The following is a 511,847-nucleotide window of genomic DNA, read 5'->3' as shown; positions in this document are numbered from 1 at the left end:
CCATTTCTTAGACTCCTAAGGAATCCATTTAGAGAAATCTACTAGAACCAATAATCTAGCTTAGCATGATAAAGAGGACTATGTTAACATATGCAAATTTCAATCGCATTTCTATATACTAGCAACAAGCAGTTGGAAATTGAAATTTAAAAACAATAGCATTCATAGTAGAATCAGAAACACGAAATGCTGCAGAAGAAATTCAATAAAATATATGCAAGAAACGATTAATGAAAACAACAAAACACTGCTAAGAGAAATGAAAGAAGATCAGAAGTAATAGAGATATATACTGTATTTCTGGATTGGAAGATTCAATATTATTTAGATAACAATTCTTTCCAAATTGATCTCGAAAATTGTAATGGTTGTGCCCTCCAATAGCACGTCCTCTGCCACCCGAGTGATCTTTCTAAGAATTATAGAATTTTTTTTTGAAGATTTTATTTATTTATTCATGAGAGACAGAGAGAGAGACCGAGAGAGAGGCGGAGACACAGGCAGAGGGAGAAGCAGGCTCCATGCAGGGAGCCCGACCTGGGATTTGATCCCGGGTCTCCAGGATCACGCCCTGGGCCGAAGGTGGCGCTAAACCGTTGAGCCACCCCGGCTGCCAAAGAATTATAGATTTGATCATGTAATTCACCCACTTAAAAAAATATTTTATGACTCCCCAGGGCTTTTAGGATAAAGCCTAAATTCCTTATAATAGTATACGATGGCCCCCATTCACTTTTGTTTCTCCATCTCTAGCATCATGCCTGGCACATAGTAGGCACCAAATAGTGTTTTAATGAATCATTGTCTGATCTACTGATTGGATGAAAGAGAACAGGATTTCTTTCAAGGATGAAAAACCCAAAACAAGCTGAATTTCAGAAGTGAATAGAATACTTTCGTTAAGATTGGCTAAAATAAATATGCAAAAAGACATTTCATAACAGGAAGAATTATTAAACATTTTTATCCTGGCTCCCTTTTCATTCTGGCATTGCTTCTAATCTAAAGCAGCTCTGAGGAAATTATGTTTGACCACAAGCCCCACAAACTATTTCTAGTTTCCCATAATAAATCCAAGAGAGAAAATCGTATAATATGGCATCTATAGCCTCATCCTACCTCAATCTTTCTCAAGTCAAATCCCCACCCCCCTTTCACTCTCTTCCACACTAGACAAATTTCCCCAGGGACGAACTGAAGATATTTATAGCAACCAAATAAAGAACTCTGTACCGGAAAGCCTGGCTGGCCCAGGGACGTTTGCCTGCTTCCTTTCCACCGTCTAACAGAGTATATGGGTGGCAGGCCCACCTCCCAGTCCGCAGGAGTGAGCTGCTGCCTTTGCAAGAGCCTGATTTTCCTGCATTGTCTGTGACCCGTAACTTTGAGAGTGTGTGTGTGTGTGTGTGTGTGTGCATGTGTGTTCCTTTCAAAACATTTCACAGATCCCCAGAGCCACGCGGGAGTAACTCTTCTAGATACAAGGGTTTGGGAGCCCCACAGAAACCTGCTTCCTTTTGGTATCCAGATAGAAACACATTTGTGCTCTGTTATTTTTAATATTTAAAGTACCATTTTGAAGCAAAATCTAAAACATAGAAAACCATGCAGAAAAGACGGCAAAGCTAACATGAGGGCAGAGAAGCCCTGGGAGATTTCCAGAAGTTGCTGTTTCCGCGAGGGCGGGCACAGGAGGCTGGCAAAAGGGACATGGGACCAACCTTGCCTTCTGAAATGGTTTGTCTCCTGATGCCACGTCCTCCCACCCTCCCAGGCTGCTGTCGGGAAATGATCTCATATGTCTTCGCACTGAAACTGTACCTTACTGGGTAATAAAAATTAATGAATTTCCTCTCTTCACGATTTGCCTTTTATCAGAGGACAAAGGTCTTTCCAACACCTCTTTGGATTAAACCAAGAGGAATTATTTTCATTGCAATCAGCAAGCCAGGAGGGAGAGGGAGCAGACTTATTACTTCCTTTAGGAAAGAATTAGAGAATGCAAAGCTGATGGGAAATCTTCTCGGCCAACACTGAAGAAAGTACTCAGGGCCACCTTAGCAAAAGCCAAGGAGTCATGGAGTAATCCTACTGAAGATGCAGCTGGACTTTATTAACTTAAACTCACGCGTTTTGAGAGAAACTAACACAGTAAGGGACAGTCAGTACAGAATCCCAACTTCCTTTCACCTTACTGACTGCTCAGACCCCAAGATCTTTTTTTGGTCACCCCCCCCCCAAATAATTGACGTCTCCTCCTTCTCCTGAATGTTGAAGAGATCTGTTTTCTCCCTCCTGTGTTAGCATTTCTCTGCTCCCGGTTTCAAATTTCTCCTTTTGTCCTTTCACCTCAGCTTGTTGAGTTTCTTAAATCCCATATTGTTTCCTGAATTATTACCTCTTCATCCAACTTAATGCCGCCAACCAACTCGTAAAGGGAGAAAAACTCTGGTGCGTTAATGGCATTCCGTAAATCTGATTGGTAGGACTATGAGGAAAACTCGTACAAGCAATTTCCTAATTTCTTGGGCCTGAGGGTTTAGAAATCATTCTGGCAGCTGCCACCATTTTTGCTACTTAGTAAATGGTGTTAACCTTGTACTACTCTTTCCTCCTCACCACAGGGGTGAACTTCTGGCAAGAAATGGCCTGGCTGGGTCTCATGCTTCTTCATCTTCTTTTTTTTTTAAGATTTTTTTTTTTAATTCGTGAGAGACACAAAGACACAGGCAGAGGGAGAGGCAGGCTTGCAGGGAGCCTGAAGCAGGACTCGATCCCAGGACCCCAGGATCAGGACCTAGGCCAAAAAGCAGATGCTCAACCACTGAGCCACCCAGGTGCCCCGGGTCTTGTGCTTCTGAAAGCTGGTTACCTCAGCCTTCCTCCAGGGCCCCAGGCCCAGAGGAGATAAAATGATAAGTGAAGAGAAGTAAAGCAGAATGTATTCTGAATCACAAGAGTGATCGTTCAGTAATTCCCTCCTTTGGTCAGGTGAGGGGTGTTAAAGTTCAGCGGCGGACATGGGAAAATGTGTATGTAAAGACTATTAAATGGACGTTAATAAGGCTTTTTAATATCCCCAAACAGCATCTCGCAGAACAAAGGCTGAGCTTGGGTGGAGGGAGAGGTGTGGAAAGGCTCAGCAAGCACGGAGGCTGCATCCTCACAGCAGGGACTCAGGACTCTGGGTGAGGGGGACTTCATCTGCTTTCAGACTAAGGCCTATCCCAAGAACAAAATGCTCTGTTGTCACGAACGTGAGCTCAATTACACAAGCTCGGCTTAAAGAAAATTGTTCAATATCAGAATAAAAAGCAATGTTGAGAAGCTCACAGAGCCTGTGCCTCAGATAACCCCTGACTCAGCTCGCCGGCCTCCTGACTACTCCCAGGGTTACCTACACAAAACTGAGTCACCACGAGCCCCAGTCATGCTAACAGGTGCAAGGATCCAAAAATAATCGGAAAACATCTGTTCTCAAGGTCTCCTTTTATTCCACTCTAAGCTCTCCACCAAAAGTAATCTCTCTAGAATGCGTCCCAAAAGGCATCTTAAAATTCCTGGCTCCTTTCCTCATCCTTGCCAGGCCTCTTCCACCAGCGACTCGCTGCCTTTGCCAGGATGAATCCAGGTGGCCTCTAGATTCTCCACCTCTCTCGCTTCTTCATTTCCTCCACATATTCGGCAAAAGACCCAGGCTGTGGTCTAGTCTAAAGCTTTCCAACTGACAAGTAGGTGACAGTTTTGTCCTAGTTTTCCTGAGACTTCCCCATCGTTAGCCCTGAAAATATTTCATCTTAGTAAACTCCTAAGTTGTGTAGAAACCAAGATGATCGTTTATCCTAATGTTATCGGATGCCTGGGTCCTATCCCCAGCTCCAGAAGCAGCAGGGCACACCTGGAGTAGCTGAAGGTTCTAAATCCCTACCTTCCAGACACGGGGTGGGGGGGTGGGGGGGTGGGGGGGGGGGGGGCCTCATCCATTTACCCAAACGGCCTACGCAAGGATCATTATTTTGTGTGTGTGCCGTGAAAAGTTTATGAATCATCAGTCTAGGCAACTTCTTTTTATTACATGTAGTTGGAGGGGGTGGGTGGAGACTGTTGCAAATGAATAGTTTTCTTTTTCCCCCAGCATCCCTAGTTGGAGCATACGGATTTAAAAAGCAACTCTGAGAGGCCGCTCCTCCTCTTTCAGGCTGGGGGTTTAGCACAGTGCCTCACCACCACCATCTGATGCTGTGACGTATCAAGAGAGATCAGGGCTGGTGCAGTAGCACTGTCCACGGCAGGCCCCAGTGAAGCGAGTGTGATTTGGAGCACAGGCTGGGGGCCAGACTGAAGCATGAGGAAGCCTCAAAGGCCTCTGGGGTAAGAGCGGAAAGGATCACAATAATGTTGATGTTCATTGAACGCCTACTAGGGGACGATACTACACTAACAACCCCACCCTAAACTGTTTTATAGTTAGGGGAAACTAAGACTCACCGAGATTAAATTACTTGTAAACATCACTCAGTAAGTAAAGGAAAGGGCCAAAATCAAATGCAAGTCTTTCTGACACGGAAACCCAGGCCTCTGTCAGCTCTACTGTAGAGACATCAGTACCTCCCATAGATGCAACCAGCAGTCACACAGGATCTCAACTGCCCAAGGAGAGAACTGGGGTTCAAACAAGACCAGATCTGCTATGATCTCTTCTCAAAACATAAATCTGGGTGTTTCAGTGGCATCTGCCTTTGGGTCAGGTCATAATCCCAGGGTCCTGGGAACTATTCCCACATTGGGGTCCCCGCAGGGAGGGGGGCTGACACTGCCTGTGTCTCTGTGTCTCTCATGAATAAATAAATAAAATATTTTTTAAGGGACGCCTGGGTGGCTCAGCAGTTAAGCATCTGCCTTTAGCTCAGGGAGTGATCCTGGAGTTCTGGGATCGAGTCCCACATCGGGCTCCCTGCATGGAGCCTGCTTCTCCCTCTGCCTATATCTCTGCCTCTCTCTGTGTCTCTCATGAATAAATAAATAAAAATCTTTAAAAATATATATTTTTTTAAAAATCAATTAAAGTAACTATATTAAAATATAAAGTATATTATATCTTCCTTCTGTTCAAAACTGTCTCACTGTCAGGGAAAACCACAGAACTCAAAATAGACTCCCAAGTCCTGCTCTGTCTCATTTCTCTAACTTCACCTTCAACTTCTCTTGCCCTCACTTACCTCCACTTCTGCAACTGGGCTTCCTTGCTGTCCCTCAGGCATGCTAAATCCACTTCTATCTCGGGGCCTTTGCACATGAAGTTTCTTCTAACTGGACCATACTTCCCTCAGTCATCCACATGCCCCATCCCTTACTTTTGTTAGATCTGTGCTCCATGTCAGCTTCTTACTGAGGCCTTCCTGACCACCCTATATAAAATGGCAAATCCCTAATATTCACCATCTGGCACCCTTTATCCTCTCTCCCTGTTTTATTTTTCTTCTTATCAATATTTGATATATTTCATATTTTTCATGTTTATTAGATTTCTCCCCTCTCTAAAATGTAAACACAATGATGATGTGATTTTTTTATTTTTTGGTCAGTTTTGTTCACTACTTAGCATTTGGAATGATAAATATGTGTTGAATGAACTAATAAATCAATGACAGAATGTTGATATTATTTTCTTCCACAAAAAAAAAAAAAAAAAAAAGCCTCCTACCCTTAGATGACTCTATGTACCCGAATTGACCACAGAAGGTTCTAGGTGAACTTAATGACATTGGATTCATAAGATGAGAAATAACTGCCTAAGGTTTCTATTGATTTTGGTCTTAGCTGTGGGATGAGGGATATTACATTTCCTGGGCAAAAGGGGGCCTTAAAAGGAAATTGAGAATTAAGGAAGATGTTGTTTCTTAGTTGAAACAATCCTTCTAGTTATTTTTGCTTTTAATCGTGTTTTGTGGGGTACTTTACATCCCCTTGAAACTATTCTTGGATCAGACTTTTTCTCCATTGTTAATGCAATCACCTCAAACATCAGTGAGGAACTGAGTAAGAAAAATATTCATATTTTTGTTAGAAAATTCCCACAATGATTTTATGACCAAACAATAATTAGATTTTTCTGCTATTTCTCTGCATAGAAAATACAGAATTGCATCATTAGGTTCATTTACTTTATCCAGCATCCAGCATAGTGAGATAGATACCATTTTTAATTCCATGGATTTTTTTCCTGTAGTGATTACTAAGATATTTATTATATTTAATATTTGATGATGTGTTGAAACCATGGAAAATCCAAGTATATTTATACTTCTTTCTAGCTGGAAGATTACAATCGTAAATGAAAGAGAAACTAATAACAAAAAATAATACATATGTAAGTATTAAATAAGTTTATTGAATATGTTCATTTTACCAAAATTTTTTTTTACTTGCTATTGTTCTTCTATTTCTTTGAGAGTTAAATTTTCTCTTTTAATCAAGAGACCTAATATTGCTGGTAACCTACTAGGTAACCTAATTTTTATTTCCAGTCCATATCTGACAGTCCAACATCTCCATTCTTAGCCTCAGTTTCGCCTCGGAATGAATTGTATTTTAAAGCAATGTTAGCTCAAAGAATCAAATTTTGCTCAGATTGTCTTTTACTTTTTTTTTTTTAATTTAATTTTTTATTTATTTATGATAGGCACATAGTGAGAGAGAGAGAGAGGCAGAGACACAGGCAGAGGGAGAAGCAGGCTCCATGCACCGGGAGCCCGACGTGGGATTCGATCCCGGGTCTCCAGGATCGCGCCCCGGGCCAAAGGCAGGCGCCAAACCGCTGCGCCACCCAGGGATCCCCAGATTGTCTTTTAAAGGAGGAAATTCATTTTTCCCATCAAATAGGATGTAGTATCAATTAATTAATGATCATGAAATCCTTTTTAAATGCTGACTGAATCAGCCTTGTGATGGTTAAAAGTGAAATTCAATGACTCCATAGCCCATGTGTTAGTGGTTAGAGATCAAGTCCACAGACTACTGGTTATTCATTCAAACTGTTCTTCAACTTTAATTTGTACAAGTTCTATTAACAAAGATACTTATTTGAGAAGAATTATATAGTAGCACATTTGCATTAATTAAACCCATTTAATTTGGTCACAATATGACTCAAAATTCATTAAATCCCAATAAAACTGTGTTATTTCTAAGTCATGGGACTCTTTCTCCAAGTTTAAGATAAATTGTTTCAAACGTAGATGTTTTAGAAGAATTTGTAAAGATAGCTTCAAATTACTCATCCATAATTGTTTATGCCAGCATTTATCTAAAATAATTTTTATCAGGTTTCAATTCAGGTTTTTCTCCACCTTTGTCAACAATTCCTGTCACTCAATGGATAGAAAACCAAATGTTAATAGTATTAAAAAGAAAATAAAATTATGATGGTAGGACACCAAAAAAAGTTTATTTGCCTCCAAATCAACTATAAATTTGTTTAGATTATCTACAGTTTCTATCCTCTATAATTCTTACCATTAAATATTCATGAAATTAAGCATTTCTATTAATTAGTATTCACAGAGCTAGAGACTTAACACTGCAAGGACAGGAGTGGCGGGGTAGCGGTGAGGATACATACAGCCTTGGAATCGAACTCTCTCCCAAACTCTTGTAAGAACTTTGAAAGAATTAACATTTCTGAACCTTAATTTTCTTATCTCTAAAATGAACTTAATAACTTATTCACAAAATGTTTATGAGGATTCAATTAGCTTGCTAGAAAGCTTGAATGTTTGTGTCCCCCACCACCACCACCACAACCCAAACACCAATTTATGTATTAAATCCAAACTCTCAATGCGATGATGTTTGGAGGTGGGGCCTTTGGGATATGATTAGGTCACAAGGGTGGAGCCCTCATGAGTAGGATAGGTGCTCTTGGAAAGAGACCTCAGAGAGCTCCCTTACCCCTGCAGCCGAGAACACAGCAAAAAGCTGAAGAAATGGCTGTCAGTGAACCAATAAACAGGCTCTCACTAGACAACAAATCCGCCAGCACTTTCATCTTATACTTCTCATCTTCCATAAGAAATAAATTTGGGTTGTCCATAAGCCACCCAGTCTATGGTATTCTATTTTAGTAGTCTGAACAGACTAAGACAGAAATTGGTACAGAGAAGTGGGTGCTGCTATAACAAATACCTGAAAATATGGATGTAGCTGTGGACCTGAGTAAAGGACAGAGATTGAAATAATTTGAGATGCATGTTGGAAAAATCGGACATTGCCTTGAAAGAACAATAAGATCAGTTCTGGTGAGAGCCCGGAAAGAAGAGAAGAGAGCCACAGAGAAAGCCTCTTCTTAGAGAGTCTCAAAGCAATCCTGAACAGAATGTTGGTAGAAATACAGTTGGTAAGGGCTATTTTGATAAACACTTAGATAGAAATGAAGTGTGTATTATTGGAAACTGAAGGAAAGGTGATCTGGTAATAAACTGGCAAAGATCTTGGCTGACCTGTGTTTGTCCCCTAGTGTTTTGTGGGAGGTAGAACTTGTGAATGAGGACATTGTAGGATTGGATGAAGAAATCTCTCTCTAAGCAAAATGTTGAAGGAGCGATCTGGTTTCTCCTGACTAATTATAGCGAAATGTCAGAAAAGAGAAATGATTTAAAGATAGAATTGTCAAGCAAAAGAAAGCAGAACTGAAAGATTTGGAGAATTCTCAGCCTATCTATATTGTAAAAAATGAGAAAACTGGTCCAAAGAGAACACTAGGGGTATGGCTGAGAAACAGTTTGATAAGGAGATTAGTATGAACCCGCCAATCTGAACAGCAGTTAGGAGCTATTCTCCAAGACAAGGGAAAAATGACGATAAAGGCAATTCAAAGATCACCAGATTTGCCATTCCCACCACGGGCTCAGAACACAAGGGCCCCCAGAGGCAAAGTGGCTTCACAGGAGGGAACATCAGTGCCTATGGGACCAGTGTACCCTTCTTGTGACATCTCATTTTGTAGGCTCCTTTCTTAGCTTCTTGGAAACACTTGGCACAGCTCTGGTGGGCCCTGGTGCTACATGGGCTGCATCTGGGAGAGCCATGGGAGCATGGCTGCCTCCACCTGATTTCAAAGGGCAGGACTTTCTGACAGGGCTACAAGCTTGGGACCTCAACCCCAAATGACAAATGAGGGTGGACCCATCTAGAACTTTGAGGGTACAACCCCTGTCTGGCAAAGTTGTGGGGCAGAACTACTGCCTCAGTGCGTCCAGAGGGCAGGACTCCCTGCCACATTGTGCCTAGAAGGTAGGACCTGTACTTCAGTGGGCCTGAACATTGAGCTACAGCCTTAAGATCTCATGGAGTTTGCCTTATAATTTAGACTTAATTGGGATGTGTTTATCTTTTCTTCTTTTCTCCTTCTCCCTTGTGGAATGGTAATGTCTATCCTAAGCCTATCCCACCATACTATTTTAGAATCACATAACATAGTGGTTTTACAGGTTCACAGCTGGAGAGCAATTTGTCTCTGGATGAATTGTACTTTGAGTCTCACCCATATCTTATTTAAATGAAATTTTAGACTATACAAAGTTGATGTTGGAACAAGTTAAGACTTTGGGACTACTGGGATGGAATGAAGGTACTTTACATGTGAGAAAAACATGAATTTGGGGGTAGGGGTGGGATGCTATGAGCTGAACATTTGTGTCGCCCTAAAATCAATATGTTAAATCCTAACTCCCAATACGATGGCATTAGGAAGTGGGGACTTTAGGGAGTGATTAGGTCACAAGGATGAAATCTTCACAAATGGGATTAGTGGCCTTATAAAAGAAACTCAAGAAATCTCTCTGCTCTTTCCTCCCTATTAGGATACAATGAGAAGTCTGCAACTTGGAAGAGGGCTCTTGACAGAACCCAGCCACGCTGGCACCCTGATCTTAGACTTCTAACCTGCAGAACTATGAAAGATAAATTTCTGTTGTTTATAAGACACCTGGTCTACTTTGCTCTAGCAGCCCAGACTGAAACATAACTAATGGGGTAACATGTTCCAGAGTATTGGCATATGGAAGATATTCACTAAATATGACCTACTTTTCCCATGATAACCTTCTTTTAATTTTTAGAGCTTTAAGATTTGGGATTTTTCTAAAATTTGATGCAAATGCTCTCATATCAATTTTATTATTGTGTGTTGGTCCTAGACATTGAGGGAGTACAGTCAATCAAGTGAGGCACTTGGGATGCAACATTTAAGAAACCAATCCCTCTCAGGGTTGCTTATATGCCAGTCTTAGTTCTGATTCTAATCCTAGATAACCTGTCTTTGTTCTTGAAATTTTCATATTTTTCTCATATGCTTGTGGTTCAGTTAAATTATATGGCTACTATGACTCTTTCAAGTCCTCAGGGCATTTGTATTTTGATAGAGAAAAAAGAAAATATGGAATGCCTATCAGATATCTACTGATGCATCAAAACTTACTCCAACAGTGACTTAAATAACCACTATTTGTAATCCTACATTGTTTCTGAGCAAACAGATTAGCTGGGTACTCCTAACTCAGGGTATCTCAGGAGGATGCAATCAAGATGTCAGCTGGATCTATAGTCATCTGAAACCTTGACAGGGATGGAGGGTCTGCTTCTAAATTCACCCACATGGCTATTAGCAGGAAGCTTTCAGTTGCCCAATAACTGGTCCTCTCCATAGGGCTGCTCATGACATGAGAGCTGGCTCTCCTCAAATGAATGATCCAAGGGAGAGAGAAACCAAGACAGAAGCTACAGTGTCTTTCTAGAATCTAATCTCTGAAATGATGTACCATCATGGCTGACATACTCAGTTGGTCACACATATCAACCCTGATACAAGGTGGGGGTATAAATTCCCGAAGGCTAGGATCAAAGCAGGCCATTTTGGAGGCCAGCTACCTCAAAATATTTTGAGGAAGCTTTAATGATGTCAGTTTCAGTTCTGGCTCTGTCAGTTAAGAGCCATGTGAATTTGGGAAAATTCTGTATCACCTCACTTGTCTAATCTGTAAAGTGAGAAGCACCTGCCTCATCTCACATAGTTAGAAGGGTTGAACTTGCAGATAAAAAGGAGAAACAAGACAAAAGAACAAGTGTCAAAACAGAGCTGCCTACACTGAGGTAAAAGACAGTTGTTGACTGCAGTGGAAGAGTATTTCAACTAGTGAAATTTCTAGGAGTATAAGAAAGTCAGGGTTTACATGAAGGTTTCATGACCAAAGGTTTACAAAAGGTGCAGCAATGATGGAAACAACACCAGGCAATATAATCAGGCTGTATGCAAGAGAAAAAAAAAAAACAAAACAAAACAAGTGACCATCACGTAATCTCTCTAGACAGCAACATGGGACCCCATTTACAAATTCAGATCTGGATCATGGTTTAAAAGTCAAAACCATCAAATACGAATAATCTACCACTGTATTTCCAAGGATTCCAGTAAGCTGCAGTACTAATCATGTACTAGTCCCTCCTTCTTGGACTTAATGTCTGTAGGGTCACCTGGCATGGCATTATTGTCACAGTGTAATTTCTGAGTCTGTAGGTTTGGGTGGTAGAGCTCCCATGTTTCTAAGAAATGCTCAAGTGATTATCACTGCTACTGGTCTTACAAACCAAATTTTGAGGAGCCAGGATATATACCTGGTAATATTAGGAATAATTGGGGCATCACTGCATGGGCTAGAAGTCAAGAGCCACCTGACAATCTCTACTCAAAGTTTCAGAATCATTTCTTTTCTTCCTGGCTGCCAGCTACCACCCAGCTAGTGAGCTAGATAAACAGGTCCCTGTAGATTAGAATAACTGATTCTTCAATCTTTATAAAACAGATTTAGAAAAGTAGGAACAAATTAAAAGACTAATCCTATATAAATAAAATCTGGTTTCAGAATAAAATGCTCACTCATACAGGGTAAATAGCTCCTTCAAGGCTAAATGCTTCCCTAAATTGAACTTCCTTTTTTTAATCTCACATGTCCCTCCTGTCCTTGAAACTGCTTTGCCTCAAGGGAGTATTTGATTTCTTAGGAGTGCATCACATTTTATGATCCTCGATTCAATCTGAAGTTAAGCTAAATGTTTAAATGTGTCATGAATATTTAAATTAGACCCTCAAATTTTGTGTGTACACAGAAGTAAAGTATTCAGGTTGTTAACAGTAATTGGTCCCAAGTAGATGTGAAGATTATAGAGAATTTAAATGTTCTTTTTCATGTAAATGTACCAAATTCACTATATTTTCATATAAACAAGTATATAGTTATTGTATATGCAAGTAATTTCTCTGATAGCCATCATCAGATTTTGTTGTATCTTCAGATCCAGAAATTAAGCAATATTCATTAGCTTCTACTATGCTTTAGACATAGTACTAGAAACAGGATAGACACATACATGCACATGATCCCTGTTCTTAAAGACCTCACAGTTCAGTCAGTGCTCCAAGTACCAGGAAAAGGATACTTTTGGAAGAAAGTTTAAGTTCTGGCTCTGTCAGTTAAGAGCCATGTAAGGAAAACATGGGAAGATGTTGTCAGTCAAGGCCACTCAAGGAAGTCTCAGAGAACAAATCAGAGTCTACCAAACAGAAAAGCAAGGAGAAGACATTCCAGCTAAGGGAAGAGCATGAAAGACACCTTCACTACCTAATTTTTAAGTCAGTCTGATTTTAAAGTACATTATCCTCATTAACTAATTAGTCCATGTCAAATCTCTAAGGGTTATTTCTGTGAACAGTAAATTTGTTTGATTAGATTTTGATGTTAATGAGAACCTCATGTTAATTTGATGGCTTGCCAAAGAAATGTGCATGGAGAAACTAGAATGAAGAACCCTAAAAGACTTTAATCCCAAACCATCAGGGCATTCTGGGACAGGTAGTCCCGGGGATTTATTCTCCACTGTTTTTGAGAGCTGGGTTTTTGAGGGTGTCTCCAGGAAAGTCATTTTTTCCTTCAGCTTTCCCATCCACAAACACACACAACACACACAGGCACATACTCTTCCCCATCACCACCAACACCAGCCAACATATACATATAACACTTCACTTCATGGAAACCAATAGAAAGAAAATAAACAAGTCAACATAAACCAGCTCCACTTATGAAGAAAAAATACCAACTCAAAATTATGCCCCATGAATATTTGTAGAATCCCTCTGGTTATCCTTTCCTTAATTCATTTATCCAACAAACACCTATCAATATTAGGGATTCAAATCTGACTGACATGGAGGTCACCCTAGAGAACCTGAAAAGCAAAGACCACACACAGTGCAGTAAGTGCAACAGATGGATGGGGATGGAGAGTGTTAGGGGCACAGGCATAGTGCATCAGAGTCAACCTGGGAGGGAGTGGTCCTGGAAAGTTGTCTGGTTCTCTAGGAAACTGCAGAGAACTACAAATTGCTCAGTATGGCTGGAGCAAAGGGTAAATATGAAGGAGTGGCGTACTATAAAGCTGGTGATATAGAAAGAAATGAGGTCACAAAAGGCCTTATATACTAAATGAAAGAATTTGAACTTTGTCCTTGAAAGCTGTGGGAAGCTATTGAAGGATTTTAAGTAAGGAAAAGGTGTGATTAAAAAGATCAATATCATACCAGTGTAGAGAATGGATTGAAAGGAGGCCATACTGGGGACTGAAAATGCAGTTAGGGATTGCAGGATTTAGACACATTTAATGAGTCAAATTAGGGTAGTTGTGCAAATAAAGAGGAAAGGAAGACTTTACGAACAAGATCTTCACAATAAAGTAAATCGCCAAGTATACTGACCCCAATTCCAGGTTCTGGGGTATTTAGTGTAGGGACAGAAATCACAGGGAGAGCACTAATGTCAGCACAGTTTTCAGTTTGAGTAAGAATGTGAAAGGAATGTTCATGGAAAACACTGAAAATGAAAGCCCGTTTACATCTGGCTTTGTGATAGGCCATGAGTTCTGGATGCCACAATGGAAAGTTCTGGAAGGTCACGAGGAACACTTGATGGAGCAGGTTAAGAGAGATACAGGGAAACTTGGAGATAAGCACTCACATAAAGATAGCTTATCTGGAAGTCTTGAAGAGGAATGTGGGCTTGATGTGGTCAATCTCAGATGCTCAAAGGATGTGGTATATCCGTGTCAGCCAAACTTATTTGACCACCAAATGTTTTTAAAATCATAATGTGTTTCTGGAACATAAAAAGGAGTTTGTGAAACATGAGGAGCTCTTTGATCAGCATAGGTAGTTAAAAGTGGTCTCAAGGATAAATTAACTACTGCAAAAAATTATCAAAAGTCATCTCTGTCACTTTAATGCCTAATAGAAAACAAACTCGAGGAATCAAATACTTTATTTGCTTTAGTAAGAACATAAAAGAAAACCACAAGAAATGATAAAAATAGAGGTCTAGTCCTACACAAGGGGTCCCCTTGCCATATGCCTAGAAGTTTCCCTGACTCTATCCGATCCAGGCTAAGTAATTTTTCCCTATAGTGTTCCAGGCCCCTTCTCTGGTTGGTATCAGCCCTTTAGTTTCCTCAAAGGAGTAGAAAGCTGGAAAAGCAGGTTCGAATTGAGAATGAGTGGACTTCAAGTTTTGTACCTGAAGCTAGTGGCAAGATTCAACCTCCAGGAGAAAGGATGTTTTCTAAAAAAGGTGAACTAGCTTTTCTCCTAAATTTCACTCAGACTTCTCTTAAAAGAGAACCAGAGCATAATTGAAACTCTTGAAATTCAGATTCTGAGGAAATATAAAATATTCTTTTAGTCCAACTTTTTGTGTCATAAAAACAAAGGTCAATGATATACTGTCTATTCTTTTCGAAGACATTGAAAGCTGTAGCCAAACTTTGTCCAAATCTTTTCTTTAAATTTTCTAATGAAGTTTTGTGGTAAAACAGATGAGAATAATGTGTCTGGATTTGACCTTGGAGATTTCCTCCCTAATTTATATTTACAACATCTAATTATCCCCTCCTTTGCCTCAGTTGGCTGAAATTTTAGTTGGAGGGACAGATGTAGATCTCTTTTCTGGAACCATTGCTCGATAGTCAACAAATCCTCTACCTTCCCCTTCTTTTTCTGAGCACCTTTGCTCTTTGCCTTAACTCATGGTTCTTCACTTAGGACCCCATGTTCCCAGCAGCCTCAGTGTCAGTAATTGAGGTTAAAGTCTCTTTGCTCCCCACTGCCACTTCCAAACTATTCTTCTCCACTCTCTGCTTAATAATAATCCTAAAGCCAGTGTTGCACTGTATGTAAACTAACTTGAATTTAAATTAAAAAACAAAAAAGATGATGATAAACCTACTCTCAGGGGATGGTGAACACAAAGTTCAGAAAGTTGCTTGTCTTGGAGTGAGGTTGGCATGTGAGTCCCAGACCTCTATTCAACATCCCAACTTTATTTATTTTTTTTTAATTTTTATTTATGATAGTCACAGAGAGAGAGAGAGAGAGGCAGAGACACAGGCAGAGGGAGAAGCAGGCTCCATGCACCGGGAGCCCGATGTGGGATTCGATCCCAGGTCTCCAGGATCGCGCCCTGGGCCACAGGCAGGCGCCCAACCGCTGCGCCACCCAGGGATCCCAACATCCCAACTTTAATATCACCTGTAGTGCCTCCCTGGTGCTTCATGAAAAGCAAACACTCTTACCCAAACTCATTCTTACTTCCCAGAAATGGAACCAAATTTCATTGAGGTAGGCAAATAAGAAGTCCAAGAAGCTCCTTGCCATTTCCTTTTTCTTCAGAACCACATGCAAACTATGATATTTTCCTGCCACATGTACTTCCTGTGAATACCTTGAAACCATTTGCTTTCTTCTATCTCCACTTCCTCCACTAGTGCAGCTACCATTAGCTCTAGCCCATCACAAGCAATAGTTGCCTGATTAATCTCTCTACAATCAAATCCAGAGCCCCTACCCAATCTACTCCCCATCCAAAAGCTATTCTTTTCAAAACATAATCTGATTGTGCCACTGCTTAAAGACCTTTCCATGGTTTCTAAAAATTTGTAGGTTAAAACCCAAAATTTTTGTCCACACTCTGCATATTCCTATGTCTCTATCACACTTACCATAGGGGTCCAGTCACATTGACCTTTTTTATGGTCCTAGAACATACAACATGCCTATTTATCATGGGCTGCTACAGTGACTACTACCTCTGTCTGAACTACAAGGACATTTTTCTCACCTTACTTATCTCCCCCAAACCTCAGTCCATCACCCCCTGCTTATATATGATTTTACTTCATTAACCCTTACTTTTCATTCAAGTCTCAGATTCAATTGCTTCCTCAGGAAATCTTTGAAGCCCATGAATAGATAAGGTCCATATCTTAAATGTCCCAAAGGTATGCTTTTTTTTGCCCCCAGAGGTATATAATTATATTAATTGCTACCTCCTTGAATAAACTGTAATGTCCATGAGAACAGGAATCATGATTAATTTTGCTTAGCTTAGCACTTGGGACATACATAGCAGGTTTTCTTTTCTTTTCTTTTCTTTTCTTTTTTTTAAGATTTTTTACTTATTTATTCATAGAGACACAGAGAGAGAGAGAGAGAGAGAGGCAGAGACACAGGCAGAGGGAGAAGCAGGCTCCATGCAGGGAGCCCGACGTGGGACTCGATCCCGGGTCTCCAGGATCAGGCCCCGGGCTGTAGGCAGCGCTAAACTGCTGCGCCACCGGGGCTGCCTCATAGCAGGTTTTCAATCAAAATGTGTTGAATTATATAGGATAGTATCCTAATTACCTTTTGTTTCATAACAAACAACCAAATAAATCTTAGAGGCTTACAGCATAAGCATTTTTTTTCTCACATTCGTGTATCTGGAGGTTAATTCCAGTTCATACTGAAGGTAATCTGGTCTTGGCTCAGCTGGGTGTCCTGTCTTAGGCTATAGTTCATCTGCACTTGGCTTTAGGCTAAATGTTGCATTCAAGTCTGCTTCATATGTTTTCCCCAGGACATGATCTCATGGCAAAGACAGGAGAACAAGATCCAGGCCAAACCACACAAACACATTTATGGCCTCTGCTCATGTCAGGTCCACCAGCATTCCGTGAACCAAACAAGCGATACACAGCCAAACCCAACATTGACAGAGCAGAGAAATATATTCCAACCAGAGGTAGTGGAGGAAGATAGTAATTATTTGCTGGGCAAGTAATTCAAGCTATAATATAGAGATACAAAACTTCCTGTAATTCAGTTTAGTAAAGATGACATATTAATAAAAGCCTGTGTAACTCGGGACAGATAAAAAGCTAGAGCATTATAAAAGAAAAAAGTTTTTATGAAAGAAGTTTCACCTAAGGTAGGCCTTAAATAACAAAAGGATTTTAACTTGTAGAGACAAAGCTAGCTAGATATCTCAAGTGAGTGAAACATTGAAAGTAAAGGTCCGGTAGCCCGGGTGGCTCAGCGGTTTAGTGCCACCTTCAGCCCAGCGGATGATCCTAGAGACCCGGGATCAAGTCCCACATCCGGCTCCCTGCATGGAGCCTGCTTCTCTCTCTGCCTGTGTCTCTGCCTCTCTCTCTCTCTCTCTGTCCCTCATGAATAAATAAATAAAATCTTTTTTTGAAAAAAGTAAAGGCCTAGAAATCAGAATGTGTGGAACATATTTAAGTAGTTGTTTCGCCAGAACACAGAGTACCTGTAGGGCAGTAAAAGAAAGTACATAGTCATTTTATTTGGCAGTGGTTACTCAGTAATGGTTTGCAAGCAGTAGAGTAACATTTCAGGGCTGGGCTTTGGAACTACCCATTTGGCAGCAATGCATAAGACATACTATAGGGGAAAACTGAGTGGAGGAAGACTCATTAGTAAATGCTTCAAATGTTTGTGAAGGCATGACAATGCTTGATCCAGAAAAGTATCAGTAAGAACTTAGCAATTAGTTGGCTGTGGAGAGTCAAAAGAGAAAAACTTCAAAGATGATTGGGATTTTTTTAACTTAATAGATTTGGAAAAGAGGAGTAAAATCATCTGAAATCAAAAACACAAGAAGAGGAAAAATTTAGAGAAGATGACTCACTAGTTTTAGATATGTTTTTCTTGATACCTTGGCATGAATATCCAGCTTAAAATATCTGACAGTTGTGGAGTTTATTTTTTTTTTTTATTTTTTATTTTTTTTTATTAATTTTTTTTTTTTTTTTTTTTTTTATTTATGATAGTCACAGAGAGAGAGAGAGAGAGAGAGGCAGAGACACAGGCAGAGGGAGAAACAGGCTCCATGCACCGGGAGCCTGACGTGGGATTCGATCCTGGATCTCCAGGATCGCGCCCTGGGTCAAAGGCAGGCGCCAAACCGCTGCGCCACCCAGGGATCCCAGTTGTGGAGTTTAAAAGTGTACTAAGGCTGAAGACAGGCATCCATTCACCAATTCAGAAGTGATTGATTACTATGATCTTCCAGGGGTCATGCCCATCCTGTTGCCATTGTATGTCTAATATCTATTAGGTTCCTGGTTTAGTGCAGGCTTCTGGAACATACTTATTGAATGAATGCTAGGCAATGGGCCTACAATGGTGAAGAAGATACAGACCAGGCTCTCAGTAAATTCACAATCTAGATTTGGGAGTTAATGTAATAAAAGTTATGACTGAGGCCATGAGAAGAAATAAAACTGCCTAGAATCCTTTACCCAACCCTAACTGCCCAAAAGCAAACTCTTGTTAAATATGAACACACAGGGGTAGAGAAGAACAAGGTAAAAGCTGGAGCCATAGAACAAGCAATTACAGAAAAGAAGAAAAGCAAAACAACCAAGTCTTATAGAAGCTTAAGGTAAGAAAAACTTGCCTTAATGTCATAGAAGCAAAGACTAATAGAATTTTCAGTAAGATGAAAAATACAAACATGTTATTTCACTTGGCAACAGTGGGTCCATGATGTCTTCAAGGAGTTGAACAGATGAGGAAGAAACCAGATAGCAAAAACTTCAGGAAACAATAAGCGCTATATGAGTGAGGGCAGTAAGTGCAGTCTAAACTTTGTTTAAAATTTGAAAGTAATTGGAAAATAAAAAATAAAGTAGTAATTCAGGAGGTTCTTAATTATTGGATTAAGATAATTCATAACCGTGCGTGGATAACTAATATCCTTCTTCGGTTGTCACCTGTTCTGTTATTCCGACAACCTACGCCAGGTAATTCCCCACCTCTAATCTTGTTACTTTCTTTCTCAAAAAATTTCCATTGGTCATTACCTCTTGATCTAAGTCCTAAATTAGTTCTTTTGCTCTAGCCCAAGTGCCAAACCTATATGTAAAGCATTCTCATCCAGGTCCTTTCCTTATAATATGTATTCTACACTCCAAGCATATTGAATAATATTCTCTCCACTTCTTCTGTTACAAAAACAAAAATTCCTCATGATTGCTCATGTGCATTTGTCTACTTATATCACCTTATTCTTGCAATCTTGCCTTCCCGTAAGGCAACTGATCCATGAAGGCTTGGTTAGTCTCTTCAAGCAACTGCTTTTTTTCTCTTTTCTGAATAGAAAGATGTGAACACAAAAATAGTGAACAGAGACAAATAAGTATAGACATACCTGAGGTTTTTAAAATAATAAGCAGATAATTTTAACAACCCTATTAAAATGGATAATCTAGATTAAATGGACAAACAATATGTACTCTATCAGAATGTGAGATGCCAAAATTTGATGCAAGAATACATAGATACCCTAAATGTAGGTAACAAAGCAATTAATACACACCCAAAGAGTTTCAGATAAAGTCTACAAATCTCACAATGAACCCGTAACCCTGCATTATAGCAACATAATTTTAAACATGGTTGGGGAGGAAGTTGCCTAATAGATTTTAGGATGCTAGTATAGCCTCAATTCCAGAATTAGTTTGTGGCTATACTAGAAAAGTATATAACCATTTCACTTATGAACATAGATACCAAAATCCATAATAGCATATTAGCCTACCAATTTCAATATGCATTTGAAAATAGCAATTAGGTAAAGTTTAACCCAGGGTTGAAAAAAATTATTGAATAACTGAAATTATCAATTGAATTATCAATTATAATTCACCACATCAGTGAATGCAAACTGGAAAAATTATGTGATTTCTCCAATGATAAAGAACAATATTTGACTTTATTGCTTAAAAACTAAAATGTTTTCCTGAGACTAAGAATAGAAACTTGGAACTTTCTTAGTTTCCTAAGGCCTAACCATCAAAATTCTATACCAGCATAAACAACCATCTAAAAACAAACAAACACACAAACAAAAACATCTATTAGAGCAATTTAAATAAATCAGGAAATTCTATAGAAGCAATTTGAAAAATCAGAAGCTTCCTCTCCACCAGCAACAACAAACTACAAAATAGAGATCCATTCACAATAGTAATATGAACTGAAATTAACCTTGTAAGGAATTCACAAGAACTTTATGGGACAGATACTACACATTCATGGCTGGGTGACTTAAAATCTGTAATTTCAATGTCATGTCAACTACAATTCTAGTCAGATTTTTTTACCACTTTTCTGAGACTTTTCAAATTCTCCCACTTGCTTCACATTTATATGTATACTTGACTTATTCCCTCAGCTAAACCCTAAGTCATTTGAGAATAGTAATGTCTTTTCCATTTTTACAATTGTTCAGAGCACCTAATAACACCACGGCTTGTATGAGAAGTGCTTACAGAAATAAATGTTGAAGAAGGGGAGGAAAAAGATTTTGAAGGTATATTTTCCATTTTTCATGATTTTTCCTAGATAGGTACATAAAGTAGCACTTTAAGGTCAAAGTGCTTCTCAATTTCATTTCTTTTCCTATGGTTTTTAAGGTTATAATTCAATATATCCTAAACTGGCTGAAGTGCTAGTGAGTTTGGCATATTTATGTTTATATATCACCAAGTTTTAAAAGCAATATTTTACAAAAGTTTCATATTGATTTCAGGTCCAGTGTACCTTTGGATTCTCGTGCACTAGCTATTTTCTTATAACAGAAGATTTGGGGAAATTACTATACATATTATACCATTTTTAAAATTAGAAATATCTCTATTCCTTCTCCTTTTCACAGAAAAAGACCACACACCTCTATTTTATTTCTATATTACTTATCAGTGTCTTTTTAAATAGCCTATGAATCAGTCAATGCATCTGTCACATTGCTAGCTTGCATGAGGTCCAAACATTTCTTCAATAGAAATAGAATCAGAATACTCACCAAAATACTCAATGTTACAAATATTATATCTATTCTATAAAAATTTTAAATTATCAGGAGATTTATGAGCCCATAAATATTGGAACACAAAATTGATCTCAAAAATTAGATGAGGACAAAGAGAGGTTAAGCGATTGTAATTCTTACAATCACAGAGAAGTTGGGTGAAAGAATATACAACAGACAACAATCAATCAATTAATCAGCTATTCAATGACTGCCCGTACCTTTTTGTTCTCATTATTCCATTATTCACAGCAGAGTGAATTTGAGCAAAGTCACATAGAACAGCCAGACTTGCACAAAATTGTGAGGTCAGTAATGATTTCCTTTATTTCATAAAATTTTCTTTGGTGAAATACCAGTTCCTGGGACGCCTGGGTGGCTCAGCAGTTGAGTATCTACCTTCAGTTCAGGATGTGATCCCGGAGTTCCGGGATCAAGTCCCACATCGGGCTCCCTGCATGGAACCTGCTTCTCTCTCTGCCTGTGTCTCTGCCCCTCTGTGTGTCTCTCATGAATAGATAAATAAAATTTAAAAAATATATACTAGTTCCTCACTTTCTGGATGTTTTACCTTTGAACCATTACTTAATCTCTATGAGCTTGTTACCTTACATGTACATTGGAGATAGTGGCTATTTATAAAGCTTTTGGAAAAATTAAATAATAAATATAAATTCTTGCTTAGTAATCTAACCATAGTACCTGATGGAAAGCATTTTTCCTCCCTGCTTTTTTTTAAAACAATATAGTTTCCTATTTTCTAACATCCTACTTGTATCAAAACAGGAAAAATACCTCTGGACCTAAATCACTCTTTGACAAAACTAATTAACACCGTTTTCCAAAAATCTAAGTTATTTTATTTTAAAACAAAAATTATGTTGGACTGTATAAAAGAAATAGTGGGTGGGTCATTTATATAAATTCCTTCTTTGTGCCTAAAAATTATACTAAAAATAATTATATATATCCTAAGATTTGACACATTGACTTTGTTGCAAATTTAGCATTCGGAAGGAAAGGTATAGTAGAAAGAGCACTGGATTAGGTGTCAGGAAACCTTGCTTTTAACTCTGGCTCTGTTATTATTTAATTATGTCATTTAGGGTAAATTATTTAATCCCCCTGACTCTCCTTCTCTGCAAACTTAAGGGGTTTGAGCGAGGTGATTTCTGAGGTCATTCACCCCAGAAAAGTCTGTTTCTCAGCACTTTTATAGATGCTCAGTCTTCCTGAGATTTTCTCTCTCCCCATATACTTTTAACTTACACCAAATGACCAAGAACCTTATCACTTCTCAGAGATTTGCTCTTGAAGGTTGGACACATAGCTTAAAAATTCATAATAAGGGAATATGAAAATGCCAGAGTTATAGTTACTCACATACTTAGATGTATGTGGAAAAATATTAATCTCGTCTCACCTGAATTATTAGAATATCATAGCAGTTTCCCTTGGAATATATGTTAGAAATTTAAAAAGATTAGAGTACTTTTTACATTTAGTGAATGGTGAAGGCTCAACCACTTATCAAAGCTGATAGGAGACATAATTACAGCACTGCATCTCCAAGTTTCAAAACTTACCAATTACAGATAATAAGATGCTTGAGATATCCTAAATTTTTGAAAATCTCCTAAGCATGATATTCTCTGAAGCCATGTTTACCTGCTACTAACAACCACTATCTAAAGAGAGCACTTTCCATTCATTTCACTCATTTACTTACTACCTCATCTATTCAACAGCAATTTAAAGAAATTGAATCCCTCCACTTGTACACTGGATTCCAATTCTTTTTACCTACTCAAGGAAACTGCTGCTTCAATTCTCCCCTAACCCATATGACTCTTATCCTCTTTTCTGAACATTTCCCATCTATATAAAAAATACTGTAATTTCTCCCATTAAAAAATAAACCCTTTTGACCTCATATCCCTTCTAGCTTCTCCTCTCCTTATAGAAAAATTCCTCAAAAGAGTTGCCTATATTTCTGATCACCAGCTATTCTCCTTCATTCTTCCTTGACCCCTTCGTTGAGCCCTACCAAATCCAGGCATTTGTCACCACTACTTTATCCAAAATAGCTCTTGCCAAGGTCAACAGTTAGCCTCAGGCTATTAAACCCAATAGTCAAGTCTCAGCTCTCATTTTAGTTGATATATCAGTAGCATACAACGCAGCTGATCACATCATTTTCCTGGAAACAACTTCTTCATTTCACTTCTAGAATAACTGTAATAACAACAATAATAATGACTAACATAAGCAAACACTGCTCCATTTTGTAGTTCACCTGCATTTACCACGATCCATCTGGTTTTTCATAAAGGCTGTATAAATGAATTCAACTTCAATTAGGATGAAGGCTGCTACCCCTGCATCTTCTTATTTTTTGGTAGAATTCCTGCAGTTCCTCCTGGGATGGAGCACTGTGGTGCTACTCTGATTTACTATTTTTACCAGAGTATACGGTGGGAGTTAGTGGGGTTGGGAGCAGGAGTACTATTTGAGAGGCTGCCACTTGTTTTTCCTATCAGGATGACTCTTCCTGCCCAGGTGAAGAAACCAAAGCAATGGTTCAGCCATATGCTGAGTGTAGCCACCATGATTATGCACTCAGAAACTGAATAAAACATCACAGGAGGGTGGTGAGTTGGACTGCTGTACATTCAACATAGGCCAGGACTCCATTTGCTTCTTAGCCCTCATATTTAGCAAATCAAATAAGTATGCCATGATAGCATGGCAATGGCACGAGGCATCTGGCATCAGTACTGGCTCAGCCACATATCCAACGTCTGAGTATTTTCCCAATCTTGTTCTAATGTGTATTAGTATACGGCCATAAAGCCCTTTGGTAATACTGGTTAATAGCCTCTAGAAATACATGTTGTAGTAATATATAGTTCTTCCTTAAGGGGAACTGACTTCTTCTTTTCAGTCAATAAGTTCAGCTCTGGAAAGTGGATAGAAGTATTTTTTTTTCTATTGTAGCAGTTGACTTCAATCTTTTACTTGCAGGATCTTAATACATGGTTATATTATTCAAGCAATAGCCTCACTGGTTGCCTATCTCTAGTGACCCTAAGAAACCACATGCCATCAACCATTGTCACAGATACCATATATCATTTCCCCTTGGTTGCTATCCAGCCATGTTGCCCATTCCAGTAATTATGTCCACACTACCTCTGGTGGTTAAGTCCACCATTGGTCCTCCTCTAGTCTAGAATCCTATTATCCCCATTGATACTACAGTTAATTCCATAGTAGCAACTCCTACATCAACTTACTTACAATGTCCCCCTCACCAGTGTATTATTCTTCATTGCTTAAGTGAAGGAAGTGTCATCTGCACACTACAAAGGAACATAATTGTTTTACGTAATAAATTTATTCTCGCATGGCTACTCCTTGGAACTTCTGATCCCTTGCTCATTTGTCTACCAAGGCAGTTATAGTATCTTCCCTTCGTTTATTATGTAGTTGCTATCTCCGTGGTTTCAAGGAGAGATACAAGGAGTATATGAGGACCAGATCCAGGCATTATTGCCTGTATATTAAGATCTGAGTTACAAGAAAGTATCTCCATAGGAATAAACTCCCCTATCTACTTTTATGTTTTGCCCCTGCCACCATCCCATGCTATTCCCAACTGCTCCCCCAGTTCTTGTCAGTATTAGCCATGCACTCAGCTCTTTAATAATTCACTTCTTCCAATATCAGAAACTGTACGTCTTTTCTCTTTCCATGCTAAGACTTGACTCTAATTCTTGGTCCAAAAACAATGAGAAAAGTTTTATAAGCAGGTCTTAAGGAAGGCAAGCATCATTTCTGAAAGTCTTCAAGTAAAGGCTTTGCATAGCTTCTAGGCAATAGCAGCTGCCAGCCAGAGAGAAGGGCTGTTTCTGTAGACCTTTAGGGTTCCTGGAAAGCTTGTAATAGCAATGCTATGACATGCCAGTATTACCACCATCCCAATTAGTATCAGCAATGGGATCTTTATTTTATCTGATCAGAGAATGATCAAATTAGACTCGCATCCTACCGATCTGTTTTCTAAGATTACCTGTGCTACCAACTGTTTTAGACTGTGTTTCCCAAAAAGCAGGCTCTGGATCAAGGATTTGGGTATCCTTGAAGATATCCCAAGAAATACCCTTGGGAAATAATTTCAGGAAGCATGCTAAGGGAGTAGGGAATTGTCAAAGGGAATGGAGGAAAACCAATAAACAGAATGTTAAAAAGCAGGTTATCAAGGTGGGCAATTGATATTCTCTGAGAAACTGTCAAATACACCTCAGAACTGTCTCACCAAGGGGCAAGGAAGTTATCCACAAACTCCTGACTCACCCTGTTTGTTGGTTGTTCTGAGAAGAGTTAACTGTCTACGCCATTCAAGCACAGGCCAAATATGCTTCCTCAGACGGTTGGGCAGAAATGATGGGTTTGTATAGCTCAGAGCATCTGTGAGTAAGATCCACATAGGCCAAGGAAATTCAGGCCAGGTATTTTTTTTTTTTTAAAGATTTTTTTTTTTAAATTTTTATTTATTTATGATAGTCACAGAGAGAGAGAGAGAGGCAGAGACACAGGCAGAGGGAGAAGCAGGCTCCATGCACCGGGAGCCTGACGTGGGATTCGATCCCGGGTCTCCAGGATCTCCCTGGGCCAAAGGCAGGCGCCAAACCGCTGCGCCACCCAGGGATCCCAAGGCCAGGTATTGACAGCATCTGCTCTACTACTATATACTGAGAATTTGTCTCTTGCCTTAAAAAGAAGGTACCAATTATACTTTTTAATACACATAAAAATAAATCTTTACTTTTTAATTTTTTAAAAGATTTTATTTATTCATGAGAGGCAGAGAGATAGGCAGAGGGAGAAGCAGGCTCCCTATGTGGATCCTGATGCAGGACTCGATCCTAGGACCCTGGAATCATGACCCAAGCCAAAGGTAGACACTCAACCACTGAGCCACCCAGGTGCTCAAATCTTTACTTTTTAAATGTTTGTCCACATCCTACCTAAAAATCTTGTTTTATTCTACTAGTGCTATGCATTGTCCAGATTGGAAAAGATTATAATGAATAACCACTGAAGAATTGCGGACATAGTTATATATAGATATAGATAATCTATATTTGATAATTTATATTATATATAGTTATGTATATAATTTTATATCAATATGATAACCATGCAACAGAGATTGAAAGGAATTAGAAAGAGGGAAGACCATATGTATACGTAGGGCAATCAGTTGGGAGGCTATTAAAATCTCCAGAGCATTAACCAAGGCAATACTTAAGATGGTATGGAGGAAGGGATGGTTTTGAAAGATCTTAATGAGAATTTATAGGACTTGTTGACTGATACAAAATGAGGATTAGAGGAGTGAATGAATCAAAACCATAGTTAATATATTTCCCCTTCTTTTAAATATGTATGTTAAGTACTTAACAGCAATCAAGTTAAAGAGGAATTACAGAGAACTTCAGAAAAATCTAGTAGAAATTCTTCACACTGAGCTTTAAACTAACTCCACGGGTGGTTCTGATACACTCCAAAGTTTGAGAACCACTGCCTAATACAATACTACTAAAATTCTTTCTTAAGAGATTTGAGTATCATTAACTGACGGATAGGTAATAATTCCTAGAATATCATCCATTTTAGGTTAATATTTTCTAAATGGAAATTTATAAAGTCATATTAGCATGAATCAAAAGTTTAACTGCATGTCTGTCACACTATCATACAGTAAGTATCTTGGCAAAAAGCTGAATGGCATGTTAACTTTCTGAGCAGAACTTTACAGCAAAAAAAGGTGAACTGAGAGAAGCATTGCATGATTCTAATCCAAATGCCAAAATATAATGCTTCCTACTCTGTTTCTAGTAAAGCACTGAATGAATATCAATTGACGCAGCTCCAGAATACAACAGGTTGGATTTATAATTGGTTATTCAAACCTATTAATTTCCCCATATTAAATTCACAATATGATACAACCTGGTTGCCATGTCACTAATAGAAACTAGAAATGATACATTCTTTCCACCTGAGAGACCGATTAATTCACCATTCAACAGGAGACTACATCCCTTCCAACTTTGTGTGACAATTTCTTGTAGCCAATAGTTTGTAACAAAAAGATGCCACTTTTTTTCTAGCTTCCTAATGATAGAAAAGATTACAGATATTCTTAAATGTCAGCATAAAAAGAAACAAAGATCTGGTATGAGAGAAGTTATTGGTTTTTTAGGGAAGAGGGATGGTAAAATATATATCCTAGAAAGATCTTTAAGAAAAGCAAAAACAGATTGTTTATTTCTGAATGATTTACTATAGCCTTAATTCATTCAACGAATATTTATAGAATGTCTATTTTATCTATGACTGGCACTTTCTCTGAATGCCAGGAATATAGCAGTGAATGAGACAATGTATGTCCTATGAACATCACAGTGGTAAATCTTTAACAACCAGTTCTTTAAAGCAAAAAAGCTCTGCTTTATAGACTTCACTGATACCCATGGTGTAAATATGCCCATGATGGCCGATTTCAAGCTACCTCCCTGATGTCACTGAGGAGCTGGGAAGCGACACACACAATCAGGTTTCACAAGCCAGTAGGAGGTAGCTCCAGCAGGTACAATGGGGCTCTCCTCTAAAAAGAGGATGGCTGAATTATGTAGATATAGGTAATTTATATTTGATACTTTATATTATATAGTTTTATAACTAGATAACTATATTATTTATATTATATAGTTTTGAGAAACACGATATCCCTTTATTGTGTATTCTATCCTTCTTTTAGATATTGTCCAAATGCATTAGCCCAATAACGAATCTACAGTGAAGATTTATTTAGAATTACTTCCCCAGGGTTTTACAAAATGATTTGACCACAGAACTATCTTACCAGCCTAGATCATCTTTAAATTGTAAAATCAGCCCCCGAGGAGTTAAAAAGTTGGTGCAAAGTGATGAAGTTTTGGAAAGAGGTGAGATTTGGTGGAGTGAGGTCTGGAACCGACGACCAAGAAAGAATTCTTGAGACATCTTTGGTGCAAAATGGTTGTTTTATTAAAGCACAGGGACACGACCTGTGGGCAGGAAGACCTGCTGCTCTGGGCCTGTGAAGGGTGGCTGATTATAAACCTGGGAGTTGGGACGGGTTTGAGGAGAGTGTGCTCTCTAAGGTATTTTGGAAGCAAGGTTTCCAGGACTTTGAGGGGGTTAGCTATTGTTGAGAAAAGGTCACTTATTACCATTTAATAAAACCTGAGACATGAGACCCTTCAGATGTATATCGGTGGGCCATGTGCTTGGGGGATGGGTCTCCAACATGTACTTTGGGGGTTTAGAGATAAAGGGAAATTTCTAAAGGAATTTTTATATGTTGAAGTAGACTTACAGGATCCTGGGTGTCGGGCTAAAGATTGCCTTTTGCCCTTAGCTAGGTATGAGCATCAAGGCAGTTGAGTCCCCAGAGGAATGTCCCTCTGCCTGTTTCAAGGGCTGGAAAATGTGCTGCCCCAGGCTTGTGCTTTGTCCTCAGCTAGCCCTGTTCCACCGTCAAAAGGACCGTGAAAGACGTAAGGATTTCAAAATACCCAAGAGAGGCAAAAGGAGGTATACAGTCACACAGTCCGCTTGGCAACATATTCTGAAGAAGTTATATATTCTAAATGAAAAAGCTGCTCTAGATACCATTTGATTCTAGTTACAAGACTTGCTTTAGTCACCATATATACATTTCTCAGTTGTTCAGGGAATGGTCAGATTATGTCTTCTTTTACGAATTACATAAATCCTTTCATCTCAAATTTTTCCTTGATCATCCTCTTAAGACTGATTGGATTAAAAAAAACTCAAAGTCCAACTAAACCAGGAACTTCATTTGATAAAATAAAGTGTAAAAATATTTTAATATTTTGTTTAATATTTTAAACAAAGTATAAAAATAACAGTTTAGGCTTAAGAATATTGATTAAAATATGATTGGATCAATAACCTAGCTTTTTTTGTAGATCAGCACAGATAACTGAAAAATGTTGATAAATCACTTACACTTGGGTCGCCCCAGGTAGCTCAGCGGTTTAGCGGCAACTTCAGTCCAGGGCCTGATCCTGGGGACCCGGGATCGTGTCCCACGTCGGGCTCCCTGCATGGAGCCTGCCTCTCCCTTTGCCTGTGTCTCTGCCTCTCTCACTCTCTGTGTCTCTCAGGAATAAATAAATAAAATCTTTTAAAAAAATCATTTACACTTTTATAAGAAACAAAATCATGAAGACACTTGAACACTGATTTTTTTAACTTCATACAAAAACAGAAACAAACAAAACAAAAACAAGCAAACAAAAAAACTGAGACCCAGAGCAATAAATTAGAAAATATCTAGTAGTGATTTTGTGTTGCAGGTTTAGAATATGTACAATCCTGAAAATCCATATTGTAACAAATAATGAAGGCTCCCCTTTGAGGTTTTAGGAAAGTTCCAAATGGTAAAAGCCTCTTGGGGGAAAAAAATTCTATCTATCTATCTACCTACCTACCTACCTCCGTACCTACCTACCTGTCTGAGTTTTGCTATGGGATCACAGTGCTAAAAGACTCAGTTTAATTATACTCACAAAAATATTTCCAGACATTCTAAAAAGAAATAATTTTTACATAAATGTGTTCTCATAGAAAACTGTCGTAAATTTACTTACAAAAATTGTGATGACTAAGCCTCGGACTCCAGAAAGTGAAGTTTAAAGAACAGCCTGATAAATGATAAAACCTGATAACAAATCACAAAGAACATGCTCAGAAAGAGGGCCTATTTGTGGTCAAGTGAGAATCAGTCCCTCATGTCAAGAGCTCATCTGTCTGAGGCTTAAGTGTCTTAAAATATTATGATGGTCATTTCCTAAGAAGTACACTGACCATGAAATAAATACTTGCCATGTAAACTAGAAGATCCACTTAATAATCTAAAAATAATTTTGGCTAAATTAAAGACAGTTCATGCAAATTTGGTTTTATCAACACTGGTGAGCTTAAGCTGGAAAGTTAAATTATTGACTCCAGTCATTCAGTTTCTGTTAACTTTTGAAACAAAATCACTGCCTGGAAAAAACCTAGCAAATATTGTTGTAGACTGTTGACCTCGTCCATTTGGTGATGACAGTTATTTTGCTAAAATCTTTTGAAGCAATTGATTGTGGGCTTCTTAAATTCTATTTAAAAGGTTTTTTGTTGAATAGATGAATTTGAATGAAATATTGCTCCTCTGCTTTCTGACCATTTTTTTCTTATGAAAGTATAATTTATTACCTCTATCCTCTCTGGTTGCTTGGATAAAATGTCTCCTTAAGTTTGCTAATATTAGTATCAACAGCAGCTGGTGGGTCTAATTTGCATTTAAATGAACAATTCACAACTATGTCCTTCAGGTCCCAGGATGCTTCTGATAGATTCTCTGTGCACATATGCAGTACTAGTTTCAAGATGGATATGCAGTCAACAGCACTGTCTAAAAGCAGGATCTGTTAATGGATCAGTCAGTCTATGAAGGGCTACTGATATACTCACCACTCTTTGAGGAAACAGTCATCCCAAATTTAATGTCAGCTCTCCATGCCTTGCCAACTCCTAATATTTCAGGCTGTTCATGGATTGATTCTAGCAAGACTAGAATTGGCCCGAGTTATTTTATCAAATAAAAGAACTATCAAAAATCCTTTATCCCTGGTCAAGGAATGAAACATATGATTATAATGTTGTTCTGTACCCATGGATTCAAAATGTTTCGGGGAGGTTTGTACCAGCTTGTTAGCAGTGTTTATTGATGATGGTGGGACTGATGATTCATACCTAATCTTCATGGGATCCCTCTGCCATTGGTGATGCCAGTAGTGACAGTCTAACAGATTTCAATAACTAAAAAACATTCCCATGACCCAAAGGGACAGTGTTTTCAAATCTACAGTTTTGCAAGAAAAGCATACAATATCAACAGCATTAGTGGTGATCACACAGCAAGAATACGGCCACATGACAAGTAGGGTATAAGAAACCATAACCGAGACTTCCAAATGTCCACTTGATTCTGAGGTGTCCAGTACCCATGTTAATGGTTCCTGATCTAAGGGAACAATTGCATCCATCTAGCCTTTAATAAAGATGGGATAATTGGACCTCGTACTGGCCACTGTGAACTCCTCATGTAACATAAGTTTGGACTGTGTATTCAAATAAGATATTTTGGGTGCCTGGTGGCTCAGTTGGTTAAGCATCAGACTCTTGGTTTCAGTCTCAGGTCGTGATCTCGGAGTTGTGAGATCAAGCCCTGCATCAGCTACGTACTCATTGTGGAGTCTGCTTCAGATTGTTTCCCCTTCTCTCTCTCTCTCTCTCTCTCTCTCTCTCTCTCTCTCTCTCATAAATAAATAAATAAATAAATAAATAAATAAATAAATAAATGTCTTTTTTTTTAAAAGTAAGATATTTTTACTTTAATGCTACTGCTGTATTGTATCCTACAAAACTCTAGATTTGAAAACACTGTCACTTTGAGTCCTGGGAATGTTCTTTAGTAATTGAACCCTGGTTGATTGTCACTATTAGTGCAAAAGCTATGTAATCTCTCCCCTTAATAATCATCTTTTTAAAAAATTACCTTTTCAACAATGCCCAGAAGTCAGTGGCATTTCTATACACTAACAATGAGACTGAAGAAAGAGAAATTAAGGAGTCAATCCCATTTACAATTGCACCCAAAAGCATAAGATACCTAGGAATAAACCTAACCAAAGAGGTAAAGGATCTATACCCTAAAAACTATAGAACACTTCTGAAAGAAATTGAGGAAGACACAAAGAGATGGAAAAATATTCCATGCTCATGGATTGGCAGAATTAATATTGTGAAAATGTCAATGTTACCCAGGGCAATTTACACGTTTAATGCAATCCCTATCAAAATACCATGGACTTTCTTCAGAGAGTTAGAACAAATTATTTTAAGATTTGTGTGGAATCAGAAAAGACCCCGAATAGCCAGGGGAATTTTAAAAAAGAAAACCATAGCTGGGGGCATCACAATGCCAGATTTCAGGTTGTACTACAAAGCTGTGGTCATCAGGACAGTGTGGTACTGGCACAAAAACAGACACATAGATCAATGGAACAGAATAGAGAACCCAGAAGTGGACCCTGAAATGTATGGTCATCTAATATTCGATAAAGGAGGAAAGACTATCCATTGGAAGAAAGACAGTCTCTTCAATAAATGGTGCTGGGAAAATTGGACATCCACATGCAGAAGAATGAAACTGGACCACTGTCTTTCACCATACACAAAGATAAACTCAAAATGGATGAGAGATCTAAATGTGAGACAAGAGTCCATCAAAATCCTAGAGGAGAACACAGGCAACACCCTTTTTGAACTCGGCCACAGTAACTTCTTGCAAGATACATCCACGAAGGCAAGAGAAACAAAATCAAAAATGAACTATTGGGACTTCCTCAAGATAAGAAGCTTTTGCACAGCAAAGGATACAGTCAACAAAACTAAAAGACAACCTACAGAATGGGAGAAGAGATTTGCAAACGACATATCAGATAAAGGGCTAGTTTCCAAAATCTATAAAGAACTTATTCAACTGAACAGCAAAGAAACAAACAATCCAATCATGAAATGGGCAAAAGACATGAAGAGAAATCTCACAGAGGAAGACATGGACATGGCCAACATGCACATGAGAAAATGCTCTGCATCACTTGCCATCAGGGAAATACAAATCAAAACCACAATGAGATCCCACCTCACACCAGTGAGAATGGGGAAAATTAACAAAGCAGGAAACCACAAATGTTGGAGAGGATGCGGAGAAAGGGGAACCCTCCTGCACTGTTGGTGGGAATGTGACCTGGTGCAGCCACTCTGGAAAACTGTGTGGAGGTTCCTCAAAGAGTTAAAAATAGACCTGCCCTACGACCCAGCAATTGCACTGCTGGGGATTTACCCCAAAGATTCAGATGCAATGAAACGTCGGGACACCTGCACCCCGATGTTTCTATCAGCAATGGCCACAATAGCCAAACTGTGGAAGGAGCCTCGGTGTCCATCGAAAGATGATGGATAAAGAAGATGTGGTCTATGTATACAATGGAATATTCCTCAGCCATTAGAAACGACAAATACCCACCATTTGCTTCAACGTGGATGGAACCGGAGGGTATTATGCTGAGTGAAGTAAGTCAATCGGAGAAGGACAAACATTATATGGCTTCATTCGTTTGGGGAATATAAATAATAGTGAAAGGGAATAGAAGGGAAGGGAGAAGAAAACAGTGGGAAATGTCAGAGAGGGAGACAGAACATAAAGACTCCTAACTCTGGGAAACGAACTGGGGGTGGTGGAAGGGGAGGAGGGCGGGGGGGGGGGGGGCGGTGAATGGGTGATGGGCACTGAGGGGGGCACTTGACGGGATGAGCACTGGGTGTTGTTCTGTATGTTGGCAAATTGAACACCAATAAAAAATAAATTCATTATTTAAAAAATTACCTTTTCAGGATGATAGATGGTAATTTCCTATTGCTCTGTGTGTGTGCACATGTGTGTGCACGTGTGTATGTGTGTGTGATTTGTATTAAACTTTTAGTTTTACTAAACTTGGGCTCATTTTATGATAGAAAAAAATAATCTGTAATTTTTCTGAAAATAAGTTGTGAATTTTTCAACATCAGCTGTTAAGGATTCTAATTTTGGTACTTATCAAGCAGAATAAACCTTGTCATATACAGCAACCAATGTTTATTCATCACCAGATGCAAAATTAAAACACCAGATCCTTTATAGAGATATGTGTAAAATAAATATATGGTTTGCATAAAGGTTAATAGATTTTTTAAGTTCTATGTTTAGATTACTTCTAGGATACCAAAAATGAGAGTTTTTCAACTAAAATGATCTAAAAAGTGCTTCTGAGGTTCTAATATTTGTTGTATATACACAGCTATTCAGACTGAATTGGCGCAAGGCAAATGGGTAGATCGGTGATGGATAAATAGGTAGATAATGAGGAAGGAAAAGAAGAGAACAGAGTTTTTGTGATACACTTATAAACAAAAACTGTCAATTCTTGAAAGTCAATTAAACTCCTACAAAGTGGAGATTTAAACAAAAAGTCACTCAAGATCTAGAGTATGAATCAAAGAATTAATGCACTTACTACTCATTTCACCACCATTTCCATCTCATTGAGAATGGATTCACTGCAAATTTTCAGGAGTAAAACTTGTTTGCCAGGTAGCGTAAGTATTTCTAGTTTCCAAACCTTGGATATTCTACTGGGAAAATTTGAGAAGAAGGAAAGTAAGTAGAGTCAGTTCTTGTACAATACTTTTTTTGAAAATGAAGGATTTGTTTTAAAGTAATTGATATATTAGCAAACAGTTTGAGTATAATATGAATTTTACATCTGTTTGTGCATGTTTTCATCTGCAGAAAACACTACCTAATGGCAAACAAAACAAAACAAACAACAAAACCAAACCTGCATCCAGCTGACCTGAGACGAGCCGAACATACCAAACGCATCACGAACAGACCTTGAACATCTACTAACAACTTCAATCAATGGGTGTGTTAAACAGAAGAGTTTTTTGCTGTTATTTTGTATTTGTAAATTTGTCTATTTAAAAAGAAAAATCTATCCATCTCTTAGATATGTCTAAGTGGTTCAGAATGCCAATCTGTACATGCAAAAGGAGAGCCTGAAAGATCGAAGAGAAGCTTGAAATCATCAGACATTTTGAAAGAAATCAGAGAACATGTGATATTTGTCAAGCACCAGAGACAACACTAGGAAATAAAAGAAAAATTTCTGGTTGGAACAACCTCAAGTGCTGAAAAGTCAATAATAAGGCCTCAAGAAGCCGAAACTGTAGAAAGATTGTCAAGCATATGGATTAAAGACCACACCGTAAGAAAATTGGAAATGGAAACAAGCTTTTTCACAATCAAAAAGAAAGCACTTTTTCTAAGCTCTTTGTTTTTCCCCATTGGCCAAGGTGTAAAGATTTCTGTTCAGAGTAGGGGTCCCTTAAGATTGTTTTCCTGTCATTTTCTCACAATTATCCAAATACAAAAATTCCATTAAAAAAAGAGAAAGAGAAAAATACCATCTATATGCAAAGACTTTACACAGAAATCACTAAACCCTGCAAGTTGACCCTTTAGGCCACTCCTTTCAGTGGCATGTTCAGTGGTTTTAAACATGGCTTTAATTTCGAAAGTTGTTGGCTGTTTGAGTAAGCCATAAGTACACATAAGAAAGCCTCAAAAAATTTCCAAAGGCAGAAAAGCATGCCGTAGGATTGAAGGTTGTGAACAGAAAACTTCAGGTCCTTCTCAAAACCAAGTGCTATATTGATTATGGTACTTGATGCATTTCTTATACGTCTAACATGTGTGAAGCTATGCTATCATTTTTATCCAGTTCTTGTCTATTTTTAAACGTGTCACTGATTAAGTCTTTGAGTGTGGTGACCCGTTTTTCCCAATTTTTGTCACTATCCATTTGGGGGGCCACATAAATGGTGTTACAGCAGAACTGACTGTATTACCCTTCAGAGAACGCCACCAGCTTTCTGCAACCAGAACTCATCAATACATTACATTTAATATGACAATTATCCTGAAAGATGACAGTAAATAAGATTAATGGTTTGGCAATACTGAGAGAAGGGGGGATGGGTTGGGGATTCCATCTATGCTGCATCCTTGATATTTCCTCTGAGGCAGCTTGCAGTCATCTCAAATGCACTTGATATGTCCAAAATGGAACTGTTCATCTTCTCTTTAAAAATTCCTCCTCTTGGGGCATGGGTGGCTCAGTGGTTGAGTGTCTGCCTTTGGTTCAGGTCATGATCCCCGGGTCCTGGGATTGAGTCCTGCATAAGACTCCTCGCAGGGAGCCTGCTTCTCCCTCTGCCTATGTCTCTGCCTCTCTCTGTGTGTGTCTCTGATGAATAAATAAATAAAAAATTGGAAAAAAAAAAAAGAAGAAAGGAAAGAAAAATTGCTTCTCCTCCCATTTCTACCATCAGAGTAAACTGCCCTTCCACACTTGCTCTTTTTCTCACTCCAGCCTGACCCTTGGTCATCCCAAACAACCCCTGCCACTCACCAAACTGCACCCAAGCCATCACCAGTCCTGTCTAGTCTAACTCTTGATGCATTTCCATCTCTCTCCTTCGGGCTGTTTCCACTGTCCCAACCTGGCCTACATCTCCCTGAGACACCATTACTTCTTAGTGGTGCCTCTCTTGTAGATGCTCATTGAAGGATTTTGTGAGAAATGAGGACCAGGTCATACCTTTGACTAAAAAGTTCAATGGCTTTCTATCATAGCCTTTATAATCCACAAAGTTCTTTTAGTTCAACTTGACACCATCTAGACCACCTCTTAAATCCCATCTTACACCATTCCTCCCCTTCATCCCCATTCTCGGCATCCTGAAACCCGGCTCGTTGGAGTCAAGCTCTTTCTTGCCTCCCACCATCCCTCACACTATCCCTCTGGCACTTCTCACCAGTTTAATTTCTACTCAGTCTTCAGGTCTTAGGCAAATATTACTTTTTCAGAAACACTTTCTACCTCCTACTCTATATCAGCACCCTCTTCATTCTCTTCCTGATTTTACAAATATTGTCCTTCTGGATGCTGATCACAATTTGCATTTATTTACTTATATTTTTGTATGATTATTTGCTAAATTCTCTGTTTCCCACTAAACAATGAATCCCACGAGGTCAGGAGGCATCCCTATTTTCATCACAATGTTGAATAGCACATGCCTCACAGAATACACACTTTCAAATATTTGCAGAATGAATAAACTCCTCAGAAAATGTTTATCACATCGTGTTTTGGATGTTGGATCAAGTTCTGGGACTATATCTAAGAACATATGATCTTTTAGGGGAGACATAAAATCAGATCATAATCATGATAGCAATAACTAGCATTTTGTGGATTTGTGACAGGTTACGTATTCTCAAAATTCACCCTTATAACAAATTTATGAAGTTGAAATAGTTGTGCTATTATCCCCACTTCACAGATGAAGAAACAGACTCAGTAAAGTTGTGCAACTGTCCAAGGCTACACGACCAGTCAGTGGCAAGAGTCTAATGCGTGTGCTCGCAATACTCTCTTCAGAAGCTGGAAGGACCTACTAGTCCTTGGGGAGTTAAGAAAAATTTCACTGAAAAGTGACAACTTGATCTGCATCTTAAAGAATGGGTCAGAGGTTTCCAGACAGAAAGGGGGTGAGGGCATGCCAGAAAGAAGGAAAAGCAGTTACACCTGTGTGAAAGGCATGATGTGTTTGTGGTAGGGCAAGGAGTTCAGAGGAGGTGAAACACTCGGTTACGTGGCAGAAAACACAAGGACAGGATGCAAAAGGACCAGGTTGGGACCTGATTGAGAAAGGCCTGCGCTCAACCTAATCTGATCAAGGGGCAGCCAATGATAGTTTTGGTCTAACAAAAATAAAAACATTCCATGTACTTCCTATGTTTTAAAAAGCTAGGTCCACAGATTCTACTATGGAAAAACAAAAGTGCCAGACCTATCAAAACATATGGAAATTTAAGGTCAGATGTTAGAAATTCCTAATTAGAATAAACCCACAGCCCTCCTCCTCCTCCATTCACTTACTTGGACATATCAGCCATAGAGAGTCAGGTGCTGAGCGTGGTAGGTGTCCCCTCACCAAGCGAGAGCCACAGGGATCCAGAGTGGGATTTTGGAGCAAGATCAGTGGGAGATGAGTGTCCGCGCGGAGAGGCAGCCCAGGGTGGCATGTCAGTGCTTTGGAAGGATGAGAAGACATCCATGGAGAGGGCAGCCTGGCATAAGGTATCAGAGCCTGAGTATTTCCACATACACACAGCCCCGTGCATGATATCAGAGCTGAAGAGGGTAAGGATGACACCCATGAAGGAGGGCACCTGGCACGGGGTATCAAAGCCCAAGCAGAATGGGGACGGCATCTGTGAAGGGAGGGTGACTTGGTGTGGGGAACTGGAGCCAGAGTTGGGTGAAGAGGTTGTCCGAGTGTGAAGGTGACTCAGTGTAGAGTGTCAGTGCTCAGGAGAGGTGAGGAGGGTTTCTGTCGGGAGGGTGGCCCAACGTGGGGCATAAGAGGGCAGTTGGAATTAAGAAGCTGCCTAGCACAAGGACTTAAAACCCAAATGGAGTGGGGAAGATATCCCTGGGAGGGAAGAGGGCAGGGTCAATGATAGGAGTGAGTCATATACAGTATATACTTCAGTATATAAAATAAACATTAAGTATATTTAAAATAATGGTGCAGGTTTTTCACTGCCGGAGAATGGAGTTACAAATATGGAAAGGAACCCTAATTGACTGGAATTGAAGATGTAAACTCAGGCCTTTATAAAATTACTACATGATAGAGAAATAAATCTACAGTAGTCTCTCCTTATCCACAGGACACATGTCCCACGACCCCCAGATAGTACCATGCCCTCTGTATATGTCATGGTTTTTCCTGTACATACATCTGTGTGATAAAGTTTAATTAATAAATCAGGACTTGAGAGATTAACAATAGTAATAATAAAAGGGAACAATCATAACGATATACTGTAATAAAAGTTCTATGAATGTGGTCTTTCTTTCTCAAAACATCTTTCTGTACTGTGTTCAGCGTCGCAGTGACGACGTGAGATGATAAAATGCCTGTGTGAAGGGATGAAACGAGGGGAATGACATACGCACTGTAGCATGGTTGTTCAGTTACTATTGATTGATCATCAGAAGGAAGAGCATCTGCTTCCAGACTGTGGTTGGTTGACCATGGTACCTGAAACCATGGAAAGAGAAACCGTAGGTAAGGGGATACCACTGCAGACGCGCTTGTGAGTGTGTGGTGTGCGTGTTGACATAAGTTTCCCAGCTCTGTCCCCCACAAGGGCCAGATAAGGGCAAAAGCGATCTGCACACCTAGCAGCCAGACCTTGGTTTCTAAAGTCTCTCATCCACTGGAAATAGGGCTTCTTTAGAGAAACAACTGATTCAAAGGCTGGGGAAGAAAAAAACACATGAGCCTAGAATATTTTATTGTGTCTGAAAAGAGGAAGTATTCAAAAAATGATGGGGACTAGTCCAAAGCTACCAAAACTAGGTTGGAGGAGGAACTCCCACTGGCCAAGTCAGAGATAATTTCAAGGTCCAAATAGCAGATGAACCAGTTACATTAAATTAAGTTGTGACAAATGTATCACTGGTGGGGGATATTGACAATGGAGGACATGTGTGGGGGCAGGGGGCATGCGGGATATCTCTGTACCTTCCTTTCAGGTTTGCTATGAACCTAAAACTATTCTAAAAAAATAGTTTTTAAAAACAAATTAAATAGGAAATCATGAGCCCATATTAATAGAAATAATCCATTGACCAAACGAATTGGAACTATGATGAGATGGGATTTTACAGTCTCAAAATATATTTTCATATTTTTTAAAGATTTTATTTATTTATTCATGAGAGACACAGAGAGGCAGAGACACAAGCAGAGACTCCCATGCAGGGAGCCTGATGTGGGACTCGACCCGGGTCTCCAGGGTCACGTCCTGGACCAAGGCAGGCGCCAAACCACTGAGCCACCCAGGGATCCCCAAAATATATTTTCAATAAAAAACAAAATACGAATGAAACTGGACCACTCTCTTTCACCATACACAAAGATAAACTCAAAATGGATGAGAGATCTAAATGTGAGACAAGATTCCATCAAAATCCTAGAGGAGAACACAGGCAACACCCTTTTTGAACTTGGCCACAGTAACTTCTTGCAAGATACATCCACAAAGGCAAAAGAAACAAAAGCAAAAATGAACTATTGGGACTTCATCAAGATAAGAAGCTTTTGCACAGCAGAGGATACAGTCAACAAACTAAAAGACAACCTACAGAACGGGAGAGGATATTTGCAAATGACATATCAGATAAAGGGCTAGTTTCCGAGATCATAAAGAACTTATTAAACTCAACAGCAAAGAAACAAACAATCGAATCATGAAATGGGCAAAAGACATGAAGAGAAATCTCACAGAGGAAGACACGGACATGGCCAACACGCACATGAGAAAATGCTCCGCATCACTGGCCATCAGGGAAATACAGATCAAAATCACCATGAGATCCCACCTCACACCAGTGAGAATGGGGAAAATTAGCAAAGCAGGAAACCACAAATGTTGGAGAGGATGCGGAGAAAAGGGAACCCTCTTACACTGGGTGGGAATGTGAACTGGTGCAGCCGCTCTGGAAAACTGTGTGGAGGTTCCTCAAAGAGTTAAAAATAGACCTGCCCTATGACCCAGCAATTGCACTGTTGGGGATTTACCCCAAAGATTCAGATGCAATGAAACGCCGGGACACCTGCACCCCGATGTTTCTAACAGCAATGGCCACAATAGCCAAACTGTGGAAGGAGCCTCGGTGTCCATCGAAAGATGATGGATAAAGAAGATGTGGTCTATGTATACAATGGAATATTCCTCAGCCATTAGAAACGACAAATACCCACCATTTGCTTCAACGTGGATGGACCTGGAGGGTATTATGCTGAGTGAAGTAAGTCAATCGGAGAAGGACAAACAGTGTATGTTCTCATTCATTTGGGGAATATGAATAATAGTGAAAGGGAATATAAAGGAAGGGAGAAGAAATGTTGGGAAATATCAGGAAGGGAGACAGAACATAAAGACTCCTAACTTGGGTAAATGAACTAGGGGTGGTGGAAGGGGAGGAGGGCGGGGGGTGGGGGGGAATGGGTGACGGGCACTGAGGGGGGCACTTGACGGGATGAGCACTGGGTGTTTTTCTGTATGTTGGTAAATTGAACACCAATAAAAATTAATTAAAAAATAATAATAAGAAAAAGAAAGTCATAAGTGTAAATTGCTTCCTAATATAATCTCTTGAGTTTTTGTTTAATAAAGATAAGTTACTCAATCAAAAAAAAAATAAAAAAAAACAAAAACAAAATACTTAACGGTAAAGGGACAAAGAGTTACTTCACAGTGGGCAAGCTGGCAGACACCACCTTACTGAAGTGACTAAAGCAAATGTCACCAGCAACAGGACAAAGTATAATTGTGTGCCTCCCCCCGACCCCACCCCACCCCCCCGCCGCCTGAATGCAAAGAAAGGAATGGAGCACCACTTTTGCAATATTCCTGCCAAGATGCAGAACTTGAATCTAAAGATAAGAAAAAATTAGACAAATCTAAATAGAAGAACAGTCTGTAAGATAATTGGCCTAAAACCTTCCAATGTATCAGGATCATTAGTCAAGGAAAGGCTGGGGAGCTGCGCCCGATGGAAGGAGACTAAAGAGACATGACAAGTAAATGCAGCGTGATGTTGAACCTCATCCTTTTGCTATAAAGGATATTACTTAAATGTGATCTGAGGATGAAAGAGAAGTAAGGCATCAATGTGAATTTCCTAATTTTGAGGGTGGTATTGTGGTTATTTCCTTCTTGTAGAAAATACACATTCAAGCATTGAGGGGTGCTGAAGCATATCAGCAACTTACTTAAAAATAAGCTCTTTGTGGGCAGCCCGGTGGCTCAGGGGATTAGCGCCGCCTTCAGCCCAGGATGTGACCCTGGAGGCCCCAGGATCGAGTTCCACGTTGGGCTTCCTGCATGGAGCCTGTTTCTCCCTCTGCCTGTGTCTCTGCCTCTCTCTCTCTTGCTCTCTGTGTCTCTCATGAATAAATGAATAAAAACTTAAAAAAAAAAAAGTTCTTTGTACTTACTATAGATCCAACATTTCTGATGGCTGGGATTTTTCCTCCAAGTAAAGAAAGAAACAATAATACCATATTTACACGTTGGTTTAATTTTCCAAAATTCAGCCTGATTTCAAATACACTACAAGGAGATCTTCATCTTTCAAACCCCTAGCAATATAGTGTTTCCCTTAGCAACTTCCTAAAAGTCACATCAGTTCTCACTTAACACAGTTCTTAACAAATTATACTTGGTTTTCAATCTTTTCAGCCAATGGCTTATTATATAATCACTGTTGAAGGTGACAGGCCAAGATTGCCAGAAGCACACTAAAATAAAAATTAATTAATTAAATTTAATGGTTGAGTGTATTCAGCTTGCTCTAACAAGGGACAGGGCACCCAACGGGAGCCACAGAGCATCTTAGCAAGTGGAAGTTGAGGAAGGCTTCTTATGGGATTTGAGTTTATGCTGGATGATTCTGAGGACTTAAAAGAGCCGGGACCAATTCTGGATTGAAAGCTGTCAAAAGGCAAAGGGAATTCAGTGGTTGAGAGTCCTAGCACTTCCCATCTAAGAGGTGGAGGATTAAGGCAAGCCTACAGTTGCCCTTGGGAAGGAAGCAGGGATCATCCACGTTAGTCAGAAGAGGGGGGTGTTTAGTCATTTCTGTGGTCCGGTAGCGGCCTTGTGTCCAGCTTATTCTTAGCAACACTCATGTTCTACTGAGAATACTGTGATCTGCTTGCCATTGGGGCTATTTTTCAATTTCCCACCAAAAAGGTGGAAGGAGATAAGTAGTCCTAGAAGAGGCAGACACTGCAGGCAGAGGGAGTAATCACCACACTCCACAAGTGAGGGAAGAAAACATGGAGCTAAAATAATAACAATATGAAGAAGAAGTAGAAGCAGAAGAAGATAGGGAGGAGGAAAAATTGGAGGAGGAAGCCACCGCAGCAGGCTGGCTGCTGATTCTAAGGCCTTGCATGCACCAGACATTCTCTGTTTTCAAAGCTACACAGTAAATTAACTAATATTATTATGTCCATTTTACAGATGAGAGAACTGAGGGCCTGAGAGATTCATTTGCCTGATATCACTCAGCCAGCAAATAAATAGTGAAGCCAGAGTAAGTAACACATACGATGGTGGGTTTATACATGCAAGGGCCAAATAGCTACTGAAGCTGCCATATACAAAGTATTATCTGGGTATTAGAAGAAATAATATGATAGAGCACCCTCTAAGATATACCTGAAAACCTCTTCCAAACATTGGCCTTGCTCATCAACCCCCGTTCCTCACCTCAGCACCACGTTTCCAAAGGCTGTACCTTAGCCTCATATTTCATGACTGAAATACAGGATTGACAATGTATCTACCTCCCTTTGGCTTTTATTACCAGGACTCAGTCCTTTAGCTCCCTTCATTCTTCTCTCCAAGTTTACATTGTTCTCTTTTTTGAACTCTCTTGCTCATGCATGCTCTATGTGTTGTGCTAATTGCCTGCATATATATCTGTGTCTTAGGGGACATTTTTTATTTATATTTTTGGCTGTTCAGCATCTTGATTTCCTCTTGGGGAATTACTCTTACCCAGTGGTGTGCTGATAAATGTTTACAAACTGGCTCTCCAGGGAGAAAAAATATTTTTAAATAGTATTTTGAATAATAATAATAATAATAATTTTGAATAATAATAATAAATAAAAATAACAAAATGTTATTTTGTTATAAATTTTTATTATATAAGTTATTTATTCTGTTTTTTTTATTTTTAAGTTATTTTTTTAAATTTTTATTTATTTATGATAGTCACAGAGAGAGAGAGAGAGGGAGAGAGAGGCAGAGACATAGGCAGAGGGAGAAGCAGGCTCCATGCACCGGGAGCCCGATGTGGGATTCGATCCCGGGTCTCCAAGATCGCGCCCTGGGCCAAAGGCAGGTGCTAAACCGCTGCGCCACCCAGGGATCCCAAGTTATTCATTTTGTTATATTTTATTTTATTTATATATATTTATTATATTTATAATATATTTTATTATATGTTATTTATTTTGTTATAAATTTTTATTATATAAGTTATTTACATTTTATTATAAATTTACTCATATAAAGAATATGTAAATCTATAAATAATAAGAAAGTATGTAATACTGTCTCTTTGTTGTAAATTCCAAATAGGAATTAATTCACACAGAATGCTTTTGTTGTTTTTGTAAGTCTTATAGCCAAACTACAGTTGCAGGTGATGACAAAGTATAGTTACAACTCCAATGTTATTGGTGTTTTCACGTATGTAATGAGTACGGCAAAAGGAAAACAACAGAGACGTATGTCAGAACTCTTTTTGTCAATGGCAAATTCTTTGCTGACTCTGACAGTAGTTTTTGAATACTGAAAGAATATTTCCTCAATTTCTTGAAATCTTCATAATGTAATGGCTGCAGATGTGACACAATTTTAAGTTTAATCTGCATTATTTCTCCATCACTTTCTTAAATCTGAACAACCAAAAAAAAAAAAAAAGCATATCAAGTCCTACTTGATAGCATTTGTGAATGTGTATGGTATAAAACAGTCCCACCCTGGCCAATTTCAAGCTACCAATGTGATGCTGGAAAGTTTCGAGTATTTACTATCTTTGTTTCAATATAATTTATTTAACTGTAAGTTGATATCATTTAATTTTAAATAACTACTGTTTTAAACAACTTGCTTATAAACTTCCTGAAGATTTAGCAGTTGGCCCTTATGAGCAGTACAAGCCAGTGCTCCATACCACAGCTTCTTACCCACTGGTCATGGGTAGTCTCTGGTGGACGGGAACATCTATCTTCCTGTTTCATAAAGGAGACCAAAGGAAACAGGTCTCCCCTCTGCCTTAAGGAATCAAGGGACAGGTCTAGAAACTGAGGTTTGTCCCTTATGCACACTCTCTTGGGGCTCTGAATCTTGACTGACTCAAAACACGAGGGAAGAAATGGTTGGAGAGATCCATCACCCAACATTGCGGCAGCTGCTGGCCAACCAGCTTCTGCTATGGAACTCTGCTATGCTTCCTTTCTATGGTCCGGGGGACCCTTGGTTACTGCCTCTCTCAACACCTGTTCTCAAGCCTATGATCCTCCCATGTTCATTCTATAAGTTACATTTAGTAGGTTTCTGTTGCTCACCATCAGTAAGCCCAACAGCTACTGTGTGAGTTCCTTGGAAGCAAACGCTGGCTCTTCCCGTTTCTAAAATCTTGCAATTCACGTAGCTCTAACACCAGGTGAAGGCTCCATAAATACTTGCTAAAATGAATATGTGAATGGGATTTTATAGTTAGGGTGACATTCTGAATTACGTAGATCATATACAAGCCCCTAACATAATTTGAAATAATGAAATTGTGTTCTGAGTTTCAAAGATTAGGAATAAGTGTTGTAGCACAATGTTTCTGCATATGATAATGATACGTTCCTTCCTGATCTGCAAGGAATATGTTCCAAGATCCCTGGTGGATGCCTGAAACCACAGATAGTAACCAGCCCTATATATACTGTTTTTCCCTATACACACATACCTTTGATAAGTTTAATTTATAAATTGCACTCAGTGAGGGCCTAAAAATATCTCTTAATAAAACAGAACAATTATAACGATACAGATCTTCCTCAACTTACGATAGGGTTACATCCTGATAAATCCACTGTAAGTTGAAACATCATAAATCAAAAATGCTCTTCCTACACCTAACCTACCAAACATCATAGGTTAGCCTAGCCAACCTTAAATGTGTTCATAACACTTTGCCTAGAGCTGGGCAGAATCACCTAACACAAAGCCGATTTTATAATAAGATGTTGAATATCTCATGATTTAGTGAATACTAGACTAAAAGTACAAAACAGAATGGTTGTATGGGTAGGGAATGCTTGTGTGTCAGTTGTTCACCCTCATGATGGTGTGGCTGACTGCAGCTGCTGCTCCCGGATTCTCCAGAGAGTATAATCCCTCTCAGCTAGCCCGAGGAAGAGATCCAAATTCAAAATTCAGAGTAGGGTTTCTACTTAATGCATATCACTTTAGCACCATCCTAAAGTCACACTATCATAAGTCAAATCATCATAAGTCAGGGACCATCTGTACACTGTAATAAAAGTTATATGAGGGAGCACCTGGGTGGCTCAGTCAGTTAAGCATCTTGACTCTTGATTTGGTCTCAGGTCATGATCTCAGGATTGTGGGATGGAGCCTTATGTCAAGCTCCACATTGAGCATACAGCTTGCTTGGGATTCTCTCTCTCCACCCCCTGTCTCTCTCTGCCCCTCCCCACTTCTGCTCTCTCTCTTTCAAAAAAAAAAATTATATGAATTTGCTCTTTCTCTCTCTCAAAATATCTTATTGTACTTTACTCACTTTCTTCTTATGATGATGTGAGAAGATAAAATACCTAGGAGGTAACTTGACGTAGAGTTAGACTACTACTGACCTTCTGATGATTTGTCAGAAGGAGGATCACCTGCTTCCAGACATCAGTAACTAAAACTGCTGAAAGAGAAACCAAAGATATGGGATTTCAAGCATCTCCATCAACAGGTGTCCCCATATATTACGATGTTGGTAGCCATCTTGATAATAATGATACTGGTAGTGGGGGGAGGTGGTTTTCATCAAGGGTTTGGGTATTTCCTGTGCCTACTTTATAGCCTCTCTGCCCATCTGTCCCTCCAGCCATTGAGGAGGCCCTGAGCATCATACACATGAGCCCCACTCCCCCCTCACCTCAGTGCCACCACATTATCTGGTACTCCTCTGACTTGGCACAGTGCACCCATGTGTGCACAGTTTGAAAGTAAATTAACTGTCAAGTCTTAATCAACGCAGATTAGAAGTGAGGAGGTAATTCTCCCTTTCTTCTATCCCCCCAAGAGAAGATTAGGAGGAACATTTGTTCTACATGGCTTTTCAGAGGGTCCCAACAAGAATGAGCCCCAGTTGCCAAGGTGGCGCAGACTCAGAAGCAGACTCGTGTGTTGGCTTTCTCTCCTCTGCTTGTCCTGGTCACCCACTCCTGTTCCTTGGGATCATTTCCCAACTAAATTACCTTGTTTCAGGCTCAGATTCTCAGGGGAAGGACAGATTAAGAGAATAACTCTAAAAATATACTTTTTTAAAAGAAAGGGCCATTTGGCATTTTTCTCTTCAACCCTTCCTAACATCTCAGTTATTCACAACTTTTCCTGAGTTGAATCAAAATTATAAAGGTAATTGTCGGGGATCCCTGGGTGGCGCAGCGGTTTGGCGCCTGCCTTTGGCCCAGGGCGCGATCCTGGAGACCCGGGATCGAATCCCACGTCGGGCTCCCGGTGCATGGAGCCTGCTTCTCCCTCTGCCTGTGTCTCTGCCTCTCTCTCTATCTCTCTGTGACTATCATAAATAAATAAAAATTATAAAAAAATAAAAATAAAGGTAATTGTCAGAATTCAACAGTAGGTATGTGTTTAAAGGAAAATTGTATACCTCCAAAATTCATTTGCTGAAGCCTCTCCTCCAAGAAGCTTGGAATGTGACCATATTTGGAGACAGGGCCTTTGAAGGAAGATTAAGTTAAAATGAGGCCATAGTCCGAGCCATAATCCAGTCCAGGAGTGAGGGCAGAGCAAAAAGGTGACCATGTGCAAGCCAAGGAAAGAGCTTCAGAAAAAAACAAAACCTGCCAATACCTTGATCTTAGACCTCCAGTCCCAACCTGTGAAAATAAATCAATTTCTGTTGTTTAAGCCACTCAACCTGTGGTATATTTTTATGATAGTCCTAGCAAACTAATTCGGTATGTTATCAGAAAATAGTATTTTTTTAATCTTTACTAGTATAGGACCTACTTACCAATCCACCAAGAGAGAATTTAGAATAGTACAGAGATTTAATATTTGTAAAGATAATGCTGAATCATTGAAAAAATGAAAGTCATTTCCAGGATTTCTGCCACTGATGTATTTTCTAAGGTTTTGGAGTTTAATGATACAAAAACTCTCTTATATGGGATTATAATTTATCAGAAATGAAACATTTCTATATATTGCTATATAAATAATACACCTCCACCATGGCAGACCTTTCTAGCTTTCAGATGTGAAAAGAGCATTCTTTTCTCATGTTGCCATAGAGGGAAGGATGACTGGATATTATACAAACACTGATAAAACCTGGAAATGTTCACAGACTGTGGAAAGTGTTTCAGATTGTGGAATAAAGAGTGACGGTGAATTACATCGAGTTGTTTTCTGTATTGATTTAATGCCTCATTACTTTTTCTGGATCATGGAGAGTTCCCAAAACACTCTGCTTTCTTCTTTACTTTTCCTTTGATCAATTCTAACCAAATGGGCACATGGATCAGCCATTGTTACTCCAGCAGGAAGAAGAGAGACCTGGAAAAGGTGGGAAACCAGGTGACGCCGATATGGTGAGAGCTGTGAGCTCAGCCAAAATGAATGAAAGGCAAGACACTCCCTAGGGGAGGGACGCCTGGGTGGCTCAGTGGTTGAGCGTCTGCCTTTGGCTCAAGTGGTGATCCCAGGGTCCTGGGATCCAATCCCGCATTGGGCTCCCCACAGGGACCCTACTTCTCTCTCTGCCTATGTCACTGTGTCTCTAATAAATAAAATATTTTTTTAAAAAGTCACTCTCTAAGGGAAATAATTTATTTCAATTCTTTCCCATAACAGTTAAAATTCAGCATAGAGGGATCATTAGAAAATAGTAAAGAGCCATGATTAACATCATATGCAGAAATTTTATCTAAAACTGTTAGGAGGCTGGGACACAGAAAAATGAACATCCATAAGTATGCAACTGCTGCTTGATATCAACACATCGCTGTTCACATTTTTCAAAACATCAGCCTTAAATTCCTGCAAGGGTCACAATATATATTTTCTGCAACAACAACAAAAAAAAAGAAAAAGAAAAAGAAAAATATGTCTAAGTTTGAGTGTATTAGCTAAAACTGATTTAATCAAACGAAGTTGTCTACCTCAGAAGCATACTACTGTGGAATTCTGTGACAAGAGGCAGAAAAGTGACTTGACTTCAGCAGAAATGATATGCCATGGTCTAGAGAAGCACACTTCACCTGCAAAGCATGCACTGAAGATAGTCAAGCCCATTGTCTACGTGATCCCAAAAAGAACAGTCACAAAAGGCATGCTACTTCTCCCAAAGGACTGTTGAATTTATTTTTACCTGTTCCAGAATGATGACTGAAAGGCCTTGTGATATCCCACGATTTAATTTGTTTGATGTATTTATAAAAAATGGGGGGAGGCATTCTTTAAAGAGCATATGAGAGTGTAAATTACTCTAGGCTCCATTGGCTTGAACCACGTGTAATGTGAAATAATTACATAATTTATTCCAGAACTGTAATGAGATTACTGGTTAGTGACCGGTCAGGTGCTGGGTCTCTTTCATTACTCATCGATTTTTCATCTCAGTTGAGAGATTTATTCAAATAGCATATTTAATTACCACAGATAAAGAAGAAATAAGCCACTCATCAAAAAAGAGGTGGCCATTAGGGCTTATCTAAATCTCTGTCTAAGATGATAGAAGGGAAGTAACCTCACGCTGAGTTCAGTAACAGCCAGCCTTCATGTCCAAGCTTCAAAGACTACTCTCAAATCCAGACGTATTCCCTCTTACCATGAGCTGTGCTGCTTTTTTCATTCTGCCAGTGAATAGACCATTTCTTTCCCTCATCCTTTGTTGCTTTCACACCTTCTTCCTTGCGTTATGAAGGACCATATGCCCTGGGCCCTACTTTATGTTATAGACAGTCTGTCAGGAGGATGGAGTAGATAGAACTAGGGGAGAAACTCTGAGGCCTGCACCTGAGGGAATAAACAGAAGTTCTGGGAAGAGGTAAGAAAAGCCTCTCTGGAAAATTCAGATACATATTCCAGATACATAAGGACCAGGGTCTGTACAGTAAAAAGTTCTGGAATAGGGAAATCCCTGGGTGGCTCAGCGGTTTAGCGCCACCTTCAACCCAGGGCCTGATCCTGGAGACCCGGGATCGAGTCCTGCATCGGGCTTCCTGCATGGAGCCTGCTTCTCCCTCTGCCTGTGTCTCCGCCTCTCTCTCCTCTGTGTCTTTCATGAATTAATAAATAAAATCTTTAAAAAAAAAAAAAAGTTCTGGAATGGTTGGTGTATCCTAATAGGGCAGTACTTACAAATCTCTAAGAAGAAACAAAAAACAAACAAAAAACAAACTTGGACTCTTCCTAAATCAGTACAGAACAAGAAACAGATAGAGCACTAATACAATTTCCCTGTAAAGGAGTGTACACACACCTTCTGGATGATGTATCGCAGCAACCCAGCAGTGTATTTACTACTACTGCCTTCAGAGAAGGTGGAGGTGCCCATCCTTGCCACTCTTAGGTTTGTGAGTGCATGTGACCTGGTGGAAAGAGACATTGAATTTAGACAAACATGCTGCCCACTCACTCGCCTGTGGTTTTGGCAAGTTGCTTAACTGCTCTGAGAAGTAGTTTGTATCATCTACAAAGTGTGAAGAATGATAATATCCACTAGGGCTATTTCCAAGGAGCTAATCACATTTGTGACTCATTCCGAAATCAAGTAAAAAATGCACTTAAACCACATAGCTTAGGAAATACTTGATAAACGTTCGTTTCTATCTTTTCTGTTTCCTCCCACCATACCTGTTTCCCTGTTGGTAGTCATTCATGGCATAACGACCAGAGGCGATGGGTTCATGGACACCGCTTAGGCACCAGTGCTCCAATAGGTGGACGACTCGACTGCGTACTGAGCAGAAGCTCCACAGGAGAGAAGTGGAGGGAGTTGTTTCTCTCCCTCAGCACATTTTCCACCAGAGGCACATTTTTAGCAATTTTGTGAAAGTATTATGTTGGCATGAAAGGATGAGAAAGAGTAAAGCATGGGAGCCAGACCCCCAATGGCAGTGAGAAGGCAGTCAAGGGAGTTGCCTTACTGATATCTGGGCTTTCCCCTGCCATCGTTGGGCAGATGAGGCCGCTGAGGCTCAGCCGCACCCAGGCTGCCCCTCACCCCAGAATAATGTTAGATCTGGAAACTCTTTCATGGCAAAACTACCCAAAACTAATTTAAAAGTTCTGGCCCCTATTCCTTCTTTTTTGGACTAGAGTAACAGGATGAAAATTTATGTCAGAGCACAGGAAGATACACTGGAAAAATGTAGATGGGTGCTGACTTTCTTGCTCTGATGCAACCTTTTTGGTTGTGACTTCACATCTTTGAATATCATGTTCAGTACCATAACAGATCTTCCTGGATCATTGAGCGATTTTTCTTGAGAATACTCCAGATGATTGCGTCACAAGGCATTGTCATAATGTGCTTCAACATTAAATGGGGAGTGGAGAGGGGGAAATGATTCAGAAGACAGGTCTGGAGCATAGTTAGACAAACACTGCTGTCTCCAACTCTCTCTCAGCAGCCCACTTGAGTGGCTAAGTTTCCAGAATATTTTTAGGGAAACAAAAACTCTATAGCCACAGGCTTATGTTATTCTTGTAATGATTTTATCCAAGTCCTCAATCTCTCTAGAAGGCTTGAGAGGATTATGAATTTCAAGACAGACACACATAGCTGAGGGGTAGACTGTAGAAACCAAGAGTTCAGGAGCGGTGGGGTGGATCATGACCTTGAGTAAACTGCTTGACACAGTTTATTTCCAGTTGTAAAAGCCAGAGCTCCAAACTTTCATATGAGTTTATGAAGACAAGTTGGGTATCACCTGTTCAACTCTCTCTAACCATCTCCACCTTTCTCTTTAGTCTTACTTCCTTTGTCTACATTTATCCCTCTTATCCTCCATTCTATGATGAGGTTGAAACTATACTGCAAGGCTCAAGAAACAGAAACCCTATGTTTTAAGAGGAGATGACCCTATTCAGACCCCCCAAGCCTCCTTACTCTCCACAGACCTGATAAGAGTAGACTGGGGACAATTCTACCTCAAAGCACATTATTATCTTTACACGTTAGGTCAACTTATACAAACTAGATCACCCCCTGAGAAAATACTAAAGCATAGACCCACTAAGATGAAAATGAATGCCTATTTATTTGAAAGATGGCTATTAACCAAATACGAAATTACTTAAATTTTGGCAAGCATGATAAATTGAACAGAAATATTAAGGAATAGTTTAGTTCAATTAAAAAGAAAACAGAATTAGTTTACACTTGAGCAGAGATTTATTTATGCAGCTTATCTAAAATCCGGGTAAATATTCTACTTCAGAGATAGCCACCATTTCTGCCACTCCTCTTTTGCAAGTCAACATTTTTGGAAGAAGAAGTAGGGTGGTTTAAACAGGAGGTACCCAGGGCGCGATCCTGGAGATCCGGGATCGAATCCCACGTCGGGCTCCCAGTGCATGGAGCCTGCTTCTCCCTCTGCCTGTGTCTCTGCCTCTCTCTCTCTCTCACTGTGTTCCTATCATAAATAAAAAAAAAAAAAAAAAAAATTTAAAAATTAAAAAAAAAAAAGGGATCCCTGGGTGGCGCAGCGGTTTGGCGCCTGCCTTTGGCCCAGGGCGCGATCCTGGAGACCCGGGATCGAATCCCACGTCGGGCTCCCAGTGCATGGAGCCTGCTTCTCCCTCTGCCTGTGTCTCTGCCTCTCTCTCTCTCTCACTGTGTTCCTATCATAAATAAATAAAAAAAAAAAAATTTAAAAATTAAACAGGAGGTAAATGCAGGAGTTGACAAATTTTCTGTAAAGTTCCAGATGTAAATATTTTAGATTTTGTAGGCCACACATATGGTTTCTTGCCCCTGTAGCAACTACTCACCTCTGCCATTGTAGCTTGGAAGTAGCAATAGACAATATATAAACAAGTGGGCATGGTTATTCTCCAAAAAATTTTATTTAAGTTTCTTTTTTTTTAAAGATTTTATTTATTTATTTATTTATTTATTTATTTATTTATTTGAAAGAGAGAGTGTACGAGTGGGGGGTGGGAGGGGGGGCAAAGGGAGAAGCAGACTCCTAACTGGGCAGGGAGCCCCATGCTGGGCTTGATTCCAGGATCATGAGATTGTACAAAGCAGATGTTTAACTGATTGAGACATCTAGGCACCCCTGAAGTTTAAATTTCTTAAAGTTTTCACATGACACAAAATATTAATCTTCCTCCAATCTTTTTTAATTAGTTAAAAATGTTTTGTATGGATCATGGGCCATGGTCTGTAATTGTCAACCCCAGCATAACGCAAAGAATATGAATCATATAGGCAGAAATATTAGTCTGAATTCGGTATAAACAATCTAATTTTTTATATCGACTTCTTGTGAGGAGAAAAAGTTATACACATGAAAATAATTTCATAATAGTTGTTGGTGATAGCTGTTTATATAGACACTGCCACATATGTAAGTTGGCCACATAAAAACCCAGAAGCACACAAATCATCATAAATTGTCAAAAATCACAAAGGTAGTAAATGTTTATTTATATATATATAGGTCATAAGATCTCATGGTGTCAAAGCTGAGTTATGAATTTGTCTCCAATATTTTTGGTAGCCAAGTGAAAAGGAAGGATTCAACTCAATTCAATTCAATCCAACAAATATTTATTTTGTTAGTGTCTACTATGAGTCAATTGTTCTAGGTGCTAGGAATACAATAGTTAAAACGAAGTCTTGGCTGTTGTGACACAAAATACTCAGTACATGATATTCTCTTGATAAGAGAAAATAGTTATATGATATTTTCTTGTTAAGAGAAAATAGCAGCTCTTTAAGGGAAGAAAAGCCTTCCTGCATGTGTAGTACTGAGAATAATTTTCCCTGAGGCTTCGCATAGGCAACCCTGCTCTGCTGTGAAGACTTTTATCTTAATGACATGCCTAGGAAAGTAAATATTAAATTGTTTCTTGCACCTTTTGAGGAAGACTGAGGACAAGACACCAAAGCCTGTCTCAGTAAAAGTAATCCTGCAGTAAATCGACACAGCCTAGGGTCAGCGTATATTCTCAGCTGATCTAATTTAATCCAAGAATAGAGTGTGGATTACTAGATAGAACCTACTTCTCCAAATCTGCATTAGAAGGATTTTGGAAGTTTCTGAAATATTATAGATTTTTGGACTGCATTAGTGAACCAAAATATCTGAAGGTGGGCCTAATAATCTGCATTTTGAAAGAGTTCCTTGAGATTTTCTTTTGCACAGTAAGTTTTGAGAATCTTTGATTTTAATAGGATTTTTAAAGCTGTTTTCAGGGGATCCCTGAGTGGTTCAGAGGTTTAGCGCCTGCCTTTGGCCCAGGGCGCAATCCTGGAGTCCAGCGTCAGGCTTCCGGCATGGAGCCTGCTTCTCCCTCTGCCTGTGTCTCTGCCTCTCTCTCTCTCTCTCTCTCTCTGTCTATCATAAATTAATTAATTAATTAATTAATTAATAATAAATAAATAAATCTAAAAAAAAATAAGGTTGTTTTCATTCTTCAGGGGTTGTGAAATCCATTCAGTGGACAGAATTTTTCATGAAAGAGATTAAAATAAAATAGAAGGGTCATCTGGGTGGCTCAGTTGGTTGTCTGCCTTCAGCTTAAGCCATGATTCAGGGTTCTGAAATCCAGCCCCATACCAGGCTCCCTGCTCAACAGGGAGTCTACTTCTCCCTCTCCCTCTATCCTCCTACCTGTGCTCAAGCATAGGTAGAGAGGGGCACACTCTCTCCCTCCTCTCACTCTCTCTCTCTCTCTCTCTCTCAAGTAAATAAAATATTTTTAAAAATACAATAAAATAGAAAGAATGGAATACTAAATGTTAAAGTTGCTGTACTTCATTTAAATATGTATTTAAATAATACAGAAGGCAAGCATAATATATTTTTCAGAAATTTTTGTTTTTATGTATATATACAGTGTAATAATTCACGCATATGTAGTTTTACTCAGGGCCTCACTCAAAAAATTCTAAGAAACACTAATCAAGAAGTAGACATTGACTTCAGATCTTTCCAAAGTACTCTGAAAATATCAGTCTTCTCTGACATGAGAATCAAAAGCAAACAGTTGTATGTGACATTCTCAGGCAAGAATCTAAAGGGTGGGGAAACATAAGTAAATAAAAATAAAAGGCATGTATTCTGTGCTTTTCAAATTAAAGTAGGAGCCAGTAGGGTTAAAATCCTTTGGATGGATGTGTTTAAATAAGAACATTGACTGGAAGATGGTCGTGCATAAGACAAGTTGTTTTATAATGATGGTAATAGAAGTGGAGAAAATTGGATCTAATGACCTCATGATAAAGTAATTGTGCTTCTTAAATTTTAGTATCATCAAAGGCAACTATTTATTGCCAGTATCTATGCCAGAGGCATCTTATGGATATTTATATTATTACATATATATATATATATATACATCAGGTGATTTTCTAAACATACACTAGTGAAGGAAGCTATCAAATATCCTTTGTTTGCCATGATGGTCATTCATATTTTTAAAAACACATATTGTTAGAGGGGCTGAGAAATCCCTGTGGATTAACGCTCTGGTAAACCATGTACAAACTCATTACCGCCAGCAGAAGTCTTCTAGCCATAAAATAACAACAAATTTCCCCCAGGCCATTTTTGTGTTCTCTATTTATTATTTTCTGTAAAACAATAACTCATCCCAATTTTATTTATGATATTAGAAGATAATACTTAGAAGATTTCAGTGCATTGGCTTCGTTATGATTAATGAACCTAAATTTAATTTCCCATCCAATCCTATATAGTCAACTCTTTATAAATTCGTTCTCCTCCCCAAATTATGATGAATGTCCCATTATAGCAGGTACTATTTCGGACAGAGCAGATGCTTCCCTCCGTTTCAGTATTTGTAATATGAATGCACATGCATTTCACAAAAAGCATCTCTCAAAGACTCAGCGTAGGCCATGTCTTTAGTACTGCAGCATGCCAATAAACAGATACTAAGTTCAGAAGTGAAACACAAAGGCTCTATTTCCCATTTGAACCAATCTTTATGGAAAGCAACTTAGTTTAGTATTAAACAGTCTTTATTACTTGGAACTTGTTCTGTAAAGCAAGTATTTTTAACACAGAATTCATAGAAGACGGACGCCTGCGTGGCTTGGTGGGTTAAGCATCTGCTTTCAGCTCAGGTTGTGATCCTGCATTACGCTCCCTCCTCAAGGGGGAGTCTACTTGTCCCTCTGCCCCTCCCCCTGCTCATGCTCTCTCTCTCTCACTCTTTCAAATAAATAAATAAAATCTCTAAAGAAAAAAGAATTCATAGAAGAGTTTCAGCCTGTTTGTGAAGTCTCAAACGTTACGTATTTTATGTATATTGATGCATAGATTTTTCTAGGGAGCGGACTCACAGCTTTCAGCAGTTTCTTGAAGGCATCCATGACAGACAAAAACATCACAAAACAAACTTTCACTGCTTTAAAGCCGGTTTTTATTCTCTCATTCCATAATTTAAACTCTGGATCTTCCCCATCTGTCTTCAGATAAGATCGAACACAGTTGTTTTTTTCCCCCTTGTATTTATATAGTTTATTCTTGAAGTCATTCATTAGATAACACCTTGACATTCTCTTCTCCAAAAGAGAGACAAACAAAGCTTCAGTAGAAAGAATAACAATTGAAAGGAATGGTTAAAGGAAGGAAACAGGCCAAAGTACAAGTCTCTTTAGAGATGTTTATGTTCACTTTGGAGCAGTAAAATAACGTACAAAACTTGCTGATAAATACCGTGTAGCTCCTATGGTATTAAGCGAAATCACAATGGACTGTCAATCCAGGTAAGTCATTAGGAAAGTATTTTTGTTAAGTCAACATTTCTCTCGAATAGTAGAGGTTAATATTAACATGGTTTCCTAGAAAATTACCCTCTCCTTACCATAAATCACACAACAAATGCACAACAGAGGCCGTTTTGGAAATATCTCTAAAATCTGCAAACAAGGAAGTTTAAATTCATAATATGTAGTAAAAGATACGTGGCAAACTTTGTTAAGTGGCGATATTCTGCACCTTTTGCTCCAAGTAAAGCTGATCTTCCTCCATTAGGTTAAGTTCAGAACATGATCACCTACTGTGGATTTTAATCAAATAATCCCAAACTTGCAGGAGTAGGTCTGCTTTTTGAATTAATACAAAACCAAAACCAAGAACCGATATTTAATACTTCATAACACTTACAAAGGTTGAAACTAAACTAAATCAATAGGTTATACTAAAAAATAAATAAATAAATAAATAAATAAATAAATAAATAAATAAATCTCTAAAAGTATTCTGGAAGGAGCCAGAAACTTCCAAACAGGGAAATTAAAGCTAAAAAAATATTCTCTCTTCTGTTACAGAAAATATCATTTGTTCAACAGAAGCTTTATCAGATGTGGTCAAGGAAATGATCACATTTTTTTCAGCAACGCTATATGTTGATTTCAGGATACATGGCAACAGTTAGGAGTGATAGTTTAATTTGCTTGTTCTTAAATCACAGAAATTAATAGATTTTTCCTGTATTACATCCAAAACATGTTCACTGAACAATGCTTTCTATGTGTCAGACACTGCCCTGAGAAAGTAGTGGTTCCTATGGCTTTGTGATGGTGAAAAAGACCAGAAATGATTCCTTCCCTTAAACATGGATAGAATGGATGGTAAATGAATAAGTCACTTTGTCCTGGACACGCATAGGTAATCATTAAGAAATCTTGATACCAGAGGCACCTAGTTGGCTCGGTTGTTTAAGCATCTGCCTTTGGCTCAGATCATGATCCCGGGGTCCTGGGATTGAGCCCCACTTCCAGCTCCCTGCTCAGCGGAGAGCCTGCTTCTCCCTCCCCCTCTTCCTGCTGCCCAGCCCTGCTCATGCTCTCTTTTTCTCTCTCTCTCTCTCTCTCTCTCTGTCAAATAAAAAAGAAGAAAGAAGAAAGAAAGAGAAAGAAAGAAAGAAAGAAAGAAAGAAGAAAGAAAGAAAGAAAGAAAGAAAGAAAGAAAGAAAGAAAGAAAGAAAAAATTCTGACACCACAAGTCATACGGCAAAAAGCAAATTGTTTTAAACAATATCAACAACATCCTGTGGGTTTATTAAGTGCCAGATATTATATCAAGAAATCAAGAGAGCTTCCTTTGCCTAAACTGCACAGAAACCCCACACAAAGTGGATATTAGTAATAGGACTCTGGGTCACAAGTGACAGAAACCAAACTCCTAAAACCCAGTAGAATAGGAATGTAGTTAGAACCTGGACTCACTGGCATCAGGTTCTAGAAGTTCTATCAAGATCCTCACTGGGTCTGTCATCTCTTGCTCCCTTTGCAAACTTCTTACACTATTCTTTCTGGGTTGTGTGGGTGGATTTCCTCTGGTTCCTGCATCTCTATGACAGGAAACAAAAACACTACCAACTCTCAAGTTTTACATCTTAAACTTTTAACACCTAAAAAAGGCTATCATTTCTGAGTTGCAATTCTAATATTCCTGGAAAGGGACACTATTAATCAAAGTTTAGATGTCCAACACCAGATCAACAGTGTGCAGTAGGTCATGCCTGTTGATATTAAGGCAATAAGATCTTGAAATGTCTTTCTGATTTTACTTTCTTTCATGTACTTTCATCCTTCTCTCAATTGTTCAGAGGAATCCAGAAGCTTTTTTTTGTAGAAGCATTTTTCTACAAGGAAAGTAAAATGAAAAAATACATTTACATTCATTTGTAGGTTTGTTGGTTGGTTGGATTTTGTTTTGTTTTTTATGCTCCCTAACTAGTTTCTGGAGACTCAAAAGGAAGTCCTCCTCAAAGAAAATGGGTCAAAGAGTTTATATAACAAAGATTAAAAAGCCAAAAAGAGGGAAGGAAATGACTATAACTCCTACACTTAGGAGAAAGATGGTTGAAGGTAACTGGGCTGAGAGAGAGAGATGAGGGAATGGTGGAGCCTAGACTTCAGAAGAAGATAGAATCTCCAGACCAGAAGGAGCACAGGGGAAGTAGTTAGCATGAAAAGTTAGCCGATCGGGGCACTGAGTGGTTCAGTGGTGGAGCATCTGCCTTTGACTCAGTTCATGATCCCGGAGTCCTGGGATCGAGTCCCGCATTGGGCTCCTCACAGGGAGCCTGCTTCTCCCTCTGCCTATGTCTCTGCCTCTCTCTGTGTGTCTCTCATGAATAAATAAAATTAAATCTTTAAAAGAAAAGAATATATGGCCAATCATCATAAAGTGGCCAGCTCTAGGAAGCAGAGAGGAAGCCAATATTGTAGACTATCCTTGGGCTTACTGAAAAGCCATGTCAGTGGTTGTCATCACTACCAGGAAGAGCCTGACTGCCATTATAAGCTGCCTCTACTTTAGCCAGGTATTACCCAACGAAGGAGCATGTATCTATGCCTTAACTTCACAAAGCCTCTTGTGCACACTATCTTTATTATTTTTTTTTAAGATTTTATTTATTTATTCTTGAGAGAGAGGCAGAGACACAGGCAGAGAGAAAAGCAGGCTCCACACCGGGAGCTCCACTTGGGACTCGATCTCGGGTCTCCAGGATCAGGCCCTGGGCTGCAGGCAGCGCTAAGCCGCTGAGCCACCCAGGCTGCCCACACACTATCTTTATCATCAGCCCAGGATATAAAGTACCCCAAAACAGAGCATAGGAAACCAGACCCACCAAATACAGCGGGGATGGAAAAGGTGAAACCCCAGTGGGTATTTGAGTGGGCTGAAGAGTGGAAAAACTTGCCCTTATTTCACCACTTAGGCAATTTCTAGGGTAGTCATGTAGATGACAGGTAGGCAAGGGAACATTTCAAAGTGCTAGCATGGGTTTCAGGACAGATGAAAATATAATAATCTCCTAGGATATAAATATTCTTCTTTGACATATGAGGCAACTGAGTCTTAAAGTTAAATACTGCCCAAGATGACAGAACTAGGAAAGGCCAAGCCACAATGCAGACTCAGTCATGGCTCTGAACCGTGATGCAACAGTGCCTTAACATTTAGATCTTTGCGGCAGCTTCTTTAATAAATAAAAATATGCAAGAGGTATTTGTGGAAATTTTTGGAATCAAAATTCTAACTTCTGGCACCAGAGGAATCATATAGCTATCTGAGCAGCCATGGAAACAGATGGTTCTAAGATAATGTATACAGTATTGGGAGAAGGGTTTTGGGTTTTGTTTTTGTTTTTGGAAGAAAAATGTAGTTATCTCTACCTACTGTTTTTCTAGTTCTGTGTGTCTTGAACTCAAATTGGGGTCTGAGGTTATTTTTTGTGGGTATTTTGGATATGTGTATTTCCATTTTAATGAAAAAATACTATGTGCATAGTATGGATCATTTGGCCCATTTAAGTGATAATTTTCAAGGGACAGAGGGATCCAAAAGCCATAGAAAACATATGACTTTAATCCATATGCATCTTTAGGAGAGTTTTAAAAATCCTAAATAAAATTTAAGGTTATTGTAGAAAAATCAAGCATGAATTATTATACTTCTATATCATCATTTTCATACTTTTGTAGTACTGTATCACTTGACTATGCCGGGATGTACTAAATGGCGAGTTAGAGAAACCAAATTCAAGTTAAGCAATTGATGGAAATTTTGCCTCATGTAGCTAGAAAAGATTTTGAAAATATAGTGTCAATCTCTCTCTCTCTCTTTCTCTCTCTCTCTCTCTCTCTCTCCATCCCTCATCTTTCCCCATTTCTGTTGGCCCTCATTCTCTTCTACAATGTATGCATGGAGAACAAGGATCTAGAAGCTCTGAGTTTATGACAATACAGCTATTTTTATTCAAGAACAAAGAAAGAACTCTCTAGCTTTCAAATATCATATTCCTTAAAAAAAAAAAAAAAGACCTTGATTAATCCTCACTGGGCCACATGTCCCCCCTTGTAGCATACCTGGGGCAAAGGAATTAGCTGCAATGATTGGCTGTTTCTCATTCATGTGTCTACCCTTTTCTTTAGAGTGTTGCTAACGTCAGCCCCACCAGAGGCAATGTTGGGTACGGAATAGGAGCAATAAGTAGGCTGGGGTCAGCTCTAGCTCCCTCGGCATTGAGTGTATACATTTCTTCCCAATTCTAGATGCATTGAACTGAAATCAGTCATGGTGGGAGTATTTACACAATAGAAAAAGCATACACTGCAATCCAATACTTTTTTTTTTTTTTAACAGAGTAGCTTGTTAAATATTTACCAGTAACTCCTGATTAGGAGCATTTCCCCACAGGGCAGGGGTTAGGAAGATAAAGTGTGCAGAGAGGAGACACGCTATGCTACTGTGAGACCTATTTATTCTCTATGAGTGCAACCGATAAGTTAGACACCAATAAATAGTATCTATAAAACCAGAAAATACATCAACTTTTACAATGGTTTTTCAGGAATTCTGAGATTAAAGAGGTCTTTTAACTACAACAATTATACATTAGCTATCCTGTGATGAGAAAATGAAAAGCCTTAAAGGTTTAAAAAAAATAAAAAAGAGGACTCTTCCACCTGCTTTCAGACTGTTCCAAGTAGAGTTTTGGAATTGTCTTTTACATGGCATTTACTCACCTCTCAAGTGTTCAAATGGAGGAAAATAATATTAACATGTTCCAAGAAAACATTCAGATAATTCAGATAATTCTGTGAAAACATGACCTGTATACCATGGCATTTCATTTGGAGTAAATTCCACCTCAGCCTTTCCTCAGGTCATTTATGGAAAAATAACCTTGTGATTGAGTCTGTCTTTGCCAAGGAAAATATCATACCCTATGCCTGCCATCCATGTTAAATAAAGATATATTTTGATAAACACTTTTAAAATCTTTTAAAATACCCATCTGCTCTACAACAGCCATTATTTCACAAATAGTAGAACACCTTCCATGTCCCAGTCTCTGGTTTCATCTTAATACAGAGTGAAACTGAGCCAACTTCTATGACTCTCTCTCAATGTTGATTTTTCTAAGATTTGTGGATGCTTCTTATAAAATGACTCATGATCATGGGCTAGGCTGCCTAAATGAGTGCCTTTTTCCTAGTCAGATCATGCACAGTGCCTCCTGTTTCTGTGTCAAAAGGGGTGTTTTTTTCCCCAAAGAGAAGCTTCTTTTTGTTAAATTTAGATGTAGCTACATTTATTGAGCAAGTGATAATAATAGCTATGAGATAACTTAACATATTAACATAGCTAACATTTATTGAACATTTACTGACTTGCTTGGTAGGCGCTGTGCACTTTACTTTCCCTATCCTATTGAATCCATACAACAGCCCTAGGAGGCAGGCAATCTTATCATCTAACATATGAGAACACTGAAGCAGAAAGATGATAAATTGCTCTCTCACATAACCATTGGATGGCATCGTCAGGAATCAACCATTGATGCTACACCAGATTTCCTGCCCTCCACTGTCTGAATCCGCTAGCGGCCCTGTCATGGGCTAAGGTTCTCCGCATGTGTATTTCCCATTCTGGTCCAACACACAAAGTCTCTGTGATGCAGGTTTTGTTATTTACCTTTACAGATGATCATAGCAGGGTTCACAAGCTTTAGGAAACATGCCCAAATCTCCAAAGCTGCAGGCAATAATTGCCCGAAGTGGATTTCAAATCCAAGCCTCACCCCTTGTCCAGAGCTTTTACTACTACTGGGCGCTTCTCAGCAGAGGCAAATGATTTAAATGCTTTATAAGTTTTAGTTATCTAAAAATTTTAAGAAAACAGCCTTCAAGGTAAATGTAGTGGTGTTTGGCTATATTAAAAACATGCCATTTATTCAGAGTCTCAACTCTTTTACAGTTGAGGGTAACAATAGAGAGTAAGTGCTAGAGTAAATCACAGACTCCCAGCAATTTTCTGGGAAGAACATGTCAGAGGTGGAATCTCTGCTCTAGACAAGGGGGAAATGTTTCAACGTCACCCAGTAGAAATAGAGTTGATCATAAAATTCAGGAGGCATTTTGCCTGCCGGCCAGGACTCAGGAAGGAAGAGAGGCATCAGGCAGACTCATTTGTACCCTTTCATCACAATAGAGGAGCCAAGAACAGACCAAGTGGAGCTAAATGTCCATCAAAACTGCTCTGCACATAGTCAACCCTGAGTCACTCCAGCCCCAATACCAGCTCCTATTGTAGGGGCTTCCTAATGAGAAAACCACATGCAAATGAAGGAAGTGATGGTTAGCGGCAGTCATAGGCCTGTATTGCCTCAATTTGGGGAGTATTTGTGGTGGGTTTAGGGGGATGGTTTGCAATTCAGAACAAGAATGATTATCATGAAATGATGGAACACGACACCTCTGAGAGTTACCTATATATTGAGCCTGAGTGCTCAAGGCAAGGAAGAGTCCCTCTGAGTCCTGTCACCTTGTCACTTCTGGAGTAGATTCCAACGGGGTTAATCGGAGTGATAAACCATGCAGATGTCCTCATTGTCTTGCCACAGGTGATCACTGATGCTTGGAAGAGAACTGTAGAAATCAGGAACAATGGGCTGGAACAAATGATTGGAAAAGTATACCATGTCTCTTTCAGCAGAATCAAAACCACAAAGATACCAGTTCTCAAGCTGCTGGGAAAAGCAAAAACAGTCCCGTCTTTTAAGGCAAGGAACACACAGAGAGCCAACAATGTGACCACTTTGAAGCACTTCCAAATCTTGCAATTAGCGAAGCTTAATGCAAAGTCACTAATAAAACAGAGGGAATTGATTAATAGAGTCCCTGAATATAGGTTGGAAGGGGGTTTGGTTATCAGAAAGGTCCCTTCCTCAGTAGGAGTCCTAACTAATCAGACAGAGAGCATGGTAATTAGGTGGGAGGGGGGAGAATTATGGAAGAAGGTGCTGGGGAAGGTGGGCAAGGGTGAGGGCTGTAATAGTGGCCATGGGCCTAGAGATAGTCCAGGAAATTTTATTTTCAAGATTCTTTCTTTCTTTTTCTCTTTCTTTCTTTCTTTTTCTTTCTTTCTTTCTTTCTTTCTTTCTTTCTTTCTTTCTTTCTTTCTTTCTTTCTTCTTCTTTCTTCCTTTGACAGAGCACATGCCAGTGGGGAGGGGGCAGAGGGAGAGGGAGAGAGACTTTCAAGCAGGTTCCACACCCACCTTGGGTTAGCTAGATCTCACATCCCTGAGATCATGACCTGAGCGAAAATCAAGAGTCAGTCACTTAACTGACTGAGCCACCCAGGTGCCCCCCCACCCCCAAGATCTATGTTTAAATGGCCATATACACTAGCAGACTTGTAGACCTGGGAATCAGGAACTTGTGTTCGCCTTCTGGATTTATGAGCAAAGACAGAAAGCTTTCCTAGCCTCCTTTAGGCCAGATGAAGTAGTCCCACTTAGAGCAAAGATAATATCCATTACTACACTGTGTGCTCAGGTCTATCTTCCCCCACTAGACTGTAAGCCCCTCGCAGACAGAGAAGTCTCCTCACACAGCAAATGCCAGACAAATATTTGTTGGACAGAATAAATGAAAAGTATTAAAGCCTACTTGTGTTGCCCCAACTAATCTCGAAATTGTCTACCTCAGGGGAGCTCCCATGCCGACATTCTTTTCCCTTTTAGACCCAAACTAATTCAAAGTCTGATCATTCTAGCTTTTAAGTGACATCTTTCTGAGGGAAACTATTGCTTGTTTGAGCTACCCAGTTTGTTGCTGCCTCATTGATCTTATTCTTAACTCTAGATCTGCCCCCAGAATCCTGCATTTTGTGGGAGCCACTCCACACAAAATGAGTGGGAGCAGGATGGCCCAAGCTGCCCTTCATCCGAAGTGTGAAGTAATTGAAATGTGAGTTTGCCTCCCTCCCACCTTATGTCTCAGAAGCCTAGATCAGGGAGACATTGTGTATATTTCCTTGGCACTAGGCCATTCGGGTAAGTCTGGGAATCACAGTTTACATCTACCCTTGTATTTTCTTATATCCCCTATTGGGGGTGCTGTGAGACTAAGGGTTAACACGGCCACTTCTGTGACAGTTCCGGCTAGGGTTAGGTTAGGGTTAGGGTTAGGGCTTGAGTTAGGGTTAGGTTATGGTTACAGTTAGGGATAGGGTTAGGGTTAAGATTTGGGTTAGGGTTAGGGTTAAGGTTTTTGGCTTAGGGTTAGGGTTTGGTTTAGAGGTAGGGAGCAATGAACTCCAGCTAATAAGAAGAGACAATGTGAACACCCGTGTACCCAGTCCTGAGGTCTACACACTTACCAGAAAGGGAAAATGAGGGAAATATAACAGACATCTAATTGGGAAGTAGAAGACTGTTGGTTGCTGACCTTTGAAGCATTCAGTCTGAGAAAGCAGCAGGCATCATCCTCCGTCAGGTCTCGGCCTCTGCCACAGCTGAGAAGTCTTGTCTGACTCTGTTCCTGATACAGCTTACTTTCTCCTTGTGATTCTCTCCTGTCTCTGCTGGCTGCCGAGACCCCACCTGTACTAATCTTTCTTGGCCAGAATCCTGCTTCCAGTTTTGGAATGAATCTCAGTTTCCTCTCCTCGACCACTTTGATAATTGTTCAATTAATGCAATCATTCTGGGTTTCTATAATCCTCATTTTTAAAATGAGGGATAATACTATTTTATGGTGGTGTTATGAGGATTAAGGAGTTGTAATTGGAAAATACTCAGAGGAGTGCCTGGCACATAGTAAATACTATATAATCTGTGTTCTTATTATTCTTCACCATTTATAACTGCCTATTTATTTATTCATTTATTTATATATTTAGGAACACTTAATATATGAACCAGGCTCCATGCTGGAAGCCTGATGTGGGACTTGATCCTGGGACTCCAGGATCACACCCTGAGCCAAAGGCAGACAGACGCTCAACCGCTGAGCCACCCAGGCGTCCCCCTCTTATCATATTCTTAAGTGTACCACACAGCCTCATTATCTACAGGCACCATGTTGTACATTGGTCTCTAGAACGAATTCATTTTGTATAATTGAAATTTTACACTTGCTGATTAGCAACCCTCCATTCCTCCTTCTCCCAGCCTCTGGCAACTTCCATCCTATTCTTTGCTTCTATGGTTTGACTATTTTTGGATACCTCATATAAGTGGAATTATGCAATATTTGTCCCTCTGTGACTGGCTAATTTCACTTAGCATAATGTTCTCAAAGTTCTTCCATGTTGTCTCATATTGCAGAATTTCCTTCTTTTTTAAGGCTGATAATATTCCATTGTATATATACCACATTTTCTTTATCATTCATCTGTTGATGGGCATTTAGGCTTTCCATATCTTGGCTATGGAGAATAGTGCTTCAGTGAACATGAGAGCACTTATGTCTCTTAAGATCTCGATTTCAATTCTTTGGATAAATACCCACAAGTGGGATTGCTGGATCATCTAGTAGGTTTTTTTTTTTTAGTATTTTGAGGAAACTCTATACTGCTTTTCATAGATGTACCATTGTGCATTCCCACCAACAGTGTACAATAGTGGCCAACTAATATGTGTGAGGTTTTAACTCATTGTGGTTTTGATTTGCATTTTTCTGATAATTAGTGATTCTGAACATCTTTTCATATAACTGTTGCCATTTGTATGTCTTCTTTGAATAAATATCTATTCATCTTTGGTCCATTTGTTAAATTTAGTTATCAGATTTTTTACTATTGAGTTATTGAAATTCCTTATATGTTTTAGAAATAAACCCCTTGTGGGAAATATCAGAAAGGGAGACAGAACATAAAGACTCCTAACTCTCGGAAACGAACTAGGGGTGGTGGAAGGGGAGGAGGGCGGGGGGTGGGGGGGAATGGGTGATGGGCACTGAGGGGGGCACTTGACGGGATGAGCACTGGGGTGTTATTCTGTATGTTGGTAAATTGAACACCAATAAAAAATAAATTTATTTAAGAAATAGAAACAAACCCCTTATTAGAGATATCGAAAAAATATTTTCCCATTCTGTAGGTTGCCTTTTTGCCGTGTCAATTACCTTGATTCACAAAAGCTTTATAATTTGTTGTATCCACTTGTCTAGGCTTGCTTTTTGGTTGCCTATGTTTTTGGTGTCAGTCATATCCATGAAATTATTGTCAAAGCCTGTGTCATAAAGATTTTCCTGTATGTTTCTTCTAGGAGTTTTACAGGTTCAGGTCTTAAGTTTAAATCTTTAATCCTTTCAGTCAATTTCCATGTGTTTTTATGTGGAAGACAAGGGTCCATTTTTGTCTTTTGCCTGTGGATATCCAGTTTTCCCAGCACCATTTGTGGAAGACACTATCGTTTCCCCATTGTGTATTCTTGGTTCCCTTGTTGAAGATGAATGTGTGAATTTACTTCTAGTCTCTATTCTGTTCCATGGTCTAGGTGCCCATCTTTAGGCTGGACACAAATTTCTCAATTATTATAGCTTTATAATATATTTTTGAATAGGAGATGTGATGTCTTCAGATTTGTCCTTTTTCAAGATTGTATTGACTAGTCAGGCCTTTTGTGGTTCCATATGAATTTCATTTTTTTTAAGATTTTATTTATTTACTTGAAAGAGAGAGCAGAGACAGAAAGCACATAAGTGGTGGGGAGGGACAGAGGGAGAAGCAGACTCCCCGCTGAGCAGGGAGCCCCACAGCAGGGATCCTGAGATCATCACCTGAGCAAAGACAGAGGCCTAACTGACTGAGCCACCCACGTGCCTCTATATGAATTTTAGAAAAGTTGTTTTCTATTTCTGTACAAAATGATATTGAGTTTTTTTTATTTATAGAGATTGCACTGAATCTGTAAATTGCTTTGGATAGTGTAGAGTCTTCTAATCCATGAACATGGAATATCTTTCCATTTGTTTGTGTTTTGTTTAATTTCTTTCATCATGGACCTGAAGTTTTCAGTGTGCAGATCTTTTACCTCCTTGGTTAAATTTATTCATAAGTATTTGTTCTTTTTGATACTATTGTAAATGAAAGCATTTTCCTAATTTCCTTTTCAGATAGCTCATTATTAATATATAGAAACACAACTTATTTTTGCATGTCAATTTTGTATTCTGCAACTTTACTGAAGTTTTGGGGTCCTAGAAGTTTTGGGGTGGAGTCTTTAGGGTTTTCTATATGCAAGATTAAGCCATCTGCAAACAGACGGTTTTACTTTTTCCTGTCCTGTTTGGATGCATTTTATTCCTTTTTCCTCACCTAGTGGCCCTGGCTAGGTTTTCCATACTATGTTGAATAAAAGTGGCAAGAGTGGGCATACTTCCCCTGTTGTGCTTAACCAAGGAACCATGGCAGATGAGGAACAGGGAGATCAGCAAGACTCATCTCTTCTAGGATTGTAATAATGACTCTCCTATTGTCTGTGAAGATGAAGAAGAGAAGCTTGTCAACAGTGTGGAAGGGAAATTTCTCTCCGTATAGACGTCCTGTATATGAATCATGTCTCTGCAGGCTTTTCTCTGTGGTTTGAGATAATCACGGTGATATAACATTTCTGGACTTAATGACTACCTAATTCAGTGTATCATTTGCACTGAGAGCACAAGTAGTATAAACTTTGTAACAGAGAATTTATCCCTAAAATACTAAAAGAAGCTACTTCTGAGGCAGTTTGAATTGTAAATAATGGTGAATGTAACACAAATGATGTAACAGGACAAAATTTACTGTGGACTGTAAATAACTTCTAGAACGTTTTTGCTATAATTACAATCTAACAATGTAAGGAACCAAACACAAAGGAAACAGTAAAAGAAGCACCAAATGAGAAAATGTCCCATTACAATAGGTCTCTACTTTACTAGTTAACTTATGTTTTTCAAAGGATTTCCTCATTTCATCTCAATTGTTGAATTTGTTGGCATAAAGTTGTTTCTAAATATTCTTGTCTATTGAGATTGTGGGAATAACCTCTGTCTCATTCCTGATATTGGTGACTCACTCTTCTATTTCTCATGATTGGTCTAGCCTCGAGAATGATCAGTTTGGATCCTTTCAAAGAATCAGCTCTAGGTTTTTGTCAATTTTCTCCAATGTTTCTCAGTTTCCAATTATATTGTTTTCCATTTTTATTATGTCCTTTCTATTTAGTTAGTGTTTACTCTTTTTTTCTATTTGAGGCTAAATCTTTTGATCATTGATTTCATACTTTTCTTCTTTTCTAAGATACACATTAAATGTAATATATCAATTGCCTAATTGCTATGATACAAGGCAAGACATATTAGATATCAAATATATAATATAAATAAGGCTAATATAAAAAATGATATCAGGGAAAGCTTCATAGAAGAAGAGGTAGCATTTGATATGGGCCTTGGTTGAAAGATAGACTAGAAGGAAAGGATTTGGAGGCAGAAGGAATGACTCCAGGGCACAGACTGTTGGTTGAGGGGAAGGTGCACGCAGGTGAGTGGAGGGAGACACTATAAAAGAAACGGTTTGTAATATTCCTAAGAATATTTGTGTTTTAAAAAGAATTATTAATCCAGGGAAGTTAGACAGTGTCATGACTGGATTGAAGAGATATTTTAAAGCGGCAGAACCCACAAGTCATACGACATAGATCAACTTCTATTTGACCAACTCTAAGATGTGTATTCACATCTTGACATGTTTAAAAGTGAGTCTCTGACTGAAGCACGGGAAACGCTATTCATCAGTAGATAAATGAAGTAATGAGAGCAAGTGCAAATCCAACAGGGGCATCATTTACATTTCTTTCCCTCCAGACTGGAAGCCCTAGGAGAGTAAGGATGGCAGCTCTTTTATCCACCGATTATATTAAGCATATGCCACAGTATCTAGCAAAGGTCTGTATTTAACAAATGAATACTGAATACATTGTGAATAAATAGCTCCTATGTGTAGCTTCTTTAGAATTTGTTTTTTAAAAGATTTTTTTTTTTTGAGAGAGAGAGAGAGAGAGGGAGTGAGAGGGAGAGAGGGAGAGAGAAAGAAAGCATGTGCATGGCAGGGGAGAGGGGCAGAGGGAGACAGAATCTCCAGCCCGACTCTCTGAGCCCCTGCTGAGTGCGGAGCCAGATGTGAGCCAGATCTCACAACCCTGAGATCACGACTTGAGCCAAAACCAGTCGCCCCTAGAGTTACAGTTTTTTATCCTACCGTTTTATCATTTGCCATTTTCCCTGTGATGTACTAAAATACAAACGAATTTAAAAGATTTAAACTTTGAATTTAAAAATAATAACAACTTCCTGCCATCTCTCAAAATAACTGGAGTCAGCCAGAATCACAAAGTCGGGGTTGGAAAATCGCTGCTACCAGTAGTCATTCCAAAGGGATTCAAATACTTCTTAAAACACTTCTTTTTAACCTTCCAAGTGAAGGTTTCGTTAACCCTGTGAAAGCTGTGCATGTGAACAGATGTACTCTGGGAAAACAAAATGTGATCAATACTGGCCAGAGAACAAAGACGCTCAGACTTGAATGATTGCCACGTTTGGCTACTGCATATCAATCACTGGTGACAGCAGCCACTGCTCTGCCGTGACAGAGAAGAGCTATACTGATTTCTGTTAGACATGCTTCTGCTAAAATAGATTAATTCTTAGTCATCAGAATCTGATTTGAGCTCAAGCTCAGCAGGCTAATTTTCAGCCTATAGGAATAAAGTCACTGTAATTTTTTGATCATTTAATGGAAAAGAAGCTAGCAAAGATAAAACACCACACCAAGAGGCTACCAATGTCAAATATTTCCTACATCTCTGGCTCATTAAACATCATTTGATTGGGGTTTACTTTTAAAGGCATAATTCCCCTCATAACAAGGAGGGGGATTTTTCTCAGGGTACATAGTTTACCACCAGGGAAAATGTCACTGGAACGAAGCCAATTAAATTTTTGCTTTTCATCACATTATCTAGCTCCGGTTGCTATAGTTCCCTACAATTTGATGCGATGGTCTGGGACTATATTTCACTTCCAAAGAAATATATGGTGTTTTGGAGCAAACAGTAAACAGAAAGGAATATTCCAGTGGGAACTTGGTTTTTAAGGAAATTGGTGGGTTTTCTTCACTTTCTTTCATTGAAATGGCTGTGCTTACTTCAGAACCAACTTGGCTCAAACACACATGTACTTATTAAAGCACATATACCTTCCAGAGGCATTTTGCCAGATACCAAACACAATGTGATGATGAATAGCTCGTGGTCCTTGCCCTTGAGATTGCCCAGTCTCCCGGGGAGACGATGCGATACATCCTATTAAAGGAGGTAAGTACAAGGTGTGAGGGAAACCCTGAGCCTGGGGAAGTTAGAGGACACATCCCCATGGCAGTCACTGTTCAGCTGAGTCCTGAAGGGTAGGGAGGACTTTGCCAGGATTTACCCTCTTGGAACTCCTCTACATGGATTTTCTTTAAATAAACTCTTTGTTTTGGGATGATTTTAGATTTACAAGAAAAAAGTTACAAAAAAATATAGTTTCCCCTAATATTAACATCTTACATGACCATGGTACATTTATCAAAACTGAGAAGTTAACATTGGTGTAATATTATTAAGTAAACAACAACCATTAGTCCTATTTTACCATTTTTTTTCTGTGAATGTCCTTCTCTTCTAGGATCCAATTCAGGCTACGGCATTGCATTGAGTTGTCATGTCTCCTTAGCTTGCTCCACTCTGTGAGTTTATCAGTTTTCCCTTATTTTCCATGACTGACAATTTTAAAGAGAATTGACCGTGTGTATTTTGTAAAACTCCTTCAATTTAGGCTTTTCTGGTGTTTTTTTCACAATTGAATTGGAATTATGAAATTGGGTGAAGAAAATCACAGACATGAAGTGTCTTTGTTGCATCACATCAGAGATACATGGTATCAACCTGACGCAGCACCACTGATGCTAACCCCGTCACGAGGTTAAGGTAGCATCTGCCAAGTATAGCAAAGTTGCTAAGTCTTGCTTTTCTTACTTTCTTCTTCGCAAAAGAGTCAATGTGTCCACTCTACACTCAAGGGAAGAGTGTCTACACATACCACTAGAATAATTTTGTAAGGATGATTTTTCCTTCTCCCTCATTTACTTATTTCAGTTGGGACAAATAAATTTAACTTCAGGTCATTATCCAATACTGCAGTATCCACTTTGTTGCTCAAATGTTCCAGCTTTGGCCATTGGGAGCTCTTTCTGGTCATCTCCTATGGCCTTTGTGACAGACCCCCTTATTTATATTCTTTTAGCATTTCCTTGCTTTTTTGGCACAAGATGCCACCAGATCACATTGTATTATCCATGCACCAATCCTAGAATCAACCATTTATCAGTGAGCCCTGCCTCATTTTATGGGAGAACAGTATTTATTAACCAAGATATGAACACTGGCTGTGGAGTTTTTGCAGTGTGTTTATAACCTGAGATAAAAGCACAAGGAAAGAAGAAATATAGAAGAAATAACAGTCAAAAAATAATGGAAGCTGGAAAGTAACTGATCAACTGGAAAATGTCTAAACAAACAAAGAAAAATAAAAATAAACTCTTAAATATAAAAAGTAAATATAAGAAATAAAAAGTAAGCCAGCAGTGGCAGAAATACAGAAGAAGCAAGCCAACTGGTCATCACAGAAACTCAGGAAGACTTGGAATTAGAGGAACAAGCTACCTCTGAAAAATGGAAGTGAAGATAGGCCAACAAGAGAAGAGTGGATAACCGGCCATATGATAAACTGATCCTAGTTCCCTTCCCACACCACATACATCCAGACAAGTATCCTTCCCACACTAGCACAGAACTGGAGTTTTACTCCCCAGAGAAGTTCAACCAAAAGAACTCTGGACTTGGGAACTGTAGGCTTAGTTGAGGGAGTTTCAGACTGAAAACAAGATTAATTAAATAAAAGATTCTTCATGAAATTTTGAGACCTCCCAACCCCATCCTTATTTGTCTCTCAGAGCACAATCAGCGAAGTTGGAGGAACTCTTTCTGGATAAACCAAAAGAAAAGACCCACAAGTAGTGATGGTTGAAATTCCCAGCATAAGAGGTCCAGTCAGCCCCCCTTACAATGAATCTCACAACACAACACCACAAGTATATGCCCACAAAACTTGTAGGAACCATTTTTTCCTTTGTTGTTGTTGTGATAAGTATCCTACATAAGGAATATGTATAACATATACACATACATATATGCTTATTTGTGTATATATGAAAAATATTTATGAAGAACAATTATATAATATAAAATAATCATAAAATAAATATTCTATAGCAACTACCAAGGTTAAAATAAAAGAGAGTTATAAAAATAAACATTCTGTAGCTACCACCAAGGTTAAGAAATTGCCAGTACTATAGAAAGAAACCACTGATTCATATTCCCTTCCCTTACCTCTAGGGGTAACTAAAATTCTAATATTTAGACTTCTTTTACCATTATGTAAAGTATATACATATCCCTCAAAATATACTTTATATTGCCTTTTTAAAAATTCACAGACACAGATTCATACCAGTATTATTTATAACTGATTCTTTCCTTCAACATACTATTTGAGAGATTGATTTATGTTAATTGTGATGGTTAATTTTATGTGTCAACTTCACTGGTCCACAGGATGCCCAGACATTTGGTCAAACATTTTTCTAGATGTTCCTGGATAAGATTAACATTTGAATTGGTACACTACATAAAGCAGACTGCCATCACCAATGCTGATGGGCTGCATCCATTTAGTTGAAGGCTTGAATGGAAAAAAAACTAACACTCCAGTGAGTAAGAACTCCTTCCTGTCTGCCTTTGAGCTAGGATATTCTTTTTTTTTTTTTAAGATTTTATTTATTTATTCATGACAGACAGAGAGAGGCAGAGACACAGGCAGAGGGAGAAGCAGCCTCCATGCAGGGAGCCCGATGGGGGACTCGATCCCAGGTCTTCAGGATCACACCCAGGGCCGAAGGCGGCGCCAAACCGCTGGGCCACCAGGGCTGCCCGAGCTATGATATTCTTATTGTTTGGTTTTTCCCCTAACTTTGGACCCGTGCTGAAACATTGACTCTGCCTGGGTCTTGAGCTTGCTGGCATTCAGGCTGGAAATATACCATTAGCTCTCTTGGTCCTTAGGTAGAGTACTTGGACTGGAACTACACCATTGACTCTACTATGTCTCTGATTTGTCAACTCACTCTGCAGATCTCAGAACTTGTCAGCCTCCATAATCCTGTGAGCCAATTCCTATAATAAATCCCACTCCCCCTCTCTCTCCACATCCTATTGGTCCTATTTATCTGGGGCACCCTAATACATTGATGAATATAATATAGTTTGTTCATTTCCTTTTATGTATAGAATATATTTATCTATTTTAATATTAATGGATGGTAGTTTTGTTTGGTATTATTATTATATCAATTTGGGATTAATTATAAATAATACCGATATGGGCCTCCCTGTACATGTGTCCGGTACACATGAGCAGCAATGTCTCTTGGATGTATAACTAGGAATCAAATTCCTATAGATTCAGCATGGTGTGATTTTTAAAGAAGAGTTTATTTATTTATTCATGAGAGACACTGAGAGAGAGGCAGAGACGTAGGCAGAGGGAGAAGCAGGCTCCCAGTGGAGAGCCGGATGTGGGACTCAATCCCAGGTCACAACCTGAGCCAAAGGCAGACACTTAATCACTGAGCCACTCAGGTGCCCCAGCATGTAAATTTCTAAAAAGAGAAATAAAATATTTTTCTGAGTTTTAAAACAGGCTCCCCCACAGGGAGCCTGCTTCTCCCTCTGCTTATGTCTCTGTCTCTCTCTCTGTCTCTCTCTCTCTCTGTGTCTCTCATGAATAAATAAATAAAATCTTAAAAAAAAAAAAGAAATTGACATGCTTATTAAAATATACATGAAATTCAAAAGATTAAGAATAGTCCAAACAGTTTTGAAATAGAGTTGGAAGACATGACCTACCTGATTTTAAGACTTATTATAAAGCTAAACTAATCAAGATAGTATACTATTTGTGTCAAGAATGATGAATTGATCTGTAGAACAGAATGAAGAGTCTAGAAATATGCCCACACATATTGTCAATGGATTTCTAGCAAAGATGCAAACAAATTTCATGAAGGAAGAATAGTACTTGCCAAATGGTGCTGGAACAATTGGATAACCATATGCAAAATAATGAACCTTGACTGGTACTTCATATTATATACACAATCTATCTTGAAATAGACCATAGAACTAAAAGTAAGAGCTAAAATTATAAAACTTCTAAAATTTTAGTGACCTTGGGTTTGGTAAAGATTTCTTATATAAAACACAAAAAGCACAAAATCTAAAAGAAAAAATCAACAAACTGGCATTAAAGTTTAAAACTTTCACTCTTCAAAAACACTATTAATAAAATGAAAAAGTGAGCCACAGACTTGGGGGAAATTTCTTAGCAATTCCATTCCTTGGTCTATACTTTAGTGTCTAGAGTACACACAACCACATATAAGAGTGGTCATAGCAGTTTTATCCATAATTGCTTCAAGCTGGAAGTAACCTGGGACACCTGGGTCACTCAGCTGTAGAGCATCTGCCTTTGAATCATGGCATGATCTGAGGGCCCGGGATCGAGTCCCATATCGGAGAGCCTGTTTCCCGCTCTGCCGGTGTCTCTGCCTCTTTCTCTCTCTGCCTCTCATGAATAAATAAATAAAATCTTTTTTAAAAAACTGGAAGTAACCCACATGCTGGAAAATTACACAGCACTAAAAAAAAAAAAGCAAATTACAGATACATACTACAACATGGATGGCTTTCATAAATACTATGTTCAGCCAAAGAAGCTAAACAGAAGAGCGTATATATGATTCTCTTTACATGAAATTTAAGAATAGACAAAACTAAGGTGACCAAAGGTCACAAAAGTCAGAATAGTGGTTACACACAGGAGATGGGATGGGTATTGCTTGAGAAACTTACAAAAGTACCTCTCGGAATTTTGAAAATATTCTATATCTTGATCTAAATGGTGGTTTCACAGATATATACAAACGTAAGTTTTCCTTGTACTGAATACTTAAATTTAGTGTACTGTATGCTTCAGCCATAAAAAGACATCATAGAAATGATGAAACAAGTTATATATATGTGTGTGTGTGTGTGTGTGTGTGTGTGTGTTATCTTACATTAGAAATAGGAATTGCACTTGGTAAAAATATTCCATTAGAAATAAGCAAAATTGTGCTTTTGCTAGCAATCTTCAGTAAGAACCACCTTATCAATTGATCTTCTGACCCCATAGATTATATTTTTGTTACTGATTAGCCAAAGCAAGATAATTTTACAATATATGTTTATAAGACAGATAAAATGTGTCTCGCCCTAACTTCCTATTATAGAGCCAATGAAGTTATAGCTGTGAGACTTCACTGATTTATAGGTTGTATAGATTTACAGAGTTATGTTCCTCTTCCATCTAGGAGGATTGTACTTTACCACTTCCAGTCGTGGCCACATCATTTTGCTTTGGTCAATGAAAAGTGATTGGAAGAACCGTGGGCTACCTGTGAGCAGAAGTTCTTAGATGTTCTCTTCCCTCTACCACAAGACTGGCAGTATCTAAATAGAGGTTGCCCCCTCAACTTAGGTTCTAGAATAAAGACAACCTTGTGGAGGACCATATTGATAAGTAGTCTGAGAAATTAATCTTTGATGTTAAGATTCACTGAGATTTTTAAGTTGTTAGTATAGCATTATTTAGCCTAAACTGGTTTATGTAGAAACTGGTACCTAGAAATGCAATACTACCCCTACCCTAACAAAAACCAAGTAAGCTATGTCACATTAGTTCAGGGGCCAGCCAGTAGGCAATAAGGAAACTTTGCTAATGGAGTCCGGAGAGATGACAATCCATATTATGCATTGGCAAAACATTTGTTAAGACTGTTGTTTGCATTTAGTTGGGAGATAGTTAATATAATGGAGTGACCTTTGGATTTAGGTATAGAGGTTGGCAAATAAAATCAGTGGCACACCCTACTTCTTATAGATTACAAGACAGAGATTGATTTAAGAAAAAAGAGTCAATTTGCAATCAGAGTTGAAAGGGAATAGAAAAAAAAAAAGAAAAAAAAAAGAAGAAAAAAAGAAAAAAAAAAAGAAGAAGAAAAAAAGAAAAAAAAAAAAAAAGAAAGGGAATAGAATTGGAAGATATATTTGTTTCTCTTCCCTAAACATAAAAGTCAAAACTGAGAGGGCATTTGACCTACAAAAGGGCAAATAAAATTAACCTCACTTCAAGAACCAAATCAAATATATGGCCATTATATTCCTTGTCACAACTTTTGAATTAATTAATATGGAGTCCTTTCAGTTGAATAAAATAGCTCATGGATAAGAGATTAAGTGGATGAGTTGACCTCCCAATTCCAGGGAACTTGATTAGCTAAAGTCATCTGTAATTAAGTTTAGAGAAAGAGGCATGTCTTGAAAAGAATTGAGGATGAGGCTATAGGCACATGAAGCTGGATGGAATCAAATTAATAAACAAGCCTAATTCTGAGAGTATTGTACTAGTTGGGACTAAATATCATTGTGACTAATCTTGACTAAAAATGACCCTTGGGGTCCCCAATATTGTATATAATAGAAATAGGCTGAGAAAGTAGGCATAGCCCCCAAGGAGGACATATTCTTGTGGCCAAGAAGGATAAGAGAGAAAGAGAAACATTCCACGGTGTAGAGCCAAGAGCCACAGAGGATAACAGCCTGGGAGCTTACATTCTGAGAACAGAAGAGGGGGCCAATCAAGGAGTGTTCCTTATTCTCGGAGGGCAGGGGGATCGTTCTTGAAACATTTACCCTATGTGATTTCAGAATTGCTTCATGTCTCTCATTATTTCCCTTTCTGAAAGGGAATATTTGTTGGAATTATCCTGTCTTCTATCACTGACTTCTGGATTTATAGGTGTCTTAATGAAGAGAAGCCACACTAAGGCTTGATATAGTAGACAATTCCAAAATGGTTTACTTTCATTTTGATGCTATTCCTGAACTTTTGGATTTTTTCTCCTCTGGGAGGGAACTGAGTGGATATTGTGTGCTCTGGGAGGGAAGCAAATATTTTTGAATAAAATTTGGAACCATGCTAAATTACATCTTACACTCTTCTTCATTTCTCTTTCTCTGAGGAAGGGTTACATACTTCTCCCTGTTGCCCTCAGGCTAGGTCATGTGACTTGCTTGACACAAGGCACTATGAGCAGAAGTTATCCATGATTCTCTTGTGCTCTGTTTTCACTCTGCCATGAATTCAGCTATATCCACCTATGGATGGGATTTCCATCAACCTGGATCATGAAGCAAATATGACATGCAGCAGAGCTGCAGCCAACCTATAATGGACTTGTTGTAGAAATCAGAGACAAACCTTTGTTTTTGTTATAATCCTGTGAGTTTTTGAAGCCTTTGTTCCTCAACATAATTTTTCCCAAGCTAACTGATAGGGCTTTTCTTCTTCGTTGGGAGCCTTGCTAAAGGATATACTTGAGTCCTGTAGCACTCACCTGACCAGACAGATGCTTCAGCTGTTGGTTGAGAACGTGAGACTCTCTATTGTGCTACAAGAATAAGTACTAAAATGTAGTGTTGGGGGAGTTAGGCTTGATTTCTTGTGTTCTCATGACATCACCGAGGTTGGGGAAGGGTCCTGTGGAAGCTTAGCTCAACACATTTCCACTTTGGCTTGGGATCAAGAAGTATTCCTAACGAACTGCACAAGAGATGGAAAACCTACTCTAAGAGAGTAGAATAACCATCAGCACATTGTCTGTGCTTGTTTTAAACTGGAAAACTGAATTTATTCTCATAGTGTCATAGAAACTCAAAAGTCCTGAGTGCCTAAGAGGATTTGAAGAGCTTCAACTGTAGAGCTGGTTCCCCCATCTATTGGCTTCTAAACTACCACTAAAGGAATGTATTTATCGTCTTAGTCAGAGAGCCCTTTGTTGAGTCCATTGGCTTGTCACTGTAGTGGGATCTGAGGTATAACAGAGCTAACATATCTCAGAATATTTATTCAGAAAAGGAACAGCATCAATAGCCTTGCCTGGATGAATATGCAAGAAAAATGGATTACTAAAAAATCTGTCTTATGGGATATGTCTTAAGTAAAAACTTTTACTTTACAAAGTATATTATTAAAGCAAAATGGGCAGCCCGGGTGGCTCAGTGGTTTAGCATCACCTTCAGTCCAGGGTGTGATCTTGGGAACCTGGTATCAAGTCCCATATCAGGCTCCCTGCATAGAGCCTACTTCTCCCTCTGCCTCTCCTTCTCTCTATCTCTCTCTCTCTCTGTCTCTCATGAATAAATAAAAAAATATAAAAAAAATAAATAAAGTGAATTGTTATTATGTATTAGGACAGCTTAGTGGTTAAGAGGAGAGATCCTGGAGCTAGCCTATCCCAATTAGCTCTATCACTTATTAGATATATGATTGTCTTAGGTTGAGCTCCTGGGAAACAGGCTCTGAGGCAGAGATTTCCATGCAGGAGACTTATTGGAAGGAGCTCTTAGGATGAATACTCAGAATAAGAGAACACAACTGAGTGGAAGGATAAGTTAGAGTATGACATAGTTGCAACAGAGGCTTCAGCTGATCCCCATGGTTGCTCAGTAGCTGGAATGGTTTCAGAGATGTCCTGGATTAGGTAAGGGACACTGACGGTCAGCCCCCAACACACCTAGAATGAGAGCCTGGGTTCTGAAGTGCTGAGAAGCAACCTGCAGCATGACAGTAGTTGAGGCAAGTCACTTAATCTCTCTATCCCTTGGTTTCTTTTACTATAACATGGAAAAATAATGGTACCTCTCGTGTTGGGTTGTTATGAGGACAGATTAATATTTGCAAAGCATTGGGAACATCGTCTACCACATAGTGAGACCATATAAGTGACTGTTAAATAAATAATTGCCCAGTGGAAGTTTACATGGAATATACTTTAACAAATAGATGGGGAGCTTTATAATTAGTCTATTAATTGTTTCTATGGTGACAGTCACTCTGAAAGTGCTTTTAAATGTTGGAAAATTCAATTAACTGAACAGCTAATTCTTTAAAGATTTATTTATTTATTTATGATAGACATAGAGAGAGAGAGAGAGGCAGAGACACAGGCAGAGGGAGAAGCAGGCTCCACGCCGGGAGCCCGACGTGGGATTCCATCCCGGGACTCCAGGATCGCGCCCTGGCAAAGGCAGGCGCCAAACCGCCGAGCCACCCAGGGATCCCTGAACAGCTAATTCTCACACAGTTCAGAAGTTCTCCATGAAAATCTTAAGTATTCATTTGCTTGGAAGCAGCTTTTCAGCAATCATGCATATACAGTTCAGCTCAGGCTTTATTCAAATTATTATTACTTTGAATTGCTGAAAGATGACTAACAGGGCTACAATTCTTGACAGGTGCCGAACTAAATATCTTACATGCATTTCTCATTACAACCACTTTAGGAGATAAATACTGTATTACTATTACCTCTGTCTACAGATGGGAAACTGAGACTCAGAAGGGTTTGCAAGACTCCAAAGTCTTGACACTTAACCACTGCATCCTCCCATATAAGTCACCACATACTCAGCTGTTCCAAGTATTTGAAATATCTGTTTGATTTCTTAAGCACTGCAATCAAAGAAAATGTAGGCTACCAGTTACCCTTCGTAAAGATTCATAAATAACCCAACAGTATCATTTTGCAACTTGTTAACGGAACATTCAAGTCTCCCATCTTAGACAATAAATAAGATATTAAAATGTTAAACCTAACTCACACTCATATGGTGGATGTCAGCTCACTTGGTATTCTAGAAGCATTATATAAAAAGATACATTTTGTATTAAATTACATATTTAGTAAGAGGATATGTATATCATGGCATCGAAAATAGACTCAGCACTTTCTAATCATAGTATCTCGCACAGTCTCACCCTTCAAAAAGCTGATCCTTTAAAAACAGCCTATATAGTCCCTAATCTACTAATTCATAGTTACTTGTAGTTCTACCCCAAGTCAGCAGTTGTGTCTGCCCGTTGAGAAACCTAATCAATAACTGAAGCTCCATAACTGCTAATGCTTACCCCTTGACAATTCTATCACTGAATCTCAATGTTTGAAATCATCCCAACTGAGCTAAAGCTTTAGCAGGTCAGCCTGACATACAAAGTCAGGTTAAATCAGGTAAAAGAAGACAAGAACATTCCCAATATTGGACATGTCTGTTTTCAAAACAGAACATGTTGTGGTGCTATCTCACCTTAGTCTACCATTCTTCCCACCGCATCACCCCACCTCCAAGTTGTTTAGGTACTAGACTGAGATATGTTGAGCTCAGGAAGGGTCGGCTCCAACCCTAGCTTAACCTCCAGAAGATGCTAATCAAATTCCTTTGGACAGAGCTTCTTTCCCAAATACAAAGGCAAAGCCCTTGCTAAGAGGAAACCTTTTGTTTCTACTTGCTTCTTCCTATTCTGATGTTTCTGTAAATGTCACAGCTCTCTTTGGATATAAATGCAACAACCAAGAGAATTACAGGGATGCCAGCTCTGCCCGCACCTACACTATCTAATGCCAGACTATTTAAGCCCAAATAAAAGTGATTAGTTTGTCCAAACACATTGCTGATGGACACAGTGTCCTTGCACTTCTCTCCATCTTTTCTTTTTCACTCCTATGGCCCAACCTTCTGTCAGCTGCCTTTTACATGGTCACAGGTAATCCCATTGGAATCTGGTTCCCTAAGATTTTTTGAATGTTGAAACCAAAAAATATATTTCCATTATTATGACTATGTTAATATTCTATATTAATATTATGACTACATTAATATTCTAGTAGACCCAAGTAGTGGGATATAATTACATATACCTTGTAATTACACCTGAGGCACTCAAAGGAAAATGTCAAGTTCAAGTAAATTCTCTTCCCTTATATTCCATCAATCGCTCAAAATATGAGTCAACTACATATTTGGAGTATTTACTGCTCATACAGTATTTTAAAAAAATTTTTTTCCTAGAGTTTCTGATTGCTTTTGTTTCCTCTTTGAGAAAATAAACATATGCCTTCTTTACCGTATCCTCAATATCTTCCAGATTCTTACTCCTTCTTGGAATCTAGTGCCCTTTTTCCTTGAAATCTGCCACTTTTTTAAAAAAAAGATTTTATTTATTTATTCATGAGAGATACAGAGAGAGAGAGGCAGAGACCCAGGCAGAGGGAGAAGCAGGCTCCACGCAGCGAGTCTGATATGGGACTCGATCCAGGGACTCCAGGATCACGCCCTGGGTGGAAGGCAGTTGCTAAACCACCAAGCCACCCAGGGATCCTGAAATCTGCTACTTCTATTCCAATTTGGTTTATTAATATTTGGACCATGACTTTCTTGTACAACTTTTATTTTTCCAGAATTTCCTAATTGCCCTTTATTCATTGCCCTCATCTTTTACTCAAGTTTTTCAAATTTCCAGTCATTTTAGCCATTCCATGGAATACTTTTTCTATGTCCTTTCCCAAAGTCTTCCACTCTTCTACTTTAGATTTGATTGGTTGTTCTCTATGCCTGATGCACACCTATTATTCTGGGACTTTACTATTCAACAAGGTTGGGTTGATTGTTTTTTGTGACTTTCTTTCTCACTTGACTCATTTGAGGTATATTCTTGCCTAAGAATATACCTATTCTATATCCTAGCCTAAGAACAGCTAATTGGGAAGGTAAACCTTTTAGAATTTCTTGGTTTCTAAATATTTCATTCTGCCTTACACCTTATTAATAGGCTAGTGCATCTAGAAAGTTTAAAATCGGGACACCTGCGTGGCTCAGTGGTTGAGTGTCTGTCTTTGACTCAGAGCATGATCCCTGGGTTCTGGGATCAAGTTCCACATTGGGCCCCCCACAGGGAGCCTGCTTCTCCCTCTGCCTGTGTCCCTGCCTCTCTCTCTGCTTCTCGTGAATAAAGTCTTTTAAAAAAATAGGAAGTTTAAAATCATTTTCCTCCAGAAATTTTTACAACATTGCACTATATCTTGTACCATCCAATTTTGCTGCTGAAAGGATTGTAGTCTTTGTTTTTTCAGTATGTGGCCTCTTTTTATGGACAATTTTAAGATATTCTTATTCTTGCATTTTGAAGTTTTTATTCTTAGTTACTTGAAATTCCACAATGTTACGTGTATATAATTATTTATTGTTCTGCCCATTCAGATTTATATATGGAGATCTTCATTTCTGAAAAGATTTATTTTATAGATGAATACCTCGTGCCTTTTCCTACACATTCTCTCTTTTTGATTCTCTATTTGGGGATATTTTATAAACTTTATGTTCCAACTATTCTGTAATTTGTAAAAAAAACATTGGGAATGGTACTTTAAATCTCCAAGTGTTCTCTTATTCTTTGTTTTCTTTCAAATGATCCTGTTCAAATTTTGTATAGATAGTGTTTCAAGCATAAAGCAAATTACAATTATTTTTTTAAGTTCTCTTCTAGTCTTTGAAATACTTGTTTTCATAGGATTAATTTTTTCTATTAATATTTGTCTTTCTCAATAATGCTTGAAGGATTTCCTCAAATGTATTGTGATTCTTATTGTTCATACATACCTCCACATTTTAGAATGAGAAAAAATATTGGACAGGGAACTTTTTGCCCATGGGTGAGTTTTGTTGACTCTCAGGCCTTGCCTCAGTGTAATGAAGGGTAATTAATGAAGGGTAATTCATTAATGAAGGGTAATTAATGAAGGGTAATTCATTAATGAAGGGTAATTCTTCATTAATGTCAGATGAGGACGGTTTAAAAAAAAAACAAAAAACAAGTGTTCCCACTTTTTCCCAAGGCAATTTGTTCAATTATCTTAAGAACTCTCTGATTTTTTTTTAACCTAAAGATAAGAGCTAGGCATCAGGCTGATCGACAGGCAGAGGTAGGAGAGGGAGTGCTACATATATACACATACATCCTGTAAATACCCATTCTCAGCCCACCCACTTCCCATTCCCATCCCTGACCCTACCTGCAATGTCTGAGTCTGGGACTTACTGAGATTCTCTTGGCCATCCATGGCCTTGACTGCATCCTCCTCTGTACATGTTTTAAGCTGCAGCTTCCTGCAGTCTGCTTTATCATCCAAACATGCACTTGCCTTCATCATTAGAATCTGGGGCTGTCTCTGGTCTACCTGTGCCACATTCTGTAACTTTTTTTTATTCCTTTACCATCATCTAAATGGAGTCTTGAAGAATTCAGTTTACCAATTTGTATAGAAGTCAATTTTATATTAAAAAAAGAAGAAAACTATCCTGGAGGCAGAATAAGGAGTATATATTTTCAACAGGCAAGACATGTAATCAATGTAATCATTTCAATATAAAACCAATACATTTGACTTTAAGATTTGTGGTATCCTTGCATCTGTACTAAATAGTCTGATTTTTTTTTTTTTTTAAGCTGGGCTTGAACTCACAAGTTCAAGGTCAAGAGCTGAGCCACCCAGGTGCCCTCTAAATAGCCTGATTCTTAAATTTTTAAGTATATTTTATAGTTGTAAAAATATCTTCTCTCTTCCTACCAGGTTGAAGCTATTAATTCTTGCTAACTCAGTTTCCTATCAGTAACTTTCCCTGTTATTGCTCAGGTCCTATGTTCTGAGAAAGCCACAGATGACCAAGCTTAACCTATTCAAGCATTTTGAATATAATAAGTGTAAATAGATCCCATGGGAGGATTTGAGTTCTTCTTTCGGAACTATGGTGTTCCAGCTGTGGTACCTAGACCTTGAGACACATAGCTTGGTAGTTCAGAGGCCTCAGCACTTTACTTCCCTATTCTCAGGTAGGTCAAGCAGGTGAAGTTACATAATGAGGAGCTGCTGAAGTGCCCCTTTTCCCCCCATAACATAAATACAATTTGATCCTAATTTCTTGACTTAGTTATTGTTATACATGACAATATTTAGACTTCTCTATGGGTACATTGAAATATTAATCAGATTCTTCCATATTATTATGTATTCTGAGTGTGGCTTCTGTGCTTCTTCCAGCTCAGGAATAAGATCCAAACCCCATTTTCGACACCACTACCACTATCAGAGCTATTGCCTCTATATTCAATTGCCAGGTTGAAAGATTGTTCTAGTCAATGTCTCTGTCACATTACCTTTTTTTTCAGTGTACTTTTTACTGCTACCAATGGTTCCTTCTTATCCCCTTCATTTGTTCCCTGCCTGCCTCAACCAACCACCATTCTCTGATTATAACTTGGGGCTGAACTGAAGTTTCCTAGAGAATTGTAAATAATACATGGAAGCCTGGTTAGGTCCAGCAGGAAGAAGTATGTGTTATGTATCTTCTGAGGAGTACCATTCCAAGATTTTGTTCATTTGAATAATTCTTTTTAACAAGTGCTCAATGCTTAGCAATTTTCTAAGATTTAATTATTTTGGATAGAGAGCAAGCAAGAGAGAGAGAGAGAGAGAGAGCATGAGCAGGGGGAGGTGCAGAGGGAGAGAGAATCTCAAGCAGACTCTGCACTGAGCACAGAGGCTAATGCTGAGCTTGATCTCACAACCCTGAGATCATGACCTGAGCCACAACCAAGAGTTGGACACTTAACCAACTGTACCACACAGCCCGCATGACTGTATGTATCATCTTGGTTTCAAGAAAATGGCATTTTATACTTCACTAACTTTATTTTTTTTAAATTTTTATTTATTTATGATAGTCACACACACAGAGAGAGAGAGAGAGAGGCAGAGACACAGGCAGAGGGAGAAGCAGGCTCCATGCACCGGGAGCCCGACGTGGGATTCGATCCCAGGTCTCCAGGATCGCGCCCTGGGCCAAAGGCAGGCGCCAACCACTGTGCCACCCAGGGATCCCCTTCACTAACTTTATAAAAGAAGAATAACAACACTACTTTTTCAATGAAACATCCCATTGCGTTTTCAAAAATTTTATTTAAATTCTAGTTAGTTAACATACAGTGCAATATTGGTTTCTGGAGTCAAATTCAGTGGTTCATCATTTATATACAACACTCATATTTAGTGGCTCATCACAAGTACCTTCTTTAATATCTTTCAACCATAGCCTGCCCCTCACCCACCTTCCTCCATCAACCCTCAGTTTGTTCTCTATCATTAAGAGTCTGTTATGGCTTATTAACCTCTCTCCTTTTTTCTTTCCCCCTTTCCCATACTTTCACCTGTTTTCTTTCTTAAATTCCACATATGTGTGAGATCATATGGCATCTGTATCTCTCTGACTTATTTCACTTAGTATAATATGCTCTGGCTCCATCCACGTTATTGCAAATGGCAAGATTTCATTTTTTGATAATTGACTAATATTCCATTGTATAGCTATACCACATTTACTTTATCTGTTTATCAGTTATTATTCCACTGTTCTTAGTTGGACATATTTTTTTTTTTGCTTTGAATCCTTGCATCTTGCATGATACTACTTCATCAATACTTGAATAGATAATTCTTACAATCTCTTATTTCATGTAATTTGGCCACTTATTTTATCCTCCTACCTGGAGTTTTAAAAAGCCATCTGAAGTCAGAGACTCTAATTTACTCAAATCTTTGTATTTCCTATAACACCCAAAGAGTAAAATAATAGGCACTTTATAATTATTTGAAGAGTTGAACAGAAGCACTAGACACTCATAAATGCATAAAGTTACTTTATTTTAAGTATACATTTAATTTTGAAAAATATAAATGCTAAAATATCTCATCTTCTTCATCTCTTAATTCCATAAAAGTCACAATAGAAAGCTTCATAAAACTGTAAAATACTATAATATTATAGGAATTTTAGGTTTTATATTGGAAAAAAATTATTAGTAATATATTGAAATGTTTTCTGTTCTTTATCTTTGTTCCACCATGTTGATCTACTTCATTTAAAATAAAAAGATGCATCATTTCTCCAAAGTTAATAAAGACTTAAGAGAATAAAAATAAGAATATCTGAAAGTGCGTATTAATTCTGAAAAGTAAGGTGTACAGATATGTACCAGCCATGAAAATGGCTAAAAAGAGGCCACTATTCACTCTTTTCACATTGTGGGACTGGGACAAAGTTAACTTCTGGCTCTAAAAGTTTCACTGGATGACTTTAGCCCTGAGTTGCAATGATCTGCCTGGGAAACAGAATTCAGGATTTTTGTATGTACCCATAGAGCACAGAGAAATGAGCTAAGAAATAGGTCATATCAAAATTTCCAGTCAAAATGCAACTTGACTGTTAGCATCTATCATACAACATTTTTATTTCAGGCTGCAATGAAGCTCAATGAAATCATCATTTGAAAACTCCCAAGGTCCTTCAGACAGTCAAGTGCTATAAAATATCATTTGATTGTATTCAGCCACTTGGTGCCACTGGGCTTTATGCTCATGCTGTGAAGGGTGGATGTGAAATATCACGGAATAAATAAGAAAATATCAAGTGCCTGCACCAAAATCATTAAGTGGTATGAAAAGAATTGAAGAAAGCTTTGTCCCATCCCTGAACAATGTCAACCTCTGTAATACAACTCAAATGGTTTTGTTTTGTTTTTAAAGGATAGTCAGCAGTCAATACATTTCAAGTACTTTAACACAGTTTAAAAAAAAGAACTAAAAACTCGGAAGACAATCATTCTCTGCATTAAACAGCAATATAGAGCTGATAAAAGATTTACTCTGTGTGTGGGTTGGTGCATGTGCATGACATTTACACAAATTCTACTCACAGCAGATAATCACTTCTCCTCACCCCCTACTCTTTGAGGTGGGGGCTGATTAGAGAGGGTTTATGTTTTGGGGTTTTTTTTGTACATCTTTAAGCCTCCATCTTCCACCCCCTACTCCACTGCTTGACTGGAAGAAGAGGCAGGATCACCACTGTGCATGGTAGAGAAAATAGTTAGGATTCCAAGTAACTGTCTCACACAGTAGAAAAGAGTGATCTTTATCAAGGAAAACAGTGTCTCCAAGAGATTTTCTTTCAAATGCAAAACCTACGGCCTTTATGCTCCTTTGATAAGGTCAACTCTTGGCCTACTGATCTCTTCAACAGTAAGTTTGTATAATCACAGGACTCCTTCTTGACAGCTTGGGAGTGTACACTTAGTCTTGTTCTTCTAACAACTTGAATATTTCATGTCTCTGTATTCACATCAGGGAAAGAGACTGAGTAAAAAAAAAAAAAATTGCCATTGTACTGTATTCTGTGCGTCCAGTTTACATAGAAACAAAACCATCAAAAAAATCTGGTTAGTTCTCAGAAAATGAGTAAATTCAGTTAGAATACAGATAATTTATTTGGTGGCTCTGTATGGACTTCAGATTTTGTTTGCTTGTTTGGTAACTACTTCTGTTCCTCTGAAAGTAATGATTTTTTAAAACCTTTTTTTAAAATGGGTTCCAAAATATTGAAAAGGTATGATATTAACTGTTACTTTTAGCAAATGGAAGGTGCTGTTCTGCATTCATATCATGAATTTCAACCTTTTGTCACAGAATATGGATCATCAGTGGAGGTGCAGGTAACTTTTAGATCTACTCAAAGGCTGAAATATTGAGTTAAGTTCCTTTAGGAATTCTTTGAAAGAGATGGAGAGAGGCACAAATCCTCAAATATTTGATTCATGATCAGAAAAATAAAGTATTACATCTAGGGCTTTTATAAAAGTGAACAAAAATGTCTTTAATTTAACAAGATCATAGGTTAGACTAAACTTATTATGTGTGGCTCTTAGACATTTTATTGATGCTTCTCTTGGTAAAGAAAAAGAAAAAGCTTCTTATAGTTTTATATTATGAAAAAACAAGACTATATAATCATTTTAAGGATAGCATTAAGTACAAATTTGATGCCAAAACTTGGCATGTAAGGTTTTAACAAATAACATGTAATTTGCTGCTTTCATTTTAATGAAAAAATTACAGGTCATTTATATCTAATTTGTATAAAATTTAAAGCTTTAAGATTATCAGATACTATAAAAGTAACAGCTAATTTAGGATAATAAAATTTTTATAATCAAAATGTTAAGAGGACAGAATTATAATTTAATTAATGTAAGAATGAGTAGGAGTTACTATGTGCATATTATGAAACCAAAATACATGGTTTCATCCTGCTTCTGGTATTCCTCCAACAATCTGTTTTAGTTATATATATATTTAGTTTAGATATACTACAAATATGTCTATATAAATCCAAAATCATGGCTTTAGCATTTAAAATGTTTTTAATGCAGATTCATAATACATAATGCAGTCTATTAAAAACATTACATTTAAATAACATGCTAAATTTGGTTAATAAAGGCTTAATTTTCTTTTTTTTCTAATCTTCAATATGGTGCTTTGAAATACATGTACACACATATGTATAAATATTCTAAATGTCCCAATCATAAGGAATAATTGCCTTTCCATCCTAAAACCATGTGTGAGCATTGTTAAAATGTGTGTGTGTATATATATACACACATATATATATATACCTCATATACCTCTGCAGATCTATCTGCATTCTCATAAACACTGTATAGAGGTGTAAATTATCTATTAATATTCCTATGGGTTTTGTATTATAAATATGAGCTCTTGGATCAATGACGGTATCTGCCAATAAAATATATTTACCCTCATTTACATAATAGTAAGTCCCTTAGACCTCTGATAATTTTTCATACATGGTTTAGGTTTTATGAAAACTGACACAAGAGGCTGGATAACTTTGCCCATTGCCTACCTTCACTCTGTCTCTTTCCAACTTTGCACATATGTACACCAGCCACACACAGAGTATGTACACAAACACAAATATTTCAAAATGAAAAAAAAAATATCTAACAATACTGCATAGGACATCGACATGGTAATACAATCAGCATCTATGCCCGGATATTACTATTATCAAAACATCAGTTATTCTCATTACATAGGAGCTTCTCCTTCTCCCCCAATCTCTTCATAGAACAGCAAATTTCTTTTAAAGAAAGGGAAAAATAGATGCTTAGAAACATGGTGTTTTTAATCTGATCCAGCCCTCTGGCTTACTCTAGAGATTGTGTATTTGTGTGTGTGTATTTGTGTGTAAAAATCACATTATATACAATACAATTTTTACAGAAAGCCTGGCAGCTACAAATAAGAGGTAGAACTACTCAAAACTATGTTTCCTGCTGCAGGAAAAAATTCATTTTCTTTACAGTAATTAAAAAAAAGTTAAAAAATTGACAAAAAATAAGTTGCAGGTTAGGCCCCATAATTTAAACAACAAAATCTACGAAGAAAATATTCTTCAATGTACTTAACAGGTAAGTTCATTAAAGGGTTAAAAAAAGTTGCATAGGAAAAAAGGGATATTCCAGCACTTGCTACAATGATGGCAATAGTTTCTCTACAGGGAGTAAAGTACCTTTAGTTTTTCTTCTTTTGATAACTCTACAATTAGGGCTTACAAGCGAGAGCAAGGTAGCATAGCAGCACTTTTTCCAGTCCTGGAGAGCTCCACAAGCAAGAAGGGGCGCTGCCTGGTGGTCAGGGCTTGTTCTCCCAGACAGACATACAAGCCAGAAGCACAGCTCCAAAGCCAAAGTTGTAAGTTCCTTCAATATTTTAATAAAAGGTGTTACAAAATCCTTAATACTTTTGCCCTCTGCTCAATAAAGGAAAAGGACAGGGTCTGTGCGTGTCTTGAGCGACAAAGGAATTTGGTTGTCAGAGGAACATCTGAAAATATGAAAGGAAAAGGGGATTCTTCTGATATGTTTTAAGGAACAGTGCACTATTGTCTTGATTTTACCTATGCAAGAGAGAAGCAGAGTGAGTGCTATATTATTTGGCCAATGATCAAAAACCAAAACAAAACAAAAATTAAAAAATAAACAACTAGACAAAACCCAAGAATGTTAACAACAAAAACAGTCTTTTAAGAAAGACAAACAGGTTACAATGTAGTTTCTGTTCCCTTGCTCCTCCAGAAATAATCATTGTCTTCAGGCTCAAGTTCTATCCTAATTTGAGGCACAACTTTTACCGGAGTTCTAGGAGGACTAGAGGAAAAAGAGAAAAAAGAAGAGAAAAGAAATACTAAGTAAATCAGATTCTCTTTCTTGCCTGTCAAATGTATATGCATTATACAGAAGCTGAACACGTCCTCTGTTCTTTTAAATACTTATCTACTCTCCTTGTACTAAAAACAAATATTTTTAAATGGGATGAATGTACAAAATAGATATTCAAGTAAAAATTTCATACCTAGATTTAAAAAAACCCACCACCACAAAAATCAAGAAGGAGGACTGCCAGGTAGGTGATACTGTCAGAAATTAAAAGACTAACAGATGTACATGAAGAAAATGTTCAGAGATTTTGCTTTTTGGAAGATTAAGGAGGATGTCAAATGTCTAGAACCGTGTTAAAATGAGGGAGAAAACTACTGGAGAGCTGCCAGAAAACAGTGATTATCCCTCAAGTCAGAAATGATAAAAGCAAACGTTGATCCTGGGCTTTACCTTAATGATACTGAAAGTTTCTATTACTTCTAAGTATAGTAGGTCTTTTCAAATATGTTCTACATAAAAGCTGGGGTGAGGTCTGGGGATTGGGTAACTAATTTAAGATAGCTTGTAGACAGGAAGGAAAACAAGGTGTTCTGCCAATAATCCGCCATGGACTACATTTCTGTGGGGCAATCATCCCACAGAGCAATGTAAAACACGGAGCTGTCCTTTACCTTGGCATACCGAGTGACTGAAGGAAAGGAATTTTATCAGCATGATGTGTGGCGTTCAAGGAATGTTGGTGATCTTTCTCCTGGAAAAGAAAAATTTCTTTAAATCAGAAACTGCCCTTTGGTAATGAATAAAATTAGAGTAAAAATAAAAATGTTCATAAAAATTGTTGCATTACAATTGGAAAGAGAGAGACAAATTTAGACAAGTTCTTTTTTCTTTTTCTAAAAAAAAAAAAATTTATTTATTTATCTGAGAGATAGAGTATATGCAAGCAGGGGGAGGACCAGAGGGAGAGACAAGCAGACACTGGCTGAGTGCGGAGCGAGGCTCGATCTTACAGCCCTGAGATCATGACCTGACCCCAAATCAAGAGTCAGATGCTCAACTGACTGAGCCACCCAGGGGCCCCTAGATAATTTCAAGAGACATTGTATTAAGCTAAGAAACTAAGTAATATGATGAAGATAAAAATCTGTTAGCTTCATTTTTTCTAGGTGTTCTGGGATGGACCACTTTGTTTTTATCCGTGAAAGGCTAGTAGGCCAATCAATTTTAGAGGATCTACTTAATATCCTAAGTCTTGCCCTTGGATTTCCTTTCATTTTTAGCATCTACAGTTTTGTCCTGCTGTTATTCGTGAGGGAGAAAGAGATTGAGAGGAACTTAATTATCCTGCACCTCTACTATTTGTTCTTTCATGGATTATAAAAGATTAATATGACATTAGAAAAGATTTCAGTTAGAATGATCAAAGATATTTTGCTTAAGTAAATTGCTAATATTATGTCAATTTTCCATGTAACCTTCTAAGGGGCTTTTGAGAGAATGAATAACAACTAGCATTAAATAATTGATTTGCCATAAACTTTTTCCATGAACCTCAAATTCTAACTGGTGGTGCTTTTTTATTTTTTATTTTTTAAGTAGCCTTAAACTCTGCTTAGAAGGGCTATACCAGGTCATGATGCCAACAGAAGACATATGTGCTGTGTCCCTTTCGCAGTTTCGTTTTGCTATTCATGCTCTAGTGTTAATATAAGGAAAAATGAAGCCAGGATATGGTTTGAACAGCTTGAATTCAAAAAAGAAGTATTAACTAAATCCTACTGACAGAACTGAAAAGAAATGAACCTCAGTTACAAGTTATAGGTTACTGACTGGCACCAAAGCTGAGATTGCTTTGACCGTTCTTTAAACCCAGTGAGCCAACCTCTAAGATAACCCCTCAATGCTCCCTGAGCCTCCTGGTATCCATGTCCTTGTGTAACCCCTTCTCATATTGGACCAGGGTTGGTTTGTGTGTGACTCATGGAATATAGCAATGAAGTGACAGCACGTCACTTCTGAGATTCAGTTATAAAAGACAGCAGTTTCTATCTTGGTTTCTCTTTCTGTTCTCACTGGGGGAAACTACATCATGAGGGGGCCCTATGGAGGTGCCCATAGGCCAGGGAACTGAACAACTGCTGCCTTCTGTATGAACTTTGAAGCAGATCCCAGTTCCAGTTGTTTTCAAGCTTGGTCCCAGCCAAAAGGTCTCTCTCTGAGAGACCTGGAGACAGAATCACCTAAATCATGTGCTCCTAAATTCCTGAATGTCAGGAACTATATAAGATAATACATATTTGTTGTTTTAAGCTGTTATGTTTTGTGGTATTTTGCTACATAGCAACAGATAAGTAATACATCTATTTTTCATAAATAGTCATGCATTTCAAACTTTTCTTGGTAACCTCTTACTGAAGTTGAACTGGCATTGTCAAACAGAAATAAAAGTTTCTCAACTATCCTTTTCGCCATAATAGATTAGTAGACTTTGAAGTGAGTCTGGATCTAAAAGAATATATTTTCTTCAAATGAGAACCCAAAGTGAAAGTAGTTTGGAAGCAATTGCTACTTGCTATTGGAAAAGCTTGAGATATTCACTACTACAGAGGTTTTCCCTTTTTCAAGTGGCCTGTTAACTCAATTACAGAAGAAAAGATATGTCAGAAACCATTACACCTTAGCCACCAAGCTATTGCCCAAAAAGACCAGTCCAGTTAAAAAGGTGTTTTTGAAACAGCAGAAAAGGAATAAAGAAATTAGGAAGAAACTGCGTATATTTTATAAGTAATACCTAAAAAGTTCTATTAATATTTTATTATTACTATTTTATTTATTTGTTATTTTTTTAAAAAGATTTTACCTATTTATTTGAGAGAGATATAGAGCAAGAGCATGTAAGCATGAGTGGGATGTGGGGCAGGGGAGCAGAGGGAGACAGCAAAGCAGTCTTCCCGCCAAGCAGGGAGTCCGACATGGGGTTCGATCGCCAGACTCCAGGATCATGACCTGAGCTGAAGGCAGACACTTAACTGAGCAACCCAGACACCCTATGATTGCTAATTTAATTAAAAATAATAATTATTCCAAATGCTGAATATGAAAATTGATTTACTGATTATTTAGAGGCTCATGATGCAATTTCTCTCTTGAGCTCATTTGGTCATTGGCTAAAGCAAACAGAAACAGACAGTGATGTAGTACTATAAGCTGCAATTCTAAATACCAGTGGGGGGGGGGAGGGGTCAATTAAAAACATGGTTACGAGTTTAGCAATCGAAAGAAACTGGTGATAACTTGGATCAGAGAAAACACTACCAAACAAAAACTTAAAAGGTTATGGATCAAAGGAAGAAGAGTTAAGCTCAAGGAATGTAAAAATGAGACTTTGTAGTAATTAAGTGTAAATCTCCAAATGGAAAAGCAGAAAAGAAAATAGAGGGAACGTTCATGTAAATGACAATTCTAAAGTTTTTTTCTCCGCACGTGCAAACCATATTTGAGCAGACATGCAAGAGGTTAGTTCTACTCACTGTCAGAAGGTTTGCTATCACTTAGGAAAGGTTGCTGTTCCATGATGTCCATTGGAATTTTAATACTTGGAACTTTTTCTGAGTATGGGCAGTCAGACTGTGAAAGAAATGTACAACAGTTTTTAGAAAGTTTTTACTATACAGCCCTCCCTACCCCCCATTATTGCTCAAGGCTATCATATAAGCATTTACACTAAGAAGGACTCTGATATAATCATTCTTACTTGCTAACTTTTCAAATTCTACACAATTTTTCTCACATTTGCTTTCCACGCTTCTGAGTTAATGAGATAAATCAATTAAAACTAGAAACACACCAAAGAGAGATCACTACAAATTAAAACAATTATAAGGCTTTCTATAAGCTGGATTCACAAACAGCAAACATTTATGGGTTTGCTGTAGGGTAAAGTGTATAATCTTGATGTGAAAGATTAAATTTAGGAAACTTCCTCAACTATAACATGGTCTTGAAATTCTTTTTTCGTTTATGCTTTCTGATTCCATGTCTGAGACTTTCCGTCAAAGACAGGTAGAAGACTAATATTCACTATCAAGGAGCCCTCGATGTACAGTTGAAAATAACTTACCCCCCCCCTTACTTTAATACTGTATTAAAACTAGTTTACATTAAAGGTTCATTTCAATTTGCTTTTCCCAAAGATATGTGAAACTTAGCAAAACATGAGAAAAATAAAAATCAAAAGGAAGGTATAGGTATCTATGATTGTCATGTAAGCAGAGAAGAATCACAACCAGAATAAAATGACAAAATCAGGCTATTCATGGGGCTGTTTGAAAAAACAGGTCACCTAAGCCAAAACTATAGGGGATTTTCATAGGATTACCACCTTCCTTTTTTAAAGAATTCATTATATTGAATACAAGTCTATGTTTGGACCGAAAAGATCAAATCCATCCCTTAACTGAAAGCACCAAAGAATAGCCTTTAGCAAAAAGATGGGAGGGGGAAAAAAAAAAAGAACTAGAGGTCAAAGAAAATAAAGAAAAAATAAACCTTAACATACAGACTACTATATACATTGAAAATCTTTTAAGGTGAATCTGAAGAGAGTAATAAGCCACAAAATTATTTTAAAGGAATAAGATATTGCATTTATATTGAAAAAAATGAAGATGCCACATGCATGTACCTTTATGAGGATGCCAAGAAGGACAAATTTTAATCACAGTATTTCAAACATTTCCCCCAAATAATAGCATTTATAGATGAATAGGTTGGAAGCCAACCCTTAATCATAGCCTACCAGGCAAATCCAAAAATGACTGAGTGGCTCAAAATATTGGCAAGCCATAATTTTCACTATTTCTGCTCATTAAAGTTCTCTAACCACCATGCCCCTGTGTGGCTCTCTTTATACATGGACCCCAGCATCGTGATTACCAGCTGAACACTAGGAGAGCCACCCTCCAACTATAGAGCCCCCAAATAATGAGCTCAACACAGAGAACTTATTATACACATGTACTCTAAATTGCCTGCTTGAGTTCACTAAGACAAATACTTAAGCTTGTTTTTTTGAAGGGGGCTGGAGGAAGAAGAGAAAAAGGAAAAGAAAAGAAACAAGTATCACACATTATCTTCAAGAAATCTGTTGGAAATACAGAGCTGGAAATGGTAAATATCATTAATGTAATTGTCTAAATAAAATACAATTTATTAAAAATTGAAACAAGAATTAGAAGAACTTCTCAGGAGCTCATTTGATCCAACTTTTCACACCAGAGAACACAAATTTAAAAATTCTCAATAGTTGATATTTTATTTTTTTTTCTTAAAAACTATTAGAGATGAGGATTCTATAATATTAGTTCATATATTAGCAATATGTAGTAAAGTTTAAGTTTGGTGTCCATGTACATAAACTGCCATACTTGTTTTGAAAATTCAAGATGAAATATTACTTTATTTATGTCAATATTTCAGCCATTCTTTTTTTCTCTTTTTTTCTTGAGTGGTCTAGAAATTAATTTCAAATTTTGATTTCTATTCAACACCTAAACATATCATTCTTTTTAACAGTGTACCCTAATCTGTATTGTAATTCAAACACAGCTTCTTTTTCTGTCATCCCTGGAAACATAAAATCTATACACCTGTTCTCACTGAAGATGGATGATGACAGTCACAAAAGCTCCGAGACTCTTTTTCTCTTTAGCTAAATGTACCTCATATATTTAGCCTCTTTTTATTGGATCAATTTATCTGAAATCCAATTTTGTCTGTTGCCTTCCCTCACTGTACTATTTCTAAATTCCCCACAAAGAATACAATCAGACAGCCTGACCAGCTGGAAATAACCAGACGGGCCTGGATTGGAGTTTTGGCTTTGCCACTATGGTTGTATACGCTTAGAAAAATGACTTAACATTTCTCAATCTAAATTTTCTCCTGTGAAATAGGAACAAAAACATGTACTATAAAGAGCTCTTATCAAAGTAAGGACAAGTATGCATGATCAATCAAAATGATCAAGTACAGAGTAGACACCAAAACCTAACTATACTCCCACTATAAGCCTGTATACCAAGGGATCCAATTAGAATGGGGATACTGCACTGAGTAAAATCCACAACAAATCTTCACCTAGGAAATGTCACTTTGGCAGTCCTTTCAAAAGGCTACTGAGATAAACCCATGTGTGTATTAAATAATCCCAGCTGTTCCCCTAGTTCTGATTACAGAACCCTACTGGAGCACCTGTGAAATGGTCTCCTAAATTTAAAAAAAAAAAAAAAGGGCAATAATTTTATTTCTCAACTTAATCACCCAATTGCAGGAGGGTCACCTGGACTACAGAACTGACTACTACAATTATGTAAAAAAAAACAAAACAAAACAAAAACAAAAACCTAAGCTCCAATTGCCTTTTCTTTTCATTGAAGGGTTACAGAGAAATTACCTTAAATCATGGCAAAGTTCAATGTGAGGAGAAGTACAAGAGCAGAGAACTTTGGTTGAAAGCCTACTCCAATGAAAACATAGATCACAGGAGGTGAAGTCACAGGTATTTGTCCACATCAGGCTTAAAATTACATAAAACTGAATTATTATCTCAAATTTAAATCCTGGATTACCAATAGTGAACCAGATACAGTTATAACATTATGAAGCAAATTTCATTTTTATCCGAGATATGGGAAATTAGAGTTATTTAGATGTGGCGGGCCTTTTTTTTTTTTTTTGGAAGTCATTTTATCACTATTAGTATATTAATGGCTACAGAAAAACTTTGGAAAATATAAAGAACTAAAGAAAGAAAATGAAGGGCAAAGGAAGGTGAAGACTGACAGGTCACACAGCCAGGTGAATATTGTTGGAACTCAGCTATATATCTCACATAAAGGATTTTACACACACACACACACACACACACACACGTTTCACATATATTTTTTTTCACGTTTCTTTCTTTAGCTTTACTTTGGAATTTTGGAAAGTTCCTTACATCATCATTATCACTGTCCAGACTTCCTTTCTTCTTTTTCTTTTTCTTCTCATCTTCCTTCTTTTTCTTGTCCTTTTCTGGAATGACATCATCGAGGAAGCTGAGGTCATGTTGGGAGAAGAGGTAGTCCATGCCTTTTCTGACAGCTACAAGTGCCAAGATCTGAAAGGATAAATATAGAAAGTATGAAAGAAACAAAGTCAGATGAAGTCATAAGTATTGATACCACTCTATGAAAGGCAGTAGAAATCTATCATGTATAAGGCTAGAGTGTGATAGAACTCATCTTGCTTATATGGATTTATATTAGCTGGACCATAAACATTTTCTTTATGGGGAAAGTGGGTCATGAAAGTCTGAAGTAAAACTTACTTTGTTCACTGAAATGTATGATCACATTCAGTTAGAATGTCAACGTGAAATTATTTTTTAAACCATTTTCTTCCATGTCAGAATTTTAATAAAATGACTGAGAGTTTAAAGATAAAAAATAACAACCTGCATATGGTTTATAATTATGCAAAATTAAAACAGCATACAGGTTTTTGAAAAACAGGAAAATCTGTACAATGTACAATATGTTACATCTACAAAGAACTAACTTGTAGTGAGGCAGTACTTGAGTATGCTAGAGACATTTATCTACGGGGCAACTTCCAGCACTACTACAACCAGAAAACATACAGTGTGTCAGAGGCTGTGCTAAACTCGTAGGCAGTATTTTCTCATTTATTCCCACCACAAACTCAGAAAGTAGATATTATGATCTCCATCTTACAACTGAGGAAATCAAGGCTTGGAGACTTAAGTATGTCATCCAAGATCACAAAGCCAGGTAAGGAAAAAAAATATAATAAAGGGCCCCAGCTGTCTGCCTCTAAAATCAGTATTCTTAAAATACATATCTTTGATTCTATGAATTGCCCTTGAAGAGTAACTTCTAAAGGTACATCCAAGATGCCTTTGCTCAAGAGTAAAATTAGTATGCACTAGGATATAAGAGTCATGACTTTGTCTCAAATTAAACAGTTGTGTTTATCCTCATCATGCTCTATGTCCGTTTCTTCATCTCCTAGGGAAATTAACAACATCGGCCCTACTGATACGACATTATTGTTTTGTGATCAAGTAAGAGCTCTAGAAAGATAAAAAATACTTTATAAAGGGAATGCATTTTTAAATTATTATTTACCACAAGCAGTAAGTGATTTACTGGGCATATTTCAAAATTTACCCAGGTCTAAACTTTGTTTTCCTGTCTTTAGCAAAACTAATAGGTAGACTATATCAATAGGCAAATACGAGTCATTTCTCACACTCAGTGTGTTTTTCAGTAAGTGGATAGAGTTTAAGGGAAAAAAAAAGGAGATAGAAGGGACGATCATAAAAAAGATATGACTCTACAAATATCACTAGTATTTTACATCATTCTTTTCCTGCTTCCTTGGAGAAAAAAATACAAACAACAAATATACATAATATAAAATAATAACTCTGGCTAAGAGTAAGAGGAGTTTTATAAGGAATAAACTATGTCTGTATATGAAAATTCTGTTTCTAAAGCTGTGGGATAGACAGATAGACCTGAGGCTGGCTTGGTGACTTGCGTCAAGTGTATGCATGTGCATTTTCTTGCACATGACCATAGACGTGGGAACCTTAAATTACAACTAATCAAATCAAAATTATTTGGCTAAAGCTGGAAAAAATGAGAACCACACAGAAAAGACACATGTGTCTTCTATATTACAATGACAAATGACATTGGTATGACTTCATAGGTAGGTTCAAATAAAGAAGTCCCTACCATGACTGGGAAAATGATAGCAGCCACAGTTGACTTGAGGATCCAGAGCAGAGCTAGACACAGCACCTGCAGGAAAGTGAACAGGTGGACTCTGCGCAGGGGGACATGGCGCAGGTAGATAAAGTCTGGCTGGTGCTTCAGGGGCATCAGCAGTAGCTTCAGACGATCCATGAACTGGGGAGGAAAGGAGACGAGAGGACAACTGTATTACTTCAAGAGCTGATTACACAAACCCATTTCCACAATGCCTAACTAATGACCAGTGATTTATATTCTATAATTTAGGCAAGCAGTGTCCTTTGCAGAGGACCCTGGTCAGGGAACACAGGAATTTAGTCCAGCACAGTAAGAACATATTAGGAATCTTCCAAATCCTATTACTTTGCATAGAAGATTATGCAGATATATGAGATATAGTGGCCACCAAAAATGAAGTCACAAAGCCAAATATAAATTCTAGGTATTCATCTTTTTTTTACTATCTGAGTCTCTTCCAGAGAGAGAATCTTATGAATAGTTTCACAATGAAGGAAAACCTCGGGCAGCCCCGGTGGCTCAGCGGTTTAGCGCTGCCTGCAGCCCGGGGCGTGATCCTGGAGACCTGGGATCAAGTCCCACATCGGGCTCCCTGCATGGAGCCTGCTTCTCCCTCTGCCTGTGTCTCTGCCCCTCTCTCTCTCTGTCTCTGTGTCTCTATGAATAAACTAATAAAATCTTTTAAAAAAATGAAGGAAATCCTCTAACTCATGTATCTTACTCTGTTTCAGTCACCTTAACTGGAAGAAGAGAAGGTGCTACTTTAGACATTTCAGGGATGTTTCAAGGATACAAAGGAAGTATCCAATTTGAAAATGGGAATGCACTTATATTTTCATAAATTCCACATTTATCTGTGGCACGACTTAACTAATAACATTCAGCAATTCATTATCATTTCTTTTCAAAGAAAAGCCATATGACGATTACAATGAGTTTCAGAGTGTCCAACAACTAGATATTTGAATCTAGGAGAGGCTGTCACAGTGTTGTGCAGAAACAGGTACTAAACTGGCTGCCATGCCCCTCCGTGCCCAGGTGCCCTGCTTCAAAGATTAACTGCTGAGTTTACATGGATGATGAGAAGAATGATATTTAGGTAACTACCCTAGGATCTTTAAATCAAAGATACTCAGTGAATATCTGCTGAATTGAATTATTAAGTAATAAGACTCTGGCATAATATCTCCGCTTTCTTTCCAAAGGAAAGGGAGAAATGTACAATAAGCTAGACTACAACAGACAAGCTTCTTGGAAGCTGTTTCCTATGTAACAAACTTTCTTTCTCCCTCTAGGCCTATTTTTGACTGGAAGGGGTCTTGCTGTTTATAAAGATTGGGTTACAACATTTTTTGCTAAGTCAAATCTTGCCAAAAGGTCTAAAAGTGGGAGAGTCAACAGAAAAGGCAAGAGGGACAACAGCACTGCAGAATTTAAGAAATCCACTGGCTGTGCCTTTAGCAAAGGATTTTTTCCCCCATCACTATGAAATGGCGATTTTTTGCCTTCTATTTAATTTAATAAACACGTGCTGAGCTCCAACCATTAGTGAAGCCCCTAGAACACATAAATCAAACTTCTGATCTAGACGGACCTACTAAGGAAAAAAACCCAAAACAACAACGACAACAAAAAACTATTAGTTTGGGAGCCATATTAGTTTCATATTTTTTTTCATTTAGAGGAAAAAGGAATATTTACAAAGTCAGGTAAAAATATTTTTTACATATTTGTACTGCCCAAAGTTTCACAGGCACAGTTAAGCCCCCATTCACATTCATCTAGTCCAATCCACCAACACTATCTTGTATTTTGTGACAAATATCCAAATGGTGAAGAATTTTACTCAGAGGGGACCTAAACAGGGGAAAAATAAAATAGCCTTTTCTGCTTTTGGGGGTCTGGCCACCTGCCCAGCTCTATCTGACTCTAAAACCAAATTAATCTAAATTCAATAAATGAAAGGCAAGGACTATTATGAAGGGGTTTAAATAAATTCTTATGATGGTCACAGAACATGCAGTCTTTTCCCATTAAAACATTAGTAAGTGCTAAATAAGGCTACAATTAACAAGGTGCCAGAAAGCAGCAGAAGTACTTCCAGTTTCCTGGTGCCAATTAAATTAAACCTCAATTGAAAGACAAAGTCCCTCACAAAGTTTTTCCTGGTGATTTTTTTTTTTAAAGGGGCCGGTTCTACCCAAATTGTGAATAGCTGAAGTTTTGGACAAAAGTAGCACTAAACCACACTGACTTTATTCTTTTATTGGCGCAGAACTTTTGATCACTGATCTCAGCCATGTGAAAAGCAAATCAAATAATAGCCTGTTCTTAGTATAGTTTAAAGGCAAATGGATAAACAGTATCCTGAGGAACACCCTGAAAGGGTTTGATTTCCTTCTTGAGATGAAGGAAGGAAAGAAGGAAGGAGGGAAGGGAGGAAGGAGGAAGAAAGGATCATAGCTCTCACTTCCTTAGTTAAATGACCTTTAACAGATTATTTCAAGAATGGGTATATTTGACAGCGTTTGTTAGCACAAATTAATTTTGTTAATTAAATGATAAATAAGCAGAGAAAGTAGAAAACAAATGCTCTATCTATCTATCTATGACACAGTGCTATATTCTCTTAGATGTACAATATAAAAAAATTCCACAATTCTATATGCTACTCAGTGCTCATCATGATAAGTGCACTCTTAATCTCCTTTCTTGGTTTCACCCATCCCCCCACCTACCTCCCCTCTGGCAACCATCTGTTTGTTTTCTGTAAATATACACATTTTAAAAATCCAGTAGTTAATGAGTAGCACTTTTTGCCAAAGATTTGTTACTAGACTACTCTTACTACTAGAAAAAAACCAAGACTATACTTAGACTGCTATGGAAAACTCACCTGTACACCGTTAAGGGACGCTACCCCCATATACAGGAACACGCCATAGAGTACAGGCATGGGGATAAACTAGAAAGAAAAAAAGGAGAAAGGTTAAAGACAACAATAATAAAAACAGTAATAAAGAAGGATAATTTAAATAAAGGCCAAATCTGAAAGTAAACAATAGGACATAATAATACAGGGACCTCTAATTAGTGGGCTTTACTCATCGCTGATAAACTTCTAAGCTATACTTGAAACAAGTAGAGGGAGACTTTCAACTTTTATTTGATGCCTGCATTTTTTTTAAAGCAATGAGCATGTATGACCTCAAAAAAATTTTTTTAATGGGGAAAAAAAGTTTGTTTCCCTTTCCCCAAAGGAATGATTATGTAAACCAGATGTTTGCAGGAACTGAGAGGTAGAGAAAGGTAGACAGTTGCTTCGCTCCTGAGACCAAGTTCCTTTCCAACAGTCTGTTGATTTCTTCCTTAATAATTTTTGCCAAATGATCTATCAGCTTGGTGTGTAAATGCCTCTTTCAATTAAGCAAACATGAAACGGCTGTCCCCTTTCTTCCTCTCAGGAATATTAAGAGGACTAACTAATGAGAACACTGCTTGAAAGGAGCATCGAGCATACGGAAGCAATTAATTACACACATGCAGTAGTACACATTTTTAAAAAGTGAATTAATACATTTTCATGAATTAATTAGCCAGAGTCTTTTACAATAATACAAAGTGTTTTAAGAATGGGGAAGTTCCAATGCAATGTTCCTTATGTTTTATCTATTCCTACACCTTTGAAATGTCCTTAGTACTCTAGAAACTAAGCAACTCAAGGATGATTCTGTTTCTGGGAAGGCTTTTATTTGAACAACAAAAGGTTCTCAAGCTTGGATTTTGAAAAGAAGTCCAAGTAATTTCAGTTTTCAAAAACCACAATCAATTAAGTTCAATCTTACCAAATCTACATAAAGGAGGCTTTGTAGCCAGGAAACAGTATGATTTCAGAGTAATTTTTAAAGAACTATGACATGTTTTAAATGAAACACAATTTCTATCAGTCTTTCCTTGGAATTACCTAAAACAGTTCTGTGTCTGAAACCCTGTGGTGACTACTGGAGAATCAGTAAATTCAAAATATGTCATGACTATCTCCAATTGTTATTGGCTAACTACAAGAATTGTTAAATTTATATGTAATACATATCTTCAGTCACATAAAATATTACATTCTTCTTCTAGAAAAAACTAGTAATTGTAACATAGCTAATTTGATCTTGACTTCAGAAAAAAATTATTGAACACTGAATGTTGAGAAGGTAGGAGGAACAACAGTAAGAGTGTTGGGGAAGCCAAGTGTGCTGTAATACCCTACAATCACCACAAAGAGGTGAGCACATCACATTCAAGCCACTTGAGTTTTGACACGTGCCTTTATTTCCTGTAGAATGTACATATTTCCATTCCTCTGTACAAATTGACCAAAATATAACCAACAAAGAAACCATCTCACTGCTTTAACTCATTTTTTAATTTTTAAAAATATCTTTTGCAGGCAAAGGCACTCTCATTTTTCTTTAATATATGATGATTCCTTTCTTGTCATTTCATTTTTAATTTCTTGGGAAGGAAAGAAAGGCAGAAGGGGAAAAGAGAAGTATAGTTCTCTTAGAGTTGGCCAAGTAGTTAGAAATCCTGTAGTAGATACTTTTAATCTGAATAAAGTGTTTTTTCTGGCTTGAAAGAAGGTAATCACAAAGGTGATACTGAGCCTTAGCTCCACCCCTCCTCTAAGTTTAGCTAAATATTTTCTCTAATGTAATTCTAGCATCAGAATGAAGGAAAGCTGTAGCATGGTGTTGAGGTCTATGCTCTCTGAATTTATGCCAGATTTCACCAAATCTACCACCAAATAAAATCAGAAGGTACCATTAACTCAGAATGGTGTATGGGTAGGAAAACAGCTTTAGAGATGATGATGTTTTTTTTTAAAAAAAAAAATTCTTTGGCGAAAAGGAAAATAGCACATATATGGAAGTCTATTGATTCAAATTTTTGGTCACTTTCAATATAATACAAACATCTTAAGAAATGCACCATTTTCTTTAAGATAGTGCAGTGTGTCTCACTAAAAATCTTTGAGTTTGGAAATCTTGATGAAATCTGACAGAATTACTGGGTTAGAGGATATTTTTTATTGGATTTGGTTCAGGAGTATATCAAAAGGTCAATCCTTAAAAATCCATCACAATAGAATCATTCATCACAATGGAAATTTCACAAAGGAAGAAAAAGAAGAATGTTTCAAAAAGATGTGATCCTATTTTAAGTTAAATTAGCATAACATACATAGCAGTAGCAGGTAGGCATTTTTATAAAGCAAGACGGAGAAATTAAAACACAAAAAACTCAAGGTATACTAAGATTATAGGTATTTCAAGAATTATCAAATTATGCAAATAAAATTATATAAATAAATATAGCCAGAAAACCAAAAAGCCCAATATAAATACTATGCTTTTAGTAAACATTAAAAATGAAAAAGTAAATGCTTGATTCTACAGCCAGATAGAAAATTATATTAAAGTCGGTGAAGATTTAGCATACTCCGACTATGTCACCAAATTTTTTAAGTTCTGACGAATGTAGTTCCATTCTTTTTTACTTGGCCCTCCGTTTTGATTTCCTGATAGTCTTAGAATATTCCCATAAGAAAAAAAAAGGATAAATTTAATAAGAAAGATAGATGGTAGTTGCCCACAGTGCAGAATTCAGTACAGGAGTGAGGCCTCCCAGCAGGATAATAACCATTGTGTGTGTGCCTGTGTGCATGCGTGTGTGTAAAACTCAGAACGAGGTACTGATTAAGAGCGTAGAAGCACAGAAGTTGGACACCTCTGGGTTCCAATTCTGACTATACCTGTTGCGGAACTCTGAATTGTCAATGTTTATCCTCAGTATTCTCACCTATATGGTGGCTACAATAAAGATTATATAATATATAAGATCTGCTTCAGGGACTGGCTCATAATAGATACTCAAGAAATGACCAATGTGGTACTGATGTCATTATTAGCATCAGGACCTTCACTGGCAAGAGAGAAGCCTGCAACTGCTCCCTCTGGTTCTTCTGTAGGAGGGGGTGGGGGCAGGAGGAGTATAGGCAGAATGATGGCTGCAAAGGTCCGACTCGAAACCTCGGTTTTCTATATGCTCTACAATATTGTCCTTTCTATTATAACAACTGTCTCCAGGAACACATTATTAAAATCACATCCTAATGCCTTTAAGCCTTAAAAATTTGGAACCATAAGGAAGCTGCCGACTTGCAATCTGGTCCCTAGTCACTGAAGAAACCATGGAGTCGCTTATGATGAAGAGTTTGTGAAAATGCCACATTTCTCTTTACATAAGAGAACTGGAAATTGGATCAAAGAAGCTGGAGAAGATCATCTCATGGGAAATGAAAGTAAATGAGCTCTTTGAGGGCAATACTGTTTTATTTTAAAAGGCAATAAACCACGATGGTTATGAGGTCAGGCTTTGGAGTTAGAACTGCCTGAGTTCAAACCTTGGTTCTACCATTTAAGAACTTTGTGAGTTGGCAAGTCATTTATACTTTTTTTTTTTTTAATCTGTAAGATGAATGCAATTATACATATATTTTTCATAGGTTTTATTGGACAACTAAATAAAAACAGTCTGTGAGGAGTTCTTGGTCTAATGCCAAACTTCCAATAAATGGGAGCCGCTATTACCACCACCATCATCATCCTCACTACCATCTCTCCTTGGTTCCCTGTTACTGAGCAGAGCATGGGGCACACTGTAGGAGCTCCACAAATGCTTGCCAGATAGAAATTCAGTGCTAGCCTCCACATTTCAGAACCCTAAACAAACCTGAAAGACAAATTTTGGCTACACCTCACGTTAAAGATGAACTAATTCAAGCAAAGGCAACAGAAGCAGCAGTGAACTTGACTTGATCTTTATTTCTTAAGTTTGTCAAAAGAACGAAAAAAAAAGTAAGCTCTAGGAATAGTCTTTCATCTTGCTGCTGCCCTGTGGTCTCCCCTCATATCCTCATGCAGAACACTAGCTTCACAGGCAGGGTTTCTGCTGCAGAGACCCAGATCTAAACTGCTTAACTGGCCTGGGAAGCCAGTGCTTCCTGTTTCCAAACAGTTCCGTACTCAATCAGTGATGGGGTTTGAGGCATGTATGAGTGCAGCTGGCCATGTATGAGTTCAGGGTATCCCCATGAACTTAAAGCTATAACAAACTATTGCTCCTTATGTTTTTCCATGTAAAAAGACTGACTTCGGCAAGGTCAAATCAAAGTAAGCCTCCATAAGGAGGCACAGAGAAAAGTACCCGCCCTGCTTACAGCAGGGAGAAAATGACATCTGAGGCCCCTAGACCTGTGGGACTGGGGGGGGTTGGGCAGGGAAGGCGTTGAGCCCTATCATTTTTAAAAAGTGAAAGGCACATATTTCTCTTGATCCCGGTTCATTTGATCTGCCTTTCAAAGGCCGATTCTTAAGTAAAAGCATTCTCTAAAGTTGTCCTCTGTTCTTTTAAAACACACATAAGTCAAATGGTGGAAGAAAAAGATTCCCTCCTCCTAAGTAACCCCTGATACCTCTCTTTCTGTGTGAATTCTGAGGTTAATTGTTAATCCTGACTCTTACTTGGTCATTACTTAGGTGTTAGTTAAACTATACTCTCATCTGCTTCTTCCTGTATTGACTTTTTACAGGAACTACCTAGAATTCTGTGGTGAATGCTTCTAAGTTACCCAATTTCAATGGTAAGAAGGTTTTGATCTGAAATGAGCTAATGTGATGGTTCCCGAAGTAAAGAATAGTTCTACTCATCAAAGTCTGGAATCACAATTGTGAATGCTGGACTATTTTATTCTTGGTGTTTTGAAATCTAGGCTTCCCACAATATGTTGGAAGCTATAGTAATAAAACAATTTCATTTCCCACACTTTGGGCACAAACACTGCCTAGTGAAAATGTTTTCTGGACCACCTTTTTCATTGATTTTTTTAAAAGATTTTATTTATTTACTCATGAGACACACACACACAGAGAGAGAGGCAGAGACAGAGGCAGAGGGAGAAGCAGGCTCACTGCGGGGAGCCTGATGTGGGACTCAATCCTAGGACCTGGGTATCACCACCTGAGCCAAAGGCAGATGCTCAACCACCGAGCCACCCAGGTGCCCCTTTCACTAATTCTTACAATGACTCTTTGCACTGACTCAAAGTTGCCAGACGGAAATACCCATAATTATAAACCTTAGCAGCTGAACAAAGGTGAACTTAAGGAAGGTCAAAAGGAAAAGCAAGCTCATGCTCATTGATCCCTTACATCTCTCTTGCTCCTTTCTCAATATTCTAATCTGTTCCTGCAAATACTCAGGTGCTTTGCAAAAAGAATCATTGCAAAATAAAGAACAAACGGGCTTTCAGCTTTAATTCCTCTGCAGCCACATTTGGGTGCAGGGTTAGAAAATAGTTAGGAAGAGGCGTTGTTGAAAATGTGAGTCTTGCATCTTTTCCTAAAAATAGCAATTTATACAGTATCTGTTCTCTGTGTCCCTTTGGGATCATACACGATTACTCAGCTAAAAAAAAAAGCTTTTAAACACATCTGAGTTTTATGAGTTAGGATTTTACACTGTGTTGATGAAAAGACATAATACAAAAATAAAGGAAATAATGGGTGGGGGCTGATGGGCTAAAGGGTTCATCTGAACAGATGAAAAGATTTCTATTATGCCCTACTAGTAGCTAAGCACTAAGAGACCCCATAAAAAACTCTGCAGTTGTGTCATGTGAGCCCACCTTTAAGGAACCCAGGGGCAAATTCATTCCTATATATCCTCCCATAACATGAGGTCATAAATGCCTGCAATGACCTCTCTAAAAATGGATCTGTCCAGATGAGGTTCTATTGCCTGTGTGGTCGAAAGCTGTCAGACTTTTCCACCAGTTGATGTGCTGGTGTCGTGGGGCAACAAAGGAACATAAAACCTTTTGGTAGTGGATTTGATGCTATGAAACTCAACTTCAAACCTACCCTACAACTTGCTTTGTATAGGCAAAAGGGATAATAGATTTCCCTCTGTCCCTGAAAAATGTTAAGACCCAGACTCTCTTAAGGTTCTTCATATGTGACCAGAAACAACTTTGTTGAGGTTACTTTAAATTTTATTTTCCTATATGGTACGTGAAATGCATATTCCTTCATGATTCCTGTCATAAATTAATTAAGCCAGTTAACTGACATTGTGGAAACCAGGGATAAGAGATGAATATTTAAATCTTTTAACTGTTTACCAAGTATTTTATGCATAATGTATGTGTTCATCTAAATACTCTGAGGGGCAAAACCAGTCTTAATCATAGGCTAAGAAATTATAGTTTCACTTTCCTCAAATTCATCTGAATGGCAATTGACTTATAAATGTGCCAGCTTGAGAGAAGTGGAGGACTTTTGCCTTTTCCTCTGTGTACTTCTGTACTGCTTGAATTCTTTTTTTTTTAATTTTTTAAATTTATATATGAGTGTCATCACAGAGAGTGAGAGAGAGAGAGGCAGAGACATAGGCAGAGGGAGAAGCAGGCTCCATGCAGGGAGCCTGACGTGGGATTCGATCCCGGGTCTCCAGGATCGCACCCTGGGCTGAAGGCAGGCGCTAAACTGCTGCGCCACCCAGGGATCCCTTGTTTGAATTTTTTACAAAAATGTACTGCTCCATCACTTGTATTGTATAGTTAAGCATCTTAAAAATCTGAAAAATGAGAACTGTTGAGAAATAAACAAAAATTGGGGTGCCTGGGTGGCTCAGTCAGTTAAGAGTCTCCCTTTAGCTCAGGTAATGATCCCAGGGTTCTGGGATCGAGTCTCACAACAGGCTCCCAGCTCACTGGGGAGCCTGCTTCTCCTTCTCTTTCTGCCTGCCGTTCCCCCCTGCTTGTGCTCTCTCTCTAATAGATAAAATCTTTTTAAAAATAAATAAAATACACAAAAATTTTCAGAGACAAATTTGAAAGGATATTAACAGTGGATGTTTATAGCTTCTAGATCTATATAGGTAATTTTATGCTTTGTATGTACTGTGGTGCAGAGTATCAAACACAAATTATCAATAATTGACCAGTATTGTTGTATAATAGAAGAAGAAAATGCTTGTGTCACAAAAAAAGAAATGGAAGCTCCATGAAAGTTAAACCTGCTCTTTTAACCCTATCTCGTCTTCTAAATAGGTATTCTCATAGGGTTCGTATTCATCTATTTTTGCAGATAGTCACCCCATCAATCAAAGCTACATATTTGACTCTTGACTTTCTAAAAAATCTACCATATGTTTTTTTTCTTCTTCAGAAGTTCATTTCTAAAGGTTTTTGTCAGAAATCAGTAATTTTACTCTATTCTCCAGGCCTTCTGATTCAAAGAAAATAGAAATGCAGTCAGCAATAATAAAGAATGGAGAAAAGTTACAAAATGATCATATTATCCAGGAGTCTGCTGTGTGCATGTGCATGGGGGGCAGTGCAAGCAGGATTTAGGAACAGGTAAATGGAAAATAATGGGAAGAAGGGATACAAGGGGAGTAAGAAACATAGTGAGGAGGGGCAAATCAATTGACTAAATTGTGTGGAACTGCCATTTGCATAGGTCAAAAAACCTAAATACTGGTAATTTAATGTGGTTCAATCAAATAACTACAATAATAGTAATAATAATAATAACTAATAATAGAAGGAGTGAAGGAGTGAGAAGGACATCAAAATGAAAGTTTTTAAAGTCCTCAAGTCCTCATTCTACTGACCCGTGCTTCAGTGTGTTCCAGAACTGATGAGAATCTTGCAGATAAGGAATTCTACTCTTCACATTACCTGTCAATGTACTGAGGAGGAGAAAGAGGTAAATATTTCACATATTTACCTTCAAGATGGGAGCCATAAAGACTGACAGACCAGTCAGGATAAACACGAGGGTTCCAGTGACTCTCTGTTCCCTAAAACCAAATAAAAAGATTACCAATTTACCTCTTGTTTTTTATAAATATGCTCTTGTCTTTTCACCTTCCAAAAAGATTATCCATTGACCAAATTAATGTTTGACGAAAACAGCAGATGTATTGATATCTTATAGAAATTAATACCTCAAGGACAGCATATAAGCTCAACATAACTATAGAATTCTCTTAAAACTATTGTATAATGTGATTTCAATTCAAGAGAAAAGTGATAAAGTGATTCTGTTAAATCCTTTGCTCCTTTCATCATCATCATCATCATCATCATAATAATAATAATAATAATAATGTCACTTGCTCTTAGTCCATCAATTCCTGGCCTCTTTGAAGCCCTTATTTTTTAAATGACTTGTACTGTTGTGTAATTACACCTTCTTTCACAGGAGACAGATATTACATTGTCCTGCATTCTAATTAACAAACAGCTCAGGGAAATTTCATAAGTGCAATAAATCCCATCAGTCTAATTTCCAAATCTACAACAACAAGAGTACTTTTTAATAAATAGGATTCCCATCCAACACCCCCTCCCCCAGCCCCCAAGAAAGAATCACCCACTGTTGTGGCGTGGGAAACAATGGCTCTGTCCTGCAAGCTATGCACTCAAGCACTTAGAAGCAGGGTTTGCTATAAAAAGTATTCAACAAAGTATAAAGGTCTTAGACAAGTCCTTCATGGCTACCCAAATTTAACAGCTGGAGGTCAAGGTTTCTCAGTGCTTATGGGGACAGAAAATGAACTGGAAAATAAGAATTCCTTTCCCTTTGTAGAATCTTAAAAATCACAAGGAGGCTCAAGAGTTTTGGGGAGTCTCAGCAAAGCTGAAAGGTTAAAGGGTTTTGCCTTTACACAGGATTGTGATAGAGTAAGTACCACAGCACCGAAATAAGCTGCATGATGAAGAAAATGAATGAGCTGTTTGTGCTTTTATGTTGCATCATTTAGCCTTCATTAATCAAAAATGTTTTATGTAAAATAAGAAGTGAACTCGAAAAATTATTGAAGACTTTTTAAGGAAAATTTAGTCCTTTCTGGAACAGCAAGTACAGGAATAAATTAATCATCACCAGCCTTTTCTCCTCCCATTCTTCCCATTTCCTATGGATGACACATTGACATGGCATGATGTGTTTTGCCATTTTCTTCTGACTTAACGTACCTCACTCCTAGAAACTTTGGTTGTTCTCCAGGGGCAGAAGTCTCTGTCTCCATCTTCAAACTGTCGATGTGAGCAATGGAAATGACAGTAGCAGCCACATACCACGGAAGAGCCATAAAAGAGCACACCACCATGAGGATGGCCACCCAAAAGAGATCCAGGTGATATCCAGCTCCTTTCTGTACAAAGAGGTAACAAAATCATATGGAAAAAAATTACTCATCTTGTCCAATTTCCAGATGGGAATTAAGATTACCAAAAAACCTCAACTCACATGGCTTGCTAAAAATATCTACTTCAAGGTAAGTTTTTCAAGTAAGAGAACTTTATCTTCCTCATATTATCCCCCTAGCAATTAAACACAGAGCTGCCACATGACACCTCCTCTAGCTTGATTGAGGTCGCAGCTTACGTATCATTTGCTTGTTAGTTATCCTCTCTGTATCCAATTTTGTAATCAGAAAAATGGAGACAGACATCTACTTTGAAGCATTATGACCATTCAGTGAAGAAACAGAGGCAAACATCTTATAGGAACTTAAAAGGTAGTGGTTGTTGCATAGTAGGAGCTCAGAAAACAGTTATGATAGCTGTGGTGGTACTGGTTATTGTTATCTTTTTTTTTTTTTAAAGATTTTATTTATTTATTCTTGAGAGATAGAAGGAGAGACAGAGCCAGAGACACAGGCAGAGGGAGAAGCAGGCTCCATGCACCGGGAGCCCGACGTGGGATTCGATCCCGGGTCTCCAGGATCGCGCCCTGGGCCAAAGGCAGGCGCCAAACCGCTGCGCCACCCAGGGATCCCTGGTTATTGTTAATACAAGCACAAAAAGCACCTTAAAAGCAGGCACTAATCCTTCTCTGTTTGACTGTCTAGCAAGAAGTTGTTCACCTAGACAGTGTTCAGCATATGTAGACCTCTAGAGATCTGAAAGCAACCTTAAGAAGGTATGCATAAGATGATTTCTCACCTTTCACAGTATATGAAAATAATTGTTCAATAACCTATTCAACATGATCATCAAGGTAATTAATGCACCCTTCATCAGAAGAGGCTGATTTCAAACACTGTCCAATGGTCACAATACCATTTATTGACTAGAAGAGCAGACGATGTAACAAAAGGTCTCTCTCTTTTACTCATTATATAAATAGTGTTAAATGTGTCCGCAATGTTATTCTGTGATTATATTTCTCTGCTCTATTTATGAAGAAACCAAATGCTTAATACCCCTACGGAGCCTGAGAAAATAGAGCAGTCCAATTTCACAGCATGAAGCAGCAACACCATGAGCCAGGATATGACCAATCTGAGGGAATGGAGATGTTGCCTTTAAAAAATGAGAATGTAATTTATACTAGAAACCTGGTGACTGTTATCATGCAGATCCAATTACAGTTAGTTAGAACTTTGCTCTCTTCTCACTGAAATGCCAAGACTTCACCGCTGGCTCACAAACATAGGTCTAATCATGTTCTCAGAGAACTCATCATAGGCAAGGGTTGACACAAGAAAGAAAAGCATATACTGACTCTGTCCACATTTGACTATGAACAAAAGTCTCCTTGGGAGACAAAGGTTAATATATATTCATAAAAGCAGTTCATTTCAGTACAAATGGTTTGAAACCATAGGGTTTGAATTGGGAGTGGGATATGGTAAGGGAAAGGAGAGCACAGGGTGGAGATTCGCTGAAATAAACTTGTTCAAGAATTATTAAGGAGGTGAGTATCATGATATATCTGGGTCTCAATCATTCTATTCCTTGAACAAATATTACTACCAATTTTATTAATAGGCACAATTCTAGGTGTTAATGGCATATCCGTGAATGAAACAGACAAAAATTCCCATATGCAAGGTGTTTCCATTCTACTGAGACAACAATAAACAACATAACTGTAGACTATACAGTATCTTAAATAGTACTAAGTACAAAGTAGAACTATGAGAATTTGGGCTTGTAGGCTGAGTGTAATGGAGGCCACTGGAGGGTTTTAAATGGAGGAGTGACATGACTGGCTTATGTTCTAAACACTATGGCTGCTGTGTTAGGAACAGACTAAAGAAAGTCAAGAACAGTAAGACCAATTAGGAGTTAGGAGGTTGCTACCATAATCCATACAAGAAACTGTGACATTTACAGCTGGAGTGTTAGCAGTCAAGATGGCAGGAAGTGTTTGGATTCTGACTACACTTTAAGGTGGAATCTATAGGATTTGCTCATCGCCTGTGAACATGTCTTATGTCCTTGCTGTAGACCGCTCATGATCTGGCCTCTGTTCACATCTGTAGCCTCATCTTTCACCTCTCGCCGGCCCAGATCCTATATCATGGCCACTTTCAATCACATACAATTCCTTCAATGTATCTTTCATACTAATGCCTTTGTGTTTTTGTCCATATAGTACCCTTTCCTTGGAATAATGTCTACTCTTCCTTCCTTTTACCTTGAATCAGTCCTACTCAACCTTAAGACTTAAATCAGCCTTTCTATTTTCTTTTAGTTTTCTTGCCTCAAGCCAAGTGAGATGGGTAAGTCCAATTAAGTTATATTTCCTTTTCTATTTTCCACTATTGCGTTACACTTTCCTTCACCACAGCACTCATCACACTGTTTTGAAATTATGTGTGTATTTATCAGTCTTTGGTACTAGACCGTCCTGAATACTGAAGTAGAGTTCATGGAACATACTCAATTCTCAATTAACATTTACCAAAAAACGAACCACAAGTAGCATGTATACATTTTTCTGAGTAGCAAATATAGACTCTTAATCAGCCATACAAAAAATTAAAACTAGATTTGTTAATTGGTAGAAATGTGAATCACCTGGAGGGGGGGCAGTGGACAACGGCTAGAAATGTCAGTTTTAAGCCCTATATAGACTAAACCACTCAAGACTATATTAGAGGTACCATCATGGTAATTAATGGACAGGGTTCCCAAATCTTGGCATCAAGGAAACTGTAATAACTAAGGATGTACACATTGCCCAGATCAATGGGTCAAAAGAATAGTTGTGGGAAAAGTCATGTAGGCTACCATGAGCCAACTCCATGCTTTCTTGCTCTATTTCAACAAAAACAATTTTGAACAAGATATCCTGGAGACTAGCAAAAAGGGGCCACATAATACAAAGAGGGTGAAATGAGGATTTTAGAAAGTAGAATACAAAGGAAACTATGCAAAACCACCAAAATAAATAAAGGCTCTGGGAGAAAATAATTATAGATACATAATTACTGTGTGCCCTGACATCATTCTCTTCAAAAGTGTCTTCCTTTCCCTCAACCATGTTGAGACTTCTTAATACTGTTAAGAGGAGGGGGAAATCATCAACATGACCTGAAGGCCCTGGCAGGTCTGCCTCTGTGTGGTTCCCTCTCCACCCTCAACTCTTCATCTCTCAGGGCAACCACACTGGATTATATCAGGCATTCACTCTTGTCAGGTTACTTCTCTTGTAAAGCCTGTACTTACATAGTGATTCCTGTGCCAGAATGGCATCTAGCCTCATCTAGCTAATTCCTACTAATGTTTTTAAAAATCAGTGTAAGTTCCACCAGTTTAGGAACTCCTTATAGTGCTTAAAGTAGGTCAAACGCTCTCTTATAGATTCTTAAAGCACCATCTCCTTCCTTCACAGCACTAGCCACATTTGAAATGTCATATTTTGCATGATTATTTGAATTATACTTCTCATTCTCATGGACCAGAAGCTGTAATGAGAACAAGGACCATGTATGTTTTTATTCGCCACCACTGAACCCCCAGAACCTGGTACAGTACCCATCATAGAGCAAACACTCCAGATAAATGTTTGTTGGGTAAATGAATAACATTCAATGGCACTCTGCTACATCCTAAAAGGAAAAGAATAGATAATATATAATTGTTGTCCTCAAATGGCTTACAATGTAGTGTTAGAGCTGAACAAATCAAGAGGCATTTGCAATACTATTGTGTTCTATATTTGGGGTGAGCTTGCATGGTAAGGTGCCATGCAGAAGGAGTACTAAACCCAAAGTCAAAGATGGTATTCATAGAAGGTGGTATTTAAGCTGAGTTCTAAAATGTGAGCCATAAGCATCTGGGAGGCAAGATATGGAGAAGTAGGAGAAATAAACTAGGCAAATACACCACCATTTTGAGAAAAGAAATAGAGTTGATGCATAGGAGGAGATGGGAGAGGTAGGAAACAAGGCTACAGAAGTTAAGAACTTTAATGTTTTGCTAAAGACTTTGGAATTTTTATCATAAGAGCAAAGAGAAACCATTGAAGGCTTTTAAGGGAGGCAAGTGATATGATCAGATATCTGTTTAGAAGAATGGCTCTGTTGGTTTGCAGAGGATATACTGGAAGTGGTCAAGACTAGAGGCAGAGAGGATGGATGTGACAGCATTGCCATAGTCCAGGCCGGAGATAGCACAGTTCCAACTAAAGTAATAGGATGGGGAAGGACAATGGACAGATGGGACAGATTAAGGAGACTGTGAGTCCAAAGAGGGAAAAGTAATGAATTTATTTTGCCAAATTTCAATGTTTGAGGCTTACAATGTCTATCTAGTACAGTATCCTACATACAGTGAACACCGGAGACATATTTACTGACTAGAATAGTAAAAGCTATCCTAAAAAATTCAAAGTGCTCCAACTATTGCCATAAAGACCCAGAGCCCAAATGGTTATGTTAGAGACTTTGTTCCTGCAAAACAAACCTATATATATGAAAACAAGCCAACCCTAAGATGTTTCTTTTAGTTAAAGGTATCTGAATAAGTAGAATCAGATGGAATAAAAATAGTATTCAAATATTGGAACTTTTAATAGAAACAGTACTGTAAGAAATATAGACAACAGCATTTTTCAAAAATAGCATGTGAATTGTTCCTTACGCTTTCCTCCCCATTGCCATTGCCTTTTGCAGATTTTATAATCTCCTACTTGGATTATTCAGGGGCCTCCTAACCACTCCCCTCCACCCACTCCCACTCTGGCACCTCTCCTACCCAACTTTAATGCTGCTAGCAAGAATGTTTAAATGCAGTGCTGGTACCATCCATCCAGGCTGGAATGTTGAGGAAGCAGGGAAGGCCAGCAGGAGATGAGCAAGACAAACAGGACAGAACTGGTCATAATGAACACCTGGCTTGCCATGCTGAGATGCTCCTCATTTGATAGTATGATAGGGGCACACAAATATTCCTGAAACCTCATCATTCCTTAGATATGCCTTGCACATTCCACCCTACTCTTCAAACTGGTATCCTGTTTCTAAGTCTTGACATTTGTTTAAGTCCATTCTCTCTCTTCAAGGTCCAGCTCAAATTCCCCTGCCTCCTTGACATCACTTAGCAACCCTTGGCCCTCAATGCCGTCCTCACCATAGAAGTCCTTGCTTCAGTCCTGTCCCTGACAGCCCACTCTCCTTACAGAGTAGTCTTTTAAAAATCTCCATTATTATATGACATTTCCCTGCTCAAAACCCTCCAGTGGTTTCCTGTTTCCATCCAAAATAAAACACAGTAAAATTGTCTGTAAGGTTCTATATTGCTGTTTCTTTCTGGAACTATTTTGCCCTATAGGGATTATTTGTCAATGTCTAGAAATATTTTTGTTTGTCACAACTTAGGGGAAAGAGAGGCATCTAGGGGGTAGAGAGCAGAGATGCTGCTAAATAGCCTACAATACACAGGACAGCCACGACAAACAAAGAATTGCAGTTGAGAACCTTTGTTCTACGTGATCTGGCCTTACGCCCTTTGACCTCATCATGCATCACTAATTCCTCTTGTTCCAGTTACACTGGTCTGTTATCTGTTCTTCAACATACCAAGCTCCTTCCCACCCTGGGGCCCTTGCACTTGCTCATATCTTTACTTGGAAAACTGTTATTTAATAAGCACCCATTGAACACCCTATACTATGTTAGGCCTTGTGTTAGATAAAATAATAAAACAGAATATGTGCCCCTAAGGGGTTTAGATATTATTATTTGAAGCCAGATATGGAAGCAAATAATTTATTGTATGCGTAAGACACAAGGCACAAAGAAAACCAAGTCAATCCCAACCTTGGTGGTGGAGTTAAGGGGTGAATAGGGAAAAATCCACTAAACTCTTTCAGAGCAGAAACCATAACAATTCTTATCTTTAACAACTAACACAAGTGTTCCATACATAGCAAGGACTCAAAAAATGCTCAAAAGGTTATGTATGTCCTTTAAAGTTTAAAAAAGTCCTGTCTTTGTGAATATAAATCTAAAGGATGTTCTACTTTTTGAAACTAGAGATTGTTTTAAGTAGCAGGACAGGAAGTGAAATTTTACTTTCTTTTGGTATTGTATATGCCTTGCTAATACAGAACAAAAGTCAATTGGAATAAACCCACAGAAATCAAGATCTACAGGAGAAAAAAGACTAATCTACTGCCTAACGTTTGTATCTGGCAAAGAGATGATAAAAAAGGGTCAGGAGAAGTACACACACATGCACAGACACAGAATAAACATTCATACTAGGAGTGCCCCACGATCCAGACAATAAGCTGGTTTATGGGGACACCAAGAACCATGACATAGTTCCTCCCCACAAGGAGCTAACAATCAGATGAGGAGACTCAGATTTGTACACAAATTATAATGCACTCTCAACAGAGATTCAAAGAGAAATATACTTGGAAAAGACACCCAAAGTACAGAGGATAAACTGTTCAACAATGTCTAGAGTGAACCCACAAAAACTTCCTTCTGTGATGACATCTAAACAGGGCTTTGAATAATATGACACTTACTATGAGAACTGGAGATGGGTTGACATGTTTTCAGCTATCACCTGTCTAACACAGTACAACAACTCTGACAACCATGAGGTCCAGGATAACCAAATTCTTTAATATGTATTTACTGAGCCTACCATATGGAAATCATTGTGATGGGCCACAAGAGAGGTGGAGAAAGAACTAAACCATGTCCTTGCCTCAAAAATGTTTGGGCCAGAAAAGGAGATAAGGTAATTATACAACCTAACCTCCATGCAAGATATCATGTGACCAGTGCCACAGAGTGATACATATATAGTAAGAGCAAAAATAAGAACAAAAGAAATTACATTAGGAGTGAAGGCTACACTGATATGTTCATATCTGGATGCTCTTAAAAGATGGGAAGGGTTTTGGTAAGTGGTAATCATCGAGGAATGGAGAACAGAGTTAGAATAACTGGCAGGAAATGCTAACAGATTTGAGGAGAAACCAAAAATCCATTGATCTGAGCATTGTATAGTATGTGAAGAGCATTATTCTAAATTTAGGTTGAGAAAATATCACAAAGAGATTTAAATCCCAGGTTAAGGCAAATATAGTTTCTTCAAGAGGCAAATGTTTAGAAGGCAAAGGTTTAGAAATATAGGACTGACATATACGAACGACACTTTAAAAAATTACTGCTTTTGAAATGAAGCAAGGGAAACTGATTATTAACTCATGGCTAAACAGTTAGAAAAGTCTAGACATGAAATAAGAGGACTGGATTTAAGGTTATAATAGGAATACAAAGAAAAAATAAAACAAGCCAAATTTTGGAGTTATCCAATAAAATGACCTCAAATTAAGAGTTTTACTACAGAAGATAACAGAAAATTTATTGATACACCAACTTATCTCTATTTCTAGATACCTATCCTAAACTATTTCTCCCTCCCACATATTTAAAATCATCTTCCTTGTGAGAAGTATCCCTTGCTCTGCAGTTTGAAGCTCAGACTGCCTCTGCAATAATTTAGGAAGTAACCTTGGAGAAGTCATGACCTTGCTGAACCTGGTTTGCTTTTGAGTGCTCTGCAGGGATAATGTGGGACATAACTAACCAAAATGATAGCCAAGAAAAGCCAAGTGGTTTGGCGCTCCTACATTAATGGCAGAGTTGTTCAACAGAGTGGAAAGGTAGATCCTATTCCAACAGAGCAATCAGCCAGCCAGGGCCACTTGACACCTAGCCAAAGCAAATGCCATCCCAAAACATGCTGTTTTTAATATTATAATGCCTCCATCCCTCTCACTGTTTCAGGTTTCTCTTTTGAATCAATTTCATAGCAGTTAGGGCCTTCTAATTTTAGACAGGATCTCCAATTTTCACATTCCACAGCCACCTTTCCTAACAAAATGTGAATAAAACAATATTCAGAGTAAAAAGTCTTTCATCCATGATGTATCTCCACAGATTTGTGTCAAAAGATTGGCACTTATTCTGTAACTACTGTCATTCAAAGAAATTATTTTAAATAAGCAATTCCTAAAGTGATGAAAACTTATTTTCTGTATACTCAATTCCTATTTTAAGAGGTAAATCCTAGTATGTCTTTATTTTCCCATGTTTTCTATAGGAAATAGGAGAATTTTAAAAATTCCATATTTTTATCAGGATTGCATGGCTGGCTCAGTCAGTGGGGTATGCAACTCTTGATTTTGGGACTGTGAGTTCGAGCCCCACATGGGGTGTAGAGATTACTTAAAAAAAAGTATTAAAAAAATATATATCTTATAAATTCTAAATTTGCTAAACTTGAAATTTGGAATTTTATTAATAAGAAAATGAACAAAAGTGAAGAAGAATTTACCTCCAAAGACACACAGCAAATTTATATATATAGATCAACTATTATATCAAAATTTAAAATGTTTCCTCTTTTCAGAATAAAATATATTAGCTATCATCAATTTCCAGCCTTTAAAACTAAATCAAACTGAAATCCTCCCAGTAAAAAGTATCTAACAATGCTTAACAGATATAGAAAATATCTTTTAGTGCAGCCCAGGTGGCTCAGTGGTTTAGTGCCACCTTCAGCCCAGGGCCTGATCCTGGACCCGGAATCGAGTCCCACATCAGTCAGGCTCCCTGCATAGAGCCTGCTTCTCCCTCTGCCTGTGTCTCTGCCTCTCTCTGTGTGTCTCTCATGAATAAATAAATAAAATCTTTAGGAAAAAAGAAAGAAAATATCTTTTAGAAATCATGGCTTGTCTACCGGAAAGTAAAAGAAACAACTGGAGAGAAAAAACAATGGTAACAAGAAAGAGTGAATCTATGGCATCAGTAAGCCCTGGAGATTAGGCCCACCCTCAGAGACCTTAGGACCTGGATTTAGAATGAACATCTGAACTCTAGGGACAGAAGACCACTCTAGGAATATGGGAGAAAGGGTATAAATGAAAGACATCCCTTGAAATGAAATTAGGATACTCTAAACACAGCATACTCAGTTGGCCAACTAAGAAATAGGACACTCTGTAGAGAAAGACAATGGGGATATATGCAACTCTAGGCCTTGCTTCTAGATATAAAGCTGTAAGAAAAAAAGAATCTTGAAAGATATTTCTAATTATAAACGTACAATGAAGTTTGAAGTTGGAATTCACGTTATCTCTATGGTCTAGAAAACCTTAAGTCAAAAGTATAGTGTAAAGTTGTCCTGAGGGCCTTGCCAATCTACCCTCAAAAATAAAGGGATATAGACATAAAATGACAAAACTATTCTTCATCAAACTTCTGGATCCAATGACCAATTTAAAGAAAATATAGAATCAAAAGTGCATGCTAAATGACACTACAGGGAAACAAACATCATGATCTAGACTAGACTATGGCAAATTCTACAGTGCAATGCAGCAGATTTTTTTTTTAAGATTTATTTATTTATTTGAGAGAGGAAGAGAGCAGAGGGAGGGGTGGAGAGAGAGAGAGAGAGAGAGAGAGAGAGAATCCTCAAGCAGACTCCCCATTATGTGCAGAGCCAGACACAGGGCTGGATCCCAGGACCCTCAGATCATGCCCTTAACTAAAATAGTTGGACCTTTAACCAACTGAGCCACCCAGGCACTCCCAAATATAGCAGATTTTATTTTACAGAAACAACTGGAAATATATCTCCTAACTTGCACACTTTTCTACAGTGTAAAATTGCCATTTCTCCATCAAACAATGGAGCCCTTCCTCACCCCATTCAAAGGAGGCTGGGCCTAGGACTATTTTGACCCATCAACAATAGCAAAAGAATTGGCTGTGCCAGTTGCAGGTGTAACCATGATATGGCCTTGCATCTTTCCCTCTTAATTCTGGAAAGTCAGTTTCCCTGTACTAACTACAAATAGCTCAGGATTTCCATGCTGCAAGAAGGCTAATCCATATAGACACATCAAGGAATATCAAAGTACTAAGTATGTGTGACATGAGAATGAGTAAAGAAGCTGTCCTGGATAATCAGCCCAGTCAATTCTTCAGATGACACTACTACAAATTCAGGAGAGATTTAAAGCAAGAAGTATCCATTTGAACCCTGTCAACCCAAAGAAATGTAAGAGATGGTAATGAATTGTTTTCACTAAGTTTTCAGGTGGCTTGTGACATGGCAAAAGATAAACTGAAAAATAAACTGGTTGTCTTCAACAAATAAATCACTAGGGAAACCAAACAGATTGACTGAGGAAGGGTAAGGGGAGAAAAGCCTATGGACTAAAAGTTTATGAAAGATTTAAGAATATATTTGAAATGAATTTTAATCCTGATTTAATCAAATAAATTTTATTTTTAAACTTTATTATATCTACAACACATTTGTAAATTAATGTATTGACTGGATAGTTGATATTAAAGAATTATATTAACTTCTTTCAGACTGATAGTGGTGTTGTGGTCATGCTTTTAAAAACAGAGCTTATCTTGGGGCACCAGGATGGCTCAGTAGGTTGAGCAGATGACTCTTGATCTCAGCTCAGGTCACGATCTCAGGGTCTTGCCATGAAGCCTTGTATTGGGCTCCCCACTCAGTGCGGAGTCTGCTTAAAGATTCTGTCTCTCCTTTTCCCTCTGCCCTTGCCCCCACGCTCTCTCACACTCTCTCTCTAAAATAAACAAATTTTTAAAACCCAGATCTTCTCTTTAGAAGTACATACTCTAAAGGTTATGGATAATATGAAATGCTGTCTACACTTTAAAGTATTATAGGGTAAGAAGATGGGGATTTAAAGGACAGAAGACTAGCCATGAGTTGATAATTGTTAGAGTTGGGTGATAAACATCTGGAGCTATATACATTTAAAATTTTCCACAGTGAAATATTTTTATAGGAATAAATAAAAGTAAAGTGTTCCTTGGCTGGTTGGACTCTCCTATACCTCCCAGCAAATAAACTTCTCTGGAAAGCTTTGAAGCATTTGCACAGGAAGATTAGCTCATAACTTTTTCTCTTAAAAAAAAAAAATACACGAGGAAGACAGACACCAGAAGTAAGAGTCAGCCAAGAAAAAAGGTTCAAAATCAAACCTGCAAAGACAGTAAATGTATAAAAGATAGATAAAAGAGTGTATGGAAAAATAATAAAGAAGTTCAGAACTATCAAAACTGAACAGGAAGATTTGGAAAAGAACAAAAGAACTTCTAAATATGAGAAAGTATAATTCTTGAAAGGAAAAATTCATCAGCTGGTTTGTTGGTAGAATAGAAACAACAGAAGAAAGAATTTAATAAAGAGAAAGATCTGAAGAAATTACCCAAAATATAACACAGGCACCAAAAGACAGGAAATGTAAAACAAAAGCAAAAATAAAAATCCCAAAACCAAAAGCAGATTAATAGAAATGGAGCACAAGATGAGGATATACAATAAAATTTCTATTCAGAATTCTGTAAGAGTGTACTAGAAATTGAAAGAGTCAGACTTGATAAAATTGTGGAATACTGATAAAATCTAATAATTAATAAAAGACTAGAAACCCAATTATCCAAAATATAATAAAAAGAAATCTATGCTGATACAAGTTATAGTAAAACTTCAGAATAAAGACCAAAGAGAAGATAATAAAAGCATCCAAAAGACAAGAATGATTACTTATAAAAGAATGAAAATTATATTGACAGTTCACTTTTATGAGTCAGAAATAATGGAAAAATATTGGAAAATAACGTTTACATGCTGAAAAAAAAAAAGAGCTTTCAATCTACCATTATATATCCAGAGAATCTGCCTCTCAAGAATGAGGGTGAACAAAAACATTTTTAGACAAACATAAATGAGATCATGCACCACCCAAAGATCAGTACAGAAAAAAATTTTAAGCCTAGTAAATAAGAACTGTTTAAGGGAAATAATGTATTCTAAAGAAAAATATTCCAAAACAAAAGGCTGAAATGGAAAGAAAGGAAGAAAGAAAGAAAAGAAAAGAAAAGAAAGAAAGAAAGAAAGAAAGAAAGAAAGAAAGAAAGAGAAAGAAAAAAGAAAAGAAAAGAAAAGAAAAAAGAAAAGAAAAGAAAAGAAAATGGTAAAACTTGTATATAATTCTAAAAACGGTGACCACATCTAATTGTATTTTAAAATCCAGGTAGCAATCAAATCTGGGCAATGATAACATATGACTCAGAAAGGAATATCGACATTAAAGCATTCTTTAGCCATAGCATTTTCAGCAGAAAGATAAACATGCTAACTTCAGAACTTGAATACGGATATTAAAATATACAACATAATCACTAAGAGAAGATAAAGTATGTAACTTCCAAATTAACAGAAAACAAGTTAGAATGAAGACAACAAAAATTAAAATAGTATCACCCTAAAAGAGGGCAAGAAAGGAGAATAAAAAAGAACAAACACAGGGAAAGTTAGGCAGGTAGAAAACAAAAATAATGTGGTAAAAATTAATCCGAATCTATTAGCCGCCACTATCCATTTGGATTAAATATTTTAGTTAAGAGAAAAGACTGTAAAGATGGATCCTCTGTGTGATTTACAAGGAGACACAAGACAAAAGGTATACTGAAAGTAAAAGAATAGAAAAATATGTATCAGATAAGTGAAAATTAAGTTACCTTAGTTTTATTAGAACAAAATAAAATAAGCTTTAAGGCATAAAGTATTACTAGAAACAAAGAGAGTCACATAAAATGTTCAATTCACTGAAAAGATAAACTAAATTCAAGTGTGGAGATACTTAACATGGCTTCAAAACAAATAAGGAAATATTAACAGAAAACAATGAGATAGTACAAAAAAATCGACGGTAGTAAAAAACTGCTTCTTTGAAAAAAGCCTAATAAAATGAACAGACTTCAGGCTAGATTGATCAAGGAAAATAAAAAGCACAAGTCAACAACATTAGGAATTTAAAGGGAAAATAACAGATTCATATTAGGAAAATAACAAAATACTATAAACAACATATCAATAAGTTTGAAAATACTAGGAAAATGGAATAAAATATAGAAAAGTATAAGTTTCTAAGATAGAAAAATAGAAATTATGAATGTTTTATAACCATTAGAACATTTTGATCATCAGTTTTACAAGTTCCATCCAAAAACTACTCAGCCCAGATAGTTTTACAAGCATGTTTGATCATTCAAAGAAAAGATAATTGGCATGTTACACAGGATAAAGAGAAGGTTATATTCTATTTCAGAGAATGGAATAGAAGTGGAATAGAAGAAATGCTTCCCAGCTCATTTTATAAGGATAATATATTCCTCATACCAAAATCAGACAGGGACACAGTAAGAAAGAAAATCGAGAGCCAATGTTAGAGATGCAAAAGTCAGACTAGATACATATATATATATATATAACAATACACTATATATTATACATTATAATAATAATTATGCAATAATTATTATACATATATAAAAGCTATGTATAAAAGGAACTCTATCCTACAAGGTTGCAAGGTTGGTTCAACAGCAGAAAATCTATTACTGTAGCTCAACAAGTCAAGAGATTAAAAACAAATATACATTTGTTTTTATCTCAATAGTGTCAGAAAAATTGTTATTGTCTTCATTAGCGACAGGTAGCATATTAAAATCAGAAATAGAATGAGAGAGGCTGATTGGGAAACAGTTTATATAGCCCTATTTGGTGGTGAAGGAAACAGGATTTCAACTTTTTCAGATTTAAATGAGGTCTTCCTAAAGTGCTACACCAAGGACCCATGTCAACACAAAGTACTCTGTGACCCTGCCATGTCATAAAGAACATTAGCTAGAATCTAACTCTCAACAAAACGGTCTTGGTTTTGAATAAATTAGTAATTTCAAGTACTGCAAAGAAAATCAAAGGCAATGATAACCACCATCTTGACCATTTACCTTGAGTTTATGTTCTTTCCTGTTTACGATCACAGCTGTGATTTGCTGGTCCATGAAAATCAGAATAGTGACCAACAAGGCAGGGATAGCAGCTGCAAGGTACACCCACCAGGGGTTTCCTCCAAATGGTGGGACGAACCAGCCTCGGTTTGGACTTGTTGGCTTGAAGAGGAGAGAGAATATTTTCAAAACAGGTTAATACAAAACAGTATGTTAGTACATACTATTTGCTGAAAACTCAATGGGAGAGAGACAATTTTATTTCTGGAGAGCCAACATAGCCAGAAACAGAAACGGTCTCCCTGATAGGTTAAATGAAGATCAGTTACCAAAAACTTCCTAAAGGTGGTTATTCTTACGGCAGTATTTTAAACGAAGGAGGGTATGAATAGAGGCTGAGGGGAAACAGGTAAATGCCATATTGTGCAGTTAGGATGATCTAAGATAAGGACTTAAGAGGAAAAACAGAGATTTAAGTTAAGAGGCAGCCATTAGAAAAACCCAAATATAATAGTAAGGACACAGGCAAGAAATTACAAAGTGACAGTGAATTTTGTCCATGAATTTTTGCAGTTATACTGATGTTGCTTCTACAACTGCCAAATTGTAATCGTTTCACATAATATAGAAAAAGTGACAAATATTTTTATATGTTATACATGAGCTTGCTTAAAAACTCTAGTCTTTCTTGTTCATATAAAAAATGAGCCAGAATAACTGGTTAAATACTCAGAAATACTACCAAAAATGAAAAATATGATTATTTTTCCAGTTCTCCATCTAACCTTGGTCAGATCACACCTCTACTACAGAAATAAACATTTTTCTTTCCTTTTCCTAATGTTAAATAATGCAAATGAACTAAAACAGAATCCTATGAACTATATTCTCTACATTTACTATCAAGAAAGTCTCACTTCTCCGAAGATATTTGTCTTCCGTCTCCCTCTGCTCATAACTACATCACTGTATCTATCCTCATTTTATTTTATTTTATTTTATTTTTCTATCCTCATTTTACTACCATTATCAGGTTGAGAACTTGGAAGGGAAGGAACTTCCTCTTATTCATCAGTGCCTTTCAAATCCCCCCTAAAGGGCCTAACTCAAAGCAAACATTCAATTGATATTAACTTAAGTGAACTAATTATTGAATGATTGAAAACTTATCTTTGTATTCTTAAATGAATATGTGATGGCAGAGATAATCTGTTTGCTACATCACAGATATCCCTTCCTCATGAAGTAGTTATTAAGCTAAAACTGTAGTTAGTTCAACTTTTCTTAGTAACTATATGGCCCCAGTGATGGGGAAAGAGAGGCTAGGAGTGTTCTACAAAATAAGGGAAAAACATAAAAAAAAATTAGGGAGAGAGATGTATCAATGACTGGAATGTAAATTTTATCCATTAAGGCCTGCACATACTAATAGATTTATAAAATGAATAATTCTTAGATCTTCTTTGTAATAATCCAAATGCACATTACATACAAACGTCTGTGTGTATGGCAGGTGGTTTGGTAGCAGGAAGAGAGCACTGAATAAGTAATATAATCTTGAGCATTTTCCTTAATCTTTATGAATTCCAACATCAACATAAAATCGAGGTGATGATAGTTATGTTACATCCTAGAATTATTACATGGATCAAGGTGAGAAGTTATATGAAAATACTTGGCTCATCTTAAATACTCTAAAAATATAATACAGAATTTGTATTTTCAATAAAAATTAATATAATGTGAACCTTGCAGTGGATCCTAATCAGGCCTTTTAGTGAAGAAATAGACAAAGCATATAGATGGACCTAGCAAAGGACCACTTCTGAAATAAAAAAAAACACACAAAACTAATTCAAAAACATACAACAAACTACAACAGGGGAAAGGAAAGAAAGCTACAGAGTCCAAGGTATGACAGAAAATAGACTTTCACCTACCTTGAACTCGCTTGGCACAATTAGTTTTGGAGTATCCACACCTACCAGAGCATCTATTACACAAAAGATGAGGATGGACAAGATAATGGCAAAATCACTGATCAGTTTTCTTGCCTGAAAAAATAAAAAAGGAAACCAAGGACTGTTTAGCACTGGATTAATATATTTGCCTGTGTTGGAAATGAACACAAAGAATTCTGTGTTTGTTAGCAGTCTACAGTAACAGCATCACCAAGCATATTAAAGGAGGTGTCACATTGCACAGAGATTATTTTCAAATTGTTTTTGCATCACATTTTCTTCTGACCAGAAAGAATCTAATCCCACAGAACAAATCAGTGTGTGTGTGTGTGTGTGTGTGTGTGTGTGTGTGTGTGTGTAGGCAGGAGAGGGGAATCATAAATAATATATTCCCAAAATACTGTACACTCTTCCTGTGTGCAACATAGAGGGTATCTAGATAAGGATGAAGTCTCAAGGCATATTGTGAAAATCTACACAAAAAACACAGATTTATATTATTTGAGAAACAGCACTGTGTGTACAGGGCAAGATAACTGCATAAAGTAACCTGAAAACACTGAGAATCTAGCAGGAAAGTGCTTCCAAGTTCTAGGTGACTGAGTGGACTCAAGACCTCAGAGAAACATGAAGTGATGAAGACAGAAATATGATATCACTACCTTTATCAAAGAAAATATTTTTCACTGTAGGCTAGTGCTTAAAGTTTCCTGTAGGTGGGGCATCTCCTCTCTACCACTTCTTAAACACGGTTGCCATTAGTTGACAAACTTGAAGCTTTCTAAGTATCTACCTCTGATCAGGACAAGGGCTGAGGCTTATGGGATGTAGCACTGACCCCAAACCTTTCCCATGGAGTGAGTCAAGAATGGTCATTTTAGAGTCAGTAGGGGAGCCTGAGACTGTTGGTGGCTCCTCTGCAGTATCCAGGGGCATTGACAATGGCCTCGGAGCACTGCTAGAGCACAGACGCCTGCTACCCTGTAAGTATGTACATATGGTGGCACATAATGTGATCACTCAACAAGAATTTCCTCAATGCCTTTACTTTGACTGGCACTAAAGATACCACAATGAACAACATGGACACAAACCGTGTCTTCATGAATGTCACATACTCAAAAACACCTGCTTCTAAACCAATCAAGGTGGATTCCGCAGTTATCCAGTTTCCTCAAGGCAAGCAGTCAGCGCTCTGGTACTGCTAGATGGAGTGAGATCAGGGGGAGGCTGAGTGGTTACACAGCTCTGTAGCACGGGGAAGATTGCAGTTAGATGTTCAGCAGGAACAGAACTGAGAAGTGGGAGGACTGCCCAAGGACTGGACAAGGACTGGGCATGCTCAAGGCCAGGACCATGCTCTGTTCTGGACCAGGGCCAGGAGCCTTGGGTCCTAACTAGCAGCAAGATGAAAGATGAGAGATGGCCTTTTGGCTAGGAGTTCCTTTCCCTTTTGAAGGGCTGGGTTCTGTTAGGTTTAGCTCTCTTGAGAAGTAGACACAAAGAAACAGAAAGCTATCTATGGGCTATGTTAAGGGCAAGTGAATACCAATCATACAATAATGTCAAGCACAAAAAGATGGCAGGGATCAATCTGGAGAGAAAAATAGAGTGCAGTGGTTAGGAGCACAGTTTCTACAGTCAGGTGACCTGGGTTGGAACTCTAACACATTTATTTCCTATCTGTAAATATCTACGCTTTCTTAGCTTCAATTACTCCATCTGCAAAATGCAGCCAAAATAATCCCTACAATCTCATCAGTTTGTTATAAGAATTAAATAAGATAAACCACGAAAGTGCTTAACATAACATCTGGAACATAATAAACTCTCCTAATGTATGTTAACCGTTGTTATTTCAAGTTCCATGAGGCCTCTTTGGCTGCAGAAACCACTGGAATAACTAAATAATCTACCATCAGGAGGTCTTTAGAAGGAATCATCAATTCCAAGAAACAAGATATAAAAGCCCAGTAATAATATGGAACTGCCACTCAACTAATTTTGGTTGGAAGTATCTGGAATCCCTGCAGGAAAAGGATGTTTCCCAGGGCTCAGTACTAGAGGAAACTCCCATCTCTTAAGTTTTGTGTTAGTTAAGTGTTGACACAGGCAGTTCAGGATGGTCTGGCAAAGATGGCCATATGACACAGGTTGAATATATTCTTTCCGGTCCAGTAGGTTATAAATCACTGGAAGACCAGCGGTCTTTTTGCAAAGGCAAAAAATAAGTTATTTCTTTTTTTTTTTCATCTTCTCCAGTTTTTATCCAGCAAATCCAATTTATTGACAATTTAGATACACTAGAAGTTGTTCAAAGGAGTGGAGGGGAGATGGCTATTTAAAGGACAGTGCTTCTCCTTTTCCTCATAAACAGAATTGAAGTAGGGAGTAGCAAATGAATCCAATCTTTAATTCCTTGGCAGAGAGCCCCAGGGGGCGTGTACCCCTAGCCCCACTAGGGAATAGACCTGTATGACTGGAACCACTACCAGACACCTGGGACATGTTGCTTCTTTAGTTAGGAGAAGAGGCATTCTTAGCTTTCCATAAACTGAACATTGAAGCTCTAATTACTGCTCTTAGTTAATGGCAACTTACTTTTTCCTATTTCTTAGGCCAAAAACTTTTAACTACCCGCATAACTCTTCTCTTTTTGTCATATCCTACATCTAATAGGTCAGCAAATTACCTTCCAAATGTACTCAGGATGCTATCACTTCTCACCACCTCCACTGCTCCCTTGTCTAAGACACCATTTTATCTTCTGTGGTTTCCTGCTTCTTATCTCATCTTCCTGATTCTGTACTTGCCCCCTTCAGTCCATTGTCAGGGTAATCGAGTATAATCATGTTAAAATTTAGGTCACATAATGTGATAGGCAAAATAATGCCCTCCCCAAGAATGTATAGGTTCTGCTTCCCGGAATCTATGAGTATGTAATGTTGCATGGCTAGAGAGAATTAGATCACACACACAATTAAACCTGCTAATCAAATGACCTTGGGATTGGGGAAATGATCCAAAATGATTTTGGTAGCTCCAATGTAATCACCGGGATTCTCAAAAATAAAGGGGGGAGGCAGAAGAGTCAGTGACAGAGTGATGCACTGTGAGAAAGACTCAACTGGCCATTTCTGGCTTTGAAGATGGAGAAAGGGGCCACAGGCCAAGAAATGCAGGTCGCCTTTACAGGCTGAAAAAGGCAAGGGTATGCATTCTTTACCAGAGCCTTCAGAAAGGACACAGCCCCGTCAACACCCTGACTTTAGCACATTGAGACCCATTTCAGGCTTCTGTCCTCCAGATCTTAAGACAATAAATTTGTGTTGTGTTAAGCGATCATATTTATAGTAATTTGATATAGGAGCCATAGGAAACTAATATAAATAGATTATCTTTTAGTTTAGTTATTAGTTTCCTAAATTGATGCATGTAATATATATGGAAGAAATATATCCAAATACATATGTGGGCAAAATATTATATATTTGGAAGAAACCCTCAGCAATGGTATTCTTATCAAATATGATACTATTATATCATGAGTATAAAAGTAGCTAAAAAGACAACTATTAATATGATTCAGGATTACATTTCTTAAAATTTGTAGGGAAAAAAGCTACCTTATTAATAATATTGCCTAACCTCATTAAAAATCACAGCCAGGGTGATATGTTCCATATAAAATATTCACTTCTATTTCCCCTTCCTTTCCCTTAAATTGTACAGTACAGTTCAGGTACAGCAGAAATCACTCCTGGAGAGTGTTTATCATCAGACATGCATTTCTAAGACACTGGATCCAGTTTAAACTTCATAGTAAGGAAATTGATTTCTCCCAGGCTACTTTTGTATTCAACTCCAAATCTTCTAATTGGAGAAAGCATGTCAGGGTGCTATTTTAGAAGATTGTTCAGGTCTTACCTTATACTAAAATTAAACTTTAATTTGAACGAGGGAAAACTGACAGTAGAACTATAAAGTGCCCTAAAAATGTCAAGTGCTGAGTAAATACAGCTTTTACTAGATACACTCTAGGACCTGTGAACAAGAGCTTTAACTTTAAGGAGATAAGAATCACTCTCTTGAGGTCATTCTCACATTTCCAAGCACATTTAGGAAAAAAAAAAAACAAACATGAATTCCCCTTCATGTTTTTTGTTTATTTTACTTTCCATTTTCATCAAACTTAAGCTCTTGCAAAAACTCTAAAACAACAACCTTTTTTGTGCCAATATATAAAGAAATGAAATTAGAAACTCATAGTTCTTAATTCCTTTCTAGCTCTTATTGCTAATGATTAGAAGTGCCAAGGTTTTCGTGAGAAACCGGTTTTCACAAGATTTCATACACAATCCTGTGGATTCGAGGGCTTCAAATCTACCTTGGACAGATATAATTTGTGGCTGTCCCTCCAGTCAAATACTAAGTCCCTCCAAGGTCCAACTTCAATATCCTAGGAATATAAACTATGACAATCTAAGTTAAACTAAATTAAGGCAATTCATATATAGCAAGGGCTTGCTATTAAAAAAATTTTTTGTTTTTTTTTTTTAATGATACACAGATGTGCTAAAATGTAAGACAATTCCTATCTCCATTCATGAATAAGGCAAAAAAAAGTGTGTTTCAACTAAAATCCTTTTATATCAGACTGGTTTTGAGCTTATTTATTTATTTAAATAGATTTTATTTATTTATTTGTCAGAGAGAGAGCACAAGCAGGGGGAGTGGCAGGCAGAGGGAGAGGAAGAAGCAGGCTCCCTGCAGGGAGGCCGATGTGGGGCTCAATCCCAGGATCCGAGATCATGACCTGATCTGAAGGCAGACACTTAACCGACTGAGCCACCCAGGTGCCCCAAGCTCTTTTATTTTTGTTTACCATTTTTTAATTATAAAAATGAAAAGAAGAAAAATATTTCTGTCCTCTGCATAATTAATTATAAAATTTCTCAACTAATCAAATAAGAAACAATAAGAAATAACCTTAAATATTTAAACTATCAAAGCAAAGAAGATATTACATGGATGGGAAGAGAAATTCAAATAACCATACACTGTTCTCTTGTTCTGGGGCAAAAACAACCTAATAAATCTACTATAAACATACTCTTCATGAAGGATGGTACTTATTAATTATTAAGAGAGTCATAATTATGAAGACACCAGCAGGGAGAAACTAGTTAATTTGCAGGGGGAAAAAATGAATTTGGTTTCTCTGAAGCCCCAGAAGACATTTGGTTTTCACTTTGTGAGGGCTGCAGCTGCTCCTAAATTAACAGGGGTAAGGCTGTGAGCCTGCAGAGCTGCTCTCAATGGATGGAGCTGTTACAGAGATAAGTACAGCAGCAGGCACCCTGTGGGTTCTCAATAAGTATTAGTTCATGATGTCAATTCCTCTCACGATGGTGGTGCTTGGAAACCACTAAACAGTGTAAAAAAAGCATTTAATGTAGATGAGAAAAAGTATATCAGACAAATATGTATACCAGACGAATATGTGCCTTTTGGCAATCATGAAAAAGTACAAAATACTATGAGAATTTTGAAATTTGATCCCCCCCCCCCAGGAGCCAAAGCATAGCACTAAAAAAGAAATAAGCACTGATATCAGTGTAGCAATCATAATACACTGTACTTTGAGTCAATAATGCCCACTATAGTTAGAATTCAATAAAAGGAAAGTCTGATTTAGACTCCAGGATTTTAATGCTGTGAATTCTAGAGTCAGAGATTTGGGGAACAAAGAAGGGAATTGGATTGGGCACTTCCTCTGGGCGGTTCTTAGAGCTTCCCGATGGAAGTCTACCTTTAAAAAAATTGTTTTTCCAAGCATGGAACAGAGGGGTGTAGGCCTACAAAGTGGTTCAGCAGGAATGCTAGTGAGACTTCAGCCCACTCGGGCCTCTTCCTGCATCCTGCTTCAAAACTGAGCAGCAGAACAACAGCAAAACAAACCTAGTAAGTGTGTGCCAGAAGCAAATGATCAAATTACATGGGACATACTGTGTCTCAATCTGGACATTATATTCTAAGTAGATAGTGAAAATCTGGAGCTGATCCAGAGATGGGTACCAGAGGAATAGGATTCCAGAAAACACACTGCATTAAAAACAATGGTAGCCCTTGAGAAGTTGTGGGGAAAACTGTTTTCAAATATGTGAAATCTGTCACAGGCAAGAAAGACAAACTTGTTCTGTGGAGCCTCTGAGGGCAAAGGCAGACCCCATGGACAGAGGGTGTGGCAGAGAAGATTTGTGTATCTATCAGGAATGCCCTCAGAGATAGGAGTTCCTGTCCTAGGAAGCATTCAAGCAGCCCACAGATGACCACTTGTCAGAAATAAGAGGCAGTATTGGACTAGATGGTATTCAAAGGCCCAACACGGAAATGCAATGACTAAGACTCAATTATCAAAATTTCTTTGCCCTCAAATAGGGTCTTCTTGACATATCCCCGCAGAAAATATTATAATAAAGAGTGCCAGGGGTGCCTGGGTGGCTCAGTCAATTAAGCATCTGACTCTTGACTTCAGCTCAGGTCATGGTCTCAGAGTCCTGGGACTGAGCCTTGGCTCAGGAACCACACTCCATGGGGAGCCTGCTTGAGATTCTTGTTCTCCCTCTCCCTCTGGCTCTCCCCTACCCCCACCCCACTGAATACCTGTGCTATCTCTAAAATAAATAAATTATCTCTAAAAAAAAGTTCTAGGAATTAAAAATTGGTTTTATAATAATACTAAGATACAAAAATTAAATTTTAAAAAGAATTAAGTCACATATATAAATAAGACTATTTGAAAATTGAGTAGGAGACCATTTTGTGTTAATGAGTGGATTTCAATGCTGGTGACTTTTCTATGATGGGCAAGTAAGGTGAAAGTGTTTAGGACCAACAAAGTACCAAGATCAAAATTATTGTCCACAGATTGCTTCTGTGCCACCGTTTAAGCACTCACAAAACACTGGGCAGATCTGTGCTCCCAGCCTTATTTTTCTTAGGGCTCAATTCAGGTTGACTGCCTTTTTGGTCATATATCTATAAGAACTGAAGTATTTATATCTTTCTTAAAAGTTTAAGAGGTTGAGTTGTACTTATAATCAAATATCCCCTTGTCACTCTTAAGAAAAACATATGAAAATCAATTTTGGATTAAACAAATTTGACTTCGAAAATCACTTTCCTTGGTACAAAATAACACAAGAATTTGAAAATCTGATTCCCTTTCACTATCAACAAAGTCATTTTCTGAATGAGCTTCAATGGCATGATGTGGTCTGTTGTTTCTGCAAAAGCCAGCCAAATGTCACCCAGTATTACTAACACTAGAATGGGACAGAGAATACATGCCTATTATTTACTAATTTTTGGATATATTATTTGTTTTAGTTTGAAAGTTTTTAGCATTCATCAAGAGAGTTTCTGGGAGAAAAAGAAAACAGAAAGGATGTCACCTGATTCTTATAAAGGTTTTTTTTATCAACTAAAAACATCTAACTTTAATAGAATGGTCACAGGCCAAAATGTCAACTAAAAGTCATGGAGTCAAAAATATAGTAAATTGTGGAATTCTAGTCTGTGTTCCACACGGATGAAGACTAAATGTATCACCCAACTATAATGCTCATTATATTTCCACTAAAATTCCTGAAGCCCTATACTTTTTTTCTTATTCATATAGCCAGTTCCTCAAAGACCACCATCAATTTACTTAGGTGACAGGAAAGCACCAAAGTGTGATTCCACAGAAGATAGTAAGCATGAATGGAGCAGAAGGATCAAAATGAGTCACACACATTTGAAAACCCAGAAATCTAACTTATTCAACAATATATATTTAGTTCCTACTAGGGGCCAGGTTTATGAATTACCTGTCTTTGTACCCCTACCACCCAGTATTGTATCAAGCACACATTAGGGTCACAATATTTTTTCAATATGGAATGAATATACTAATTATAGGATACTGTTTTTTTTTTTTTTTTAAAAAAAAGGACATCAAAGAACATTCTGCTCAAGTGTCATCTAAATAAAGTGTAGAAAGTGTCACAGCTATTGATGTTATCTGGTATTTATTTAACTGACAATAACAATCAGGAGGCATATTAAAAAAGAATCTTGGGGCACCTGGGTAGTTCAGTCAGTTAAGTGTCTGACTCTTGATTTCAGCTCAGCCATGATCTCAAGGTCATGGATTAAACTCCACCTCGGCAGGGCATGGAGCCTGCTTTAGATTCTCTCTCTTCCTCTCCTTCTGCCCCTCCTCTATTTCTCTCCCCTCTCGGAAAAAAAAAAAAAAATCTTACTATTACATCAATTCATGTGAGGGTCAAAACTGTTACTTATTCTAATGCAGGGAAAAGAGGAAATTAAGTAGTTCCTTAAGAGAGACATTTTCATACCAAATATGTATATCAGCCAGCCATACCATATTTGACTATCAAAGTATCAATAAATTTTGCCCAATTCAGAGGATATATGGCTTTATGAGTTCTACTACTACTAATCACAATTCTGCTCTAAGCCACTGCTTTCATTTTGCCAGCACATATACAGAGATGGCATCTCTGTTGCATGCATATGATCACTCATTGGTATGGCACTCTGGAAGAACATTTCATGTCCACACCCTGAGCCAGCCATCTGCCACAGAAGATCACAGATGATGCTGTGATGCTCCTACAGAAAGCTCTGATGCCAAAAGCCTTTGACTAAAGACTTGAGGCTGATGTAGCAGACGAGTAACTGTATGGGGTAACAGTCTGATACACCCCTCTAAAAAGAATGTAGAGCACAAAGAAGACAGGCAATGAAGTACTGGTATTCCATTCATGTTCCCCTCAGCATTAGGGTTCTCTAGATGTGCCCAATATACAAATTAACTTCCTGATAGACACAGGATAACAAACTCTTTTGCCTTAAGTGCTCACACTGATGGATTACAACTAGCTTCCTAAGGGAGAGAAGAATGGATAACTGACCCTGGTCTTGGCCAAGGTAATGACTGGCTAAACTAGGGGAACAGAAGTCTAAGTATAAGGGAAAGAGACTAGAGCAGGATAACCGAGAGGACCATGACCAGTTTAATTTGTTTAAAAAACAAAACGAAACAAAACTTAGGCAATTGCAATGGGTATCATCTTTTGTCACACCAGATCTATTTTGAACTCCTTGTCACCAGGCTCTCTTCCTTGGGAGACGGACTGTGTGGTTTGCAGTAGGTTCTCTTGCTCTCTAGCTGGGTTTAGCCTGGAGTAGCCTGGGAAGGCCATCAGAAGGAAAAGAGAAATCAAAGTATTTATTCCCATAGCTGGGAGGCTGCCTCAGGCTAGCTACATCCCTCAGCCCAAGGTTACTGCAGCTGCCAGGACAGTGTTTTTCATGCTTTGGTTGAGACTCTTCTGGGTTCCAGCAAACCACTCCCTTTGCAACACCTTTGGGCCAAGGATAGATAATAATAACTCCACAGTATGAGCACTGGACACTACACTCTCCCTTGTGGGCCCCCTAAACCTAAATGCACTTCTATAAATAATGCTTTTAGTAAACCCCTCAAGTCACCCCATCTGAGTGTATAATGTTTCCTGATGAGAATAGACTGATAGACCGAATATGATTTGAGATTTTGATTTGGGTGATTGGGAGGGTAAGTGATATTATTAGCTGAGATAAAGAATACAGGAATGTTCAAATGTGGAAAGAAAAAGCACACGTTGAATTTGCTATATAACAACTGTGGCTCATCCACAGTGACAGGCTGGTAGCAGTGCTAAATCAGACCTGCATAAAGATGGAGATAATAATTATTTTTTTTTATTTGTAAGTCCTGTTCAGTGCTATAAGCTCTAGCTTAAAATGGAGAATTCATTTAATTTAGGAGATGGAGTCAGCAAACTCTCTTTAACATTACACAACACTAGAGCTTAAAAGGATGTTAATTGTCTTCTAGCTGAGCACTCATTTTATGGGTGTAGTAACGAAAGTCCACAGTTAGCTATCAAAGGGCACACTGTGAGTTAATGGCAGTGCTGGCACTACAATCTACAGCCTCCAGGTTCTCACATCTGTGCTTTTTCTACCAAATGCAGCATTTATCCCTACTTCACTCCACTCCACTAGTCATCCAGTATGGACTACTTAGTCTGTGTCCAGCCTTGTGCTAATTGATGTAAAGAATAATATAGAAGTAAAGCAGTCCTCCAGCAGTTTACAGTCTTAATTGACTAACATACAAATGTTTAGAAATGAGAGTGCAAGAGAGAAATGGCTGGCCAGGCTAAAGGAAAACAGGATATTTTGTATGACAAGGGCACTGTCATCCAGCATTAGCATTTTGAGATTGTAGTGGTTTCATGTGAATTGTTTGTGTGAGAGAGGAAGTAGTGACAATTGGCTTGATTGTTGTCACAGTAATCGAGGACTGTCCAATTTACTGTGTTTAAGCATACACGTTTTAATTGAACATAATACATAAGCCTAAGAATCTATAAACCTATTGCTTTCTATCTATGGAGATCACCTTTCTAAATGAGAGTTTCAATCCAACTATATTTTGGCAAATGAGAGAGAAAAAAAAGATGTTCTTGCTACTCGTGCACATATGAATTTATGTATGTATTGCTATTATTTAGTTGTGAATATAAAGTGAGTAGGAGAAATAACGGTCTGAAAGCCTACACACCTCAACATTGCTCCTTAGAAGTCAGTCACATATATTTTCTCCTCCCTGTTTATTTTATGGTTGCTATACACAATTGTAAACTATGCTAAGAAACCTCTTCATAGGAATTATAACTGGAAATGCTATCATTATTCTGTCTTCACATGCTCACGACTTTCTTAGCAGCATTTATCAACCCTGAGACATGACCTGCTTGTGCTCTTATAAAGTGAAAATTCCTTTTAAGTTTGTTTTCAATTTGGGAGTTATCGCTGGAAGAAAAAGGTGATGCCTACATAGGTAGTTGAGATGATCTCTATTCATCTTAAGGCTGAAACAAGTTTATTTTGCAAATTACAACTTACACCTGCTTCACAAGTTTTCTACTTTTTACCCGCTATGTCTATATAATTTCAGGCTTTGGCAAGTGGAAGAGATAAAAAGGGTAATAATTCCCAAGGTGTGACAGAAAGAGAGAGAGAGAGGTCTAATGAATTAATAACTAAGAAGGAAAATGCTCAGTAGCAAGGAAGAAGTCGTCCCCAAGAAGATTAATAATTTTATAAAAGAGGCCCCATGGAGAGCCCTAGCCCTTCCTCTATGATTGGACACTGGACACAGTGAAAGGCACTGGCTATGAGCCAAGAGGAGGGCCCTCAACCAACCTTGCTGGTATCCGGTCCTGGACTTCCCAGCCTCCAGAACCATGAGAAATAAATTTCTGTGGTTTACAAGCTACCTAGTTTTTGGTATTTTGTTATAGCAGCCCAAACAGACTAAAAACAATTATTAACACTTCCCTTAATTTCCAATTTTATAAGAAAAACAAATTTTTATAAGAAAAAGTAAAAAAATTCCTAGGTTAAAGTGGATATATTATGTTTCATTCCATAGGAATTGAAAGAAAGGTATTTCAGCAACTGCATCTCATGTCTACTAAAATCTTTCCAAAAACAAAACACAAGGGGAGAGATTTCATGAGATTCCAGCTGCAAAGAGCAGCTCATTGATAAAAATCAAGTATAATCAAGATTACCTGGGAAATATCAACATCCTGAACACTGAGAATTGAACTGCAAAGCAAAGGATTATCTTAGTTTCACTCTGCAGCTTAAAAAACAAAATGCCATTAACTAAATGTTGGTCTTATCTTGTAGTCTGTCCATGAACCACAGTTTTGACTTTACGTTCACCCAAGCATATTAACGGGAGACAGGATGTCTGCACAACCCAGCTCAATTATCTGTTTTTCTCTACTACGGCATTCATCATTATGGGAAGGAAAATTTGGCTCAGATGACGCTCATATCTTATCCCAATACCGGTGTAACAACACAGTTTAAGTGTACTCCCACAGCCCATAATTCAACTACTAAATTACCAAAGTACAGCTCATGAATAAGAAATCCTACATCAAAACTCCTGCTAATATGAAGAGTTTTTGCTTATGTACTTTAAAACTATGAATTTAAAGGGTCTTTTCCTTACTCATGCATTTGTAGATGCTAGAATACATCCCACCTTTTCCCTCAGTACAATAAGAATTATGATAGACTCTATGACAGAATTATGTGAGCAAAATCTTTGGAAGGCTTTTCAAAGCTCGACTGCAACTAGGTTAAAAATACATAATACGCATATGGAAAAAGACTGGAAATCAATTTTTAAATGCACAAGACTGTATTGTGAAAGCTGAATTACAGGTGACTTTTTCATTCTGTAACACTGTATTATTGTTGGTACAGTATAAATTCAGTGAAAGTTATTTAAAGCTCAGATACTTACCGTGGTTGGAAAATAACGGCTAGTTTTAAATTTTTTCAGAGCCATAGATGAGGTGTAGGTGCCCAAGAAGAGGATGAAAGACATGAGTGTGATATCAGGAACAAAATCACAGTTGTTCCCCACAAGCTTTCCTCCATATTTCAAACACTTCTTCGTTGACAAAAGTGCCCAGTCAAAGGTAGCATTATGGTACTAAAAAAGAAAAACATGAAAATTTTTCTAGAGAACATCAATACATCAAAAGCAGCATTTGATATTTGAAGGGTTATGTAGGGATTAGGCTAAAAGTCTCTGTAGAACAGTTGGCAGGTAACTACTGGAGGGTGAAACTTGATGAAGTGTTAATGCAATAACAGGTAAGGGAGGCCAGAGGCTAGCAATTATTGAAAATACAATGAAAATGATGCAATCCCTTACCTAGTTTGATCTATAGTCCTACAATCATCCATTTGTTCAACAGAAGCAAACCACAAAGTCGTTCTTTCCTGTCACCCTTCCTGAGAGTAAACTGAGACACACTAATATCCAAAATGTGAGACTCTCTGAAACACCTTTGTTGTTCAAAAACTACTTCCTTTGCAGTGCACAGCTTCTTTGGATTCAAGCTGATGGCCCTATGGTGAATGCTCTCTAAAAGTTTTACTAGGTTAACCATGAATTTACCCAGCACTTTTACAAAAGAGCTATTTCTTTTCTAAATAACTAGAGACTGGTGGCTTAAGGAATTAAACTATAAAAATGCTGATGGTTTCAGTTGCATACCCTGATAAAATATAGCTTTTGTTCTTGTTGACTCCAGGTCAGCTTCATGAGTATCCAGTATTGGAATATGCTGTAATGGGCTATGGAGTTGTGTGGAGGATGTCTAATCTATTCCTATATTATATGAGCTCAAGCTCATGAGTCAATTTTCAAATATTCTTCTATCTCATGAATTGCTATCATGTTGTAAATACTTGTTTTTTAAAGATTTTATTTATTTATTTATTTATTTATTTATTTATTTATTTATTCCTGAGAGACACACACAGAGAGAAGCAGACATAGGCAGAGGGAGAAGCAGGCTTCAAGCAGGGAGCCCGATGTGGGACTTGATTGCAGGACTCCAGGATCATGCCCCAAGCCAAAGGCAGACGCTTAACTGCCGAGCCACCCAGGTGCCCCAAGATTTTATGTATTTATGACAGAGAGATGGAACACAAGTAGGGAGAGAAGGGGAGGGAGAAGGAGAAGCAGACTCTCCACTGAGCGGGGAGCCCGATGTGGGGCTGGATCCCAGGATCCTGGAATCATGACCCGAGCCGAAGGCAGACACTTAACCAACTGAGCCACCCAGGCACCCCTTGTCAGTATCTCTATAGCAGCTAACGCCTGTTCCTATTTTCTGTTTCTAATATGCAGGAGAATTCTTCTGCTTACATAGTGGATGAGGTCAGGGCACTCATCCCCTAGCTGCTCAGAGTTTAAGCCCTTGCCAGCTCATACCTGCCTCCTTCTCTACAGAACTGTCTTCAGTCACGTAAGAGCCACCTCACCTAAAATGTTATGCCTTCTTGCAGCCACGTACAGATCAACACTAATGGGGGTGCTGACTAAAATTCCCCCTCAATGTTTTGAAATCATGTGTGATGGTATTTGGGAGGTGATTTGGTCATGAGAAAGGAACCTTCATGAATGAGATTCATGCCTGTATAAAACAGACCCCAGAGAGCTGCTTTGTCTCATCTATCATATGAAGACACAATGAGAAGAAGGATGTCTATGAACTAGGAAGTGGGTCCTCATCGGACACTGAATCTGCCACTGCCGTGGTCTTGGACTTCCTCTTTGGTCCAGGGCTAATGAGTATGTCATGTGCTAACAGGAGAGTTACTTGAGAATACCTGGCAAATAAATATGGAAAGATAAATTTCTCCTGTCCTTTGGGGCAAGAGTTAGTTCTACCTCACACCAGACACATCATCAATATCCTTTACTATTCAATGAATTTTTGTGATGTAAGTAACCTAGTCATAAAAGATCACACATGTAAAAGAAGAATCTCTGACCAGAAAGAGTTCATATTTTTATAGAGCTCAATAGGTAAAGTGCTTACATAAGTCAATAAAACATAAAACCTGGATCGTTCCCTGAAATCTTTTTTTCAGTATTAAGCTTCAACTTATAAACAGCTGAATTACATAATTATTCTTTTATCAGACTCTTCTTCTGAGAGGTAATTAATCATGTCTCATCTTGTTTTTCAGATTTCTGCATTTGGATGTTTTTAGCAGAACACATTTAAAGTTTAGAGGTCATGATAGGCAACAGATTTTTTTAAGATCAGCAACAATTTACCATAATATCACTTTAGCACTTTAATATCAACAGATTTCTTCTTTATAACCCAAACAAGCAAGCTGTGTTAAGACAATCCCAACAGGCAATTTTTATTGATTTTTCTGACAAAGATTGAGGATGAGGCAAAAAACAATACATATGTACATAAAAATGATAGATATGTATTCTCATTTACATCAACTTAATATGCCAATATCACTATTTTGTAAGCCTCAAATAATTCTTTGAATCATCATATAGACAAGTTAGTCTCCAAACTATATAAGGACTTTAGTATAAAAGCTTTAGGCATCATGCACAGACATCTCAGGATATGTGTGTGTGTGTGTGTGTGTGTGTATATATATATATATATATATAGTTTCCCACTCCCATAAGTTTAAATCTAGCGAATAAATAGTTCTATTTAAGTATCACTGAAGATCTATAAAATCATTAAAATTATTTTAAATTAAGTCTTTTAAATTTTAAATTTAAATCTTTAAAAAAAATTTTTTAAAGATTTTATTTATTTATTTGAGAGAAAGAATGAGTGGTGGGGAGGGGCAGAGGGAAAGAGAGAGAAGCAGACTCCCTGCTGAGCAGGAAGCCTGATGCAGGGCTCCATTCCAGGACTCTAAGATCATAACCAGAGCCAAAGGTATACGCTCAACCAACTGAACCACCCAGGTACCCATATTATTTGTGTTATTTCAGTGTTATTATTCCATATAAGCAGATATCAGTCAAGATTTACTCCTTAGGACTTCAGGCAACATTCATATCACCAAAAAAGCTGTAAGACAAAAGCCTCCTGAATGAAGCTCAGGGAAGAAAATGGCTTGTATAAGTGGTTATGGGTAAGATGTAGTCCTATTTGGCATGTTGTTTTTTTAAAATTTTAGGATATTGAGGTGGCTCAGTTGGTTAAGCGTCTGCCTTTGGCTTAGGCCATGATCCCGAGGTAGTGAAATTGAGGCCCACATTGGTCTCTGATCAGCAGGGAGTCTGATGAAAGAGTACTATGAAGGTCACTATTACCACAATACAGAAGAGTACTCTCCTGTACACATGCAAACCACTCTGATCTCACTCAGTAAGTTATGGTGGAAAACGTAGTCAAGTAACACGGGCTTCTAAAAGAGGGCAATATTGCATTGGACATATCCAGCATAGATGTTAAGTGACCTGAAAAAAGAGATCCCCGATCCCCTGAAATATCATGTAAGACATTGTGTGCATGAGTATGACTCTGGGAAAAGCAACCACAGATGTCATTAGAATCTCAAAGGAAGCAATGATGCAAAGAAGCTTTAAAAATCTGCTCTGGTGCTGTTATAAGTGAGATTATCCCATCCTCATAATAGACATTCTCTTTGTATGTCAACCACACTCACTTACTCTAAGAGCAAAGTCACGATCCCAAGACTAACAATGATTTTCAACTCATCAGCAAATGTTCTCCAAATCAAGGAAAGATTCATTGTTTTATAACTACTTCTTGGTAAACTACATCCTGTTTGAATCCTCAGGGGCATTTTAAATTTAACATGTTGAAAACTGATTTCTAATCCCTCTTTAAATTCCATCCCCCTAGGACCCTACCCATATCCATTAATAGCAACTTCATCCTTTTAGATTCTAAAAACAGAAAACCTTGAAGTCATTGTTAATTCCTCTCTGTCTCACATGTCACATTATGGCAAAAATTATCTCAAAATGCATCCAGAACTAGGGGTGCCTGGTTGGCTCGGTTGATAGAAGATGTGACTCTTGATCTCAGGGATGTAGGTTTGAGCCCCATGTGGGTGCAAAGATTGCTTAAAAATAAAATTTTTTAAAAAAGTTTATTTATTGGAGCACCTTGGTAGCTTAGTGGTTGAGTGTCTACCTTCACTCAGGTCGTGATCCTGGGGTTCTGGGATTGAGTCCTGCATCAGGCTCCTCGCCGAGAGCCTGCTTCTCCCTCTGCCTATGCCTCTGCCTCTCTTTCTCTGCATCTCTCATGAATAAATAAATAAAATCTTTTTTTAAAGTTTTAAAATTTTTCATTTATTTATTTGAGAGAGAGAGGAAGAGAGAGCATGAGCAAAGTGGGGGGGGGGTGAGGGAGAGAGAGAAGCAGACTCCCTGCTGATCAGAGACCAATGTGGGCCTCAATTTCACTACCCCGGGATCATGGCCTAAGCCAAAGGCAGACGCTTAACCAACTGAGCCACCTCAATATCCTAAAATTTTAAAAAAACAACATTCCAAATAGGACTACATCTTACCCATAACCACTTATACAAGCCATTTTCTTCCCTGAGCTTCATTCAGGAGGCTTTTGTCTTACAGCTTTTGTCCTTTATTCTTTATATGTGATCCCTACCCACCTATGGCTTTGATCTTTATTTCCCATGCAGAATTATATACATCACAATTTACTGCTTACATCAAAAGTTTAAGAACAAAACAAGAGGGAACGAATGTAATCTCAGAAGTCTCCTCTGTCAGAACTCTCAGAGCATGTTATCTCTATTTCTCATGATGCTTGTAACTTTCCATTGCAAGAACACTGTGGTTCTTCTGCACAGAGAGATGTCTAATGGGTCTGGAGACCTGGATCTAGAAGAGATGTCAGGTTTGAAGACATCAACTTAGAGGAAGGAGAAGAGTGTAAAACATCTAAGGTACCAACATAAAGGGAGATATCCCAAAAGATTATAAAAATGCTATAAGAATACTGTGTAAAAGGAAAGGTACACAAGAATGTTGAAAGTCAAGGGAGGAGGAAAGGGTCCTATGTGGAGGAAAGAGGAGAGAGTCTAGTGTTGCAAAGATGAGTAAGGATGAAGACAGTAAAATCCATTGTTTTTTTTCCTCAAATTTAACATGTTCAAAACTAACTGAAAACTCCTAATGTTGAACACTGGAGGGAGATTCAAAGGAGAGAACTGAGTTGAGAAGTGAGATGAAAAAATTGAAAAAGTAATCCCAGACTATTTTTTCAAGAAATAGGATAGTAAATAGGCTATAGCTTATGACTACAACAAGATCAAGGCAAGTTCTTTAGGGCTGATGAAGACTTCTGCAGTGTTTATGGTGGATAAGAAAGAACCCAGCTATGGGAATGGAAGGAAGGAGGGCATGCTGGAAAAAAAAGAATGGGGAAAGGAAAACGAAAGATTAAGTGAGAGAGAGACTGACTAGGGCTTTGGTAACTCTTTGTACCAGAGATAGGTAAAGGCAAGAAGTAACAGAAGTATAGGGTATGCAGACCAAAGGGACTGTGTGTCACTGAAAAAAAAAAAAAAAGGAAAGAAGAACAGACCAAGACAGAAGCAGGGTTCAATTTATGATACATCAGGCTCCCAAAGAAATTTTAGTTAACTGAAATCATTCATCAAGATACAACTGTTTAATATATTCAAGGAAAATGCCTACCAATTTATCTACCCTATTTATCTGGAGAACAAAATTGAAGTAAAATAAACTTTAAATTGAAAGTTGCCAAAAAGGGAGGAGTTAAGATGGCAGAGTAGTTGGGGCACCCTAGGCTTGCCTGGTCCCTTGAACACAGCTAGAGCAACATCAAAACATTGTGAACAACTAAGAAGTCTATCTGAGGATTCAGAAAAGAATCTGCACAGTTGGATGGAGAGAACGTGTGAGGTCCGGAGATGTGAATGGAGAGAAAAGCTTCAGTGTTGCACAAAGGAAGGAGTGCTTCTCATAGAGTGAAGTCAGGGAGAGAGGAGAGAGCAGGAGAGAGAGCAGCACATGCTGTGGTGAGGGGATGCCCTGGGTCACCCTGGGAGAGATAGATCACCTTCCTGAAGTACATGTGGAACAGGGTATATTGCTTCTCCGGGGACAAAAGGCCTGCTGGGAGCCTCTGAGTGGCCATTCAACAGCAGGGGATAGAGGTGCACACAGAGGGCAGATAACCCAGTCCCAGCTTTTCACTGATTGTCATAATTGACTCTAGCCACTGTGTGTGTGTGTGTGTGTGTGTGTGTGGTGTGCCATGTAACTGCTTTCCTGGGACAGAACAGTGCTGGGCACATCACTATGAAGCTATCTTCCAGGGCAGAAGAGTAGTCCATGCCTTGACTGTTTGCTTTTCTGTGAAAGCCTCCTGAACAGCAGCAGCCACAGGTTTCCCTCCCCAACCAGCATAGTCAAGAGGGCAAGGCAATGCCGTCTTCCACCAGCACACTCCCCCAACCAGCACAGTCAGACTTCAGAGAGAAAAACAGCAGCTCCAGAGGAGGCTAGAGTCTCTTATATACCAAATTCTGCCTGCCCTGCGCCCAGCAGGAACATCTTTACCAGGGCAGGTCTGACTGTGAACCCATGCTGTGGGCCTCCCTCCCAGAGGACTAACTCAGCCACTGCATGTACCAAGTCCACTGATCATAAGTGCTCCAAAGTGTCAGCTTCAATTCTAATAAAAACAGGACCAGGTTACCAGGTTATCTATCTTTCTTTCTTTCTTTCTTTCTTTCTTTCTTTCTTTCTATTCATTCATTCACTCATTCATTCTGGTCAGGATTATAGTTTTTTGCTCATCTGTTTGCTTTTTTGTTCTTTTTTCCTTTTTTTCTTGGATCAAGCCTTTTTAAAAAAATAATAATAATAAGGGTAATCTTAACAAACAAATCAAAGCACACCTAGTTAAAGGTACAAACACTCCCCAATGTAAGTGACGAACTTTGTAGGGGCCTGACCTGTGGGAAAGAGCAGCCAAAACACAGGAGCAGAGTGTACACAGCATACACCAGAAATATTTCCTAAAGAGCCAGGCCCTGGACAGTGTATGACCCCTTCTTAATAGAGTATTACTCTCAGGAGCAAGAAACATAACAAGCTTTCATAATACGCAAAAGACAGTAACCAAGACACAATGGCAGGATGGAGGCATTTTCCCAAAAGAGAGATCAAGAAGAAATCACAGTCTAGGATTCACTCAAAACAAATATAAGCAATATGTCTGAACAAGAATTTAGATCAACAATTAAAGGAATACTAGTTGGACTTGAAAGAAGCATAAAAGACACCAGAGAAACCCTGGTGGCAGAGATAAAAAAAAATAGTCAGGCCAAAAAAAAAAGCTGTAACCGAGAAGCAAAATCCACTAGATGTAATCACAAGGATTAAGAAGTAGAGGATCAAAAAAAATAAAAAATAAAAAATAAAAAAAAAGAAGTAGAGGATCAATAGGTGATATAGAAGATAAAATTATGGAAAATAATGAAGCTGAAAAGAAGAGGGAAAGAAAACTATGAGATCATGAATATAGACCTAGGGAATTCAGTGATTCCACAAAGCACAATAAAATTTATATCATAGGAATCCCAGAAAAAGAGTGGGAATACAGGGCAGAAGGTTTATTTGAACAAATTATAGCTGACAACTTCCCTAATCTGGGAAGGAAAGAGGCATTCAAGTCCAAGAGGCACAGAGAACTCTCCTCATGATCAACAAAAACAGGTCAACACCACAACATATCACAATGAAACTTGTAAAATACAAAGACAGAGAATTCTGAAAGCAGCTAGAGACAAAAGGTCCTTAACCATAGGGTAAACACAGCTCTGTCCACACAGAGCTGGCAGGCCAAGAAGGAGTGGCATGATGTATTCAATCTGCTAAATGGGAAAATATGCAGCCAGGAATACTTTATCAAGCAAGGCTATCACTCAGAACAAAAGGAGAGATAAAGAGTTTCTAAGACAAGTAAAAACTGAAGGAGTTCGGGAACACTAAACCAGCTCTGCAAGAAATATTAAAGGAGACCCTTTAAGTGGGAAAGAGAGACCAACAGAAACAAAGACTAGAAAGGAACAGAGAAAATCTACAGGAACAGCAACTTTACAGGTAGTACAATGGCTATATTCATATCTATCAATAATTACTCTGAATGTAAATGGACTGAATGTTCCAAACAAAAGATAGAGGGTATCAGAGTAGATAAAAAAGCAAGACCTATAGATATGCCGCTAACAAGGGACTCATTTTAAACCCCCAAAGACACCTCCAAATTGAAAGTGAGTGGGTGGAGAACCATCTATCATGCTAATAGACATCAAAAGAAAGCTGGAGTGACCACACTTGCATCAGACAAACTAGATTTTAAACCAAAGACTGTAATAAGAGATGAAGAAGGCACTATATCATAATAAAGGGGTCTATCCAACAAGAAGACCTAAAGCTTGTAAATATTTATGCTGCCAACTTGGGAGTGGCCACATATATAAATTGATTAATGACAAGCTTAAAGAAACTCATTGATAATAATACAATGATAATAGGAAATGTTAACATCTCACTCACAGCAATGCACAGATCATCTAATCAGAAGACCAACAAGGAAACAAGGCCTTTGAATGATACACTGAACCAGATGGACTTAACAGATATATCAGAGTATTTCATCCTAAAGCTGGAAAACACACATTCTTTTCGAGTGCACATAGAATATTCTCCAGAAGAGATCACAAACTGGATCACAAATCAGGTCTCAACAAGTACAAAGGGACACCTGGCTGCCTCAGTGGTTGAGCATCTGCCTTTGGCTCAGGGCGTGACCCCGGGATCCAGGATCAAGTCCCGAATCGGGGTCCTTCCAGAGAGCCTGCTTCCCCCTCTGCTTGTGTCTCTGCCTCTCTCTCTCTCTCTGTCTCTCTCTCTCTCTCTGTGTGTGTGTCTCATGAATAAATAAATAAAATCTTAAAAAAAAAAAGTACAAAAAGACTGAGACCATATCAAACATTACCAGACCACAGTGCTATGAAACCTGGAAATCAACCACAAGAAAAAAATTGCAAAAACCACAAATACATGGAGGTTAAAGAACATCCTGCTAGGGGCACCTAGATGGCTCAGTCAATTAAGCATCTGCTTTCAGCTCAGGTCATGATCTCAGGGTCCTGGGATAAAGCCCCATGCCTGCTTCACCCTCTCTCTCTGCCCTCCCCACCACTCTCCCTTGGCTCATGTGCTTGTTCTTTCATCCTCCCCCCCCCCCATAAATAAATAAATAAAATCTAAAAAAAAATTCCTACTAAAGAATGAATGGGTTAACCAGAAAATTAAAGAAAAAGTAAAAAAAAAAAAAAATACATGGAAGCAAATGAAAATGAAAACATGACAGTCCAAAACCTTTGGGTTGCAGCAAAGGCAGTCATAAGAGGGACATATATAGCAATGCAGACCTTCCTCAAGAAGCAGGAAAAGCCTCAAGTACACAACCTAACCTTACACCTAAAGGACCTGGAAAAAGAACAACAAATAGAAAATAAAGCCTAAAATCAGCAGAAGGGACATAATTAAGATTAGAGCAGAAATTTTAAAAAGTAGAACAAATCAACAAAACTAGAACTGGTTCTTTGAAAGAATGAGCAAAACTGATAAACCCCTAGCCAGACTTATCAAAAAGAAAAGAGAGAGGACACAAATACATAAAATCATGAATGAAAGGGAGAGATCACAACCAACACTGAAGAAATACAAACAATTATAAGAGAATATTATTAAAAAATATATGTGAACAAATTAGGCAATCTGGAAGAAATGGATAATTCTTAGGAACACATAAACTACCAAAACTAAAACAGGAAAGAAACAGGAAATTATTGCAGCAAAGATATTGAATCAGTAATCAAAAGTCTCCCAACAAAGAGTCCAAGGCTAAATGGGTTCTCAGGGAATTCTACCAAACATTTAAAGAAGAATTAATAACTATTCTTCTGAAGCTATTCCAAAAAAATAAAAATGGAAGGAAAACTTCCAAACTGTGAGCCCAACATTACCTTGATTCCAAAACCAATGACCCCAATAAACAGAATTACAGACCAATATCCATGATGAACATGAATGCAAAAATTATTAACAGTACATTAAAAGGATTAAAAAGGATTTTTCCACCATGATCAAGTGGGATCTATTCCTCGGCTGCAGGGGTGGTCCAATATCCATCAATCAATTAACATGATACACCACATTAATAATAATAAAAAAAGAACCATATGATCTTCTCAAAAGATGCAGAAAAAGCATCTGACAAAATACAGCACCCATTCTTGATAAAAATACTCACAAAAGTAGGGATAGAAGGACCATACCTCAACATCATGAAGGCCATATACAAAAGACCCATAGCTAATATCATCCTCAATGGGGAAAAACTGAGAGCTTTTCCCTGTCAGGAACATGACAGGGATGTCCACTCTCACCACTGTTGTTCAACATACTACTAGAAGTGCCAGTCTCAGCAATCAGACAACAAAAAGAAATACAAGGCATCCCAACTGGCAAAGCAGCCAACTTTCACTCTTTGGAGACAACTTGATACCTTACATTTAAAGCCCAAAAGAGTTCACCAAAAAATAGCTATAAAATAATACATGAATTCAGCAGTCATAGGATATAAAATTAACATACAGATATCTGTTGCATTTTTATACAACAGTAAGGAAGCAGTAGAAAGAGAAATCAAGGAATCAATCCCATTTATAATTGCACCAAAAACCATAAGATACCTAAGAAAAAACCTAACCAAAGAGGTAAAAGATCTGTACACTAAAAACTATAGAACTCTTATGAAAGAAATTGAAAAGGACACAAAGAAATGGAAAAAGCATTCCATGCTCATAGTTTGAAAGAACAAATATTGTTAAAATGTCCATATTACCCCGAACAAGCTACAGATTCAATGCAACCCCTATAAAAATAACACCAGCATTTTTCACAGAGGTAGAACAAATAATTTAATAGCCACAGCAATACTTAAAACAAAAAGCAAAACAGTGGCATCATAATCCTAGACTTCAAGCTGTATTACAAAGCTGTAATCATCAAGACAGTGTGGTACTGACACAAAAGCAGACATACAGATCACTGAAATGGAGCAGAGAAGCCCGAAATGGACCCTCAACCATTATGGTCAACTAATCTTCAACAAAGCAGTAAAGAATATCCAGTGGAAAAAAGTCTCTTCAACAAACAGTGCTTAGAAAACTAGACAGTAACATGCAGAAGAATGAAACTGGACCACTTTATTACACCATACACAAAAATATATTCAAAAGACCTAAATGTAAGACAGGAAAGCATCAAAATCCTACGGGAGAAAACAGGCAGCAACCTCTTTGACCTCGGCCACAGCAATTTCTTGCTAGACATGTTTCCAGAGGAAAGGGAAACAAAAGTAAAAATGAACTACTGGGACCTCATCAAGATAAAAAGCTTCTGTATAGTGAAGGAATCAATTAAGGAAACTAAAAGGATGGATGGGATGGGAAAAGATATTTGCAAATGATATATCTGATAAAGGATTAGTATCTAAAATATATAAAGAACTTACACAACTCAATACCAAAAAACAAGACAAGCCAACCCAATTAAAATATGGGCAGAAGATGGGACACATGGGTGGCTCAGTGCTTAAGCATCTGCCTTCAGCTCAGGGTATGATCCTTCTGCCTGTGTCTCTGCCTCTCTGTGTCTCTCGGGAATAGATAAATAAAGTATTTTTTTTTAATGGGCAGAAGAGAAACAGACATTTCTCCAAAGACATCCAGATGGCTAACAGACACATGAAAAGATGCTCAACATCACTCAGTATCAGGGAAATACAGATCAACAATCACAATGAGCTACCACCTCACACCTGTCAGAATGGCTAAAATTAACAACTCAGGAAACAACAGATGTTGGCGAGGAGATGTAGAGAGAGGGGTCTTTTGCACTGCTGGTGGGAATGCAAACTGCTGCAGCCACTGTGGAGAACAGTATGGAGGTTCCTCAAAAAGTTAAATATATTACCTATTACCTAACAATTGTGCTACTAGGCATTTACCCAAAAAATACAAAAATGCTGAATCAAAGGGGCACCTGCACCCCAAAGTTTATAGTAGCACTATCGACAATAGCCATATTATGGAAGAGACCAAATGTCCATCTATCATCTATCAATGAACCGATAAAGAAGAGGTAGAGTGTGTATATATGAATATATACACATATATATACACACATATATATACACATATACACATACACACATATACATATAATGGAATATTAACCATCAAGGAGAATGAAATCTTGCTATTTGCAAAAATGTGGATGGAAATAGAGTGTATTATGCTAAGCGAAATAAGTCTGTCAGAGAAAGGCAAATATATGATTTCATTCATATGTAGAATTTAAGAAAACAAATAGATGAATAGGGAAAGGGAAGGAAAAATAAGATAAAAATAGAGGGAGACAGACCTTAAGAGACTCTTAAAACAAACTGGGAGTTGCTGGAGGGGAGGTGGGTGAGGGTATGGGCTAAATGGGCAATGGGCATTGAAGAGGATACTTGGGATGAGCACTGGAGGTTATATGTAAATGATGAATCACTAAATTCTACTCCTGAAACCAACACTACACTATATGCTAACTAACTTGAATTTAAATTTAAAAAAATAAATAAAATGAAGTTGCCAAATAAAATATAGGATGCCTAGTTATATCTGAATTTCAGATAAACAGTGAATAATATTTTTAGTATAAGCATGAGCTATGCAATATATAGGACATATTTATACTAAAATAATTGTTCAATATTTACCAGAAATTCAAATGTAACTGGGACCCTTGGTTATGTTTTGTTTTGTTTTGTTTGCTAACTCTGCAGTTGCTATTTCAATTAGATATAGGCCACTCTGAGTAACAGCAGCATGTGGAAAATAGAAAATGTCGCCAAAAGAAAACAGAAAATACACTAGGTCCTGATTAAATAAAGGAACTGAGATAGTGTTAAGGGAGCAATAAAGAAGAATAAAACAATTTTTAAAAGTTTCCTTGGAGAAATAAAATATGTCCACTTAAATAGTAATTAATAATGCAAGGCAGTAAAAGAACTGTCTAAATGAATGGTACAGAGATCAGCAGATTAGAAAAAGGACTGATCGGTTTCATTTAGCATAGAGAAAACAAAATTTAAGCTAAGCCTTGAAAGAGGCTTGTAGAACAAGGTCCTTGTAGAACACTCATATTCCAAAGTGTAGAAAGAAGAGTGGCAGGAGAACAAAATTAAAAAAGAATGACAGAGAGGGTAACAAAAGTGAGTAGAAAAGGAAATAAAAGTGAGAAGCTGAGGATCCCTGGGAGGCTCAGTGGTTTAGCACCTGCCTTCAACCCAGGACGTGACAGTCCCGGGATGGAGTCCCACATCGGCCTCCCTGCATGGAGCCTGCTTCTCCCTCTGCCTCTCTCTCCTCTCTCCTCTCTCTCTCTCTCTCTCATGAATAAATAAATAAAATCTTAAAAAATAAAAGTGAAAGCTTTGGATATATATTTTTTTCTGCACTGGCACAAACAAAGAGATAGAGCATTACACAGGAAGATGAGCAAAGATGCTGATTCAGGTATATACAATGCTTCCTTCGCTTATCTGGTAAGTCCTTTCAAAATTTATTGGATGTTCACCATGTGGAGAAACTAGCAGTGAGTGGACGAGGTGAGCCAAAACAGATCGATTGTACAAATGAGCAGTAAAAAAAAGGTGTAAGAGAAATGGGACCAAGATGCGAAGGATCTTAACTGTGGTCAATCTCAAGAAAAAGAGATATCAATCTATATTGCTGGATCTCATTTTCTAGAGAATTATTTTGTTTACTTTGAATGGAGTTGTTTGTAAATCTTAAAAGTACAAGGTATACTGACATTGAATTTTAAAATTTAAAATTCTACAGCATCCTCCCCAAAGACAAAAGTGGGGGATATGTATGTGAGAGAGGATGAACAGACTGTTGATAGTCCTTGAAACTAGGTGATGTGTATATGGGGTTTCACTGTACTATTCTCCATATTTTACTGCATGTTTTAAATTTTCTATAATATTTTTAAAAGTAGGAACATGTTATATTCAAGGGGATTTAAGGACAGAATGACACTTGACTTTCTCGGTGAGAGAAAATCACAAAGATGTTATGCACCAGAAGATTAATATGACATTCTATTTCCCATGAAAATGAATGCTTACTCCTAAAATCACCCTGAAGGTACATCAAATCAAAGCACTTTTGCTTCCATGTCTGACTGCCAAGCAGAATTTATGAGACTATAATAGTTCTTCGTTCCATGATTAACAGCATCTCCATGTAGACATGATATGCTTCAATGGGTAACATAATAAGCAAAAAAATAAAATAAATAAAAATGAAAGATTCTATATTGCTCTCCTTAGGTATCAACTAGTAAAATATATGCCTTTTAAAATATATACAAATGAAGGTAATGCTATAAATAAAAGTCTCAAGATTAAGTGGTTAATGTACTCATTCAGGTTTTTCTTTCCCTGCAGTAAGTAGGCCAGATTTGCAGTAATCCACAATCTTACTTTATGATCTAAAGAACACATTTGAGCTGCAGTTGTCTATAATTGTATGTGTTATTGTGAAATATCAAAACTAATTGGTTGTTCTACTTGTGATTAAGACATAGAAAGTAGAATGAAACTGGACCACTTTCTCAGACCATACACAAAAATAAATTCAAAATGGATTAAAGACCCAAATGTAAGACAGGAAACCATCAAAATCATACAGAACACAGGCCATAGCAACTCTTTGACATTGGCCATAGCAACTTCTATCTAGATATGTATGTCTCCTGAGACAAGGGAAACAAAAGCAAAAGTAAACTTTTGGGACCCCATCAAGATAAAAAATTCCTGCACAGTGAAGGAAACATCAACAAAACTAAAAGGCAACTGACAAAATGGGAGAAGATATTTGCAAATGATATACCTGATAAAGGGTTAGTATCCAAAAGCTATAAAGAACTTATCAAATTCACACCTCAAAAACAAATAATTCAATTTAAAAATGGGCAAAAGACATGAATAGACATTTTTCCAAAGAAGACATACAGATGGCCAACAGACATGTGAAAAGATGCTCAATATCACTCAGCATCAGGGAAATATAAATCAAAACCACAATTCTGACACCTGTCAGAATGGCCAAAATTAACAACTCCAGAAACAACAAATGTTGGCGAGGATGTAGAGAAAGGCAAATCTCTTGCACTACTGGTGGGCATGTGAACTGGCGCAGTGACTCTGGAAAACACTATGGAGGTTTCTCGCAAAGTTAAAAATAGAACTATGCTACAATTCAGCAATTATCTTACCAAGTATTTATCCAAAGAATACAAAAATACTAATTCAAAGGGACACATGCACCCCAATGTTTATTACAGCATTATCTATAATAGGCAAGTTATGGAAACAGTCCAAGTATCCATCGACTGACAAATGGATAAAGATGAGCTACATATATATATAATGGAGTATTACTTGTCCATCAGAAAGGATGAAATCTTGCCATTTATGACAACATTGATGGAACTACAGTATATTATGCTAAGCCAAATAAGTCAGTTATAGAAAAGTAAATACCATATTATTTCACTTGTATGTGGAATTTAAGAAACAAAACAAGTAAGCAACAGGGGTGAGAAAGAGACAGAGAGAAAGCAGGAAACAGACTCTTAACTATAGAGAACAAAAAATGATGGTCACCAGAGAGGAAGTGGAGGGGGAGGATAGCTTAAATAACAGGTGATTGGGATTAAGGAGTGCACTTGTGATAAGCACTGGGTGTTGTATGGAAGTGGTGGATCACTATATTATATATCTTAAACCAATATCATATTGTATGTTGACTAACTGGAATTTAAATGAAAGAAAGAAAGAAAGAAAGAAAGAAAGAAAGAAAGAAAGAAAGAAAGAAAGAAAGAAAGAAAGAGAAAGAAGAAAAGAAAGAAGAAAAGAAAGAAGAAAAGAAAGAAGAAAAGAAAAGAAAGAAAAGAAAAGAAAAGAAAAGAAAAGAAAAGAAAAGAAAAGAAAAGAAAAAAGAGAAAGGGAGTCATTTCTAAACTATCCAACCAAGCTGGATAAGGCATAAAATCATAGTTTTCAAAAAACCACCAGAGACATGAAGATATAAAGAAACTTAAATAAATTCTAAAAATTACAAGACCTTCATGAAAGAGAAGAAATCCATGGCTACCTCATGCATGCCAGAGTGGCACATGGAAGATAAACCCAATGCAGATGGAGATGGGGCAAAATAAGCCAAATATTCAATGAGTGTTTAATGGCTGCATGCAGACTGGGGTGACAGATCAGAATTCCAAGGAGCCCTAGGCATTAGGCTGAGCCTTTATCCATCCACCAAACTTTCTCATGGGCTTTGCCAAGTACACAGGTTGTACAGAAAAGGCAGGAGGTTTGATAAGAGAGCTGAGAGAAATCCCCCCCTTAGACACAGAGTCTCTACCAAATACAAGTCATCTTCCTAAGATGGGAAGCAGGGCAAGAGAGTGGAGGAAAACCCCTTTGTGGAATTCTAGCACTCTCTGAAGAGTTGAAGGCATCTTCCCTTTGAAGGCTAGGGCAGAGCAGTTGAGCAAAGAAAGATCTCCCATGGCTCCGAAGCTGAGGCATAAAACAAAACAAAGAGCATTCCCCATGGGACTTTCTGGGATAATGGCGATGTTCTATATGTATCTTGCTTTGGGTAATGATTACATGAGTCTATAAAATGTCAAAACTCACTGCAATGGACATGTAAGAACTGTAGGTTTTAAAGTACACCTCAAATTTAATAACATTTTTTTTCAAAAAAGAATCTAATGTGAAAAACAAAAAGTAACTAAACCATTCAATCACCTCCTTGGAGAAGCCTCAATGTCAGATTGTGAAATCTGGTCTCTCTCTCTCTCTCTCTCTCTCTGAGAGCTTGTAAGTGGAAGCCAGCAGACCCTAAGACTCAGTGTGCTGATACAGTACGGATAAGTTGTGGCTGGTCTCAACGTTTTAGAGGGACCTTTCAAAAAACTTTTTTTTGCAGGTTGAAGGGATATGCCTACCAATAAGTCTACAGGAAAACTTTGAAGCTCAGAAGCTTTAAAAACGCAGTGAGTCCAACAACGAGTGTAAATAATAGAAAACCTGCCTTTTTATCTTGAGGGATGGTTATTCTAAAGTTACAGTCAGTCTAAATGCTCTAATGTACATTCTTCCTGAAAACACACCCATATTCCTGTGAAGTAGAAAAGTTGTCTTCATGCTAGTGAAGCTGAAGAGAAAGAGCTTTCCCTCCTCTGACAGTGTTCCCAGAGCCTTGTGAGAGGGAGTCTTGCTGGTGCCCCAGGGTTACATGTCACTTTTGCGGTACTTTCTCTAATTATGGCTGAATAAAAGATGGAAATTAAATCCTTGGGATTTAACTGTATGTCCCAGGAAAGACTGAGGGTAGCAGAGCTAGCATGGCTGAACAGAGAGAGGGCCCAGTTGACTGTCAGACCAGTTTGGCATCCAGTTTATTTTCTCTACCAACCTAAGTTATGGTGGCTACATGGACTTAGTGGAATGATAATAATACCTAAAGAGAATATTAACATTAGCTAACCCAACTGAGAAATAAGTATGTGCCAGCCACTATGCTTTATCCCACCTGCTTACTCATTTGACTTTTATAGCATCAGTGAGATAAAGTACTATTATCATCACCATTTTACAAATGGGAAACTGAGAAGTAGTGGATCCCTGAAGTTGACTCTGGACAGTATGACATAAGAACTCAGTATTTTTTAAGTCCTTCTACAGGAAACACTATTCTGCTTCCCCAAATAATGAAAATAGGCAGGTTTTGGAGTTAGAAAGCCCGGAGTTCAACTCCTGATTTTACAGATACTGACAACATGGCCTTTGAGAGAACAGTTAACCTCTCTGAGCTTCTGTTTCATTCGTATATTACAGGTAACGTTATAAAATAGATGAACATAGGGGAAGAGAAGGAAAAAAAATAAGATAAAAACAGAGAAGAGGCAAACCATAAGAGCCTCTTAACTCTCAGAAACAAACTGAGGGTTGCTGGAGGGGAGTTGAGTGAAAGGATGGGGTAACTGGGTGATGGGCATTAAGGAGGACATGAGATGCAATGAGCACTGGGTGTTACATGAAATTGATGAGTCACTAAATTATACCCTTGAAATTAATAATCACTATATGTTAACTAAATTGAATTTAAATTAAATTTTTTTAAATATAGGTAACATAATAACTCAGACATAATAAATAGACAATGTGAAGAACCTGGCCCTTGGTAGGTGCTCAAAAAATGGTAATTATTACTGGTAAAAATAAATCATATTACCTCTTTAATACTCATTTCTGGATCTTGTATATATACAAATTATATGTGTGTGTGTGTGTGTGTGTGTGTGTGTATCAGCAAAGTATACCTGAAGGCATTGAAATGGATAGAAAAGAAGAAATGAAGGATAGAATAAGAGTTCTAATTCATAGTAGAAAAAGTCCTTCATAATTACATACACACATTTTTTTCCGAATTTCTTCTCTAGAGGTGCTGAACATAGCAAATTAACATTTTAAGTAAGGTATGTAACTGATGCACACATGAGGGGACTTCTGGAGTATAGACATGCATAAGAACTGAAAGTGTAAACCTTTCTCTCTGCAAACATGCATCATGGCATGCTAGAAATGGTCGTAGAACCACTCAGATTTCATTTCAAATCTATGATTTAATAATTTATGGCTACATGACCTAGAGCAAGAAAGGTTATTTACCTTCTAAAGCTTCATTTTCTTTCATCTATAAAATGAACAGAATTATACATGGTAGTTTGTGTTAATAACATGGGTAAAACACCTAGTCTCTAGTAGATGCCCTATAAATGATAGCTAAATTGTAATCATTATTGTGCCTTTATGTCTTTTATAATAGTCATACTAGCAGTCAATCACAATTTCCATTTGTTTTCCGTAAATCTTATAGTGACATCTTATAATTACATGTCAATTTCTAGAATCGCTCTAGAATTTGCCCAAAGACAGGGCTTAAAAATTCATTAATTTTTAAAGCTTTCCTTGATTAGTTACAAAAGGAATTAAGTCCGAAATAATCTCTTTTTAAGTCAATGGACGTGTTTTATTAATTTTTAATTGCAAATTAACTTAAATTTTTAATTAATTATATAGTATTTTAAATTTTTAATTAGACTTTAATTAAAATTATTTCAAGTCTAGAAGGAACTGTTTTTCTCTGTATTTTAATCAAGTTCTTTTAGGCAATAGACTGGCTGACTCAAAGACTGAAAATTGATCTCTTTTCTGTATGTGGCTTTTAAAACATTTATACTCTCTCCTTACAAACACACTCACACACTCACACACACATACACAATCAAACATAAATAGTCAGGCAAAGTTTGAAGAAAATCAGAGAGGACTTTACCAGTAAGGAAAGAAGTCAAGGGAGCAACAGAATATGAAAGCAAGAGAGAATTAGGGTCAAGTGAGAGTTGTCCAGGGAAGATAAAAAGCATCATCTTTGAAAGGGAGTTGTGGGCACTCGCTGCATAATATCTGCAGAAGTGTTCTGGGCTCCTGAGAGATGGGCACCCTATCAATACAAGGTATTATGGTTTCTGTCTTTATAACTGAGAGATTGATATTCTTTGGTAAGATTCCATACCCAGTGTAGAAGGAACACAATTAGAAGCCTGAAATAGCACTTTCCCCTTTTTCTCCAACACAAAAGTCTCCTTCCAGTGTGTGACCTTCCATGCAAAACAGTTCATTTTTAAAGCTTAGTTCCAGTCTCTTAAAGATCCTTGGTTACAAGCCATGGGAAAGGATATCATGTGACAGAGGCACAGTGCTTTCTAAGTGACAGGGGAAATGTCCTGCTGTAATCACCCTTGCTGAGGAGAACACAACACTCTTTGGTAGTCAGAAGAATTCTTAATCATTCTAAAAACAGAGAGAGGATACCATGCTCTCGTTTTTCGACTTTCTTCACTTGTGAAAATATTTCAAGGTGACAATGAATGGATATAGTAGTTAAATTCCTAAGCAGATTTAAAAAGCATGTTATAGGGATAAAAATTCACTTGAGTTTTTTTAAAAAGAAAAAAAACTGTCTAGCGCAAGGAAAGTATTTTTTTCCATCCTTCCATTACCACTGATTATTAAAGTTGTATTCACACTCAGATTGTTGATGGGTAGGAACCATCATGTTATGAATATTATAATTAGAGTATACCATATACAAGCGGTTTGAAATATTAACTCACCATGTCAGCAGAAGAAATAGTTGGCAAATCCTCTGGAGCTAATGTAGTATCATTAGATATTGAGATATTAACTGTAAGAAAAAGACAATCTTTTACCATAAAAATAAAATAAAAATGACTTAACTGCATAACTCAAAATCTAAAAAAGCTAAGTATTAAATATGTCTTCAACAATAACATAAAGCATAATGAATTTTTCTTTATTATAATTATATTCACCTTTCACCTAGATAAGAATTACCAAAGATTCAGACATATCTGTTGTACTCTAATCTGATAAGAAACAATGGCAAACATTTAAGAAAATGGTATTACAATTTGTTTCAGGGTTCAAAAAAGAAAAAAAAAGAAAAAAACTTCACCATTACTAACAGATACGCAATATATTTTGCTTAGTGGAAGAAATGGATGTTAGTAAGAGAGTAAGTTGATCATGGGCTTCATGTATAGTCAAATCTCACAAAATGGAATTTCACTAATTAACCAGTTTGGGATTCTTGGTAATTTGGACTGCATGTGAGAAAGTATATCTTTGCAAAATGTGAGAAAACAAAACAAAAAATCTTTCAAATACATAATAAATTATATAAATATGGGAATAAACATTTTTCTAATTTAAAAAATTATTATAATTTGGCATGAGTTATAGGTTTATTAAGAGGCTACTTTCAAAGAAACCTAATTTACTTATTAAACCAACCCTCCTCTTGGAAATATTTCATTTTTTAAAATGAAATGTGGCTAAAATTAAAACTATTTTAAAAGTACCCTATAATTAACCCTTTTTTAATCAGGTAAACCTTTTTCCTATTACATGAAGCTTTATGTGTCATAAAATAAATTTTTACTAAGAGAATATCCCTGATTTATGGAAATACTATAAAATGACACGTTTTCATCTTTGAGGGTCACACTTAACATCCAAATTGCTAATTATTAATTGTTCCCCTCCTGCCTGTGCCCTCCTGCCCCCAAGCCCTTTACTATCTTTTTACCTCATCATATTTTAGGTCTTACCTGCATAAGCTCTTAAGGAGAAACAAACAGATTTATTTGATTGCTGAAATTGAGAATATAAGATTCATGAAGAAAGAACATGTCTTGTTCACTGCTTTTCCCCAGAATCTGCTCAGTCTGGCACTTAACTAATAGGAACTCAAAAATATTTATTATTCAACTTAAGAAAACGGAAATTCGGCCATCTGCAAAAATATGGATGAACTTGGAAGGCACTATGCTAAGTGAAATAAGTCAGACGAAGACAAATACTTATAGGTAGAATCTTTAAAAAATTCACAGAAAAATTAAGTACAACTCATAGAAATAAATAGTAGAACGGTGGTTGCCAGGGGTTGGGAGAAATAGGAAGAGGTTAATAAAAGGATACAAACTTTAAATTATAAGAGGAATAAGGTCTGAGGATCTAATGTATAGCATGGTAACTATAGATGATAATACTGTGTTGCATAATCGAAATTTTCTGAGAGTAGGCCTTAGGTGTTCATAAAATAAAATAATATAAAATAGAATAAATAAGTGAGGTGATAGATGTATTAACTTGGTGGGAATCCTTTCATACTGTATGCATATATGAAATTATCATTCTGTACACTTTAAATATATCACACTTTTGTCAGTTATACTTCAATAGAGCTGAAAAAATACTTTTTTACTATCAATAAATGAGGCTAAAATAGGGACCATTTAATGACTACAAATGAATGGGAGCAGATAAAGGCAAAAGAAATAAAATAAAGAAAACAAAGGGGAGAAAATGTGTAGCCTGAGCCCTGGCTTTTCTCAATTTTAGAATCCATTCTGATCTTTGAAAGTTCTGGAATCGTTAAACTTTTAATCTAAAGCTAGCTGCTGCTAGGGTATCCCTATTTCCACAGTAAAACGAGCACATGTGCAAATTATTTTCTTTTTCTGTTTCAGTGCAGGCCATGGAAAAAATCAAAACAGGCTAAAAGGATGCTTGGCCCAAACAAAAAAAAAGCCAAACATGAATCCATTCCCAAAAGGAAGAAGATGTTAGTACTTTTTTATTAACAAAACCTAGATTTTCATTACTATTTTGTTTTTTTTAAAGCCTAAAGTATATTTTCTTACATTATTCCATTTGCTCATTTAAAAACTCCTGAGAGCATGTAACAGATATATTTTCATACCCATTTTATGTTGAACGGGACCCTGAAGCAAGATATGCCAAGTTTCTTGCACAGGATTGTGGAGTCAACCAAAAGTAGAATTGGTACTAAAATCTTGTTCAGCATTCTTTCTTTTCCTACCCAGTATTTTATTTTTGTAACCACAGAATTCAAGGTGGGATAACACTCTCCAATGTCAGATGATGTGGATATGTGAATCTCCACTGCGCACTGATTTGTCTGACTGGTCTGAGCATTTGAAAGAAAAGGGCATATATGAAATCACAGGCTCTATTTAGATGGTGTCTGGAAAGCTGCTCTTCCTTCCAAGCAAGATTCTTTAATGCAATTTTATGAGCTTCCTGTCATAAGAGTGAAGGTCTTTTTGCAACATAATTTTCTGTATAAAAACAAGGAGCAGGAGTGAGGGAAAAAGATATCCAAGCCTCCTTTTTTGTGTGTGTATGTGAAATGAATGACAGATAATAAAGACCACAAGTGAAGCCAATCTGAACTTTCAGTAACTACTTTCAAGTTCTAGATACACATCAATTCTGCTCATCTAAATTCCTTTATCTTTTCAATTTTCCTTTCAGACAAGCTATTAGGGCATACTGGCTCTCAAAATCTCAAGGGATTTTGAGACTGTCAAAAGGACAGTAAACTTTTCCTGCCTTATTTTAGTATGCAGCTGCTTCAAGAGAATTTCAAAATAAATATATAAACAAGCACTTCCATAAATATATATTGGCAGAATATGGTAGGGTCCATAAGTAATATTAAAAGTAAATTTCTTTAAGCTCACAGATGAGAAAATGATCAATTCCAATTGGGAGTTTGGTCTACAAGAACCACTAGTCACCCTTTGGATCCAGATACATACAATGCAAGTATTTTGGCAACCAAGTGTAGAATGATCTATGTATATGGAATTTGTAATATCCTTAATTAGGATTCTGATAAAGTCAAATAGAAAAGCATAAACACACTGCACTCTGTCGGTCTTCGCTATTTGCTTAGTACCATGGCTTAGGAAACAAAGAAAGTCTTTGCCCTAGGAATCTGGCTAATGTAGAATTAGCTTCTTGTCACTGGGACAGTCTGTGTCCCATACTTGGTTTCAGGGAGTTTTCACAGGTTGTTCATTTTATGGTCCTTGGATTTTCACCCCTTGATCTTACTTCCCATGTAGCAAATTCTAGCTGATCCTCTGGAACAGGGGAACGAACATTGTCAGTCAGCAGACATTTTTAAATGTGCCTGTGAGTACTCCTATCTTGAGCTCACTTTTTTCCCCCTCCATGTTTAAGGAGAGATCTACAGAAAGAACAGAGTACAGGAGCCATGAGCAGGAAAAAAATGGTGACATCCATGTGTCAATGTTAGTATACCTCCTGCATAAGAAATAGCAATTTCAATTTTAAGGTTGTCCTTCCTTATTCTCTAGTACCTGGCACCTGGAACTACCCCATGATTCCTCTGCTTTACACAGCAGGAACTGTGACATTAGGAATTTGCAGGAAAGCTACATGGTCAACTATGAACAACAAATGGCCATCAAGACAGAAATCTGTCTGCTTCAACATACCACCACATCACAAGTTAGAGACAGGAGTGCTGAGAAAGCTGAGCTATACCTCTGGCTTGACCACCTTCTGGAGCATAATGTCCCCAGACTACCTCACCACACAATCTTGAGGAAGTCACTTCACTGCTCTTGACCACAGGTCCTTCATTCGCGAAGTTGGATTTGAAACAATCTACCTCCTAAGGTTACTATGCAGATCAAATAAGACAACGTAGGCAAAGCTGTTAGCACAGTATCCAGTAGCAGGTAAAACTGAAATAGATGATAGCTAAGGTTACTACTAGCTTTATGACCTGGAGAAAGCAAAACTTCACCCCTGGGGGTAAAAAGGGTTTGCTGCCTTACGAGGTTTATGTGATGATTACATACATCTATATTATAATAATACAATATAATATATTGAAATATAGTGTATTAAAATCCTTTAGTAAAATGTCTGACACTTGGATGGTGCTTAAATATTAGCCAAATCTGAACCTATTCCACAACATAGCTTCTTACGATTACAATAATGGAGACGCCTGGTGGCTCAGCAGTTGAGCATCTGCCTTTGGCCCAGGGTGTGATGCCAGGGTCCTGGGATCAAGTGCCAAATCGGGCTCCCCCCAGTGAGCCTTCTTCTCCCTCTGCTTCTTTCTCTGCCTCTCTCTCTCTTTGTCTCTCATGAATAAATAAATAAAATCTTTATTAAAAAAAAGGATTACAATAATGCAGAATTGGTTAACTTGGTCTGAATAAGAAAAAAATTTAAGAGTATTCTCCATGATAATGAAGTTTGTTTTATTCCATTCTACATAAGCAAATCTGAATAAACTGAGTAACTGGAAAACAGATACGGAATAAAACTTGAGTAAGTTTCTTGCTTGCGTGGTCACACCATCCTTATTTAAGGGTCCTGGGTAATTTCAGCACGTGAACTCCTCTTAATAAAACCAAATATTTATGCTTTAATGTCTAGATCAATAAAAGGCAAAAATGATCTTTGGAGGGATGACAAGGTGAATGAAGAAAACTTTGGGGGAAATATCTCTTAGGGAAATTACCTGCTACTATCTCAGCCTTGAGCCTTAAAACAAATAAAATTAATAGAAAAATGTTCTTCATTTTTTCTTGTTATTACCCTTTTCATTTTCCTAAGTATTTTTTACCAAAACTCATGCTTGAGGTTTTCACTGCAACTAAACAAGTTTAAGTTATGACACTCTCCAACCCACGGACACTTTCTCACATGTGCATCTATGAGACCACACTGGAAGTCAAAAAGTTGAGCTACTATCTGCTATTAAGTGGGATGTATTTAGCCATTATTTTCACAAAAAAAAAAAAAAAAAAAACCTTCTCTTCCATAGCCACTCATCATTACATTTCAGATGTGTATAGACATTACTATGGATACGTTTTCAAATCTGTTTTCATACAAATGCAGAGCTAGAGAATTACACAGGTCTGGTAATTATCCAAATTAATTGCTTCCCATTTTCTGATTCCTGCAAGTATTATACAGAAACTGCTAAAATATTAGTCTAGGAGAGGAAAAGGAAACTATAACGATGGATGCTTCAAATTCCTATGGTTTTCTCAAAAGGCCATATTACCGTGAATGATTAAATGTCAGCTAGTTGGTAGAGTCTCCTTGCAAATGCAAAGCTTGAGTGGTCCTATATCAGAAGGCCTAGTACTTTCTGTTTAACCATTAGTCTATGATTTAAACCTACTTATAATCCAAAAAGGGAATGGTACATAATAAAAACATAATTGCATAGAATATGATGCAGGTCATGGAAGATAAATTAGGATTATCTTTTATTTCCTAATTTTATCTTTTATTTCCTAATTTTCTTTTAATGGGCTTTCTAATTATGAAACACATATTGACTATAACATGGGACCACAGGAGACACAATCCAGTAGTTCTTTTTAATGATAGCAACATATTGGTGCATAGCATTTATTACGATAATAGAAAAATTATATAGAAGGAAATGGTAATGAAATTCTACTCTAGTGACAACCATTTTAGAGTATTTTGAAGTCTCCTCATGCTGTGAATAAAACAAAGGTCTAGAAATGGAAGCCATGGCTACTTCAATCACTTGACTTGGTCTTACAGTTTTATACCAGGGAGAAAGCGAGATACTAGAGATAAAAATGTCTCAGTGCCTGAGAAAGGATTTATTCCTCTTAATCATTCACCAATTATTAAACATGCTCTCCCTGGAACAGTCAACAATGTATCAATAAAACATATCCCTTCTGTTAATAATAAAGCATAGTATCTATTCCCTTGAGGCGATTTTCTTGCTTTTCTAATTTGTTTATCATTTTTAGCAAGGCTTCTTTCCCCTCCAGATACAAAACCACACTTCAATTGGTAGGAAAATTTATTTTGACCCTTTCTAAAATATTAATATGCCCTAGAGAGTACAGTCATTGCAACCTTGACACATTAGGCAAATGAACACAGGTATCAAAGTGGAAATGTATTTCTAAAGCATAGGTCAAATGAAAACCTGACCTCATTCATTCAAAAAGTAATTAACACCATTTTAAAAACACATTTTATAAAAAGCTGTGTATGAGTGTGTGTATGTGTGGTGTGGTGGAGTGTATAAGTGTGTATGATGTGGTGTGTGTGGTGTTAAGATGTGTGTGTGCAGGGTGATATGCGTGTGCGGTGTGATGTATAGGTGTGTGTGGTGTGGTGTCTGTATGTGTGGTATATAGTTGTGTGTAGTATAGTGTGTGTGCAGTATGGCGTATACGTATGTGTGTTTGTGTACAGGTACATGTGGTATGTGTGTGGTGTGTATGTGTGTATGATGTGGTATATAGCAGCATGTGTGTACAGGAGTATGTGTGTGATGTATAGGTATGTGTGTGGTGTATGAGTAGTGTGATGTGTGTGGTGTGCATTTGTGTGATGAACAGGTGTGTGTGTGTGTGCAATATGGTGCATAAGGGTTTGTGTGTATAGGTGTATGTGGTATAGTGTATAGGTGTATACAGCGTGGTGTGCATGTATGGTGTAGTGTATAGGTATGTATGTGTGTGCTGGGTGTGTGTATGATATGTGTAGTCCACCTCGTTCCAAGTAGCACAATTCTTAAAAGGAAATGAAATAGATCCTCTATAAATTTTTGTTGATAGCAGAAGGGGAAAGACAAAAGAGCAGGAGAAAGAGGGAAAGAAGGGGAAAAGGATAGAGCAGAGTTCATAACAAAATTCTTTCATTTATGTTTTTGAGTGAATTAGACCAAATCCCCTTAAAAGAACTAAACATTTCACCTCTAGGACTTTAAAGCCTTCTACATGATTATAAACAGTATATAACACTTTTGTAGATTTGAGATTCAGTGGAATATTAAGTGATCTATTATATACTGAACTCCTTAACATTTTTCTCTTTAAATATGGGTCCAGTGCAGTGCTTTATATTTATCTACAACAGCACATTAGTTGTTAATTAGGCTTCCAGGAAAAACCTAGTTAGTATCTTTCTCTAGGAAAATCACAGGGAAAATTAAATTTGAACCTCTTTAAAAGAATACAACTAAAATGGGCACCTGGGTGGCTCAGTGGTTGAGTGCCTGCCTTTGGCTCAGGTCGTGATCCCAGGGTCCTGGGATCGAGTTCCACATAAGGCTCCCCGCATGGAGCCTGCTTCTCCCTCTGCCTGTGTCTCTGCCTCTTTCTCTGTGTCTCTCTAGAATAAATAAATAAAATCTTTTTTTTTTTTTAAAGAATGCAACTGAAAGATAAAACTGGCTGTTTCATCTTTTATGAAACAATGAGAAAAAGAACAAATTTTTACTTAGGTGTCACACAATGTTATGTATACTATTTCATTAAACCCATATAATAACTTCTCAGAGTAGGTATACAATTACTAACCCAGCTCACAGGTCATAAAAAAAAAAAAAAGGTAATTAGCTTAGTCCAGGGTCGCATTGCTAGCGAGAGCTAAATTCACACTCACTTTCCTTTACTCCAAAGCACATACTGTTTATACTTATCACCCCAACTGTTTCCCAAATTGGGATGTTGGTGATGAAATGTAGAATTGTGAATTATCATTTAGATATTTTTTAATTTTTACTGTTGGCTTCTGAACTGAAACACTTTTTTATACAGCTTTGCTATATAAGCATCAAAGCACATGGGGAAATATAACCTCTACTAGATCAATTAATAGCTACTCTAAGAAAAGGACATTTTAGCACAAAAACCATGTATCCACCCTGGCTAATTTTCCTTTTAGCACTTGCACCTGAGCTTTCTTAGTTCTTTAGTGAGAGCCTAAGTAAGTCCATGACTTTGGCGCCTGAACAACAAATGGGGCAAAATGAAAGGAGAAAAAGAGGTATGAATAAATTGAAACTCAGGAAGTGATGGAGATTTACAGAAGCAAGTGAGGACAAGAAAAATAAGGAAGAAGAAGAGGAGGAAAAATTGTCTTCTCAAAGCACAAAAAAACTCAACAATATTATTGTGACCATGAATAGAGTTTTCTTAGTGATTAAGTGACCCCTATTTCCCTTCCTGTAAAATCATTTCTCAGTTTGCAGGATCATGACTCCATCTGTGTAGTTTCTGGTTCACTGTTACATACTGTCCCAGTGTTGAAAAACAAGTCACCCGCCAGTTTAAATATTATTGACTCATTGACTGAATTCTTTTATTAGGAGTGCACGTTGTGATGAAAGGCCAGGCTTTTGTTGTCTTTAGAATACTTACCGTAGCTGTACGTGCAACTGTATTATTCTCTAACTATCATTTTTCAATTTGTTATCATGAAGTACTAAGTTTATGGTGGTATATAGTTTTCTCTCAAAAAATATTAAGGCTATGAGAGAGACACACAAGCACTCATTTTAAGGGGTTTTATAAAATATGAGATTGCATGAAAATCGAGATATCCATTTGCCTTTTCCAAACCAGAAACAGATTTTATTTCCATAGGTTAAAATAATCCTTCACAATCATATACACATCCTTCACAGGTGCCTTTCATCTAGACAACTCTAAAAATACAGGGTGCAACCAACAATCTTGTAGCAGAATAAGCCAACTGCCCAACAATGTTTGCTTAGAAGGGGGATGAAGAAGACTGGTTTGTTGGTTCTATCATTCATACTTGCTAACCTTAAATTTTAATAAATAATAACAGCAGTAACAATGGCAGTTAACAATTACTTATCAGAAGCTGTCCTAAGTACTTTGTCTGAAATACCTCATTTTCTCCACACAGTATAACAATTCTATAAGGTACACACTATTATTAACCCCATTTTACCAATGAGGAAGGTGAGGCAAAGTTTCCTCAGGAAACTGAACTTGCCCAAAGTCACACATAGGGCATTAGTAGCCAAGCTGGGACTTAAATACAAAATTCTCTGACTTCAAATCCCTGCTATACTGCTTTACTGGTACCACCTAGAGGTAGTAGGAATTGTCAGAGTTCTTCCAAGACAGACTTTCTATACAAGCTAGAGAAAACAGGTCAAAGGCAAAGCTATCTATCTCCACCTTCAGCTACTATTCACTGTGCATGTTTCAAGCCTCAAGATAACTTTTATAAGAAAAAATGATCCTGGGACCCCTGGGTGGCACAGTGGTTGAGTGTCCCTTCGGTTCAGGGCATGATCCTGGGTCCGGGGATCAAGTCCCGCATCCGGCTCCCCACAGGGAGCCTGCTTCTCCCTCTACGTGTGTTTCTCATGAATGAATAAACGAAGGAAGGAAGGAAGGAAGGAAGGAAGGAAGGAAGGAAGGAAGGAAGGAAAAAAGGAAGGGGAGGGGTAGAAGGGAGGGAGGGAGGGAGGAAGGAAAAAGAAAACAATGATACTTCTTGAAAGGAAAATTACATGTAAGATCCTTATATATTTTCATGGTTAAAACCATTCAAATATGTCTTCCTTGGCTTCATGTTACCCTCTCTGCCAGCATCCAATTAAAACAAGGAGCACCAATTTCCATTAGCCTCGGGTAGGTAGATCTTCTTTGCTCCAGGTGTGCTGGCAAAGCCCTCATTGGGCTTTATGAATACCTCAAACCTTAAAACAACCGAGAAAGTTTTTTTTTTTCCTTTAGAAAACTTTGTTGAATGACTACTCAAAATTGCCTATGAAGTCAGATTACAGACTTTTTTCATAAACAAATACTTACATATCAATAAAGACAGAAATAAGTGAAGGTGAAGGTTCAAAAATCCTACAGTTAAATACATCTGTGAGCCAATATTTTGAACATGCATAGTATGGACTTCTCCTGAAGGTCCACAATGGAGGATAACCTCCTTTTTCTTTTAGGAGAAGTTCTACATGGTTATGTAATGGTAACATCTGTGTTTCAAGCATATTTAATTGACCCTAATGATAGTATCTATCATGTATCGAGTGCTTACTCTCTTCTATGCATTTTTTTAAGGTTTTATTTATTTATTCATGAGACAGAAAGTGAAGCAGAGGGAGAAGCAGGCTCTCAGCTCTCCAATTCAGAACTCGATCCCAGGACCCTTGGGATCACAACCTGAGCCAAAGGCAGATGCTTACCCAAATGAGCCACCCAGGCACCCTTCAAGCAGTTTTTAAGTTATGAAATATTTGTAATCGGTATATATTTTAACAATAAGTTTTTGCACCCATATGTCTTTCATGTTGCCTGAATCTTTAAACTTCCGCATTATACCGATCTCCGCTTTTTAAGCATGTTTTTTTTTTTTAAGATTTATTTATTTATTCATGAGAGACACACACACACAGAGAGGCAGAGACACAGGCAAAGGGAGAAGCAGGCTCCTCGCAAGAGCCCGATGTGGGACTCGATCCTGAGACTCCAGGATCACGCCCTGGGCCGAAGGCAGATGCTCAACCACGGAGCCACCCAGGCGTCCCTAAGCATGTGTTTTGTTTTAATGTGTGTTTACTATTCTTAAAGAAGACAAAAGAATCCATGAGCACAAAACCCAACGATGCCCTATCTTTTCCTCAGTGTTACTGACTGACCCAATTTTCTCTTGTCTCTTACTACTCAAGATGTATGCAGGTCTTCTAAAATTTCTCCACCAAAGTGGCAGAGAAGAATTCAGATACAACACCAAAATATGTGAGAGCAATCTGACACAGCCTGTCAGAAGCATTAAAATTCTCTGTAGCCTCTTGTTTCATTTTTAAATTCATAATCATTTTGTTTGCCTCCTAGTCTATAATTCATCCATGTTTGTTTTACTGTAATTAAGAGTTTTTTTCCTCAGGGATGACTGAGTGGCTCAGTGGTTGAGCATCTGCCTTTGGCTCAGGGCATGATCATGGGGTCCTGAGATCGAGTCCCACAGCAGTGTACTGAGGGCTGTATAAACCTGAGCATAGATGTAGTGGGGCACATGTATGCAATGTGTACTTCTACTTAGAGATTCTGAGTCTATGTCTCTCCCTTTCTCTGGGTCTCTCTCTCATGAACATGAATAAAGTCTAAAAATAAAAGAGGTTTTTCCTCAGAATCTCTAAGTAGAAGTACACATTGCATACACGTGCCCCACTACATCCATGCTCAGGTTTATACAGCCCTCAGTACACTGCTGTACTCCTGCTGCTACAAGATCTTTGTCAGAGCATGGAGTGTACGTGAATTTTTATTTATTCTAAGGGACAATGACCTGTAGCTAATTGCATGACCTGGGATAACTAACATCATCACCATTAGTTATAATTAGTCTGACACAAATGTCTACCTCTCATCCTCCCAGAGCAAATATAAAACAACTTTCCCCATTGTGAATCTTTTCTCCCAAAATGCCTTTCATATTATAAAATGATGATGCATTACTCAAAAAAAAAAAAAAATCCCAAAGACCAAATTGAGCACTTTATGGGGGACAAGTCCTGATGCTGACCCAGGTTTGACAAGATGGATATTAAAGTGCTAAGATGTGTAGAATCATATTCCTTACTCAGAACTTACTTTTTACTTTTATGCCTTTCTGAACTCCAGAATGTAAATCTTCCCTGAGAGCATAACACTCTTTCTTTTCTTTCTTTCATTTTTCCTTTTCTTTTCTTATTTACCTTTTCTAGCACAGATGAACTATAAGGCTCTACTTTACCACTAGGTGACTCCACTCTGAATCTTTTTTTTTTCACGCCTCAAATTATATACAGTGAATGAGTACCTTGTTTCTTCTAAAAGCTTACAACTATCTATTTAGACTTTTGGAAGAGATTCCTATAGTAATAAGGAAACAGCAAAATATGGCACAGAAGTTCAGAGGACTACTGAGTTGGTCTGGTCCTTATATCTGTTAATATTTGTACCTGGTTCCCTCAACTATCAGATAATTTCAAGAATAATGTACACTAAATTTCTTTGCAAATACTACAGTTTGAGTTAATTTCAAAGTATGAGCTAATTATGTTCACATTTCAGAGCTTCTGGTTTCACTTCCTGATTGCATCACATGGCTAAGATACCTTGGGTGATGAGATTTCAAATTCAGCAGGATGGTTTCTCAGAGAAAATAAAAACCTTCTCCTGAGGATCATGATAAAAATTTGCATGCATGGAGCCTATACCTTTCTCCAAACACAGGGTAAGCACAAACACTAAGCATGATGTCCTCACCTGGGTCGGGAGGCATACAAGCACAGGAAAACTGAGTATTGTAGCCCACTTTGAAGTCAGAGTTGATGGGGTAGTAGTCAGCTAGCTTGATCATCTTCTTGAAAGCATCATAGATAAAGATGAAGCTAATCAGAGAAGAGAAGCCCTCTTCAGTAAAGCGAGTGAAGTACTGAACCAGGAAGCTGGCATCTGTGGCTACCAAAATGAGACACAGGAAGGCTGACCACAAGCCAATCCACAGGCGAAACTCCAGATAGTCAAAATTATGGTCCCTGGAAAGAAGAAAGAAAGGTATTTAGACTCCTCCTCCATGGAACTCAAGGAATAATAGAAAACTGCCCAATGACCTCAGAATGATGCTCAAAATAAGCACTCACTTTTAGCCTCTAGATATAAAGCTTAGTCTTAGTTTCATCCAGAAAATATTAAGTTTGAAGGTGTGATCTAGTGACATTATTATGCTACCATAAAGAAATAATCCTAGAAGTTTAAGAATGGCATATCAAAAGTAGTCATACCATTTGTATGTAAATAACTCAATTTTCTCATTCAGAAAATCTGCCTCAATGGAGTTCATAAAATAAACACTTTGGAAGGGCAGTCTTGGTGGCTCAGCAGTTTAGCGCCACCTTCAGCCCGGGGCGTGATCCTGGAGACCGGGGATGGAGTCCCATGTCGGGCTCTCTGCAGGAACCCTGCTTCTCCCTCTGCCTATGTCTCTGTGCCTGCCTCTCTCTCTCTCTCTCTCTCTCTCTCTCTCTCTCATAAATTAAAATAAAATCTTTAAAAAAAAAAAAAAGAAAGTGTCATGTTGATACCCAGTATGCACCCAATAAATGTTTGTGAGCTTTACTGGTTAATGAAAACACTAAGATAAATATAGTCTCTGACCCCACCTCATTGCAGTCTACTGAGAGAGACAAACTGATAAACATAATCACACCATAAAATACTACATGATGTCTAAAGATTCCCACAGAGTAACCCAGAAGAACTACTAATTCTGGCTGGGGGGACAAATGGAGTTGCAGCAAAAACTCAAAGCAATTAAGGATAAATAGGATTAGTATACTGTAGTCAGATGGAGAAAGGCTGTCTTGCCATGCAATAGCCAGATGCAACCACTTCTCAAGAAGCTTGTGCACAGACATATCTTCCTGCTAAAGTTGTGTGTGAAGCATCTTGCCACCACCTTGTTTTTTGTCTGTTCCTATCCCACAGCAGTCTTAGAATAAGCTGCCTCCATCAGAGTATGCCATTGTTTTTTGAAGGCTCTCCCATTTTTTATAAGTATTGTTCACATTTGGGAAAAGATGGGTCAAGTGTTGACATTTTACCATTCCATACTGATTCTTTTAAAACTATGTGAAGATTACTTATAGTATCTTTTTCTCATCATTTGTGATGAAAAAGCAAATAGTAGTAGTCATATTTCTCCTACAAGAAAAAGTCTAAATCAAGGATCCTGCATGCTTGAAGCTCTAGTCTTGCTTTTAAACAATGGATTTCTGATAGTGATATATTTTAATACTTTGCCAAAGGAATGACATCAACATCTTCACCACCACCAAGTTTGGGCCACCAAGAAGTATTTGCTTAATTATAAGTCCTTAATGGACATCCATGTTTGCCCTGACCGAAGTCATTTTCCACATCCCAGCCAAACTAATCTTTTAGAATGTAAATAAGATCCCCCACCTCCATTTAAAACTTTTTGATGGCTTCACACTAATCTTAGAATAAACTTTAAATTCTCTAAGCTAACACAATGCTTGACATACAGGTTTCCAGTGAAAACTTGCTAGATGAATTAAGGTATGCCTATGTGGCTTAGGATTTGAAACAGTTACTGACATGACCTATGAGCCATCACAGGGAGCCAGGAGATCCTGAGTGAAAATTTTACATAATATTAGAATTACAAGTTCCTTATATACTGTGATGGTTAGTTTTATGTGTCAACTTGGCTGGACCACGTGGTACCCAGATATTCAGTGAAACATGACTCTTGGTGTCTCTGTAAGGGTGGTTTTGGTAAAATTAACATTTCACCATGTCAGAGTTGGTAGACTCTGAATAAAGCAATGGCTTTCCATAATGTGGGTGAAACTCATCCCATCAAGTTCTTCAACCAAATAAAGTAAAATACTTGCCAACCCCAGCAAGAAATTTTCTCCAGTAGGTTGCATTTGGACTTTATCCAGAACATGCCTCTTTTTGGTTCTACAGGAGACACCCTTTGAACTTGAACTGGAACATCAACTCTACTGAACCAGAAACCAAATCTCTACATTCCTGGACTGGTCCTTTAAAAAATTTACACCATCATTCCCCTACCTGATTTGTATTTAGGGTGGACCTTAAAAAAAAACCACTGTCCTTTGTTTCCCTCTTTTCACCAAATCACATAAATTTTACCAAAGCAGGATATTATTGACACTAGGGTAGAAAGTTATCACCTATGGATTTCCTGGAATCTTTCTGAAGACAACTTTTGCATTCTCCTATAGTTTCCTTTGCATCTGGAACCCCACTGCTTAATCCTGTGCATGTCTTTGTGAGATAAGTGGACTATAGAGAAAGCTAAATTCTAGGAATTTGAGATGATTTACATTATCACAGAATGAGTCAAGTTTCAATAGAGCTAAGAAACAGTACTTCTGAGCCAGCAAACTTTTTTCTTAAAATAAAAATTTTTAACAATTATCTAGTTTTAGCTTCCTTAACAGGATGAAGTTAGGACAATCTTGATTTGTTCTGGGAATGCTAATGGTTGCTGAGAGTATTGATGTTTACAGGACAGGATGAGAAACAAATCCAATAACTAGCTAAGGGCTAGGAACATTCAGTTTGGGTACAAAGGAAAAAAACTGCATGTATAAACTTAAATCTTAGGATCTAAACAATATACCAAAATAGCTCCTCTAAAATACTTAAATACTCTCAAAGTAGCTCTATAAGATAAACCCAAATAAAATCATTAAAACCCATGGCACTTCATTGTAAAAGTTTTGTTTACAGCAGCAATAAGAAAGAGGAATAAGAGATGAGAAACTTTTTAAAACAAGTTGATCAACAGTAATGACTACAATAAAATGGCAATATTACATCCAATAAGATTATCAGTCCCTTTAGTGCCAAGTTTAAATAGCAATTAAGTTATACAAAGTAACAGGAAATGATAGGAAAGACAAAAGAAACTATTGTGAATTCAAATGAAAAAATGGGTTTACATACTTATGCTTTCACTGTGTTCCTAGATATTTTGAATTATAGTTTGTTTCTAAGCAGCATAGAACCAAGGTACAAACTGAAGAACTCATCTGAAACATGCTACAGAAATTAATGTTTAGCCAATGCCAAATATAAACTCCCTAAAACTACATGAATAAATCCAGTAATAGAAGAAAATAATCATTTGAAAACCCTTAAGTAAATTGTTCAAAGAATAGAAGGAAAAAATTATTGAATGACCAAATGACAATTATGCAGGTTAGACTCCAACTTTAATTATGAGGCTACCATGGTGGTAAACTTCTTTCAGATTCCTCACTCAAGAAAAAGAAAAGGCATCTAATTCTCTGTTACTGGCTTAGAATGTGTGAAAACAGTGCAAAGGAGGCTGCAGAGTTAGGAAAATAAAACTACAACTGTCATTTGGAAACTTGTAAGTTCTTTCCTTTGTTCTGTCATGAATTTTAAAAGGTGACAATATGTCTTTCATATTCCTTTATGATTCTCCAGTTTATAGGGCAAACATTAAAACTGTATCCCATGTTAGAAGGACATCTGCGGATTTTGCGGAGTTTATGTTTGAGTCCACTGAAGCTACAAAACAAGGATTTATCTACTTCTCAAAAAAATGGTAAAATATGTTGGGGAAAAATCTGGGCAAGACAGACTAGACCAGTTTCTTTACCGAAGGATTTCTCAGATTCCTTAGTAAGCGAAAGTGTAAAGTGAATTACTGGGAGGGAGATAAAATATACAGCACTTTCCAGATTTATTGGGATCACAGCAGCTTTTTGTCCATTGAATAACTAAAATGGGACTAGAAGTTGAGGAAATACACTCTGAGAAATAGTGATCTACACAAATAATCTGTCTCTAGACAAAATATTAGCACTGTTATTCTAATATTTAAGCAAATGATACAGCATTGTGAATAAAATACTAAGGTTTGCCGCATAAGCACCACATGCTACTTGGTGATGAATTTAAAGCACAGTTTCTCAAGTGTTTCTTGTTGCTTTACAACTGTTTTCAAATAAATCACTTGGAACTATGTTTACATTACCAATTATGATGAAACAGAAGGGAAAGTGAGAAAGGAACTTGCTTAGTGAAAGGAAATAACCTCTATCCTACAATTATCTAAAGTAAACTGGGATGCAAACATTTTCTGTATATTAAAACTCTGATCACATTGCATCCAATAAATCTTTCTGCAAAGGTTGCACATGTTTGTTCCTGTTTATAGTACATGCTTGTTTCATCTTCCACAAGAGCTTTCTTGTCTCACACAATGTTTTCTTAAACATATAAAAACGGTTTAACTTTTTATAAACTGACACAAACAGAATTCTTTCCAATGTCCTTCTGAGAATTATGATGGAAGAGTTTGTAGTGATGAGCTACAGAAGATTCATATTATTTAAAATTCAAACTTTAAATTTTCATAAGACCCTTGCTGACGTTCTCAACCCAGTTTTCTTTTTTTTTAATAAATTAATTTTTATTGGTGTTCAATTTACCAACATACAGAATAACACCCAGTGCTCATCCCGTCAAGTGTCCCCCTCAGTGCCCGTCACCCATTCCCCCCCACCCCCCGCCCTCCTCCCCTTCCACCACCCCTAGTTCGTTTCCCAGAGTTAGGAGTCTTTATGTTCTGTCTCCCTTCCTGATATCAAAACACTAGTTTTAAATCCTCATTCCTTCTTCTACCTCATAATTCTTTTTGATGGCACACACAATTTCAAAGGCTACTATGCCAGTACCTAAGTCCATGAGGTATCATGTAGGTAATAAAATTTCCAATAATAAACTCTTAAAAATGTATAACAATATAAGAATATGGAAATTCCAACAAGGAATGTCAGCAAGTCATGTGAAATTCTGCAATCTGCCTAAGGATTGAGAACTGCTGGGATAGGCAATTCTGAGAGGTATCAAGTTCATTAGAAAGAGGCCAGAATACTCCATTTGATTTTGAATCTATTTGTGTGCTAATGTGGCCAGTTGGATAATTCGCTTAACTTGACTTTTCTCCTTCTTAAAATGATCCATCAACTTCTAAAAGAAAATATGATATCATAGTCGTTATGTCCATTGGGAGTGTCTAGTGATTCCATAAGAGGCATAGGCTCCCGAGTCAGCAGGAATTCAAATTCCAGGCCTACAAACAACAGATGATGGATGCTTCAGCAATGCACTCACCCTCTCCCTGCCTGTTTTCTCATCTATAAAACAGGGTATGGTCCCTACACCTCACAGTATTGCTACAAGACTCAAATGAGGGAATCCATGCAATATACGTAGGATAATACTTGGTATCTTGGTACGTGATCAGCACTCAACAAATGTTATTACTCAGTTGACTCTTAAGATGTATCTTTAGTTAAGAACACTGAAATCAGGGCAGCCCAGGTGGCTCAGCAGTTTAGCATCACCTTCCATCCAGGGCCTGATCTTGGAGATCTGGGATCGAGTCCCACGTGAGGCTTCCTGCATGGAGCCTGCTTCTCCCTCTGCCTGTGTCTCTGCCTCTCTCTCTCTCTCCGTGTCTCTCATGAATAAATAAATAAAATCTTAAAAAAAACAACAACAACACTGAAAACAGGATTAGGAGCAGTGGATCACTGGAGCCACTAGTCTCTCATTAATGAGCCATGTGACCTTGAACGAGACATTTCATTTTTCTAATGTATCATCAGGATCATGGCAGGAAATAGAAGGCATTCTCAAATGGAAATTGTGAAGAGAACTTAATAAATGGGCTATTTACAAAGGTGTCAGTAACAGAGAATGGCAAGGTACTCAGGAACTAGCAAAATCAGGAAGCCATTTTTACCTCCTGGCTTAAAAAGACCAAGGAAGAAATAGAGTCATCAGAGCCTGGAGAGGCTAGAACCAGAACAGAGGAGCCACCTTACAGGGGCTACAGTCAGGGAACAAGCTATTGTCAGACTGCTGTGTTAAAGCAGGGCCAGTGAGGTGCCAAAAGGTAGACACACACCCCTACCTCTCTCCCTTCCTGTCCTACTGATGCACTACTAAACCCAAGAAGCCAGCAGGCAAAGGAGTTTAGGTGTTGCAATCCACATGGGGCAGCCCCTGAGGCACAAAGCAAGACTACAGGGGCAGAGAATGATGATGAGAGAAGCACGTACTATGCCATATGGGCCTCAGCTGAATCAAACGTAAAATGAGTGTTGGAATACGTAATCCCAAAGGGCCTTTCAACCTACATCTTAAAATTCCCATATGCTGACTGATCTAATTATTATTCTACACTCAGTCTAGACTATGAATGTTCTACGATCAAACCATCCTAATTTATAATTAGATATGTATATACATACTTGCTGAAATTAAATAGAAGCCTCTCAAAAACTAGAACAGGTCCTGTGCTGCTCAAAATAGTGAGGGGTTGACCGGCAAACAGGCAAAAGATGGCTCCAGAAACAGCTGTGCCCAGGAAGCTCTCCAACACACCCTAATAGAAAGAAAATAAAGCTGTTAAGAGAAACACGTCTTTTTTCTTCCCATGTGTGATGTCACTAGGGAAATTAAGCACATGAATATGCTATTATGAGGGCCATAGCAAACATAGCAAATAGACATGAGGAATTAAGATTCTTACCAGTATAAATATTACCATTTATTTCACTGTAAGATTTAGTCATCCCTCCCTACTCCAAGGGCTGACCTGCTCCAAAGAACTCCTGTAACTATAATGACTGGTGGTTGACTACAGAAGGCAAAAGGTGACTCTGATCCATCCTAAAAATATTAATCGAAGCTTCTGCATGTTAAATCATACTGTGTAATACCACCAAGTGGGTAGAAGTGATTCCGTACTTTTGGTGATGTTTTTCTCTTCATGGTGTTTGTTTCAGCCTGACTTCACTTGCACATAATAGGTATGTATAAGTAGTTACATTTTATACACAAAAGCTATTTTTCTAAAGGAAAAATTTGAGAGGGGAGCAAAGCGGGACAAAAAAGTTAGTTGCCCTTTATCCTGCAATCTCTAAGACACCAACTCCAAAAAAAAAAAAATTCTAATTACATACTCTTTGTCCAATGTAAACTTATAGAAGAGCTTTAATTTATTTTAGAGGAAATACATATGTAGGAACATGAGTAACTAAATCTTTGTGGCCACATCTCCCCATAGTTGTATCTCTGGAAACTCAACCCATTATTTTCCTTTAGCCTAACAAGAACAAGGAAACATGAACCATCAAGCATCACTGATTTATAAGATTATCCTTACTTTCTTAATGATGTCATTTGGGACCAACATCTCAGACGATAGCAAACTAGCCCATTTCCTCTATTTTCCATCAGCTCGAACTTTAGTTAGAAAAGCACAAAGTAAAAAAAAAAAAAAAAAAAAAAAAAAAAAAAGAAAAGCACAAAGTAAGAGGATCCCTTTCTAAGCTTGAAATAGTATTCTATCAAGGGATGATTTTTTAAATATAAAAAGATGACAGAGTCCTTTTATTTATACATAAGTGTATACATCTAGACCATAAATCTTGTAATATAAAATTTTTTCAAGTGAGTAAATATTCTATAGCTTTAAAAGACACAAATATATATATATATATATATATATATATATATATTTAATGGTAGATTAATTTACATGAGAGCAAAACTATGTGATCTCTATATGTGTATATTAAAATAAAATGGTACCAAAAAGATCTCCCTCTTCAACTGAATAATAAGTTAAAGTATGTGCAATAAGTTAAAGTATGTGCATCAAAGTATGATTTATGTTTACATAAAACAAGCCATCTCTTAATCTAAACCACCCTCTGTTTGGAGCAGAATGGATTTCTGGGTAACCTGAAACACAGCTCAGTCATCCCCAGCCCCCACCAAACATTTAACCTATCTACCTGTCACCCGACATCCACCTCTTTCCACTGCCCCAACAGTTCTCCGGCAACTTCCATTCACTTATCACATAATATAATGAAATGATCATGAAGGAATTGCTTTTAAATCAAGTTACAGTTATAGAATGAATAAGTCACAGGAATAAAAGGCGTAACATAGATACATTCAATGATATTGTAAAAGCATCACATTTTGAGGGATGGTAGCTACACTTATGGTGAGCACAATATAACATGTAGAGCAGTTGAATCACTATGTTCCTTCTACACCAAAAACAAATGTAACATTCTATGTCAACTATACTCAAATTTTAAAAATGCTTTTTTAAGTAATAAAAGTTTACATATCAAAATGAGAAAAATCAACTTTCAGAACTTAAATACACTAAGTGCTATAGTCATTTAAAAAGCCATCCTAAGAGACCCTTATTATGATGATTACTCAAAATGTTTTTCACACTGCTTCAGAGCCAGCAATGGCTCCTTACAATGACATCGGCAATAGCACATCCTCCTCTTTGAACGGTAGAGTTCAATTCAGAAAACAGTTAAAAATTCTTTAGAGCAGCACTATGTAATAATGGGGTTGGGTGGAGAAAGGGCAAAAAATCACAAGGGTTGACAAATAAGACTGGCTCCTCACATAGTGAGTATCCATATTCTGAAACAGTCCAGAACTATTCCCATGTAAGAAGTCTAGGTTGAAAGGCTGGCAGGAAGGGACGTGGTTTCCATAGATGTGAGTCCTACTACATGACTGAAGAATGTCACTTCATTATTTTATAGTCATTCCAGACATAATCAGAGTATCCACCTCATTCTTCTTTAGAGGGACAGAATGAAGAATAACCAGCAAGGCTAGCAGAACCAGGTTGCATTTATGCAAAGAAGAGACTCCCCTGTGTTCAACAAATAGTTTCGATCTCTTACATGTGAAGGTATTTGAGATCCAGGAGAGTTAAATGATATGGACAAATCCACATTCAATGTGGAACAAGTGTATGGAGTATGGTACCGATCCAACTACTGCCTCACCCATAGCAAGGATAAAAGGTATGCTTTCAGCTGGAATATTCTTGGACATGCAGTTTTTCACCTTCTGTGCATTGACCTTGGTTTTTTTTTTTTAAATGTCTTTTCATTTAGATCTTTCTCTCTATAACTTACTTTCGTGTGTGTGTAACATGAAAGAGTAGGAGTGGAGTGCTCCATGTGGCAGGACAAGCCATACTCTGGATATATCTGACAGGCAAAGTTACTGTATCATCCTCTATCAAGCATGGAAAAGTGCCTATTTCTTATTACTACTGCGTGATCAAAATACAACACAGCCTGAGCGAAAGAGAGAACATGAAGGAAGTCAGAAATACGAGATTAAGAATCCTCTACTTGAAAAAAAAATTAAAAAAAAAAAAGAATCCTCTACTTGATTTGACATTGCTATTAATCTCTCTGAGGGCAAGCACAGGGTCTCTGGGGGCCCTCCTATTTTTCTTTCTCTCAACAAGCTTTGCACTAGCCCTGCATGTGCTCTGTAGGCATGTAGGAAACACCAGAGGAACTGAAGAAGAAATACCCAAATCATACCCTCGCTTCCATTTAATCAAAGGTCAACAGCCATTATTGCTCACTCAGTAAAGATAACAACGAATTTCTTCCAGAAAATGGCTGTGATTTATGGAAACCATGTGACTCTTAAAAGAGAGATTATTTTTATTTCAGTACTTGATCTTTTGGTTAGTGCTGCGGTTTCCATTTTGTTGCTGACAATTTTGAAACAGAGACAGGTGATTTATTACATACACTGCACTGGAAACTTGCTTAAACGTAGAGATACTTGCAGCATTTCTGAGAAAAAGAACTATTTTCACCACATTTTGATATGTTACTCTTGATAATAAGAAACTTTAAAAATAATCTCACGCAATGAATAACTTCAGTTGAACTAACTAGAATTTGAAGCAATTTATAAGGCAAATTTATAAGAAACCCCTTTTCTGATTTATTATATTCAGGATTCACGAATATAAAAAAAGGAAAATAATATGTGTGTGTGTGTATTTTTAATAGCTGTAACTCATAAAGACACTTCTAACCCTGATTTCTCCTGCCTCTCTTATTTCTCATTTAGTTCATGAGAATACGTGTGACAGAATCTGGTGGGACAAAGTGCTCCAGTGCTGTTTGGTTAGGCTTTCATGTCCTTCCATTCCTGATCAAGTATCATCAACCCCTGAAGACAAGAATGAGCAAAGAACCAGCAGTTAGAAATCTAGAGTCTAGACTTTGTTCTGTCACCAAAGTGCTGGTGATCTTGGGAAGGTCACTTAAAGCTTGCCAATTTTAGTTTCTTCATGGAGAGAAGTGGAGTTGATGTAGTTTAACCAAATCTCAAAGTGACTCTAGACTATACCTTTCACTCAGTCAATGACTTTAAGCAAGTTCATCTATGTCTTAAACGGTACACATATCAGATAATACATGTAAAATGTTTGGCGTAGTCTCCGATATAGAACACGTGTTTTATGAATAGTAACGTATACATAATGTATTTGTTTATGTATAAGATAGGAAGTTGAACTCAGATGATTTCCAACAACTCTCCCAGGTGGCTCAGCACAAACAGCATGTCTTGGAGTCAGGGATATCTGAGTTAAATCTCAGGTCCGCCAGTCACCAACTTCTCCACACTCTAATTGTCTCTTCTGTCGAATAAATTGCTATTTCACAGGAAAATTATTTGGACTAAGAAAGATGATAATATATAAAAAGCTAAAAATAGAGATACAATAAAAAGTAGGTTTGCTTTCCCTCGCTGCTTCTCATCCCCTTTTTTCCAGTCTGCCTCTATTATTTCTTTTCATCAAAAGAAGGAAAAGATGGAGAGACAACATTGAAAGGAGTGACGTGAAAAGAAAAAAAGATTAGTCCTCAGAGGAAATGTGGGAAAAAACACTCTTTAGATCTTCAATATTCCCCAGAGCAAATACCAAATCAACAGAAGCCTGGAGGACAACACTAGAGCCATTGAAAACTGCTTCTTTTCATTCCTTGTGTTACTAAACACATGGAATCAACTATAACAAAACACAAGAGTTTGTTTTATTTTACTGCCGTGAAGTCAAAACCCATATCCAAAACAATTTATGAACATCACTCTGCTTCCACTAGGATATGAAGTTAAACCCTGTTTTACAAAACAGCCAAGAAAATCAGCACAAGTCCCATAATAGAAAAATAAAGCATAAAAGAAGTCAAACTATAGGAACAAAATTCTTTTAATAAAACAAAACAGGGGATCCCTGGGTGGCTCAGTGGTTTAGCACCTCCCTTTGGCTCAAGGCATGATCCTGGAGTCCCAGGATCGAGTCCTGCATCAGGCTCCCTGCATGGAGCCTGCCTTTCCCTCTGCCTGTGTCTCTGCCTCTCTCTCTCTCTCTCTCTCTCTCTCTCTCTCTCTCTCTCTCTGTCTCTCATGAATAAATAAATAAAATCTTTTTTTTTAAAAAAATCAACCATAATTGGTAACACCAGCATTTTAGGTCTTTGAGCTACCTGTGACAAGGGCTGCCAGGCCATCATCCCTGTCATCACTAATGTAAAACAAGCACATTGAAAAGATGATGAAACATTAAAAATTAAAAATTTATGCTGTCAACTTTGACTTTACTGCAATTTAGCATCTTCATATGACACTAAAGAATGATGCTTCTTGTTTTATGTCCTTTTTATTAAGAAATCCATTATTTAGAATAATAATCACAACCATCTAGGGAGTTTGGATGGCAAAAACAGGAGAAAAGTGGCACAACTGCCCAAGAAAACAAAAATTTTCTATCTTTGACAATTTTCAACCAAGTAAAACTTGGAAAATAAAATATTTTGGTGGCAGTAAAGTATTCACAGACTTAATTGTAAAATTTCAAGCTTTTTAAAAGAAACTAAACTGTTTCTAGGGATCCCTGGGTGGCGCAGCGGTTTGGCGCCTGCCTTTGGCCCGGGGCGCGATCCTGGAGACCCGGGATCGAATCCCACGTCGGGCTCCCGGTGCATGGAGCCTGCTTCTCCCTCTGCCTATGTCTCTGCTTCTCACTGTGTGCCTATCATAAATAAATAAAATTTAAAAAAAAAAATAAACTGTTTCTAACCATAAAAAGAAATTTCAGCCCATGCTTGTGGTAATTTATATGGACTGTGTAGAATGTTGAATAATAAAATTAAATTTCTCAAGCTGAGTCTTTTGCATCTGAAATTTAGCCAAGAAAAATGATGCAGCCTAATGCCATTTAAACATGGTCAATAGAAATAGGTAGTCAGACCTGAATTATCTGATGTTTTGATGTCAGGTCCCCAGCATAAAGCCAAGCCACGTGACCCAAGCCACATGATTAAAAATAAGTGAAGAAATGATGCAACTCTCTAAATCAAATTTGGGCCATATGACAATTACTAGGAAGCTTTTATTTCTGTTTTTTTTTTTTTTAAAGAAAAAATAATGATTCTTTACCTTTATCTTGAACAATTAACTCAAGATCTCTGAAGATTAGACCTGGAGTCAGTAGTTTCTTAAAAGTTTGCCAGGTGATTCTCATATGGCTCAAATTTGAGATGCACCCATTAGAAAAACTCCTTTCCTCTTTCAAAATAAGAACTACTTGCTAGCATTTGTTAAGGTCCACTTACATAGACATTCATCTACACTGGGGAAGAAGATTGGATATCCAACCCTCATTTTTTTATTTCACCTGTATAGCTACAGCCAATAAATCAGTGATTTCTGTCCTGACAGATTACAGCTCCCAAATCCTTATTGCCATCTACTCTGCCTAAAAGTGCTTTGTCATCATGAACAGGATTTCTGTTTACGCTGCCCAGCAAGAACTGAAGAAAGAGAGAAGACTGAAAGATGAAGTAGCTCCTTGCTTGAAGAAAAGTATGAGCTAAAGCCTTCAGCAAAGAGCCACAATTCCATGTCTGATAGGATGGATAGGCAAAATGGGAGGCTTTACGATATTTTTTTTGTTTGAAGAGCTATTAATACATACCTAGATCATTTGAAGTGCCCAAACATCAAATGCCAGTATGACCTTACACAAAAATCAATTCCAGATGGATAAAAAAATTAAATGAAAACATAGAAGTACTAAGATAGGTGGGTAAATATTTTTCTGATCTTGGAGTGGGGAAATCTCTCTAAATATATAATGAAAATAAAAAGACTATAAAAGATTGAAGATTCTGAATACACAAAAATTAAAACCTGTATGGTAAAAGAAATCATGAATAAGGTGGAAAGACACAAGATAGATCTAGGACAAAGAGATTCATGATATTTCTGACAAGAAAGGGGAAAATATCCTTATTACTCAAAGAGTTCTTATGAGCCAATCAGAAAAAAGAACAAATACCTAAAGGGAAAATATGCCAAGGACACAAATACAAAGACATATAGTCAATAAAAATGTGGAAGAATACTCACCCTCCCTAAAAATCAAAGACATTTGAAATGAGTAAGAATAAGCTATCATCCTCAACCCACCGAATGACAAAAATGAGAATATGGGACAAAATCCTGTTTTTGCAAGAGTGCATACAAGTGGACAGTCTTGTCCATTATTGGCAGAAATATAAACTGGTATCACCTTTGTGAGTGCAATTTAAAACAAATATAAAAAATAAAATAAGCATATCCTACAAACATTCTGCTAGGAATTTTACTCTAAAGAGATAATTACAAAGAATGAAAACATGGTTAAGCACTACAGTTTGCTTATAAATGAGAAAATTTGGGAAAACTGAAAATGTGCTAATAGAGAATTTATTAGGTAAATTATAGGACATGCATTATCATGTGTATAAATAGATGTAGTCATTAAAAATAATGTTCAAGATCCATACCGAAGTGGAAAAACTTCCATTAAATACTAGTCATGTTATGAAACAGCAAGTGCATAATGTCATTTATACAAAATCTTATACATCAACCTACCTATTTACACATGCATTGCAAAATGTGTGAAAGATGTCCATGAAAATGTTAATAATGGTTATTTCTGAGTGATGAGTTTAAGGGCAAGTTTACCCTTTATGTAGTTTTTCCTGCATTGTTTGAATTTTCTACAATGCATAATTATATCTTATTAAAAATAAAGATAACTCAAAATAGTTGCAAAACAAACACAAAATAGTTTTAGAATGTCACAACATTTGGGATCATCAGCCTGCCCAAATCACTATCCTTTTTTAATCACCAAGAAAACAGAGTTGACAAATGTCTTTCAGTGGGGAAAAAAGAAACAAATATGTTCTGGTAAGTGAAAAATTTGGTTATATTTGGCTTAACCTTAATCAAACAGGCTTAATTCAGAACTTGTACATGAAGTGACGCAAATTATTTTGTTAAGTTCCTTCCTGGGAGAAGAATAGCCAGCATACACATTGGAGGCAAGAAAGCAATGCAAGCCCCTTACTTTTACATGAAATACCCTTTTTTTTTTTTTCTTTGCCTACCAAAACAATCCAACTATATCATTCCAATAGACTATCTCTACTTAACTTTTTAAGACTGTCACAGTTTTCTGGAAGACACTTTCAGGCAGATTAAGATGTCACCTTACATTTCCATTTCAAGAAAGAAATGCATTTTGGTGACAAAGTGCAACATTGAGGTAAGTTGAAATTACTAAACGGTCGTCTTCACTATAATGAGGCAATTATCAATTTTCTTTAATCTTGCTGTCATAAATTAAACATGATAAACTTCATAAAAAAGCGTCTCTCTTACGGAGGAATATCATATGTGAACAAGAAATGATACATTTACAACCTCAGCAGATTGATTAAATATTCTCAGCACAGCAGTATGTTAAAATAAAGCTTCAAATTTGGAGATGCCAGCTATAAATGTTCCTTATTATGAGACAAATTTCCTTAAAATGTGCTCCGTTAGGCTCCATAAATATCACAAAATTCACAGAATTCTAAAAGTCTTACTGTATCCTTTTGCTAAAAGGTTTATGAAAATAGGATTATATTTACTCCAGGGAAAGAAATTAAAATGACTTTCTTCATTCTAGACTATGTTCAGTCATTCACAATCAACAATGTTGATTTGAGTGAAAAGATTTTTCTGTGTCATAAAGCTAAAAACAACTTTTAAAAACACAAAGACTTGCCACAAAGCATCTTGCCCATAGACTAAGCTATCTACAAATATTTGTTAAATCAATGTTTAACATTTTAATCAGAAGTATCTAAATGAACAGAGCAGTAAGCCTGCTTGGCAACCAAGAATATAAATACGGTACAGTGAGTTAGCATCCATGGTCACAGAGTTTAGTTTTGGAAAGGATATAATTCTAGGATGGTGAGGCTGAAAACCCTTTGTTTACTTCATAGCATGGCAAGGAGACCAGAGCATTATTACAGTGGGACCTACTGAGAAAAAGAATAAAAATGTTGCATAATTCCTGGGTCTCAGAAAGCATATGTTCTAGTCTTTTGTTGTTGAACAACAGGAACAGGAAATAGGCTCAACCCAGGGCTGGATCCTACTTGGACAAATCTAAGGTCAACTCTTGGCAAAGCAATTCAGTCACCACAGAGGCCCAAGCTAAATTTTTAATTGTCTACACTTAAGGAATCCATGAAGACCCCCGCCAAAAGCCTTGGAGTCCTCTCAGAGAAGGACTGATGGCCCAAACGTGTATGCCAAATTGAGAAACTTGTGCAGTCATCTATGTTGCCATTATAAATTGATTGTATTTGGAGCCATCATAGCTTCAATTCTTTCATTCTGAACTTAGGTCCATGGAAAATGATCAATATGGCTCCCAAGATCTGCTTCTAATGATGTAGGGACAGATACACAAGTGTGTTTGCAGGAATATTAAACACGCACTTATTTTATTATGATTAATATTCATTATAATTAATATTACATACATATTTTTTAGCTCCGAAATAAATGCGTAAATGTAAATTTCTGTCTTAGAGCAGGCAAGACCTCCTGCACAGAAGCTGGCAGAAGAGTCTGCTTAGACAACAACAGTGCAGTGACTCATCTGTATTTTCACAACATGTTTGTACCAGCACCCATGTCTATTTGTAGCCTGACAATAAAGGCCCTACGTGAACCATCTCTGAGCTGCCTGCCTTTAAAAGCAAGGACACTATTCTCATTTGACTCATTTGAGCTACTTGTTCAAAAGCACAGCTTTTGAGAATAACCCGCTGCCACATCATAAAGGTATGTGATATAATTGAAGATCACTTCAAGCTATGCCAATGCCCTGCTTAGTCTTGATCTAGTGTTTAGAAAGTCAAATAAATGCAGAGGACCACCCTCTAAATAAGCCCACTACATACCACTATTGGTATCTCCTCGGGACATAGAAAAAAGAATGCCTTATCAACATCCTAGACTGTAAATACCATCAGAATAGGGGTTCTTATCTATCTTGGTCACTTATCTGTACCCCCGGCACTTAAAATAGCGTCTGCCACACAGTAGTCATGCAATAAATATTTGCAAAGGAATAAATCAACTTCTGCCATGGACCTGGGAAATGATCTGCGACTTCACACCAAATCCACAAAATATTTCATCCTAATGCCAAGTTAAGATTTCTACTGCTAGAGCATCAAAACGTCTGTATGTTCTAGTACATGCTCTGAGATGCTTTTCAACATATTAAGTTACCTTACTCTCTAGTCCTTAAAATAGACAACCAATAGAAATATTCATTTAAGTCATCTACCATTGCAAGTAGTGATGGTAGTACCTTCAGTCATTGTACCAGTGCTTCCTATTAAAATACTGGGATATGTAAAACCACTCTAAAACTATTGAGTTGAGTGTGCATGGGTGTGCATGTGCACACTAATTTCTAGATCATTCTAGAGCTATAAATCCAGCACTTAGATCTATGCACCCATCCACTAATAGCATTAGTTTGCCCCAAAGAAACAGATAATAGACTATTCAGTTCAACAAATATATATTAACAATCATTAATTTTCTATCCCTTTTATGTTTCCACCACCTACTGTGACTTCTACAAGTACCAAATTGCGGTATTTTGCCAATACATTTTTTCAAAGGAAAAGACCAGAAGTGAGAGAAAAATATGCTCTTCGATATTTCCAAAGACTTTTAAAATGTTGAGTTCACAGTTTCAGTGAAATAATCAACAGAGGTTACAAAAGCTATTAATAAAGTAAGCAGAACATGTCTGGCAAATATCCTCATAGGTCTGAATTTGATACTTTGAATTAAGTCATCTCCTAGGAGTGACATCCAGCAAAAGATCCTTTGAGTGGACAACCTAACATCCAGACACGCTGAAAGCATTTGCTTCTCTGAAAGTCTGTAGAACTCAGAAAACTGCTTATACTCCACCAGCAAGGCCTTTCCCATAACATTCATCACAGACGAAATACTCATGAGAACCACATATGTTACACAATAGAATCCTTTACTTTCCCCAAAATGTGCACATGTGGAAATTAATTCACATAGGAGGGCCAACAATAGATCTGAACAGATTTCTTCCTCATCTCAGATGTGGTGTTTTAAAGCGAAGGCTTACGAGGTTGGAAAGGGGTTCAATTCAATTTAAAAAGGCAGGAAACTAACACATAGGAAGTGTCGCAATTTCTCCATCTCGATGAAAAGAACCTTCATGGAAAACTATGTGTTAAAAAAATCATCTGCACAGGAAGTCCCCATGTATTCTGAAAGGCAGGGAAAGGTTTCTCTTGCCTCTCTCAAAATCACAGCTTTTTTGTATTTTGCTAGCATGGCTTCCTGTTGTTCACGTTCTTCATGCTGGCCTTAGGGTGCTTCCCCACAGCTCTCTTTTCCACTAGTTTTCTTGAATGATCTGATGTAGTATTCCTTAGGCTCTCATCTGGATGAAGAATAACTGGCCAATTTGGATACAGATCAGACTTATAAAAATACTACTACTGACATCACTGTTAAGGTTGACTGCATTCATTCCTATCTTTATGAATGAGGAGAACAGGGAGGAACAGCCTATCCATACTCCTCATCTCTGCACCGGACCACACTTTGTTTCACACCCCACACTGCAGGTGTCTCACTGGGAACATAACACATACGTGCATTCTAGCCAGCACAATATTACTTTTTTCAATGTTAATTACTTTCCAATATTTAAAAATCACTAGCTTTCCCATAAGAATTTGAGGTTTTGGTCTCTTTTTGAAAGTCAGAAAATGAAGTGATACTGAGCACATATTCACACGGGAGCAAGCAAAGTTGAGTGGCAAGTGCCCCCTTCTGATAGAGCATGCGCTCTCAGGGGTCATCACAGTCCCCAGCTGTGAGAAAGTCAAGCTAGCCACGTGGAAAAGTCATGTTCAGAGTCCTTAGTCCCCAAATGTTCCAGACATCCCAATCCAGGGACCAGACACATGAATTAAAAAGCCTGCAGGGACTCCAACTTCAGCTGCCACCTCACTACAAACGTAAGAGGCCCAAAGAGAGAACCACCCTAGACAAGTCCATCAGGCTCCGAAACCCCAGGAAGTGTAAAACGCCTGTTCCAAGCCTCTACGTTTTGGATTCATGTGCTATGCAACAATAAGGGCTGAAAGGAAAAAATGCTCTTAACAGACTAAATACAGTTGTTCAAAGTAACTTCTCCCTTTTCACTCGGGTTGACAAAGATGTCATACGTAGTCTCTGTTTCAATTTTTTTTGTGTTTTGGTAGAACCTAAAACATGACTGCACAGAGAAAACAAAGGTAGAAGAAAAGCAATCTTTTGGAATCACCTGTATTTTTTTTTTTTTAATAAGCTCGCTGGCAGCACTGATGAATGTCACATAGGTTAATCGGTAACAAGTACTGAAGTAGAAGGACGGGGCTTGAAAAGGGCTTGAATCTGATTCTTTTCACAAGAACACCAGCTTTGGTGCACCCGGGTGGCTCAGTCAGTAAGCGTCTGACTCTTGGTTTAGGCTCAGGTCATGATCTCATGGGTCTCAGGGCTCCGTTCTCAGCAGGGAGTCTGCTTGAAAATTCTCCGCTCCTCCCCCCACCCATGCTCACTCATTCTCTCTCTCAAATAAATAAACCTTTAAAAAAAAATAGCAAGTTCACTCATTACCCTATATTCAGCACCTAGCACAATGCTTATTTTTTCTTAGCTTTGTTTATATTTTTCTGATGGATAGAAGGCACCCAAAATATCCTTTCTAGCACTAAAACTTTAGCTGTTACTGATACAAAAGGAAGGCAAATAGCACCTGCAGAGTAACCAACAAACTGTGCTTTGTACAAAATAAGTCAAGCCAGGGTCTTTACAGCTTAATGACAGGCATATTCAAGAACAGGAGAAACAACTCTTAACTTACATTCCTTAAAGCTGAGTTCTACTGATAGATATGCAAATCCAACCTCAAGCAAATCACTCAATTTTTTGATGACTGTTTGCTCATGTGTAAAATGAAGCTAATCATGCATTCCCAGAAAGAGTGTGTTCATCAAGTTTCACAGAATATGGTCCGTGCACACAAGGTAGTAAGTAGAAGAGCTAAACCTGGTGCCCTGCACAAAATTAAAGCAGCTGATACGCTTTTGCCCAAATAGAATTGTATATCCTCATTTCCTTCCCTTCTTTTCCCCACTTGTGACTCAAGCCAGATTTCATCGAGCTATTTTTGTAATTACTAAAATGCTGGAAATATAGCAGCAGGCCAGAAGCAAAGTAAAATGCAGCATCCAGCAAAAGAAAGAAAATCACGCTGAGTAACTGAAAGGCCATCTGCTTCTAGCTGAGCTATAGGGGTGAGGAAGGCAATCTGGGCTGTACTATTTGTGTCTTCCCCCAAACCAAACCCACCTGCATGTTGTCAGTGGCATCCCCAAGCAGTCCTCCAAAAGTGATAGCATTAGTTACAGTTGCCAGATAAATGAAGAGAATTGCTGAAAGCGCCTGAATATTTAAAGCATCATAAAAATCACTGGCGAAAAATGGTGCTTTCCTCTTTATGTCCTTAATTAGTCCACCACAGAACCTGCGTAGGGAGAAAGCAAAAATGTGACAATGTAAAACAAATTGACATCAAATTAACCATGAGATAACTTATTAAGCCACAAAGAATTTGTATTCAAAGTGTCTGAATCAACAAGCTCTACTTAACCACTTTGGATATAAAACCAGAAAACTGTAGAACAATACATTTTCTTCTATCTGTCTCTGTCTTGGTCACTAAACTGGGTGTCACATTCCCTAAAGAACAGACAGTTGGTTTCTAGATGAGAGTGAATTGTGTAGATGAATGAAAATTTCTCACTGTTTGAAGAAAAACATCCAAACGTGAGAGCCAAGCATGGAAGGCCCTTTATAATCTTGCCACAGTTTCCTTTTCAGCCCCACTCATCATTCTACCAGTGTTTACTAAGCACCTGCAATATGCCCAGCACTACTCTAGGTGCTGAAGACACAACAGTGAACAACACAGGCAAAAACACCTGCCCCCAGGGATTCCACTTTCTACATGGGTGACAGCCAATATGAGTAAAATTCATGGCGCTAAAAATCAAGGGAAAAATTAAGTGGGCTATTAAGTGCTAGAGAAGCAAATATTTAATATATTGGAGTGGCCAGAACAGGCCTCCGGAGCAGGTGACTTTGGGATAAGTTCCGAAGGAATGAGGGAGGAAGCTGTGCCGGTATGTGGTGGAAGAGCACTGCAAGCTTGGCCCCATTCGGCACATTAGTAGTCAGCGGTCTTGTTTGTGCATCAGTCAACTTACCCTCCCAACCAAACGTCACATCTCAGCCTTCCTCACACCCTTCCTGCTGCGTAGGTGGTCCTCCCTCAGAACTCAGCAGCTCTCTGAAGTTCTGACCTTCCACTCAGAGTTCAGATTTCTACCGTGGGCTATCATACATTATCAGGACTGTCTGGGGCTGAGAGTAGATGGTGGCGGGGAAGGCTTGCTGGCCCTCGCTGCATCTGGTGCCCCACTGCAGTTTTCTCAGTATGCACGGGGCTGAGCATGGGACTGGGCATGCTGTACACACGCAGTGCATTCAGGAAAAAAGTGAACTATATAAGCATGAAAGTCCAGCCTGATTAAATAAGAGCTGAATCCCAGAACTCATATCTATAGAAAAGGAAAAGGATATTCCTATTAAAAATAGTTTGTAAAGAACTATTAAGAAAAAAAATACGGGGAGAGGTCTCGTGTTCTCTATTCTTTAAGAAAAAAGAAATAATGTGCCTTTAATGTCAGAGAGAAACCCAAGCGGGTATCAGAGCAATAAAATCATTTCATTCAGATTTAATTGCATATTAAAAAAACATAGCTTGGTGCTTTCAAAAAAACCCTCAATGTCCTTAAAAAGTACTATCTTCATAACACAAGCATCCTATTTAAAATATTACTTAGGAGATTTACAAAGGCAATCTGGGAAACCTGACTCTCCAACTGCAGGCTCAGGAGACCATCACCTGAGAGTCCTCATTTCTGTAACATGTTACGCACTTGCATGTCAATGTACAGGGAAAGGATGGGATCACAGAAGCCAAACAGGGAAGACTGGCACATGACTGCCTTCCCGCCACTCACTCACACCACCTGCAGTCCTGCTAACTTTCTCTCAGACACCTCTTCCCTCACTTCATGGCCTAGCCATACCAGGCACTTTGCTGTCCCCTATCCCCGCCTCCACATCTTCTGGGTCTTCCTCCGCCTCCTTCAGGACTTTCCTCAATGCTGCAATTCTTCATAAGGCCTTCTTGGACCTATTTAAACTGGAATACCTTCCTCCCATCGCCAAACTCTGTACTTCTGCTTTAGTTTTCCTCAGATAATCATTTGTTCATTTTCTCATTGTTTGTCTCCCACTACTACCAAGGAAGACCCAAAATACAAGGGCTTTTTTAAGTTACTGTTGCATCCCTCACCCCAACCCCCACCCCTGCAACTAATCTATCTATACACACACACACACACACACACACACACACACACACATACACACACATTGGCTGAACAAATGCACAAACCAGTGAGTCAAATGCTGATAGGAAAATGAAAGGAAATTAAGATCTAAATAGCTCCTCATCATGAATGGCAAAAGAATCCATCAGTTACCGTCCAGTTCGCTGTAATTCTTCACAATCCGCGTGTCCCCCTCCTCCTCCTCCATGGCCTCCATCATGGGGGGTGTCCCCATTCATCTGAATATTCTCTCCACCTGAGTACATATTCTTTCTAAGCAAGACAACAGAGCCCAAGAGAATATTAGTCCATTTTATTCATCTGCTTCTTAGCTGTGTCATGCACTAATGAAGAGATGGACTGAAAACCTTTGGGAGAAAGATCATTACATCCTTCTGCCACCCTACCAGACAATTCTTAAAGTGTTCTACTTGGAGGGAAGACAGTGACTGTTGAATAAAAAGCTGAGTGTGTTGTATACTGTATAAGGGGTACACTGTTTCACTTGAAAAATAACAGATTTTCAAAAAAATGCCTTCTCCAAAATTATCTTACCCAATAGCCTCTTAAATCTATAGGGACTCCTCTTGGGTAAACCAATGTTTCCTTATGTATGGAAAGTCCCCAACACATCCTCCAAAAATCTATAATGTATCCCAGTATCATAATCTGAGATCTCTAATTTGCAATCACTGAAGAAATAACAGCATACAACATTCACTTTACAGTGTCAACGAAATGTCAAACCAAAGCACATATGTGATTCATTTGAGAGAATACATCAATTTAAATGGGAACCTGAAAACACAGTATTAGGATAGTATAATGACCCCATTTCCTTTTCTGAATACAACCTCCTTCTAATGGATGAAACACCCCAATTGCCTGATAATTTACCTCTTGTCAGATGATGGAAGACTCTTGGGAGGCTCTATCCTGATTGCTGGATCCCATTCCCCAGGTGGAAGGACAATGACTTCATCCAGGAACTCGTCAATGCCAGCAATCAGGTCCTGCCTGTCTTTTGCTTTATAAGCAATGTCATGGAACACCTAGAGGATAATAAGAGATACACTGATCCAACAAGAGAACTCTCTACATGCCTCACAGAATGTCGAGCCACTTTAATATTTAATATATATTTAATATAATCATATTCTCATATTTCCTATCAGCTTGTCCCAAACTATTTTGGTATTCTGATTTTGAACCCAAAGAATATAAGTAGAGGCATGAGAAAACAGCTGTGTTTCTTTTATATATATATATATATATTTTTTAAATCAATACTGTAACACAACATTGCCTTTCATCTCTCACTGGCATGTGCCATTACTGCTATAGTTGCTGTGGAAGCCAGATGAGAATGGTTTGGAGAAATATACAAGTCATTCTCTGAAATGCAAATGACTGGGACAAACCATTGCTGGTATATCAAAAAGGAAAAGTTCAAGCTGAGTGTTAAGATAGGGTTAATAAGACCCCAACACTGCAACTCTCAAACGCACTAATAATGCTAGCTATCAAATGAAGAAAAATCTAAGTTATACTGGTAACAAAAAAAGGAAAGGGCTTTAAGCAGGTGATCATCTGTCTAACCTTTTAAACAAGGCAGTAACTAAGCCATCCTTGGTAGCAATGCTTCATGTCTTTGATATGGATATCCAAAGAAGGAGCTTCCAGAATGTACATAATCATCTGTGCCAATCATTCCAGTCTTCTAACCTAGCTGATGATCTGCAAGTCCTTTCTACCTTTTCATACCTCATTCTTTGGTCTCTAGGAGAAAAGATGGCTCCTGCTTAACATTCTTACCTATTCTTAAAGATCGCTACTAAATCTCTTGTCTTCGACAAGAATTTTTAAAAGCTGTCAAACAAATAACACGTAATGGTCTGAGGGTTATGAGATTGAGAGTAGGGCAGCACAAAGTGCCAGCACCTCATCTGTGGCGGGTACAGCTACAAGAGAGGCTGGAAAGTCAAAGGGTCACTTTTCCAGCTTCCCAAGCAGATAAGGATTGACAGTTCTGACCAATGAGATAAAAGAAAAAAGCTGTCTGGAAACCTTTAGAATACCTGTTAAAACAGACAAATACAGCTTACATTCCTGCCCCCTTTTTCCTACCTTGAATACAAAAGGGACGATGGCTGAAGCTGACTGCAGTAGCCACCTTAAGACCACCAAGCAAGAGCCTTGGCTCTTGATTTATCATTAAGCAGTTAAGTTAAATCAACTCTAGTAACTACCTACTTCCAAATTTCCTGATATGTGAGCAAAAAAAAAAAAAAAAACCAAACCCCAAGTAGTTTAAGCCACTATAAATCAGGATTTTCTGTCACTTAGAGCTTAATGCTTAGAAATGCTTAGAGAATTTCTAATTGTTACATCTTAGGAGGAATAATTTTTTTTAAGAAAATATAAACACACAAAAATAAATCAAAGAGCCCCCTGAGATGTTTTGTTGCCTCAAGGGGGAAAACCAGCAAAGCTATGCATCAACGCTCTCGGTCCCACGTTAAGTAACCATCTGAATAATCACCAAAAAGAACCTCCAGAACTAAATGCCCTATTCTCCACTTAGCACTTGGAGAAGCTAACAAATCAAGTAATAAAGCAAAAGTGAAACATTTGGGAAAACAGTAAGCTAAAAAGACACAGAGGCAGAAATCAGTGATCCCATATCCTACTTGTATTTCTCCTACTGAGACTAGGGTTAAGGGTTTCATCATATCTAGAATGTGTGTAACAACATTCAAGCTGTTATGAGAGTAAGGTTATACTGCCAAAGTACTAGATACTCTGCAGTAACAGTTGCTAATGCATTTTAGAGTGTGTATAATTCTTTCCTGCAAGATAAGAAGACCATAAAAAACAGGTACTTTCTGATATCTAAGAAAAAATGCATGATTCATTTTATTATGCATTACTTTATAGAACCCATTATTTCTGAAACAATATGATATATGGATGCTTGCACTCCCAGAATGAATATATAAAACATTTTAAGAGATAAAGTTTAAATTAATACAGTGATTTGAACTTTTTAAAGAATTTTTAACATATGTCAGTTTTAAGAATTGCAAATGCTTAGAAAAAGAAAGGAAACCATATTTTATTCCAACATAAAATTTATTTTTTGAAAACCTGTGCAGATATCAGCTCATCTGCCAAGAAAGCTGTGCCTCATGTCATAAAGAAGGCTGGTAACCACATAATTCTAACTGAATAAATTGTGACAGCCAATTCACAGTATGAAAACTATACAAGTGGAACATTCACAGATCACCATGTTCCAGATCGCCTACCTCGTCAGACATCAAGGTGGCAATGGCTCTGCCAATCTCATGGTAGGACTTGGCTTTCCCCTTAGGACCCAAGAGAATGAACAAGAACCTAATGGAAGAGGAAAGAAGAAAAAGCTATAAAACACATTTCATCAAAGTTAATATACATTAACCTGAGACACATCTATCCTGGTTTTTAAAAAGTATAGGTCTAGAATTCATCTTTAAAACAAAGGTAATATTCTCGGTAACACAAAAGATGGTCTTTCACACTACAGTGAAACACAAATTGTTGTTTCTTTGGAGGCAAGAAAGAATTTACCATGGAAACCCTGAGAAGTTTCTCACTGAGCAAGAGAACTTCACTTTGGGAGTCATTCAATCTTTTTTTCTAAATTTTCTTTTCTCTCCATTTCTACTGACTTTCAGAATCTTTGGAGAAAACCCATTAAGTACAGTAACCAGAAAGACTTAGTACATCTTCAGATTTCTCTGACTTTTCCTTATTCAATATGAGCAGTGACAAATGATTCTCTCCATATTTTTAAGAAATATTTCTGCTCACAAGTGACTGGAAGTCAGCGAAAAGCAAGTCCTCTACAAGTAAGCCACATGCTGACAGCCAAAGTAGAGAGAGAGAAATATGAGAGAAATTCAAAATAAAGCATCATTCACAGGCAGTTAAAATTCTTTGGTGAGTGTCCTCATTTTCCTTTCCAAACTTGTTTTCTTGATAATGTACGCACATTGCTCCACAGTAAGGAGGTCCTGGAATTTGCAGTAATGAGCCTTATCCCCACTTAGGTTTGTGTCTCAAGGAGAGAGGAAGAAACCCAGTAATTGAATAAGAAACAATATATAAAAGGGAACACTGGATACATATCCGCCTTGCTTATGACCATGTCTTACCTAACATGGAGACAATAAGAGCATCAAAAATGATAACATCACATTTGCTCAGCTTTTTAAAGCTTGCAAAGCTTTTCATATTCATCAGCTCATTTAAACTGCATATACTCTTTTGCAATAAGGACAGGTATCCCATTCCAGTTTAATGGTGAGGATACTGAGACTCAAGGAGATCAAGGGATGAGCCAAAGACTGTGCCTAGTAAAAGAGAGAGAGTAGATAGGCCTTCTCACGTCCTGTCCTTTTCAGCAAACAATTCTGCCTAATATTACCTTCCCAACCTATGACTCCCATAGGTCACCTTGGTGAAAGATGTTGATACTTAGCTGGGCCAAGAAATCCTAGGTGAAATTTTATGGGACCAGGGTTATTATGGGACTTGCTTAATAAAATTTATTTTTACTCATTTATTTATACACCTCACTTTAAATAAAAAATGGGTTGACAGCAAGTACTCTCCAAAGTGTTAGGGTCTGTTCTAAAAGGTCCTTGAATAAATATTTTTTTTTTCATTATAAAATTCAATCTGAAGGGGAAAGGAAAACAACCAGAAACTAAGAGTGTAAGAAAATAACTTAAAGTTTGAATGCTTCAATTTTAAACCCAAATAACCATAAAACTGTTCAATACTTATTTGCTTAGAAACCAGTTCTGGCATGAGGCGGCACACTCACTTTTAAGTGTTACCACAGTAGATGAAAAAGCAAAAGCAATCAGCAGGCATGAAAGTCTGTTCAAGTATGAAGGAAGTCATTATTAAAAGTGGATTTTAGTTCTTCTAATAGTGAAGTTCAATTGAAACTAGAATTTTTCCTTGTTTGAAGCTGGACCTAAATTATATACCACTACCTCAAGTATTATAAAGTGCTTCTTTATGACACTAAAATGTACTTTACTAAAATGGCTGATGTCTGATTTGAGTGCAACATAAGCAAAAAACATTTAACCACTAAAGCAAAATATAAATCCAATTAAGGAGCATAAGGAGCACCTACAGTACTGGCCACATTTCTCAATCCTATTTGCCTGCCTAGAAATGGCCAGCTCTCAGGGCACTTAGTAAGAACATAGTTTTTAGGCAAAGGGGGCAGATGTAGTGCAGCAAGAGAACATATCCAACACCTGGATCCTTTACTGGACACATTTTGAATCATGGGTTGCCTTTACCCACGATTTTTTTGTTATTTTAATGTGTCTAAATATTAGTTTTTCAGTAAGGCATAGTATCTAAGATCTTTTCAGAACCACCCTGTACCTCTTCCCACCTTGCCCTAGCATCTTCATCACGATTATGGTTTACAAATACACATTATGGAAATACACGTTTCTCAACTGATACATGAATTAATGATCAGGTTGGCTATATGGCAACAAAGCCAAAATACTATCTTGTTAGAAAGTGAGACAAATGCTCAGTTATCAGTGGTCCTCAAATATAAACTTTGGCAGAGGATGGGTAACTATCCCAAGGGCTGATAGAGTAATGGAGCCTCTAACTTAAAGCCTTATGAGAGGAGGGCATTCATTTTCTGTAAATATCTACTCTGGTCTCTGCTAAATAGGACCAAAGAATGAATGAAAGTAGTAGACTAATAGTGACTAGAATAGATATTACAGCAATAAACCCAATTTATGAGAATTACATTGTTACAGTAACTTCAGATATCAAGGTATAATTTCTCTTTCCTGGATAACCACATATATATCATATATAATAAGTATTTATTAACACTTATGTTTATTCTTTAATGGTGCCAAATAGAAATAAAATCATATCAGGGAAATTTTCCCATTACTCCAGTCAAGAACCATTTGATAAATTCAACCCTTTAAAATGATCCAGAGAAGAAATCTGGCCTCTATCTATAGGTAGAAGGAAGCATCACCTCAGGTCAAGAACTTCACCTATAGGAACAGAAACCCTTAAAAAGCCCCTAATTTGGATTGCATTGTTGAAACGGAGATGAGGGATCTAGAAAACTAGCAACACAGAATAGAGGGAAGTTGAAGTTCCCTCTGCCTAAAACATGTTCTTTCCCCTTTACCCTGAAGAAGCAAAAGCTGTTACAACTTTCATGATAGAAGTACGTCTTGCCAAACTCAGCTTTTATAACATACTGAAAACTCCTTTCATGACCCAAGCTGTTTTTTGTCAATGGACAGATGTTATTTTTAACCAGAAGCTTTTTTCTTTATTAACAAATCGGGGTAAATATTACATTTGTGTGGCTGGAAGGGCACAGACCGCGTTGACAGCTGGGGAAACGAAATTAATTTATGTTATTGAGTTCTTTTTATTCACTCATAACTAGAAATAAAGTCATAGAATTTTTAACAGTGCTAGCTGTCTCAAGAATCTTCATGAGGCTCCTCTACACTTGTGAGCTTTTTCACAGACTAATTATGCCTGAGGAGGATGCCTCTAGCATTCTCCATAATGAAAATAAGTACCAGATGATCTCTGTCCGGAACCAATGGCCTATACTCACATTCACAAAATAATTACAGGCAGAAACAGAGCATAATACCAGAAGAAGAGCCAAGCCTTCCTAAACCACTCGATCTTTTCAGAAAGGATATGCACCCTCCTCCTTCCTGATATATCACAGCTATTTCTAGAATAAACTCAGCATGCACCAATCCTTTACTCCCAGCTCTCAAAACAGCAGTGAATCAAATAAGCCATTATTCATATTTAGCGGCTTTGGAAATTATGGCTAAACTGCAGCTTCCACTATAGATGCGTGAGGACCACAAACCCACCAGAAACAACCACATTACATACAGTAAATAGCAGCTAGCCACTGGACTGTGGGACAAGACAGAATTGAACTAGCAGGACTTCCATCTCAATCCCTCTAATAGTGAGATTTTCTATGGTTTTGATAAGTATGCACAAACTGCTTCTTTCAGGCAAATCATCATTTATAACATAAAATACATATGAACTTACAGTGATACGAAAGGAGCAAACATTCTCATTTTCAGGGGACTAGAATTTACTGACTAAATATTGGTCTTAAATGTGAAAATCAAAATCAGAAAAAAACAAACTGATCAGGGGCTTTTATTTTTCTTCATGGGAAAACTCTAAAGTATTTTGTTTTAATCCATTCTAAGTAGCTCCTCAGATTCTCCCTAAAGCCTAGCTTCAGAGTCAGAAATCTGCAGTTCTATTTCTAGTGCTGATTATGAATCCTCCTTTCGCCACCATCTCTCACCTGTGAAATAGGAGTAATAATACTCATCCCCTACATCACTCAGAAGTATGGAGGAGTGGCACCTCTGGGGACAGATAAAAGATGATGGCAAGCAAAATGTCTGCAAGATGCTGGGAAAAATCAGCACATCCTACCAAGTCATCAAATGGCAAAGAACGGTTTGCCTTCACATGGGTGGCAAGAAGGGACCCTAAGCAGATAACGTCCACCCCGCTGGCACTACGCCAGGTGCAGGCACAAAGCTCAAGTACATTTAGCCCATAACAGGGTAATCAGAGAAACCTGTGGACACTACACACGGGGAGCTGCTGGATCCGTGCTTCATAAGAGGTGCATGGCAGTAATACTGCTTGTTATAAATCGCGACAATAACAATACTAAATATCAGAGCATAACTTTCCTCCACCTTCTAAAAGAAAAATGACCGTTGCCAAATGTCCACAAAAACAAACTTCCCAAGTCTCCCTGCGGTACAACAGGGTAGTGCGTGAAAGCACACTGCTGAGTACAGAGGCAGTCCTCCACGTGGACCACCACGTTCCTTGTGGGATTTCCTTGATTGGATTTCGCAGGATGCAGCCATTGTAAATGGCCCCACATCACTCATACACACAAAGGCTAATGAGGCTCCCTGCTCAGTGATTATAGCATGCACTGGCCCGGAGGACAGCAAATGGATAAAACTGTTTCCCGGAAAAATGTTACATGCTTGGGTATATTGTCCAGATTATTGCCCTGAAGTAGTTTTATGACATTATTGAATTACATTTCCTTGAATTGCCAGGCTCCTTTTGCTAATTCAAATGATGTTGTGTTTTACCCTCTAGGCTAGTAATGCTCTCCTGTACAGAAGAAAAGAATGAGCCAGACAGGAGCAGATGATAAGAGGGATACGCAAACAGTCATGATCTGCTACTCAATGAACTCATGTTATTGTTAAATAAAAAGCCCTTTAAAATATTTTTTACTTGTAGCTTCGAGAGAAAAAGTGTAAGAAAAATGAAAATGCAAGAGCAATTTAGCACTTCTTGGCATGCTTTTTTCTTTCAAGCCCCAGCAAAATTAGTCCAAAGAGACATAAACAAAGCCATAGGGGTACAAGAGCTGGACCTCAGCCATGATCTGAGTCAGCTAGCAGTTCGCCAGGTGATTGCTCAGATAGAACTGCAAAGCTCTGCTGGAATGTTTTCAAGTGAACAACTAACTTATAGAAAACACAAATCATGACAATCCCATTAATTGAATAATCCATGAGCATTTCCTTTCCTCTGCCATTTGTCCAGTGACTAGTGACTAGTATCATTCTTATTTTAAGTGTCTAAGAAATATAAAAATAAGGAGAAAATATCCATATGATGAAAAAATAGCCTGTAATTTATGAATCAGGAGGCCATAATAATGATGTTCTGATTTTCCTTAACTTGGCTCAAAGCAAACCTGGGTCCCTGTGTCTCTCTGTCAGTTTATTATGCCAAGACCATCTGAGATCACTGAGGAGGACTCACAGCCCTTCCTGCTCACCTGAGAAACCTGAAAGAGAGAGAAGTTACCTGTCCTTGCACTGGGCCCACAAAAAGCATCCCCCCAAAAAAGTTCCTAGTCACATGATAATTTTATGACGTCAACCTTAAGATTACTAACTTCTCTTTAAACTCTTCTTCAGCACAAGTTGAAGTCAAGTGCTAACTTCTGTTCACTGACAGCACTCTGAAAGTCTAGCTTCTAACTCTGGAGCTCAGGTGCAAGGCCAATAAACTGGATGCCTCCAGACGTGCCATGCAGTGCAGGGAGGATGTGATTGTAATAACCATAATATGGGTTAAAAGAATTTATGTGATACAATATATAACAGTAAAAGAGTGCAAATTTAAGTTTGCAGCTTAATGGTATTTTTATGTGTGTGTGTATACATATGCACATAGTCACATATATACATTTGTGTATGAAAATACATGTGTGTACCTATTACCAATTTTCTGATAAAACATAGAGCAAATGAAAGGAACTCAGTCCTCTGAAATATTTACCATATGTAAGACCTTGGACAAGTTCCTTAAATTCTCAGACTCAGTTTCTTCATCTATAAAATCCATACACCTATAGTTTAGACTTTAAAAATATTATGAGAGGGACATTTGGCTGGCTCAGTCAGAGAGGCGTGCAACTCTTGATCTCAGGGTTGTGAGCTAAAGCCCCACATTGAGTCTAGAGATTACTTAAAATAAATAAACTTTAAAAAACACATATTATTGTGAGAATTAACTAAGTATTCTTAGTTATACTAAGAATAAACTAGCACATGACCCAATTAATTATTATAATTAATATACCAGTGCCAAGTGATCTGATAGCATAAAAATACGCTAAATCATTATTTAGATTAAACCTTTCCAATATGATGTATCCTCATTCTATTGGTTATCTAGCCACGACTTCCCTATAAGCACATTGTAGACCCTGGCAGGTCAGGGAGCAGCTTACCTTGTGGGCACAGGGACCTCAGTCAGGGCACCCAGCATGACTGCCTGCTGGAGCCGAACAAAGGCAATGAAAGGAGTATCCAAGAAGTCAACCTCCCCAACAAGCACGTTGGAGGCTTCTGCATCACGTGGCAGTTTTTTCATGAACTTATTCTTCAGCTGCATGGGAAGAACCCAGAAAACACAACTTATTTCCAGAGAAGGAAACAAGAGACACTGCATATATCACTCAAGGAAATTCCTTTATATGAGTCAATACACAACAGGCTCTAGCTAGCCATTTTTCTATTATGTTTAATCATTCTATCATAATAAACATTACTCTGTACTTTGAATTCAAAAATATTGAGGATACAGTCACATGACTTACATATAAAACAATGTTTATGTATAAAACAATTCATTTATTTATTCACTCACTCAATAAACATACGTTGAGAGTCTACTATGAGCCAGGAATTGACCTAACTAACCCCTAGGGACACAGGGATAGATCAACAAATTATATTCCTTGGGTCATTTTTCACCAAGGGAGAAATAAAATATGATTTAAAGTAGTGAGAAGTGCTAAGAAGGAAAAATAAAACAGGTTAGAGGGTATTATTTTAGATAGGGTGGTCAGGGAAAGCCTCTGAAGAAGTACATCTTACATTGGATAGGGGGACAAGCCATGCAAAGATCTTCTCAAAGAACATTCTAGGCAAAGGGAACAGCAAGTGCAAAGGCTCTGAGGCAAAAAAAAAAAAAAGAGAGAGAGAGAGAGAGTGAGGTATAATAAGAAGGTAAGTGTAGTGGGAGCTAAAGGAGAAAAGAAGAGGGCAGCCCGGGTGGCTCAGCGAGTTTAGTGCCCCCTCCAGCCCAGGGCATGATCCAGGAGAGCTGGGATCGAGTCCCACATCAGGCTCCCTGCATGGAGCCTGCTTCTCCCTCTGCCTGTATCTCTGCCTCTCTCTCTCTCTCTCTGTGTGTCTCTATGAATAAATAAATAAAATGTTTTAAAAAAAAAGAAAAGAAGAGGAAATAGCAAAAGAAGTTACGTAGGTAGTGGGGGGGGGGGCAGGTGGTAAGAGCCTTGCAAGCCATGGTAAGGAGTTTGGGATGTTTTAGGTGGGACTTGCCTACTAAAAATCCAGGTGGAAAGGTGTAGTAGGAAGACACATTTAGAAGATATTACCACGTAAACAGAATTTAAGACCATGAGACAGATGACATCTTGAATGTAGAAAAGAGGGATAAGAATTAAATCCAGGGCCATTTTATCTTTATAGGAATGGGAGGAGATCTAGGCAGAGGACATCCTCAAAGAGCAGCCAGTGAGGTTGGAGGAAAAGCAAGATATGCCAACAATCAGGTGAAGAAAGGGCTCAATGATGAAAGTATATTAGCTGAGTCATAGGCTGCTGAAAGTTCAAATAAGATGAGAAACAAGAATGAATCAATGAATTTGTCAAGATGAAGGTGCTGGGTGATCTTGACAAGAGCAGTTACAGTAGACACCACAGTGCCCAGTGAAGAATGGGAAGTGAAGAAGTGGAGACAGGTAGCAGAGATAATTATTTTCAGAAATGTTGCTACCAAGAAAAGGCAAGGAATAGGAATACAGGTAAAGGAAAACATAAAATAGAGAATTTCTTTTAAATGGCAAGTGTGCTAACACTTTGGAATATTAATGAGACATATTACTGTTGTAGAAGACACAGGGGACAGACACAAAAACAGCTCAAGCAACCCTGAACTATGGAAAGGATAACTGAAAAGTGAGCTGATGAAGGAAAGGGGAAGGGAATATGGGAATTTGAGAGGAGTAAAGGTATAAAGGTATTGGTTTTCTTGGGGAGTAAAAGTTGCTTCTTACAGTTATTTGGAAAGCTTATCTTGTAGGTGTTCTTCGTCCCTCTCCTTGCCTTCTCCAATTCCCACTTAGAAGAGTGCCTATTCAAGCACTCTTCAGTGAGTAGGAAACACCTCCCACAGCCCAAAGAAAACATTCAATGATTGTGGATGTTGGAGATGAGAATTCTGCAGGACCATATGAAAGGCACAGACCTCTGATATATTCTTAATATTAATATAAATGCCCTTCCCCTTAGGTCAAAAGTTACCAGTGAATTCAGTACTTTTTGCCATGTATTACTGCTGGGATGGGAAGTTGCAGACATGACTCAATTTTCTCCATTAATTTTTTTTAAAAAAAGTTATAGAGGTTATAGTAACAATTTCTACTTACAGAGTTTTCTTTCTCTTTTCTTTTTGTTTTTCAGTAAGCTCTATATCCAATGTGGGGCTTGAACTCATGACCCTGAGATCAAGACTCACATGATTTACATTCTGAGCCACCTAGGTGCCCCCATTTACAGAGTTTTTAATTGGGGGAAATAAAGTGACATGAGACGTGAGCCCTAAAACTCCATCACTTTCACTAGCATTTTTGTAGAATTTTTTTTCTTTAATTTAGTACTTCATATAAGAAGAAAACTGCAAGGCAAAAAGCAAGTACATCAGGGTTAATAATTTAGTGGAAACAAACAAAAAAAAAGCAAAGGCAAGATATTTAGATGTTTTAGGAACATGACCACTTCTAAGCAGTAAGGAATTTTCCAAAGTTTATACCATTAGTCCTCCAAGAAATGTTAATATTTAAAAAAAAATCTGTTTGATTCTATAAATAGTGAAAGAGCAGCCATGGGAAGGGTCTAGAAACATCAAATTGCCAAAACTATTATTATCACCTAAGGAAGTTGCAGTAATAAACTGTTTTCTATTAACACAGAGTACAGTATGGCTAAGTGGTACAAATGCCTAATAAAATATCACTGCTACAATCATCTTCCTCAGGTTCTTTCTGGAGAGTTCTCATTACCAACAGCTCTATAATAATCTGATTTTATTTTCCATTCTGTTCAGCAGACTCTTTGCTCTATCAAGTTAGGCAGGTAATTATTTTTACTTCTTTTCCCTGCCTTATTTTTTCCTTCTCTGTACTTATCATAGTCAAACATGCCATGTTTTACTTATCATCATTATTATCTGACTCCCCATAGAATATAGGTCCCATGAAGGTAGAAATATCCATCTATTTTCTTCAGTATTGTATCTCTAATGCCATGAAGAGTGCCCGAAGAGAAAGGTTGAATAAACATCTATTGAATGAATGAGTGAGTGAATGAATGAATGAATGAATGGTGGTTATTATTTCTGCTCTTCCCAATAAGCTGGTCAAACTCCTCTCTTAAAGGTTCTGGACATAATCACTGACCAGGCCATCTAAATGGACAAAAGGCCTAGATATGGCCAATCTTAGTAAATTCCTATGCTGATAAGAGTGATTAGTCCAAGGGATGGATGTGTGACTCAGGCAGGAATCAAATCCTTTTGAGAAACTAATATTTACCAATATTTGGGTTGTATAACAATCAACACTTTCCCTTTACCTGAGGTTGTTCCCCTCCATGTTGAAAGGGCCTGTCATGGGACTGTCCACACTAGGATTGAATGAGGTCAGCACCCAAAAGGTAACAGACAAAAGCAGGAGAGAAAAATGGATGAAAAGAGAGATTGCTGAGTCCCAGGTTCCAAGTCCTGAGGCCCTGCAGCTTCTCCATTCTGTGAACTCATCAAGAATTCTTACTTCTTATGTAGCCAGAAAATTCCATGTTGGGTTTAAATCAATTTCTGTCTACTGAAGAGTCCAGACCCTTTGCAAAAATGTATTAGTCAAATAAATTGAGGAATACTAAGTTAAATAAGATTAAATATTTTTTCAAAGATTTTATTTATTTATTCATAAGAGACACAGAGAAGGCAGAGACATAGGCAGAGGGAGAAGCCAGCTCCCTGCAGGGAGCCCGATGTGGGACTCGATCTGGGATCACACTCTGAGCCGAAGGCAGATGCTCAACCACTAAGGCACCCAGGCATCCCAGATTAAATGTTTCTGTAGTACAGAAACTCTCAGAGCCTTGACTATGCCTAGATGCCTAGAAATGCTTTATCTCTGATTAGGAGATAAATAAGGCACGTTATGATATGAAAACAGATTTTAAAATGTTATTTTGAACAAATTTTCTCACTTTCCATTTAAAATCCACCCTCAACTCCATTTAATTCCCTTCAAAATTTATGGATGCCTATAACGTTCAAGGCCTGGTGGTGGGCACTGCAGAGAACAGACAGACTCAACTCTAAGAAAAAATTATAAACATTAAGCAAAAAGGTGAAGAATAATCAGAATTAAAAGAACAATAACAGATAATGAAAGCAAGAATGGACTAAGGTTTTCAAATCAGGTTGAAAATTACCCAATACACTCATCTGGATTGAATTCTAAAGATAAAGTTTGACATTTCTTTCCTATAGATCACTAGTCACTTCTCTAAGGGATATACAGCCTGGATTTTATGCAAGGTCAACTAAGAATGAATACAAATTCCTTTAGCCAACCTTGATCTCAAAGAAATAGATTTCAAATGGCTGCCATGTGTAGCTACAACTGGAACATCAACAACTCTGTGAATCCAGATGTGTGCATTTCAGATTCCTTTCATACTAGCTGTATTTCTTTCTTCCAAAGAGCTTGCTATAATTGCTCAGAAGGCTATGGCTTGCCCTCTGCCATATAGGCTCATTTTTATAATTTCTTAAACTTTCTGAGTGGTGTTCTAACAACTTAGTGATCACAGTATTAGCATGCCAAGAATCTAGAGATCATGACTGGATAGAGCAGAACAAGTGGACTGATTATGCAAGAGATAGGTTACAAACAATGATAGCTCTGTGAGATGATAGAAAAGTTACTCACACAAGTGATATGCATCATCTATAGCTAATTGAAAAGTCAATCTTCTACTCAGGTCCTACATTCTCCTGCCATCTTCTATGAAGGGAGATTTCAGGTTTTGTATATGCACCCACTACTAACTACTAACCAGTGTTAACTGCCTGGGATGACTGTATGATTAATATTGTGCCCTCTACTATCCTTATTTTCACCCTCAGACCAACAGCATTACCTGGTAAGTAGGTCCAGACTATCATAATATTCGTCAGCCACTTAGTCATTTAAACACTACTTCTTTTTGTCTGCCTTTATTGGCGCATGTTAAAATAAGTGCATCTGCTATGATATGAAGTGTCATTTTTTTAAATAATTTTTTATTTATTTATGATAGTCACACAGAGAGAGAGAGAGAGAGAGAGAGAGAGGCAGAGACACAGGCAGAGGGAGAAGCAGACTCCATGCACCGGGAGCCCGATGTGGGAATCGATCCGGGTCTCCAGGATCGCGCCCTGGGCCAAAGGCAGGCGCTAAACCGCTGCGCCACCCAGGGATCCCTGAAGTGTCATTTTTAACCAGGAGTACTCCTAGTTGTCATTTGAATCTGATCTGTTAGAATGGAACTTATGGGCTGTTCAAAGTCCTTACTATAAGTGATGTTTTAAAAATCATATAAACTTGAGGATATTTTCTCTTTATACAGTTTACACCTAGTGCTACCCAATTCCATACATTCTCTTCTCCTCTCAATGAGGATAATTTTAATCTTCCAAACTGTGCTTATTTTCAATTCACCCTGCTTAATGATTCATGTGTACTTGCTAACATCCACCTGCTTTCCTGGGCAAAGAGTTTATTCCTGGCTTTCTTACTGGGGTTCCTTCCTAGCTTTCTTTTTTTCTTCTTAGCTTATTTTCTCTTCTTCTTGCTGATTTCCTCCCTTCCAATCTCTTTGAAAATTGCTAGCTCTTATTCCTTCCCAAATCCACTTGCTAAGCTCAAAATCATTAGATCATTCCTGGATCATGTCCTTGCACTGCAAAGAAATGTGTTAAAGTAGGATCACCATACCTATCAGTTTCTTTATGATAGTCCCAGTTTACCCCACTGTCCTGATATTAATATTACTTTCTTTCATTCTCAAAAGTGTCTTGTGCTAAACAAAAATTATATGGTCACCCTATATTTTAATTTCACTGAGGTTGACTCTTGAGCAATGCCGAAGATATGGCTCTGGAGAATATATCCATGCTGTAGAACCTTGAAGATTCAAGGAACTCAAAAGTAAGTATGAGGGAATGCCTAGGTCAAACAATATCTTAGTAAATTATTTATGCTACTTGAGTATAAATCTATTCATTTACCATATGCAAACACTATTAACTATTAGACTAGGAAAAAAGTGCTCTCACTCACCAGAGTGGGGATTCTGCCTCTGGCCACTCCCTTTCTCTACATCTTGGAGGAAAAACAGCCAATTTGATGAAGTAGAGTTTGACAAATTCATTGGTACTTTATTTTTTAAGATCTTATTTATTTATTCATGAGAGACATAGAGAGGGAGAGAGGCAGAGACACAGGCAGAGGGAGAAGCAGGCTCCATGCAGGGAGCCTGATGCAGGACTCGATCCTGGGACTCCAGGATCCCACCCTGGGCTGAAGGCGGTGCTAAACCGCTGAGCCACCAAGGCTGCCCAAGTACTTTTTTTTTTAATGGGAAGGTTACAGTGCCTCGAAGACAAGAAGCAAGTGTTTTCTCTTATAAGCAAGACAAGTGAATGGATTTAAAGAGAGAGAGCGACTCTACATCTTCATCCATGTGGCTGGTTAGGCAAGGAGACTCAGAATCTATTTCATAGGCTCAACTACATTTCTCTATCATAACACATGTCTCTTAAGTCTATGAATCCCAGGATTTAGAGTCTGTGTGGGTGGTTGTAGGCCTGGAGCTGTGTATTTAGCGAACTAAAAATGTCCAACCTAAAAAATGTTTCTAAGAGACTTCACTTTCAGCTATGGTAAACTAGCTTGCACCACATCAACCCTTCCAGCAAGAAAAACTGAAGAATTTGCAATCTGCTTAAAGGCATCAGAAAGTTACAGTGGCATTAAAAACTTGAGGTACCGATACCCCTGAAAAAGGAAACTCGGAGGTGAGGCTTAAATTCAGCTCTGATTTCCTTTTAAAGGCATTTAATGATTCTTAAATAGCTGCAGAGCTCAGAAATTGAGGAGAGCTTTCAGTAGTTTCAAAGTAATGGACAAGCATGCCATGCATTTAGTTGGGGCCGCTAAAGGACAAGACCCAGGCTTAAGGGCAAACTAGTAATTGACTAATCCACAAAGAAACTGAAACCCAGCTTCCAATCAGTTCACTCTACACTGAATATTAAGGTGACCTGCCCCACACCTAAAGCCCATCCCAAAGCAAAAGAAACAAACTGAAAGATAACATCATCCTGAGTATCAAATCATCTCTACAATGTACATATTATATCTGACATTCAATCAGAATTACTAGGCATACTAGTAGATAAAATCAAATGACTGGGACCCAAGGGATTAAAAAAAAAAATTAGAAACAAAGGAGAGCTACATATTGTAAGTATCAGACACACTCTGAAATAACTTAGTATTTTTAAAATATTGATTACAACCTGGAGAATTTCAGAATTATTTTTAAAAACAAAGTAGATTTCTTCAATATTAAAACATGCATTGTTGACTTACTAAAGTCAGTATTATTCATAGTATGAAAATATGACGTATCAAAATTTGTAAAATATAGTTAAACAGTGCATTGGGTAAAATATAGGGCCATAAATGCAAATATTGCAAAAGAAAAAAAGCCAAGGTTTGATGATCTAAATATATTATCTCAGGAAGTGAGAATAAGACAAAAAATGAAACACAAGGTATAAAGAAGAAAATAATAAAAATAAGAGAAGAAATCATGACAAAGAAAATCTACTATGCTAGACATGTTCTATTTCATAATCTGAGTAACAATTATACACATGTGCTCACAATATGAAAAATCATTAAGTAATTTATGATTTATATATGTCTGTATATATAAATCACACACACATATTTTACTTTAATAAAATAATTATACAATGAGTTTCTTAATAAATAAACTATTATTTCATTGCAACTCTGGCTTACATGTAGTTCTCCCTTGGCACAAAATACTTAAAGGGAATCAAGGACAGTTAAAAACTAAAACCAGGGACACCTGGGTGGCTCAGTGGTTGAGCATCTGTCTTTGGCCCAGAGCGTAATCCCGGGTCCTGGAATCGAGTCCCACATCAGGCTCCCTGTAGGGAGCCTGCTTCTCCCTCTGCCTGTGTCTCTGCCTCTCTCTCTCTGTCTCTCATGAATAAATTAATAAATAAAATATTTTAAAAAAACTAAAACCATATTCCACAGCCCTAACTGATAAAGGCTTTTGTAAAGATTGGAAGAGATAGGCAGTAAAATACCTAGCAATATAAAAAACAAAAATATGGGGCTTACCCCTTCTCCATTCTTTTTGGTTCTCCAACATGAAAAGTAAACCTCCCTTTTGTCTTCACTCTTCCTATCTTGTACATCAGGGAGACTACCTGACTGTGTTATGTGTGAGGTGATATACACCTGCCTTTATCTTCCATTAGTATATATGCCATTAATAACCCACTACTCAATGTGAATATAATATAACTTAAACAAGTATACTGTCCTCAGGTTAAAATTAGCTTCCAACAGTGTTGGCATGAATAAGCAGATCAAGAAAAGTAGCCTTGTGAAAATGAATCCCTGGAATAATTTCTGAAATATATTTGACCTACTGAGAGCTACGTGTATTAATTACTTGGAGCAGACTTCTAGTCTCAAACTCCAGGAATCCTGGAGTAATGGCTGGGAACTAGGGTACTGCCTACAGTTGGCTTTATGGTTAATTGAAGACTGTCCCTATGTCCCATCCTCCTCCCCATTTTCCAGCAGTCCTCTCATGCCACATACAGAGAAGAAGCGAGCTGATCTCAAATTGTCAAATTAAAGTCAATCACTCATACGGGGAATATAAAAAATAGTGAAAGGGATTATAGGGGAAAGGAGAGAAAACGAGTGAGAAAAATCAGAGAGGGAGACAAACATGAGAGACTCCTAACTCTGGGAAACGAACAAGGGGTAGTGGAATGGGAGGTGGGTGGGGGGCTGGGGAGACTGGGTGACAGGCACTGGACAGGATGAACATTTGGTATAACTGGGTGTTATACCAAATGTTGGCAAATCGAACTCCAATAAAAAAAAAATATATACGAAAAAAAAAAAAGGTCAATCAACCTGCACCAGCTTGTCCCCCAGGTATGGGGAAAATAGTTATTCTCACCAAAAGCTCTATGCTGGCCTTTGTAACTGAGGGTTCCCAGTGTAAAAGCAGGCCTACTCTTGTGTTCCTTCCTAGTACAAGGAGCTTGTTTTGCTTCTTTGCTCTTTACAACTACCCAGGTGAGGCAGAAGGCTCTACCTAATTCACCAGGGTTGTACTTTGGGGTTTGCAGCCAAAGCCTTGGCCAGTAATAAAAGGATTCTTGGCCTTTGCTTCTCTGTGTCCACACTTCCCTTGATGATCTTCTAAAGAGAGTATTGCACTGAGGACAAGTGTTTGGTGTTTCTGAACAGCAACGGCCTGGACAAACATCATCTCTCAAACATATCCCAGCACTCCACTGCTAAATCTCATTTCTTTCTTGTCAATTGTGTGGTTGCCCAACTAGGAAATGGAAGAAGGAGGAAAAAGATAAGAATCACTGTTTCATAAGCTTAACCAGGTATTGCTTTTTTATTTCAAGACCACATAAGAAAAATCATCTTAAAACTTTTCCATTCCATGAAGATATCCTTTACTCATCCCTTAAGCTAATTTGTGGGACTTTTTTGGTGTAATAGAGCTACTGGAATAATTTCTACACACATTGTTTTGTTTTGTTTTTTAATGGAAGCTCTGATTGCCTTTTAGGTTATCTTCAAGCTGTGATTGAGAAGAATATTTCCAAAGGCTAAAGTTAAAAACTATTGCCCCAACGTCTAAGAGGCCTGAACAAAAGAAAAAGGAGCAATTGTTTGATCACTTACAGAATCCAGAATCTAGGCACTTTTAATGTTACTAGAACTGAACATTTATGATATTATCAAGATATCCAGAGTGTATAACATACATACACAAGAAAGAGTACAAAGTTATTAACTAAGACAAGGTGCCAAAGGCTCTGTGGCTACATGTTTTTACTTTGTGAACACTCTTGCCCTTTCATTTATTCCATTTTTTAAAATACAAAATGAAAACAGTCCCTTTAGGGTGAAAATCTGATTTTCTAATTTTTCCTTCCAAATACAGACATCTTACCACCATTAATGCAAATGATTCTGCAAAGCAGCACATTCACAAATGGCTATTAAACTAAATATAACATTAAGTACAATCCATTAGTTCTGATTTCCTAAATAGGATGAAATTTCAAGTACTGACCTAGTTTAAAAATTAACTTGTCAAAATCTCTAGTCACATTTTCATATGTCTTACATCATTAAAAAATCATACTGTCAATATGCTTATAGATATTTAGTCTTTAAAATACTTCCATATTTACTACCTTACTTGAATTCTTACGTCATGCTTACAAGAAATATATTATTAAACCATTTTCCAGGTAAAAGAAACTAAAGTTCAAGACACTGAAGGACTTCATGAAATTCCTACAGCTAAATGCCCAAGCTAGGGCATGAATTCTAACTTTTAAGGCTCTGTCCACTTCACTATACTATGTCCACTTGACTATGAACCCTCTATATTTCTAATATATATTTTTGCTACCTAAAACTGAGAAGATGGTGCTCTGAAATTTCTAAGCCTCTTACACAGAACATTAAAGTCAAGCACCTAAGATAGTTTAGGCTCTATATAGATAATCTTTAAAAAATTTAATTGACCACATTTTAAAGCACTTAACAGGATTTAATTACATAAAAATAAAATGGGTCAGAGAGAGAGAAGGAAGGTAGAAAATCCAAATAGAACAGCACCTTAAAATGTATTTAAGTAAATCAAGAATCTGTAAACTCCAGGTGCTAGTTGGGTTAGATAATGTTTTTAGAAGTTATTTTTCCTCCTTTTTTATTGTGTCATGAATTTCACTGTACATATAAGCAGGTCACCTGCTCCATGCATTAAGGTAGGAAACTTGAAATACTCATTAATCTATCTGGTGGGAAATGCCCTTTGCATGGATGCCTGCCCTCCCTACCCTGTCCCTTAGATGTTAAATACAACTTATGCCTCCAAACTCTACCGAAGAATTACAAGGAGAGTAAGCCTGACCTCGATGCCCCCAACTTTCCCTGACATTGTTCTACTGCAGGCCCTAGCCTGTGATTACACTTATCACAATGCATGCACTGATGGACTTGGCTGTGAGTTTTATTAGAAAAGCACCTTTGAAAATGGTTCTGGGCACCTGGGTGGATTAGTCCATTAAACATCCATCTTTTGGTTTTGCTCAGGTCTATGATCTCATGGGTTGTGGGATCAAGCCCTGCATGTGGCTCTATACTCAGTGGGGAGTCTGTTTGTGGGAGTCTCTCCCTATGTCTCTTGCCTCCCCCGCTCTCTCTGTCCAATAAATGAATAAATCTTTTTAAAAAATAAAAAAATAAATAAATAAAGGGCTCTAAAGTACCCTAGAGGGGTGTCTGGGAGGCTCAGTCAGTTAAGCATCTGCCTTTAGCGCAGGTCATGATCCCAGGGTCCTGGGATCTAGCCCTGTATCCAGCTCCCTACTCAGTGAGGAGTCTGCTTCTCCCTCTCCCTCTGCCCCCCAACCCTTCCTTTTGAGCACATGCTCTTTCTCGCTCTCTAATAAATAAAATACTTTTAAAGTAAATAAAATAGCCAATAAAAAGGAAGCATGTATTATTCCACTTTGTTCCCCTGGTGCCTCATAAGGTCATGGCCTTGCAGTGTTTACTAAATGTCTGTTAAATGCCAGAATCTATGTGATCACACCTCGGTTGTAGTGTCCTTATACTCCACACAAATACAGGTGAGGCCACTGAAGGCCCAGAAAAGGTGCTTCATTTGGTGGTAACAAACGTAAAGTCTCTGGTGAGAAACAAAGAGATTTTACTGGTTCTAAAACTTAGGAAAATAGGTCAATGAAAAAAATAACTTTTATATTGGGTTGCTTAGTAGCCACCATTCATTGTTTTCTTAAAAAAAAGAAAAATCCCTACTAAAGTGCCTTAAACACTGAGGTGGACACTTGACGGGATGAGCACTGGGTGTTTTTCTGTATGTTGGTAAATTGAACACCAATAAAAATCAATTTTAAAAATAAATAAATAAATAAATAAATAAATAAATAAAGTGCCTTAAAGTCCTACTCTTCTCTGGGATTTATCAGGAAAATTTTAAAAGGAAGTCCTCCTGCTTTTGGAGAATAGCTGCATGTTGAATTACCTCTTAATTTACAATTTCAAACCTCCATTTAATAAAACCGCATTCGAAAGCACCATCACCAAGAGACACAATGGCCTTCAATAATGATTTTTATATTACTAAGAGTAATACTAATGGTTACTAACATTTTTTCCAAGATTTTTTGTTTTTTTATTCATGAGAGACAGAGAGAGAGAGAGAGAGAGAGGCAGAGACACAGGCAGAGGGAGAAACAGACTCCCTGTGAGGAGCTCGATGCAAGACTAAGTCCCAGGACCCTGGAATCACGATCTGAGCCAAAGGCAGATGCTCTACCACTGAGCCACCCAGGTGTCCCTACTAACATTTTTTAATCAATGGTTCAGGCCAGATATCAGACCAGGAAATTTGCATGAGTTATCTTATTAAATTCTCACCACATTTGTATCAGCAAGTTACTGTGGTAACTTGCTGATACAGCAATGAGACTTAGAGAGATTATACAACCTAAGGCCATGAAACTAGAAAAGGCAGAGCAAGGATTCAAACCGAAGCCTGTCTATCCCGAGTCCGAGCTTCACCGTGCTAAGCTCAGAGATTGTTCTTCAGCTGTTTTAAATCCAGGTTAAGAGAAGGAATAAGCTTTGGGGCTGGAGCTGTAAGCAAACCTCAGTCCTTCCTCCTCCTAGTTGTGGACCAATGAGCAAATGACTTCATTTCTTTAAGCTGAGTTTCCTCATCTATAAAATGGGGACAATTAATGACCACTATCATAGAATTAAGAGGAATAGATGAATGATGTTTGAACACATTTAAGCACAGTGCTAAGCAAGTAACAGACCCCTCACAAAATGTGTTAAATGGAGGAATCTATTAGGCTCTGAACCAAGAGAATATCAGTGGGGACAGATGAACATCATATTGAAAAGAGATTTGAGAAACATTAAAAGGCAGAACATACAGGACTTGTTGAATGCCTGGAAACAGGGAGTGAAAGAGAAGGAAGCGTCTAGAAGGAAGAATCTAGAACACAACATTAGGACTATATTTTTCCAAATGTCCAACTCTCCCAAACATCAAAAACAAATGTTTCACCAATACTAAGATTCAACACTAAAAATGTGGCTGAGCAATAAAAAATACCTGCACGCTAAAGTTTGATTTTATTTTAACCTCAGCAACAGAATGATAACAATCATTATTTTTTTAGAGGTTTAATATCACCCTAGAATATATGGGAAAGAGTTTACTGGCACAATAAAATTTTTCTCTCCCAAAGGAATAAAGAAAAAGATTGGCACCATATTTAATTTTAGATACAAAAAAATAATAATTTCAGATACAATTTTCTGAATTTTAGGAAGAAATCTCTTCCCCAGTTTCTATTGTAGACTTAAGTACATATATCCAACCAGTATAGTACTTTTGTAGGCAAGTTAATTCTACCAAGTTTACAGATGCATGACTTTTAACTAAAGAGGGCTGCAGAGATACATTCCCCATGGTAAGGCTAAAAGATCAATAAATGGGAGGCTGACATGAACGTGGGTGGATCAGTGCAGCTATACAGTAAAACAAACATAATTCCTCACAATAACAGGGCCATTTTATCTGCATTCCTTCAATATGACACACTTGTCCTTGAATGACCATGTTTTCAGCAAGAAGAAGAAAAAAACCTTAAATGCTTTACTTCTCTCACCCTACCTATTAATATCTAAAAAGCAGTATCTGTGTTTAGTCTTCCCTCTCCTACTCCAAAAAGAAAGATCCTAAACATAGGGTTTCTTTTGTTCCTTCTGCCCCACAATCTCCAGCTGCCATTGGGAGAGAGGGGCTGCAGAGGGAACAATCAAATGAAGACAAAACAAAAATTAGCATCACAGGGTTAATGACTTCAAGAGAAAATTATAGTTTAAGGGGAACTATTTCATGTGTATTCTCCTCTGCTCACATCTCAGACAGGCAGCTAATAGAAAACACAGACTGCTCTTTTTTTTTTTTTTTAATGACCAATCTAGGTTAGAGCCTCCACCTGTGCTAATTCGTGGCCTTCCTGCCTTAGCAGGTAACCGGTCCAATGACAAGAACTGCCCCTTTGATCAAGCCTAGTCCCTACCTGCCCTGGGGCACAAGTTCTCTTCTTGTGTTGTTGGGTCTGGCTGTGCCTAACTTTGCTCCTCTCTGAGCCTCATTTATTTATTGATTTTTAAAGATTTTATTTAGGGATCCCTGGGTGGCTCAGCGGTTTAGCGCCTGCCTTCAGCCCAAGACATGATCCTGGAGACCTAAGATCGAGTCCTGCATCGGGCTCCCTGCATGGAGCCTGCTTCTCCCTCTGCCTCTCTCTCGTGAAAAAATAAAAAAAAATCTTAAAAAAAAAATAAAGATTTTATTTATTCATTAGAGACAGAGAGAGAGGGGGAGAGAGAGAGAGAGAGAGAGAGAGGCAGAGGGAGAAGCAGGCTCCATGCAGGGAGCCCGATGCAGGACTCGATCTTAGGTCTCCAGGATCATGTCTTGGGCTGAAGGCAGGCGCTAAACCGCTGAGCCACCCAGGGATCCCTCAGACTGCTCTTTTAAAAACAAAAAGTGCAAGGCAAGGAAAGTGGGATGGTGTGATCATCACAGGTAATGTACTCAACGAAGTTAATGGCTCAACAAACACTGATGCAGTGTACTTTTCTTGGACAGAAGCTGAGAAAATGTTGCCCCCCACCCCCACCATGCGCTCCACCCCAGAGCAGACCTGGAGTTGGCCAGGCTCTGCTCTTCACACCCTGGGGACCTCGGAGCTGGTGCCTCAGGCTTCAACCTTCTACTTCTCTGTCTTCAACCTCACCTCTGCAGTTCCTTTCACTCAGAACAAGAAGGAAGACGCAGGACTCTTGTCAAAGCACAGAGCAGTGGTTCTAACTTGGGATCCCCAGTGGGAATCCAGGAGGTCCATGGGCACTTTGAAATTATATGCAAGTTTTTGTGCTTACACATTTATTGTGCATTTCTCTGGTGAAAGTAACTATGATTTCATCACAAACTAAATGGATTGTTGACATGGAAAAAACATAAAAACCATTGCATTACACAGTCTTTAAACTGAAAAAGTATGTAACAAAGGCCAAAATTGCTACTCTTTGAGGTTTAGGCCTCTGTATACAGAGTTCATACTGAAAGCTTTCTGTGGTCCAAGGAATGGGAAATTTGTACTAGGAAAAGAGATACACAGAATGCCACAATGAAAAGAGCATCCCTCTATGCTAGATGCTTGTCACTGGCAAGAACATGCTCCCTAGATGATTCTTGCAGAATCTGAGAACTAAAAGGGATCCAGAAGGCCCAGGTCTGGCTCTCCGGAGACCCATAGAATCTAAATATTCATTCAAGGTCACACTCCTAGAAGCAACAAGGACACAATAGATGCCCTCTCCTGAGCGCTCTACTTCTGTTCCCCTACACCACCAAGACAGAAAATAATTAAAATAATCACCCACTAAAATACTGTATTTGAAAAGCTAGGGAGTGAAAGTTGTTAAATATAGAAGTACTTTCTGCTTAGCACATCAAATGTAGTGACAAAAACCAGCCTGCAAAACTAACAAGTAGACATACTCTTAAGACCTGAGGGGGTGCTTTAATATCTGACTACTTGGGAGTCTAATAAGAAACTGTCAATAAAATGTCCATCCCAGAGAGACAACAGAGGTGAAGCATACCATCTATTGACTTCCAAATGACTGCTAGCAGTTCTCTGAGAATTTAATACTGTCAGCTGGGAAAGATTTAAACCAGGTCCTTCCAGGGCTGAGATGTACAAGGGACCATATGGCCCCAGCAGAACACTTTAAACAGGCAGCTGTATAGCTATAATTAAATCTGTAGTAGTCATGCTATTATTTATTTAGCAGATTTTTTTTTAATGTACCCTCCACTGAGGTCTCTGAGAACATGCACCAAATTAGAACAATAGAAAATATGGAAGAAGTGGATAAAGAGAATTGAGGGAAATAAAATTCTTTTTTTTTTTTTTTATGGGAAATAAAATTCTGACACAAGAGCAGACAACAGTTATTCAAGAGTTTCCTTGAGAAGTTCTTCACTTGCACCTGGTGGGTTCTGACAGGGCACCAGGAAGTTATGACCACGTTAGCTGACATGAATATTGAGCCTGAAGGTTCATTTATCCCTTGCTCCCTAGTTCCAGGGCTAGGTTCCACCTCTTTTTTGAATTTTGAATTTCTGAATCCCCATGTGCCATTCATTTGACATTTATCAAATCATAAAATCTTAAAAGAACTCAAAGACTCTCTAGTCCAATTTCCCACCCGATGACTTATAGTCCTAACATATAGTCATTTTCTTCTTGTTGAACACTATAGGAAAAGCATTCAGTTCAAACACTACCCAAATGTTACAGTGGGCCACTCACCAGCCCCTGGCAAAATTCATACTACCTTCTCTTCACAAAGACATCTACCTCCCTACCTAATTTACAGATTTATCTCACAGTCTGTCATCAGAACTAAAAGGCAGAGACTGCATCCTATTCATTTTTGCAGTCCTGAACCCCAATACAGTGTTCTGTGAAAAGGAGGACTTGATAAAAGCTTCATAAATAAATTAGTGGTAAACTCCTATTACCTATCTAATTCATCTATATATTAAAATAAAAATTGCCTCCATGAAACATGCACCTACTATTATATTTTACGTCCATGGCAACTACCTCCTTTCACCATAAAGCAAACTTCATGACCCTCCTACCCCTCAAGTCTTCTCATCCCCAAGAGTTTTGGAAAAGTTACTTCAATTATTCTCATGAAGTTACTGCCTAGGCATCTCACCATCCTAGTTACCATAACCACATCCCCTCAATTGTTTTTGAGTAATGGTCACCTTTGAAAAATGTAATTCTGATGAAACTCATAAACTTTCTATCCAAATAAAGCAGGATTTTTCGTATGTTTTTATTCACTTCATGTTTTGAATTTGCATGATTTACCTTTGCTCTTGTTAAATTCCTTGTGGTTTCAGCCTCAAGACCATTCTCCTCTTGATTCTAGGATTTGAAATGTAGATAGCTAATCTTGTTGATTTTGTGTCCTCTGAGACTCTGATAAGCATACATTGGGTCTTAATCCAATTTGCTAATAAATCTGCTCAATGGAGCACTACAAGCTTAAAAAATGCCAAGGCATTTCATATTTACATTGGTTATTAATCCACATACTTATAGTTTTTCTCCGGCTAAAACCCTTATGATGATCACACAGCTCTCCGCTCATCCAAGTGCTTATAACATTATCACAAACTCTACGAATGCTTACTACAATCAGGTGGCCTGCTCAGAAGTGTGGTCAAAAATTTATCTAAATTCTTCTATTTAACGTACATAGCAATGATTTAGATCACAGGCTAGCAAACTTTTTCTTTGAAAGGTCAAATAGTAGTATTTTTAGGCTTTGCAAGTAGCATACAGTCTCTGTCACAAATTCTACTTTTAAACAACACTTTAAAACTGTTAACTGTTCTTAGCTTAACCATTTTGGGCCACTGGCAGTCTGTGACTCATGATCCATTGTTTGCCAGACATCATCTCTGCAATTCTGAAGTGAATAGCCTATTGGTGAAGACAAGCATCTGACCAAAAACTAAAACAAGCAATTATTCGATGACAGTTGTAGTAGGTATCATGGTGGAAAAGCACAATGTGCAACAAGACCCTACAACCACAGTCTCTAACCTAGATTGGAAAGTCACCAGAAACTTCTCTGAAGAGGTGACATTTACAGGGGAATGAGTGAACACCAGTTGCCTGGGCAGGAAGAGCATTTCAGTCAGAGGAAACAACACATGCAAAGGCCCCAAGGCACAGACAGACTGGCACCTTCACGGACCTAAAAGAACTTTCGTATGGTTGGAGTACAGCCAATGAGGGAGAGAACCTTGAAAAATGACTTTGAAGAGAAGAATTAAGCAGGACAGTGCAGGGCTTTAAAAGCTATGCTCGGGATCCTGGGTTCTTCAGAAAAGGCGCTGGGCAGCCACCAACTGGCTTGAAGCCATGAGTGGAGCTCTTGGCACTCTCCTTCAGTGCAAAGCCTGACTTGTATTTTCTAGATTTCCTCGTAGTGAAGATCAGTCTTCTACACTCTCAGACTGAAAAACCATAATGGTCTGTGTGAACGCAAAGCAATTCTTAACGTACTATCAACTGTCTAGGAGCCTGTTACTTTGAGGAAAAAGAAAACACTGCTACAAAATTTCACGTGTATGCTCATATAGGAGCTATATAATATAGAATCATTCTACATTAAGAGCTATTCTAATAAAAATTTAAAATACCCCAGTGTTCTATTTTGCTACTTGCTCTTGAATCTCATCAAAAGTCAAAAGTATGTTGCTTCACTTATTTTACCTGCTCCACTTTCCAGTGATGGCTTTATTTCATGGTTTATCCTACTGCGCTACTCACAGGGAGACAGGAGAAAGCAAGCACCTCATCTCTCTCCATGGTGTACTTCACACACATTATCTCAAAAGGCCAGAGAGGTAAGGTTTCTACTCACTCTTTTAAGGCTCAGAGGTGTTAAGTACCTGCACAGGATCACTCAGCTAGTAAGGAAGCTAGTATTTAAACCAACATCTCTGGGATTATAAAACCCAGACTTCGCTACTACTTCAAGCAAAACACACTTACTATCCAGAAAATTCTGGTGGGATAAAACTACTCTAAATCTTCCATCCCTTTTATTGAATCCTTTTTTCCAAGTCCTTCCATACTGAGAAATTACAAACTGGGGATTTAGATCAAGAACGCACAGCTAAAATGAGACAATACAACCCATAACACATAATATAGACCATGAAAGCACAGACTAGAGAATATATATGGACAGGAGCATACAGTCTGTACTATAATTTTAGAAAAGGGAGAATCTTCTAAAAGCCTTTCATTTTCATTTATTCTGGTTTTTATTTTAATAAAACCTGCATGTTGTCCTACTTCAATACAGCTTTTAAAAATGAGAAACCACAGGAATTTTTAGAAGTATAACTAGAAACCAAAATGTGACATGAATCCAGGGTTTTCAAAAGAATTCATCACACTCTCCTGCGTTAGTTGGACTTCCTGCAGAGTCCTATGAAGACGTGGGGTGCATAGGAACGGCACTGCCATCATCCCAAGAAAATCCCTTCCTGACACTTTTTACAGAGGTTTTCGTGACCCCCTGATGACAACTCCATGAGAATCCTACACTTAGAAAAAGAGTTTCACAACTATTTTATTTTATTTTTTTAAAGATTTTATTTATTTATTCATGAGAGACACAGAGAGAAAGGCAGACATAGACGGAGGGAGAAGCAGGCTCCCTGCAAGGAGCCAGATGTGGGACTCGATCCCAGGACTCCAGGATCATGCCCTGAGCCGAAGGCAGACGCTCAACCGCTGAGCCACCCAGGTGTCCCCACAACTATTTTAAATACTAGTAGCAGTTGTTATTTTTCTAAACAAGATTTTCTTTCTTAGGTGCAGTGACTGAGGACGCCTTTTTAGAGATCATAATTCAACAAGGCAATAAATTATGTACCTAGTTTTTCCTCACACAAAACCATCATATAGAGACTACTTATTGAAATTTCTGGAATTCCCCTTGTTTATTTCTCAAGATCACAAATAAACTGATACTGAAACAGGCTTTACCAGTAAGTTTCATTTGTGAAACAATGAGTAATGCAATAAAAACACCAGGAGAAAAGATCAACATTTCACTCTGACCAAAGGTTTTTCTGAAACAAGTCATCCTAATACATGAATTTCAACTTGATTTGTTCTTTCTTATTTTCAATAATATACTTGGATCTTTACCCTAAATGCTGTCCTGGCAATCTAAACTATAGAAAAATGCATAAGCAAAACAGGGTTATAATAATGTATGGAACTGTAAATTTAATAATAAATTCCAGTCAATAATAAATTCTTTCCAAATTTGATATGCCTTACCCCTAATTTCTCACTAATTTCATACAAAGTGAAGTAGCTCATATCTAAAAGTAGAATGTTGGATAGTCCATAATTTAAATGAGCTATGCTTGGGAAAACTGAGCAATATCATCTCATCTTGCAATAGAACATCTTTCTGTGCTGACAGTTGGCTTTTCCAATATGTCCTTGTGCCACACTACACTTTGTTTTAAATAAAGGGGAAAAAAAAAGAACTGATGTTTTCTCTAAGCTATGTCAATCAGCCAGTTAACTATGTTCTATTGAGCTTTCATTATGAGAAAAATGTGTAAATGGATTGTAACAAATGAAAGAGCAAACTATATTTGAAATGTTAGCATTTGCATAATTGTCCTAGCCAAAAAAAAAAAGAAAGAAAGAAACTTTAAATGTACAAGATGGGCAAGAATGCTCATTTCAAGCAACTGGTTAACCTAATGAAATACTCTATCAGTGATCATAAGAAATACTAATTTTTAAAGTCACCAAAGAAAAAGGTAACAATACTCTAGAAATCACCTTTCTCTGAGAAACTCTCATACTCAATTTCTCAGCCTTTAAAATGGAAAAGTGTTGTGCCCAAAACTGCTCGGATTCGCAATCCTGGGCACAACAAAAGGTCTCAAGAAAGGGTAAGTGGAAGCTGATTCACTCTTGATTAATCATCATCAACAGGGATCCCTGGGTGGCTCAGGGGTTTAGCGCCTGCCTTCAGCCCAGGGTGTGATCCTGGAGTCCCGGGGTCCAGTCCCGTGTCGGGCTCCATGCATGGAGCCTGCTTCTCCCTCTGCCTGTGTCTCTGCCTGTGTCTCTGCCTCTCTCTTTCTCTGTCTCTCCTGAATAAATAAGTAAAACCTTCTGCCTCTGCCTCCCTTCTGCACACAGGAAGATGAGACATACATATAAAAAACAATAGCAAAAAAAAAAAAAAAAAGCAAACAAGTGCATCCATGTGAAATGATGAGTTGTAAGTGCCAGGTGGTGTCAGAAATTCACAAAAGGAGTAATTAACGTGAGCCAGAATGTTCAAGGATGCACGTACAGAAAAAGTAGCACTTAACTCGGGTCTTGAAGAAGAGGAAGGACTTGGAAAAGCAGAGAAGAAAAGAGACGTTTGGGTCTGATGGAAATATGCGTGCAATAATAATATTCACAGAAGGACAATCAGACACATTTCAGTAGAGTGCAGGCGGAGCAGTGGAGTGCAAAAGTTGAGGATGAAACCCCAAAGAGCCAAATTAGCAATGTAAATTTGAAAGGTGAGGAATGAAATCTGAAATGAAATTGACTTCCATCCCACCAATCTTACTGCAAAACCAACCAAAAATAAAAACCAGTAGCACATTTAAATAATGAAAATGACAGCGATAATTAAATTTGTATAGTATTTTAAAGTTTTAAGCATGTTCCTTTTCTCACAACAACCCTGTGGAGGAGGCAGTTCAGACTGAATCATAAGACCTGTATTATGAAACAGGAAACTACGATTCATAGCAGTTAAGGTTTAACATGCTTATTTAAGTCTTTAAAGCTACTCCTGCAATCATCTTCATAAAAAAAAAAAATCAGTAATAATTGCTTTTCCTCTTACCAGAAAAAAATATGAAAGTTATAATGATGTGTATCTATCACACTTATGGTCAAAAGGTGAACATATCTATAGTGAGAATGAATACCAAACAACCTGGAAGTCAAGGAACCATGGGGTGTTTCAGCAAAGCACAAGTAAGGATCTGTAAATGAAGTGAGTATCCACCACAGTACATGGGCAAATCAACAAGCTAACTAATCTACTTTTGCTAATTCTATAAGTAAACTCCAATGATTTAAAAAAAAATTGAAATCTGGTTGTATTTCATTAAATTTGGGAGCTTTGGGGGTCATGATTTCAAAGAATCTTAAATCACAGTAGTTTCCATTTATTGGATAAACTAAATCATTCACTTGTATGGTTAAACTGCAGATAGTTACATATCCCAATTTATTTCCCCCATTTCTTACTTTCTTCTCCAAAGAAGAGTATTTTATTTAGCTAAAACTCTTATCTCCTGTTCTTTATGTTCTCTAAAATGGAAAGATGCTTCTAAAATCCCTTGTTTCTCTCTGATTGATGGTTCTGGTCCACACAGTTATCTTGTCTCTCACTGGACTGCTGTACTTTACTGTCAGCACTGCATAGTTTATTTGGTCTCTCCAGCTGGATAGACTCACAATCTAAGATCATCTATTACACTTTTAATTATATCAGCCTTCTCTCATTGACCTCCACCAACACCACTTCGAGTATGGTCACACAACAAACTACTAGTGGTTGAGTCTTCTAACCACTGTGGAAGCACAAACATCTGGTCACCACAGGATCCTTTAGATTTTTTTAAATTGTTGGTTTATTTAGTAGTAATTCTGGTGATTAGCCTATTCAGCAAAATGTGTGCCTCAACAACAGACAGAAGGGCATTAACTATCAATTTGACACCTGTGCCTTGGGACCTAGAAAAGACCCTAATCCAAATAGGTAAAATCCCTGTACTCATTAAGAAGAGGAGAGGCTCCAGGGCCACAATGCAGCTCTACTACTTAGATGCTATTTAACTTTGAGGAAATTACTTAATCTCTTTCTGCCTCAAGTTTGCCAGTATGTAAAACAGGGTTGATCACATCAACTCCGAAGCATTACTGTGAATGCCTAACTATATTAGTTGTTGTTAATTATTATTAATTATTCTTTAAAGGGGAATAGACTCAATACAATCAGGTAAAGCCCCCTGCATCAACAACAGTGCAGATAATTTTGAAGTTCAAAATTATTACAATGGCTCCCTATACAATGACTCTGTTACTCTCTCGCCTTTCATATGTGTATGCATAGAATACTGATGAGGCAATAATGCCAGTTTGGCATAATTAACTACTGTCTTTCAGACTGTAGGAAAAAATTACTGCTCTTCTTTTAACATGGAGGCAGAAGGGAAAGAAAGGATGGTTGTTTCCATTTCAGTTCAGTTCTGGAGAGTGAAACCAGACCATTGGTGGTAACACATGGAGAAATCAGGAAGCTCTGCTGGTGACTGCTAAGGTCATGAGATTCTGCTGAGGCAAATAAATCAACTAGCCACTGGATCAATCAGACAAGTGGGCTGGAAAACAGTGGGGAGCCCTTCTCTTTCTGAAGAAGAGCAAGAAAAATTTCCTCCCATGGAATGGCCTCTTGGCAAACCTACTCTGCAGGCATTCCCTGTTGAGAGGGAAATAAAGAAAGAGCAAAATCCGCAAATACTCCCTAACATGTAAAGAATGGTTTGCTGATCTCCTTATTAGTTATCCCAGACAACAACACTCCTTCAAAGTCCCTAATAAAGCACTTCCACATACGGCATGAACTTTTCATTTAACTAACTTTATAGTCTGGATGTAAGTTCATTCAAAGTTCCCATGGAGGTGGGATATCAGGGAGAGGAAGAAGATGCAGAGAAAAGCTGCAAAAGAGTGTTGAACAGTGCTTCAAAGAGGATACTTAACCAACTCTTCTTGCAATTTTCCTTTTATTCCAAATGCTGACCACCACGAAGGGCCTTTGAGATGAAGCCATTCCTGGTTGCCAAGGAAATTTCCACAAAGCCTGAAGGATTTCTTTGAAAGCAACACCTTCAGCAGAAGCAATAAGAAACATACAGGTGGCCAAGTCGGCTGTCACTGTACTTCTCACCTCTTAACCTCAGAAGACAGGAGGATTAGCCAGCTCAGAGATACAATTAGACTGGCAGAATAAACCCAGTTTTATCCTCAATATTTTAAGCTTCTGAAAAAAGCCCCCAAAGTGATCTGGGAGGCAGATGCTAGGGACTGAGATTCTTTTCATTTTAGCAACTGGAGTCGCTAAGCTTTTACTGGAGTGAATCATAAAGGAAAAACTCAAATCTGATTGGCATACAGCATCCCAGTAGTGGAGGAGGATTTATTAAAGTGTTTAAAAAATCTAGGACACAAATTGGTATAATCTTTTGGGAAGGTAATTGGCAATACACAGTGAGCCAGCAATTCCACTTATAAAAATTTCTCCTCCAGAAATACTCACTAAAGAATGCAAAAAAAAAAAAAATTACCATAAGGAATTTTCTTAAAAGCTTGACTGTAATTGCAAAGAAATGAAAATAACTAAATATCTATAATATAATATCATTTAAATAAAATATGATTTTAAATAAAATATGTGGACTACAGCCTCTCAAAAGAATAAGGTAGATGTCTGTGGCATTGTTAGGCTTAAAAAAAAAAATCCAGCTACAGAACATTATGATCCTGTTTGTATTTTATATAAATAAGTGTATAATGTTTATGCATAAGAAAAATCTAGAGGACTCTCCAAACTGCTAAAAATGGTTATTTTGAGGGTGAGAATTTGTGAATTTTCACTATTTTATTCATATTTGCTTTGTTTGAATTTTTACAGCAATTTTGTATGCCTTTGAATCAGAAAAAAAAGCTAAAGTTTAAAAAATGTACAAGTAATAATGTTACTGTAATACATAAAGAATAACTCCATGTATATATTTACAACTATTATAAAGGTTTTTTAACCAGGCTCTTAGGGTGTTCATCACAGGCATTGCTATTTTCTGATTGTGTAACAATTTGCCACTTTCAAGGGAAAAAAGTTGTTTATTTTTTTAATGAAGTCATATTCAGAAATAGGTAACATGTGACATGAGAGTAGATACCCATCAAAGATAATTGTTGATGACATTCTATGACTCTCTCAAATATATTAAGAATACTCATGGTATTGGAATACAGGTAGAATGCTACCTATTGAAGAGAGGGGGAAAAGTGCCATAAATATAAAATATAAAATAAAAAAGTGCCATCGAATATAAAATATGCCAGTTAATTATTTAAGACATGAAGCCTTCCACTCCTTTTATTAAATGTCCAATATGGAAATGCCCTATAGTTCTCCTGGACTTCTTCACAGGGACAGGTAAGAGTGGGGCCCAAGATCCCCACTCGGCTGCTCTGTCCTGTTCCTACACACTAATCCTCCTTTCTGAACAATAAAGACTAAGATGCTTGTCACTTCTTCAGAGAGGCCTCCAGTGAAGGTTACATGAGTCATGTGTTACACCCACGTGACCTGTCTGATGTCAGCCAGCAGTAACATTAATAGGAGAACTGGAGGTGGAGAAGCAATCACTCAAAAGCTCAGTCTCACCACTCTTAGTGGCCTATGTCCAGTTCTGGTGCATTAAAATAGTTTAATATTTTATTAATATTAATAATGTAGCCTAATTAATAGAAAACGTTTTTTCTTTCTTTTTTTTTTTAAAGATTTATTTATTCATGAGACACAGAGAGAGAGGCAGAGGGAGAAGGGACTTGATCCCAGGACCCTAGGATCATGCCCTGAACCAAGGCAGATGTTCGACCACTGAGACACTCAGGCGCCCCAGAAACTTTTTCTTTCTTAAAATACTTTGTGAAACAGAAGAACTTCCCTCACTGACAGGAATAAGATCTTGATATCTATGGTAAATATATTAAGAAACTGGCTATTGGGTCTTTAGAGCTGAGAGTTTAAATGCACTGTGGTGCTCATCCAATGCTTAATCATAGGAACACCCCCAGGGGATCCAGAACACTGGCAAATATCTCTATTCTAACACACAGCATCTTCATGATCTTTTAATTTTTTTATTTTTTATATATTTTTTTAAGATTTTATTTATTTATTCATGAGAGACACACACACACAGAGAGAGAGAGAGAGAGAGAGAGAGAGAGAGAGGCAGACACAGGCAGAAGGAGAAGCAGGCTCCATGGAGGGAGCCCGATGTGGGACTCGATCCTGAGACTTCAGGATCACATCCCGGGTGAAAGGCGGCGCTAAACCACTGAGCCACCCAGGCTGCCCTTCAGTGATCTTTTTAAAATGACAATCAGTACATACAACTCTCCAGGTAAAACTCCTAAAACAGTGTCTCACTGCACTTAGAAAAAAATTAAAAGGTGCCCCTGTATAACTTCCCTGGCCTCACCTTCTACTTCACACCTGCTACCTTTGCTCCAACCACTTTAGACTTATTTTTTCTTCTTCCAATTTCTTGGATACATCACATTCATTCCTGCTTCAAAGTCTTACTCTTGATTTTTGCTTAACCTAGAAGCCTCTTCCCCCGTATCTTCTTTCTGGCTAAACCTCCTACCTAAAATAGCTGTCCTGTACCTCTTCGCATTACCCTGCTATATTTTCAAGGCAGTACTTGTGATTGTGTGAAATCACACTATTCATTTGTTTGAATACTTGTTTACTTGTTTGTTTGAATACTTGTTTACTTGTTTGTTTACTTGTTTTTATCGTTTATTGTCTACCAGTCTTCAAAAGCATGGGAGCTTTATAGTCAAAAAAATTATGTCTCATTCATCTCTGGAACCCTATATCTACCTCCAAGAACACTTTCTAGCACAGAATATACTTTCTGAATGAATGAATTAGTTCAAATCACAGCAGCATACAGTCATGGGGTGATTTAAAAGTTCAAATTTATTGCAGCCTCACAAGTACTTAAAATCACAATCCTAAATTTGACAATAAACTCCCCTTTTCTTTACCTGAAAATACAAGATAGAGTTTAGTTTACTTCAGACAGGTTAATCTCCTTCATTTTCAAGCTGACACAGCACCTGTTTCTAAATGAACGTTAGTCTTCTGATTCAAATAAACAGCTTTCATGAAAGTGCTTTCATGAAAGCATTATGAAAATGGGAAAATTCAACTGCCCCAATTTTCAATGAGACACGAGGTTTCTGAAATCAGTATATCATCACTTCTCAAACACTACTAATAACCACTGATTGTTAATTCTTTAAGAATATGGGAGAGTGTCAGGAAAAGGAAGCTATATAAGGTCAAATTTCTTGTAGAAAAGATGATAACAAAATTCAGTCCTGTTAATTATCTAAGTGGCTAGCTCACGCCCTTTGAAAGAGACTCCAAAGATAATCATTGCACTGGCTGCACCAGTCCCATTAAGGACACCTGGCTGAAGAAAAGCTGTCATCGCTGAACCACAGGGAAGCTCAAACCAGAGTGACTAATGACATCTAACAATGTAACCACCTCCTCACAACATGCCTTTGTTCTCAGGTTTTCACAGATGTGATTCCATTTGGAGTTTTCCCAACATTGCAGTGTTTCAATGGTCCCTAAAAATGTGCTAAAGACAAGTATTATAACCTCAGAAAATATGAGCCTTTCTGAACCACAGCACCTTCTCTGAGGAGGGAAGCGGGACCACCCAGTGCTTGGTATGACTTAGAGGGCTTTCTGGCTGAGCTGTGAAAAAGAAAAGGAGATGCTATCGTATTTTTCTGTTACTGTGCATATGAAATAGCTATTAATGCAAAGGGAAGCTTAATGTGAGCCTTAGGTAGGAAACCTTCAAAACGATGAAGAAATCATCTCAGCTGAATTTAGCTGACTCCTTCTCATATTACAAATGTGTAAGAAAAGGATTAGGGGTTGTTTGATCACGAAATGTGTCTTTCTAGATTTTATTTTAAGTAGTCATGGCTTAGCAATTTCAAAATTATACATGGTTTTAATGGTTTCATCCTTTACTCTCTGACAAAATATTTAAATCCAGGTCTATCTGTGCAAAAAACAAACCAAAGAAGGGATTTCAAAAACAGAAATCTAGATAGGCAAATACATTGGGAGATAATAGGCAATAGGCAAAAATGATTATAATACACTTTAGAAATTAACCTTGGCCAAGTTCCACCAGCAGACCTATAGACAGGTTCTCAGCTAAGCTAGCTAAAGTGATAACTAGATAAGAAGGTACAAGGTTATATGAGCAGTGTCTCCCTGAGAATCTGCAAGGTATTTCTACAACTACTGCATCCACTGTAGTCTCCAGACTGCAATTTCACTGAAGGTTGATCATGTAATTGTGAGAAGTTATTCTATTACTGATAACCTGAAAAAAACGTCAAGCCCTTTTAAAGTCATTGTACCACTTGGCATGGTACTTCTACTAGAGTTAAAGCTAAGAAGTAAAATGATAAAAAAGATATTCTCACAGCTGATTTTATACTCAAATGCAAATCAGAACGAAGCCACTGCATTTGACAAGCACTCATTGTGCTTGTAAGTTTTTTCTTTTTAAAACAGAAAAGGGATAAAAGGAGACAGAAAAACAAATCAATCTAAGGTAAATGGGAAAGGTAACTGGATAATGAAAAAAAATTGTCCTTAGCAACAAAATAGAAGAGATTATTTATGTAGATTTACAAGTAGATGAGCTCCAGATGTGTTTTTTCTTTTTTGATCTACTTCTCCCCAGGTGCTTTTCTCCTTAATAAATATAACATCCAAGTTGGAATATTGTTGAAGCATTGAATCACCTAAATTTTGGCTACGCTCCTCTGCTGTTAACTATTTTGAGCTATTTTTCAATAAGGCAGCCGCTACTGAAATCCTAAGTACATAGGCTTGGCAGAGCCAAAGAGAAAAAGTGCAGTCCACAGATTTGTTTCTTCTGTTTTCCCAAAACAGAATCTCATAAAAAATATGCCCTCAAATTTTGTCACTATATTGCTGTCAAAGAAATTCTGCTCCTCTTCATAACTCTGAATGTTAAACCCAGAGTTCTTGTGCTACTGGGAAGTTATATAGCTCCAGGAGGTGGAGAGGCACCCCTGCAACTGTTCAAATCGTAGCCAGGCACAATAATCAGTCAATCAGAAACTTCGGTTCCAGTCGGATGGAAGTTTTTGGGGCCAACTTGGAAAAGCATACAGAACAAGTTTGACTTTGCTGCCAAGATCATTTCCAGGACATTGGCTAATTAATTATAAAAGCTTTTTCAAAACAAATTTGAGGCTGGCAACCTTTTCTTCCTACCCAAACAGAGAAAAAAAAAAAAAGGTTAAAAAATAAAAGCCTGAGTTTAGTCTGTGTGTTTTTTTGCCATAGTTTTATCTTCTTTACAAACCCATTTTTTTTCTCAACCTAAAATGATCCAGAGACTTCTGTATTTGAAGTACTAAAATAGTATGTACAGAAACTGAAAAATATTACTTTGAATTTCTAATTTGCCTCTGGCTGTAGATGAGATCATGGGTCAGTTCCAAAACTTTTCAAACTCTTTGGTGGGAAGCAAAGAAAGGAAGTTTCTTCCTCTTTGTGGGATGAAGAACTCATTGGATTAACTGCAGGTACTATAATAGATACAATGTAGATGGACAGTTGCTCCTAAAATGATATATTGTGTTTTGTTAAACATACAAAATAGAGGCACCTGGGTGGCTCAGTGGGTTAAGCGTCTGGGTAAGTGTCAGATTCTAGGTTTCAGCACAGGTCATGATCTCAGTCAGGGTCCTCGGATGGAACCACCTGGGGCTCCACCCTCAGTGTCAAGTCTGCTTGTCCTTCTCCCTCTGCTCCTCCTCCTCCTTGCACTCTTAGTATTTCTCTCTCTCAAAAAAATAAAATCTTTTTTTTTTAATGATATATTCATCAACCTTCACTTCCAGCATTGAAAACAAAAAGAACAAAACTCCTGAATTAAATCTTCCTGGTTTCTCTTAAGATGAACCTCGATGAATATGAGATGTTCATAATAGGCATCAAAGATTCTGGTTTCAAGTACTATAATCACACAGGTTTTATAGCAAAATCAACACCCCCAAATCATTATGTTCCAACATATTTCATCTAACACTGGAATCAAAAGCTTATGTAATATGCATCCTAAGCCATCAATTCCTTCTGCCTATGCCCAGATCTGAAGACACTCAAAAAGGTAAGAAATTTCTCTTAGCCAGCATTTGCCAGCTGCTTATTGGCAAATTCCTAGCAGGAGAACTGTTCATAATAAAAGAAGTTGTGTTTTTTTGTTTTTTGTTTTGTTTTGTTTTCTTTTTCAAAAAAGTCTGTCAGCCAGCCAGATATTCCTAACTCTGCTTTATCCTGTATCAAGTGCACTACCTTATCCAGTATCAAAGCCCTTGGCAAACCACAGAAACAGAACGTTACTGGTAAATATTGAATGGAGGCAAAATTGCCAAATAGTTTTGAGGGCAACTCTAAACAAGTCCTAGTGGATTGAGTTTTAGTGTATCCAATATTTAAATTATCTTCTCCGGTCACTTCAAGGGGGAGGCAAATACAAGGGAGGAGAGCTATCCATATTAGCATATGAAGGGAGAGCAGCTCTAGCAATCAAGAATCAATCTCAATGTAAGGGGCGTAATTAAGCCTGACCAAAGAGAGTTCTTCTTATGAAAAACACAAAATAAAATAAGAAGGACAACAGGAGATTTTGGAGAATCTTGAAAGTCAGGCAGGGAAATCTGAACTTCACTTGATGGGAAGCCACTCTAAACTTAATTCAGGAGAGAAACATAAGGGCAATTATAGGAAAAGTATGTCATTGAAATAGGAGAAAACAGAGACAAGGAATCCCTTGTTGCAAAGCTTCTCTAGCAAATCCAGTCTGAGATGATGAAGGCCCAAATAGGGTGTTGCTGGTGAAGGGAAGGAGAAAGAATCCAAAAGCCATTTCACAAGAAGGAACATAAATTCACCTTTCCTGTACCTTTTAGAATTTACCAAGACCTATAATCCTCTGTCACTACTGTAAGTGCTGCCCATGAAAGAGGCACATTGTCGTAAGTCTCCATTGCCTTAGAATATATAACTCAGATTTATTTATTCAGGTGGAATTTTCACCCAATTAGTCCAAAGTAACTCATTTTTTCTTTAATGTAAAGTACAAAATTATGCCCAGTCACTATTTTCTATGTCCAGATACCCACTCGACTGAAAAAAATGGCCCAGATTCTACCATATTCTTCTTAAGAGAAAGTAAATCAAGGAGCACCTGGGAGCACCTGGGAAGCTTAGTGGCTTAAGCATTTGCCTTAGGCTCAGGTTAAGAGCAAGCAGGAGTCTGCTTCTCCCTCCCCCTGCCCCTGTGCTCTCCTTCTCTCTCTGCCTCCCTTCCTCCCTCTCTCCCTCTTAAATAAAGAAAATCTTTTTTAAAAATTAAGTAAATCAAGATTCAAAACCTAATTGCTCTTCATGTCAAATAGGCTACTTACTATGTTTTAATAGACAAACATATACAGCCAACAAAGCTATCATTACCTTTATCTGATGCAGCCCCCAAAAGTTAACCAATGCGAGTATTTCTTAAACCTTTATAATTTATCAATGCACTTGTTCTTAAATTATCTCTTTTAATCTTCACAATAACCCTGCAGTAGGGATTATTATTACTATTTTAGAGCGGAGACAACTATAGCTCCAAGACTTAAAATGCCCAAGAGAATACATCTGTGAAGGTTAAAGTGAAGACCAATTCTTATCTTTGAACTTCAAAGCCCTTCACATAGTACTTTCCCTTCCCTCAGATAATATGCAAAAAAAAACATCTACACATATCAGTGATTTCTTTGCTTACCTGGTCCTTCTCTGGTTTATCAGAAATGTCATTCAGACTGGAGGAAGTCAGATTCCTATGGGTCATAGCTGGGCTACCTGAAAAAAAACAAAGGTGAACCCTAATTAAAGACTTCTTTTAAAAAACACAAGACTTTGGTTGTATACTTCGTAAACACTTGTAGATGATGATGAGGATGGCAAAGATGCTTTAGCTCCACTGGGATTCTCCTGAAGAGTTTTCCAGAGTACAGGTTGGAGCACAAAGATGGTTAAATGAAAAGTATGTAAAATCCTAAATACCATGTTTAAGTCTTATTACCTGGCTTCATTTCAAGATGAGTTAAATTTTGAAAGAAACATCTAAAACAATAAGCATAAAAATGGATTTACTCTCATTTGGCTTACTTTTCGTCACTGCCCTTTACATAGTACCTCGTATCCTTACCCTTTCCTACCCCCTATAGAGATGGCCTCTTTCCTCACATCAGCAGAGATGGCCACAGACTACAGGCCTGGACTTCCTCTCTCCAGGCCTCTGCAGTCCTTCCTAGGTATCACTCGCCCTGAAAACCCATCTGTGTTCCCTTCTCTAGCTAACACTTTAATCAAGAAGATTTCTCCTTAGTGGGCATCTGATCCAGAATCCCTCTTCTTTGTGTCAAAGTAATACTAGAGCAGGCCCCTCACTTCTTGCATACCCATTTGCCAGACTAATATAAGCATATCCCTTCTTTTCCCTTGATGGGCCAATCTTCTTATTCATATTAAGGAATGGGTTTCATCAGGAATACTTGATGGGAACCAACCTCCCAGGCAATACAGTGGCTGTAGGTCAAGTCAACTGGCAATCCAGACAATGACTTTAGACCCCATTACACAAAAAAGAGAAGAGGGACATCTGAAAGAGTGATAGCCATCTTCGAGGAGACTATGTTAATCAAAACAATAACATTCTGTTCATTCTGCAGTTGGACTTGAAATTTCTGGGCTTACTAAGCAAAAGAGTAACTTTTCAAAGCCAGGGTGTTTGACCCAGTCCCTGCAGGGTGCTGAGTAAGGCATTCATCATTAATCCTCAATGATCTGACTCAGGCTGGTCTTCACACCAAAAGGACAAGGGTTGAAAAGCAAGCACCAAAGTTTGAACACAGCTTCACATTGGCTTCCAAATTACTTTTTAGTTTATAGACTTCAATTCCTTTAGATAGAAACTTCAATACATAATTTTAACAGACTAAAATCTATTCCTAATAATTTAATGTCTATATGAAAGCAGCTCTTTTAATAGTATAATTGTCTTTACTAAATCAGAAAAATCATAATTTTCTTGAGCTGACAAGACAGGATATTTTCCACTCTGCTGCATTTCATTGAGTAAGCATGGCCTAGATCTCTTAAACCCTTTACCTGGTGGGACATTTTATTCTAGGAAAATTTGAGCACAGGACATTTTTCAAAGGAAAGTTACATCTGAAAAACTGCTTTATGAGCAAAATTAAAAAACCTTTTGAAGGCCACATTTTCTTCTTTGAACTACATACCAGGTTTCTAGCATGCACTCAAAACAAAAGACACCAGGTACAAACGTGAATGCTCTCAAATAATGCTGGGCTTGAAAGCAATAGGAAACGATGAGTAGCTATAATTCTACACCTTACATTAAAAGCAAAAGCAGTTATTTGGACCAACTGGGTGAAAATTCTACCTGCGTAAGTGAGGAAATCTGAACTATATATTCTTAAAGCAATTAAGCCATGGCAATCCTCACCACGAATTAAAAATAACTTACATATATTCATAAATAAGACTGATTTCTAATTATAAAATCAATTGATGTAGTGGCAGTCCTGAAATAATGTGAAAGAAGTTTCATTAAGTGCTTTAAATTTTCGGGGCAATATCCTAAATTCATCAATTTGCTTTGGAAACTATAAAGACTACAAAGGTACATTTTAGCCAAAGTACTGCCCTACTGCTGCAAAATCTAAATAGGAAGAAGCCAAATTAGTGAAGTTTTTATTACAATGGTAATCTTGACTGATGTCACAACTTTTCCAAGAAACTTCATATACTGCTTCCTCATTTCTCTCATGATAGTATGGCTGTATTTGTACTTGAGGGGGGCGGGGATGTCCAAAGAAGGCACAGGCTCAAGGAAGATGCAGGAACCAGATGGGGAAAAGTAGGCAAATGTTAAGAAAACCAAATCTACTGTCCCTCCTACCATTATCTGATTCTCATTTTTATTAGTGATTAGTAATATCAACAGCATCACTGAGGTGTAACTTTGTAATACATGGAGGAATCCAGAAGTCAACACTTCTAGGTAAACCCCAAGCAAGATGATAAACATGCTCCCCTGTTTTCCCACCTCCCTCCTAGCAAATTCCCCACCCCTGAGCCCAAACACCTCAAAACAAAAACAAGTGCTTCCCAATGCAGTGGTCCCCAAAGTATGATGCCCGGACCAACAACATTAGTATTACCTGAGCACTTACTAGAAATACAACTCTTTGGGACTAACCTAGACTAAATGCACTGGTCCCCCTTATCTGCTGTTTCAGTTACCCCTAGTCAGCTGTGGTCCAGAAGCAGGTGATCCTCCTTCTGACAAATCATCAGGTCAATAATAGCCTAACGCTACGACACAATGCCTGCTCCATTCACCTCACATCATCTCATCACATAGGCATTTTATCATCTCACATCATAAGAAGGGGGAGTTCGGTACGGTATTTTGAGAGAGAGAGAGATCACATTCACATAACTTTTATTACAGTACATTGTTATAATTGTATTTGATTATTAGTTACTGTTGTTAATTTCTTAGTGTGCCTAATTTATAAAGTAAAGTTTACCATAGGTATGTGTGTATAGGAAAAACAGTATATATAGTGTTCAGGCATTCACTGGGAATCTCAGAATATAGGTCCTGCAGATTAGGGGGAACTACAATATAATCAAGACTCTGGGTTTGGGGCCCAGTAATGAGGTTTTAACAAACCTTTAAAGTAATTTTGAAACATGCTAAAGTTTGAGAACCACTGCTCTAAATAAACCAGTTATCTTAAGAAGAGGATGTGTCCCAGTCAGAATTGGAATTCAAAGAAATATATAAATTGGGATCCCTGGGTGGCGCAGCGGTTTGGCACCTGCCTTTGGCCCAGGGCGCGATCCTGGAGACCCGGGATCGAATCCCACATCAGGCTCCCGGTGCATGGAGCTTGCTTCTCCCTCCGCCTGTGTCTCTGCCTCTCTCTCTCTCTCTCTGTGACTATCATAAATAAATTAAAAAAAAAAAAAAAAGAAATATATAAATTGAAGTAGGCAGAGGGGTAGTTCTGATAGCCTTGCCCTCCTTCAAGCCACTGCTCCAAACTATTGTATCTCAAGAAATCATTAAATTAGCAACCTAGTGACATCAACACACAGAAAGTGTCTTGCTTGGCTATTCCTCTAAATCCTCACCTGCACAATCAAATAAATAAATAATTTGGAAACTCATTATTTAATCAGCCTTTTCCAGAAACATATCACTCAAATCAAAGAAGACAAGGACAAGAGCCAAAAAGAGATTACAAACCCAATTATATCCGGAATCAGAAATTTGTGCATGGCATTTTAGCAAACCCACGAAGCTGTTATGCTACTGATCCCTAACAACATTCTATTGTAGATATTTTGCACCTGACATTCAATAAGACACGTTATCAGGATAAATCGACGTTCTCTTATTTACAGTTTGAGCCTATAATGCAAACTCATGCAATCCTGAATGAGTGGTGCTAGTAAGAGAAAATGTCAGCTTGTACCAAAAAGGTGAAATGCCAAGAGTACCCTGAGTACACTACTTCTTTTTTTTTTTTTTTTCTGAGTACACTACTTCTTGCACAAGTAGGGATTCATTCTGCTCAAAGCTACCATTAGTCGGCCCTTTCCATCAAAATCCAGGGCACACAAATTTCATATAACTTCTCTTGATCCAAAGAAACTTTTTTTTTTTTTAAGTTTGACTTCTATAAAAGAAAAAGAATCAGCTTCAGGTACATAATTATAATTAATTTAAATTATATCACTGTTTTCTGGCCATAAGAAAAAGAAAGCTTTGGAGAATCACATTTTAGGCATTTTCACACAATCAAAAACAATTTCATTTTGAAAGTACACACTTGGCAGGTACACACTGTCTTCCATAAAAATTAATTGCATTCTGTACTAACTTTGAAAATCATTGTTATTCTTTAGCACACATGTAGCAATTCATAAAGTCCTTTATGATTATATCCATTAGATACAATGGAAAGAGATGAGGAGAACTACAGTGTTGGAAGAGGAAGATATTTAAATGTGTACGCCTTAGATAAAAATGTAAATATGTATGTAATGCAATTAACACATAAACTTCCTCACCTAATACGTTTACCATGAAGCAACAGAGAACCTAAGAACAAGCTAAAACAAAGATCACCTTGGATATGAAATAAACTGGATATTTTATTCTTAATTAAATATTATTTTTAGCATGAAAAATAACTAAGGTAACTTACATACAACAGACATAAGGGAATCTGGGTGTCCATGTCAGAAAATTTGGAGGTATGGATCTAATTTGAACTGTTTGAGACCGTAAAACTAATAATAAATGTAGTTTTAGAAGAATGCATGCCAACGTGTTCTGTACCCCAGTGGCTGATACACTTTCCCCCCCTTGTTGACATAACAACTCTACTAGAAATCATCCATATCTAAGATTAAGGGGCAACTAATTCTTTTAAGTACTAAGTACTTTAACTTACATTATTATTTACTTAATGCTCATATAATGCTCACTGAAGTTAGTATTATTCCTATTACCACTTTACACATAAACAAAATGAACCTCAAAGAAGTTAAGTTCATGGTCACACAGCAAGTAAACTATAATTTAAATCTGGATCTCTTAATACCAATCCCATTGCTTCTGAGAAAAAAATGGCCTATGTTATTTAAAATTAAGACACACACACAAAAAAAAAAAGACACAAACTTCACCATTTCTAATAAAGAGAAAATTTAATATTCAAACAAAAAGAATATACTCTATTTCCATGCCAGTTATGTGCAATGTAATATCATAAAGAATATTTAAAGCAGAAATGTTTTTGATTTCCAGTTTAGCTATTCCCAGAAATAGAGTATACATTTCTTTACTTTTTCATTTTCATAAAGAGAAAAAGGCGGGGAAAACTCAACTCAGCTACTGTTTGCCACTGTGATTAAATAGTAGCCCCAAACTACAGCTCTGTGATGAAGGAGAAAGAGTGCTAAAAGCAACAGCAATGTAAATATAAAAGCAATAATGCCACATGCTTCTGAATGTCCTACCTCATAATCGTAGCCAAGTATTTGTAAAATTCCACTATGTACATACAGCCAACTCTCCATTATTTCCATATTGGTTTTCTACCATATTTCAAATTAATCCAACAGCAATTTCTTCCCATTTCAACTACTAAAAATAGGAATATAAGGGGACAAGCAGAATAAATCAACTAGGACTCTAGCAATGAGTTGGAGAAAGTCTAGAAAAAATGGCTAAAAGAGAAGCTTAGATTTTGTCAGACCAGTTTTCTAGTCTTCTATTTTTTCTTTAAGATTTTATTTATTTATCTAGAAAGAGAGAACGAGAGAAAATACAAACAAGTGCATGACTGGGGGTAAGGGGGCAGAGGGGGAGGGAGAGAAAGAATCTCAAGCAGACTCCCTAGTGAGTGTGGCATCTGATGTGGCTGGATCCCACAACCCTGAGATCAAGACCTGAGCCAAAATCAAGAGTTGTGGACACTGAACTAACGGAGCCACTCAGGGGCCCCAGTTTCCTAGTCTTCCATGGCAACAAAATATCAAGACCTGTCCCCAAAAAAAAAAAAAAAAAAAAAAAAAAAGACCTGTCCCCACTAAAAATAATAATAACATCAACTGCCATTAAGACCTCCAACCCATTCTTACTCCCAACCTTCAAATAAAATACAGAAATATTTCAATTGCAAATTTTAGATGAAAGAAAGTTAAAAATATCATCAGAAGGAGTTCTTTGAAAGAATTTTATTACTAAGAGAAAATCAGTTTGGATGTTTTTACTTATTTCATTTTTAATTGTTTTGTTTAGAAAATTTTTGTTGTTTGTTCATGATTTAATATTATATAAACTCCAAGAGCCCAGAGTCAAAGCCCTAGGTTCGTCTTATTCAGTTTTAGCCTCAGAGCTTGGCACTAAGTGGCACTTAATAAATATTTGTGAATGAATGGATAATAGCAACTGGGTATCATTTTACTTCCATTTGGAGTTACTCTTATAAACACTACTGTTCAAAGTCCATTTCCTACGAAGGGAGATGCTGTGTGCACACTCCAAGAGCCCTCAGACTTGGAAAGCCGTAGAGTAAATATGGAAGAAGTTTGTAGCTGGCCCAGAACTAACAGAGTGAAAAGACTCTGCCAAACTGACTAACAGCCTGTCAGTCAGCAGTGGGAACAGACGTGAGAAGCAATAAAGGGGAAAAAAGAGAAACCCCCTGTGAAGGAAGGATCAGGAGGTGAAAATGAGAGGAGAAATAAGGGAGAGTGGCTGGACCTCAGTGAAAGAGAAGAGCAGAGAGAAGTTTGGGGGAACTGAAATAACTCAAAGAATGTGACTGACTTGGGAAGTAAAGCAAATTTAGAGGAAGGAAGAAGACATCAAAAGATCCAGGTAAGTATCAAAGTATCGTGACCAAGTGCCAACCACAAGCTGAAGTCATCTCTAACGTATGGGACAAAGGTAATGGAGAAGACATCTTCTGGAGAGACTGCAAGTGTGCAGAAGCCAAACAACACACAGAACAGCTACGCCAATAAATCCTCACAAATGCTATTCTAGTCTTTTAAAGATCATTCTCTACCATTTTGAGACCTCTGCTGTCAACCTGCCTGTAGATAATCTATCTGACCTCAACTTCTCTGATCCCATTCTCTGTTTTCTTATTTATTACTATTCTGTGGGCTTTTCCCAAAACTCAATGTTAGGTCTTAGGCATCTCAACACCAAATATGCAAGGTTCATCTCTTCTAATTCTTTTTAAATTTCAACCAGCAAAAAGCAAAATGTTCTAATCATAGTGACTCCTGTTCTAGTAATACTCAGGGTGGATATTTAATTTTTATTATGACCTAAAACAAGTAGTTAATTTTTAAAAATTTCATTCTCTTTCTCTGGGCACACACACAAATTAAAAAGACATTTAAAAAATCTCTATTCAGCTGAGGAAACACTCCGAAACAAACAAGGACTAGGACACTTACTAAATATAAATAGTAAAGTCCACATAAAGTACTCCAAGGCATCTATGGTTCTTGTGATTACATACGGTATTTGTGATTCTATAATACTTCTTTTTCTGTGCCTCACACACATGCAGACAAACATAATATAAAACTACAAAGAGTCATTCTGTCCAAAGCACACAGATGGAAGTATATAAAATGATTTGTGACCTTATATCAAAAAACTACAAACAGAAAAAAACATAACCATCGGCAAGACTATGCTGACTAGTAAAAGTACAGAAGACCAACAGCAGATTATGTCAGAAGTAAACAAATATCTCATTGCCTTCATTGCAAATAGGCAATGACCCAAAGTCATCTTACTAAATGTCCTCGAGCCAAGTTAAGGAGGAAGTTCATTAATTTCCTACAGCCACATCTTTCCAAGCACAGGTACCAGTGTCTAATTCCATATGTGGGACATACTCTCTTATATCTATGTAGACATCAGATCCAAAATATAGTAAAATTTTGCTAATTCAGATTAATGGAGAGGTTCTCTAAATTAATGAAGTGTCAATATTTAAAATAATTTTAAAAGACTACCAGTTCAACTTATTATAGGATTCAGCAAATGAGTTTCTCCCTCTCTCTTCCTGGATACTTTCAAAATGTTAGACTTAAAAAAAAAAAAGTTAGATTTAAAAAAAAAAATACTTTTGGGGATCCCTGGGTGGCGCAGCAGTTTAGCGCCTGCCATTGGCCTAGGGCGTGATCCTGGAGACCTGGGATCGAGTCCCACGTCGGGCTCCCGGTGCATGGAGCCTGCTTCTCCCTCTGCCTGTGTCTCTGCCTCTCTCTCTCTCTGTGACTATCATAAATAAATAAAAATTAAAAAAAAAAAAGAAGTACCAATAACAGAAGTCTGGAAGTGGAAGTAGTGAGGAGAGGGGCAAGAAGAGTAGGGAAGCTCACCTCCTTCTCTCATCAGGTAAGTAGTCAAAAGATCCCATCAATACTTACTACCAAAAAAGCCCCAACCAACTAACCAAACAAAAATGCATAGGCTTATTACCTAAAACTACAAATATAAATAATAATGGAACTAAGAATAATGGTACAAACCTATTTGGAGGGAGGAAAAATGTACAAAGCAGGTAAAACCAACAAACAATATCTAAGAATAATTAATCAGAAATAGCAAGATAAGCCCAGTATACAGAGATACGAAGGTAACTACGAAAAAACTACAAAAAGAAAATTTAGAGACAATTCAAAGAATTAAAAGTGGTTGTTAAATGGACAGGTCTTAGAACAAAAAAGGTGAAGCAAAGGAGCTTGTTTTTTCATTAGAAGTCCTATGCTTTTCTTCAATTTCATAACCATTTGCACATTATACTTTAATAAAAATATCTATAATAAAGTTAAAGCTATTATTATATCTAAGTACCTGAAATTAATTTAAGCCTTTTTTTTTTCTTAAGATTTTATTTATTCATGAGAGATACAGACAGAGAGAGACAGGAAGAGACATAGGCGGAGGGAGAAGCGGGCTCCAGGCAGGGAGCCCGATGTGGGACTCGACCCCGGGACTCCAGGATCACGCCCTGAGCTGAAGGCAGGTGGTAATCTCTGAGCCACTCCAGGGGTCCCAATTTGAGCCTTTATTAAGGAGTAGACCATGTTGGGAGATTTAGTCAAATTTTAATATAAACATGGAAATCAAAATTTTAAGAGTTCAAAATCAATTTTAAGTAGTTTTAACATGCCCCATGAAATAATATTTACACATATTTTTAAAATTATGGCAAGGGAAATTTTTCTTGACAGCTCTGTCTCAAATACCAAAGATTCTAATATATAGTTTTAGTCACTAAAAACCTTTACACCTGAAAAGTCTATGCAGAAAAAAAGGAAAAAGTATGGGCAGAAAAATTAAGCCATTTAGCATAGTCCTACATCTGCATCCAAATAAATACATAGCCACGGATGCCAATATCAATGTTGATTTAATACAGACACAGACGCAGGCATAGACACAGATATTAAACTTTATTACCTATCTATTTATTTTAGAGAGTGTTCACGTGGAGGGGGGCAGAGGAAGAGGAGAATCCCAAGCAGACTCTGTGCTGAGCATGGGACCTGATGCAGGGCTCGATCTCATGATGCTGAGGTCATGACCTGAGCCAAAACCACAAATCAGATGTTTAACTGGCTGAGCCACCCAAATGCCCCTAAAACTTTAAAAGATTAATTAAGAGATAGACACATTGTTTGGTCCTCCAGTTACAAATGTAGCCTCTCTTCACTGCTCTATTTATGGCTCACCAAAGGTGACCTGAAGAAGAGCCATGCAAATCGGCTTCCTCAAGTAGTAACTCCTCATGGCCTTGCTGATGCACACCCAGTTGCTTGATACACATTATACAGTTGCTAATCACAAGTCACCCACAACCCAACAGCCTCCAGGAAAGAAGGGCACCAACATCTCTGGGCCCACAGGGCCTCTATCACGTAAGTGGTCTTGAAGACTCTCCACATTTAAGTTCTACAAATCTGATGAAGAGCAAAGGAAGGGTGCAACACCTTTCCTGGTTGTGCATTTGCTCATATCGGTTTCTCCCCCGTGGAGAGGTTTATGATGAGTTCAGTGAAAGTGGTATCTAGGTTCCAAATGATGTGGTAGCTGCAAGGCCTCAAGCGATCCTACAGTTATTCTGGAGAGTCCTGACGAGAATTAAGATGGGCCCAGGATTTCCTTCTTACTGAAAAGCCCAAGCTGAGATGAGACACTTGCAGTTCTGAGTTGATACCATCCGGCTCCTAAATCACATCTAGTTCTAAGAAACCACAAGGGTGGGGTTCTTTAACTCCATGACACTGACCTGCATGATGCCAATGGCCACAGCCAGCATTTTTTGACTGGCCTGCAGATGGGGGGAGGGCAGTACAAGGTGGTAGCTCACACCTTACCTCTCCACATGAACTTAATGGGTTCATAAGGAAAAATATAAAAGGAACCCAAGAGATAATTTACATCAGCATGGCAAGTTAGACAAAGTTAGATTAACAAAAGATTGTAAAATGGAATAATAATAATAATCCCCTATAGGATTGCTACAAGGATTAAGCAAGGGAACCCATGAGCAAATGTCCTGCACAGATGTTCAATAGGTGTTCATTTTCTTCTTTTCCTCTTTGGCCTATAATCATGGACATAAATCCTCTCTGACCTCAAGATCCCCAGGAAACTGAAATACAATTGCCACAGCAGAATCCCACCATCCATACTTTTCCAGTCCAAGGAGATGAGTTCAGAGAATTGAGAGGTGGCAGCTGAGGGTTGGAATTATCTGAGTCCACTCAGGAGATGAGGACTGAGGCCTACCTGTAGCTGTTATTCATCCCATCGTGGGTATGCAGCAACCTCAGGCAAACCAAAGTTGTTAGCGTCTAGCAAATGTGGGAGGTGCCTCCCTGAGCACAGAGGTCATTAGTAATTATTTACTTGGGAAAACTATGTGATATGTACCACCCTTACTTTGTATGCTACATCATGATGACAGAAGGTTCTTTAGGTAATCTCTAATGTGTTCTGATCTTAGTTCATTCTAGACCTGTCATTCTGATATGAGAGCAATATACTCCTTTCTATATTTACCACTGAAGTGGTATGGAGGGGAAAAAGAAAGTGGTAAAATACAGGAAGGTTCAAACAACAACAAAAAAAAATGCAAAAAGAATGCTTCACTGGGTCTAGTTATGCTGTTTAAAGATGGTTTAAATCAGTGGGCAAAGGTACTTTCTAAAAAACCCATTTTCTGCTGAACCAAAATGAAGAAAAAAGCAGCAGGGAATGAGAAACTCATATCAGAAATAATTTGAATGAGTGTCAAAACGTTAGCTTCAGAAACTTCTTTAGTATAGTGCGACTAGAATCTTCTCACAGTTATGCATTATCTCTGGAGCAAGGATATAATGCAGAGGGTAGATATAATAAGTTTAAATGCCCCACAGGGTAGATAATCTGGAAGACTGGGTATGTTATTATCAACATGGATCACAGAATGACAGAGCTAAAGGACTGCCTGATCATCTGAACAACTTTATCAAGCAGTTCTTCTTCTGTAACACCAGACATAATCTCCTAATACCTGTTTATATACTTTTGATGACAGGAAACTTGCCACATAATTAAGCAATCTATTTCATTGTAATAAAGCTCATTCTTATATGAAGTAAACCACCTTAATTTTCCAGGTAAGTAGCAGCATCTACATGAATCAAGAAACAGCTGGGGTACCCAGCTAGTTCAGTCAGTAGAACATGTGATTCTTGACCTACGGGTCATGAGTTCTGGGCATAGAGCTTACTTTTAAAAAAGTAAAAGAAAAAAAAAAAAAAAAAGGAAATAGAATATGCCAACCAAAGCACACACATGCTCATAAAGAGCTGGCTTTCATTTAAATACACATAACTTCTTAGAAATAATATACAACATCATATATTTCCAGGCTTAACCATACATTTTCATAATTAGAGGCCTTTGCTTTTCCTTTCACACTCTCTATAGAGCACTGAGGAATTGGTCCCTGTAGCTCTCATCCCCTCCCCCAAATTGGCAAACAAAAGTCCCTTAATGGGAAAATCCTGCATCCTCACATAAGAGAGATGGGACTAAATCCTTGCCAACAGGGCTTTACCAGCCTGAACTTGCATCAGATCATTAATCTTTTAGAAAATCACTGAAATTCATGAATCACTGAATCATAAAAATAAAAACTACATTCAAATCTTTATCTCAAACATTAGAGTGTGAAGTCAGTATCTTTTTTCCTAAAATGTTTGCCCATAGGGCCTGTTTTCGAAAGAACCAAAGCAAAGTCTGCTTGTGCTTACATATTTGTATTAAGCCAGCCCACATAAACCAATTAAGTTGCCCTTTCTCTGATTTCTCTAATCACCATCCTATGGCTGAGTCAGATCCCTCACTGTCTGCTCACCTCCTAGATAGTCTCCAGGTGCTCATTCTTCCCCTTCAGGGATGACCCACTCTTTCTATAAGCACCCCCGCCCCCTCTACTCAGGAGAATCAGCTTATCACAAATATCATCCTCCTCCTGGGAAACATGCCTGACTAGTAGGTGTCTAAAGGTAGGGACTGTGTCTGCCTTCTTCACTGTATTTTCCCTGCACCTAGCAAAACACTGGCAAAAGAGTGGTACATAAAAATATTTAAGGGAATGAATTGACAATTTGAATGAATTAATATAACAACACCCCAAAACTCTATCACTGTAACTGGATAGAATAAAATTATCACCACTAAAGGGAAAGGCACTCTCCCGATCCAAGGTAATAATAATCATTCTTACTGAAGACAACAGTCACGACTATTACTGACATTATTACAACTAATAATAACAGTCAGTCTACACAGCCTAAGCTACCAGCTGCTTAAGAGGAAATGCCACTTTCATACAGGCTCTAGGCTCTTCCCTAGAAACTCAGACAAAAATCATTCATAGATGTCCTTTGGAAATTGGGGAAATGGTTCAACCTTGACACCTACAGGAATTCCTAAAATCCAGACCCCAGCTTACACATGTGCTGGAAGAATCCATTTTTTTTTAAAGTATAACTTTTACTAGGGTGAAAACTTGCCATTATAACTGAATTTTTCCTGTTCTTCCCCCTCAGAAAGGATGCTGATACTAGTCCCTCTACTATATTCGCCTAACAAGACTGTTCGTTGATTTGTAACCATGGTTACTACTTGCAGAACCCATCAGTGCATGGCTCTTCCTGAGGCCAAAGCTGATCACGGCCCATAAGTGTATATGCTCCAGCTGCTTCCTGCGGTTGATAGGAATGGGCTTTAGAAAACAGAACCGTCCCCAAAAATTACACTTCTGAATGCTGACTTGTTGCCTCTCATTGAAACACACCGGGGATTTCATTTTCTGACCTGAAACAACAGAACTCTGAGTCATCAGTGTCCACACCTCTTGTCAGCAGAAAAGAGCACTATATGTTGCTGAGAGCAGGGAGACCTAAAGGCAGAGAGAATGAGAAGCAGAGACAGAAATAAAAAGTAACTGTACCATCTGACATCTACACACCTGAGGTCAAACCCTGGTCCCTCACTGGGTGACCTCAAATACTCTCTCTGCCAGATAGGCAAGGGTACAGTGAAAGAGCCACCTCAAAAATCTCATGGCTTACAACAACAGTGCTTTACTTCTCAGAATAATGTCCCTTGTGGATTGGCTTGGGGCTTGGTTCTACATCTCTGTCCTTAGGCCAGGACCTAAATGCATGGAACAGCCACTTCCTGGAATGCTGCTGGTTTGAAGGAAAAATGAAACTAGAGAATGTACTGGTTCTTCAAGCTCTCCCCAGGAATGACACCCATGACTTCGGCTCACATTTCACTGGTCAAGGCCAAGTCATGTGGTCACACCTAACATCAAGTGGGTGAGGAAGAAGAGTCCTCATTTGTTCCAAAGCACCAGCACCAGATTGGATAAATGTCAGCTCATAGTAGTCATAATTGCCTTATTGGGGGCATGTCAACCATGGATAGATGACCTAGTCAGTAGGAAATGGAGGTAGCCAAAGAATGCAGTTCTCAAATTCTACTACTATCAGCAGCCACAGAAAAGCAGCAGAGCCTCCCTCATGCTACTGAGGCTGGTTAGTTTTGATGTGAAGACTATAACCTGACAAATACAGAAAAATCATTCATGCTCTAAGTTTCCATATTCTTTTCAGTCCTTTCTTATTTTAAGGTTAATTGTTCCTTTAATCAACAAATATTTGTTAAGTGTTTGTGTGTTGGTTAATTGTTCCTTTAATCAACAAATATTTGTTAAGTGTTTGTGTGTTGGGCATTATTATGCCCTGAGTGATTAACAAATCACAGTTTTCTACAAAAGAATGTCAATCTATGCAAGAAGAATCACAATTCATGGCCCATTAATAGTTCCTTACACCATCACCATCTCTCACTACAAAAGAAAAAAGAAGGGACGCCTGGGTGGCTCAGTGGTTGAGTGTCTGCCTTTGGCTCAGGGCATGATCCCAGAGTCCTGGGATCCAGTCCCGCATTGGGCTCCTTGTGGGGAGCCTGCTTCTCCCTCTGCCTGTATCTCTGCCTCTCTCATGAATAAGTAAAATCTTAAAAAAAAAAAAAAAAAGAAAGAAAAAAAAGCAAGTCTTACAAATAAGAAAATATAGACAAATTTGAAGTTTATCATCATTCCTTCCAAGAGTACCCATCATCATAGGCAAATGGATACTACACATTCTAGTTAAGTAGATGCTACATATTCTATTTCCTCTCATTTGTTTTTAGATTGACTATCTTTCACATCAACCTAATGAGGACATAGCAATCCAGTCAAGACAAAGGAAATGCAAGTGTAACTGACAATCCATGTTTAGCCAGTAACATGCCCATGCAAGAGTCAGGTGGATGAATTAGTCCAATCTAAAATTTACTGAACATCTATTAAGTGTCACATTGTGCTTGGCAATGGGGATTCAAAGATGAATGTGGTTCAGGTTCCTTGAGCACTTAGGCAATCATGCAGGAAACATACTTGTATCATGGTGTGATGATAAAGCAATGTGGGGGAAGGGGGGAGGGGTGCTTTGGTGAGATGAAGAGAAAAGGAGAAAAGAGGGATATGATTTTTTTTAAAAAGTATCCTGGGAGAAGCAAGAGTTTCAAGGATAGGCTAAATTTAGCCACATCAATTGACAGTAGCTGGAACAGCATGAATAAGGGAAAGGGACTCAAAGACATAGAACCTAAGAATATGAGAATCCAAATATTACTGGAGCCTGTAGTTCAAGAGTGGAAATGTCAGGGATGATTAGAGACTTGGGTAGATAGCAAGTCAGGGGGCATCTCACAGATTAGAGAACTTGGACTTGATCTTCTAAATATCAACCGGCTAAGGAGCTTGGGCTTGAGCATATAAAAGATGGAGAACTGTCACTAAAGGTTTTTGAGCAAAGGGAGTGATATGTTTGCACTTGAGACTTAGAGAGGTCCTTCCAGCAGTAATGAGTGATGGATTTAAAGGGGGGTAAGGAAAAAAAAACTGGGAAAATAGGAGGAAAGTGAAATAGTTCACACAAGAGATGATGAGAATCTGAAGTAGGGCAGTTGCAATGGAGAGTCACAGAAGGGCAGAAATGAATAAGGAAAACAGCCAGAGGGTACAGCTGGAGGATAAGGAGGAGTCCAAAGATTACAGGGGCTTTTGGCCTGATGAGGGGCGGATGAGGAGCGACTGAGGTGGAGGATGCATTCAGAGGAGAATTGGTATCTGAATTACCAGAACAACTATAAACACCATAAACATTCAGTTTACCACAGAAAGAAAAGCCGTATTTCTGAAGATTCTGCCAGCAATTTTCATCAAAGTAAAGTTCTACTGTTTGCTGCCAAGAAGAAATTTCATTACTAACTTTGAAACTGATATCTCCAGCTGACATACTGCATTTGTTTTTCCTCTGGCCTCCCCTCACTCACATGTGTACAGCCATACTAATTCAAGTAGTCAGATCTTCAGTTGTCTCCAAGAATTAAATCCAGACATTGTTTGGTCTAATAAAAGTGGTTTATTGTATATCGGCATGAAATACTCTCCATCAGTTTCAAATTAATCTAGTCTGCTTCAGAAGTCTCCTGTAAAACCACAGCCCCAGTGGTTTCAGTAGACCTTGAACTGGTAACCTCAGGCTTTCCTCACTATGAGAGAAGCCCTCATCCTCCACCAAGAAGAGTACACAGGAGGACAGATCTGCTGTATACTGGCCTTACGTAGCTTCACATTTCTCTCAGCACTGCCAAGGACACACTTCAAAGTCATGGCTACAATTTCTGTTATAACTGGGTGGTAGTCATTAGTGCTGCCCACCAAATATTTCTGAGTCTCTACCTTCTGGGCCCATGTAGGATAACAATTCTTTAAAGTAAGTTGTGGACACATGACTCACTATGGCAAATGAAATGTGAGTGAAAGTAATATGTGTCATTGCTGGTCCGAAGTTGAAGAGGAGGCCTGTGAGTCACCATAAGCCTTTCCTACTGCCACAGTGATTGTGAAAGCACAGACTGAGAGAAGCCTGCCATTAGCCTAGATGCTGACCAACAATGATCAGCAGAACTTCCTCAAGGCCCACATCAGACATAGAGTAATATGACTAAGAAGCTTCCATGGTGTTAAATAACTTAGACACTTTGGGGGTTAGTTGTCACTGTAGCAAAATCCAGCCCATGGATTTTTGATTGACTTACTAATTGTCATGAAAACAGCAAAGAAAATCAGGAAGACCAACTCTTCTTCATTCTACCTCAATTCATCCTCATTCCACCATGCCTAATCAATGCATTATGCATTCATTTGTTCAACATTTATTGACTTACTGCTCTGTAGAAGGCATTCCACTAGATACAAGGAGCGGCAGTTGTCAAATTTTTTAGTCTCAAGATACCATTACACACTTAAAAATTAAGAGTATTTGTTTATATGAGTTATACCTATCAATATTTAGCATATTAGGAATTAAAACTAAAGTTTTTAAAATATTTATTGATTTAAAATTACATCATAAACCCATTGTATATTAACATAAGTAATATATTTTATGAAAAATAACTATTTTCCAATGTAAAAAAATTAGCAAAAAACCACCACTATTTCACATTTTTACAAATCTTTTTAATGTATGGCTTAATGAAATACATCTGGATTCTCATGTCTCCTTCTGTGTTCAATAAACTGAGATATGTTATTTTGGTTGACTAATAGAAAGAAAATCCCAAGACCGTCTGAAAGGGTCCCAGGGATATCCAGGGCTCTCCAATCCCCATTTTGAAAACCAGTACTATAATGCAAAGGTCAGAAAAATTTTCCTGTATCAAGTGGCAAATAATAAGTATTTTAGGCTTTGTGGGCCACAAATCTCTATTGCAACTATACTATTATGGTAGTATAAAAGCATCCACAGCCAATATATAAACTACTGAGCTTGGCTCGGTAAAATTTTATTTACAGAACGAGGCAGCAAGTGTCAAATCTGGTCCATGGGTCTTAGTTTATCCATCCCTGTGATAGAAGATACCTAAACAAATTAGACTTGGGTCCTACCCTTAAAAAAAGAAGTACAGCCAATAGAGGTAGTAAGTACATACTATTAAAACAGAATGAGATACATGTGAGAAATCTCAAAAAAGACGCTTTTAGAGTTCAAGGTCACTAGAGAGTATCTCAGATTGGGAAGGTTTCACGGAGAATGTGGGCACTGAAGGATGAGCTGGGTTTTGACAGAAAGTTTCAAGAGGAAGGAGAGAATGCCAAATAAAGAAAATGTTCACGCCAAAGACACTAACAGAGGGAAGCACTCAGTAAATTCAAGTAATAGCAAGTAGCTCCTGAATGTAGTGAAAATAAAGGGAACCACAGTAGTGTGAAATGCTTCTTACTCAAATTTAGGTCACTGGGCAATGGGCCTTCAGTGCCAGGCCTAGGGGTTTGGATATTGTTTGAGATCCACTGAGGTGTCCCCGACTATTTCCACAGGGGAGGTAACTTATCAGCCAGGTATGATACGATTAACTGGAAGGCAAAGTACAGGAGGTGTTTGCAGGTGCCCAACTATAAGCAGTGACCCCAGATGACAGGCTACTGGATTAGACTCAACAAGAGGAAAAAAGGACCTGAATAAAAAGAATGACAGGAAGGCATGCAACATTACAGAGGTAACATCTAACAGATTTAGTGGTTCACTGAGCAGAGAGGGGAAGAGAGAGAAAATAAGGAGCAGGAAGGTCAGGAAAGGGGACAGATTTGGTGATCAGAGGAAGAGTTTGATTATGAATATATTCCGCATATTACCATACTGCCAAGTACAAGTCTGATGCTCACAAATCCCAAACCCTCCTTGGTGGGGAAAAAAATGTATTTTATAATTCCAGCACATTGTCAAAATTTTTCCAAATCTGTGTCTCTTGAAATCTCTTCCAAGGCCCCAGTACTCTGAAATACAACCGAATTTCTAAGTTTTTATTCTTTCTCCACTTTGATTCCATTTGTAGGCTTCTAGAGTCAGCATATACTTTAGCTCACTGTAAATACTAGATATCAACGAAAAACCTAATGAGACTTCTTTCAGAAGCTCAGATAAATAGTAACAAACTCTCATTGTTTAAAAAAAAAAAAAAACAGTGGTTAGAACTGTCTCTATTTGAAGAATGTTGTAACTCATTCTTGGATACCACATAAGTTTTTTGAATGTCTTTTGTTAACTAAAAAGTCTGATGGTTGATGTCAGGTTGCTGAAAGATTTTATTTCTTAGTCTTTTAAAAAGTTACCATGAGGAAATTTTGAAAGCTTTACTTAAATTTCCTTTTGCCTCTTAAAAGACCAAAAACATTTGTGAGAATGACACAATAAATGACCCAAATAAGATTCCCAGTCAAGAACAGACCCACATCTTAAACCTGCTGAAGAAAGAGGGATGGAAGGTGAAATGCCTGGAATCAAGATAAAATGCTCTAAATGTATGAGTTGCCTAAGGAAAACTAAGATGTAGTAGTGATTCTGCACCCGAGAGAAAGGTTTAGATGGATTCAACAAAATAAAGTGAGAATGTGATAACAAAGCAGAAATCTATAAGAATCTTGACCCATGATAAATCATCTAAAAATCTCCTAGTGAACTATATTTCCAAAGATGGCTGCAGCATGCACGACAGGGACAGATATGTACACCGTGGTGCTCCTGGATATCCCCTCACCTTTTTCCATAAATGCTTTCCTATTAGCTCCCTGGTTGCAAGCTCAAACCCTGAGGCATCCTGGATTCCTATCTCTTTCTCTCCTGACATGCAATTAGCTGCCAAGTCCTACAGATGCCATCCCTAACATTTCTTGCATGATCCCCTCCTTTCCATTCCCACAGTCACAATCCAAGCCCAGATCCTCACTCTCTCCATCTGGTCCACTGTGATCCCTTCCTGACTCTCTCCCTACCTCAAGTGCTTCCCATTCTATTCCATTCAAATAACCCCTGGCAGATTAATTTCCTTGACGTGCAGCCCTGACCAATCTACCTCCAGGCTAAAAAACTGTTCACAGACCTTCCACAAAATGGCTCAATTATTTTGCCACCTTACCACCCACATATTCCGTTCTCCTGCCCTCTCTGCTAATTAAGTGTGTCCACTTACTCGACCTCACAAAAACTCCTTCTTTATGCTTTCTCAACAACTTTGCTTTTCTACTTCTCCCTCAGCTAGCACAAACTTCCAACGTCTCATCCTATTTTTCCTGCAACCTCCACTTGTGGAAGTACAACCCAACCTTTAAGATCCAGTGAAGTGATCTCACAGAAAACCCACTGGTGGCTGCTACAGGTGGGGTAGGGGTGGGGGGTGCAAAATGGGTAAAAGATGTCAAAAGGTTCAAACTTCCCGCCAGAAAATAAATAAGTCAAAAATTAAAATAAATAAGTCATGGGGATGTCATGTACAACATGACGACTATAGTTCATAATGCTGTATTGCATATTCGAAAGTTGCTAAGAGAGAGGATCTTAAAAGTTCTCATCACAAGAAAAAATATACTTAACTATGTGTGCTGATGGCTGTTAACAAGACTTATGGTGGTGATCGTTTTGCAATATATCCAAAGATTGAATCATTATGTTGTACACCTGAAACTAATATATGTCAATTATACCTCAGTTAAAAAAAAAAAAAGTGGAAGTCTATCTCCTCTAAGAAAAAAATTTTCCCAATTCTCTCTTTATGCCCCACTATCCAGTCTTCTGATAAGCATTTCCAGAGAGTGTAGTGCATGCATCTGTGATACACACTGTAGATAAACTGGTCTGTCTTTAAAGTCTTCTAGGGATACTTACCATTGCCTCTCTCAAATCATTGTTACCTGTGAATTTCCCTCATCTCCTTCTCTCCAATTGGACTACAGAATGAGAAAAGAGCGAGCTCAGCTAACAGTTGTTGACCTGAATTTGTTAAAGTGAACTCGCTGGGTTCACTACTTTCCTAAAGAAGTTTCAGAACTTTTTAAGAAAACTCTAGAGCCCAAGAAAATTACAATTTTTATTTAGTCAGTAAACTTTCTAACAGATGAAAGACTTCAAATTGCTTAATTCCAGAAATACCCAAAAGGAAATTTTTAAAATTTCTTTTAAAAAAAGCAAAAAAAGGTCCCATTTGCAATTCACTTATTTAAATTCTAATGTTAACTGCGTAACCTGGTTGTAGGATGAAACTAGAATCTACAGTTATGCCACTGTGGTTTCATAAAAAAACAAAAAAGAAAACTACAAAAAAAATAGTATGATCTAATATTAATGCTTAAGGATGGTGATAATATCAAACACTGGATAAGAACCTACAAAACAAAACATTGAACATGACCAAGAGGTCCTTGCCTGGTAGACTTACAAACTAGACAGGCAGACATAACACAAAGAGCAAAGTGAAGACAGATGCTGGAATATGCAAAAGATGGCAGGAAAAAGCCCTAAACCTCATTTTCTTCTTTAAAGTTCAGACCTAAGAGTCTGACGCAGCTGATCTTGACTGCCAATAACAGCAAAAGGACGCAAGTATTTTCTAAGGGCTCAGAAGATACCAGTTGTTAGATGTCTCACACTGAATTTAAAGATAAGCGTGTACAGTGAAGAGCCACTCTGGAATCTTCCAAGACATAGTATGTTCCTAGGCTCCAGTAATGGCAAAGCATTTAGGTGGGTATTAACTTGTCCAGAAAAGGAGAGGTGAAAGCTTTTCTTTTGTTCTCAGTAGCCCAGGCTGGTTTCAGACCTGCCAGTAAGATCTATAAGAGGAAATCATTTTTGGTTTTGTTCCAACTTCTAATTCAATACATTGGCAGCATTTGAAATGGATAAGAGCTGTAAACTCATATCTGCCTCAGGTGACAACTAAGATAAGAAGCACACAATGTAAAAATGATGAGAGCTTATGCCCCAAAAGCAACTTTAAATGTAGCTTTTTTTAAAAGGTAGTTATTTCAAGTTACACTAAGCCTGGAAATATCTTGCTAAGAAAACTGAAAGATTAAATTAATGGAACCTTGTTCAGAAGTCTGTTCTTTAGCTGATATTTTTGACAGTGTTTGTGAAAAATAATTCTATATTATATTAGAGCAAACTAAAATAACCAAATTCATCAGACCTGGATGAGTAGAGATATGGGTAAACAGTTTTTGCAGGTAAACAATATTTCTGGTTCATAGTTTACTATGGTCAAGATGGGCCCCAGTGAAAATGAGGCTGTTGGTTGCTTTAAGTGAAATGATGGAGAATCAAGGATTGATCAATGTTTACTGAACAATTCCCATGTTTCAAGTATCTACGCTGCACTGAAAGAGACACAAAAGCATGACTTACACCCCCTGCCCTAAAGGAGCTTTTTTTACATAGCTGAAATGAAAAATACAAACAATGAAAACAGAGGACATAAAACAATACACTATAAATCTTCCTGTGGTGAGACACAGATAATAGGAGCTACGGAATTTTAAGATCTTCTGCATCCATGAGAACCGCACTTCATTTGGACCCTACTAAATACTTTTGGATAGGAATACTCGAAAAGGCATTCCTGGAAGGGCAGAGGAATCAACTAAAGCATGGAAGTAGAACTTACCATGATATAAGCCAGAAGAAAAAGAACAGCTGATAAGACTAGGGGTTCTTACTGGGAAGACATGAAAATGAAATTGGATAGGTAGGTACAACCAGCAGAATTTAGTATCACTTTGCACATCTTTATTATGTATTACAGATCTTCCTCAACTTACAATGGGGTCATATCCTGATAACCTCATCATAAATGGAAAATATGGTAAGTCAAAATGCATTTAATACACCCAAACTCCTGAACATCAAGCCTAGTGTACCTTAAATGTGCTTAGAACACTTACAATAGCCTATTGTATCATCTAATGGAATCATCTAACACAAAGCCTATTTTTAACAAAATGGTGAATATCATATTATTTATTGCACACTGTACTGAAAGTAAAAAACAGAATGGTTTATGGGTACAAAATGGTTACATGTGTGGTGGTTGTTTGCCTCGTGATTGCATGGCTGAAAGGGCCTGTGGCTCGTTGCCACTGACCAGCATCATGAAAGAGTATTGTGCCACGTATCACCAGCCTGGAAAAGATCTAAATTCAAAGTACAGTCTCTATTAAACGTGTATTACTTTCACACCATCCTAAAGTAGAAAAATGGTAAGCTGAACTATCATTAAGCTGCAGACCATCTATATGTGTATATTAAATGTATTGAATTGATGTGGTACATAATAGGGAGCCCTGGGAGGGTGACTGAGATTACGAATTAAAGCTGTTTATTTAAGGAGAGAATATATCATATAAATAGACAATAAGAGGAATCCTCTCTCATGACTAAAATGTGTTTTCTTAAAAGGACTGACCCAGGCAGGATGTGACCTAAAGTTGATTTCCAACTAGTTGATGTATTTCCATCATCAACAAGCTGAACGTTTTGGTCAATCTCCTTGATGCTTTATCCACAACAATATTGCAATAATCTAGATCCCTGACATGGAAAAATAAAACTTTCAGAGAATAAAAGGTCTATAATTTCTTGAGCAATTCCGATAAGCACTTTGCTAGTAACGGTAATGTTGGATTTTTTGAGTGCTGTGAAATATGATAAACACTTTATATATTTCTAATTTAATTCTCACAACGAACCTATGTTGGTAAGATTAACCCACTTTTATGGTTGAAAACCCAAATTTGCAGTAGAGAAGTAACTTGCCCAAAGTCACCAGCAAGGATTCAAACCCAATCCTGCCTGATTCCAAACTCCATCAATGACTAAACTTCATACCTAAATGTATTTTTCCCGAAGAGGTATCCCTGAAAAAAAAATTATTAGAAGGAATGAATGTATGATATTTGCAGAGAAAATCATGTGAGTGTTAGAACATCATAGCATAGTGGAGTCAGCCTACTTTTTTGGCAATATAATCATGTGAATCTCCTGTACTTTAAGTTGAATGAGATATTACTCATGAAACTACCATAGGAGGAAGTTCAACACCTGCCCTAGACACTTGAGATTTGTATCATTTGGGTAAGTTACTTAACTTCTCTAAGCCCCATGTATTCATCTCTAAAAAATGGATAACAATAGCCACTTCACAGGATGGTGTAGAAAATTAAATGGTATCACATAAGATACTTAGCTCAGGGTTTATTACTGAAAAGTTAAAGAAGTTAATGTTTGCAACTTTTATTATTATTCAAGAATAAATATTCAAGCTTCGTAGACATAGGAGTAATCATTACAAGGTTGAGTTGAATAAGGGTCCCTTTGTCCTAGTCTCCCAACGTCCAACTCCTACTTTGCCTTTAAAGATTTAGCCCTAAAATCATCTCCTCCAGAAGCCTCTTCTACCATCACAACTCCCAGGCCAAGCAGATATTTCCATAATCTTAAGTGTGTACATGTGATTTTCAGTCATTTCACTTAACATTTTATACAATTTTACCCATTGTGTCCTGCCTTCTTCATTAGAAAGGCAGTCCCCTGAGGACAGGGACTCATTTATCTCTAAATACTCCCTGCCTCTCACGGTGCCTGGCATGTAGTAACACACAGCACATACATTTCTATCTCTATGGACACAGAAATTATCAAAGAGTTTCCAAAAACATCAAATTAACTCCAAGAAAAGTCCTGGAAGCATGTAGTGCAACACACACTATTTTAAGATGAGCCAAAACTTCCCCCATTAAGACATGAGAAAGAAATCTCATCTTCCCAGGAAAGTGAAATTTCCTGTTAAATTAATAAAAAGCATAAATCAATGGCTTTATTATAAGAAAGATGATAATAAACAGTTAAAAGCCTAATGATGTCATTGTGGATGGGCTTCTTGACAACTGAAAGAAATGTGTATCACATATAATCAAATTTGGAAAAAAGTCCATGTAGTTTTTCGTGCATGTTCTTTTCTTTTTTGGATTTAGGTATAATAAATCCTGTCTCTTTGATGAACTCTTTATTTAAATAAAGAAAAAAACCCAGAAGATTCTAACTTATATCCATGGAGCCTACTGCCTCTTACGCATAAAGAGAATCTGAATTTTTTTAAAGACCATTAACCTAGTAAGTTCTTCCTCTTACCCAACACTTGAATGCTTTTGATTAGAGATCTCATCTCAAGTGATCTTCTGCACAATCTTCTGAAGGAAGAGGTCCGGCATCATGACTCCCACCCCTCATTGACTGCCACCCCCCGTTAGGAAACCTAGGCTCCAAGATGCATTCTATGAAGGGAGCGCTACCTGTGACAGGCCTCTCACCCTGAGTCTGGAACTCTTTCCCCTGCCTTCCAAGGTACTCAGCTTGAATTCAGGATGGCAGATGACCCAGAAAATACATTATTGCTGTTACTCCCTGGCGGTAGAAGGAAAAATCAGTAACTGTAGGAATCTATAAGGCTTATCTCCTTTCAGGCATTCTTGAGGATGCCCTCCACTCAGTGACCATGAGCCCAGCCTTTGTGCCCTCCCCCCCACATCCCACCATCGCCACCATCCTTGCCCTCCCCAGCCACGGACTTACTTAGCCATCCCACGCTGGGAGTGCGCCGCACTCGGGGGTCATCGTCCAAGGTGCGGGTTGCTAGGCAGGGCACTGAGTTCTCAAGCGGGCTGCGGGCTTTAGTGTCAGAAGCAGAAGACAGGAGGAGGAGGACACATGAGCAGCCACAGCAAGGATGAGGATGGAAGCATTAATTAAGAAGAAAAAATACTAAAGCAAATCACACAAGCGAGTTAAAGAAGAACAGTGACATATTACATTGACACACATACCCCCTCCCGTGACCCTTAGATAGAGCAAATCCCAACACATAATGAAAAGGCTTTGAAAAAAATACATTCAATCACTATAGCTCTCCAAGTACCACTGAATGATCTGCTCAGTTCTGATACACAAACATGGATTGTATCCAGAAGAAAGATTTACATAACAAATGCTAATCTTAAGATGTAAGATCAAGACCGTTAATAATTTTGCACCACAAAAGCACACACAAAGGGAAGTTACACACAGTTTTGTAAAGCACAGGGGGCATTAGTAAGGAGCTTTCTTATGATCTACCCTACAGACCCTTCCGTGGATCTTGTACAGAAAGGCAGAAAGCAACATTTCATACTTCCACTTCTGAAATATTTTCCTTGATGAACACAGAACTCTATGTTTGCCTCTGTTTTTCAGCCCTTTAGAAATATGAGACTGAGATACAAATGAATCAACACCTTAATATAAACCAATTCAGAAATGCATGCTCAATTTCTGGTACCCTTTAATACTTATTTTACTATAATTTTAATATTCAGCACATCCATGCCAAATCTCAGACCAAATCAAAGACAGATTAACGATGCAAGCTCAATACATAGTATGGTTCCTCTAGATATTTTTCATCAACTGAAGAGCATCACAAACTTCTGCTTCAAGATAATTTCATTTGGGCTTCACGTCATCTATTCTGCTATTCTCATCAAATACTTCAGTCCAAGACTAGTAAAAAATAGGCAGCATAATTGTCCTTCAAGGAACAATGAGGTAGGAAATATCTAACCATCAGACTACATACAATTTAAGAGAATTTTAATACGAGAGATAGTAAATAATCAAGGCAACAAAGCATATCCAACCAAAAGCAAAGATTAGATAATGTATTCACACAAGTATACAAATAACCAGGCAGACAAATCGTCTTTTTAAGGCTATTGGTGACTCGGGAGGTCAAATTTTGAATGGAATCATTTACAAATTAATGTAAGTTTATGGCCAAATTTGGGCATTCAGCACATTATAAAATCTAGAAACATTTTTGTCAATTTATCTGTCTGTGTTTAAAAGCTGTAAATAAAGCCAGGACTTGTGAGCAGGCCATCTGTGCCAGCACCTGTTTGAGGCAAATCTGATGTCTTCTCTTTGCAATCTGAATTTTTAATTGTTTCCCATAACTGAACTTCTTTGCAAGTTTTTATTGCACTAAGAAAAATGAAAAAAGGGAAATGAATCAGTTGAGATTATTCCAAAATTACTTTTGTCAAGAAGGAGGCAATTAGAAACATACACTATCACAATGACCAAGTCTCACCTCCTATTTCTTTTGACAGCTGAGTGATCTGCTTAAGGAGTCAATATTCCAGCTGACTTAGCTAAAGGAAACGAGAGATGTGGGACATCTCCAGCCATTTATCAAGGCCTGAGCAAGGATCGACTGAAATTCCAGGTCAGTAAGAACTGACAGAGGTGACAAGTACAAAGTAAACTCAAAGGAACGTCCACATTCTTCAGCTTCTGAGCAGTGTGAAGCTACCCAAACTTTATCACTGATACCAGGGCTTACCTGGAAAGTGTGTACAAGAGGGCAGCAGCTGCTCTAAAACTCAGGTGCTGATAACTAACTTTCTCCAACATCTTCTCTTTCCTCTATTCCTCCCAAGATGTCAGTGTGTTATTTGTGGGGAGTGAAAGCTGGAAACTCCTTTTTGCAGATACAGCCTCCAATGACGCTGAGCAGCACCATCAAGGGGACAGTGGAATGAAGCCTGGCACACACACCAGCAAAGAACCTGGCTCCAAAGACAGGCATGAAAAATGAAACTGCCCATAGAGACTTGGCACCTGTGTTTTAGCAAAGCTGATTGGAGCCATCTGGCTGCTTACTCTCATGAAAACTGGGAGGCTCACAGCATCCATTACTTATGTTGGCAAATTCCAACATTTTGATTTGTTGGACCCTCTGTGGACTTCTGTGCAGGAAGAGATACAAATTCCGTAACCCTTTCATGTTATGTTTTTTTCTCTGCACAAATTTTTCAAATATACAATTTTGAAAAGTCCTTCCCAAAGCTGGAGCCGAACTTTCTATAATTATACCATGATAATGACATAGTACGTACGCCTTTCCCAGAAAATACTTCCATTGTACTTCTTCTGCACTTAAGCTACAAAATAAACAACTTGGCTTTGCTATCATCTTACACATTCTCTTCTAAATCACTTTTGCCCGACTCCAGGCATAAACAAGGTAGAAATTGGTTAATATTATTGTGACTTGATGAGGAAAGATCTTTAGATCTACAGCTCTAAACATTTCAGAGTGATAGTTTCCAATATCTAGACTGTAGAAAATAGTGTGGTGAGTTTTTTGATTTCACATAACCCTTGAGATCAACCTGTCTAAAACCATCAACCCCAATCTGCTCAAGTGAAGGTGTCCCTAGTTGAATCATGCATATAAACTAAAAATATCTCTCTAGCAAAATGCATTTTTAACAATCCTATTAAGAAAAAATAAATTCTACTCATGTTCAACTTTTAGCATTCTTTTAGGATTGCAATATTGTATGTTCAGATAGTCATCTGGAAACTAATATTACACTATATGGGAACTAACTGTAATTTTAATAAAAACTTTTAAAAAGTAGTCACTGAGTATGTATAATGCATTCCACAATTATTTAGTCAAAAAGTTCAACACAAGAGGATAGCTGCATTTCACCTGTAAACCTATGAAATATGTTGTCTAGAAATCTCCATTTGGAAAGCCAATAAAAAGACACCCAACTGCCAAGTTTGGAGTGTATTCCTTCCTATACGACCTTGCCTATACAACTGCCTATATAACCAATACACAGGTTGACTTCCAGATCTCCTCAACATCACAAGGTTACACAAAATAAAAGACTTGGACTCAACTGAGGTGTGGGAAATAATTATGGTTGAAGAAGCTCATTACCCTTTGCAGTTTAATTAGCATATGGTTATTAAACATACTAGGCTCCTCCATCTTTTAATGCTTAGGCAAATTATTTTACATTTCTGAACTCAGGCTTTTCATATGCAAATGGAATGATATATACATTAGAAACATCATGGATGACAATGCCTGGTATATAAGTGCTCAATTAATAGGAGATATTATTGTTGCTACTATCATTAATATCAATGATGGAATGATGTTTCTTTTGCTCAGCATCTTTTGCTCAGTAAGGTATTAGAAAACACCAAAGACAGAAACCATGCCCTAATTTAATTCAACTTGAAAATCAAAATGTGATTTTTAAGATATTGGGTTCATAAACCTGAACAAATCTTTTTGCCCTTTGCTATTTGTACCAAAACTAGGCTTGAGTAGGTGAGGCATGCTTAATCATTCTTGGCAGACATTAATTTTATTCCTTCTTTTTTCTTTTGGGAAGACAAGATCTTCCCAAAGTCCAGTGTTCACATCTCCTCCTCCCATTCCTTTCTTTTTCACACTTTCCTGTCTTTCCCTCTCCTTTACTATTTGTCTTTTATAGAAAACCAGGATGTGGTCCCAGATCTTCCTCTTTAGAGAAAGATGAGGCTGGGGAAAATAGGACTTCACAAAAGTGACTCTATCAAGTATCTCCAGGAAGACAATTACCCAGGGGTGGCAGCAGAAAATCAGTTAGGGCCCTTTAAGTATATCACTTTTCCCTGTATAGTAGGGTATGACACAGAGAATTATTCCATTCCATTACTCCATCTATAACCCTGGCTGTGGACTGGCAAGTAATAAAATTTAAAAATATGTTTATTTCATGGTAACATCTTGTTATATATTATTTATTGATAGATAACAATTGTCATTACTCAGATATATTGATCAATCTTTATATCCTAATTGAAAATATACAGCCAAAAAGTGACACCTCATTAGGTATTTTTTTTCATTAGGTATTATTTGGCATCTCTAAAGGTGATAGTGAAAGCACAGTATTAAAAGTAAAACTCCAAGAATGTTTTCATTTTTGAAGGAGTAGGAGAAAAAAATTGAGAGGCACAAAAAAATAACAGAATACAAAATAATGGTGGTGAATTGAGTCTCTGTCCTTGGTTTTAAATATGAAAGGCATTAGATCTTCTCCTTTAAATATTTCTGAATAGCCATTCCTTACAGTGGTATCTCACATTATACTTCTTAAATACTTATCACAAAAATATCTCATCTACTCCTGATGGTATAACTATCGTTATTTACAGGTATAAAAAAAAATCAAGGTTCAAGGATATTATATAAATTGCTCAAAGTCACACACTACTAAATATTAGCCCAAGACTAGAACAAAGCCTTTAGAAAAGATGGCACCATGTCTCCAAGAAGATTATAAAGCCAAAAATGAAATACTTGTGTTATATCCCTTAAGCCTGACTCTTCATTACCATGAACAGCAGAACAGACTACCAAATACCTGGGTGACAAAGACTATTGGGAAAAAAATGTGTTATTTTTTTAAAAGATCTGAATATTATAAATCTGGAAGATCAGTCACCTGCCTAGGGAAGAGAAAGAAACTAAGAGTGGTATCTGATAGATGAATTAGAAATACTGCTTTTAGTAAGTTACCATTATCAAGGAATAATATTGAAGCACTTTTCTAGAAACTTTCCATGGATTGGTTCATTTAATCTAAGGCTGAGGGACACCTGGGTGGCTCAGTGGTTTAGTGCCTGCCTTTGGCCCAGGGCATGATCCTGGGGTCCCAGGATCAAGTCCCACATCGGGCTCCCTGCGTGGAGCCTGCTCCTCCCTCTGCCTATGTCTCTGCCTCTCTCTCTCTGTGTCTCTCATGAATAAATAAAATCTTTAAAAAAAAAAATCTAAGGCTGAGAAAAGCTTGATCATTCACTGGGCTCTGGCCAGGACACTCATCTGTGCTGTGCAAATGAACGCAGAATTAGAGCCCTGAACAAAACAGATGGATGTGTACTGTTGGATTTTGGAGAGAACTGATTGTATGCAGAAAGGCACCTGGGAAGAGGACTCTCATTTTAAGGTGATGTGAGCCTGAGAAACAAAATGTTGATTGATCCATCTCAGAACTGGAGAAACATGATGGCCTGCTTCAGAGGAGCAGAACATCTGAGGGAAGTCAGGGAAGTGCCTGCCCTACCCATTGATTCAGGGACCAGGTCTGAATTCAAGGGAACAGGGAAGGGGGAGGCTGCAAAGTAGAACAACCCAGCCAGAAACAATTGGGATAAACCAGAATCCAAAACCCAGACAAAAGCTAAGAATTTCTAAAGGGACTGAGAAAGCTGCCAAACCTGGCGGTGGTCCCAGCCAGATCTACTGTGTGCCAGTATCTAGGCAGCTTGATCTAACATCCAAACCAAATAGCTTGAATATGCCTAATCGCAAATCAGATCCAAAGCAACAAAAGCCTAGCTAATTCCACTTACATTTCAATGGAGCCTAGAATTACTATTAACAAAAAAAATTGATTTCTTTCCATTGTTTGTTCTCTGTTGCTAACTACAGTCTATACTACTGTAGGTAACAGCACTAGACTACACTTTTTAAAATATCTAAAGCTGTTGTGTGCTTATGTCAGAAGAAGCAGTGTGAGAGCTAATGAGGAAGTAGCATCCTGCCTGGTAACAATGAAAAGAGGATCCAGGGAGAAAGTAAGTGATGGCAACAAGTGATGGGAGCCAGTAGGTCACATTTCTCTTATCTGACAGGAAAAAAAAAAAAGTGCCAAATTGGAGAGAAAACCCAGAGGCTCAATCAGGAACAAGCCATGGGTCCTTATCAATACAGAAGAGGCCACAGGGCACCAGGAAAAACATGGGGGAAGCAGTGTGAGGCCTAAGAACCAGCTGCCCTGGCTCTGGAGGTGACACCTCTCCTCACGCCTCATCTACCTGCCGGAGCAGCTATATTCTTGGGTTCTCAGTGTGGTTTAGGGTTTCCCTAGTCATTTAGCAAAGAGTAAAATGAATGAGGGAGAAAGACTCTTTGTAAGGGGCTGTGATGGGAAAGGGCTTCTTCCTCTCTCATATCCCATTTGGTATTAGCTACCAGTATCAAAGAGCAGAAGAAATAACTCAGTACTACATCCTGAATCTCTCCCCAAATAATAAGCTACAGAACAAATATCATTCCACAAACCACTTATTCAATATGAGATTTTTTCCTCCTTAATTGTGTTTTGTGGAGTGATTTGTTTCGTTACTACATGCCAGTCACCATTTTACATATATTATCTCATTTAATTTTCCTTATCTCTGTTTTACAGGCATGGAAACTAAGTACTAAATTATATTTCTAACTTTCTGTTGAAAAAAAAACTAAAGAAAAATGGGGTCATAAAATTGGATTGGGAAAAAAATGACATTCGTAGTCTAGGTTTAACTGGATAACCAAAGTCACTGCAGTAAAGGGCATGCATACTCACAGACAATGAAGGGTAAGGAAAAAGTTTCTTTTTTTTTTTTTAATTTTTTATTTATTTATGATAGTCACAGAGAGAGAGAGAGGCAGAGACACAGGCGGAGGGAGAAGCAGGCTCCATGCACCAGGAGCCTGATGTGGGATTCGATCCCGGGTCTCCAGGATCACACCCTGGGCCAAAGGCAGGCGCCAAACCGCTGCGCCACCCAGGGATCCCAGGAAAAAGTTTCTATAATAGTGTAGGGGTAAGAAAATGAAGAAGCCAGGGAGAAAAAAACCAGGGACAAATTGATGATGGCACTGCCCAAATTTCCAGAGGTAGTACAAGCTGAGTACTCAAATTAAGGTTCCTAGTTGGTCTTTGTCCTTAAATCAGGTCTCATTCATCTCTTATAAGCTTAGACACTACATATCAAAACTATCCATTTAAGTGGTAAATGATGTTTTTAGATCATCCTACAAACCATGATTCTTTAAAAACAGTTATCAGATAACCTTGTCATAAACATCTTACTAAATATTTTGAATACATACCAATCAAGTATAAACTTTGTTTTTACTTTCTAATAAAAAGCAAATTAAATATATCTTACTTGATTTTTAAATACTACCAAGGAAAGTTCCTAGTTTTACATGTCATTCTTTCATAGTAAACTGCAATAATATAGATTACCTACATATCTCAAACCAAATTATTAAGTTGAACTCTATGAAATTGCTGACAGTCAACTTTATTTTACCTACAAAATGGCAATTTCATACGGCTTAAACTAAAATAATAGTAAGAAAAAGAGTGGATGAAGGGAAATCTAACACCAGAGGAAATGGAAACCTAACACTAACTCCACAGAAACACCTCAATTAATATATTGGGAAATTATATCACTTGCCTAAAATTTAGTACCTGGCAGGCACGTCTATCAAAATTCACAGATGCCTCAGACAAGTCGTAATTTCATCATAATTAACATCTTGGAAGCTAGCCTGATTCTTTCCTGATTTATTACAATTAAAAATGTTTTTCATTTCTTTTTTTAAAACACTAAATTATCTTCAACCCAAAGCTACATCAGAACCCTAAAAAATGGGAGTTAATCTTTAGCTATGGAAAGACAGTGGTGGGCTGTTAATGGGTATGCTGCTAATAATAAATGTTTGAGAAAACCAGCTCTCTAGAGAAAAAGCATTTTTGTGTGTGTGTGCATAGTAAATTTCACTGATATAAAGGACAGGCAGCACACATATAAGTAATAATAAAACATATAATACTCTTGTATATTGCATATAGTCCATTGATTCTCATAGAATGCTTTTGTTAATTTTTACCAAACTCCTTTAGCAGTAGCCAACTTGTTGTTGCAACTGGAAACCAAACATAGTTGCAACATCCATGTTGAACATCCATTATCATATATGTTAACAAGTAGGACAAAAGTGAAACAATGAAGACATATGTCAGACTTCACTCATTCCTCAATGATGTGGTGACTCCTTTGCTAAAACTGGATAATAATTTTTGAATACTGGCCAGGTATTTACTGGATGGATTCTTTCTGCTTTTCACATTTTAAAAGCTGTTAAGGATTGAATGTTTCTATCTCCTCCCAATATTCATATGTTGAAATCCTAACCCTTCCACCCAATATGATAGGAGGAGATGGGGCCTTTGAGAGGAAATTAGATCATGAGGGCAGAGCCTTCATGAATGGGATTAATGCTCTTATGAAAAGAGAGAGGAGAAAGATGATCGAGCTCCCTCTGCCATGTAAAAGATACAATGAAAACAACCATCTACAAGCTAGGAAGAGGGCCCTTACCAAGAACCAAATCTGTGGCACCTTGGTCTTGGACTCCCCAGCCTCCAGAACTATGTGAAATAAACGCTTATTGTTTAAGCCACCCAGTGTATGGTAATTTGTTAAGAGCTCAAACTGACTACACAATGGCCATAGACACTGTACACTTAAATTTAATCTGCATTATTAGCATTTTCTCCGTCACTTTTTAAAGCCTATAAACAAATGATGCAACAATAAATCAAGTCCTGATTTGAATTCACTGATTTCGATGGTGCAAATGCTACCACCACAGCTTATTTTAAGCTACCAAAATGAAGTCACTGAATACAGAGTTGGGAAGATGTGACTCCATAACAATTTATAGTATTTCCACCATATATATACACAATAGATAACCTGAAGAGTATAAACTCCAGTACAATGCAATAAAATAAGTAGGAAATGATGAATTTTGAGTAATTATCTTTGTTTTTAATATCACTATTTATTTGTGTGTATACATAATTTAATTTTTAATAGTAGCTGTGTTTAAACAACTGGCTTGCAAAATTCCTGATTGGCTCTTGTGCATAAATAGAAGTAGCTCCAGCACACCACTGGGAAATGAAAAAAATCCCAATCCTAAAGTATCTCCATAATTTCAGCTATTAATTGCACTGTTGCTATCATAACTAAAGCAAGCAATGTCTAATCTCTAGCCTATACTGGAATATTAAAGTGGCTGAGGTTTATCTAGATTTTACATGCAGATACAGTGTTAGAATCTAGCTCCAACAATAGATATAAGATTCTCATTTATTAAAATAGTAGCCACAATTATATAATTCTTTGTCTTAGAAATTTATTCTAAGAACATTTCATAGTTGTTAAAGATATCAAGTAATTAAACCCTAACATATCGAGGTAACTGTGTAAACTTGCAAGGTAAGAAAAAGTGTCTTTAAAAAAACAAAAATTTGCCATCTGATAATTTATAAGAACATACCTTAGAGGTACATGAAAGGCATTACTATAGAATCTCTCAAAGTCAAATCTCACCTTTGGATAATTAAAAGGAGTTAAGTAACACAAAGGCCAATAATAACATGTTTAATAAGGCCTAATCATATTCCACGCTTCAGGGTGTAAGCTGATCAGCTGAAGAGCTGGAAAGGAAGAACTGACTGCCCTCCCTACTTGCTTTCTGCCCAGCATATATAACATTTCACAAGTGAAAGGTGAATGACAAAGGCAATTTCAACTTTGCTCTGAAGTACAAAGATCTACTGATAGGATAAAAGATTGAATGCTGGATGATGTCAACTTATCAGTTGTATTCCACATCCAAATACTTTCTCCTAAAGCACAAAGTACTGGCCTACAAGATCCATCTGTTCTTAATTTCTACTTTGCCTGGCACTTCATGAAAACAAAGCTCAGACCAAACTGGCAGAAGGCACCCTTACGCTGCCATTTCCACTCCGCTTCTCTTTGCAAACATAGCAATGTTTGAAAACAATGCAGTGTCTTGCTTCTTTAACAATAAGTACCAACTTCATGATAAAAAAAAAATTAATCTCCAAATCATGGAATTTCATTTAAATAAAGAAGAGGATAAAAAATAAAACATAAAAGGGACTCAGTTGGTCAAGCATCTGCCTTAGGCTCAGGCCATGATCTCAGGGTCCTGGGATAGAGCCCAGTTGGTCAAGCATCTGCCTTAGGCTCAGGCCATGATCTCAGGGTCCTAGGATAGAGCCCCATATCAGGCTTCCTGCTCAGCGGGGAGTCTGCTTGTCTCTCTCTCTCTCTCTCTCCTTCCCTCTTCCCCTATCCCCTCCCCCTCCCTCATTCCCTTTCTCTCTCAAATAAATAAAACCTTAAAAAAAAAAAACATAAAAGACAGATTTTTACTTTAGTTGCCCTAATATAAAGAACAGGGGCTGCTTTTAAAATGAAGTATTTGTGACATCAGTTGTAACCCACTGTTCATCCCATAACATTTCCAGCCATTAAGCCCTTCAAAAATACAATTGAAAAAACAAAAAGGAAACAAAGGACATATACAAGAAATAAAACATTTCCCATCAGCAGCAATATGACAGGTAATGATAGAACCATCAAACTGTAGTAGGAATATTCTAGATTAGATTCTTCTTTTTGTGAGTGTTTTTCATAAGGAGCACTTCTATTTTAAGTATTTATTTATAAATTGTTTTGCTTTTAAAAAAAATTATGGTAGCAGTTAAATCAATGTAGAAGTCATTCAATAAAACTGAACTTTTCATTTGGTGCTACTTAACGACTCATTAAGAAACTACAATAATGGAATGGTTCAAAAATACACCAGAGAAAATTTGCTAATAGTATGCTCCCTTCGAGCCAACAATTCGTTTTAATATCAAGTCAGAAAATTCAATTCCCAGAAACGGAGTGACCAAGTTAGAATTCAGTTTATACAATTCATTCAGTCCACTTTTTCCACAGCAAAATATTTTTATGCTTTTCTGAAAGTACAGATGAAGGCAACGAATTTTATGCTCCCTTACCTACTCATTTCTCTTGTACTAAAAAAGACCAGGGTGGGATGAGAGAGACCCGGTTCTACCAGCCCGGTGCTTAGCAACACTTCCCGTCATGGTTTCATTTTCCATTCTTCCTGGAAATTAGCTTCTCCCTTCTCAGATTATAGGCAACCATGAAATTTATTTGAAATAAAGACAATGATACAAAAGATAGATACTTTACAGAAAACTCTGCTAAATGCAACAAAGCATAAATAAGACACGGTGCCTTTCCTATTACTAAATAATGGGGTAGTATACCACCTTGAATAATCATTCTCACATCTAACCATCATTTTTATATAACAAAAGAGTAGATGATTCTTTTTCTTTCTTTTTGTAGGCCTAGACTTTATTAAGTAACAAATGTAATACTGAGCCTTACTTGGATAAATAGTCATTTATAGAGTAGACACCATCTCCCATACCTAGCAAATACTCTATGATACTAGAATTCAGAGCTTTTATCCTATCTTAGTCTATCCTCCGTATTCTTACACATCCCCAAGTCAAAAGTATTTTCCTTGATATAGTCAAAAAACAAATTTGATGACTCCTCTGAAATATTCAGTTGTTTCATCATAGTGACATTACCAAACCATCTCAGTCAATCAGAATAGACGTATATGGAGCAAGCAAGGCATCTTGGCATCTGCAGCCTTAGTAACTGCTGAAATCTTTCCAACAGGACTGCAGACCTGCCCAACTGGGTAAGTGTCATTAGGAAATGGCTGTGGCATATGAACTTGAGGAAAGAAGAAATATGGAGGGGGTAAAAACAACAGATGATGTGAGATGGAGTAAAGGTGAGTAAGACAGGAAAGAGAGCGGGGCAGCTGTTAGGCCCTGCATTACCATTATCAGGGTTGGTAAACATCCTACTTGCACTGGAGACTGTCTTCCCAATGTCAGCCAGGGATCGAAGGTTAGATTTCTTGGTTTGATGCCGGTGCCTCCGGAGCAAAGTGTAGGTCACCTTATCCTTAAGGTCAGGTTTCAATAGGCCTGTCTCAATCTGATGGTCAACAATCATCTCTGATACAAAAACAAGCAAAACAAAAACAAAAAGCAAAACTAAGTTATAAGATCACAACGTTAATTTTTTACTCTGATTTTATGGACATCACCTTCAAACTTACTATCAATATGCTATTTCCCCAAATTTTCAACTTTCCCCTTTGTATGAAGGATAAAGATACAGGACACAAAGATCCTGGTGTTAATGAGAGAGAGATAAATATTCCACTATGAATTTATATGTTTGGAGAGGAAGAATCATCTTGTCCTCTTTTATCCAATCCCAGTTAATAGTGAATTCACATTAATCACATTCTTCTATGAGTAATACAGTAAGTCAGTAATTTACATTTTTTCAATTAAGCAAAAAAAAAGATTAGAAAAATTTCATGTGCTCTATCATAGCAAGCATGCCAGAAATATAAATTATATTTTAAAAACTTGAAGAGATATGCAAAATTTAATATAATGACATTATTAATTTTTTAGATGTTTTCCCAATCCTTCTGTAATGATATATTTTCCTTAAAATAGGACAAAGGAAAACAATACTGTTGCCCATATCAGGTTATTTGAACACCAATCAATCCAATGAAAGAAACACTAACGTACAAAACTATGCCTTCATCTTTTCTAAAAAGGGAGGCTATTCTTTGGATCCAACAAAAGCCTTTTCAATATATTCCAGTAATCATTTTAAAATATAAAGTGACCAGAATTTAATATAAAATTTCAGTCTTACTACAAAAAGTTGTAATTTCTATTAGTTCTTGTTTTTAGAATGGCTTTAATTGAAAAAGATAACTGTGTTTAATAGAAACTGCTCCACGGGTGACTCTGCTAAAGGACAAGTTTTACTCCAAAAGAAGAAATCCTCTTGCTCCCAAGTCCAGCACGTCAGCAGAATGGCATAAAGTAGCCTGGTGCATCCTTCTCTAACATCACATAACAGGTCGACATTTCCTCTGTCCAGAATAGAGTTCTGGCCAAATCATAACAGAAACTATACAAGGCAGGAGATTACTTCATCCACTGTACACAGGTGGAGCTTTCACCCCCTGCACAGAACCAGAACAATGAGTGGATCCCACGCCTACCTTTTCAGGTATATGAGTGCATCTAGCACACCTCAAAATTCTCCCCTTGGGCAAACTTCCCAGTATACAAAAGTGGAAATGAGAGGGGCACCTGGGTGGCTCAGTGGTTAAGTGTCCAACTCTTGATTTCAGCTCAGGGCATGATCTCAGGGTCCTGGGATCAAGCCCTGCATCAGGGTCCAGTGCTAGCGTGGAGTCTGCTTGAGATTCTCACCCTCTCCTGTTGCCCATCCCCCTGCTTGTACCCACTGGGTCTCTTTCACAAATAAATAAATAAATATATATATATATTTTTTAAGTGGAGATGAGAACAAAATTTCTTCTCTTGCAAAAGTCTGACCAAAAAAAAGTGATGGGAACTGGTAGGATAACAGCATCTCCTAAAAGAAGTTACAAATATTCTAGGGGCTCTGCTGGGTCACAACTGTGCCTCCCAGAAGACCATCTTAATCACAAGTACTCGCAGAACCTGCCTTACAGCCTACAGCTAGAAACTGACAACTTACGTAGTATACAAGCAACTACTTGGGAGCCACGCAGAGGCTGAACCCGGATTTTCCATCCCATGTCTAACACAGATGCTATAAATGTCACATAACACTGGGCCACTTGGTGGGGGAGCTTGGGCAAGGCAGGAAGAGTTTCTCCCATAGGAATGTTTTGGTTTGACAGTGGCCTTTAGCTCTGAATGTTTTTAACTGCACAAACCCTTCTCAGTGAAACTCTCAGAACTGATCCTATAAATTACTGATCTGTTCCACAGTAAAATAATTAGGTGCAACTCCTCTACTTTCCCTTGAAGTCTTATTCAATGTGGAAGGTCCATTTTACAGAAGAACCATAAAAATAAACAAACAGCCCCAGCATATCTGAGGCACATGTTATCAAGCTCCTACTATAATTCCAGGGCTGTGGATTAAAGTGTTTCTTATCTATCCTTCCTGGCAGGGCCTCCCTCTACACTTGCCTTCCCTTGTAATCTCAAACCTATCTGTACATACACACAGCCGACCCTCTGTTCCTAATGCCTGGAAATCACCGGTTAGAACAGGTTAAGACATCTGTGTGGCTTATGCCCTTCATTAAGTTTCCATAAAACGGCCCACATTACAGCGATCTTTTTAAGCACAAACTACAAAACCTTTCAAGGAAAGTGGGGGCAGTAACATTTCACAGCTACACTGAAATTAAGCCTTCAGTGTTCAAAATTCCACAAACACTACCAATCAGGAGAGAACGTGCCAACTGTAGATAAGAGCAGAGCTGAAAGAAACCTCAGGAAACACCAAGTTTGCAACCTCTTGTTGTACAGATGGGAAAAGAGAGGGCAAAAGACAAAAGAGGTGACTTGCCCTCCGAGGTAGCCTAACAACCCCCCACTAAGTAAAACCAGGTTTTTCTAACACATAATTCATATCTTTTTCCATATCATACAGTATTTTTCTTTATTTAAAAAAGGAAGCTCTGGACCAAAAAAATATATTATTTTGTTGCTATATCCAGAGCTTCTGCAAACCAAAAGAATGGAGAATGCAACCAAAAAATGATCAAAAGTGAGAAACATTTTTAAAAGAAATACAAGGCCCAAGAAATATTAAACTTCAGGACTTGTTCAGGACTAACAAGGGCAACTTAAGTAAATTTATATAAATGTCACCAATTGTGAGATTTTGTAAACCTATCAAAGTAGCAAAATGTAAAAGAGCAATCCACACTGATATGAAGTCTGGGTGCCACAGGGAACCCCATAGACTGAGCATTGGCAGCCATAACTAGTACAACCTTACTTGAAGCCATTTGGCAAATGACATAAAACCCTTTAATGTGTTCAAACTCTTTGAATATTTCACCATTAGAAAGGCAACTTAAATGCTCAGTAATAGATTACTAAATATTTTTGCAGCCATTAAAATGATATGTGCAATTATGTTTAATCACATGGAAAGAAATTCATGTTTTTAAGTTAAGAAGGGCAGATTAAAGTGTTATATATAGTATGATCCCACTTGTAAAATAAATTTCATTTGTGTAAATTTCATTTGTGTAAATAGAGATGTGCAGAAAAACTGCTGGGAAAAAAAAAACTGCTGGGAGGGTAACTGTAAATGGTGGTATTTTTATTTTTGTGTGTTCTATTTTTCGGATTATTTAAAAATGAATGTTCATTAGTTTTGTGATAAAAAATAAATACATAGCCATTTTGAAAATATAAAAGGTGTTAAAAGCAAGAAACAACATGACTAACACATCTGCCAACATGCACAGCTCAGGAATGCCTTTAAATATAAAAATGAGAACTCCAAAAATAAAGCTACACTTTCCTAACCCACTCACCATCATAATAAAATACCTGAGGTGGCTTATAATTTCTTTTAATTTAGGAGGGCAGGAAAATTCTCATGCACTTGCCTCCATGTAGGAATGACATTCTTTAATTGTAGGATTATAACAATGACAGTAATAATCAAGCTATTAAAATAATCCATGAAAATATTGTTTTATCCCTTTAGTTGCTTTAAAGATAAAATTTTTTATTAACATTCAAAAGGGGTTCTTCATAAAGAAAACATGGAGACATCCCAAGGAGAATCAGGATCAGGCTGAAAGCTGCGTGTAAAGATGAGAAGTAGCACCTGCTTAAGCAATCACGTGGTGACAGTCTGCACCTGCAGACGGAGGCCGCCTCTCAGAGACAGGCCACGGAGCAGGAGGAGCAGGTGCACTGCAAGGAAGATACAAATCACTCACGCTATTGTTTGTTTGTATGATCACACCCACTATTATTTATTTCTCTTCTCTTTTGTGGAGATAAGAATGGGGTGGAGGGTAGATGCACCTTAGAGATGTAGCTGTACATAATTCTCAACTCTGAATTATTGGCATGATGCAAAACAAAACAACCACTTCAGCCTCTGCTAGAAAAGGATTTTTCAATAACTAAATAAATAATGACCACAACCCTTCAAGTCACTGTGCCATTTCTGTCATTTAAAATGAAATTAGGGCGCGCTTTTTTTTTTTTTTTTTTTTGCCTTCATGTGTTTTAGTCCTCTGTAAGGTTTTGATTCTTTGAGGATTTTTAAATATTTTTTTCAGTTATACTCTTTCAAACATACTCTCTCCATTCCTGCAAATCTGATCCCTTTCCTCCCTCCCTCCTTCCCTTCTTTCTTTCCTTCCTTCCATCCATCCCTCCTTCCTCCTTCTGCTTTTAATGTGTGTTTTTTGCCTTGAATTGTTTTTATGTATTATCAGCTCTAGAATGAGAGTGACAGTACTTCCAAGTGACCTGGTTAGGTATCTAATTTTAAAATATAATGACATTTTTAAAAGTAAATAGGAATGGTTAGAGAAAAAAGTCCACAACTGATAATAAAAAGTAATGGAACATTAAAGTGAGAATTTAACACGCTTAATAAACCTTTCTTAAATCTAGTGAATACCAGAACCTCTTTCTCTGGCCATTGGCTAACAAAGCTCCAATATAAAGTGGGATTCTGTCTTCTAGAGAATGGAAAAGATTAGCCAATTGCTGATGAGCAGAAACTCCTTAAGATGGCTCTTTCTGATACTAAAGATCCCAAAGACAGTTTTACAGAAAAGCCCAAGTTCTTCTTTCTTAATATTGGAACCTTTCTAGTGACCCTTAAGCCACAATACATATACTCCCCTGAGATTGCCTATATCTTGCCCAGTCACAAGTTTAACTTCCATTTTACCCAGCATTCATGCATTCTGACTTGTTTTTTCAATTTGTCTAATTTCAGACATCTTTGCTCCAGATTAGTTCTTAAAGTCGGAACACACAGAAATTGCAATTCTCACTCCAAAACTGGACAGATTTTTTGTAACCACGATTTTTTTTAATAACAAACTCCCTTGCAATAAAACAAATCACCCAGAAAACTATCCCTTCTGTTTGCTTCTGTCTTTGGAGATGGGCTGATCTTCCCTGGGCACAATAATAAATCCATTTTCAGCTAACTTGCCTTGTCAAATATGAAAAATTCTACATAGAGATTATTTCCTACATTATCTTCCCACCATGTGGATGTGGATTTGTAACTTATCCCATCTACAAAGTGACCGATTTGCAAACCTAATTCCAATGACTGGCACATCGCAGAAGCTCAAGCACACCCACTATTATTTGCTGAATACTATACTGCTGAATAATTAGTGCATGAACTAGTTAATTCTGTCCATCCAGTATCTTCACATTAGCCCTTACCCCTTCTCCACTGACACTTTTTTTTTTTTAAAAGATTTATTTATTTATTCATTCAGAGAGAGCGAAGAGAGAGGCAGAGACACAGGCAGAGGGAGAAGCAGGCTCCATGCAGGAAGCCTGATGTGGGACTCGATCCTGGGTCTCCAGGATCACACCCCGGGCTGCAGGCGGCGCTAAACCGCTACGCCACCGGGGCTGCCCCACTGGCACTTTAAACACCTCAAGTTCATGAAATGTATGGGACTTCTTTGCAAATGGAACTAACCAGTTCTCTGAAGAAGAATCTGATACATACACATCAGTAAGATACATGCCTCATTCAACAACTAATCTTTTCTTCCATACACATGCTATAGCTTTCCCACTGTCAATTAAAACAAACAAATACAGATGCCATAGATAAGCCTTTTGACTATAGATATCCAAAGAAATTTTGTAGTAAACCTGAAATTACACAAGAATTTTACACTGATCACTTTCTACAGGGCTGCAATCCACCACTTCTTCCCCACAATCCCAAATTAGGTACCCTGCAGGGCCCTGGGGAAAGTGTGGTCATCCATACAGGTCCAGCGGTCATCTAGTTCCTGAATTTTCCTAGGAAAGCCAAACAGAGCCCCTATACTCCTTTTTGAGAAAAAACATAATCTTTAGCACATCTAGATCCAAAGGGTAATAAGGCAGTTCAGGCCAGGCTTTTGTTAGAAAATGAAAACAATACCCCTGTTTAGAATGTAGTAATGTGTGTCCCGGATATTCAACATGGTACACTCACATTCACTAACCAACACTAGTTACCAAAGATACCAATGCTGCCCTGCACCTTGAGGTTCCGTGACTTGGTGATGATTGTAGAATGATGATCAGCATCATGTGACATGATCAGTCACTAGCCCACCAGGGTCTGCCAGCCTCTTGTCCCACACAACCTTTCTGACATACAGTTAAAGCATCTTGACTTCCACCTACAAAACCAGCCCCAACCCAGCAACTAGATGATTTTCCTGTTTAGATAGGACTTAAGGCCCCTATTTTACAGATGATGAAAGTAAGGACCAGAAAAGGTTAGTGCAAATGTCCAAGGTCAGAGTTCTAGAAATCTAGTCCCCTCCCCAGATCTCCATTTTAAAATAACCAAGGATGCAGGGGGGAAGCCTACATTAAAAATATTAACCTTACAAGGTAGAAGTGAATGCAACTCTGTACATATACACATTATGATCCCAATAAAAAAATAACATGAAAAATTAAAAGCATGAGAGGGACGACTGAGAAACAAAAGCTGGATGGAAACATGCCACAATGGTACCAATGGCTATGAAAGTATGATGGAAGATTTTTTTCACTTTCTTCTCAATATTTGTATTTTCCAAATCTTCTGCAAAAAAATGTTACTATTTTTGTAATATAAAAAAGAGCAAAAATAAATGTACAATATTCAACTCTGTTTACACTAGAAGTTATCTGCTTTAATGGAGACCCACGGACAGGTAGCTAAAGAAATGATAAAAACTTAAAACAACATACTTACCCACCAACTGTGGGAGAGAAGAAGCCTCCCTGTCAAGCATGATGGATCCTTTCTCCATACATGTCCTTAGCTCAAATAAGCTGTGAAGGGACAATGTGGCCACGTGGGGTTTGCTCCATCTTTCCCCACCCTGTTCCACTTTTTCTTCAAACTTAATCCACCTAGGAACATGAGATTAGTGAACAGCAATTAAAAGTATTCCAACCTCCTCTGGAAATAGCTACATCAACCCCTCCATCTCCACCCCCACCAGCACTCCCAAAATGTCTCATTTGGTGGAGTCTTAAAAGCTTATTATATCATTAATTGCATTACCTTTATAAATACACCAGAGTCACTAGACTCTCCTTCCCCTGGTGTTAGAGAGAAAGAAAATAAACCAAAATGATCCAAAGGATTCTTGGTTTTTTATCTGTCTATATGTAACCATGAAATCCTGAAGAATGATTATTTTGCTAAATTTTTAAAATAACATAGGAAAAATGTGCATTTCAAAATTCTCCATGAAAGCCCACACTGTGTAAAAATAACCACCATTGTGAGAATTCTGTTGTGACTTCACAAGGCAAGTTTATATAAGTTGAAATATCAGTTATAAACCAATATTTATCTTAATTATTTGAAAAACATGGTGTATGAAGTGTTTGGATGAATATAAAATTTCCCTTTAACACTTAAAGAAGGCCAGCATGTGCAGCTTGTATTTCTCAGATGACACACGTTCCATTCTCACTGAGATTCTAATGGGAGCTTTACCCTTCAAGTCTCACTCCACATGCGTTTAAAAATACACAAGTTCAGGGAACAACACATCGATTCCAATAACAGATCTCCTATCAACCTTAACAATGGAATAAACAAACCAATTTCATAACTCCTTCTTTCTAAGACTTCCAGATACTTCAATAACTTAGCGATATACTGCAACTTTTTAAAAGTTTAATGGAAATGAAAATAAAACACATTTGACAGTCTTTATATCCCATGTATTGCTCATACAGACTCTCTCTACTGGTAAAGGAGAACACAAAAGCATCACCATTTTGCTATTCATTATGACCCAAAGAAAAAAATGCTTCTTTCTCTCACTTCAAATCTTCTGAAAGATATTGAAAAAGATACAGAGGGGGTTAAAAAATTGTTTTCCTACATTCTTCACTCAAAGGTTTAATAATTGAAAAATGTTTTCCTAGAAAAAGCTAAACGCTCACCTAGCTCACTAAAGAAGAGAACAAAGGGCAGAGATCAGAGGAAGCTCTACATAAGGTATTATTTATAGACTGCTCACCACCCCCAGAGGAGGCAAGAAAACACATTAGTAGAACCAAGAGTGAACGCAGATCAAAAGATCAGCCACAGAGTCAAAGAAACTTTAGAATTTTAATCAAGCCCAATACCCATGTGATCCAGAGTGTTTAGCCATATCCAGAGACTCAGTATGCACTCCTCTCGGGAAGGGCTCCCACATGTCAATGGTAACCTTCTCTCCAATCTCACCCTCAACTCCCAGACCCTCTTCTTTTCCTCTGTATCCCCCCAAAATGTAAACAGTGGAGATTTTTACATATTTTCTTCACAAGTTAAAAAGCTCACATCACCACCAAAATTCTAAAACTTCAGAACTGGACCTCATGTCTTTCTATAAAAGTAGTTGTGAAACATTCCAAGAGAGAATAAAAGACCCTTAATATTCACATGAGTGTGTGTGTGTAATTAAATTAATAGTTCTTTCCTTTGGTTGCTATTAGTTCCACAGAAATAGAACGAAAGGGCAGAAAAATAACAATTTTACATCATACTCTTAAAGAATTCTATGGATTTGCCAAAAAGATAAACGGTGACTGGGGTTATTTCAAGAGTAATCATTTTACAGTGTATATTACATTGGTTAACTTTAGGTATATTATCTTTTCAGGCTTGCTCACACAATCTCTAACCATGTTTGTTGATAACTGTTACATAAATCATGTATTTTAAAAATAATTTTAAACTATTTCAAAAATTGGGATTTGGGGAATAGGTGATATAGGTGATGGGGATTAAGGAGTGCACTTGTCATGATGAGCACTAGGAGTTATATGGAGTGTTGAACCACTATATTGTACACCTGAAATTAACATAACACTGTGTGTTAACTGGAATTAAAATAAACTTAAAATAATTTTTGAAGAGTATTTTTACTGAAGTATAACTGATGTATAATTAATTAATAATTAATTATATCCTACTAATTTCAGATGTACATTACAGTCAGTCACATTTACATTCGATGTCATAATTTATTACTCAAGATAAGACTCTAGTATATTAAAAGCTTCTATAGTATATAAAACCATTTCAGGATTACATATAAGGATGTTATCTCTAGTGTAGTGACTCCCTGTTTTGATTCTTGAGAGAAGTCTTATTAGCTGAGAGATAAATCTTAGATCATAGGATATAAATTAAACCCAAGATAAATAACAAAGGCCAGCTAGAAACTCAGTAAATGGGAGTGTTTTATACAACCTTCACTTCCTTCTTCATTCTACTCAATGAAACCCCCTTCCTGTCAGTACTATCAAATACATCCATATGTGAGAATGGGTCTTTTCTGCCATCTTTCTCAATTGTCCAAACTATGTAAGTTTGATAAAATTTTCTTAAAAAAAAAAAAAAAAACACCTGGTGACTCAGTTGGTTAAGCGTCTGACTTCAGGTTTCAGCTCAGGTCATGATCTCAGGTTTGTGAGATCCAGCCCTGAGTCACCAGGCTCAGGGGGAAAGTCTGCTTCTCTCCCACTCCCTCTGCCATCTCCTCCATTCATGTGTGTGGGCGCCCTCTTCCAAATAAGTAAACAGATCTTTAAAAAACAAAAAGGAGCAAAATGACTACATTCTTTTGTGACCAATCTTTAGCTTCATTCCTCTCCACAGTTTGTATTGTAGGTAAGCTGACTAGACTTAAATATGATTTTAAACAGGTCTTAACAGTATATTTAGAAATCATAAATCCCAACCAGCTTGGATTTATGGAATAGCATTACTCACCCTCCTGGCATACACCAGTCCTTTAGGTCAAGATTTAATCATAAAGGAATGAAAATGTAAAATCTCAAAACTAGCAAGTTCCTTAGAATCTACATTCCTAAGGGATAAGTATTATCTCATACTTCAGTTTAGCATCTTTTTCACTCTGAGGTTAGTAAATATTGACTGTTGTGATGATGTCATAACATAGCACGGCTAACAACATAAGGGAAACTCTGGGATAATGACTATTAAATTCCTTTAAAATGTATTGCTCTGATTGTTCAAGGAATGGAGTATGCTTCCAACGTATGCTTTCAGACATAAAGTTTTATGTGGGTTTCCCACTTACACAGATTGCTTGCATGCAGTTTCATTCCAGAAACTACACATGCTATGTCTAACTCATCACATATCAAGGACAAATTTGAAAAAAACCTGAAAATTACTCAATTCAAATGAGAACCCATTAAAGAAAAGGCTAAGGCAAAGGTACCAAAGTTCAGCCTACCCAAGTGCCAATGAATTTGTTAAGGTGCCTTAAAACCTTGTAATTACACTTTATTAAAAAAAACAGACATTTTTAGTGTAAAACATTCTATATAAGCTACTATCTACCCTTTATAGTGACTGTGAATAACAATATATTTGCAATAAGTTTCCTACTTTTCCTTTTGTCTTGGTACATGACATGTCACAAGAAAATTAATTTCAGAAGTTAGTTTTTAAATGCTTGCAATTACAAAACTGTTGTAACCTTGGAAGAAGAGTTTATTAGGTAAAGTTCATTTATTTCAAGGTCTTAGATGAAGAAGAATACAGCATGCTCAGTTTAATGCACCTTGAGTGACTGCCAACCAAATAGCATTTTACTCGTTTATTAAAGAAATAGAAGGCCCACTGGGAATCACTGAATTTTGCAACTTTCCAATCATATGATTAAATATAATTTTAAAAAGACAAGACCTCTAACTTAAAAACATACCAATTTTACAGTGGAAAATAGACATGACTTTTGCCCTAGAATATAACCTAACTACATAAGATTAAAGTAATATATTTCTTGCTAACTAGTAAGTGCCTCATTACATAAAAGAAGCCAATGCTAGTGTGTATCTGGGATAAATTATGTTTTTAAAAAGAACTCTTCGATTTCTAGATCAACTGTGAAAGCTACTGCAAAGCAGTATATGTAACTACATGTAATTATGTAGATGATTAGATTCCATTTCCTTTAGGCTTTTTCTTACAGAAGAAATAAACTTGTTCTGAAATGGAATGTCCCAAAGTAATCTAGCAGAGAAAAGACAGAGAAGTTGGTGTAGATTGGGAAAAGGACAATCTCTCTCCAAATCCCCAGGGTAAGTATGCATGTCTGTGCTTGATGGTCATGCCCTGTAATCAGGTTTTCCAGAGGTAGGCTGGGTCAGTCTGCCAAGCAGAAACACAGATGGGTGCTCATTTGTGCTGTCCTGCTAGAAGTAAAACATCAATGCCCTTTTCCTTTGTTGGCTGCTTGTTTTGTTGGAACTTGTGACGGTCTTCCTTTTTACCCAGGTTTGGCAACAAAAAACTGAATCACACTGGACTGACCTTTAACATATATTCTTATAACAGCGAAATCCAACATTAGCCATCTGAATATTCACTGAAGGAAGACAGAGAGCCAATAACCATTTTTGCAGAGACAGCGCTGTCTCAAAGAAATAAAGAGCTTAGGGTGGTAGGGAAGAGCAGTAGCCCCTGATCCTGGCTTTGGGCCAACACCAAAGCTGGACCATGAACTTATTCTTTCACTAGTTTGTGTCATGAACCTCTCAGCTAATGCCTAGCCACCTAGAAATTCTTAACAAAGAGCATAGACTTCTTCATTAATACCAAATTCTCCGCTGTGATCACTGCTGTATTACTGAATGTCAGTACTTACCTAACACTCAGGAATACTCTCTAAAGAAAGAGTATTCTCTGCATTCCACTGATCATACACATTTCTCAGGTCTAATCATCCTATCCTTTGCCCAGTCTTTAATTTGTGCTTTATGTTGGAAGAGCCAATAAAAATTAAAAGTTCTAATTTATAGGAAAGGGGAAAAGCAAGGGAAAGATGTGGAAAAAAGGGGTGGTGGTGGTGGAGTTGGCTGAACTTCAAACTTTGTATAAATAAAGACTTCCCTTGTTCATAGTTTTACATGACTACTGTGCCTTCCAAGACTTAAATTGGGATATTTTTCCTACTACTGAAACCATTCTCTATTTTTTGAGACAGAGCATAACCCGAACTTCCTAACTAAAACTGAAGCTGCAGTAATGTTGAGAATCAATGTAGGATATTTTTGGTCAAATCAAATCATTAGCTACCTAAAAAGTATAGAATATTAAAAGGGGTGGTATTGTGTCCTGTGGGGCTGTGGGCTCACAGTAGAAACTACATTAAGCTGGAGAAGTCTAGTGGATTAGTTCTCTGTGGAATAAAACAGTCTATGAATCGGAGTTTTCACAAAAAAAGCAAAGATCTCAATTTTATAAGTTAGCCAGAATAATATTCATTGCACATTTTCATTTATAAAATCAATCCCTTCTAAGTATTAAACTTTTATTAGTTTGATAGGTTTGAGAATTTTTAATGGCAGAAAAAATCCTATCATCTCTAGAAAATGGATATCATAAGTGGCAATCAGAAATTACTGCAAAAATGTTCTTAAGCAGGGTATGTTGCAGGAACTAGAGATTAGTAAAACTCTGAATCATTTCTGGAGGCACAATCACCTTCTAACTTCCCAACAGGATTTAGGTGGAGCTAATTCTCTTAACACATACTTCTTGACTGTGGACAGTATACCCGGTAGTTGAAGGCACTAGAGACATAGTGATGAACAAAACAGCCAAAACGTTCTGCCCTCATGGAACTTTAATTTTATTGGAAAGAGAAAATAACAAGATATGCAATATGCTAAATGATGATAAGTGTTGAAGCACCTGGGTGGCTCAGTGGTTGAGTGTCTGCCTTTGGCTCAGAGCATGATCCCAGGGTCCTGGGAATTGAGCCTCACATCAGGCTCCCCACAGGGAACCTACTTCTCCCTCTGCCTATGTCTCTGCCTCTCTGTGTCTATGAATAAATAAATAAAATAAATAAATAAATAAATGATGATAAGTGTCAAGGAAAACATAATGAAGGATGGGGGTTAGAGAGTATTGGGGGATGGTTTCAATTTTAGATGGGGCAGCCACTGAGAAAGTAATATTTGAATAAAGACCTGAGGGGGTGAGAAAATGAACCATGAAGAAATGGGGGAGTGTAGCAAGGAAAGCATTTCAGACAGAGGAAACAGCAAGTGCAATGTCCCTGGCACAGAAGCATGACTGGCCAGCGAGTGAACAAAGGGGAGAAAAGTAGAAGATCAAAGAGATCGTGGTAGATTGTTCATGAGGTAGGTAAGGGCAGATGCAGAGACACAGACTAAGTAGGAAGCATTTAAAATAATCTAGATGAGAAATAATGGTGGCTTGCATCTAGGTTGTGGCAGTATTGAATGTGAGGTGTGGTGAGATTCTGAATATCTGAATATCTTTGAGGGTAAAACAAATAGGGTTTGCCAATGGATCAAGTAATGAGGGTAGAGAAAGAAGTCAAGGAAGATGCCAATGTTTTGGGCTTGAGCAACTAGAAGAATGGAGTTGCTCGTTGTGGTGGGGAACTCTGCAGGAGGAACAGATCTGAGGCAGGTAGATCAGAAGCTCCATTTTAGACATGTTATTTTTAGAAGTGTATTAGCCATCCAATTACTTATTATTATTTATTTTCAATTATTATTCATTTATTTTCAATCATATAAGGACAAAAGTTTGGGCTAGAGAACTTAATGTAGATGGCAGCAGCATATTAATGAATTAGGCTGAAACTTCAAACATAGGTCTTCTTATGAGCTTTATCAGTGGTGTGCTAGGTACCTTCGGTCTGTCATTCAGCAGTCCATCAGTCAGAAAGAGATAAATTATCACAGAATTCCAACTTTGGTCAAGGAATATACCTTAGAAAGTATTATATTTAGAACAGCTATTTCTAAAGCAATCAGTTCTCAACTACTCACACTCAACAAATACTACATAGCACAGTGAAGCTGTGGGAGTAAAATAGGGAAAGGCAGACATGATGGTCCTCAGTTGGAAGAATTATTGTAATTAAGGAGACAAAATGAAAATAATAATATCACATTTACATTTAACTAACCAATAGTAATTGTAGCAAGTCCTATACAGAAGCCGTAGAGTGTAGACTGGTATGAGTATGTTTCTTCCCACTGCCAACACATGGTAAACTCCCACCACACATTCTCTCCAGCAGTACAGTCTCTTGGGGACTAATGACATCACCAAAAATGACACGTGAATTCTTGAGGAAATAAAGACTTTAAGTATTATAAAGTATTCAAAATTATCTTAATCTTCAAGAATCTTACATGAAAGTACTATGTCCACCTCACTCAATGTTGAATCACCTACACAGTGAACTGTCACTTCTCCACCTTTCTGAGACCAAACATCATATAAAATATAGTCTGCCTTGGACTGAGAGAAAAAGCAGGAAGCTACACCTGAATTCTACTCTATGATAGGCACTCACACAGAATTTCAAGAAGATAGTATGAATCAAAGTAGCTCTTCTGGCCACAACTGACTGACTATGCTAGCATATACAACGGTCTGGAATTTTAGAGCTATAAACTATACATGAAATTATAGAGATGCAACCCAGTATCCTTCATTGGATAGAAGAGAACACTCAAGCTCAGGAAGATTCCATGAGCACTGGCCCATAGTGAAATAGCCAGTCAGCAACAAAGCCAAGACTAGACCAAAATCTCCCCAACACTCAGTTCAGGCTGCACCAGTACAATTTTCATTGTTTTTGTTTTTCCTATTAGAAAGAAGGAAAAGAAAGAATGAAATGGAGCTACTAGTACAAGATTCTACTTTGAAAGTCTTTTTTTTGGAGGATGTTTTATGAACCAAAAGTATACTTTATGTAGCACTTTTAATATCCAGGTTATTAGAACTAAGAGAAGGGAATGAGAATTACTGTATCATGGAAAGAGGTCTTGAAAGAACAAGAATGAAGAGCTCCAAGGGGGAGCATCAAAGGTAGAGAAGCAGAAACATGCTACAGATGGCTTTTTGATAAGGAGAAAATATTAACCGAAGAGGTAAAACATGGGTCTGCATATTAGAATTATCCAGCAAATGGAAAATAACATATTTAAGATTAGGTTTTTTCCTTTTAATGCTACTGGGACGGCCAGGAGTAAAATGTAATGATTTTCTTCTCTGGGCACAGTTTAAGTTTTGGAAGATATGAAATTATCAATGGATTCTACTAAACTTTTTTTTCCATTGAACTTTCTTTTAAAGTAGATGTTTCCACAAGGCCAAACTACCTAGAAATTCTTAGTGAGAAATAAAAGCTACTCTATCATTATCAAACAAACTAATTTATGAAGCTTCTCTATTATTAAAAATCCTAAGTGGCTAAAGACATTCAATAGTACTTAGGAGTGCAACAATAATAATAAACCCATAAACCTACAGAGCATAAGTCTCAGTAACTAAACAAAAATTACCCAAAAAATCCAATTAACTTGATGAACATTTGATTACAAATGATATGATGCATGAAGCTTTTAAAATATGCCCCAGAGGGATACATGGGTGGCTCAGTGGCTGAACTTCTGCCTTTGGCTCAAGGCGTCATCCCAGGGTCCCAGGATCGGGTCCCACACTGGGCTCCCAGCAGGGAGTCTGCTTCTCCTCTATGTCTCTGTCTCTCTCTGTGTGTCTCATGAATAAATAAATAAATAAAATCTTTTAAAAAAAAAAAAGAATAAAAAATAAAATATGCTCCAGAAATGGAGCACCTGGCCAGCTCAGGTGGAAAAGTATGGAACTCCTGATCTCAGGTTATGAGTTCAAGTCCCACCATTGGGTGTAGAGCGTACTAAAAGTAGATAAACTTAAGAAAAAGATATGTCCCAGAAAATAAAAGTTCTTTCTTTAATTCTCAAAAGAATCTCATCCAGAGAAGAAAAGACCATTGAGTTAGTGGTTCTTTACATCTCATCAACTTTTACTAATCATAGATGATAAAAAATATATTTCTTTCTCACTCTAGAATGACCTAGCTAGTAGTGGAACAACAGACATATCTCTTTTCCATCTAATCCACAGAAGAAGGCCTTCAGTTGTTTTGCTCTTATTTTAAACCCAAAGCTACAATAAGGATTTGATTTGCTTCATTCCTCAGATTGTAAAGATATTACATTGAACACACTTGAAACTTGAGTAAGATACCATGATTTATGTGTGAGTTTCTTTTGCTCACATCTTTATTCCCAGTATTTCATTACTGCCTGACATATACTATGCATTCAAAAAACACCAGTTGAATTTTATTTGAATTAAGTTGCAGACTATAGAAGGTGTATCTCGACATTATCTTGCTTGTGAAAGGGAAATATATTGAATCTCCATGCAAGTATGACAATGAGACTAGTAACTGCATTATATCAAATACTTTCTATTACATAATTGTTCTATGTCCTAGAAGATAGGCATGGAGTAAATAACCTATACGTAGAAAGAAAGAAAAGCTCTGTTACCATGAGATTAATGAAATCTTAGATATTTCGGTGGTGCTTAACAATTTACAAGGTATTTCCATATATATACACATATATACATATAGGCATGCATATAAATATCTGTGACATAATCAGACAAATATTAAATAATACTACATTTACATATGTTACGTACCTTATATTGCATACATATTATATGTAGTAGATTATTATCCACTTTTTATTGATTATGAAATCAACGTTCTGAGAAACTGAGTGCTATCCAGCTGACAGATAACAGAATCTGAAATTGAACTCAGGTCTCTATACTCCAAGTTCAAGTGAACCTTGTTCTTGCTTTTGTGGATACTTAAAAGATGACAGGTTTCTACTTGGAATAATTCAAGTTTGTGGGTAAACACTGTCTTTGCAACCTCCCTGCTAACTGTAAATGGATGCTAATAAATGCTAACAACAAATCAGACATGATTTCACCAGACACCTTGGCATGTAGAAACTGTGGACACATATCTCTAAGCTATCATGTTTCGGTGTTTGAGTTTATCTCTTGAAGATATTTTACTATTGGGCACCTGGCTGGCTCAGTGGTTGAGTGTCTGCCTTTGGCTCAGGTCGTGATCCTGAGGCCCTGCGATTTAGTCTCGCATCAGGATCCCCAAAGGGAGTCTGCTTCTCCCTCTGCCTGTCTCTGTCCTCTCTTTCTCTGGGTCTCTCATGAATAAATAAATAAAATCTCTAAATATATATATATTTTATAATTAAATAGCATGTGAATGGAGATTTACTTCTAATTCCTTAAAAAGGGTAAAACCGTAATAACGTGAATCAATGTAACAATGCTCTAGCAGTGAAATAAAGGGTGTCCTGCATCCACATCAGTATAAAAGAGAAAAAATTCCTTTTATTCCTTAACACAGTCAACATGACGTTCCTCAGTTATTCAAAGTGTGAAGGTGAGAGAAAGGCGCCCGCAGACAACGACCTTGCCTTGCACTTGCTTCCCCAGGTCGCCACCGCACAGCCAGCCATGCCTCACCTCGCGGTCTCCTTCCACTCCATCTCCTGCCCATCCACGGCGAGCAGCTCATCCAGTTCAGTGAAGAGCTGAGGGGGTGCTGGGCTGTCATCCTCCTCGCCCAAGATGAATCGGATACGTTCTGCGGCAGGAGAAACTGCAGAAGTGAAAATACTACGATTAAACACAGGCTGGACAACCCTGAGGAAAGTATAGCTTCGAGCTCTTCCTCTGTCCCCAAGGCTGTTGGACTTCCCTGCCACGTTTTCCGTGGACATCTTCTTTGCTGAGCCTCTTTTATCACCAACCTACACACAAAAAGAACTCAAAGCCCTTCTCTGTATCTTCGTCCTACACTATGTCTCAGCTCGCCACCACTCTCCAGGACAAGGCTCCAGTTCTGTGTGCTGTGTGACAAAGAACCTTTAGCCCTCAGATGAGCTGAGGTCCAACCGCATGACCTTCCCTCCTTCCCCACTTATGACCCATCCAAAATTATTGGACAGAAACCAGCCTGAACCAACCACTTTTTCTACAGCAGTGGGAGGGGGCAACAGAGCATCCCAATCCTGAGTTCCCCCAGGCCCTCGCCTCCCACCCACCTTCCCTCTGGCCAATGCCTAAAGCTCATGCCCTCACAGGAGCCTCACTGCTGGTAACTGGCTAAGTGCAAAGTTGATGAAGGAATATTTAACAAGATGGGGCCTCTTCTCTACATAAGGGCAGTACCCAAAAATGTTTAGTCACACTTCAATGCACTTGAAAAACAAGCCTAAGTAAAATATTGTACACCTGAGGAAAAAAATCTTTTCTGACACTGAAGCACATAATTGAATGCCCTACTAGCTCCTTTTGACCCCATCTTCTGAAAATCATGTAATGAAAAATTAACTAGAACTTCCCTCAAGTTATTGGTTATTTGCCCCTTCTTTTTTTTTTTTTTTTAAGGAAAGGAAAAAATTTGGAAAATAATGATATTATAAAACTAAGGCCCACAGATACTTTTTATAATCCTTGTGTAAAACCAAGAATGGCGTATGCAGGGGCACCTGGGTGGTCAGAGGCTGAGCATCTGCCTTCGGCTCAGACTGTGATCCTGGGGTCCTGGGATCGAGTCCCGCATTGGGCTCCCTAGCAGGAGCCTGCTTCTCCCTCTGCCTGTGTCTCTTCTACTCTCTCTCTCTCTGTGTCTCTCATGAATAAATAAATAAAATCTTTGGATAAAAAAAAATGGTGCATACATGTGAGTGTAGTCCAGGTACACAGATATATGTGTGTATACACATATACACACAGATGTGCACATATATAAATACACACATAAATTATAGAAATATATGTACCCAAATAATCTAACAAAACAAGAAAATCCCTACCATCTAAAAACTACTATAATACAGGACAGAATGAAATTCCACAGATCAAAAAATTCTACAAACCCATAAAAAAATATTCAACCTATTAATCAAAACTAATTATTAAAATAAGATACATGTTGCTTCTCCCTCTGCCTGAGTCTCTGCCTCTCTCTCTCTCTGTGTGTGTGTCTCTCATGAATAAATAAATAAAAATCTTTAAAAAAAAATAAGATACATGTCTTACCTACAAAAATAGCAAAAAAAATTTAAAAAGATAATCCCACTGTTGCCAGAGACTTAGGACACATGCACCAGCACCTCTCAATTTATGTCACTGGTAGAAGCCTAAATATTTGGGAACATCTCTCTGAAGGAAAATTTGGAAGGATATGGAAACATTTTAAAAGTGTAAATATCCAATGAGATCCCACCTCACACCAGTGAGAATGGGGAAAATTAACAAGACGGGAAACAACAAATGTTGGAGAGGATGCGGAGAAAGGGGAGCCCTCTTGCACTGTTGGTGGGAATGTGAACTGGTGCAGCCACTCTGGAAAACTGTGTGGACGTTCCTCAAAGAGTTAAAAATAAAACTACCCTACGACCCAGCAACTGCACTGCTAGGGATTTACCCCAAAGATACAGATGCAGTGAAATGGCAGGACACCTGCACCCCGATGTTTATAGCAGCAATGTCCACAATAGCTAAACTGTGGAAGGAGCCTCAGTGTCCATCGAAAGATGATGGATAAAGAAGATGTGGTCTATGTATACAATGGAATATTCCTCAGCCATTAGAAACGACAAATACCCACCATTTGCTTCAACGTGGATGGAACTGGAGGGTATTATGCTGAGTGAAGTAAGTCAATCGGAGAAGAACAGACATTATATGGTCTTGTTCACTTGGGGAATACTAAAAATAGTGAAAGGGATTATAGGGGAAAAGAGAGAAAATGAGTGGGAAATATCAGAGAGGGTGACAAACCATGAGAGACTCCTAACTCTGGGAAACGAACAAGGGGTAGTGGAAAGGGAGGTGAGCGGGGGGATGGGGTGACTGGGTGACGGGCACTGAGGGGGGCACTTGACGGGATGAGCACTGGGTGTTATGCTATATGTTGGCAAATCAAACTCCAATAAATAAATAAATAAATGTGTAAATATCATGTCTGGGTGTTATGCTCTATGTTGGCAAATCAAGCTCCAATAAATAAATAAATAAATATGTAAATATCATGTAAGCCAGTAATTCTACCACTAGAAAGACATTCATTTCAAATAAATAATAGTTGTTACCTCAAAGACAGAGGTGACCACTGCAACACTGTTTATAATTGAGAAAAATAGAAAAAGCCTAAACATCCAAAAAGGAGGACTGGGACTGGTTAAATAAACAATAATATAACTGTTCAGTAAGTCACCATGTAGTTATAAAATGTGAAGTCAAAATTATCATTTTTCACACATAAATATCAAATGAAAAATAAAATTGCAAAGTCATATGAATAAAGTGATCCCACGTTAGGAAGAAAAAAATGCACATATATCCACAAAATAAAGTCCCATATTGAGGGAACCCTCATTGTGCATGGTTCCAATGTGCATGAATTTCAATTACTGCCATTCAAAGAACGCCAGTTCCCCAACAATACAGTTTAAATTTCAGTTAGCAGAGTATATTAGTGGAGTAATTGTATAAAGTACAAATTTCGCTGCCAGCTCTTCAGTCCATAAATTCCTATGTAAATAACATACATGCCTCGTGGTCAGTGACCAATAATAATGTTTCTTGCAAAATCTGTCAGTGAAGTGATTGGTCACTGCACATTTGTTACCCAGTTCATGTACAGACAGCAAAGTGTACCCATGCTGCCTTCATGTCACAAGAGGGAAGTGACCAACAGAAATGAAAGTAGAAGACAAAAACAAAAGTGATATGGTGGAGTGGAAATGAAATCTGTGTCAGACGTAAATGGATTTATAGAAGACAGAGCTGCCCATGGGAATGTTGACCATACTGCTGCTTTACCATGTGAGATAATCTGGATAACAGTGAAAAAGCACACAGTGAAGGCAAACTTAGCAACATAAATAAGGAAAAATGGTTGGACCAAAATGATAAAGAAGTGATGCTGAAAAAAAAAAAAGAAGGAAAAAAAAAGCGCTTCACATTAAAGGAACTCTCAGAGACATTTCTTGACATGGAAAGCACAAAGGAGAAAATTGGAAGTTGATCCAAACTTAGGAGGGAGTATGCAATTCATCCGGGCATAGAAAAGATGCTCGCTCTATTTCATAAGTTGTACAACAGGAAGAAGACAAGCATTATTCAAATGACTTCTAGTAAGACTTTACAAAGAAATAAAACACTTTAATCTCAATGTTTCTGATGTTTTAGAATATACTAAATATTAGTTTTACTATTTTCATTTCCCTATACCTTTATAATCAACAGCAAGAGAATTCTTAATGATTTGGCAAAAATTTTTAAAGGTCAAAGTAAAATAGTAACTTTTCACATTGATCATTAGGATTGTTTTTGCATAATTTCAGCTTGAAGAGTCATATTTATGGCCTGGCACTACCATCCAAAGCAAGGATTGCCTATAAATATGTTTTATAAATGTTATACAGTTTCTACGGCTTCTATTTTCTTCCTTTCACTTTTCTGTCAGTTCCAAAATATGCACAATTCATCCACGCATTCATTCAGCAATATTTATTGAGTACTATCTTTGCTCTAAATAGGCTTTGTTTCAGGCTTTGAAGATAAAGCAAAAACCCTCACAAGATCGTTGTTCTTTCAAGTGTACATGCTATAAGAGGGGCAACAAATGTTAACCAATTAGTTAGTGAATAATTAATTGGGTAAATGAATGAATTAGTATATAAACCAACAAAAAAAATCTGCAAACTGTTCTGTGTTTGTAGGACATTCAAATAAGATAATTGAATATATATTAATATAGGATACGGGATGTTTAATTCCTGTAATTAGAAAAAAGGTGACTTTGAAGTTTCTTATCATCTCTGGGGGAAAAAATACCTAAAGTTCCAGAACTTTTGTGTAAAAATACTTTCAATGCCTTCCCAATCAAGAAATGGAATGTGTAATTATTTTAGAATATCATGGAAGTCATGAAAGAAATGATGGGAAGGCAAGAAATGATGCACAGAATTTGGAATCTGGCTGACTTCTCAGGAGCAGAGTATTCACACTACTTAAAATGTGGTTATTTACCATACTGGTTACCCTACCAAACTGACAATCACAGATCAATATTCAACATCAAGGATCCCTGAGGTGGAACTACTATGGAAGAGAAAAATCTACATGAAGAGAATCAATTTTTTGTCCATTTCTAAAAACGTGAAATGAGTTAGTCCCCACCTCTAACAGAGATGAATCAACCTTTCTCCTCCTTAGAAAAGAGACTCTCCTGCAGAGAAGTAGAACATGTTTCTGTTCAGCTCTGATCCGTGGAGCATTACTCTGAGATCCAGCAACCTCAAGTTAGGAAAGCACAACTCACTGCTTATCAGAGATTCAGCTGTGGCTTCCACATAATAGAATAGAAGGCTGTGACTTTACCTCTAGGTTTTACTCTTTGAGTCTCATGGGTAAGCTGTCTTATGCATATTAAATACAGCTTCTGAGCAACCAGTGTAATAATCCCTTTGGGATAAAATTCCAAAATCCTGTGTCACAAACTAGCTTGCTCCCCTAAGCTTCCCCAGGAATTAGAAGAGGCCACAGCAACTGTAATGTAAATATAGACCTGAAATCCTCCACAGCCAGCAAACACCCTTCCCAATTTCTAACATCATTCTTAACACAAAGATATGAAGAGTGGGAGTCTCCCTAATGAAGGATATCAGGAATTCATTTTTTCCCCATAACTTTTGATAAAATGGGAAATGAGCTAAACAGAAGACCCAGCACTGCACTGAAATTAGGCATATAGAAATCTGGAACCAAACTGCCTACATTTGAATCCAAACTCTGCTACTTACATGCTGTATGACCTGAGTCAAGTTAATTAACTTTTCTGTGTCTCAAGTTCCTCACCTGAACAATATGGTGATGGTGACCATTATCGTAGGTAAAATACAAGGTTTAAATGAGTTTAAAAACTGCCAGCCCTTACTAGCAAAACCTGCCTCGCTTCTAAGAAAGAAAACGCTCACAGATTTTGGCCCTGAGAGCCCCTGTATGTTGAGAACATATAAGATAGGAAAGAAAAAAGTCAAAAGTTCTGCATGTGTTACTTCAGTGAATTAAGTAGCTTTGGTAATGAGAACACAGGTGTAGCTTTCTGGGAAACAGCCAATAACAGGGGGAAATAATGAATCCTCTTTAGTCTCACTTTAATACCTGGGGGGGGGGGGGGAGAAAGCATCACAAAATCAACTTATATTACAGATGACTGGATGATGATTCTAAGTAATAACTAACCTAGTTGCATCATAAAAGAGAACCTGGAGAAAAATGAGAGAGGGTGACAGGGAGGCAGGAAACGAGGGACAGAGAGAAAAACTGTCCAATTAATCCAATCACCTTTGTCAGAACAGAAGGCCTATAGATCAAAGCCAAGTTAAAGCCTCTCATCTGCCTTGATTTTTTTCTTTTTTTATTCTACTCTCTGGTTAGAATGTCTTTTTGGGGTTTGGGCAAGAGGTGGGGGGTTGGCTGTTTTTTCCCCCCGGAGTAGCTGCAGAATTTCCTGGAAGGCCCTATGTAAGTGTGGTTATCTCTGACCAGCATCTACCACAGGGTGACAATGTCATAGAGTCTATGATGGCTGGAGAGACCCAGTGTTCCCAAATCCCCAGTACTGACAAGAAGGAAGGCAAATAGTACGTGGCAGGACTGCTGCCATACCCACTCCCACCACCAACACCACAGCATATAAGCACTTACACAGCATCATATCCATTCCTGCTGAGATTGAACTTGGCTTCAGAGCAGCCACTGTCCATCAATCAAAGATGGCATGTGAGAGGACACCTCTCCAATGACACCTACCTGGCTAGAGAGTCAACTCTCAGGGTGCCTTTCATGTCACTGTGGCCCTAATTTGGGCATCCAACCTTTCTCCCACAACAACCCAGAAGTGTTTTGTTGTTGTTTTTTTTTTAAGATTTTATTTATTTATTCATGAGAGACAGAAAGGCAGAGACACAGGCAGAGGGAGAAGCAGACTCCATGCAGGGAGCCCGATGTGGGACTTGATCCTGGGACTCTAGGATCACGACCTGAGCCAAAGGCAGACCTTAACCACTGAGCCACCCAGGCGTCCCCCCAGAAGTGTTTTGTAACAGAACATACCTGCTCCATTCTGCATCAACCTCAGCCAGGAATCCCAGTGCCACAAGCAAGCACAGAGGTCTTCATTGCTGCTGTCACAGTTCATCTGCTAACTGTGTCCCAGTTTAGCATTGGCATAGGCAAGAACAGAAACCTACCCTGGCCCCCATTCAGGAATGAATTCAGGTATTTCCCAAGAATGACCACAACCTCAGTAGAGGGAAACAGAATTTTGTGATTATGGGAAGGAAGACATGACTTGCTCTTCCCTAGAAGAACTGACTTTTAAAGGACAGAATTAATTTAGTTCTCAGGAGAAAACTCAAGGGACCTCCATAAGGAGCTTATTTTCTAGCCAAAGTCTGGATTATGCCTTAAAACTTATTAACCATGGGATCCCTGGGTGGCGCAGCGGTTTGGCGCCTGTCTTTGGCCCAGGGCGCGATCCTGGAGACTCGGGATCGAGTCCCACGTCGGGCTCCCGGTGCGTGGAGCCTGCTTCTCCCTCTGCCTGTGTCTCTGCCTCTCTCTCTCTCTTTCCCTGTGTGACTATCATAAATAAATAAAAAAAAATTTTAAAAAAACTTATTAACCAACCAGAATTAACAAAGAAAGTGGACATGGTTTGGACAGTGGGAGACAGTTCTGTGTATAAAGAAGCCACAAACAAGCCAGGCCATCTCAAACTACTGGTGACAGGGATCATGCAGGCATTTGAAAATAACACTTTTCTTCCAGAAAATGATTTGGAGATATATAAGCTTCTTCCAGAATACCCAAGTGTTCTTTCTGATGTCCGGGAGGAAAAAAGTATTAAGTAGAAATTTGAAGTGTATAAAAAGAATGCTTAATGTGAAGGTGTTTTCTGATTTATCTCAAGTTGCTCCCCCTGCCCTCCAATTACATATTTTAATATTAGGAAAAAAGACTTGGGACGCCTGGTTGGCTCAGTGGTTTAGTGCCTGCCTTTGGCCCAGGGCATGATCCTGGGGTCCCAGGATCAAGTCCCACATCAGGCTCCCCGCATGGAGCCTGCTCCTCCCTCTGCCTGTGTCTCTGTGTCTCTGCCTCTCTCTCTCTCTCTCTCTCTCTCTCTCTCTGTGTGTGTGTCTCTCATGAATAAATAAATAAAATCTTTAAAAAAAAAAAAGGAAAAAAGACTTTTGTTGACTTTAGATCAAAGGATAACTATTCTAAGCCAATGTCTTTATTAATTAATTAATCTTAACTAGGCTACAATTAAGATTAATCTTAACTAGATTATACCAGATACTATTTGTGAAACATTTCTTGCTATCGCTCTCTGAATGCCCATCAAGGATGGTCACCTGCCTATCTACCTATCACCTACATATCTACAAAGACACGAAAGTGGGAAAATCCCCTGATACCATGAATTGAAACCAGGGCTCATAGAGATAGGAGCCAGATAGATTGGTCCAGAGGTCAGAAATAAATACACAAAAGAGCTAGAATTCAGACCTTAAAAGAAAATGAGATCAAAATAGGAACTATGAATTACTCTCTGCATATCACACTCCCGAAAAAAAGTTCTGTTCACTTAGGAAAGCAGTAGTTGAGAACTCTAGTACATTCCATATGGATAGTAAAAAAACATGTAGGAGACTATGTTTTTGAAGGTTCAAAGAAAAGGTCTGAGACCTCTAAAAACTCTGTTTCTGATCTTTGGTGAGATTCCATGGGACAGTGCAATGATAGAAAAATAGGCCGCTCTTTACAAAAAAAAAGAGTAATCCAATAATAAGCTATGCATAAAATTAAAACTTCAAAGAGGTAATAAGTTGAAAATGGATAGTGCCAGAAACCAAAATTAGTAAGTCAAAAACTAAACATCACAAAATTTAAAAATTAAAATTAAAACATGTTTTACCTGTCATGTTAGCAAAGATTTTATTTGTTAGGTATTCAAAGAAATAGCATTTTCTGCCTTGTTAGTTCATATAAACTTTTTAAAGTGTAGGTTAGCAGTATCAATGAAAAATCAAGTATTCTGGGTTTGGACTCAGAACTTCCACTTCTAGAAATTAATCCTGAACAAGGGGATGGACCCAAGAGTATATGTGGCACCATTTTTTGAAATTTGGAAGAAGCCCAAATGTCAATCAATAAAGAAACAACCAAAAAAGAAAAGGAAGAAAGAGAGAGAGGGAGAAAGAAAGAAATTAGAGAATATACCTGTTCATTTTCAGATCTTTTTTCATCTTTCCCATCTCTTATAGTCTTTTCTCTCTTTTCTACCTAACTCTGACTCAATTTTCAAGGCCCAACTGAAAATTCTATCTTTTCTAAGAACCTTTATTAACAATTCACAGAAATGTGAATTTTTTCTTTATTCAAACCATAACCTCACTTTGTCTAAATTATCATTTAGGCACCAACAAGTATATAACCTGGTCATTATTGCCTAACCTTTGGTGATATGACCTCTCTCCAAATAATCACCAAGCTCCTGGGACAGGGTCTGCCTATGTACTTTCCTTAAAGAACAACACAGTACCATGCACTTATCATCACTCGAAATATTAAATTAATGAATCAGATATGGATGAATAAACTTTGGACATTTTCAAGTACACAAAAACAAAACCATATGCAAAAAGAAAGCTTACAGTAAGAGCTCTGAAATGGAAAATAACTAAGTTTTGGAAACTGTCCTTATTCCATCCTTTCCCTTAATCCACCTTTCCATTAGTTGCACAGTGACCAAAAACACAGTCACCATTTCCTATTGAGTAAGCCACAAATAAAGGGATGAACACCTGAAGTAAGCTACTTTCCTCTGGTAGATGCAATCTCTTCCTGAGGGACCCTGAGGTCCCACAACATTTAATCTGCACTTCTATTAAGACATTTAATATCTACTACTTTGTGTATTTATCCACTGCTGTACTTTATCTTTGCACCTTCCCTAAGGCAACCACCTGGTTCTTCACTTACCTAAACTGCTCTTGGTCCCTACCTTGTGCACAGTGAAGTTACACAAAAAAAGAATGGATAAAAGAATAAGTAAGGAAATGAATGGTTAGAATCTACAATATTTATTCTATCCCAGTTTCTCATGCAAAAAAAAAAAATCTTTCTTTGCTCCTTTCCTCTGCTTCCCTGAGGCTTAGCAATGCTTGAAGTATAGTTCTACACTCTCATTTTGATAATTATTATTTATTTGTTTTTAGTGTAAGAGACACTATGGTATTTGTTGAAAGTACACAAAGTATTTTTAAGATAAGGTCCCTGTCCTCAAGGGACAATGGGAAATATTCTATCAATAAATATGTAATATACAATTACTACTGTTTTTGAATGGTTACACTGTACCAGGCACTGTAGTAAGTGCCCTTCACTTATTATATCATTTGTTTTACATAAAAATATGAAATATCTACTGTTACCAATCTCTTGTATTACTCATATTACAAACAGGGAAACAGTATTTTAGAGACTAAGGGACTTCCCAAGATCACACAAGTATTAAGTGATATAACCTCAAGCCTACTTGTGTTATTGCCAAGCCACCAGTCTCTAAAAGATGATCTCATTAAAAAAAAAAAAAAAAAAAAGAGAGAGAGAGAGCCATATGAACAATACAGACAGTAAATGTGCTACTGGATTTCAGAAGAGGCAGAAATCATAATGGCATATGAAATAGTCCTAACGTAAATTAACTGAACATTTGGCTCATTATCCACCAAAAGGCAGTTGGTGAATGTGCCCTTCTGTTTTTGGTCTAGAAAACATCCCACTGTGGCCACCCTACAGGCTACCATAAAAAAATCTTTTTAATAGAAATAATGATCATAATGAACAATTCATACTGAGCATGACAAGTTTACATGCAAATTCTCTTCTGTGAGTTAAACGAAGACTTAGGGATTTTGTATTTTCTCCTTGGCAAAATTTACCATCTGGTATAGTCTTAGCTCTGAAAAGAAACTATAAAAAGAATTAACTGGAGCAGTTGGGTGGCTCAGTCAGTTAAGTGTCCAACTCTTGATTTCAGCTCCTGTCATGATCTCAGAGTTGTGGGATCAAACCCTGAGTCGGACTCTCCTCTCAGCAGGGAATCTACTTGAGATTCTTTCTCTCCCTCTACTTCTCCCTACCCTCTCTTTTAAATAAATAAATAAATCTTTTTTTTTAATAAAAAGAAATTCCTATTTCTTTAAGTTACCAATGTGCTATCACCAACTGGTTTATACAGTTATCATTTTAAATATTTATTTCTCTCCATTCTGAGTTAAAAGTCTGTAAATCAACGCCATGGTTGCTAAAACTTCCACAATTTATCTAAGCATCTAGATACCATTATAGTATCTAAAAAATACACTTGAATGTATATATAAAATCATCAAATTTCAATTTCACATTCATTACTGTAAGAAATGAGAAATCCCTAAAATAAAGTTACATATATATAAATCTTTAAAACACACACATGCATTGTAGTGGCTATCTGTTAAACTCTTGCCTACTCGGCACGCCTCATCTCTTTTTCTGATAACAGCATCCCACTTTCCTCAGAAGAACCATTTTTACACTTTGAAGTCCAATGAGGATGAATTATTCCCTATGACCCAGGCCTGGAGAATGAGAATATCACAAATATTGGCCATAATAATTAATTTTTAAGAGGACCCTTTACCTATTCCAGGCCAATCAGAGTAAATAAGTGTCAGCCTTTTTTTTGTTGGAACTTCCAGGAAATAAATTTCCACTTTATGCTAAGGTGCTAAGATGGTGATAAGAGCTTTGAGTGCAGATGGCATCTTGCAACTCAAAGGGAAGAGCATGTGTGAGAATAAAGTAAACATGGAAGAACCAAGGCAGAAAGGTTCGTGACGTCATTATGTAAGCACCTAGATTCAGCCATGTCTGAAGTCAGATACTTCTCAACCATATATGACAATTCCTTTTTGGCTTAAAGTAATCTAAGGAAATTTTATTTTTGTCATTTGCAACAAAAATAGTCCTGATATATAGATGCCTGTGATTCCATTTTATTGGGCTGCAGTAGAGCTAACTCATATTAGTCATTCACAAATTAGCATCTTCAAATTAATTGCATCAAAAAACCTGTTTTTGTAGCAAACAGATTTTCTTGGATTGATCTATATAAGGCATCTAGACTTTCTCCATGCCTTAACCCTAGCTCTACCTCAATAAATCCAGAAAATGACTACTGATTTACACACTGGCAAGCTCTAGACAGGTAAATTAGATGGTTACTTTTTCTATTTCAAATTAGCTAAGAAACTGAAACAGCCAAATAGCATGCATTAAGATGGATAATTTTTTAAATACTTAGGTATCCATGTATTAATAAGCTCCCACACATGAAAAGCTGTCAATTATCACAATTATCCTTAATATGCCATGACATTATTATTCAGCTATAGAAAGTCAACAGTGCTAGAAGCCTGAATTTCAGAATACTGCCAAGCTATCTTAGAACCAGAGTAAGTTCAATTTCAGCTGGCAGAAAATGAGAAGAACCAGAGTTTGCTGAGACATTTTGGGAAAATATCGTGTCCTTAGCCTTTCGTCTTCAAAATAATCAGAAAAATAATTTACCTAGTGTTTACATTACAAAAATGTTATCAGGATCTGAGTCATAGCCATAAGATACAGAAAATTATTTAAAACAAAAGGGTGTTAGCCCTTACATTCCCCAACTTCTTCTGTCTCCCTCCTTCATAATTTCTGCCAACATAGTAAGTTGGAAAATTTTTAAAAAGCTCCCTGTAAGTGCTAATATGTGTTTTTTAAGTGGTACTAAGCCATTTCCCCAGAAGCAGTCTCAGTGATGGTTGTAGCAGTCAAATTTTATCTGTGAAATTCCAGACTTTTTGGTCTGCCAAGTCTTTTACTAATTATTCCAATTTAATCATATTATTAATATTATTTCAATATTTCTAGAATCTCTACCAGAAATACACAAAATTCCCATCAATCATTTTAGGTTTTGAAACATCCTCAATAGTGACCTAAATCAAGTCACTGTTACAGACTGAATTGTGTCCCCTAAAATTTACATACTGAAATCTAACCCTCATTGTGATAGTATTTGGAGATGGGGCTCTGGGAGGTAATTAGGTTTAGATGAGGTCATGAGTGTGGGGCCCTCATGATGGGATTAGTGCCCTTATAAGAAGCACCAGAGACCTTGCTTCTTCTTTCTCTCCACCATGTGAAGATACAATGAGAAGGCTTCCATCTGCAAGCCAGGGCCTTCATGAGGGAACTAAATCACCTGGAACCTTGATCTTGGAATTCTCAGCCTCCAGAATAGTCAGAAACAAACTCCTATTTTTTAAGCCATCCAGTCTATGGTATATTGCTATGGCAACCCTCACAGATTAATACAATAACTAACCTAACTAAATGAGACTCAACTTTTTTACTTTTTTCCTGGACTTTCCTTCCCATAGTACCATTTTCCCTATTTCATTTAAGCATGGTATTCATGAGCCTTTGAAGGGAGGACAGGCTCAGAGAAATACTAATAACCAATTTCACTCACTCTGCCCCAGCTGCATATTACAAGACTGCATGCCCACTAATAAATTCAACTGCAAAGTGCCTGTCCAGTCTCCAAGGGATATTTCACACATACTCATCCTTGTGGGTCCAGCCCCACTGTTGATGACCTCTGTCTGCAAAAGCATTCAGCTCCCAAAGTTCCCTAGGACTCGGGCCCTGAGCACCAAAGCAGCACAGTGGTAGAAAGAAAAGGAAAGAAAAGGAAGAAGAAAAGAAAGAGAGAAAGAAAGAGAGAAGAAAGAAAGAAAGAAAGAAAGAAAGAAGAAGAAAGAAAGAAAGAAAGAAAGAAAGAAAGAAAGAAAGAAAAGAAAAGAAAAGAAAAGAAAAGAAAAGAAAAGAAAAGAAAAAAGAAAAAGAAAGAGAAAGAGAAAGAGAAAGAAAAGAAAAGAAAAGCCAGTGACAAAGAGATCTGGATGAAATACCATGACAGACAAATGTGGATTTGGTAAGTCAGTACAGAGTTCATTGTGTTGTCTGGCTTCTGCTTAAGTCCTAAATTATGTCTTTGGACACCTACCAGGTATCAGGAAATTTCCAGAAGAAAAGAAAAGGACTCAAGTAAGGAAGAAGAATTCCTATGACCATGTCCATCTCCTCACATTTACCTACCATGATATTAAGCTTAACAAGTTATCTAATGCCTTATGTATCTGAATAAGAATTAACTTCTATTCTTGTGTTTAGCTTTTTTCTAGTCTTCTGCTCAGATCAAATCACTTTCTCCAAAAAGCTGACTATACTAGACTTTACTTCAGTCAACCAATAAATTCTTAATAAATTCTTGCCTATTTATTCCAGTTATAATTGAGTTTATAGCACTCTCAACCCAAAGGCTTACTGATTTACATAGCACATACGAAAAAAAATCAGAAGGATGTATACCAAATGTTAACAATTGTTACCCCTAAATAATGGAATTCTAGATAATTCTTATTTTCCTCATTGTGTTTACGTGTAATTTACAAATTTTCTAAAATTAACATTAATGTCATTATTATAAGGAAAATAAATGAATTACGGTATCTTTAATTGCTAACTCAAGGATAGGCATGTCAAATTAGTGCCAAACACTTCCCTGCAATACTTGAAACTGCAGATTCTCAATTATCTTTCTTAACAAATGTCCAAAACAAAGTCTTCCAGTATTGTATTTACTGCTGCCCAGGGACTCCAACTGCCTATTCTGAACCATTTAACAGGACTGGCCATGGATCTGAAACCTAGCAGACTGAGGAGCCACACATTTCTAAAGATAATCCCATGGGTGCAAAAGAATGTGGACAGTAGGGAGGGGCTTCATGTAGGTAGCATGGAAAGGTGGGATGCTTTCTCTAAGTAGGAACTCACCCATTAAAATGGTAAAGAATAAGACTACCCAGCAACCTCTTCCTAAAAGACCTCAAAGTTCCTAATGCATGTCACAGCTCTCATCTCTGTTTTCCTTTAATTTCTTACTCCCTACTTCACTTCTCTTTGCTTTGCCAGAGCTGTCCATGATAAGGTTTATATGATGAATCACTCTGCTTAAGAGTGAACATATCAGCAGTTTCTCCAGGTTCAACTCAGAACAATTAATAGCACAATTTATACCCTGAGGTTTCTAAAGTCAGACCTAATTTTCATCAACATTAGGAAATCTTCAAGATTCTCAAAATAAACTCTACAGACTTGCTCAAGTGCCACTACTTTCTATACAAAAGTAGCTAAATTTATTGTTCCAAAATTAGTATCACAACTACCATGCTAATGCTGTCATTAGATGCCTCCACAAGCAAAGACCTCCTCCCTCCTGCAGACTCTCTTTCAAAATGCATAAGAATATAAAGGCAGCAAGCCTTAAGGAATCTTTAGGATGTCTGACTTCATCCCAACATTACCAAAAAATCATATCCATCCTTCCTGGATAGCAATAAAGGGAAAATGTGATTCAGAATATAATCCCATTTTAAAAGGAGAGATCGAAGAATGCAAGAATCAAGGAAACATTACATAGGTGCTGGTTCTTTCTAAAGAAAAAATGGTGACATTCCCCACACATAGATTTTTTTTTTAAAGATTTTGATAAAACTCTGGACATAATACAGAAATGTTAATAAGATTCTACAACAAGCTTTTCTGCTTTATTTAAGTCTGCTCTGGGGGATCCCAGGGTGGCTCAGCAGTTTAGCACCTGCCTTCGGCTCAAGGCATGATCCTGGAGTCCCAGGATCCTGTCCCACATCAGGCTCCCTGCATGGAGCCTGCTTCTCTCTCTGCCTCTCTCTCTCTCTTTCCCTCTCTCTCTGTCTCTCATGAATACATAAATAAAATCTTAAAAAAAAAAGTCTGCTCTGAGTTGAGGATCCAAAATTAGTGGCAACAAGTCCTAACCTGTCTTAATTAAATTCTCAGTAAAGACAAAAATTATTTAACACATTCTCCAACACCATCCACTTGATATTTCTGGTTTCAGTGTTCTCAGACAACATAATTCTTCATTTACCTGGCTTTATCTACCCAAAATATTGTAGTAGGGAAGTCAACCAGCAACACATGTCCATTGGCCAGCACTGAGCTCAAAATCACACCAGAATCTAAAGGACCACTTGTAAAACCTGAGTTCAACTACTCAGGTTGAGTACTTGTACATTTGTTCAATGTACAAAAATGGGATATTAATGACCAGAGCCTAATTAATGCAAACAACTAAATTTTCATGCTGTTTCATTAAATGCTTTCCCAAAATATCAACAGGGATTTGCTAAATCCACTTTCAATAAACAATAATCAGCTTAGTTTTTGGAACTATTTTAAAATAGAGGAACACTAGCGGGCTTGTTAGGGACTGATTTCCTATGAAGATGTGGTATGAACAATCTCTGTACTTCACAGGGTAATATCAATAAAAGTAAAGGAATCGCCCTTTTCAACAAAATATGTTTTCACTATAATTTTCCCATCTAACATTTCTTAATCCCTTACATAAAGAACCTATACATAACACTTTGAATCATCTGGAGATAACCTCTTTTATCAGGGAAAGTAAATGAGCGCCACTTCAAAAGAGATTTATTATTAACAGCTTCCTGTTCATAAAAGACAGGCAGAGAATTTAGTCACTTCTAAAACTTGTGGTGAGGTGTAAGGCATGGCTATTCCTTAATTGGATGCAGAATTTCCAATTAATTAAATATCAATCATAAAACTTAAGAGTTTCTTTACCTTCCCAGACCACTCCTTCTTTAAATTAATCACAAATTTGTTTAAGCTGGTTTAGAAATAACATTTGTCAACTTAACCACACTTTTCTAGAACTACATAAGCTCAAATTTATCTTTCCTAGAACTATGCTCAGAAAATGTTTTAGCAGCCTTCTAAAGCAGAGATTGGGCATTCACCTGAAAACTGTGCAAATCCCTCTGCTGCCTTCCTTACGCAGGAAAAAGCCACTAGCAAACTGGGATCATTAGGATTCAGATATAGAAAGATACAAAGAATGAGAGAGGGAACTCATACGAAGGCAACAGAAGGTGCTGTGGGCCTAAAAAGTGAGAAAAGCCAAAGTATACATGCCAACTCCAGGAAATATAAACAGCAAACCTAAAGGGACAGAAGGAAGAATGAATCAAGGTCAAGTTACCAAGTCAGTAGGACCTAAAGGTCAAGGCAAATATTAAATATAAATACTAAAGTTGTTTAATAATGTGAAAATGAACTAAAGAAGTAGTGTTGTTTGGGGGCATGATGGGGAAGTCTTCTCAATAAATTTTAGGAAGGACTCACATAAGATACTAAAGACCCTACAAACTTTGCTGATAGGTTGACATGCTCCTTCAAGTGATTAGTGAAATGTCCTCAGCAACTGGTTCTCACAACTTCAGAAGAAATGGATCTTTATAGTTAAGGAGCATTCATTGTTCAGATGGGGTTTTCTATGCTCTCCTGTCTAGTGATAGCACAAGGAATTTACTCAAGACAACATGACTCTAAATAAACAGTAATCATGGCTGGAGTCATGGATTCAGAACTGTAAGACCCAGATCCCATGCTCAGCTCCAACTCCATCTGAGCAAATCCCTCTTTGCCCTCTGACTCAGCTTCCTCATCTGGTTGATGTTTAATAACAACCGGAAGAAAGAAGAGATTGCAAAGCACATCCATGGATGGTGGAATTGAATTCTGTAATTCTGGCTTACAAAAACCTGTTCAGAGATATGAGACAGTGCTATTATAGTAAATGACCTACTAATGTACTATTCATTCTGTCACTTTTGATCTCATCTTTCCTTTGAGAAAGAGTATCAACAGATTTTCAAATGCAAAGATTGGAGGGAAAAAAACGATCCTGAGCAAATACCCTTTATGTCTCCTATTATTTAGTCCAAGATGTGTAGTAAGCACTAAGAGTATTTAGATACCAGCTACATAAAGGAGTTGCAAAATGAATGAAGATATTTATTCTTCCTTTTTCAATGAATTTACCATCAACTGTGGCAACAAAAATAAACCTCTGTGACAGTGACCTACAGTTGGTAAAGGCACATAACCAACTCCAGAGACCTAAGTAAGCACTAAGTACTCAAGATGATTAAAAAGCTGAGACTTTACCGAAAGAAGAATAAAGCATAAGGATGGGGATTTCCAAAGACAGAAAGGGAAAGGCATGCATGATGGCTCACAGATAAAAAGAATGTGTGGTGATACAAGGGTAACTGACTAAGCAATGAATGTGAGAATTTTGTGTAGAGCACAGTCAGTCATACTGACAACCATCTACTTTGTCTCTTCAAGTTGTGCCTGTCTTCAAAGCAAATACACAATCAGCAACCCTAGAGTTACCCAATAAATACTTAACAACATCGGTTATCTCAGAGCTGCAGGAAAGCTATGCACACATGAAGACTGTTACACCCTAAGAAAGGCTCACCCAGTTTCTATTCTTGCCTAAGACAGATTTTTAGGAACTGGGATTCTCTATTACAATAGAACAAAATTCATGTTAAAATAAAACATGTAGGGGCATCCCTGGGTGGCTCAGCAGTTTAGCGCCTGCCTTTGGCCCGGGGTGTGATCTTGGAGTCTCGGGATCGAGTCCCACATTGGGCTCCCTGCATGGAGCCTGCTTCTCCCTCTGCCTGCGTCTCTGCCTCTCTCTGTGTGTCTCTCATTAATAAATAAATAAAATCTTTTAAAAAAAAAATAAATAAATAATAAAACATGTAAAATCAGTCCTTAACCAGGTTTCTTAAAAGTCTTAATTTTTCAAGAGCCCAAATATTTTTACAGATTCCATTGTCAGTTTACGTAAAAATAAATTATCATCATTAAATAAACTCTGAAAAATAAATAAATAAATAAATAAATAAATAAATAAATAAACTCGGAACTTCTGAAATAAACTTTGCCTTGTATACTCAAAAAAAAAAAAAGTTGGCCAACGCCCAGTTCTTATAATGTTATATTCATTTAATCCTACTTTAAAACACACCCAAAAATGTCACTAAATAATTACTTGTGATCTTACTAAATGATTCCCTTAAAAAGGATACTGAAAGTCAATTCCTAATTATTTTTCCCTGGCCCCTAATATAAAATAGGCCTGAACATTAAAAATTTCATTATTTGGACATTAAATCAATCGACACTAAATTTTCTCCTATAGAGTGATTCATCCAAGCATGTAGATGGTTATGTCCAAGGATTCACTTCAAAAACATCAACTACAATTAAAATAGTTTTGTAATGTTTGTTTGCTATGTCCCACCATGAATGACAATTGGTTAATTTGCCTCTGATTGTGGAATCTAAGTTGAGTAAAAAAAATGCATCTTTTCACATGCCAAAATCAAACTCCTTCAAAAGTGAGTTTCTTTCCTATCTGGAATCTAGTCCTATTTCAAATGCTCAAAGACTTTGAGAGCAATCAGTTGTCTTATAATCTTATATAGGATATAATCACATATTAGCAAACTGGACTACACAACCACTACAGTCTTTTCTTCCAAAATTTATATTTCTATCATCCATTATCAAAAGGCTTCATTCTTTTCCCAACTGATCACCACTCACAAGCTGCTTCAAATAGTTACTAAGACAGGGTTACTGAGGAGTTGTTAGCTTGCTTTCTATTTTTTGTGGCCAAGCATTTTAAACTGTAATATTTGTGTTAGTTTGGGCACTTGATTAGAAATATTACTCAATATGGACATCCATCAGTAAACAGCACCTACTGGGAACATATATTATCTTTTTTAAGAAATACTTCTATATACTCCTATAACCTATTATTATGCCAACATTCAAATGAAACATGTTCCAGGAAGTTACATACATTATCCAAGTCACAGATCCAGTAATGGAAGGATCTAGACTTAGCAGGCAGTTGTGGATTTGTCTGACCCTGAAGTCTATACTCTTTTACTACAGCATGCTTCCGCTCCATTTCTATGTCTACTCTATTTCAGAACACAGGGCTCCCTTCAAGAACCCATGCTCCATCTCTCAAAAACATAACTGGCCATTGACTTGAACTCTTTGAAAGTGAGAGATGTTGAGATCTTGATAACAATGATTATCTTTTTCTGTAAAGTAACCAAGCACTATATATTACCAAATGCCCTCCAATGAGTGTTAAAATTTTCCTACACTAAGCTTAGGATTGAGCTGTTATTCCTTTACTTTTCAACAAGCCATCCATTCTATTCCTTTTCATTTCTTTTCCTCTGATTGTAAATGGCTTTAAGAGCTGTCTAAATCCATTGCCGAGTTCAAATAACTTAGCCTATAAACTTGTCAGTTTTAACTTTGGAGGTTACAGATCTGTTTAAGAGTCAGAGGACATGCAAACAAACACAAGCAGAGTTTTGTGTAAAACTGATGCAACTATTTTGGAAAATTATTTTCAAGCTCATCAAACAACTTTCAAAATGTGTATTTTTTAAAAAATAAAATAAAAAATAAATAAATAAGAAGTATTCACTCCAGGAATAAAACTACCCTAGGGTTTGCATGGGCCTAAGCTACTACGATGGATGTACACTGAAAAATAAGAATAAAATCAACTAACAGTGCATACACACCCTCATAAAATCTTAGAAGTTTAAAAGAAAAAAAGTATCCTGTAAAAATTCGCTAAGGAACATTATAATTTTTAAGACTGTCAAGGGTCAATAAATGCTTAGAATAATAATGCAATACATTAGCTGAAAAAAATACCTTTCCACTTTACAGCCCTGTTTAGAGACCTTTAAAAACACATATGACCTGTGTTTTAAAATGGCCCGTACCACTGTGGTGACCAGCTGACCACTCTGCTTTACAGGCCCATTTCCCTAATCTCCGCCATGGTGAAATATGCCAAACAGAGGTTTACCCGCACATCTCTTAGCAACATATTTGGTTTCTATTGAAAACATTTGGAGATCTGCATTACAAATGCTTGCAAACAGAGTTCTTTGCTAAGGCCCAGAAAGGTTCAGAGGGAGGATTTTCTTCTCTACTTCAAGTGCAGCAACTGTGTTTCAAAAGCAAGGCTGTTGGAGAATAAATTGAAGCCCAGTAGATGACATTTTGTCAAAACAATCTGCAAACATTTATTTTGCTGCCACAGTTCAGTTGAAAACAGTTCCTACTGAGATACTGACACTGCTATAATGTTGATTCATGCTTTTGTGGCTTCAAAAATTAATAACCGTAACTTTTGTTTTTAAATGGTTTGGAATTGCCAGCAGTATACTACCTCCAACTGGCTCTAAATAAAGCAGTTCATAATTTAACTTGTTCTCAAAAACAGGAAAGCATCTCTTTCTCTGAAGCTTTGGTTCCAAAATGGTTTTTCATGAAACAAAGTAAAGCTAAAGACTGTACCACAGCCCTTCATGCTCAAGAAGCAAGTGAGAGAGAACTTCAGGGTCCTCAGTGATGAAATCTAAAAACTAAGACTTTCAAGGGCTTTATCATCAGATGTGTTCTTTAAGTTCAAAATGCCTACGCTGTGGTCATTAAATCTTCCACAATACAAACCTCTAATGTGCATGTTCTTCCAAACTTTAATCAGAGGAGAAAACTGAGGCATCTACCCAGTGTCAAAATCTCTCTGTAAATCTCCATCCTTAAACTTTAAAGACTCTCATGGATTTCACATTTAAAATTAATAATTCTGTTTTATTATAAAAATATTTCCTTGCAAATATCCAAGTAAAAGTGATGTTTCACATAAATATTATATGCTTATCTACCCAATCCTAGGAGCAACTGGAGCCCACTCTGAAAAGGAAGTCTTCTCTGCCTCTACTAAAGAAGCTCTAAATCAATGCCTGCAGCTTGGCTTTGCAATGGCTCGACATCCGACAATGATCCGACAAACATTAACTCTGATAAAGTAATATAATGACATTCAATATCTCTTATCTATTTTTGTTCTCCCAGGAAACTCAACTCAAGCCAAAGTCCTTAAACAGTTCAATTTCTCAACCTTGGTGAGGTGTGAACTATTAACAGAGTGAGTTGGACAGGTCAGCTCTGCCTTAATCTATGGTATTTATAAGGAATCTTAAGCTTGATGCAATTGAACATAGAATACAGAGAAAAACAAAGAATTCCATGGGAAAGGGAGGAACCTAAAAAGTCAGCCAAATTCCCAGTCTCTCAAGATTCAGACAGTCATTGTTTGGCTTGATAATTTTATAAATTCCAAGAAAATCAAACGCGCTATTATTTAATATGCTTGACTTATCCAATCTGCCTTAAATAGCATGGATAATTAAGGACTGACAATGAATATGCAAAGTACCTGTAATCTGTGATCCTATCAAGCTACTAATTCATTCACAAATTTGTAATAAGTATCTCTGATGTGCCAGGAACTACGTACACACTATAGTGCTCCGGGTGGGCTCATATCTCGAAAGGGAAAAACTGACATGTAAACAGATAATTATAGTAACTGTGCAAAGTGCTTTTGATTTATTCATTCATCTAATAAGCACTTACTAAGCACCTACTGTGAACTGAGCCCCTACTAGGCACTATGCTAGGGGCTATAACAGAATAATGTTTTTTTTTTCCTTAAAGCACTTTGGAAGTCTATATCTCAACGTACCATCTCACAGAGCATGGTAAGAGGAGAGGAGACTATAAAAATAGATATGTCATGAATGGTCCTATATACTTTGATAAAGCATTTAGACTCTATCCTATGGTGCCAATAGGGAAGTATTGAGAGCCCCAAGCAGGAAGTGGCAAGAGCAGGTGTGTATTTTAGAAAGCTGTGTAGGCAATGCCATAGTTTGTGGGGGCAAGAAGGGAGGGTATTCAGCAGTTCTTACCACGATGAAGACATCTGTAGCGTTGTGATTGGTAGTTGTAAACACCTATTCAAGTGGACTGCTCTTTGCAGCTCAGCATCTGGGTGTTCTTGGCCGCACACATGTTGAGAATGTAGCTTCCTGCTGTTCATCTCCAACCGTCCGTGGCAAGGCTACCTTCCCTCAAAGGTGCACTCAGCACTCAGCATTTCTTCTGCAACTCCGTTCATAAATGCACCACTTTCAGTTATTAGGCAACATCTTACAAGATTACCTTATTTTCATGTATACTCTTCACCTACCTAAAAAAAAAACTGTGGCAAATCTAAATATATAGCATTTCCTGCTATAGTCCAGCATCCAGTGGTATTGCTTCTGATGTCAATGAGTTTAGGAAGGTAATCCAGAGCTAAGACTTCCATTTTCTTAGCTACTTTTCATTCTACATTCACCACTGCTAACCCTTGATAATCAGTTTTACTGAAGTATCCTTAAGTGGTTTTTCCAACTGTTGCAAGGAAAATTTAAGGCAGGCCTTTAGCCAGACAACACCTGAGCTGTATTTTTCAATCTTGATCATCAGATTCACCTGAGATTATTCAAAATATAGATTACGAGGTTCCTGAGTCTCAGTAGATATGAAGGAAGAGGGGTGAGTCAGGAATCTGTCTTTTTAAGAGAAACCCTAGGTGAGGTTAAGAATTAGGCTGGTTTGGTAAACCCTAGATTGAAGCTACTCTAATGAGTTCCTTATAATTAAAACAGTATTAAGCACATATTTTTTATCTTAAATACTTTAATGAAACCTAGGCAATCACTTTAAGTAATTGCCACCCATTTAATGTTTACTGAAACAGTTTACAACTAATTCACATGCCATTTTCTAAACGCTTCAGGCTTACTTGGCTTTCCTGCTGTGCCTTAAACAGTTTGTTAACCATTAATAAAGAGTGAAGAAAAATCCAAATCTGGAGGTCATTTTAACAGTAAAAGGGGCCGCCAAGAAACATGACTTGTAATTAGCAAAATACATGTGAGTTCCTTGTGGCGTTAACCAGAAACTTATGATCAGAGCTTTACAGCAAGAACAGGCCATGAATAAGCAACCTGTTTCCTAAAATAAGTCACCTTCTCTTTTTGTCCTCTGTCAATCAGAAAATATACAGAAAAAGTACTATTTTAGCAATTGACAATGAGTATTTGTGGAACAGCATTACTGATAAACTCAGGGCAAAGATATATGTAAATGAAAAATACAAATTGATAATCTAGTAAGTGGTTACTACTCTTAATGTGTAGTCCTCATTCTAAATTCTCTGCATTTGATTTTTTCCCATTTAATAATGCCAAGACCATATTATGTAGATTTTTTAGATGAGGAAACTGAGGCACAGAGATGTAAACCTGTCCAAGGTCAAAGACTGATAGGTGGCAGAGATGGGAACTGAAACTGAAAAGTCAGAGCCTCTGCTCTGACACTGAGGGACTTACAGACTTGAGCTGTGTTTGTCAGAAATAGAATAGCCATTGACCAAAAACACAGGAAGGATCTTCAAAACAAGTCAGGCTTATAACTCAGTATCCAATCCACTAGTGAGGGCCTACTATGTAGGAAGGCACTGCACTTGCGCTCCATGCTTTGGGAAATATTAACATAAAGATGAATAAGACAAAGTCCCTTCTCATCTTCACTGCTTATTCAACTGTCATCTTTCACAAGCCCTTCCCTGACTCCAAAGAGACTTCATCAATGTCTTCTGTAAGTACCCACAGGACTCTGCGTATGTCTCTCAAGCACTAGTGTGTCACTTTTCACACTGCATTACAATGAAATCCTCATATGTCTGCCTATTCTTCCAAGATATTCTAAGTTCCATGACGCATTCTGGGAACAGAGAGCAAGTATCAGCTCCTTGTCCAGGACCTAGCTTCCTAGTAGTGCCTCAGCACACTTCTGTCTCTCAACAGATGTTTCATGAATGAGTGAACAAATGAAACACAGAGAGAGGGATGCAGAAGTGAAATAACTTGCTCTATGATTCACAGTACACTTGTGGCAAAGATGAGAAAACAGTTTGTATACCCCAGCCCCACCTAGTCAAAAGTTCTAATATACTACCTGCATCTTCTCTTTGGCTAAAACTGCATGATTTCACACTTTACCATACATTATGAAACATAAAATTTTGTTCCCATTTCATCTTTATGCTTCATCTCTCATTTGACATAGTAAATCATTGTCGGCAGGGCGACTGCATACTTCAATTTCTGTTGTTAGACCATTTTCAGGGTATGCATATCTGCAATTTAATTTTCAGAAGAGTATGCTGAAGAAACCCATTCTAAAACTGAAAGTTTAGAAAGGTCAAGTCACTTGTCCAAGGTTACACAGCTAGTAAGAGACACACCAAGACTCAAATCTAACTCCAAATCCCACACTAATAACCATTGTACTATTTTTGTGCTCTCAGAGATCCAATTATCACCCCCACCTTCTACCAGAATGTGACCTTGAGGAATTTATTTAACTTTTCTGAGACTCATTTTTTCCTGACTGTATTAGATAGAATTAACATATAAGATTGTGTAAGTTCAAGGTACAAAATGTAATCATTTGATATCAGTACACATTTTGAAATGATTATCACAATTAGGCTAGTTAACACCTCTATCACTTCACATAATCACCGTGTGTGTGTGTGTGTGTGTGTGTGTGTGTGTGTGTGGTGAGAATAATTAGGATTTACTCTTTTAACACCTTTCAAGTATATAATATAGTATTGTTAACTACAGTCATCATGCTGTACATCAGATCCCCAGAATTTATTCATCCTCTTTTAACTGCAAGTTTGTACCCTTTGACCAACATCTCCCCATTCTCCACATCCCAGCTCCTAATAACCACCATTCTACTCTCTATTTCTATGGGTTCATGAGCCTCATTTTTATCATCTGTGAACTTGAAAGAGAACTCATAGGAATGATAAAAGGATTAAATGAGATAATAAATATAAACTGTCCGTCACACGGCAGGTAGTCAATAACTAAGTATTGATGGCCCATTAACTAATAACCAGATTTGACTAATGGTTCAGCACATTTGTTAACAATCAATTTAGATAATAATACTTCTATGAAATGCTGTGTTATAAAGACAACTATGTTGGAATTTCTCTCCTGACTAGGAGTTCTGGAGTGTTCCACAAAATTAAAAAGATAAACAGAAGATTCCACAATGAAAAGAGATACCTATAGATTAACATTCTTCTAGGAAGTCTTTTTACTAACCTTATTTAAAAAGGACTCTGAAGTACAAAGTTTAGAAACGTGCCCAAGGCCAACTCAGTCATTGGGGAATCTGGAACCAGAGTCTAGTTTCATGTTGTACTCATTTATTCACAGCTGCCTTGCTTCCATACTAAGGTGTGGCTCTTTTTCTAAAAGCAGTTCCAAAATGAAACAGCATTCCTACCCAGTAGAGGAAGGATCCAGAGGACTTAATTTCAGATTCAGGCTCTGCCACATACCAGCTCTGTGAATCAGGCCAAAGTTTCCTCATCGATGGAACAGGGGATGAAACCGCTTTCTCACAGGACCGCTGAGGATTCAATGAGACAATGCACAGGAATGGGCCTAGCATGGAGCCAGGAATATAACACGCACGTGACAGATGTTCATGACAGAATCTGGAGATCACAAGATGCAGCAAAACAAAGTGTTGTTGCCCATTTTCTTACAAGTACTTAAATACAGTGAAGAAGGAAGAAAGGAAGGAAAAGAAAGAGGGGATATAAGGAGAGAGGGACGAAGGTAGAGGGGATGGATAGGAAAGGAAGGTAGAAGATGAAAGGGGGAGGGAAAAACAAGAAAAGGAAATAAAAAAACCTATCTTGGATGTTATAACATCAATTGTGTTGAGAAAGAACAAGTAGGCTTCAAAGTCACACACAGCCTTGGGATTCTGATCCTGGATTATGATGGTTAACTATGGTCTTCTGTTTTATTCTCTCTGCTAATAGTAACAGCAATTGTGATTCCTAATCAAAGAATCGAAAAGCGGACAGGATGAATCATAAACAGATGCTTTTTGTCCATGTATGCTAGAAGGGTTGTTTTTCCAGCAGTGGTCTATGGGAAAGAGATTAGGAGACAAAAAGCACCTTGAGGTCTGAGCAACAAAGTCACCGGCAAACATTCTGACAGAGAAACAGAGACTTGTCTGAAACACTAATAGGCATATTGCATTGCTCTGAAATAGACCTTCCCATTGTGCAGATGCCATTTGGGCTAAATTTTACTATAAACAATGAATCTGCTTTTCTCTACTCCCAAAGAAGCATTATATGAATAATCGATCTACTGCCCTCCTATTCCATCTTAGCATTTCTCTCTCTTCCCTTCTGCTCAGTCCACAGATTTATACTTATTATGTCCTTCAAGTTCCTGAAATGCATTCACAGGAGATGGTAATGCAAAGGAAAAGAATTGCTGATGGAAATTACTTTTAAAAGAAAAAAAGGTGGGATTCCTGGGTGGCTCAGTGGTTGAGCATCTGCCTTTGACTCAGGTCATTATCTAAGGGTCCTAGGATTGAGTCCAGCAACAGGCTCCCCACAGGGAGCCTGCTTCTCCCTCTGCCTATGTCTCTGCCTGTCTCTCTCTGTGTCTCTCATGAATAAATAAAAGCTTTTAAAAAGAGAGAGAAAGGTGGTCGCAGCCTGATTCTTATGCTTTTCTTTTTGACAGATGATAAATCTCATTTATAACAGAATGTATTGTAAACACTGGAAAAATGATTACTGCAAAAAGTGAAAATGCTTAAGGAAACATGATGGAATTGGAAAAGCCATCTAAAATCCATTTACCAAAATCTATGTTTAGGTAGAGTGTATGATGTTTTGCAAATGCAAAACACCTTATTTAGGCCTAACATGGCACCATCCTCCTTTCCCATAAGGTTGCAAACTCCCAATCGTAGTGTTACCTATGGGTCTTACAGGGAAGACCAGGGTACCATCACCACTAAAGGTCACAATCGAAATACAAATGTCTTCTCTAGAAACAGGTCGCTGAAAACTATGCATTCAAGCAGGGTGCCTACCTTCCAGAATTTCAGCATACCTGGAGGGGAAGAAACAAATAGCCAAGAGCCCACTATGCAGGTACTACATTTCAAAAAGAGTGAGCTACAAGCAATGCAGTCAGATCCAAGACCCACAGGTCCACTTCCACACATTCCTTTTCCAACAAAATTGGCTGTTTTCATTGATAAGGAGTATCCGTTACCTCCCTACTCTGTGGAAAGAATCAATCACTGCAGTCATAGAGAAGAGGCATAAAGTCACAGAATTTTAGATCAAGAAGAGACCTTAGGAGTTATACAAAAATAGCATTTTATAAACAAGAAAAAGAGGTTCAGAGACATTAAATGCCCATTTTCAGCAAATCATTAGCAGAGACAATTTTTTAAATTCATAATTCTCAGCACATAGCTCTTTCTACCACTATAACACACTTTATCAATAATTTGGTTGTTTTGAAGTTTTAGGATATTTCCTTTGCTAAGACCCGGGGAGGGGGGGAAGGGGGATTCACCACCACTTCAAAGCCCAGAAAACTAAATACACAACACCTACGAAATCAAATTATGTGCCTCCTCCTCAAATCTACAATAATCAATGTCATTCCTACCTCAAACTGAAATAAACAGTATCTTATTAAGCTATACCATCTTTTGCTACATCACAAAAGCACCAACCACCAAATACAGAAAATAAAACTGGGAATGTGTCAGACTTATCATAGTAAGTGTAACTCATTTCCTCAGCACCTGTCTCCAAATGCCTAATTTCCTATGACCTAGACAACAGGGAAGCTTGTCAGTGCCAGTTGGCTGAAGTCACATATCCTTCTACCACTTTTCTGCCTCACAGATAACAAAAACTAATCTCTTAACTTGACTAATTCAATGGTTTATTCAAAACCTGAATAAAACTTCTCTTTGGAAATATAAATGATACTCATATTATGAACATCTAGTTTGTGAGACGTTCTGCTTCAAAAAGGTGTTATAAAAATAAACATAATAGCTGAACTAATAAAGAAAATTAATAAGATTTTACTAAAATTAAACCCCAGATAACATTTTCATCAGAAAAGCTGAGTTTCTAATGAAAACAACAAATAAATTGAATGAGGCCAAAGGATGAAATGAAACTGGCCACTCATCTACAAGACTGGATAGATGAAAACCAAGTCCCAAATGAAAATCAGAAGTCTGTCCAAAAACTGAGAAACACAGAACCTACCCATATCTGAACCCGAACTATTTTCTGTTGACACGTTCTAACCTGAAGATGGCCCCAGTGTCCAACTGAGGAAATACATTTTCTGGGATGTGAAACTCATCTTAGGAAATTCTGAATCTTCTGTCCAATACTGTTTGCTGTGTAAAAAAAGGACTCTCACTTCCACTCAAATAGCTAGAAAATTTCTCTGAAAAGCATAATACACATCTAATCATTTATGGTGCATTTGGTGACTCACAAAAAATATTGTTTCAAAATTTGATAAATGCTACTATTTAAGCATCAATGTAAAAGTAAAACACTATCAACCTTAACAATTAAACTCGGGATCCCTGGGTGGCGCAGCGGTTTGGCGCCTGCCTTTGGCTCAGGGCGCGATCCTGGAGACCCGGGATCGAATCCCACATCAGGCTCCCGGTGCATGGAGCCTGCTTCTCCCTCCGCCTGTGTCTCTGCCCCTCTCTCTCTCTCTGTGACTATCATAAATAAAAAAAAAAAAAAACAATTAAACTCAATCCTTCAAAATGCAGTTTTTCACCAGGCTGTGTAAAAGCTAAGCCTTTACTGATATCTGTTCTCTTTCTCCTCCTTTCTCAACCCAAAGTTGCCTGCAGAACTCCAGTACAAAATTAGCACACCTGTGATTTTTTCACTCCTTAACAGTAGCCTTTATACAAATATGTCTTTTAACCACCAAAGAAGAGTATATTAAGTTTATAGGTCTTCCCTAAGATGAAACATTCATTACTAATATTTGGGTACACCTGGGTGGCTTAGTGGTTGAGCGTCTTCCTTCGGCTGAGGGCATAATCCCAGGGTCCTGGGATAGAGTCCCGCTTCAGGTTCCCACAGGAAGCCTGCTTCTCCCTCTGCCTATGTCTCTGCTTCGGTGTGTGTCTCTCTCTTGAATAAATAAATAAAATCTTTTAAAATTTTTAAGCTAAAAAATAAATGTCATATATTGAAAATCCACAGGCAAAATATGAATCTTTATTGAAACCTTACCTCTTTTAGAAAAATTAACACAAAATGGATCATTGTCTTAAATGTAAAATGTAAAACTACAAAACTTCTTTTTCCTTTCAAATTTTTATTTAAAATCTAGTTCAATAACATACAGTATAATATTAGCTTTAGGTATAGAATTTAGTGATTCATTGCTTACATACAATACTCAGTGCTCATCACAAGTGCCCTCCTTAATCCCCATCACCTATTTACCCCAACTCCCTGCCCACCTCCCCTCCAGCAACCCTCAGTTTGTTCTTTATAGTTAAGAGTCTGTTCCCTTGTTTACCTCTCTCCTTTTTTTCCTCCAATGTTCATCTGTTTTGTTTCTTAAATCCACATATGAGTAAAGTCATACGATATTGTCTTTCCCTGACTGACTTAATTCATGTAGCATAATACATTCTAGCTCTATACACATCATTGCAAATGACAAGATTTTATTCTTTTGATGGCTGAGTAATATTCCATTGTATATAAATACCACTTCTTGTTTATCTATTCATCAGTCAGTGGACATTTGGATTCTTTCCATAATCTGGCTACTGTTGATAATGCTGCTATAAACATTGGGGTGCATATATCCCTTCAAATCAGTATTTTTGTGTCCTTTAAATACCTAATAGTGCAATTGCTGGATCATAGGGTAGTTCTATTTTTAACTTTATGAGGAACCTCCATACTGTTTTCCAGAGTGGCTGTACCAGTTTGCATTCCTCCAACAATACAAGAGGGCTCTCCTTTCCCTGCATCCTAGCCAATACCTGTTGTTTCCTATACAGTTAATTTTAGCCATTTTGTCAGGTGTGAGGTGATAGCTCATTGTAGTTTTGATTTGTATTTCCCTGATGATGAGTGATGTTGAGCATATTTTCATATGTCTGTTGGCCATCTGGATGTCTTCTTTGGGAAAAATATTCATATCTTCTGCCCATTTATCAACTGAATTATTTGGTTTTTGGGTGTTGAGTTTTAGAAGTTCTTTATATATTACGGATACTAACCCTTTATCAGATATGTCATTTGCAAATATAGGAGACCATTCCGAAGGTTGCCTTTTAGTTTTGCTGACTGTTTCCTTCATTGTGCAGAAGTTTTTATCTTGATGAAGTCCCAAGAGTTTATTTTTGCTTTTGTTCCCTTACCACAGGAGACATATCTAGTATGAAGTTGCTACAGCCAATGTCAAAGAGATTACTGCCTGTGTTCTCCTCTAGGATTTTGATGATTTCCTGTCTCACATTTAGGTCTTTCATCCATTTTTAATTTATTTTTGTGTATGGTGCAAGAAAGTGGTCTGATTTTATTCACAAAGTGCTTTTAAATACGTTTTCTCATTTAAGACTCACAATTCCAAACTATGATAGAAAAGGGAAATGGAAACAAAGCCTCAGAAGCTGATACTACTATTAAGTGGCAGAAGCAGAACTTGAGCCAGATCTTCTGATTTCAAATACTATGCTCTTTTTACAGTCACAAGAGAAACTAACAAATTGTTAAATTTTACTTTATTTATAAATATATTAAAAAGTATGTATTTTTATATATATGTGCGTATCAATATATACATGCACAGTGTATATATATGTGCATGTCATATATATATGTCATATATAAACACACACATAGGACAAACCAGACAACCAGACAACCAGACAAGTATATGTAAGGATAAATAATCAGTAAGCAGTTTTTAACAATTAACGTGTGATATGATTCTGCAAAAAAGGCATATGATGCTGCAAGGGTAGCTCCAGTATCGTGTCAGGGATAATAATGGGATCAGAAAGCCAAAGGGGCTCAGCATGTCTACCTGAAGACGCCACCTCATTCCATGATATTGATGGTTTACAGCACAGGGTCTGTAGCAGCATGCCACCGGGCAAAGCACAGTTAACGTAGATTCTTCAAGGACTCTGTCCGACAGCCAAATCTCTAGCTGAGTTTTACAAGGACCTCTTTGTCTTGGGCCCCCTCCCAACACATGGGAAACCTCACAATGTCTCTTGCCCCTGAATACAACTAAGCTGAGCCACTGGGTATTACACTGGCTCTCAAGGGTGGCCAGCAGTTGAGCCAAGACATATTTCCAATATTTCTCAGTCTTGTGAACAACCTATACTTTGTATGAGCTTGTCTTTTATCTTTAATAAAAGATTAGGGGATATTTTTTGCCAATAATGCTTTAAAATCCAGAACAAAGTAATATCCGATGAAAATAATTTATTTTCTGCATTTTACTTCCTATCACCCAGTCAATAAGGCAAATTGATATGGCTGTAAAATGACATATCTACAAGGACAGAGTATTTCTCCCTTTTAACCTGAGACAGCAAATTTTTCAAGTATGTGTAGTAAGTGGAGAATTATTTGCAATTAGCAACTCCATGATATGCTAAACATACATAAGTAAGCCACTTTTAAAATTAGGAAAATATTGGGGCACCTGGGTGGCTCAGTGGTTGAGTGTCTGCCTTTGGCTCAGTCATGATCTCAGCGGGGTCCTGGGATGGAGTCCTGCATTGGGCTCCCTGCAGGAAGCCTGATTCTCATTCTGCCTATGTTTCTGCCCCTCTCTCTGTATCTATCATGAATAAATAAATAAAATATTTTTTAAAGATAAAATAAAATTAGGAAAATATTAAAAGGATAGTACATGTAATCAGTAAAAAACATCAAATCATATTTCAGTCTCTCCAACTTTTTTGATGCTTAAAAATTATGAGTTAGTCTAATATATCTAAAAGTAACTAATGTCCCCAAAACAAAAAATATGACCAACTCTGAATAAAATAAACTCAAGGAGCCCAGAGCTTTGCCATTTATCCAGACATTTCTTATAACAAAGAAATGTTGCATGTTACCAAAAGGTACAAATTGGAATTTTAGACTCATAGTTCATCAATTGTTACACTGAGGTAGGTCAATTACTAATTATATCTAATGCAAAACACAAGTTAATCTCTTTTTATGTATGCATTTAAATGCATATAAATCCAAAGAGAAGGGAGTAGAAAGAAAACCCGAGAGGGAACTTGACAGCAAAAGAATGAAGACAGGCTTTGATTTTCTGCTCCATTACTTATTCTATTTTATTGCTTCTTGCTCCATGTTGTTTGAACTACAGAAATAAAAACACAAGTTTTATTTGTATGAGAGAAAGAAGAAAGAAAAAAAGAAGAAAATGAAAAAACAAAATAAATTTAGAAAGATTTGGTTCAAATCAGGACCACCAAAAACCTAGAATAATCTCTGAGTGGACACAACACTTTAGAAATGGGCAGCTGCTGCCATAGATAAGCCCACGTCGATTTAAGGTAAATGACATTATTAAGGCTTTCTCAAAGTGAAAAAGCAGAAGGGGACTACCTTCTCCAATCCTCTCCATTTCCTCTCCAATCAATGGTGAAGAATCATGAAAAGGAATTCAGTTCCACGATTGCCTCCTCTCTTGGGAAAATCAAGGTAAAGCCCCTGAAAATCTCTTATATTGCTATTACAAAGGATCTGAATATTCTAAACCAAAGGTAAACCAGCCCAGAGTGACCACATTAATACCTAGGGTATTATCTGCAGCGCCAGGTCTAAACTGCCCCCATAGAATCAAGAGAAGATCCCTCTCCATCTCTAAGTACAGAAGCAGAGCAACAGTCGCCAGTTGGTGTACTGGAGTCTCATGTGAAATGAATCAAACTCTAAGCAAGATAAGAGTATTCGGTGGATAGCTGTGAGGGAGAAGAATCTCAAAGAAAGACAGGTGTGAGGAGGAGCTTTTCCCATTGCACAGTCCATGACTGACCCAGAAATTTGGTTTTAATTTGTAATGAGGAGTCTGCCTCAGAAAGGAGTCAGACTAAAATATTACCAGATACAATAGAGTAGGAGCTGAAGAATGCTTACCTCCAAAAGGAGGTCCCAACTGCTAAGCCAAACTGCCAATCATTCCAAATTACATCATAATGACAAAGCTTCAGCTATTACCTCGAAAGAGGATGCCACTTTGATATATTCTTTGTACACCACTGACCATCCAGTAAATAGACACAGATTTTGTGGATAAAAACCATGATGTTATGTGATAAAAACTTTCAGATCTGTTTATGCCTTGACCCAGCAATTCTATTATTTAGAATTTATCCTGAAGAAATAACCATGGATGTGCTCAAAGATTTAACAACAGAAATGTTTGATAAAGCACTATTGATGGTAACCAAAATGAGGAAGAACCCAAACTCCAAAACAGGGAAATGGTTTAAGTAATTATAGTACATCTCTACAATAAGCCATTAAAAATAACATTGGGTTTGTTATAAAACTACATAACAATCTAAAAAGATGTTCACTGAGACACTGTTAGGAGAAAAGAGCAGACTTTGAAGATAGTATTTATAGTATGATATAATTTTTATAAAAAATATGTTTTAATATACAAACTTAGGAGACTATACCTAAAATATTAATGACTACAAATCCTATATAATTGCTATGTTTTCCATTTTTGCTTATCAATATTAATTACATTTTCTTTAGTACTTATATATACCACTTTTACAGTAAGAAAAATATTTTTGAAGTAAAATACATAACTCATAAATCTACATCTACAACCACCATGCTCCTAAACTTTAGTCCTTTGTCTCCAATTATTTCCTACAGAAGTGAGTTCTGTTCCCCACTTCTATCATTAAACTTCTTTCCCTCAGTCTTCCATATCTAAAAACTTAAAGCCAGAATAAGCATATTTTATAATTCTAGCATACCTAAATGCTCAAAACTGTAGAAAGGAAAATAAATAGTCTCCAAAAAGTAATGAGTTGTAAAGAACATTTTATAGAACAAGATTGACATTTTTGGAGGAAAAAAAAAACTATCTTTTTGACCAGTGATGTTTCAAATTAAATATAGCTGTAAACATAATATTTGTAACAACTGCGGGTTCCATTCATTCTTTATATATCATTGGCTGAAGAAAGCCAATGACTTTTAAGGCAGCTAGTCCTAAAGTTTAAATTAAAAGAGAATATAAAATGAGATAGAATTAAGTTTGGTAAGGAGTAATCTGTCTTTAGTCCTTAAATAGGTGGCATGTGTATCTTCTATAATTAATGGCAAAATCTCCCTCACAAGCAGTTTCCACATGCCTTACTTAAACTACAGCTAATCAGTCTCTGATTCATCATGTGTACAGGAATGCTCTCCTAACAGGCCACACTTGCTAGCTCACTGCAAAAGAAAGATTACTGGGATCCCTGGGTGGCGCAGCGGTTTGGCGCCTGCCTTTGGCCCAGGGCGCGATCCTGGAGACCCGGGATCGAATCCCACGTCAGGCTCCGGGTGCATGAAGCCTGCTTCTCCCTCTGCCTGTGTCTCTGCCCCTCTCTCTCTCTCTCTCTGTGTGACTATCATAAATAAATAAAAATTAAAAAAAAAATTAAAAAAAAAAAAAGAAAGAAAGATTACTACCCACTCTACTGCCATTAAAAAAAAAAAAAAAATTTCAAATGTGTTTAATCTCTTTCAAGGCCAGTTGTTGACATACATTCCTCCCCCCAGTCAGGTTCCAACCAATGTAAAGCATCCAAACATGAACTTACATCAATCCATGATCTACCAGGAGTCTACCAAAGTCACCAACAACCTTAATCACGTGCCAAGGGAAATAACAAGGAACAGGCCACTCTAGAATAAAGATGCATTTCATACCTGTCAGGGAAATCTGTTCCACTGTACTATTAGACAGCTTGACAAAGGAAACCTTTCCTAAGTGGAGAATTTCCCTCTCTCTTAATCTCACAGAAATCTTACTGCCATCGAGCTTAATTTTTCCGAATGTTACACCTTCTTCCAGAAAGAATTTATGGTAGTTACTAATATTTTCCTGGTTCTGGAGGAAACATGTAAACTATCTCCAGAAATTTCTGTCAGATTAAGTTCTCCTTTATATCCACTATGTAACTGAGGAAGCTAACTTTTTACTTGAAATTTATCATGTACTCCAAAACCAATTGTGTAATAATTACCTAATTCCTTCATTAATTCATGAAAGCTCACCCTTTCTACTGGCTCACAGTAAAAGAAAACTCATACTTGAATGAGTTTCTATGCAAAGAACTTAAAGAGTGCCAGGGATATGTCCTGGGTTATATATAATGGATGCCTGAAAGCCCAAAACACATGAGGTAAAAAGAAAAATAAGTTACCCTCAGTGTAAGTACCAAGAGAATTATCTAACTGATCCTTAAGAGCCACCATTCAATTGACTTTGAAGAAGGAGGTTTTCACATAAGACCAGCCATCTGTGGACTTGCAAAGTCAGCCCAGTGGAGCTTAGGGAACCTAACTGGTCTCCAATCACTATGCTGTTAAAGGTATCTTTCACTGTATTCTATAAAGTCCTCTTTATTTCTTTCTGGATTCTGTGTTGGCGACACTTTTGCTTCTCCTAAGCAAATGGCTTGTTTTTAATTCATTATGCCTATAAATTCAGTAAGTAATCAAGTTTTGTATTTTTCCCCAGCTGGAAGAAAACTTAATAACAAAAGTGAAGCCCACATATACCAGATGACCATGACTGCTCAATGGTTTCTATTTGTTCTTCTTGATTCCAGAAGTCTCTATCATTCCTTCCCCTTTCGTTTCTCATTTATTTACTTTTTTTTTTTTTGTATTCTTTTAGTTTCTATAATAACTATATGTCACCTTGGTTCTTTCTAGTAATAAGATGGAGTTCAAATAAGTAAATGTAGAAAGTTATGAGACCTTTTGAAAATTACTGGCTCGATTCACTATATATCCTATAATAAACAGCAGTTTTTGGGAAATCAAGAAGAAACACACCACCATATGCATCACAGTCAAGTATTAACTGGGAAGAGATGAGCAGAAAATTTTCATATTCCCATGCAATCCAAGTTTAAAGCACAGTTTCCAGTTCACCTACCTAAATTACATTATATAGAGCACTAGAAAACAGTATATTTCATATTAGAGAAGCAGCACAAGAAATTCATGTTTTACTAGAAGAGACATGAAAAGATATAGAAACATTAAATCCTCAATTATAGGCAAGCTATATTTAGCCCCTCGTTAGTTCTGGGCAACTACCACCTGAACATAACAAAAAATGAGCTAAAAGAAATAAAAAAATTTAAAACCCATCTATACTTTCATCCATTCTCAATTAGTTTTTGTAATATGATTATAAAATATTCAAAATCACATATCACATATTTAATTCACCAGAAAAGCACCACATTTTCATATAATTACATCCAAATTAGATCATCTTATACCTATAATTTCAGGTTTTATAAATATAAAGGAGACCACCACTAATTAGTTGAAAAGGAGACAGATTAAAAAGTTTTTCTTTCTACCATTTTCTCCCTCTGAGTCATGAGAAAGTTTCTGCTGCCTTTTAAAATTCAAGTTCTTCACCATATCTAACACAATTGCACCTCCATTTATTCAACTAAACTGATGATATTTCTTATAAAATGGTTATGTGCTTTTGACATAGCATCAATAATATGTCATTAAATGTAGAGCTTTGATTCAGTCTGACCAAAATTTCTTTGGTGACTCCACTTCCATGTAAATTAATATTAATTATTTTTATAAACTTTAATCTATTTTCCATAATACAACATTTGTGACAAATACTTCAGGATCAGCTATTAGCATACACCAAATAACAGTACCCATGATGATGCTCTCCAATACTGCTTGGGTTTTACATTTTCCCCCAGATTTTCCCCAGAGCCAAATATGATCTTATGAACCCAAGTAATTCCAACAGTTCAGCTTTGAAAGTTTCTCTCTCACATAACAACACATCAAATCACTTGATCAGTCTGTAGGTATACCATAACTCTAACCTCAATTCCTTCAAGTGACCTCATAATTTTTCTTGAAATATTGAAGACCCGGATACCCAGTCATATGTGCTAAAGCAATTATAGAAGGGATTATTTATTAAACATTAATCTTATAATGGCAGAGTACCTAGAAAAATCCCTGATGCACTTTTCCACTGAAACCTTACTGGAAACACATTTTTCTGAGTCTCCAAAGATCTTTCCCTTAACAAACCTGATAGGCCTTTCTCAAGCCTCCAATCCCCTTGACCTCTATGCTTCATTTAGCACTGTTGAAATTCTCTCCTCGCATGGTTTCCCTGGATGTTCTCTGTGTTCTTCTACTACCTCTTTGTCTCATTTGCTGACTGTTCTTTTTGTCTGCCTCCACCCGCTTGGCTGGCAACAGCTTGAAGGTTCAGAACTTGGCTCTCTGCATTTTTCCCTCAGTATTCATCACTATGAAGCCTACACCAGCACTAAATGAGCTATCACCTTGCATAGATGCCTCCAAAATCACCCATTAGGGCTTGACATCTCTAACTGTGATTCCATATCCAGTTATTGACCATCTATTCCATATCCAGTAACTGACCAGTTACTGGTCATCTCAGGCTATGACCCCTGACATCCACAATGTAACATCGCAAAGACAGAGCTCATTTTTTCCCACCCCCTGAGACTTTCCCAGCACCCCCACACAAAGTCCTCATTATCTTATACCTGGATTACAAAACGCCCCCCTAGCACTCTTCCCACCTCTAGTTCTACCACTCCAATCCATCATGAACACTGCTGCCTAAATAACTACCATATCTATCAATTTCAGCACATTGTATACATTCAGAACCTGACATGTTCCTACTGTCTGCTCCATCAAATCACTAATAAAATTAATCACAAATTATCAATAGCCATGGGAGTTTCATCTTGACCAAACCAATGTGTTTAAGAACCACCACTTATGACTTGCTTATTGTCATTTCCAAATCTGTGTCCTCGCACACCTTTCTTCACACTCTTCATCCTCACTTCTATTTGCCAATTTATGTTTCTCTCTTTCTTTATTATCCAGTTCAAAATTCAGTTCCTTCTTCCCTTATCCCCATATATTTACCACCTCTCCCCTAATTGCTTGATACTTAAATATTCAACTCACGCTATGTTCTTTTCACTTATTGATATGCTACTTGGCAAGTGATGTCAATTTGTGTCATATGTACATGTTATCTTTATCCCTGTTAGATTACAAAACTCCGAAACAAGGAATATCTCTTACTTATAATAATATTTTAGTGCTTGTAGAAAAACATTTATAACATTTTGGTGCTCTGTACTGTACATGACCAGCAGTTATCCACTAACTAGTTGTTAATTATAAATAGTGTCATGTTTGGTCAACATCATAATCCTATATCCAGATCCTATAAGAAATACTACACATTCAATGCACATTTCAACCAGTAGTCAAAAGAGATACAATTTTCTTCAATAAAAAGTGTTACAATATTCCATTATAGACCTTTTTTCTCGTCAGATTAACTTTATTTTTTTTCTTATGCTCTCCACTTTAACTCATCTACTTGCTAAAAAGAAAAGGAATGATTTCTTACCTAACCTAATTACTTGCTCCTGCCTGTACTGGAAGCCTGGCTCTCCTATCTACTTTGCTTAGTGCTACCCTCACAGGCATAAGAAAGCCTATTTTCAAGGTCAGCCTAGGCCTCTCCTTAAGTCCCTGGAGTTTGAGAACCTAGAATATAATTCCACCAGCCACCCAGAAATCAAGAAGCAACCTGCATTTGAATGAAAGATATAAACAGTCATACATATTCTGATGTCAGCCATACAAAGGAGAAAGACGATTAGAATTGACTTTCTCTTACTCAGAATGGAGTGAGGGAAAAAGCAGAATACTCTGTATAGCATCTCCATGGAGATTTTTAATTGGATAAATAACTGAACTATGCAAGATGTCTCAAGTGAGGATATTGGCCTGGTGGCTCAAGATGCCCTTGAAAGCTCCTACAGAGGCGCTACCCTGCATTTGCACTCCTGACTCCTTGTTTTCAAGCCAAATCATCAAGAGCTGCATGGTCTGTATCCATTAGAAAGCAAGGCCTCTGACATTTTCAATGACTCTGACTGAAAGAGAAACATTTAGCAAACACAGGCCTAAACTGATGTATCCCAGATCTTCCACTCATTGCTTTCAATTAGGGCACCACGCAAGATACAATGAATTTAAGTAAGACTCTTTCTGAATGCTGCTTCTTTATGGCACAGTCCCTTAGACTATCAAAACCAAAAGGTATTAATATGACATCATTAAGTATTAAAAGCCAGACAGTTCCTAAATGTACTTTGGTAGATAGAGAATTAAAAGATATCAGGATATATCAGATCCTGGGAATTTTTGTCACGATCAGTAATAGATAATACAAGCTATACATGATGAAAGCTTGACTTTAGATTTAAAAAAAAAAAAAAAAGATGCTTCAAGTCATTTGTTCACACTGAATCTTGGTGAAATTTCGTAAATAGAAAATACTTTGTTTTGGTCCATAGTTCAGAGTAGGATACAGAACAACAACAACAACCAAAAAAATTAAGCATTTTGTTTATTTTTTCTGTATTAAAAATGATCACTGGATTACAACCAAAACTACCAAAACCAAAATTTTTAATTTCAAATTTCATAAAGAAACCCAGGATAAGTACAAGATCAATGAAACTTATCCAGGGCAGGGGTGGCGGGGAGGGAAGCCCTAGCACAACATAAGATATATCTGATGAAAGCAAACTTCTGATTTAAAACACTAAGGCCACACTGTACACTGAAGATATAGACATGATCACTGCCAAAGGCATAAACATGAAGGGTTAAATGCCAGTTGGTATTAGTAATGAAAATATGATCCCATAAAGGAAAGATTGAATGACACCCAAAAGCCAATAAAACACGGGACAATTCTATTGCTTCTTCAGGAAGAATGGCTAACATTATTAGAATGTATGTAGACCAAGACTTAAGCCTTTCTCACCCTTTGTACTTTCACAGTGACTGAAGACTATAAAATGTTCTTTTTACCAAATTTTCTAAAAATGGACAATTTCCTTTTATTTGGTTTTAATTTTTATACTTTGAATATATACTTTCCTTCTAATTAGATCTCCCTGTTACTTTCTGTTCTTTCCAGGGTGAGTTATAGTAGTATGGCTTTGTATAATGCATATGGGCAACTTGTTGCAATGTGCACTGGTAACTTGCCTAGAAATACTACCACTCATCCTTCTGAGAACAGAGACATCTGATTAGAAGACTGTAATCAACCCAGGCAATCTGCCTTCACCCTACCCAGGGTAAGAGCATGAACTTTGGTGTCAGACAAACCTAGCTGAAATCTTGGCTCTGCCATTCACTAAGGGCATGACCTGAAGAAGTTACTGTTACTTTTAACCTCATCTGGAGCCAATTAAAAAGAAAAGGTTGTGAATATACAAATAATAACGTTTATTTCACACTGTTTTTAAGAGAGGATAAACAGAATGTACATCATGGTCCCTGGCACATAATAAATCCTGCCTAATTTTCAAGAAAAAATAATATAGGTAAGAGTATCACTTCTACCATTTATTCATAACCTTGAACTTTCTACTTCATAAAATGTAAATAACAATACTAAGTGCACAAGATTGTTACAAAGATTGATGAGATGTTGTCAGTGAAAATACTTCTTGACGGTGTATCTATACACAAAAGGTATACACAAAAGGAGGGTAACATTATTCTGCTCAACTTAATAAACCGAGTGTTTCCCAGATGCTATAACCAAAGGCAACATATAATGCTTGACCTGACTTTGCACAAGGTCATAGAAACTGCTAGTGATGATTCCAGTTTGGTTAGTGTTTCTCTATCTCAGTAGGGCACAAGGAGAAACACACACGAGGGGAAAAACAGAAGTCTCCAAAGCAAATGATCCTTTGACAATACAATACAAAGCATCTAAGTAGGAAAGTAGGTAAGTAGGAAAGCATCAACTTATACATTCAATGCTTTTCAATGCTCAGTCTTCTGACCACTTGCAAGAGAATGCAAACAGAGTGCTTTTATAAGACACTTCTGAGCAACACCCCAACCAGTTAGTCAAAATCTCTGGGAGTGAGGTCAAGAATCTGAATTTTTAACAAGACTCCAAGAGGTCTGGTATCCAATCAAGTTTGAGAACTTCTGCCTCAAAGTTTTGTTACAAAAAAAATCACAAATAAGCACAGTTAGTACTCGTCATTATGGAAAACTGTCCCCCCCCCCAAAAAAAGGAGGAAATAGATCTCACCCCAAAATTTTAATCAAAGTACAAATTTTGAAATGGATGGGGTACACAAGATTTTTTAAAAATCAAGATTTTTCTCTTACAAGATTTTTAAAAAATCAAGATTTTTCTCTTACATACATCTTTTCAATGACATTTCATAAAGTAATATAAACATTGATTTACAGCTGGTCATTATTCAATAGTCCGGTTTCCCTGTGCTCCAGACACTGGCACTTGCTTCCCCTTAACACTTGCACACTTGTTTGTGCCAACTCTTTCAACAAAAGTTAAAAATCAGCATACTTCAAGTTCCAAGGCTTCACCAAGCCCCAGCCTTCACTGAACTTGCCTGAAACACAACCACCCATCTTTTGAGGCTAGCGACATCTAATGAGAGGATTATAATCAACACAGGCAATCTGCCTTCACACTCTCCTGGTGAACCTGTGGGGAGTATCTCCACTCAGAATACTGCTGACAGTGCTTAGTCACATTCACACCAGTTCTTCTTTCAGCCTGAAGGTTACCAGGAACCAGTATGGGTTCACGGAGAATGTGCTATACCAAAATAGCCTCATTTCTTTTTCTGATTAAATGACAGCATTATGGGAGGGATTGGGGGGGGAGGCCCCAAGAAAGGCCCACCACCACTTCCTCAGGGGCAGAGGAGCTGGAGATTTAAGAATTGGCAATACTCTCTTAGTGTAGTCACACTTAGATGCTGGGAGAGTCATGCATCCCTGAGGACAAAGAAACAGCATTTGGGATGTGCCCAGACCTCATCCTGTGTCTTGTTCTTTGGCTGGTTCTGATTTGTATCCTTTATAATAAAACTGTAATCATTAAAAAAAAATATGCTGTACTGAGATACAGAAATACTAACCAAATTGGAATCATCACCACAGCATCATTAAACTTGAATTAAGCAAAATATCTAACCTTACCCCATAACTAACTTACTTAGTAGTTACCTTATGAAGAAGCGCTTAAGGCTTTGGTCCCTCATAGAGTAAACAAAGAATGACATTTGTATGTCACACTCAAGTAGAGAGATAAAACTACTTGACACCTGGGTCCACTAAGGCCCTGCCCAGCTACCCAAGAACTGCAAAGATCCATTTCTCAGTACATCTGTAATCTATTGCTGCAGGATGTCAGCTGGGAAACATACTTCAAGGAATATCACTCTATAACTACACAATGGTCTAACCATTTTCCCCACTGAGGGCACCAGTCTGGATATCAATGAGTGAAAGATGTAGATTGGTAGTATTTACCCAAAGGGACTAAAACACCAGGAAACCAAAGAGGACTAGAGGACTAGTGTGAAACTGGATATAAGAAGAAAACTCAAAGTATAAGAAGACAGAAATATACAAGAAAAGAATGAGAAGCAAAACCACTCATGGGAGCAAAGAGGTTCCAAGACCAGGATGTATAAGTGGGTCATTGTCTTCGTTTAAAGGCAAAGGTTCAGAAAGATGTAAACACAAAGAGAGCTGACTGATGAACCACAACCAGCTCAGAGAAGTAACGCACTATTCTATTTGACATTGTTAGCAATGACTTGGAAACTTAGAATAAGCTTATAGAAACATCGAGTCACCCAAAGCTAAGAGATTTTACAATTCCTTCTTATTTTCAAGGGCTATCATGTGAGAAAAGGAAAAGGGATTAATTGTATTATGAAGGGCACAATTAAGACCAAAGGGTCAAAAACCACTGGAAGGCTGACTCTGATCCAAAGTAATGAAAGGCATTTTAACAATTAAATTTGTCCACAAATGGAATGGACCACAGTGCAAGCAACGAGCTCTCTGGCCCTAGGAGTGTGAATTATGGTCAGCTGGAAAAATCGTCACAAGGATTTCTGCTTTGATGAGAGAGAGAATAGCTGGCCTTTAAATTCTTTGTGCTCAAATTCTTCAAAAAATATTTTGGGAGAAACCAACTCTTTCTACCATGAAAGGAGTAGTAATGAATCTGGCAAAGAGTATAACATCTAAAATGATCCCAGGCTGAATTACAAGTAGAAGCCCTTTATTTCCATTCTGGGAATATAACTGATAGAGGCTTATTTTTACCTATGACATCATACTACTACTAGCACTACTCCTATTACCCTTATCACTGTGGGTTAAGTTTCCAACAGAAGTTTACAGACTTTATAAGTCAAGACAAAGACAGAAGAAAAGGACCCTATTCCTGAAAGCTCACTACTGAGAAAATATGAGATGATTGTTCACTCTCCTCCTTCAGCATAAAAAAGTAAAAGAAGGAGGGACCTGCAGGAAGAGGACTATAAAAAGCTCACTTGGGTCTGAAAGGATGACACCGTGGACCAGCCTGGGATCAGCTTACACTGAACTCTGCACAGAAGTTCCCTAAGACCTGGAACACATACAAAACCAGTGGAAATTTTGTAGAAGAAGAGTAATCAAAGTTCCGGACCCAATCCGATTTCTGTAAATAGCAATAAATTATTAACAAACAGGTACAGTTTGGTGGTCAACAGGCATGAATCTTAAGAAAAGAAAGTGGGGATGACAGAGCAATAATGTTGACTCAAAAGCCACTCTCCCAACAGCCTAAAATTTTCTTCCCTGAAAATGACATACAGAGACCATGGACTTGCACTTATAAGACAAGAGTGGCCTTCATACCAGGTCCTGCAGAGATTCTGCTGCCTGCCCACATACAAAGACTAAGACATTCAAAGCAATTGAGGCAGAACTAGTTCAGTCTGTGTGATTCTGAGAAGCTCCTTCTGTGAGTCAAATGTCAGGACTGCACACATTTCAGCTTCTAAAGACACTCTGTACCTAGATCATCCTCTTATCCCAGGAGACATCACCATAAAAAGGCACATAAAGATCAAAGATAGAAATGAGGTTTTCATTAAAAGGTTTCCCAAGACAATGTAAGAGAAATAAGGATCAGGGGAGGAGGAGAGAGAGGATGAAGGTCATAAAGATATTAAAGAAATATAAAACACATCAGCAGAGCCATGGTCATTGTTTGTTGCTGCACAGAGCCAGAGCAACAGTTTTAGGTTGTCATAAAAGACAGAGTGGCAGGGCATTGGGTAGGTATTTACATAATAAAATTTTGCTCATCATATTTATAACCAAGTCTATTAGATATTAGACCTCAGCTTAAATGTATTGGTGTCATTTTCTTTGCATATTTGAAAAATCCAGTCACCAGTCATGGGTGTTTCAATCATTTATACTGAGTGGCATGGTCGTGATCCAGTTAAAATCAGCTTTAGGGCTGCTTTTTCCCCCTAATGCAGCTACTTATTTGTTTGCCATACACTACAATACACTGGCCAAATGGGTTGTTTTCTGGTTTTCCACTGAGCCCACTTGTAACTTTACCAAGCCACAGCTTTTTCTTTCCTAAGAGCTCAGATAGTTTTTCCATTACTTTCCTGTTATAACCCCAAAGTAAACTTTTCAAGGTTTTTTAACAGGGTTCATTAAAAAGCCGCTCTTTTTCAGAACTTGTACCACTGAGCAAGAACTGATATTGTGAAACAAGAAATCTAAGAATGAAATAACGTGCATCATGCAGTCATCTCACTCAGGAAATTAAAGGGAAACAAAAAAGAGAGAAAATAAGACAAATGCCCCTTACTATTAATCCCTGATGTTGTGTATTGTTCAAGACAAATCAACAAACTGCATATCATTGGCAATACTAAGATATTTCTAATGGACTGTCAACTCCAACACACAATATTTAATGTGGCAAATATTTCTGAGAGAGAATCAATCAATTAATCACTGTGGCATTAGATACATGGAAATGCTTGACACAATACATATTCTATATGTCAAAGGGGGCATTTCCACAACACATTACAGTTTTAAAAATGCTCTACTCAATTATCATTTCTCATATCAAGGTTTTATATTCTAATCAAGAGAAAATGAATGCCGAATCGTAACCAACTCAACAAGAGAAAATGCTGCCATTTCACAAAGAAATTTCACAGAACTATGAAATACGAATCTGGAAGAGATCAGCTAGGGACCAAGACCCTGGAGCTCATATTGATTATCTAAGTTACAGGAAGCCATAAAACACTTATTACAGGTCTGGCAAATATTTAATCCAGGCCTCTTGATATCACCTTGCTGCTCTTTCTTCTACATGATGTTCTCCTCAGAACAAAATTCAGATGCACTCATCTTACCTAATCATTCTTCAGCATTGTATTAAATATGAAGTCAGACTCCAATGCCACCTTGCAGACCTTAAGTAGAGCCCTGCACTGTGACTCCAGGCCCACTGCAGGACCTCAGTGCCAAACACAAGCTACAGTGCCTGTTTTGTCGTCCAACTCCCAACCAAGGACAATGCATTCAAGTAGCACCCACTTCTCTGCAGGAGATATTGTCTAATATAAAAAGTACACAACATAACAACTTTGCATGGACATTTTGATGTAGACAATAACTGTTAAAGGAAAAGATTAATTTTAAAAACAAACCTTGGCCTAAACCTCACCCCTTATACAAAATGTGACTCAAAATAGATCACAGATTTAAATGTAAAATTTTCTTGATTTTAAATAACAACAAAGGGAAAAATCATCAGAACTAGGACTTAGTGGAGAGTTTTTAGACATGATTTAAAAACCCGTAAAAGAAAAAAACTTGACAAACTAGATTTCATCAAAACTTAAAACTTTTGCTCTGTGAAAGACCCTGTTAAGACAATGAAAAGACAAACTATGGGCTGGGAGAAAAAAATTTGTAAATCACATATCAGACAGCTCATACCTAGGATATATACAGAACTCTCAATAGTAAAAAAAAATAAAATAACCCAATAAAAATGGGTAAAATATACAAAGACATTCCACCAAAGAGTGTATATATAAAGGGCAAACAAGAATATGAAAATATATCCAACCTCACCAGCCATTAGGAAAATGCCAGTTAAGATTATCCCTATATACAAATTAGGCAATCCAAATGAAAAGTAGTGACCCCATCAAGATACTGGTGAGGATGCAAAGAAACAGGATTGCTCATACATTGCTGATAGGAAAGCAAAATGGTACAACCACTCTGAAAAATAGTTCGGCAGTTTCTTAAAAAACTAAACACACATTTACTAAACACACAGCTGAGCAAGTGCACTCATGGCATTTATCTCACAGAAATAAAATGACGGCCATTCAAAAGCCTGTACATGATTGTTCACAGTAGCTTTATTTGTAATAATTTGAAAATAGAAATAACCAAAATGTCTCTTAGTAGGTAAATAGTTAAACTGTGATACACCTATGCCATAGTTTTCTACTCAACAATAAAAAAACAATTTGCAACAACTTGGATGGATCTCAAGAGCATTACACTGATTAAAAAGAAACGAATCTAAAAAGTTCACATACTGTATGATTCATTTATATAACATTCATGAAAAATGACAAAATTATAGAAGTGGAAAACAGATTAGTAGGTGCCAAGGGTTGAGGAAGGTGTGAAAGGGAAGGTTGTAACTATAAAAAAGAAGCCCTAGGAAGGTCTTCGTGGTTTGTGGTGGTGGTTATGTCAATTTAGACAGGGGTGATAAAATGACATGGAACTATATAACAGTCTATAGCATGCCAATGTCAATTTCCTGGTTTTGATATTACACTCTTATTATATAAGATGTAACCATGGCAGGAAATGAAGTAAAAGGTACATAGGACCTGTATATACTCTCTTGCAACTTCTCGTAAATTTTTTTTTTCAAAATAAAGTTTCTTTTTAAAAAAACTATATTATTCTAGTTTGAATTGCCACAGATCATTCTAGACTGAATGCCACAGTCCCTCCCCTTGGAAAGGTCTCCACTTGAACTTAGAACTCACTCCATCACTAACTGCCTTGGAAGCTCTAGTTCTACCCCCATTTGCTTTCATTTTGCTCTTCCAGTGTCTCTTAGCTTCAGAAGAATTTGGCAGCCACATCCTCATGGATTTGACCCTCAACCTCATTCTTTCTGAAGAAAGAAGGAAAATTTTTCCACCCTTCTAAAGCTCTGATGTTGGTGGAAATTCAAGTTATTAGAAACTGCTGCCCAATACCGGAAGGAAATATGGTAGAGAAAACACTTGTTTGAATGCTAGAGGCCTAGATTAACCCTTCAGGCCACCTTGGCCAAATCACTTTTCCTCAGTCACCTGATGCATTAAATGTGGAGGTTTAACTGTATAATTTATATGTCAGCCTCTCCCATCCATTACTACTGCCCTCAAGGCACTATGAGAAAAAGAAGAGCTAAATTTCAGAGAAAAATCTTACTATCTTGAAACTTTGAAAGGCGGAAAATCAGTTCTAGAATGTACTTTCATTTAATCATCTCCCTGTCACCATTATTTTAGGGAAAATTATGATAGCCAGTTGGAATAAGTCACAAATGAAAGGAAAATGCTTCAGGAAAAATTGTAGAAAGAAAGGGACAAAACTTTTCAAGGACAAAACTTTTCAAGGCACTGTGCCAACTACATTTCCAGTCTAAATGACCCTTTGCTCAAGACAGAATTGTTCTTGGGGAGGAAGAAAAACAAAACAAACAAAACAAAACAGTGTTCTGTTATTTGGACTTATCTTCCCTATTCATTTGATTCATTCATATATTCACTCTGGTGACAGCTCAGGGCAACTCAGAAAAGACCGCCTCTGGCAACCATCGAAGTAAAGGCTTTTCCTGTGCCTGCATCCTTTGGGGCCACTCCTGCTGTTGCTGTGAAAGAATTTTAAAGCATTTTTTTCAATCAAGGAAGGAAGCAAAAGATCCCCGGCCTGTGAATGAGCTGAGGACATTTCTCCAAAGGAATCAACGAAAGACAATAAAGGGTCATTTGGCCCTAAGGGACACCCTGGAATAAAACACAGAATCTAGCAACCTACTTCAGACTTTTTATTTTATTTTGTTTTATTTATTTCCTCTCTCTCTCTCTCTCTCTCTCTCTTCTTATTTGTGACTATTTGAAGAAAAAAAAAAAAGCTCTTTTTGACAACTTTTAACTGATTAGTTTATCTAGTTTTCATAAAACCTAATTTACAGTAGAATGTGAGAGCTGAAGAAAATTTAGAGATTACCTCTACAAAACCCTCATTCCACAGCTCAGTAGATTGAAGCCCAAAACCATCAAGAAAGTGCCCAATGTTAAAGAGCTGGTGAGTGGCATAGCCAGACTAGAATGCTTCTGTACCAGCTCAGAGCCCTCCCCACTTTACTACAGTCCACCCTCCTCCCTTTCAGGCTGGAAAGAAATTCTACGGAGTTTGCTAATTAGAGCCTCAAACTTCTCCAAGGGTGCTAACTGCATATAAGAACACAAATTCTGACACCTAAATTACCCAGGAATATTCTATTTGGTGACCCCCATTCCTTGCCAAACTGCTCTAATTCTTCATGTCTAATTCTATTTGAGTGGACTCAGAACATAGATTACCCCATTCTGAGTTGCCGGGCAATCTTAGATGGCACATATTTATTCAAAGTTTATAATCTGCTGGTGATAGGCAAAACAATTCATATTGATCACTTCATTTAATCATCACAATCACTCTGAGTTAGGTAGTATTATCCCCATTTTTCAGATGAGAAAACTAACACTTAAGAGAAGTTAGTAAAATGGCTCAAGCCACACATCTAATCAAGTCAATCTGATTTCAGCATTCAAGCTTAACCAATATACTTCTCAAACCTGCAGACTTCTTATCACTTAACTATTCCTTCAAAATGATATGCCAGTTTTTTCTTGATCAGCATGCACATCTAGAATTCTCAATCCAAAACTCAGCTCAAGGAACAGGTGAATTTTAGGCAAAAGTACGCTACTATCAGTCCTTGAAACAATGTGCCCTACCCTGTGAAGATACCTGTCAACAACAATGCCATAAGATTGAATTTTCTAGGCTTTTAACCAGCTTTTGATTCTGTGGATTGAACCAAACTACATGAGCTCAGTGGAGCCTCCCCATCATTTGATTCTTTCCCCACAATAAGGATTAGGCTGGGCAAAAGTGGTCTCCTCCTAAGTGAGCTAGCAATCTTACACTGTTTTTTTGCATCTCTGCCCCGATTACTAATTTCTATTTTTAAGGATTTAAAATGTCTTGCATATGAACTGGTTGCTTTGTAACCTGCAACACAGAAAAGGAATATGATTTCCTTTATTCAATTCACCATACAGAGAGCAGACTGGTGCAGTGCACAAGCCATTCATCAGCTGTCTGCCTTGGGTGACTTACTCAACTCTCTCTGTTTCTTCATCTAGAGAATGGAGTTAATAATTATACCTCCCTCGTAGGCTTGCTATGAGGATTAAATGAGTTACTACTTATCAAGCACTCAGAAAAATACTCAGTGAATGTTAAGAATTCTTACCATAGTGATGGCGAAAGTGGTGGTTATTACTATTAGAATAATCACAAAATGAAAGTGACTTTACCTACATAATTGATCATGGTATTAAAGAACTGTCAGAACAATTCTGTATTAACTATTCTAAACTAAAATCATTACATTTGGCTGCATTTTCCAAAATTAAACTTACTCATATCAATTCCTGACACGCCAATATTTAGTAGTTCATTCCCCCTCAGGGACCCCATAAAATAAAATCCACTAAAACATTTTTAAGGTTCTCCCATAGGTGTGAAAACTATCAGGAACATCTTCTTTGAAAATTCTCCATATCAAAGTCATATTATTCATGATCCATGATGTGAAATTCTACACACTAAAGTTTGAACATATGCCAAAGGTGACCCAACTGCCTTTCCAGGAAATTCAGACTTGCTGGTGGTATCCCTGCAGTCTATCTCAGCGCTAAAGTGGAATGGTCTTCATTTCAGAGAAGAATCTAGATTAGGATCTCTGTTTTCCCAGGAGATTAATGACTTTACCACTTCCTTAACAAGAGACTCACAAGAGCTCTCATTAGAGCCAAAGAGACCTGTATTTGAATCTGGCTACTGAGCAGCTGTGATCCTTTGTGAGTCATTTAATCTCAGCAAGCCTCACTTTCTCCAACTGCAAAATGTGAATAATAATGGCACTTTCCACACTGGACTGCTGGGAAGACTAAAGATGGTAACTTAAATAAGTGTGTACCATTCAACAACAAAAAATAACCATGATCCCTAATTTAGGAAAAGACTGTCAAGCAGCAATAGAACAGGAGCTTTTCTACTACCCACCTCCTACTAAAGCCTGGATAAGAGAAGAAATGCTTACAGATGATCCTCTAATCTGGATCCCCTAAAAACATATCCCTGGATAACACAGAACCACGAGAAGATGGTAAACCTGATTCTAGATACTTATCTTCTTAAAACATTGTAACAGCCTGATAGTGTACGAAGAGCATGGGTTCCAGCATCAGACCAGGTCTAGGCCTTACTATAGGTTTATTTCTTGCCAGCTGTGTGACCTTGAGGAAGTTATATCAGTTCCTCAAGGCAGAGTCTCCTCATCATCAAAAGGTATAATGATACCTTTAAAAGGTATCATTACTGTAATAATTAAATTTTTATGAGAGTTTAAAATAAAGCATACATTACAAAGTTCCTAAGATGGAGCCTGACACACAATAGGAACCCAACAAATGTCAGCCTCCTTGCAATACATTTTTATGTTATTGTACAGCTATAAAATTTGGTTGAGGGCATTATCTTCCATTATTCTTATTGCCCCTTATCTAAAGGCTCAAGTGAAACAATACTAATCCTATTTTCCTTTAAGCATGCTTTTTTTATTGATAAGAAATATGTAACCTATAATATATATATATATCTCTCTCCTCCCCCTCCCCCTCTCCCTCTCCCTTTCCCTCCCCCTCTCCCTCTCCCTCTCCCTCTCCCTCTCTTATCTTGGCTGCCAGGAAGCTCAGAGATAAAATAAATTCAACTCTAGTAACCACATCAGTACTAGTGGTTCTGCATACTGAACATTCTCCCTGGTTTTAACATCTATTTTCACCCCTACTTAATTACTACAAGACACCTAAATCTTTTGTACGGCGTGAGAAGCTGTTAACTAACTAGCTAATTAATTCAGTCAAGGGGAAAATATTGATTTAAGTATTAGGAAAAGAGTACCAGACTTGAGGCCTTCAGGTCCTAACTATTTCTTACATTTACCCTCTCTCTCTGCACAATTCATTGAGCCTTTCAGATCTATAGTTTCTCATGTCAAGTAGGAACAATGATCTCTGAAGACCTTTCAGATTCATTTACATATACAAATGTGTTTTGTCACCTGTCAAGTGCTATATAAGGCTAGATATTACTATTTTCATCATCTGAGAAGGGGTGAGTGTCTGCAGGAGTGAGAGCACATGTGCACACATGCACATACACGTATGGTTCAGGACTGAGGACCCCTGCAGGCAAACATGGGAGATGTGTATGCGGGGTGGGGGGGGGGGGTAGAAGCAGCTACCATGCTCACTAGCTAGGCTCACTAGAAAGCTCCAGCAGGACCCACCAGAAAAAGAAGAGGGCACAGTGGAAATAAATGTAAACGCTTCAAGGAACAATTCTAATTCAGTAATAACTCAAGCCAACTTAATTGTTTGGCCGTTGATCTAAGCTGATCTGAGTAAAGAACAGTGCAAATGAGACTGTGGTCTGTTCCTCACGAGCCTGTGAGCTGCACCCTCATTCTCACAGGATCCACCACAGGAGCAGGCTGTGGGTCGCAAGGGAGTTTACAATGTGGGACTCCAACCACTCCCCTTAATCCCTTCCCAATGACACCTTATATGTCACATCAACTGGTACATCCAGAAGGACTCATATACTATTAATGTAATTCAGAGAGGGGGATTTTTTAAAAAGCTAAATTTGGGCTAGAACCAAGCAGCTTTTAATAATAGGGAGGGTAGGTGTTACTCCATTTTTAGAATAATTCGCCAACTTATTCCAGGAGTTCAAATGTTCTCTGAGCATCTTGAAGTCTTTTATTCTAAAAACCCCATCCCCCTCACTGAAAACTTAGGGCAGCAGCTACCTGCTACTGGAGGAGAGAAGGAAGCTGCTGAAAAGATGAGGCAGGGGGAGAGTTGAAGGCCATGGGTTCAATCTCAACCCTGCTCACTGATAATGTGGGAATATGATCAAGTCACTTAATAATAAGTACTCGACACTGAGCCTTGTTATTTGCCAGTATCCTGTGGAAGCCGCAGAACTCACTTAACCCTTACAACCCCATGAGTACAGGCACCTTTCTCAACTTTATAGATTTTAAGAACTGAGACTCTCTGAGAAGTGTCAAGTGACTTGCTCACCATAAAACAAACAAAAAAAAACTGGTAAGTAAGGTATACGAGGATCTGAACCCAAGCAAGATTCCCAGCCTGTGGTCGTAACCACTGTGTAATACTGCTTTTGTAAATCTTGCTTTACCTCATCTGTAAAAGAAAGGAATACTAAAATGGACATTAGATTTTTCACAAGGTCATCAAACATTTATCCTGGAAGTGACGGCCCTTTATTAAGTCTAAAGTACTCTACAAATGTGGCAGGCTCCTACACAAGTCAGTGTGCATCTCCTAGCATCAACTATTTGCTCAGCAAGGACAAACGGTGCGATATGCCAAAAAGAAGTTACTTCTACATATTCTGAACTCAAAAAAAAAAAAAAAAAGAAAAGAAAAGAAAGGAAAGGAAAGAAACAACAACCAAAAAAGATTTTTAAAAGACATCTGTGAAAATGAGTGACTGCTGCTAGCGAGAGTACCGACGGCCAGGCTGATGAGCAATGGGAAAGCCCGTTCAGAGTCCGCCCACACTCTTCAGAAAGACACAACTGTCACCTAAACTGCTGGAATTTCAAATACAGTAAAAGTTATTCTACTGCTAGGCTCATCCATTTCCAAGGCAACCCACTTGCAAAGGATTTTTCTCTAGGATTCAGTTGACTTTAGACCAATCAAGTGGAAAACAACTATTCATAGCTATAATTTTCTAATTTTGAATACACCGAGCTTTGGAGAAATGAATAATGGAATCCTCCAGGACTTGATTGCACCCGATCAAATGCTCATTTTCAGCCCAACCACTCCAGTATTACAGCTTCGTGATACAGTATAAAGGAAGCCAGAGCAGGAGTCCAAAGACCCCATGCTAATCCTGACTCCTCCAGTCCAAGATGTGTGACCTCAGGCAGGTTGTTAGCCTGCGGAAGAAGCCTCTGATTCGTATTTCTAAAACAGGAATAATGCTTGCTTTAATTGCATCAAGAGTTATGGCACAATTGGATATCGTGTATAAAAACCTCTATAAGTTATATAGCACTATACAAAAATAAAATATTTTGCAATGTATAGTCAACTCAGCTTACTCAACTCTCTGAATGCCCTTTGAACTGTGTACAGAGGGCCCAGGGAAAAACTTTCAATGCCATCCAAAATAACTTTGATAGAAAAAATGCAACATGAGGCAAAGAAAGAAAAGGCAAAGTGTGAGAACATGAAAAGTGATATAAAAATATATATTTTGCTGTAGTCATAAGGCCTTCCTGGGACCTTTTCTGATTTCTTTTTAGGGAATATACACATTTCCTGATCACAGATTTCAAAAGTACAGTGAGCAAAAATACACTGATGTCCTTAGTATATAAAGTTTTCAAAATCCTTCTGGCCAAACAAAATCTCCTTTTGTATCAGACACTTCTCTTCTTGTCCTGGCTCTGACATAAAAAGGTAATAAATCAAAACCACAGTATAAATCGTCAGGGTAAGATACCCTTCCACGCTGTGGTGATATATGTAAAGTCACCCTGGAAGGGAATCACTGAGTAAGCAGAAGCAGGGCTGAGGTTTTCTATCCTCTTGACCCTGTCACTCAATCCTCCTTCTCTTCCTTACATCATGTGAGTGACAGATAGAAAAGGCATGTGTATAATTTAAAGTCAATGCTCCTGAAACATTCTCCCAGAATGGTTTGCCCCTCTACCCTTTTGTATTCTAAACTGTAGAACTGGTATCCTCAGGAGATGATCTTGACTGCCAATAGAGTACTACGTCAAAACAGACGGTCATGTAGCCACCAGAGAAGGTAGGAATGTACCTCTCCTGCCAACGCCAAAAGCTTTTGCTGAGACGCACTCACGGCTCATAAACAAATGCTTTCTTTGACATACTGATATAGTAGGAAGCAGTATTTGCAGAAAAAAAGGTAACGTCACATAAGCAGAAGTTAGAGGTGATCCAGAAGATAAAACAGCATTGGGAACAAAATGTGAAGTTGGAAAGCAGAAAGTTCTGCTTTTAAACTTAGGTTAAAAATTGATGCTTTAACTTACCTCCGTGCGTTTGGCATTGTATGTGCCTAATTGTTAACCTGAAATTGGTATCTTTCATTTTCTCAAATACTAGTCCAAAAAAAACATGAAATCCTTTTTTAAAGACTTATTTATTTATTTGAGAGACAGAGCACACGGAGCCAGAGGGAGAAGGAGAACCAGACTCCACGCTGAGCAGGGAGCCCAACACGGGGCTCCATCCCAGGATCCTGGGATCATGACCTGAGCCGAAGACAGACGTTTAACCAACTGAGCCACCCAGGTGCCCCCGAAATTATTTTTTTAGTCGAAATTTTTCTCAGTGAGGCCTCCCCATATTCAGGCAGTGTTGATGTCATGTCTTAAACAAAAGTACTTAGGCTCATCATGCCTCCTAGGGGCACAGAGCCTTGTTCTATGCTCTTCTCTTTACCTACTGTATTGTTCTTATCTTCAACGTTTACCACATTTCTCTTTCTCATCCTTCAGAACTCAACTCAAGCATGGCCCTCTCAGAGACTTCAGTTATTTCCTGGTCTCTCTAATTTGGTCAGCTCTCACTGTTAGATTTTATAGTACCATAGGCCACACTCAACTACAGCACTTACCATACATGCAAGTTAACATTTATTTGTGCGGGTTTTGGATCAGTAAGAATCGATATTGTCAATACAAATGGAATGTGGATGTGTACAATGTCTTTCCAGTTTCATTCACTCTAGCATAAAACTGTGAAAAAGCCCAATCCAACCTTTTTCATAATCACTGTAGTGCAATGGTTATAAGCCTTTGCTTGGAGTCAAAGAGACCTCAGTGTCCCAGTAATTCTACTTGCCAACCGTGTAATGCCCAGTGAGTCATTCACGTTTGCAAGCTTCAATGTGCTCAACCCCAAAAAGAGGACATCAACTTCTGAGGACTTTGATGAGGAAAACTAAAGTTAGATATTTTGGGTACCTGCAGAGGACCTAGACGACAATGCATGTTCAATAAATATTAATTTTATTATTATTATCAACATTTGACAAAGAAATTCAAGCTACTTATACACAAATTCATTCTTATTATTTCTTGTAATCTTCCTTGATAAGAAGAGAAAGAGAAAGGGTAAACAAACATAAACAGATCAACCTAGAAACTATAAGGGGTTACTCAGGCTCTCCAGTGATAATGACAGAGTTAAGAGATACCAGGTCTTCCACCCTGGAAGTAAAAATCATATGACAATTTTTTACTATTTACAAAGTAAATAATTGAACTAAAGTATTAATTCACCATACCCATTAAAATGTGTGTCAGCCTCCTAACCCTTTCCTTTTTTTTTTTTTTTTTAATTTTTTTTATTTATGATAGGCACACAGTGAGAGAGAGAGAGGCAGAGACACAGGCAGAGGGAGGAGAAGCAGGCTCCATGCACCGGGAGCCCGACATGGGATTCGATCCCGGGTCTCCAGGATCGCGCCCTGGGCCAAAGGAAGGCGCCAAACCGCTGCGCCACCCAGGGATCCCCTCCTAACCCTTTCCATCAGAAAATGATACATTTCACCCAAGCACCACCAACGACACCTAAGCTTCCATCTTATTGGTCAGGCCGAGTCACATGGCCATCTCTAGGCACAAGGAAATCAAGGTTTTTAGCTGTCACAATGCTCTCATGAACAAAATTGGGATTCTGGGGATAAAGAAGAAAAAGAAAACGAACATCAGACAGACTACTAAGCAGAGTCCCCCCAAATGGACTTTCACAGTTATTTAAGTACAAAGAAAACCACCATGTTCCTTCCTTCTGAAGGGAGAAGGGATGTTCTGGGGGAAGCACCTTGGCTTGCTCACCATCTGTGCTGGTCTACGCCTGAATGAAGGGGCAGCTCCTCACCCTCCCTTCATTACTTCCCAACACACTCCCACTGCCTAATTTAGGCACATCCTTTATGCTCTTATCCCACCTTGTGTATAATTCCACAACAGCAATTATTGACATTCTCCTAGATTTGCCTGATTGGCATCATTTTCTCTACTAAACTGTCAGTTTTTCCATGAAATTTTCATTTCTGCAGGCCCATTGTCCAGGACTACAACTGAGAAGAAGTAGTCCATAAACATTTTTTGGATTGGATCAAAATGAATTAAACCTAAATGAAATGAACTGACTTACACTCTACTGCACTGCAGGATCACGGATGTGGCTGCATCTCTCTTCTCACCCTATCGTGGTGGCTAACCGGGTGCCTGCCCAAGCACCCTGAAGGATGATGACAAGCTTACAAGCTTATGCTTCATAAGAATAGATCATGTCTCAATGAGATCATGCATTCGCGTGGCTTTGTGGCCAGAAAGGAGGGTGAAAAAGCAGTTACATGAGCTTATTTCCTCTCAGGGGAACCATGGAGAAAGGAATAAAAGTCACTGTTTACCAAACAAAAGGCTGAGAAAACATTTTTCCATTTAAGAATATGACAAATTAGTGAAAGTGACAAAAATAAATAAAAACCTACCACATACTCAAAAAGTTACACAACTGCCTATAAGAGCCAAACTGCAATTGTGAACATGTTGGCATTTGGCACAGAGTTCAGGATTTCAAGGAAGCAAGCCACTCTTTTATGAACACGGAGCAGGAATGTCACAAGCAGCTTTTGATTAACTATGATTGTCACAGTGTATAGGAATGGACTAACATATGGTGTTTTTAAAATAAACTACTAACCACATCCAGTGGTTTCAATTAAAGAATGGTTCATTGCTTACAAAAATTCCCCTAGACCCAGCTGTCTTCCAAAAAAGTCCCATTGCCTCACTCTGAATTTCCACTGTCATCAGGCAGATTACTAAGAGGCCAGACTTGGATTTGGTGTGGACACTAAGGGTAGCCTCGGTATAAAGTAAGTAACTTCCTCCAGTTTTGTCTTGTGGCTGATCAAATCCCTGGGGGTAATCTCTTATAAGGAGCATAAATTGAATTGCAGAGTTATAATAAGTGACGAGCTAGAAGAATAGAGAATACTTAAAATAACATTTTTAGAATATTAAAAATTGTTTTATTTACACAATGGTGCTCTGGTATAAACACACACACACACACCAAAACAAAAACAAATATTAAGAAAAAGACTACTGTAGCCACAAGACAAGCCCCAAACTTCTTACAAAGAGGATCGCCTTGTACAGAGGACTCTAAAACCAATATGAAAAAAGAAATATAATATAAAAATGAAAGGAAGCTAGTTACAGAATCACTGTAATCATTACATAATCATAGTGAAAAAGCTACCCCTAGGGAACTAAAGATAAGTCAGGCAGAGGTTACTCAAAACTAGTTTGAGGAGACTATGGAGAGACCTGGTCCTGCTAAGGTGATAGGGCTCTACTTTGAGGGGTGGTGACATGTCACCCTTTGCCACCAGCCCAGGGATTTTTCTGCTTTTCTTTGATCTCACTGCCTTTCTTGATAGTGAGGGTTCCTCCACTCCCTCCTTCTGATAATCCGTCATCTCCTCTGTCTCTTCTTACCTTCAGTGTCCTTCATGTGTGTCCTCCCCCCATTCCCACAACTGGCCAAAATATAGAACTCAATGACATTTTGAAAACCGAATTGTTATTTAGAAAGAACTATATTCTCCAGCTTGGTCTTTCTTATACATTGCTCTTGACTGATTTCTTTTTCATCTAAACTAGTATGAGCCTTCTACTAAAACAAATGTCCCCATTCCCACTCTTAAAGACAGTGCATTCTCGCCACCTCCCCCAAAATGAGAAAAGCATCTCTGGCACATGCGCCTCTATACAAAAATATGCAAAGAAGCTCCTCAAATTTACCCCATTTTATTTACCACCATGTTTTTACAAATGTCAGAAGGAACCACAAAATAAGAAAGGGAGCTTAAAGAGAATGCAGTGTAGACAGATTTCCAGCCAGTTTCATGGGGGAATAAAATCTGTAATCCTTCCAAGTTTGGTGTGAGCATGCAAAGAGTAGGAAAGTTTCCTTGAGCAACACTTTACACGCATACTTCCAAAATTTTTGATTAGCATTTGATCTAAATGAAGTGGCCAGTAGAATACCAGTTATCACCCTTTAATTCTTCTAAACTAAAGTTATCTTTTGTTCAAAATCTACATTTAAGAATTGGACTAACAAGAGAGAATATTCATTGTTTTTGGGTGTGGACATCAATACATAATAATCCAAAAGCCTTTCTGAAATTTTTTGCTTGTTTGTTTCCTTGGTTTTTGTTTGGGGTTCTCAGCAGTTTCACAAGAAGTAACAAAATAAGAGACAAAAATTGATTTAAGATTTTATAGTTGCTCATGCATGTGTTCTGGATATTGGGTGAATCTGCAGTGAGTTTATGGTTATAGGAGTTGCTATCCCCATGCGTTGGCAACAGAAATCAGCCTATTTTCTACTGAAAACAACTTGGGTCTTAAACAAACACAGCTAGCTATATGGCCCACATGTTTACTGTGAATTTGCCTTCAGAAGTCACATTTTCCATTACACCTAAATTATCCCTTCCCAAAGCCTCATAAATGAAGCAGAAGCAATTAAATAGAATTGCCTTCTTTTGTGGCCTTTGTGATAAAATCTTGGTAACTGATAAAAAAATAATTTTAATACTGAGTGCTGTATCACAGTAACACCTCTACTAGTAGTAGGTTTAAGTAAGCGTAGCAAGTGCATCCTGCTTTTTTTTTTTTTAATGGAATTTTGCTTAAATGACAAACAGCAACAGAATAAAGAGTTTCAGGGATGTTCTTGTTTCAAAATCACTAAATTCTAATTCTAGAAGGATGTCCAAAGGCCATCTAAGTTCATCTCTGCAGCAACATAGATTAATCTGTTTAATCCATGATACACACAAATAAACAACTCTTAAGATTCCCTGTGTAAGACAGTCCACAAACAGCCTTGATGACACACTCAGTAATTAACAAATCTCACTATCCTAAGTAACCTCTTTTACATACTATCCTCACTCATCACAGTGGAATAAGAATCCTAAATGAATAGTCATAAGCAGAGGCAGGCTTATTCCAACTCAACATGCTATATGGTTCTTTAGAGAAATGTCATCTTAAATTTTATTTCGCATGCTTACATTAACATGCATATTTTCAAAAATTTTAATATTTCCCCCTGAGGAAAAGTACATGCAGGGTAGCACTTTCATTTCTGTTTTGAAAACACTGACAATTTCTATTTTATTTATGTGCTAATTAGTCACTGCAAAACAAAGTTTTAGAACTATATGGCATGAGCAAGATCACTTTTCCTGGCCTTCTCTCTTGTCATTTCACCATCATTCAACTCACTCTATTGCACAACACTGGTGATTTCTATTTTAATCACACTTCAGTAAGATTTAGGTTGAAGGGATAGCATTTTTTTTAACTAAAGTAGTTGTTAATACTGAATAATCACATAACCTTTCCTCTTCAGTTTTTATTTTCTCAGACAGACTGGAATATTTTAAACTAATTGGTAATTTCTGGACATTTTATTTATGCATCCATGCAAAGGATATGCTATTTCAGAAAACGACTCAAAATAAGTATGAGATATTGCTCCTGCCCTTGAAGCTCTAAAGATGCTATTGGAGAGATGGCACACACTTGAATGAAACAGGCAAGTCAGTATGGGAAGCATTACCAACCTAAGTACCAGAACATGTAATGTAGGTGATACTTGCCACAGGAGTTCAAAAACTGGGAAAGCTGTTATGAGTTAGTACAAATGCAGTCTTTAAGGCCTTGAAGAAACAGAGTAAACCTATAATTTTCATTAAGCAACTTAAGATAGTAAAAATAATAGAGGAAACTCCATTACATTGTCAGTTTACTCTTCATGTGTAAGCACCCCAAGTTAGAAACCTGCTTTAAGTAATGAGCTCTAGAAGAATTTTGCTTATTTGTTTGTTTGCTTGTTTAATTAAAGAAAGACAAGATAAAGTGCATTTAAGATATCTGGCAGCCTTGTCTGAAAAAAAAGTCCCTTCTATTTCAAAGAAGAATCTGAAGGCTGAAAACCCAAATAAGATGTTGCCTTAGGAATTCAAAGGAAAGGGCAGACATGAGAGGCTGTGAAGGAAAAACCAATAGGACTCTTTAAGTGGCTGGCTATGGAAGAAAAAGAACAGGAAAGAGTCAAGAATAATTGAGATTTTGATTATATAGGCAACCAGGATAGTAGGGACTCTATGCTCACAACACCTTCATAAAAATGTGATAAAAAATCAAGTAACACTCCCCTTGCATGGGAAAGTTATTAAAAGAACCCAACATTCCTGCTTCCAGATTGTGGTCATGGAAGAATTCCAGAGAACTTATTTGTAGAATATATCCATGGCCTTCAATGGTCCCTCATCCCAACTACTACTGCATCAACAGTTCAAACTCATAAAGGCTGCAATCTAAATCCCTGGTATCAAGAACACATGTAGTCCTTTAAGAACTATTTTCTTCAATAGGAGAAATTTCCTAAACAGAATACCATTTCAGGAAGATCCTTACCAGGCAATAAGGTCAATGATGTTGTAATAGTGTTGCATAGTGACAGATGGTAGCTACACTTGTGCTGAGCACAGCATAGCATATAGAGGTGTTTAATGTTGTACACCTGAAACTAATCTTGTAACATGATGTGTCAACTATACTCAACTAAAAAGAAATACTCCAATATTCCACACAATTCCAATAATCACACACATGCTCACAAATATACTCACACCTCCAAGCTTCCTGTGTTAGAAACTTGAACCTAAACCATAGCACACGTCCTGCCTTCTGCTTAAGTGGTAATGCCTATGGCAGACAGTCATTTACACCCCCACTCACTTCATTAAAGTATATTTTACATCTTAACTTTCACACACTGCTGGGGTTTCCTCTGTTTTCCATCCCAAATCACAACCTCCTTTTAGCCCAGAGTCCCCTAGCACCTGGAACACAGTAGAACCCTTAGAGGCCTCCTGAACTCATGAGTCACTATATATAGAAACAACATCAACTCTCCCATGACACATGTAAACACACTATTCATAACATCTTATGGCAGGATAAAACGGAATAACTATTGTCATAGAATAGTCAGAGGCAACAAGAAAGGACACCCTTCCACAGTGTGAGAACTGCCATTCGAAGGGCACTTCAAGGTGACTTCAGGAGAACTGAATTTCAGAAATTCAAAGCTCCTTGAGAGATGTATATGCTTAACTGGTTAAAGAAGACAAAAGCACCATGACACAGTCCTCCTATATTCACCAGCGTCACAGAGGAATCAACAGCAATTATTTGTACCACACAGAACACCACATTTGCTGAGCCAACCCAGTGCCACCAAAAACACAAATATGCTAAACACATTTCCTTTCTGTACAACACTGCCTTCAAGTTGCTGACTTGTCCCACCCAATAGCCATTCACTGGACTAGTCTCACTGAGAAACACAAAGAGCCAGAAAGAGATCCTTCTCATGAAGGAGCAAACAGCCCACTTACTTGCAGGGACCCAGAACTGGGAATCCCAACTGTGGATGAAAATCAAGAACAGAGTCAGTAAGCAGAGTCACTTCTGCTGCCCCTTGAAAGCCTTGTTTCATTGGTCCTTTTACCTACCAGTCACCATCCAGGTGACACCCACTAGCAAGTTAAGAGACTAAACTTAGGTTAGTTCTCTCAATGACGCCACTGAGATCGAGGAGCCATGCTGAAGCAATAGTCAGCGGGAATTTGTAGTAGAAAAGTTCAGAAAAGCATAAAGAATAGTGATTAGTGTTCACAGGATATTAATCTCTACAAAGTCTTAGTCTGAAGCTTTTTGGCATTACCTATGTATAATGGATGGGGAAAATGAGTTTGTTCAGAGTAATTCAAAATAATTGCTAACCATCATTGTTAACCAGATGCACTACTCATTTAATCCTTAGAACACTATAAATTCTTTTTTTTTTTAGATTTTTTTATTATTTGTTTATTCATGAGAGAGACAGAGAGAAGGCAGAGACATAGGCAGAGGTAGAAGCAGGCTCCATTAAAAAAAAAAAAGAAAAAGAAGAAGCAGGCTCCATGCAGGGAGCCCAATGTGGGACTTGATCCCAGAACGGTAGGATCACACCCTGAGCCAAAGGCAGAAGCTCAACCACTGAGCCACCCAGGCGTCCCATACGAATTAAATTCTAGGATTATCTCTTTTTCACAAATGAGGAAACTAGAGTATAGAGAGGTTAAGTATCTTTGCCAAAGTTGCACTGCTGTTATGAGCTGGGATTCAAAGTCAATCTGGCTTGAATATGTGTCCCTAACCACTGCCTTCTCAGTAAAATTACATCACAAGTGCCCCTTCTAAAAAGTTTGTTTTCAAATTACTTTTTAAATATAAAGAGCCTTTGTTTCAGACCTAAAGAAAAGTACTTCCTCCTACTTATATAAGACAAAAAAAATGAGAAGAGGGTGAAAGAGACCACATAGTTCTTTTGTGCTGTGTTTTGTCTCTTAACGGGGACAGAATCTACCTCATTTCACACACATCCCTTTTCTTTTTTTTTTAAGGTTTTATTTATTTATTCATGAGACACAGAGAGAGAGGCAGAGACAGGCAGAGGGAGAAGCAGGCTCCACGAGGGAAGCCTGCTTGTTCTCTCTCTCTCTCTGTCAAATAAATAAATAATATTAAAAAAAAAAAAAAGAATGAAGTCAGGTAGAGGGGTGGGAAAAGGGGAAGTCAAATGACAAAACCCCAAATAATCTTGGCTCTTATGAACAGTTACTCTGTTCATTTACCCGGAAGCACCAAACAAAAGCAGCTCCCCATTTCTCTGTTTCAGTTTCCTGAATATAACTGGACCACCAACTGGCATCCATTGTTCCCAGCTCACAGAACAATGTTCACTAGCATAAATCCATCAGTTCTGGTACATATCCAAAGAGCTAAAAAAAAGAATACCACAAGACTGAATGAGTGTCTATATGCACATACCTCGCAATATGATTCCACAACAGGCATGTCATACATGTGAGAAGCAGTTGGCCCCTCCAAGCACTGATGCATGTTCAAGCTTGTCAAAAAATATATTACACATCAGACCAATATGCTGAGCAGGATATTCTGTTTGTAGCTCTGTTTCCTAACATTTTACACATCTTCAGAGTCTCTGCACTCCCAGTGGCATGTGATTCCCCCACAAATATCCCAGGACACTAACAAAATGAGAAGTTCAGAGGTCAAAACCATTTGTGGTGGGAAGTTGTGGTGTGTTTCTAGGGCCTATCTCATCAAAGACCACCTTCCCACCCACTTTCTGGGCAACCCTCAGAGGATGGCAGCTGCTAACTTAAAAAAAAAAAAATGTGCATGGTGGAGGAGGCAAAAAGGATTATTTTTAAGAAAGAGCACAATCTAACTTTTCTCTCCACCACCCACTCCACACCACCTCCTCATTCCCTTGTCTCTCCTCCTGCTTGCTCTTCCATTTCACTCTTCTTTCCCAGGCTCTCTCCCCGTTGCTCAGTGAACCACACCTTCTCACATGCATTTCCTTCTCAGTGTCCCAAGCTGGGCCGGCAGCTCGGACACCACAGTGGGAAGAACAGCTGTGTAAGGACTCAGGGCTGCCGCCAAGCTCAGAGAAACAAATCTAGTCCCACCTCAAGGCTCCAGATGTGTGGGAATCAAAACACTCACTTTTTAGAAGCCCTGCCTTGACATGGGAGCCATGAAGAAAAGAAGCAGCATCTCTATTAAGAGCCAAATGAACCTATTAATTATGTCATCCTGCTGATGTGCCTAAATCCTGGAAGATACTAGGCTTATTTCTTCTTCTAAATTCCCTTCATTATTGAATTCCATGCCTCTTTAACATGGCTTCTGAAGCTGAGCTGCCTGAATTCTGTGCAGAATAGTAAGCATTTTTAAGTGTACACGATGAATCCATGTGCCCTGTGGATGAATTTCTTCCATCAGCTGTGGGCGACAAGCAACTCAACACACTCAGGAGTCATCTACCCAAAACCAAAATACCACTTTAGCAATAGTTGAAATAATGAGGCACTTTCCAAAGTGGAATAATTAAAAGTTAGGACCAGATTTTATGCAGCAAGGGAAGAAGGCAGAGCATGGAAATACAAAAATGATGTGCAAGAATTAAAAACAAGAAAATCAGCTAGCTCTTTATCAGTTAATGCGAAATATTCAGACCAATAAAAGCAATATTTATGTGTTCTGCAGTAGTAATCCATTCACTCAATTACTCTTCAATTTATTAGGCACATACTATGTGCCAGGCACTGTGCCAAATGCCAGAAATAACATAGTGAACAAGTCAAATCTGATCCTATCACTCACAGAGCTAACAATCAAGCATCAGCACAAGACAAAGCTGCCGGCTCACAAAATCACAAATTGGAGCATGGATTAGGAAGGACAGAAAGAGCTGAGAAAGAGTGACATTGGAGAACCTACGTTAGATAGAGTCATAGGAAAAGGCCTGTCTCCATAACATTTGAAAGCTAGAACACAAAGAGAAAGAAAAACTAACCAGGACAAAAATGGGGTGACCATTCCAGGAAGACAGGATTAGATATGCAAAGGCCCTGAGGCAGAAAAGGTCTAGGCAACAATGAACTGAAAAATCAGCACGGCTGAAGTAAAGTGAGTAAGATGAGGATGACACATAACAGGACTTGGTGAGACCCTGTGGGCCAAGATGCCCAATCAAGATTTTATTCTAAGGACAAGAGGAAATTTTCAGGGGAAGAAGAGCCTAACCCAATTTGTACTTTATGATGATTCTTGTTGCCTCTGGGTGGTAAAGATGTGAAGAGTGGAGCTTGTTGCAATTGTCTAAGCAAGAGATGATGATTCTCTGAACCAGAATGTGGCAGCTAAACTGAAAAAGAATAGACAGATTCAGATATATTTTAGAAGTAGAACCAATGGATTGTATATGAGGATGAAACAAGGAAAAAATCAGAGATGACTCTCATCAAGTTACTCTATTTATATACAGGGTTTTTCCAGAAGTTACAAGCATCACCTGATATGTCAGGCTCCTGCAGGAATCTGATCTATGGGACACGGTATGCCTGTATGTGCATAAGGAACTCAAACACCCTGGATCCAAGAATAACAGAAACTGTGCGTGGTTGTTCTTGAGAAACAGTAATGGTATACTAGGCAGATATTTCAGTGAGTTTTCCCATAAGGATTTTATTGTCATGTTGATGCCAGAGCCCTGTAGCTTCCCCAAAAACCTAGGCTTAAATGCCTTTCTATACCTGGGTGCAAAAATTCTGACTTTCACATACAAGAGTTCCATATAAACCAGCTACCCATCCATTCAGTCTGCATGATAAGCAGTAGAGAAAATACAAATTTCTAAAGGGACCTTGATATCAAATTGGATGACCCACTGGGGTGCATGGATGGCTCAGTTAAGCATCCAACTCTTTGGTTAAGCAACAAACTCTTTTTTGTTTAAAGATTTTATTTATTTATTTGAGGGAGAGAAAAAGAGAACATGAGTAGGGGGAAGCCCAGAGGGAGAAGCAGACCCCGCTGCGCAGGGAGCCAGACGTGGTGCTGAATCCCAGGATCCCGGGATCATGACCTGAGCCAAAGACAGATGTTCAACCAACTCAGGCACCCAGGCACCCAAGCGTCCAACTCTTAATCTCAGTTCACGTCATGACCTCGGGGTCATGAGATCAAGCCCCAAATTGGGCTTTGTGCTGGGCATGCAGCCTGCTTGAGATTCTCTCATTCCCTCTCTCTTTGCCCCTCCCCTGCTCTCTCGGTCGCTCTCTCTCCCTCTAAAAATAAATAAACAAATAAATAAAATCAGCAATGCTCTTTTAAAAAAAATGAGTAACACATGTCAAATACGTCAAGGTATATATATAGCATAACTTATTTACTGGCAAGAAAATAACTAACTATAAAATGTACATTTACAAATAATTTTCTTATGATCACTGAACAACCTGGTCCCTAACAATATTCTCTCCATAGGACCCTCTCAGAAACTGAGTGTACAACACAATGCAGTACTCCCTCAGGGCGGAGGCCTCAGAGGGAAAGAGAATAGACTGCCTTGTTTCTTTTACAAGCTGTGCTCTAACTGGTCCCTGAATGCTCCCATGACTGATGCACTTTTAGTCTCAGTACCATTCTGATCTGTTCGTACCCTTTTACCTATCTGAGTGTTACTGGCATTGTTTCTGTTGCCCTTCCTGAAAAGCTGGTACATAATTATCTCAAAATCCCTTGGCCCACTCGTCTAGGTGAGCATCTCTCACCTTTTTATTATTTACAGTGACGATATGCTCTTGTTCCTACATTGCAAAATGAGAGATGACTTAGAGACAGAGGGAGGGAAAGCGTCAGATATATATCTCTCTCTCTTATAACACACACACACACACACACACACACACACACACACACACACACACACACACACATACACAGGGGAGAGCACCTATGGTTCTGGCACAGGCTTTGCCCAAACAGACAGCAAATAGAGATAAACAGTAGCACTTTATTTGGCAAAGGGGTGCAGAGTATTAACTATGCAGAGTATTAACTATGACCTTTTTTATCTGCATTTCAAGGACTTTTTAAATTTTTTTAAAGATTTTATTTATTTATAACACTCATAAAACAATCAATGTGATTCATCATATCAGCAAGAGAAAAACCAAGAACCATATGATCCTCTCAATAGATGCAGAGAACGCATTTGACAAAATACAGCATCCATTCCTGATCAAAACTCTTCAGAGTGTAGGGATAGAGGGAACATTCCTCGACATCTTAAAAGCCATCTACGAAAAGCCCACAGCAAATATCATTCTCAATGGGGAAGCACTGGGAGCCTTTCCCCTAAGATCAGGAACAAGACAGGGATGTCCACTCTCACCACTGCTGTTCAACATAGTTCTGGAAGTCCTCGCCTCAGCAATCAGGCAACAAAAAGACATTAAAGGCATTCAAATTGGCAAAGAAGAAGTCAAACTCTCCCTCTTCGCCGATGACATGATACTCTACATAGAAAACCCAAAAGCCTCCACCCCAAGATTGCTAGAACTCATACAGCAATTTGTTAGCGTGGCAGGATACAAAATCAATGCCCAGAAGTCAGTGGCATTTCTATACACCAACAATGAGACTGAAGAAAGAGAAATTAAGGAGTCAATCCCATTTACAATTGCGCCCAAAAGCATAAGATACCTAGGAATAAGCCTAACCAAAGAGGTAAAGGGTCTATATCCTAAAAACTAGAACGCTTCTGAAAGAAATTGAGGAAGACACAAAGAGATGGAAAAATATTCCATGCTCATGGATTGGCAGAATTAGTATTGTGAAAATGTCAATGTTACCCAGGGCAATTTACACGTTTAATGCAATCCCTATCAAAATACCATGGACTTTCTTCTGAGAGTTAGAACAAATTATTTTAAGATTTGTGTGGAATCAGAAAAGACCCCGAATAGCCAGGGGAATTTTAAAAAGAAAACCATAGCTGGGGGCATCACAATGCCAGATTTCAGGTTGTACTACAAAGCTGTGGTCATCAAGACAGTGTGGTACTGGCACAAAAACAGACACAGAGATCAATGGAACAGAATAGAGAACCCAGATGTGGACCCTCAACTTTATGGTCAACTAATATTCGATAAAGGAGGAAATACTATCCACTGGAAGAAAGACAGTCTCTTCAGTAAATGGTGCTGGGAAAATTGGACATCCACATGCAGAAGAATGAAACTAGACCACTCTCTTGCACCATACACAATGATAAACTCAAAATGGATGAAAGATCTAAATGTGAGACAAGATTCCATCAAAATCCTAGAGAACACAGGCAACACCCTTTTTGAACTCGGCCACAGTAACTTCTTGCAAGATACATCCACGAAAGCAAAACAAACAAAATCAAAAATGAACTATTGGGACTTCATCAAGATTAGAAGCTTTTGCACAGCAAAGGATACAGTCAACAAAACTAAAAGACAACCTACAGAATGGGAGAAGATATTTGCAAATGACGTATCAGATAAAGGGCTAGTTTCCAAGATCATAAAGAACTTATTAAACTCAACACCAAAGAAACAAACAATCCAATCATGAAATGGGCAAAAGACATGAAGAGAAATCTCACAGAGGAAGACATGGACATGGCCAACAAGCACATGAGAAAATGCTCTGCATCACTTGCCATCAGGGAAATACAAATCAAAACCACAATGAGATCCCACCTCACACCAGTGAGAATGGGGAAAATTAACAAGGCAGGAAACCACAAATGTTGGAGAGGATGCAGAGAAAAGGGAACCCTCTTACACTGTTGGTGAGAATGTGAACTGGTGCAGCCACTCTGGAAAACTGTGTGGAGGTTCCTCAAAGAGTTAAAAATAGACCTGCCCTACGACCCAGCAATTGCACTGCTGGGGATTTACCCCAAAGATACAGATGCAGTGAAATGGCAGGACGCCTGCACCCCGATGTTTCTAGTAGCAATGTCCACAATAGCCAAACTGTGGAAGGAGCCTCGGTGTCCATCGAAAGATGATGGATAAAGAAGATGTGGTCTATGTATACAATGGAATATTCCTCAGCCATTAGAAATGACAAATACCCACCATTTGCTTCAACGTGGATGGACCTGGAGGGTATTATGCTGAGTGAAGTTAGTCAATCGGAGAAGGACAAACATTATATGTTCGCGTTCATTTGGGGAATATACATAATAGTGAAAGGGAATAGAAGGGAAGGGAGAAGAAATGTGTGGGAAATATCAGGAAGGGAGACAGAACATAAAGACTCCTAACTCTGGGAAACGAACTAGGGGTGGTGGAAGGGGAGGAGGGCGGGGGGTGGGGGTGAGTGGGTGATGAGCACTGAGGGGGGCACTTGACGGGATGAGCACTGGGTGTTATTCTGTATGTTGGCAAATTGAACACCAATAAAAAATAAATTTATTTTTAAAAATATTTTATTTATTCATGAGACAGAGAGAGAGAGAGAGGCAGGGACACAGGCAGAGGGAGAAGCAGGCTCCCTCCAGGGAGCCCGACGCGGGACTCGATCCTGGGTCTCCAGGATCACACCCTGCACTAAACCACTGAGCCATCCGGGCTGCCCCCAAGGACTTTGCTTGAAACCGACCCCATTATTTTAGTCGGTATATGAAGGATTCCTTTCAGAAAGGCTTTTCCCCAACATTCTGACAAAAAGCACAGAATTCTTATATCCTGCCCTTTGATCCTTTCTGTCTTACATTTATTCTAATATGTTTAAGTTTTAATTTTGTGGTCTATCTCCAAGGTTTCCTCCAACCTTTGCTCTCTAATCTGGTGGTCCATCTGTACTGTTCCTCTTCAGATAGTACTTCACTAGCTTCGAAGCCACCTGCTCAGTTTCGGTAGTGAGACTACAAGATTCACAGATTCACATCACCACACTTCACGCCGTCTTTAATTTAACTCTGTAAATTCACTTTTCAACACTCCTGAGCTGTTAATTCTAATTTGGCCTCTCATCACCTGCAATGACTGAGCCAGATCTTTATCTGTGCCACCCATGGTGCATTTTATTGCAGGTTCCATATTTCTGCAACTGTAGCGAAAAGATGAAGAATGTACAGAGCTCTGCCAACATGAAAAGCTGTCACTATGTAGCTCCTGTTGGGGAATCTCCCAAAATTGGCATGTGTTTCTATCGCTTCTCCCTGCTTCACATATTCATTCTCACTTCAGCCACAAAGCTCCCCAGATAGCCAAATATTCTCCACATCAGAAGAAGCAAAAGCAACAAACGCATATACCTAAACATACAGTCCACCCTATCAATTGAATCCTTGAGTGTTTGTTCTCTGAATTCTTATTAGTCTGTTCTTAATAACGCTTCTATCCAATGTATGATATTTAATATCCTCAACGTTTCAAGAACTGTATCCATCTACATTCTTCTCTGGCTTACAGGATGTTTTTCCACTCCTCCCTTTCAAATCATCAACCTGGCCCACAACCTGGTTAAATGTCATCTATAACCCTATCAATGTCATATGTATATATAGTTCTCATCTTGATCTACTGTCTTAATATAACCTATTTTAAGCAAAAGCAATCCAAAAATTTCTTTGAGTCTTCCTTACTATTGATTCCTATAGTTAAATACCATCTATAACACTCTGCCCTGTTTCATTAGTCAAAATGTACAATACACAAGCATGCCTAAATTTCCTTAGATCTTTTCAGAATTCTACCAGATTCCCTGCTAGAACAACCTGCTAGGACAAAAAAAAAAAAAAGAGTCCCACAGACACTATATTTTAGAGGAGACCACCCCACTACCATTGTGCCCCTCCCATTAGTCACAAGACCCTAAAAGATGTCTTTCCCAAAGATATAGGAGTGAGGTGGTGAAAGGCAGCAACACCCAGAGAGTACTCACTGAGAGGCTTCAGGATGCTGCTGCTGGATTCATCAGCATTTTCCACATCTGATTTATCAGAGTAGTTCTCAGAGATTCTTTCTTTTTCCTTCTTTTCTTTGTGCCCTGTCTTTCTCTTGTGGCGTCTCCTTCTCCTGTAGCTCTTCGGCACATGGACCCCAATGTAGATGGTATGGTGGCCTAAGAAAGGTCACAGATCATCAGTCATTTCAAATCACATTCTCTGCTGCATATAAATTTCACAAGCTCCTCAGGTCAGAAGAAAATGTCTATGAACTCATTACCATTTTATATTTGACAAATAAACTTAGTTAAACATATAAACTATTTTTATATTTGAAAAATAAAATCTCTTCCCAATTTTCAGTTCGCTAGAGTATAATTCAATCCGTTGGCTGGCGCTAGGATTCTGTGAGGGTGTACTCCAGTGCCACTCAGATAGACTCCTTTTAAAAGTTTAGGGAAGCCAAGAAATGCCAACCCAGAAATCAGGAATCCCTCATCCAGCCATACCTCCATCATAAATTAGCTATTTGACCTTGAGCATGTCCCTTAACCATTCTGGGCCTCAATTTCGTCATTTGTATAGCAAGAGGCTTACACTGGGTGATCCCCGGAGACCTTTCCAGTTCTAACCCTCCTGAGTCCTCTTCAGGGTACTGAAAAAGGAGGTCTGGGAGCAGCAAAAAAATAAAGATCTAACTCAAAGTTCAAGAAGTCATTCTGCTGCAGATAAGCTCTTGCATTAAAACTTTTTTTTTCTTTCTTTTTTTTTTTTTTTTAACCAAATCAGCAGAATAGAGACTTAGAACTGGGACAAATTGAGAAAAAATAAGACATACTTGGAGAGAATATTTTAGAAATACTCAAATGTTCACACTAGGAAACAGCTAAAATGAATGTCAGTTACAGTGCCATTCTCATTTTTCTTTTTTCGTTTCCAAAAGTTTCTAAAAACTGGTTGTTGCAATGATAAAAATAAACCCAGCCCAGCAAAAATTGCCTTGAAGAGAAGGGCATGAGGAAAAAAGATTGTGAAAAGCTTTTAGTTCTCTAGATGGAAGAAGCTGCAAAACTGACAAGTGGTATTATTTTTACAAAATCTGATAAGACAGGGGAAAAAAAAGGAACTCAAAGTTCCACATCTTTAAAAAAAAATGGGAAACTTTTACTTTCACTTTATATACAGCATAACTTCTGAATGTGGGAACCACTATCTCGGAAGAAATGTGAAAAAAAAATTTTTAACTGCAAATTAGATTAGATTATCTCATCTTTCCCATTTCCTATTCTGGAATGACTCCTTGATGACCACTTTACAATACCACAGATAATATCACACACCTAACATGCAATACATATACATGCAGTACGTCTAATATAAACTACTGTGAGTTACTTTCCACAGTAACCCATCAGGCATATCTAAAAACACTATAATTCACAGGGATGTTCCCTTAAATTGGAAGGATTAAAACAATTATATGCTCCTTCAAGAGAAAGCTTCCAACTAAGGAATGCAGATCCCTAAATGAATGGGTTAGCATTCCAAAAAAATCTGGTATTTGGAATGAAGTTGGAGGCATCTATATAAAGTATAAAACTCCCCTCAACACACATAGACACACACACCAACTCAACTATTACAAAGCACAGTGAAATTCTCTTCACAGAATGAGTGCCAATGAGAAATTTATCATGTCTAACCATTTGCAAGCAAATTGTTCTCATGGGAAAGCTATATTATACTAGGAAGTAGGAAATGTCTCAGAAACAATGTGAATTAAGAAACAGTGTCAATTGTTTCCTGTGCTCCAGTTACCAAGGGAGTCCTGCAGCTTTATCTCAACTCACACAATATATGTAAGCAAAGCCAACCAATTTCTTCAGTAAATCAAACACTGAGAGCTTGGTTGCTTTCATTCAGGAATTAGGAAAACGTCATGAAAAAAATTAAGAAATTGGAAAATTTTAAAACCTATCACATTAAATATTTTCTATATCTTATTAAATAATGGCAACTAAGCAAAAAAAAAAAAAAGGCAGTTAAGCTATATTAGTCAAATTGATGTTACATTGCACTGTTGGGGATTTACCCCAAAGATTCAGATGCAATGAAACGTCGGGACACCTGCACCCCGATGTTTCTATCAGCAATGGCCACAATAGCCAAACTGTGGAAGGAGCCTCGGTGTCCATCGAAAGATGAATGGATAAAGAAGATGTGGTTTATGTATACAATGGAATATTACTCAGCAATTAGAAACGACAAATACCCACCATTTGCTTCAACGTGGATGGAACTGGAGGGTATTATGCTGAGTGAAATAAGTCAATCGGAGAAGCACAAAGATCTTTATATGTATCTACCCAAATCTGCACAGTGTCTTTGATAAGTCATTTAAAAGATAGTTTATATGGGTCGATAGGATTCTAAGATAAGATTTCTGACTATAAACTCTTTTTGTTGTCAACCTAACCAAGAGGGTGGGTGATTCAGAGAGTGAGCTTTCAAAGCCCATGGAGAGGAGACTACCTTAACTTCTGGGACCTAACTGGAGGTGCAACATCACAAATATGGTGTCATCTTATTCACATCGTGATCACATGCCACCCCACCCCACCCCTATGAAGAAGATTCAGCTTATCCCCATCTCTTCTAGCTCCTGCCTCAGGTTCTCTCTCTCTCTCTCTCTCTCTCTCTGTGTGTGTCTCTCACACACACACATACACACACACCTCACTCACTTTATCACACACTTTCACACAAGTGGGGAAGCTTTCAGATATGATGATGCTCTTTGCAGCTCAAATACCAAGCTGAACTGTGGTTCCTTGCAAGACACCCCAAATTTCAGACGTTTTTTCTCAGCTTTATTGAGGTATAATTTGCATGTCATAAAATTCACTCATTGTAAGGATACAATTCAATGATTTGGGGATTATTTACAGAGTTCTGCAACCATCACCATCAATTTTAGAATACTTCCACCAATCCAGTAGTGCACTTTCTGTTCCCACTCCCATTCCATATAACCACTCTTAAGCATTTTTGATACTCTCAGTGATGGCCTCTGGGAAGCTACAATACTCTGGTACCCAAATGGCCATGACTTTTTTGCGGGAACCCTTACAGCACAGCAGAACAGCATATTTCCTGAGTGAAGAAGATCCTGCTTTCCAAGAGCTGCCAGAGGAGATCATGACACTGGGCAAAACTCAAAGCACCCTCCTTTTCTTCTCACACATTACCAGTAACTAAATTTTCCTTTTCTGTGTTGGGTTCAGGGAGAAGAGAAAGAGCCTGGTCCTGAAGTTAAATAAACCGGAACTCAGGGAAGGTGCTGTGTTTTCATCAATTACTTCTCCGTCACTCTCCATGTCAGCTTCTTTGCCCAGGGGAGGAGAACAAGACACCCTTGCCCTGGAGAGTGAAGGGGAAGGCTTTCTCAAAATGATCACCAAATATTTCATAAGCTGTACATGCCAAGTAACAAAAATACTGAAAGTAAAATGAGCTCAAATGGAAGCATTCTTGCTGCTCCCACAGAATACCTGTCTTCAGGAAGCAGAATTACTGATGAAAATATACTATTGTTGATAAGAATCTCATAGATGGATTTCAATATTTATTTTCAGTAAAATATCTTTTTCTGTCTCAGAGATCTGTCATGAAGAATGATGGCTATTTTTAAAATTGTAACTCATAAAAACGACAGCAAGCACTTAGGAAATCTACAAAGGTTGACGGCATAGTATTATTTCATATATAAAATAAAAAATGAGAAACTTGACAGACAAGCTTTCCAATCCAGCAAGAGTCTACAAAACTGCAGATGCTGAAAGAATCAGGGACAGTTACCTGCTTAACTTGAAGAGAATTTTAGACTTAAAAAATAAAATAAAATCCCTCCCCTAGAAATTTCACTGAAGACTGTTTCCAAAGTTTCACCAAAAACTTCTTCAGAAGCAACAATTTTTTAAATAGCTATAATTCATAAGAAAAGGTTATTGTTTCAACTATACTCAAATAGAAAAAGCTTGTTTTAAATATTATTAAAATAAAGTTTGCATTTTTGCTACTAAAATTGCATAAACTAAAACTACTGAAATCTACATTTGACAGTTCATTTAGGTATGAGTCAAAGGGCATTCAGTCCTTGATTTGGCAGTGGCCTCAGTATCATGTGTTCAAATAAATACCCTACATACCTTTCTCTGACAGATGGTGTAAGTTCCTAACAAACTCTAAATGTCTTGGGAATATCTCATAATCCATCCTACAGCCAATACTACTGGGAAGAAAGTATGGTTTTCCTAGTTATCTCTGAATGTCAGAAATTATCACTAGGTGATGCCTGTATCTTCCCATCCTCACCTGCTCCACCTCAGCTGAAAGCAGAAGTACTGTGACGTTATCATGTCCAATTCTTCCAATTCCTGAAATAGTTCTAAATTAATGTCATTGATAGTTGCTATCATGTTTTCAGACCAACAGAGAACTCTTACACTTAGTAACTTAGTAACTCTACAGCCATTCGAGTTAAAGAGGTTTTCACAGACATTACCAGGGATGATTTAGAATTTTGTAGAATTAAACCTATCAAACCAGAAAAGGGTTTTATGCCAGCCAACCTCAAACTCTAGAAAGGGATGGATAGTTAAAGACCATATGCCTCTATATGCAAGATAGATCTATTAGCTCCTTTAAGAAACATATTACTGTGTTTACTGTACATACAGATGAGAGTAACTATTTGTTGGATACTTACAAATGTGTCAGGTTCTAGCTAGATCTCTTATATCCATTACCTCATGCAATTATGACAACTGTACAAATTAAACACTATTATCCTAATTGTACAGGCTGGGATGCCTGGGTGGCTGAGCGGTTGGGCACGTGCATTTGGCTCAGGTCATGATCCCGGGATCTGGGATCGAGTCCTGCATCAGGCTCCCTATGAGGAGCCTGCTTCTCCCTCTGCCTGCGTCTCTGCCTCTCTCTCTCAGTCTGTGTCTCTCATGAATAAATAAATAAATAAATCTTTTTTTAAAAAAATGATAATGATTGTATAGGCAAAGGAACCAAGGCTCAGGGAACCTCCAGTCAGATGCACAGAGGCTGTGTGACTGACACTTTGCTGGAAGGGAGGTGGGTCGAGCTCAAACAATGACGGGCACTAGGGGGACACTTGTTGGGAAGAGCACTGGACGTTATAGGTAAGTAATGGATCACTAAAGTCTACTCCTAAGACCAATACTACACTATATGTTAACTAACTTGAATTTAAATAAAATCTTGGAAGAAAAAAAATAAAATTGTTACATGTTCTTAAAAATACAGATCAGTACATATAATCCAAAATACTTTAATAAATGAAATACAAGTAATTTGTTAGCTTATTACTCACAAACACATAGGAGTGTCCATAAGCAGCTCAAATAAGATATAATCCAAGTAACTGCTAATTTACTGGGGCATAAATACCAGCTCATGAAAAGAAAATGCTCTTCAAAGAGCATGATACAATTTTGCAATTAACAAGGGGAAAGTCAGCCCTGATGAAATGTTGGCATAAAGGTCCATATTTCAAACATATACTACTACACAAAACACGGCATGATTTCTCTTTTTGTATTTTAGAGAGGAGTCACTTATCACATAGAAAAAAAAAGATAGGGACACCAGGGCAGTTCCGTGGTTGAGCATCTGGCTTCGGCTCAGGTCGTGATCCCGGAGTCCTGGGATCAAGTCCTACATCAGGCTCCCTTCAGGGGGCCTGCTTCCCTCTCTGCCTATGTCTCTGCCTCTCTTTCTGTGCCTCTCATGAATAAATAAAATCTTAAAAAAAAAAAAAAAGGGAGAAAAAAGAAAAAATAATCATGCATATGTTTATTAACAGGAAGTTATATATTGTATGTAATTTATTTATAAATAATTTTGAATCCTGATGAATAATCTCTTTTAATATTAATGCTACCAATTACACTTAAGATTAGGCATGCAAGCAAATAACCAGTGCAAACGATGAAAAACAGGGAAATACTTTTCTTCTCACTGAACTGCATGGGAATTTTGTCTATTGAAAGCCTCCCAGAAAACCTTAAGGCAACCTGAGGTTCCCCAAGCGAGACTGATAAGAAATCTTAGCTTGTTATCAGCTGTTTACTAAGTATAGTGCTTTTAATATTTAATATTTGATGATGATGATGATGATGATTACAATCTCTAGGCAGGAACAAATAGCTACAGGAAAAAGGTCTTGAAGGGGAGTCAAGCTATGGTTACCCAACTAACCTCCTGTCCTTTAGCTCAGGAAACTTCTCCACCTGTCTTTTAAGTGTTGATTTCTAGCAAAGTGCTAATTATAGTCTTTAGGTAAAGAGAACTCGAAGACCACACACTAAGATTTAATTTCCATTATAGTTACCGTTATTAATAGCTAATAAGATGCAAAAAATGACTAGCATGATAAAAAGTTTGAATTAGTGAATACCCTTTTTTTTTTTTAAGATTTTATTTATTTATCCATGAAATACAAAGAGGCAGAGACATAGGCAGGGGGAGAAGCAGGCTGCCTGTGAGGAGCCCAATGAGGGACTCAATCCCAGGACCCTGGGGATCATGACCCGAGACAAAGGCAGACGCTTAACCACTGACCCACCCAGGCACCCCAAATATTCTTAACGAAATATAACTTTAATATGTTCAGTAGTCATCAATTATTTTAAAATATCTAGGCTAGAACAAGCACTGAAAGGTAATACAGAAACCTACCTAATGAGTAAACAAGACTAAAAGTCATCTTATTTTTCATAAACTCCAAACCCTGAAGTGCTTCACAGTTTCTAAAAAGTTGACTCTCCCAAGTAATTTTAACTTTGCTTTAGCAAAATCTCTTTTCATCTGTAGACATAAAATATAATCTATATCTATATCTCTATATTTATATCTACATTGATATAATATATAGACATATACAGAGATATCTATATAGTCTCCATATATAGGGAGAAGAGAGAGGGAGAGGTCATTTTTTATAGACAATCCAAATCAAATCATATCAATAAAATGTCTCCTGCCATGGACAATACACAAAAGTGCCACACAAGTGTTGATCTTCCTTCTCCCTTCCCTTTCCAAGGAGGGTAATACAGAGCACAATGTCTTCTTATTCCCATCACCTTTGAACCCTGATAACAACTTGTAAATCCCCTCCACTAGCAAAGGCACTCCTGAGGACAAAAGAGCCAACATTAGACCAAGCGTAACTTGCCCTTCAGTGGGCTGCTTTAGTCATTACACAGGGTTTCAATGTTCAACAGAGGCAACACCCTGCATAACCTCAATCTTCCCTCTTCCTGCCCAGAAACACGTGCCTGGCAATCCCCACCCTGTTCTGGGTAGAGTTTCACCCAGAGTGTTCACGCAGTATGTGCCAACCCTCATGAGCTGTTATCCCTTTACTTGATTGAGCAGAATAGATTGGAACCAAAAGACCTGGGAAGGCCAGTGCCAGGTAGAGCAGTGCTAAGAGTGAAGAAGAAACACCCAACAGAAAGAGATGATCTCTCCACTCATCCTGACACCCGAGAACCCACAAAGACCTGGTGATTTTTTAATGTGAACTACACATACTGTCAAACAAAATCCACCCATGATCCAATCACGAAGAACTGACAGTTTCCATTATTTCTTTTACGGGCACCATTTGCACAACTGAATGGGAAACAGGGTTGGAAGAGAGAAAACAATGGCTAATCCAATTGTCATTGATAACTGGATTTGCAATTGCAGCCAGAGAGGCAGCTGAGACAGACACATAAATGCACACATTCACACTCTTCATCCTACCCACATTGTCCATCTCTAACTCTATTATGGCTTCCCTTTTAACACTGGCCTAAACCCTGGCTAGGCAATAGGAAGAATAGTCTTTACTTGCTATAGACAGATAATCCACCATATAGTTAATGCACTCATGGCCAATCAGGTATCAAATATTTAATATTAGTTCACATAATTCCCCCCTCTCACATACCTATACACAGGGAAATGAGAGATGGATAATGCTGTAAGATTGAAACAATGATGAAGAAAGTGCTCCAAGTGACTTAAATTAGCCTAAATAAGACCAATCTCAGAATCTCCATGGCTATGGTTTTCCACATGCATCCAGAAAAGAAGACAGCATTCACTGACACAGGAGCACATAATTATACTTTTAGAGTTGAAATGACCTTAAACATTACATGGTTCAATTTCATTTGCCAGTTGAGGCAATCAAAGCCAAATAGCCAGTTAATAATGTGAAGACTGGAATCCTTGGGGCTCCTAGATAGGTAAGGTTTCTTCTACCACTTTCCCACTCCCATGATGCCAGCCCACCACTACCACGATTCCTCCCATTTTCTACTGTCCGTAAAACATGACCAAAAAAAAAAAAAAATTACTCCTTTCAAGTTTGTAACTACCTAGAAGAAAAAAGGGGATCAGGGAGTCTCTGAAAATGCTTCTCTCTTATAATTATAGCATGACAAGTTTAAAGATTTATTTATTTATTTGAGAGAAAGAGCACGCACACACACATGTGCATACATGAACTGGGGGATGGGCAGAGGGAAAAGAATCTCCAGCAGATTCCCCACTGAGTCCAGAGCCTGATTCGGGGGGAGAGTGGGAGCTCAACCTCTCAACCCTGAGATCATGACCTGAGCTGAAACCAAGAGTTGAGGACTCAACTGACTGCACCATGCAGGTGCCCCTAGAATTACAAGTTTAAATCCACAACCCTTAGGTTCCATAAACTGCCCTAAAATATGAAGATGTTCTGGCTATGACATCTGTCCTCCACTGATCACCACTGATCGCTTCTAGAAATGGTAGAAAAAGTTTTAGACTTTCCTTCTATGTGCTCCATTACACTCAATCAATTAAAATATTTAGAATGGTTACAGAATTTTAGAGCTCAAAAGGATCTTAGAAAAAATACAGCTCAACATTCTCACCTCACAGATGAATGGAGGAGCCTGGAGAGGTGAAAGTGATTGATTTGTGGCAACACTGACAGGAACCGGAATAACAAGGACATGGACACTTTCTCAGCGTGGTGCTCATCCCCCAAATGAAAAGTTTACAAAAGTGGGGCCCACCAGGCTGTTTCTTCTTCCTCTCGCCTTTTCATGAGCTCTTCCGACACTTATCATCCTCCTCTCCCCAGTTCTTCCCACTTCCTGTTCTTCCAGGTGCTTCTTCCAGTTCTCATCCATCTCCCTTTCCAAGTTCCCTACTGGCTCCAGAGGGAACAGTCCTCAAGCCTCCACAAAATGGCATATGAATTTCCCAAATTGCTCACAGTAGAAATCCAGAAGCAATCACTCCCATTGCAGCCTCTGTCCATCAGCAGATCCTGGCAATTCAACCCATTTGTCTTGACCTCTTGGTACCCACTCTAGTCTGACTCAAAATAATCTCTCAACTGAATCCTAGCAACAGTCTCCCCACTTCAACCTCAGTCCTCCTGGAATGCTTCCCCCATGTATCAGCCAAAGGGATCTCCTTTAAAATGCAAATTTTGTTTGGTCGCTTTCCTGCTTAAAACCCTCTGCAATGGCTCCCCAGTGCACACTCAGTACAATCCTAAATCTTTCGAGTAGCATAAAAGGCCATGCATTAACTGGGTCCTATCCACCTCAGGCCACTCTCACCTCATCCTTTAGGGTTCAACTTAATGTCACTCTATGGGAAATATATACCTCTGTTTCCCACATACACTCACCCATGTACATGATATACTCTCTAAATTATCATATCAGCCAAACTCGTGCTTAGATAATGACTGGTTTATTTGACTGAACAATAACTGTGGCCTTAATCAGAATGTTTTATCATGTTCAAGGAGCCATATGAGCCTGGAAAAGTAACATATCTGAGTTTATATCTGCAATTGTTCTTAACATTTTGATAAACTTAAAGAAAAATAAACCGGTTTGCCTCAGTTTTAAAGTTAGTAAAAAGAATTAATATAGATACTAATCAACTAACTTGTTGATCACCAGATATCAGTATTACCTTTAGCCTAAGAGCATTCTGGAATCACAGCAACCATTGGCAAGAAAGTACCAACCACTGGTAATAAATTGTAGGCAGGGAATATATCCAAGGGAGATGGTATCTTAAATTTATAGGGTTCATCCTGGGGATTTCAAATTAGTTTACTTATACTCTTTGTGAAAGTAGGAGGTAAGGGAGGCACAAATACTATTTCTTTGTAGAACAAACTGACATTCAGAAATTAGGTAACTTGTCAATGGCTTACTGCCAACATCAAAGTATTTTTTACATATTATCCAAGAATCCTCAGAGCATCTTTGGTAGCTGGATAAGAAGATAGATTACTGGGATCCCTGGGTGGCACAGCAGTTTAGCGCCTGCCTTTGGCCCAGGGTGCGATCCTGGAGACCCGGGATCGAGTCCCATGTCGGGCTCCCGGTGCATGGAGCCTGCTTCTCCCTCTGCCTATGTCTCTGCCTCTCTCTCTCTCTGTGTGTGTGACTATCATAAATAAAAAAAAAAAAAAAAGATAGATTACTAACTGCCATTTGCATAAAGGAAATGTAACCATATAAGCATGAGTGGCCTCATGTCACCCACAAAGGGAGGGCACAGACAGAAATAGAAACAGGTTCTAAGACTCCTGGTTCTCCAACCCATGGCACAGACTGGATAGAAATACCTGAACAATCAAATACTGATCTAATTTGCTGAATATATGTATCTATCAGATTCAATTATGAGCTTTCATTCTGCATCCAAGGCATTTTTTCTGTTTTTCGGTAAGAATAGAATTATTTGTTGAAAATTGAATAATTACCTAAAGGTGGCGTGGTGATTTAACTAAACTACAAATGTACAGTTCTGGCCCTCTAAAGCTGATATGATGGCCAATATTAATAAAATTCGAAACCTACTTTTTCCCAGAAGTTTCGGCCTGCTAAACGGTATTGAGGATTCTACCATGAAAAGAGTCAGTAAAATAATGTCTCAAGAGGCTTAAGTAGGGTCTATTCTCCTTCCAAAGTCAGCAGAGTATAAAGAAAGGTGAACACACTGGATACAGTCAGTACTGCCTTCTAATTCTAACTCCATGGAAAGGTAAAAACAATTAACTGGATTTAAAAGCTTTTGCAGCTATTCAGAGAAGGGAGTTATTTAAGTCACCTATACTGCTGATTCAATGCATGTCACTCACCACCCTCCCTACCTTCACCTCATCCCACCTGGCAATCAGCAGCATTAGGGGCAAAGTGCTTGGAACCTCCTGTGAGCTCCTGTCATGGCAGGTCCTCACCTCAGTCCCCTAAATGCTATCAGCCAAAAGAGTAAAATAAAATTTAAAAAAATAAAATAAAATCCCACCAAGAAGCTCACCACAGCAATGAGAGAGCCTCAACTGAGCTTTATTCAGCTATATCCTAGTTTTACTCTATTCTCCCCCGTCAGACCCAATTCTCAATTCCCCTAATGATTTTGAATCTTGTGATGACAAAAATGGGGAAATATTTAGCTCAGGTTTATTTCTATACTATTGCATAATCTCATCTAATTGGTACCTAAATTATATAATAACCAACAAAGAACAGAATTATTCTAGTTCATGTTGGGTGGGGAGGAGGAATGTATACATCTCATAGAATATATACATTTCACAGAATATATATATATATGTATACATATATATATTCTATATATGTGATGTAGATCAATAATTAGATTGATCACAATCCCTGAATCCTCTTCATTGGTGGGAAAATACCATACACTTTATATGTGTTTTCCAGAGGAAGCAATTTTACAGGCTTCATTAGACAGTGGGCACACACTTTATTTTAACCTGCATACAATTATAGTTAAAATGCCTCTACTTGGGAAAGAAGACAAATTTACAAATCAGGGGCGATATGTATCAGAGTAGTTTAATCATGAAAACCAGATATCACACCCAGAACCTAAAGAGAGCCAGAATGAGTCCAAAGAGAAATAGAGAGTAGGTCTTGGGAAACTTCACTTGACCATTCTATCTTGCCTTTTCCAATGCAAGAAGCAAAAGGTAAGTATGGTTAGGAAGGCAAAAGATAGGTGTTGGTAAAAATGAATTAAGCAAATAAAAAACATTTAGGCCAATTACAATTTTTGGAATGATAATCACTGAAAATTATTGGTGAAAACTGTATCAATCAGAAAGAAGAAGTATAGAAAGCGGTGCAGTATAAAGCACTCCTGTTCCCAATGCCCAGTTCAGCAGCAACATAATTTCTGATAATTATCAAAACAATTCTATGGGAAATGGCACATTCCATTATTCCCATTTTACAGAGCGAGAAACCCAAAATCCAAACTGTAATTTTCTCCCTTCACTTATGTAATGATTCGGCAAAGAGATTAGTTAAAAGTTTTAAAACTTTTATTCCCACACTGATGCTTAGCCACCCTGCTTTAACAACTTCAACAATCATTTTAACTTAAAAAATGAGACCAAAAAGCGCATCAAACAATACGTCCCCAAAATAAGTATCAAACAATGAGTTTCAAAAATATGACCAGATAAAAAGCCTCTAAAAAGAAACTCAACCTATAGACAAAAATTGCCGCAGGTATATCATTTCAGAATTTCTAGATCCTTGCAAAACACAACCGACTACCAAGTTCAATTTCTTATGGTTTACTGTGTAAAAAGAATGTGGACACCTAGGACAGAAAGTGTCTTCAAGAGGACTTTAGCACATACCGTACTACCAGGGAACTCTCTACAACTGGAAAACTCTGGGAAGGAATGTCTGATTCCAGTTTCAAAACCCATGGAATTACCCTCAGAGCCCCCTGAAGCTAAAGAAATCTATGTGCAAATATTTAACTTCACTGCTACAGCAGGTGTCAAAGAGCTCCTAAGCTAAGTGTTGTCTGCTTTTAGGGACTCTGGTGGGCTTTCAGCTGAGGCCATGATGAGAAAGAAGCAGAGCGCTGAGAAGGGGTCTGTATGGGCACAACCTGCTCTGGGAAACCCAACTTGCTGTTCAAGTACCAACGCTTACACACCTCACCACATTTCTTTAAAGCTCTCCAATGGGTGGATACAGGTTTCTTTTAAGAAGGCTTTTCCTTCGGCAATATTTGCCTGAGTGTTTCCTCTGTACACACAGTTTCTGAGCAATCAGAGTGAACACCAGAGAAGAGGTCAGCAAAATGCAACCGGACACTTATAGCCAGAGCTCAGAATAGCCCCAGCTCCAACGCGGCCCCTCCCTTCCCATCCGATAGGTTTTCCTTCACTCCTTCTCGGCAATTACGTTTTTTACCATTGTAATTATTAACAAATGTCCACCCAGCCCCACTTTTTCTTTAGAATACTACCTCCTCCGATACACATAAATACGTCATCATGATATCCTCTAGTGAAAAATAGGGTTAAGTCATTATGATTTCATGTCTGTAAAATGTTGAGATCCTGACCTCCAAAAACACAAACATCGTGGTTTCATTAGTTTAGTCTCTCTCTTCGAAAGACAGGGTAAAAAAAAAAAAAAAAAAAAAAAAGACAGGGTAGAAAAGAAAAATGCAAACACGATTTAGGGGCCTCTTTAATTTCTCAATATAGATATATAAACAACATAAATATGTATAAATATGTCAACGATCTCTGCAAAATCAAATAGCAGTAATAGCAAGGACAGGATCTTTAGAGGCTATCTTGCTTCATTTGATTAGAGTACAAAGGGAGGGGCACCTGGGTGGCTCAGTAGCTGACCATCTGCCTTTGGCTCAGGTCGTGATCCTGGGATCCCAAGATCCTGGGATCAATTCCCCCAGGGGGCTCCCCATGGGGAGCCTGCTTCTCCCTCTGCCAGTGTCTCTGCTTCTCTGTGTCTCTCATGAATAAATAAACAGAATCTTCAAAAAAAGAAGATTTTTTTTAAGGGAACCAAATTTCTGACTAAAAATTTAAACAGTCTTTAGAGGATTATATAAAGTAATTCTGCATATGCTTTACTTAATGTTACATATTCGTGTATTAAGTTCTTCCTTTTAACAAATATTTAGTAAACACCTATTCTGTTCCAGACTCTGCTCTACTTTTCTACCTTTGTTTCCCTAAAAAGAATCCTCCCATAAACTCCATGAATTTTTAACAATTCTCTCTCTTAATGTCCATCAGTATACATGGGAATTTGTAAAATTATTCTTCCATTTGGACAGATGGGAGCGCACTTCCTTCTAGACTTCGTTTTGAATGGAAGAGGAAAACCACCACAATAGATCATAATAGCTGTGAGAGCACTGATCACACTTCAGAAATGGAGACACGTTTCAGCCAATATTGTCTTGCTGCATTTTATGCTTCCTGAGTTAGACTTGATGTTAAGAAAAGGCCCCTCCTCATGAAGTCAGAGTTGCCAAGGCTTGCTGGGAAGTTACCTAGCCCTACAGAGCCAAGGCCTTATCTCAAAGGATAAGGTGGAGTTTGCTCTTTTCCCCTATTGCAAAATATGAGAATATTAAGTAATCTGTTTATATCATACAGATCCAAAATCTTGGCTGGGTTTTTAAGGATAAAACATCCATAGGACTTCCTAGTTGGAAAAAGCTACATGAGACTCTTTCTTCCGATCTCAACCTTGGTTCACCCAATAAAATTTGGCAATTTCCCCTAAGTGCGTTTGAAATGAAAATTTAGTGTTGTTCCTCATGGCCAGCATTTCTGGGTCATCTGGTAACGTCAATTTGTCTTCTACAGACCAATTCTGTGGAACTGCCTGGGCTGGAGCTGGAGTCTTTTGGTATAGAAACAAGTATGAGTATCTGAAACTTTGAAAGTTTTAAATGAGTTAATCCACAGTAGCCCCTCCATGACAAAAAATGTTAACTTTATAAAACTACAGATAGACATAGACACTGATGTAAAATAACCAGTGGAAGAACAGACATAAAAGCTTCTCTTTATGTTAAAGACTAAAATTGGCGCTTGGTCACCTTCTTTAAAGAGTATCTCTTTAAATGATTAACACAAATGTACATGAAGGAAATTATGTGAAAATGAGGTTTAGGTCTTTAAATATATCCCACATAAATTCATTATTTAAACAGAAGATGACTCCTCTTCTGACTCACTCTATTCTTAGTGAGCTCTGCAGTCGATGGTTTTCTATTGAGTTTTTAGACCGTGGATTAAGCATCATGCCACCCACCGAGAGTGAAGTTGAACCAGGTGAACTGGGGGCGTGGACGGAAGTCTCAGTCTCCCTCCTCTCCACAGAACTCTGGCAGAGAAGGCACCGTGAGAGAGCATCTAGTTCTTCTCACCTTCAGGCTGAGCTGAATCCGACTATCACAAATTAAGGGACCCTCAGAAGAATTTTTAAGGCAGGACCCTTTCAAAGTAACTAAAGCTACTGGACCTTAGTCACACTCAATCTCTTATCTTATTTGTGCAAATTACTTCAAAAAACAGAATTTTAAGTTTTCTTTTGCCAAGTGTGCTGCATTATGCTTTAGCCATGCTTATCCAGGAGCAAGAGAAAGAACCACCTGGATCAAAGGAAACATTTGATAAAATAAATGAAAGGTGTTCCAGCTCCTTGCCCTTTGGATTTCTGATCCTTAAAAATGGAGCACTTACTTCTGCCATAAATGTACCAGAAACTACTTCAGAACAAGATAACAGTTTGTTTTCCTCTAAACACACCCTTCTCTATGTAGTTAAAAATATGAGATGGACTCGTGTCCTTGTGGAAGACATTCTTGCTCAAACCATGAATCCTTATTAGAGGTCTTGATAATTTTCACTCTCAACCACTGAGACCATGAATAAGCCATAACCCAACTATTTCAACTTTTTTATATTTTAACTGGAGTTGCTATAATATCTAAGTGATCCCACTCCCACCAGATAAAGTCAGGTAAGAAAAATGGGAGGGTCAACTAAGAGGGCACTAAATTAGAAATAAATAGTCCCTAACTGTAGTTTCAAGACTTGTTTTACTGTAGGGGTGCCTGGGTAGCTCAGTTGGTTACAGGACCAGCTCTTGATTTTGGTGCAGGTCATGATCTCAGGGTCATGAGATGGAGCCCCATGTCCAATTCCATGCTCAGCATGGAGTCTCCTTGAGATTCTCTCTCTTCTTCTGCCTCTCCCCTGCTCAAGCTTTCTCTCAAAAGAAAAACAAGAAAGAAAGAAAGAAAGAAAGAAAGAAAGAAAGAAAGAAAGAAAGAAAGAAAGAAAGAAAGAAAGAAAGAAAGAAATTGTACTATAGAAGAGCTTGCACTGTTGAATATTCTCCACCAAATAATGGCACCAAAAGCAACTATCCAAAATTCAGTAACAGGCAACTAGCTAAATATGCCTCAAAAAAAAGTGTAATCAGCTCAGTCTCCAATCAACATGAAAGATAATCTTAGAACAGAAGTCTTATCAGAATACAAAAATACACAATATCCATGTGGCAAGTTTAATTATCACAAAGCCAAACAATTTTACAGATGTTTCTACCATATTTTGTTGTCTTTTTGTTTCTTCTTAGAGAAACTTGACTACATATTTGTATGCTATTCATTACATTGTTATTTTAATTTTGTGCTTGAAAATCAAGGGAAATACTTTAGGAAATAAACTTCTTAGTCAAAGCTTTAAGAAACGCATGTATAATATCCTATTGCAGTAGAGTGCTGTCAATCCTACAGACCTTACAAACTCAAGAAATGATTTACATCTCCTGTGAACTTAGCTAGAACATTATTCTCAAGGAAAACACATACACACACACACACACACACACACACACACACACAGAGTACCTCTCATTCCCAAACCTTCTCACTGATTTCTCTGCTTTAATTGTCTCAAAAGTATATATTCATTCAATCTACAATATTTCTTACATTCATATGCTATAAGACTTTCACCTCGTCTTTGCCACTGGGGCAGTGACAGTCACCACAGTGGAGACTTAACACCAGAGGCACAAGAATCTTAAGACAGAAGTTTTACTATTTTGCCCACACTAACCTGACATTTTCCCACAGTCATGTTGTAAAAGTGCAAGGAACCCATAAAACAATATAAAAGAAAATACTGTAGTTTCCTTTTTCCTAAGAAACTTAGGCATCAAATTCTCATTATTCAGAGTCAAGAGCATAAGTGAGGGAAGGAGGGAAATGGGGGGGGGGGCGCGGGGTGAGGGGACTACACAGTCAGAAGAAACCTAGTATGCAAACATAAGAAACGTCATGATGGCCATACTATTCCAACTATTCTAGGAGTTATGAGGAGGCATCACGTACCCAAGACCTGCTGTTCAGTCTGGTTGAAGAATCACTCCAGAACATGCAATACCCACCCTTTTTCTTCCAAACCCTCCACCCCACTAGTCCAAGTTTTTGGTAAGCATTACATGTTTGCCAAACAGCACCAATCAGACTAGAGTTTCCAAAACACATACAAGTTGTCTCTCAGGTGATTTTAAAGGGAAGAATATATGACACAGTTCACTTGCAAGTTTCATTTAACTTGATGAGTATTGTCTACAACTCTGATTTTTTTAAAATCTCATTGTAAATAATAATATCTTGTATATCTGTGATGCCTTCACCTAATCACTTTAATAAATATTAATTGAGCCCTGTCTTCTCACTATCAAGCAAATAGTATTGTTCCCACATTACTGATAAGTCAAAAGACAAGAGGAGAGAGGCACACTGAGAGCATGATAGCACCAACTGAAATTTAACTCGTATTTGGTTTTTAACAGGCACTGGGCAACATTAACAAAAGAGGTCCTGAAGGTTTTTTAAGTAAAAAATGTCCATCGTTTCCTCACTGAAGTTCATCCATGATTACCCCTCTTTATAACCTCAGTTTATACCCATTTTTCCTGCAACAATGATATCATTCTCCTTCTGTAACATCTGTTTCTCTACCCTGCAAGCTACAAGAAAGAATATTAGAAGATGCTGCCAAATACATTTATATAAATCTAGCAGCCTCTCTGAATTAGTCATTACAAGGTGGTAACTATCTGGCAAAATATTTATTTTTGACAGAAAGGCACAGCTAACACAGGCACCTGCTTCAAAAGTAAGACACCTCCTCCCCCCTTATTTTTAACCATGCAGGACCACACTGATTCAGATTCTAATGGCTCAATGAAGTTCTTAAAATTACTTTCTGTGTTGAAGCAAAAATGTGCAGACTAATAAAACCCCATAGAAAAGCTTTAGTTTTTAACTTCAAAAATATAGCTATATGCAATGTATGAGTGGTATCATCTACAAAGACATAAGTATATGAATATATACTTCCCCAGACCCATTAAGCTCACCTTCTACTTCTTCTTCATCACACACATGCTTAAGGAAGGAAGCCCCTCTGTCCAGGACAGCTTCATCCTCCATCCTATAGTAATAAAAAAGAAAAAAAGAATGCTCAGACTTCTCCTGGAGTGAGCCACTTGAAGTAGCCCAGCTTCTGGGCAGGTTAACCTGCAGGCTGCTGTTCATGTTAACAGGGCAGAGTCACTCTTCCTTTGGTGTCTGCTACTCCTTCACGCAGCTCCTCTCATCTGGTGCTTGAAAATATGCCGGTCCCACATAGCTTCAGTTCTAACCTTGAGAGGGCACCCACATGGACAGGTGAGAGAAAATCATCTCAATCCTATAGGCTGGATGCTGGGGGCTCTCCCTTTGGGATTTGCAAAAAGGCAGGGGGGAAAAGATGAAAGCAAAAAAAAAAAAAAAAAATACCAAGAGAGGAAGTTTGGTTTGTCTGGAGTGCTCGTGATGATCGTTTGTGGAAATCCAGCTTCAGTGCTTAGCTCTTTAAACACCCACTGCATAAAAATGTATACCCTCACACACACACACACACACACACACACACGCGCGCGCGCGCGCACACACGCACCCACCCACACACAGCAAACGACAGGGAGTTAGGCTAGTGCACAGTGGGAGCCTAGCTTCCAGCCAGCCTCTTAATACCAGCACAGCCCAGTATTCTCTGTTGAGTGGCAAGCTTTGAGTCACATGTTGGCCTTACGGAAATCTGACATCTGAGGATTATCCAGCAACCCAGCTCCAGCAACAGTCATGTATATATGCCACCCATTCATTCATTTTCCACGTTCCTATCACACATCTCTGTGTATACCTGTCCTGTTAACTCTTCCCTGAAGGGCACAAAGTTCTTCAGTTTGTAGCCACATTATGCTGTCTGTCCTCCTGCCTCCTTACATAATAGGATCTGCTCTGCAATTTCATATGCTAAATAAGACCTCAGAATCCATCCAAGTAATGACAGTGTTTTTACGGCCCCTGATGCCAAACATGTTTCTTAGTTTATAGGATGAGTTAAGGTTGATTTCCAAATTCTGTGACTTCTTTTCACTGCATTAACTTTGACATGCAGAATTCCATGAACTCTATTTATAGTGAAAGCAGAAAGAAAAAAATCCCGAATTGCTCAAATGCTGCTTGTGTCGCACCGGTCTAGAAACAAAGAACTTTCTCTGGAGACAGCTGCTCTATGTCATACCGTACATAAGCTCTGCCAGAGAACCAAATGTTCACTCTGTATTCTATTCATCCAATTATGTGCTCAGGCACTGAATATTGTAAGTCTGTTTTCCATATTGTCCGTATAACTTATTCTTGTGCTTCAGATATTTGTTATAATCTATGTGGATATGTGCTGAATTCACATTTTCCTCTTTTCTATTTTAAGAGCATATCCATCTTTCAAAGCAACCATCTGAGTGTAAAAAGCCAGAAATTGAGTGTCAGGTAGACCTGGGTTTTAAAAATCTAGCACCACCATTTAATAAATGTATCACCTGAAGCAGAGTATTTAATTCTTTGAGCCTCAGTTTTTCCACCAATGAAATTGGAGGTAACAGTATCAACACTGCAGGATTGCTTTGAATTTCACAAACGTGAAAACACTCAGTTTTGTGCCTTGCACCTACTACATAGTCAATAAAGATAAGTTTCCTTCCTTTATTCTTTTCTTCTTTCTTCTTACCCCAAACTTTACTGGTAGACAATGCCATTAGGAAACTTGTTACCTTTGGACACTTGCATAACATCTTCTTTTAGGGATAGGGGTCTTGTATGCAATTTCATCCTGATACATATTTTTTTCCTCCTCCATACTCAAACTAAAAATATAAAACTAAAAGCAAGTAAGATATGGGAAATCAGGATTATGGTGGAAAAGAAAATGTCTTGAAGACTTGAGAAGTCAAATCATTTACCAGGAAGATTAAATGATACACATAATTTACCAACTCAACAAATATTTAATGTCTGCTACGTTCCAGGCACTCCTCAGAAGGAGGGGGAATACATTCATTCACAAGACAGACAAAATTCCTAAGAAACCAATAATAAATAGATGAGCAAAGTACTCTTAGATAGCATTAAGTGCTCTGCACAGAATAAAATGAGGCAAGGGTTGCTTGGCATAAGGTGGTTCAGAAGAGGTTTCTGAGGAGATGACATCTGAGTAGAGACAGAAATGACAGGAAGGAACCAGGTATTTGAAGATCTGAGGGCAGGGAGCATTCCAAGCAAAGGGAACAGCAAGTGCAAAGGCCCTAAGTGGGAACAAGTTTAGCATGTTCCAGGAAGGAAATGAGGTCAGTGAGGCTAGACAGAGAGAAGGCCAATGGTAGTGGGCAATGCTGGAGGAAACAGGTCCATGCAGTCCATGATAAGCAGACAAAATCTTAGGTGTTACAGGAGCCACTGCAGAATTTTGTTTTGTTTTGTTTTATTGAGGTAAAACTGACATACCACATTATATTAGTTTCAGATGTACGTGATTCAATTTTTATATATATTGCAAAATGATCACCACAATAAGTTTAATTAACATCTGTCGCCACGCAGTTACAAGATTTTTTTCTTGGGCTGAGAGCTTTTAAGATCTACCCTCTTAGCAGCTTTCAAATATGCAATACAGTATTACTAATTACAGTTAAGATTTTAAGATGGAAAGTGACCTGAGCTGTTTTACCTTTTTAAAGACTCCCTCTGGCTGGTATGTGAAAAGTGGATAATCAGGAGACCAAAGAAACTAGGAAACTATTTTAGGAACCCAGGAAAGGCTGTGGAAGAAACAGGTTTTGGGGAAGGAATCAACAGTTCTTTTCCAGCCGCTTTATGGTTGAGATGTTTATTATACATACAAAAGGAGCCTTACAACTAAATGTCCAAGTCTGGAGCTTGGGGACCTAGAGCTGGAGAATCAATGAATGAAGCTGGTAATCTGCAGCCATTATTAGATGAGGTCATCCAGGAAGAAAAGACAGAAATTGAGGTGTAGCCCTAAGATCAAATGCTGAAGCATGTCAACAATTATAAGCAGAGCAGGACAAAAGCAGTCCCAGGCAAAGGAAAAACCAGGAAAGAGTGATGCCAAGGAAGCACTGCTACAGAGAGGCTAAGAAAGATGGAGACAGAGAAGTGAAAATTCAACGTGGCAACATGGAGGTCATTGGCCACAATGACCACAGCACCTGAAACATACCAAACACAGTGCTGGACACTCAGAGGGCATCCATTAGATCTAGTCGTCTTCTCTTTCCTTCCCTCATCCACTCAGCAAATATTGACTAGGTGCCAGGCATACTGCTAGGCCCTGGAGACACAGTGATGAACACGACAGATTAGGGGCTCTGCGTCAATCACACTTGCCTCCTCGAGGACTCGTCTGGGAGAGTCAGTCCAAAGAGCAAGAAGTCATCAGCCACATGGCATTTATAGACATACATAAGGATGGCAGCTTAATGGGGGAATTTTTTTTAAAGACCTGAAAAGCACAACAGAATCCTGGAAGCCTGTACTACTGCAAGCACGTCAACAGGACTGACTCCCCTTTGGAAAACAAACAGTATGTTAGGCCACACATCTCAGCACAAACCCTTTCCCGCCTTATCAATCTATAGAATCCAACAGAGTTTCCTACAGAACATCATTTCTGCACCCCAGCACAATCAAGCTAATCTTAAAGTCTTTCATCAACTTTTTAGACATTTCCTAAATAAAAGGTTTAGCCTTTGCACCTAAGCCCCTCCCAAAACTGTACGCAACCAAGAACTGAAGCAGAAGTAAAGGAGAAAGATCAGTAACAACTAAAAGAGACCAAAGAAATGTTAATAACCAGAGAGCCTTCTTCCTAGGCTGAGTAACCATCCAGCCTAATTGAAGCACCATCCTGTGCTCCCTCTGAGTTCATGAGAATAATGATGGGTGCATTCCTTGGCTCTTTGATACATATTTCACATTCCCTCCAAGACTATACATAGCAAGTAATTAGAAACCTAGTTCTTTCTGACAGACAATACAAAGCATCTGCAAGCAGCCTCTTCCCTGTAGGAAGCGGAAAAAGAGAGATTGCCACAAACTGAAAATATAAAACCTGCAGGTCCACAGTGGCCTTTCCCCAGACCAGCCCTCTCCTCCTCAAAAGGCAAGGTGCATCCAGGGTCCTGCACCAAGCACAGGGATTCTACAACTTTTTCCCATCTTCATACTAACAAACATCGAGTATTTGGATTTGCCTTCCCCTCCTAAGGCCTCTCAGCAATCGCTTGCTATTATTAGTCAGACAGAGATATCTTTTGACATGACAGGCTGACCCGACCAGTTTTCCTTTTTATCAGTGGGAAGAAATTAACTCATCTAATCCCTAATCGGGCCCCCGAAATCCATTTGCAACGTGTCCCTTTCACACAAGCTGCCTCTGCTGAAAACAAAGAAAGGAAGGAGCATGCTTCTAAACAGCTCCCTGGGTTGCTCACATCGCCAGCATGAGGCAAAGTTCAGAATAGATTTGGAAGCTTCTCACCAGCATCACGGGGATAAGGGTCATACCAGTCAGTATAAGATCCACCCAGGGCCAATGCAGCTTTCCTTTAACAGTGGCTCTGACAGCAGAAGTCGGACCCCTTCCTCCTAAGTCCACACCCAACGTGGGGCTTTCTCCTATTCTCCATTATCCTGGGACACTAACATGATTTCACCGCAACACATGTCAAACCCGCTGCCAAATGAGCAGCTCTCACCAGCCGGGCCTAATCACTGAGCAGGCTTGTAAGGGTGACTTAAGCCCGGCACGAGAAACATTCGTGCAAAACTGCCAGCCGCTGGGCGCCGGGCACCCATCTACATTCCACCCCTGTGAGTTCCCACCCCCGAAGCCCTCGCCAACTGCCAACGTGCTCCCCAGCTAGTCCGCGCCGCGCAAGCAGCTGCCGCCCAGCCAGTCAGCAGGTGGCAGGCTGCCAGCACCCGGGCCGCAGAGCGCAAGCCTGCCTGTCCCCGCGCTGCTAAAGGTTGAAGGTCTTCGGGGGTGCTGGCCTCTAGGTTCGCCTCACTTGCCCTCCCGCCTCCCCATCCCATCCCTCCTGCGGCGCCTCCGTCTCTATGGTAATAGCATCTGGTTTCAGGGTCATGACTTTATACAGAGCGAGTTCCCTCTTAACCTAAGGCTTTTGCCAAAGGATGCACTAGCAAGAAGGTCACGGCTTGAGGGGGAGCCACCTGCCCCCTCGCCGTGTCGTGAGCTGCAGGGTCACAGGAGCAGCAACACTGAGACTCCCGGGGCCAAGATGAACCGTCCAACCCTGGCACGCAGGCTGTGCGTGAAGGACCTCTCCGGGGCTGGCAGCCCCAATCCCACGGCCAGCTCACGCTCCTCCTCCACACCCTGCACACCCTGCTCACCCTGCTCACCCTGCACACCCTGCACACCCTCCACACCGGGCCTTTCTGCCCATTTTCCAAATGGCATCCTGGGGCGCAGAATAGCTCCAGTTTTTGCACGTCCCTACGTGAGTTTGACCATGACGGTTCCTTCTGCTCAGGCAGAAAACAAGTGCATTAGTTAGCCTCGTGTTCTAACCCACCCTACTTTATCCTCACTAGTCTGATCTGTTTACAACGTCTAATGAACCCCATAATCTCGCACTTTACAACAGCTTGCCAGTGCACAGCAAATGTTTAAACAGTTCTTTATACACATGCCCTCACACACACCAAAGTGACGCACACAGGGGAGTAGACAGATACTGAGAAGTAAAGAGTTTTGTTATTTTTAGCCATTGCTGCCGTGAAAAGTCTATCTTCAGCCTATGCATAGGGGCCTTCACTCAGGACCCAGAGGTGCCAATCGCAAGTCTCGGAGCTCCAAAGCGGGCTGTCCCTCCTGCTTTGCTGGTCTGAGAACAGAGGGAAGGCAAAAAGCAGCATTTTCACAGGTCTTCTTCAGGAGCCACACAGAAAGCAACAATCAGTCCTGACATCTAAAATTATACACTCACACACACATCTCTGGATTCTATTCCCTACTCAAGTCATTTCTAAGAAGCGGGGAACCATTTTCACTACGCTCCACTTGCAAGCATGATATGTTCTTTCAATTTTTTTTAAACTGCACAATGTTTTACTGGTGCCTTTGTGGTTTGGGGAAATCTGCTTTCCACACTTACAACACACAATTAAAGAACAGTATCGAGTCCCCAAAGCGTAGGCAGGCGACAGGGGCAAGCGACAGCAGTGGCTGCAAGGAGCAGTGCCACCTTTTGGCAACTCGTGTTCACTACAGGGAAGCGGAGGGCAAGAGCAGAAGAAAGGCTGCAACGTGCTGGGTCCACACTTCAGCGGGTCTCCCAGGGGCCTTCCGCTCCCCAGGGAGGAAGAGACAAGACGGCAGTTGTTGGTGTCACTGTGGAAGCCGCTGGAGCTCTGGACATGAACATTGGGGTAAAGAGACATCAATGCAACAGACCTGACAGGCATGACCAATGGCCAGAGGCAACTCCCCGAGATCAGCCAGCAACAAAGCAAAGCAAACCCCCTCCTCGGAGCTCAGGAGGGCCCTAATCAGACTGGAAATTTACACAGGCCCAGGGCCAGGGAGAAATGGGTGACAGCCCCACATGGAATCAGGCTGCAGACTGGATAAAAGGTGAAAATGTAATCCAGGGCAGGATCATGCCAAACATAAATCTGGATTTATGAACTGCATTAAAAGTTCATTTGTACTCTTGGGCACTTATCCCAGAGAAACGAAAACTTACGGTCACACAGAAACCTGGACATGAAGGTCCACAGCAGCTTTATTCGTAATAGCCAAAAGCTAGAATTAGCCCAGGCGCCTCTCAACAGGTGAAAGATTCAACCAAGTATGGATACCTACCACTCAGTGACCAAAGGAGCACACTATGATACACAGAACAAATTAAATGAATCTCCAGGCGGTCACGCTGAGTGAAAAAAGCTAATCCCAAAAGGCTATGTATTGTATGATCCTATTTATGTAACATTTTTTGAAATGACAAAATTCTAGATATGAAGGACAGATTAGGGTGGCCAGGGGTAGAAACTGGGGGGGGGGGGGGGACGGTGGACAGGAGGGTGTTTGTGGCTATAAAAGAACAACATGAGGGATCCTGTGAAATTGGCTCTGTTCAGCGTCTTACCTACGGTGGTGGATACATGGATCCACACAGCGATACAATTATATAGAACTTAATACATACATACAAATACACAGAAAAATGAGGGTAAGTGGGGCGCCTGGGTGGCTCAGTCAGCTCAGCATCCAACTCTTGATTTCGGCTCAGGTCCTGATCTCAGCATCCTTGGGTTCAAGCCCCTCATTGGTCTCCCCACTCAGCAGGGAGTCTGCTTAAGGATTCTCTCTCTCTCCCCTTTTGCCCCCGTCCCCATGTGTGTTCTCTCTCTCTCCGTCTTTCTCTCTCTCTCTCTCTGTCTCTTCCTCCCTCTAAAATAAATAAATAGATCTTTAGGAAAAAAGAAAAAATGAGGCTAAGTAAAACTGAGGAAATCTGAGTAAGTTCAGTGGATCATATCAGCCAATATCTTGGTGGTTGATATTATACTAAAGTTGTAGAAATGCTGAAATTGGGAAAAACTGGCAGAGTGTACAAGAAATCTCTCTGTATTATTTCTCAAATATGCATGTGCATCTATAAACAGTTCAACAAAAATTTCAAAAAAAAACCTAAAAGCTCATTTACGAATCTGCTCTTTTAAAAAAATGTCCCCTTGGAGCACAATTTTTATGATGGTCACATACCAAGACTGGCCCTTCTACATCTATGCAGAAGCAGGCCGGCCAGCACAAGTCCCAGATGCGCTCTGTGCTAACTCCGTAACGTCAGCTTCCATCGCACTCCAGCGGCCTTTAAAATGAGCCTAAAAATACTTCATAACATTCAAGGAATTAAATAAGTTCCTGGAGTAGATAAATTCAATTAATTTTAGTTGAATTTAACTCTAAGGTCCCTAAGGGCCCAGAAAGTACCAGAGAATCAAGTCCTACAGACCCCAAGGCCTTAATTCGGTCTCTAAGAGCAAATGCACGAGGGTGTCGCCTGGGGAGACTACGATCTTCACCAAAAGGCCCCAACTCCTGTGTCCCATCTTTTCTATGTTGGGGCAAGGTCTGCTATACTCTCTGTCCCCAGACTGCTGACTGAGCTCTGAAAGGCTGCAGCAGACTCAGCAACAAAGGACAAGAAAAGAACTGGTAGCAGAGAGGACACAGGAATTAGGGGGTGAGGAAAGATATGGAGGTTCAGGGCATGTGATAGATGAAGGGAGAAGTAACCAGACAGGGCATCAAGTGTGCAAAGAAGGGAATGACTTCCACGATTCCCTCAGACCACTCGCCTGATTTAGCCTGCACCCCACAGCCACACCCTCTTTAATTTTTTTAGTGGGCCTTCCCATGCGCTTCCTCAACCACGGTGTGTTGCTTCTGACCAGAGTTCCACCTGAAGAACAGAATGGTCTTGTTCCTCTAAATGCAGATACTCAGCACCTTGTCCTTTGAAAGCTTTCTCAGTGTTTACTGTTGGGGGCAGGGAAAGAAGGCTCCCTTCTCAATTCTTTTAACCTTCAATTGCCCTTTTTCATATGCTCTGGTGTGAAAATCAGAAAGGTCCTAAGAGAAGGTGAAGGCAAGATGAAAAGGCTGGGGATACTCCATGTGAGAAACCAGAAGGGCAGCTCTGGGCAAGTCTCTCCTCTCTCCCTTCCTCCTCACCACTGCCAGGTCTTCAGCCAAAAGCCAGAGCCCAACCAGCCACAGAATAAAGATGGCAGAGCCAACAGAAGAAGATAAACCTCAGGGTAATATGGGGAGAGGGAATATCTATAGCTAGAAACCATCCTGCAAGACAGCTGTGAGTTGAGGGACACTCCAGTATGTTCAGGCTTAGAAGTCAATATGTGATTGGCGGCTTCCTACCTGCCCTCCCACCCACGGGCTCTAACTCGTCTCCCGCTCTGAACCCACTCTCCTGTAACCCATCCATTTATAAAAATACCATTTGGTATCATTCTCCTTTTAAAAATCATTCAATGGAAAAAAAAATCATTCAATGGTTCTTAATTATATTGAAGATGAAGTCCAAACTGCTCGACATGGAATTTAAGGCTTGTCACGAGCTTGTCACACTTAGCTCCTGTCATCCCCCATGCCACACCATGCCCTGAAGAGACTACCAAGCCATGGTGTTCCTCTGTTCTCAGCAGCCCCCTGAACCTGTCTGCTTCTCATATGGCACGTACGACACTACGCTGTCACTATCGCTGAAGCTCACGCGACTGCACTTGGACATGTCATCCCCACCACATTATGAACTCTTTTGAGAGCAGGTATCATCTTTCCATGCTCTTTTTAACTCCAGTGTAAAGCACAGTCACTATATATCCCAAGTGCTCTTTAAATGCTGATGAATGAACAAATGAATGAATCAATGAACCAACCAATGAAAAAAGGGTACAATGAGGATAGGTACATGTTTGGTACTAAATGCATCTCTAAGTTTAAAAGGTCCTAAAAGTATTTTTCAAGCAATATACATGAGGTACGCCTGGGTGGCTCAGCGGTGAAGTACATCTGCCTTTGGCTCAGGGCATGATCCTGGAGTATCAGGATCGAGTCCCATATCGGGCTTCCTGCATGGAGCCTGCTTCTCCCTCTGCCTGTGTCTCTGCCTCTCTGTGTGTATGTGTGTCTTTCATGAATAAATGAATAAAATATTTAAAAAAGAATATACATGAGCAAACTTCCAATTACATGGTTTGGTATTCAACTAAAGAAAACAGTGATTTGTTCCAAAACAAGAAGAAAAGGGCTATGTTGTATTCTCTGAAAGATGTTATGTCTGTGGGTGAATTAAGGTATTTTTTAAGAATGATTTTAAATATCTACTCTTCTCCTTATTGGCTAATTTAAGAACTTAACCCTTCACAGAGACTATAACTAGACTGAAATATGTAAAGGCAGAATGAAATTCAAATCAGAATTTCCCCATCTGTTTAAACTAAAAAGTTAAGAGGCACCTGGACCTGCCTTGTAGAAGATTCTAAGAAAATATTTGTTCAATGAATGTACAAATGAATAAACTTAAAAATAAACTGCAGCTTAAATTGCTTTAAAAATACCCTGAAGAATGGGGCACCTAGGTGGCTCAGTCATTTAAGTGCCTGCCTTTGACTCAGGTCAGGATCCCAGTATCCTGGGATCCACTGGCATCAAACCCCACATCTGGTTCCCTGCTCAGCAGGGAGTCTCTTCTTCCTTTCCCTCTGGCCCCTCCCTCTGCTCATGTTCTCTCTCAAATAAATAAAAAAAATCTTAAGAAAAAAAAAAACTTGAAGAAGTATAAGAAGTTATAAAGAAAGTTCAATTTTGTTCCTGAGACCTGTAACTAGACAAATAAAATTCTGAAACTTGTTTAGGTAAATCAATAAAGACCCTCAAAGTAGCTACTTGAAGAGGAAATTAGGATTTAAAATGTCAATATAAATCTTGAGCACTGGAAATTTTAGCCAAACTTTACATTTATACATAGTTAATGTTAATTATTTATGGTAATTGGTACAGGAATAGCACAGGTAACTAATATCCACAGTTAATTCATACATTTCATTTTTTAATTTAAATTCAAGTTAGTTAACATACAGTGTAGTATAGGTTTCAGGGACAGAATTTAGTAATTCATCACTTAAATATAATACCCAGTGCTCATCCCAAGTGCCCTCCTTAGTACCCATCACCCATTTAGCTCATCTGCCTACCCACTCCCCTCCAGCAACCCTCAGTTTATTCTCTATAGTTAAAGGTCTCTATGGTTTGCCTCCCTCTCTGTTTTTATCTTATTTTTTCTTCCTTTACCCTGTTTTCATCTGTTATGTTTCTTAAATTCCAAATATGAATGAAATCATATGGTATTTGTCTTTCTCTGACTTATTTCGCTTGGCATAATATACTCTGGCTCCATCCACGTTGTTGCAAATGGCAAGATTTCATTTCTTTTTAATGGCCGAGTAATATTTCCTTGTGTATATATACCACTTCTTCATCTGTTTATCAGCTGATGGACATTTGGGCTCTTTCCATAATTTGGCGATTATAGATAATGCTGCTATGCACCTTAGGGTTCACGTGCCCCTTTGAATCAGCATTTTTGTATCCTCTGGATAAATACGTTAGTGCAATTCCTGGGTCATAGGGTAGCTCTATTTTTAACTTCTTGAGGACTCTCCACACTGTTCTCCAGAGTGGCTGCACCAGTTTGCATTCCCACCAATAGCGCAAGAGGGTTCCCCTTTCTCATCATCCTCACCAACATCTATTGTTTCCTGTGTTGTTATAATTTTAGATTAGATTTAGATTCTGACAGGTGTGAGGTGGTATCTCATTGTGGTTTTGATTTGTCATACGTTTCATTTTAGATGATGATTTCACATACATTTATTGTGGATTTTACCATGACCTCTAGTAAGATCCTGGTTGACAGGTGAATAGAGACTCAAGAGCAGGAGTTCGTTCTAGGACACAGCACTGGGAGTCAGCTGGATGGCACTGGTCAGGCACAGCCCCTGACCTACCAACCTCTAACACCCAGAGCTGACTCTAGGGAAAGGTGCCAACCTCTACCCAATGTGGCAGCCATACTGCTCACATCTTCCGTCCTCAACCATCACAGCCACTGGTGGAGATGAGGCTCCTAGCATTTGGCTGAGTTCTTGTTAGCTACCATCAAGCACGCATTATTTCTTTCTCAACGCTGTGAAATTTTGTCTGACTGGTTCAGAAACAGAATAGGCCTTAGACTTTTAGCCAAAAGATTTCAACACCTATAACAATGTAGGAATTGAGATTAGGAACTCTCATCATCCATTAATTTGAAAAAAAAAAAAAGAGTCCCATTTTTAAACACTTACCACATGCCAAGTACTGTGCTAAGCACTTTACAATGATTTTTTTATTAAATCCTCATGACAACTCCATGAGGTAAGTACTTTTCACAAACCCATCTTAGACTTAAAGTTTGACATTAAATAATTAACCACAAATCACACAGTACAATGTGATGTGAGAAGACCAAGCAGGCCATCTAAAGCAATCCACAATTTCACCCACTCTACTCTATTCCTGTATAATTAAATAATCCATGCCTGTTAGGCACTACCTTTGAGGGTTTTTTTTATATTGGTTAACTGAAATATGTCTACAAATTACATCAATTATTCTCACCTCTTTCCCTCTCTTGGTGTGCCTCCTGGCCAAAGACTTAAGCATCCTCTAACATGCCTCCCATATAAATGCCTCTATTCTTACTTAGCAAACACTTAGGTTGAGCTTACTATTTGCCAGCCACTGCTGTAACTGCTAGACAAGTGTTATTAACTAATTTAATTCTCACAACAATCCAATGATGTATGTACCATTTTTGTCTTCATTATCTCTTAAGCACAGAGATATTAAGTAACTTGCCCAAAGTCATCCAGCTAGTAACTGTTGAGTCAGAATGTGAACCCAGGCAATCTAGGCCTACAGTTCTGTGTTCTTAGCCACTATCTATCATGCTGCCTCTCTTTGGCTGTTTTGAAATCTGTTCTAAACCTTTAGGAACCTGGAATCACAAATATTAAACAGACTTTTGGTGAAAGACAAACCAGGTCACCCATAGACCATACAGACCCTTGACATTCATGAAACATTGTCTCTCCCAACCTAATTTTGCAAATACTCAAATTCACAAATATCCCTGTAGCATAATTTCTGATATACCATGTAGTCAAGTATAACTTTATGAGTTTCTCAATTCTCAGGGTAAAGAAAGCAACCAGGATGACCTGCAATGCAGGAGGTAGCCCATCCACTAGGCTCAGTCTGGGCTCACCATCCACACAGTTCACCACATGCACTGCTATAAAGCAGCGTCTACACAATATAACCATTCAGGGCCGCCAACAAAGAGCTGAAATCACAATTGTTAGGTTCACACATGCCAAGGATCTACTGTAACAAATGTGAGAAGGGTACATCACTTACCATATGGGCTACGCCACTAAACAGAAAAACAACTTTTATCCCACAAACTTTATGAGCACACTTCACTGTTACATGAATAATGAAGACACATCTCTACTCTTTGTTCCCTACTGAAGGGTCTCTCTCCACAAGGTTGTTCAAAGTGTGTCCTTCATTTCCCACAAGGAATCCTTCTGTGTATACTTGTGATCAAATTTTCCAGAGTTTAACTCATTTATTCATTCATTTAAACAATTTCTTGAGTGTCTACTACAACTAGGCATTATTCTAGGCACTAAGGATAAACTCATGGTGAGAAATAGATGATAAACAAAATTTAAAAGTAAATTGTGTACTATAGAAGGTGACACTCCTCTGAGGAAATGTAAGCAAGAAAGAGACTTAGCATGTGCTGGTAGGCCAAGGATGGGGATGGGGGCAGGATATGGAGGGGGCAGTTTTAAATAGGTACTTAGGGAATATCTGAATGGTAGTTAAGTAAAGACCTCCTGAAGGAGGTGAGGAAGTGAGTGTGTGAAGGAAGAGCAAATGAAAAGGCCTTGAGGCAGGAAAGAGCCTGGCAGATTCTTGGAACATCAAGGAGACAAGTGGCTAAAGCTGAGTGAACGTGGAGGATAGAAGATAAGGTCAGAGATGTATAGGCAGTGAAAGGGCAGGCTGCGTGGCCTGGGAGGCTGTTCTAAAGGCTTGACATTTACTCTGAGCAACTAACCACAGAACAGTTCTGAACAGAAGTGATTTTTTCCTCAAGCTTACGGTCTTCTTTACTTTTTAAATCTTTGTCATTATGTAAACATTTCCAGCAAGGTCCTTCTTGGAACATCGTTCCACTCAGAATGTAGCAGAGCAGTTACAGGCAGGGACTGTGGGTCAGGGTCCTATGACAGCCTTGCCAGAGCTGACCCAGTCCTGTGTCTGCAGAGCCATGGGTAGACCAGCACACCACAGAAGGCTGACCCCAGTGTCCAGTATCTGCACACTAATGCCAGCTTTGCAAAGGTACTGAGCAATGCATCAGTGCTCAGAACTAAGGCCACCTGGCATCCTGTATCCATACAATCTTTATTAACTTCTGCTAACTAGCCTTGGAGTTCATGACTCAAGCAGTTGCCACCTGAATCCTTGTCTACCTAAACTGACCCCAGAGAGAGCAGTAGCAATGTTAGAAGATGTCAAAGCAGATGATTAATAGGCAGATATCGGGAGAATAGCATGGAATTGATTTATTGATGGCTTTTTGACACCTATGATTCAAATCTATGCTTTAAATAATAAAGAACACATTTGAAGCTGTTTTTAACAATAACTTTTCTAGATTAATTTTATAAGAATGAGAAGGACATATGGGGAGTCTGGGTGGCTCAGTCAGTTAAGTGTCTGACTCATAATCTCAGCTCAGGTCTTGAGCTCAGGTCTTGATCTCAGGGTCATGAGTTCAAACTCATGTCAGGCTCCACACCCTGCTTAAAGAAAAAAATGTTTAAAAAGAATGGGAAGGACATAGGAAGACTGCCAATTCCATAGTTATGCTTATTGTATTTTGAGGGGAAATGCCCTTGGCTTGCCATCTCTTGCCTACGGATGGAATAAATGCTTCTTTGGCTCTAGTGGCTTCCTTTGTTATCCAGTAGCCGCCAACCCTGCAGGAGTATGGTACTCCCCAACCTAAAAATAACCTTCTTTGACCTGGTAGCTAACAAAAAACCAACAGGCTTAATCATCAAATGCAGTATATGTACTCAAACAAATCAATTGTTTTAAAAATGTTTTTAAGACAATCAAGGAAATCTGAGTATTAATTATTAGATGTACTTAGAAACTGTTCATTTGATCAGGTATGATAATGAATTGAGGTTACTTTTTTTCATGTCTTTATTTCTTAGAAATAAACACTGACATATTTATTAACTGGTGAAATGGTATGATTTATGATTTGCTTTAAAATACTCCAGCAAGGGATCCCTGGGTGGCGCAGCGGTTTGGCGCCTGCCTTTGGCCCAGGGCGCGATCCTGGAGACCCGGGATCGAATCCCACATCGGGCTCCCGGTGCATGGAGCCTGCTTCTCCCTCTGCCTGTGTCTCAGCCTCTCTCTCTCTCTCTGTCTATGAATAAATAAATAAAATCTTTAAAAAAATAAATAAATAAATAAATAAAAATAAAATAAAATAAAATACTCCAGCAAGAAAAGGGGTTGGAGGAAGAATATGAAACAAGACTGTCAACGTGTTGGTAATTGTTGAAGCTGGGTAATAGGTACATAGGAGTTCACTGTACTATTTTCTTCTCTTTCTTTGTTTGTTCATGTTTCAAATCTGCCAAAATAAAATGCCTTCTAAAAACGTTAAAACTGTGGGGTACCTGGATGACTCAGTTGGTTAAGCATCTGCCTTCAGCTCGGGTCATGATCCTGGGGTCCTGGGATCAAGTCCTGCATCGGGCTCCCTGCTCAGCAGGGGAGAGACTGCTTTGCCCTCTTTCTTCACTCCTGCTTGTAATCTCTCTCTCTCTCTCTCAAAGTAAATAAAATCTCTTTTAAAAAAAGATTCATGAGAGACACAAAAAGAGAGTCAGAGACACAGGCAGAGGGAGAAGCAGGCTCCCTCTAAGGAGCCCGATCATGCCCTGAGCTGAAGGCAGACACTCAACCGCTGAGCCACCCAGGCTCCTTGGGATTTTATTCGTCCCAAATAAAATCTTTAAAAAAAATTTTAAAACTATTCTATATAAGCCTCTCTTCTTCTCTGCCAATGCATTCCAGAAAACAAGTATAATCCAAAAGTCACAACAAATATATTTACATGTTATAAAGATAGCTCTGTATCTAAAGAATAAAACAGGGATCCCTGGGTGGCGCAGCGGTTCGGCGCCTGCCTTTGGCCCAGGGCGCGATCCTGGAGACCCGGGATCGAATCCCACATCGGGCTCCCGGTGCATGGAGCCTGCTTCTCCCTCTGCCTGTGTCTCTGCCTCTCTCTCTCTCTCTCTGTGACTATCATAAATTAATAATAATAATAATAATAATAATAAAAAAATTTAAAAAAAAAATAAATAAAGAATAAAACAACTCTAAAACCACATTCATATGCTTCATTTTAGACATAATTAATAAAAGTGTGTATTAGGCATTTCAACATGTTTTTCTCTTGTCCTTCTTAATATATAGGCTTTAATCCAACAAGTACTTGGTTGACTGGCATGGCTCATCCTGTCCATCTTAGTCAAAACAAGCAAAGCTTATGAGACCTATGTTTCTTAGTATTAGCATCAGCACTTTTAATTTCTCCCCTTATTTGTGTAAAATTGCACTGGAAAATGCAACGGAGCACTCTAACACCTGCGGCAACAAACACAGAGGTGCACATAAGCCCGGCGATGCTGACAACACTGCACCACTGGCTGTGCGCAAAGTCAAACAGAAGTCATTGCTAATGCCCCTCCACTTCTTAGCAGACATACCAAAAAACACCAGCAGAATGCAAAAGGTGAATTATGGGGGTTCGCATATATCCAAGTATGGTTTGTATGAAAGCTGAACCTATGAAAAGTCAGGACTGCCTGTACGTACAAATACATGATGTCTGTGTCTGAGACAGTGAGCTTTCTCTGGCACCCTGGAAGAACAAAAAGCATCTAAAAACCATCATAGTCCTTCTGTTGCTAGACATTGATGGGGTCAAAGGGAAAAGCACAGGAAGGGTGTTCTCGGTGACACCATACTTCCCTTCTTGCCAAATACAGGATACCAATTTTTCCCAAAGAAATATTATTACATTTTTGGTTACGTTACAAAGCCAACTCACAAAAATCAACTGACTACAAATGTGGCCAAATTACAGTAATAATAACATAAGCTAATATAATAAGTGCTTTGCTTGGACAATATTTGAACCTTACTATCAGTCCATGAGATAAATGGTATTAATATCCCCATTGTACAGTTGATGAAATAGAGATTTAAAGATATAAGTGAGTTGACCAGGGGAAAAAAAGTCTCCAAGTGACAGAACCATATATGTTATCAACTAATAGTATTAAAATCAACTAATAATAGTACAATGCCAAAAGGATCACTTTAGGTATATGACAGATGAAACAGACTTGCTTGGGCTCAATGAAACCCAAAGCATCACTCTAACATTGTTTCCTATGGAGAAACACAGTTTGAGTTCCAAACAACCATATATAATGATGGCATTCCAAAAACAAATTAAAAGCAGAATGCATTTGGTTAGAAAGGTCATCAAACGAATAGCGGCAATCAGAGGATAAATACTAGTGTTATCTCTAACAGATAATCACAAATAAAATTAACTACAATCAGTTGGGTTGAGACAAACCTACCCCAAGAAGAAACGACGTACACTTATATTCTAAGGCAATTCTTTTTACATTTGTTTCAAATGCAAAAAAATTTGCTCCTTATTTCAAAAATCAATCATCTGGACAAACACATGACACATAAAGACCAAAGTAAAAACATCAATTCATCCTTGAAGACCTGCTCTGAGTCACAACATCCCTTCTCTGAACCTCTGGGACTTGCTTGCAAACTATTACCAACTCGAATCGAGTTCTCAACCCATTAGTTAAAAAGGAAAACCTGGGATCCCTGGGTGGCGCAGCGGTTTGGCGCCTGCCTTTGGCCCAGGGCGCGATCCTGGAGACCCGGGATCGAATCCCACATCAGGCTCCCGGTGCATGGAGCCTGCTTCTCCCTCCGCCTGTGTCTGTGCCCCTCTCTCTCTCTGTGACTATCATAAATAAATTTAAAAAAAAAAAAAAAGGAAAACCTATGTCTTCATTTGAATATTAGGAAAAATTCCCCCTGCCAAGAAGAGTCTTAAGTTTAGCTTCCTTTCTGTCCAATCTCCCCTTGTTTGAACTTTCATAGTCCTCCCAACTTACCAGTTGCAGCCGAGCTGAAGGGGAAAGAGCCAAAACAGTGCAAGTCAGACTATCACCATCACATTCCAGCCTTGACAGAGACCTCCAGGTCTGTTTTGTCAGCCTTCCTGCCAGTACTCACAGTTTTGCAAAACCAACAGTCGACACCAGGAAAGACCAGCTTAGTGCAAATGATGGCACTCTTCTACCAAATGGAAGTGATGACCGGCTTAGGGTTACCTGCCTCTGTTATGTTCACAGATTCATTTTTCTTTACGATGGGCTTTGAAAGGCCAGCATATAATGAGCATCTACACATAAAAACTACTCACTAAGCTATATAAATGCCACTTTGTTGGTAGCCAACTCATTCATTGCTTCATTACATTATTGATGGGCACTGCTTGGCATTAGCACTGACCACTCACTCATTAGAAGAAACATCATATTATTCAGTCTCAGAAAAGATGAGTCTAATACACTCTAAATGCTGATGTTTGGGCAAGTCTAAAATTTCTCGTCTAATTCTGATTCTCCCAACCTTGTCCCACTCACAAACTTGCCTTTTAAAAACTAGCAAAGACTTTTTTTATAAAAGGAATGTAATTCAAGTTATTAACTCTTGGTCTCAATTTCTTCATCTGATAAATGGGTTTAGTAATCCCAACATTGTTTAATTGTGAACAAAGTATTCTGTATGCTCAATGCTTGGCAAAGAGCTGCAGGCAACACACACAGCTGGCACTATTATGCTCAGGGTCCTTAACTTTTCGCAGATAGGCACAAGTCTATGAACATTACACTGCTAGCAAGTGGCCAAGATGGAACTCAAACCCAGCTCTGCCTATTGCTAGCACTCCCATGCCAGGCTCCTTCTCAGAACTACCAGGTAGTTCTGCTAAAGTTTTTTTCTAAGCTTACGAGGTCCAGAGTAGGAGCTAAAAACAAAGGATGAGGGAAGCTTCCCTCTCCTAACTTTATAGAAAGTACAGGGGCATCAAGGAAGAACTCATCAAGCTTGTACCTCTTGATATACCAGAGGTCAAAATTCACAACTTGTTGATAATACTCAGAGGGCTAACTGGGAACATGGCTGAGGACTAGAAATAAGTCAGCAGAGTATTTTTGATAGGTGGTCACACTGTGAAACACCGACCTGCTTGTAGACCAAGAAAAAACTTTAAAATGACCCCAAATGTTGATGTGTTAAGTCAGAATAAAAGAAAATTTAAGGATGGACGTGACTGAGGGGTAAAAGCAACAAAATAAAGGGGAAAAGAATGTATCCTAGGGTCTTCACTAACATATCTTTGGTAAGAACTAATTTTCTGAAATTAATAATTTCCTAAAATAGAAATAACAAACTTGGTAGTTTATAGTAACACTACTGACTCTATATGACACTAAGAAATTATCTATAATGATAATCACAGACACACTTTGTTGTGTACCTACTATTTGCTGGTCCCTATAGATGGTTCACTTATGATCTTCACAACAACACACACTCCCTGCAGTTACGACCAGCTACATTCCACACAGGAGGAAATGCAGTCCGGGAGCCATAAAGAGAATGCCTGAGGGTACAGAGGCTAAAAAGGGAAGAATGGAAATTCACACTCAGAACTGTCTGACTCGAACACCTTTGCCATCCCCTATGGGCTGCGAATGTGCCCAGCACAGGGTTCATTTGTCTAGTTCTCCCTCCCTAGTAACCTAAGAAAGATACAAAGTGGATGGGGGTTCCTGGAGGATCAGACCCAGAGTATCAGGGAAGAGCATCACCTTCTCCTCAAGGACCAAATCAATGGTGCTGAAAATGGTGAAACTGGGAGCAGCGTATTGATTATTTTAAATGGGTGCTATTATGACAATACGGTGTTTTGAAAGCATGACCATCTGCACCTTGGACAGAACCAGAATACAAAGTTCTTAACAAACCAAAAAAAGCAGTCAAAAGCAAATTAATGAATTCAAAACAATTAAAAAACCAAGCCCATCTGTGTTGTTTTCATCTACTCTGTACAATCAACAGGACCAAGTAGAAGACAGGAGGGTGGACAAAATACTTTCAAAATTTTGTAATACCACCGTATCATACAGGCTACGATACACTTTCAAGGTGCTCAAAGAGTTCACACAAATTATTTTTTTCAACATGCCTAACAGCTAACAAGGTAGGTATCATATTGAGTCTGGGTTAGAGATAACACAATTCAGACCAAAGGAGGTTCTAAGAACATGAAGAAATCACAGTAGAAACAAAATCATTACCTAAGCTCCCAGCATAGAATTTACTTCACTGGATAAAGCTGCTACTGTGTCAACTGTGAATCTTGATCGTTCTGATCAGTGTGCTGGGAATACTTACAGGTGGACTGAGAGGTCCATTCCCCATTCCTGGGGACTACCAGGCAGGGCCAGACACAGCCAGAGTCCCAGGCCAGTGACCTCCAGCCGCAAGATGTTTACCCAGAGTGCCGTCCAAATATTATTACTTACTAAGTATTCTATGATGTGAAAAAGCTTCAGAAACATTAGTAAATGTATCCAGCATTTCACCAATTCCTTGACCAAGAAATGCTACCAGCTTAGAAAATCCACAATGCGCCTGGAGTAGTGTGAATCACCATTCCCTCTCAATCCTCTTCCCTCCCCACAGGGGCCATTACTTCTCCTGCAGCTGTTGGGCAGCATCACCCCAGGCTGAGGATGACACACTTTCTCAAGTGCTGTATATAAGGCTGTATAAACCAAGTTAGGAGGCCACAGCTAAAGGCATCTGTACGCCCTCAGGACGGGATCAGTCTGTATCAAAGAAGGAGCCCCAGACAGTTCAGTTCTCCACACAGGCCACTCACAAAATGTACTAAGATAGATCTGGATGCCAGGAGGCCACACCAAAAAAAATGACTGAAGCATTAGTGCCAACTGAATAGTCACAAACATACTACAAGGGGACAGCCTGAGTGGGGAGCAGAGAAGAAAGGGGTTTCTCTCTTACCTTGACATTTTTCATGACATCTGTGGATACACAGGTGCACAATCCCAAAGACAGCCACAGGAATGGCTGTTTATGAAAAGCAACTGGTGTGCAGTGAAAACTCAGTAATCCCCAGAAAGATGGGCCTGTGTGGTGGCAAAAGAAGTCCCTGCCTTCAAACCCACCAGCTTGTGGAAGTCCCTTGTGTCTGCAATCCCAAAAACAAGAACAGAGACACCCCTACCTGCCTTACTAGCTCCTTATAACAGGTCACGAGCTACAGTCACAGGCCAGTCTTTTAAGAGACAAAATTCAGGATTGCTACTAGTAATGAAAATAAAAGCAAGTACAAATTACACGCAAGCCAACAACAAAGCGCACATCAGACGACAGAGAATTCTGAGAGGTCATTAGGCTTTACACTTAGTTCTCATTTTTTGGAAAACTTCCCCCAACACTGGAGGAGCTTTGACTTCGGGCAAAATCACTCTGCTTAGCTCCCGAATATCTATCCCACCCCAGTTTTTCATGTGACCTGACCTGCCCAAAACTGTACCTAGTATCCTAATCATACATGCATGCCTTTGGGTACAGGCATGCACGTGCATGTGCACACTCACAGTTTATGTATATTAAAATATAGGCCACCACCCCTCATTCACGTAGTGAATGCCAACCTCTGCCTCACATCTTCACATTCCATAGTTCTCCAATCCAATGTAGCTCTGCCCTGAGAACCCAATTCTGGTCTCAGGGACCCCCTGGCTTCTCTCTCTCAGTACTCATGAGTCCCTCTGACCAGTGCATGTCAGAACTGGTATCCACCCTCTGGCTCCAAGCAAGGGCAACCCCAACCTTCTGCTTAGTCCCAGAGGAGTTTTCTTCACTGTGTTTTCCTTCAACAGCCCATACTATGAACAGACCCTGATATGTTATAATGCATATATTGATGTGTATTCAATGAGGTCTTGTCATCAAAGGTATCATGATAGGTTATAACTGCATTCCTTTAAAGGATGATGATGACATGATGGTATCATGGGCCTCTTCCTTCCTGCTTTTCCAGTCAGGCACGATTCTGTTTAGATCTATTCCTAATCCTGAAGATTAAACACAGAATGGCGACTGTATTAAAACTAACCCTGAATTTAACCAAGTGAGAAACCAAAGGTCAGTGCATAGGATCTAAGCAAAATCCAAAATATTTCGAAATAAAGAATAACAATAATAGAGATATGGACCTCAAAATTTCAGGGAAGAATCAGATATTTTTGGAATGAGGCCTGAATTTATTATTTCAGATGGAAGACAAACTCGTTGAGGGCAGACACACTTGTACATGCAAAGGTTGGAAGGTTAGATTTTCTTAGATGGCATCTAAGTTGTCTCTCTAAATGGCCAATGAGACATCCTAACAGTTGGCTGACTTCCTTGGTGATGAGGCACTGCAGTGGTCACATCCACAAAGCTGGTTGTCACTCCTACCACCCTAACTTAAGTGACCCTAAAAAAAAAAAACCTCTGCTTTCTTGTATCTGTTTCCTTGATTACAAGAGACAAAGCTCACTTTTGCACAATCTCAGACCTAAGAATACTATGGGGTGCTCATAAAATCCATGAGGCATTATAAGCTCTTTACACACACACACACACACACACACACACACTATCATCGAATAAATCCAAGAGCTACTGTTACTGTGTGTTTACTCTCAAATTATAGAGGACATGACTTTAAATTGTCACCTTCTTACCAACAGATTTATAAAAGTCAGTCTACCTGACTAAGGTAGGGTTCCATCTCTTCAGGTTCAAGCTCCCGTTTATCAGGAAGCTGTGCTAAAAATACCCACATGTTTTTAAAACTTCAGAATGCAGCAACATTAAGGTCGCTGCTAGTTTCTGCTGGTATATTCTCAAAAACATAGGCAAAAACTAAATGTTAATATTTTGTGTTACAGGCCTAAAATGTCCATCCCCCTGATTTAAAAAAAATTAGCAATGATATAAGTACCATTTTGCTGTTACCATTTTGCAAACTGTGGAGTTTCAGAGGTGGTACATAAAAACTTCTCTACTGTATTTTATAATAAAGCATGTAATGACAGATCTAAATTTGCCATGGTATAGAATCACAGGAGAATCACTATGTCTTTTTATTGTTAAAAGCAAATAAACTATAAATCCTTTTTAAATCATCAGCCAAAGCCGAAAATCTGTAGGAGTAAAAAAAAAAAAAAAAAAAAAGAGGGAAGGTAATTATGAAAGCCTGTTTTGTGAAGGTGTTTTTGTGGGAAAAGTATATGATGCAGTCACCTTGACATACAAAGATCTTGTTTGAAAGCAATCTAAAGAGCTCGTGGATCTGCAAATGAATAAATGTTCCCAAGATAAATTACAAAGAAAAACATTCTGAATGTGAGTTATCTTTGTCATACATTTGGTATAAAGTCTGTTCAGATTTTTCAGACAATTCTTTGGAACTTTCATTATCCAATACTGTTTATTATTTTTCATCTTCACTGCTGCAGTTGTACCTCTCCAGGTCCATCCACTTGAGCAACTTTTATTGAGGACTTACCCTATGGCAGACCAAAGAGCGGAGATATAAGATCTGACCACTTCACTGAAGAGATTACAGGCTACGGAGGTAGAAAGACACATTCACAGATAATCTTGCATTTGGACATTCGAATGTCCAAAATGTATTACATAGATTTTACTGCTACCCATATCTTATTATACATCTTTATTATGTGAAGCTGTGTGATCTCAGCATTGTATTCAGAAGAAGAAAAAAAGAGGGGTAAAGAAAAATTGCCTCTGTACCTCATTACCCTACATGCTCTTGAACCTGTTTCTACAGCATTGTTGTAGCATTCTACTTTTTTTTTTTTTAATTTTTTATTTATTTATGATAGTCACAGAGAGAGAGAGAGAGGCAGAGACACAGGCGGAGGGAGAAGCAGGCTCCATGCACCGGGAGCCTGATGTGGGATTCGATCCCAGGTCTCCAGGATCGCGCCCTGGGCCAAAGGCAGGCGTCAAACCGCTGCGCCACCCAGGGATCCCAGCATTCTACTTTCTAAATGTGTCTGAATTATCTCCCCCAATAGGCTGTTAGGCATTAGAGGGGGCATGGCCATGCGTCTTCTTTCTACCAAGATCCCAATACAATGCTCAAAACAAGAGATGCCTACTAAATAAAAATTTCAAAAGTAAAAATATATTGTGTCCAATAGCACATATAGTGTAGGTCCTTCTAATTTGCATATTATACCGAGCACTGAAAAATAAATATGTGCTCATGTCATATAGAGTCACTTAGGCCATATTTATATTGATCATGCAGACTAAACCTCAAGAGCAGGAAATATTCAACACAGACTTTCCTTCTTTCCCTCTTTTTTTTTTTTTAAGGCTTTTATTCATTTGTCAGAGATAGACAGCATGGGGAGCGGCAGGCAGAGGGAGAAGCAGGCTCCCCGCTGATCAAAGAGCCTGATGCAGGACTCCATCCCAGAACCCTAGGATCATGACCTGAGCTAAAGGCAGGCGCTTAACTATCTAAGCCACCCAGGCATCCCTAACACAGACTTTCTGAAGAGTTTTAGCATTGCATAAAGAGCATAGGACCATTCTAAAGATCAGAAGGTTACCAATATTACTAAACTCACTTGTCATAAAAATATTCCAACCAATTACTAGTCATTTTCAAGTCTGAAAACTCCAGGGGAAAAAAAGCTGAAAAATGATTCATCTTTTTGGTCGCATCTTTTTGGTCACCCAACTAACCTAGACCTACGTGAGGTTTATCTGAATTCCACCCAGGATCCTCAAGAGATGATACAAACAACCTGGGAAACAGATCCAGGCATCTTAGAATCCAACTCAACTAGGTTACCTTGCTTTTCAGGTAATCGTAAACAGGAAGGTGATTTAAAACAGAAGACTCCAGCTGATGATAATGAAAGCAAGGACCATAAGAGTAAAGAAAACCATAGTGACAAATAAAATGAGATCACGAGTACAAAAAAAAAAAGGAACCACTTTTGCTTCCACATACAATACAGTCCTTTTAATATGATGTGATAAACTGTGTAATATTAGATTTTATTTCCAATAATCTTTTTTAAATCTGGAGATATGACTAGCCCAAAAACATATCTGGATGTCTATAAGATTAACCTGGTTACATCATATTATTTTTAATTTCTCAATGGAAGAAAGCCTTTGAAATTTTCTTAAACTCAAATGTAAATGAAAAGAGAGAAAACAGAACTCAAGCATCAACTTTTTCTACATTAAAAAAAGAGCTTCCATGAAGTTCTTAGAAATGCAAAGCCTCTTAACCGCCAAGAAGTCAATCATGAAGGTAAATGTGAAGTAGCAAAGTTTGCATCACCTTCCCACTTACACCTTCCTTTACCACTTCAGACCTTCCTTTACCACTACAGAAAGATGAAAATTAAGCTTATTCACTGGGGGATGATCTGATTTCAAGGTTTAAAAGTCATCTGCATGTGTGTGCGTGCACAAAAGAAAGCTAAATGCCCACCTACTGAGGGGAGATCATATTTAAAATCAATAGTGATTTGTACCTATAGATTTAATTTCCTTTAAGGACATGGAAACATATCCTGTAAATTTATCTTCAAACATGGTTACAGGAATCCTTGAGTGGCTCAGTGGGTCTGGCACCTGCCTTCGGCCCAGGGCATGATCCTGGAGTCCGGGGATCGAGTCCCATATCAGGCTCCCTGCATGGAGCTTGCTTCTCCCTCTGCCTGTGCCTCTGCCTCTCTCTGTGTGTGTGTGTGTGTCTCTCATGAATGAATAAATAAAATCTTTTAAAAAAAAAAAAACATGATTACAGATTTTTTTTAATTTTTGTATTTCTGATTTAATAAGCTTAGAAATATTTTATTTGGAAGACCCATGTGTCTAGGCATATTAAATCAAATGAAAAATCTCCGTGCGACTTCAGACTAGTGTCAGTAACATAAACTGTCAATTCTCATTTATTCAAGGGATAGTTATAGTGTTTGGAATACAGCCAACACTTTGTTTCTTCTTTGTGTCCTTTCAGCCTGTACTACCTTATCTAACTTATTGGCAGACATCACTCCAAAAGTAGTAATAAACTAACAATTATTAAGTCCTTACCATGAGACAGACACTGTTGTCAATATACACTAGAGCATTTGATTTTCCACAACTACCCTATGGGATCCGTAATTCTGCTCTGTTTATTTTATAGATGAGGGACATGGGGATGTCAAGTGATGTTCCCAAGACCACAGTCATAAATGGCAATGCAATAGGGCCATCCACTCTGATGCCAGACCTGAATACTTAACCACTGCATGATTTGCCTCCAGTAGATAACCACAGCAAGAGGAAATGAAGCCCAAACCCATCACTAAAGTAAGAAACCTACTTTTTTAAAAGTAATCAAAATGAAGGTGCTATAGGTAAAATAGGTAAAATGCTTCCAACTACTGTCATAATGAGATTTATGGATTACCCATAGATTTCAACCCATATATTCAATATCTGACCCTCAGTTAATTGTTATTGGTTTGATCTTTCTTGCTTATCTTCTTATACAGATGTCAAAATTTTTAAAAGATTTTATTTATTTATTCATGAGAGACACAGAGAGAGAGGCAGCAACAGGAGCAGAGGGAGAAGCAGGCTCCCTGCTGGGGGCCTCATGCAGGACTCGATTCCAGGACTCCGATCATGCCCTAAGCTAAAGGCAGACACTCAACTGCTGCAGCACCCAGGCGTCCCACAGATGTCAAATCTAATACATATTTATCAAGCACCATACTCAGCCCTAAACACTTTTTTTTTAATCGGGATAGAAAACAAATAACATAAAATTTACCACCTTAACCATTTTTAAGTGTACTGTTCAGTAGTATTAAATAAATTCACATTGTTGTGCAATAGATTTCCAGAACTTTTAACCCTTGCCCTAGTCCCTTTAGGTTGCTGAAACCGAATATCATAGACAAGGAGCTTAAAGACAATGCGTTGCTCAGCGTTCTGAATGGTGGAAATGTTAGAACAGGGTGCCAGAATGGCCAGGTGAGGGCCATCTTCCAAGTCACAGACTTCTCACCGTATAGTGACAGGGCAGACCTGAGGGAGCTCTGCGGGATCTCTTAGAGGGCACAGATCCCATTGACCTAAAAACTTCCCAAAGGCTCCACCTACTAATATCACCTTTGAGGGTTAAGATTTCAACATACGCATTTGAGGGGAACACATTCACATCACAGCAGCCCTTAATAATTTTGAACTCAATTTTGTTTTGCTCCTTATCAATGACTTGTCTTCAAATTTCTAAAGATGAGCAAAATCTTCAAAATTGTAGAAGATTTCTTTTTAGATAAGCATATATAAGATTCTGGCATTATAAGCTAATGATTCTTAACTTTTAGGGGGGCCATGGGTCTTTTGAGAATCTGATCAACAATGGATTTTAACCTCAAAATAAAATGGATGTATTATTATGTAATTATTTTTTTAAAGCCTGCAGTTTTAACTTTATTAAATGCGTCTTTTTAATAGCAAAGTTTTAAAATTTTGATAAATTCCCAGCTTAACTTCTTTGGGTTTTGATTGTTATGTCCATTGTGGAAATGTTGCCATAATTTAATGAGGTTATTGAATTCCTGTCCCCCAAAAGCCAACCATGAATTCACATTAAAAAAAAAAAAACTAATATTTTGGTCTTATTTTGTACTAGTATTTATCAATTCTCTTACATTGCAGTATTCTTTAAATATCAAGTTTCCCCTAATGAGCTGTAATCAAGGCCTTACTTGAAAAAATTCACATAAATGTAATATTATTTACAAAAAATTAATTAATCTACAAATATTCAGGAAAACAACTACACTGCTTATAAAAGGAACCATACAGAGGCAAAGAATTCCCTCTACTTCTCCTACAAGTTCTATCACATTTCAATGAGCAGTTTCCCACAAAAATGCTATTAAAACATCTCATGTCTGAAAGTAAGCTACATTGTATAAATGCTTTATCCTTATGGGCACACCTTCTTCAGATCTGATAGTAAGAAAGCCCCATGACTGATTATAGATAAGGTGGACTTGATCGCTACCCTTCTAAATTTAATGTACTGTAGTTAAATAACCATGTTCACTGGCTTTGATTGCATCATTGCATTTTCTGATGTCTCTGATAATATAAAAACACTAGATTTTTAGAGGTGATATCCTGGAGCTGATAGGCTCTCACTTCCTTTCCATCCAGATTTTGGTGAACTAGACAGCTGGAAATTATATTTTGTTCTGTTATTCGGAGGGTTCTAAGTAAACATTCTTAAAGGACACTAGTCCATATTAAACATTAAAGTCTTGTGCATGTCAGAGCTTTAGCAACATCATCAATACTTTGGATGCACTCCTCCAAAAACATATATGCACACAAATTCTATATACGATATCTAGGGGGCTCATGAGCCCCATAGAGCCCTGCTGTGGACTCCAGACCTGAAGATTAAGAACTTACCCCTCCTGCATTAAGTAGACAAGTGTGAACCAACACTTCTGATTTCTAGGACTTCATCTCCTTGAAACAACAAGAAGAATCAAACTCTACTCTGCCTTTTTTTTTTAAGATTTATTTATTTATTCATGATAGACATAGAGAGAGAGAGAGAGGCAGAGACACAGGAGGAGGGAGAAGCAGGCTCCATGCCAGGAGCCCGACACAGGACTCCATCCCGGGATCACGCCCTGGGCCAAAGGCAGGCGCTTAACTGCTGAGCCATCCAGGGATTCTCCTTACTCTGCCTTTAAAGACGTTAATCATATGCAAAGAAACTCAGCATTCATCAAAAATAATTACCATAGCATCCTCTTTATTATCTGGTGTTTCTCAAGGCACAAAGGGATTAAGGGATCTCAAAGAAAAGCACTGGCTCTTTCTATTTCAAAGGCTGAGAACCTGAGGGATGGACAGCCTTCTGCATCTGCTGCGGTGACTTCATCCTGCATCTCTCCAGAGAGCTAATCAGCAGACATCCTGATGCTGGCAACAGAAACAAGTCAGGAATTGACCTAGCTAATGTAGGTATCTGGTAGGCCACAGTCACCACCGGAACCAATCTCATAAATTCTACCCACGTACCTTCCCAAGGTTCTTGTCACACCCTCGATCATGACCTCTCTCTTCTTAAACTTCTTTTGGATTTATTAACTCCAGCATTCAATTACCCACTTTAAACTTATTTTGTCTAACTAAGCCTCTCTCATATTCTTTCTTGTTAATCCAATTTTTTAATGTAAGTTTGTCCTCCATAAATGTCACATAGCTCAACTGTTTATAATACACTACCAAGCAAATATATAGTCTATATTGATTATTCCTCAGACTCCAAGATTAAGTTGAAGTTACAAAAACTACTGTGTGAAAGAGTAAGTCCTTTGATTTATTAAATCCTATTTCAGAATGCAACTGTTTTTGCCACTTAGATTTGTCCTTCCACCAGGCTTTCCAAATTCTCAACTTACCAGGTGAGAAGAGATCATATAAACTGCAGAGAGTAAACTTACTAATACTTAATATTCCATTTTTTAAAGTATATTGCAAATGATGAACATGCAGAAGTGAGATGAAGGGTAAAATCTGCAGGGCAACAACGGGAAGAGAAAGGTTTCAAGTATTCAACATCCTTGGTAATTTTTCCCATGACCCTGTGATTGGAAACCAGGACAGTATTTAAAACGCTGGTCACCTTGGAAAACACAGAAACCTCTAAAAATAAAACTCAACATTTCCAGACTCTGCCTTAATGGTTTTCTGGTAAACAGAAAGACATGCTGACTATTCTACCCCCCACATGGGGGCTGTGGCAATTAATTATTCAACATTTGGAAAGTACTTTGGAGATAAGAAGCTAAGTGCTAAAAATCATCATCAATTTTCAGCAAACCACACTTAAAGTGAACTCACCAGGTTTACTGTTGGAAACTGAGTATAAGATTATGCTTTCTTCTTCCATTTCACTTAGACCATTAGACCAAACAACCAACACCCATATGGAACTTTCCTTCCTTTTGGTCAACCTTTAAGTGTCCTCTGAGTAAAAAACTAGTCCTTAATTTTCAGAGAAATATAAATTCTAATAATGCTGTTTTGCCAGAATTTACAGTGATATGCATAGTAGGTATCATTCCTCTTCTGCCTTTTATTTAAGTAATAAAATAAACAGTGAATTTACTAATGATTTCATTTGTAAAACTGTGAAATTAAAATCTAGTGTAATGTGCTTCTACTGTATTAGTTATCATTTAAGAAAGCATATTTAAAAAAAAAAAAGAAAGAAAGCATATTTATTGAAGTGTCCACAGCTGCATTACACTACATGTATAAATTTAGATAAACAATCTAAGAACTGATTAACCTTGATTAATGCTCTAAATGAAAGTAATAACTTATTCTATTTATTTTTTTAAAGAATGAATTTATTTATTTATTTATTTATTTATTTATTTATTTATTTATTTGACAGAGAGAGAGAGCGCACAAGCAGTGGGAACTGCAGAGGGAAAGGAAGAAGCAGACTCCCCTCTGAGCAGGGAGCCCAACATGGGGCTCAGTCCCAGGACCCTGGGATCATGACCTGAGCTGAAGGTAGACACTTAACTGACTGAGCCACCCAGGCACCCCTCTTATTCTATTAAAATAGAAATTATTTGCTTAGACAATTTTTCCCCGTCTATAATATATTCTTATCTATATTTTTCACTTTAAAACTCAAAACAGTGACCCAAGACTGAAATTTTTTTCACCAAAGTATAACTAAAATCCACTTAAAAACCCACCTGCATCCATGCAAAAAAAAAAAAAAAAAGAGGCATTAAGTGATTAAGTGGTTTTTAAATGGAAAGTCACTAGCAGGCTACACTCTGCAAAGCCATCACACAATAACTGTGGTCAATTTGGATTAAATACACAAGAGTAGAACTCATTCGCATCTCTGTCCATTTTGGAAGCAATACATAATTTTGTCCCAAATATTATTTTTTTACTTCATATCCCCCCACAGTGAAAGATCATATATAGAAAATCATAATTTCATGGTTTTGAAAATTAAAAGCTGTACTGACATAATCTTCTTGGATGTGGGACTTGTTACCCATTAGATGGAGCTCAAAAACATTTTTCTAAAAAGAGGGTTTATGTATTTTAATCTCAAAATGCACAGTTTTAAAAGTCATCATTGCTTTTAGAAAGGTTTTGTTATAAGATGGTTTTTACCACTTTAAATTAATACCTTTTACATATCTATTAGTCAACCTTGAATCTTTTATCCATATTCAACTTCCAAAGATCTCACCCCCCCAAAAAAATGTGGAAGTGAAATCTTAATGTGCTCAACATTCTGAATCTCAATAAGGGGGGGGGGGGGGGGGGGGCGGAGCCCTGCTGGTTGTTTTAGCAGGATGATCTCAATCAGGCCCCTGGCTCACATGACAAATGTAACTATGGAATTCTGCAGAGAACCCACAATAGGCTGCTCTACTCGAAACAGGTTAATGCCAAAACAGCTAAGAAATTTTTCTCATTGGGGATTCCCTGGGTGGCTCAGTGGTTTAGTGCTGCCTTCGGCCCAGGACATGACCCTGGAGACCCAGGATTGAGTCCTGTGTCCGGTTCCCTGCATGGAGCCTGCTTCTCCCTCTGCCTGTGTCTCCGTCTCTCATGAATAATAAATAAAAATCTTTTAAAAAAATAAAGAAATCTTCTTATTGATTCAGGTTGATATTTACCATATATATATATGATATAATCTTCATCTTCTATGGATCATTATATAATAAATATGCAGATAAATTTTTTATTCTTAAAAAAAGATAATGGTTTTCCATTAAAGATCTCCCTTACTTTGAAGGAAGGGAATATCTATAAGCAATCTAAACCTAAAGAGGAAAATGGATCCAGAAAAGACTTTTTTAAGAAAATTCTTTCAAAGGAGGTGTCATAGTATTTCCTTCTCTGCTCTCCTGACTTTATTAGGATGTGCCAACAATGGGCTACTGGTACAAACAGAAGGAACAGGCACATTTTACATTTATTTTTAAGAGTTTATTTATTCATTCATGAGAGACACAGAAAGAGAGAGAGAGAGAGAGGCAGAGACACAGGCAGAGGGAGAAGCAGGTTCCATTCAGGGACTCCATCCCGGGGCTCCAGGATCACGCCCTGGGCCGAAGGCAGCACTAAACCGCTGAGCCACCAGGGCTGCCCACGTTTTACATTTTAAAGAACTATTTGGGGGCATACATAGTAACTATGTCTGCTTTAATGTTAACAGGACTATCGGATAGTTCCTTAAAAATGAAAAATATGATACAATTGCCATATGGGGGTAGGGAGTCATTTCAAATTAAATGTTTTCCATCCATGTGAATATGAAGGAGATAAAAGCTGTCCAAAGGAACTAGACATGTCCCCAACTGAGTAAGAAATGAATTGGCAGGGACTGAGCCTCCATGAGAACATTACTTTGAATCTAAACCAAATTTCTAAAACACTCCAGGTGATCTGCTCTATATTTATTAATTTATATGCTGAAATAGTGAAAAAAGATGATTCTGAAATTTTTAAGAAATGAAGGAATTTAATTAAGGGGCAATGTTGTATTTATTGATTGTATGTTGCAACACTCAGCTCTAGAACTGGAGTGGAAGAAAGACTCCAAGGACCTTCTCAGATGGACATTATCACCTGGTCATGAAATGCTTTTACTGAATGATTCCTCAAGTCAACTCAGCAGAGAGGTCACTCCCTGTAAATTTAGAAGATCCTTATGTAAGTTACTTTGAAGAAGCCTAAGAACTCACATACATACCTACCTAAAAATTTCATTCACCACATGTCCAAATCCTTCAAATTTCAACATCAGTGATTAGTCCTTTTGGCATCTTTCTTCTGGTAAAAACTAAAAATGCAAATACTACTAAAAAAATGGTACCTCAAATTATTTCTTACTAAGATATTGTCAGATGTTTTCTCTTGCAAAGAAAATTAGAGAAAAAAATTAATAATGAGAGCATTCACCGTCAAACTCGTGAATCAAAAGAATTATAAGGGAAAGGTAGCGCCCTCGAAGTTAGGTATGAGCATAATAACTAACGCCTGAAGCATACTTCCCAGGGGCTACAGACTTTTCTAAGCATTTCACATATATTCACTTACTGAAACCCCAGGAGAAAAATGAGGGTTTCACGAAAAACTGCAAGCGCGGAGTCACCTGAGTCATGACCACGGAGCCGGCAGGTGTCAGGCGCACGGCCTGCATCTTCCCTTCGGGACGCAGGTGCTTCCCGGCCAGGGTCAGGGCCAGGGGCAGGATCAGGGGCAGGGCCTGGGCCAGGGCGAGGGTTCAGGGCCAGGGTGACAGCCAAGGTCAGGGCCAGAATCAGGGCCGGCGTCAGGATCCATCCAGCCGCCACCTGGCGCTGTCTTGCTCGGGGAATGGTCTTGGGCACAGGAGCCACCTGACCCGCGGTCACGCCAGAATATGCTCCCCGGAGAACCTCACCAAGACAGCACCGGCCGGGTCGCCCCCGTGGGCACTCGAGCTCCGGTCCATGCCGCTCAGAGCCAGCTCGGTGAAACCCTGCCAGGAGGCCCCCACCCCAAAGCAGCTCCTGCGGGAGTTTCACAAGCCTCCAAGGCGGCGGGGCACCAAGGTCTCAGGAGCGACGGTGACCGCTGCCTCCCGGCCCCCTCCCAGAGCCCCAGTCCCTCCTGGGCTTGTCACCCGTGCCCATCACCAGTCCTTCGTGTCCTTCTACTCGGGCTGCTCGCTGCCGGCCAAAGACTTCAGGACCCCACCTCCCTGCCCAGGACACTCTCTCCAGGTCCCCAAATGCTCCAAGCCTTCCCATCAAGTTCGCACACAAGCACAGCCACAGACTACATCACCCCAGGCCACACTCTGCCTGCCACCTGCACCCCAAAGCAGCCCTCTCAGAGCCCACCTCTCCCACTACCTCAGCCTTGTCCTGCAGCCTCTCTCCCAGGAGAACTAAGGCCTCCTCTCTAGGGGACCAAAGGGAGCAGCCAGCATAATTCTTCTCACTCTCCCTCTCGCCCACCTCTGGGCCAGACTCACATTTCCTCATGTTCAACTCATGAAAATAGATACCTCAGGGATCACTGCCCATCATGTAAAAGAAGAGGGAGACCCTCAGGCCTGTTTAGGAACAGCTAAGACACCCTCTTTACAACATAAAACATAAGTGAAACAATGGATAAGGCACAAAAATACAGGAACAGGGATCCCTGGGTGGCGCAGTGGTTTGGCGCCTGCCTTTGGCCCAGGGCGCGATCCTGGAGACCCGGGATCGAATCCCACATCAGGCTCCCGGTGCATGGAGCCTGCTTCTCCCTCCGCCTATGTCTCTGCCTCTCTCTCTCTCTCTCTGTGACTATCATAAATAAATAAAATTAAAAAAAAAAAAATACAGGAACACCTGGTGTAGGAGCAACAGCTTCACACATCTCAAGCCCTGAGAGCTTTGTGGAACTGCATAATGATGACCAAGAGAGATGAGCCAAAGGGGAAAGTAAATTCAATATCTTGTTAAGAAAGAAGAAAGTGCAATCTATTTTGGAATGATGTACATCAGAAACCTATTTTAAGACAATTTTAGTCTGGATACTTAATTGAGTAAGCTTCAATTATGGCAAAATTCAATTAAATACACTCTAATTACAGTAGATAAATACACCACTCCGTGGGACACTTGGGTGGCTTAGTGGTTGAATGTCTGCCTTTGGCTCAGGGCGTGATCCTGGGGTCCTGGGATCGAGTCCCACACCAGGCTCCCTGCATGGAGCCTGCTTCTCCCTCTGTCTGTGTCTCTGCCTCTCTCTGTGTCTCTCATGAATAAATAAATAAAATCTTAAAAAAAAAAAAAATAGACCACTCTTGCAATTTAAGCAGACAGATTCACAATTTCCTGGAAACAGCCTCCTTTATAAGAATATTATTTCCTCTTCTTTGATTCTACAGACTCTGAAATTCATGGTACCTACTGCCCACACTTCAAGTATTAACACCATCCCCTCACAGTTCCCAAGTCATCAGAGTTCTATAGGCCCTGTATATGGACACACAACTTAGAAATGGATCCCTCACTGTCTTTACAGAACTAAGACATTATTCCACCAGCTACTAACTCAAGCAGCAACCTGCTTGAAGATTGGGCCACATGCTCTAGCCTGTTTTGTTGTTGTTGTTTTCTGCTGCTCTGGGTTTTTATATAAAAGACACTGTGTTATTCAAGCCCATTAATACCAGAGTCCTTCTATAACAGAAGTAAAAGCTGTGGGTCAAACAGAAATATATGGCATTGGACTTTCCAAATTCTATTTAATTTATGAGTATAGGGACACCTGGGTGGCTCAGTGGTTGAGCGTCTGCCTTCAGCTCACAGCATGATCCCGGTGTCCTGGGATGGAGTTCCACATCAGGTTCCCTACAGGGAGCTTCTCCCTCTGCTTGGGTCTCTGCCTCTCTCCATGTCTCTTATGAATGAATAAATAATTTTTTAAAAAAATTTATGAGTATAATATTACACCTAAGAAAGCTATCCAACACAATGATTTTTTTAAAGATTTTATTTATTTATTCATGAGAGACACACAGAGAGAGAGAGAGAGAGAGAGAAAGAGACAGGCAGAAGAAGAAACAGGCTCCGTGCAGGGAACCCGATGTGGGACTCGATCCCAGGACTCCAGGATCACACCCTGGGCCGAAGGCAGGAGCCAAACTGCTGAGCCACCCAGGGATCCTCAACACAATGATTTTTAAACCTGCACGAAATAAAATATATTTTGCTTAATTGAAAAAGCAAACTATTTCAGATCAGTGGAATTATCCCAAAGGTGTTGGTTTCCATTCAGAAATAACATCCAATTTCATTTTATCAGCAGCAAGGTGTGGTCTAGATTCAGGGAAATTTTACAAGGAGGTCTAAGTTATCTGATCACTTTTTACCCTCATGCGTAAGAATGCACTTATACTAGTGCCTTCTGGTCAAGGTCCAGAAATAAGATAGCTGAGGCAGGTAAACTTTATAGGCAACATTGCATGAAGTCAAACCCACAATACTAGAGGCCAACATTCAGCGATATCAAAGAACAAGAAATTATTCTACAAAATGGTAAGTGACATAAGCAAAGTTATGTGAGAAAGCCTGGGTAAAGAGAGAACACCATCCATATTCCCTTTATCATTTTATGAATACTTAATCTACCCAAAGATTTCTTCTGGACCCTCTCCTCTTGAAGAAGCGATTTTCTTGTGGAGTGAAACACTGTTCACATTCATTACCCATGATATAAATTTAAACTGATTCATGCTAAACTTATTTCTTAAAGTTGTAAATGGTCCTCCTAGTTCTGATGTTCTTGGATTTGGAGTACAGTGTTCATAACATTAGGCTGTGAGAGCTCCTTTCAGACTTCACTACTGAAGATTATAAGCATTCAGACCAACTTCTGTCTGTCCTCTGAAAGAGCCTGTATTCCCATGATATGCAGTGCATTTCTCTAGACCTTTGCAGGTATGTCTGTCTCAAGGTGTAAGACCTACCTCCGAGGGAACATTCTAGGTAATACAGCATAAGGTTCAGACACATAAATGAACATAAACTTACAGCATTAGAAGATACCTATGAAGATGTGATAACTGAACTTAAAAATGTATTCAAATGTAATATTTATCAATGTAAAGAACAGTGAAACATATTGACATTTCACTGGAAATATTATAATGTATATATAATAAATAAAACATCTATTCTAAAATGTCTCAATTTGTTGTGCATTTGCATACATTGTAAGGCATGTATATTATAAGGGATACACCTAACATAGAGATAGCTAGTACAATGATATCCTCTCACCTTTGCATAAAATCCAGTTATTATCATGGTATCCTAATAAGAGTACCATAAAAGATTTCTTTTTTTTTTTTTTAAGATTTATTTACTTATCAATGAGAGACATAGACAGAGAAGCAGAGACATAGGCAGAGGGAGAAGCAGGCTCACTACAGGGAGCCCGATGTGGGACTCATTCCCAGGACCCCGGGATTACAACCCAAGCCAAAGGCAGATGCTCAACCACTGAGACACCCAGGCATCCCATAAAAGAATTCTATAGCCCTCATTTATATCTTTTAGAGATTTTCTGAGAATATCTGGACTCAAAACTTCCCAATTAAATACAATCAACATTAAAAAATTTGAATGAGGCAAACACATAATTGACAGAAGTGAATAAACGAATAAATGACTCTTCTCCCTTGTCTACCACAGGAGCATCTTTCTAACTGTAACCCAGAAAACACCAGATGTGTCTAATTCTGAATTTTTTACAATACCTACTACATAGTCTTTTTTTTTTCTTACTATATATTATTCAGAGAAGGCATAAAAATCGCAACTCCTCATAAATCTTTTTAGGTAAATGTCTTTTTAAAACCTTAAAAGAAATACTCATTGGGGAAAGTTGGGGGAAGGCTGTGTGAAAACTATACTATAGTTTTGCAGCTTTCTGTGAGCCTGTAATTATTTCAAAATTAAAAAAAAAAATAAGGACTAGCAACTCACTCTTATTTTTTTTTAATTTTTATTTAAATTCCAGTTAGCTAACATACAGTGTAATATTAGTTTCAGGTGTACAATATAGTGACTCAACACCTCCATAGGACACCTGGTGCTCATCATAAGTGCACTCCTTAATCCCCATCACATATTTCACCCATCCACTCACCCACTTCCCACTGGTGACCATCAGCTGGTTCTCTAGAGTTACGAGTTTGGTTTCTTGGTTTGCCTCTCTCTTTTTTTTTTTTTTTGGTTTCTTGGTTTGCCTCTCTCTTTTTTTTTCCCCTTTCACTCATTTGTTTTGTTTCTTAAATTCCACATAAGAGTGAAATCATATGGTATTTGTCTTTCTCTGACTTATTTCACTTAGCATAATAGTCTCTAGCTCCATCCATGTCATTGCAAATGGCAAGATTTCATTCTTTTGTTTTTTTTATTTCATTCTTTTTGATGGCTGAGTAATATTCCATTGTATATATATATATACCACATCTTCTTTATCCATTCATCTGTCAATAGGCATTTGGACTATTCCCATAAGTTGGCTACTGTAAAAAATGCTGCTTTAAATATTGGGGTGCATGTATCCCTTTAAATCAGTACTTTTGGATTCTTTGGGTACTGTGTCACAGGACAGTTCAATTTTTAACTTTTTGAGGAATCTCCACACTGTTGTCCAGAGTGGCTGCACCAGTCTGCATTCCTACCAAGAGTGCAAGAGGGTTCCCCTTTCTCCACATCCTCACCAATAACAACTCACTTTTAATCTCAAAAAAATAGTAAATAAAATTGTGTCCAATTCAGAGAACAGATGACATATAGTTCTATCTAAATAGGAAAGTCAGTTAAGTTTTCCAAGGAACTATATAACACATCACAGACCCTAAAAACAAAGTTTCACACACACATCCCCAAAGTACTGGATTTCAAACTTTATGACAAATTCCACAGGAAATATTTGAGAGACTTGACAGCAGCAATCAGAGTTACTACACTGGAGAAATACCTCTAGACAAAATAGAGTTCAAATAAAACTGGGTATAATGACTGGGCATCTCTGATTTATCCAGAGTTTTTAAGTGACTATCATTCCACTAAATAAGGATTTTCTCTATAAAATATGCTAGCCCCTGCAAGAGCCACCAAAGATGCTCCGCCACACATGCCACAGCGAGGAAGCACGCAGTGTAGGACCACAGGTGACAGAAAGGGCCGTGCAGAGCCGTGAGCAATAAAGTGGTGAAAATGCAGAGCTCCCTGCCTAAAGTTTGGACACTAAAAACCTGTGAGTGCCTGAACCATATTTTCTTCTGATGTTTTTAGATGAGTGTTTTGTTTCATTTCTTAATGTAGTTCTCAGGGGAAATTATCTGATCCCATTTATCTAAATCTTTTAAGACATGGCCTTCTCTCTTTTCCCTGGTGGAGGAGCTCAACTTGTAAAAAGTGCAAGCGGGTGAGCCCTGTGCTTCTGCTTAATGCGTTCACGCGCAGCAGTTTTCTGAAGGCGACTGTGCTCACTAGCTCAGCAGCTCCTACCACGAGGCCCTCCTCTGCGGACACGGACACGGTGAGCTCTCCTGGCACATTCCTAAGGACGCGGTGTCTGGAGGTCAAAGGAACGAAGGCACTCATCCCTGCAGCAGCTCTCCCGTGAGGCCTCCCTGCAGCTGCAGAGCATGGGACCCTGAGGGAGGCTCCCCAAGGGGCAGCCATCAGCACTCAAGGTCCACTCAACCCTCTTGTGGACTGAGGAACCCACCGAGTCCTCACCCCCGGCAAACGTGGTTCCCCAAATCATGCTCTTCAGAACTTCCTTCGTGATCATCCCAGGGAGCAGGCACGAAAACCTGGTTTGTATTAAAGACATTATAAAGATTCTCATAGGGCCACTGAGGTACCATTTCCAAGCTGAAGAGCGGGAGAGATGGAAGAGCTAATCCCAGGCCCACGGTCTAGATATTATTGTCATGATCCTATTCCTTAAATAGTTGTTCTTCCCTCAATCCAGTCCTAGCACCAATGTTTTTCGAAAGTCTCCAGGGCCGAGTAGAGACCAAAGGGAGGAGCCTTGCTTCCAGCATTTAACACAGCAATGCCCACACAGGCCTGGATGCTTTTGTTTTATAACGACCCAGTTTAACTTCTCACAGGAATGAAAGCACCCAGAACAGAGGATGTTTTCTGAAATTCACTGTTTTTAAAACAGTAGTTTAACAAGGCTCACCATAATTACCCTTGGTATTTATTTCAATTTTCCATAGCATTTTGTCTGTAACAGAAAACAAAAGCTGTCTACTATACCAGATGATTCCATGTTCCACTGAAGCACGCGAAAGCAACCACATTTGGGTTAAGCATATATGAGAGATGCTACCTAAAAAGTAAACATCCTCAAAAATGCAGACTGACTTATTTTATTCTGAGGTACTAGGGTATATACTCAGTACTCTGAGGACAGCAAAACCGTTATATTTAAATGATAAAAGCCAATCAATCAAGACCACCACTGGCTCTCAAAAGAAAAACAACAACAAAACCCATCAAATAAAAGGAAAGGAAAATCAGTCTGTGGGTTAAAAAGATTAATTAGATTTCCACATCAAAATCCAAGTTCCTTCTGCGGCAGGCCTGATTTTGCAAGGGGATACCTCCTATTATTTGTCTTATAACTCTCGAAAACAAAAATCATACAAAGTTTAGTTACATGTAATTTAGAAATAAATATTTGGCCTAAACCCCTTTTCAGATAAAGAAAATAGAGGTCAAAGTCAAACAGTCCTGGAGAATCAGACCTTTCAATTGTTGCTTTACACAAATGTTTATAAGGTTTACTCTAGAAGTTTGCTTTTGACATTATAATCAACATATATGGGAAATGCCTTATCCATATTAAGCTGAAAAGGCTCTCTACAAGCCCCAGTTTTCAGCTATTACTCATCCTTAAACATTCAATTTTTCATGAAATATGGTTTCCAAGGTATCAGCACTAGAGACGCCATGACAATATTTTAAATCTGGAAATCGTTGGCCAGCATTCTAATTATAGAGGCTAAAAATATTCGATGTGTAAGCTTTCAGGGATCACCCATGAGGTGAAGAGCACTGTAATCATTTTCAAGGGTTCTCCAGGTCCTGTGTGTGTTACTTGGGGCATAAAGTTGATATGAGCGATGCAGTGAAACGGGTGATCTCAAACTGCTGGCTATCAGACTCAATTTTTCATGCTGATGTTTAATAAACTCTGTTCCCAACTCAACTTTAGCAATAAAAAGTAAAAATCCAAGAGAAAAAATGTTTTCTGAGTTTGGATCACTCAGAGGAACAGCTCAAAAAAGACACTTAAGTGTTGTTCATTCATTCAGCCAACAACCATTTATTAATATGTCAGGAACCGTTCTCAGTGCTGGCACAATTCAATGCAAGAATAAGGAATGTTGTAGAACACAACAACAACAATAATAACTAACATATGTATAGTCATTTACAATTCTGAACAAGGTTGCATAACAATCACTCCCTTCCTCCTTCCTCACACCTCTGTGAGCTAGGTTTTACAATCGGTTTAATAATGAAAACAGAAAGAAAGATGATTTTTTTTTAACTCCCCAAATCAAATAACCAGCAAGTAAGAGAGCTGGGTCTTTAACCCGTATCTTCCAAATGCATATCTCTCTTGGTCACTGGGCAATTCTAAATTGCAAAATTCTTTACTTTTATGTTAAGCCCTGAAGACAAGTTCTGCATGTTTGTGAGTGCCGTGTTAAAGTTGGTGCTTTTTTTTTTTTTTTAAGGACAGGGTTTCACAGATCCAGTCTGTGATGTTCACAAGTTCAAAGTGTTCTTAATAACTTCACCCATTATCTTACTTATTATATGGAAACACCAGTGAATAAGTGTGCATGGTTATCTGAGTTTTTTAAACAAATAATTAAAAAAAAAAAAGTTTACTTCCCAGATACTAAAATCTTTCTTACTTGGGATAACATACTGGACAAAAAATTCACGAGCAAAAAACCTGAACGAGTACTTCACAGAAGACTATGGCCAATAAACATATGAAAAGGAACAAAAGGAACAAAAGATACCTGGGGGAAATGCAAATTGAAACCACAAATGGGATACAACTATACATCTACCTAAATGATTAAAATAAAAAAGATAATACCAGTGGTTTGTAAGGATGTGGAAAAGCCAAAACACTTATAAGATGCAAGTAGGATTGAAAGAAGGCACTATCTAGTATTCCACCATGACTACCAAAAGACATGTAATAATGTTCACAACAGCACTATTGATTATAGCCAAAAATGAGAAACTAGCCAAATACCATCAAGACCAAAATCCTAACTAAAGTGTGGCATTCTCATAAAGCAGAATACTACAGAACAATAACAATAAAGTGTTGCTACACACAAAACATTAGTGAATCTCACAAACACAGTGCTGAGCAAAAGATGTCAGATACAAGGATACACAACATATATTCTGGTAGAAAGTTCAGGGCAGCCCTGGTGGCTCAGCGGTTTAGCGCCCCTGAAGCCTGGGGTGTGATCCTGGAGACCTGGGATCGAATCCCAGGTCAGGCTTCCTGTATGGAGCCAGCTTCTCTCTCTGCCTGTGTCTCTGTCTCTGTCTCTGTCTCTCTGTGTGTGTCTCTATGAATAAACAAAAACTTTGGAAAAAAAAAAAAAAGAAAGTTCAATAATAGATAAAAATAGCCTATAGTCTCAGAAGCCAGGAGAGAAGTTATCTTTGTGGAAATAATGACTTGTGGGAAAGATAGGGGACTTCCAGTTGCTGACAATGGTCTATATCTTGTCCTTAGTGTATTTATTTAGATAAATCACCAAACCACTCGCTTATATCTCAATGACATGCACACTTTCTCTACACATTTTATATCTCAAGTCAGCTAAGCATCTACCTTCAACTCAGGTCATGATCCCATAGTCCTGGAATGGAGCTCCACATGGGGCTCCCTGCTCTGTGAAGAACCTGCTTCTCCCTCTCTCTCTACCTCTCCCACTCCTGCTTGTGCATGCACTCTCTGTCAAATAAATATTTTTTTTAAAAAAGAGCAGTACTTTGATTTACTCAAGATTACACAATTAATAGGTGATATAGCTGGAATGCAAAACATTAGATAGATAGATACATATATACGTAGGTACCTAGATAAGATAGGAAGTGGGGGCAGGTAGGAGAGCAAAAAGAAAGGAAGAAAAATATAGGGAGGGAGGGAGGGAGAAGAGAGAAGAGACCTATTTGGAAACACCTAATATAGTCCTTACCACTGTGTTTGCTAGAATTCTTACATCTGCTTTTAGTACTTGGTCTAACTCTTCCTTTACTACCCCTGGCACTTTTTCCCGCCCTGGCACTTTTCAACGTTAGCCACATAGCTGCCAAAATCAGACCAGTCCTGTCTTTTCATGTGTAATTCAGTGTTTGCTGTGGGATTAGAAATGCTATAACCAGTCACGTTAGAACTGTGAATTAAGAGTAAACAGATTTTGAGGGATCTCCTATGAGTAAAGTGAATCCTCTTCAGTGTATGTCTTTTTGTAACCCTTTATCTTGCCTGCTGAGAGGCTGTTTTTTTTTTTCTGAAGAATCTGCCAAATATAGGGGTTCCAAATAGATGAAGTTGTTACCAGACCCTATCGTGAATACTAGTCTCCAGGCCAAAGCTGGAACTTAACTAAGGCAAAAGGTCAGATCCCACAAGTTTACTTATTTGCAAATAATATAAAGGACGTGATCAATCAATAAATACACTTCCAAAAAAAATAAAAGAAACCAATGACTTCTTATACAAGACATCATGAAGAACTTTTCTAGTTGTATTACTCAGAGAACATTCCATCAGTTCTAAAAGACAATATATTCCTTTCTCATTATGTATTTTTATTAATTTTGATTTTTAAACTCCCCCAAAAGTATACTACTACAAGTTTTGTTTAAAACTGTCTTAATCATTCTAAAACAAAAATTCAAGTTAAACTGAGGATAAGCCTTTTTCTACACAATAATCCCAAAATATCTGTTGATGGTTATTTATTTCTTTTAACATCCTAATTGCACATAACTCCTTTTTGTATTACTCTCCATGAAAAACAAAAGTTAACTCTTAAAAACTGGAACTAAAACCGCTCCACACAAACAGAACATTCTTCACTAATGAAATGCCCCCTGGCACCAATGGACAAGAAATAAAGTTGAGGCACATGGGCACTGCTGCAGAGCAGAATCATTAACAAGGACCAGAACCATCCCTTCAAACCAAGAAAAACATTTCTCTGCTTTAGTATCTTCAGCTATGACTAAAGTAACACTCATTCATTTGATGACACTCACTCAATACATAGGTATCATTAGTTCAAAAAGGTTCATTCCCCACCTCCACCAATAATTTTTCTTTTAGTTTAAGAAATCATACTAAAAGAGAGAGAGAGAGAGAAAGGGGGGGGGGAGGAAAAGAAAGAAGAAGAAAGAAAGAAAGAAAGAAAGAAAGAAAGAAAGAAAGAAAGAAAGAAAGAAAGACTTCTCTGTGCCTAGTTTCCTCATTTTTTCAACGAGTATAACAATCCTTTACATATACTTAATTTGCAGGGAAGAAGAACAAGATGAGATTTTGGCTTATGAAAACAACTGCAGATATATATGGTGTCACCATGCCTATTTCTACATATGATCATCTTTTTTGAATATAAAACGTAATTCAAAAGCAAGTAAGATCAATAAGGAATAAGATTATGAACATCATGAAAAGACTGGAAAAGCAAAACTTTATCTCTTCTTTGCCACACCGGGTAAGTAAATCCATCACCATTTGGAGCTGCCCATCCTTTTGATGCCTTGTTTGACATGCCATTGTACTGCCGAGACTAGAGAAATGTAACAAAGTCATTGTCACAAAATCATTATGACAGTCATAAATACGGCTTTGGGTAAAATAAAATCAGTCATCTCTACAAGAGTAGTATGTGTGTGTATGTGCACGTTGTGTGTGTGTGTGTGTGTGTACACATCATACAAACGAAATGAGTAAAAGGGTAGGTTAGGAAAAACCATCTCCACTACTGGAAAAATTACCAAGGCATGCACCACAGGCATATAAAATATCATCTTTATGTTAGAAGGACAGTAAGCATATTTTCTACTCTGTGACTCAAACATATCAATGTAGAGCAATCAGGAGAAAGGCAAAATATATTTGGAATACAACTTACCCCTGACCTTATATGAAAGAAATGTTATTTTCCCATCCCTTAAAATTCCGGCATTATGAAAAAAAAAAAAAAAATCCTGAAGATAGCAAGACCTCAATTGTTAAAGTCTTGCTAACTTCCTGGATGTTTCTACACTCTCCGTTTTGCTAAATGACTCCCCCAAAAGGCATACGTCTCATAAATCAGAGGTTGGCCCCAGAAACTGCGTCGACAGTGAGAACTGAGATATGTGTTCTGCTTAGAGCTTTACTTTGTCCCATCAAGTCACGTACCCTGATTCTTTCCACTTAGCAATCAAGGAAAAAGTACATTGAAACTTGCACCGTCATTAGATTCTCTTCTCAGTTCTTTCTTTCCACTCCCAATCCTGCTATCAACCCTGGTGGTAAACTGTACGGCTGCTACACAAGTGGAACACAAGAAACCTCCAAGACCGGAGCAGATGAGTCCAGGGCCGCGCTTCCCTGAAGGAGCAGGGAGCTCCCGCAGGACGCTCTCCCTCGACCCGAGCGGCGCCCTCAGAGGCGAGCAAAGGGACCTGATTATCTGCACGATTCACCCTCTAACGTGCACTCCCTTTCCTTAAGTGTCGTGTTTTTCTTCACTTCTTTACCATGCAAGCTCCGGCCAGGCTGTCGTTTTTGTTATCAGAACAGAGGATCAGAACCTCAAAATTGCACTTGCCAGGGCTCTGTGAAAAATGAAATTGCCATCAGACCACACCGGAGGTTGTCCCAAAGTGCACCCGATTTCTGTCACATGTTTTGTTTTGTTTTGTTTTTGTTCTCCAAATGATTGCCTGTATTCTTTTCACACATTACTGTCAACTCCAAATTCATCCTAACCCTTTAAAAGATTAAAATGGTAACACTACAAACACTTAAAGTGAGTTTCTGCTGAGAAGATCAACTGGAGGACACATCATTACAACCTGAGAGCACAGCCCACCGCTTTCACTGGCTCAGGTGCCTTACAGGTTAGTTCCTAAGTCTCCAGAACGACCTCAACACGGTAAATGACACTAAAAACCTCATTGTGGAAACACTCTGGGGGAGAGGGGCTGCTTAGTTTCCTTTTTTTCTCAAAGGGAGACAGGCCTGGAAGTATCCAAATATCCGATCTTATCCCTCCCACCCCCAGTCTTCTAAGTGCCCTGGGCCTGCACAGCTCTGAGGAGTGGGTACTCCTCTCCTCTTTCTGCTCCTACACGTGGGAGCTCTTGTGTCATCCCACCGGAGACTCTGAGATAAAGTCAAAACAATTCCATTTCCAGCTTTCATAGAAAGAGAACAGATTCCTATCCCTATATTTAACTTTAAAATGAAAGTAAAAGGTTTTTTTTTCCTGTTATTAAAACTACAGAAAAAAATAAGCAGACGCGGTTGCTTTGAATGAAGTCGTGCTAATAACGTCAATCTGAGTGCTGGGATGATGAGAATCATTTAAAGGCTCAGGGATGGCTAGAGGGAGAGCTCTCGGGTGCCTTTCCAGAGACATCACCTTGGGTTTTTTTGTTTTTGTTTTTTTTGTTTTGTCATCACGTTGGTTTTAAGACGCTACTGAACACCGGCTTAACCGCACTGAAAAAGCTATTCAAATCAAAATTAAAAAACAAACCCTCATGGGCAACGTACACTTTCATTCGGGAAACAGCTTAAGTCCGAGTCCCAGATACGAGAAAAGACAAGAAGTGGGGGAGGCCACTGTGCCAACGCGGTGCCTCGGAAGGGAGCTGCTCGGATTAGGACCACGCGTGTCGGCAGGGCCCGGGGCTCACTGTTTCCCATTAGGAGCAGCTTTCTCCGGCTCTAAAGTGGAGCAGGAGAGGAGGTGGGGGAGGCGGGGGAGGTGGGGGGGGTGGGGGAGGTGGGGGGGGGTGGGGGGGTGGGGGAGGCGGGGGAGGTGGGCGAGGTGGGGGCGGTGGGGGAGGTGGGGGGGGTGGGGGAGGCGGGGGAGGCGGGGGGGGGCGGGGGGGGTGGGGGAGGCGGGGGAGGCCGGGCAGGGGCTTAGGCGCTCCGCATCGTCACGCTGCAAGGAGCTTGCGGCCGGAGTCACGCCGGGAAGGTTGGGCCGTGGGAGGGGACGAGGGATGAGCGACGAGGGATGCGGGACGAGGGACGAGGGATGAGGGACGAGGGATGAGGGACGAGGGACGAGGGATGAGGAACGAGGGATAAGGGATGAGGGACGAGGGATGCGGGACGAGGGATAAGGGACGAGGGATGAGGGATGAGGGACGAGGGACGAGGGATGAGGGACGAGGGATAAGGGATGAGGGACGAGGGATGAGGGATGAGGGACGAGGGATGAGGGATGAGGGACGAGGGATGCGGGACGAGGGACGAGGGACGAGGGATGCGGGACGAGGGATGCGGGACGAGGGACGAGGGACGAGGGATGCGGGACGGAGGACAAAAGTCTCAGGAGGGACTGGGGGGATGCCCTGCCCCGGCCGAGGCGGGATGGGAGGCCCCTCTCCACCTCTCGGGTCAAGGTCGGGGTCTGTTGTGGGTTTGGGGTTTTGTTGTTGTCGTTGCCGCCGTCGTTGTTCTTTTGTTCTTGGGGAACTTTCTCTTCCCCTGCGGGCCCGCTGCGCTCTGCGGATGTGGCTCCCAACCGCTGCCGGTCTGGAGGCCGGGCCCGGGGCTGGCGGGGGCCGGGCCGCGCGCCGGGGGGGAAGGCGGGGGGGGGGAAGGCGGTCCCCGCCCCGCCGGGGGTCCCGGTCCGACCTCGGCCCCCCGCAGAGCCCTCGCGGGCGGCTGTGCGCGCCGCCTTGGCCCGCTCCGGGGAGCCGCGCCGGGAGCACCGAGCGCCCCCCCCCGGCCTGCGGGTGTCGCGGCAGGTGCCCGGGCCGCGTCCACGCGTGTCCCTGCGCCGGGGCGCCCCGCTCGCGGCCCCGCCGGGATCCCCGCCCGCCCGCCCGCCCGCGCGCTCACCTCCCGGGGTCCGCCTTCCGTCGCTGCTCCAGCCTGACGCCGGGAGTCGGGCGGCCGCGGCCGCCGGGGCGGGGGCTGCGGGGCGCGGGGCGCGGGGCGCGGGGCGCGGGGCTGCGGGGCGGGCGCGGGGCCGAGCACGGGGCGTCCGCTCTCCTGCGCCCCCCGCGGCGGCGGCGCCTGCACGTGCGCGGGGAGCCCCTGGGGAGCCCCTCGGGAGCCGGCGGGCCGGGGCAGGGCGACGGCGGCCGCGGGAGGCTGCGCGGGGAGCGAGCCCGCGACCCATATTTAAAGCCGCGCGCGGCTCGGCCGGCCCCCGGCCCTGCCCCCTGCCCTCGCGCCCCGGCCCGGCCCGGCTCGGCGTCAGGCGCCCGGGCGGCCCGCGGGGGGAGGGGCCGGGCCGGGGCCGGGGCAGGAGCCGGAGCCGGAGCCGGAGCCCGGGGCCGCCCCGCCCCGCCCCGCCCCGCCCCGCCCCGCCCCCGGCCCGGCTCCCGCGCGCCCGCCCCGCCCCGCTCCCCCCGCCCCGGGCACCGCGGCCGCCGCCGGCCCTCGCGCCCCACGACCCCGCGAGGCTCCCCGGAGGGCCTCGGGGCACCTCCGCTCGCGGCGCTGCAGGGGGCGCGACCCCGCCTGCCCCGGGCCGTCCGCGGCCTGGTCCCCGGAGCCCTCCAGGGCAGCCCTCGGGAGCCGTCCAAGTGCGGGCCTGTACCTGCGCTGCTCCCAAGGCTGATCTTCGAGGTCCGAGCACCCCTTGCTGAGCAAATAACCCGAATGATGCGTCGGTGACCCAGCCCCAGCGGGGCCGGCGCTTCAGTGGACCCCGAGCAGACCAAGAGGCCGCGGGGCAGGCCCGTGCACCGCTCGGGAGCCGCTTAACGCACTTGAACCACCACGTAGACGCTGCAAGCCCTTAGGACTTTCCTATTATTACGTGTTTTATGTACAATACGTGTGCAAGGGACCCCGGGGTGGCGCAGCGGCTTGGCGCCTGCCTGTGGCCCGGGGCGCGATCCTGGAGACCCGGGATCGAGTCCCACGTCGGGCTCCCGGTGCACGGAGCCTGCTTCTGCCTCTGCCTGTGTCTCTGCGTCTCTCTCTCTCTCTGTGACTATCATAAATAAATTTAAAAATAATAATAATACGTGTGGAAGTCACTGACTAAACTGCATTTTCAGCAGTAGCCACCAAAACACATAATACTCAAGAACAAGAACTTGGCATACCGGGAGACCACCTGCTCCCCCCGTTCCAAATCCCTCTCCAATACTAGGCAACACCTAATAAGACCTCCGGGGGAGGGAAAATAACAGGGACAGAAGCTTCTCCTTCTAGTGCTTAAAACTGGAAGAGGCCCACTGTACCTCACCAGTGCTTAGAAAGCAGGTATTTAAAGAGGAAAAAAAAAAGGCATATTTTTAAAATCCTCAGTCAGTGATCAGAAGGTGCCAGGAACCACCCAAAGCTGTATGCTGCCTGATTAAAATGTACTGATGTCATGTGTCCAGCTGTGGTGACATCCGCCTCGCATATATGTTCACATATTCTACATAACCCACTGCAGTGACATGGGAAATTCAAAACCGAAGATTGGGGGGGAAATTAACCTCAACACTGGTGCCTACGTACTTACATTTTGTTTTCAGACTAACGTTAAAATTAACTTTCAATCCCTGAGCACACAGTTAGCAAGAATCAGCAACCCCAAAGTAAGCTCACAAGCAAAGGGAAGCCACTTTTGTATTAAGAATTTGACACTGCTGTTCAGCAGTTTTTCACACTGTGGATTATGTATTTCAACATAGCTGGCAATTTCTCATTATAATCGTGAACCAGCCATGAATGGTCAGCGTTGGCGAACGTTTGGGAAAGGAAAAGTGCAAGAAACTTATGTTTTCTAAAATTCTGCTGCAGATATATTAAATCATCCTTCACACAAACCAAGGTAAGCCCTGGAAGCATTTCACTATTGAGATTGGCACAACTTCGCCCTGAAAGGGGTATAAAATTGGTGTGTGGGGCGAGAGGCAGGGGGTAATTAGAGCACTGAGGATTTGTGTGTGCCTTAAATTAATGAGAAAAAGAGTTATCTCCGGCAAAGAGCCAACAACCTTTGTTATCATCATTCTCATTACTTGATGTTTGCTATCCCACAATTAAAAGAGCATGTTCCATTTCCTTTCCTATTGATTATTGTCCAGTAATTGAGATACATGTGTTTTTCCTCTAAAAGGTCATTGATTAACTTTTCTTGTTAACTCTGCATGTGGTCACCTTTGCTATTGCTATTCTGGGTGAGGACAATGAATCCTGAGATCTTTCTTTCACCTATCATAAAACTTGAGTTATGTCCCTTGATTCCCATGAGCCCAGAGAAAGATTTATTTGTTCTTTTTGTTTTGGGGTTCTCACAGCTTGGTGACAAAGAGAATGAACAGAAAAATTAATGGAATTTTAAAAACGGCCTAAGTGATCTTTACTGATAATGATTTATTTTTTAATCAATAACTCTTTGCACTAAATGACCTTCTAGAATATCCTCGCACTACTTAGCTTATCAATCAAGTTTCTTTCGTATCAGCCAAGGTCCTAATAGGCACAGAAAGAAAACAGCAAGATGGGAGAAGGAACCTTTGTTTCAATGACAAGCACCATCTAGTGGCAGCAGGTGATGAAACCTCCGGACCGCATAAAGCCCGACAAGAATGAGGATGAAGTTCGGGAACAGGCAGTCCAGGCGCTCCTGGTCATGTAGAAGCATGGCACTCTTTGATTCTAAAACAAGAAATTTGTCTGTGGTAAATTAATACAACCAATAGGCCCTTTGTTAATTATTCAAAGTAAATAGGGTGCAGAGGTGATGTGCAGATAGGATTATCACCATAAAGTGTTTCCTCAAGCCACACCTCTGTATTTTTGTACTTAAAAATTTCTGTATTTAAGAAAGATTTTTTTTCTGTATTTAAGTTTCCTCATATAATAAGGAGAGTGATGCATTATCACCAAATGTTATCTGTAAAGCACTTGCTATAATTTTTAATAACTCCAGGATAGACAGTCAGTGATATCTTTCACCTTCTTTTTCTTTTCTAATGAAACGGAATAATGAAGAGACCTCCAAATATAATAGTTAGATTTGTGAGTCCTGCTACTATTGAGTGATCAGACACATTTCATTTGGAGGCCTAAACACAAAGGCAGCAGCAGATATATCCTACTACTACAAACTTCAAAGAATAATCAGAATTATTTCTCAGTATCAGGTTCTTTTTAAATATGGGGCTCATTGGTAGAAGTTTGACAAACATTTTGCTGTACACAATAGTTTTCTTTGTGCTGACGTTTGTTTTAAGTTGCAGGTGTTTTGTTATGAAACAACATTGCAGTAGAATGATCACTAAAACTGCCGCTCCGTAACCAATTTCGTCAACCACTTCATGATGTAAGAGTAACAAAAGAGAAAACCACTTTTTCTTCTCATCCTGGAACCAGCCTGGGATGAAACTGAAGACGGATACAGATAAAGACAAAGAGATCACTTAAAGGCCTCATTTTTGCTTCATTTACACTCTAGGAATTTCATATTCAATCTGACAAATTCCTGAATAAATTCAGCCAACCTAGATTTATAATCTATATTCCCTCCTTCAAATCTGAGGTATAAAAATCACCACCCCTTTCCTATGAGGAAAGGAAAAAAGTGAACACAGTTTTTGTGAGCTGTCCACATGGAATGAGCTGGGGAAAATAATTCTATTTGGTTAAACATGTGTCATATGTTGCCTCATAGCTTAAACTACTAAACTCTCAATGTATCCAACTGTCATTTTTAAAAACACAAACCTAAAGTCAAATATTAGGAGAAGTTCTGACTTCTAAAAACAGGAGCCTATCTCCGTTAATGTCAAGGAAGGCAAGTTTTCAATCTTTCTGGGCCTAAGTTCCCTCAGCAGTAAAATCAAGGGGCTTGAGATTTTTTTTTCTTAAATAATAATAATGATTCTAATAGGACACCAGAATATTTTTCTTTAATAAAATTTGGAGAATGTTTGTGAGAGAAACATGCAAATCTTTCAGGAATGGTATTGACACATTCATTATGAAAGCTCTGCCTAATAACCCTGGGCCAGAGTTCCAACCTCTTCCTCCTACAGAAATTCTCCCATGAGTGGCATAACATAGGACACAGGCCTCGCTATTTGGAAAGGAAAATTTAAATCAAGCTACTGCACCTATAACCCCCTGATTGAAAAGATTGGTCTGGTTTTAGGTAAGATAGTAGAGAATTATGTCAAGCTTCTCTGCCAGAACGGACTCTTGGGGCCCCAAGGATTCTGCTAGTGTGTGTGTGTGTGTGTGTGTGTGTGTGCGTGCACGCGTGTATGTGTGTGTCCACATCAGCCATCTCCCAGGCATAGAAAGGTGCTTGTTTCCTTGTATCCCTCTGGCCTCCCCGCCTCCTCAGGGGATGAATAAGCCCAGATGGCAGGCTGCTCTAAAGTTGCTCTTAACTGAGTCACGTGGACACAGTTGTTCCATTACATGGGGACAGGTTTTCCACAGATTAACCCACCACTGCATCAACCTGGACCATGACTATTCCTGTCCCACTGGTCTGTTCCCCAGACCAGGCCTATCATGGAGGCCATAGCGCCTCAGTCTCCTTGAAAGTCACAAAAGAGTTGACACTTCAAGTGTACATTTGCCAGACTGATTTCTTTACAGGAGATCCTGCAAGATTAAAATCTGAATTTTAAAAGTTGGCTCCTGTTGGGAAATATCAGGAAGGGAGACAGAACATAAAGACTCCTAACTCGGGGAAACGAACTAGGGGTGGTGGAAGGGGAGGAGGGCGGGTGTTGGAGGGGAATGGGTGACGGGCACTGAGGGGGACACTTGACGGGATGAGCACTGGGTGTTTTTCTGTATGTTGGTAAATTGAACACCAATAAAAGTTAATTTAAAAAAAAAATAATAATAATAATAAAAGTTGGCTCCTTTTGCCCCTATCTTAAGGGAGGAAATATTCTGAGAAAATTTGCCCTTTATGGCTTTTCAATTACTCACTGCTGACCAAAGAATGCTCAGTTCTACACAGAACACGGAGCATAACGGGATCATCTGTTTCATCCACAAATATTTATTAAGAATCTACGTACTATGTGTCAAGGACTCTTCTAGGTGATGGATTCCTAGAACAAGCAGACTGAAGTCCTGCTTCATGGAGCTCACAAATAAGTAAATAACAAGAAAATTTCCATTTCCTTAGAATACAGAATGCTATGACGTAGCAAATGCTATGAATAGGAGGGCCAAGCATCCCAGTTCACAATTGCAGTTTACCCCTGTTATCCCTGGGTCTTTTTTTTTTTTTTAAGATTTTAATAATTTATTCATGAGAGACACAGAGAGAGAGAGAGGCAGAGACACAGGCAGAGGGAAAAGCAGGCTCCATGCAGAGAGCCTGATGTGGGACTCGACCCCAGGACTCCAGGATCACACCCTGGGCCGAAGGCAGGAGCCAAACCACCGAGCCACCCAGGGATCCCCAATCCATGGGTCTTAATAACACCATTCCCCCCCTTACTCTCAAAAGGGAGATTTAGAATCACCCTAGCGTTGGAAGAAATAAAACACAATGAGAGGACAAGAGAGAGCTACTTTCAGGTGGATGTTAGGGAAAGCCTCTCTAACGTGGCGATGTCTGAGCACACAGATCAGAATAACAAGATGCATAAATATGAAAAATTTTAAAGGCAACTTGACACAACAAACAACACCTGGCAGGCTGCCTTGCACATAGTAGGAACTCGGTAATTATTCATAGAATGATTATATCCACTCATTCTGGAACATTAAAACTAGAGAGGTTTAGTCAACCACAAAATATTTCCATTAAGATAAATTCAGATTCCACATATTCCCTATAATATCATTCTTCTGAAACAAGAACTTTTAGACTACATCTATGTATTCATCTGCATGTGCATAAAATGTCTCAGAAGGCTACATAAGCAATTGAAAACACTATTTGCCTCCAGGAAAGGAAATTATGTGATCACAGGAAGACTTTTCACTGTATCCTTTGTTCTTTTTTGAATTTAAGATACATAAATAATTCCATTTACATCTTGGAGCTATTTCTCCATATGACTAAGTACCATAATTACACAGAAACTCTTCTGATAAACAATTAGATTGATATTCTTACAAACCATTGGCAGGGCTGGAGCCTCTGAGCCTCTTCATAGTTATTAGATACTGTTGAGGGCCAACTGTGCTCACTGCCCACCTCAAATCAGTGTCATGGGACAAAAAGATCTTCAAAAGGGTATTTCTGCTTTTCTTGCACCTGGGCAAATAAAATCAGTACAAAAATCCTAAAATAATATTTTATTGGGCATCTTGCTGCACCTTTGATGATGGCTATGTGGTTTTCAAAACTGAAAATCTGTCGCTTTTTTCCATTATAAAACTAATATAGTTTCATTATTTAAAATTTGTAAAATAGAGCAAAATAGAACAGCAGTGAGAAATATCCTCTTTCAGAGAAGACTGCTAATATCTTGGCATATTTTTAACACAAGCTTCTAGCCAGAAAAAAAAGGGGGAATGGTAGGATCCAGATTTGGTGTCATCATTCTTTCTTTTTTTTTTTTTTTTAAGATTTTATTTTATTTACTCATGAGAGATACAGAGTGAGAGAGAGGCAGAGACACAGGCAGAGGGAGAAACAGGCTCCATGCAGGGAGCCCGACGTGGGATTCGATCCCGGGTCTCCAGATTCACGCCCTGCGCTGCAGGCGGGGCGCTAAACCGCTGCACCACCGGGGCTGCCCTGGTGCCATCTTTCTAAGTCCAGTTGATAGCTACTGGCCTCTTATCTCAGCACAATTCCAGAATTGCCCTGCTGCTGGTGAAAATTCATATGGAAGAGGGTCTATATTGACAGTTTCTGCTATCTGGCAATGGAAATATTGACTACCCCACTAACAGTACTAATACTTGTGATCAGAATAGCCAATGTTGGAGTGCCTGGCTGGCTCAGTTGGTAGAGCATGTGACTTCATCTGGATTATAAATTCAAGCCCCACTTTGCATTTAGAGATTGCTTTAAAATTAAGGATTATTTTAGGGGCACCTGCTCAGTCAGTTAGGTATCTGTTTTCAGCTCAGGTCATGATCCTGGGGTTCTGGGATCAGGTCATGATCCTAGGGTTCTGCAATCAAGCCCCACTACGGGCTCCCTGCTCAGCAGGGAGTCTGCTTCTCCCTCTCCCTCTGCCTGCCACATCCCCTGCTTGGACTCTCTCTCTTCCTCTCTTTCTCTCTCTGTCAAATAAATGAATTTTAAAAAATAAAGTATCATTTTAAAAAAATAGCAATGCCCACATAGTCATTACCATGCTCCAGGGACTATTTTAATAATTTAACATAAATGAACTCACTCATTCAGTCTTCATAATAACCCCCTTAGTGGCATTATCCAATATCAAAAAAAAAAAAAACAAAAAACAATACGAATATCAGAACCCATACCTTATCATACATATCAACTGTTTCAGATTTCCTCAGAATTTGAGGAAGTTTGGAATTGAGGGTTTGTCTTTCTCTGTGAACTTAAACATCTAATCTGGAAGAGCTAACTAACTGTTGGGCAAATGCCCACAAAGTGACAGCTGAATTCCATTTACTGCTCCGATTCCAACCAAATCTGACAGCAGCACATATATATTAATACCAACACCTGGATGTACTTCTGAAAACTCAGCTATCCAAAACCAGAATTTTTGGAAGCTGAGGACACTACACTTTGGTATTATTTTCTTTTTTAACATGGCTACTTTTTCATCACAGCTACTGTAAATGAGATTTTCAGTGGTGTTTTCTTTTAACTTTAATCACATCCCTATAGGACACACAATAGAGATGCAAACATACATGTTTGAAGGCCATTAATAACTTCCATGGACCGATAAACCATGGTATTTGCTTATGCTTTTCCCCCATTGACATTTTGATTTTCATATTAAAATATGTAGGGAAAGGAAATATTTTTCTTGGTATTCTGATACTGTTATTGTTGTTTTGTTATTTAGGACCTGGGCCTGCTACTAGCAGTCTTCATCCTTAAGTTAAATTTTAGACCTTATATCTCTCTACCAAAAACCAGCATCTCATCCAGGATTACACAGAAACGGGTCACATGTTTCCTTCAGCAATTCTTACTTGCTTAAACTCAAAAATTTGTATGTAGCAAAAATGTGTCAGAAAATGTGTGTTAGCATATGTAATGGTAAATCAGAAATTGGAAGAGAAAGGTGATTTTCATATTACTGAAAGCTACACTCCTTTCCTCTCAATTTGCCATGTGAGTACTTTGGCAACTTTGATCCAGGGTAACTAACTCCAAATCATTTCTTGGTACTCACATTTCTGCATAGGTTTAGTAATGCCTTGGAACCAATAGCCTGACATTTTAGTCCAAGGAAGTTATTAAAATAAACCCTAAAGAAAAAGAAGGAATAAGAGGCAAATGGAAGAAATCAGAAGCAGGAGTGCTAGACAGATCTCTCTGCTCCAGCCAGTGGCCCCCAGATGCTATTACTGCTTCTTTGATTAAATTAAAATACAATATGTATTGAGCACTTATTTAACACTTTGTCTATCCTGGCGGGAGTAAAAGACATTCCATTTAGAGAAACAACTCTTCAAAAGTTTCTGCTGATGCTGCAGTTACTATTTGGAACAAAGAGCAGGGTAATCAAGTGGATGGAGGTGATTTTTCAGAGAATACTGAAGAGATTACATACTAGGTATAGTGGTGCTGTCCTAACAAACTGCTTTCACATTCTTCCTTTGGGGCAGACCACTCATCAAGGCAAATGGAAGTAGTCCAGTGAAATGCTAAAAGACTGTAAACAAATAAATTCAATGCTGCATTCAATAATTAGCAATAGCTATCATTTGTCAAGAACTTCCTAACCCTCACGGAAACCTTGTACGATAAGATAAAAATGATCCTTATTTCACGATTAAGGAAACAGAGGTCAGAAAAGGCAAGCGATTCACCTCAGATCATACAAATACCAGCTATGGAGCTGGAGTTCTGAAACTAAACGTTAAGACCCTGCTCTTTCCACTATACCATGCTTCCTCAATCTACCTCTAGGGAGATACATGGAAAAGGTGAAATTACAAGGTCTTTGGTCCATGAGGGACAAAGTCTGTACTCCTTACTTCCACGCCCTTCCTCTTCACACTCCCTTTTTTCAATCTAAACTGCACACAAAACAGGATTATTTTGATTAAGTTCCTGCTTTCCCCTAACCGATAAAAAACACTCTCTTTCAATGTTCTTCATCAGCTGTTGAATTAAGTCCAAGTTATTTAGGTTGGAGTTAGTGGCCTTTCATGACCTGGTTTCAACCAGCTATGTTTGCTACTCATCCCACACACAGCTTGATGCTCCATGCAACCCAGACTTCTCACCATTATCCAAATACGCGTTGTGTTTTCTTGGTCCTGGTTTCTAGCTCATGCCAATTTATTTTACCAGGAATGTCTTTCTTTATTTGATCTCCTTCTTCATCTATGGAAAGCCTACTTATATTTAAAACATCCAACTAAAATGCTACTTAATCAATATTATCTTCTCTGATTCATTTAGCACAGAAGACCTCTTTCTCCTCCATACTGGTAGCATTTAGATAGTGCCACTTATCTGTCACTTGGACCATCTCAATGTAATAAGGCTTTTGGTCTATTTTCCTCCTTTCCCCCCACAAAATTGTCAGCTATATGAAAATAGGAAATGTGTCATGCACTTTTACATTTTTCACCTCCTCTAGTGTAATCCCATACATACAGGAGGTTCTCACTAAAAACTGAATGAATAAATGAGGCTTAGGTTTAGTTAATGATAATTACAACCTCAAATATAGAAAGTTCTACCTTGAAGGGTCACATTGAACCAAAAAAAAAAAACGGTAAGTTTTTATTTTTCTGTGGTTATTAATGTAAAAATCATCTTTCATGGTCAGTCATGGGCTTTAGCTGTAAGTACATTTTCAGGAGAAATTAGACATAAACATATAATTACTCCTTGCTTTAAACAATCTTTCATTTATTCATTCAAAACATGAAATGTCTATTACACAAAAGTTTCAACGAAGTCCTGAAGAAACAAGGGTGCAAAACAGATAAGGCCTTCAGGGAGCTCAAATTCTGGTTAGAAAGAGAGGTAACAGGGATCCCTGGGTGGCGCAGTGGTTTGGCGCTTGCCTTTGGCCCAGGGCACGATCCCCGGAGACCCGGGATCGAATCCCACATCAGGCTCCCGGTGCATGGAGCCTGCTTCTCCCTCTGCCTATGTCTCTGCCTCTCTCTCTCTCTCTCTCTCTCTGTGTGACTATCATAAATAAATAAAAATTATAAAAAAAAAAAGAAAGAGAGGTAACAAACAAGTAAACAATATACAGAACGATAAGTTCTATTACAGAAATTAGCATGATAATTGAGAGAGTAACAAGATAGAAATACTTTAGACTGGATAGTCAGAGAAGGCTTGAGGAGGTAACAGCTGACTTTAAATGAGCTAGCCTTGCAGAAAGCTGTAGGGAAAGCACTCCGGGCAGAGGGAACAGCAGGTTCAAAAACTCTTGGGGGTGGAAGAACCAAAGATCTATGTTCTTCAACAAAAGAGTGAAACAAAAGAGTGCAACAAAAAGAAAAGAAAAGGAGAGAGTGGTATTAAGAGAAGGTTTAGCGAAAAAGGCAAGAACCAGATCTTGCAGGGATTTGTAGGTCACAGGAACAAATTAACATCATATCCTAGAAGAGCAATCAGAAGCTACTGAGGAGTTCTAAACAAGGGTATCACATAACCAAATTTAGGATTGGGAAGTTCATTCTTACTACGAAATGGAGAATGGAGTGGAGAGGTACTGATGACTTGTATTAAGGGAAGAGCACTGAAGATGGAGAGAAGTGAATGAATTTAAGAGGCATTTTGGAGCTAGAACTGAGGGGAGTAGACAAATTAGATGGAAAAGTTGAAAGAACAAGAAAAATCAAGGATGACTCCCAAGTCTTCTATGAGGGAGACATATCAGAAGGACCAGATTTGAAGAAGACAAAAATCACTCTTTCAGTTTGAAGGGAAAACAGTACTCTTACTGTTTTTGAAATAATAGGTTTGAGATGACTTTTAGATACCTAATTGTAATAAACATCACAAAAACATTTCAGTTAACATTTCACTGAACACTTATATTTTCTAATTGTGTCCCCACTTCTTTGGCCATGTAGCAGATTGTATTTCCCACAGGGGGTCTTAGCAACATCTCTGATTCCCACAACCTCTTCTTCAATGTGACCCTACCACTCTACTATATAGAGGTAGAGTCTTCATTGTCCTCTCCTTGAATCTGGATGGGTTGGGGACTCCTTTACCAAAAGAACATAGTGGAGGTGAGGCTGTATGGCTTCCAAGGCTTAGTCATAAAAGATGATGCAGCTATCACTTTGTTTGCTGCAGCACTCATGCTTGGAGCTTTGAGCTGACATGTAAGAAATCCAATTGTCCTAAAGCTGCCATCTATGGCTCCAAGCCAAGCCACTTGGAGCAACCACATGGAGAAGCCACCTATAGGCAGTCCAGTTGCCAATTCTAGTCTCCAAGTCTTCCCAACATAGGCTCCAGCCACGTGAATAAAGGGGCTTCCAGATGATCCCAGCCTCCAGCCATCAAACCACCACAGCCTTCGCATCTTCTCAATGAAAATCCTAGACTCTGAGGAACAAAGACAAGCCATCTTGCTGTGCCCTGTCCTGACCCACAGAATCCATGAACGTAATGAAATGATTATTGTAAGCTGGAAAATGTTTGGGTAGTTTGTTAAGCAGTGATAGTTACCAGATTAGCCAGTTAAACAAACATTTGGAGAATAAATACATTTAAGCTATAATCCTACCCATATGCAGCTTACACAGTTCAACACTAAATTCTAAGTGGAGTATGCAATCTCCAAGTAAAATTCTTAAACTAAATATCATTTTACTTACTCAAATGACGGTTGAGTAACCATATTAGTGGTGACTACGGGAGGATTCTGAAGTTCGAACATAAATTTGGCAACTAATTCTTCTTGGTAAAATTAAGTTTGATAGTAAAGTACGTATTTTTGATAAGCAACTAGTGTCAAATGAAACCAATTTTATAACCCTGATGTACATATCTACATTTCAAATCTTACGATTTCCATTACGTTCCATAAGATGGTCTCCTGCAGTTATCTCTAAGTTATGTGAGTGGAGCTACAAATAGAAAAGACTTCTTATGGATTAAAATCCCTAGGTGTGACAGGGAATTTGAACACAAAATTGTTTTGTTTTCAGAAATAATCTCCATTTTTTCTTTTCTTAACAGTCAATATTTTCTCTTTTCTTTCAAAAAGTATGAAATAGGAGAATTTGGCTTTGGATATTAGGATATTTCTTCTGAAATAATACTTTGATTTGAAAATTATTTAACCACAACATACTAAAGTTTGAAAGTAAATTATTTTCCTAAGCATTAGTACCTGTTATCCTGTAAGTGAATAAAGTCAACTTGTTTTGCTTTTACAACAACTAGAAATATTTATTAAAATCATATGGATGACTTTAGCAAGCACTAACAATAAATTACATCCCCAGAGGTAGCAGTTACTTTGGCCACTGCTTCCTGGCTCTGACAGTGCTGGTCTTTGACCATATTTTACTCCTTAGTGATCCAATAAGTTTTGATTACCCTGGCAGATCCGTAATCAATATGAAACTTTTAGTCTGATGTGGGCAAAATAAATTGAACTCAAGGCTATTGACTCTACTTCGACCTTCACTATTACACCCATATGGGTAATAACAATATTGGTGCTCTATTTAGAGCACCAATCTGCTAAGATTTGGGCAGATTTGGGTGGCTCAGTAGTTTAGCGCCGCCTTCAGCTGCTAAGATTTGGGCAGATTTGGGTGGCTCAGTAGTTTAGCGCCGCATTCAGCCCAGGGTGTGATCCTGGAGACCCAAGATCAAATTGGGTTTCCAGTATGGAGCCTGCTTCTCCCTCTGCCTGTGTCTCTGCCCACCACCCCCCCTTCTCTCATGAATAAATAAAATCTTTTTTTTTTTTTTTTAAAAAAGAGAGTGCTAACATTTTGGAAGCCCCTAAAAACTGGTAATTACATGTGCTTATGCTTTTTTTTCATCTCTTTCCAAAGAAATAAACCAACATAATCAGAAGTTACAGCCTTAGAATGTTTCAGTTGCCGTACGGAAATTTTTATTTAGGGACTCATAGGGTCATGTCATTTTTTTTTAAATATGTACTGCAACAACTTTAAAACAAATATTTTTTTGTTCGCTGAAGAGTTTGAATTTAGAGACTTGTTATATTTCATGAATGTCTGCCAAATAAGAAATAGGATAAGAAATTAGTTTTAGCCAGGGCTTACCAAACTTTTTCTGTAGAGTCGGATAGCAAATGTTTTTTACTTTGCCAGCCATGTATTTTGTCTCAACCACTCTCAACTCTGCCATTGTTGTGAGAAAACAGCTGTAGGCAATATGCAAATGATGGGTGTGGCCACATTTGGCCACAGAGGGCCACACTTTGCCAAGCCCTGGTTGAGACTAAAGGCAGGCTATGTTAATAAAACATATTGGAATATCGTGTTTATGAAAAGATCTGCCTTTCAAATCTTCTTAGTATGTCTTTCTTTATACCTCTTGTTTTGTTTTATCACAGACTATACCCTGCTCCCTCACTCAACCCACCTCTTGTGTTACAGCAGACTGAGATAAGTCAATTATCGTATTACACCAATGATTGGAATGCTACAAAACTACTCTGGGACACCACTGCAGAAAATAACAGACTAAAAGCCTATGTCTAGTATTTTAGAGTTGGAGGGAGGTGTGAAAACACTAGTTCAGAATATTTAGCAAAGCATCCTATTACCTTGTGTAGCTACATCTAAATTAAAAACTGACAGCTGATGTGGCTAATAGCGGGTATACCTCTCAGAGGCACTAATATCACACACAATGAAGTGGACACTCCCATTTCACTAAAATTAAACAACCTAATAAAATTGGAGTGACAAAAGATAAAGCCCACACCCTGCCCATTCTCATGATTAAGCAAAAGTGAAGATAAACAGTAGATTAAAAGATTAACTTTATAAAGTATTTAATGACCTGCCTACTTCTATGGCCAAATAATAAATCTGATGTGGTCAACCTAGCTTGAAAGTTTTACTTATTCCCATTTGTGTTACCAATCACCTGCTAAAAAAAAATAATCTACCTTCTCCCTATATGATTCAGATTTCTAGTTCCCTGACCCCATAGTCTCTGCCAAAGATTGAATCATTACTGATAAAGAACGAAAGAACAATTTTAGGAACATTGTTTTAGTGAAAAAGAATATTACCAAAGGTAGTTTACAACAAAGTCAATAGAATAGGTTTAAAAAAAATGGAATTGAAATATCAATTAAATGTAGTGAGTCCTGGGACACCTGGGGGGCTCAGCAGTTGAGCATCTGCCTTTGGCTCACAGCGTGATTCCAATGCGGGACTGAGTCCCACATCGGGCTTCTTGTGAGGAGCCTGCTTCTCCCTCTGCCTATGTCTCTGCCACTCTCTCATGAATAAACAGAAAAGGTCTTTAAAAAATTAAATGAATAAATGTAGTGAGTCCTTGAGTGTATTGTCTTGCTTATCTTACATAAAAAACTTCTGACCATAAATGGTAGTCTTAAAGAATTACGTTTATTTTCCACGGTCTTTCCAAGTTTTAAGATACCTTGATCCAAAATCAAGCATAATGGTAAAAATGTTCTCTCATAATAATAATCTTTAGGTCTTTCCTGAGCTAATCCACTAATCCACTTTCCCTTATGCTCTACATTCATTAGTAATTCATACTTACTCTCATGAACTACAATTCCATTTAAAAGATATGAACAAGGGATCAGGGCAAGGTCAGCAGCAACTGAACTCAGGTGTTCTACCGCTTAGCCTTGAACTAAAACCACTAAAACCTTGGAATGATCTGATTAATCCTTGTGCAGTTACCTAAAAGTAGTGATCTCAAATAGAATATAACTGTCCCATTCCTTATAGGATAAAAACATACTTTGTAACAACTGTGAAACAGAGGAGCATGAGTTTCGGAGTCTCCTGGATTTGAAACTCATTTCTACTATTTATTCTCTGAGTAATCTCTGTTATTCTGGTGGTGGTAGACGGTCAGTGCTGGTGGTAGCAGTGTGGGTATCACTAGTAGTTCAGTAACCATGAGAGAAAAAGACACAATTTTAGTGCCAAAGTAATTTCAAATAACTTTCTCAGTCCATCAGACATATGGAATGCCTCAATCTATATTCTATCTTCAACTGAGTGAGCAAAAATTTCTCTCTTCAAAGTGATATTGATTGAATTAAGGCCACCACTTGGCATGGAAAGAAGCACTGGAAAAGTCTTCATCATTTAATCCATCCCCTATTTCCTATGGAAATGCAAACCTCACTCTAATCCTACATTCAATTAATAGATTGGTTTGGAAGTATAGTCAAAATTAGAGAAGAGAGGAACATATCCATTTCTATACTTTTTTACTCTTTTCTTAAACTCTAAGAACAGAACTAAATAGTCCATGAGGGCAGACCTTATTCTCTCCCATCATACCATGTCATTCTTCCTTCAACTCTTAAAAAGTCTTAATAAATTATCCTAACACACAGTGGTGGACCTAGGGTCTATAATCCTCTTTTATCACCTGCCATTATCCTATTCTGTGTCACTTTTTTGTGTGTGGACTTTGTTTTTTGTTCATTAAACAATTTGTAGCATTTATGTGTCAAACACTATGCTCAGTAATGGGAACAAACAACAGTCAACAAGACATGATACAGTCTCGTCCTTATGAAGCTTACAGTAGAGTTCCTATGAAAGGTAAATATTAAATAAATATACAAGTAGGCAATTTATTAATTACAAATAGGGTTAGACAATAGACATCATTGAAATAGATGGAGATCTGTCCTTCCAAAGTCTAGTGAGCTATCACCTCTACACCTAATGGGATGCCAACTGGAGATGACTTTCCTATCTTCACATTCCCTGCCACTGACATCATTCCCTCAGTAAAATCAAACAATGGGATATGGATGATGATCCTTGGATGGGGCAATAAATGTTATTGTAGAGTAAGTTAATGAATAATCATATTGCCACATGATACCTTTTCTCACTCTATAACACTGTACTTGCCTTTAGGGAAATCGCACAAATTGTTTATATAAAGCACCCTGAGAGGCTTATTTGCTTTGTGGTGAAGAGCTCAAGGTAATGTCTGTCTCTGTCAGAACTCTATGGCTCACTCATGTTCCCGTCTTGTCTTCGTAAGGGAAAGAAAGTCAAGTTGGAAACACTGGATTCTCTCCTTTTTTTTTTTTTTTTTTTTTAAGATTTGTTATTCATTTATTCATGAGAGACACAGAGGCAGAGAGAGGCAGAGACAAGGCAGAGGGAGAAGCAGGCTCCATGCAGGGAGCCCCATGTGGGGCTCGATCCCAGGACCCCCGGGGATCACGCCCTGAGCCGAAGGCAGATGTTGAACCGCTGAGCCACCCAGGCATCCCTTCTCTCCTCCTGATATACACATATCTCCCTGATATACACATCCCCACTCAGACATGGAACCCTAATGGATACTGTGGGAATACAGTTTCTTTGTAATAATGCATTCTTAAGATCTTTTATTTATCTGGAAGGTGAATATTTATTATTAAAATTACCCGACTTGTCCAAAATATAGATCTTCCTTCAGAATTCATCAAAACCTCATTTTTAACATCTAGCCAGTATATGAAAGGAGTGTTGCCAGTGAGGAGAAATTAGTATAAGGCTCATTTTTTTAAAAAAATTATCAAAAAAAAATTATCAAAGTTGTCTTTTTCTTTTCTTTTTTGGACTCTTCAAATGTGAAAAAAAGATATGTTCCTAGCCACAAATACTGTTGCTAGTCTGTGGATATTTCTGCCAAATCCTCTTCATTTAGTTGCTTTCTTTAGACTAAGTCTGTTGTTTGTTTTTTTATCAAAGCCCTGTCCTTTTTTCTAAGCTCCTACCTTTTTCTTATCCTTCATCTATACTGTCATCCATCTCATGATATCCCCTTTCAACTCCATGATATTATGTTCCCCTCCCTTCTGCTCTGATGTCTCCCCTCATTTCTCCTCATTGTTTAAGCTGGCTTATGAATCTGTAAGGTGAATGTCTCTTTGCTCTATTAAACTGCTATAGAAATAAAATTGAGTTCCACATAAGAAAAGCTAATATATAGTAGAATTACAATTTTGTCAAGCATCAAAAAACATGGCATTGTGCAAAATTTGACAGTTATAATAGCTATCTCTTTGCAGAGAGGTGGGGCAGTCCCATAGTTAACACTTACCTAGACACTTATGTAAGATAAAACAATAGGGAAGGTGTTTATTTCCTTTCCAAATAGAGACCATCAAGGAAGAGGGAGTGCTATGAGGTCCGATTAAGATTTTCTACTCTAAGTGTACCTGGGGAGCTCAGTGGGCTAAGCATCTGCTTCTGGCTCAGCTTATGATCCCAGGGTTCTGGGTTAGAGCCCCATGTCAGGCTCCCTGCTCTGTGGGGAGCCTGCTTCTCCCTCTCCCTCTGGGCCTCCCCACCCTGCTTGTTTTCTTTTTCTCAAACAAATAAATAAAGTCTTAAAAAAAAAAAAAAAAAAGACTGTCTACTCTAGATTGAAACTAAGTAGATTCAAATCCTGGTGCATCATTTACTACCCTCATGACCGGTCAATGTTACCTAACTTCTCTGAGGCTCAGTGTCCACACTAGTAAAAAGTATCCACTTCATAAACTTGTGAAAAGTACATGAATTATTATTATTTTTTAAAGATTTTATTTATTTATTCATGAGAGATGCAGAGACACAGGCAGAGGGAGGAGCAGGCTCCCTGCAGGGAACCCAATGCAAGACTGATCCTGAGACTCTGGGATCATGCCCTGAGCTGAAGGCAGACGCTCAACCACTAAGCCAAAAGTGCCCCAAAAGTACATGAATTAAATAGATGTAAAGTGCTTAGAAAGTCTGATTCATAGGAAACATTCAATAAATGATAGCCATTATTAAGATAGATTCCAAATTGCAAAGATCTATGTCTTTCTTTTTTGAACCCCTAATACTACATAAAATTCAAACCAAATGCACGGGAAAACTAACCAGATTTTCACATAGGCCTGTTTATTATGATCTGGCAATACAGGAGAGTCCTGCATAGATGCATAGCTACACACGCGCACACACACACATAAATATACACATGCAAATTTTGTACTTCTATTTTTTCCTTTATGATTAGTTATATCTCTTGATGTTTATTTTGTTATTGTATTAGATATATATTTTTAAAATAAACTACGTATGAGGCACTATGAAATTCATCCAGGTGTTTCCTGGGTAGAAAGATTGAACTTTTAAGATCTCCCAAATGAAAAGAATGGAACATGTTACTTCAGGACTCTATTCTCCAGCTCACATCAGATTTCAGTACTTGCAATCTGAAAAGTGCACCAAGCTAACTCATCTCTTACTGGCCCACCCACACTCTATGCATATTCTACTTCTGCCCAGACCCAGAACACCATGGGTGGCAAAAAAAGGATGGAGTTTTAGCAGAATGCCCAGAATCAGGTCTGATGATGAATCAGAATCTATACTGACATAAGAATTGACTGCCAATCCCAAATACCCTTCTCAAAGCTAGCCATTTCTTTTTTACCACATTGCTACAAGGCTAAAGGGACTTAGGAATTTGATGTTTGAAGGGGAGTTACTTTGCCATTCCAAGTAAGTGGCTGCAGAAGGTCACCATGGAAACCATCACTTGAATTTTTGTGTATTTAAAACCTCAATTCAGCATTTAAAATCTGTAGCTTGCCTTTGGGAAACATCTTAGCTTTTCAAAAGGCTTTGGGTAAGTGGGAGCAGGGAACCAGTGGTGTTGATTAGTCTGTTTATTTAGCTAATAAAACTAAACTGTTTTTTTAGGCACAGTGGTTGGTTTCTTTGCCAGTGTAAGCAGAAAATTGGATTCATTGTGTTTAGACATGCCCTTTCATTCAGGTCACAGTTGTACATTCGTAAATCTTTTTATCATATTTAATATCTATGCAGATGCTGTGTGGCTACATGTTTATATTACTCGTTCCTAAAAAAGAGACACACTGAGTCAAGGATGTGTTTGCCTGGCATTCTGATTTTTTAATTGGGTTTTTTCCCATAAACCGAGGTTGTTGTTCACAGTTTCTTTCTCTTATAAACACCATGGTAACCAGGGAAAGAAAACTTTTCATGAAATCCATTTCTCATCATTTGATGGTCTGAAAATTGGATTTAAATTCTGAAAATAGGGCTTTAGATCAAGTGAGTGCATTTTCCTGGTATCTAGGGTTCTTTAGGGTCATGTTTTCTTCTTGCTACCATTGCTTTCATTGTCTGAGATAACCAAAAAGCAAGGAAGGTGGTCACTGTTTCACTACTTCTCCCTTCTGCAGGCCTCCACTTATAAAGATTCTAACATGTGTAGTATAATATCCAGAAGGCAAACTGAAGTACATATAATCCAAAGATTAGAAGGTATTTGAATAATCACAAAATCAGTTGAAAGTTGTAACTGAGTTAATGTAATGAGAACATTACATTTCATTTCAAATTTCCTAATTTCAGAAGTTTGAATTTGTGCATTACATTCTATAATGTACGCTAAAGTAATAAGTGCAAAGTCATTAAAATATTGCTTATGCTAATTTTTTGTCCTTTGGTACATGAAAATCTAGAAAATCCAACTCAAAAATAAGCATTCCAATGGCAACCTTGATTCACATCACCTGAAAAAGTATTTTCCAATGACCAGTTTTGCTCTTGTTACAAATACATTAATACATATCCTATTAAAATGTGTTATAGTGGGGCAGCCCGGGTGGCTCAGCAGTTTAGTGCCACCTTCAGCCCAAGGCCTGATCCCGGACCCCCGGTATCAAGTCCCACATCAGGCTCTCTGCATGGAGCCTGCTTCTCCCTCTGCCTGTGTTGTGTCTCTCTCTCTGTGTGTGTCTCTCATGAATAAATAAATATTTTTTAAAAAAATGTGTTATATTAATGTGTGTCACTTTTAAACAAATAAAAGTGATATTATTCTGATTCTCCTGATTTCTAATGGCATGGCATCATTATACACACTACTAAATTTGGATTGTCATTAGCATCTAATAATTTATATCATTACTCCAACTTCCTTTTTCTTCAATAGTGTTTTAGCTGTAGATACATACTCAACTTTGCTTTAAGAATTCTTACAGGTATCATCAGTTGAACTCCACATGTCAGGTTTATAGACAGACCTTCCATAATTGCAGGTTGGAGTGGTGTATTTACATCTACAGATTAAGGAATAAATAAATAACAATCCATGAGTAATGCAGCCATAATTACGCTATTTAGACAAATGCTGGGTAGAAATAGTCTCCTTTCTCGAACACGAAGCATTTTCTTTATGACATGCCATTCTAAATCTCAATTTAGAATGACTAATAAAAATGATTATAAATCACTTTGCAAAAATAAAACTGCTAAGCATGAGCTGAATACGTACTATTAGTTAAAGCTGTTAAGGGTTCAGAGCAAAAAGGAAACGTCACCTCAGCATTGCTAAAACGAAGCCAAAAACTACTGCTGAGGCAATGCAAGAAATCCATAGAAGAGTACTAGTGGCAGCCAACGTGGCTTCACTATCGAATAAGCCTAATAGTGTTTCAAGGGCTGTTATTTCTCTTTTGATATGGTATTTTTATATCAACTGCCTGCAGAATCACGAGATGTGTGCTTCTTTGGACATAAGCCAACTTCTCTCAAGGTATAATTTTACTGTCTTTATACCAATATGTTTAATCCTATCAGATTCAGTTGTGATGAAAGCCCTATAATTTTTACTTGTAAAATTCATGAGCATAGTATATGTGCTGCCAAAGCGAGGACTTGTGAGCGTAAAAATAGTCAAAGAGCATGAGGATATACCAAAAACATGTCATGTGTACACAAGGTGTGTACATAGCTGAGCACACAGTGAAAATACATCATAACAATGAAATCAGATCAATAATATTCACCTCATTCAACTGAGGTAAAGTGTCAAAATCCTTCATCAGATTCACCAAAGTCTCCAACCCGTGAATGAGCCGAACAGACTATCAGGAAACCTACCCCCCCTACTACAGCTTCTTTGGCAGCACTCTGTGGAATTATATGTCACAGAATTGCCTGTTAAGACAGTGCATCATTATTCCCACATGTCCAAAACTGGGTTTATATGAATAATGGCAAAGAAACATAATAAAGAAAGATGGAGTAAGCTTCTTTTTCATTAAATTAGTGTGTAAAAGCCAGCAGAGATTATGCATATTCTTGTAAATACTGACTGCTCTGTAAAGAATCACGATGTGTGAAGTTTATGCATACTTATAATTACCAAAGATTGCAAGGAAATGTTTCCAACACCTGTAATACCAAACAGGTTTTTTAAAAATCATACATTTACGCTAGTTTGTGTGTCTAAAATGCCAATTGCATAATTCTAATAAGTTCATACAGAGAAATACAGCAGAAATATAGAAGAAATATTTTCATATAATGGGAGTTTCCCCTTCATTATGGCTCCATATATTAGGAATACCTTAAAGATGAAACCAATGGTGTTTATTCTTTATTTTGTTCTTTAATAATTAAATGCTCTTTTTCTACAGTCCAATGTGGAGACTCCTTAAGTCAAATTCCATTTAACAGAACCTAGTGCTATTCCCAGACGGAGAAACTACAAAAATCCTACAGAACAATTTTCATCTTGAAACTCAACTTGTTCAACATACAGAATCATTATACACCAGATTTGAAAGGGTTCACGAGGGCTTATCTAGGTTGGTGGCTTTCAAATTTTTTCAACTACAGATGTATCATACATAAACACACACACACAAAATAATAAAAATAAATGGCATAACCCAGTAATTTCCCTTAATTTATGAAATGCATTACTCTGATAATATCTATAATTCTATTTTCAAATGCTCATTGTGACCCACTAAATTGATTTTGTGACCTACCAGTGGGTTGCAACTTACAGTTCAAAAACTTAAGCAGGGGATCCCTGGGTGGCTCAGGGGTTTAGCGCCTGCCTTTGGCCCAGGGCGTGATCCTGGGGTCCCGGAATCAAGTCCCGCGTCAGGCTCCCGGCATCGAGCCTACTTCTCCCTCTGCCTGTGTCTCTGCCTCTCTCTCTCTCTCTCTCTGTGTCTATCATGAATAAATAAATAAATAAATCTTAAAAAAAAAAAAACTTAAGCAATACCCCAGCCTTTGGTAATTTATAAGAATGAAACGAATTATAGATGAAATCTAATTTTTTCATTTTAAAGATGATACAAAAGCAGACTTCTATACTAATCTTTTCCATAGTATGGATTATCAAACTTTCCTTCGCAAATATAAAAGATAATAAGTGATTGATTATTTATAGCTATCTTTCCTTTAATTGGCATAAATCTGCTTTTTTTCCAGTTTCTCCTTTTTTTAATGTTTTCTTGAAGATTTTTTTTATTTATTTGAGAGAGAAAGAGAGCACGAGCAGAGGGGAGGGGAGGGGAAGAACAGAGGGAGAAGCAGATTGCCTGCTGAAGAGAGTGTCTGATGCAGGTCTTATCCCGCAACCATGTGAGGCTCGATCCCAGGACCTTGGGATCATGACCTGAGCTGAAGGCAGATGCTTAACCAACTGACCTATCCGGGTGTCCCTCCAGTTTCTTCTGAATATATAATGTGTACTATTATGATCTTTGTCCTCTTGACTTTGTCACTATTATATTTTCGCATTTCTATTTTCTATTAGCCAAGTCCAATACGCATTTTAATGATTTTCTAATTCTATTAACCCCAATTATTAACTAACTTATGCAGATTCTTTGTTGATTGTACTTGGAGGACCAGGTGCTCTTGTAATAATTCTTTACTGCACCTTCTCTTGTACAATTTTCTCCTCATTCCTCTCAAATGTATCACTAAATGATTTCAGTCACACTAACCACATTTCAAGTGTTTGAGTGCCACATGGTTGGCTGCATGTGGCTAGTGGCTACTGTCTTGGATAGTGCAGGATATCCTCATCTCCCCACAATTAGGAATGAAAAAGGAATCAAATGGAAACAATTTGAGGCATGGACTTGCAAGGAGTAAAATATTTTCCCTCCAACACACCTGATCACACCATGACTCTTCTTCTACCATGACCCCCACATCCTTTTAGACTTACGAGAAGCTAGAAAAAACACGCAAGAGGAAAAATGAGGACAGCTGATGGGAAAGACATGGTCAACTAAAGCCAAAGCGGGGAGTGGTCCGAGAGCGCTCAGCAACCTTGGGTAAAGCAAGCTGTCTCCGGGAGAATTCAGGTTGCAAGCCCCATTGCACCCCCACCTCCATTTCTCCTCTTCCCATCTCTGTGTACCTATTTGAAGAGTTGCTGGTTGGAAACAATTGATGGGATAGGCAAAGGATTTCATTTTTTAAATCACCTTTTCTGCTATTCTTGCAAAATGGCAGGGCCTTTATAGCATTTTGCAAATTGAATTTACCTTTTCATTTAGGCAACACACTTAGCTGAGCTTTCGTTTGCCTTCTGTGGACTAAAAAAAGGTTCTGTGTATTTACTGGCTCAGTTCTCTGCCTGCACATGAGGGAATCAGGGTGTTTATGTACCACTATTTCTGGCTGAACCCAAACCTTGGTTCCCAGAGGAAGGCAACTTGCAGACCATCTCCATTTATGAGAAGGGCATCTGTTTTCCCAGCCACATCTTACCATATGGCTCTTGGTTCTCCCCAGAACTTATTGGCCACCTCCCTCCTCCACCCTCAGCCAAACCCAAGTTTGGTTTCTCTGTTCCCAGATACTCTCTGTTTCCCTAGGCAACATCACTGTGTACAGAAATTCACTGCTTGGACACTCCAAGGATTGTCAGGGCTCAATATTTATTTTTTGCAACAATACTCAAAATTAATAATGTATTTTCTCTTTCAGCCACAAAATTTAAGGGGAATTCAAGTATAAAAATGGTTTATGAACATATATGCCATAGACAGGTATGTATAAGCAGGTAATATTAATATATAATAGAATTCACACTTAAATTTATAAACAGTTAACTTAAGCCAGATGGCTAATTGGATTTAGGGGCTCCATTTGATGAATCAAAAAATAATGCCATCCTTGAAAGTAGGCCAGTAAAACTCTGGCCCCACTGCATTTTCGTGGTGATAGGGAGAGAAAATCCATTAGCAAACAGCAAATCTCATCCAAACCTATCAGCAGAATAGACAAAACTAGTTCCAAGCCTTGGAAGATAAAAGAGAACATTGCCCCTCTCCCACCTCTATCCATTTGGACTACTGTGCCTGACATGTGACTGGTACTTAATAAATATTTGTTGAGCAGGATGCCTGGGTGGCTCAGTGGTTGAGCGTCTGTCTACCTTTTGCTCAGGGCATGATCCTGGGTCTGGGGATCCAGTCCCCAGTCCCACATCAGGCTCCCAGCAGGGAGCCTGCTTCTCCCTCTGCCTATGTCTCTCTCTCTGTGTGTCTCTCATGAATAAATAAATGAAATCTTAAAAAAAAATTGTTGAGCAAATAATGAGAAACTGAGTAAAAAATACCTCTATACACCAATGGATAGTTACAGAGTTTCAGACTCACACCTGAAAGTTGAGAGGTCCCTGTCTCGTTTGATCCAGCTATAGGACTTCAATGCTATCACACGCCATGCTTTTAGCACACAAAACTTAGGACTTCCTGTTGCCTGCCAAAGAAAAGCTGTGTCGTGTTTCTATGTCCTTTTTGAACCAATGGCCCTGAATCACATTTGAAGAGATCCCAGAAAAAAGACTTTATCATTTGGGGGAAAGAATTTGCCTATGATTTTTTTCTTAGTGTTGAATTTATTTTTAGGCCTTTAGTTTTAAACTAATAATAGTAAAGTAGTAAAGAGTGTTTCCATGACATCTTCTGAAGAACTAATAGTGAGGAAATTCAAGAAATTCATTCTGATTAAACTTATTGAGTTCATGGTACATCTTGCTTAAACCACTTTCTTTAATCCCAGCTCTAAGTGTTGAGGCTGTTTCTACTAAGAACCTTAATGATTCATTCCTTTAGAGGGTCTGAAAACCCATCTTCCCTTTACACTGGTCCAAGACTTGTTTCACAGGATCCCAGAAGAGCACTGAGAAAGGCCAGTGGGAAAATTTTAGACAGAAAAGAAATATTGGCTCAGTAGGAAGAAGAGCTTTTCAATCATCAGAGCTGTCTGGGAAATTAGAAGTATTGCCTATGCTATGTCATGACCTGGGAAATTCCTTGTCCCTGTTCAGATAGAGGACAGAAAGAGAGAGGAAGGAAGAAGCGTCAGTCAGCGGTAAGGTCCATGACCTTTAAAGTCCTTTCCAGTTTCTGTGGGTCCAAGAGTCTCCTCCTGACATTCTGAAATAAGCCTCTGAATCTAGTTGCTTACCTGAGCTACCAAAGTCAAGAAGGAACGGAATCCCTCATTGGTCCCTCATTGTTTTCTTGAAACCAGCCTCATTCCCTCCAGAGTCACTGCTTATTGGAAGTGCTCTATCTTCCCTCAGGACAACCAGGCCAGACCAGTACTTTGCCAGGCATACAGAATCCAGCCAAAATAAATCTTGCCTTAGAAATGTGGAAAACAGCTTTTTTTCTGACTAAAATGCAGATGGCTTCAGTGACTCCTCAGCCACCACCACCCCAGAAAGACCCTATCTTAAAAACTGTCAGATTCTTCTTGATTTAACTCTGTGTCCTGAAATATGATGTTCTGTGTCATGATGGTATAAATTAACTTGGTATTCTGACAAATTAACTGGTGTGATTAAGTCAAGCCCCATTTGTTTCCTATTTCCTCTCCTCCTACTCCACTCCATCAGAGCACGTTGGCAAACACACACACACACACACACACACACACACACACACACACAAAACCAAACCTAAGTCCTTGGTTCATCCAGGGGAGAAGTGCAAGGGGAAAGGAAGGAAAAGCATCACTGTGGTGTGTGGTTTAGTTTCCCACAGTTGACTTTGGAATTCATCTCTCTAACTGCTTATTACTCACTGATTGTCATCAACCGCCAACTCCAGGGAGTGCTGGGGAGAGAGTGAACAGAGGTGAGGAAGATAAAAAGAGGACAGGGAGAGGAAAAAGAGGAGAGAAAGAGCAAACAATAAAAACCCATACATTTCCCAATACCCCCTGTAATTCTCTCAAAAGAAAAAGAAAGGAAAGAAAAAAAGATTACTCCTTGGGCTTGACTGCAGAGAGTTGAATTCACTCTACTGCATTTCCAACTGCTGGGTATCATCTCCAAGGAGAGCATAGGAGGTGCTTTAAAAAGACCCAAACTCATACTGGTAAATACCCCCCAAATGGGATGCAGCCTCTGCTCTCAATGCCATGGCTGGATAGTCACCAAGGCACTCTTTTCTCCTAAAACAGAGGGACAGCAAGAACCATGATTGAGTTCAAATGCCATAGATACCCTAAAATAGCCCCCACAAGTTTCCAGAGTAGTTACTTCAGTGGATTCTAAAACACCTCCTTCCTGTTTTATGCTTAAATGCTTCCCACTTTTTTTTATGTGTAGTGTTTAGTTTTACACTTAATATGTTTATTTTGGTCTTACAAAAAGGAGGAGGCTGCTCATGAGGCACACTTGTAACTGGCAAAGTCACTGGGAAGCTCTGTCCTAGAGCTATACTCTTAACTGCATAGTATCTTACAGCATTTCCATGCATCAGCTCTGATTATAAAGCAATGACTACCTGCAGTTTGTGGAAGAAGTTTCCTTTCTCCTTTTCTGAATAAGACCTGTCCCTCTTACACACACACACACACACACACACACACACACACACCCATATAAGTATTTGGAGCTATGTGTTATGCAACTTTGCATTCCCTGCTCCCATGCTTTAGACTTAATAAATTATCAATGAATTTTAGTTTAGTTTAGTTTAAGCCTTTTTTTGATGAAAAGATGGGAAAGGTTAGATAGTAGCTATTTATGTAACCAGTATTGTTTTCCTCCTTATTCACTCTCCTACTATTCCCCCAACACTGAACCCTGACCTGAGAGCTTTGCTGATCCTTAATACAGTTAATTCTCTCCAGTTGAATTCCTATTACATATTTATATATATGTATGTACTAGTACATATATGTGTATGTATATATGTGTGTATATGTATATACATACATGTATATATATATGTATATATGTATATAAATATACACACACACAAATGTATTCATCCTCTCCTCCTACTCCACTCCATCAGAGTACATTGTCAAAAAAAAAAAAAAAAACCCACACAAAACCAAACCTAAGTCCTTGGTTCATGCAGGGGAGAAGTGCAAGGGGAAAGGAAGGAAAAGCATCACTGTGGTGTGTATATAGACAGAAAAGAAATATGTGTATATATATGTGTGTATATATGTGTGTGTGTGTGTGTGTGTATATATATATACACACACACACACACAAACAAATGTATTCATCCATTTATTCAATATTTGTTAAGCACTAATATGTTCCAGGTGCTGTTCTATGGTACTGGAGATACTAATGAGGGAGGCAGACAAGGTCTCTTGGAATTAACTTCCAGTGGGGGGCAGCCTGGGTGGCTCAGTGGTTTAGCACTGCCTTCATCCCAGGGCATGATCCTGGGGACCCGGGATCGAGTCCCGCATCGGGCTCCTTGTGTGGAGCCTGCTTCTCCCTCTGCCTGTGGCTCTGCCTCTCTCTCTCTCTCTCTCTCTCTGTGTGTGTGTGTGTGACTATCATAAATTAATTAATTAAAAAAAATAACTTCCAGTGGGGAAAACAAAATATAAACAAAGTTTTAATTGCTGAAGATATTTCACTGAGATCCAAGTGAAGTGAGAGAGCAAGCCAGGTGAAGGCATGAGGGAAGCACAGTCCAAGAGAAGAAAAGTGCAAGAGCACAAGCTTTGAGAGGGGAAAATCTTGAAATGTTTGAGTCCCTGTGGCTGGAGTGCATGAGGAGGAAAAGAACAGCAGACAATGAACATAAAGGTAAGAGCCTCATAGACATGATAAGAAATTTTGATTTTATTTTAAATGTAACAGGAAGTCATTCCAGAGTTTTGAGCAAGGAAGTTGCATGATCACTTTGGCCATAGGATTATACCGAAGGAGGGCAGGCGTGGAAGCCTAAGAGTCCACAATAGTCCAGGTGAGAGATGACTGATTGCGTCTGGAACTACTGTTCCTGTACTGGAGGTGATGAGAAGTGCTCATATCTGATACATATCTTGAAAGCAAACCATCAAGGGATTGTCCTATTGTGGGGAAGTGTGGAAGAAAGAAATCGAGAATGAGTCCTAGGTTTGGGGCCCGAGCAATAGTAACATGTAAATGATGACATTTAATGAGATAGGGCAGTTAGGGCCAAGGAGAAGCAGCTTTGGAGGAAAAAAAACAAAACAAAACAATGTGTTTGTGATGTCCATTACAAATCCAAATGAAAACCCAAAGCATTTCAATACAGACATCTGAAGATCAAAGAGAAGTGAAACTCTGAGATATAAATCTGGAAGTTTTAGCAGGTTTTATTTATTACCATTAGATGTTATAAACTGTTAAAAAAATCTGTTTTAAAATAGTTTTACTGGAAAACCCAAGAAAAGGGAAACCAAAAAATCAAGCATCACAACTATCCCAAAAAGAAGCAGTTTACTGGATGAAATAGATTAATTACCACTTCCCTTCCAACTAAGTGATCTCTTCTGGTTAAACAGAGAAAAATGGATCAATCATTGACTTTCTTTCTTTTTCTTTCTTTCTTTCTTTCTTTCTTTTTCTTTCAACTATACCCTTTCCTCTGGCTCCCAACATACCCCATCAGCCTCCTTCCCTCCCTGGAAAAGAACAGAACACTTTCACTGGCTCAGAAGTGTGAATCACTGTGACAAAGGTGGATAGATACAATCAGTGCAGAGAAGAAACAGTGTTTGGATAATCTGTGAACCTTAAGATAATGCTTGCTCAAGAGAACTTTGTTCACTGACTGTATAGATCTTTGAAGATAGTATGAACTAAGTGAAATTTAATAACCCACTGACTCCTTAAAACTGGAAAGATGGAAGGTCTTGGTGTGCTCTTGGTTGCATCTTTCTTTTCCTACTAAAGACAGTTCTTTCCCATAGACGCTACTTAGAGTTTTGCAAGAAAGTTGACAATACCCATGACCACCATTTGATGTGATTGCCACCTGTGGTTTATCTTGTTTGCCTGGGCAAGGTTTGGGAAAGAGGCTGGCCTAAAATTAAATTAATACGGAAATTAAATTGATTAGTAAGGCAGCCAGGAAATGGATAGTGTTAATATTTTAATAGGGGTGATAACACTGGCCTCCAGAAAGAGTTCACTTATTGACCCCTCCAGCTTTTTTTTATTTGAAGTGGTGACAAAACATACCCTTCATTAATCAACTTAACTACTTGGTTTGTCATTCCAAGGCCACACTGACATAATGAATGAAGTCTGTCTTTTGGAGCCCTGCTATGACACTGTTAAATATAGAAAGGAATTTGGCAAATATACCCGTGGAGCATTCTCATATTAAAAAACTAACACCATCATTTTATTAGAGCCCAATATCAGCAAAAGAGCAGATCTCCAGGGCATTTTCTCTGTGTGTTAGGAGCCACCCTTGCCAATCAAAGTATTGGGGCCTATTTCATGAAACTACTTTGTAGATGAAACTCTCTGTTAAAGTACTCCTTTGCCTTTAAGCTCATGAGTAGAACAAACCAGACACAGAAGAGTCTTTCCCTGTGTTAACACAACATATCTCAGCATCTTAATTCATCTCTACTTCTTTTTTCAGATGGTACCAGTGGTTAGAGTTGCTCTCAGAGCTCAAATTTACAAGGGGGACAAGTAGCAACTACTTGAAAATTTTCAATCCTATGAGTATTGAATGTCCAGAAAATATGCAGAAAGAAGGTAACAATGAAGTTGTGGTCAAGAGCTATTTGTCAGGATAAATAAGGGCTTGGTCAAGCTATGAGAAGGCCCTAAAAGAGAAAGTGGTTAAAGGATCTTGAGATCTAGAAGCTTATAATCCTGTTCACTAAACATTATCGGATGAATGAATAAATGAATGAAAATGTCCATTCAGGTGAAGAAGCTACCTCTGGAGGCATCACTTTTTATACCATAGGAGGAATGCTGGACAAACTGTTCAGGTATCCTGGCCAGAAAACAAACTGCCATCAGATAAAGTTTCATGGACTGGCAATCAGTAGAGGATGACTCCTGAACTAAGGTCCAGTGTGGATTATAAGGTGGGGACAGAAGAAAATATGACAGGGATCCTGTTACCAGAACATGGGTCCAAGATGGAGGCTTCTATCACAACTACTGTATCTCTTCTTTGGCCAGGACTAAGAGCTTAGGCTTTGGATTCAGGAAAAAAAGTTTCAGCTTCCCCATCTGTTCGCTAACAATAGTCTGGTGATAGTAACATAGCCTCTTTGTATGTAAAACATGTAATGTGCTTAAGACCGTGCCAGACCTACTCTAAGTTGCACACAAAAAAGGTAGTTGTTGTTGTTGTTGTTGTTGCTGCTGTTGTTATTTCAAGAATTATAGAAGGCTTACCACATGCCAGACACATCATCCCATTTGGCCCACCCAACACACCTTGAGGTAGTACTATTGTTACCACACACTTACACATGAGAAAAGGGAGACCCCAAGAGATTATGTAACTTGTCCAAGGTTACACAATTCGTACAGGAGGAACTGGTATTTCAAACTACTTTGTCTGACACTAGAACCTTTGCTCTTATAATATACCGACCCTTGAAAATATGAAACCATAATTGAGTCTTGAATATATTTTGGACCCCTCCCAGATGATTCCTCAGAGGATGGTGTACATCACATATGGGGTTTATAGATAACCCCACGCTAACACTGACTTTTCTGCAATTACTAAAGGTCTCTCTAAATTAGCTCTACTCTAATCTGTTCCAAGTGGCATGTGAACATCTGGCTCTCTCTCAAGAGAACTCAAAACATATATTCCCACATAAGATTAGTGAGAAAAGCATTCAGCTATGCATGAGGATTCTTCTCTAACGACATCGGGCTTGAACCGAGGTCTGTTGGTCTCTAGGTCATCAAGGACGTGTATGATACTGTGTTCCTTACCCCCAGAGAGCCCAACTGAAGACCCTAGGATGAAACTAAAACCGGATTCAGAAACATTAAAACAAGGTTTGAGATAAACACCTGGGCCTGTGCTCACAGACAGCTTGGTTGCACTAGGCTCTAAAGCTACCCCTCCAAAGGGAGAGGACCATAGATTTAAAAATTAAAAATAAAAATAAAAGAGGAGATTCAAGATCTGTGATTCTGTGATTCCCCCAAATTCTTATTTCTGCAGCATTATGAACCTCAAGGCTTGTGAAGGTTTGGAAACTCAGTCAGAAGAACACCAGAAGTGTTGAGGGTCTTAGTTAAATCCAAAACTCTAAGTTCTTTCAGGAGACTGGTTAGGCTGAGGTTCAACAGCTCTACAACTCTAAGAAGACAAGTATTTACCTCCAGGATCTAGTGAAGATATTTGATCCAAGCTAAAGAGCAACTTTATTCCTCTGTAGTTTCTTAAAGGCTTATTGCAGCTCAACATGGGAGTCTCAAACAACTGTAATCTCCAGCAAGCACTGACTGTAGTCCACTGCCTCATGTCCCCACCTTCCCTAGAGGCTCCATCACCTTGGCTCTTTTAGAGTTGGAAGCCCCAGCCTCTGCCATACACAGAGGAGACAACACTTGCTGGCATCCTTGGAGCCTATCTAAAATTTACCACCAAGCTCCCTAAGCACCATCCTGTCTCTGCTGGGGAAATTGGACTGTGGTCCACAGCAATGGACTCAGACTATGGGGCAGCAAAACCTTCAGAGTCTTCCCAGAATACTGGGGAATCAAAAATGAAGAATTGCTGAAGTTCCCAACAGCACTACTGAAGCCTCTCAGCCATGCTCAGTAACAGAGGAAGAAAATTCCTGGTCTCTAGGGCTTCTATTCAAACTAATACATTCAGTATTGTATTGAATGAGTTTTCTCAATCAGTGGTATTGAGAGGTTGAGAAAGCAAGTGGCATGGGAGGTACATAGAGCAGATGGCAGTGTCTAGTTGTAATGGAGCAAAGTTTAGAACAGAATTTGGGCCCCAGAAAGAGGACACAGAAACAAGGTATTTTCTTCCTCCTTCACAGAACAGCTTTCTCCCTTTACAGGGAAGCGACTGTCAGCAAGCATCATAAGTACCGTTTAGTCAGGACCCAGGCCATAATGTAGTCTAATCTGGAACTGGGTGGGGATGGCAGGATAAGCAAGATGAGAAGGCAATCTCTAGTAGTAATATGGGAGTCCAGGGGTACAGTTTGGAGCAGCCACACTAAGCTTTAAGTGTCTTTAAAGCCTTGGTCTTATCTTAAACTTTCAATAGAATATGCTTATATACATGTACTTTAATAGAATATCTTTTCTATTAAAAATAATAATGAAATGAGAATTTTTAACATCTATATTCTGGAATAAAATAAACTTTCAGGGAAGATGATTCCCGTTTTTCTCTTGCAATTCCCCACACTCATTGGCACACTGTTTCGTATATGTAGGTGTATTCAGGCCTCTATTTGAGAGTCAGACATATAGTGAAGGCCCAGGCAAACTGGTAGGCAGTCCCCAGGACACTTCATGGAGGATATCAATGGTTGTGCAGAACCAGGCAGAGCAAGGCATTTGGTAGCTGCATGAGGATCAAGTTTGGGGAGGAGGACTTCAGTCCTTGGAAGTTCTGACAAGAGGAAGTCAGGACCTTAAAATTCTGAGGACTGAAAGTACCAAGTTAAGAATAGGAGGTATCAAGGCAAGGACAACCACTAGAATCAGGGAGCCAAACTGGATGGTTATTACATTGATAGCCTTCAATAAATCATACTTCCTGGTATTCACATCCTTGTGTCATATCTTCCCTTGAATCTGAGCTGCCCTGAGGCCTGGCAAAAGTAATGCTGTGTTAGATCTATGACTAAGTCTTCAAAAGGTCCACAATTCTGCTATTGCACTCTGGGGGAAACTAGTCAAAATGTAAGAAACCTGACCACTGTGGACCACCTCACTGTGAGGAAGCCCAAACTGGCCACATGGAGAGGAACCCAGGAATCCTTCCAACAGAGGTGCCCTTGGCTGGCTGCCCCACTTGAGTATCAATCTGCCAGCTGTGTGAGTGAGCCATCTTGGAAGATAACACCACATGAGGCAGAATCATGCTGTCCCTGCCAAGCCATAGACAAAATGAAGAATCATAAGCAAGTTTTCCAGTTCTGCATGTAGGCATCTTAGGAGTTGCCACTCTGTCCTAAGAACAAGTAAAAAGCTGAACAGACTAAAAAATCAACAACTCTTCTTGGATCCATAGGAAAGGGGAGGACACAAGGCAAACTGCCATCTCCAAGATTGGAGAGATCAATAGGAGAATACAGAGAATAACTATTGGAGCAGAGACTCCCAGGCAGATACCACCATGGGAACCAGCATCTGGATAGGAAAATCTGAATTGTAATTGAGGAATTGCTGGAGACTAAGTACAGACAACTCTGAGTTAAAGGCTGCAGGGGGATCCAGTCTTAGGAGGCTCCCCACAATACTGTGAGATTTAGCTCTAAGTGCTCAACCAGATTCCCAGAGTAAATATAGGAGAAAAATCTCATGTATCCAGTAGGGAGAGAGGAAAAGGAACCACTTTTAAATAGCCAGAGCACTCTGTTCTTAACAAGACCTGCCCTCAGGAGAGACTAGTTAACCTGCTAAGGTATTATTAGAGCCCAACTGACTTTCAGGAAGGGAAATAACCCAAAATCAGCTTTTCTAGTCTTTCATATGAGAGAAGGGAAGTACCCAATTCCAGCCCACTCTAGCATACTTGCCCTAAAAGGGGACCAAAAACAACAACAACAACAACAACAAAATCTGAGAAATACTTGTGAAGTTCATAGTCCAGAGATACAGACTCACTGAAGGATTGGACCCAAACACAGAATCATAGGATCATTAGAATGCTCCCTCCTGACCTTATACTTCACCACCACATTACTAAAGTCCTATTTACAGCAGTTTCTTTTACCCAGTATATCATGCCCAGCTATTAAAAAAAAACATACAAAGCACACCAAAAGGAAAAAAAAAAACATTTTGAAGAGACAGAGTCATCATCAGAAACAGGGATGTTAGAATTATTAGACACGGAATTTAAAACAATGATGAGTAAGATGTTAAGGGCTCTAATGGATAAAGTAGACTGCATGCAAACCAGATGGGCAATGTAAGCAGAGAGATGGAAATCCTAAGAAAGAACCAAAAGAAATGCTGAGATTTAAAAAAAAAGGAAAAAAACAAGAAAAACCTACTGTCAGCAAAACAAAGAATAATTTTGATGGGCTTATTAGTAGACTGGACACAACTGAGGAAAGAATCTCTGAGCCTGAGGATACATTAATAAAATCCTCAAAAGCCATAAAGCAAAGAGAGTAAAAGACTGAAGAATCTTAAGCAAATAAATGATCGTTGTTTAAACTGAGTTTCAGGGAGAATGGGTAATGAAGCACCCTGTGAAGACAGCCTCACAGAGCTACCTGGAAAATAGAGTCCAAGTGGGAGAGAGGACATCTCGATGCTTCCCGGGCTATTAATCTCAGGCTCCAAAAATTCTGCCTGAGAAGTTCCAGGGCAGGGAACTCAAAAGGGCTCTACTGCTCTCACTCATTTCCAAATGAGAACAGCCCAAATTTCTACAGACACCATCGTGGTAGACATGGAGGTTCAACAAGCAACTTACTGTAACTGACAAGCAATACAAACCTCTGGCCTTGTCGACTGCTGGTGTTCAGAGCTTACTCGTTACCACGACATTCTCCACACCACACGTCCACCTGCATCGGAGTGGTCTCGAGCTGTCTCTGTCTGCAGTGCCCAACACACAAGTACACACATGCAGGTGCTTAATAGCCCATGGAGGACAGTGGTAGCAGAGACCATGACTTCTGGTTGGTTGGGGTCAGTCAACACCAGCTATGAAGCAACGATGGTAAAGGAAGTGTTATTTACAATTCCAGCTAGGGAGACCTGGGTGGCTCAGTGGTTGAGCGTCTGCTTTTGGCTCAGGGTGTGATCCCATCTGCTCTCAGTGGTTTGAGTCCCGCATGGGGCTCCCCATAGGGAGCCTGCTTCTCCCTCTGCCTGTGTCTCTGCCTCTCTCTGTGTCTCTCATGAATAAATAAATAAAATCTTAAAAAAAAAATAAAAATTCCAACTAGGCATACAACTGGTAAAGCTATGTGGGACAAGACATGAGGACTTTCTTTTCTTCTCACTATGCAAGAGCTGTGAACAACTGCAAAAGAGAGAGCAATCATCAACAGTCCATATTATAGGATGCAAAGTTTTGGAGGAAATATGGAAGATCTGTTCATCCCCCTGCATCCAGGCAGAACCAACCCCACTCCCCAACCTTTCTATACAAACCACTTCGAGAAAAGCACTAGGCATTATCCAGGAGATAGCATCCATCCAGCTGAACCTGCTGTAACTGCTAAAACCAACAGGAGCCTTAGCCACAGGATGCCACTTCCATTGCCATGGAAATAGACAGGCTTTGGGCAAATTCAAAGTACATGCTTAAAAATAATTTTGCAGCTTCCTTTGAACCAAGATATATCGTCAGCTGATATACATTTTAGAGCCCCCGTTGACATGTGCCTGGAGAAGGGGCGGATTAATAATAGCTTACATTTCTTTAGTGCTTTTCATCCCAAAGGATCCCAAACAAGAGAAATAAGCTGAATCTTTTCGTCTTGTTTAAAGGAAAAACCCTAGTGAATTTCAAAGCAATCCTAAATACTAGAACTAATTACAAAGAAACTCACTTTTTTAAAGTGTCAGGACGTAATTATTATTTTCTAAAACTTGAATAGTATCCACATTGCTCCTGAGAGCTTACAAAGAAATACCACCATCACCGTCTCAGAAGGCTATCATCTCTTTCCAACAAAGACAACAGTTGCAGTGCCAGGAGATTTAGAGACATTATGGGTTGAAGAGATAAAAATAATAATAATAATTAACAATGGCACAGGAAGCTCCATCTGGAGCATCTGATAACACAGTAGGAGATGGATACAGATGGGAAAAGGTGGGTGGCACAGGGTAGAGCTTGTCCCAATCTCATGGGCATGGGACCCCAGACATACTCGATTAGGGTGAGTGAGGCTTGGTTCTTTCTACTCCTCGTAGATTCCAATAGAACTCCTCAGGCCAGAGCCAGCATGGTTTACCGGTGTCCGGGAAATCTGGGCTCTAGATCACAGTATTATTCTATCTGGCATCATGACAAAGTCGATAATACATTTACCAGTGTTTGATAATCCTGGATTAATATAGCTTTTCATTCTCTAAAGTACAGATTCTTTCTTAGCTTTAACCTAATCAATTTGCATATACTTCCACATAGTCATTCCAGGCACAAGGCTGAGCGTTCTGCCCTGATTGACAGTTAATTAGAACCTTCAGATGTCGGCAGGTGTCGAGATGAAAAAACATCATAAACCCAGTTACAGCACTAACAATGGCTTTTTAATAATCCGTCTAAATCATGCAGTTCCCAACTCTCTCACGCCTTTAGGATGAGTAGCTGCTCGATCCTGGAGGACTGCTGAGCAAGGAGGACCTCTGCTGTTAAAAAAGAAGCAACGTCTACAGAGGGACAGGTACAGTGCCCTTCTGAAAAGGAAAACCCAAAGGAGCTTCCACTAGGATGCTCACAAGGAACTCAGAATTTTTTTCTTTTTTTATCAGTTTGTTTTCCGTCCACAGAGATGTCAAACTGGCGGGAGATGGACAGACACACCCCCACCCTCCCATCTGCCATTGTTAGTGAATATGGTCTTTTGATGGATAAGAAAAGTAAGCGGTGGAGAAGATAAAATTATCTCATTTGGAAAGAGAATATGCTAATCACATCGGGACTCTAAATGAAGCCATTCTTTCCCTTTAGTGTCATAGTTTGAGATTTTAGTGTATACGCCTCACTTAATATTCATCCTGAGGACGATGTTCTCAGCACAGGATAGGTGTATAAAGGGAAGAACTTTCTCCCAGTGTGTCACTGGGAAGAAAAAGGCTGTCATTACGACTGCCTTCACACATAGCCTCCCCCCAAAGAGGGTTTCATGAACTCCAAAGATATCTCCCCTTAACTTGATTTTTTTCCAAAAAAGGTACTGATTGTACAAATCTTCATAGGGTAACTATTATTTGCATAGACTTGTGTTAGGTGCTGTAGGGATACAAAAGTATAAGAGGGAGCCTTTGCCTTTGAGAAGCTGTAAAGTATGATTTACATTGCATTAAAACAAATAATACAATAAAAGAGAAGCCTTACAGTGTGCTATCACTTAGTGCTAACAACATATTAAAACAGTAAATATAAGGAGCACCTGGGAGGCTCAGGTGGTTATGCATCCGACTCTTGATTTTGGCTCAGGTTATGCTCTCAGGGTTGTGAGACTGACCCTGTGTCAGACCTGCACTCAATGCAGAGACTGCTTGGGATTCTCACTCTTTCTCCCCTTCTGCCCCATAGTCTCTCTCTCTCTCAAATAAATACATAAATCTTTTTTTTTTAAGATTTTATTTATTTATTCATGAGAGACACAGAGAGAGAGGCAGAGACACAGGCAGAGGGAGAAGCAGGCTCCATACAGGGAGCCCGATGTGGGATTCAATCCTCGGACTCCAGGATCACGCTCTGGGCCAAAAGCAGGCGCCAAGCCACTGAGCCACTCAGGGATCCCACATAAATCTTTTAAAAATAGTATTATTCATTTAACAAAATTAGAGAATTCTGAAAACTGAAAACGTCAAGGGAAGCTTTAAAAAAACAGATCCTTGAAGATAGATAAGATTTGAGTTAGCCATAAAAAAAGGAAATATTCCAAGTTGGAAGCTGAGGTAGGATTTACCTGGATAATGCCAGTGGGGTAGGAAAATAAAGGCTTGTTTTAGGGACTAGGAATAATTAATTCAGCCTAGCTCAAGAGATGGAGTCCTTTGGAGCCAAATTTTGAGGGTCATTAATGCCTAATTCAATGATACCCAGGTATTTGGAATTGTACATCTTATTAGAAAAGATTTTTTAAATTTTTTTATTAATGAGAGATACAGAGAGAGAGGGAGGGAGGCAGAGACACAGGCAGAGGGAGAAGCAGGCTCCATGCAGGGAGTCCGACGTGAGACTCAATCTCGGGTCCCCAGGATCATACCCTGGGCTAAAGGCAGCGCTAAACCGCTGAGCCACCGGGTATAAGTCCCATGTAAAGATTTTTGAGCACACTCCCCAATATGTATGTATGTATGTGTACATGTACATACATATGTATATCTATACACATATGTATAAGAAATCTATATTTTGTACTTTTATAACTATTTTATTTATAACTATTTTAAATAATGAAATAATATTTTAATATTTTTATTCTTTGTTTTTTATGGTATAAAATCCTTTATGTCATCTGTGAAAAAAAATATTTTTAATGAGAGCAATATGATTTAATACCCTTTTTGTTAATCTTTTTTTTTAAGATTTTATTTATTTATTCATGAGAGAGAGAGAGAGAGAGAGAGAGGCAGAGACACAGGCAGAGGGAGAAGCAGTCTCCATGCCGGGAACCCGACACAGGACTCGATTCCGGGTCTCCCGGTTCGTGCCCTGGGCCAAAGGCAGGCGCCGAACCACTGAGCCACCCAGGGATCCCCCCTTTTTGTTAATCTTTGAATAACACTTTATGACATAGCAATTCAAAATCTGGCTCTACACATTTTATTTTGATAATTGACTTTAGTGGCTGACATAGATGTCAAAAGATATCCAGTGGATTTTTTCTTTACTTTTAAATAAAGAAGGAATTGCAAAAGAATTTATCATTAAGCTCAGCAACATTCTATATTTTGTTAAGTGTCAAATGCTTTAAATACAAATAAAATATTAGTAGCCACTTGACTTCATTTTTTGAAGTTAGGGACCATGATGCTCACAAAGCTTAAGTGCAGGACTGTGCACCTGCATGAGCTTTTCCCCCACAATGTATATATCTAAAAAGGTTGCAGAGGTAAGATATTTTGGCTGTAACTAAGACAATGTTCTTTTCCACACTGATTTTTCCATTATATGTCCTTTGTGCTAGAGGGAATATAGGTGGATGCAACCATTTTTGGGATCTGAATAAGGGGAAGTAGAATTGGGAATACATTTAGCTTGGGTTTAGTGGAACGTCTTTCTGTGATTCTTAAGCTCTTCCATGTGTAGTTAGGTGATCACTAGCCAACCCAGTAGAAGTGCCTTCCAGGAATGTTCCTGCCCACTCTACTGACTCATGTGTGGTTGTGATGTGACATGCACAATCAGAGGTCATATAACAATATGAATCTCTTCTATGGCCAGTGTCACCCAGTGTCAAAAATATGTGGAAGTGAAGAGAAACAATGTGTGAAATTCTGGAACCAGAAGCTTATCTGTGAAAAATTCTTCCAGTCATCAGATATGTAACATTATAAGCAAACCATTGGGTTCTCATTAGAAATTCTTCTGTCACCATATTCATTTTTAAACAAATCATAGGTTTTTGTTTTCTCTTTATTGTATTCACATGAAACAGAATTTGTTATAATTCTTGTGTTTGTGAGGCACTGATTGTATAGCAATACTACAATCGGTATGTCTATGTGTGGAATCACATAGTTTATGTATGCCATCTATCAGAGTCTGTTGCATGTATCTTGTCCTGATGAAATCTGGAAGGACCAGATAAAGTGGTTTTTATTGTTTTGCTATGCAAAATAATAAACAATTGTTTAGCAAAACAATTAAAGAACAGGTGTTCCTATAACAGAACTCCTACACATTTGTTTATTTAATAGGCCAAAATATATAGCATAAGAATAATTTGATTATACAGTTATGTAGCTCACTGCAACATGAGGGCATTTTTAAAAAGCATTTGAATTTGCTCTGATCAATTGGTATTATTGGTTCAGAGAGCATTTCAAGTTAGTCTTTCTTACGTGACAAAATATTAACCTCCCCAAAATCTTGCAGCCCAAACATTCACATGATAAAAGTTTCTCCAAATTTGACTACAGTCCTAAAAATCTGTATAACACTATTAGTAGCAAATTATTGATAATAAAAACAAGTTTTGATCACTTATGCTAAAGTATGAGTACCCTTCTATTTTGTCTTTAGAAAATACTACAAAGTAATTATGGTACAAAGTAATTATGATACAAATACAATAAAGTATTCAAAGAAGATGTAGCTAAAAAAATAGTAAGATGCTATTATAGAGGCATGTCAGCAGTTCATCTATAAAAACGCTGTTATTTTTCTGGATTTTATGTTGTTTGTGGTATTTTCTGCTTTTTAAGCTGAGTAATTTGTTGTGATTTCTTCTCATTCTAAATAAATGTTCACTTTCACTCTTGACTTTGCATTTACCATTTTGTGTTTTTTTCCTTAAAGAATCCTCCAAAACTAACTGAAGTTCAAGCTCCACAAAATTGGAATATGTCCTTTTTAGGTGCACAGTTCACACATCTTGCTAATTTAATGGCTTTGTACTATCACTAACTAAAATCTCAAATACAATAAACGCTTAAAGTGAAATGTATTGTTAAATATAAGAACATGAATTTTTGTTTCAAATTGTCATTTCAGTAATTTTGAATCTTTTCGATCAAATTGTTGTCAGATCTTATTAGTTGCACTATTTTTACTACATAATATGGCTTACAAAGCATTTACATTAAGAACTGAAGTAATAGCTTGACTTTTTTTTTTTAAGATTTTATTTATTTATTCATGAGAGACACAGACAAAGAGAGAGAAACAGAGACACAGGCAGAGGGAGAAGCAGGCTCCATGCAGGAGCCTGACATAGGACTAGATTCCGGGTCTCTAGTAACAGGCCCTGGGCTGAAGGCGGCTCTAAACCGCTGAGCCGCTCGGGCTGCCCCTTGACCGTTTTTTTATTGTTCTCTTACATGTGCAGTTACCATTCTCTTCAATCTGCTTTCTTTCCTAAATCTTCTTAAGCCTCTTTCATATTCATGAAACCATACAATCAATAAATCATAACTAGATGCATCTAAATAGAAAAACATCAAAATATGCTGGAAGTTAACCCAAAAAATAAGGGAACAACTGCTATACTCTACTTTGAAACTTAATTACTTCAAGATATCTCAGGTATCGTGAGAGGTGAGTGGTACGATCATGTGACATACAGTCTGAAAGGCAGTTCTTGTATCAATCGGTATATGAGACATTTATTTTCTTTTTTACCTAAAAATATATATATTTCTTTATGTAGTATAGGGATAGGAACAAAAAGTTCTGCTATATTCTTCCAGTTGTCTTTTACACGCCCTTGGTTGTACCCACCTCACTTTGGAGATTACTGGCTGAGTTAGTAGGTTTGAATCTCTCTTAGAAAAAAAGCATTGAGGGCATCCCGGGTGGCTCAGCAGTTTAGCACCACCTTCAGCCCAGGGTAATCCCTGGGATTACCCAGGATCGAGTCCCGCATCCGGCTGCTTGCATGGAGCCTGCTTCTCCCTCTGCCTCTCTCTCTCTCTCTGTGTGTCTCTCATGAATAAGTAAATAAAATCTTTTTTTAAAAAAAATTGATATTAAAAAAAATTGATATTTGAGCAGGGTAGAGACACTAAAGTGATACTTTTGGAAAATTAGTTTATTGATGCTATCCAAGATGGATTGAACAGTGGAATTTGAAGGTAGAAAGATGAGTTAGGAGGCCAGTGCAATAACTCAAAACTGAAAGGTTGTAATGAAAATTAGTAGTGTGGAAATGAGAATAAGAAAAAAGAAACAAAAGCAATTGACCTGATAAAAGACAATGAACAGAATTTACTATGTACTCACTTTCCAGACAGGTTTTAAAGTTGTGGGTAGGCCTAGGACATTTGATGAACTGGTATGTGTCCTATGGTTACATCATACATCAAATTACCAGACTGTCTGTATGTCCTCTGGGAAAGCAGGGGGTTAAAATGCCACAACCACACAAATAAACATGCTAGTGAAATTAAAGCAGTGCATACAACATATGGGACTCAGCTGCCTAATTAAAATCTTAGTGAGCCAACAACGGCCTAAAACCATAAGAGCTCAGTGACTGCCAAAAGAAAGCAGCAAATTACACAGAGTAGAAACATCTCAAATTTGTCCCAATTGACACTGTCAACCAAAAATTGGCAAAATTTTAAATACCACTTCAAAACAGCTCAGTCAAAAATATCCAAAAGTTATATCAAATTTTAGACCCAAATAATGATTTGTCACAAACATCTGGAACAGTATATAAGACCATTTACCATGAGAAAGAATACCATCTCACACTACTTCAAAATGTCTATATTATTAAATACATATTTTGCATTTATTTTATTCTTATTAATATTTTAGAGTATATACCCAGGGGTTAGTTTAATTTAATAAATTTAATTTTAAAAAATAATAAATTTAATTTAGTGCATACCCAGGGTTAAATATTAAATGAAATACCTCTAATAAAATCTTTGTCTTGTCCTACAACTACTCAGCCTCCCAATCCTTCTCTCTCTAATCATATTTAAATAATTTAATGACTATATAAAAATCTTTAGAAAAATATATTTTTGCCTTTAACATCTTTGGTCATGATATTTTTGCTTTGCACTATGGGAAATGAAGATTTTTCTATTTTATACCACTTCCAACCTAGTTTCCCCCACTCTACACAATAGCCCCATGTCCAGGGGTATGTTGGAGCCTACTTGTGCCAACTTGCAAAAGCTAATTGTTTTAGGAATTTTACAAGCCAATTAAATGTTAAATATAGCCATTATTAAAAATTAAATTACATGAACTTATAACTAAATAAATTATATTAAAAGTAAAGATAATGCGGGGCACCTGGGTGGCCCAGTTTGGTTAAGCATCTGACTTGGTTTCAGCTCAGGTCCTGATCTCTTAGGTCATGAGATTGAGCCCGGAGTCAGCCTCTGTGCTTAGCAGGAGTCTGCTTGGATATTCTTTTCCTCTGCCTCTTCCCTAGCTCTCTCTCTTTTTTTCTCTCTCAAATAAATGAATAAATATTTTTTATAAAGTAATGAACATCAAAATTTAAACTTCCTAATTATGTTACTACATTTTGCTATTATCTATGCTGTTGAAGTTACTTACATTTAATGTAACTGTATGGTAGAAATACTATACGATGCTATGCTACCACCTGTAGCTTCCCAACTCTGTGTTCAGTGGCACATTAATAGCTTGATATTGATGATGATGGAAGCATTTCACTGTTGCAATCAGCAGATTACAAATCTGGGCTTTGATTTATTGGTCGGTTAATTGTCTAGACTTTAGACTCAGGAAAATAATGGAGAAAAGCTTAATAGTTTAGGTATAACTTAAAGTATATTACATTTCTACCCATTACATCGTGAACAGAACAAAAAATGAAGGAGTACTTTTCCGGTATTCATTTCAGCAAAGAAGTTGTTTATCTCATTAGCAAATGAGTGCAGTTCTGACATATGTCTTCATTGTTTCATTTTTCTTACTTTTTTTTAAAGAGTTATTTTATTTATTTGAGAAACAGAGCACAAGCAGGAGGGGCAGAGGGAGAGTGAGAGGGAATCTCAAGCAGATTCCACACTCAGCACAGTCTGATGCAGGGTTTGATCTCATGGCCCTGAGATCATGACCTGAGCCAGACTCAAGAGTTGGATGCTTAACGAGTGGACCACCCAGGTACCCTCATTTTTCTTACCTGTTAAGATAAAAGAAAATTCAACATACATATCAGAAGTGTATTTATTTGTCAGTCACAACCATAAGTTAGCTATGGTTCCAAGAATTCAGCAAAACTCAACAAAAGCACAATGTGAGAATCAATGACTTTATAGAACTTACTATACAGAGTCTTGTATATTTCGTTATTTGTAAATGGTGGGCTACATATATATCCTTTATACAAGTAAAAGTCATCATAAATGTATGTATGTATGTAGATATATGTGTATTTTAGAGTAATTTGTTAAATGTTTACCAGCACACTATTGGTTGTATTTTAAATAAGTTTATAAATAATATTTGCATATAAATATTGTTCACTGAAGAAACAGACGTTTCTTTCTTGGATACATGTTTTTCCTGAAGTTTCGAATTGCCTTCTTTTTCCTTCTTGTAAAATCTTTATTGTAATTATTCTCCATTTTTATATCTAAAAACTCCATTGAATCAGTAATATTATGCTGTGTCTTAGAGGTATGGGGAGAAATAACCTTCCGAGCCCTCTGGCATTTTACTGCAATTTGAATACATGCTAGGCCTCTGGCAAAAGAGTTACCCTGGGACTTGATGACTCCTTTAAATTTTATATCTTAAATCGTCTTTCTTACGTTTCTTCTTTTGTTTTGCTAGAAAACTTCCTCAATAAATTTCTTAAAATAAATTTAAGAAATTCTCTCACAGTATGTGAGAGATAAATTTCTTGAACTCTTGGACATCTTAAAAATCTTTATTCTGTTAACAGTTTTATTGATAGTTGGTTAGGTATAGAATTCTAAGTTTGAAATAATTTTCTCTCAAATTTTAGAGTTACTCCTCTATTGCCTTCAAGCAATAGGTTGCCTTAAGAAATTCAGTGACACTTTGAGTACTTCCTCTTTGAAAGTAATCTAAATTTTCTTTTTGGAAATTTAAAATATTTTCTCTTTTTCCCAAGCATATTGCAGTGCAATACCTATGTGCCTTAGTATGAGTCTTGCATTCGGCTCCCAAGAACCTGAACGTGGGGGCCAACATTTTCACTGGCCATCTGGACCCAGAGACTGATGAGAAGCTGCTTTATGATACTTTCAGCGCCTTCGGGGTCATCTTACAAACCCCTAAGATTATGCGGGACCTGATACAGGCAACTCCAAAGGTTATGCCTTTATTAATTTTGCTTCATTTGACGCTTCGGATGCAGCTATTGAGGCCCTGAACCGGCAGGGTCTCTGCAGCCGCCCCATCACCGTGTCCTGTGCCTTCAAGGGCTCCGAGGGGGAGCGCCTGGGCTCGGCAGCTGACCGACTTCCAGCCGCCCAGGACCCCCTCCCGCAGGCTGACCGCCCTCATCAGCTGTTTGCAGATGCACCCCCTCCACCTTCAGCCCCCAGTCCTGTCCATCATCGTTGGGGTCTGGGCTCCCTCCACCAGGCATGCCTCCCCCTGGGTCCTTCCCACCCCCAGTGCCGCCTCCTGGAGCCCTTCCACCTGGGATACCCCCAGCCATGCCCCCGCCACCTATGCCTCCTGGGGCTGGAGGACACGGTCCACCATCAGCAGGAACCCCAGGGGCAGACATCCTGGACATGGACACTCGCAGCCTCACCCATTCCCACCGAGTGGGACGCCCCATCTAGGGATGTCTCAGATGCAGTTGGCCCACCATGGCCCTCATGGCCTAGGACACCCACATGCTGGGCCCCCAGGCTCTGGGGGGGCAGCCACCACCCCCGACCACCACCTGGAATGCCTCATCCTGGCCCTCCTCCGATGAGCATGCCCCCTCGAGGGCCTCCTTTTGGATCTCCCATGGGTCACCCAGGTCCCATGCCTCCACATGGGATACTTGGACCTCCTCCACTAATACCTCCTCATGGATACACTGGACCTCCATGACCCCCACCCTACGGCTGCCAGTGGGGGCCCCTGCCTCCACCCAGACCCACCCGCGGGCCTCCAGTTCCCCCTCGTGGCCCACTCCGAGGCCCTCTTCCTCAGTAATTTCTAATTCTCTCACCTCCTGTTCTGTCTTATCTTTGTAATATCTTTTCAATTCCTTGGACCAATCAGATTTGCTGTAGCTCCCTAGAGCTAAGGCACTAATCCTTCTCAGGTCTTTTTTTTTTTTTTTTTAGTGTAATTTTCACAGGAGGTTTTATTATTATTTCTATGTTGGTCCTAAGTGTTTTGCAAATGCACGAGAAAATAAAACTAAACTCCTTCTTTATAAATAAATAAATAAATAAATAAATAAATAAATAAATAAATAAAATTAATTTTGTTTTGTCTTCTGAAATTCTCCGCAGTATTACTGTTCCTCCATATTTACATTGTCTATTTGTTTATTTCTGTCTCTTCTTTCACAAAGCAAACTTTCTACAATTTTTTGCTATTCCTTGGTTTCTATTCATATTGACAAGTGGCACACACACACATTTAAAAAATGGTTGGAAGTTCTGTATATAGTAACTGTTTTAACCAATGGATTTCTCTTTGTGGTGGGTAGGCAAGGACATGTCCACAGGAAGAGGGAAACACTAAGGCCAGCATGTAGAGATCTAGAAAAGTTCAAGTTCTTTTTTTCTTTTATATTTTAAGATTATTTATTTATTTATTTATTTGAGAGAGAGCTCATACACAGAGGGAGAGGTAGAGAGAGAAGCAGACTGCCCGCTGAGCAGCGAGCCTGATACAGGGCTCGATCCCAGGACTCTGAAATCATGGTCTGAGTCAAAGGCAGATGCTTAACCAACTGGGCCACCCAGGAGCCCCAGAAAGTTCAATTTCTTCAGGAAAGAAAGTTCTAATGGGGGAGTATGAGGAGTCATTTGCTGCTGGTGTTAGGCAATCAGTCTTTTCAAAGGCCCTACTCCTTACCTTCACTCTCCTCTTTATTTAGCATCTCTGAACCTGAAGCCTTTACAAAATTCTGTGGGCACAAATCAAATTTCTATAATTCTATGTCCTCTTTCGAAAACACTCAATGGTAAATTTACCATTATACCACTTAGCAACAGCAATTATCTCTGTTCCATCTACTTGCTGATTCCAGAATTATGCTGAAATCTTTCTGATTTCCAACAATGGCAGAAGGGGTTATTTAGACCACCCTCCCAATGAAAACAACCAGAATTTCCAGGTCAAATATTTGTTCAGTCTTCTTTAAAGCATCAAAGAGGTTACAAGATATTAAGCAATTACCAGGCCAAAATTGAAAGGAAAGCAGAGACCAGAGAGAGAAGCCAGCACAGAAGCAGTATTGCCTTGATGGCATTTGACAACCCAGGGGAATAAAATAAAGGCCCAGGACATAAGATTCCAATAGGAGAAGTTCTCTTCAGTAAATTAAGGTTCCAAAGGACTACAACTTCATAAAACAGGGGAGCATTATCACCTGGGTGGATCAAGGAACCTGGAGCCATGAACACAGTTAAGGTGATCCCAGGCTGGTATTCACTGCTGCCTCATAGAAGATATGCAGAACTTCTCTACAGATAGCAAACAGGAAAAATAAAAAGAAATTCAGACTGAAAGAGCAGCACTGCAAAGAAAACAATAAATTTCAAAAATCATAAAAGCTTCCAGAGATAAGAAAGAAATTAACTAAAAATAAGTAACAGGCAGTTAGCTTCTCAACAGCAACACTGGAAGCCAGAAGATAGTGGAATTATACCTTTAACATGCTAAAAGAGAATATTTGCCAACAGGAATTCTACAACTAGTAATTGTTCAAGAATAAAAGCATAATAAAGATATTTTAAGAAAAGCAAAACCAGAGACACTTCGCCACAAATAAATCTTCAGTAAAGGAAATTCTAAAGAGTATACTTCGAGCACAAGAAAAGTACTTCTAGATAGAATGCTAAAGAAGACAAAAGAAATAAAGAGCCAAATAAAGTGGTAAGTACATAGATAAATCTAAAAAGACATTTTTTATAAAATAACAATAGTAATATCCTTTGGGTTAATGAACTCATACAATAATACCACCTGTCCAAACAAGAATGATATATTTGAGGTTAAAGTGTTCTAAGGACCTTTATTGTCTAAGAAGACAATACAGGCATTGATTACTTTTAGACTTTGATTAATTAAATATTCATGTTGTAATTTCTAGGGAAACCACTAAAGGAATAGAAATAGAGCATACAATTTCCAAAAACAATTAAGGTAGAAATCAGTAACAAAAAGACAACTAGAAAATATGTTTGGAAGGTAAGAAATAAACTTTGAATTTTGCATTATTGAAGAGGAAATCATAATGGAAATGAGAAATTATTTCGAACTACAGTAGTTACTACATCAGAACTCTTCCATCTTGGAAAGGCTAGCAGTTCATCCTTAGAAAGGGAGATCCCTCTGCCACATTAGGAATGTGGGACTTCTCCCATTGGAGAATGGCACCCCACTCTCTGTGACATTGCAGAGTGTGAGGAGTTTTTATTACTTTCAGTTTAGAGAAGTCTCTAGAAGAAAAAAAGATGAACACATGTTTCAATCAGCCAGTTGTAGCAAAATTCCATTAAAACAGCTATAAGAACACAATCTGATGCACTATTTCTCCCTTTCTCCTTTCTTTAGGCTTTTCCATTTTTACCATATAAATAAACAAACAATCCCTACCCAGTTTTTTTTCTTTTCAAACACAAGACAGATTCATTTCCAAGCCATCTATATTGCTCAGAATTTTTGCTATTTTGAAAGACCTTCTAAGTACAAAAGTCCACTTCTTTTCATTATAGGATTTCATTTATACTTAAAATATTTTTATAAGCACCCTTAAATGCACTTTTAAAAAGTTCTTCCTCCATTAACCCAGGTAATAAAAACAGTTTTCTTACAGTGAAAACCAGCTGGTATCTACCTTCTGATTTATTTTTTCCTCTTTTACCCAACTGAAGTGAAACAATATTGTGGGTTAGAGAACAGATGCACAGAAAATAATTATAAAATTCTCAAGTATTAAGCATTGGGGGGCGGGGGGGGGGTATGGAGAGTGTATGGATATGTGTGTTGATCAATTTTGTGTGAAAGGTAAGAAATTTTGAGCCAGGTATGTTTTTTGAAACAGAAAATTAGTTTCACAATAACAAAAGCAGACAAAAACCATCTTCAGCTGAACTTAGTCTCAAACATGTTAACAAACCACATAAACTGGGGAGTACATTTTACTGTATGTGAATGAGTTAATCTGCATACCAAATAAAGAGCTTTTTTGGTTTATTAACAGAGCATGGGTTAAGTACTTTTCAAGTGTGGAAAGTTATTATCCACAATAAGAAAATAATATTTCATTCATATCTTTAAAAATGTTTCTGTGAGGGGATCCCTGGGTGGCGCAGCGGTTTGGCGCCTGTCTTTGGCCCAGGGCAGGATGCTGGAGACCCGGGATCGAATCCCATGTCGGGCTCCCTGCATGGAGCCTGCTTCTCCCTCTGCCTGTGTCTCTGCCTCTCTCTCTCTCTCTCTCTCTGTGACTATCATAAATAAATAAAAATTAAAAAAATGTTTCTGTGAGAATTTTAATTCCCAGAAACAACCTACCAAATAATAACTTGTAGAATTAAATTAAATATTTGTGTTATCTATTAAAAACAAATAAGTAAAAATAAATAAATAAATAATGTCTAAGAGTTTGCTCACCTTATATAATAGCACTATATTTGCAGTAAACATACAGTTCACTGGATTTTCATTTGCCTGAAAATACATCTGTATTAACAAAACAATTTGTGGTAGTAAAAAATGTAACTGTATGTGTGTGTATATATATATATATATATATATATATATATATATATAATCACTACCCTCCAAACCTCATTCTGGAAAAATGTAATAGGAGATTAGGAGCCAATTGTTTATAATGAAGAACATGAAGTAAAATTCTGCATCAACAAATTCCATGCCAGTAAATTGGTTCCCAGCATGTCTCACTGTGCGTATCCCTACCCTATCCTAGTAACTAAGACCAGCCCTTTTTATATTTTGATTTTTTTATGAAACATATGGCTCCAGTCTGCTAAGTATACCTATTAATTATTTTGTTTATAGAAATATATCATCCAAAAAATGATTTATAAGCGTTATTAGGACATGTATTTTTAATTATATACTGAAATGTCTAACAGGCTTTATCTTTCAGGAGTGATACTGGGTCCTGTTAGATGCCAGTGCAACAATTCACTTTTGTACAAAGTACACCTGTGGATCACTAACCAGTAAACCTTACTCTGAAAGTCAGGAGATGCTGTTGCTACCATTTGTAATCATCTGTAGAATCCAGTGGTTCTCTACTAATGTGCAAATTCACTGCAATTAGAGATATAAAAGGAACAGAGTCCAACTGAAAGTGTAAACGGAAGCTGGGCAGAATCTAATTTAATTATCAGGGTTGGAATTATTCTAAGACTCCACCTGCCATAAGGAAAGTGCCCTGGGATCTTTAACGACCACAAGTGGTCAGGATTCCAGTTTTACAGCTCATCCAATTAATTGCCAAGCACATCTTCTGCTATACTATTAAGTGACAGGGCTGGGGAATCTATTCTGCTAATTAAGAACTTGGGGCTTCATATTAGTTTCCCAGAGGATTTTCAGGGTATGTGGGTATGTGTGTACATGGCCTCGTAAACATGCACTTAATAGATACTTCTACTATGAATAGTGAACAAGAGAGACTTCGGCCATTTCTTCTCCACTCAATTAGGGTTAGACAACCTCTACAGTACAAGTCAGACTAATGTTGAGAAATGCTGGACTATTGGGCAGTTTTCAAGGGCCATTCCTACTCAGTCTCTTCATTATGGCCAAATGTAAAATATACAAATGGCTTTGCACAGTCCCATTTGCCCTCTGGAGGAATTCACCCTTCCTCTTTATAGCGGATCTTATTTCAGGACCTTAATATACTCTTCAGGACTAAACTTGGGTGTAAAGATCCTCATTTTCTCATATTCTTACATTAAAATGTGACTCTAGCTTCCTCAATCTCCCTCTCTTTAAAAGAAGCAAAATGATACCTGCCATCTCATTAAGTGAAGTCTGAGAAATGACCGTTAAATATTTTTCCCAAAGTGAAAAATAGGAAAGCCTTTTCAAATAGCCTAGATTAGTGGTTCCCAGACCAGTTGCATTTGAGCCACTTTGAAGTTTATTAAAAATAGAAATCCCCCGGTCCCACTCCAGAGCTACTGAATCAGAATGACCAAGAATGGGAGCCAGGTATTTGAATTCTCAACAAGCCTACAAGATCAGTCTGCTTGTTTGAAAACCACTGGACTCTGACTTCCCTTGAAGGCAAAATAACAAAGGTCCTTTGTGCAATTCTGAAAAGAAAACCTGTCCATATATCACACACAGGACATGCAATATCTTTCTCCTTTTTCTGTGCTTATTTTCTTTGGTGTCCCTTGCATTGCTTCTATTTTAAATCCCATCATCTCAGTTATCAAGCTTAATTTCTTTCTTTCCAGGAAGCATTGTATAAAATTACTTTGGGATCTTATTAAAATTGATGCTAATTAACCTGACCATATTTATCTTCACACTCAGATAATATGAGTAATCCATGAAAGACATTGAACTTTAGACACGAGGGAAGTTAAAATGCCTGTGACGCAAATAGAGGCATTAGAAAAAGATTATTGGACAATTTAAAACTAGCTGAATGTTACTTTTTCCTTTACTGTAGCTGATGTTCCAACATAATCATTTGTTTTTAATTAGTGGGAAAGGAGATGTTTGAAGACATTGCAGAAATCTGGTACCATAGCAGCCAGAGTAAAACGAAGATGGCTAAAATTTTCCACTGCAATTGGGATTTTATCTGTAAAATGAGATGGTTGCAGTGCAGGATCTCTTAACTCTCCTCTCACTCCAAACCACCAGCCGTCCATGACTGTGCAATATCCTTGAACAGAGTCCTCAGAAATTCAGCAAGAACATGAACATGTAAAATTAGCAAAGTCATCTGTTACTTGTAGAACCGGAAGTGTGCAATGACTTTAATAAAGCAGTCCAGGAATATTTGTAGGTCAAATAGGGTGACTAATTGCCCAGGTTTGCTCAGCACTAAGGGGTTTACCAGGACACAGTACTTCAGATTTAAAACCTGGACAGTTGTAGCCAAACCCTGACAGTTGGTCATCCTAAGGCCAGAGGTTGAGTTTATGAGACCTAAACGAAAATTTTTTACCTTATAAATGTAATTAAACTTTTGACACACTGAGAAGTGAAGCTGGAGCTCCCCAGATTTTGGGCATGTGGCTGGAATGTGACAAGTTACTTCTAATCTTCTGAGGTATCCCAACAATAATTAGAATAAAAAATAGTACATGAACAAAAAAAATGAGCTTTATTGGAGCCTAAGGCAAAAGGTATAATCTAAATAATAAGCATCAGAGCACTTGAGAAGGAATGTACATAAACATCTTTATTAGGGAGGGATCTGGGGATTGTATTGTACAGAGCACTGATTTGTGCATAGTCCTTCAAACTAAAGAACTTGTCAAGAAACAAATTATTTTAAAAAACAGACTAGTGCCAAAAAAATAAGAGTCTTGTGCCTCCCAAATAATTAGTTTGTGTTTTTGTTTTCACTTTAAAGCTACAAACAAAACAGAAATGGACTTCTCTTTTTCAGAGGTCAACACGGACAGACATTCTTAGCAATTCTACTTAGTTATCGGGCACCCCAGCCTACATTTCTGACCCTCAGATATGCCTGCTCCAGGGATTTAGGTAAGAACAAGGGTCTATCCAGAGAACTTAGAAAGATGACTTCATTAAAGTAAGGAATTATCTCCCTTCACTCTAAAGTTAACATAAAAGATACCTTGAGGTTAAAAATGTAGGGGTGAGGAAAGAGGATCCTGGGAAGATGCTAAAAAGAGGCTGTAAAGAGCATCAGGAATCTGTCTCCCCACCCAGAAAACAATTACACTGGCAGAATTTGTCTGCTGGAACTATTTGGGAACTCGGAGACTATTAAAGGCTTGTAACTTCCCGGGGAAGGCTTGGACTATAACGTCGTGTTTACTGTCGCAGGAAATGAGACACAGGAAAACTATTAGGCATATAGAAAACAAATAGCAAAATGACAGAAGTCCCTCCTTACCAGTAATTACTTTAAATGTAAATAGACTATACTCTCCAACCAAAAGACAGAGATTCCAAAATGGAAAACACACACACACACACACACACACACACAGTTCAACTACATGTTGTCTACAAGAAATTCATTTCAGATCCAAAGATACTAACAGGTTGAAAGTAAAAGGATGGAAAAAGACATTTGATGCAGACAAGAGAGCAGGAGTGACTATACTACATCAGACAAAACAGAATTTAAGTTTAAAAAGGTTTTTATTGGATATATAGTTTTAGTTTTGCAAGATGAAAAGAATTCTCCAGATGGATGGTGGCAATGTTTACACAACACTATGAGGTACTTAATATAACTGAACTATACGCTTAAAATGGTTAGGATGGTAAAGTTTGTGCTATATCCATTTTACCACAATAAAAAACATTTTTAAACAACAAAACATATGTTTATGGTTTACACAATCTCCGTTCAGAAAAAGACTTAGCTTCTTAGGAGGTGGCGATTAGGCTTGCAGAGATAAGATAACCTCTATTTTGATTTATTAAAACAAGGTAGAGAAAATATCTGGTTTTTAGGGATCAATACCTGGTCCCTAAATCCAAATGGATTCATTTCAACCCATTTTTTTACTGACTTCTCAGCCACATTTAACACTATTTTTTTTTTTAAGATTTTATTTATTTAATCATGAGAGACAGAGAGAGAGAGAGAGAGAGAGGCAGAGACACAGGCAGTGGGAGAAGCAGGCTCCATGCAGGGAGCCGGACGTAGGACTTGATCCTGGGTCTCCAGGATCACACCCTGGGCTGAAGGCGGCGCTAAACCGCTGAGCCACCCAGGCTGCCCAACACAATTTACTACTCCCTCTTTTTAGATGAACAAAATATCAAACTTCTAAATATAAAAGATTTCTAAATCTAACATTGTAATGTGTCCTGAGGAGGCTTATTGAAGCCTGAGGCTTCAGTAATCCTGATCTTGTCTTTTTTTTTTTTTTAACAGAGTTATTTAAAGATTTTACTTATTTATTTGAGGGAGAGAGAGAGCATGAGTGAGAGGGGAAGGGCAGAGGGAGAGGGAGAAGCAGGCTCCCCACTGAGCAGGGAGCCCAGCAATGTGGGGCTGTATCCCAGGACCCCAAGATCGTGACCCAAGCTGAAGGCAGACGCTTCACTGACTGAGCCATCCAGGTGGCTAATCTAGCCACTTAACCTAATCTAGCCTCTGATTTTGTCTTTATTTAGAAGTTTGATGTTTTGCTCATCACGAATTTTTGCTTTAACTAAGGTTTTTTTTTAATATTGTGTTAAAATATTATTTACCTTAATTAGACTTTTTTTTTGCACTCTCTTACATTTTGTGACCTGAGGCAAGTCCCAGCCCTGAAAGGACTCTCTTTGTGTCATCTCTTTGGTATGTCATCTCTTTGGTATCACCATTTGCTAGCTTTCCTCCTCTCCTTCTGGCTTCTCAATCTTCTTTGCATCTCTGTTCTTCCTTTGTTAACTAAATGTCGAAGTTCTTTGGGGCTCTTTTAACTCTTTTCCCCTTTCTCTACACATACCACTTAGGTTATCTCAGCTACTTCCATATTCTATTGAGTCTCAAACTGTTTCCAGCCACCCTACATAGATAATTTAAACCTAATCCAGCCTCCAATTCTCTGCCTTTGTGGTCAATTTCTGTTCCCACGACACATTCTGGAATCATACTTCCCACTTCCAATAAAGTACTTTCTCCTGCCAAATTTGAACCTCTGTACCCAACAAAACCTTTTCCCCACCTCTATCATTCCTGCCTCATACCCTAGAGTACAGGTAGGGAGAGAAAGAAATAGACACCCTTCAGGCCCTCCATCTTACCTTCCCTCCACTTTAGCCTCCAGTTGCTCAACTATGCCAAATTATTTCTCAATTTCACAATTTCATATACCTCTCCATCTGGCATATTTCCTTACTTTACTAGCAAACTCCCACTCATCCTTCAGGTTTCAGCCTACATATCCCTTCCAGGGAGACCTTTTCTGATCTCTAAATTACATTAGGTTCTCCTGCTATGTGTACCTATAGGATTTTGTGCCTTCTCTTTCATATCCCTCATTATACATTGTTATAACTACTTGTTCCATTTTCTATCTTCCCCACTAGACCACAGGGTCCATGAGAGCAGAAGCCATATACATCTTATTCATTATATACATCCAGTTCTAACACAGCCCCCAGGATTTATCAGTCACTCAATAAGTAATTATGTAAGGGAAGGAGGCCAGTCAGTGAGAATCAAACATCATCCAAATAGAACCTGTGCAATCAATAAGCAACTAAGCCAAGAGCAAAAGGCAGCAGATGCAGAGGTCACAAAGTCCAGCCACTATTAGGAAGCAGATAAATAAACTCCCACTTTTTTTCTTATCTTGGACACATATTTTTTTCTAAATAACCTGTACTCCTTGCTCTAATGCTGTCTGTATAATAGGCAGAGCACAGTCCAATTGTTGGCTTGATTGTCCTGTGGCCTCTGAAATCTTGGCAGACCTCTGCAGGGCCATCTGGCCTTTAGCATTCCTCCTGAAACTCATTTCTGCTCTTCTGTGATCAAATGCTCTGCCCATTGATCTTTCCCAGGATATAGAGGTTTTGCTTCCGTCTGCTGGCTATTGCATCTCATCAAGAGTAGTGCAGAATGGCTTCACACAGCAGTAGGAAAGAAATTCAAGTTTTCCAGATCCCAAAAGCTCACTGTGAAGTTTGAAACCCTTTCCTAACATAGTTAGATTCATAAGGCTCTTCTGAAAATATTACTCTGATCCAACAGAAAGCCATATTATACAGTATATAAAACTAACATATGGTCTTACTGGTCAACAATTTGAAATAAGTCCAGTTCCATAGGTTACAAAAACAAACAAAGAAAACCCAAAAAACCTTCAATTGCCTAAGTTTTAGCCTGTCCATTGAAAACTGATAGAACATACGTAAAATATAAGTCAAGACTTTCAAGCTAGAAAACGTAGGACTTGGCCCTGGTGACTTCATTGAAGACTGCAGGAGAAGAAAGAGACATTTCTTATCCTGAAAGAATGAAGACTGTCACATGAGCTGAACATATGCACAAAAATCCAGTTTCTTGTAATCCAAAAAAAGTGTAAAAAACACCCCTAGAAAATAGAGAACTTCATTAACCTCACTGTGTGTGGTTAATATTCCCTATTAATATGTGGAGGATTTGTCAGAAAACACTCAGAGCTTCCCAGACCACACATCCTTATATGTACTAAAGGCTGAGACTTACACAGTAATAAAACGTACTAACAGATTAGCACCATCTATGAAAATATTGGAGCCTTAAATATCATAAAGTAGTAAAGCTGAATATAAATTCTCTTAAAAGTGGTTTTTTTTTTTTCTGTATCACTACAAGCACAAGACCTATTTATCATGTAATGCCAAAAATAGACATACACTGCCTAGTGTTTGGAGAAAGATCCTGTATGTGCCACTCCACACTGCAAAATCTCTTTACAATAAATGTGGCAACTTTTCCAATCCATTTTTCCTGGGATCTCTCCCTCTGAGCATCAACATGTGAGCCATGGATGCTTAGATGAAGACAGGAGATGACACTCTGATAACAAGACCTGAGTCTCTGACTTCCTCCCAAATTGCAAAGGATAAAACTCCCTTGCACAAGGGCCACAACACTTTATTACTGTTTCCCACTCTTGGTTTTTCTTACAATGTCATATCTTCATATTTTTCTTCCAATTAGAAATTCATAAGGGAAATATGTGTACTGAAAGGTATAATGAGGGACATACTTTAGATCTTTCCCCCAAGAGGACAGAGTTATTAGCCCCCAAGGTTTTTTTTTTTGTTGTTTTTTTTTTTTTTAAACAGTCTGGTTGATGTTTTGGTGCCAACACCAACTGCTGGTTAAATCATCTAATCAGCCAGGATGAGGCCTTTTGTTCTCTTGCTTTTGTGACTTCATTTTTTTGAACATTTAAAGTTGCCAACAATTCCAAATGCTGCCTTATTACTTCTCTCTGATTTGTTTCCACGCAAAGATAAAAACTATTGTATCTAGATCAAATTATAATAGGATGCATAAATGACTCACTGTTGTAAGATCTACAAATAATAGATATCTCCCTATAATGGTTTGAAAAGGAAATTTTTTATATCAAGCCACAAAGGGAAAAATGCATCTCTACATTCTTACCTATATTCATCATCAACAACAATAGCAATGATTTATTGACAATCAAGCAGTACCACAAGAGGAGCTCTGGGAATTTAAATTAGTAAAGCTAGATCTATGCAGTTAATCAATTCAGAACAAGGTCAGACATTTGCTTACAGACACAAAAAAAGGCTTTTCTGTCCCTAACCACGACCCTGAAATCAAGACCTGAGCTGAGATCAAGAGTCAGATGATTGACTAACTGAGCTCTCGAGGTACCTCTAATTTTTTTTTTTTAAGTAAAGATAGGACAGAAGTTAAAATGCAAAACTGTTTTTTTCCATATATGACTTTCTGACTTACAACAGGTCAAGCATCGGTGTTCAGGTTTACAGCCAGAGGCGGTTATGAAACAGGTATGGGTATCTGTAAGAAGAAAAAAATAACAATTATTTGATGAATCTCAAAGTTTTTCATTGAGAGTATAATAACTCATGATACCTAAATTAATATAAGAATTTCTTCATTTCTTCTCTTCTTGGCCCTCTTTTAGGTTCTGTTATTGGCATCCTATTCTTAGATTTTTGCATTCTTATTGCTGTGGTAATGCAATGTGCAAATTTCCATTAATTGGAAAAATATTGAAAATCAATTATTTCTTCCTTTAAAATATATAGGAAATATGTCTAAGCAAGACTCTACGGGAACTTCTACAAAGCTACCTACTCCTAATCTCTTACTGAGATTTGAAACATATAAATACTCATTTTAGATGTTAATATTCATTTTAGATGTCAATTAAAAGGAAAAAGTCCCTATAAGAAAATGGAGGGAAAAAATAATGCTATTGAAATATATAAAAATAAAAATGTATTAGATTTCATCAATCATAAGAACTTGAATTTTCTAAGAAAAAAAAATCATACTTAAAATGAAGTATAGAAACTGTAGCCAGTGGGTGCCTGGGCGGCTGAGTCAGCTGGGCATCAGGCTCTTGGTTCCATCTCAGGTCATGGTCTCAGGGTCCTGGATAGAGCCCCATAGTGGGCTCCACACTCAGCGGGGAGTCGGCTTGAGGATTTTCTCTCTCTCCCTCTGCCCCATCCCCTGATCTCTCTCTTTCTTTCCCTCTCTCTTTTAAATAAATAAATAAATCTAAAAAAAAAAAAAGTGGTGGCCAGATTATCTTTATTTAACAGACTGCTCAATCCTGTTTATATGTTTATATTACCTTATATCCCTTAATGAAAATCATCTCTATATTGCCTTACTTAGTAATTGCACATATAGTCCCCAAAGATTTAACAATTATACAAATGAAGTAAAAGAATTTCATGTTATCTTAGTTGTTATTACAGACATTATTATTCATAATGCATGAAGTTTTCAAACACAGGTATAAGACTAGTTATTAGGAGCTAGTAACATAACAGGCTGTAAACATGTATGTAAGCTTACATATGAAAAGATCATTTTAGATTATATTTAGTATACTGGAATTATTGAAGTTACTTTATAGAATATATTTCAACACAGTATTTGCATCCCTTTATAGATAATGCTCTTAGAAGATGTTAGGAGAGGGGCACTTGGGTTGCTCAGTCGGTTAAGCACCTGACTCTTGATTTCGGCTCAGGTCATAATCTCAGAGTTGTGAGATCAAGGTCTGCATCAGGTTCCAAGCTGGGCATGGAGCCTGCTCAAGATTCTCTTTTTTCCTCTCCCTCTGCCCCTCTCCCTCACATTTTCCACCCACCCTCTGTCTCAAAAAAAAAAAAAAAAAAAAAAAAAAAGATGTTAGGATACTGAACAATTCCCTTGAATTTATACAGAATTCTCAACACATCCAAAAGTCTATTTTGCCTTTGAAGCACAAGTTGAGGAATCTTCCATATAAGTTTAAGATTATAAGAGCTTTTCTTTTTTTTAATTTATGATAGTCACACAGAGAGAGAGAGAGAAAGAGGCAGAGACATAGGCAGAGGGAGAAGCAGGCTCCATGCACCGGGAGCCCAACGTGGGATTCGATCCCGGGTCTCCCGGGTCTCCAGGATCGCGCCCCGGGCCAAAGGCAGGCGCCAAACCGCTGCACCACCCAGGGATCCCCTATAAGGGCTTTTCAATTACAGCCTCTGCATCCCTCCCTGAACACACAAATAGGCAGCTCTAGCCAAGAAGCAGAGTAATTATCTATAGGCCCCACTAACAAAATAAAGGTATCTACCTTCGAATAATCTAATAACTGTCACTCATATTGAAGATGAACAGAATACTCACCCTATGCCAAGCACTCACTATAACTCTTGTGTGAATTATTTCATTTAATACCCAAAACAACTCCATTAGCTACCCATAATTTGAGGGTTAGTTTTTAGAGTTTAGAAAGAATTGCCAAAATCACACTTGCTCCCACTACAGTTACAGCATCTGTACCAATCTCATATAAGGCCTTAAAGCATCTTTATTTATTATTATTTTTTTTAATTTTAAGTAACCTCTCTACCCAATGTGGGGCTCAAACTCACAACCCCAAGCTCAAGAGTCTCATGCTTTACTGACTGAGCCAGCTAGGCATTCCCCTTGGAGCATCTTTAAGTCATCATTTCAGAACTTATAACTATGTACTCCTTTCTTGTCCATAAATTGCCATGTCTTTCAATTCAGGTATCAATTTACTTATTCCAACACTGGAGCCAAGTAAGGTAAGAAGGGTTCTAGATTCTAAGCCAATAATCAGAATCATTGGGACACCTGGGTGGCTCAGCGGTTGAGTGCCCGCCTTCAGCTCAAGGCGTGACCCTGGAGTCCCAGGATCAAGTCCCACATCGGGTTCCCTGCATGGAGACTGCTTCTCCCTCTGCCTGCGTCTCTGCCTCTCTCTCTGTGTCTCTCATGAATAAATAAATAAAATCTTTTTTTTAAAATAATCAGAATCATAAGAAATAATGAAACATTTTGGAGGTAATAAGGCAAAAGTTGGAAGAATAGAAAATAAGGGAGCTTCTTCTTCAAAGTAGCCATACGGCCTATCAACTGAGAGACGTATATATCCAGTTGTGGTATATTCTCAAAGATAATCACTATAATAGAAAAACAAATGAATTGCATCCAATGTATCAACATGGAAAAAAACCCTGAAAAATCTAGTTTGACTGAAAATATCAAGTTGGATTATGTTATTTACTGAATAATAGCATACATTTAAGTTTTAAGCCCATAAAATAATACTATGTATTGATATGGATATACACATAAAAACAAAATGCATAAAATACTGATGGGAAGGAAAAGTCTATGTCAGGAATGCTTACTTCTGGGGTATTTAGGGAGTTATGGGCTGGGGAGAAGTATGTACAGGACCTTGACTATTTCTGTAACATTGTATTTGTTTTAAAATATCTGAAGCAAAGATGGCAAAATGTTCACACTAGTTAAATGTAGGAGATGGCTACATGGTATTGTGTTCATTTCTACACATTTCTGAATGTTTGAAATAGTTTGTTATTTCAGCATAATTTTCTGAATGTTTGAAATAGTTTATCATTTTTTTATCATTTTTTTTAAAAGGAAGATGAGAGAATACAGTGTCTTATTGGTGGGGGAGCTATATATAAATAAATATTCGAAACTTGAACTATAACTGGTTGCAAATGCACAGCCTTGGCTGGGCTGGAGATGAGACTCAGATACAACCCAAGTTAGGGAGAATAAGAGGATACCCACCACCCTTTATCCTTCTTACAGACACAATCTATTGGCATAAACTAGATTACCTGAGACCTGGATCCCCTTGGAAAAATAATTAAATCAAATCCACAATTAGGTTTTATATGTATACAATTATGTCTGATTAACTTAGGGGACCTCAAATAAAGTAAGATATAATGAGAGATAACAGAAAATTTACCAAAGGGAGGAGGGTGTCTGCTGCAGTAAATTCAGCAATAGGGCCTAAGGTTTGGAGGGCAGCAGACTGAAGAGCTGATAGCAGAACCGAGGGGGACCCAGGCATTCCAGCAGCATGTTTGAGCCCTGCACATACGAATTAACAGCTGGCTCACAACTTAGGAACTTTGTGGCACAAGACTTCCCATCATTCCCAAAACTGACGGAAGAAACACTTTAGTTTTCATTTCTAAGAACAGAATTGGCCAAGATATTAGCAGGGATCCCAAATGAGAAGGTGTTGGTGGCAGCAAGGTCCCAGCTTACCAGGCTCAAAAGGCAGCTGCAACATCAGAGTTCCAGCCAGATTAGTTCCAGGTGGAAGTTCTGGCTGTAGCAGAAGCAATGCAGGTGAACTCAGAAGGAAGCACTGTCTATCTAACGCATTGTGCTTTAACACTAACCAAGCCCCTTCTAGAACCCCTTGTCTTCACTGTGATGTACAGCAAGGAGGTATTCTTTCCCTCACTTTGCAGAAGCTCCCCTGGCTGAGGTGCCTGAGACAAGAGCCACACCAAGGCGGCGATGGCAGCGCTGGGCTGTGCTGGCACCAATGAGGCCAGAGCAGCAAGCCTGTCCCTGGGCTCTGCAGCCAGACTGCAGCAGCAACCGCAGACTTCCAGTTCTGGCAGCTGTGGCAACCCAGCTTGGGGAGCCCCGGTTGTGAGCTCTCGCCTGGGCTCTGCATGAACAAATGAAAAGCGTCTTGTGGGGGAATTTCCACAAGTACATGGAAGAGGAGAATTGCACAGGAACCCTGATGGGGGGAGGGGCGCAGAGCAATCCAGTTGTGAACGCCTCTGGGCTCCCAGGGTGGGAAACGCTGCGATGTCCAAGGCACCGTGACTGGCTGCTGCAGAACACAGCATGTTCACGAAAGACTTTGTGCTTCAGAGGGGGATAAAAAAACATAATAAAATAAAACACAAGTCTGAATTAGATCATTCTGCCCAATGTTTTTACATCCCTCTAAGATATGGAATCTTCTAAGAGGATTTTTGGTTAAGAAAAGGAATGGGAAGGGGGAAGGGAAAGAGGAAGAAACTGCAAATGACCAAATATATCCACTTATGGATGTGTCATCGTGACGATCTCTTCAGTCACACAGTGAGAAACAGGTCCTATTGGAGGCTGCTTTAAGTGGAACTCTGTGTAAAAGCTAGAATTCAGTTTGAAGCTTGGCGTAAAGGACAAGACGTGGCAGCATTCCTGCAGCAGGACAACTAAGTGTATTAAATCCAGGTGAAATGAGAAGGAGCCAAGCAATAACAGGAATCACAGAGACAGCCTCAAATCTAAAACGCCCCCAATTCACCCCCAAACCCTTATAAGCCCGTAGCTCAAGCAATGCGCAGTGTCTAAAGCATTTGAATATATAAAGTAAGAAACAATAAAGTGAGAAAGAGGGGTGGGGTGGTGGAAACACCTGAGCCAATTCTGATGTGATGTCGAGAGACGTCCAGCAACACGCCGGCCACCCAGAAAGGGAAGGGGGTCGTCCTCCCACACGTGCCCTGTGTTGGGAAGCATTTTAGCCAGTCGGCTTGTTGAAAGGGTAAGTGTGCTTACTTACCCAGCCTTTTGCCCATATCAGGAACCATGCTGTCCTCCCTGAGAGTTCCCCCTCTGGCTAAAGGGTCCCATCTGTTGATGACTGAGAGAGCAGCAGAGACAATGCACACTGCCCCCAGCGGGCCCAGCCTCCCGAAAAGGGCATATGGGACACACGTGGGCTGTCTCTACCTTCCTGAGTCTTGCACAGGTATAAACACACAAGCGTCACAGCAGAGGATCACATGGGGACCAGGAGAGACGCAAGCATGCTGCAGTCCTGCTGTCAAGGTAACAACTACCTTCGATTCCTGGCAACAGGATCCTTCCGGACCTGCTGTCAGAGAAACTAAGGGATTAGCCAGACTTCTCCCACTGGGAAGGTCACTGCCATCCAGAGGGCCAATCAATATATTAATCCCCCCAGAGAAGGCTGATGTTGGCATCACACAGGAAGGAGAGCTGATCATTAGCATTTATACGTTGTGGGGGACACAGCCCCACAGTCCTCACACTTCCCACCTTCTTACTGATTCCAGTGAAGACTTAGAGAGTGTCCACAGAGGAGTGTATCTCCAGATAATGCCATATGATGACTTGTTGGCAGCCTTACCTCTGTGGAATATGATCCACATGCAAATCACATAATCCTTTTGGTGAAATTTAAATCCTCTATCATCTTAGGACTTGAAGGTTCAGTGATACTCGGAGATCATACTGACTACAGATTTCTTAATGAAATAGCATACCTGAAATTCAAAACACAAAAAGACGTATCCCTTCTTTTCATTATAGGTATCCTAACACATGGCATGTGTCTCATGTTTCTCCTGCCACGACCAAATAAGAGGCTTACAACAGGAATGCCTAAACATTTTAACACCCCAGATGCCCCCTCTCCTCCCCAGGAGGTATCTCATAAGCAATGATGATCACAATTCTCTCAGCTACCAAACAACAGTTTTCCTGCTTTCCTGGTTCCCTAAGATGACTGCCAAGCCCTCTGAGACTCTCACCCTTGCCATAGAAATACCCTAAAGCTGTTGAAAACTAAACATTGCATCACAATTCCACCAAAATAGGGAATGATTTTTCACAATTTCAGTTTTAAAGTGTCATACAATCCCAAAGCAGCAATGCTTTTGTGCTTCCAGTGTTCAGAGGTTTTCATGAAAATATCCCTTTGAGATTTTATCTGCAGTCTCTCCCTAGCATTCAGACAAGGATCCATGGGAACCGGACAGAGCATGAGCTGAATGAAGAATGCCTCAATGCCCCAAAATTACCCCTTCCCACCAACTCTAGGCTGCCTGTAGCCCTTACTCCTTTAGAATGAGTCACTGCTGAGCAGGCTATATAGGTGCAGTGTCCGAGGCCTTGTGAATTTAGAGGATCCCAAGACAAAGGCCTTCTAGGTGGCTAAACCCAAGATAAACACAGCTAAGGTACAAATTGAGATCTCCCTGTTTTGTTTACAATCATGGACATCATTCCATCAAGGAAAATGACTTTTCCTCACAAAGGAAGACAATTAAATGGGGGGAGAAAGCACTCCATTAAGCAAGAGCAAAGATCTTACACGTGTCCATATATATACACCTGAGAGAGGACTAGAGCGTACTGAGAAAAACCAGAGTCGGAAAGCTCATAGCTTGAAAAATTCTACCCTTTGGTGACTTCTCGACTAAGAATCAAGGCTTTTTTTTTTTTTTTTTTTTTATTGTCAGACACACAGAATCAATGAGGTGTGTAATGTCTGTCACTCTTGACCACAATTTCCCCAACTGTGAGTATCAAGGCATGTTAACTTTGGAGAATCTGATAAGAGCTACAGCTCTTCCTCTGCCCCAGAAAAACAAATACGAACGCTTTCAGGCAAAATCTGCATGTAATTTGGAAAGGAGAAGGTTCACAAACCTCCTTCCAATCCAGGTTAAGCATCCCCGAACTTACAGGGATGCTTAATCCCTTTCAGAGATTTCTTCCGACTCTACAATGAGTTTACAGAAGCTCTGGTTAAACTTGACAAACACTCTTGTTTTTCTTTACTCCCTCCTAAAAACTCACCAGAAAAAAAGACAACAACAACAAAAATAATAGGAGATGAAGAGATGGTAACAAAATAACTGGAGGTAGAAGGCTCCTGGACAAATAAAACTGATCTGGCTGAGCAGAGATTGAAGTAGCTGCACCGAAATCATTCTGCTCACCCCCCGGAACGCTGCAGCATTGAAGGCCCTGCTTCCTGTGAAAGGCAACCTGAGGAGGGAGGTCAATGAAGTTTTCTTCTCCTACACAGCCTCTACCAGAGCCCGGTACCTAATTTTGCATTCTTTTTAAAGGAGAGCCCCTAAATTGTACAAGTTCATGCCCTACTAATCTTGTATTTGTCCCTCAGTGTGGCTGAAACAGAAAGATTGAGTTTTTATTAGAAAGTTGGAAGCCAAGATGCCCTTCCTCAACCCATATCATCAGGGACCTCCTTGGCTGAAGACAGGTTTACTAAAGATATTAAAACAGCTGTGTTTCAGCTACGGGCAGGGATGAGGGATTAAATGAAACTCTACATGCTGGACTGTGGAACCCACGACACCTCCTTCCATTCAGCTTCCAGAATGCTGACAGTTAGTTGTCTCTGCAGGGCATTAGAGGACTCTTCTCTGAAGAAACGACAGCAGTTGGCATTTCTGAGTCCTAACAGAACAGCTGGGTCCCTGTCCAATTACTGTATGGTAGAACCCACAAGAATATAAACCTATAGCGCTTCTCATTACCTTCTCCATAACTCTCTTCTAAATACAAGTGAATAGTCAAGAATCACCAAACATTGAAGGATCATCTCCAACATGAAACTCAGGCTAAAATATACAAACAGGGGGGTGCCTGGGTGGCACAGTCAGCTGAGCAGCCAACTGTTGGTTTTGGCTCAGGCTGTAATCTTAAGGTCATGAGATGCGCAGACTCTGCTTAAGACTCTCTCTCCCTCTCCCTTTGCCCACTTCTCCGTGCTCTTGCTCTCTAAAATAAATAAATAAATCTTTAAAAAAATACAGAGAAAAAACAAAACAAAATAAATTCTGAGGAAATGGTTGATACAAAGTACAGAATAAAAAGCTTTTTAACTATAATTAAGCTCAGAGAGATAAGAGAGGTTATTACATACAAGTTATCTTAGATTAAAAAATTATTTTAGGGGTGCCTGCGTGGTTCAGTCGGTTAAGCATCTGACCCTTGATTTCGGCTCAGGTCATGATCTTGGGGTCCTGAGATTGAGCTCCACGTCCGTCCGGCTCTGCACTCAGCATGAATTCTGCTTGAGGATTTCCTCCCTTTGCCCCTCCCCTCCCCTCTCTCTAAAATAAATAAATAAATCTTTTAAAAAATTATATTAAACACTCACAAAACATGAAAGTACCCTGAGAAGTTAAATTTCCAAAATTTTGAAAACACCCAACCCAAGTTTTAGAAGATGAAATTAAAAAAAAAAAAAATCCCCCAGTAAATAGAACAAAAGGATAAAGAAAAAATTGGACAGAGTAAAAAGTAAGTGTGGTAGGCAAATTCTAAGATGATCCCCAAGATTCCCACCCCTGGTAAACAGACCCTATTATCCCCTCCCCTTGGGTGAGTAGAATTTGTGAATATAATGCCATTTCCTCACCCCTTGCCAATATGTTATCTGTCTTTTTGATTATAGGTATCTTAGTAGGTACAAAGTATTACCTCAGTGGGGTTTTGATTTGCATTTTCCTGATAGCTAGTGATATTATCCATCTTTTTATGTGCTTATTAGTCATTTGTATGTTTTCTTTAGAGAAATGTCTATTCAATGCTTTGCCCGTTTTTAAAATTCTTTAAGTTCTTTATGTATTCTAAATACAAGTCCCTTATCAGTCAAATGATTTGCACAAATTTCCTCCAGTTCTGTGGGTTATCTTTTTACTTTCTTAATGGCATCCTTTGAATCAGTTTTAAAAGTTTTTATTTAAATTCCAATTAGTGGGCACCCCGGTGGCTCAGCAGTTTAACACCACCTTCAGTCCAGGGCCTGATCCTGGAAACCTGGGATCGAGTCCCACGTCGGGTTCCCTGCATGGAGCCTGATTCTCCCTTTGCCTGTGTCTCTGCCTCACTTCCTCTCTCTGTATCTCTCATTAATAAATGAATTTTTAAAAAATCTTTTTAAAAATTCCAACTAGTTAGCATACAGCATTATATTAGTTTCAGTTGTACACTATAGTGATTCAACACTTCCATACAACACCCAGTGCCCATCACAGCAAATGCACTCCTTAATCCCCAACACCTACTTAACCCATACCCCATTCAACACCCCTCTGGTGACCATCAGATTGTTCTCTATAGTTAAAAGTCTGTTTCTTGGTTTGTCTTTTTTTTTTCTCCTATGATCGCTTGTTTTGTTTCTTGAATTTCACATATGAATGAAATCATATGGTACTTGTCTTTCTCTAATTTATTATTTTTTAAGATTTTATTTATTTATTTGAGAGAGAGAGAGAGTACAAGCTGGGGGAGTGGCAGAAGGAGAGGAAGAAGCAAGCTCCTCACAGAGCAGAGAGCCTGACACAGGATTCCATCCCAGGACCCTGGGATTATGAACCGAACCAAAGGCAGCCACTTAACCAACTGAGCCACCCAGGCACCCCTCTGACTTATTTTGCTTAATATAATACTCTCTAGGTCCAGCCACGCCATTGCAAATGGCAAGATTTCATTCTTTTTATTGCTGAGTAATATTCCATCATATATCATATCATATACTACTTCTTCTTTATCCATTCATCAGTCAAGGACATTTGGGCTCTTTCCATAATTTGGCTATTGTAGATAATGCTGCTATAAACATCAAGGTGCATGTATTTCTCTGAGTAATTTTATATTCTTTGGGTAAATACCTAGTAGTGCAATTGCTGGGTCATAGGGTAGTTCTATTTTTAACTTTTTTTTTTTTTAACTTTTTGAGGAACCACCATACTGTCTTTCACAGTGACTGCACCAGTTTGCATTCCCACCAACAGTGCAAGAGGATTCCCATTTCTCCATGTCCTTACCAACACCTGGTTTCCTGTGTTAATTTTAGCCATTCTGACAAGTGTGAGGTAATATCTCATTGTAGTTTTGATTTGTATTTCCCTAATGATGAGTGATGTCAAGCATCTTTTCGTGTGCCTGTTGGCCAGATGTAAGTCTTCTTTGGAAAAATGTCTATTTGTGTCTCCTGCCCATTTTTAATTTGGATTATTTGTTTTCTCAGTGTTGAGTTTTATAAGTTTTTAAATATATTTTAGATACTAACCCTTTATCAGATGTCATTTACAGATATCTTCTCCCATTCCATTTTTTATTTTGATGATGTCCAAAGTATTTTTTCTTGCATCGATTAATATTTTAAACATCATTCCAACTCTTCCTTGACATGCAAGACATTTTCCTTGAGTCTTTCCTAGATTCCACTACCTGATGCTTCCCTCAAACAAACCCATCCTAGCTTGAATTGATAATTCTCTTCTGGGGTGAACTCTACCACTTCCCCATAATCTTGTATAGATTTCTAAGCAACTCATTATACTTACGGATTGATACATTTCTCTTCTGAAGTAGGCTGTAAGCAATTTGAGGGCAGGGTCCTATTGTTCATTCAACTTTGTATTCTTTTTCTTTTTTTTTTTTTAAGATTGTATTTATTTATTCATGAGAGACATACAGAGAGAGGCAGAGACACAGGCAGAAGAAGAAGCAGACTCTGCGCAAGGAGTCTGATGCGGGACTTGATCCTGGATCCTGGGATCACACCCTGAGCCGAAGGCAGATGCTCAACTGCTAAGCCACCCAGGTGCTCCTCAACTTTGTATTCTTAAATACAAAAACAAACAAACTAAACTGGCACATAGGGGGCATCCAGTAATGTCTGATAATGAAAAATAAGTGAATAAATGAATGCTAACTGCACAAAGATAGTCTGATGTATTTTGAGGGCCCACAGTGTGTTGGTTAACTTTCAGAACCCCCTCATAGGGCCACAGTTCTCCTATATCCAAATCTTTCCTAATGCTATATTTTCTACATAGAATACATCCTTTTTTCCTTATAGTTCTTCTGGTTTCTTATAGAATCTTATCTTACCAAGATTTTCTAAATACTGGGATGAAAAGAAGACCTATTCTATCTGAACATGCATTTTCCTGGCACTCATACTGGGTTAACATAAATATATTTGTACTGATTTTTCTAAATAATGCATATTTAGTCATTAGACTTATTTGCAGGATAGTAATTCTTTTGTCTGTTATTGTATAGAAAACTCTTATCTATTTTTGTTGGAAGAAACCAAGGGAATGCAGTAGGAGAAAAAATAAAAGGAGCATGATCCATAGCAAATCTTGCTTTCAAATTCTCAGGCATCATTAAGCTGAACAGGTAACAATGAAATCTTCTGCTATAAAGCCCATTTTTTTTTCTTATTTACATGCTTCCCCTATGTAGCCTATAACCAAACTTTCTCAACCAAAACATTGATCCTCCTTAACTTAGGGAAAGTATAAAAACAAACACAAGCAAAATAGTTCCAGCTAGCAGCTTGTTCATTAGGATAGATAATGTAGAGTTGAGTATATATATATATATATATATATATATATATATATATGTTACTTTGGTCCTTATCATTGTCTACCTAGCAGAGTGTGATAAGTAGGAAAAGATAGAAACCAAAATTAAAAGTATGCACTCTGAAAAGTCCAGGACCAAATTTCATTAGCCAACTGCATACAGAACCTTCACACATACCCTACATATTTAATTTTCTTAAGTTCATTTTTATAAAACATTTTATAAAAATAAATAACTACTAATGCTATGTAACAAATACATTACCATGTGCCACAGACCTAAGAATTAAGTATATTAAGTGTAGGAAAAACCGTACATTGAAGGGCCAAGGATTAAAGCAGATTCTCTTATTCACTCAACCAATATTTACAAGCATCTGCTTCATTTATCAGATACTATTCTAAGTACTGAGAACAGAGGAGCAAAGAAAATAAGTCCCTGTCCTCATGGAGCTTACATTCTAGTGGAAGAAGACAGACTATAAACAATATATAATTTGACAGGTGGGATAGAAATAATAACCAAGTATAAAACAAGTTAAAGGAAATAGTGGGAAACAGGAAGAAGGGGATGCTACCAGACAGGTTAGTCAGATAACACCTGCTTAATAAGATGATGAGCAGAGACCTAAGGAAGTGCTGGAGAGAGCCAGGAATAGATCTGAAGGGAAAGCACCCCAATCAAGGGCGACTAGCAAAGCAATGTCTCTGGGACAAGAAGGTGCTTGATATATTCAAGGAATAGCTGAGGCCAGTCTGCTGTGAATGAGCAAGAAGAAAAGTAGTAAGAAATGAAGTAGGAGATATTAAGTACCTCATGAAGCATGGTAAGGTCTTTATTCCTGTCTCTGATTGAAATGATAGACAAAAGATGGGATTATCCTTCCTTTACCCTCATGAAGTAGTCAGTCCTTTATTTCTTTCTAGGATCAAGTGGAAGGAAGGAAGAAATACATTACAGGAATCACAATGCCAAGGAGAGAACAGACTAGTCCTGATGAACAACAGACTGCTTTGAAATCTACTCCAAGATCATAACATGTGGCTCTTGCAATTTTTATCTGAAAACGTTGTTAATAGCAGGGTGACATTCATGATTTCCTTCAGTCTAAATGCAGTAACCTCCTATTTTCCCATCAGGTGAAATAGAAATGCTAGTCTAAATCCAGCCTAATCATGGTGCTAATAATAGCACAAATATGAAGAGCATCTCTGAGCTAGAGATCCCCAAATTTTGCTTCTGAATCGAGCTTTGTTACATGTCCTCCAGGTTGAGGTTAATCCTTATCCTGTGGTGAACAAACTTTAAGGTGCTGACACTATGCCAGAGCTGGAACCTAGAACTACCAGGCATTGGCCAGGCAAATGTGCCACATGCAGCAACCTCATCTTTCTAGTTACTGTATTTTTAGCAAAAACTCATTTTCAAAAAACAGAAAAAAACAAAAAAAACCTCATTTTCCCACATTGAGGCTACTAGAACAATTTTCTAACAGAACTTGCACGGAATTTCACCAGCTAATTTGTTTACATTTCATAACCTTTTTCCCTTTCTTCCTGTCTTTCTTCCTCCCTCTTTCCCTCCCTCCCTCCCTTCCTTTCTCTTAATAATCATAGTTACATCCTGGGCCTAAATGGTGTCCTTTAGATATGAAGTCTCTCACTCCTTTAGTAAAAGAAAGACCTCTTACTGTGTTTAATTTTAATGTAAATTAGGTACAAAAGAACATCTGTTTTGAGCAATATTAAGATTGTATTGCAGCTCAAGTCCTCCTGATGAATTCTCTTTCTAGTGAAATACTTTTGTGGTCATTGCTGCAAAACCGATGAAGAATATTTTGTCCTTCAAAATGGATGCCAGTCAAGGAGCTACATGGGAATTCCTGCTGCCTCAAGTCACAGCCTACCACCACCTGGTCCTTACCTCCCCAGACTCACCTAGGATACGAACACTCTCATTTCCTGTTCATCACAGGAGAAAAAGACAACGTAACAGAAATTTTAAATGTGATGATGTCACAAAACATTTTTAAATTCCATCTAGTTCTTTGGGTAATTAATTCCTATTCTATCCTGTCATCTAATTAGAGGCAGGCACATCTCTCTCATAGTGCCTTTCCTGGATTTTTTTTGTAAGTCTCATCTATGAAGTATTTGTTGAGCATTATTATGTGCCAGGTCAATTGTTCTAGGTGCCGGAGACACAGCAGTAAACAAAAAAGGGTAAAAATCCCTGTTATTGTTTCCAGTGGAGGGAAACATACATCATAAAATTAAATAAATGAAATACATAGCTTGGGAAATTGTGATAAATGCTATGGAGAAAAGTAAGCCAGGAAAGGAGAATAAGAAGGACTAGGGGTAGGGAAAGTGTAATTTTAAATAGGTGGTCAGCGAAGGTGTCACTGAAAAGATTCACTTGAACAAATTGAAAGATTTAAACATATAAAATACCCTTTCAGGGAGCATTTTGGCTTCATGTCATTTCTTCTCTAAAGACATATTCTTGGGATCCCTGGGTGGCGCAGCGGTTTGGCGCCTGCCTTTGGCCCAGGGTGCGATCCTGGAGACACGGGATCAAATCCCACGTCAGGCTCCCGGTGCATGGGGCCTGCTTCTCCCTCTGCCTGTGTCTCTGCTCTCTCTCTCTCTCTCTCTGTGTGTGTGTGTGTGTGTGTGTGTGTGTGTGTGTGACTGTCATAAATAAATAAAAAAGTTTAAAAAAAAATAAAATAAAGACATATTCTCTGTGGTGGGTTTAAGGAAACATATCTTATAGCCTTGTGGATCACTTTACACAAATTCAAAATATGTTAGTTCAAGGATGACCACTCTGAACATTATTATCTAACATTGTTCTGGAGGAGACAGTAGCCAATGAAATCAGTCAATAGAAATTAGGTATAAAAATAGCAAATGAGAGGCACCTGGGTGGCTCAGTCAGTAAAGTGTCTGCTTTGCTGCTCAGGTCATGATCCCAGGGTCCTAGGATAGAGCCCCAAGTCGGGCTCCTTGCTCAGTAGGGAGCCTGCTTCACCCTCTCCCTCTGCTACTCTCCCTACTTGTGCTCTTTCTCTACCAAGTAAATAAAATCTTTTCTAAACGTAGCAAATGAGGAGTTAAACATCACAATTTACAGATTATCTATCAATTGCTTCCACGTAAAGGTAAAGATGGAGGAACCAGTTACGATGAAAAAAGAATTCAGCAATGTGAACAGTGACAAAATTAATGTCCAGACATTAATTGCCTTCTTATGGATTAGTACAAACAACCAATTTAAAAATACAAAAGAAGACAAAATCCCATTTACAATGCCAATAAAAGATGGCAAAATACATAGGAAAAAATATGACAAAAGATGTTCAAGAACTATGAAGGAAATTTTGAAACACCCTTTGGAGCACAACCACCTTGAACACATGAAAATGAATATCAAGTTCATGAGTAGGAAGATTCAACATCACAAAGACAGCAATTCTCCCTAACTTAAATATTTAAATTTAATAAAATCCTAATGGAAATACCATAAAAATTTGTTGGAAAAATAGCTAAGTGCATTTAAAGTGCATATGGAAAAAGAAAAAAGCCACAAGGCTTTAGATATATTTTTATACCTAAAAAATATAAAATTAATAATAAAAGGGAACAAGTCTACTATATTTATTTTTATTTTGAACCTTCACCAATTTAAAGTATGGTGCCCCTGAATAAGTAACAGATGAATAAAACAGAATAGAAGGTCTAGAAATACATATAAATATATTAGGGAATTTAGTATAAAGGTGACATTGCACATTACTGGGAGAAAAGGTAAATTATTAAGTAAATGGTTTAGAAACAATTGGGTTAGTCATTTATTAAAAATGTACACCATATCCTTTATATCAGAACAAACCTTTGGTACATTAAAGTTTAAAACTTTTTTAAAAAAGCACTAGAAACAAGAAAGAATTTTTTTTTAATAGAGTGGAAACCTGGAAATCATTAAAAAATTATCCATTCAAATACATGAAAATTTTAAATTCCTGCAAGACAAAAATACTATAAGCAAAATTAAAAAGCACACACACACAACAGCTTTTCTCTGTGAATAAAAAGTAACATACATTGCTGATAGAAGTATAAAATGGTACCAGCTCTATTGAGAGCAATTTGGTACTATTAAAATTTAAGTGTATATGTCTTTGACTCAAAAATCCTTCTAGGATTTGATCCCATATATTTGATACATGTGAGAAAAGATATTTATGCAGCATTATTTAAAATATCAAAATACTGGAACAATTGGGATACTTCCATATAATGGAATTCTATGCAGCCTTTGAAGAATAAGGCGAATCTCTATGTACTGATACAGAAGGATCTCCATCCTCTGCAGAAACAGAGACCCCAAAACCCAATAGATTATGTGTGAGACAGAAAAGGTGTGGATATATGCTTCCAGCTTGTTACTGAAGAGTAACAAAGAGAAACTGAGATCAGGGCAAGTAGAGATGGAGAATGGACCTGAATGGGGGTCCAGGACTGGGGGCCCTTTCAAAGTGGGAATGGGAACTTTTTAGGTCCAGGAACACAAAGAAAAGGATTCAGTGATGAGTTATTTTTAGTGTGGGCCCCCTCATTGATCCTTTGCCTATGGACATTAACATCTCACCAACCTGGATACCCTTAAAATGTCCCGTGAAGAGAAAGTGGGACTTAATGTGGTGACTTTGAACATCCTATGCAGAGATGACTACCTAAGGGAAAATTCTGTCCTCTGACCAATGTGGAACTGGGTAGAACAAGTTGAGAATTTCTGTTTTTAAGAAGCAGTTGATACCCCAACAGCTGTTATACACATGATCCCAAGGAATTTTAACTTACTCCCAATTCCCAAACTTTGTATCAGTCATTCCCATTCATGATGTCTCCAAGAAAAGCACTGTTAAAAACAACTGTCTTTACAAAATTCATTTATGGTGATGGAAATCCGAATAGCGGTTATCCTTAGGAGTAGGTAATGTCAGGGAGGGCACATCTGAGGGCCTCCCATAGTACTGAAAATGTTCTCTATTTTGATGATTCATGGTTAGATGCATACTTTAAATGTTTCCTTAAAACTTACAGGCTTACTGTATATAAACTGTACCCCAACTTTTAAAAACTAGCCTGAGATCTCCTTCTGTTTGACCACAACCTACTTGGACACAGGTTATCTACATTCCTCCTTCTCTCCCATAAAGAATAAAACTCATCTATTCAGCAAAATTCCAATCTCAGATAGTACAAATGCAAAGTCACAAGGAAAACAGAAACAAATATATCTAGCTGGCGGAGAGATCAAAAAAGAGTAAATAGTGAACTGTGGCTTCATCAAACATTTACAGAACAGTACAGGGCAGAACAAAGTAACTGATAATCAAGATATATGTTAAGATTATATTTGCTTTAGGGCAATTTATTTTCAAATTTGCCATTGGCTTTAAAGTCTTCATTTAAATTAACATTTTGTTAAGAGATTATATGATAAAATTTTGGTTAATTGTTGGCTTATCTTTTCATGATTTTTAAAAATGCTGTTTGAAATATTTTTAAAAACCACTTTCCTTTCTGAGATTTTGCATTTGTACTCCCCTACTCCCCAGGAGCAGCTGCTGAACAGTCTAGCAGGACTAAGAAAATATACTATTAGGGAATTTAAAGTGCATCTGGAAAAAGAAAAAAGCCATAAGGCTTTAGATATATTCCTGTATCTAAAAATATAAAATTAATAATAAAAGGAGAACAAGTCTACTATATTTATTTTGAAACTTCACCAATTAAAAAAAAAAAAAAGAAACTTCACCAATTAAAATAGTGTGGTGCTACCACACTATTGTGTGTATAATGAGTGACAGAAGAATGAAATAGAGGTTTAATTCTTTTTCACACTGAATTTTCTTCTCTGCATGTATGGAAGACTTCTCTATTTTTGGAAGGTGTTGTGATTTGCTTTAGTTCTGGGTCTCTGGGTCACAACACTCCCCACTATCCTATTCTCATCCCCCTTACTTCTCAACAGAAGTAAATTCTAGTGGAAGGGTAAAGAGCAAAGTAAAGTCATAGGCCAAGGGTGGCCAGAGTCAATAACCTCCAGGGCAAACCCACTAAGCTCCCTCCTACCAGAAACCACAAAGTAAAATCACTGCAAAACAAACTGCTACAAGATGGGGGGCTGCTGTGGGAAGGAGCTCATTCAGATTCACCCAATAACACCATATTGTCCCATCAGCAGTATTATCTTTTGTAAGGATCCTGTGAATTCTGAGCTCATAGCAATAGGAGGCTAGGAAATAATCAGATATCAAAAAGAAGAAAGAACTTGATAATATTAATTGGAATTATTCCTAATTTTATTTTTCTCTTCTTGGAAAAAAAAAAAGATAATAAGGAAAATACAGAATTTATTGCAGCCCTGCTAAAATACATCTACCTGAAATTGTTTCTATTATTTGTGAATCAAACTCCTTATCAGTTTTTATATTTTTGTCATCTAACCATTTTTGTAAAGACTTTACAGCTTTGAATCCTCCAGAATAAGACAGGTGTGCTATTATGGAAAAGGAATTGAACCTGGATCCAGAATATCTAATTTGAAAATCATGGATATGCCATTTAGTGGATATAAAATAGGAAAGAATATCTAGCTTCACAAGGCTGTCATAAGGAGTAAAAAAGTTTTGTAGCCTGTAACAACTTATACAAATGTAAAGTATGAGAGAGGTAGCATTATCAAGTGAAAAGAACAGAGACTTAGATCTAAGAGATACTGGTTCAAATCTCAGTGGTATCACTTTGACCGTGTTAAGTTCTCTGAACTCAAATGTCCCACCTGGGTTGTCACAAGGATTAAATATTAACTTACAGAAAAGCCCGATCACTTAACAGACATCCAATAAAAGCTATTATTTAGAATTTTTCTCCCTTTCCTTTAGTCATTTTTTATTCACTTATTCAATATATATTTATTAATAGGCACTGCACTAGGGTATAATTGTGAATAAGACATATACAACTTCTATCTTCATGGAGTTGTCATCTAGTAGTAGGCACAAAGTGAAAATTAAAATGTAATTTTATATGTATTGTTAAAAGGGAAAGTATAGAGTACTAAGAGAATTCAAGGAGAGACACTTAATCCAGACTCAGGTTAATACCACAGGGGTTTCTTGGAGAAAGTAACATTAAGCTAAAAACTGAAAGGAATGAGAATTAACAAATGGAGAAGAGGGATTAAGGAAAATTTTCTAGGCAAAGACATATGCAAAGACCCAGAAGCAAGAGACATCATGTTTGTCAAAATATATCTCAAAATATCTACCAACACATACTCTCTGTTCTGGGATTAGAACATAAATACTTTCGTTAAATTTTTCTGTCCTTTTCTTGTCCACTGACATCATGTCTTTCAGCCTTTCATCTGACAAACACCTATTGCAGACCACTGAAAAAAATTTATTTTCATCTTCAGCCCAAATCCTACCATGACACATCACCATGATCCAGCATAAATTCCTGGTTAGGGCCAATAATTTGCAATTTATATCCTTATTCCAATCTAGTGATACTAGAAACATAGCATCAAGACTGGATGATGATGAATAAATACAACTCTCTAGTCCCTATGAGTTTAACAGTCCAATTAGAAAAATATAACATAAAAAAAGAAAAATATAACATAAAATAGATAATGCCATAAAACAGTATGTGATTAAATATTAATCACATCTGGACCATAAATGTAATAGATTTTGGTTGGGCAATAAATGTAATAGAAATTTAGACAAGGGTAGATCATGATAAAAATCTTATAAATGCTACTGCAACTTGGGAATATTTTCTTCACATCATTCAGTGAGGCCTAGGGGCTTATTAACACACAGACACTGATGAGTTCATTCATTTAGTCTTTCAACAAATATTTGAGGGCCTACTATTATATACATACAACAGGTACAAAGGCAAAATGAAGGTCCTACCCATAGAGATCTTAAATTTTTGTTGGCAGAGGAGGCAACAAACAAAACAAAAAATAAACATTTTACGTATATATCTTATTTAATCTTTGAATCAACTCTGTGAAATAGGATTTATCATCTTCTTTTTATTTATTTTTTTTTAATTTTTATTTATTTATGATAGTCACACAGAGAGAGAGAGAGGCAGAGACACAGGCAGAGGGAGAAGCAGGCTCCATGCACCGGGAGCCCGACGTGGGATTCGATCCTGGGTCTCCAGGATCACGCCCTGGGCCAAAGGCAGGCGCCAAACCGCCGCGCCACCCAGGGATCCCTATCATCTTCTTTTTACAAAGAGATATGGGATATCAAATAATTTGTCCAAGGTCCAACAGCTAGCAAGTAGCACAGACAAAATTTTAACCTGTGCCTATCGAACCATAAAGCCCATGTCCAATGTGAGCCATTCCATTCCGCTGCTGAAACTTTGCATTTGCCTGAACCACAGAAGTTGCTGGAGGCTTCTCTGGCCCATGGTTGGTCCTGAAATGGTGTGCCCAGGATGTAGCCAAATGATTCTCTTTCCTTCCACCAAACTAGGTTGTGAGCTATTTCTTACTTCTGCAGTGTTCTTCCTCCCATCTGCATTGCTTTTAATTGTGATCTTGGTTTCCACTTCAAAATATATCCATGGGTTCCATTCTATGCAATCCCTTCCTCTGCTCCTAACATCTCAACAAATTCTCCATTCATTTTCCTCATTTAGCCAAAATAGCTACTGATAAGTAGCACTGTACTCCCTTTCAAAGGAATGGCACTGATGGGCAATGTAGTAACTGTGGTATGTTCGAAGGACTACTATATTTGGATTTATACGTATTAACAAGAGCTCTATCATGAAGCAGTTATGTGCCTGGTCCTTTTCTACATTATCCCATTTCATTTTTTCAATAACACTGTAAATTATTAAAATTGTTCCTGTTTATAGATAAGGAATTGAGGTCAAGAGAGGCTGGTACTTGCTCAAGGCCAGAGGATAGTAAATTTGGGTCTTCTCAAGTGCTTCCTTACACCATGCTGCGTCCCACCTAAAACTACAGAAGTCACAGAAATGTGCATTTAAAAGGACCTCCTAAGATCTTTAACAACATCCCTTCCAGAGCAGACATCATGTAGGCAACCTTTTTTTACAACACTTCCTAATCATCCGGTCTTTTGAAATCCTAGCTTTGTCACATACAAATTGGGACCTCTGTGAGCCTCAGAAAGGCTCACCCTATCTCATCTCTAAAAGCAATACTACTATTTACCTCACAGTTATTGTGAGGATTTAATGACAGAGTATGTAAAGGTCCTTGACAAACAATAAAGCAATTTACAAATGCTCCCTGAACTTCCTTTATAAGTAAGTTAAACCTGTAGAAAAATTTAAGTCATTGTAAATTGATTCTCCTTTATATGCCACTAATATCATAATGACAAATTTAAATAGAGCAATATATCCACCGCTTTTCCTACCAAGCAAAATTATTTTACATTACCACTAAGACTACGCTTCCAAGACAAGCTTTCCTCAAACTCTTTTGAAAATGGAGGAAAATAATAAACTTTGGAAGAGCTATGGGAAAGTGAATTTCATCTTAAAGGTGTAGTTATATAAAATAATTAAAATAACTTGCAATAGGACTAGCTTTAAATCAATTTTCTTATATGTTTTGTTAAAAATTGTGCATATATTAAAAATGCCAATATAACTATAATAGAAAACGAAGCACTTACTTAACCATTGTTAACTCATTTAATAAAATTATTCAGTTATAGGAAAACGATTATTTAACAATTAAAGAAAAGTTTAACAGTTAAAGGAAAGTTATTGTCAAAACAATAAAATAATCTAGGGAAAAGAAAAAACACATAGCATATGTAACCTGACTTTTATTAGAGCTTTGGTAACTTACTAAACCCAACAAAAAAAATGTTTCAAAACACTTCATAGAAACTATAGATACAATAGGTTAAATTTTATTATCTATAAAATACCAACATGTATGCTCATTTTAAAATGATCCATGGGTATATTACGTCTCTTTATCCATGTAAATGGAAAATTAGCTATCTCTATTTACCTTCTATTTACTTAGCTTTCAAATTCATCTTAGTACATTAATCTAAAAGTCTGACATTTCGAAGATTGTTTCTGTGCTTCTTTCCTTGGCATTCATATGGTTTCCTTTTCTTTTCCAAAGATTTTATTCTAAAAAGCCATAAAAATGTGTGAGCAAATATGTATTTGTGCATGTGTATGCATGCATGCACATGCACAGTATTTGCTTCTTTTTCTAAATTATTATTTCTCTTGATAATGAATATAAATCAAATCAGGACAGAAGGCTCATCCCTTCCTCACCCCCCATTAAGGCAAAAAGGTGAAAATACATCATGTCTTTTGTACTGAAAATGCCCATCTGACTAAATGAAAACACTTAGTGTTTTACTTACAGCCAGTGTCCTTCAAATTGCTTGTGGTGATATGTTTTTTCAGCAAGGATGTCTGGAAAATCAAAGAAATTCAGTTTTCCACCTTCTAAGCTTCTTATATCTCTGAATGATGCAGGCTCAAGAGTTGCCAAATGAGATGGGCAAAGGCTGCCAAATAGGGCTTCCTAGCCAATCTAAAAATAGAAGGTGGTGGTGGGCAGATATACCATTTCTCTCTTGCTCTTTTTCTTTTTTTTCCCCTAAGAGCTAGGTACCATAAACATGGCTTATTCAATAATAAAACAGTACAAAAATAATTATATTCTCTCTTGTCCTGAGATCTAAACATGTAGTCAGGAAAATTTGTACATTTTGCTAAGAAAGATGAGGAAGTCAGGGCAAAGCTATATTCTGTAATTCTCACAGGAAGGTTTCCATATTCAATTTCCATTTGTTCTGAAAGGAAATCTGACAATAACTTCTGGAATCAAGAATTGCCTTTGTCTTTTTTCTTTCTTGTGGTATCTTGAATAATAACTATTAACATTTGTATGTTTTATAATTTAAGAAGTCTTTTCACTGATTTTGTTTTTGGCCCATTACAACAAGCCTGTGCCTTGGGGAGGTTCTAGCATTACAATTTGAAAAATGAGAAAACTGAGGCTTACAGAAGTTGCAGCTTGCCCAAAGCCATCCCGATAAAAAAGAGGTAGATCTTCTATCTTTGGATTCTACTTTTGTCTCTTACACACACACAAGCACACCCCTCCCTAAAGATTCCAACATAATGGAATTTAACGTTTGAACTTTTGAAGTTTCACACATATATAAGCATGTACAAATATACATATATCAATTATGGGAAAATGTTACAATTTCTCTTAGATTAGAGATCCTTTACAGATGTAAACGTTTTACAAATATGAAAATACGAATTTACTAATTATACTAACTACAAAATTGTAAATTTCTTTAAAGAAATTCATTTTTTAAAATTATTTTCACTATCAAAATTATATACACTTTTGTGTATGCGCTCACTTCAGCAGCATATACAAAAAATTATAGGCATTTAAGTTATCATTTAAGTTTTGTTTGTTTGAAGGTGGGAGCAAATAAACAGCTCAGAAGGAAACACTAATGTGAAAGTTGCTTATCTTTCAGTGGTAGGATTACAGATATTTTTTTCTTATATTTTCTGTACATTCAAATTTCATCTAAGCAAGAAATTATGGACTTATTGCATTTTCAAAAATAACTTCGACATAAAAAATTTCTTACAATATACTTTAAAGGAAAAAGCAGGACACAAAATTGAATCAATAGTATCTCAATTTGATAAAAAAGATAAATGTTTGTAGATGCAAGTACCTAAAGCTGGAAGGTAACAGTTTGCTAGGACAGTGTTACTTACCACTGAATGATGGGATCCAGGAGTTCTCTTATTTGAACATCTGTGCAATCTGCAAATTATTTTAATGAGCACATTGTACTTTTATAAAGAAATGGAAAATTTTTAGGTTTATCATCATTTCCAACTGGAAATTAGGTGAAAGTAAAAAAAAAAATCTTAAATTATAAACCAATGGAAAGACATTATATACCCAAATTCTAATTCATAAAAGTTTTGGTTTTATGTCCATTAAGTTAGGTATAGGTATATCTCACTAAATATAAAAGATGTGTGTCAATAAATTTTGTTGATAATCACATACTAGTTTAAAAAACCCTAAATTTATCACTTTCAACATGGAATTCAGGGTTTAAGGTTTGAATGTAAACAAAAGCCCTCCAAAGGTGACAGATACACACTATTGTACAAATTAGGTCTCTCTCTCTCTATATATATATGTATATGTATATATGTATACATATGTGCACACACATGAGGATGTATATACAGTGGATGGGTGCAAAGGAGTGGAATTTCTAGTAGACTATATTTTTCTTTACGATTTTCTAGATGGCTTAATTTTCCATATTAAATACTGCTCTAGGACCCATGAAATTAGGAAGGTATTTCTCTCCTTTTCTTGATTACTTTGTTTGCAATAAAACTGCAGAACAGCAACAGAGACTAAAAGTTTGATTCACTTTCCTTTTGGTCCCTATTAAATAATATCAAGTATTACCCTGGTATTCAGTCCTGCTTCACCAAAGAAGG

General features: G+C 38.3%; 1 protein-coding gene and 2 pseudogenes across 6 annotated transcripts; 2 read left to right on the top strand and 1 right to left on the bottom strand.

Annotated features, from left to right (window-relative positions):
- Positions 1–86,799: 86,799 nt before the first annotated feature.
- SLC4A4 (solute carrier family 4 member 4) lies at positions 86,800–429,906 on the bottom strand. Of its 6 annotated transcripts, none has more exons than XM_041724407.1 (27): positions 429,610–429,906; positions 381,842–381,915; positions 363,470–363,649; positions 291,738–291,873; positions 281,058–281,218; positions 274,037–274,216; positions 262,176–262,271; positions 237,229–237,305; positions 205,527–205,684; positions 198,937–199,024; positions 196,526–196,680; positions 195,782–195,901; positions 193,518–193,692; positions 180,095–180,228; positions 173,511–173,782; positions 161,157–161,227; positions 140,691–140,882; positions 128,222–128,335; positions 126,282–126,443; positions 112,144–112,322; positions 110,891–110,963; positions 102,940–103,008; positions 100,008–100,181; positions 98,201–98,362; positions 94,731–94,827; positions 91,872–91,951; positions 86,800–91,188 (listed from the first exon to the last, which is right to left on the bottom strand). In XM_041724407.1, exons 2-26 carry the CDS (start codon positions 381,912–381,914, stop codon positions 91,908–91,910), a joined length of 3,342 nt encoding a protein of 1,113 aa, XP_041580341.1. In that variant the 5' UTR covers position 381,915; positions 429,610–429,906; the 3' UTR covers positions 86,800–91,188; positions 91,872–91,907. The 6 variants fall into 6 exon arrangements, with proteins under 6 accessions (XP_041580341.1, XP_041580340.1, XP_041580339.1 ...); XM_041724406.1 differs by lacking the exon at positions 429,610–429,906 and adding an exon at positions 382,263–382,409 and having other exon boundaries at positions 274,064–274,216; XM_041724405.1 differs by lacking the exon at positions 429,610–429,906 and adding an exon at positions 382,263–382,408.
- Positions 297,156–299,236, top strand: LOC121473156 (annotated as a pseudogene).
- A 36,128-nt stretch (positions 429,907–466,034) lies between the features above and the next one.
- LOC121474091 lies at positions 466,035–475,805 on the top strand (annotated as a pseudogene).
- Positions 475,806–511,847: the final 36,042 nt, after the last annotated feature.

The sequence above is a fragment of the Vulpes lagopus genome, chromosome 12, assembly GCF_018345385.1.
Source record: "Vulpes lagopus strain Blue_001 chromosome 12, ASM1834538v1, whole genome shotgun sequence".
Classification (NCBI taxonomy): Eukaryota; Metazoa; Chordata; class Mammalia; order Carnivora; family Canidae; genus Vulpes; species Vulpes lagopus.
This window is presented reverse-complemented; position numbering and strand designations above follow the sequence as displayed.

Excerpts from the sequence above, each read along its gene's own strand:
- SLC4A4 (XM_041724405.1), bottom strand. The coding sequence starts at position 382,354 with ATGCAGTGGGTGTTTAAAGAGCTAAGCACTGAAGCTGGATTTCCACAA. Across the intron at positions 161,228-173,510 it reads TTGTATGCCTCCCGACCCAG|TTAATATCTCAATATCTAAT; the intron begins GTGAGGACATCA and ends TTTTTCTTACAG. Across the intron at positions 126,444-128,221 it reads TTGTGCCAAGCGAGTTCAAG|CCAACAAGTCCAAACCGAGG; the intron begins GTAGGTGAAAGT and ends CTCCTCTTCAAG.